Genomic DNA, 504,724 nt, shown 5'->3' on the forward strand with positions numbered 1-504,724 from the left:
ATGCAAAGAGAGGAGGGAAGAACATTGCAGGAACAAGGAGGAGTGGTACACAGGCCTTAAAGATGGAAGGAACTGGATGTACTCAAGGAACCTAAAGAAGATCAAACAGGCGAACAGGCAACTGCTGAGCAAGTTGCATGAGCTGAGTGCGTTCATATGCATGTCCACAGTGCTATCCCCGCAGACGGTTGTTGAATAGTTGTGAGGGAAGATAGATCTCGAAACTTCTTTGTCCTCACTTGGTCGTGGTTTGGAGATGTAAGGATGAAGACAATGCCGGTCTCTGTGCTCATCACCAGGTACAAGGCTTCTTGTTGGGGAGGCGTACCTTGTGCACTTTGATTGACGGGCGTCCCTTTGGACAAAACAGATTCTGACTTTACTGGCTCTGATTTCTTTCCTGCAGATTTCTTCATCGTTCAAGATTAGTCATTCTTGGGTTTCAAGCAAAGCATCTCTCTGGAAAAATTATAAGGGATATAGCTCACAAAATGAGGTTTTGTTGGTTGGGTTTGTTTTAACACACAATGGCCACTTTGGGGTTTACAACTTCTTGAGTGTTACGGATTGTTTGACTCCTGGATTCTAACCAACATCGATCAGCCTGGTTTCACAAAAGTGTTTTGACATAATCTCATTAAATCCAAATTATCAGACGCCTTCTGGAATTCTGTATTCAAAGGGAAAATAGACAACTCCATCCATCAAGCACACACCAGGACAATATGGCTACCATCAAAAGCTGGGTGAAGCAGGTTTTTGGAGACCCCTCCTGTACCTTCTCCATCCCCTCTAGTTAGGGGAGAGCAAGAGGGGGCGGTGGAGGGAAACAGCCAGGCCCAGGTGAAAGGAACTTGTCTCTGCAGCCTTACTGCCCTGATTCTTTGGCTTCTGGCCTCTGCAGCCTTTTGACTTGAGTCAGTTCCTGTTGCTGTGGAAGCTCCCCAAGTCCATATATTACCTTTCATATGTGGATTTTTACTTTTTCAATTAACATTTTCTTGCACAGAATTAAGGCACAGAATGGCATCTTGACTCTTCATATCCCCAATTGGGGGGCAAAGCAACTCAGCAGTTTTCAAGTCCTGGCAGCATCAAAAGAGCATCTGCAATCAATTACCACCTTTTTTTCCCCTGTTTCTCACCATCGTTTGCTTAAAAATGGCTAACTTATTTTTTTCCTTCATATCCTTGTAAAAACATGTGCACACACCAACACACACATGTGCTCCCAGGCTGAAATCACAAGTGCCAAGCTCAGCCCGAGAGAACGTTTATGACTGGGTTATACATCCCCGAAAACAGGGGTTTATAATGGAAACACTGACAGGTCATTAACTATAACAGCAGAAACCGAGGCACAGAATTTTCACGTTGTCTCCATTTTGTTTGTGTCAGCAGGATTTGCAGGCCCAGACTCTGGTTGTGGCTCATGAGCAGAGCCTAAACGTGTGAGGCAAGTTTGAGGGCAAGAAGACAGCCCTGAGAAAATGACTCGGGACATGCCGAGTTCTCAGGCTCATGCCATGTTTGATTCAGTAATGATCACAGGAATCTCAGCATGGAGAAGACACCATCTGGGCTAGAAGCCCAAGTTGCCATTTGCCACTAATCTCAAGTGACCAAGTTCTCCTTGCCTCGGGTGTGACTTCTACTGATACAAAGAAGCAACTTAAAGCGACAAGCTAAGTAGCTGATAAATCAGAACTATTCCCTGCCAGCTGTCAGTTCTGGTTCTTGTGCTCCCTTATAAGGAGATCAATCTATGTCTGGTGCTTAGAACATTGCCTGACATACAGTAAATGCCTCGTATATTTTTGGTGTTGCACGCATAGCTGGATGGATCAGCAAGCTCATAAAGGAATTAACAAACAAATTTCTATCAGCCTCAGGTGTCTCGTCTGTGAAACGAAGTGGAGCAACAAGGTCAGTGGTTCTCAACTCTGGTTGCACGTTGGGATAAACTTGAACCACTTTAGAAAAATACTAACACCCAGATCCTACCGAAGACCCAATACGTCAGAATCTCTAGACATGGGGCTGGGGCATCAATAGTTTTTAAAACCCCCTAGGGCCCTGGTCAGCGTGGCTCAGTTGGTTGGGCATTGACCATACACTGAAAGGTTGCTGGTTCGATTCCCCATCAGGGCACATGCCTGGGCTGCAGGCTCGATCCCCAGTAGGGGGTGTGCAGGAGGCAGTCAATAGATGTTTTGCTCTCACAGGGCTGTTTCTCTTTCTCTCTCCGTAGGTGGTTCTAACGTAGACGAGGTAATTCTAAAATTCCTTTCTGTGTTTAAAATTCTATGGATTTTAACCAATTTGGGTCACAAAATTCAAGGCCTAGAATTTGTCATTCCCCAGCTCAGAGAGATAAAAAGAAGGGGAGTGAAAAAACATCAAGAAATTATATTTAGGAAATAATGGCCATTTATTGGACTCCTCAGTGCCAAGCACTGTACATTACGTATATTATCTCCAACCCCTCTGACAGGTGGCATTATCCCATCATCTCTGTTTTTCAGATGAGGAACCTGGGGCTGAGAGAAGTTGAGTAAGTTATCCAAGGGATAAGGGTTATCTGGGGAGAGGCAGGCCTCCTGAGCTGCTATAGGGTGCTGCTGGTCAACTCCTTTTTGGAATTAACTGATGTTCAGCACCAGGCAAAGATTGATGTTCAGGCAGAGTGGAGGAAGGGAGAGAAGTAAGAACTTCAAGACACACCACACAAAACTGTGAGGTTGGGGAGGAGGAATTCCCTCCCACCCCTGCTCCTCTCCAACTTGAAAAAGGACAATCCTGCCTCTCCCCCAGGCCTGGGCCAGCTGTCAGAGATGAGCCCTGATAAAGGCCCTGGGCCTCCTCCTTGAATTCCTTTGTTCCAGAACCCATCCCATTAGAAAAAGGTCACACATCTTTGGCCCCTTTTAATTTCAGGGGTGGAGAGGTAAAAGCCCAGTCAGGGAAACATGTGCAATTATGAGCAATTACTTAAACGGCTTTCAGACAAGCCTTGGCCCTCCACCAGCAGGCAGAGGGGCCGGCGTCTGGGTTTTGTAGGCGAGAAGGAGCAGGGTGGGAAGGTGGGGAGAGGGGGAGGGGAGACAGCAAAGCCTTTTGTCATTGGGCCACACAAAAAAAAAACACAACCATCGGTATTTCCTGCCACTGGACTAGCTGACACTAACCAGCCCCCGCGCAGGGGAACTATTCACTTAAAAGTCATCGTTTCCTTTACTTATCTGCCTCTAAAGAAACAAATCTATTAGCAGCAAGAAATCACTCCAGCGGCTTTAACTAAGTGCTTCTCCTGCTGACAATGCTAAAGCCTGCAGTCAGCTCCCGCCCACCCCACCGCCCCCTGGCCTTGCTCCTCCGGGCAGCAGCTCCGAGCTGGCCCGTGTCAGGGTGTCTCTGGCCACTACAGATAACAAGGGCCATTACATTCCAAATCCTTCCCCAACCTCCTCCCCTCCTTTCCGCCAAAGTCCCAAACCCAATTTCTCCCTGGCAGATCAAAGGCTGCCCAAGCTACAGGAGAGCTCACTCGATCAATAAACTCTTGACAAGGAAATAAACAGAACAATCCAATATTTTCCTTCAGGATCTATTTGGCCCATGGAGTAGCAGTGCGTTGCTATGCCGTTCCTTTTGAGAACCATGGAAATTCGGTGTGGAGTTCAAAATAGTTGACTCTGAATTACAAACAAAAATGCCCAGATAACCCCCAAAACACTCTTCTAGTCTTTGTGGGTCTTAAACTCACAAACTATGTTGTGGTACAGTTGTTGGAATTTTTGGATCTTCCAAAAGCAGCTTTCCTTCCACTCTAAGTTTGCAAGAGTTACTGAAGAGCTCCCTAAGCAAGCAGATCTAATTTTAACAATTAACTTTATAATGTAGGAAGTATAATAAAAATGAATATGTGTCTCTCTTCATTTTAAAGAATTCCAAAGTATTTCACAGACAACCATCTGAAACTATGGATTGAAAAGCACAAGAAACAAAAAAGAAATCCAGGATGCTGTGCATTTGGGACATGCCAATTATTTTAAACCCATGAGAGTATTCATTTAAAGAATCAATTCCACTTATCCCTGTATCACTCTCTTATGGCTCTTTCTTTGATTCCCAAATCCTTAATCCATGAAATTGAAGAGTATAGAAAGCTGAATTGCTAAAACAGCCCACAGGACGCATTTGTTATATAGCCATCCAGATTGCCCCATTAACTACATACGATGTTATATTTACTCACACATGCCTTCATGTATATTACCTATATGTTACAATTTTAGAAATAAAGTCTTGCATCTTCCTCCTTTATAAGACATATAAACATGTGCTTACATCAATATGAGCTCTTCATTAGTAAGTATGGGAAATGCTCGACAAAGATCACAGAAGCATATTAAACCACTCTGGTTTAGGGTCTAGATAAACAAAAGCAAAGTAGATCAGCGACACAGGTCAGAAATTGAGGAAAGGGAGGGGATGGTGTCTTGTGACACAATGACAGTTACAGCTTAAGCTGGGAATACAGACAATAGGAAGTGGCAGGTCTACATTTACAGCCTACAGGAGGAATGCAGAAGCCTGTGTATTTGTGTATTTCCTTCTGAAGCATGACAGTATTGGCAGCTACCATTTATCGAGAGCTCACATTTACCAGGCACAGAGCAACACACCTGACAAGCTTTACGTTATTTTAGTTCTCACAAGAGTCCTATGAAATAGGTGCCATTTAACTGATGAGGCAAGTGGTCCTAAAGAGGTTAATTGTCTTCCCCAAGATCAGCTGGGAGCAACTGGAAATGCTGGGATTTGAATGGAGGCATCTGACTTCAGAGCCAGCACATGAACAGCCAACCCGAGACCACAACGTCTGTGGTGGGCCAGCCCACCACTTTTCCCAGTCTTCTCCTTCCAAATTTTCACATGACTTTTGCAATGTTTGTCTTATTTATGAGTATGTTTATGTTGCCTATCTCCAATTATTCTATTTTGCAAACACTTTTCCCCCATTCTTGCGTTTCTGTTAAGTCAGAAGAAAGCCAATATTTCATAGAGGAAAACACAGACCACAGAGTGCATTGGTGGGGACCTCGAAACAGGTCCAACGATTCATGTACCTTCCCCCGTGACCTTCAGGAAACACATCTTTTACATTAATTTCCTTAGTTTTCAAGTACAACAGTTTAAAGAAGCGTGGCATGATTTATTGACATCTGTGCCCCAGCAGGTGTATATACATTTTATTCATTTTCCTCTTTCCCCTCTTAGCACAATGATTTGTACTGATCCTTTAGAGGGGCAGTGGGGAAGCCTCTTATTCCATTAAAAGGTAATAATAATTCCATATAAGGTAAAACCGTCTTCAGACCCTGTGCTTAATGGCTATGTTACCAGCCCTCTCAAGTAGTTCATCATGAAAGTTCAGGGTCAGACAGTCTTTGGATGCATGTCACACTCTCAGCAAACTCACTTGGAATGGCCTGCCTGCCTGAAGACAGAACTTGGCATCCTTAGCCTAAGGTTGACCAGTGGATGATCTGTGAGTCAAACCATTTTTCACAATTTTTTTTTGTGGGGGAAAAAAAATCTGTGAGTCAAACCACATAATGCCAAAGTGGTAATGGTGGGGAGAGAAAAGCCCAAGCCAGCCAAAAGGCCATTTTTTCCCCTCTGTCAAGACAATCAGCCTGATGGGACTGAAATGAGGCAGCAGGGAAGAGGTTGGCAGCTCTGGTGGTGACCATGGCCAGTAATGACCTTGAGGTGCCTCTCACTGTGGTCATGAAGAAAATTCCTCTGGATGCCAATTCACCCGAAAACTGAGACCACTTTCCTTGACTCACCTGTTTGGCCTTAAACATTCATGCCACATTTGAATATCTTATTCTATAATGCAGTATCTTTTCCTATCGCCTTTTTTACACTTTGATAAGTGATATGCCTAATTAATCTAAACTGTACCAGCTACATAAAATGCATATGCACTCTTCTGAGACAGAAAGGACTATTCCTCTGAGAAATGTTACTCTCTCCTTGGAATCTGTGGATTTGAAAATGGCTCCTGCCTGCTCACAACATGAGAATCATGTAGTGTATAACTTGAAGGAGGGCCTGTAATATGCTGCAGAGCTTTCTAGTGGCTCCATTTCACTACATCTCATAGGAAGATTGGAAATGAGGATTTTTTTGTTTGTTCAGTGAAATGTTTAACAACTCTACAAGGCACAGCAAGGCTTTAGAAGGAAGACAATAGGAAAGTACATTCAGAGGGAAGATCTGAGCCAACAGAATTACACCAAAGTATATTTTCGGGATGAATTTCTTATTTCTGCCATCTTTAGAATAAATTATTTTTCTGCTTTCTATGGAAAAAAATAAAAGAAAATCAAATTAGTTCCCTTCCCTTGATAGTGTGTAACTCAAAGAAGGGCCGTAATGGGCTGAGATTTATGTTAAAATGTAATCAAACTAAGTTGTTGAATAGTCAAGGAAATAGTGGATGGACAAGAGAGCCTTAGGAAATGAAGGGAGAACTAACTTGCCCAATGAGTGAGTCTCCACTGAGAGTAACATTTCCTAGAAAATGCCTTTTCATGAAATTTCTCAGATATCAGAAGATTTTGCTTACAAAAGAGGAACCTCAGTTCAAAGTATCTCTCTGGGGGCCACAGTGAGGCGATTACCTGCTCTCCCACATTCCTGTGGCCACAATAGGTCTGACCTGTCACCTGGCTCCTCATGACCAAATGTACGTGTGCCCCAAACTGGCTAATGAATTCTTGGCCTTGTAACAAAACAAGGATAACCAGCCACTGGTGTTTGACCCCATGACCTTGACCTCATTTGCACCATGCCTTCTCCAACAGTTTTAAGGAGCTGTACCCCATGTGGTCATGTCACCTACGATGAAACCATCAAGCATGTGAGCATTGCATGGGTAACAAATGTCTGGGGAAATTAAGGCTGAAATACTGTCTATGCATCTATTTCTAGGTAGTGTACTTCATATAACATGTTCCTATTTTCAAATATATCAAAATTGCTACAAAATAAAAATGGTTGACTTGGAGCCTTTAATAGAAATGTAAGACTATATGTATAATAGGTAGATAGATATTTCATCTATAAATATAATATGTATTATAATGTACTGTCTATTACATATTGATATACTATATATATTTACATATTAAATTAGATATATATAATTTCAGAACCTTCTTGAGAAGAAACTGAAAGAAGGTACTGCAGAGCTTTCCAGTGGCTCCATTTCACCACACTTCCCAGGAAGATTGGAAATGAGGACTTTTTTGTTTTCCAAAGTAAAATTGACACTAGAATTCTAGTGTTCCTTTTCCCAGAAAGTTCCCTTTTTACTTAATATGCTGGTCTTTCTCTTTGTTGGGCACCTAAGGGACAAAGAGTTTGCCGACAATGGAAGCCTCCACTTTTGGGACTTAAGCGGAGTCTGATTGTTGAATGATTTCCTGCAGTGCCCCCTCTTCTGCTTTCTAAGCCTTGGCTGCTTGTCTCTGTCTCTACCAGGACCTCAGCACCCCTCTGCCTTCCACTCACCACATTCCCGACATGAAGGCCTCTCTCAACACGCCGAGCTTCTTCCTGCCCACAGGCGCTTGCATTTGCTGTTCACCCTACCTGGCAGCCCTTGCCTATCCCCTTCTCACCTTTCACTCTCTACCTCAGTAATCACCTGCTCAGAGACACGTCCCTGCCCTCCCACTTGAATTAGTCGTCCCCCTCTACCCAGCCACTCTCCCTTCCATCCCCCTGAGACTTTTCTTTAGGGTACTTATCATCAAGAAGTCATAGGTGTTTATTTATTTATTCATTATTAACTCTCTCTCCTCCCTCTAGAATATCCATAAAGTGGAAATTTCGCCCTTTTTTTTTTTCCACTGTCAAACACTCAGCACCTAGCAATGCCTGGCACATAGTAGAAGCTCAATAAACGATCAATGAATTAATTAATTGTCCAGTGTTCCTCAGAAGAAAGGCACAGCTTCTCCAGAGAGATTATCAAATATCGGATCTCTTGCTATTTAGGACGTTAACCACTTCAAACACCCTGACACTCTGCTTAGTGTCCAGGTGTTGGGAGAACCTGCCTGACTTTGGGGGGAACCTCCAGTTTCCAAACACAAAATTGCCCACATATTAAAATGCTTAGATATATTTAACATCTAGATAATGATAATAGTTACCACGTAGTGAGTGCCTTCCCTGCCAGGAACGTGTATAACGCATTCTTTCATTAGCCTGCACAGCAACCCTATGAGGTAGGGGTATTATCTCTACTTTACAGATGAGGAGATTGAGTCTCAAGTGATTTGCAAAAACACATGGAACAAATAAGTGTTAGAGCTGGTATTTGAACCTTGTCTGTCTCATCCATCTTGAAGGCGTATGCTTTTAACCACTCCTTTGTTTTGAGCAGCCAAAACAGCAATATAGTAAAGATACTCTGCTCGTGGTGCACGTGCATGTGATCTCCCTACCAGGTTTAAAAGCATTTGTGTAATGTTGTTTGTAGTCATAGTTTTCCAATCCCTTCATATCCATTCTAAACAAGTGCTTATTTGCAAGATAAGAATACAACTACTTCAAGTGTTTTGTGAGTTTTTCTGGGCTTTCAAATATTGCTGCCATCAACTCCAAGGAAAGAAGGCAGAATTATTCGACGGCTAGCATCTGCAGAAACTGCTGCCCTTTGTTCCAAATCACAAACACCTTACATTTATGGAAGAGGTAAGCTGAGCTCCTTCTTCAGTAGTGAACACCTCCTGGAAGACTGGTATTCCTAGGAGTAAAATTTATAGACATTTACAGTTCCTAATTTTTCTATAATAACAGCTAGATCATCATCAACACCACTCAAAGCTATAAAAATATTAAGATAATATTTCAGAGAAAAATAGAGAATGAAATAAGTGACTCTCTTCCAACCCTCAGTTACTGGTTGCTGTTGTTTTTATCCTGATACCTGCCTTTTCTTTCTTAATCTGTCCATCATGTCACAGCTCGTGCTCTCTGAATCTTTTTTCTTTCTTCTTCCCTAAAACTCATCACAAGACTCTCTACTTATCGAGCTCTTGTCCCTCGCACCGGCTTTTTTATCCACCCCACCCCCCCCCAGTTTCTACATGAAGTTTACCAGCTCACCCCTTCATTTTTTCTTCTGTGAGATGAGCTTCCAAGTTCTTACTCCTTTCTGCTTGGCTTTGTATGAAAATGCAAGTGTGTAAGATTTACAACTGTGCTCAGCAGGTTTTCTTTCCATCTAGTCTGGGGCTTGACTACTGAGCTAAAAATCCCCCAGCTGAAATAGCAACAGATGGAAGGTTTTGAAGATATATCCAAATCTCCCAGTTCAACCAAAAAAACAACAGCTTTCTAACTTGTTACGTGATGGTGGGGAAGGAGTTTCTACAGCCTGACCCACCTTTCCCAAAGGGCACCCTCAGCTGCCTCCATGATGTATTAGCCAAATGGCTGGGCTTCGTAAGAGCCTTTTCACAAAAGGGAGAGCCTGTGTGCTCATGAATCTTCCCTCGCAGGCCAGTTTAGAACAGCAAGTGTCCATGTCACAGGACATCTCCCCACTGAGGGTTTATGGTGAATAAGGGGTTTTAAAAGACCAAAGGGCAAAGAAAATACAATGTAGAAGAGCAGTGGGAAGAGGTATGGCCTGGTGGTTAAGAGCAAAGACCTGGGGATCCCAGTTTGGGCACAGAACAGTTTGTGTGATGTTGGGCTAATTAACTTCTCAAAGCCTCATCTGTACAATAGGTCTATGCATAGTGCCTAGTTTGTCATTTTCTTGTGACACAAATCATCATAATTTGACAAGACAGTACAAAAAGCATTAACCACTCTTGTGGTACCATACTTGGTCAGTGGATCCTGTCATTATTATTGTTTTTATTTGCTATATCATCATTGGACCAGGCAGCTTCTCGTGATAAAGAAGGAACTTAGGCCAACAGGTACATTGTCAGGCTTCCCTCCTAGATAACCCAAATTTATACCAGATGAATTAAGTGGGAAAAAAAGAAAAAATAATAAACAAAGGACCTTTCAAATGTGTTTCCAATATAAATGGTCTAGGGGCAGAAAAAAAGAAAATAAAAGGGGAAGGAGACACAACAGATAAAGCTTACATCCCCCAGACTTCAATATAAACCATCAAGGCTTTGGAAAAGACCCATCCATCAGTTCTTCAAAGTTCTTCTCCCCCAGAGAAGAGAGATAATGACTGGCCTCCAAATACTGAGACAAAGCTCAAAACTCTGGCCTTCCCATTGAGGTAGCCGTCTCCAGGGCAGGAGTGTCGACCTGTCTGCAGCATTTCTGGTGGCGGAGCCACTGAAAGAGCCCCTAGGAATCCACGTGTTCACATTCAGTCCCAGATGCCCTCCAACTGCAGGGAATGACTGGACGGGGGGAGGGGCAAACTTCAGCAACCCCACCAACTGGTACTTCTGATGACTGCTACTCTGGCCCTCTGGCCACCAGCTGTCCTAAGAGGGACAGAATAACATTTCTGAGACTCGGAGTAAGCTCACCTAAAGGTTGTTCAAAAGGCGTGTCGTTCGGAACAGACAAAGCAAACCGAGATGTGCAGTAGAACGGGGCAATGCTGATGCCAAGACCAGAGTTAGGCTGCCTGCGCTCGGCTGATTTTAAACCTAGTTCAGCGGGGGCCAGAAAACTCAGCGGCTTCTACATCCTGACACACAGGCTGCCTGTAGCCGCGGATGCCCCTTAGCACAAGCTTTTGTGTTGATTACTTTTCAGTGGGGCTGAAAGGTGACAGTTGGACCCACTGATGAATCGTCCATGGCTCGGTAGTAGATAAGTATCTCCTTAGTGTGTGCTCTGCAATTTCACCTGCGCGGACAAGGGCGCCAGCCGTGTGCCCCGTTCCCTAAAAACCAAGCAGTCTCCTCCCGACAGAAGTTTCATTATTCTGCAAAGTGCCGACCGTTTCATTCACGCGGAGTACCTTTTCCACCAGCAATGATTTTGGAAGGCATCAAAGATCTGAAATCACTGTCAGAGATAAAACTCTGATTTCACTGTTTTATCCCTCTTTATGAAATAGCTCCTTAGAAAAACTCACAGAGCCCGAGCTCATTTACATTGCAAACATCACGAAGCGAGTCCCTTGCTCCTTTCTCTCGCCTCATCTAGCGACCTGGTGCCTGGCAAACGTTTCTCCTTTTATAACTACTTGAGCGTGGCAGGCTCTTCCTATTAGCTACATTACATCACCATTATCAAAGACGAAAGGAAATTAATTTTGTTTTTCAAGGTCTTGGCAATAAGTTGGTTCTTTACTTCATCAGACATCTGCTGTTTTTCTACGTGTGTCATTTGCGAAGCTGAGTTTTCCTTATGACTTGATTCTCGTAACAATTTATCACACAACAGTGTTTACCGGGGAACTTGTGCCCAGAGATTTTTCCCTCTCCGGGCAGAAAGTGTAACATTAACTTAAAGCCAATATCATCATCTATATTTCATTCTCAAATAGTTATGGGGGCTTAAAAAAAAAAAAATAAAAGCCAACAAGACTGTCAAGAAAAAATAACCACTTACGGCCTCTGGCTGAAATGCATTGCCAACGCAGCTCCACTTTGTTTTAACAGATGGGCCTTTATCAGCAAATTATGTGGGCAGCTCACCAACTTCCCTTAGGAACGGAGGAGTGTGTCCATTTACTTGGGCTCTTATCTGTTCACTTAAAGCCACATTTGACCACAAAATTCTAGGGATTTTTTTTTCACATATTGATATGAAGAATAAACTACAGAGAATCTTCTGTTCTCCAGTAATTAGTCATTCCTGGGCTGATTGCTAGGTCCTTAGCCTTATTTCACATCAGTAGGGAGGGGGAAAAAATTGGTAGTTCACATAGACACCTTGACTTCTCTAAGGTGCTGCATTTATTCCTTTGCCTACTGTAAGAAGGACCTCTCAACAATATTTCTTTTGATGATTAATCAGCTAGGGTTTGACGCATCTTTGTTTTTCTTTCCCCAATCTCTCACTATTGCTCTCACTTTCTCCAGCTGCTGATTAACTCCTGGTAGCCCTGATTCTGCTGGTCAGCACAGGAGCTAAATTCAGGTGAGCCTGGCATTTCAGACAAGAGTCAGCAGCTCTAGAATGGGGGGGGGGGGGGGGGGTGCAGAGTCTGAAAAAAACGACTTCGAGGAATATTAGAGAAAACCTCAATTCACCACATGCTTCGTATATAGGCCTGTGTTTTTCTGTTTATATTTTTTTATTAAGAAGATTCGTGCCAAAAAAAGAGATGAATGATGACTCTTAAAATTTTATTTTACCATGAAAATTACTTTCACCTTTCCTTGTTGCAATTTGCCATAATCATTTCCACAAGAAGCAAATCCCTAGGCCTCAGTTTCTCTAAGCCTATAAAATGAGAAGGTTGAACTAGACCCAAAGTTGAACGTTCATGAGAAACACCTGGGGAGCTTTCCAATCTGCAGATTCCTGAGCTCCACTCACAGCAATTCTGACTCAGTGGTATTGAAGTGGGACCCAGGAATATTCTATTTTCAACTCACCATGGACCATGCGCTGAGAATACTGCTCTGACAATCTCCAAGATGCTTCCTCTTCCAATAGTCTGTGACTCTTTAAAAACCTTAATGGGATATTATATTAGCCAATTATCTGGGCAAATCTTACGTTTAGTGGCAAACCCCTCTCTCACTGGGTGCTTGCCTCGTTAGCATCTCCACTCTCTGTGTCTACTTTGTGAGCAAGGCAAACCCAGCTCCAGTGGGTTTGAGGCTGAGCTCGGTGTGGATGGCAGCCCTGGCCTCTTAGAACTGAGCTCATCAGCCGAGCCCAGCCCAGCCAGCAGGCTCCTCCCAGCATCAGAGATGGGGGCTCTTCAAAGTGCTACATCCCTTTGGTGATCACAGTGAGTTCAAAACAGCAGACACTTCCATTGTCAAGTTTAAGCGCAGAAAGCTTTCATTTTAAAGGCAAACCACACTTTGATATTAACCATGATTTTTTATTTATTATATGACAAGTCTTCTCCATTAGCATGATGAGAAAATATTTTCGGGATGAAGTTAGAAAACCTATTACAACCCAAATGACAAATGAACCACAACTGAGCATGGAACTTTACAAAACCACTCAACCTCAGGCCTCATAAATGAAAACCAGAGAAAGTGCATGGCTGGTGTGACCCAGCACCCAGTGCTCACATGTGCTCACGAATTTACAGGGTGCTGTGTGGAGAAGAGTCCTGGTAGGAGCGTGTTGAAGTCAGAGACCAAGGCTTGGTCACAACTCCCTCACTCACTACTTGTGTGATGTTGGCCAAGTTACTCTGCTTCTCTGAGTCTCAGTTTATTTATGTGTAAAATGGGACTCACCACTACAGTAGTCCCCTCCAATCCACAATTTTGTTTTCTGTGGTTTCAGTTGGCAGCAGTCAACCATGGTCTGAAAATATTTAATGGAAAATTCCAGAAATAAAATATTAAATTTTAAGTTGTATGCCATTTTGAGTAGTGGGATGAAATCTCACTGTCCTGCTCCATCCCACCTAGTACCTGAATCATCCCTTTGTCCAGAGTCTAATACCCTACCCACCCATTAGTCTCTTAGTAGCCATCTCAGTTATCAGATTGACTGTCTTGATATCACAGTGCTTACTTATATCCAAGTAACCCTTGTTTTACTGAGTAATGGCCCCAAAGCACAAGAGGGGCGATGCTGGCAATTTGGATGTGCCACAGAGACGCCAAAAAGTGCTTCCTTTAAGTGAAAAGCTGAGTATACAGTACAATAAGATATTTTGAGCGAGAGAGATCACATTCACATAACTTTTATTACAGTATATGGTTATAATTGTTCTACTTTATTATTAGTTATTGTTAATTTCTTATTTGCCTAATTTATAAATTAAACTCTATCATAGGTATGTATGTATAAGAAAAAACATAGTATATATAGGATTCAGTACTATCCATGGTCCCAGGTATTGACTGGGGGTCTTGGAATATATCCCCCCACAGGTCAGGGGTAACTGCTGTATTCAACAAATCTTTTCTGAATGCCTGGAGTGGGCCAGTAACTATGTAGTAAGCCCAAGCAGCAAACAAAACAGGTAAAAATCCTTGCCTTCAGGAGGAACACAGACAAAAGACAAAGAAATAGAAACCAAGATGTCCAGTAGTGATAAATTGATACACACTATGATGAAAATTAAAGCAGAGCAAGAAGTTAGAGAGTAAGGGCTGCTATTTCAGACAAGGTGACCAGGAAGTTCCTCTCTAAGGAGGGGACATTTGAACAGGGGCCAAAATAAAGTGAGGAAGAAGCCTTGTAATAGCTGGGCCCTCAAGTCAGAAGCAAAGTGCAGGTGCAAAGGCCCTGGGGCAGGAGCATTTGAGGAGTGGTCAGTGACAGCAAGGGGGCAAGTGTGGCTTAAGGAAAGGGAGCAAGGGGAAAGTGGTAGGAAATGAGTGCAAAGAGGGCCTGAAAGTGAGCACTAGGAGCCTCACTTTCTATGTCGGTGAGGAGCCATTAGAAGTTCTGAGCAGCATAGACTGATATTTGTTTGAAAGGATCGGTCCAGCTGCTGTTTAAAAATTAGACTGTAAGCGGGGCAGGGGTTATATCAATCAGGATAGGCTGGGTCATCCTTTCTCACTGTAATTTAACATAATCATTTCTACAAGGGTCAAATCCCTAGGCCTTGGTTTCCTTAAACCTATAAAATGAGAAAATAATAAACAACCACAAAATCTTAGTGGCTTATAAAAGCAAAGGCTACGTCTCACTCCCTCTCCATGTCCACTGGAAGTTAACTGGGTTTCTGTTCCCCTCTCCCCACTCTGGAACCCAGGGATGGAGCAGCCTCTGTTTGACTGATTGCAGATCATGGTGATGGAAGGAAAAGGGGCCGTGGCAGCTCTTGCACAGCTCACCAGCATCAACCTGGAAGTCACATGCATCGCTTCCACTCGCAGTTCACAGGCCAGATCGTTTGATCCCATCTAACTTCAAAGGCTGTGGGAAGTACAATCCTACCATGTGCCTGCAAGACGGGATGGTGGGTAAACAACACTAACGGATACCACACCCACCAGAGGGAAGCAAAGACACCGATTAGGAGGCTAATACAGTCATCCAGGCAAGAGATGAGAACAGCTCGGCCCAGGCAGTCCCAGGAAGAGTGTTAGGAAACAGATGCAGAAGATATTTTGAAGACAGAGACAACAAGATTTGCTGATGGATTGGATGTGGAGTAATCATTACCAGCACACAGTGTTTATTTTGGTGCAGATTAGATGAGGTGATGTATATGGAGTTCTTGCACAGTGCCAGACACACTGTAACCCTCAACAATGGTGGTTACTATTGTGGTAGTTCTAGATTGAAGAGGTGCTTATGATAACAGAACAGTTTAACTTTGGACCATACTATTTTCTAAGACATATAGTAGCTTTACTCTTAGACACTATTACACACACACACACACACACACACACATACACACACGAATTTCCAAAAATAATCATAGCAGTCGTCATCAACTTGACTTTAAATGGTCTTCACCTCTTAAGAAACTTTCTAATAATGAATAGATTTTCTTAGTAACTGCAGAGAAACTTTTGTTTCTATGGACACATGTTTGGGGCCTAGAAAGTAGCCTGCATAGAAGTCAGGAAGCCCCCCACTGTTCTGCTCAGATGTTGTAGATTAATAGTCATTCGATTTGGGAATGTGAAATGAACTGATAAGAAAAACTGTACGTACCAATGACATTCAGGAATGAAAACTGACAGATCACCTGCTTTAGAAGATTTGATTCTTTAGATTTCATGAGGGGGGAAAAGAGACCTTTAGTGACATGTGCTCTCTTATGGCTTACATTAAACAATTTAATATATAACATGAGGGAGAGAACATGATATAAACAATATATCCAGGAAGAAAAATAAATGACCTCAGTCCCAAGAGGCACTGTTATGCACTGGTACTATTCATGTACATTAGAAGGAATGATGTATCAGTTTTACTTCTAATCAGTATCTAAATATATCACCGTCGGTTCCTGGAGTGCATTACACTATCTCACAATGCATGCTCACATTTTACATTAATGTGGAAAGTATCCATCTGTTATCAGGCAGAACTTAATTCTATATTGAAAAATGAGGTGTCTGCTGGGTACACTTCTATTTTAGGTTTAAAGTCATTGAGAAACCAAATCTAAAATAGAACTTTGGGACTAAACTATGCTGTTGTGTTGTGTGTGTTTTTTAATGGCATGATGTTGAGAGATAATGGTTTGTTGGGTGTCTGACTCAGAAGCATCACCTATGTTTTGGGTGCCTCTGGTTTCCAACCCTGCCTGGAGGCACCTAGTCCAATGGTGCTGTGAAATTCTTAAAAATATTATTAGAACACATTTTTAAGTAAACATATAATACATGTGGTTATCTCTGAGCTAATTGTTCCCAAGCAAAATATCCCATAAAATGCCACAGTCTCAGCCATATGCCCAGCCCACTGTGATGTTTCAGAAAGTGGATCTGATAGACCTACTGAGCATCTTCTGTGTGGCTAGGACATAAGTACCACATGAAATAAAAAAATATGGTCAACTATCTCTGGTCTCAAACTCCTCAAAACAACTGAGGATTCAGTTGACATCAGATGAGTTTAAGTGATGGAAACACAGCCTGATGTAGCTCAACCAAAACACAGAAAAAGTGGAGGGAGGTGGGAACTGATCGGCTCACCCGCCTGAACCATGGTGCAAGTGTGGATCTGGCCTTAGGAACAGAAGGATGAAATGCTCAAGGGATTCCTTTCTATGTCTCATTCCTGTGCATCAGCATCATTCCCTCAGTCTGGGCTTTCCAGAAAACATAACCCTGGCACCTCCAGATTCACATCTTGATCACTTAAGCATCAGAAAGAAAAGGACCCTTCCCAGTGGTTCAAGGGAGTGGTGCCGATTTCTGTGGTTTAAATACTCCCGCCCTGGCCAGTGTCAAGCTACCACCCTAAGGTCAATGAATGGGGAGTAAGGAAAAGATGTGCACAGAGGGCTCTCCTAAGACTGGCTGAGCAGGTGTGAGCAGGTGCAGGCCAGCTCCAGCACACCACTGAGCATACTACATGGCACGCCCCTCCAGACGTGCCTACAGAAGCCTGAATTATACCTGGCCCCTGCTTTCAAGGGATGTTTCAGGGGAAACAGAGAAGGAAATAATTTCAACACAATGTGGGAACTGCTAGAATACAGGCACACAGAAGATGGTCCAAAGGCAGGGATGATCCCCTCTGCCTGGGCTGGAGTTGGGCCCTCTCTATAGGGAGAGATGCCTTTATGCTTGAAAACATGTTCACCAGACTTACAAGTGTGGTGTGGGAAGAGCATGCAGAGGAAACACTATGCACAAAGACCCACCGGAATGCAACAGAAGGGGTGAGGGTGAAGGAACTGTGAGAATGGCTGGAGGGAAGGTCCAAGAAGCTGCGAGACACATGTGAGGCTCGGAGTTAAACTGGAGATGGGTCCTGAGGGCTTTGGATGCCTTCTAAGGAATCTGAATTTTTTATCCTATCAGCCAGGGGTTTGCAACCTGTTTTCAGTAAAGGGAGCCCTTTTACTATGAAAATTCAGGTGTGTTCTCAATTTATAGAACAAATAAACATCTTAAGTCACTAGTACATACTCACTGTATTAAAAATAAAGGTGACTGTGTTACATTTAATGAGAATATGAGTTTGTGAAGTGGGGATGTCCTAAGTGTTAAAATTTGAGATATATAGCACATTTGAGAGAGTTCACATTGCTAGTTCTTCAATGATTTTTTTTCTGAAATAATTTCAAACTTGAAGTTGTAAGCACAGTGTAAAATACACCCATGTATACCCAGATTTGCCTGTTGTTAATATTTTGCTATTTCCTTTATCATTTGTTTTCTCGTTCTCGCTCTTTAAAAAATATATACATATAAATATGTGTATGCGCGTATACAGTACTTGTTTTTCTCAACCATTTAAGAGTAAGCTACATGCATCATAGCCATTTACCTCTAAATACCTCAGTGTATATTTCCTAAGGATATCAATACCCTCTCCTATAACTACAGTATAGTTATCGGTTTCAGTAAAATTAACATTTATGCAATACTTTATTTTTCTACTCTAAGTCCAATTTTGTCAATTATCCCCAAACTGTCATTTAGAGCATTTCCCCACTCCCATCTGAGACCACATAGTGTATTTAGTTGAGTCGTCTCTAGTCTCCTTAACCTGAAACACTTCCTCAGCCTTTCCTTGGCTTTTCAAAGATTGACGTTTTGACTAATAGTCTCCTCCCACTTTTTAATAGAATGTTGCTCATCTGGGGTTGTCTGATATCCCTTATTGATTAGATTCAGGTTATGCCTCCCAAGCAGGGATGACGCATGAGTGACCCTGTGTAACTCAACAGAGTATACCACCTGGAGGTACACAATGCCCTTCTTTCCCTCATTTGTGATATTCATTCTGATCTCCAAAGTGTTTCTGTTTCTCCATTCTACATATTTGTTATTGAGAGGAAACATTTTAGGATCAAACAAATATTCTGCTTGTCATCATCATTTCTCTTGGAGTCAGCATCTGTTGGTCATTCTCTCCTGAAGCAATCTTACTGTGATGGTTGCGAAATGATGACTTGCCAACTTCAGCCCTCCTTCCACATCTACCAGTGGGCAGCTGGCCTTCCATTACAGGCAAGAGCCCGCCCTCATTTGCCATTGGCTTCTTTATTTATCTCCTTGTTCTCAGAATGGACTCAGGGACTCTTTTTTCTTCAATGTTTTATAATTCATTACTGTCTTTAATTCTAGTAGTCAAATTATCTCTGAATTGACCACCAAGAATCCCTTCAAACTAGCCCCTGCATCTGTGATATACTCCATTGTTTTTTTGTGTTGTTTTATTTGGGGTTGGTTTTTTGTTTGTTTTTAGCATTTTCTTACTTTCTGAAATAACAAGATATTCCAGGTTCGTCTTGTACCTACCTTGCCTTGGCCCTGGAATCAGCCATTTCTCTGTTGAAGAATGGCATTAGAGACCAAGATCAGGGCACTGGGTGTGCTCACTGCTACTGGGGTGGCATTGCTCCTTGCTCTTTTAGTGAATGAAGCTGGGAAATCTACATATATATGTATCCAAACAGAACACAACACACACGTGCACACACACGCACACAAATCTACAATTCTGAGTCCACACCAATGCCTCTAATTCCAATCTAGCCTCACAAGGTTTTTCTTGACTTCCCTATTTCACATCTGCACCTCTCTTATTCTATACTGACAATCCTTGTTCAGAAGAGTGTCTCCCAAAGCAAACCTACTAGAAAGAATCCGGGACTTCTTTGCTGTTCTCCCATCTCCCCACCTGCTAAGCCTGTGTGTATATTGTCCAATACTGTGTTCATGAATTTCTTCAATTGGTTATTTCCCCCCCTTCATTGTGGTAATGTTATTCGCTTAAAATGCAGCTGGGTTTATTTGCTTCCATTTTCTTCTAATTTTAGGATGATTTCTTCCTTCCATCGTTGCTGATTTTATTTCATTTTTTGAATATGTAGAACATTAATATGCTTTCAAAAGTCAAAATGGTATGAAAAGGCATACTCAGAGAAGTTTTCACTGTTTCGTTAATAAGTAGCATTCTTTTTCTATAAGAAATCATCCAATGGAAGGGAGAAGGAGAGGACAAATGCAATGATCTGAGGGCAATAGGGACCAAAGAAGAGGAGGATTTCCCATAATTAGGAGTTGGCACTATTCGGAGCTCTAGCACCAACTTGGTCGGGAAATAAGAATGGGAAAAGGGTGGAGGACAAGGCCCAGTTTTCAGGCTGGAGTGCCTGGTGGGATGGAGGTGCAACTCTGCAGGACACAGCTCACAGGGGAAGAAAGTGGTTTGGACAGAAGGCAATGAATTCTGTTTTTGACATGCACCACATTCTGGCCCAGTTTATCTTCTGGAAAGCCAGAGGCAGCAGGACTAAATGGGAGGGAACAGGGGAAACAGGGGAACAGGGGAAGGACCAGTGAAAATTGCACAGCAATGAACACTTGAAATTTGTCCTTAGAACTACCTTGAAATTGCCTGTCTTTATTTACTGGCCCATTACCATAGCTGCAAACACAACATCCACCCGAAGCCTGTGGTCCTTTCCCCTTCATCAGCCCATAGTAGGTCCTTAGCAGGAGCACGGGGGTTAGTGGCTTTGCATTCAGAGAGATATTACCTCAAATTCTAGCTCCACCACTTCCTAGGTGGGTGACCTTGTGCATACCAGCTCATCTTTCTAAGACTCAGTTCCTCTTCTGTAGATGGAGAGAGTAAAAGAGCACCTACCTTGCTGTGTCCTTGTGGGGACTATGGGATCATATAAGGCAAGTGCCCAGCGCAATGCCTGCCTCAGAGAAAGCATTTCATCTTCTCTCCATTAACCTCAAGTAATCAAGATTCATCTCCTCACTTTCTAATAGAAGCTACACAATACTCTACGGCAGTGGCTCTCAACCTTGGCCACACATGACAGTCACCTGGGGAGCTTTTTAAAAATATCAAGACTTGGGCCTCACCACCCAGAGAGCCAGACTTCATCGGTCTGGGGTGGAGTTCGCACTAGTGTGTGTGTTGTGTTTTTTTAACAAGCTCCAAGGTGATTCTAAGCAGAGTTCAGCACCACTGCTTCCTTCACACATTAAATCTGAGGAAGGGCTCTCCTAGGCTGTACTCCCTCTTGACCCTTCTGACAGCGCTTCGGAGGAGAAATAGATTGCTTAGATCATTCTGTTTATCCCAGACATCCAATCATACAGCAATGTTATTCTCCAGGAACTTCTCTCTGAGAAACATAAATACCACCTTCTCCACAGGAAGAAAGGAATGTTCCTCCCCACCCAAAGGAGACCTGCTCCTTTCTCACCCACCCAGGCAGGCTGAAAAGCAAAAAACAACCGGGGCTTGGTCAGCACATCCTCAGCCCAGGGAGAAGAACCAACAAGGAGCATGTCTTTCCATGGGGACAGTCCAGGTGGTCCCACCAGTTTAGGGACCCAGAGGTTGTCACTGGACAAATCCTGTTTAATGGGTGTTGGCGCTCTCAGGAAGCATGAGAACCAAGGCACTGACGCCACCCATGTCCCCCAAACCCATGTGTGCCTGTGCCTAAAGGCAACTCCTCAATCTATTCAGGGACACTTAAACTGCTGGTCTGCAGGAGGAAAGGGAATAAGTTTCCATAAGCAAAGGCAGAATACTAACGCATGGCTGAGGGCCATGAGGTGGGGAAGGCCACTACGTTAGAGGAGGCGGGTCTAAGTCATTGCTTCTCACCAGTGTGTTTCTTCACAACAGGAAAGAAAACCCTTTCTGAGAAAAGGAAGTAGCTTTATGGTCAATTTATCTTTTTTTTTTTTGCAAACCTCTATCTAATCTAAAATGTTTCATTCCCACTGTTTCCAGTTTAGGAGCATTCTGATAAGGGGGTTTCAGGATATACCTTCCCTGGGGCCTGGAATCCCAAAATTCCACGTAATGAGGCTTGCTGACTTAGGTCACCCAGCTGCCCTCCAGGGACCCTGAAACCTGGAAATCTTCTATCTAAACAGGCTGATGCATCTCCAGATGTGCTGGGCAGAGCACCTAAAAAGAGAGTGTAGATGCCAGTGCCATCCTTGGTTTTGAGCTAGACATTTTCAAAACATTGATGGGATCTTGAACCTGGGCAGCTCATCCCCAGAGTTTCTGGCCATTCTTTATATGCTTAGGCAGCCCAGTCCACATGTATCTTCACAAAAGCAGGGGCCCAAAGGCCAGGTGTCCAACACACATGGAATCCTGGGATCCCCACTGCTCCTGAGCCACGACTGTGGCATCTGGGCAACTTCCCACAGCCGTGGACCACCTAACCCCTCCTTCCATCCTCACTTCTTTTTCTGAACTCTGCTTGGAGTGGTATGAAACTGTAATCTTTGCCTAAAGAACATCTCTTTTACTCCCATCAGGTGTCAAAAAGACCCCAGGGCACTAAATAGAGAATGAGAGAACAAGAAATAAATAAATGTAAAGAAAAACAGGAGACTAGGGGTTTGCCCATCCAAGTGAACAAGAAATTAACACCCTTCTGTGACCTACCCTTATTTACCACTTGTCTATAATTTGCTTTAAAGTGCTTCTGTACATGCTGAGGGACATTGTGTAGTGTATCTTGGTTTCACTGTAAGTCTGGAGCTGGGCTGCCCAAGCTCAAGAAAGCACTTGACTCAAGAATGCACAGACCTGCAGTGGGCAGTTGTCACCTGGGATTCTCTGCTGGAAACCCAAGGTCCAGATGCAGCTACTACAATGCTTCAAACCCATAATCTCAGTCAAACTCAGGCTTTCAGTGTCAGAAGTGGGTCGTTGTTGCTTTTGTTTTAAACAAAAATAGTGGCTTATTTACTAGGATAACGCTGTTAGAAATAGGTCCTCATTTGTGAAATTGGAAGTATTTGGTATAGGCACAATGATGACAATGTGTTATAGACTCTCCCACCCTTGCAGGAGTTAGGTATAAGATTCCAGATTCAGCCTGCACCCAAGGGGAGGAGATCACCAAGGGTGTAAATACCAGTAGGACCACCTCAAAGGCTGGCTGTCTTCTGTTTGCAGCTATGGTTCCTGTAAGTTTTCAGATTCCTGATGCTGATTATAAGTGTAAAGAAATCCTGCCACTAGAATCTTGCCTTGCCTCAGGTAACCTTTCATGTAAATGGTGGGCAGAGTACCCTCCATAGAACACTGCCCAATCCTGAGCCCCTTGGTCTGCTTCCCTTTCTCCAGAATGTTCTTCTCTTCCCCTCTAATATAAATGAACCAAGCCTGTGTGCTGGATCCTCAGACTATCAAGTATACTTGGCAAACACACTTGACCTGAGGTATTCATGTTAATGAGGCTTAAAACACTATCCTCCACAGGAAACACATTTGGATTTTAACTGAAGCCACTGGTGATAGCACCACCCTGGGAAACTGTTTGAAAGATACTTTGGAACACAGAACTTTCATACTAAATGGGACCTTGGAGACCGGAGAGTCCAATATCCTTACTTTACAGCAGAGAAGAAAACTGAGGCCCAAGGGGGGCACATGGCCTCAGACCTTCCCAAGTTCACAGAGCCAGATTGGCAGGAATATTAACAATCCAATCTTTCTTGTTCTCTACCTCAAGCAAATAAAAAGGAAGTCTTTTGCCCTGTCTGGTGTAGTTCATTTGGTTGGAGCGTAGTCCAGGGCACTGAAAGGTGGAGGGTTTGATTCTCAGTCAGGGCACATACCTGGGTTGTGGGTTCAATACCCACTTGGGACACATATGGGAGGCAGCCAAACATCTCTCACATCAATGTTCTCTCTCTCTCAAATCAATGAAAAACGTATCCTCAGGTGAGAATTTAAAAAAAAGGAAGCCTTTTTGTCACCCCAAACATGGCTCTAGGGGTGGTAGTGTTAGAAGCTGGGGGAGGGGGCGGTTCTTCAGTAGGAGACCCAGGGCTTAATGCTAATTACATGTTTGTTGGTTGTCTTGCAACACCAGGAGTCTTTTAGCATATTCTGGTAGTTCCAAAGCCTGCAGCCACCCAACTCTTCTCTGTTCTCCTTCCCCACCACTGCCTCCACCGCCCCCCCTTATGCTGATCACGCCAGCCCCCACCAGTACAAAAGGAGAGGCCACCACAGCGTCTACCCTAACAATGATTATCCTCTGAGGATAACATCCAGGACAGTGAGCGAGACCTGAGCACTGAGAGCCGGGGTGTCCAGTCCTCCAGGATGGACTCCACAAGGCGCTGTGAACCAGACCACCCTTGGAAGGCAGGCTTCACCCCCTGACTTCATCTCTATGCAAATGTCACCATCGTTATTTGCCATTTGGGCAAACAACACAGGTACTCATGTTACACAAGCTGATTAAGCAGCTTCATCATTAGAAAGCAAATCTCCAAGAGACCCCAGCAGAGGGCTTCAAATTCCACTGGAATTCGAGCTCACCACCACTCAGTGCAGGTGTAAAGAATTCAGTTGTGGGTTTGTGCTCTGAAAACCAAGACTTCTTGGTCCGTCTCACCAGGGCCAAGGGAAGTGCAGCTATTTTTAGAGATAAAGACGTCACATCTTTGGAAACCTGGTTCCCAAAGGTATACATTTCTTGATGTTGGGCTGTTTATTGGATTTGAGTTGTGTAGTATGATGTTTTGGGAGCATTTAAAAATGAAGCAAAACCCAAGCTTTACGAACAGGACTGGGTCTCTGTGTGAATGCATGTTTGCACCTGCAATCTTCTAATGGAAAATGACTTCAGCAGGCCTTTTATGTGGCTTAAACCAACTTTCAAACACTTGACACTTTTGGCTTCCTGACCAACAGATTTGACTGGAGAGTGCCTCAGACTAAAAGAAATGCCCCCTGGGCTTCAGTCAGGGAGCTCTGACTGGCTGCTACCTCAGATCTGCCCCTCATTGCAAGTCTGTGTTCATGCCCCCCCACAGCTCCTGCACAATGTCTGGCAGACCTCAGAGTCAGTTGGCATGGACCAGCTCACAGTACCTTTTAATTTCCCTTTTTTGTACCCCAACAAGATGAGGTATTTCCTGCTGTGCCACAAGCCATGCCCCTAGGTCAAACATCTCCTGCTCACATTTGACTCATCAAAGACCAAAAGAAAATGATTGGGCAGCATTTACAGAGATGACATCAAAGATCCAGCTGAACTAGGCCTAATGAAGGGCTCCAGGTGCTGGGGAACAGAGGAAGAGCTCCCTACAGGGAGGGCACCCTAAATCTGGGCAGTTCTCTCACTGCCAAAGAGGACTGCCCAGGATTTCCACAGGCGGTCTGAGCCAGATGGCACACAGGAGGAGGGAGGCTGCCCTCCTAAATGTCTGACACAATGACAATAGAAATTTCCCTAGGGGGCCTTTGTAAATTCCCTAGCACTCTTACCTAATAGCTTACCTGTCCCATGGAAAAGCTATCATTAAGTCGACAAATACTGCCCACCCCTGTAGAGTTCTGAGTATGCAAAACAGTTTATTCTTATATTATTACTTATAAGTATTGTATTATTTTTCCATATGAACTGTAAATCTACTTTTTCCCACCCCTGTGTTTATTGAGTGACTACTCTGTGCCAGACAGAAGAAAATGCCAAGTATTACATAGCTATTATTTTACTGGTGGAAAAACCACAATGCCAACTCCCAGTCCAGGGAGCAATGTATGATGATAATGGTAGAGATACTAATACATCTTCTGTTTTGAAAACTTTCCATTGAAGCTCAACATTATAGGTGTAAAAGGGCACAAATCATTAACTATGCAGCTCGATGAAAATTTTCATAAACTCAATGCTCCCATGCAACCAACACCCCGAACAAGAAACAACACAGCACCAACATCCCAGAAACTTACTTTGCACAGCCCTTCAGTCACTGCCCCTCATAAAAGGTACCTGCTGTCCTGACTTCTAACATCACAGATAAGTTGGCCTATTTTCAAACATTATATAAATGGAATCAGTGTTGGTACGTTCGCATCTGGCTTCCTGCATTACTGTTTTGTTTGTGAGAGGCAACCGTGTTGTTTCGTGTAGTCTTGGTTTATTCATCCCTGTTACTGTATATCCCATTGATGATTATACCACCACGTATTAATCTATCCTACTGTTGATGAGCACTTGAGTAGTGCCCGGTTGGGGCATATTACATATAATGCTGCTATGGACGTTCTTTTATGTGTCTTTTTGTGAACACGTATATTCATTTCCCTTGGCCATACGTCTAGGAGGGGTGATATATTCTTTTCAATAATAAAGGTATGAAAGGCTTTCAGTAGTGCATTATAAATCTGACTCTTGCTGCTGGTGATATAGGTGTTCCACCTCACTCTAACCAATTTCTTCTCATCTTGTCCTTTTTAATTGTTTACCATGATCTGCTTCCAATACCTAGAACAAGTTTAGGTGGTGAATTCTGTCCTGTCAGGGACACTCACTCAAGACTCTGGCTGTGGCCAAAGATTCTGAGCAGGTCAGCAGCAGGCAGCCTGGCAACCACAACATGTTCTGGGGCAAGGTCTACACAGAAAAGCAAGAAGCCATGCAATAGGGGCTTCTGAAATCATGCCACTGCACTCCAGACTGGCTCAAGGGCTGCCAGCTCACTCCGATTTCAGACCCTCTTGGGGCAGCTTTGAATGTCTGGCTTGCTCTCGAAAGGCTGCCAGTGCCTTGTCCTGAGCCCCAGAGACCAGCCACAGGCATCCTAAACACATCACTGCTCACTGGATGGCAGGATTCACCCAATGCCAATGGGCCCAATGCTGGCTTGGCATGTTCCAAAGGGTGAAGTCAACTTGGCCATTCTCCAGTATTCAGCCTGGATCCCCACGCACTCCACCCCAGCACCACCTAGTAAGGTTTGAGACTTCTTGCCTAGAACAGAACAGAACTGCCAATAATTGAGCTCTCCCAAAGTCATAGCCTCTGGATAGGTTTTCTGCTTACGCTGTCTGATCGTACAGTCACAGCCACCCCTCCACCTCAATGTGGTAGATATGATGCTATTTTACACGTGAGGAGAATAGAGGTTGCCAGAGGTTACACAATTGACTGATGTCATAAATCTAGCACATAGTAGAGCAAGGACTTCAACCTTGCTGTTGAAGATCCAAATCCAGCTGTTTCTCTAGTATAAACTGGAATCTCAGCATTTTCATATGACTAAATAAAAGATAATCAGAAAATCAGCAAGGGCAATTAGTGAAAAGAACCTGGAAATAAGAATCAGGATATCTGGGCATAAATGTCCACCACCTAATTGGGTGATCCAAGGAGTCATGTAAACATTCAGAGTAACAGTCTTTAACTGAAAATGAAAGGGTTGCATTGTGCATTACTCACAGACCACACCTCTAAGAAGTCAGGAACCATGCCTTTCTCTCTTGACTGCTGTGTCCCCACACCTACCATAGTGTCTGTCCCATAGTAGGGATTCAATAAATGTTGAATGAATGGATGAATAAATTCATGAGAATATTTATCAGAATCTCCTGCAAGCTTTTTTTCAAAATATACATGCCAAGCCCTGGCCGGTTTGGCTCAGTGGTTAGAGGGTGGGCTCATGGGCTGAAGGGTCTCAGGTTCAATTCCAGTCAAGGGTATGTACCTCGGTTGCAGGCTTGATCCCCAAGCCATGTAGGAGGCAACCAATCGATGTGTCTCTCTCACATCGATGTTTCTCTCTCGGTGCCTCTCCCCATGTCTCTCCCCCTTGCTTCTACTCTCTCTGAAAAAAATCAATGGAAAAATATCCTCCGGTGAGGATTAACAAAAAACAAACAAACAGATGTACATGCCAAGGCCTCACCCCATAAGCCATGAAAGGTGGGGCTCAATCATATAAATTTTTAAAAAGAAAAAAAAAAACCCTCTCGAGGCAGTTCTGATTCAGACATAGTATGAAATCACTTACAGCTATAAAATTCTATCATTCTATTAAATTAGCTGTATAAATAATCTATCACCAAGTTCAACATAAACTTATTTATTCAGTTTTATATAGTTCCCCCTTAATTATGATGAAGAGGCAATATATGCTCTAGATTTCTTCAAATCACTGAGGTTGTCTCATTTCTTTCCCCACCTTCAGCTGATGTAACTTCTTCCCCCTCCCCTGCTATATTCTCCCAGCTGCTTTTAAAAGTCTATTATTTTCCTTGAATTACACCAGTTGGATTAAGACCATCAAATCTATAAAGATACAATATCCAAATAAATTAGAAACCAAATAATTTCTTATCTTGATAGAATTCCTGTGCGCCCGTTCGCTGGTATGTTCTCTGTTTCTTTGCCTTCATCTAAAGGTCAGTTGGAAGCAATAACTGAGGAGTTTGTCTTCACTCAGCATTCAGTAGGTATTTCACATAAAAAGGGGGGGAAAGGAAGAAAAACAAAATCAAATCAACCTTGCAAATAAGTCAAATGACCTTGAAGCCTACAAATAAATATTGCAGCTCGTTTCTGTCCTAGGAGGGATAAAGCTAACTAATACTGGTTTTCTTTAGTATTTCACCCTTCTAGGCATTACCCTACCAGGGTTCTATTTGCCAGGCTCCATGAAGCCATACTTACATTAGAGATTGACATCTTTAAACATCCCCTGAGGCTGTTTTTCAGAGCTGCCGCCTAAGGAACTTGCCTCTTCTGCTTACCTGAGAAACACCGGCCACCCCTGTTACAATGGGGCCTGCAGGCCTTGCAGGCTTGTCCTCTGTTTGCCGCACAATTACAAGCTACTCAGTGTTCTCCTTTGCCCCCTCCAGTCCCTGGGGCCCGTGTGGGTTTTCCACTTGGGTGTTATTAAAAAAGTGAAGAGGGCAAGAGGGGAAGTGTTTGCTGGCTCCTTTGCCAGCCAGGCCCTGCCTTCCAAGGCCGCATGGCTCTAGTTTCTTTGTTTCCTCTTATGTTTAATTTTCTTTGGCCCAGGCTTTCCTCGATAGTTTTCTTTTCGCATTTTTATCACCATAAATTAATTAAAATGTTTCTGGCACCAAGTTCACATCTGATCATCTTGGCAGGATCTCCTTACACAGATGGCGAGGAGATAAAGGGCCATCCAGGCATCCAAGAAGAACAGCCCACATAGGGAGCTCGCCCCAGAGCCTGCTAGAGGAGAGGCCAGTGAAAAACAAATTGCCACCAGGCGGAATCTCAAAGGGTGGCTGGGGAGTGAAAGGCACTGGGCATCTCGTGGGACTTTGTGTTCCTCCATTCCTTTCCCCAGCCCCCCAGAAGAGAGCTTGTCACCACAGTGGGAGAACCAGAAGTGACTGTTCTTGCCTTACTTTCTGTTAACCCTGCAAATTTGGGTGGTTTGGGTATCTCCTGCACAGGTGTTGGGAGATAAGGGGCACTCCAGAGGGAAAATGCAGCTACAGGGATGGGAAGAAGCCATCATCAATCCTGATAGGTCAGGTACTATGCTACAGCCTAGGAATATAATGAACAACAAAACAGACATGGTCCCTCTTCTCGTGGTGTGAATAATCCGCTAGGGGAGACAAGACATCAAATACCAAATACACGTGAAGGGGAAGGAAAGAGACCCTAGACTCAGACCTTGCAATACATTTTTGCTATTGATAAGAAGTGCGTTGCATGGAAGGACTAGTGTGTCCACCACCCAGGACTGAGTCCACCCCTCTCAGTGTCTGGCCATCTGGAAAATACTCCAGTGGGGCCCAAGCACCTCTCAGAGGAAGACCTTGAAGTCGTGACACTCAGGTGCAAAAGAGGAAACCCTGTGATACTCAGCAAGGGAAGGGAGGCAGACCTGTGGTTGTGAGTCAACTTCCAAAAGGTTATTTGAGAGGAGAGCTAAAAACCTATTGAGACTTGAACCTTCCTTTCTCTACAACTACCGGCACACAATGCTCTCTTATTATAGAGGGACTGCTCTCTTCTTCAAAACGAATTAGCAAAATAATTATTTGTGAAAAGTGCCTCCAATGAAATAAACAGGATGCTGTGCCAAGGAATAAGAGAGGCTGTGAGCCACTTTAGGCAGAGCCATCCCGACAGACCTCCCCAAGCGGTGACATTCAAACGAAAGACGTAAGGATTCCAGGGACCTCAAATGAAAACATAGCATCAAAACTAATACAGTTCAGCCGCCGACATCAGGCACCGACCACAATGCACAGACATCCAGGGATATTAAACAAAAACACAGAGTTGCTGTGCACCCAGGACTATGGTCTCTTAGAACAGCGGGGCTTGGACGGGCTCGGACATCTGAGATCTAGTCACTGTTTCTGGCAGCTGACAGTGTGTTCATTGAAAATTGGGTGGGGCTGTTGTCTCCTGGAACAGAGTGAGGCCTTTCTGGTTGCTTCTGCCCTCCCCTCGGGGAGGGAGGAAACCGGACACATATCATTTGTTTCAGCCTCTGACTTCCATATATACCAACCTGAGCAGTGGGCACAAATAAATTGCTTTACTGAGGCCTTTTTGTAAAGAGAAGAAAATTTCTCAGAAGCCCCTAAGAGCCATCTCCAACTCCACCTCCAGCACCCCTCACCTTCCAGCCATCACTGGGTCATTTTTCCTTGACCACCTAGAAGGTTCTTTAGCATTTGCACACATGCATTTGTGTTATCATAACACTTCTCTGTCTGTCTTCTCCTGTTGTCCCCATTTACTGTGTGTCCAGGCTGCCGAGCCACCCCAACCCCGACTACCTCTGACAAGACAGTAAGCTTCTTAGGAATAAGAACTGAGTTGTATACTTATTTTTTCTAGGCACTTACAAGGTGCTGGATAAACACAATGAGTTGAACTTTGAAGTTACAATAAATAAATATGTCATTTCCAAATTATGAAGCGTCTACTGTTAAAGCCTGATTTTTTTAACCCTCCCTGAACTTTATTTTAGAGCTCTTCAAAGAAAGAGGGAGGAAGGGAGGTGGCGGTGGCAGGAAAGCACTTTACTAATATTTTCTTTATTATTCTAATGTGATGAGCAAAATCTATCAGCAACAAATATAAATAAAAACATACATATATATTTTAAACACACACATACACATGCACCCTGATTTCTTTGAAAAACCTTTCCACGTGAATTTTTTTTCAAGAATCTGATGGGATACATTCTGAGAAGAGAACAAAAAATATTTTAAAAATTTGCTGTTGCCAAGCATCCCTTGTTTTTCTGTTCTTTGTTTAAGTTCCTAGAGCCCTGCACCCTGCTCTCCCAGCATCACTCAATTGAGAAAACTACAAAGCAGATGAAACCATGAAACAACACATTAGAGAGCTCCCAGGCCCTGGAAACGGCAAAGATACAGGGTCAGGGGAGTGCTATTATTTTTATATTAGTTTACATTGGTCTCCGATTTTGAAACAATTCTTGATGTTTTTTGTCTTGTTCATGCACTTGCACTTGGTCTCGTGTGTGAGGCGCGGCTACAGTTACAAAGCAGAGCCAGAGGGAGTTCTCGGTCAGAGACTCAGGGCCTGAGAAAAGGCCGGGTCTGGGAATCACTTGTCTGGTGGCTCTGGCCTGGAAGCGGGTTGAAACCCTTGGGGAAACTGGACTTCCACCTCTGACATCTGGGTATAAGGAAGTCCTTAAAAACAGCTTGGAGCTCTGTGCTGGTAAAAGGACATTTTGCAGACACTGCTAACACTGTCCACCTACCAATCACGGTACCTTTCTGACCATCAGCTCCCCACCCTCTCTTTGGGGTTAGCACCTTCTCTCCCATATTTCTCATTTCTTGCACTTGATGGTTCAGGAGTAAGACAAGAGTGGGACATGACAAGATTAGCTTAAAATAGATAATTTAATTAAAAGCAACCTTAGCATAAGATTATTAGACATGCCGTTTCATTTAGGCATCACAGGGATCCTTCAGGGTGAGCAATTCATATTCTTCTATAAATTAGGAAACGGAGGAACAGAAAAGTGTGTTATCTTGCCTTTAGTTTGCTGTTTACAGGTAAAGCTTTGAACCTAGGCTGTGCCACTCCAAAGCTGGCAAGCTTTCCACTCCAGCACATGCCCTGCTGCTTGGAGTACACATGCCCAGACAAAATTCCACTTTTAAAAAGGGGCAGGAAAGATGGCACTCACCCAGCAAAAGGGACTCACCCAAAGGCTGCAAATATGTTTAATGAACGCATGAAAAACTCTGGGTCCAAGCCCAGTCCTCTGGATTCTCCTTCCCTTCACTCCCTCACCCTGGGTGTAGGCCCATCCTTGTCTTATTAGGGCTCCATCGCAAATGCACAGTTGGTGTTCCAGACACTTCAGACAACTCGACATCAAACTCCTTACCAAGGACAGGGATATCAAACAGGCACAGGCAAAAATGAACCCTTTACCAGATAATCTTTTTATTTTTCAATTTTGCTATAAATCTGGAGGCCACAATCAAATGCTGTTAAATTGTGTCTCCTTGCACTGAGCGAAGGCAGAGAACCATCTTGCCACAGTCTACACAGAATAATAGGCATCTCCATTTCATACAAATAAAATTCTCTTTGGATGCTGTCCCCACCTGATGATATCAGATACATGCCAGGAGTGAGCCAGTCATTTATTTCCTCTCAAAAAACACTTTTTTTTGGTCCTTGTTGGGCAGACGGGTGTGAAAGGAGAATGAAAAACCAAACTACCAGTCACATCTGGAAGCCAGGCCCCTGAACCAAGGCAGCTCAGATAACTTGTCAACTGGTCGTAGTCTATGAGATGAGAAACAATACCTTTCAACTGGAACATTTTTCTCGGGGTAAATTCTCATGACAGTCCAAAGATATTGGAGTCAGGTTTGCAACTGTGGTTAGAAAGAGAAGCATTCAAGTCACCCGTCTCCATTTCTCAGGGTCATGTGCTAGAAATGGTGTCTGGCATTTGGTCTGTGTACACAGATAAACATTAGTGACACTCACTTTGACTGGTGAGTGCTGCAGCCTCCCCATCAGGGAGGAGGCAAGGGTGGGTGAGCTCCTGTTCTTTGCAGTGTCCTGATGAAGTCCAGCCTCGTCCCAACACCCAATGATCACCACCTCTCTCCCTGTGCCTCCTGAAAGAAAAAACAGGTCTCCGAACATTGCATGTCCCATGGCACTGACATTGTGCTAGAGACTGGATCTCACTCTGTGCATCCACAGTGACCTGGGAACTGGGCACAAAGCCACTTGAAGGGGTAAGGAAAATACCTCCCCTCCAGTGCCCATAAAACTGCTTATAAAGAAAACAGAAGTAATTATGGGAAAAAATGCTTAAAAACCTAGAGGGCTCTATTAAAATGAGCCTCACGTGGATTCTAGTTTAAGTTTCCAAGACTCAGGCAAGAAATACTCATGTTTAAAGCCTTCCTCATCCAAGATACTTGGTATTACCGGCATGGTTGTCCAGAATCTTAAACAGGCTCTTCGAGGTGACCAGTGGCTTCTCTTTATTTTTAATTTATTGCAGAAACAGACTTAAAATAGCAACAAAGGAAATTAGAAGAGAGAAAAGTTCCCTCACTTCCACCACAAACCATGAACTTGCTTTTAATCTCATCTTCCCCCTTCTATCCCTTGTCCCTTGGCCAACATGATTTTTACATAGTAAATAAATGGCTCTCTAATCTCATTGTTTAAAAATATTTTCCAAATAACTTTGAATATATTAAAATGCCATAGTGCCAAGCCAGCATGGCTCAGCGGTTGAGCATCGACATCTGATCCAAGAGATCATGGTTCGATTCCTGGTCAGGGCACATGCCCAAGTGGTGGGCTCAACCCCCAGTAGGGGGCATGCAGGAGCCAGCCGATCAATGACTCTCACCATTGATGTTTCTATCTCTCTCTCTCCCTCTCCCTTCCTCTCTCTGAAATCAATAAAGATATATTTTTTTAAATGCTATAGTGATCAGACTCTGAGCCACATACCACCATCACCCCAGTTAGATCTACACTAAGCCTGTCATTTTTTTATTGATTTTTTTTCCTTTTAGAGAAAGAGAGGGAGAGGTTAAGAGACACACACAGAGAGAGACAGAGAGACAGAGAGACAGAGACTTGGAGTATTGGGACGATGCTCTGACCAACTAAGCTACCCAGCCAGGGCCAAGCCTGTCATTTTTTAGGCCTAAAGATTATTTGTACCAACAGTACAACCCACTTCCAAGTAGGTGTGAATGTCACCCAATCCCCAATAAGATACAGCTGCACCATAACTGTCCATATAAATGTGTACCAGCCTTGCTGGATGTCTTCCATCTGTTTCTCCAGGTCCACTCTCCACCCTTCTGCACTCCTCTCTGTGCCAAGGAAAGATGATATGCGAGGGCTCTGTCTTGGGCTCCCTTGCCCTCTGGCTTCTAATTGAGGTGAGCCAATGGGAGACACCAGCAGATCAGAAGGCGAGGGGAGAATGAGGTCAGGGTGTTTGTTCCCCATCTCCTTTCCTGCCAGTCTCCATGGATTGGACACCTCCTTCTCCTGAAGGCCACATCTCTCTCCTGCAGCCCACAACTCCAGCTACAGCTTCAGCCCTCAGGGTTCGGTAACTGCTCCCTCCTCTCACTCCCCCCCGGCTAAGGGTGGCAAGCCATCTCACTATTTATGGTGTCCTTTAACTGTACCCAGATCTTTGTAATTAGTCCCTTCTCTTGGTTCACCCTCTTGAGTGTGCCATCAGTTTCTACTAGGACCCTGACTCATACACCAGGCAATGCAGGAAATGACTGGCTGAACACCAAGTCATGTTCCTATTTTATCCTGTGTATAAAGTCAATGGGGGGACAGAGCATCCTATAGTCCTATAGCAGGTGAATGTTAGAGAAAAATCGTTGAGACAGAATTCAACGCAATCTTGTGGAGGGTCTACCACCTGCCTAAGAAATATGCTTTACCCTGAATCTCAAGGCCACCTTGAGATGCCAGGAGCCATACCTAGATTGAGGAGTGACTGTCAGATACCTCTGTGCTCCACCTCAGGTCCTCTTAGCCCACAGTTTACTCAAGCCATTGCTGTGGCAACCAGCTACACACAGGTGCACCCAGCAGCAACCTGGCCTCAGCTGCACCCAAGATTTCTTATGTCCTGCCAGGATGTCTCTGACACAGTGGCAAGATGGGACACCTTGGCACGCACACATGCATAAACCTGGAGGTGTGAGGAAGGTAATCCCATGGGACACAGAGCCAGTGGACAAATGCTCCCTTCTTCTGTCCCTTGGTTGGATAATTCAGAGATGCATTTTCCACAGCTCCTGGGGGGTAGGGGGCCCAGTGGGATTGAGTCCCAGTTGCCCGTAGTGGTGATCAGCTCAGTAATTCACCTTTGCCTTGGCTTTCCCTCTTTCCCGGTTTCACTATTCCTGACCCCCCTCTTCTCACATGCGCACACACACACGTACACACATGCCTATTTCCTTGGGATATTTCATGAAATGAACTACCTGCACATAAGCTCTGGCTCTGTGGAGAGAACCCAAGCTAAGAGAGTCAGTGAGAATGCCTTATTGCTCGGTAACAGAAGGAATGCTCAGAAAAGGGAGAGAAAACAATGAGGAAAACTCCTCCTTCTCGTGATGCCTGTTTGAAATTCACCCCCAGGTGCTCAGTGACCTGGCCAGCAAACCCCAGGATCATCAAAGTTCCCCCAACCACAGAAAAATATGTCCAGGCAGAACCACACTCCACCAGCTACGAGGTAGTTTTCAATGACTTAATACTTTACATTAGTCCCATATCTGCTTTCTTTCAGTAGGGGGAATAAACCAAAAGTGGACACAAAGAAAGTGCCAAAACCCACCTCCCCAAGCGTGAAGGCAAAGTGCTCCCAATGTCTTAAGAAAATGCATAAAACTTGATTTCTGTGGTTTATCTTCTGACTGCTCTATTTGCCTGATGCAGAAAGAATCAATTTTCTCACACCTCAAATGTTTTTTAAAGTTATCTATCCAGTCTGTTTCCAGAAATTCTCTCCAGCATAAGTGATCTCTTAAAAAAAAGCTTTCCTTTTCAAAAAGTCAAGAAATGACTCCTCCAGTAGCCTTTTGGGTATGAAAGAAAATAAATTGGTGTCTTATATCATTAGTCCAGATTGGCGGGGGGTGAGGAAGACCTGATGAAAACAGGTGAACTGGGAGGATCAAAAAGCAGGGGGAAAGAAGAGGAAAGTGCATCTGTGGTGAGCGCTGAGCAAAGGGCTCCAGGACTCAGGAAGTTCTACTCCTAGAAACGTCAAATGGAATAACTTTAACAAGCCACTCCACATTCCTTTAAGTCAGTGGGATTCTTTTCAGTTCATTCATCTGTTAAAATGAGAACAAATTCACCCTAGCTGGGTTTTCTCAGTGGTTGGAGCATCTGCCCATGGACTGAAGGGTCTTGGGTTTGGTTCCAGTCAAGGGCACATACCTTGGTTGCAGGCTCGATCCCAGGCCTAGAGTGGGGTGAGTGCAGGAGGCAACCAATTGATGTCTCTCTCCCTCCTTCCCTCTGTCTCTGTCTCTCTCTCCCTCTCTCCCTCCCACTCTCTCCCTCTCTCCCTCCCACTCTCTCTGAAAAGCAATGGGAAAAAATATCCTTGGGTGAGGATTTAAAAAACAGAGAACAAATTCCACTTTTCTGGGACAAAAATCAATACCAAAAGACTTCACGTATATGTATATTCCTGGGACCACAAAAAGGAAGCTAGAAACTCTGATTGGGTGATCTAGCGGTAGGATCTCACCAATCTAACACCAAGCTTTAAATTAAAGTATGCCGCTTATTAGGTAGTTTTCCAAATAAACCCCTTTTAGTGAAGGTACGTTCGGAGTTCAAATTCCTCCTAATGCTGGCTGGTTATAATGAACAGGATTTCCACTTCTTATTGTCTTCTTTGACTTTATAAGTCAGCCCCTGGGCATGCCTGCAATGCCCCCCTCTCCTGCCTTTGTTATTTTATCCAGCAATAAAGCCCCGTGCCCAGGGCCACACATGGGGCTGAGATGAACATCACAGGCCCTAACTCCGTGGAAAATAGTCTTTCAGCAGCAGCATCTGGCTTCTTGGCATGTTCCCCCAGCTGCTGCGTTGACAGCTCTGAAGTTGCTTTTTACTTTGTCATATGGTTCGGCTGCTAATGGGCTGTCTCTTCTTGCTTGTCCTCCTCGGGGTCATTTTTCCTTTCAAACTCACATTGAATTCCAAAAAAGCTGCACACCATGACTCCTCTGCAGGAAAGCCCCTGTCCCGAGTCACCGTGGCATTCAGAGGGCCGGGCATCCCAGGTGGGAGTAAGCGGCCCCAACGCTTGAAGCGGAAACGTCTCATTACACTGCCGAGTACATTTATTCCACGTGAAGTAGGCCTACGAAGCGGCGATTAGGCAACCTGACAGGCACAGGTGGTAGACTAATATAAAGCGTTATTTGTCTCTGTGTTTACGCAAGACCAATCACCATAGTACCCAGGGCTTAAACAAGCACGTAATTCTGACACAAAAGGCCACAACTAGCTTCTCATAATTGGCGATGCTGTTGGATTGCAAGTATTTTTCTCCTCTCAGTGCCAATCTGAATACCCCAATGTGAGATGTAGCACCTGCATGTCGTTTCTCAGGCCCCCAGCTCCCTCATGGGCAGTCTGTGGAGTCTCTGGGTGTGCAGACCAGACGGGGGCGCGTCTAAACATGAGCCTGCTTTCCTGAAACGCTGTGAGTGGCTGAACGAACCAGCATGTGGTTGGCTTCCAGGTGACCCTTCTGGAGATACCCAGGGTCCACGGGAGCCCACGATGACTTTCAGAATGACCAGAAATCAGCCAAATGTGCACCTGACTTTCATGGGTCCACAGTCAGGGCCACCACACACTGTGGAGCAGGCTGAGCACTGCTCAGCTCCAGAGAACGCCACCCACACAGGCTACTGGCGTGGCCCTGATGCTGGGCTCCACACAGTGGCCCTGCCCTCAGCAGACGGGTAGCTGGGGAGCAGAAACAAGGGCGAAGCCCCTCAGGTATTTATGCTGCCTGAAACGCACATGACAGCGAGCTATGAGAGTATTTTTAGAACACACATCCCTGAAATAAGTATAAAGGAGTTTCTGCAGTGATTGAAGAGTGTTGATTGAATCCTAAAATGTGGGCCAGGAAGAGAGGCATAAGGAACAAGATGGCGGCGTAGGTAACCGCGGTCCCCGCCGCCTCCCGCAACCACGTCAAAATTACAATTAAAATACAGAACCACCCTCACTCGGAGCCTCCTGAGATCTGGATGAACAGAAGCCCCACAACCAGGGAACTGAAGGAGCACCGAGACCATAGGAGGGGCGGAGACGCGGGCGGATCGGGGCTGAATCGCAGAGACGCGGCCTCGGGCCCACACCCGGTGCCGCGGGGTAAACCCGGAGGGACATCTCCGTAGCTTAGGTTTCCCGGAGGAGGGAGGGGTCCCAGCCCCCCAGCAGGCCCCCAGCCCAGGGCTCCAGGCCCGGAAGAGACGTCCCCACAACTCCGGGCTGTGAAACCAGCGGGGACTGTCCCTGAGGGTCGCGGAGGCTGCGGGAGCCCCAGCAGCTCCTCCTTAAGGGCCCGGCACGGACTCACTCGGACGCTCCCTCTGAGCCCAGCGCCGGGCAGCGGCCTGAAAGGACCTGGGACACTCGGGGGGAACTAACCTGCCTGGAATCCGGGCGAGAGGCGGAGGGGCGGCTTCCTCCCAGGCAGAAGGGCTGGCGGAGGCCATGGCTCCTTTGGCGAGTCCTCCCCACACACAGCTGGCAGCAGGCGCCATGTTTGAATCGCCAGCACCTGACTCCCACCTTTGGCCCCGCCCCGTGATTCCCAGAGGCCCCGCCCCTCCACCTGCAGCTCATCCAGGCCATTTCCAGGGGCTTTTCTGTGCAAGTGGCCTCTCTAGCCTCATGCTTAGGACTTTCCTAAAATCTCTCAAACAAGCAGCAGTGGGCCCCATATGGTTTGCTAAGTGGCCCCAGGCCTGGCACTTGCGGCAGCCTGCATTGGCTCATAGCTTGGCCTCTCCTGGACACCTCCAAGCCCAGCACAAGTAGCAGCCATCTACGGTTTGCTGTGTAGCTTATGCTGGGTGGCCCTGGGCAAGGCACTGGCACAGGCTGACTTTGCACCTCCCAGGAGGCCCCAGAGACAGTGCACCTGGTGGTTAGACTCGACCACGCTGGATTACAACCCTACCACATCCACGAGTGACATACTTAAGAGGCTCACTTGGTGAACACCAAAGTTCCACTGAAGTAAATCCTGCTCCATAGGGGTGTCTCCAGCACAGCAGCTCTTTGGCTGTAGTTGCAGCTGGTCCTCACAGCTGATTGGCTTGGGGGTCAATTCCTCCCAGTGACGCCAACAGCAACCAAGGCTCAACTACAACAGGACAGTGCACACAGCCCACACAGGGGAGCACCTAGAAGGCCCAGCTCAGGTGACTGGGGAGGCTGAGCCACTGGACCCTATAGGACACCTACTACACAAAGCCACTCTACAAATTCCAGGAGACATAGCAGCTCTACCTAATACATAGAAACAAACACCTAGAAGCAGCCAAAATGTGGAGACAAAAAAACATGTCACAAAGGAAAGAACAGAAGAAATCTCTAGAAAAGGAACTAAATGAAATAGAACCAAGCAAGCTAACAGATACAGAGCTCAGAATTATGGTTATAAGGATGCTCAAGGATCTTAGTAAGACTATTAAGAAAACAAGTGAGAAAATCAATGACATAATAAAGTACCAATTTGAAATGAAGGCTACAGGAACTGAAATGAAGAATAATTTACAGGGAATCAACAGCAAAGTAGAGGACGCTGAGAACTGAATCAACAATTTGGAATAAGAGGAAACAAAAAACACCCAACCAGAAGAGCAAAAAGAAAAAAGAATGCAGAAATATGAAGATAGCATAAGGAGCCTCTGGGACAACTTCAAGAGGCCCAACATTCATATTATTGGGTGCCAGAAGGAGAAGAAAGAGAAAGAAATTGAAAACCTATTTGAAAAAATAATTAGAGAAAACTTCCCCTACCTGGGGAAAGAAATCGACTTACAAGTCCAAGAAGCACAGAGGGTCCCAAACAAGAGGAACCCAAAGAGGCTCACAGCAAGACACATCATAATTAAAATGCCAAAGGTTAAAGACAAAGAGAGAATCTTAAAAGCAGCAAGAGAAAAGCAATTAGTTACCTACAAGGGAGCACCCATTTGACTGTCAGCTGATTTCTCAACAGAAACCTTGCAGGCCATAAGGGAGTGGCAAGAAATATTCCAAGTGATGAAAAGCAAGGACCTACAACCAAGATTACTCTACCCGGAAAAGCTATTATTTAGAATTGAAAGTAAGATAAAGAGCTTCTCAGACAAGGAAAAGCTAAAGGAGTCCATCACCACCAGACCAGTACTACGTGAATTGTTGAAGGGTCTTCTTTAAGAAGAAGCTAATGAACAAAAGAATCTGATGAACTAAATAGGTCCAGAGACATTGATGCATGCAACAGACGATCACATTTCAGAGGGAAGAGGGAAGGGGGGTGGAGGGTGGGAAGAGATTAACCAAAGAAGTTATATGCATATATGCATAACCCATGGACACAGACAATAATGGGGTGAAGGCCTGGGGAGGGGGTGGGAGCAAGATGGAGGGGGTCAATTGGGGGGGGAAAGGGACACCTGTAATATTTTCAACAATAAAGATAAATAAGAAACCAAAATAAAAATAAATAAAATGCAGATCCGTATCCTGTAGAATAAAAGAGAGTGACAAGAAAATGGTTTGATGATGAGGAAAGAGAAGACAATGTGACATGACAGCAGCAAAGTAAAGCCCAAGACAGAATTATATGAGTGATCTTGGAATTACTTTTTCAGGAGAAACTCAAGGGGCATCTAAAGCATTGATGACGCAGCTAGAACCCATTTTTCTCTCAGCTCCCTCATTCTTCCATCTGACGCCCCCTTCCAACCCCATTCATTCTTTCAATGAATATTTGAGCTCCCAGGTTAGGCCATAAGGAGAACCAAAATACGAAAAAGAAGAGATCCTTGTCTTCAGGAAGTCAAGTCTAGTGGAGGAGTTAAGGCAAGTATATGTGGAAATAAAAGGCAGCGTGGGACCACTGCCTCACATCATATAAAATGCCGCCAGCATCCTAAGGAAATAGGTCACTTCCCACAGGGGTGAGAGGGGGAAGAAATGGCACCTGAAACTGACCTAGAACAAGAGGTAGGATGCCAGCAGGTAGAGGGGATGGAGAGCAAATTTCAGACGAACAGTAGGACAAAAATAAAGGCACGGAGGTAAAGGGTAAGGCAACAGGAAGAATTTGCTTGGAATAAAAGCATACGAGGGAGCAAAAAGGGACATGAAGGTAACTTAATGCAATTGAACACTGGAAAGCTGGGCTGAGAAATATCGTTGAATGCCTTGCATGACAAACCACGCAGGCTGAACATTCTTTTGAGTCCACACAGGAAGAAATCCATTGTTATATTCAATGTTGCACAGAAAGTGATGTAATCAGAGCTGGGCTTTAAAAGAAGCTTTATCTGGCAGCAGAGTTCCTGTTAACTGGAGATGGTGGAGACTAGCACCCAGGACAAATCAGCAGGTGAGAGGCAGGGTGGGGCTGGACTGCAGCCGTGGCGATCGGAATGGAAAGCCTGGGGTCAGATGCCAACGAGGCCAGGCCACCTTCCAGATATGGCGAGAAAGAAGTGGGAAGAGAAAAGAATGAGCTGAGGTTTTAAGAAGAGACGAGAAGGGAAACAGGGATGCTAACCAGATCAGACAGAAGAGGCATGAGTTTTACTTCCACACATGAAACTTGAGGTGCTGGTGGAATATCCAGCTGGAGACGGTCACTGGAAAGTGGGAGAATGCTGTCACAGATGTGGAGGTTGGGTTGGAGAGGATGAGCTTTGGGGTCCTGCAGGCCTAGTGTCAAGCCCTGGCTCTTCTTCCAGCATGTTCTACTTATGTGACTTGGGACAAGTTAGCAACCTCTTTAAGTCTCAGTTATCTCGTTTGTAGAATGGGATAATAACAATATTAATATCCCCAGCATCATTGTGAAGATTAAATGAAAGAATACATGTGAGCACAGTCCTGAGGACACAGTAAGCCTTCAATAATTAATGTATATTGCTATTTTTCCTAAGGAGCCAGTCCCTTCATTTCAGCGATCAACTCAGTTCTTAATACGGCTCCAGTCTTCCCCCTGCCCCTTTGCCACCTGAGGCCCTCGTGTGCCCTTGGTGATAGCGCTGTTCCCTGGGGCCTGGGCCACCCTGGGTCTTGTTTGAGCAGCCCAACTCATGAGCCCCTAACTCTTCCCTGTGACGTGCTCGAGCCTTGATAAATGCCATGTCCCCAAATGTGCCTTCCATCACAGATCCTTACGCTGACTTCACGATCCTCTGCTGCCCACGTCCTGGTGGGATGATTTGTTTTCTAATCTGGGGTCAAAATGAGGGGAAATAGGCCCATGTCTCAGCCAGAAGGGTTTGACTTCATCTTAAACAGTATATTTCCCTTCTATAAAAGTTGTAAAACATTAGGATAATGTTACGGTTTTACTACCCCTCCTTTGTGCTCCCATAGCACTTTGTCCATCTCTTTGTGACAGAATTTATCACGCTGTGTTAGAGTCGGTTATGTGACGGCCTCCCCTGCTGGGCCACGGGCTCCTCCAGAGCAGGGGCCGAATCTTACTCATCTTTGTTTCCCAAGCCTGCCATAGGTGTTCAGTAAATACTGAAAGAGAGCTCACAGCAGCTTACATCTGTACAGGTCCTTATGTTTTGCAAAGGCCGCTGAGGGAGATGGTGCAATCTGGCTCTAGAACGCTAAGCTATAATTTTTCTCTTGCTTAATGCACCTTGAGTAAGTATAGCCATCAAAATCGCAAGGGCTAACAGGACCACATGGCAGTTTTTAAAAGCAGCAGTTACAAGACGTCGGGATTTCACTAGTCACTTTGTTTTTTATCCTCACCTGAGGATATGTTTATTGATTTTTTTTTAGAGAGAGGAAAGGAGAGAGAGAGAGATGTGAGAGCGAAACATTCGATCAGTTGCCTCCCACCTGCTCCCCAACTGGGGACCAAATCCACAACCGAGGTAGGTTCCCTGACCAGGAATCGGACTCTCAACCTTTTGGTGAAAGGAACATCACTCCAACCAACTGAGCCACCCCGTCAGGGCACTAATCACTTTTTTTTTTTAATATATCTTTATTGATTTCAGAGAGAGGAAGGGAGAGGGAGAGAGAGAGAAACATCGATGATGAGAGAGTCATTGATCAGCTGCCTCCTGCACGCCCCCTACTGGGGATCGAGCCCGCAACCTGGGCATGTGCCCTGACAGCAAATTGAACCTCTATCTCCTGGATCCTAGGTCGATGCTCAACTGCTGAGCCATGCCCAGCTGGGCCTAATTACTTTTTAAAATAAGCTTTTTTTTTTTTTTAATATATCTTTATTGATTTCAGAGAGAAGAAAGGAGAGGGAGAGACAGAGATAGAAACATCAATGATGAGAGAGTCATTGATCGAGCCCGCAACCCGGGCATGTGCCCTGACCGGGAATCGAACCCTGATCGCCTGGATCCCAGGTCTACGCTCAACCGCTGAGCCACGCCCGGCCGGGCTAAAATAAGCTTTTAATTGGGGGTTAGCAACACGGTGTTCCCAACTACTTAGTTTGCCAAGCAGGTACATTAAAGAAAGACAATCGTCATCAGCTGCTACTCCCTTCCTTTCACAAAACGAAGAATAAGATCCCCCACCCAAAAAATAGTGGCATAAACATAAACCTAGAATAAAGGAAAACCTTTTACATGGGTAAGCATAGCTTTAAAAAACCAAGCACAATAGCCTGCTTTCCCCAGTTTCACCAAGGACTGTGGACTGGCCTGGTGCCCCTACTCACGTCGGGCAACCATCGTCCGGAGCGGTGTTTCTCAGGCTGCAGCATTCCTGGGTGTCCGAAATTGCTCTGTTACACGTAAAATATACATAACATAAAATTTACCATTTTAGCCATTTTTAAGTGTTGTACAGTCATCACCACCATCCATCTCTAGAACGCTTTTAATCTTGCAAAACTGAAGTTCTATACCCACTAAACACTAACTCCGCATTCCTCTCTCTTCCCAGTGCCTGGCCGCCACCATTCTGCTTCCTGTCTCTATGAATTTGGCTATTCTAGGTGCCTCATATAAGTGGAATCATATTTGTCTTTTTGTGCCTGGTTTATTTCACTTAGCATAACATCTTCAAGGATCATCTATGTTGTAGCGTCTGTCAGAATCTCCCTCCTTTTTAAGGTCGAACATAGTCCGTTGTATGTATACACCGCATTTCGTTTATCACCTCGCCCACTGATAGACACATGGGCTGTATCCGTCTTTGATTATTGCGCTCTATCAGAGCTTTTCAAGTCGAAAATGCTACCGTTTATTCCTTTAGGCAGACATATCAATGCACAAGTATGACAAATATAGAAATCATATGGTAGACTCAGAAACGGCCTCTGATTCTGAATACTGTCAGTTTTCTTACAAGATGTCATCTTACCTCTCTCTCTCTCTGCAATTAAGGGAAACTGCCTTATATTCTTCTTTGTTGCTCAAAATCCAGAGTATCCTCTTCAGTGATGTTTTATCCAGTTTCATGTATTTGTCAACTTTTTATTTTCTGCAATGGTTTTCTTTGTTTGATAGGTATGGATCTATTGCCATTTTATTATTCATATTTTTTTCTTTTTTTTTCTTTCTTCTCCTTAAAGAAGACCCTTTATTAGAATGCTTAACTAATTTCTTTCACATGATAATAACCTCAAGTATTGAATAAGAAAACTCTGAATCGCCTTGCTGGTGCCTTAGGACTGAACCCTGCTCTGAGATGACCACGCCTGCTTCTGCCTTCCATGATGTGTGATCCACATGGGTACTTTAGAGTTAAAGGCTTGTGGTACTTCACATTGAAAACACTGGTGGAGGAATTGAGACATCACAAGGCACGTAGTAATACTGGCACACAGCGCTCTAAAGAACCTTTGCCGTAAGTCTGTATTCCATTTATAATGAGAGCTAATATGCTGGGTGGCCCCCGCCTTTGTACATAACTGTCTGCACCAGTCTGTTACCAGTCTGTTAATAGCGACTCACCAATAAAGAATATTTCTAGTCCCAGTTCCAACAATCATTGAATCAGATAGCCTTTTGATGCAGATTTCAGCACACTGTGCTGCGAAGCTTTTGTTCTGGTACAAAAGACACCTTCACACAATTAATTGATGCCTCATTCAAACTGGTATTTGAAAAGTGGATTCTCATCAAATCTTAGATTTAATACAAGGTCTGACTTTCCTAAACTAACAAACAAAGCCTAGAAGTTATTAATCTTTTTCCTACAACTCACTTGCATGCACAGAAATTCTCTGAACCAGCACCGCTGAAGTTAAAAGTACAACTTACACGTAGGACTGGACCTCAAGTTGGTGTTCCTAGGACGAATCAGGGACTTGTGCTTTAGCAAAACACCACCATCCGCTCTGTTTCATGAATCATATTGTTATTTGGAGTAGTATCGGTTTTATAGGCACAAGGAATATGTGTCTAGTATTACGTGTGTATTAGAACATAATTATAAAAAGAACATAAGTCAACGCCGGGGGTGCACGCAGACAATGTACATTCCTCAAGTTTGAGAGGCACCAGCTTTGAGATCTATTCCTGGAATGCTCCCCCTCACGTAAGAAGCAGTGGGGCAGGTCAAACCAATTAAGTGTTCCTAAAAACAGAGCTCACCAAATACCACGGCTGCAGAATAACAGCAAAAGCCAGCCAGCAGTTTAGAGTGGAGCACGGGGAGGAATGACCCCGGGGGACACCAAGTGAAAAGCTCGTATTTCACGTCTCACGCGGCCCTTTCCTTTCCAGCTGCGACCTCTATCGCCGACGCTGAGAACTGCACCTCCCTGCTCCCTGGGGCCAGCGCTCTCCCGCTCCTGGGCCAGATTGCGGCCAAATGCCTTGCCAGGCCCTCCCCGGGGACAGTCAGACGTTTGCCCTGAGATCTGTAATACCATTTGACCTCCTTGATACTGAGGTAAACACACCACCTGTCACCTCTGAGAACCCGGCCTTAGAGTCAAGCACATCTGGAATCAGCCTCTAAACGCAGCCCTGAGATTAATGTTGAACAAGGAGGCAGGCTCAGGTAGCCCGCCTCTGACTTCCACTTACTGACAATTCCCACTCAGCGTCAATGTTCGCCTTCCACATGTGGACACCCGCCTGAACGCTTCCCCATCAGCAGCGCCGCGCCTGGCTCGGCCCGCAATGAGCTTCTGGACAACCTGAAACACATCTCAGCTTCGCATGTGGTTTCTCTTATCTCAGTGCCCTCTGCGGGCGGAATGAGAAGCGCTGAAGCGAGAGCCTCAGATGCTGGGCTGCTCCATGTGCCGAGCGAGGCTCACTCCCAGGCCGCCCCCCGCACATTTGGAGATGCTCCAATTTTCACCTCTTATTATGGCCACGGTAGGAATTGGGGCCATAATCTGAAATCGTGAATGCACAGGAAATGTTCAAAGTTGCCATTGTCCCCCCAAAGGGTTGCACTTTCAAGGCACCAAAGGAGAAAAAGAAACATGAAAATATCTGTCTTGAGGTTCACGGAAAGTACACCTACGTTTGAGGGAAGGGTAAGTAACGCCACGCACAATCCCCTGTTCACAGAGGTGATCTTCCCATTGACGTCTGGGAATGGGCCTCACGTGTCTTGAGTCTTGAGTGCAAAATACGATTGCCGGTAACCCTAGTTACATAACTGATCTGTTGCTCAGTGGCACTGACTATCCAAGTGAGATGTCCCGTTGAGAATGAGGGAGACTGCTTTTCCTTAAATGAAATAAATGTATTTCACTTTGCCCCTAAGCACAGCTTGGTAGGCCCCACACTTGTAGGGTTATTTAAACAGTGCCTCTTAGTCACGGCTCCTGTGGTGTGTGCCAGGACTTAGCGGCATAATGCGATTGTATCATAAACATCCTGGCCCTCCTCACTTTACCCCTGGAACCAGTTTCAGAGACTGAAGCTGCTTTCTTTGCAGCCTTATCGGCCTCTTCTCCCCTTCCGACTGTGGATCTGATCTCCTGCCCGACATTCCTGTGTTGCTGTCTGGCTGAGGGCATTTCCCCTCGCTGCTTAACAAACAGGTTTCCGCAGCCTTTAGGCTTGTTTTGTTTGTTTCCAACACAAGTGCACCACTTTCTGGGAAGTTCCTAGTTGTTTCAGGGAGTTAAGCTTCCCGTTTTTTTGGAGGTGAGTGCCCCAATGTTAATGTGAGATCCACTGAATCGTGAAAACAGTTCTGCCTCCCTAGAGACGCTGGCTTTCAAAGAAAATTTTATTGTTTGCCTGTACATTTGATAAGAGCGAACAGGAAAGAAAAGAGAAGTCCTCCAAGACTTCTTCATGCCATTTTTCATATTCTTGTCTCAACTTCAATCCATCCAAAGCAATGCCAGTCACTCCTGTATTCTCTAGCTCTTACTAATGCGCTCTTTTCACTCACACGGTTAGAACCTCACTCTCACCTCAGGACCTGTACCTGAATGTGAGAGCCATCAATCTTCCTGTTGTCAGGTTTCTCTATTTCCTTCTTTCCCTTTGGGCTTCACTTTTACACATGGCATTTAAATACGTGAACACAGGCTCCTGCACACCTCCCGAAGCCAGCTCTGCCTTACCTTCTTCCTCCAAGAAGTGGAACCGCTGAATCCCAGAACCAGGGCTGGGGAGGGCACAGTGAAGCCAGCCTTTTCTTTGGCTGCCTTTCAAAAAGCTGTTTAAAACAAGATATGCTCTTGAGCTGGAAAAAGGAGTTACACACGATGACCTTAGAAAGCAGCTACTTGCTTTGCCCAAGTAATATTATTGCACAGCACCGTGACTTCGTGCGGAGTGGTGTGTTGTCTCCAGTTCCAGGCCAGAGGCATGCCACCGAAAGGGCTGCGCTGAGATGAAATTCATTTCATGGGACATAACCATGTTGAAATGTTATTTGTGTATAACTAGAAAGTTGCTGTAATGATCATACGCAACAAATGTAGGGTGAATATGAAAAAGATAATGGAAAACTCTTATCTTCTGTGAAATAACGAGGGATCCCGGTTATTGGTCCTTAACCTCATCACCTGACTTCTAACATTAGCACCTGCTCTGGGCATCACCTCTTTGGTCTTAATGAAGGAACTGTCCTGGGTCACTCACACCATTCCTCCACTCCCCAGAACTATGACCACATTTGTAAGAGGGTAGCCTGCATGATTGAAATGTGTGTTTTTCTCTAGGCAGGGCTAACTATAACCACTAACCACTGACACCATAACACCAGATTACCTAGCGAAACCGACTCGGTCAGATCCTACTCTATTCCATAGTAATAGGCAGATGATACCTACTTTTACTACCTTAACAGAGGCACATAAGCAAGCCCAGATTCAGGCCAATGGGCAAAAATGCAGCCTGGGCCCCAGTGGAGTGGGTCCACAGATGCATACCTCCTTACCAAAAGTGGCAACACAACCCAAAGGGCACATACTCCAAGAATTGTGTGAGCTGACATTTTTTAAGCTAACTGCACGGCTGCCAAAGGTTGTTCTTGAAGAATTTCTATATAAGGAGGATGGTGTCAATGTTACCATGGAACCTAGGAGGGATGGATTCTGTAAACTACCCACTCAAGAACTCCATCAACAGATGTTAAGATAGTGATCAGCACATCTTGTTTTCCAAGACATAAGCCCCACCAAGATCAGGAAGGAATTTCTCCCCGTTTCCTACGTGTGCAATGGCATCATCAGGAAGGAGTTACCTGCTTTCCTCAGCCATTGCAGGGACATGTGTCCTCATGGGAAGAAGTAACTATGGCCTGAGTCTACAGTGAAAACTTGGCTCAGAGGAATCTCCTGGAGTGAAAATGACTCTCCTATTATTGTTGATTCTTGCCCCATACCCAGGTGCTTGCAGCATCTTTTCTAAATCAGACATCACCATGGACTCACCCTCTTAGTGAAACAAAACTCTTGATTGCCTTGGGCCTAGTTTCCCCATCTGCAGTGAGAAGTGATGGTAATCCCTCCCAACTTTCAGGAATAAAGAAGAGCTGCAGGCTGCTCTTTTTGTTACTAATTATTTCAATAATAAGGATTACTCTTTCACTTGCATGTTTCTAACTCATGAAACTCAAAATGCATAATGTATTTGAAATTAATAAATTCCCCAACACCTTTGGGAAACACAGCATTATTGATCCATTTACTTTGTGACATACAATGAATCCACAGGGGAAAAAATTTAAAAGCTCTTTACCATTCACTTCTGTCTTACTTTCAAAATACAGATACCCATTGAATGGAACGGGCAAGCATTTACTCCCAGGTCAGTCCTCTCCCTTATGAGTTATCCTTAAGTTGTATCATAAGGAAACAAACTCCCAAAGCATGATTTGTATACAGATAGATTCGAATCCCAACTCCAACACTGTCTAATAGCTGAAAATTAAATTCAGAATTTTTATATATTTTTAAAGACCTATAAAATTAGCCTTGCCCTCTCCTTAAGAAAGTCAGTGCCCAATGCTTCCCTATAAGTAGTTGTCAATAAACACAACTGCTGCAAATGTATTCAGTAAATGTTAAGGTCAAAGGCCTTCACTGTTTATTGCCTTGTAAACTCAAAGACAAGTGAATTTATTGCTTGAATGAGTTTCAGGGTATTGGCCTTCATAAAAGTTCTGAATCCCAGGTACAAAATGCTCCATCAACTCACACCAAAGCTATTCTGCACAGAACTTAAGAGACCGCCCACCATTGGATTCATAATTCAAACATGTCTTGGAAAGTGTATTGTTTGCCATGTTGCATAGATCCCCATGGATTAGAGCTGAACCGCGCCTGTCATTATTACAAGAACTTGCTTCAGCCAAACTATAAATTGCTGCTGCTTCTAAAACAATATCACATCCTTGCCTGCCAATGTAAACTCTCTAAATATAATAGAAAAGATGTCAAGAATAGAAGAGTGTATAATTTCTCTCTAATCCGCACATAAGGAGGATATCTCTAATCCCCTTGATATAAAATTTGTCAGGTTTAGAAGGAAAAAAACAACATTTCATATCAAATCACATACGAGTGTGTGGACTACTTCAGATAATTAAATTTTATGTTGTTCAAAACCTAATTTTTCTAAACTTTCTACCTGTCACTTGACAACTTTACGAATCAATATGCCTAACACAGGTAGCAAAAGGAGACATCATATGACAACTATTAAATACTGTTGTTGGTTTTTTTAGAAAGCCTGTAAAAGAGTTATGAAAGTTTACACTTATGTTTTTAAGATAGTTGTATAATTAGTTGTATGTTTTACAGGTCTATGATAAAATTTTCATTATGACATAGATATTTTAAAGTTAAATTTATTTCTGTAAATAAAGCCAGAATCTGGGCTCTAGGACTCTTTACCATCTTGAGTGAGAATCAAAGCAATGTAATATACAAAGGCTATAGTCTTAATACCAAAAATACAATACCCATTATGAAGTTTAAAATAAAATATCAAACTTAAACCACCAATGGTAAAATAAAATGTTCCTAGTCTACTGATACACTTTCTACCATGACAGCCTTAAACCTAAATTAAAATAACATTAAATATCTTCCGACTGTCAAAATGTAGTATATTTTAAAATGTCACACATGCACTAATCCCACTATAAAATGCAGGTTTGGGCTTACTGTTGGATGATATCATTTTTTGACATTACCTAAGGAAGAGGTGAATTCTGAATCTATTTCCTCTCATATGAAATATTAGATTATATCATTTTTACCCATAATAAATTCCCTTCATCTTAACAAACAAGAACCACTCTCCAGTTTTCTCCAAAGCATGGTCTTAATCAGGAGTTTCTTCTCTACATAAGATCATGATAGTATAATTAGAAGATATTAAGGTACATTTTTGCTAATTTTTATCAAAATAGCTGTATGAAAATTAAACATATTAGTTGACTTATAAACTGTCCTATGTAAAAAAAGAAATGCATTCTTTAAGAAACAGTTATTAAATATCTACCCTGCGTTACTGAGAGGAGTAAAACAAGAGCCCAGCTCCCAAGGAGTTGAGAGACCACCAGGGTGGGGAGTCTGGTGTGTAAACAGATGATTACAATGTAACATGGCAAAAGCAGAGGCGCTTCAATGACTAGAGTTTAGAGGTGGGAGGGCAAAGCACGAAGTAATAACTCTGCCTGTGCATCTTTTTTGTAAGGATATGAAATAGCCATACAATGAACTGAATTCAAATTCTTTGCATGCTAAAAGATTCTCTATTTACCTAGGACAAGATGGAAATAATATACATGTCTACAAGACATGTTGACAGGTCTGGAGTCTCTACGCAATCGGCAATGGGTTGTCTTTTAGAAGAATATCTCTTCTGGAGGGCAACATGAAGGCTCTTCTATTCCTATTACTCTTATAAAATTTATATGCATTGGGAATTTATTCCAGACATATAAAAACTTTTATTCACACAAAAATCTGTACACAAATGTTCATAGACTCTTTATTCAAAATAGCCAAAAAACTAGACATAACACAGGTGTCCTTCAGCAACTGAGTGGTTAAACAAACTGTGGTCCATCCCTATCTCTCAGCAATAAAAAGGAATGAACTGTCGATACACAGCTTGGATGAATAGCCAGGGAATGGTGCTGAGTGAAAAAAGGCAGTCATAAAAGGTTACACACTGTGTGATTCCATTTACATAATGTTTTTGAAATAACAAAATTTTAGAAACAGAGGACAGATTAGTGGCTGCCAGGGATGGGGGAGAGGGAGGTGTAGCTATAAAGGGGCGATGCGAGGATTCTCCTGGTGACGGAACTGCTCCGTGTATTGATTGTGGTGGTGGGTACAGGAACCTGCACAAGTGATAAAACTGTACTAAACACAGGTGCACACATGTGCACACACATATACACACACAAATGAGTACAAGTAAAACTGGGGAAATCTGAACAAAATCAGTGGGTTGTATCAGTGTCACTATCCTGGCTGTAATATTACACTAGGGTTTTGCAAAATGTTACCATTGGGAGAGACTGGGAGGAGTATACATGGGATCTCTCTGTACTATTTTTTGTTGGTTTGTTTGTTTTTTTAATCTTCACCCGAGGACATGTTTATTGATGAGAGAGAGATAGGGAGAGAGAAGCATAGATCGGTTGCCTCCCATACGCGCCCCAACTGAGGATCGAACCCAAAACCCAGATATGTGCCCTGACCAGAAATCGAGCCCACAACTTTTTGGCGTATGGGACAACGCTCCAACCAACTGAACCACCCGGCCGGGCTCTGTACTATTTCCTCCCACTTCATGTGAATCTATAATTATCTCAATAAAACCTTTAACTAAAAATTTCTTAAATTTTAAATTAAAAGGTTATTTTTGTGATATATTATTAAATGATACGGGCACAATGTGAGAGAATTCACTATCATGTACATCATTAACATAGAAAGAAAAGCATCACCTAGGATCTCGCTCATCTCCTCAAAAACATACCTGGCACAGAGCTGGATTATTCAAGGACACAAGACCCCTGCCTATGGTGCTTACAGACAGTCCGAACACGACTGGTAAATCTGAATCTCCTAAGCAGCCACTGAGGGACTATTCCTCATTTATGAATCTTGCCAGAGGGCAGTGAGGAAGACAAATTTAATGTTCAATCCATTCTGATAGCCAGTATAACAGAAAAGAATCCTCACTAACTAATTTGCTGCCTGGTACGCTCTAGCTTTCAATTTTCAAAACAACACTAAACCTAAGATATTGCAGGACATAGAGGCATCAGTTGAACTAGAGTGACCCGCATCTAGAAACATGTTAATTATCTGAGGCTGAAAGAGATTAGAGGAATTCCGAGGCAGTTTCCTAAAACCCTCCTTCATGCCTGGTCCACAGGGGCTGAGCTCCCGACCACCTTCCAGCCCAAGCAAGGGCCTTCTCTCGCATCCCCTCAGGCTCTTGGGGATCTAAGGCACTTTTGATAAAGATTGTCCTTAGGATCAAGGCATCGATTATACCTGTGTCTTTCAGCACAGGTAAGAATGTGTTTCAGATAGGAGAATTCTGCTTTTGAAAAGTGATCCGTAGTCTTTCAAGTAAAAACTGTTTCTACAGAAACACTCTTTAGAATAAGACGCCCTAAGAAGCAGAAAGGCTTTTCATGTATAGAGTCCCTTACTCACCCCAAGTCCATGAAAAAATCAGGCTGTGCTGACCATTTACCGACATCACCAAAAACAGGTGTGTCTGTCTATGAACCGAAGGAGGAGAGATGGACAAGAAACGCCGGGGGTAAAAGGCTACAATGCCGGCCTTTCTACCGCGGCCCACGGCATGAAGGGGCCTTGTTTACACGGGAGGGAAAAGCAGTTTATAACCAGAAGGTGACTCAGTGGCATTGGGAGCATGACTCACCCTGAACTTGTTTCCTAAGCATCAAAATGGAAATCATGACTCCGCCTTTACCAAATTCACTGGACTGTTATGAAAATCCAGTGAGAAAATATGTACAAAGGTTTTTCATTTTTAAAACACTGGACAAAGATAAGGGGTTATTGTTAGTAGTCTAAAGAGGAGTCGACTATTAAGAAGTCAACAGACAATGCTCCCTGACTTAAATTCTGAAGTGTGCTTCTAAATCAAGACATTACCTGAATATTCGTTGATAAGAAGGGGGAAAAATGCAGGAAGATGATTTCATTGTTGAACCAATTTTCTTTGAGAACTCATGATTGACCTAGACAGAATTCTACCTGGTGCAATAAATGAGAGAGAGAAAAAAATATCTGGGATAATCATAAAATAATTTGGCCTAATGAAAGTGAATAGTCAAAGTGAGATTTCTGAAAAGGTACCTGTACTCATTAATCAGCTTGTGTTTGTTTGTATGGAAATCCTACCATTTGCTTTTTGAAAAAATTCAGCTAAGCTATGCATTTGCAAGGGCTGATGGTCCTAGTTTACATTTATGAAAAGTGGAGACCAAAGGGAATCAATCATGTCTCAGCACTTGAATACATACAGGCTGATTTCACATAATTAATACCAGCACACCTGGGGCAAGGAAACACCCAACCTGGATGGCACATCTATGGGCAGCCCAGGATCTCTGCCAGATTCCGAAAAGAGGCCCAGTTAAAAGCACTTCTTAGGGCTTCAGATCCACCCAACATCTTGGCTGAACACAGTGACTAGGCAACACTGCCTTCCAGTGGCAACAATATGTTTTAAGAATCAAAAGCCACAGAATATATACAGTGTTTCAACTAGGTGGTGTCCGTTTGCCCTTAGGCACAAGGAAACACAAAAAGATTGTTTTCAAAGCTAGAGTGTAGGCACTAATTAAAATTCCACTATTAGTAATACTCTTTCTTAGTACTTGTTGAAAAAAATTCAGAGCACCTCCCTCCCTTTTGCAGATGGGGTTCCCGCTCAGAGCAGTTACGCTATGCAGATCACGTCACAGGATAACTCTGAATTGACTTGTGTGTAGTAATCCTGTGTCTCATCATCAGAAAGATACAGCAAAACCAAACTGATGCTTTTGCAAAGTCATTGTTCTTTGCAAAGGTTGTTCTTACGCACTTATGAAAATTCCCATTTTTCCCTGATTAAAACAAGTCCACCATTCCTTTCTTAAATTTTCCTTAAGTTCTCCAAAAATGTCTAACATAGTATTAAGGATATTCTGGGTACTTAAGAAATAATTATTATGTTGCATTTTTTTTAAGTCTATGATAACTAGGAAATGTCATTCTCACTTTAAGCCTCTGAGCCCAAAATTATCTTCTCTGGTTACCCTCCAGTCTGAATTCTCAGTTCCTGCTGGCTCGTCTGAAACCTCTCGGTGGTTGATAGGATGTATCCTCATTTTTATCTATGCCTAATCGTCACCTTCCCAGTCTGTCTCAGGGCTTCTGTCTCTTGGAATCCACATGGCTAGTGCTAGCGTTCATTCTTCCTGAGGTGCTGTTGCCACATAAACATCTTCAGAATTCATGTTTCTAAGGGGTCTGAGTAAGTTATACCAAACGAAACCAGGGCATCTCCCAAAAGGCCTGCCTGGTTGGGGGTTATTAGAACAGTGATGCCAACACTGTCAAGGTCTCATATATCTGAAGATATCAAAGCCCTTCCTGAAAGTCTTCTCACTGATAATCCCAACATCTTTAAGAGAGAATTGAGCAGCCTAATATTATATCAACTGGAGGGGACAACCAAGACATACAAAAGTTTCACAAATGTCTCCTAATAGGACATTGGTCAAATGCAATGATAAAGCATGCTGTGGCATACTATGCAGCCATTCAAATAATGATTTGGATAAATGTTTATTGAAATAGGAAGATGGCAACATCTACCATTAAGGAGACAAAGCAGGTCACCAGATTTAATATACAATGTGATGCTTTAGTAGGTGCGTGTGTGTGTGTGTGTACAGAGGCACCACCAATCTGCATGCACAGACAATATCCATGAGCCCCCTCCCAGCACCTCAGCTACTCACAAATAAACAAAAAAATCTAAGTAAAATCGGTTCTTGGATTTATTTATTTTTTAAGGCTTTTAAACAAGCTCTGTGGTGGTGTGCTGGCAAATGTTCTCAAGGGGGAAAGGCCTGGTTTGTGGCACTTGCCAATTTTCATAGTGTAAATACTCTCAACAGGATCAGTTGTAAGCTACCAACTTGATGTCCCTAAAGGTGGTGTTGAGAGCAGATGCAATAGGCTCTACTGCTCTTGCAAATCTGTGTGAGCCTCAACTACCCACTGCCTAGCCCCCACTTGCAAACATATTGTAATCTGTAGGCCACTCTTATATAGGATAAATGATTGAATGTATATTTTAGGTGGTTTTATTTCTTTCATGTTCCTGATCTGCATTTCCACCTTTTCAACAAAAACCATATGTTTCCTGTGTTGATTTTTACTTATTTAAATTTTAAAAGAAATTGGATTTTTTTTATTACCTTGGAGTGGAGGCGATCTTTGTAACCAGTATGCAAAACCTAGAAGCCATAAATAAATTTGATAAATTTAACTACATAAAAATAAAACTATTTGTGTGGCAAACAAAACAAAAAAAAGCTTTTATAAGCAAAATTGAAATACAAATGACAAACTGGGGGGGAAAATATGTGCAATTTGTTTCTCAGAAATGTCATCTACTATAATATGTAATCACTTCTTAGCTGACAACCTGATAGAAAAATAAGTAATGATTTAAACAGACAGTTCAAAAAGAAAAGAGAAAAAGAGATGGCTCTTAGATCCCACTCACTCACCCACATAAGAGAAATGCAACTTAAAATTTAATCCGGAGATATCATTTATTATCCTATCATATTGGTAAAGTTTCAAAAAATGTAAATGTGCATTCTGTGAGTGAGGCAGAGGTGAGATTTAAATAGGTACAAATCCTATGAGTATGGTAGTCTGAATAATGACCCCACGAAGATGTTCATGTGCTAACTTGGAACCTGTGACTATCTCACCTTCATGGCAAAAGGGACTTTACAGATGTGATTAAAGTTATGGATCTTGAAATAGGCAGATTATCCTGAATTACCTGGATGGGCTCAATACTATCACAAGGGTCCTTACAGAAGGGAGGCAGGAGTGTCAGAGGCAGAGGAGATGTGATGACAGTAGCAGAGATCAGAGAGGTATTTAAAGATACTACACTTCTTGCCTTGAAGATGAAAAAAGGGGCCACAAGCCAAAGAATGCAGGTGGCCTCTAGAAGCTGGAAAAGGCAAGGAAATGGATTCTCTCATTGAACCTCCAGCAGGAACACAGTCCTGCCAACATCTTGATTTTGAGACTTCTGACCTCCAATACCGTAAGATATAATTTTGTGTTATTTTAAGTTACTAAGCTTGTGGTAATTTGTTACAGCAGCAATAGGAAACTAATAGAGAGAATAATTTGGCAAACTATAAATGCAGACACTCTTTGGTCCAACAGCTCCACACGTCTAGGAGTTTAACCAAAGATTTATTCACATACACGAAAGAATGAAGCATGTTCCACATTATTGTTTTTAACAGCAAACAATTGGAACATATGTAAATGTTCATCAAAAGGAGGCTGATTAAATAATAACACATCCACACAATGTAATGTTATGCAGCCATAATAAATAAGAAGATTCTTTATGTCATGATATGGCAAGATTTTCAAGATAAAGTAAATGAAAAAAAGGAAAGTACAGTATGCTAGCAATTATACAAAACTGGGGAGGAGGGAAAATGCAAATATACTTATTTACATACATATGTGTCAAAATCTCTGAAAGAAAAAATAAGAAACTAATATTTGTTGCCTATGGGGAAGGGAACTAGATGGCTAGACACCAGGAGAGAGAGAAAGACTTCTTAACAAACACCTGTTATGTTTTGTTGAAATCAGTATATATAATATGAACAGATCACCTATTCCAAAATTTCAATAAAAACGAAAAGCTTATTAATTTAAAAAGAAAGAAATTATGCAGCTTGATCGGGGCCATCCACCAAGTCAGTGAAGACGCCATTCCTATCAGCGGGTGTCTGCAGAACCTTTCGTTATTTTTGAGGCAGGCAGTGCCACAAATGCCAATCATGCTAGAGCCGTGGCAGTGGGTCCATGGCATTCCGTGTGACCTAAGGAGCAGGGTGAGAGCTGATTTCACAGGCAGGTGGGATCCGAATGGAACTGTGTGGTCAGCTGGAACAGAGCTAACCTCACATTGTTTCCAAATGAGAATTAATACTTGTGTTAAGTCATGGGCAAGGATCCCTTAGAAGTCCTTGCAGAAACCTTGTCCAGTCTCAGCCACTGGGTAAGTAGGGCTGCCAGATTCAACAGATAAAACTACAGGATGCCCAGTCCAAATCTGAATTTCAGATAAATAACAAATGATTAAAAATTTAAGAAGTTTTTTAAATACAGCCAATGCTTTTCACTTTTTAATTATTTGTCATTTATCTGAAATTCAAAATGAACTGGGCATCCTGTATTTCATTTGCCGACGTGGCAGCCGTGGGCCAGCAGGTGAGGACGGACCTGCCCAGGGGGATGTGCGTGGAGCCTCCACTTGCAGCCACCCTCGCTGTCCCTTTCATGACGCTGAGCATCCCCTTCTGACGGGAAAGAGCAGAGCTGAGCAGGTTTGCATGATAAGACATGACTTCGCCCAGGCGGTGTCGCTGGCCAAAGACAAAGGTACATGGCTCCAAGTTAAAGTCCGTCTCTAAGCTCACTTCTCCTAATGGTAATGTGTGGAATGCTTTAGAAGAATTTGGAATGGGGGTGGGGAGTGTCGGGCAACCCAGAGAAATGTTCTCCCAGCCCAGGTAATAAACGTATTCCTTTCCTTAAATACCGTTAAAGATGTTTTTTTAAAAAAAATCTTTAGAAAAAACCCTTTAAGCTGACCTCCTGCCAAAGTACACATCAATTATACAGCTTCAGTCAGGCGGATGCTCGAGGAAAGGGGGATAATGTTACACCCAGCTGGGCACTTTGTAGTTAGCACAAATGTAATATAAAGCACAGCAGAGTTCGTCAAGTGTCTGTCTGGATTTTCAGTTTTCATTAGCACTATAATTAAAACCACATTTTCAGCTCTATTACCTGTAACAAGAAAGGAATGAGAAATGAGGTTGTCAAGGTCAGGCTTTTCCAGATATTTATACTGAGTATCTGCAGGCCACAAGTTGTTGAATTTGGTGTAAACCAGAGCGACGGCTGAATGTCGCACAAGGACCCATCCTGTGTGGCTTGAAAGGCACTCTTATGAGGTCACTTCCTTTGAGTGGCCACTGGGCCATGTGTGTCTACAGCACATAAGAACCGGGAAGACAGATGGGTGGATCCACTCTCGGTCCCAGGAGAGATTTCTCTCCCATTAAGACCAAACTGGCCATACATCCTAAAAAAGTCCCAAAGGCTGTGCTCAGACACACTTGTCGAGCACAAGAATCCTAAAAATCCAAAGGCCATCTTCTTCCTACCTTGACTGTGAATGTGCAGGAGAGGGCTGGATGGGAATGGAAATGTTAAGCCTCCCCTATGGCTCTCCACCTTTGCACACACTTCACAGAGGCCTCACTATGTGCAGCAAATGCTGTCGGCTTGGCCTTCAGAACAGACCCCGAGCCCGGCCTCTTCTCACCACCAGGGCCACAGCCCCACCACTTCTCCCCTGAACTGTGGCGTGAGTCTCCCTGCTTCTGCCTCGCACTTCCTGCTATGGTCTGAATGTTTGTGTCCCCTCCAACTGTGTAGGTTGAAATGCTAACTTCCAGTGTGATGGTATTAGGAGGTGGGGCCTTTGGAAGGTGATTAGGTCATGAGGGTGGAGCCCCAGGAATGGGATTAGTGCCCTTATAAAAGAAACTCCAAAGAGCTCCCTCACCCCTTCCTCCGAGTGAGGACCAATGGGGAGATGGCTGTCTGTGGACAGGAAGACGGCCCTCACCAGACACTGAATTTGCTGGCACCTTGGTCTTGGATTTCCCAGGCTGCAGAACTGTGAGAAATAAATGCCTGTTGTTTATCAGCCACCCGGTCTATGGTATTTTGTTACAGCAACCACATGAACTAAGACATTCCCCCCACCACACATGGACACTCCACAGTCTGGTCTCGACAGAGCAGCCAGAGCATGTCCCCACTGCTCTACACAAAGCCCTCCAGTGGCTTCCAGCTCTTGAGATTATTCGGAGAAGACGCTGGTACTCTCACAGTGGCCCTCAAGACCCCACTCCCTCTAGCCCCCTATTACTTCTCTAATTGCACCTCCCATAATTCTCCACCCTTTCACTCCATTCCAGGCACACTCCTTCCTCAGGGCCTTTGCACTTGCTGTCCCCTTGGCTTGGAGTTCTCTTTCTCCTGTTGTCTGTATGACTTGCTGTTACTCAAAAGGCACCTTTTCTTCCAGTGAGGACTTCCCTGACCACTCTACTTCATAATGCAAACCACCAGACCCCACCCACACTGCCAACCATGGCATTGCCTATCTCCCTTGTCACTTTTTTTTTTCTCCATGACACTTATCACCATCTGGTCTATGACATATTATTTATTTATTTATTTACTTGAACTGTCTGCCTCTTCTCATTTTCCAGAATGTAAATTTCTTGAGAACAACAATTTTGTTTGTATTTGTTCACTGCTGTATCTCCAGTACTTAGAAGGACCCTGGCACATAAGAGATCTTTAACAAATGTTGGATGGATGGATGGATGGATGGATGGATGGATGGATGGATGAACAAACGCAGTCCAGCGATGGCTCAAGCCAGCACCAAATGGGTCCTCTTTGGGCGAGTCATCACTAGGTCCCTGTGGCCCACCCAGTTAGAAAGTACAGGAACCATCTGCTTGTGGATCCCCAACCAAAAGATGGGTCCTAGGCAAATGTGTGGTTTCTGACAAACCTCAAAGTAGCTGAGACACATCCTTACCCAAAAGGATTGCCCTTGGAGAACCAACTGGCAATACTTTAGAGTAGGTGGGGCTGTACACCCCTGACCGTGTGGGAGATAGAAAGTTCTCTAACAATACTGCCCCCCTTTAATACCAGCCCAAGCTCTGTGCAAATTTGACCCAAGCACCAAATATTTGGCTCTGGTGACTAATTGTATGTGACAACTTGGCTGGGCCATGGTACTGAGAAATGTGGTCAAACATTATTCTGGATATTTCTGTGAGGGTGTTTCTGGATGAGATATACATTTAAATTGGTGGACTTTGAGTAAAGCAGATTTGTATAGGGTTTCTTTTGGGGGTAATGGAAATGTTCTGAAGTTAGATAGTGGTGATAACTATAAAATCTTGTGAATATACTAAAACCTGCTGAACTATGCACTTCTAAGTGGTGAATTCTATGCTGTGTAATATATTCTTACGTGTGTCATAATGCAATTTAAATTTTCTAATTAAAAAAAAAGCCGGAGGAGCCCTGGCTGGTTTGGCTTAGTGGTTAGCGTGTCAGCCTTAGGACCGAAGGGTCGTGGGTTCCAATTCCTGGTCAAGGGCACGTATCTCGATTGCTGGTTCAATCCCAGGCCCAGGCGGGGCATGTGTGGGAGGCAAACCAATCAATGTGTCTCTCTCATATCAATGTTTCTCTCTTCCCTACCCCCTCCTTTCTACTCTCTCTAAAAAATCAATGGAAAAAGTATCCTTAGGTGAGGATTAAAAAGAAAAAAAAAGCTGCAGTGGAAGGGCCTGTTTTAGCTGTGGGAAGGAGAAAGCCTCTCTGCGGGCCTGGGCAATGGGAAGGGTCTCCACGGGCAGGCTTACGAGCGGAGGCAGGAGCAAACACAGCGGGCCTGGCGTGTGGGTCAGCCCCGCACCAAGGATGAACTGGCCCAGGCTCGGCTGCGTGGTGAGAGAGAGGAGAGAGGCCAGGTTGACGGGTCAGAAGAGGCGAATATCCTACAAGGCCTTGGGAAGCACAGTAAAAAAGGGGTGTTCATTCTAAACGAGATAGAAAACCGCTGAAGGCTTTTAGGCCAAGAGGTGCCCCGCTCCGATTGCCATTTTTGAAAGATCACTTACAGGTTCACGCACACAAAGCATCAGTTACCGAGTGGCAGGAGGTGCTCAAGGCAAAGCACTAAAGGGACTAATTCTCACTGGGTGGGGCTTGCGTACTTTTAACAAAAAACGAGCCAAAGGATGCAAGTTTGAAAGTCAGTTTATTCATAAGAAAACGATTATAAAAGGTAATCTGAAAACAATAAAGATTTAGTGTCTATTCCAAAATGCACCTTACCTTCCTTCCCATAAAATTTCTAGTAATAAAAAGATACTCTCCCCCACCTGGCTTCTTTTTCCAGTGACAATTGCAATGCTATTATTAATACACGAGCGCCCTCTACAGTTATAAGCCTAGATTGCTCCTTACTCTTGAACTAAGCAAGCCTGAAAAAAATGCCTACTTTTATTAATGGTGTGACTGAAAAATTACCATCCCCCAAGCCCATGTCACCCATAATAGGCTAGCTCCTCCAACGCTTTTCCGAAAAGCAGAGAAAAATATAAAAAGGAAGCAAAATTGGCAGCCTTCTTAGACAAGTGTAATGTAAACACAGAGATTCATCTGTCTGCCTTTTTTGGGTAATATGCTCCCTCCAAAGACCAAAAAGAGAAAGAGAGAGAGAGAGGGAGAGAGAGAGAGTGTGTGTGTCTGTGTACACATGTATACACATATATTCTCACAACAAACCAATGCCCTATTTCATTTTGTAATTGCAAGGATAGAATATGTGTTTGAATGATCATCTCATGTTCATCAAAATTCTTGGTATCAAGGCAATGAAAAGTATTTGCCACAAAATAATAGAGCAGCGAGATGAAGCACTGGCTTCCCCTGGCCAGTGACAATGACAGGAGGCCACTGGAAACCACCAGTTGAACAAGGGTATGGCCATGTTTGAAAATGCAATGGATGTATGGAAGGCTGACAAGTGGAAAAGTGAGATGAGTGGAAACATAAAAGTCTGGTACAAGGAGGTAAAAACTAAGACTACCCACGGGGGGGGATCAAAAGGGAATATCCAGAGCAGGGCATCTATGCAGCACCTAGAGCACGGATAAAGTAAAACTATTTCTCCATGAGATTAATACCGTTTAACCAGAGCTGACCAGCCCGGGAAAGGGAAAAGCATAATTTGTGAAACGCGTTTATTGCTCCCTCCATGGTCTACTCCTCTCTCCTAATATTCTTAGGGAGAGCTTCTTTGGGAAGGTACTGGGCATCAAACACAGCATCCGAGTCCAGAACCCATCTCCCCGTAAAAGTTCCAGGCCACCTTAAGTACCAAGAATGGAGAAATGTCCCTGAGAGTCCCAGGAGCTGTGGGAGAGGTGGTGAAAAACGGATTCCAGCCTGCAACCCTGCTTTCCACTGACGAACACGGCCATTAGAGAATGAAATCTGTTCACTCGACAAAATATGGTCAAACATTCCTGCGCGCTCCATCCTGGAAACAGATTGCAATGTGGGCCTGTCTTCGCCGTGTTTGCTTTGGTTCCCTCGGCCCACATTGGGGTCCATGGGCGCTTTCACTCACTCAGCATCCCGCCTCCCGCTGCTGGGGCCGAGAGTGAAGTCATAACTCAGCATGCTCAGGGCCTCCCCTCGCTGGCTGCACAGGCCTTTCCCCGGCCCAGGCCTTCCAGCCGCGAGCTCCGCGCCCAGCCAGCACCGAGGCACCCTGCTAGCCTTGGCTCTCCTGCCCAAAGGAACGCACTTTGGGACGCAAGGCGAGGAAAGCACTGAAAAAGCACGCTGATGTCTGCTCACTGGTTCTCACTTACATTTCCTTCTGAGGCTAGGCTGTTGGCAGTCACCATTTCAATTGCAGAGGGGCTCAGAAGCGGCTGAAAAGAAAAAGTGCTATTATATCTCAGTAAAGCTGGTGGGGGAGAAAAGGTGACTATCATGACAAGGCTGGTTAGTAGATCACTTGAGAATCAATGACTGATTCCTCTTCCCTGAGAGCAACCGGCTGTGGCTCTTGGAATGCTCCTTTTGTGTCCTTGCTTTGCTTCGGTCTGAGCTATAAGGGCCACCTGGAGTCCCACTGTTTGGTTTATTACCTGGGTCATCCTTCCCCCCCAGGACAGAGGAGGTGGGAGCTGAGCATTAATGCACACGGTAGGATGTGTTTGTTCCCAGAGCTCTCCAGAATAAAAAGGTTTCCAAGAGCTTCACTGCAATGATTTAGTCACCAATGAATTTTAACATGTTAAAAAATATATATGACTTTTTGGTAAAAAAAAAAAAGCAATCTTTTTTTCCCCCCTATTAAAAGTGAAAGAAGCTCTAAAAGGTACTCTCCAAAGTCAGTGAACTATTTCATAGCGAACAAGGGTCTAAAACAAGCCTGTGGGGGCCTCAGGCCTAGTGATTTCCTGGAGATTTTCCCCCAATGTAATGTGGATTTTAAAAAAGGGCTTTACATAAAATATATGCATCCCTATGTTCATTGCAGCATTATTTACAATAGCCAACATGTGGAAGCAACCCAAGTGCCCATCAATAGACAGGTGGGTAAAAAAGCTGTGAGATTTTATATATATATATATATATATATATATATATATAAAATGAAATATTACTCGGCCACAAAAAAGAATGAAAATTTACCATTTGCAACAGCATGGATGAACCTAGAGGGTATTATGCTAAGTGAAATAAATCAGGCAAAGAAAGACAAATACCATAGGATTTCACTTTTATGTGGCATCTAAGGAGCAAAATAATTGAACAAACAAAATGGAAACAGACTCATAGATAAAGAGATCAGGCTGATGGTTGCCAGAGGGGATGGGGGTTGGGAGGCTTGGTCAAAAAGGTGAAAGGATTAAGAACTGCAAATTGGGTAGTCACAAAACAGTCACCGGGATGTATAAGTATGGCATGGGGAAGGTAGTCAATAGTATTGTAATAACTATGTACTGTGCCAGATGGGTACTGGAAATATCAGGAGAACCACTTTGTTAAGCATATGATTGTCTAACCACTATGCTCTATGCCTGAAAATAATACAAAAGAATATTGAATGTAAACTGCAATTTAAAATTTCTTTAAAAAAATCAGTTGAAGCCTGGCAGTCCTAGCTCAGCAGTTGAGCATCGATTTATGATCCAGGAGATCTCAGTTTGATTCCCAGTCAGGGCACAAGCCCAGGTTTCAGGCTCGATCCCCAGTGGGGGGGGTGCAGGAGGCAGCCGATCAATGACTCTCTCATCATTGATGTTTCCATCTCTCTCTCCCTCTCCCTTCCTCTCTCTGAAATCAGTAAAGATACATTTAATTTTTTTTAAATCAGTTGAAAAATGGAATTTCCGTGTTATTTGGCCTTGGCACCAGAAAATCAGAAGAGGCGCAGCTCTTTTCACAGGACTCAGTTTGGAACTTCTGCATAATGAGTGCAAACTAGAAGGACTGGGATTGCCTGAACTTGGTGAAGAGCAGGAGACAGCGATGATTCAGGAGAAGGGCAGCCACAAGCGATCGGGAAGACGGCCAATTCTCTGATTAACAATCCAACAAGAACAGGCTGAAAGCCAATAGTACGGGATTATAACAGACATCGATAGACACTGACCATATGTACAGAATGGTGAAGAATGAAAAAAATAATACGCTTAACAATCCTAAAAATGTCTGGATGGGCAAAGTAAGAATGAGCGAGGAAGTCGCAAGAATAACTGCAGCACAGATTCTATTTTGGCTACTAATTCCTAGCAACAACACTTGTGATGATATGCTATTATCAAAGCGACACATAAATCTTTTAAAGTTCTAAAGAGTTGAACAGAAACTATTGTTACATGTAGTATAGAGAGAGAGGTACAGGGCACTCTGGGTAAATTAATAAAGCTAAGCTCATAACCGCACAACACTGAGGGCAAGATCTAAGTGACACCTCCCCCACCCCAACCAAGATGCAGATACTAAAAGCCATGCCTGAAGCAACCACCCAGCCCTGTGGTTGTCATCTTAATCCACTTGGCTTGCAGTCAATACTTATGGATAATTCTGCTCTAGCAGAACAACAGTAGAGACTGTCAGAAGTTCGATTATGACTTAAATTGAAAGCTCCAAAGGGCAGGAACTCTGATTTCCCAGTTCACCTGTACGATAGCACAGAGCCACAGTAGATAAGATTTTCAAGCAATGTCTTTATTTTCCTATCGCTTTCTGGTTGTCAGTTTGTTTGCTTGTGGTATGTACGGATGTATGTACTCTGCAGATGAGTTAATATTTAGTGAGTGTTTCCTTTGTGCCAGGACCCGCCTAAGTGCTGTGCACATACTAATTCATTCAACCGTCGCAGTGACCCTATGAGGAGGCACTATGCCTGCCTCCTCTCTTTGCCGGATGAAAAGACTGCGGCACAGAGAGGCTAGTCAGTCTAACACTCCTATTCTCTATCCCAAGCTCCAATTCCATCTGCCGGCAGAAATTACACTCCTAGCTAATCCCAGGTACATGTAGCCATTTCAAGTTTAAAAGCAGTTTCCCCCCCCCCCCCCCTTTTCCCTGGGTGTTTCTCAAGCTGCAGGGCTCCTGCAGCAGCAGGACGCCAGGAGAAGGCGATTCCGTCCCTCGTTGCCGTCGCCTGCCCCACACGGGCTTCTGCCGAGACGGTCAGCCCATTTGGCCTTCGGCTCTGATCAGCGACCCTGCGGGCCAGCACTGCTGAGGGCGCTGGATCCCATCCGGTCCCCAGCCACTCAGCACACACTCTCACCAGGCTGGTCTCCCTGCGGAGAGCCCCTTCCAGCTCCCGGCTCGTCCTCTGACTCTCGGCTCGCTCCCAAGCCCTTCCCGTGACGTGCACCAGGTCAGCTCTCCCACGGCCCCCTCGGCCAGGCCACCGGCAGCTGTTGAGGCCTCTCTGTGTTGGCACATTCTGCTGCGTTACCTACACCTCTTCAGGGACATCTCACCAGCACCTGCCTTGCTTCCCAGGCCCCTCTGGGGACCTCCCTGTCACAGTCCCTTACGGACCTGAATGTCCTTGTATGCCACCCCCCCAGCACATGCTCTCCAGGAAGGCGGTGGGTGAGGCTGCTGCTTCCTCCAAGGCCGCAGCAGCCGCTCCTGCTCACTTCTGCCTCCATCTCACCTCTTGAGTCCACAGTTTCTCCCTTCTGTGGCTCATAGGATGAAAAGTCTGACTCCTTAAGTATTCTTCACAAATCTTGCTTATGCCCATAAGTTGGCTTTTGAATTTAAAGTGGAGTAAAAAAAAAAAAAACAAAAAAAAAAGTGGAGTAAGGCTCATGTTCTCCAATTTCACACCAACCTTTCTCTAAAGCGACGTCTAATGTGACGTGCCCAGGACCTGGACAGGGCCTCAAAGTAAAAAGGAAGAAGTCACCTTTGCTGGTGTGGCTGAGTGGTTAGAGAGTGGGCCCACACACCGAAGGATCATGGTTTGATTCCCGACCAAGGGCATGTACCTGGGTTGCAGGTTCGAGCCCCAGCCCCAGTAGGGAGTGTGCAGGAGGCAACCAACCCATGTGTCTCTCTCACATCGATGTTTCTCTCTCTCTCTCTCTCTCTCTCCCCCATCCTCTCTCCCTTTCAGTGGAAAAAATATCCTCCAGTGAGGATTAACAAAAAAAGGAAGAAGTCCAATGAAGCACAGAAGGGGGTACACACAAGTTCTAACCCCAAAATATCATGTCCCCACAGAACCATTAGGAAGAAGGGTTAAGAGTGATAGGGATATTTGAAGGCAACCATGCACTCTAAAAGCAAAGGTCAAAACATCCCACTGAACTCAAAAGGCTACAGGTTATATGATTTCTGTTGTATGATATTCTTGCAAAGGCAAAACTATTGGGACAAAGAAACAGATCATATCCATAAAACGGAACATTATTCGGCCATAAAAAGGAATGAAGTGCTGATGGATGCTGCAAAGGGGGTGAACCCCTAAAACATCATGCTAAGAAGCCAGACACAAAAAGGTCACATACTTAGTATTTTATGATTCCCTTCAGATGAAATATCCAGAATGGGTAAATCCATAGAAACAGAATATAGCCTGATGGTTGCCAGGGGCTGGGGGGAGGAGAGCATGAGAGAGAAAACCATAAGTTTTGCTTTGAAGTAACAGACATGTTTTGGACCTAGACAGAGGTGGTAGTTGCACAACATTGTGAATGTACTAAATGCCACGAATTGTTCACTTTAAAATGGTTAATTTTATGTCATGTGAATTTCATCTCAATAAATTATCTTTTAAAAAAATCAGTGGTCAGGAAGACGCTTGACTACAAAGGGGCACAGGGATATTTGGGGGGTAGAGGAACTGTCCTGATCTTGAGTGTGGTAGTGCTACCTAACATCTACATTCGTCAAAACTCACAGAACTGTATACCCAAAAGGGTGAGTTGTACAGTGTGCGAATTACAGCTTCATTTTAAAATCAACATAAAGAAGCTAAATAAACGTTATTGACTAAAACCTGGCATAGATTATTTTACTAAAGAATCACTGCTACATAAAAAGAACCATAGAAAATATTTTCTGTAACTTCATTTTCATAAAAGGAAAAATGCACTGGCTACTATGGGATGGAATTTGTACTGGCAATTTTTCATCATCACATTATTCCTTGTGAAAGGATTTGACATGTATGAACCTGTTGGAGAACTTAACCAAGACTTTTTGATAAAAATGAGAATGTATCAGTTAACTGCACATTTAAAAACTCCCATTGAAGTGTGAGGTCAAGTAGGTTATTTGTGAAGTAATGTAGCACAGAACTCCAAGGCCAATTTATAGCAAGATAGTTTAAACTCATCTTGACATAACAGTTTCAAGCATAATATTTTATTCACTTCCAAGGTATTCTGGCTATCCACTGCTGCATAACAAAAGTAATTAAATTAAAATTAATTTTATTAGAGAGTAATTTCATTATTGACTCCCAGTATTGTAGGTGGAACGGGCTCAGCCAATGATTCCCATTTGGTGTCATGCAGTTGCTGTGCAAAGTTGGCTGTGGTTCCAATCTGAAGGCTCAGCTGGACTGGGTGTGTAATATGCCCCACTCCCATGCTGGCAATTGATGCTAGCTATTGGCTGGGGGGCCAACCGGGGTCTATAAGTGGCCTACATGTGGCCTCTTCATGTGACGTGAGTTCCACACAGCACAGCAGCTGGGATCCCAAACAGAGTGTCCCAAGAGCAAGCATTCCAAGAAACTCAGACAGAAGTGGTAAGGCTTCTTATGACTCAGCCTTAGAAGTCATGCAGTGTCCTTTCCACCTCATGTACTGGTCAAAAAGCAAGTCATAGGGCCAGCCCAGGTTCTAGGAAAGGAGCCACACCAGAGCATGCATACTGGGAGGCATGCTTCATTGGTGGCCATCTTTCAAGACCAGTTTTCAAGAGGCCTCAATATTATGAGGATTTGGGAATGATATTTCAACCATAGTTTTCAACCATAAAATAACATTTTGGTATTTTTTGATAAAAATTAAAGTGAGTGTCAATTTTAGAAAGTAAACATCTTGGCAAATAACTACTGTGTACTTTATTCATGCAACAAATATTTATTAAGTGCCTACTATGTGCCAATCACCATGGAACCTGTCCCTTGCAGCTTAAACTCTAGAGATTCCATCATGGAAACAAATAAAAATCAAAACCATGAAAAGGTCCATAGAATCTGTTTGAGTACAAAGGTAGAAGAGTTGGTTCTCCATAAAGCAAGGTGAAGACATGTCAGGAAATGCTTCAGAGAGAAGGGACCTTTGATGGAAGTCTTGACAAAGAAAGATAAATTCCAAATTCCTTACCATTTATTTGGGAAATGAGTGGGGGAGGATGGGAGGGGTGAAAGGAGGAAAGAGAGCGTCCCAAACAGAGAAAGCCAGCAAGGACAGAGGTGAGGTGCATTCCACATGTTCAGGGCACTGGAAGCAGTTCCATGTGGCTATAATGCAGAATTCAGGGGAGCTTCGAGGAGCAGGCATCAATCATGTGCAATCTTACACAGATGTGTTTCATTTGGTCCACAGACCACGTATTTGTTTTTCTTTTTCACTTTCATAATGAACTACTACACAGTGTCTTTTAATTTTTAAATTTGTATCCAACATTTAATAAACAGAAAGTTTAACCTAAAAATCCAGCTTCTCATGGAAAAAAAAATGCTTAATTTGGCTGTGCTGGGCCCAAATTCCCACCCAGCAACAACTAGATGGAGCTAAAGAATGTCCCCTTTAGATGGGGTTATAAACTCTCCAATTCAAAGCCCCCGTTCTGGTCCCCACTCATCCCTCCACTGTAGGCCTTTGAGTCTGAGAACCCCCAAGAAAGCTAAGATGCATAGTTTAGGCAGGGGGCCAACTAACAAATAATCTTTTATGCTATGCTCAACATTTGAACTTCATCAACAGTGGGAAGCTAGTAAAGGGTTTTCAGTAGGGAAATGATATGAACAGGCTTGCATCTTAAAATGATCCATCCCTCTGGCCTCATCGATTGATTCATGCAGAGAATGCAGCAGAGAAAGGTATGAGCAGAAGCAAGGAGGCAGGAGGAAAACTCTTTCAATATTCCAGGTAAGAACTGATAAGTTCTGATTAGAGGCAGTGGCAGTGGACATGAAGAGAAGGGGTCCGAAAAGGTTGAAAGGGCCCGGCCAGGCATGGCTCAGTGGTTGAGTGTTGACCTAGGATCCAGGAGATGGCTGTTCGATTCCCGCTCCCAGGCTTCATCCTCGGTCAAGGGCCTGCAGGAGGCAGCCGATCAATGACGACTCTCTCATCATTGATGTTTCTATCTCTCTCTTCCTCTCTCTGAAATCAATAAAGATATATTTTTTTAAAAAATTGAAAGGCAATACTTAGTCCCCAATTAAATATGGAGGGAGTCAGGGTGGGGAGGAACTAGGATAACCCTCAGATGGGAGCTATAGCGATATGAAGTAAAAGCAAGTTTGAGGAAGGGATCATAACTCCAGCCTTGTACATGTTGAGTTTTATTTCCTGGGGGCCATCAGAAGAATGCAGAAGTCCAGGCTGGACTCCTAAGGATGGTTGGTGTGAAAGGTGATACTCAAACAGAAGACACTATGTTGTGTTTAGAATTCAGGAAAAAATATCAGAAATTACTTTATAAAGGACTCTACCACGGGAGAAAGAATGCATTTAGAATTGGTCCCTTTAACAAGGAGGTTACCTGGCCTCTTTACACCTTTTCCAATCAAACACCTTAGAAAGAAGATTAACAAACACCCTGCTGGTTCATTTACACCAACTGGTTCCGTTTAACAACCATTATTTATTTTTACCTTAATCAACCTTAAAACAAACCCCAGTATAAGGTGTCCATACGTGTATTTCCTCTTGGATTACAAACAAGTTTTACAATAAAGGATTGATCTTGTATTTTTCTCCTTTGTTGTGAAGAGATTCCACCAACAGAAAGTTCTGTGACAAAATGAAATTTGATTTGGGGCTTATGCTCTTATCCTAAGAAATCTAGGTAGCAAAGGAGAAAAACATATATCATTCTCTTCTTAAAGAAGAGATGTATTTTCTGATTTGGGATTTTCCTTCCGAAATAACTTTTTTTTTCTTGTTTAATTTTGCAAAGAATAAGAGGGTTTTTTAAAAAGTGAGAAAGTTGAACCCCTGAATGCAGACTCTTCTGTTGAAAAACCAGGATGTGAGGGTAAAAATGATATGGGGCTGGCTTGGGGGCTGTGTGTGTGTGTGTGTGTGTGTGTGTGTGTGTGTGTGAATATTGGTGAGACCTGAGCTGTTCTCTGGGCTGTGAGAAGCCAGGAGCAAGGAGAAGGCAGAATAGAGATGAAGCCGCTCACGCTGCCAAATCCAACAGAAGGGAAGGGGTCTCTCGTACGGAAGGGAGGCCTCGTTTGAACTAGAGGAAAAGAGATGAGTATCGTGGCCACGTCATGTTACTGGTGCAAACTTTAATCTGCGAGGGAGGCCAGGCCAAAGGCTGGGCCAGGGAAAGGGGGCCACTTCTTGAGAAGGGCTGGGAAGGTTAGGGGAGGCAGGGAGGCAGGAATAAAAGAAAAGATGGACAAGCACATACCAGGCCATATTTACTTTCAATCTGCCTCATTTCGCAAACGAGTGCTTTGACCTGTCTTCTGTCTTAATGGGATAGAAACAGTGAGAGAAATAAAAGAGAAGAAGGAACGGACAAAATGATCTTTACTGTGCAATTCAGAAGAGGGTGGGCTCATAATTATTCATTCACTTATTTCTTCATTCGACAAATACTTAGGTGCTTGTCTAGATACTGCTAATGGTCATTAACAAGGCAGACAAAAGTCCTGCCTGGAAGAGCACACACTCTGGTCCTCTCCGTACATGCCAAACAGTCCTTGCTCACGTTCCTACAAAGTGTTTGTTTTTCCCGCAGCTTCCACTGCTAAACAGAGCGTTCTAAGCAACAGCCTCTCTTCTTAATAAAGGGCTGAAGCACACAGAACACATGTGAATCGCCTACCGTGGAGGACAGGTGGCTGATACTCACCCAAATAAAACTGCAAGGACATTTCAGAAAAAGAATGCTGTAACTCAGTTTGGGATTTTGCCCAGCCTCCAGATTTAACAGTCTCGGAAAGCGTCGGTGTTTCCTAATAATCCATCTGACCTGTTATGTTCAGGATGTGATCTTCTGATTAAGGCACTAAGCACGAAACTTCTGGACCAAGTGGCAGGCAGACGCTGTAAAATCCATGCAAGGCCCCCCAGGTGTTTGGTGCAGAAGCAGGGGATGTGGCCATATCCTTTCTGGTCAAGTTTCAGGATAAACAGATTTAAAGGACAGAACCATTTCCAGGATTTGGCCACCCCAGGAAGGAACATGGTGTTTGAACAACATCTTTCCCAGACTGAAAGCCACGCAGACATGGCCCGTCATTCCAGGCATCTGGCACACTGGTTTCTACGAGCAGCCAAGTGCATAATTGCCAGGAACTGGCAAAATCCACGGAGACACCAGTCATTCCAAATGCTGAAAAATGCTTGTAATATACCGTAATAACTGTGAGCTTGACTCATTTCATCAGATCGGAGTCCCACACTGGGGACTGCTGCACCGGAGAGACATGTTTACTGAAATCCCACTTTCTCCACTGCCACCTCCCGTTCCAGGAAGAACAACTATTATCTGGTTGGCCTTGCCAATTTCTGTTTTATATTTTAGGTCATTAATATGGATGCTTATAACACACATGTTTCCGACTCATTCTGAATTCATTCCAGTGCAAAGCGATGGAAATAATGCCCTTTCTCCTTACCTTAGATTAGATTGAAAATGAACTATTACTGAAAGAAAGGGACTTAAGAATAGAAGATTCTGTCTCCATTCCTGGCAAATTTCTCAAATTGATTTTCCCAAAACCAATGATATGAGATGGGGAAAAGGTGCTAGTTACAATCCCCTGTGAGAAGTCGTCTGGGCTTGTAGCAACGGGGATAGGTGAGTGGCCCAGCTTCAGGAGCTGCCCAAACTTTCTCCTAACATGAAGATGGAAAATCAACCGGCTGTTCCAGGCTCTCTTCTCCAGCTTCTTTTAAGTTGAGCCTTGATTCCTCAAGTTCAGAAATCTGATTTTCCCAAATATTGATCCAGCCCCAGATTAGTGATTCATAGCTGAGCTTAGAAGTCAGGGTCTTTTGGATCCAGATCATTTGACTTCAGTCCCCCTGCCTGTTCTGATGGGGCATCCCGCCTTCCTGGTGGGAACCCACATGCAGGTGCAACAAGAGGTTACAGAATGGCTTCCAAAGAATGGGGGGGCAGGATAGGCCCCAGGGTAGGACAGGCCATGTGGAGAAAGCTGACAGTGGACAGCAGGACCCATTTGACTAAAGGTCAGGAGCTAGAGTCCAGTTCCATGGCAGGCCAGGGATGGGGGAATGGCAAGAAATAACTAGGGCCCCACTCAGAACTAAGATAGGAACAAAACAGAAACTGTCTCAGGAAAACAGCAGAAGCCAGGTTAGAAAAACTGGGTACAGGGCATGCTGGAGGGGCCCACCACAAGTATTAACCTCCAACTGAGTTTCAGAGCAGTCTGTCTATTCCAGTTCTTTCGATCTAGGGTGAGAGCAGAGAAGAGCCTGTAGGTGGAGCCAAGTGGCTGCCAGCCTTAGGGCTGAGAGGAAAAGCAGGGGCACTGAACTAGGCTGGTCACTGCAGTGCCAACACCAGCCCTAGGAGTTCAAATTCTTTTCTACATATTTTTTCTTGACTGTTCTAAAATGTGCTGTTGATTCTGTTTTACCTCTGGAAGACTTTCCCAGAGATGGCTTGAGGGACGGCGACCATACAATTTACCACCCAAACATGGACACTTGAAAGTAAAAGGAAGAACTGTTAATAATTATGCCAGTACAACAGTCATAAACCAGGACTAACCCAGGCCAACCTGGACATGTGGTCACCCTAGCTTGAGACCAAGCACTCAGGACTCAGACACGCCTGAGCACAGCTGGCAGAGAGTGAGATCATCTTGCTAGGGTTGTTTACAGGAGAGGCCAGGGGACTCCTGGGAAGTAACTCACTCTAAGGGAAAAGTCAAAGGACACAAACTGGGTTCAATGACATCAAGACAGGGCCAAAGGGGAGGGATGTTGCTGTCCAGTGTTGGCTGCACCCAACATCCTGTGACACAGGTTCCATGGCTTTAAAAAGCCAGTGAAACTAAAAAGAGTTGTTGTTTTTAAATTTCCATGGGGCATTAAAGATTCAAGGGTTAGCAAAATCATGTGACAGCAATTTCAGCAGCAACAGAGAAGGTACAGTTGGCATAGCAGTTGGGTGGGACATCAGTAGGTAGTCACAGCACCTTCGGTGGGTGTCAGCATGATGTCAGCCCGATCCAGGGTGGGGCAATGCTTGGAGATATTATCTCAACAAGCAAGAACTAGAGAGCCAAAGACAGTGGTGCTTGGTCTTGTATCTCAGAGTATACAGGAGGTCATCCGTGAGGACTCATGAACTATTATAAGGAATAGGAGGGGCTGCAGTGTCACATAGTGGATAGAGGAAGAACCAGAGAAATGTTATTTCATAAAAGATGCTTATTCTGACATTAATTTTAGCCCAAAGCTGATGATACCTGGGAAACTTAAATATTTCTTCCATCACAGTGTGAGGCCCTCACTGATGTTGTCTAAGATAGGAAACCTTCTTAACTTAGGGCCACTCAGTTCATATCAGTAGTTTTATGGTCTAAAGTAGGGACAAACTACCAAAATATATACATCCAATGATACTTGCATTTATAAAATAATGCAGAAAAATGTTGGCACATGCTATAGAAACACATAATATAGAAACATTTTCCAAAAATTCTAAACTTTTGCTACCTCTTAAAGAATGGCATCTACTGATTCTCTCTGATATCAAACTGATTAGTGTTAGTCTTTCAACAATTTGAAATTACATGCTGCTTTGAAATAAAATGACTCACTCACCAAATGGCTAAGATGAAAAAGACAGACTGAGCTAGAATTCTAACACGGAGCCAGTGGGAGTGTGGACTGGTATAACCTCCTTGGAAATTGGCAGTCTCATTAAGGATGAACATTTGGACTTCTACTCCTAGTATATACCCAACAGCAATGTATACATATGTTTACCAAAAGGCATGAACAAGAATGTTTATAGCAGCACTATTCCTAATAGCCCAACAGTGGAAACTACCCAATGTCTATCCACAGCAGATGAGATGAATGAATTCCAGTATATTCAAACACCGAAATACTGTCATGAAAATGAACAGGTACAACCACACACAACAACATGAACAAATCTCACAAACATAAAGCTGAGCAAAAGAAGCCATACACAAAAAATTCCATTTATTTACAATTCCTAAGCAAGCAAAATTAAGCGATAGTGTCAGAAGTCAAAACATAGCTATCTTTGAGGGGGATAGTGGACGGAGACATAAAGGAGGCTTCGGGGGGCTGATAATGTTCTAATTCTTGATCTGGGTTCTAGTTACATGGGTATGAAATTTTACTGAGCTTATCATTTGTCACTTCTGCTACATTCAAGCTAATCCCTAAGGCCAGTCGATATTCAGGAGGAGGAGTATTATATTCAACCTCCTAACAAGGCATGACAAAGTCACACTGCAGAAGAGCATTTGGGATGAGTAAAAGTGTTATGGAAAATACAATCTATTCCAATTATAGAACCAATGGCATTTTAAATTTTAAGTGATATTTTAACTAAATTTTGCAATCTACTCTAATTATCCAGCATCATTCTTGGGAAAAGCAGAAATCTTGGGAAGGTAAAGAAGAAAATAAGAGCAACCAAAGCACACAAGACCAGAAAGGATGGTGCTATTTGGGTCACATGCATTTCCCGGACTAATAACTGTGACCAGAGGAATAGAGTACATGTATGGTTCAGTCCCAGCCACATGCCCAACAAGACCACATGAAATGGGAAAGGGGCAATTCGCCAAAGAGATAAACAATGGGAAAATGACATATAGACGTCTACTGCAAATGTCATATACTATATCTGATGGCCATCACAAGAGAAATTCTTAAACTCGCCGTGTCAAAAATGAGGAAGTATGTTTTCTCCAAGTTGCATTTAACTCTAAGATTCCAGTGTTCTCTCCCTAACACACATGTCAAATCCATTAGTATTAATATTAAAATATTTTTAAAATAGAGATCTATTGTAAAACATACATCCAAGTGTACCTACTGATGGCACTCATGTTTCACTTCCCTTTGAGTATCTCTCAAAACATTCCTGTCTGTGAACATGTGTTAACACTTTTTTGTCTGGTAGTTTGGATAAATTTTCCACATTGTTTTGACCACATACATTTCTGTTAACAGCCATGAGTCACACACAAAAAATCAACTACAGACTACAGGTGTGGCAGGCTGAAATTAAGTTCCCACTCCTCCTCTCAGGAAAGAATCTGGGGGTTAGAGAGAAACCAGGTTACTATGATGCCATTAAGCAGATGGCTCAGCCAGAGGCCTTGTTAGTTTATGTGGGACCCTCAATAATGAAGGGACCAAGCCAAGCAGAGAATGTTTTAGCATAATAAAGCCAGAACGCTTTGCAAGAAGTAGACTTAAACTCATGTTATTAGAAGAAATAAACATTTCTCTCATAGACTATGTACTATAAGTGGGCAAGCTTTTTCTGTAAAATATCAGACAGTAAACATTTTAGGTTTTGCAGTCTATACAGTCCCTATTGCCACTACACATCTCTACCATTATGGCACAGAAGCAACCATAAATACTTAAACAAATGAGTATGCTTGTATCCCAATAAAACTTTACAAAAACAGGCCTGTGGGATCTGGTTGATGGGCCAAAGTTTGCCAACCCCTGAACCAAACCAAAAACCAAAAACAAACAAACAAACGCTACATCGCAGAAGTGAGATGTGTTTGTCCTCAGGTAGAGAAAGAAAAAGCCTGGACACAGTCCTGTTGGAGAGAACAAACAGCAGTTGAATAGTCCAGCTTACCCAGCCCCTCCCCCCTCCTGCCCTGGGACCAGAGCCCGCTTTTCCTCTCCTCTCTGCAGAATTGGCAGGACTACGACAGATTGAGACTGTTGGCATCCCGCTGAGGCCAGAGGTGGCAGAATGCACAATACTCCAAGGAGCTGGGAGTTAATTTCGGGGGGGGGGGGGGCAGGCAGGGCATGTTCTGAGGACATGGCAGGGACACCTGGTGCTGAAAATGAAAGGATCTGTAGAGACAACACTGGGAGAAGCGGAGAGGAGGCACGAGTTAGGAAGCGAGGGCATATCAGCTTCCTGAGGCCCACCAAGAGAGCACTGTTGCCCTGTGTCGTAGAGATAGGAATTACCTTACCACAGCCCAGGTCCTAATCTTTCTTTGAATCCTCTCTTAAATCCTTCAGAAAAAAAGCTCTTAAGCCCACCACAAGGCCCTGCTTCATTTCCTGCCACTCTCCACCTCACTCAGTCAGCTTCTCCCGTCCTGGCCTCCTTGCTGCTCCTTGAACACACCCAATACATTCCCACCTCAGGGCCTCTGTACCACCTTGCTCTTCAGACAGATCGAAAGCTCTTCCCCTAAACATTCAAATGGTTCACTCTCTTCATTTGGGTGTTTCTCAAACGACATCTCCTCAAAGATGCCTTCTTTGACTTTTCTGTCTAGAATAGCATCCTCATCAGGCTCCACTTGTTTTAATTTTTCTTCACAGCACATATCACTACCTGACCATCTCCCCCAACAGCATGTGAGCCTCGTAAAGGTAGGGACTTTGTTTAGTTCGTTCCAGCATTCCAAGCACTTTGAATAGTACCTAGGATACAGATGGTGCTCAATAAATATTTATCAAATGAATGGATGAATCAAGTCCAATATGTCTGTTACGGCTAATTTTATGGGCTTACAGTGCCCAGATATTTTGTCAAATGTTATTCTGAATGTTCCTATGAGGGTGTTTATTTGTTTTTTAATTTTTATTTATTGATTTTGAGAGAGGGGAGGGGGAGAGAGAGGAAGGGAGAGAGAGAAACATCAATTTGTTGTTCCACTTATTTATGCATTCATTGGTTGATCCTTGTATGTGCCCTGATGGGGGATCGAACCCACAACCTTGGCATGGGGGGAAGGGGTGCAATGCTCTAACCAGCTGAGCTACCCAGCCAGAGCTCTGTGGGGGTGTTTTTGAATGGGATTAATATTTAAATTAATGGGCTTGAAATAAAGCTGACTCCCCTCTATAATGTGGGTGGGCCTCATCCAATCAGTTGAAGGCCTGAATAGAACAAAAAGGCAAGAGGGCATTTTGCATCAGACAGCCTTTGGACTTCATATGCAACATCAGCTAGTCCTGGTTCTACCACAGACTGACTGCCTTTGAACTCCAACCAAAACTCTTTAATGAGTCTCCCGTCCCCCAGCCTCCCTCACAGGATTTTGGACTCACCAAGCCTCCACAACAGCGGAGGCCAATTCCTCAAATCTCTTTATGTATATCTCCATGGGTTCTGTTTCTCTGGGGAACCCTGACTAACGCAGTCGAAGTCAAACTGCTATCTTCTGTCCTGACGAATTCTTTCTAGTAGCTCTACATACACTGATTTTCACAACATGAGTCAGGGAGCTGACATTTCTGCATATTTTTGTCAGCGCTGCAGGTAATATTGCTCCAGGTGACTTCCTTCCCCATGACCAGAAAAACGGGGACTGGGGAATGGAGGGAGAGAACAACCAAACACATTTTTGAAAGATTACAGCTGATCACGTAAGAAACACCAGTGCTTGGAACCATCTGGAGACTTTATCTTCCCCTCATACAATATTATCTCATTCATATTTGGTGAACAGGAAGATCGAGCTACACCCTAACCCGTCTAGATCCTGGAATGGTAAAGGACATAAAATATCAAACATACAATGTATCTTTATAGTCTATATTTTTAGCCATCTCCATAGTACTTGTATGACTAGATATGACCATAATTATAAAGTCTACGGGATGTGCCGTGTTTTGCTCCAGGACAGTGCCCCACCCCCTTCACATGCCCTTAAAACAATTTTTTCAAAAGTAAACAAACAAAACTCCCTACCCTGATACCACCTGGAAGTCCTGGGCACCCGGCAGTGCCGAAGCGCCGGGCAGCCTTTAAGCTCTCCCGCTCCCTCTCGCGCCCCGCCCCCTCCGTTCTCCTAACGGGCGGGAGTAGAGCGCCCTCCCAGCCAATCAAAGTTCAACAGGGCCCAACTCCCGCGCGTCTTTCAAAGGACACCTAGGAACCAATGAGCGTTTAGAGGCCGAGCCAGGGCACCGGGGGGGCGGAGTAAGAAACAGAGTGAGGGGGTGATTGGTTCCTAGAAGACGCCGCGCCCCACCTCACAAAAGGACGTACCAATGAGCTGAGCGGAGGGGCGGGCTCGGCGCGGGGCCGCTGAGACTCTGGTGCAGCTGGAGGGAGACGGTGGCCGGTCGCGACGTGGGGCGGCCAGCGATGAAGCCGGTGAGTCGGGCCGAGGCTTGGAGGAGCGAAGCCGCAGGGACGGCAGCGGGGCCGGCTTCTGGTGCTGGCTCTCCCACTTACTGTATAAGCGATGTCGGTCTATTCTGGACCTCAGTCTTACCCTGCTCCCCAGTTCCTGGGCCCGTGGGCAGCCCGGGTCTGGTGGCGTAATGACTCGCGCAGTAACGGTCCTTGGGCAGGGGAGGTGGCGCTTCCCGGGACCCGCGAGAGCGATGGCTGCGACCGAACAGGGTCGGCGGCGGGCGAGGGGAAGCAGCATTCGCTGTGCGTCTGTCGTGGGCTGTCTGCTATCGCCTGCCGGGTCTTCTAAACCTCGCGACAGCCCCGCCGGAGAGGGCTGAGCCCCGTTTTACTGGGGAAGCTGAGGCTGAGAGAGCTCAAGTGTCTGAGCGTATCAGTCTGCCGGATACCCCAGCCCCAAAAGATGTGGCCGGCGGCCCTGTGCCCCCTGGGGAGCGGTCCTCGCCGTGGACAAGGAAAATGTCATGAAAGACGACTGCCAGCCCCCGCTTGTGGGTGTCGTCGCCACTGCCTCGCCACCCGCCCGCCCCCCAGCCGCCCGGCACCTGGTGCCTCCCCCGAGGTTCAGAATCCCTGCGTCCCGGGAGCGGAAACGCCCGGCTGTGTTAGGGTTTCTAAACCTGTCTGGGAGAACCTGAGTAGGCCACGCAAACTGAAAATCTTGAATCATCAAAACTGCTTTTCAGAGAAAGAAACAGATGCAAGAAGCTGAAGCCCCACCTGACTCACATCTACCGCCAAGGCTGACAACTTACTGAAGGGCCTTCATTTGATTTGAGTTAATAATAACAGGGACAGGGCCAAAGCAACTCAAGGCCACAGCCTAATTTGGCTCTGTAATGTGATCTTGTAACAGGCAAGACCATTGTAGACTATAGCTTCAGAGCTAGAAAGGCCATTAGGTGGTTGCACTTACTAATCCCCATGTTATCATGCGTTGGGACATCAGCTGTCCTTCCCTCCTGTCCTCTTTCTCCACTTGTCCCCAGAAAGGGAAAATGAGTGATCTGATCCTCAAGTTTGGGAGCTGCTGAACACAGGTAGTTCCACCCTTTCTCCCTTCTCTCTGCAGAGTACATTCTGAAGTGCTCTCTGCCACATAGGAGTCTTGGGTTGTCATTGGCTGCCTATGACTGGGTGGATAAATCCAATTCTAGAGTGAAGAATTGACAAGCCCACCAGACCACTGCTTTAAAACAATAATGACACTGTAATAAGACTAATGTATTGACTTCCATTTCCCTGGAAGTGTCTTATCTCTCAGTTGTTTCCAATTAAGGAGTAGAAGAAAGGTATGTTTTTATTGGCCTTATAAAACTCCAACAGTCTGCCATGTAGAAATGATGCCTACAGCATGAAGCTCCAACTCCTTAGATCAGCACACAAAGCCCACTTCAATCTCTCTAGTCCAATGATTCACAAAGTTGAGGGCAGGTTATTCTACCTATACTCCTACCCCAACCAAACTACTAGGCTGTATGGGAGTTATTTTTTGATAAATGGGGTAGGGTAAAACTACATCTCTAGCTTCATCTCCTCTGCTCTGATAATAGTTTCCAAATACACAAGCCCTTTCTCCTTTTGCCATAATAGCCTTAGCTTCTTCCCTATCTGCCTAAAACCTCCTGCTCATCCCTCTAAACCCAGCTAATGCATCTCCTCTGTGAAGCTTTCTCCAGCTCCCTAAGTAGTCAGTCACTCCCTTTTCTGTTCTAAAATGCATAGATTATGCTTCCATTTTAGCACTTAAAATTTCCTTCTGTAATCTGTGTACACATCTGTGTCTACAACTACACTGAAAGTAGGCTATTTATTTTATGGATCTTGGCTCTCCAGAACTTGGCAAATGAAGGTGTCTAAGAAATGTTTGTGAACAAGTGAATAAATCTCACTTTATAGTTGTGAAATACTGAGATCCAGAATAAACTGACATCACTTATACAGCAAGTGGCAGAGCCAACACCAGAAGCCAGGCTTCTTGATTCCCAATCCAACTCTACTACAAAGTGCTGTAATTATTAATAGCATGGTAAATTGCAATAATTTATTGTTATTGCTGATCTCTCTGATACTCCAGATTGAATAAATTGCAAATGTGCATTCAGTGTGTGTTTAAGCAAAGATCAGCTATACTAAGACTATATGTAAATATTCTTCTCTACAGTTATTTAATGTAACTGATTTCTTTTGAAGCCTAGTTCATTGCAAACAAGTGAGTTTGACTCATCAGATGAAGAGCCTATTGAAGATGAACAGACTCCAATTCAGATATCATGGTATGTTAACATTTCTGATCAGTGATGAGCTGAAGTACTTGATGTGTACATCATAATCTTTGTAGCATGAATTACACCTATTGAAAATATTTAATGATTCTCTTACACTGATTGTAATTCTAATCTTTGCGAGACTGTCTAACTCCATGGTTTATTTAATATCTATGATAAAATTAGGCTCTTTTGCCTGGAGGGGTGGGGGGGGTCCTTTATACATTGAGAAAACCACAGTAGAAACAAGTAAGGAGTTGAGATCGGATTGGAATGATCTCCCATTTAGTACCAAAACCTACTTATTCTTTTATGACAAAAGAATAGTGTACCAAATGGTGCGATAGTTCATTGGTTCTCATTTAGTCAAATCCTAGAACTACTTGCCACAGGAACATGTCAATCAGCAGACCATTTAAGATAAAAGCCACATTACCATAGATACAATAACAGATAAAAATGTTTCTACAGAAAAATCAACTTCCAGATCTTGGCAGTGACTTATGGTTACACCAAGTTCTCTACAACCAGCAATCAGATTCTTTCTTTCTTGCTGTAAATGTAATCATTGCTTTATTTAAGAAAGCCATTCCCTCCCTGGCCGAATAGCTCAGCTGGTTAGAGCATCCTCCCCATACACCAAGGGTTCCATCCCTGGTCAGGGCACATACAAGAATCAACCAATGAATGCATAAATAGGTGGGACAACAAGTCAGTGTTCTCCCTTCTCTATCTCTATCTCTCTTCCTCTCTATCTAAAAGAAAGAAAGCCCTTCCCTACTGTAGAAAGAGAAAAAAATGTAAGTGTTGTCCCTAAAGTTTTTTGTTCTGCCATCAAATAGCAATTATTTTTCATTGCCCCTTCTAACCCCCCTTTAAAACTCAAAAATTCATCAAATTTTCAGTCAGGTGGTGTTTATATGTTGTCCCTTGTTTTCCTCTAAACTCATTTTCTGTCTTGCAAGTCAGGTAAGCCTCTGCCACCACCACCACCCCACCCCCCAAGTCCCTGAGTACTGCAAACTGGAAATATGGTTTTTTGAAATTATTTCATTTTAACCAAAATCCATTACTACAAAAAGTGGGTGGCCTGTGATTTTTTTTTATCATGAAATTGTATGTTTAAGGAGATCCTACAAAGAAATCTTAAAATAGTAATGTGTAATGAATGCTGGGGATGAAATTGTCAGATGGTCATTTTCCAGCTTATTTCCTAAGGTTATTAAGAAAAACTATCAGGTAATATACCACCGGGTAACTTAAGTACACTTTATGTTAGCCGTAGGCATTCTAGGCATTATTATCTTTAAGGTATGTTTAAATTAACTTGCCACTTTTTAGGACTTAAATTGTAACAAAGCGCCCGGCCGGGTGTGGCTCAGCGGTTGAGCCTTGACCTGGGATCCAGGCAATCAGGGTTCGATTCCCGGTCAGGGCACATGCCCGGGATGTGGGCTTGATCAATGACTCTCTCATCATTGATGTTTCTATCTCTCTCTCCCTCTCCTTTCCTCCCTCTGAAATCAATAAAGATATATTTAAAAAAAAAAAAAAAATTGTAACAAAGTAAATGATAGGTCTCTGTTTCAAAACTTCCATTCTTTCTAGGCCTTTTTGTGACCAACACATTGATATTTAACTATGAATTTTTGTTTTGTGACTACTATAAACCTTTAAAATACCCTTGTTTAGTGGCAAGCACATGCGTTTGTTAAATTGAATTTCCATTTATAACTTTTTATAAACTGAGCTATACTTTATGATAAAGTTTTGTCTTTTCAGGCTACCCCTGTCACGAGTGAATTGTTCTCAGTTTCTGGGTTTGTGTGCTCTTCCAGGTAGGTAACACTACAGTTGGCTTCTTATTGATATACTTAAAGAGTTTTTGGTGTTTAGATTTTTTGTTTGTTTCTGGTCAGCTAACACATTATTCTCTGTACTGTTAGGAAAATGTCATAGGCCATCAGCAGGGGGAACTCACTTTTGGGAGCCTTTATGGTGGGCCATAGATAAAGGAACATAGATCCATGCTTCAAGCCTTCTAGATCCACATTCAGTTTTACATTTCTGACTTACCTCTCTTAGTAAAATTTAAACACTGGGGTACAGTGTGAGGTTGAGGACTATAGCCAGGTACTTGTTACAGAAAGGACACGGAATAAATAATCCTTGCATTAGTAGTTCCTTCAGCTGGGCTCTATAAATCTCTGGATTATATTCCTAAGAATATAATAAGTTGAAATTTACATTCAAAATGGAATTGAAGCATATAAATGATCATGTGGAATGACTTTCTAAAGTAACTATATTGTGTTTAAATATATTAGTTATATATGACCAAAAACTGACTTTTTCACTTGTTTTATTACTACTTGTAGGTTGTAAATTTAAAGATATTAGAAGAAATATCCAAAAAGATACAGGTAGGTGTAATATGAAACAACCATATTAATAGTTTTTTGAAAAATAACACAAAATCTCTTTGTCAGAAAGAAAAATTATAGTCTTTTCTCAATATACCAAATAAATGTTTGATATTTCATAAAATTTCAAACCACAGACTTATTCTAATATGTAAAGAGGTATTTGTGAAGGGCACAGAGAACTCATCATTCACTAAAGTAAACATGATGTTGCTTTTCACCAAATGGTATAGTTATATTATACATAGAAACTGCATTTGGGTTTAGAATGTGTAATTTGGAGGGAGAGAAGTATGTAAACAGGAAACTGATATTGCATTGCCCAGGTCTTTGAACATGCTGTGCTTCACAGACTTGACTATGGTAGCAGAAATTAAGCCTGAACTGGGAACCCGGAGGTAGTAGTGAAATTGTCCATCCCAGATAGAAAATTTAGAGAGCCAGCATCTAGGTGGGAAAGACAGAGTGAGGTCTGATCTTCACATGCCCAAGGATGTTCATACCACTAAAGCTTTGAGCCATAATCCCTCAAATAACCTGATAATCTATCCCAATTTGAAATTTACATATTTCGAGATACTAAAAAACTCAGATTTTCAAAATATTTTATTCTGGTTGGCCTGGAATAAAACAAGGCTACTGGTCCTACCAATGTCCTTATAATACATCAAAATTAAAATATAGTATTGCTTGATTCTGACTGGAAGAGATTTTTTTTTAATCTTAAGTTTTTTTCCTGGTTGTTGCAGTATGTCAGTTTGCTGATGTATGTTCTCTAATTTTTTCCTTACCTACCAAAAAAGACTTAAAGAGGCTAATAGATTAGTTGACCCTTGCAATATTTGTAAAGATTTGCTGATTTAGAGATACCCACCATGGTAGGAAATTTCCAGTTGGAGAATATTTAATGTAAATCACTGGTTCAAGAACCAATCTTGCACATTTTGGAAAGCCCTATTTATTTAGTATCTTCTATAAAAGGGGCTTCCAATATTTTACTAAACCTCTTGTTTTTCAATGGAATCCAATATATGAGCCAGATGACAACGTTTGATGGAGGAGACCTAGAATCCACTTGTAGCAGTTCCTGTGTTTCCTCCTCAGAGTCCTTTCCAAAGAAGTTTGAAAACCACTGTATAATTGTAATTACCCAATGTGTACAAGAGGCAAATAGAAAATTACTTACTCTTAAAAATGGTTAAGTATGTTAACGACAGGTTAAATGCTTTTAGAAGTTCAAAAATATAGCAGTATCATCTCGAGCATCGCTGTCCAGTAGAAATGTAATGAAAGCCACAAATAGAAGCCATGTATATAACTTCACATTTTCTAGTTGTCACGTTAAAAAAGTAAAAACAGGTGAAATTAACTTAATATATTTTATTCAACCTACTATTGCCTAAATAGTATCATTTCAATGGGTTTTGCTTATAAAACAAATTATTAATGAGATAAAGTTTTTGTATTTAATCTTTGAAATTAGATTTATATTTTACACTTAGAAAATCTCAATTTAGACTAGCCACATTTCAAGTACAAATCTAAAGGTTCATGATCAAAGGCACTTTGTACTTAAATGGCTAAATGTCCTTGGATTTAGGAGGTAGGGAGGGAGAGGGGCTCAGAGCAGCCAGAATTATTCATTCACTACGAATCAAATGGTCTATAGTGGATATGCCATGAGGAAGTTCTGTAGAATGGCCTGTGGTACTGTTGCTTGGTTCATATTCATTATAGAGAAACTAGCTAAGTTGCATAATCCTAAGAGAGCTGATGTTTTACTTCCTAGAGACCTAGTCCATAGATTAAATTCATGATGGTGTGGTATGACTATAACAGAATACCAGAGCTCTGGTCCATGGCCAGGCTGGAGACTTCGTATACAATGCTTAGGGTAAAACAAAACGACAGACTGGTGAAGACAGCAAACGTGGTTGGTTTTGTGTGAAGAAAACAGAAAAGAAAAGTGCTATCATTGGACTTCTCAAGAGTTTATTTTGAAACATTAGATGTTTTTAAATTTATTTTAAAGCAGCATATACTGTAAAAAAATTTTCAAGAACAGCAATATAATTGACTCATCTTAAAATTCAGTAAAAAGCATTTTGAATTATAAAGTCAGGTTTAATTTTAATCGCCTTTCATTGCAGATGTTTCTAAATCCTATTTTGTGCTTAGTGACTTGATTTTTACCCTAGTTTGAGGATCAGTATTGTTTTAGGTTATCAGTAAGCTCTTCAAATTTATAGATTATCATTTGTTATTTACTTAGTTTGGCTTAAGAAATGAAATTCCAGCCCTGGCGTGTGCACCAAAAGGTCGCCAGTGGCTCGTGGCCAGGTTGTAGGTTCAATCCCGGTGTGGGGGCGGGGGGGGCGAGAGGTAACCGATCTGTGTTTCTCTCTCCTCCCTACCTCTCTGTCAAAAAACTCAATAAAAACATATTTCAGAATAATAATAATTCCTTTAAAAAAGAAAAATGTAACTCCATATTGTGTGTGTCTGTGTATTTTGGTCTATTGGCAGAAGAATTAAAGAACTATGGCATACAAGACGTATTTGTTCTCTGCACCAGAGGAGAACTGTCAAAATACAGAGTCCCAAACCTTTTGAACCTCTACCAGCAGCACGGAATTACCACTCATCATCACCCAATCCCAGATGGAGGGACTCCCGACATAGCCAGCTGCTGTGAAATAATGGAGGCGCTTGCAATCTGCCTTAAAAATAACAGAAAAACCTTAATACAGTAAGTCTTCCTTTTCTCCATACATTACATGAGAAATGTCCCGGTCAGGAGGATTTCTCGAATTACTGCACCCTTATTCAGTTATTATTTACCTTCGGTTTTGGTGCAAGGATTAAAAAGAAGTAATGCATGAAAAGTACTAGCACAATACCTGACACAGAGCAAGCATTCAGAAATTTGCTATTATTTTGAAAACTAAGGACAATAAAAGTAGATTTTGAAATTTTTAGAATAGGGTTCCAGGCTCTTTTTTCTTTCCTTTTGTCTTACTCCTTTAGTTATAATTTTGGGGCCCTCCCTTCTTAATAAGGTGGCCCATTATTCCCATTAACCTTACTTATTAGCCTTTCAGTTGCTTCCAACAGCAAGAAAGTCAATTTTTTTTAAAAATAGCAAATAATCTCTAAGCAATGAGCAATCTTAAAAATATGACTTGAAAATTACATTTGATTATATGAATTTGCTACCAAGATGAAAGAGGGATTGTCACTGTTTGTCAGATATCTATACATAAGCTGCTGATATGAAAGTTTAAAACAAAAGATGTTAAAAAAGGAGAGAAGAAAAAAGTAGCTTGGAGAAAGGAAGCAGAGAGACGCCCAGCAGTAGTGCCAAGGTGAGAGTGGTGCCATGGGGAAGGGCAGCAGATGCTCTGCCAGGGGTGAGACACAGCAGAGGGCCAGCCACAGGGAGCAAACCAGTGCTTCTCTGTGCCAATGGTACTTTTTGTAGCTTAATAAGCTGCTTAATCCTTTCTGAAACAAGATAGAATATTAAATGCTTTAATACCTCAAAAGCCCTAAAGTCCTGAATTCATTGTGTTGCGCTAAAAAGTATGAGGACTGTACCAAATAACCGATAGTGTTAGGCCACCCAGGGACAGGGCAAACCCAGCCACCCTCTCTTCTTCGGCCTAGAGCTCAGGGGCCCCATGCCAGCAGTTCCTCGTCTGAAGGCAAACCACACCAGTGCGGGGGTCTCTGAGGACACACACCTGTTTGTGGGCAAACTGAACTCAGACATACAGAGAACTACAGCGTGCAGAGTAGGGAATAAAGAACTAGAAACCATCCTACAGTCCACAGTTTGCAAACTTTCTCCAGAGAAACACATAATCTCTCACTGTAAACAGTCACTAATTGCTAGAATAAGTAGTTATCTATGCTAAGTTTTCTAAGTCTAAGTAAAATAGCATTAGATAATTAGATGTAGCTAGTGAAAAATATTTTCCAATTTTTGGACCCTTTTTTCAAACCAATTCTGAGATTTTTTTTTCAAGTAAATCTTTGAAAGATTTACTAAAAAGTTTCTAGAGATCAAACTAGCTCAGATCAGTGAAGCTTATTAATAAATTCCACTCTAACAGGTTCTAGCAAATCAAATGCTCCGATGTTTGAAGAGTACAGACAGGATGGAAAGATGGGTGGGCAGCCTTGCATATGTTAAATGTTTCAGGCTCCCATAAATTAAAGCATCTGATGACTGGAATTTTTCATTGTCCCAGAGCTTTTGAAGGTATCCTAGAGTAACTACTGTTGGGACAAAGACAATTTCCTCTCCATTCTGCCATCTTCAAATGCCCACATTACTAGACAGCTCTCAAGTTTATCCCTCAGAAACAGGCTCTGGTCCAGCTTTTCACTGTCGTCTCCCGATGCTGTCTCACCGTTCTCCTTGGACATTTTCATTCCTTTATAAAGTCAGTGAACACTGCTTGCCTACCATGATATACCATTTCCTAGAGCTGTTGTAACAAAGTACCCCAGACTGGGTAGCTTAAAACAACAAATTTATTCTCTCCCAGTTCTGGAGGCTAGCAGCTCAAAATCAAAACCCACAGCCATACTCTCTCTAAGGCTCTAGATAGAATCCTCCCTTGCCTCTCCCTAGCTTTCGGTGGTGGCTGGCAATCCTTGACATTTCTTGGCTTGCAGCTGCATCACTGCAATCTCTGCCTCTGTCATCATATAATTCTCCCTGTGTGTTTGTGCCTTCACATGGTATTTCCTCTTATAAGGACACCTGTCATGTTAGATTAGGGCCCACTCTAATGACCTCATCTTAACTCGATTACATCTGCAAAGACCCCATTTCCAAATAAGGTCACATTCACAGCACTAGGGATTAGGACTTCAACATGTCATTTTGGGGACATAATTCAACCCGTAACACCATGTCCCAAACTGAATACAGAACATACACTGCGAAGCACAAGCCCCGCCCTGAAGGAACCCACAGCTAACAGCACTACCATGTCAGTGCAATAAAACTTACGCAAGGTGTGTATGAGGCAGCACACAGGGCAGCGGTGGTTTCTGTCGGGGTGCAAAGCATTTTGGGGAATGAAATTGGAGCTGGGTTGTGAAGGATGAATAGGAATCAACCAGCCGGTCAGAGGAGGAAAGATGAGGGGGTAGCAAGAGCTGTAGAGTAGTAGTAATCTTGCAGACAGCCACTGCAGTGTTCTCTCTCTACCTTTCATGGTAGATCCTTGCCTCTGAAGCAGGCTACCTCTGGACACTGAGTAGAAAGCCAGCTGATGAATTCTCCAGAGGTCCGTACCTGTCTGCCCTCTGTCTCACATCCTATCACAAGACATGCATCTACAGCTTCATCTGCAATACACTACAGTAACCGATGTTCAGGATGAGTCATCAGCACCCAGTGAGGTCCAGTGTACCCTCTAAGAAAGTCAGGAAGGTGTAATACATGTGTCAGGGTCTTTGAAAATGATAAAAATGGTTTTGTTGCTTTCAAGGTTAATCTTCATTTTTCTGAGTTCAGTTATGCAGAATTGCTAATGTCTTCACAGTGCTAGCATTAGTTTACTTCTGTGCCAAGCTCTGTTCTAAGCCCTTTCCAGATGTTACCTCATTCAGTCCTCACTATGATGTAGGTACTGTTGCTGTCACCATCTTGTAGGTGAAAAGGCCGAGGCCCAGAGAAGCTAAATAACTTGCTTAGGCTCATGCACCTAATAAATGACAGATCTAGGATTCAACCCAGGCTCTAAACTTCTATGAAACACTACCTCTGTACTCGTTTTAGATGAATGAAGAGGTATTACATGGTCAGCACTTGTCCTGTAACCACTACGGTTTTATTCAGACAGAGGAAGATAATCCAATGGCAACTGGTAAAATAGTCTGATTTCTATCTATTTAGTAACAAGTTCCACTTCTCAGATGTAGATCCTGGAGTTTAAAGGTCACTAAAAAGGCCTTGCCTACTTGACCCTTAGAGGTGTTCAGAATATCTAACAAATAAATAAGCACTTTGCTCTTTATCAATTCAAAAATCCTATTTCGGTGTGCAAGGTACTGTGCTAGGCACTAGAGTTAGAAATAGATGGCAGAAAGAGCAAGGCTGTAGTTGTAATTGTTGGGATGGAATGAAAATATACAAATCTCAAAACTGTACTTTCCTTTCAGCTGTTATGGAGGAGTTGGGAGATCTTGTCTTGGTAAGAAATATGTTTTCATTATTCAGTATTTTTTAACTTGAAAGTTAAACTGCTTCTGGGCCATATGCTCATGGTATGAAAATGAAACGAAGCACAGTATAAGTCCGCTACGACCCGTCCGTTTAGTTAAGGCCCTAAGTTTGGTGTTCCCCAGGAAGCTGAGGTGGGAGTGGGAGGTGTTTTCAGCATTGTTTTGGAGAATTCTGTAAAACATAATTTACAAGTCTTGGCACCTGCATTCTTGTGTTTTGTTTTGTTTTCTAATGTTACTCCTATGCAGGTGTTATGATACCAACAGTAACTTCTAAATAATATCCACCTGTAACATAAGTATGAAAACCAAAGTTAATTACCATCTGTTAACTTTAAACTTTTTTAAAAATGTAGTAGGGGGAAAAACAGTTAATAAAATGCCACACTGGAGTAACAGTTTTTCCTTTTAGTATTGGACAGTATGGAAATTAAAAACTTTTGTGTTTCAAAGAAACACCAGCAAAATTAAGACAACCCCCAGAGTGGGGAAAATATTTGCAAACCATATATCTGATAAGGGACTCACCTAGAATATATAAAGAACTCTTACAACTCAATAAAAAGACAATCCAATTTTTAAAAAGAGAAAAGATCTGAATAGATATTTCTCCAAACAAACTATACAAATGACCACTAAGCACATGAAAAGATAGATGTTCAGCATCACTAGTCATCAGGGAAATGCAAAACAAAGCCACAATGAGATACCACACAACACCCATTAGGATGGCTATTATCCATAAAAAGGGAAAATAAGCATTTGCTAGAATGTGGAGAAATTGGAACCCTCGTACATTGCTGGTGGGAATGTAAAATAGGGCAGCTGCGTTGGAAAACAGTCTGGCAGTTCCTCAGTTAAATACAGTTACCACACGACCCAGCAATTCCACTCCTCAGTATATACCCAAAATAAATTAAAATGTTATGTGCACACAAAAACTTATACATGAACGTTTATAGCATCATGATTCATAAGAACCCCAAATGGAAACAACCCAAATGTCCATCAGTTGAAAAATAAAATGTATATCCATACAATGAAATATTCATCCATAAAAAGGCACGTGCCACTATATGTATGAGTCTTGAACACATTATGCTAAGTGAAAGAAGCTAGTCACAAAAGACAACATATGATTCCATTTATTAAAAAATGTCTAGAATAGGCAAATGTATAAAGACAGAAAGTAGATTATTGGTTGCTTAGGGCAGGACAGGGTTTGGTAGGGGGAATGATAACAAAAGGTTACAGGGCTTCCTTCTGAGGCGATGAAAATGCCCTACAACTGACTGGTGATGGCTGCACATACCTGTGAATACACCGAAAGCCACTGGCTTGTATACTTTAAATTATATACTTATACGACATATGGATTATAACTCAATAAAAGCTATGTAAAAAAAATGAAGCCAGTATTAAACTTTAATTCAACCAGTCACTTAAAATCATAATTTAAGCCCCACTGGGCGTGGCTCAGCAGTTGAGCATCGACCCAGGATCCAGGAGATCGAGGTTCAATTCCCGGTCAGGACACATGCCCGGGTTGCGGGCTCCATCCCCAGTCGGGGGCGTGCAGGAGGCAGCCGATCAATGACAACTCTCTCGTCATTGATGTTTCTCTCTCTCTCTCTCTCTCTCTCTCTCTCCCCCCCTCCTTCCTCTCTCTGAAATCAATAAAAACATATTTTAAAATATCTGTTAAAATCACAATTTAACTGTCAAAAAAACACATAGTAAGGCCTCAGACTTTTAATTCATTTCAAACAATTACACCAAACTTAGTCTTCTGTACCAACATAAATCTAATTAAATATAAAATACTCTACCCTATCATTAATTACTTAATAATATACTATTTTTCTATCATGTTCTATTAGTAGCCGCTTGTCTCCTACTATATCTGTCTGACACAGTATCACCACAGCAAGCCATAGACAGCCTGAGAGACCTAAGAGGATCTGGAGCAATACAGACCATAAAGGTAAGGAGGTTGACTGTTTTTGTGCAGGTGTGATTAGGTGGCAGATGGTTAGAAAAACAGTGTAATTCATCACTGTGGGGAAAGAAACAAATGTCTCCTTCCCTCCTCTGGTTCTTTTTGGCTGGTTGAATGACCAAATCAACATGGGACAGATTGACAGGAGAAAATGAAATTTAACTCTGTGCTCATGGGAGCCACATACACACGAGTCAGAGGCTCCGTATGCAGGAGAGATTCAGAGATAAATGGGAAATTACATGTATATTTGACATTCTGAGCTGGGGATGAGGAAAGGCCGTTGGCTTCAGAAGGCATTGCAGGGAGAGCACATGTTCAGTTATCAGTAGTTTGCCCTGCCATATAGGTGGGTTATCTCCAATAATCTCTTATTACAGGCAAGGCCCCTACTTCAGATCCCTCTAGATAGTTGGGGAGGAGGGTGGCAGAGGTTTCTCTTGAGCCCACAGGGTCTTGGTTGCCTTTAGCTCAAAATAACCCATGTACCACTGACACACATCTTGGGGTGGCTGGTTCTGAACCCCTATATTATCAAAAAAGCAATGAAAATCAAAGCATTCTATTATTCATATATCACCTGTTTATATTTTGATTTTTTTTAAATTTACTTTAAAATATAACCTGGGTGTCTACAAAAGTTCACAGTACTGCAAACAAAATAATGAAAAAATTTGAACTTCCCGGTTTACTCTTCCAAGATCTACAACTGTTCCGTTTTTGCCCATTCCGTTCTGGGAGTGAATCCTCTCACTTGGAAAAATGAGATGGTTACTATAAACTTGGTAGTTTCTTGGGTAGATTTTTACCCAAAAGGTCTAATGAAATGATCCTATTATATCACCCAAAAACTTAATATAGATAGCTGACCGTAATACAAAAAATATAAAGCAATGCCATTATCTTTCACTGCGGGTAATCAAAGTGGTGTTTTCCACATTGACTTCCCTTTAACACTTCAAAAACACTGCAGTCGGTAGCAATGCCCAAGGATATTATAATATATTAACCATATTGCTGAAAAGACTAATTTCACTTTATTTGTAGCTCTGTAAAGCTCAATTAGGAGCAGGCACTGAAGAATCCTGACCTTTAGGTGGCTCCCTGAGCTGGACAGTCCATCTTCCCAGGGTGCAAGTCTAACCAAGTGTAATGGATGTGAATTATTATAACTGATAAATCCACCAAGCAGCCTGACTCCCAGTGCTCAAATAAGGCCATTCACAAAACAGGCCATACAGGATCCCCTTCACTGCACAGGTTCTGAAAATAGAGCTCCCTTTATTACTAAGATCAAATGATCCTGCAAATTCAAGATGTTCTCAAGTCTCTCTTTGAAACAAAACAAAATGCACAAACATAGGCATATATGTATATATGTATGTACATGTTTTATATCTTTAATCTTGGAATTAAGCCCTTGTTAGGATGGACTGTCAATTTATCACCTCAACCTTCTGCAAATAGGTTTTCCCCCGTTAGCACTAATTTCAACTCCTCAGTGATGAGATGAAATGAGATTATTGGCAGAGAAGCATATCCTCTAGGAAGCTATTAAAACTCCAAATAAATTTAAACTTTTTTTAAAAATTTGCTTAAGATTTGTGATATTATCTACTATGAGCATTCCAAATGGATTGTTACCTAAAAAAGTGAAAAAATAGGCCTTCTATAAATTCAGAAATAGATTTTCTTGAAGATACCAAAGTGAATTGGTACAGAAAGTGCTTTCTCCTCCCTACTTACACCCTCCCCCCAGGGGAAGATACACTAGCAAAAAGAATGCCTTCATGGACTATTTTTAGTCTTATTTGCTCCTGCCAGTAAAGGGAGAAAGGATTTTTACAGATTTATAAAACATTCGTGTTTCAAGCTACCTTCTGATTTTTAGAGATTTTTAAAGCAATAGTTTTCACACTTTATGCTTCTTTATTGGAAGATAAATGCTTACCCCAAAGGATGTGGAATTGTTCTTAGCAAAAGTTTCGGACTTCTGATTCCTACCAGCATTAGGACTACTCTGGGAGGTAGTTTTCTACAATGTATTTCAGCACGTCTTTTCTTTTTTCAGCAATATAATTATCTTCATGATTTCCGGGACAAACTAACTGCACACCTGTCATCAAGAGATTCACTATCAAGATCTGTATCTAGATAAAAAAGAATTTCTAACAGCATATATAGGACCATGTCTGATATCTGAGTTTAATATAATTTGAAGTGAAACCAATTGTTACCAACTTGAATGTAAATGTGTATGTGCGGATATTCCTAAAAGCTTTTATTGACAAATTTCATTGTGTCTCTTGCATCTCTTATAGGAGATAGAAAAATTTCTATAGTTTCCCTTTTTAGAAATGAACTGGCTGCTCTGGTATATTTCCCCTGAAAAAAAAGAGTATGGGAAAAATATTTGGTTGCGTATTTTTATTATTTACTACACTTTTACCTCATTTTACTATTTGTAACTATTGGGTGGCATATAACATACTATTAAGTGTGCAAATTGGTGTATGTACCCAAGCTAAAATTATTCCTTTATTCCTCCCAAAGTCGCTCCCATTTTTTCTGCTTCACAGATGTATGTGAGGGACCCTAGGAATCATCTAGTCACCTCCCCCCAATACTGAGCCATCCCCAACAGCTGTTTATCCAACATTTGCTTGGACTTTTTCAGACAAGGAATTCTTGGTTCAGACAGCTGCCCATTTTTCATCCTAGAAACTACACGAATGAATTTAATCCCTTTCACACTTATTGTATAAAGTACTTATCTACAGATTAACAATCTCCAATTCTCTCGCTCCTACACCTTACCCAATGTTCCTGAACATGTCTTCTTGTCTTTCATTTCAACACTGAGCTACCAAAAGCAGTCATTAGCACGACAGACAGGATTATACAATGAGTCAAAGCCACCTGTTTGACAGACAGCAGTGTCTCCATGTCGTATGAGGTGGGTCCATGGCTCTTACTGGTAATCACAAACATGAACCGGGAGTCATAGGCACTTGCATAAAGACAAAGTAAATTTCCTCACATCAAAACTTAAGTAGTTTTTTAAAAATATATCTTTATTGATTTCAGAGGGAGAGAGGGAGAGAGAGAAACATCAATGATGAGAGTCGTCATTGATCGGCTGCCTCCTGCACGCCCCCGACTGGGGATCGAGCCCACAACCCGGGCATGTGCCCTGACCGGGAATCGAACCTCAATCTGCTGGATCTTAGATCGATGCTCAACCACTGAGCCACACCCGGCTGGGCAAAACTTAAGTTTTTAAATAATTGTATAATTACCAAAAAAACGGATTTCACATTCTTCTTGCTGTTGCTGAACTACTTTTATTTTCTTAGGGAATACTTTAAAACAATTACTAGTGCTGTTTGGGAACTCCAGACCAAAGACACAGTATGCACCATAATATACCATCAATATTTTAAAACTTATGTTTAAACTAGAGATGTCTTACCTAACACAATAAATGTCAAGCTATAGCAAGAAAGTTATTTTTTTTAAATACAGGCTACAATCACAGATTGACCTTCCTCATGATTTTAGTACAATTTAAAATCACAATATTCTATAAAACTTTAGGAAGTCCCTGAAATTGACTTGACCAAATCTTACTAGCTTTCTTCCAATATAAACATATAGCTTATTCATGAACACATAAGAAATGGAGGGAAATATTGGCATGGATTAATCAAATCCTTTATAATCAACTGAATTTTCAAAGTGCATGCCTGTCTTAATGTCCACTGCAAGTGCTAGTTAAGCCTTCCACATTTAAAATGCCTGACTAAACTACTTTTAACACCAAGCATATAGAAAAACATAGATTATTCCATAAGAGAAACATGGGATGACACTACTCAAAAATAATTGTCCAATTAAATTTAATAATATGTAAAATCCAACAGTCTTGGAAAGTATCTTCTCTGCCCAACCTGTGGGACAGCCCTCAAAACAATGGGAGAGGAAGCAGAGAGACAGTCTAGAGTCCTGGTCAAGCCGGTTAGCTGCTGAGATTGAATTAACACACAGACTCAACCATTATCCATAAACTACACAAGGAAACATTTGAGATGGTTTTTATTAAATATACAAGAAATAAGTCAAGCAAGCTCTAAGAAGGTAGGACTACGTAAGGGCATTTTCTTTGGACAGTGGTACAGCATCATCGAGGTTAACTTAGATTTCAACAAACCATGAGCACAAATGGCTAACTACATTCTGTATTTCTCTTAGCAGTTTTAGGAGCTACCCAGTCATCAATTATTTCAGAAACTTTTCTTTTCCAGGATACATAAACATGGTAACCAAAGAAATGCAAATGTTTAGAGAAGTACTGAACAATAAAATTATTCATTCTTTTCCATGTTAAGATATTTACTACATCTTCACTTCCACAATGTGCATTAACAAAATCAACGTAGGATAGAACCTTTATTCTGATGCCACAGATCAATCACCTTATATGGTTTATACTATTTTCCAAAACCAAACAGAACAAGCAGCAGAGCAGTTTACTCCTTTAAACATTTAGCTTTAGCAAAATTGTTCTAAGAAAGCTATTCAACATACCCAGAAATAGAACCACATTCTGCTCTAGGCCCTAGAGTATGAGTTCAGAACCATCTTCTAAGCTATAGTACTAGTACCAGAGACTGATTAGCTGCTGGTCTGACTGCAGATTCAATGATTGGCTTGAGCAAAAGAGATTAAATTGTTTGAGATTAACACTATTAGTTTCTCAAAAGGATGAATATGAGTGCTTTTATGAACAATGCTAGACATGGTATCAATATTATCTTTCCCTTTTGAAAAGAACGCTTTAAAATACTTTTGCTGTCGGAAATTTCTGATTTACAATTATACTGTACAACTGATTGGGCGATGCACATTTGTGGGTGTTATATAAATCAGTAAACTTAGATGTGTACTTTTAAAATACAGATTACTTGAATGAGCTCTATATATTCACAATGCTATGTGTAGCCACACCTATGATGAACGCCCAGCCCCCTGCAGGGTATGATAGACACACAGGAGTCATTATTTGCACCATGGCAACACCATTCCATGAACACTGATCATAAACATATAACCTGAGGAAAGGAGAAGTGTTGTACCAAAGAAAATATTTTGCTAATTTCAATGTATGTCTATAGCTCTATTTCCTTTCTACACACGCATCTGACATATTTTCAAAAAATGTTGATTTGGGGAGCAGAGAAGAGCTCTTGTGAGAGCTATTAGCCTGAGTGGTCCTCAAGTTGAAAAATACCGAACAAGCTGTGAGAGACACACTGCAATCTGCCATGTACTTTGCTGCTCTGTGAAAGACCATTACCAGGGTACCTGAACCTCACTGGTAGGTCTGACAGTTCATGGTATAATCCGTGGTGTTTCTCAAATGCTTTAGTAATACCTGATACGTGTCAAAAGTAGATTATCTGGTCACTTCCTATCACTCCCTCTTCTCATGGAGAATCATCCAAATTTCAAACAAATTCGCAGTTTGTCTATAGCCTGGGAGCCAACTCTCCTCTTCCCTGGGACTGAGGGTGGGGAAATCAGTTAAGCACTATGAAAATTGTCATCATTAATAAAATTCAGATATCAGCATTCAAAGAACTTTCTACTGCAACACCTCCTTAGTACTTAAGGGACCTATTGCCATGATATAGTATTATGACTCAACAGAATAGCTGCTAAGTAGACTGACTACATTTGTTATATAAGATTTCTAACCCTAGAATCTATAGTACCCATAGCAACAAAGAGCTGTTCGTATAAATATAAACCTCAGCGTGTTACACTAATGGTTTCTGAGTTGGAAACCTCTTAAAGATAAATCAAAAGCCCATAATATCAAAAGTAATTTTAACAAGGGGGGAAAAAAATAGAGTATCTAAATAAACAGCTGTCTGCAGAGGGATTACGGAAAGGATTACAATCCAGCCTAACTATGCCTCATCAGCTGGACCTGCAAGAATATTAAGGCTATCGCCACCCAAAAACAGATTAATGGGGGGGGGGGGCACAAAATAAATTCAGAGCAAGGAAAAGAGATAAAGGGATATTGTCAAATGCAAGTATTTTGTTTCTGCTTTCTCCCATAAGGGATTTAATTGCATAAAACACTAGAGAAGGTAAAGATGAATAAATATGAGACCATCCAAGTACTCAATGTTCTAATCACATGCCTAGGAACTAACAACCTACCACCAAGATGGGTGACCCTCATGGGCAATCATCTTTGAGGAATCAGCTAAGGACTACATATCTGATTTTTGAAGCATGGAAAGATGGCTTCCACAAATCACAACCAGTAAACCTTGCACTGATCCTGGAAAATATTCTGGAATACGTTATTAAAAGGATGTTTGTTCAAACACAAGGTTTTGAAAATACTTGGACAGGATTATGAAAGCCCCAGGAAACTTATCTGGTGGATAGAAGACTTGGCCAGGTCTCTCATGATCAAAAGCAGTTGTGAACAAGAAAGAAAAATCAGGAGTAGGTACTGATCTAATCAGGTGGAGTGGAAACTGAATGACTCCTCATATTCTGAACACAAATCTTCAGTGCCTAGCACATGCTCAGTAAAGAATTTACTGTATGAACTGACCAACAGTCAGATCCCTCGAGGTGTTCTGCAGACTAAAATACAAGGTCTGGCAAGCCGCTCACTGAGACGGGGTGACGGTCCTCATTCTGGTTCTACGTCCTCAGCACGCTCGCCTCCACTACCCGGCCCCAACAGTGACGGCTCCTCCCCCCATGTGGGGAAGCGTTCTTCACTAAGAGTGAAACACCATCTAATTCTTAGATGTAAGGGGCTCTTAGGCTTCCACAGACATCCAGAAACACCTTGGATCGTTATGTGCAACTTCTATATATCGGTTTCCATTGTTTAGGAAACTTCTGAACCACGTGCACGGCTCCAATGGCCTGAACTTCCTTATCCCAAATGAAGCACAAAAATGCTCACGAAAACGTGCAGGCCATAATTCACCTGCCTTACGAGCAGCAACAACAATTAAGACATTTTACCTTAAAACCTGCTGTTTCAAGACGGCAAAAAAATTTAGAGCATTTTAAGTGCCACAGTTTTTGAAATTGGTAAGAAAAATGATGCGGTGCCATCAATGGTTATGAATCTTGACAAGTGACCACAGAGGGTAATGTGCTTAGTCACTTAAACATCTTGCTTTTTGATCCAGACATGGTATTTAAAAAAACAACAATGTAATACTCTATTTTATAAAAAAATTGACAGTAATATGTCTTTATTGTGGATTAAACAAGTTTATGAAATCGCTATTTATAATCTTTAAAACAATGCACTGAAAATAAGTCGTAATTTCAGAGTTTTATTGTATTGCACTAAAGGAACAGCAGAACGGTTTTACAATGTTCTCTTTCATTCCGTTTTGTAAATCTGAAGTACCTGCAAACTCTTAAGACTACCTTTACCACCAGATTAAAACAATAAGTATAATAACCAATTTAATAAGTAATGCCTTACAAATTAAAACACATTTAAAATAGCTTTAAATGCATTCTTCATAAGTAATTCAGCATATGTCTTTATATCCTATTCACTTATGCTTAAGAATTAAAGTATATTACTCTGATGGAAATATGGGAAATCTCTCATTCATGCAATGTACAGGGATAATATTCAAGTTAAAGGGAAAACATCCCACTCTTATTTTTTTAATGTATCCATATACAATCATCTACATGATACATGAGGAAACCCATGAAGTTTCCCACAGATCAGATATATATTTTCAGTTCATCAGAAGCACCTGGTGTCTACAGCTAATTTGTAATTCGATAGCATTTCAATAAAACCAAAATGAGCCCTACAAGTTCCTATAAACGAAAGCTTCCGATGGATTAAGGACAGTCAGTAATTAATGCGATCATTCAAGGGATTATGGCTGTTCCTTAAGGAGTGCAAGTTCAAACCTGTCAACACCAGAGGTAAGCACTTTATATTAATTTATACGTAATTCCATTTAAATTCTTTATCCGAGTATAACATATGAAAACAGTCTTTCCACAAGCAAAAAATGTGGAAACATTTAAAAAATAAGGAGTCATTTTTTAATGTAACTGATCAGATTCCATAGGCTACTCTTGGAAACAGGATCTTGCTGGATAAAATCCCTTCATCTGGTGGCTTTTTGCATGCACTTAACTGGACCACTTCTTCTGTGTGTTGTTCTAAGAGCTCACCAAAACATAGATCATGCTGAAAAGAAGAAAAAGGCTGTTAATTTAAACATTCCTCATTATAAACTAAAAGCACCAAAAAGTTGAGTCTGTTCTATACAGTACACAAGTCTGTGGTATCACACCATCACAGAAAAGAAAAAGACCAGTGACAAGTTCACAACATGATTTTAATTGGCATTTACGGGCTTTTGCCTAAGGTAGGACTTGGCTTGGTACATGTGCTGTAGTTGTCCCCTATTTCCTTTCCCATTTTAGCAAGTAGAAAAGCACAGCAGAAAGCTTAAAGGGGGATCTGAGCTTAGAGAAATCCAAATAGCCCACTACTTGGGAATTGGGTCTATTAATAGGAGTGAGCATCTCCAAGGGCTTGCTTCCTGCCAGGCCGTTAGGTCTTTCACACACATGACCTCCTGGAATCCTCCAAGCAGTCCTAGGAGGCGAGTACTATTATTATCCCCATCTTACAGATAAGAATGGTCAATTAAGGAATTTTCCCATTAGTGAAAGGGTCTAGGCAACAGCAGGATTAAAAAAAAACTGGGGAACCCAGCTGGAGTGGCTCAGTGGTTGAGCATCAACCCAGGAACCAAGAGATCAACGGTTCAATTCCCAGTTGGGGCACATGCTGGGTTGTGGGCTGGATCCCCAATAGGGGGCGTGCAGGAGGCAGCCAATCAAAGATTCTCTCATCATTGACGTTTCTCTCTCTCTCCCTTCCTCTCTAAAAATCAATAAAAACATTTTTAAAAAATTAAAAATAGAGGACAAACAAAATGAAAAGCAATATCCATTTGATTTAGGCTTAAGGACTGCCAGACAATTCTATAGAAAGAGTGATATGGAAAAAGGGTGCTTCAGAATCATGTATCTCTAAATGGAAATACAAACCAAGGAGTTGAGCACTAAACAGACAATTTTAAACAGAAATAAATGTCCTAGTGCCACCACCACCTGGTGAACACTTTCCCAACTACATCTCCAATTTTATCATTTATCCAATCATTAATTTCTTCAACAATGTTTTAAGTGCCTACTTACTATATGCCAGCACTCTCCCAGACATTTGTTTCAGAAACTTAAAAATGAACAAATGACACATGGAACTTCACTTTTCAGAAGTGATTCACTATCTTTGTTTCACATGAGTGACACCTATAGATACACTAAAGGATACTCATTTTCAGAATTATAATCTCTAAGAGCTTAAGAACAACTTTTTCCTAAATTCCAGTCTAGCCCTTCATGCATTCTTTTCTACAATGGAAATTTATATGATGTATAGAGAACTATGAATATAAGCCTCCCATAGAATAGTGAGCAAGTTTTCAAGTAACAAACAGGAGAGGAAATGGAAGCCAATTATTACAACGATTTCATCTCATAGAGCTAATTTTCTTCATATTTTGAAAATCAGGTGGAAATATAAATCAATAAAAGATGAGAAAAGTGTATATCGCTTAAACAAAAACTGTAATTCCACACCTGACAATATCTTCTAGTTCTAACAAGTAGCCATTTTATTTCACCTACAGCACACCTAGAGCAGTGCCTCTCAGGCAGGGCCGATTCTGCCCTACAGGAGGCATTTTTGGTTATTACAACTGGGGAAGAGGATGCTACTGGCTAGTGGGCAGAGGATGTGGATGCTGCTAAATATCTTACGATGCACAGGACAGCTCCCCACAACCAAGATTTATCCAGCCTAAAATGTCAACAGTGCCAAGGTTGAGAAACCCTGGCGTAGAGGAATGACATGAGTCTATCATGGTAGAAAGGGAGAAAAACTGGTAACTGCACCATCCTGTAAGATAGAACTGCTTCTTCATTCAGATCAAGCAAACTAGAAGATAAAGGGCAGAGCATGTACAGTTGATGAAGAATGATAGGGGAAAAAACTAAACCCAACCTTGAGACTGACTTTTTCTAACAAATGTACCAAGTAATACCCTCCCAATGCCATCATTTCACCATGGAGAATGAGGACTGTCCTTCACTCACTGAATAAATCTGAAAACTTAGGAAGCAGCAGTCCTGACACCAGCTGGCTATCTTGACAAGTACCATATATTCACATTCCGTGTGTGTGGACTTGCTGGTGTGCAGTCATTACCAGTTCCCACCATTCAAGACACTGACTGAGTCATTCTTCAAGTGGATTCTAAGGTGTTAAGATCATAACAATCTGCAAACTTTTCAGGAGGCAAAGTGAAGTATCATTATTTTCATTTCATTTTTTAAACTTACCCATATAGGTAGTAAAAAAAGGCTAGAAGATAAAAAGCTAATTTGCACCATCCTTCTTTCTGACAATATGCTAGAATATCTGCATTCATGATGGTTGTGGGGTCATAGAGTCCTGGTCCACTCATCACTGGTCTACTCATATACCTGTAATAAACACAGTCTATTAGCCGCTTGGAAAGGGAGCAAACCTTCAGGATGGGAAAGGAGGGTTTCCCCTAATATTTGTTACGAGATGTGGTCCAGACAGGGAAGATTACTTTTAGTTAGAGATGGAGTTCTTTCCTTTTATCGTCCTAATTTTAAAACTAGAGCCCTAAAATGAGCAGAACAGGACAGCTAAACAAGTCACATCTGCTCTCCTCTACACTTTATCAGAAATCCAAGAAAAACAGGAATAACTGTAAAAAGGAAATAAGATTTTTTTAAACTTATTTTAACAATTTTAGACTTTCACATCGCCCCGACAGTCCGAATACTTGCACTTACCATACCTGCTTTACCCTTCTCTCTCATGTTCTCTCTAAATACACGTTCTTTTGTAACCGTTGCAGGGTCAGCTAGAGACATGCTATCACTTGACCCCTAAACACTTCTTCAGTATACATTTCCTAAAATCGAGGGCAATGTGATTTTTATGTCTATTTAAAACAAAAACTCTAACTCTATATAGATCAGATAGAACTTTTATAAGTTATGAAACATGAGTATCTTTTATAAATAACCACATTTAAAGTCATAAAGTAAACATGGAGAAAGAAGTTAGATCCACACTGTACATACAGATTTATATGAAGTTCAAAGATAGGCAAAGTTAATCTAGTTTTAGAGGTCAGTGGTTCTCTTTGGGAAGTGCAGGCATAACTGACTGGGAAGGGGCTGGAACTGTTGGATGTCTCGATCTGCACAGTGGTCTCATGGGTGTGTACATATGTATAAATTCATTGAGCTGGACACTTCAGACTGTGCACATTATTGTATATAAGTTATACCTCATTTAAAAAACCCTTTAAAGAGTAATAAAGTAAACTCTCTAAGAGGTATTAAATCAGTTATTTGCTCATCTACCTGATTTTTAAAATAAATGCCAACTAATTTTCAATTTTCAGTTAGGTGACCAGCATGTAAGCTAACTGTATTAATCATAGTATAATTAGAATTTAATTAGGAAAAGTATTAGAAGTATATCTAAGCATTACCTCCAAATATGATATGCCAAGAGGGGCATATTAAGGCCCAGGGTAAGCCACTCTGCTGCACAAAGAAACATGACACAGAAGAAAGCATGGATGAGGTACTCTGGGAGCACAAGCTGGAAGGAAAACACAAGCCAGTTACCAAAATGCCTGGGCATTCAATCAACTGCTAACTTGGAAAGCAGGTGCCAACCAAATTTCCATAATGAAAAATTACTATTTTCTGAGAATCAAAGATGAAAGATGCTACTGAGTTTCATTCCCACATTTAACTTTTTACCAAAAGCAGGATTGCAAGCAAACGGATCAGAGGATATAGCTTGCACTAAAAGAATAAGATAAAACATAAAATTTAAAACTCAGTTCTTAAAGCAATAGGTTATATAATATAAAGTTACCACCCAGATTGTTCAGTTATTTGCTAATTGAAATACTTTCTATCATTCAACATTGAAAAAAAATAGAAAATGAGGTATCTGATCACATGCAACATGATATTAAAAAATCCACAAAAACAAAACTCTGCTTTAGAAGTTTAAACATTAGTGTTTTTAAGCCTTTAGCAGAAACCAGGAATGCTACATATACAGTATTTAACAAACCACATCACATTACCACAAACTAATTTTTCAATGGAAAGCCAACAGCCAATAATCTCAGGACAGTCAGGGAGGAAAGAATGCTAATATGCAAAACACAAACGATGTGCCTTCTGCAATGTAGGAGGGAAAAGACTGAGTTCTGACCCAAAAAATTGGAATTTTCCCAGTTCCTGAGCTTCCATTCTTACTCAGCCTTCCTGTCTCTTCAAGCCTGCTTTCCAATGAAAGGCCACAGACAGGGCAGCCTCGCAGAGGCACAGAGCTCAAAAGCAAAATAAATCTTTTCATAGTAGGTATTTGATAGTATTAAGTGAGGAAAAATTAATTCAGGCAAAATGCTTTTTATAAAATGACTAGAAGTTAATGCTTTGTTTTAAATTATCTTTCTCATCCCAAAGATTTCAGACTAATGACTTTGTAAATAAAAATACCAACGCCTTTCATTGCAAGTTGCAGCCAAAGGAATTCCTACAAGTCACAGCTGCGAAGCAGTTTCTCAAATGTCTGTATCATACCAAATTAAAATTACACAAATCCTCCACATTATGAGATCTTTCCTGAGGGGAAGCCAAAGCTGTAGAAATAATATAGTTATACTCCATATTCAAGCCCATTTTCTAATACTCCCAAATTACCCTTTCCAATTTAAAGGTATAGAGATAAGTTTTCAATGAATACTATTTTAAATGAAATCCCAGTAAAACTAACTAATCCACACCAACAACCAGATATTTTCTACAAACTTAAGTATATAAACTTGTAAATAGCATGAGCCTTTAAGCCAGCATTTACTTAACATCAAAGTTAAACATCTACAGTCTCTAAAGAAAATGTCCATAAGAAATCTTTAAAACTCAGTGGCTACAACCAGGACAAAAGACATTTTATTAGGGGTTCCACTACAGCTCTGTTTACAATACTAGCTTAAATTATGGGATTTTCTTTTAAATAAAGAAAATTAAAATTGGCCCTCTAAAAGCCAACTGATATCTAATAATACAAATTATCATATAAGTTTTCAAACTACACTTACAGGCTGAGGTATGGGGAATGACTTTGGAAGTATCCCTATTGATCTTAAACAATTTACTTTAGTAACAGTGAAAATAATCTGCAACTCTACCAGTTCTAATATGAAACAAATGCCACACTCCTCCTCACAAAAAAAAATTAAAAAAAAAAAAATCAGCTTTTATTATGCACCTATCATAAAAAACAGTCCCTTCTAATCATTCTTTAATGACAAAATCTTCCCGTAAGTGGCACAAAAGTTATTCCACTTAGGGACCAACATTTTCACAAAAACTAGTATCCAGAAAAAAATACCTCATGCAAATAAGGCTGAAATGATAGCACTTAAACATGTAAAGCATAGTATTCCCTAGTTAAGGTTCACATTTTTAAAAATAATGATATTTGCCTTCCCTCATACTTTGGCAGAATTGTCAGAACAAATTTTTAATAGGGAAAACTGTCAGATGCACTGCTCTTACGCCAATTATCGGCACCCTACTGAAACACAACTTGTGCTTGTGTAAAAACCTCCTACCAACCTCCTGCAACATTAGGATGTCCCAGGCACTTGTCCTTTCTAAGCGAGAATTTCTTTCCATTAAGAAAAGCCAGAAATCACACGTTATATGTTAAAATGAAATTAGTCCCTCTTAAATTTATAGTAAATTAGGAAAATATAAGAGTTTGAGCTTAAAAATCAGGCTGTATGGGTTCAAATTCTGGTTACACCTTAGCTGTGTGACCCTGGGCTAAGTGCTTACATCTCGCTAAGCCTCAGCTTACTCTCCTGTTCATGAAAATAGGCTGTCATGAGAACTGGATAACAAAACCCAAGTAAAGATGCTCAACTCAGAACCTGGGACCAAGAAAGCACTGATTTCAGCTATTATTATCCTCTTCATCATTTGCTTTTTTGAAGTAGTGAAAGCCAAAGAAGACAGAATACTATTATTAAACAGCTGTCAAAAGGAGAAATTTCAGTTTCTAAATTTCTTTGTAACAATTAGTTTCAACAATATGTTAAGATGTTTTCCAATGATCATTATTACTTTCCAATGAGAAGGCCATCATCTCATATTTTGTTTCATAAGAGCAAAGAAACAGCTAGTAAGTTAATACTTTTAAATGCATCTACTTGTCATAGTGTAACAGTTCTGTAAAACCAAACAAGGAATCTATTCCATCATTCATATTTATCTAGGAAACAATAATAAAGTAGCAAATACCTTTATAGACCAGCAACTTTCAACCTTTTTCATCTTGTGGCACACATAAACTAATTACTAAAATTTTGTGGCACACCAAAAAGATATATTTTTTGTTGATCAGAAAAAAATAGGTATAATTTTGATTCATTCACACCAACAGCTATTGTTGTGCTGGCTGTTGTCATTTTTTTATTTGACAATCTAAGAGAAAAGAGGTCAGTGCCCCTGACTAAATAGGTATTGCATGTTTTCAAAATTCTTGCTGCACACCAGTTGAAAATCACTGTTATAGACCCTTTTCCAAATAAAATCCTACTAGCAAGCTAGTGAATTACAGTTTTACACAACTAAAGTCTATACAAATTCTCATCTTCATGAAGGAATCTTTAAAGATGAATTATTGTATACTATTTCTTTAAGACATACCCACTGCTTTCTTACAAACCACCTTTCAGTTTCTGACCAGCTAGGGAGAATCAAACCTATAGGCTAGCCCAGCCGGCGTGGCTGAGCCGCTGAGCATTCAACCTATGATCCAGGAGATCATGGTTCGATTCCTGGTCAAGACATGTGCCTGGGCTGCGGGCTGGATCCCCTGCAGGGGGCAGCCAGTCAATGACTCTCTCATCATTGATGTTTCTACCTCTCTTTCTCCCTTCCTCTCTCTGAAGTCAATAAAAAAATATTTTTAAAAAGTTTTTTTTAAAACAAATAAACAAAAAAACACTACAGGCTAAAGGGGAATCTTCCTAAATGAGGTTAGTAAATGAAGTAAAAAATAGAGAGAGAACCCCCCAGCACATGGAGCTACATTATAATTAAACCCATAACTCAGAAGCTGGTGTAAGACCAGTCTGTTTTAGAAATTTAGAGTGGATATATATTAGAAATAACTATGTAGATACTTGTATACAAATTACTATCCACAAAATTCTGGCAGCATGAGGTCAGAAGTCAGCATTACTGCAAGATTCCAGAGCTGAAGAAGAGAGCTATCACCTAAAAAGGCTCTGAATAAACATCAGTTGAAACAGTGAATTAATTAATTTCAGCCCAGTCGGGCGTGGCTCAGCGGTTGAGCATCGACCTAGGATCCAAGAAATCGGGGTTCAGTTCCCGGTCAGGGCACATGCCCGGGTTGCGGACTGCAGCCTATCGATGACTCTCTCATCGTTGATGTTTCTATCTCTCTCTCTCCCTCTCCCTTCCTCACTCGGAAATCAATAAAGATATATTTTTTTAAAAATTAATTTCAGAGCAGACATAACCAAAGATAAAACTAGATAGGACACTACAGATGCCCTACAGTAACAACAGGTGAATAATCTGTCTATTAAAGTCATTTTATGTTAACCACTGTCAAACACTGCACCAAATAATTTAATACAGAAGTGCCTATGACCATCACATTTTTTAAAAATGCATAAGCATTTAACAGCTTTCCCTACTTGACTGGGCCAGCAAGCGTTTGCATAAAATATGAAATTTCATGAAATCATAAACCTCAACAGGCATATGAACGAGCACACTGAACAGAACATTTTACAAATACAAATGCCCTAACCCTCCCCATGAAATGAATGTAGCAGTAAAACATTAAACTAAAAAGCAGTACACACCTTTAATGCAATTTTGACTCTTTTAATCTTTTTGACCTTTTCAACTGTCTTTGGCCGACAATGTAAAAAGCAGATTGGAAGAATGTTAGTATGACAGCTGACAAGATCACCAGCAGATTAATAATAGTCAGAATAGTCAAGCAGGACAGGAAAAAGAATATTTTTTAAAAGTCTGCCTGTTTCAAAAAGTACAAATATACCATGCTACTGAGAATATTGGCCATTTTCAAATTATAAAGTTAAAAGCAAAAACAGTTTTTAATTCTAAAGAAAAATCCGATATTATAACTTACAGGATTCAGGGTATTACACTGGTCTATAGGATTCTTGTAATCAGTCTTCAGCTCATCAAATGCTATAATCTAAAATAAAATTAAAAGTTAGGACCTCTCACTTTAATAAAAAGAGGCAATAAACCTGCCCCATCATCAAATAATAATTGAATCAAGTTAATAAAACAAAAGCAGAAGTGTACCAACATTACATATACACCGATTTACAGTAAACTCAATATGTGCTAATAAATAACTAGAATGAGACTCAAAAAACCGAAAATACTTTTACATTATCGCTAACATGATCTGATATTACTATGATAAATACCTTCAATTTTCAATTGTTTTCTATGACTTTCAAGTTATTTTCACTTGAAATGATGTTTGCCCCACCCAAAACTATTTATTAAAACTCCTCTATAACCTAAAAAAAACTTACGCCAACTCTTCCCTTGGGCTGTGCCTATCTGTCTAATCTCCACATAGCACAGGGCTTCATAATGCTGCTGCCAATATGGAATTTCTCGCACTAGAGAAGAGTATTTACATACAGGTTGTGTCTCCCACTAGACTGTGCCCCTCAAGGTGAGGTGTTTTTATCATCTGTGCATGCCCCTCCCTCGTCACAGTGTTCTGTGGGACACAGGAGATGGATTTGCATGTTTTTCATTTCTCCTATTTGTGCCCAAACACATACATTGGAAGTCCTGCTTCCATCTGAAAATGCAAGAAATGGTCTGAGAATAGAGAAACACCAGGGATTACTCAACTTCACCACCAGGACCACCACATACAGGAGTGCAGTTTCTGCACAGGACAAAAGGCCACCTGGGGCTCCTAGCCAGCCCATGCTCCTGCTGCCAAGCACCCTGGCACGGGCTCTGCATCCAGAGGCTGTGTCTGTTTAGGAGGGAGGATTCTTCTGCCCCAAGAGGCATCTTGTTCTGTTTTCACCTGAAGGCACCATACAGGCAAGAGCACAACCCTGTTCAAGGCCACTATAAAAGTGATCAATCTGACCTCCTTTTATGTCCTACGCATATTCCTACCACGTGTGGGTCATTTCATCTGGTCAACAAACTAAAGACTGAATGACGGTAAGCCCAGGTAAGGCCAGTTTCTCACAGGGTGGTGAGCTAAACAGTTATAAATGTGATCAGGGGAGAGAGATCGCATCCACTTAAAATACATGGCAAAAATGCTTTTGTCCAGACATTAGAGAAATGTGGCTTCAACATGTAGGGTCACTAAACACAAAACTTCAAAGTTTAAATGTACATGCCCGGCCGGGTGTGGCTCAGCAGTTGAGCGTCGACCTAGGATCCAGGCGATCGGGGTTCGATTCCCGGTCAGGGCACATGCCCCGGTTGCGGGCTAGGCAGCCGATCAATGAATCTCTCATCATTGATGTTTCTCTCTCTCTCTCTCCCTCTCCTTTCCTCTCTCTGAAATCAATAAAGATATATTTAAAAAAATAAAAAGTAAATAAATGTACAAAAAATCAAAACGGTCCATGCACCATTTTGTGGTGTTAAGTCAGATATCAGTGTAAGAAGTCAAAGGCACAAGTTTATGGAGGAGATATTTTAGTTCCTGCCCCTAGTCACCCAGGGGATAGATAACTTAATCCGCCCTTCCTCTGGTGGGTTACGAACAGTGTCTTAATGTGTATGACAGTGTTATTCAATATTACCAGTAACCAAAGGAGTCATATATTTCTAGATTTTAATGTGCTGGTTTATTTCCCTATTAAGGTTCTTCGCTCCATAAAAAGGTGATGTTGTGTGTGTTTTTTTAATTTCTAGAATGTCATAAAACTCACCAACCTGACCTAATAAAAATTCTAACAGAAACAGGAAACGAAAGAAAATAATTAAATGTTAAAACATAAAATCCATGAAAGCAAAGACTTTCACTGCTATGCCCCAGGGCCTAAAATAGTGCCTGGAACCTACTTAAGTGTTCAATCAATATTTATTGAATGTAAGGAGGGAAAAAAGAAGAAAGGGAAAAACATAGTCCTATGCTAAAAAAAGTACAGGACTCACCAAAAGGCATTTTCCTCTGCTAATGATTCCTAACATTATAAATGTTAAAAATATAAATGTGCGCCCGGATGGGCGTGGCTCAGCGGTTGAGCATCGACCTAGGATCCAGGCGATCGAGGTTCGATTCCTAGTCAGGGCACATGCAAGGGTTGAGGGATTGATCCTCAGTTGGAAGCGTGCTGGAGGCAGCCGATCAGTGACTCTCATCATTGATGTTTCTATCTCTCTCTCCCTCTCCCTTCCTCTCTTTGAAATCAATAAAGATATATTAAAAATATATATATAAATGCAATTAGAAGATACTAATTTCTGATTATTTATGGACATTATTAGTCAATTACCTGACATTAGCTGTGACATATCCCCAACGCATTTTAGTAATAAAGTTCAAGACAAGGGCCATGATCACAAATACAATTACTTGCCTATAACAAGATCCAGTTTAATAGCAGATAAAAGACTTGTTTTAAAACTGACCTTTTTTTGATTAAACATTTACTTCAGGTGATTTTAAGGGATCTTTTAATGAGTATGAAGCTGAATGGGCTCCTGGTTAAGTACTATAAGCTAGTTTTGAAAACTCTTCTGAGAAGATTCTTAAACTAGTGGCTGTCAAATCTTTTGTGACTGTGCGCCTGGACAAAGATGTTCACAAAATTTACCACAGAAGTGCAAACACAATAAAAACAGATAAATCCCTAAAAATACCAAACTATCCAATTCAGGATACCCCCGAATATGATGCACGTCTTTAGGGAATGACTTCTGCTTTTTTAGCTTTCAAACAAATCTGTGCTCCCAACTCTATTCTCCACAGAGCTTCAATCACATAAATTAGGATTGAACTGACAGATGTCACCATCAGCATAAAAAACATCCTCCATACAATGATTAAGTAAACAGGACTTTATGAAGTTATACTTGAAATTTCCAAATGAGTCTTCTCACAGATACTTAAACTACCTAAGAAAATAAACTGAAGGTTCTGGAGTAGATAGGAAAATTTAAACCATTTACTTATTTAGAATTTTCAATTTGTTCCCAAAGGACACATAATCCTCTGAGCTATTAAGAAATCCCTAAGGATAAAAGCTCTCCTCTAATATGTGGAGTACAAACAATTTTTTTAGGTGCTAAATTAGGACTTAAAATGTAAAAAAGGCCATCCACAGCTCTTTTAAGAATCCTCATCACTCAGAAAACAAAGAGCACCCATCAAGCAGGAAATGACTTAAATCCACACCTAGAGACGGAAGGGAACCACACATTTCAGTTTCATCAGAGGCTTATTAAAACGGAGCTAGTCTGCATCCCAAATTATCTTTCTTTGGTGTTCTTCCACCAAAGAGCCTAAAATGCTCTTTAAGTTACTGGTTCCTACTCACAAAGCATTTTGAAGGAGCAGTTACTTAACAGCGGACATAAGCATTCCCCACTACATTAACAGTTGAGTTCTCAACAATTATAAACATAATCACACTCTTTAGCAAAAGGAAATGGGTTTGCGATATCACTCTACCTTTGAGATTATTTTTGCACAAGACACTGCTGCCATTCAAACGATCCTGTCCCTTTATGTTCCATAAACAAATCCTTGTTATGGGCATAAAACCTGACTTAAAATTTACATGACAGTGAACATGCCCAATCATTCAAATTAAAACCAATATTCCCGAAGATACTAGACTGGGGGGGGGGGGGGGGAGAAGCAAATATAAGATAAATTTTTAATGAATGCTGATTTCCAGAAGCCTGCTTCTCATTTTGCGCTGGAGGAACAGGATTCCTTTAAAAAATCTCTTGTAGGACTACGCACAGGAAACTTACTGTTCCTTCCATAGGACCAGCAAGGATGGGCTTCTATCCTGCAGCATGTTAGCAAAAGGGAAAGAGAAAGCAAACTTCCCTAGAGAAGCTTAAGGCTTCCGAGCATTTTCAAACTCAAATCAAAACGACCTTTACTAAATCAAGTTACCCAGAACACAGAGGTGGCTAGGAAGACTGACGTCTCTTTGAGAAACTCTGGCGGTCAAAGTGTGATTTAGGGGGAAAGTTCGGAGATGAGGTCAACAGAGTAATCAATCCAGGGTGCACCAAAGTTCACTAGGAAACAACCCGAAAACAGAGACCCTCCTTGAAGAGCACCCAGCCAGTGCTGGAAAGTAGAGTCGGAAATTCACCTCAAGCGAGGTATAACTCTCTCATTTGGGCCAAACTCCTGCGGAAACCCGAAAAGAAAGTCAATCTGTATTAATAATTCGGAAAACTTCATTTCCGCTAAGTCCACAGCCCGCCTCCCTGAGCCCTGGACGCCCTCCCCGGGGATGCGGGACGCGGGCGGCAGGGGTGCGGCGCGGCGGGCGGGCCGGCCGAGCGCGCGGCTGCGGAGCGGGGTCCCGCAGGGCCCGCCGGGACCCGCCCGGAGCGCGGCCGCCCCACCCCGCCGGGAGGAGCAGCGGCGCGCGGCCTGCGCCCGGGCGGGCGGCGCATCCAGCGAACACCGCCCGCTCCGCCTCTCCCAGGACCCGCAGCCCCGGGCCTGCGGACCGAGAGCACAGACCCCCGGCTGCGCGGCCTGCGCCACCCCCGCCCCGCCCCGCCCCGCTCCCCGGCGCGTGGACCTCGGGGGTCCATTGCCACCCCGACCGCGGGCCGGGGGCGCGAAGACGCTGCGCCGCCGCCTCGCCCTCCTTCCCCCGGCGCCGGCTACTCACGTGCCAGATGGCGAAGAAGATGAGCGCGGCGGTGAGCAGCAGCGCCAGCATGTAGCAGAAGGCCGCGAACGTGAACGCCATGGCCGGGGAGGAGGAGCAGCGAGCGGCGACGGTGCCAGCGGAGAAAGGCGGCGCAGGGCCCTCTGGGTAAAACCATTCACTTCCCGCGGCCACAGCCCACACCGCCGCTCCCGCCGCCGCCGCCGCCGCGGCGCCCGCCCTCCCAGCGCGCCTGCGCGCTGGCCCAGGTGCGCCGGCGCCCCCTGATGGCAGGAGTCTGCGTCGCACCGACAGTGTCCGCGCCGCTGATGGATTTCTCATTCCTTACCTTGTTAATTCTTTCAACAAATATCTATTGAATGAGAGCCTAGCATCTTCCAGGTACTGTGCTTCTCCTTTGAAATACAAAGACGAGTAAGATAATACTTGCACTGAAAGAACTTAGTAGAGTGCCGGCAACAAACACCTGAATAAATTCTGACAGCGGTACAGCCCTGGCAACCCAAGTCCGCGGCGCGTGGGGAGGGCACGCGGCCTGCTCTGCAGCTTCACGGCGGGATTCCTGCTGCTCCAGCGGAGGCTTGCATGAGAAGTTGTCCAGATGACGAGAAGGTGGAATCAGCAGGTCCAAGGAGAGGACTCAAAGGCACACAGATGAAAGAAATGCAGCTTAGTGTCTTAGGTGAAATCACGAGCAGTTCTGAATTAGTGAAACATAGTGCAAGACAGTGTTGAGAGTCAGGAAGGGGTTAGGGAGGGTTCACAGCACAGAGGGCCTTACACGCTTGGTTAAGGAGCTCAGACTGCGTGTATCATAAGCCCATGTTTTTCAAACTGTTTTGTCAACCACGCACAATTAGAAAGACTTTTTCCGTTGTGACCAAGTAGAACATCATATAGACACTGAAACAGAGAGAGATGGACATCTGGATGTAGAAATAAAGAAATACAGATATAGCTGAAAAAAAAATTTTACCAAGCAATAATAAGGACCCATGTGTGCTTTCCATTCTATTCTTTTTTGCTGTTTTGCTGTTTTGTTTTCAATACTTCCTGTGACCCACAAAATTGATTCTCCACCAGCTAACTGATAGCTGCTGACCGAAGTGGAAATCACTGAAGGCTTTTAAGCAAGAGGACATGTCCCGATTTTCATTAAAGATTGCTCACACTAGCAAATTGTACAGCGAATGGCCTAGAAGCAGTCTATCCAGTTCTGTCCAACAGAACTTTCTGCAATGGTGGGAATCTTCGTCTGCACTCTCCAATACAGTAGCCACTAGTACATGTGACTATTGAGCATTTGCAGCATGGCTAGTATGACTGAGGACCTGAACTTTAAATTTTACTTATTTTAATTAATTAAAATTTAAATAACCACATTTGGCTAGTGACTACTATTTTGGACAGTACAGGTCTATGCCACCAGAATTATGTGGCGCCTTTGTGCAAATTGCAAAGGTACTCTCTCCAGGTAAACACAGGTCCACACCAGGGCACAGGCTATACCTCAGCCCTCTGAACCTCCTGGATCAGCCACCTGTGTGCAGTATACAAACTGCCCAACTGTGCACAATGACCCTGATTAGAGGAATATGAGACTGGAAGCAAGCTCACAGCAATGGTCCCAGCAAAAGTGACTGTGGCTCTGACTAAAGCACGGGAAGCTGGGAGAGAAAGGAGTGAACATATCTGGTAGAGTTTGGGAGATAAGCTCAGCAGGACTTGACTGATTGGACACCATGGTGAGAGAAATAAAGGTGTGAGAGAAGATTTATTCAGTACTACAGGCCACAGACCCATAGCAAAATACAGCGCTGGGCAGTTTTTATCCAGGAGAATTCATAATGTAATGAGGAGCAGTGCAGTCCCCTTGTCTTGGGGTAAACAGTTTTCAGGGAATTGTCCAAGTCAAACCATGAGATTCAGCCCCATTTTTATAAATGTATCCCATCTACATTAGGTACTGAGGAGGGGCAGCTGGACAATGCTCCACCAAACCAGCACAGCATCCTCCTGCTGACCACATAGATTGTTTGTCCCTCTGGAGTTTGAATGTAAGATATAAAGGACACTCAGCAACAGAGGGCAAGGGGAGACACTAAAGAGAAAGCAGTCAACAGAACCCAACAGTAAGCGGAATCCCAGAGTAAGTTGGAACCATAAATAATAACTCATGTTATTTATGGGTAGATCAAAACCATGTCTCAGCAGACATAAAGGAGCTACTACCCCCAAGGGAGCCTGCTTCTTTTTTAAAGAAAAATGGGACATTATTAAAAATCAATAATCAAAAATTTAATATGTTCACTGCTTGGTTGCTATTTGTATCTGCTGTTCATGTCATAGTAACACCAACCTCATTAGACCCTGAAACATCAGAGAAACTGACACTGGGAGTTTAATAACGCCACTGGCTTGGAAAACATAAAATCAGAGAAGCACATTTTTGCAGATAGTCTACAAGTCCTGGAGCACTTGAGGTGCTACTCAGCTCGCACTGCGCACCCTTCCCAGTGCTGCTACATGTGCTAATTCGGCTAGAAAACGAGTGCATGGGCATCAGTTTTATCGTTTGTTAGTCTTTGAATTTTACACTCTTTTGTGCTTAACCTTTCAACTGCACACTTTTAAAATTTTCATATAGTGTTCTTATTAGAAACACTTTGTGACTTTTTAAAAAAACTTTAGAATTTGAAAAGAACCCATTTTCCTCCAGCCCTATTGGACTAACTCCATTCTGTCCCTCAGAGGGGACCACAGGCTGGAAATACAGTAATAAGACTCCATCTCTCACCTCCAACATTACAAGGACACTCGCCTTTGTAAGCTGGGCGTGTCCTGGCCAGGCCGGACCTGAGGCAGGTGCCAGTCCAGCCACATACCACATTGCAACCCCCTGGACTGTGTGCAATGGTGAGGGCAGGGCTGAAGGAAACGAACAAGGAAAGCTGTGGTACTCTGCAGCGAGCAAAGTCAGAGGCCCTTACCACCCACAGGCCTAAAGGGTTGTAGAGGGAACTGAATCTGAATTCATAATGTGAGAGTGGCTATGAGGCAGGAAGGGCCAAGATGCGCCATGGGTGAAGGGAAGTCAGATTGGTTTTGAATAAGCCAAAGCTGTGAAAATGAGAAAAGATTAACAAGTAAATGGCTAGGTGGTTCAACCGCAGGAACATGGAACTAGACAGGGAGCTGCTTTAATGCCCTAATGGCAGAGCATCAACAAACTTCTGCTTTTGATGTAAAAACCAGAAAACTGCATAGAGCGAGAGCTGGGAGCTTCCAAGTCCTGAGCCAAATTCCAGCCTCAGTGAGGCTCAACAGTACAGCCATCTCTGGCTCAGTCAATCCATTACCCTGAGTAACCTCACAATTAATCCAACGACTAGGGCCTGATTAACATGAATATCCAGAAACTTCAACCAGGAGTGTGTGCCACCAATATGAAAATCAATTATACCACCTTACTGAGAAAAATAAAAAGGCCTGAAAAAAGATTTTTCTTTATTGAAGTTTTAAAAATGTCATTTTTGCCTGGCTAGCATGGCTCAGTGGTTGAACACTAACCTATGAAACAGGAGGTCATGGTTCCATTCCCGGTCAGGGCACACATCCGGGTTGCAGGCTCGGTCCCCAGTAGGGAGTGTGTAGGAGGCAGCCAATCAATGACTCTCATCATTGGTGTTTCTCTCTCCCTCTCCCTCCCTCTCTCTGAAATCAATAAAAACATATTTAAAAAATAAATTAAAATTAAAATTAAAAATGTCATTTTCTCCCAAATTATCTTATATTACCACTATCATAGCCTAAATCCCAATGAGATATGGAACAAAATTATTTTACAGTTCACCTTAAAGAATAAATACATGAAAATAACAAATAAATATGTGAAAACAAAGTTGAAAAGAAATTAGCCTTACGGGATTTGAAAACATTTTATAAGGCTGCAAAAATTATCACTATGATTGAGGCACAAAAATCGACAATCAATGTATTAGGATACTTATTCTAGAAAAAGACCCAATTCCATATAAGAATTGAATACTTTTAAACCGAGGCATCTCAAATTATTGGGAAAAATATTTTTGGTGATGTTACCACCTTTATTGTGGTACATAAATAATTTAAATATTTTACATCACATAATTAGGTAAATCCAAGGATAGCCATAAAATGATAAGAGAACACACTGATAAGAGGGTTGTCAAATCTCTGGGCGTGGGTGTATTTTCCAAACTAAAAATCAGTGAGTTACATCACACACACACACACCTCACCCAATCAACAGATCAATTATGCAAATATATAAAATTTTAAAACATAAAAAAAATGCCAAAATAAATAGGAAACTGAAATATCCAGTAAAAAAATGACAAGGGAGCCCAGCCAGTGTGGCTCAGTTGGCTGAGTGTCATCCCATGTACCAAGAGGTCACTGGTTCAATTCCCAATCAGGACACATGCCTAGGTTGTGGGCTCAATCCCCCAGTAGGGAGCATGCAGGGGCAGCTGATCGCTCACTGATCGCTCTCTCTCTTCCTTCCTCTCTCTCTAAAAAATCAATAACTTTTTTTTTTTAAATGACAAGGGGTTATTAAGTATGCTGAAACTCACTAAAAATCAATTCTAAAACCCAGGTCGATGAACGGACAAAGGGTAGGACTTATACAATTTATAGTTATGGTTGACTGACAACGTGAGAAAATAGTCAAGTCTCTCTAGTAATCAAGGAAAAGCAAATTTAAAAGTAAAGAGAACCATTTTGGTTAATCAAATTAAACAATACTTTAAATAAAGTATTCAATGTTGGCAAGGCTCCCTTGTCCATAGCTGCTGGGAGTCCATTTCAGTCTAATAACCCTCTTGAAAATAATCGACAGCATAGAAAAAGAAGCCATTTGCCCAAAATGTCTCTAGCAATAGTTTTGGAGCCCACCAACATATCAAACAATAAGAGAATTGTTAAGTAAACCATGATATATGCACTCAGAAAAACATCATGAAACTAGGTTTACAAAGTGGGGTTTTTTAATGGTGAATGTATATATTACGTTACTCTTGAAATTTGATAAATACCATATATAATTATCTTTTTAAAATACATGGGAAAGATTGAAAGGAAACAAATGTATATTAAAAAATGTTTTCCAGCTCTATTAAGATACCAACATACAACATATGTAAATTCAAGGTATAAAACGTGACAACCCAGATAACCCCTGAAGTGGAGGGCAGTCTTGTGGGACTGAGCCCTTAACCCATGGAATCTGATGCTGTCTCTAGGGAGATAGTGTCAAAATTGAGTTGAATTGTAGGTCACCCAGCTGGTGTTCAAGAATTGTTGATGTGAGGAGACCACCCCCCAAACACACACTGAGGAGATGTATCAAGTCAATAATGAAAAACGTTTTCCTTGAACTGAAGAATATGAATCTCCAGATCCAAATGGTCCAGCAAATATCTAACACGACCAATGAAACCAGACCCACACCAGGGCTCATCACCTCGACATTTCACAAAACCACAAATAAGGAAAAGGTCCCAAAAGCTTCCAGAGAGAACAAAAAATGTAATTTACAAAAGAATTGACGTCAGCCTGGCATCAGACTTCTTAACAGCGTACCAAAGCCAGGAGAGGAAGCAAGGCCTTGAAATGAGGGCAAATAACTGTCACCCTAGAATCTAACACCCAGGAAGCAGACGGCTCTCTAAATTAGGCCCATTTGAGGAGGATTTGGTGAAGGGCTCTTATAAAGAGTGGGATAGCACACTGCAGTTCTCGAGGCTCTGCTGTTCCCGTCTCCAAGCCCAGGCACGGAGGCGAGGTGGCAGTTACCAGGCTTCAGAGGAGCAGGTCGAGTGGAGAGGGCTGTCTCCAGTGGAGGAGTGACGTTCAGTGGAGAGCCACAGACTGTCGAGGAAGCCCTCATGGAGTGACTGAGGGAATAAATACCCTGTCTTCACTCTCTGTCTTCCCTGGAGATGGGCTGAACTCAAGCAGAAACCACAGGATGAAGAAGGCAGCTGGTGTAGTTCCCATGGGTCAGCCTCCTGGGGGCAGAGATCAGGGCGGAGAAGGGTGGGCAGTGGTTCTGGAGAGGCAAACCGAAAATACCTGGTATGCCAGCCAAAATATCGCTAGGCATTTGACTCATCTGTTAGGGTATGTGAGCAATACCCTAACACAGCAATAAATACACCGAAAACTAAGAAAATGGGGGGAAATGATCATTATTTAGTCCAAGCAAAACACAAGTTGTAGAAAGAGTAATCATGACGACACCCTGAAAAGCCATCCAAGGATCCAAAAGCTGACCCTTTGGAAAGAACCATCTGAATACCTGCCCTACTCTCGGTACTCAGAGCCAGCCACTGTTAAACACAGAAGCAATAACATACAAAAGAAGAGCAACCAGCAGTATGTGCACGTGTGCAAAGATGACCGACCAAGGAGAATACAGTCATCTTTCTGTGGGCAGAAAGATGGACACTTTTCTGTCTCCTTCCTCCCCTCCCCAACACGAGGGGCAAGGGGAGGAGTGGCAGTGCAAGAAAGATGGACAGGGAGACACCCAAAAGGCACCCTGCTTCCCTCAAGCCACAAGTTTAGCCTGTGCTGAGGGGCAGAAGAGGCTGGAAGCAAATATGAGATTGAATTTTTTAAATGAAGAGAAAAGGCACTTTTAACAACCATGCAACTGAAATATTATGGAAATAGTATATCATTAAGGAAGCTTTCTAAGTAGAGGGGAAAAAAGAGAGGTTTAACAGAGAAGAGAGGTAGCAGTTTTTGAAAAAAAACCACCAAAATATTGTTAGATGATTCCATGTAAGAGTCCTTCATCAGACCGGTTACATAAATTAGAAGAATATCAGATGGTGGTAAGTGCTGTGCAGAGAATGAAAACAGAGGTGATGTGATGGTGAATATGTTGTTCCGTGGGGATGGATGATTAGAGAAAGCCTCTGCGACAGGCAGCATTTAAGCTCTGTTCAGAATGGAACCAGCCAGAAGAATATGGGGAGAGAGAGGAGGTGGGTAATCTTCCCAGGAGGAAACTACAGCTAGCGAGGCCTGAGCTTGGTGTGTTTGAGGAACAAAAATAAGCCCAGCATGGATCAGGGGTCATGGGGTAAGAGAATAAGACGAAAGGCGAGCAGAGAAGTATATGCAGGGCCCAGATCTGAGAGCTGACCCTTATGGCAGAGGGAGCAACGTGTACCCTCCCCGATGGCAGCAAAGGAAAAAGCCATGTTTCTTATGGACCCTGCTCAAGATGCCAGTCTGGAGAAGCGAGGTGACTATAAAGAGCTGGGAGGGGCAGTTGTAAAGCTGTTAGCCAGAGCTGTATGGCCCAAGTCAAGGGATCGGTAGCCCGAGTCCCCAGTGGGCAAGGAACTCACAAAAACGCCCCATGGGGAAAAGAGCTGGCATTTGACATTGGCCACACCCCTGAGGGCACCCACTCCAGGTTCACACGTCTTTTTCTGCTCCCTTACGTTATGCCTCCTTCAATCCCACTACTGGAGCAAGACAGAGCAATAAAAGACAGAAACACCCCACTCCCCATGGTGGGCTTCCCAGCCTACAGCATACTTGGAGGAGGTGGAATGGGGGAAAGGAAGGGTGGAGGGAGGAAGCTTGAAAGAAAATAAGATATTGAAGTTTTGACTTTAGACTAGATTAGAATTCTCGTTATCTGAAAAAAATGAACGTAATTCCGTAATTGTTAAGAGAGACCAGAAAAACTATGGGGCACAAGAATTCCTCTGGACACAGGGAGATAACCAAAAATATCACAACGGATTTCTCGGGGTGGTAGAATTTTTCTTCCCTTTGCTTATTTGTATTTCCTAATTCTCTAGTGTTAGTTGTTTAATGAAAGTTTTGTGGACTTTTAAGGGTACTATATTTAGTTCAACAAACAGACTTCATGGTTTAAACGGCATTTGAGATGATTTTTGGCGCTCCATTTTGGCAGCAACAGCAGCAAGGGAAAGAGGTGTTTCTGTTGTGGGGGATGAGCCCAGGGAATGTTCGTACAAAAGGAGGTTCAGTCAGGCTGGAGTTAGTGTAAATGCGGGGAATAGTGGCAGATGAAACCAGGGGTAGCACTAGAGTTATGTATGCATGTAAACAGGCATGATCATATGTGTTATCTTAAGTAATAGAGGGTTTCTGTTAACGAGAGACGCAGTTACCCAGGAATAGCTGATCCACCAGGCCTCAGAAAGATGGGGCTCTGAAGAGTGGCCCTAGATCAAAGGAGGCACTAGGAAGCTAACAGGCAGGAGAGGATCTTGAATGTGGGGATCCACAACAGCCTCTCATTGCCTGCTTCATTCTATACTGCTCCAGGTGGCATCATCTTTCCCTCCACTCTGCAGGTTGCACATGGCCTCTTCTCCGTCTAATGACATTCTTCCAAGCTCAGCTCCCACTGCTAACTGCCTCATTCAAGGGAAGGAGATCATTTCCCCAATGTCAGGAATTAAAGGTACTTTATAGTCATAGCTTAGCCAGCTCATTTTTTGGTACCAGTCAGGCAACATCATACAGGCTGGATGCCCTTGGGTTTAACAGGCGGGGGCTGGAAGCAAGACATCACGTGTGTGTTAGCGGTGGGGAGGGGGCTGAAGACAGGAAGGTACATCCATTTGGGACAAATAACAGCTGCCCAAAGACCTGTCCCTTCTGCAAAGAGCAGTGGTGGGGCACTAACAAAGGGCTGTGGCTTATTTGGGCTTGGCTTCTGCATTACAGGTAAGGAATGAACCAAAATATGGAGCACCTAACATTACAGGGTAAGAGAATCTATACTTAATTGTGTAGGTAATAGAGACTAGAAGTGTCACACACACACACACACACACACGCACAGCCTCGCCCTACCTTGTCTGGGCACGACAGGGTGGCTTCTGGATGCAACCTAGGCAACTCTGCTTTTTCTTTCCTATAACTGGGAAAGAGGGTTCCCTCAGTAGGGAGCTTTCATGTAGCCTGGGAGCAGATGTCAAGTAAAGGATAGGGGCACTGTGTGAAACCGCCCTGATGCTCAACAGTAAGATCTTAATCTAATTGGCTCCCCAGCATAGCTAAAAATATACTGTACAAGGATACCATTTCCACTCAGGGTGTGCCCTCCCGCAAATGAGGGTGGGCTCATGCTGTGAGGTTAGTGGTTACAAATGTTTTTTGCTGCTAAAAAGTGAAAAGGGCAAAAAGACAAGGAAGGTTAAAAAAATGTAGGAGCTGGCCAAGTAGCTAAATGGCCAAATTTGTGAAATAATGAACATGTTTCCCTCTGGCCAAATCTCCTAATGAGATTCTTAAAGACAGGAAGGCATAAACTACTACTTTCACAACTATAAATATACTGTGGCCACTACCACATATTCAATCACAAGATGTATATGGCAAAAACAATGAAAATCATCGATGAGTTTTATTCATTCAATAAATACCTATGAAACCATGTAGAATATGCATACCATATGCATACCATGTAGAATAGTCTATCATAAAGGCAGGATGGGTCTTCAATGGATGTTTAATAAACAGTGATAAATAATATTCAATAAAAGAACCTTCATTTTGATTTCCTAGGACATATATACTGCCTCTAACATCTAGTTTTCTCTTTGAAAGCAAAAGTTCATCATTTGAAATAAAGTCCACAGCTGCTACAAATGAATAATTTTAGCACTGGACCAAGTTTCAGAAAATTTTAATCTCATCATGGTTTCCCTCTCAAAATCCTACATTGCCAAGTGATTCCCATTTATTTTGCCTCTCAGTTTTTCAGGATAAAGTAAACTGCTTTATCTGTGAGGCTCACACAAATGCCACAATTGCAGCAGGCAGGTAATAGTAACTCCAAAGGGGAGACGAGGCGAGTAAAAAATGAAAAGCTACAAGTCCTTTCATGTTAACATTTTATTTAAACCAGTACAAGCACCATGCTTAACAGAAGACTGTCCAAAATAAACATGCAATATGAACTAGCAGAGACTGAAACCACAGCTTAAGAAGTTGTGCCAGTTGTTGATTTTGTTAAACGATGACAGGGAACTGTTAAAATTCACAAGACTAAACCATTACTGTTTCAAGCCTCCTGAATGAGATTATATTGGACCATCTAAGTCATGGGAACTGCCCTGGCACATTAGTGATCTCAAACAATATTCAAGTAATTATATGCATATGAACAATATTCCAAAAGACAAGAAAACACAGTTTCTATCACAATCTTAATGTGGTTGTTTTAAATATTACAGGAACATGATTACTGATTTGAAATGTCAAATGGCATAATAGGAAACAAATTTCTCAAGAATATTCAACTTGGGACCACTGGTTTTAAGTGGCCTAGAAGGTTTACATTCTTCCAGAAATACAAAATAAGATTTATCCAGAAATGTGTGAGACACATCTTCACATAAGTTTTAAAGGCTCAAATTCTGTAGATTCCAGTATCATCAGTCTATTGAACAAATAGGGAAAGTAACCGTACTAAGAATATTTGAATTGATAAAATATGAGTTACTCTCTGCTTCCACGAAATACCAGCATTTAAACTCTTATGAAAATATCTATTCATCACTAGTCCACATTATGCATTAAAGACATTGCTGGATTTTAAAGGAGTCCAAACATTTTTTAGCACACCTCCATTACTATCTATATGGGTAGGAAAAAGGACAGCCAAATTTAATTTGGCAATAATCTCCTCTGACAGGAAATGTTTAGTTAAAGTGTCCGACCAGGATACAATTTATGGCTACGTCTGACTCCTGAAAATAGGAGATAAAAGGGAGAGAAAAGTGCTGACAGACATTATGCTACGAAGATTATTTAGTAATGACGATAAAAAATTTAGCAACACCCTCTTAAACAAGAGTATGTTTACACTAGGCATTTAGTAAACTTTTTAGAAACAGACAATTTGAACACTTATTTTAGAAGTCAATTAAACAAACATAATCAACCAACTGTTTTTCCCTAACATAATTGCTTCAACACCAGAACAAACTGATTACTATTCAGAACTCGGACGTTTTGGAATTTCAGCATAGTAACCTGAGAACAGCTTTCTTCATCTCATTTCCGTGGCCACAAAAGCCGTACTAAAAACATGCTGTGATTACCAGCTGGTTCTATTTTGACAACATTAGATGCTGTGCAGAACTTATGCAAGGCCAACAATTTCAAAACCAATGCTGATTTAGAATACCATGAAGGAGGTTCCCAGGAAAAAAAATTGCTGCCAAAAAGGAAAGATTAACATTTAAGGCTGAATGGGAATGGCTGTACCAGAAAGTTATGGAATGTAAAAACTGGAATTATGAAATCTGGAGTTACTACTTGAGAGAAGGCAGAGAGAGAGATCAAATAAAATGTACTTGCAAAGAATCATGCAAAATTTGGTTAGATGGAAGGAAAATTTATATAAAAGTCTGAGAACACTCTAGAGCATGGGATTTGTAAATCTCCCTATAGGACAGAGGGAGTAAAAAAATGTTCTACTGATCCCCTAATCTTGATCTATTGTCTTACAAAATACATGTTATTGATAAGAAGCAGGTAAGATAAAAAAAAAACACCCAGTTTATCACAGTTCTTAGCCCCTGTTAGAGAAAAGGGGAACTAAGATTTCTGTGTATGGAGGTCAATATTATCTGACATTATGGAGGACTTTCAAAACTAAAATGAGCAAGACAAAATAAAAAACCTCATTAAAAAATACATTCTTGCAACACTAGTTTCTCTTATTGCTGCGAACCAAGTGAAACAAATCTAATTTCCTTCATTCAAAACATTAAAAAGACTCCTGGATTACATTACATTCACTTGGATTACATTTGCATTTCTGCAGAATACAAGCATTATTCTCCAATATCAAAATAGCTGTTTACAGAATTCTTAAAACTCCTGGGTGATGTTTTCTCTCTCTGGAAATTGGAATAAAAAATCTTTCCCATTCATTAACCAAAACAAATACCCATTCTAGTACTTCCCCATTTCCAACTAACTTCCTATTGCTTCCTGTTTCTAGATTAGTAAAGCCAAACAGCACTGGGAACAGAAGACATTCTATTCAATACTGTGAAAATTCCAACTATCTTCACCTCTTTGTTAAAGTTGGCACAGAAACCTCAAAAAAATAAATGCAAAGAACATATGAATGGAAAATATGCCAACATAAAAAAAATGCCTTTGCTAGATTTAAAATGACTAAGATATTCTTAATAAAAGAATTAACTCACCAAATTTGGTTAGTCTTTAGAGTCTCAAGACTTTTTGTCAAATTAATGTTAGAGTTACTTGTTTGTTTTAAAGTACATTATATACTAGAATTCTTGCTTTATGCCAAGGATGCCATCATCTAACAGGACAGGTGTCCAATTTAGAATACTTTCTGAAATTTAGGATATAAAATGCAATTTCTATTGATGTGCTAATGTTATTAACTATGGCCAAGGATTTAAGATAAGTAACTTTTTCCAATGGCACAAAACTAATCACAAATATGCCCAAAATTATGACTTTCAACTGCCATATATTCACCAATGCAAGCAGACAGTTGGAATTTTAAAAATATGAAGTTGATTTTATTACAAATTTCAGATACACACATTAGAAAATTTTTTTACTTGGACTCTTTACAAAAGTATTAATCTCACCAAATCTGGAATACTGGCAGTGTAAAAGTCTTAAACTAACTTTAAAGCTAACAAATCAAAGGCACAGTATTAACAAATTTAAAATAACTAGTTTTCACAGGACAACATTAAGAGGTGCTTTGTAAATAAGGTGTTATTAACCTAGATTCAAAACACTCTAGAAATGACACAACCAGGAATGAAGCCCTTGATTAGTTATAACTCATCAATTCCTAAGATGCTATTTTCCATAAGAATAGTCATAATTATTATAAAACCTAACTCCCAGACCTCAAGAGTGAGTGATTGATGAACAAAGTTTCTGGACTTGATTAAAAAGATATAGGAAAGCAAAGAAGGGATAGAATTGATGAAAAATGTACTTGTAATGCAGGCTACACTATAGTAAATTATTATTCATGGCTCAAAATTGGGTCACTCAAGTCTTTTACCCCAAATTAATTTCAAATTTTTGACAAGTGATAATATCCTATTTTCATATATAAACTGCTAATATCCAGTTTTGTCAAAAGGAGGCAACTGTTGTCTATCATAATACCCACTTTCCGATGGTGTCTGCAAATAGTAACAAATTCTGAACATAAGTTATAGAAATTAGTCACGAGAGTGCAAAAAGTCCCTGGAGAGTAGTCCACCTAACAATTACAAATATAGGGAAACATTTTACAAAGTTTCATTACTATGAAGATGATTTCCATTTTGTTCAAACTTTGAACAAATGAAGAATTTTTCTTTACTGCAGGAAACAAACTGTAAGTAACAGTGCATTTTTAGGCATAAATAAGTATTTATGTCTGGTTCCAGTATGGTCAGGTTAATACATAAATACTTTGGAAACATAAAACTTCACATTAGTGGAAAAATCCAAGTTTCTCACGTAACCATTCTTCAGTTAGGTCTTCAGTATTCCTTATTTCAAATACCTTAAGAAAAAAAAAAACTTAGGTTATACTCTCATACTTTCAAAGAAAAAAATCAAACACATTATATATTTGAGTATTAAATATCAAATTCTCCTTCCTTTCATAATGATCATGACTTAATCTGTGTACATCAGATATACCATTTGGGAGGTGCTTTACTTTTTTAATATATTAAGTACTCAGTTACCAAAGTTTAGCAATTAAGAGGGCATAAAACCAGAACTTCCAAGTGAGCAATTCTGTAAACCCCACCCACCCACTAAAAGAGATAACCCAAGTCAGTCAGTCAGTCTAGTTAGGAGCTAGAAGAACATGTGCTGGTCCTCCATAATTGGAGGAAATAGCTGTAAATTGTGTTGATAAAGATAGACTGGAGGTCCACAGCCACAAACCTCCAGCAAGAATTTGCACACACACAGGCCCAGAAAGTATAATGGCTACAGAGAGAAAATGTAATACAGCAGAAAGAATGGGATTTGAGGCCATATGTGAGTCTGAATGCTAGTTCTGTCATTTATTACTATGCAACCCTGGACAAGTCATTCATCCTCTGAACCTCAGTCTTCCCATCTACAGAATAGAAATACCACCATCAACCTCACAAGGCTGTGGTGAGGATTCAATGGGATTATTTGTAAAGGTAATTTGTAAATTTTAATGCCTTAATTCCAGCACTTTAGGTCACACCCAGGATTAGAATAGGCTTGAGGCTGTTACAGAGCTCTTTCTTAACTACCCAAGCCCCTAGAGCAACTCCAGGGAATTCCTATGGTACAAATAAGAAAAAGTAGTGTCTATACATTGGTGGTATCGATGACAATCATATGGGCTAAAGGGAAAAAGCAGAGGGCACTTAACGACATCCCCTGGATTGATGATTAAGCACCCATCCAAGGGGAAAACACTGATACGGTCCTTAAAATAAAACCTGAGCCCTGGCTGGTGTGGCTCAGTTGGCTGAGCACTGTCCCGTGCACCAAGAGGTTGCGGGTACGATTCCTGGTCAGGACATGTACCCAGGTTGCAGGTTTGATCCCTGGTTGGGGTGCAGTGCAGAAGGCAACCAATTGATGTTTTTCTCTCACATCGATGTTTCTCTCTCTCCCTTCCTCTCTTTCTAAAATCAGTAAAAACATATTTTTTTAAAAAAACCTGAAAGAAAATATTATTTAATACCATTTCAGTGTTGTAATATTCTATTTCTAAACCTAAAATGCATATACTTTTTCAACTCAAACTAATATGTGGAAGTTAAAGTGTAAGAGCAAGTACCTCTCTTACATCTAACTTTCAAAACTGCCATGACAATAGGGACATGTTAAATTGTAAAGCAAGTGTCTCACATACAACAGAATGTTATAGCTTAATAAAAGCTCCCAATAAGTATTCTTTAGATTTGGAAGCAATATAGTTAGCTGGTAACATGGAATTCCTGCACAGAATCTGGTTCATTCAGCCTATGGTAAAGCTTCAATGCCGACTTTCATCTATTAGAAATTATATTATGGAAGATGAACTCTCAATAGATTGAATAGTTACAACACTTTTTTCTAAAGCTGCCTACATTTGTAATGTGGTTTTTTCTGATGAACTTATAATTCCCATTCAAAAACACACATATGGTCCAAGACTTCTCTCATTCTATTTTCAATAAAAAGCTTTGACTAATTTACTGCTTTATTCTAAATAATGTTCAACTGCATAACAATACTTAACTCTTCACATTATTTTGGCTATTGCTCTTACCCTCAGGGGATACATTTCAAGACTCCCAGTGGATTGCCTGAAACTGTGGATAGTATGGAGCCCTATATATACTATGTTTTTTCTTATACATACATACCTTTTCACTTAAAGGAAGCACTTCACGGCTTCTCTTTGGCACAGCTGAATTGCCAGCATCACTACCCTTGTGCTTTGGGGCCATTATTAAGTAAAATAAGGGTTACCTGAATACAAGCACTGGGCTACCTGGACAGTGATCTGAAAACTGAGCCAGCTACACAGTGACTAGCAGGCAGGTAAAGCATATGGCTTGGATATGTACACACTGTATACATATTTGCTTCACAAAGGGATGATTCATGCCCTGGGCAGGATGAAGATTTTATCCCACTATTCGGAACAGTGTGCAGTTTAAAATTTACTCCATTTATTACTGAACTTCCCACTTAATATTTTCGGACTTTGGTTGATCATGGGCGACTGCAACCGTGGGAAGTGAAACCGTAGATGAGGGGAGGGGAGCTACTGTACTCTAAGTGAAAATACTGTCCCAACGACAAGTCAAACATGAACCGCACCTTGGTTAATTCAGCTGTTTGGACCAGCTTATTCTTACTGCCAGCATACATCATCTGCTGTTCAGGCTTACATCCTGGAAAGAGACATGTCCAGAAATGAGACTGAGGTTTTGAAAAAGTAATGGGTTTTCACAGTCTACTTTTTAAAAACGACACATTTAGGATCTCCTATGCTTTCGAGTTTAAAAAAACTTCAGTCGAAATGTGATTTTGAGAGTCTTACTTGCACACTGTACAAAGAGACACAGCTAAATTACAAATAAACAAGCTTTAGATCAGCAAAAATAAATGAGGCTAAACTGCAGATCTTGACTTTTAGATCCTTGCAAACACTTAAAAACTTTTTAGCATTTTCTTAATTGTGACTTTAAATATCAAGTTCAATTTTACAGATGCCTAACACAGATAAGGTTTTGGGATGGTGATGGGTCAGTGGGGCAGGGAGATCTGTCCTAAAGGTAACAGTTTGATTATATATTAAGTTAAAAATATACTGCAGTATATTTTAAGTGCTAAGTAAATGATACAAATAATAAAGTTTAGAGAAGAGTTCATCGAGTAGAGATTTTACTGTGGTTTGAATGGTGGTGCTAGTGAGAGTTCTGGTGATAGATAACTTAAATACCAATAAGCCATTTTAATATCCAATGTAAGCTACTCTGGGACTATTCTCAAGATTACAGACACATTATGGGTAACCATTTTAAAGATAAACATAAATATACGTCATGATTATACACAAAATTCACACTTAGAAAAATATTTAAAATACAGGAGAAAATGTACTTTTGATATTTTAAAATGTCATTACATTTCAAATTCCTGAAAATGTGTGTATGATCTGACCTAACAATTACACTTCTGGGAATTTATTCTAAGAAAATAAGCAAGTTCTAACAGATGATGCTTTATGGTAATTTATTTCTAGGGACGCATTCACCCATGCATGTGCACACACACACAATTTAGGTTCGTTCAACACTTTCCATCTTTAAAACAAGCATACAATTTGTCCAGTATAAAAAATATTTTATTAATTAGATCAGAAACAAATATGCACTATTTAAAGAAATTCACTTACCAACAGGACTTGAGAAAATAAAACACAGAGGATATGAAACTCTTCCATCATCATGTTGATATTTATAACTATAGACAATGAAGGTTTTTCTCAAGTTAAAGAAACTAAAATTACTGCTCTATTTGACCCAAGCACTTACCAACAGAGTTCTGAAATACATACCTGGGGACCTAGTGAGTGGTAAATTTCTAACATACCCACATTTAGGCCGCAATTTCACTATTCATTATCTTTGCACAAATTCATAAATAGGCCCCAGGACAAGTTATAAAATCATATAATCTCTCAAAAATAAATGTGTTAAAAGTATGCATTCAATATGGATTTATCTTTCTCATTTTTATTATAAACATATAATAGTAAATGGAATTTTTAAAAAAGGAAATAATTCACCCCACTAATACATCTTTTCATTCTTCTTGGTCTGATAAGTCCATACATATTTCAATTTGATTGTGATCATGGTATAGAAGAAAATTTTGTAAACTATGTCTTCTAAAAGCTGAAAAAATAAACTTCATAAATAAAATCCTCACCACTAAAGAAAACAAATCTTTTAAAGCACTAAGAAAAGGATATCGAGGCTGTCGTTCAGGTAATTCATCTTTAAGTTCATCCGGTGAAAGGCCCTGGAATAATAAAGGACAACGTTTAAACAATTTTTTACCTATATCCTTGAGAGATATACCAAGCACCCGTTCTACTAATAGGTATAAATACATAACCATACACCACAACATAAAATTTTATTTTACTAAGTTGCACAAAGCTGAGGTTCCTGAACCCTCATTCTAATGAAAGCCTCCTCAGTTTAGTTGTTTATTAACTAAACATGGGGCTGAGAGGCACACTAGTCTATGCCAATGTTCTAGCTGTCAGAAAATAGTGAGATAAGCCAACCCCTCAGAAGAAACAACTTGTCTGATTTGGGGGGTGGGAAGAGAATATAATTTCTTTTTTTAAATTGACTTGAGAGAGTAAAAGGGAAAGAGAAAGAGAGATAGACATTGATTTGTTGTTTCACTTATTTATGCATTCACTGGTTTTTTCTTGTATGTGCCCTGACCAGGGATCAGACCTATAACCTTGGTGTATTGGGATGATGCTCTAACCAACTGAGCTACCTGGCCAGGGCGAAAGTTAACTTCTTTTCACTCTAGTTACTTAATTTGACAAACTAAATATTTAGGTTATAGGGCTTTAGTTTTTATTTACTGTCCAAGCAATTTAGAAGCAAATTAAAAAGTTGACTCAGTAATTGCTGGATGTATAGCCCTAACTTCCACTACTTGTTACACTGATTCATTATTGTTTTAAAGAAAGTGATTAAATTAGCAAGACAAAGCATTACACAATAATTCACATGTTTTTCCTGCATAATAAGCATGTATTTATAAGTGTAGAACTCATTCAGAAGTACATGTAACTAATATATCTTTTGGGCAATAATTGCTTAACTATAAAACTGATCAAACAAACCTCAAGCTCTTCATCCAGTACCACCAGGCGTTTATCCTTGTCAATCTTCACTAAAATAAAAATACAGTATGAGTAAACTGTGATTCTAATGTGACCTTCATCTACCCAACCCACAGAGTCTCAGCTCCTTTTTTGGCATCTAAAATTAGAACATCAAGAAACACAAGCATAAAAAAAACTCATTCACAGTTTTAGTTCATGGTCAATTAGCTAGCTTAGCTTTTTAAGTAGTTAGTATTTAAAAGCTTTTACCCATAATTCTCCATTTACTATGTATATGGAGAACTCTGTAGCTCAAATGCAACCTCCTATATAATAAGGAAAGGTCTGAAAGGATGACTATGACTGCAACTGGTCTACGTAACATGGTTGGAACTGCGAGGAGCAAGTGAACCAGGAGTCAGGATAGAACCGTCAGATTCCCAGCCTCTCCAGAGTCAGGGTTTCATGGTGCAGTGTGGGTCCAGTATGAGAAAGCGAATTACAAATAGCAGTGATATCTATATTCAGTTATATGTAACATAATCCAAAGCCAAATTAAAATGTGTTTCAATAATTTATGCCCTATTCTTTTCCACCACTCTGAAGAGGTGGCCATCTTTGGTTTTGCACTGATTTCATGGTAAATCCTGCAAGATACAATATGATCTCAGATAGCTTTACCTTTCTGTGGCAAAATGGCACTGAGACACATTTTCGCTTTTAAGGTCTGTACTCCTACGTTGTAGTATTTATTTGTAATGGAATCAGAATTCATGACAAGTTGTCATCACCCCCATTAATTCACATCTGCGAGATGCATCTATTAAGCACAGTCTATACACTTTTACATTTTACCCTTCTTCCTTCCTTTATCTTTCTAAATTACTACTCACATATTAAATATTACCTAAGAATACAAAAGAAATCTGTATAACATCAGATGCGGCACACAGCAGCAGAGGCAATATTCAAATCATTCTTTCCATTGCCAGAAGTCAGTGACGCTTAAACATACTCTCCATGTCACTGGAGTTCAAGCCTAGAACTGAAATACGGGTACAAATCACTTTGAACACAATGCTGAACTTTATTTACCATTTTAGATGTAGGCAAAGGTTTCTGTTTGAGGATGAATGGCCAGGCTATTTTTAGTCCCCTGAGAATTTAAAGGATAGAGATGTTTGGGTCACTATAAATGACCAAGTGACAAGAAGATAATCTCCAATGCTGGGTAGGTAGCAGGAGTGGGAGATAGGATATTCTACCTGTTTTGTGATATTAGCTGCTATGTATTTTTTAAACTGATCTAAAGGGGGGGTATGAATTAAAACAGGAGGAAGTAAATTACTTTCTAAAGCATCAGTTTATTCAATGTAGCTATAAGATAAAAACAAACTAACACCATGTAACTGAAGCAATCACTTTTAGCTTACTTATAATGGCAGCATTGTTTGTTTCTTTGCGAAAACGAAACTTTCTCAGTTTCTCCACTAAATCTTCAGCAACATCACAAACCACCAAAGACTCACTCTAGAAAAGAAAAAAAAAAAATCACATATAAAATGCCATGGTTTCAAAATATGTATATATTAAAAGTTACAAAACCTATAACTTTAAAAAGGTATACTAACATCTACAAATGTCACAATTATGTGAACATATTAGCATGAAACACATGAACACTTAAAGAGCTTTTGGATCTACCAACCTTTGTATCCACATTAATTACACACAGTTATTCATCTTATATATAGGGTATACTTTAACTTTCTCTTTAGCTAATAAATATTTCAAAGAACTAGACACATATTAATGTGCAACTTTATCAGAACTGTAGAGGAAAGGAAGAATGTGGGAAAAGTGCAGGAAGACTATTAGAATTAATAAGATCTTGATCCATTTTTGGGTCTCACAACTATGAAAAATATACAAATAAACAAAAGTATGAAAAATAAATCCTAAGAGTAAAATCCAATAACATTTATATCTTAATTAAATGACTATGGGGATTTAAAACAGGAGTTATTAAGAATTATGAAAGCAAAACCAGAAGAAACAAATATAAAAACTAAAACTTTTACAAATTATGAAAAAACATTAGAGACTCTTCTCCAGAAATCTGGCAAGGACATGATCAAAAGCACTCTTCTCTTGGTGGTGCAAATGCATTATTGGTTGCAAGCATGAGGATGGAAATTCTTATTTTCTTTTTTTAATGTTTAAAACTTTGAACACATAAAAGTAGAGACTATTATAGTGGAAACCTATCATTCAGCTTCAACCATTATCAACACACAGCCAATTTTATTTCATCCAACACCCTCAATACTGCCCCATGGACTGTCACAGAGCAAAGGCCAGAAGTCATTTCAACTGTAAATATTTCAGTATGTATCATTAAAATGACAGTTATATGCCATTAAAATATAAGGGTAGTAACATTATATCACCTAAAAAAAAAAAAAAATGAACAGTAATTCCAGTCTTAAATATTCAGAGAGTTCATTCAAATTTTCTTTACTGTTTTAAGGTTTTTCTTTTCACATTGGTTTAATGATCCAGTTCCAAACAAGGCCCATATATTTTGGTCTCTTTTCATATATAGGTCCCCCTACTTTTTCTTCTTCAAGAAAATTAAAACAGTTCTGAGACCAATGTCTCATTGTAATCCAAAAGGATTAGGGCTTCTGATTTTAAGTTAAAATTAAAATTTAGTAAAAGTCTTTTTTTTTTTTTTTTTTTACCCTGTTGGGTAAATGAAAGTGTATGTTAAAGCAGGAGATGGCTATCAATTTTATATTGTCCTTTAAATTCAGAACACTGGTAATAGGTAAGGTGTGATATACCCTAGGATATGCTATTATACAGTTAGAAAGTACATCCCACCCATAGGCACTATCCAGTCAGGCTCCTGTGGGAGTCATGTCTGTCTATCCTTTTAGTTCTCTTTAGAGAAAGAGATGCTAAGTCCTATGGGGCTTCCTGAAGGTAGAGTTCAACCCTAGTCTGTTTTTTCCTACCTTCTAAGAAAAATATAGAAGTCAGAAAATGAGAATTCCTATTCTCTCCTCAACCAAAGGTAGAACCCACTAGTGAAACGAATAAATATTTTAGATTTTTGTTCAGGCAAGGACCAATTTATCACGTAAGTCTTATCTTCCAGCTCTGATACCCAGAGCTGCTTGTGCAATCCTGACATTCTAAGGATCAGAAACCAAGCAGAGGGGAAAAACCAAAATCATGCTGTGATTTTATTTCTATAGCTTTTGTTTTTTGTTTTTGCATTTGTAGCCTTCCCAATAGCATAAGGCCAAAAATTTCTTCCTACAAGGACCCAGCCTCAGCCAATTCGAATTGCTTACAGTTAGTAGAAGCATTGAAGAGTGAGTATAACACCCTGAAAACAACTTTATATGGTAAATTAACACACAAAGTTAAATGGAGAATTGACCTCCAGTGTGCACTTATTGGTTTATCCATACAATGAACATTTAATGAGTTTCAGCACCATGCTAAATTCTAGAGATACAATCATATAAAACATATATTCATGTACCACCTAACAATATTTCAGTGAACAACTTACTGCATATATAATGGTGATCCCATAAGAGTATAATGGAGCTGAAAAACTCCTCTTGCCTAGTGACATCTTAGCTGTATTGCAATGCATTAGTCGCATGTCTGTGGTGATGCTGGTGTAAACAAGCCTACTATGCTGCCAGTAACATACAAGTATAGCATAGTTATATATAGTGCATAATACTTAACAATAATAAAAGACTATGTTACTAGTTTGTGTATATACTATACTTTTTATTATTTTAGCATATACTCTACAAAAAAAGTTTGCTGTAAAAGTGTGCTGTTTTTAGACTAACAGCAGCCTCATACTTCTTGTTCATAGCATCTCTTGATTGCATCATTTTCTCTTGTGCTGAATTTAATTTCGTGTTTTATACATTTGGTGCACCCTAAGTGAACAGTGTTTATGAAGCCCACAGAGTATACAGTAGTATCCTAGGCCTTCACATTCACTCACCGCTCACTGACTCACCCAGAGTGACTTCCAGTCCCGCAAGCTCCCCTCATGGAAGTGCCCTATACAGGTATACCATTTTATCTTTTTTTCCTTTTACTTTTATTTGCATGAATTTACTCCCAGGTCATAAGTTTTTTTCCTTCAGTTTCCTCTGCGATATCTTTTTCTTCTGTGCAACCTCCTCTTTTGGTTCAGGAACAATCTGCTCTTTTGCAGTAAAGATCATCTCAACATGGCAGGGAGAGCTCATATGTGGGTTGATCTGCCCATGAGCTCTGTAAGTTCTGAGCCACATCTTAGGAGCTTTGTTCACCTGGAGGTGCTCAATGGCCAGAGAATCTACATCTAAACCCTTAAGTTCAGCATTACTCCCTGCATTTTAAGCATGTGCAGCAAAAATTCAGCACTCTTTCTGGGCCACTGACCCTGTGTCCAGCCCTACTGTTTGGCCTTCGCACCCCTACCAACTCCACCACTGTAACAACAGAATAGCACACATTGCTTCCGCAACATGACACCCTTCAGACACTTGGTGGCTTTGTAGGTATGCATACCCTTGATGGCCTGGGCAGTTTCACAAGTGTTCTGAAGGTGAACGTGAAGATTTAAATCTCTTGATTTGCACAATTTTGTGGGTTTTCTGGGTCAAGTGAATAGTGAACCATTTTCGGAGGTCACCTCAGGCCGTTTATGGGAAGAGGCCGTTTTATCTTCTATACCATATTTTTACTGTACCTTTTCTACGTTTAGATACACAAATGCTTACTATTGTGTTACAACTATCTACAGTATTCAGTACAGTAACATGCTGTACATGTTTGTAGCCTAGGAGCAATAGGCTGGTTATACCATATAGTCTAGGTGTGTAGTAGGCTGTACCATCTAGGTTTGTTAAGTGCACGCTATCATGTTCACACGACGAAATCGCCTACCATCACATTTCTCAGGATGTATCACTGTCGTTAAGCAGCATATGACTGTAAATAAAAAATATAGTCCTACCCTCAAGGAGCTTATAATATAATCTAGTAGAGTATAGACCTATATCAAAAGAATCAGGCAAAAAAAAGTACATTTGTTTGTAACTGTGATAGAGCTAAGGAGAAGCATGGGATGCTATGAGAACTTAGGACTAGTGAGGAACATCGTGGTCACAGGAGGCTTGCCCGAGGAAGGCATCTGAAGAACCAAAACTACCTCTGCAAAGATCCCTCAATTAAAGTGAGCCTAGCACAACAAAGGTAATGAAAGGCCAGTGTGACTCAAGCACAGAGAATGAGCAGAAACATGGTACAAAAGGAGACTGGGAGGAGTTGCACCACATAGGGCCCAGTGGGTCATATGAAGTATGTTGGTCTCTGTCCTAGGAGCAAAGGGAAGCCACTAAGGTGTTTTAAGCAGGGTGATAACAGAAAACATGATCATATCTGCAGGCAGGAAACAGACAGAGAGCCAGGATGAAGAGAGCAAGACTAGTTAACTGACAAGACTAGGTCAGGTGAGAGATGAAAAGCTGCTTAGGCAGGCTGATGAGAATAAAGTGACGAGGTGAACACTGCTAATAGTTAATGTGTTAAACACGAAGAGAGAAACATGTTATGTCCTTTACATAGATCTCTGTTTATGCTCAAAACAATCCTATGAGATAGGTATTATTATCCCCATTTTGCAAGAACCTAAGGCTCTGAGAAGTAAAGTATCTTCCCCAAAATTACATAATTAGTGGAGCCAGGATTCAATCCAGGCAGCAACCTCTAGCCCACTCACTGTCTTAACACTTTGCTGACTGGTCACAAGATAAGTCTTGTCTGCACTTACGTTAATTTAAGTAATTTTAAACATCTTGCTGACCAGTCACGAGGGAAAAGTAGCCGTCCACAAGGGTGAGTTCTGGCTCGAAACTGCCAGTCAGCAATTAGCCACTGCAAAGGAGCTGGCGAAAGACTGGATGTTGGGAGGGGAAAGGTTTACCGTGATGATTGCTAAGCTTCTCGCTTGTGTAACAGACTAAATAGTGCTACTTTTCACTAAATTACAGAACAAGGAGGAAGGCCAGGTTTGAGGGGAAAGAGCATGAATTCTATTTTGGACAAACTGAGGCGGCTTTGAGGAACCCCAGTGGGGGAAAGCTTCTTAGGGGATGTTAACTAAATAGTGGGATACAGAGATCTGAACTGGATCTCAGAAGCAAGGTCTGAAATACAATTTCATAATCATATGCATATAGATGGTAATTGAAGCTGTCGGTAAGGACAGAGAAAGAATACAGAACGGGAAATGAAGCGCTCGAAGTCATGTCCAGGGAAAGAGAACAGCCTACATGGGACACAGATGGACCAATAGGAGGGAAAAACCCCAGGAATTCTGTATCTCAGAAGCCACAAGGGAAGAGAACGAATGCTTCAAAGGGGAGAGTGGTCAACACCCTGGAATGCAGCTGGGAGGCCAGGAAAGATAAGAATTAAAGGCTCCCTTGGATTTAGTAACCATAACAAGATCTAGTCAATGGAGGTGGGTTGAGAAATGAGTGGGAGGTCAGAGATAGGTCAGTGCGATTTTGTGTTTTCTTTCTAATCAAAGACACAAGCATATTAAAAAAAAAAAAAGACCTGGTAGGAAAGATCCAGAGGATCCTTTTTGGTCAAGTGACTTAATTCTACACTTTTTTTTTTTTTTTTTAAACATTTAAGGTGTTTTTCTTTCAGGTTATAAATTTTATTGATCTTTTTTTAGAGAGGGAGTAAGAGGGCGGTGGGGCATCCCTGTGAAAGATACATCGACGGCTGCCTCTGGGACGCGCCCCGAGGGGGGTCTAACGGGCAACCTAGGCGTGTGCCCGGCCTGGAACCGAACCCGCGCCCGGCGCCCGGGAGGACGCTGCAGCCCGCACACCGCCCGGGCTCCACCGGCTGCGGGGCGTACGGTCCAAAGGAAGCCGGGGCCCTAGACGCAGCGGCGCGAGGATCTTTACAGTCGCTGGGATGCCGAGCGCCAAAGCCTTGGGTCAAAAGGTTTCCAACTGCTGTAAGTCGCGGGAAGCAAAGACGAGGGGAAATTCTCAGAGGCAGACGGGGGGAGGAGGGGACGAGCTACGGCGAGGCCGAGGGAGGGGAACCAGAGCCCGAGCGAGCCCTGGGGCAAAGGCCGCCGCGCCTACCGGCCCCTGCAGAGGCGCCCGGAACCCGCGCGCCCTCCGCCGGCCCCGGCGCCCGCCCCGCCAGCGCTGCGGCTCAGGAGCCGGAACCCTCCGAGCAGCAGGACCCGGCGAGGACGGCCCACCCCTGCCGGCCGCACCCCAGTCCCGGGGCCCGCTAGGGGGGCGGCAGGGGGCGCCGACCCGGCCCGGCGGCAGGAGGCTGCCCTCAGGCGGGGCGGCTGCAGCGGCGGCCGGGGGACGCCCAGTCTCTGGCCGTGGACACCGGCCAGCAGCCGGGCGGAAGCGGCCGCCGACGCACCCCGGGCGCTGCCCACCGAGACGGGCTCCGGCAAACAGGAAAGCCCAGCGGGCTGGCCCAGCCCTCGTCCCCCACCCTCCCGGGCGGCAGCTCACCATTTTCCTTCCGGCAGCCCGCAGCCTCTCGCCTTCCCTCGGGTCCCTTTAAGAATGGCACCCCGGCCGCCTCCCTTCCTGCCCGGCGCTGGGCGAAGCCACCCCCACCGACCCGCGCGGCCTGGAGGCCGACACGTGACCGCGGACGGGGGGAGGCCCGGCTCAAAATTAGCCGGACGCGGGCGCCGGTGGGCTCCTGCCTGACTGCGGCTGCGCAACCTGCCAAAATGCGCTCATAAAATTCAAGCTCAGTAGAATTCGATCCAATTCAATAGAATTGTCTGTATCAGGGTTCCTCAAGTTTGCATATGGCCATTTGTTGTCCAACAGCTCCTTGTGGGTGGACTGTCCTGTGCACTGTAGGCTGTTGAGCAGCATCTCTGGCCTCTACCCGCTAGAGGCCAGTAGCACCTCCCCAGCTGTGGCAACCGAGAATGGCACCAGACGCTGTCAAATCCTGTTGCCAGGAGGCAGGGGTGGGAAATCACCTCCAGTGGAGAACCACTGTTACAAATGAATGTCCTAAGCTTTGAGCCACAGACTGCGTGCCGTATTAGTCCCCAGAGCCAGCTCGCTTGGAGCAGGCGTCAGGTAGCCCTGCCACTTAGTATACACAGATGGCAGAAGCCCAACATCTAAGACCAGGAGAGTCTTTCACTAGAGGGCCTTAGAAGTTCAGTGAGTTCAAAGGGTTAGGTTCTGCTTAGGTACTATACGATTTTTCACAATTGCTGTCATCTATGGGATCATACTCAAATTACACATCCACTCAATTCTGTTGTGGAGTGATTGCCTCAAAGTTTGAAACAAAGTTATGACGTTTATTATATTTCTACTGGTGTCTCCAAAATAGAGATAAATTTGCCCTCCAGGAAATAATGTGGGACATAGAAAAGCCATATGAAATGAATGAATGGGTTGGCAGCTGCAAGAAAAATACATAATAGAGATAATAAGTTTTGAAAAGATGTTAATAAATTTTGCATTTCTCTTATGAAACTCTCTCCTTAGTTGGCCAGGAGCATCTATCAGCCTCAAAGGAGAAACATAACTGTGATGTTGGGAATGCAAAAGAAAAAAAGCAGCTTTGACTACCAAAATAGGACTTTTGAGTCCCAAGAAAAACAGGAATCTTGAAAAAGCCAGACATTACTAAGAGAGAAAGGTTTTATAAAATTTTAAAGCTCCATTAACAAAATCCAAACCTTGGCAAAATTAAAAGTGTCATTTCGTATATGCCATATGACAGAGAAAATGGAGGCTATGGCATAAGGAAAGTACCTGCTGAGTGGGAAGGAGGGAAAGGCTTTCCACCCTGGTCTGGTGGAGGGTGGGATGGAGATGGAGCTTGAATAAGTGCAGCAGGCAGTCATACCCAACCTGTCCTGCCTGAAGGCTCAGAACGTGGGGCAGGGAGGGACAGTAGAAAAGCACCCAAATAGATGTGGTATTGGAGAACCTGCAGAGAATTGGTAGCCTACTCCTCTAAGGAAGGAGAAGCCTTCCATTTGACTCTGCACCCCCTTGAACATGACTCAGGGACAATAGTGTTCAATGGCAGAAGTGGCCTAGTTTGGCATCTTGGGATAACTGCTGGTTCTCAGTGGCCTGCAGGTGATGTGTGGGAGAATCTACATATTCATACATTCCCTCAGGAAGTAAAATTGGAGATGGTAAACAGTCTGGTGAACCAGCAGAACTAAGAAGTCAGAGTGCATTAAGGCTTTACAACCAGAGGTAAATGGCTGGAACTCTGGGTCTCAGGAGTGGTTGCCAGCCAGAGCCACAAAAGGCCGGATGAAACCTGCTTTGCCTTCTTGAGGGCTCATTTTCCCAAACCTACCATGAGATCATGTGAATACCCAGTATAGAAGGTATCCCTAAAATACCATCTTAGGGAGAAGCAAGAGCAGAGGGAGAAATGAGAAAAGAGACTAAGGATTTTCCTGAAGGAGACCAGCTACCCACAGGGGCAGTTAAACTCTACCTTTAATCGATAAATTTAAGCTCACTAGTCTCCCGTTGTCCTGTCTGTCTTTTACCCCCTTCTACTACTCAGCCAGGTGAGGATTCACGAGCAAAACTAAACCAGTTTTAGATAATAAAGAAGAGCCATTCTTTCTGTTCATCAGAGAGTTATACATTTTATAGCCTAATACAGATACTTTGGGCTACCAAGTTTATCTTATGGAGAATGTCCCACCCTCCCTCTTTTCCTTCCTTCCTTATGTAAACACATGTTGAGCCATTACAAGACATAGGTTAGGTAGTGTTGGCACACACATCAATTAGGTGTCATTCCTGCACTCAGCGAGCTAGGGACCTAGTAGGCTATATAGACTAGTGAGCAGATGCTTTCACCAGGGTCGGGGGGCTCCATATAGATCCACACTGGGTGCTGTGGGAGAGGCCTCTCCCCAGGGATTGGGAAGTGTTCAGGGAGGCTTCCTGAAGAAGGGTGATTCAGAGCTGAGTCTTTTTTTTTTTTTTTTTTAATATATTTGTATTGATTTCAGAGAGAGGAAGGGAGAGGGAAAGAAAGAGAGAAACATCAATGATGAGAGCCATTGATCAGCTGCCTCCTGCATGTGCCTTGGCCGGGAATCTAACCGCGATCTCCTGGATCCTAGGTTGATGCTCAACCGCTGAGCCATGCCTGGCCAGGCCAGAGCTGAGTCTTAAGGATAACTAGAAGTTTGCCAGGAGGAGGAGGAAAGAAGGGCTTTTCAGGCAAAGGAAAGAGCATATGCGAATAGCTGTGAAGATTAATTTTATGGTGGTGCACGGGCAGGCTAAATAGCCATCTCAGACAGGGTAATAAGAAAAATTAAATTTATTAAAAGGGGATGGGGATATCCAAAGGGAAGGGCTACACAGCACTGAGCCAAAAGGTATTGGGTCCATGATGGCAGCAAAAATATACTTGGGACAGTGAAGCAAGGAAGGGCATAGAAGAGGCAACAGGAGAGCCCAGGCTGGGCTGCTGTGGCTCACTGAGGAGTCGGAGAGAAGGGGGCCTTGGAGACAGGTTCAGGGGTAAACCTGGGAGGAACTGTAGCTGCCCATTGCTCCCCTGGTTGCAAGTCTTGTGGGGTCCCCTCGGAGGGATGGAGAAGATGCTGGTATGCTCCCCTCATGAGGAGTGTGCACTGGGTCCTTTGTCCTGAGCATATTTATCTCTTTCTTGCAGGTGGGAATCTTAGGGGAGGTCTCAGGGGAGGGTCTCAATAGAATATCCATCAGCTTTCCAAGTGTGCTCTTTCAGGTGTGCTCTTTCAGGGTCGTGGTCTCCACTGACTGGTCGGTGCTAGGGCAGGGGGTCACATTAGTCAATGTATTTGGTCCTGAGGTAGCCATGGCACCACCTGTCTGGTTTTGATGCTTATCTAGGCCTGGAGCTGAAATACAATGGAGGCTTAGATGTAATCTTTAGGGAGGAATGCTCAGGGAGTCTAAATATTACCATACATATGCTAGGGGAGGGCAGATTACCCTGGGGACAAAGTTGTTTTCCCAGTTTCGCCCTGCCCTGCTAAGTCTCCATACCTAGGTCTATACCTGGGTTTTTGCACCTGGCCCATCTAACAAACTTGCCCTTTCCATGGGATGTTCAGTGGTGAGAGATTGGAGACTTAGGATTTCGGAGTGTGTCTGTGAAGGTGTTTCTGGATGAGATTAGCATTGAATCAGTGCACTTGGCAAAGTAGATTGCCCTTCCCAATGTGGGTAAGCACTGTCCAATCCAATGAGGGCCTGAATAGAACAAAAGGCAGAGGAAGAAGGAATTGTCTCCCCTTTTTTTCCCTTCCTGCCTGCTTGCTTGGGCTGGAACATTGGTCTTCTCCTGCCTTTGGACTGGGATTTATACCATTGGTTTCCCTGGTTCTCAGGTCTTCAGACTTGGGTTGGAATTACACCACCACTTTCCTGGACCTCCAGCTTGTAGATGGCAGTCTGTGGGACTTCTCAGCCTCCACTGTCAAGAGAATTAATTCTTCATAATCAATCAATCAATCAATCAATTAATTCTCTCCCAATATCTATATCTATCTACCTACCTACCTCTCTCCTTACCCTGTCTCCTGGGGAACCCTAATACAATAGCGAATTCTGAAATCTGAAAATAGCTTATTTCACTGGTTTTAAGATTCATTTCTCCACACATTTTAATTTCTCTGAAATCAGGATGTACCTAACAATCCATGGCATCTTACAATTTTGTTTTTGGTGATAGATAAAGTAAAGGTAAGGCTTAAAGCACCCTAAACTGAATGAAGTTCACATTTTGGGACCCCTTGTTTGCATGGGTCTCTTTCAAGACCTTATCTTTCATTTGTATTTGTAATTTTGTGTTCAATCTCTTAGAATGGGTCCCCTGAATGGTATGAGCTTCAGGCCCTACATACCTGCATCCATCTTGAATATATTTAATGTATTTTTAGAAGATTGGTAATTCAGTAGGTTGATGATTAGTATTTAAGGAGGATGAGGGAAGGGGAACAGGGATGAGTGGTGAGAGATTGGAGACAGGATCTAATTTCAGTGAATGACAGCTACATACATTCATCTGGTGGAAGAAGCCAGAAACTTCACCTCCTGCCCCTCTTATGCCCAATCCAACATTACTTCCTGTGTACTTCTCTTATGATAGAGATTCCTAGTTCTCCTTCAACTCCATTTTCTCCTATAAGTAATAGATCCCTCTAATTTTAGCTGAATACTCTGAAAAAGACAATTTTTTAGCTTCCCTTTCAGTTACATGTGGACATGAGGCTTAGTTTTGGCCAATGAAATATCCTTATAGTTCCTTAAATTGAAGTGGAGTCTCATTCTCCCCTTCTTTTTCCTCCCTCCTGCTAGCAAGAATATGCACGTGATGGCTGGAGCTGCAGCAGGCATCTTGGACCATGAGGTGACCTTAGGAAATGGAACTAAAGCAAAATAGAAGCCTGGGTTCCTTGCACCGTGGAGTACTATATCAGTCCTGCATTACCTACCTCTGGACTTTCACTTGAAAAAGAAATAAACAATCTCAAGTAAGATCTTGTTATTAGTATTATTTTTTTGTCACTCAGTTAAAATAATTTCTTATTAATAATCCATTTCACTGCAAGTCTTCATCATTATCCTAATCAGAGTAACCGATATTTCTTCCCTGGAATTTTAAAAGAATCTTTTAATTGATATCCCCATATTTACTCATATCCATCCCAGCCTCCTACCAATGAGTTTTCTACACAATAGCCAAAGTGATTGATTCAATATACAAACCAAATGTCATTCCCTGTATTAGTCTGCCTGAGCTGCCATAACAATATCACAGACTGGGTGGCTAAAACAAAATAATTTTCTCACAGTTTTGGAGGCTAGAAGTCCAAGATCAAGGTGCCAGCAGGCTCCCCAGATTTGCAGATAGCTGCCTTCTCACTGTGTCCTTGCATGGCCCCTTCTCTGTATGCACATGCTTAGAGAGCAATGTCTATCCCTTTTTAAATTTTTCATAGGGACACCAGTCCTATTGGATTAGGATTCCACCCTATGACTTCACTTGAAGGCCCCACCTCCAAATACAGGCACATTGGGGTCTAGAGCCTCAACACATGAATTTTGAGGGACACAGTTCAGCCCATGACACTCCCCTTCTTCAATCATATCCATGGCTACTCATTGCTCTTAGAGTAAAGTTGAGTAGTTAAAATGGCAAGACTCCTGGATGGTCTGGGCCCTACCTAACTCTCCATTTTCATTTCACAGTGTGCTCTTCCTCACTCTCCGTGTTTTAGTCACATTGGCCTTCCATTTTCTCAGGTATGCTATGATTTCTCCCACCTGGGGGCCATTGCACATGCTGTAGCTTCTGTCCTATACGCTCTTTCTCCCCCCATGTCCCTTTGCTTGGTAAACCTCTCTCCATCAGCAGTCAGTTTAATAATCTGTTCTTCGGAGAAGCTTTCCTTGGTCAACCTTATATTTCCCCACTCCCCTATTATTGGCTTTCATAGCTCCATGTAGCTCTTTTTAACAGCACTTATCATAATTTTGCCTTTATATTTTATTCAAGATTCTTTGGCTAATGTTTTTTCCTTTCCATTAGATAATAAACTCTATGGAAACAGAGACATATCACTTTTGGCTTATTTTTGTATCCTGAATGTCTTCTACAGTGTCTGAAACCTATCTGACACTTGTGAAACAGCCTCCAAATGAGTAAGAGGTAACTGGGCATCAGGTCACGTAGAGGTGAGTATGTCAAACAAGTAACTGGGGACTTCAGTCTCAAGCATACAGAGCATGGCAATCAAGGATTTCCAGTGGTGGAGTGAAATAAGATCTGTCTTTAAAAGAATCTGTGCTGGAAGTAAAATGACAAGTTTCAATGGTTGTAGCAGATATCGAGGTGGGAAATAAGGACTTGAGTTAAATTTGTTAGTATCTGCTCTTTTTGCGAATTCTTTGGTGTAAATCAGGTTGGGTCTCAGTTTTCCCCACTGCTGATTTGGGATTTGGCTTTCATGGCCTGGTTAGTGAATCATCCTTGTTCATCTGTTTTCCGTCTTCCAATATGTTGCTACTATTATTTTATTTCCTGTTCTTCCGGTTTTTGTTATTTTATTTTTTTCTTTTTGTTCAAAATATTACAGATGTTCCTTTTTTTCCCCATTGACCCCTTCCACCCTACCCTACTCCCTCCCCACACCATTGCTGCTTCCTTGGGCTGTGCATATATGCATATAAATTCTTTGGTTAATCTCTCCCCCTCTCCCCACCCACCCCCCTCTATCCCTCTGAGATTTGTCAGTCTGATCTATGCTTCTATGTCATTGAATCTACTCTGTTCATCAGTTTATTAAGTTCTTTAGATTCCACATATAAGTGAGAGCATGTGATGTTTTTTCTCTGCCTGGCTTATTTCTGTTGATTTATTTTTAAAATCCTTTTACTGTAGTTTTAGCAGAATTTTGGGAGAGTGCAAAATTATAGGCATATGATCACTATAACACTTTAACTTGGAACTCCCTATGTTTTTGTTTTCATTATGAAAATTCTTTATTGTTTATGGCAATAAAATTGCTTTTCACAATGGCCTAAATAAATTTTTGTTAAGTGACACTATCAAGTGGTGGCAAAACTGAGGATGAAAGGGTGGAAGTGTAAATGGATGCATTTCTGGAGAGCAGTGTTTTTCCAAAGGCTTAAAATGTTCATACTTTTTGAACCAAAAGATCCACCTCTAGGAATTTATCCCAAAGAAATGAAATCGCTTTAAAAAGTGTTCACTGCAGTGTTACTTATAATAAAAAAATTGTCTGACAATTGGGGGCTGATTAAGTTATCTGCTTTCAGAAATCATGCATGTAGTCACTCAAAATGATGTTGAACCAAGCTTTTTGCACAGCACTACTCCAGAGAACACCGAGCACATGGCCATGTGCCAAGGGATGTGTGAAGCCATAGAACAAATACACCTGGTTTTCTGCAGCGCTGACGTTATTGGCGATTTGGGAATGTGGAATGACCGACCACTAGCCGTCTATCCCAAGGTGCTTTGTTCCTTTCTTCCTTGGTAACCCCACTCCCCACCCCCGCCCGTGTTGTATCAGGGATGTTGCTGCTCAGAATGAAAGACTACGTTTCCCAGCTCCGTGGTAGCTAGGTGTGGTCTTAGGATTAAATGCAAATTGATAAAATGTCGATGGAAGTGTTGTGAGAGACTTGCTGGGAGGCTAACCTGATGGAGTTGACTGAATGGGAATGAAGAAAAAAGGTGTTCTGAAACTTCTGCTCAGGTTTGTTTTTTTTTTAAGTATAAATATATATACACACACACACGCACATACCTACACATGATACATATTTAAAATTCTCATTAAAGTGAAATTAATTTTAAAAGTTCAAGGAGAGAAAAGAGAGGAAAGAGGGATGTGGGAGGGCAGGTGACTTATTTCTATGAGCATCTTTTTTTTAAAAAATATATCTTTATTGATTTCAGAGAGAGGAAGGGAGAGGGAGAGAGAGAGAGAAACATCAATGATGAGAGAACCACTGATCGCTGCAGCCCGCACCCGGCATGTGCCCTGACGGGGAACCGAGCCCTGCTCGCCAGGATCCTAGGTGATGCTCCACCGCCGAGCCACGCCCACTGGGCTTCCACGAGCATCTTGATTCGCAGTGCTCGTTTTCCTCTTCCATTAAACCCACCTCGAAAAGGCCGACGAGGCTCGTAAAGGCTGCCTGCGAGGCCCCTCCTGGTGCCTTGTCCCGCGCCTAAGCGTCGGCTTTCTAGGGAAAACAAGCGCAGGCATGGGGCCGTTTCACTTCGTAGAACCCAACATGCCGGCCTTCCGCCTCCCAAATTTGCCTCGGATCTCATACGCAACGTTTCAGGATTTAGGCTCCGTTACGTCGATTTCGGACCGTGCTTCTCTCAGCTGCATCGGAAAACCTTCCCTGAGTCTCGGACAACACAGAGCTGGCCCCAGGATCTAGTTAGAATTTGCCGCAGAAAAGCTGGGACGGCTGGGGCCGAGGGGCGGAGAAAACGCTCGCTGGGAACCAATCCCCTGGGTCGGGGCGGGGCGAGTCAGGGCCACGCCCCCCGCGAAGCCAATCGCTCGTGATGGGAGCGGGAGGGGCGGGGCGAGCCCTGCAGGCGACGTCGTGATTGGCACGCCCGCTCCCGCAGCCCCGGAGGCTGACCCGACGTCCAGTTTACCAGAACCCCAGGCAAGTGCGGCTGTGCGAAGTTTGTCCGCTGCGGGGCTCCGTAGTAGCTTTAACCCGGGCGGAGCGGGATGAGCGGGGCTGGGCGCAGGAGCCCCGTCCAGCTTAGGAGACCCTGATGGCTGCGGTGTTTCTAGTAACGCTGTACGAATACTCGCCGCTTTTCTACATCGCGGTGGTCTTTACCTGCTTCATCGTGACCACCGGCCTGGTATTGGGATGGTAAGTGCCCCGGAGCTAGGGGCAAGGGAAGGAGGGGCAGACAGCCCGGGAGCGGGGTCGCGGCGAGCCGCGGGGGGCCTCGGCGCCGGGGGGCTCGGCGCTGGAGCGCCTGGGGCTGTCGGGGAGGCGGTGCCGAGGGCTCCTACTGGCTCCGCGAGGTAAACCAGGTGGACACCGCACCTGCGTGACTGCCCCGCCTTGCCGCCCGGCCCCCGGCGCTGCGGGCGGGCGGCGGTGCTGCGGGATTGAGGTGTTTCACCCAGCTTTGTTTCTGAGTAACACGGCGTCCAGTAAGGGCCTGGGCTCGGGCAGAGGGCGTGTCCAGCAGGCTTCTGCCCCAGGTTGGGGCCTACTGTGCGCCCAGAGTGTCCAGCCGCCTGCGGCACAGCGCGGAGCGGACCGCAGACGAGGCTGAGGGTTGAGCTTGTGCGCGGAGCGCCTGGCCTCGGCCTGGCTCCTAGCGGACCTCCGCCGGGTCGTGCTTACACAGCCTGATAGACGCAGCTGGTTGACACCCTTTCACTAGTCCGTCCGCTGGTGAGAGAGACGTGAGCTAGACTTTGAAGAATGAGTGTTTTGAAAAATGAGTGGAGTGGAATGTGCGTGGTGGAGAACAGAAGGCATTTCAGAGACCGCAGCGTGAGCGGGGCGAGAGGGGGCGCTGAGGAGCAGGGCGGGCTGTGCACTGAGCGTTCAGGGCCCTCTGATCGCTGTGTCTGGGATTCCTTTCAAGAACGGACGCTAGCCCTTGCCGTTTTCTGACAGTATATGCCCTCCTTAGGAACCAGGCCAAGTTCGGACACTTTCACACCGCTCCCCGCACTGTAAGGAGCAGAGCGTGACATTCCTTGTGTGTGGGGGGGGGCGGGGGAAGATTAAGACCCATTTTACACTATTTGTTATTCTCGGCCCATCAGATTTTATTGGTGCTGTTCTTCGAGAAAGTTTGGAATTGGAATTAGGAAGCGGTTGCCCAGGATTTAAAAATAACTATAATGTTAGTGTTACCCTCTTAAAGAAGTGTAATTTTTCTTTCCCCTAAGGGAAATAGGTGACCAGTTGATAATTGCATTATAGCCTTAAATTTTAATTTCAGTGGGCCAACTAATGCGATATTTCTGATATCTGTCTTTAGTGGTATTGGCAAGAGGAAAATGAGTGAAGGTCCTATTGATAATGATGGCAGCATCTGTGTGTGAAGGGTAGTTAGGAACCTCATGTTTGTAGTCATTAAGAGACAGACTTTGGTATCAGACAGACCTAGTTCAAATCCTGGCTCAGCCAGGTTTAAGACTTGGTTTGAAAATTTAATTATACTCCATTTAGGTACGGCTTTTCTAAGGGTGGAAACCTAGGTAATTGTAGAACTCTTGGAATTGTAGGCGCAGCACTGCTGAGTCCAAAAGACCATGTCAGTGCTAGTCATTTTCATCCTGATGTGTATGTAACCAGTCATCTTGAGCCTAACCCAACTATTCTCTCCATCTGGGTTAGCTTTGTCCATGTAGATAAATTTTTTACTAGCATTTATTTGCTAACCTAAGCCAAGGTCACAGATTCATTGAGTAGAAACAGTGAAAACCATCTAGGTCTCATGAAAACTTTCTTTTCTTTTTTAAACTATATTTTTATTGATTTCAGAGAGAGGAAGGGAAAGGGAAAGAGAGAAACATCAATGATGAGAGAGAGTCATTGATCGGCTGCCTCCTGCAGGCTCCCCAATGGGGATCGAGCCCACAACCCGGGCATGTGCCCTGACGGGGTATCAAACCACAGTCTCCTGGATCCTTCGTCAATGCTCAACTGCTGAGCCACACTGACCTGGCAAAAACAGCTTTCTTATAGTACCCCAGACAGAAGGTAAACCCATTAATCCACTATGCTCTTCACCCTTGTCATTTTTTTTTTTAACCTCCCATAATATAATCCCTAGTGGTCATCTGTCTTCTCTCTCATGGTTCTTACCTCAGTACAGCTCTGAGTTTCTTTCCCATTGCTTCTTTCCACTGTTCTCTTTGTCCAGCTGCAATGTGTGGGAGTGGAGAAAGAACAGGAACTTCGGATGATTGGAATCCCAATAGCAGTAGTAAAGATCATGCAACTAGAAGTATGGGTATTTCTATTTAACTACATGGTGGTTTCTGGGAACCCTAGTAGCTCACATTTATTAAACTCCTGCTATTTGCCATGCACTGTGCAGAAAGAAGACCAAAAAGTCATATACATTTTTTAACAGGTTCCCATAATCAGGGACCCTGACTCTGCAGCTACTCCCTGCTTTTCCTTGACCATAGGTTATTAAGCATTTGTCTCTCAGCTTTATACCACTGTTATTATTATCCTTTGCTTTGTGAATTGGAGGCAGAACCTCTGAACCCCATTTCTTCTTTGCTAGCTGGCTTCCCACGAGGCTTTGCCAATAGGGGAGGGAGAGTGGTCGGCTGGAGGACAAGAGGACTTGCTGCCTCCTGTTTGACTCTTTTTCTTGTCTGTGTCAGCACAGCAGTAGTGCCATACTCTAGCACTAACAGTTGGTTCAGTTTTTCCAGTTTATAGTTTTCCACTTTCTTAGAACCAGCCTCATTGCACCCCTTCAAAGATATCAATACTCTTTCCTCAGATCTGAGTCCCAGCTCTATGGGCGTCCTTCCTCCAAATGTCTAGGCTCTTGTAATTCGTTTTCCTCTGTTCCTTGTCCAAGGAGACATAGTTCCTTCCTACTGTTACAACTTCTTTGATACTCAGTGTCCTCCTTTTGCCTTTTCAGTTCTTTAACATCCGGTTAACATTTTACATTAAATTATCTCTGTTAAAATAACTGGTGTGATTTTGGTCTTCTGACTGGACTGATAAAGATATCGGTAAGTTATTACTAAGAATGGGATCCTGGGGGAAAACCCTCAAAGATGGGGTTTGGGGACTGGTCTGGTCATTTCTTCAGCTCCTTGACAATGGGAAATATGATTCTAGTAATACAGGACATACATTGGCATCCCAGTTAATAAAATCACTATCTTTGGGCGATTGTGATAAAATGATTTCTGAAGCAAGTGCCTTGGGGGACCAAGTGGCTAACACACTTGACTATTATGGCAGTAATGATGACTATAAGGACTGAGGGATGGGTGGAATGGTTGCTTCTGAGATCACTGGAGCACTTACAGAAAAAAAAAAGACAAACTCAGGTATTTGAACTCTCAGATCAAGTCTTAGAGAATCCGAGAGTTTCTGTGGTTCTAAAGCACTTTATTTCATGTAGCCACAGAGCTAAAAATTGAACACAGCTTTAATTTTGCTGGTAATAGAACCACACGGCCTTGTAGATGTCTCACTTAGGACACTGATTAGAAAGAAGTGGAACCCTGACACTTGGAATGGGAACATCTAAATAGACGTGGACAAAGCTGAGAATCTTGAAACCCCAAGTCACTCTGAGCCTTCCTTGTTCGTGGAAGCAGCCTGCTCTCCATGTCTGAGAAAACTACCCTTCCCTTCCTTGAAGATTTTTAATAACCTCGCCTAGGGCAGAAGCACTGAGACATACATTACTGAGAGGAGACTATCCTTGAAAATCTCTGGCACCTGCCTCCTCTAGGCTATTTATGATGGTGAGAGATGCTGCCCTTAGAGTGGACTTCCTGACTTAAAGTCCGGTGGCAGCACATAACCACAGGAGTCAAGGTGGACACATGTCCCACCATGGATAGTGGTAGACAAAGCAGAACGTGTTTTGGCTTGCAGGGATCTTTGGCAGTGCCTAATGGATTACAGTATCCCTGGGAATAAAATAGACGGTGGCTTACTAAATGCTATATGAACTGCATAGAAGGAAAAACTCCAGGTCTGGAGCCAGAAATCTGACTTGGGTCACAACAGTGGAGAGTCTGACCTTTCACGCAGTTTCCAGGTCTAAGCCAGTCCGTAGACTGGGAGCTTCTGACTGAAGGGGAGGTGAGTCCCCTTGAGGAAGGACCCTATCTCCTGCAATACTGCCACAAAGATATACTATAAATCATCCTTTCTCAAAGGCTGCTGTCTCTCAGGTGCACACATGCTTTTCTGTACCCTGCTTTATGATAGATACTGGGGCAGGGACTTTGCAAACCATTCCTCTCCTGCTAGTTCACTGTCTTCTTCAGTTCCCCAAGTTCTTTTCCAGCCTTACAGTCTCTTTCTTAAGTTTGCTTCCTTGCCCTGGCTACATTTCTGTAACATTGGCCTTCACCCTGGCAGTGACACTTGGCCCAATTGCAGCACTTTATTTTAGTTTATAATTTTTTCTCATACCTAGAATGAGCCTTATGGCACTCTTTCAGAGATATCAACACCAGCTGGCCAGAACTCCTACCAAAAAGTCTGGGTCCTAGCTCCTGGGGGATCCCTTCTCTAAGTTTCTAACTTGTAATCCCCACTCTTTCCTTTGTTTCCCCAGCCCTAGGAGTGATAACTGCTTCTTGCCAGGATACCTAAGTGTCCCCTTCTTGCCTTTTCAGTCCTCCAGTACTTGGTTAACAATTCTTTATGTTCAAATAACTGATGTGTCTATCTTCTGCCAACCCTGCCTGATACACCAGCCTTGACTACTTCTCGTCTCACTTGTTGAAGGCATTTGGTTGTTTGTGTGTGACGAGGCTGGTGATGAGGTACAGATTCCTGCTTAGGAAAAGGATATGACTTTAGTTTGTATTTGCTTAGGATGCAAAATATATGACACCTGGCAAGAATTTTCTGGAAACATTTCAGAAGAAAACACGAAACTCTAGAAGTGGCATTTCAAACCTTAGTAGGGCCTTAAAAGAGCACTCATTCTAACCCTTCTTTTTATTCTTTGTTTAAATTTTTAAAAAAATGTATATTGATTTGAGATAGAGAATGAGAAAGAGAGAAACATCGATGTGTTGTTCCACTCATTTATGCAGTTGTTGGTTGATTCTTGTGCCCTCACCAGGGATCAAACCTGCAACCTTGGTATTGGGACAGTGCTCTAACCAACTGAGCTACCCGACCAGGGCTACTCTTTTTCTTCTTCTTTTTTTTTTTTTTTTTAAATAATTAAGGGTTCAGAATTTTGGAGATTGAGTCACTTTTTGAAAGTCATATCATTAGCACAGCAGTTCCCTCAGAGACAGCCCTCCTCCCCTACCAAGGATATCCCCATGACTGGTTTTTATATGCTGATCCGTATCTAGCCAAGTGAGGCCATTTTTGGGAGATTGTACAGGAGAGGAGACCCTGCAGACTGCCTCTGTGTTTTCTGAAGGCTGAAGGGGTGATAAAAATTGTTTATTACTGAGCTTGAAACCTTACCTTCAAAGTAACCGTCATTCATGAGGGACTCCGTGAGACTTCAAACACAAGGAAAGGAGATCAGTTTTGCTTTGCTTCTGCAAGAAGCTTAGGAAGTGTGTTCAGGGTTAGATATTGTATAGGCCATATGACAAAATGTGGAAAGCATTGGAAGTCCACAGGTTATTGCTGTTCTGGAAGTTGAAGCATTATGAACAAATGCAACAAACAGTTTGGAAATGGGAAAAACCAGAATTATAGAAACATCCAGGAGGATTAAGTGTACCATTATAACAGGAAAGAGAACGGGAAATTCTTTTTATGGAAAAAAAGGAGGGCTAAGTTTATATAAAAGACAAAATAATGAATGTTAAGAAACATTTAATTAGTTGGTATTCTGTTTATCAACAGTTGGCAAAATGACTTTGGAAAAAAAGATAAAAATGGAATTGATTTAAAAGAAAATTGGTCAACTCTCTATTTGACTGTTTTATTTCTAATGTCATATCAGCCATGATCTGATACACAGGACATCAATGTCTTTATTCAAGTTTTTGATTAAAAATGTGGAAAAGGCCAGATGTAAAGATGGTGGGTCTACTTATCAATATTTTACAGAACTATTTGTCAGCATTTATCATGAATTGCTATTTAACCAGTCTCCAATTTTTAACCTCATTCCAAAGCATTTCTGCACGTTGGCTTTTGAGTAACACATTAAAGATAGAAATACTGGTCCACATCCAACAAGTCAAAACTGTGAAAGTTGTGAATTTTTGTATAAGAATGAGCATGTTCACACTGGGTCAGGTATGTGAAAAGGTTTAGGATTTTATGAGGCTGAAAGTTCAACCTGAGCCATCAGTGCGTCAGCTGCTCAAAAGACAGCTTACATCATCAACATTATCATTGTTAGCACTTACGTGGTTCCAGGCCCTGCTATAAACTTTTACAGGTGGGGTAACAGTTACACAGAGGTTGAGTGATTACTTAAGGACACATGGCTATTGTGTGTCTTATTCCTGATTTTAAGAAGAAAGCAGTTTTTCAAATATGATGTTAACTGTACATTTTTTATTGCTGCCCTTTATCAGGTTAAGTTCCTTTACATCCCTAGTTTGCTGATGGTTTTTATCAGGAATAGACATTGGATTTTACCTAGTGCTTTTTCTGCACGTATTGAGATAATCATATGTTTGTTTGTTTTTTACTCTGTTAATATGGTGAATTACGTGTAAAATTTTAATGTTATGCTAAGCCAACCTTGCATTCCTGAGATCAACCTCACTAGGTCATGATATATTAATCTTTTCATATATTGTTGGATTTGATTTGCTAAGCATTTTTGCATCTGTGTTCCGGAGTGGTATCAGCCTGTAGTTTTCTTGTACTGTCTCTGCCCCTCTCTGCAGATTTCCGTTACATGCATATTAGACAGCTTGAAGGTGTCCGTCCCTCAGCTCACTCATGTTTTGTTTTGTTGTTCAGCCTTTTTCCCTTCTGTGTTTCACATTAGATACTTTCTGTTGCTAGGTCTTTAAATTTACTAATATTTTGCTCTGTAATATCTAATTTGCTGTTAATCGCATTCAGTGTATGTTTCACCTCCAACATTGTATTTTTCATCTTCAGCAATGGGATTGGGTCTTTTCTATATCTTCCATATCTCTGTATAATATACTCAATCTTTACTTATCTTCTTTAAAAAGTTTAGTTATAACAATTGTTTTGATACCCTTGTCTACTAATTCTAATATCTGTATTGTATCATTTCTTGGGTCTATTTCTTTTCTTTTCTTTTCTTTTTTTTAATATATCTATTGATTTCAGAGAGAGGAAGGGAAAAGGAGAGAGAGAGAGAGAAGCATCAATGATGAGTGAGTCATTGATCGGCTGCCTCCTGCACGCCCCCTACTGGGGACCGAGCCCGAAACCTGGGCATGTGCCCTGACCGGGAATCGAACTGCAATCTCCTGGATTCTAGGTTGATGCTCAACCGCTGAGCCACGCCTGGCCAGGCTCTGGGGTATATTTTTATTGATTAGTTTCTCTTCTCATTGTGGGTCATATTTTCCTGCTTCTCTGGTAATTTTTTATTGAACACTAAACATTGTGAATTTTACCTTATCTGATTCTGGAATTTTAAAAAAAGATTTTTTATTGATTCTTTAGAGAGTAAGGGAGAGGGAAAGAGAGAGAGAGAAGCAGCATCGGTGTGAGAGCGTAACATCAATCCTGCACGCCCTCTGTGGGCGATTGAGCACACAGCCCCGGCACGTGCTCTGACTGGAATCGAACTGGCCACCTTTCAATACACTAGATGACACCCAACTAACTGAGCCACATCGGTCCGGAATGGAACCAGCAACCTCTTGGTGCTTGGGACGACTGTCAACCAACTGAGCCACACCAGCCAGGGCACCTTTTACCTTTTTTTAGGCAGAAACAGAATAGTCTCATCTAACTGTTCTATAAAATTAAATTAATCTAGAGTGAAATTTTATTCTATTTGTTAATTTTATTGGCTTTCTCTTGGCAATAGGTCTATCCATGTGCTTTGAAATTGTAGTTTGCAATCTAGCTTTTGGTGGAAGCTTTTCCCCCTTCCCTTTGCCCTCATCCTTGCTTTTTAACCATTTCTAGTTGCCTCCCCCCAGATTTATAGACCACCCCCTCTCCCTAGTAAAGGACCAAGTCTTACAGTGACAGTTCGGTCTCATATTGATGTTGACCTAACCCAGCTCCTGGATTCAAGTTGTGAACTGGCTCTGACCCTTGTCTTGAGTGGACAGCCTGTAAGGCCCTCTTACTATGTGAAGGCTTAGTTTCCACTGCTTACTGCCAGACTCAGCACCCATCAAACCATGGCATAAGCCTTACTCAGCACTTTATATTTTTTTCCCTTTTCAGGTTTATAAAGCTGTCTCTGAACCCAGCTATTTCTCTTCTTTCCAACATTTTATTATTAAAAATTTGAAATATACATACAATAAAGAATATGGTAAACATTCACATGCCCATCACTTAGGCTCTAAACCAACGTTTTGCTATAATGTCTTTATTACGTATCTGTCCTGATCCGTCCATCCTTCTGTCCATCCATCAGTCCATCTTATTTGTTGATCACTTCAAAGTAACTTATATTCTTCACCCCAAAGCATTGCATAGCTAGAGTTCAATAATGGTTTTTGTTTATATATTTTTTCTTTTGAAGTAATATTTATATGCAATGAAATGTACATGTCTTAAGTGTAATCAAACACATCACCTATCCAACTCAAGCCTCTATCAAGGTGCAGAATACTGCCATCACCAGAGAAAGTTTCCTCATTCCCTTTCCCAGTTAGCCCATATACCCACACCCCAGAAGTAACTGTTGTTTTGCTTTTTGTTTCTACTCAGTTACTTTTGCCTGCTCTAGAATTTCACTTTATCGAATCAGAGCATGCACTCTTTTGTGTCAGGCTTCTTTTGCACAGCATTTGAGATTTATCCCTGTGGTCGTAGCAATAATTTATTCCTTTTCATTGCTGAGCTTTCTGTTCCTTTCTTTAAACACACCACTGTTTTTTTTCACTCATTTCAGCACGGTCTTCTTTGATTTCTCCGTGTTTGGAGAGAATAGAGTGCATCCAAGTATGAACCTAACTGCCAGCTTAACCTAAAGTCCCCTGGTTAAACTAATGTGTATTCATTTTCAGTTATTTTATTTAAATTGAGTAAACTTAGCTGCTTTCTAGTTTTATAAAGAATTGAATTTAGGCCTTTTCATTTTTCTTCTAAGTCGGTTCAGTATGCATTATCATATTTTTACATGAAATTTAAAAGGAGAAAATATGCTGTATAAATGCAGGGCTATATTTGGTGTTTTAAAGTTCTATTGTCCCATAAATAATATCAAATAGTCTGCATATTAAATAGTATTTGTTTATCATATCATTTAAAAATTTAGTAATTCTGTCATGTTTTTGCTGTTACATTAGGTACAATTTATAATTAGTGTGCTCCATTGTTATTAATAATAGAACTGTTTTCAAGAGTATGTTGGTTCAGCCAGCTTGACAATATATTGCAATTCTATGGGACCTCTGATCTCTCTTACTTCTAGATTAATTCTCTAATATAATGTAAATTGAGTAACTTAATCTCTTTTTCTGATATTTACATTAAAATGATTAATGAAGCATAACATAGTCTACATGTAACAGAAAGTTTCAACATTTGTTAAAATTATGTACTATTTTATTTTTACCTTCAGGTTTGGTTGGGATGTTCCAGTAATTCTGAGAAATTCTGAAGAGACCCAGTTCAAAACAAGAGTTTTCAAAAAGCAAATGAGACAAGTCAAGAATCCTTTTGGCTTAGAGATCGCTAATCCATCTTCAGCTTCGATTTCAAGTTGGTAGCTATTTTCCAAAGATTCTTCTCTCTTTCTCTGCCCCCTTTTGAACCCTTTAATTTTCTTTCTCTCTTACTTTCTCTTCATTAGACTTAACATTTATTGAGCACCTGTTTGGTTCCAGGAGCTGTACTAAATACTGCAGATACAAAGGTTAATAATTCACAAACCTTGCTCCTAAGGAACTTATCAACTAGCAAACAGAAAGTATCACAGGTGTTAATAAGAGAAGTCTGTAGGACAGTGTGCCATTTTCATTGGTCTTCAGTGCAGTGGGAAACATAAGAATGGTGTGGTGTGAGCACAGTTAATGTAAGGTTTCTAACATTCTGAAGAACAGTTGTCTCTTATTCTGAAATTATGGTATTTTGGTCTAAAATTATTTTGGTAGATGGTAGTTTTTTATTTCTGTACTTGGAAAACAAATTGTCTGCAAGCATATCTAGGAACCAGTGAAAGAGAAGGGAGTGCAGGGCACGGGTAAGGCAGAAGAGTCGAGGAAGACTCACGTGCTCTGCTTGGGTCCTCCATAGACAGGTCCTTGACCGAGATGAGGAATGCGGGAGGAATCAGGTTTCGGAAGAAAGGCAATGAATTCATTTTTGAACTTCTGGACTTCTAAATGCTTTTGTGACAGTTAAGTGGAGATATGGAGTAGGCAGTTCTAGATACAGTCCTGTAGCTCTGCACAGTTTTCTGGGCTGAAACTCTGTCACCTTTTGCACTTGCTCACGTTTCTGGTATCTTAAAAACAACCCCAAACTTTCTCAACTTTTCATCTTATTCTAGCTACTGTCCTGTTTCTCTTTTTCCCCTCATAGCCAGGCATCTTCAGAGCACTTTGCATTTGCCTTCTCTTAGCCTGCTTCCTTTTTACTGCGTGGGGCAGTGTAGTCTGATTTTCACCTGTATCCCTCTATTAAAATGGCTTTCTCCAAGGTCACTAATTAGCACTTCTGCCCCCCACCTCTGACCCCTGGCAGTCGTAAAATTTACTGGACGCTTCCCAGGCCTGAGTTAGTGCTCCCTCTGCAGTGTCTAACAGAGCTGACCAGTCCTTCCCTTTTGACATCCTGCTCCCATGTCTTCTGTGAACTTTCTTGTCTCGTCATCTTCCTACCTCCACCTTCCAGAATCACTTGTCAAAAATTCGTGTACTTAATCACTAGAGATTATCAACCTTAAGTAAATCTTGATTTACAATGACAAAGTAAGAAATTTCTTATTTTTCTTCCTTAGTTGTATATACCATACCATGTGTGTGTGTGTATATAAATATAAGATAACCCCTATGAGTTGAGGGGACTAAGGACCTTTTATCCCCCTAGTGGTAGATAAGGAGTTCATTCTGACACTTTTCACTTGGGAAAACCAAATTTCAGGATCCCACAGAGAAGACTAACTTATTTAGGAAACCTGCCTGAATGAAATGTACAGAATAGTGGTGGCAGGGTGACCTCTGACCTTTGTGGCCACGCACTTGAACCTGCTGTAACATCACTTCTGGCTCTTGAGCAAGACTGTGTGTAAAAAACTCCACCAGTACAAAGTCCTTCTTCCTGCAGCACAGATCCACAAGCCTGGAGACACAGAAAGTAAGAACTGATACATGAGCAAACAAACTGGACACTTGTGAGCTAGAAAGTATCAGGAAACCCATCAATCTGCTTTTAAGACCCAAGTAGTCTTAAGTAGAGCCAGCCCCGTAAATGTTAGAAGCAAATGAAAAGATATCTACTACGTGGAAGATGCCTCAGCTATGCCCAACACACTAGATGCTAGCATTACTGAAGTACATGAAAAAATTTTAAATGTGCGGGTTTATAGCGTGCTTATTGAAGTATTTTAATTTTTAAATACCAATGCATATCATTCATTATCTGTCTTCTATGGGGAAATAAGGAGAAGAATTTTGGTGGAAATTGTACTTGACAGAGTAAAATTCATTTATTTAAACTGTGGAACAGTGGATGTCATTAAGTATCTCTAACCAGGATATCGAAATAATATTCTGAGCAATAATTGTGACATTTTAAAAGGTTATTTCATTTGGTGTGATAATTTAAAAATCCAGGGGTTCTTTTGGTTTTTGTTGTTGTTTTTTTAAATCACTGTACCCAAGATGCCTGGCACATAGGGAAGGGATGGGGAACATCTAGAGAACCGACTGACTTGAAAATCAACCAGACAATCAGTTTTAATCTTAGTCATTTAGTTCTGTTTACTAGGAGTAGGTTTTGCGGGTTTTTGTTGTTCTGTAATGATACCGTATTCGGATTTATGATGCTTCCATGTCCTCAGTGCAGAGGTTTTAATGAAACTGAAGGTCGCTACTTGGGACGTATTAGTTGAGTTGTATTTGTTTGGTTCAGGAGTTGTGCTGCCCTTTCGTAAACAGCTTCCTTGTATTTTGACTGACTCACCCTGGTAAGCGCGAACGGAAGCAAAAGGGTTAAGCAGAATGGCACACGGCGTTTTGGAGAAATCCGTGGGCCTCTGTTCCTTACAGCCAAAGCTTTCATCTCCCAGTGTTCTGGTTGCATCATCCTCGTGCATGGGCCCCGTGTATAATCTTCTCACAGAGTTCTTCTGCAGGAAGGTTTGTGGCTTTTCTGTCCCATTGTTTCTCGCTTTTTTTTTAATGGCTCAACTCAACTCAAAAAACCCTGATTTTTTTTCAGTTTTTTGTAAGACTCTCTTACACTGCCTCTTACACTTTATTTGGCCGTCACAGGCAGGCCGGTTGGGAGGAGTCCCACCCATGCTGCTCCCCTTCATTTGGATTCTGAATCTCCTGGGTTATGTCTCTATTCCAATTCGGTTAATGCTATTGATCTAAGATGTCATTGTGTGCTCACTGAATTTTAAAAGACTAAGAAAATGTAAGAATGGGAATAGAATATAAGGGTCTTTGCAGAAGAAGCAATAAAAACTGAAGGGAGAGTAGTTTTGCCTGGGAGTATTTGAACTATTACCAGTTAGTATAAATCAGTAGATTCTCCTTAGTCTGTGTACAGACAAATTTATGAAAGATTGTGGAGAGCAGAGTTATAGATTTTGTAGTTCTTTTTCATTTACTTATAATATTAATATCAGGACATTGTATTAAAATCTGATTAATGTCCAGTTATGAGTAGTCCCTGACACCCCCCCATTTTAGTCAAGTGTATGAAGTCTGTAAATAAGTTTTATTTAGCTCTGAATCTCTGAAACCCTGATTCTTCTTTTTTAAAATCTATCTTTATTGATTTCTGAAAGAAGGAGGGAGAGGGAGAGAGAGAGATAGAACATCAATGATGAGAGAGTCCTCATTGATCGGCTGCCTCCTGCATGCCCCTGATTGGGAATCGAGCCCGAAACCCAGGCCTGTGCCCTGACCAGGAATCGAACCTTGATTTCCTGGATCCTAGGTCGATGCTCAGCCGCTGAGCCATGCCTGGCTGGGCTGGAACTCTGATTTTTACAAAGCAGATAGACTGGTAGTTATGTATGTTCTGTAAGTTGAAGTTTTTTTTTTTTTAAGGATTATTCTTCCATTGTTCTTTTTTTAGTGTAAACAAACACATATTTGGATATCCTCTCCTGTGAGATAAACAGTAGTATACTATATACAGAGTGAGGCAAAAATGAGTTTTCAGTTGTTCATATAAAAAATAATACAGTAATTAATAAATAATAATACAGGAACAAACTCTTGCTTCACATACTCACAACTGTAAACCTACTTTTTGCCTCACCCTGTATACTTTTCTACACCTTGCTTTTTTCATTTAATGGTATATTCTGAAGCTCATGCCACAGTAGTACGATCCACAGATATTTTGATATGCCTCAGTTTTTAAAAATTAATTAATTATTTTTAAAATATATCTCTATTGATTTCAGAGAGAGGGAGAGACAGACAGAAACATCAATGATGAGAGAGTCATTGGGGATCGAGCCTGCAGCCCAGGCATGTGCCCTGACCAGGAATCGAACCTCGATCTCCTGGATCCTAGGTCGATGCTCAACCGCTGAGCCACGCCTGGCCAGGCCGCCTCAGTTTTTTTTTTAAGAGCTCCATAGTACTTCTTCATTGGAGAGTATTCCATATTTTGTTAATTTAATCCTCGACTTTTAGGTCGAATGTAGCATTTTGATATAACTAGTTCTACAGTGAATAGCCTTATCCATACATCTTTTTTACATTTTGCCAGTAATACAGTAATATTAAGTAATCATTTTCTGGATTCTTTTTCTTTTTCCACTTTTTTTTGTAGGCTTTACATTTTTTCCTTTTCCCATCTACTTTCAACTTTTTTTCCTTGCCTTGCTTTGTGTGGTTCTCAAGGGGCATAGAGAAAAGTATGCATGATTTTTAATACATATATTTAAAATTTGTATTAATGAAGTGTTTTTCTTCAGCTATTTTGCAGCTAATTGGAAAATATAGCTAATTAAATTCTACATTCTTGAATTAATACTTGATGATTAGAATCATAAAAATGTGAAATCAAATCCTGTATCAATTATGTGTGCAAAGTTCCTATCAGTTAACATTTTTGCTTAATAGTGGTTAGAAATTGCTCTATTTTACTGCTACTATATATACTCAGAATCTGAAACTTTGTACATTCTACAGTATTTGGTATCCTGTGGATGATCTGGTTGTGTTTATGTATCTCCTTCCAACACATTCTCTTGATCACGTTTAAAAATAAGTAATGTATTAATCAGATTTCTTATTAGCAAGCAACAGAAACTACTCCAATAAAAGGATATTGAAGTGGGGGGGAAATGGAGACACCTGTAATACTGTCAATAATAAATAAATAAAATGGGGGGGAGGTATTGAATGGCTTACGGACTTGCCAGTAGGTTTGGAGAGACAGAATCAGAGACCATGGAATAATTGTTTAGCCAGGAATAGTTGTCACTGGAAAGGGACCGGGACCAGGTGGGCCTGCCTTGGCATGGTGTGGAATGTGTGGGTTTTTGACTTCATGTAGGAAAGATTTCACAACGTGAGTCCAGGTGATTTTGAGAGTACATTTGTTAAAGCTGGGAGCAGCGAAACAAAGGATAGGCTTAAGATAGAAGGGCCAAGATCACAACAACAGGAATGGGCCTAGCCTGGGCTGCCTAGACTCAGGAAGGGAAGTCACATAACAGAGTTGAGCCACACTAGGCTGTGTGGATGCAGGAAAGGAAGTCACAGTAACAGAAGTGAGCCATGCTGGGCTTCATGGACTCAGGAAAGTAAGTCACAGGGGAAAAAGGAGGGCCCTTGGAGACAGGTTGAAGGGATTAGCCTGGGATGAGTTGCCGCTGCCCACTGCTCCCCTGGTTGTAAGTCTCCCAGAAACCTTTAGAACTTAGGAGAAAGAAAATAAAAGTACATGTCTGAGGAAAGGGGGATACGGGAGTTCTCAAGCAAGTGTACTGGGTCCTTTGTCTTAAGGGTTATCTGTTTTCTAAAGGCGGGAATTTTAGGGGAGATCTAAGGGGAGAGTCTCAGTAGAATATTCAACAGCTTTCCAGGTGTGTCCTTTAATATGCTGATGCATCAAAATGAGCATTTAGGGGAGTTTGAGATCATTCTCTGGTCAGCTTCACTGCTTTACTTTTATCTTGGATTTGTCTGGCTCTAATTGTTTTTTGTTTTTTTTTTGGTTACTTATTCCCCTGACTTCATCTGTTCTGGGGTTAGGCTGTCACTAATAGCAGTCTCTGTTGTCTCTCTCCCTGACCAGGGTGATTTAAGCTACTCCCTCTCTGTTTCCGGAGGAGAGGTATAAACCATCTGCTCCCAAGTGTCTTTGGTTAGGGAAGATAAGATCTTGTGATTTATTAGCAGGCTGTTAATTGCTCGGCCTTGTTTAGCTATCTTGTCTCAGTTTCCTTCATTCCACTTGTCAAGGAGTTTTCCTAGCTTCTTCCTATCCTGCCTCACAATGACCAAAAACGTTTCCTTTTGGTTTAGCAAGTACACCCTGGATGTTGCAGCTTGTACTGCCAGCAATGTGATACCCTGGATGTTGCTGCCTTTGAACTTACTGCTGCAATTGCCACAAGTGAGGGAAAAAATCATCTAGGTGGCACATAGTAAATCGTATATAACATAATTTGGCCACTTATAATTTATGTGCCCTCTTAATCAGCTCTACTCAAATTATAATATCTTTTATTATGCTGAAAGCGAACAAATGAATGAGGACATCACTATTAAACCCTCCGTGTTTTGGAAGCTCCAGTCTTTCCTCAGGATATGTTGCACATTACATGGGACATTAACTTTGTGACAAAAATGTATATTAATGTTGTCAGTGTGTATATTAATATTAGTAAAGCTCAATTTCTTTTCAATATTTTTCCTATTCAGTGATTATCTTGCAGGACTGTGGGTGGTGTGTATCCACTTTCAGAGACAGCTCTGCTCTACTTGTAGTTACAAGGTTGAGTGTATCTACTTTTGGAAACAGCTCTGTTTCCGGTAGTTAGGATTGTAGATGCTATTAGAGTGGTAGTGAACTATATTTCAGTTTTTCAGTTTTTAAACTCTTATTTTGGGAAAAGTGTTGAGGTCACCAAAAAAATTAAATGGATAATTTCCAAGCATAAATGCATAAATAATAAGGTTTACTGGTAGTGCTTCAAAGTTGTGTAGACATTGAGGTTTTTATATGTCCTCTTTTAGAGACCAGTTCCTTCATTTATGGGCACATGCCCTTTAACGAGTTCCTTTAACTGCCAGCAGCCTGGCTAGCATCCAAAATGAAGCTTTTGTTACTCACTATGTATAATTGCATTAGAAATTACATCAGGTAATTTTCTTCTCTTTGTCTTGTTTGTTTTCTACAGCTGGCATAACTTTGACAACAGATTGCCTTGAAGATAGCCTCCTTACATGCTACTGGGGGTGCAGTGTTCAAAAATTATACGAGGCTCTGCAGAAGCACGTTTACTGCTTCCGAATAAGCACTCCCCAAGCACTGGAAGACGCTCTGTACAGCGAGTATCTCTGTCGAGAACAGTATTTGTATCCTTTACCGTATACCTATTAGGACATGACAATTTTAGACATTAGACTTTTTATGGATAAAATAAAGTGTTGCTAAGTTACTATTGATCACCTTTGGTATATATTGTATTTGTGGTTATAGTGACAATTTACCCTTACATTTTCAAAAAGTATTAAAAAGGACAGCAAAGAAGAAATATATTGCCAGTTACCAAAAGATACTAACATTGAAGACTTTGGTACAGTGCCCAGATCTCGCTACCCACTGGTAGCACTGTTGACCCTAGCTGATGCGGGTGACCGAGAAATTTATGATATTGTAAGTAATTTTAAAGTTTTGGAAGCATTATTTTTAAGTGACTTGGATAATGGGTCTTAATGATTTGGTGATATAGAAAAAGTATTATTTTAATTTCTGAGGGTATACATTTGGCCTGGGCACATTTTTCCTAGAAAATGAATACACAAGAAGTACACCTGTATGATTTTTATACATGTAACAGCTCCTTCGGAGCATGACTTTTTTCCCATATGGTTTACAAGAATATGATTTTATTTAGAAAATAAAAGCTTATTATATTTGAGTTAACTTAATTTCATCATTCTGTCACATTTGCTACGTAGAAAAGTCTGCTGGGAGTATGTTTATTTTTAACATTTTTAGCACTGAATAAATTGTAGTATAATGATCCAAAATGCTCAGTTTTAAGACAATATCCACTCTTTTCTTTGCATGTTTACAGTCATCTTGTTTCCATCATAGTTTCTGCTCTACCTACATCTTATATATGTTTGGTCCCTGTATTTTCAGCAATTATAGTGATAATTACTTTTCTCATTATATGCTAATTATTTCTTTAGTTTGCTAATTTACCCCTATTAGGAAGATAAAAGCATTTTAGAGAGCTAAGAGGACCCGGGCCCTGACAATCCTCTAAGTATGGTAGAAGATTATACATGAAATAAACTTGGTGAAATTGTATCATGGTAAGAATGTCCATATACACAATTTACTACTTTTCTGAAGTGCATGATATAGATACGTTCATTAGTAAAGATACGGTAACATCTTTATGACACTTTGTACTGCCCAGAGTACATTCACTGACATTAACTTACTTATTCCTTCCAGCAACCTTGTGTGTTACGCAAATATCCTTCTTACAAGGACTGAAACAGAGTCCAGAGAAAAATCCCAGTCATTTAGGAAATAAAAGATGGGCTTGACCCTGAACCCATGTAGTTCTGTGCCAGTAAACCCCTCCCATTTTCTTAACAGAAATATCTCCCCTAAACAAGTGTGCATTGAGCTTTGGAAGGTGCTGGAAGGTGTAGACCCATATTGGGAAATCTAGACCCTGTTCATATGCAGTTAAGCCAATCTAGGTTTTGAGGTGTTTAATCTTATCAAATTGAAGTTCCATTGAGCTGAAGTCAGCTAGTTTTTTTCCCAAATAAAAGACATACCAACAGCAGTTATTTTCAGAATCTAGCACAGTGCCTTAAACACAGTAGGTACTCAATAGATTTAATCAATGTGAAAAAAAAGTCATACCAAGCAACACAGGGAGTCTCCTAGAGCTCGACGGTGAGCTCCTTAGTTGCATGTGCATGAGGAAGTGTATGCAAGACCTCGGGTTTCTCCCCAACCCCTCTTCAGCTGAAGAGAACTAAGGCCCATTAGGTTGGTGTTTCATACCCCGCCTGCCTGGGCAAGGTAACCCTCCTCTCCCCACTGTGTTCCCCGTCTCTTCTAAGCTCCCCTCCTTCTTTTAGTTCTGACCAAAAGGGTCACCTTTCGGTCACCTCCCTCCCAGCTTTCCCTTTTGGTTCCTCTTCCTCTCACTGGGGTGGTGCTTTCTATCTACTTGAGGTTCTGATGGTCTATATTTTCTAATTTTCCTTCCTCCATCTAAACAGAGAAGGATTTGTTGTATGCATGCTAAAACATATATAACATAAAATGTACCTTTTTAACCACTTTTCAGTGTACAATTCTATGGCAATATAAATAGAGAAAGATTTGCTTATCGGGTCCCGGATCCAACTGGAATGAAGACTCCAGGGCCCTGCTGTAGTTGTGGGCTGCTTATTTCCACAGAGGAGCCTGATCCCTGGCCCTCAAGCATTAACAGTCATTTTCTTTGGCTATGTCTCCCTGCGTTTCTTTGGCTATGTCTCCCTGCTTTGGCTCTTCTCTGTCTTTTATCAGCAGGCTCTTCCCTTTTTTCCTGTTAAATCTTATTTCTCCATCTCTTATCTCTCAGATTGGGCCTAACATTAGAACTAAAGCATAATTGTTAGTATATTTTATAATAATGTTCTCTTCTTAATTTTAAAAACAAGCTGAGCATTTCATAATTCTTTTTCTTAAGTGCTTTTTCAGTAATTTATCTGGGAGTCAGAGACTCTAAATCTAAAAAAAAAAAAATTAAACTCTCCCATTCCTATTGTAACAGTAAAAAATTACACTTATATAGTACAGTTAGGAACTAGTTTATTATAAGTAGATAAAGGAAAGCAAGGATTGTTACTGCAAGATTTTGATTTTAAATTTTTTTCATTTTTACATAATTGCATCAGTTTGTTTTCTGTATTACTCAAACAGTACATGCTTATGGCAGAAAGTAATATTAGGAAATCTTGATAAGCCAAATGAAAAAAAAGTATAATCACTTTTATTCTATCATCCCAAGATAACTACTGTGAATACTTGTATCTATCCAGACCTTTATATATGTAATTTTTAAGCAAAAATGGGATCAACTTGTATACACTGTTTGGTGACCTACTTTCATTTAGTATTTTATTAACATCTTTTCCATATGAAATGTATATCTACAACTACATATATATTTATAACTAGCATTATAGTAGCTTCAGAGCCTTTTAATATTAAATCAAATGACAAGAATGTTAGTATGAGGTGATAACATTTTTATCTTCTGCCAATTGTTAATACAAAATTGATTTAGTATTAAAAGCCTTTGAAGCCATTGCCAAACTAACAAATCCTGATAAAGCTGTGAAGAACATTGTATATTTATAACCGTAGTAGGGTATTTATTTCAAACTTTTTATTTGGCCATAATTTCAAAAACTTGCAAAAATAAAAAAGTCAAAGAGCACCCATATATCCTTTACCCAGATCTCCTGTTGTTAATTGTTAACACTGTACATTTGCATTATTTACCTTATATGTAGATATGTATGTGTGTATAGATATATATTTTTATTTTTAGATATATTTTTTTAAGTGAATGATTTGAGAGTAAGTTGTATGATGATTTTTTACTCCTAAATATTTCAGTATGCATTTCCTAAAAATAGGGATGTTTTCTTATATAATGACAATGTAGTTCTCAACTTTATAAGTCAACATTAATATAATATTTTGTCCAATCTATTACCTGTATTCCAATTTGTTAGTTTGTCTAATAGTATTCTTTATAGCATGTTTCCCCTCCAGTACAGATTCTAGTCTAGAGTTAGATATTGTGTTTGTCATGTATCATTAGCCTCCTTTCATCTGGAATATTTTCGTTGCTTTTCTTTTTGTCTTTTATGATATTAGCATTTTTTGAAGAATACAGCCATACACACACCCTCTTTTTGTAAAAAAACAGAACAATTCTTATTTTGTTTTTCTGATGTTTCTTCATGATTACATTGGAGTTATGCGTTTTCAGCCAGTATCCTTGCACAGGTGATAATACATGTTTTCAGGGCATCACCTTCAGGTTTTTTTCTGTCATTGGTGATGTTAGTTCTGATCTGTCAGTCAAGTAGTTACCTGTTTTCTCCACTGTTCCCTTTTTTCCTTCCTTTACAGATCATAAGCAGTCTATAGGGAGGCACTTTAAGACCAGGCCGATATCCTGCCCTTTATCAACATTTCCCCCTGGATTTAATATCCGTGGCTGAGTCTTTTTTTTTTTAATCCTCACCCGAGGATTTAAAACGTTTTCTTTATTGCTTTTCAGAGAGAGTGGAAAGGAGAGAAAGAGAGAGAGAAACATTGATGTGAGGGAGACACATCGACTGGTTGCCTTCACACGGGCCCCGACTGGGGCGGTGGATCAAGCCTGCAACCGAGGTATGTGCCCTTGACTGGACTCGAACCCGAGACCCTGCAGTCTACAGGCTGACGCTTAACCACTGAGCCAAACCGGCCAGGGCTCCATGCGTGATTCTTACCAGATCTTATCTTTACCATGATGCTTGCAAAATGATTATCTTTCAACTTCCACCATCCTGTCAGTCCTCAGTATTCTATAAGCAAGAAACCTACCATTTATTTTTTGTTTATCTATTTCCCAGTGGTTTAATTAATGAATTTAATTATTTTTGTGCTCAAACCATTGTCTTCGTACTTCCTGCCAAAGACTGCAGGTTTATAGTCAAACACTGTGTTCATCAATTACTTGGATTAGTTCTCCCCCAAATCATAAAACAATATATTAAGTGGTATATTCAAGTTTTACTGTTTTCTGCATACCCTCCCCCATTCTCACACACCCCAATCCTGTAAATAACCAAGTTCATTGTTTTCTGGTTTATTCTTCCTATGTTTCTTATTGTAATGATGATATATGTGTGTTTATATTTCTTATTTTCCTTTCTTTCTTACATTGAAGGCAGCACACTATGTATACTATATATGTAATTGCTTTTTTCACTTTACAGTGTCTTCTGGAAATCAGGCTAGACCGGTTCATAGAGATTTTCTCACACTGGTTTTGCTTTGTTTTGTTTTGTTTTGTTTTACAGCTGCGTAGCACTCCATTGTATGTAGGGTGTACAGGTACCATTTATTTAATCTCCTGTGGTTGGACATTCAGGTAGTTTCCAGTATTCTGCACTAGCAAATAACCTTGCACTGTATAATCTATGTGTATGGATTTTAATGTAGTTCGGGTTGTATGGTTGAAGGGTAAATGCACGTCATTTGTTACATATTGCCAAATTCCCCTCTATTAGGGTTGTGCCTTTGGAGTTGAGCTTTTTATTTATTTATTATTATTGATTTTAGAGAAGAGGAAGGGAGAGGGAGAGAAAGAGAGAAACATTGATGTGAGTGCACACATTGATCAGCTGCGTCTCTCCTGCACACCCCCTGCCTGGACTGAGCCCGCAGCACAGGCGTGTGCCCTGACCGGGAATCAAACTGGCAACTTTTTGGTGCATGGGAAGATGGCCAGCCAATTGTGCCACACCAGCCAGGGCTGAACCTTTTTTTTTTTAACATTTCCACCAGCAATATAGGAGAGGGATTATCACTCCATAGAGTGTATTGACAAACTTTTGAATTTTTGTTAATCTGATGAGTGAGAAATGGTCTATCAGTGAATTTTTGATTTGCATTTATCATGTTGTGAGTAAAATTGAACACTTTTAAAATGGCTAAGGACCATGTTTGTCTCTTTTGTGAATTATCTGTTCATGTCTTTCGCCCATTTTTCTGTGGATATTTGGTTACTTCAGTTTTTAAAAGCTGTTCATAAATTAGGGTTTTAACCCTTAGTCTGTGATATGCATTGTGAATATTTTATTCCAGTTGCCATATGTCTTTTAACTTTGCTTACGGTGCTTTTTGTCATGCAAGTTTTTAATTTTTATATAGTCAAATTTGTCAAATTTATCTGCCTTTGGGATTGATTTACAGTTAGAAAATCTTTCTCTACACTGAGACTAAAAAAGAACGCACATGTTTTCTTCTAGTATTTGTATAGTTTTATTTTCTACACCTTATGCTTTTGGAGTTTATTCTTGTATATGGTATGAGGACTACATCTAATGTTTTGTTTTTCTGAGTAGCTATTCAGTTGTCCTGATAGTCTCTCTGCCCAGTGATTTGAGATGCTACCTTTAGTATATTTGTATATATAATTGGATCTGTTTCTAGACTGTTTACTCTGTTTCAGACATCTGTCTATTCATGTGCTAGTACCACACTGTTTTAATTTTGGTAGTATGTTTTAATATCTGACTGGGTTTAGCCTCCCTCCCCATAGCTTTCTTTTCAGTATTTTCCTAGCTATTCTTATGTGTTATTTTGCTATATGAGAATTTTAGAGTCAACTCAGCTATTTTGTTGGGATCACATTAAATTTGTAAACGAGTATAATTAAAATAACTGGCAAAAATATGTCAGTAACTGGTTCCTCTGTAGTGGCTGATTTGAATAAATTATTGTAAGTTTTCTAATTTATCAACTTCTTATTTTTATTTGAGACACGTTTTCACATATCTGTAAAATAATATAAAGAGGTTAAGTACTGACCAGTGTTCAATTTTTATTTTAGATTTCCATGGTGTCAGTAATTCATATTCCTGATAAAACTTATAAACTATCCTGTAGAATATTATGTCAATATTTACTCCCGACTCAAGGTCAATTTCATGATCTTAAGGTAAGTTGTACCCTGTAGTCTTATCTTTGTCTCTTTTGCTCGCAGTTTCAAAGAATGACCATTTATAAAGGGATAATAGTTTTCAGTTAGTTAGGATAGAAGTTAGCTGTTATTTGCTATTGGATTTGCTAGCTCATAAATTTGGAGCAGCTCTTACGACCCTCAGGTTGAAAGAGTAATTGTGATTTGTGCCCAGTGGGTGTGGCTCAGCAGTTGATCATGGACTTACAATCGAGGAGATCGAGGTTCGATTCCTGGTCAGGGCACTTGCCGGGTTTCAGACTCGATCTCCAGTAGGGTCATGCAGGGGGGAGCCGATCAATGACTCTCTCATCATTGATGTTTTCATCTCTCTCTCTCTCCCTCTCCCTCTCCTTTCCTCTCTCTGAAATCAATAAAGATATATTTAAATAAATAAAAAAAGAGTAATTGTCATTTGTAATTATCTTTAAACTTGTTCCTTTGATTTTTCAGCAACTTTTCATGTCTGCAAATAGTAATTCCACTCCTTCCAGCAACTCTTCTCCAGAAGAGATGAGCACAGACCGAAGCTTGTTGGAAAAGGCCGGGCTCTCTGAGAGTGAAGTGGAGCCCCCGGAGCAGAACAGCAAGGACTGTGTTGTCTGCCAGAACGGGGCCGTGAACTGGGTGCTGCTGCCCTGCAGACACACGTGCCTGTGCGACGGCTGCGTGAGGTATTTCCAGCGCTGCCCCATGTGCAGGCAGTTCGTTCAGGAATCCTTTGCACTTCGCAGTCAAAAGGAGCAAGATAAAGACAAGCTGAAAACCCTTTGAGGATGTTGTTACAACTGGGAAGTACAATTTCCACAGAAGATGCAGAAATTTGTGTTCTTGGAATTAATCATAACATGGAATCTAGAGGTTGACCATCAATGAAAATTCTGTTTTAACTTCATATTTGTACGGTACCTGGATGATAAAATCTAATTATTCCTTCCTGTCCCATGTGGTAAATACTGGAATGCCATCTGTGTTAATACATAAAAATGCATTCAGCTCTTGAGAAGATGTAGATGTTTGGCCTTTTATCAGCTAGAATGTTTCATATAATATCAATTAGGAAAATTCTGAAAAGCAATCCATGTAAAATTTGAGGAAGTAAAAGTCTTAAGATTTTTGAATGTTTTTCCTTTGCCATAATCTAGAATGCAATTGTGAAAAAATAGAATTCTTCTTTTTAAAACAAATAAATATGTCTTTATTGATTTCAGAGAGAGGAAGGGAGAGAGAGAAACATGAGTGATGAGACAGCCATTGATCGGCTGCCTCCTGCACGCCCCTCGCGGCCCCCCCCCCCCCCCGGGATGAGCCCGCAACTCAGGCATGTGCCCTGACTGGGAATCCGACTTCCATCTCCTGGATCATAGGTCGGAGCCACGCCGGCCAGGCTGAATTCTTGAAGTAATTGTGTGTTCCCCAGTTTACAAGAGGAGTTGAAAAGGGTTTCTAACCTTAAGTCCTTTCCTGAAATATTGGTTTTTATAAATATCCGTCTGTTTGGTTTCTGATTTTCCTTATAATCATAGTCACATAAACACAAGTCTTAATTTTTAAGTATAACTTCTTAAATTATAAGTGCAAGATACAATTCTTGACTGTTCTCAGTGTGTCATAGATTGAAATGATACTCATTTACAGGAAGCAGATATCTAAAACAAGAATAATAAAATTTCTCGGATAATTAAATTTACTGTCAAATATGATTAGATTAAAAGACTGTGACCTACCAGGGAAGATCTGTGAGACACTCAGTGCCTTACCGTTGGTTTCCTCCTGCACAGCATATCCATCCAAAACTGGAGGGGGGTTTATAGCCAGAAAAATCACTAACAGAAACAAGCAACTATTTTTTTCTAGTGTGTTTTTGTGCCAACTAAACGCCATATCCTTCCGAATGGTAAATTACTTTGTTTATTCCTTGTTATACCCTTGGAAGAGTTCAGGAACCTGATAGGCAAAAAGGCCCCATCCCCCACTCTTTCTAAGATGATTAAGAAAAAGGTAAAGCAGCGGAAATTGCCTTCAACTCACCAAGTAATTAGATCATAGCAAATAAGCTGTGACATTCAGGGAGATTTTTAAGCCTTTTTTGTCCTGCTTTATTAAGAATAATGCCTTATCTTTGTATCAGTGTTTTTATATAATATCATTTCATTCTAATCAAATATAGCACTCTCAAAAAGACATTATCTATCCTTCATTCTATAAACCAAATCAAACTTTTATCTGCACTCAACAGCTACATAATAAATACCACCTAGGTCCCAGATACCTTTGAGGAGTCTGGGCTACAAAGACTCAGGAAAGCTCCTGGCCTCAAAGTATTTGCCTGAAAGGAGCATTGGCAGCTTATTGGAAGCACATCCCTACCTCAGAAATTCCTAAGGCCCTGTTCTGACTGCCACCGGTAGCAGGGTGGTCAGAAGCCAGTGGTTAGCTACCATTATAACCATTCCTCTGAGAAACTCATTTGTGGTGTCAGTTGGGGAATATTCAGAGATCATTTCTTCCATCCTAACCATCCTGCTTCCCTTTTCAGATCTGAATGCACCTAAACTGTCCTAGACACAGAGTTGCTTTCTCTGATTCCACCTACAGTCCTATTCCATTTTTCATAACTTTTTTTTTTTAAGAATTTGGCAGGTTTTTAAAAAATATGGTTTTATTGATTTCTAGAGAGAGAGAAGGGAGAGGGAGAGAGAGGGAGAAACATCCAGGGGAGAAACGGTGGGTTGCCTCCTGCATGCCCCCTACTGGGGATTGAGCCTGAAACCTGGGCATGTGCCCTGACTGGGAATCGAACTGGTGATCTCTTGGTGCATGGGTTAACTCTCAACCACTGAGCCATACCAGCCAGGCCATAACTTTTTCATTGTAGTAAAATATAACAGAAAATTTACTGTTTTAACCATTCTTAAGTGTACAATTCAATAGCATTAATTACATTCACATTGTACAACCATCACCAGTGTCCATCTTCAGAATTTTTTCATCAACCCAAACTGACACTCTGTACTCATCAAATAATAACTCCCCATTACCCCTCCCTTCAGCCCCTGGTAACACAAGTATACTTTCTGTATGAACTTGACTATTCTAGGTCCTCATTTACATGGAATCATGCAGTATTTGTCTTTTTCTGTCTGGCTTATTTCACTGACTATAATGTTTTCAAGGTTTATGCTGCAGTGTGTGTCAGAATTTCATTCCTTTTTAAGGCTGAATAATATTCCATTTTGTGTATATACCACAATTTGTTTATCTACTCACCCATCATTTTTCATAACTCTTAGTGATGATTTGCCCTTAGCTCCTCTTGCTGCAGTTGAACTAACTGTTTTTTCTGCCCTTGGTGATAAAAATATGAGAAATTTGTTAGGTAATCAAGTAAAAACAAGTAAACTGACACTTAGAGGCTTATGTGAGAATTTTCCAATAACAGTGAATAGTGACCTTTTGCAAGAATGTCAATAAAAGCATTGCATTTGAACGTATTAGATAAAATATTTGGTTTATATAGATTAGTTGCTACTTTCCAAAAATCCAAGTAGGGATGTCAAGAAGGTGGATATAGTAATCTGAAGTTCAGGGGAGAGATCTGGCTGAAGTTATAAATTTGGGGGTCATCATTGTGGTATTTAAAGCCATAAGCCTGTGTGAGATCGCCAAAGGAGTGAGCACAAGAACAGAAGTGGCCCACATACTGAGGGGAGACCAGCTATTCAGGAGGGTTGCAGAGGAACCAGTAGACCGAGAAGACTGAGGTAGGAAGAAAACCAGAAGAGTGGTCTTTACAAACCACCTCGAAATGGAGTGGTATAAAACAACCACAGATTCTGTGGTCAGATATTGGGATAGGATATGGCAGGGTCAGGCCTACCTGGGACTCAAATGACGGGTTGACTCAAAGGCCAGAAGGCTAAAGTAATCCAAAAGGCTTCAGCTCATGTATTTGGTTTGTGTGCTGGGACAACTCAAAAGCTTAATGGAGATGCAGTTTACATACCATATAATTTCCCATTCAGATGTACCACTCAATAGCTTTAATGTACTCAGAGTTTTTCAACTACCACTACAGTCAACTTCAGAGTATTTAATTACCCTTAAAAAGAAACTGCACATTAGCAGTTACCCCCAATCCCCACCATGTTGCCCCAACCCTAGGCAACCACCGATCTACTTTCTGTCTCTATAGATTTACCTGTTCTGGCCATTTATTTTATGAAATGAAATTACATGTGGAATCACAAAAGGGATCACACAATGTGGTCTTTTGTGACTAACCAGAAACATCACTTGGCATAATGTTTTTAAGGTTCACCCATGTTAAAGCATGAATCAGTATTTTATTTTTTATTGCCAAATAATATTCCACTGTATAGATATGTCACATTGTGTTTACCATCCATCAGTGGATGGGCATCTAGACTTGTCCACTTTTTGGCTATTATGAATAAGGCTGCTGTGAACATTGATTACAAGAGTTCTCTTACACACTTGAAGTTTGAGATGTGATGTTAAGCCTACATTGTTTGTTTTATTGAATTAGCTGGACCTCCAGGCATTTAATCTTTTTTTTAATAATATATCTTTATTGATTTCAGAGAGAGGAAAGGAGAGGAGAGGGAGAGATATAGAAACATCAATGATGAGGGAGTCATTGATCAGCTGCCTCCTGCTCGCCCCCGATGGGATCAAGTGTGCAACCCGGGCATGTGCCCTGACCGGGAATTGAACCGCGATCTCCTGGATCCTAGGTCAATGCTCAACTGCTGAGCCACGCCCGGCCGGGCTCTTCTTTCTTCTTCATAGATAGGGCCTACAGAAATTCTGCAAACCTACACCAGGCCCAGGACCGAGTCAGTCAGGTTAGGAGGCGGAGGACTAGCTGCCATACACTTTTTTTTTTTTTTTAATTTGCAGTCTTTTTATTGAGTTGTATGAATTCTTTATAATTCAAAATGTATATACATACATTTTAAACAGTTTTATTGAAGTATAATTCACATACCTTGAATTTACCCATTTAAAGTGTAAAATTCCATGGTTTTATTTTTATTTTTATTTTTGTTTAAAGTATTACAGATGTCCCTTTTTCTCCCCAATGACCCGTTCCCCCCCCGTTCCTTCCCCCTCCCCAGTCACTCTCCCCACCATTGTCCGTGTCCTTGGGTTGTGCATATATGCATATAAATTCTTTGGTTACACTTTCTATGCTCTAAACGCTTTGTAATTGTGCAAGCGAGTAAGCTGTTGCCTCTCTGCTCCAAACCCACCCCTCTACACTCTGCTCTGTGATGCTGGGGTAGGACTGCAAACCACACTTATACTTCACCTGCCGACTCCCTATGAGGCTTTGCAAATCAGAGCAATAGGAGGAGAGAGGAAGATGGGAGGAAGGAGGCCTTGCTCCTTCCTGTGTCCTGTGGCTTTTCTGTTCCTGTGAACATTACCCCAATCTCGCTTCTTTACCTTGGCCGTGGCAGTTGATTCCAGGAGCAGCAGTTGAATCCAGACTGGAGCCTGCTTCCTCTCCTCACCCACCTTGGGACACCAGCCCCAGGCCAGCGGCACCCCGTCCTCAGAGGTCTGAGTGTTTCAGCTCTGTGGGGCCCCCTCCTCCAAACTCCTAAATTTTTATGATTTCAACCTTTTCGCTTTGGCTCCCAGCCCTGTGGATGGAAGTTGCTTCCTGCTTGCTCCCTCTGAGATACCCTCATGTTCCTCTCTCTACTTTTCAGTTAACTCTTTATATTAATATCTGATAAAATAATGGTTGTCCTTTCAGTCTCCTGCCTACCCTAAATCGATACAATTAGATATCATCTCCTGTAATCCTGGTTTGTTTTACTAAGGTAGACAGAAAACTGAGACCAATTTCGGTTAAATAGCCCATATTATACAGCTCCTTGGGGGTGGAGTTGGGATTTGAACCCAATTTTGTTTTGTTTTGCCTGAAGCTCTTCTTAATCACTAGTCATCTTCCTACAAAAAAACATGGTTTTTTAACATCGAACTGTAGGTACAATTTTAAAATTCTTTCATCATTTGTATTGCTTCCCTTGAGCTTGGTACCAGACCCAGCTTTTCCCAGCACACATCCCAGGCAGCAGTATGTACTTCAAGACCCGTTTAGAGACTGCCATGTACTGTGTTCTCCAGAAGAGGCACAGCGGACCTCAGTATAATAAAGGCTCTCAGAAATTTTGCAATAAAATTTAAATATATAACCAGGCAGCTTCTCATGGATTTTTTTGACTAGAAATATTCCAAGGATGTGCCAAATGTGGGATTAATCGCTAATCTAATGCACCCTGTGCAACAGCAGTGCCTGGTTAGGATAAAGAAGTCAGTGCCAGCAATTGTGGGCACACACGGAGGTGGCTTTAAACAATATTGGGAAGGCAATTCTGACCTTTGTTAAGGTTACTGAAATACCATCTTAGATTTGTACTTTTAAAAATTTCAACTGTGTAAACTTGTGGACACATTTCAATTGCACTTTCAATTGAAAAAGATTGGTAATTCTTGAATCAAAAACCAAGATCAGAATAGATTTGATGACTTCTAGAACAAGTAAGTTTTACTTTTTTTCTCTCATGCCAATCTGGGACAAGTTATCCCTCCAAAGGCCTAAGGTACCACTTTTGTAATCCTGACTCACATAAATCCTGTAAGTAGGAGTAGTTTTGCAATGCTGACATTTGACCTCTGGATTTATTTGAAATTTTATCTGTGACACCTTATAAGATGTTTTACTATAAAAAACTATAATTAATACTTCACACATTTGTTTATTTTTAAGAAGCGTGAACCCATCTGCACTTGTGTTTGAAATTGTGGTTCATTTGCTTGTGTTTATATTATATTTAAATAACTGTACCAGTTAATTGGTTTGGGTTATACTGTTTAGAAATCAGTTAAAAATACAGTGTACCTAATTAGGTGTTCTAAAACCTAGGGTTAACCCTTCTTATCTAACTCAATCCTAGAGAAAGCTGTCTCAAAACTTTTCTTCATGGAATATTCATCCTCAAAAAGGAAGGAAATTCCAGTGCATGCCACAGCATGGATGAACCTTGAAAACATCATGCTAAGTGAAAGAAGCCAAGCACAAATGGACAGTATTATATGATTCCACGTATGTACGGCACTGAGAACTCAGGCAAATTCATAGAGACGGAGAGTAGAGTAGTGGTTGGTAGGGACGGAGGGGATGGGGAAATGGGAGTTACTGCTTAATGGGTACAGAGCTTCAGTCTGGGGTGATGAAAAAATTCTGGAAACTTTAGTGTTCATGGTTGTGCAAACAATGTGAATGTACTGAATACCACTGAGTTTTACGCTTAAAGATGGTAAAAGGGTAAATTTAGTGTTAATTATGTATATTTACCACAAACAAACCCCATACCCACAAACAAACATTTTCTTCATGGATTCAACACCCTTGTCCAGTTGCCATCCAGCTTGACCCCTGAAGGACGATCATAACTGTGCACGGTTCGGGCAGTCATGTTCCATTTACCTAAAACCTGGGTTCAGAAGTCTTTTCTTCCGGAAGAATTCTCTAAGCTGGGGAACTGAAGAACATTTGAAAACCATCCTGAGTGTGGTAAGAACTTTAGTGCAAAGTGAGAGCAGAGTCCTCAAGAGTCCTCCTGTCCCACCTGATGCTAGCCTGGCCCGCTAGCCCTGCACTAGCTTTTGGCTTAGAATCAGCTATGATTCCATCGGTGTAAAAATGTGCTAGGGGTAGAGGAAATTGGCCAGGCAATTACCACTCTGCCCTGGCTAACAGAACACCAGCTCTCCATCTGAATGCGTGCCCCTGCCAACAGAGATATTTCTGAGCTACTTCTAATGAGATCTGAACTCGAGTTTAGTCTCCGTAAGCTGTGGCTCCTGGGCCTTGCCCGTCTAGCCTTTCATGGTTGCTATCTTAGCAGACCTGACTCCTGATTTAGCCTTCCCACATTCCATCTGTCACCGGTTCTGCAGTTCCTTCCTCCACATCGCTCTCTTCATCCCCTTGAATCCTGACTCAAGCCCTGGCAATCCTGTCCTAGGCCTTATTACAAGGCTTTTGAGAAAGCATGTCTTTGAAGAGTGAATAAAGCATGTTTCTATGTGAGGTAGACACAAGATGTAAATTAGCCAAATGAGTACTCTGTGCATAAAAAGAAGGAAAGTTAATATTTATCAAGTTCCTACTATGTGCCAAGTAATGTGCCAGTTATTTTCAGACCCCCTAACAAGCATACGAGAGCCAGCACTACAATTATTTTTAAATAATATTTTTAATCCAAAGGCTACTTTACCATAGCTGTGCCTACTCTTCAGGAAGCACACTAGATCCTAGTGGCAAATATAGAGTTCTGGCTGATGCAGATGCCAACTTGGCTCACTTTAAATCGGTCTTCACATTTCCTCAATCCTGGGCACCTCTGTTCAGCCGCCCAAGTCTCATCTTTTAATAGTCAGGTCCTTCTCTACAGCTTGACCTCAATAGCCTGCACTCGCCTGCATGCTCACCCGTGGTTCTGCAGCTTTCCTGAGTCCAGAGTCCAGGGGTTCACCTGGGCCGGTCTCCTTCAGCCAGGAAAGTTGCCCTGCCTGCCAGCCATGTTCATAGCTCATCTCAATCCTTTCTCCCAGCTCACTGCCTAACCATCTGCTCTTTGGAAGTTAGAATTTGCACTGAAACTCATTTTACATTAGATTGTCTGATATTAATACATTGATAGCCCTAGGCCCTTTAAATTATGCAACTTCCAAAAAAATGATGCTTTTGTTCACTTTTTCCCTGAACTTATCAAATATTTTTTTATAGATCAGAACAGCTTTTGAACAGACATTTCAGCTTTCTCACAGTGGCGGTGGGTGGGAGGTAGATTATTACCATTTATTGAGTGTCAGGCACTGTAAGGTACTTCACATGTTACTCCCTCAAATCTCACACAGCCCTATGAGATGAGTAGTAGTATCTCCATTTTATAGATGGTGAAATAGATTACATGACCTATCCATGGTCACATAACTGCTTCGATCACATTCAGAATGCCTTGTCCAATTCCCAGGGTCACTTGATGTCAGTGGTAGTGTGTCTGTTCAAGAAGGTCCTCCAAGAACGGATACCAAGACAAGATTAGATGTGCAAGCCATTTATTGGAGGAACTACCCGAGAAGGTTGAATGGGAAGGGAGCAGAAGCAGGCAGGGAGAGGCTTCAGACTAGGACTGTGAGAGGAGAGAGGGAAGAAGAATTGGGTAGGAAGAGCCTAGGACCACAGCACAGTTTGGAGAAAGTCTCTACTAAGTGGATGAGGTGTCCCTGAGCAAAGCGGCGGTAGATGGAGTTGGCAATGCCACATTGTAGCGAAATACTTCCATGGCTGCCATGGGTGGAAGTTATAGACAGACAGACCAAAGCTTTATTATTTTATTTTTAAAAATATATGTTTTTTTATTGATTTCAGAGAGAGGAAAGGAGAGAGAGAGAGAGAGAGAGAGAGAAATAGAAATATCAATGATGAGAAAGAGAGGATGTTTCCTGCATACCCCCTATTGGGGATCGAGCCTACAACTGGGACGCATGCCCTGACCAGGAATCGAACTGTGACCTCCTGGTTCATAGGTCGACACTCAACCAGTGAGCCATGCCAGCTGGTCAGAACAAAGACTTTTTTTTTTTTTTTTTAAATATATCTTTTTTATTGATTTCAGAGAGAGGAAAGGAGAGGGAGAGAGAGATAGAAACATCAATGATGAGAGAGTCATTGATTGAGCCCGCAACCCGGGCATGTGCCCTGACCGGGAATTGAACCCCGATCGCCTGGATCCCAGGTCGATGCTCAACCGCTGAGCCACTCCCGGCTGGGCCAGAACAAAGACTTTTTAAAGAAAGCACGTTTTAATCATCAATGCTAACCAAGGATACAATGGCCACTCCAGCACCATGTAAACAGCCACTTAGAGGGATGAATGTGACCCATGACTTCTAGACTTCTGAATTTCTTGGGCTCGAAAACCCAGGAAACCAACTAAATTAGCTAATTTTTAGTTTTGATTTTTCCAAATAAGGATATTAATAGCCAAATACCACTTATATCACTGTAATTTAATACAAATGCTTTAGTATCCCCAAACAGGAAGAGCATAAATAATCTCAGAGTGAAGTTCTTTAAGTTGGATAAATTCAGAACGATGAAAAAACATTGTTTACTAGTCTTATTTTGCTGCAGTTTAGGTAAAAGCTCGCAGTCCAGGATGGGACATTGGATCTGGGGTCTTTTGAGGTCCCTTCCAATCCTGAGACTCATTCATTCAATTCACAAATATTTACTTCTGTGCGGCAGGTCCTGCGAAGATATTGAGGGTCCAAGGGTGAATTACACAGACCCGATCCCTGCACTCGTGGAGCTTACGGTCTGGTGAGGGAGGGAGATAATAAAGAGAGGCACAAATGAATAAGCAGTAGGGTCTGTGTGTGGTAAGTGCCACCATAAGGAAAGCGCTGCTACTTTAGATAGTGTGGGCTAAACAGGCATCTCTAAGAAGGTGACATTTGAGCTAAGACCCGAGGGAGGAGTCAGCCTTTTGGAGCGCTGGACGAGAAGCTGGGAAGACGTAACTGTCCAGGAATAGTAAGTGTAAAGGCTTCGAGAAGGGAATGAATTTGGCTCATTTGGGAAACCGAATGCAGGCCAGGGGGCGGCAGCTTGCTTAATGGGGCAGGGAGGGGCAGCGGGCGAGGTCGGGCAGGGCAGGTTGCCAGTTGCCGGGCTAAGGGTCCACCATTCTGCTGCAACGACCGTATTTCAGTGACAGACACTCCTTTTTGTCTAAAGAGGATGTCTGGGTATTTCCTCCAAAGCATCCAAAGGGACATACCATCCTCAGCTAATTCACCAGGGCTCTCCTTTCTGCAGGCAAAACAAAACAAAAAAATAAAAACAGAGAAGAAAACATAAAAGAACTGGTGCATCTTTCAGGGGTTGACATGTATTCAGCAAGCCTGTGAGATGTTTGCATACACCTAGCGTGACAGGATTGACAGTGAGAGCTCTAATTTCCCAGGGCACCGAACCCCTGCACACCCCGCCGGCACATTCCCGTCTGCAGGTACTCCACAGGGGAAGACATCTTCCAGTCCGATTCTCCGGGCTGGAATACTGGGCCTGGGACACTTAGAGGTGTACCTGAGTGCCCTTAAGGAGGGGAAGGTGCTGTCTTTCATGGAGAGAGAGCTTGCATGGGCATCACATGGGACTCTCTTTCTGTTACTTAATTATTTACTATCTAATATTGCCTAATATCAGCTCATTCCCAGTCTCTTTTCAAAATGTTCCCAAACGTCCTTCATAGCTATTTTTTTCAAACCTGGATGCAATCAAGGATAACACATTGCATATGGTTGTTATGTGCCTTTTTGTCTCTTTTAATCTAGAAGTGTTTCCAACATTTTTTCCAGGCCAGTTGTCTTGGAGAATGTCCCTCTTTCTGAAGTTGTCTGATTGTTTCCTGATGGGGTTGTACTAAACATTCAAACAAACATTCCCATACAAATATATGTATATTTATATGTATATGCATACCTATATGTATATGTATATTTATAGTATATGTATAGAGAGAGACACAGGTTTGTTTGCTTTGCCCCATCCACATAACTCTTTTCCCTCTCAAACAATCATAGTTAATAATAACATTTATTCAACACATTATATGCTTGGCACTGTTTTAAGAAATGTAAATGTATTAACTTATTTACTCCTCGTATCAACAATGAGGTATGTTTGTTACCAATGAAACTGAGGCACAGAGTGGGAAGTGACTTGTAAAAGGTCAAAGGGCTAGTAAATGATGGGTTGGGGTTCCGAGATTCAGGAGCTGGCTTTCTTAACCACAAAATGGAATCATAGCGTAGATATTATTCTACATCTTTAAGAAATCATCTGTATTTCTAGGCCAATATATATATAAACTCGATTCATCCTTTTTATTGCCAACAATCTATTATAAACCTCAGCATACAGAAAGTTGGAAGAAATTAATAGTGACTATCTACTCACCATGTAGATTCTATATTAACATTTTGCTGTATTTATTTTATTACATATTACTTTACCTATGTATCCATCCATCAGTCTATCATATTCTGATGCAATTTTTCAAGTACAACTCACTTTTTAAAATAGGTGTGTGAGATTTACAGTATGGAGGTTTCATAATTTATCCATGCATTCCTCTACAGATAAGTATTCTAGTGTTTTGCTATTACGAACAATGTTGAAATTAACATTCTTGTATTTATTCTTATACTTTAGTAAACTTTAGTAATGATGCTTTTACTTCAGTAGGATAGATTCCTAAAAATGGAGTTACCAGCTTAAAAGATATGCCTAATTTAGTGGATACTGTTGGATCTCTTTCCACTAGTATATTGCCACCAGCAAAATCTGGGAAGGCCTGTATTTCTTTTCCTGTTTTATCTTGCTACTGCTAGAACAAATATGGACTGACCAATAGAAACATGGAGTTCTCAAGATGCTTTATTATACAAACACCTATACATCCTGGCCTCCTGGATCTGTGTTTAAAATTTTGTTCATCTCTATTGAAACTATTCATCCAATGAGCACCAACTCAAAAGGCACCCGATGCATAGTACCTTTCTGAATTTTCTGGCAGAATTCTGGCCTCCTCTGGTCTTTCTCAACATTGTGGCCACCCCCTAGACCCACTGCTTATTGTACCTTTTAGTGAAGGTGTGTGTGTGTGTGTGTGTGTGTGTGTCACAAGCACACCTTGCACTCTCCAATAGAGGTTGAAGAGACTATGCCTCCTCTTCTACCTTTGTATCCCCTATTTGCCTAGCACAGTGATTTATATTGAATAAATACTTCTTGTTGCATGAATTAGTGAACGAAACGTGTGTGAGAGAGAAGTCCAGAGCAGCAGATAGTGGCCAAATGATGAACTGCTTGTATTTCAGGCCAAAGAGCCTGGAAGGTATTTAATGTCAAGTCAGAAACCACAGAAAGGTCTGAGCTGGCGAGTGGTTAGACTAGAGCTGAGGCAGGAAGACAGTAATGAGGCTAGGACAAGACCCAGGTAGGGAGCAAAAGACTCATCAACAATGCTTGGGAACTGAAGACCTACATTTTACAGTGTAGTTTCTTTAGGATACTTAATAAATTTAATTTTAGTCAGTGGTTCTGAGCTCATGCAGTGTTTTAGCTTGTTAATTTTTGGTAGAAAAATTAGAAAATAAAAAAGAAAAAGAAAATAATCTTCAATAATTCTACCATACAGGGAAAATCACCAGTACGCTATCATTTTGGTGTAAGTCTTTTCATACCTTTGCCTGTGCATATATATATATATATATATAATAAAAATCTGTATTTTAATATGTAATGCTTATATGAAAATTTATAGTTTTATTTTATATATTAAATTTAACATTAAATTTTTCTTATAAATTACATATATTTATATATTACATAAAATTATATACATATATAGACTTTTACGTTAAATAGAAAACACCTTCTATCTTCAACATCATATCTTGAGGACCTGACAAGGTAAAATATATAGACATGGGCTCCTCGAGGTGCCTTATTGATACAACACCTAGACATCTTCTTAAGCAGCTGATTTATCTGAAATTAGTCATCTTTGAAACGTTTGAGTTATTTGACTGAGCAAACACCAGTTTCTCTCCTTCCCAGATTCTAGGGAAGAGAAAAGCACAGCAATTTTGAGAATGTTAATTTGTTTGATAATCTTATCTACTTTTTATTCATACAGAGAATCTTTTGGTTGGTATGCCATTGTGGACTCAGTACTCTACTTAGTATACTCACTGTCTAACCCAGTGCCTGGCACAACATAGGTAAACAATAGGCATTTTTAAATTAGTAATTAGGAAAATAGTGAACATAGACATATTAATAATCTCCTTTATCCCTTATTTTCATTCCTTTTCTATGTGAGTATTTAGCACTTGTTAGCCACTTCTTATCCATAAAAATGGGTTACAGGTTCACAAAGGAGAAATCTGCATTTAATACAACATATATTTACAAATAGTATTACTTTCCTTTCTTCGGAGTCCCGACTTCACTTTCTGTGAGAAATAGAGAAGCAGCGTCACTGGGTTTTATCTCCACTCCCTTTCCCATCAGGGAGAAGGTCAAGAGGCAAAGGGCATCACCAGTATTATGAACCTTCAAGAAAAGGGGGGCTGGTAATTCATGGCAGGCCCATATTTGTATTTCTTCAAAAATAGTTCAAAAATTAGCTAAATCAAGATATTTCCTAGGTCAAAGGCTGCTTTAAGGACTACGTTTTTCCCAGTAGGTGGCAGTATTTTCTTTCTTCACCCTAAATAGACTTCTTGAAGATTTACTTGCCTCAAGGTTTGTTTTATTTGTTTTCGTTTTTTAGTTTTACTATTTGTTTAGCAAACTGCAGGTGACAATAAACAAGTTAATAAAACTTATGTTTCTCTTACTTTCTTTTAAAAAAAATCACTCTTGGGGGTTTCCAAAAGCCCTAGATGGGGAATTTATGCTTTGGCTACATTCAGTAGCAAGGTAGACGGTGCTCTAACTCTCCTCCCCATTCCCTGACCGAAGTTACTGCTAAGGACTGGCTAATTGACAGTAATGTCTCGGAGAAAAGAAACCGTGTCAAGCTTTTCTGCCTCTATAATGATAAAACAACAAAAATAAAACCTAGACTCTAGAATTCTTGGGGTTCTTTTGGGGGGAGGGGGGCAAAATAGTCATTAAATCATGAAGGCACCTGGCTGGTTAATAACGAACTTTAAAATATTACTCACATACTCTGTTTTAACACCTAAATTTTTGCAGCTCCACAAGCCTTTTCATTAGCTCCACAGATGGTTAGGTGCTGTCACATGTCTGACATGAATTAAATGGTGCAGAAACTAGGTTTGAGGGAGAAAGGATTGAAATTCCAGGGACATATGCTGGAGTTGAAAGACGGAAGTGTTCATTAGTGGAGCAAGATCTCAGACACTTTATCTTCAAAGATACTGTATTAGAAAGAATAGGGAAGGCTGGGTCTGAAACAAGCGTTACACTGATTTCTCAGAAACACTTTTTAATAAATAAAGTTGCTCTGCCCAAGGGCTCAGTGTTTTCACTGGAAATAAGGCGATGGTCCGGATGTTGTCATCAACTCCCACCTGTGAATATTCAACTGCTACTAAAAGGCACATCGACTTTCAGGCTTCAGGGTATTTTTAAACAACGCTCCACTCCCGCGGCCAGCCGCCTCGCGCTCGGCCCCGACGCCGCAGTCTCCGACCCTCTGCCGCGCCACCGGGACCCGCGAGCCCCGGCCCGGGCTCGGCCTCGCGCACCGGCCAGGCGCAGGTGCCCGCGGCCCGGCCCCGCCACCCCGGCGCGCGACAGGTGGCGGCGCCCGCCTCCCGGCCGCCCGGGGCGCCGCTCGCCTCGGCCCCAGGCCCGCGCCCCAGGCGTAGCTCCCGCGCTGGCCGCAGAAGCCGGCGGCTTCCCCGGGGAGCAGCGAGGAGGCCGGGAGGGGCGCGGGCCGGGCGCGGGGCGGCCCACAGGAGCAAAGGGCGACCGGGCCGAGGGGCCCTCGGGCCAGGCGTTCCTCGCGCTCCTCCACCAAGGGCCCCCCGGAGCCTGGCGCCCAGGCGCGTCCGGCTCTGCGCACCGCCCCTCGGCCTCCTCTGCCCTTCGAGGCGGCGACCCCCGGGGTCCGTCCACGCCCCCGGCGACTGCGGCCCCAGGTCCCGGCCTCCGGAGGACCGAGCCGCTCCGCCACCCCGGGCCCCAGTCAGGCAGAGGGGTCAGCGGAGTCGGCGAACCACATTCCCAAGGACGAGCAGCCGGTGGCAGCCCCGCCCTCGCTCACCGCCCCCTCCGGGTCCCCTCCTACCCGCGCCACGGCGACTCGGGCGCCCCAGCCCCTCCAGAACCCGCGGGGAGCAGGGGCGGGGGAGGAATTCACTCGGACCCCTCCCCTTCGCCAAACTTCTTCCCTCGGCGGGGCGGTTCTTCCAACCCGACCCCTCCGCGCCATCTGGCTCCTCCCACTTCGCTCCCCTCCCCTTTTCTGGTCCCCACTTAGGAATCCACCCCCCACCCCCCGCCGCGCGCCGGGTCCGGGGATCCTCGCCCCGCCCCCGCGTGCCGCCGCCCGGCTCCCCCCGCTCGGGCGCTCCCTGCCAAGCCCATGATGTAATGGTGTATGTTAATCAGTAGCATGTGGGGAGCTCCGGCTCGGCGGCCCAGTCCTCGCCGAGCCGGCACTGGAGGCGGCGGCGGCGGCGGCCGGGACCCGCAGCGCAGCACTCCCTCAGCGCCGCCCGCCCCGACGGCATGGCCGCCGGCCCGAGCTCCGGGCGCCCGCAACCTCGCTGACGGCCGCCGCAGGCCCGGACCCGCGCGCGGGGCCGCGAGCCGCCGGTATGAGCCCCGCCGAGGTGAGCGCCCCTTTCCTCGCGCCCCCGGCCGCGAACCCGCCGGCCGCTGGGTCCCCTTCCCGGGGAACTTCCCTCTCGGCTCGAGAAGTTCTGGGAGCCGGGCAGCGGGATGCTGGGACGGAGCCGCCCCATCGAGGGTGGAGCCGCTGGCTCCCCTCTTTGCCGGCGGCGGCCACCCGGACAGGGGAGCCCCAGAAGCCGAAGTTTCTTTGAGGTCCTGGGGGGGGGGGGGCGGGCGTGTGCGGGCGGCGTGGAGCCGCAGCCCCGGCGGAGCCGCCCCGCCCGCCGGGTGAGGAGTGCGGGCCCCAGGCCGTCGCCGCGTTCCCGGTGCGCTCGGGGCCGTGCCGCCTCCGGCCTGGGACGCGCGGACCAGGCGCTGGGCCGGACACACCCGCCCGTAGAAAGAGGCGGCGGGGGCGGGATGCCTAAAGCACACACGCGCGCACACGCACTTACACACTTACACACAGGCACGCACACATCTGACCGCTCCGGGCGAAGCAGGCCCCGGAGCCCTCGCGGGTGGGCTGGCGCGGTGCGGCGCGGGGAGCCCGGGCTCCGGCGGCGCCTCCGCCCGCTGGGCGAGGAGCTCTGGGTGGGGAGAGTTTATTTTTGTCTCGAGCTGCTGCCTTGGCTGCTCACGGCCTAAATCCAGAGGGGCGCCTGGCGGTGGAGATGCTGGCTGTTGCTGTAGATGGAGCTGCAGCCGCTCGGCTGCTTCTCCGGGAGGAGGAGGAGGAGGAGGAGGAAGGAACTCGGGCTGCCGCTGCCTCCGCCTCTGCTTTGCATTAGCCCCCACCCCCCGCCCCCGCCCCCGCGCCCCTTCGCAGCCGCATTGCAAGTTTTCTGCGCGAGGAAAATCTGTTGCTGGCGCCGCGTTCGCGGGCACAGCCCGAGGCCACCCGGGCGGCGCGTGTGGGGAGCGCCCCTCGCTCGCGGCGGCAGCAACAGGAAGCCGTGCGGGCTCCTCCCGCACCTGGGAGGGAGGCTTCTTGCCCTTCCCAGGACGGGAATAGCTAGTCTCCCGCATCCGGGTGCAGAGGGGGCGGCTGGCATTGGGGGGGCCCGAGCCCCCCGCGGGCGCCCCCGCCCCCCCCCCCCAGGTCGGCGGGCGCGCTGCCTGGCCGGCCGAGGTCTCACTGCAGCCCTTTCTCTCCCTCCAGTGGTGATCGCTCGGGAATGCGGGTGTGAAGGGTCCGCGCTGCCGCCCAGCGGGGGAGAGACCCCGGGACGCCGGAAACCACCATCCCGAAGCTGTGAGAAGGGGAGGGAAAGAGCATTCTTCATTCAGTTTGTGTGCCTTGTGGGGGATTTTTTTTTTAAGTCGTTATTTTTTTTTATTTTTTAAAAAGAAACATTTCCGTGCTACTGTCTGTCATCATCTCTGGGGAAACCATCCAGAACCACCGGGACGTAACTGAAGCCAGACGAGCGGGCGAGGCAGGAGCCGAGGCTGTACCTGCAGCGGGCGGGCGCCGGAGCCACCTTGGAACCGGAACGCGCCTCGGGCGGCCGCGGGGCTGCGGCTCCGCCAAACTTTGGGGCGGGCGGGCCGGGCCGGGGCTCCGGGGGGGCTTTGTAGACTGAGGGCCGCCCCCCTAACCATGATGTTTCGCGACCAGGTCGGGGTGCTTGCGGGCTGGTTTAAGGGCTGGAACGAGTGCGAGCAGACTGTTGCGCTGCTGTCGCTGCTGAAGCGCGTGAGCCAGACCCAGGCCCGCTTCCTGCAGCTCTGCCTGGAGCACTCGCTGGCCGACTGCGCGGAGCTGCACGTCCTGGAAGGCGAGGCCAACAGCCCCGGTAAGTGCGCGGCGCGGGGTCCCGCCCGGCCCCCCACCCCCATTCGCAAGCCTCGGGCCCAGGCTCCGCCCCCGGCCGCGGCCCGCGGGGACACGGTCAGGGCTGGCCCCGGGGCCCTCGGCCTCGCCACCTCGCCGGTTCCCCGCCTCCGCCGCCCCCTCACCTCCGCCGGCCGCTTGGGGCTCTCGCCCGCCGCCGACCCCCTCGGTTCCTTCCGAGTGGTAGCCACGGTAGCGTGAATGATTGGCTTTCCTCTCATGCAGTTTCCTGGGAAATAAGTAAGTCAGGTCACGTAGAGTCTGGATTTCCAGGGCTTTTTTTTCCTTCTTCGTTTGGGCAACGTGGCCCTCTGCGCTTCGGCAGCACACGCGGCAGCCGGGACTGCCCTTCGGCAGCCGGGCTTCCAGGGCGCTGCGGGCGCGATAGTGCAGATCCAGCCCCACGGTTAGGTGTCCCCCGCGGGCATCGCCGTCCTAGAGCTCCGTCTTCTGGAGCCTGTGTAGGTGACGCTCCAGGCTGTTCAGGTCGCCTTTGCCGCTCATAGACTCCTTGGGTGCGCTCGTCCGTCGCGACGATGTTCATGTTGGCACGGACCTTGCAGAAAGGGCCTCCCGGCAGCGGGCGGGAGTCAGAGTTCTTGATGCTTTTTTTTGCGAGGAAACTTTACTGACCTGAACAGAATGGCTTCCTATTACCCTGCTAGGATGTGCAGACACCTGGGCTAGTGTGGATAGTGAATGGACTCGAGAGGTCCAGCAGTTTGCTATTTGCTAGCTAGCGTGGGTGGCGACAGACTGAAATCATATCCTGGGGGCGGGGGGCGGGGGGGGGAGGTCTGTTGGTTGTAATTTTGGATAGGGGAGATTCTTCAGTTCATGCTGCAGCAGGAGGGCGAACAGAGCCCCCAGTGTTTACCCAGAGAAAAGAATGCAGGGTCTTCTTCCAGCTGTTGCATGTTAGAGCCCCGAGCCTGCAAGAGGTCTGGGCTGCCACTGGATGACAAGGTCCAGCCCAGGACGGCAGGGCCTGGGAGACACTCAAGTGAGTGTGTCCGGGCAGCCAGAGGGGAGCTAGCCTCCTCCCTATTCCTCCCTTTTGCTTTGCTCATGATGCTGAAACCACCAGGATGGGATGTTTCCATATATAGAATCACAGGCTGGAAGTGACCGCTGGAGATCCTCACAGTCCTGTTCCTGAGCAGACAGCACTGCACCCAAGAGGACCTGGTGCTGCCAAGTGTGGGGGGCACACTGAGGGAGGTCCCACAGGCCCACTGGGATTTGCTGGAGCCTAATAGCCCCCCCCCCTCCTCACAAGGGTGGTGGTGGCTGGGTCCCCTTGCTTCAGCCCCACATTTATAAATAGCTGAAAGGCCAGCCTCCTTCAGGGCGTGGAAGCATAACTAGGATAACTGATGTCCACTCTCTTTATTTCCGACGTTAATGTGACAGGGTGGCCTGGCTCACCTGCTTGATTCTGCTTTCTCAGGTTTGACAAACGAGGCTATGTAAACTTTGGCATTTTGTGAAATGCACAGGATTGAAGTCCGGTCGTTTATGTTGAATGCTTGACTTCAGTGCTTTTAGGGACTGTTTAAAATGATGATAATTAATCTTTAGGTTACTCAAAATGTTGGAGCAACATTTTTTCCTTCTGAGTAAAGAAGACTTTCCCCACAGAGCAGCAGTTTAGTAAGTGAGGCATTTAAAACATATGGTATTAAAAAGAAGTTGCTTACTTTAAAAATCTTGTAATTTAATAAGCCAAGAAAATGTTGAACTGTGAATTCTTGTAAGTCATTTTGTAATTTTTTTCCCCTCAAAATTTTTTTGCCCGTACCTAATTGTGTAAGACACCTACCTGTTCATGCTGCTAAATGCTGTAGATGTCCGTCATCTAGAACCACTATGTAAGGTAGGGACCATTTTCTAGTTTCGGGATTAACCTTTCAACTGGGACAGTTTGCTTCCTTGGAAACCTTTGCCGTTGTTATGTTTTGTGGCCAGGACAGACATTCATTAGTGGGGTCGTGTGGTGGTCTGCTTTACTTCTGCATTGTGGGGACCACAAAGAACATCAAGATGTGTCCCAGCTTACCTGAGTCTGGAGTGTGGCTCTCTTACAGACATTGGAACCTAGCCAAGAATGAGGGAGGGGGCAAAAATGCCCACTCAGCAACCAGAGTAGATGGCATAATGTCCGGGAGAATACTTCCGACCCTCTCTGGGAACATAATGACTCTTATTTTAGACAATGATCCTAACATTTTAAAAATTTCGAACAACCATCCATTGCATATTATGGTTAGCACATTTAGAACGAGGTGAGCAGCTGCTGTAACCAAGAGTGAAAAGTGATCCCTGACAGCCTGACAACCAGGGAAGAGACAGAAAAGTTCACAGCAAAAGCTCTGAAGTTTTGGGAGTGTTAGACTAGGAATCCTCAGTTGACCCTGCAGGTATTACTCTATAATAACATAAAGCAGTAATTGCTGTTTACCGTGAATGAGAGTGAACTACCAAAGGGATACATTTTTAAATGCACTCTTTGAGAAGAGAGGGAAATAGGCCATAAACTTTGGAAATAGTGACACTCAAAATAATTGACACCCCCCCACCCCAAGCTGTTTCATTCTGTAAAACTCTTACCCATTCAGAAAACTAGGCTGTGTATAATGACTCATTCACTGGCTGGCTGAGGTTTCCTATACCATAATCATCGTGTATTTCTTTATTCTGGAATCATCAGTTCAACAAGAACATGTATTTCTTCTGGTACTGAGAGATTTTAAAGTTTGGTGAATGGGAACCGAATTCATATCTGGGGCTTGATCTCAGCATAATAAGAAAAAAAATTAGTCATAGTATGAACTTGGCTCTGTTTTCTCCAGGACTGACTTTAACTAGAGAGACTCTTTCACATTAAACCTGGTTTATTTGAAATCTATGGGGTGTATTTTGATACTAACTTTTCATTCTCTTAAATTTAGCATATTGAGAATCTAGTGCTTCACTGGTTCATCCTTTGCCTCAGGTTCATGGTCATCTGAGATTAAAAAAAAACACACAAAAAAACCCCCACAAACAAACCCACAGAGAAAGGTTGAGTCAGTTCCTATGGATTTGTGTGTGTCTGTGTGTGTGACTCCAGATTTGCTCAGTGGGTATAGGTCACGATCAGTTAAGTAGAGATTTGTTTTCAGAAGCTTCGTAACCTGAGATAAGTACCCTTCTACCACCAGCCCAGGTTAACATTGAGACTTCTAGCCAGTCTCAGTTTGTAGATGACTGTTTCTGGAGCTAATAGTTCATTTAATACCTAAAAGTGGCAAAAATGGAACCCACTCACCTTACTTGCAGTTTCCCAGAGAAAAATAGGTTGTGTGGCATTGTTTATTTATGACTTTTGTCATTTGGACTTAAAATATATTTTCCAGTGGAAATAGTGTAATAAATGGAGACTGGCAAGTGAATCCATAGCTACTTATTAACTCACAGAACAGTGCATTATTTTGTAGAGAAACTGCATATGTTTGCAGTAAATAAGTGGCAAAAAGATCGTTGCTTTACTTACAATTAAATACAGGAGAAAGTATTATCTGAAACAGTGGTGCTTAAGACAAAACTAATGGTGAAAATTCCAAAGGACTTGTGGGAGGGTTTACTCTCACTAGAGGGTGAAGATGTTGGCTCTGTGATTTTTATGGTTTTTAGTTTCCATTCTGTAGGTATGCCATACCCTGAGTTGCTTTTTAAAATCACAAGTGGAATAAAAGGAAAGCAGAAGAGTAGCGATTTTCCTGATGATACTGGGTAAGATCTTGTTTGTAGTTCTTTCTTTAGCTCAGTCATTCCACATGCATTTTCTGACTGCCTACTATTTTCCTGGCCCTGTGTTATGAAGGGGGAATTCAAAGGTAACTTACTGTGTAGTCCTGTGTCCCGTACATAGAATGATTAACACAGTATCATGGGTGCTCAAGCATAAGTATGGGTGGGGGCAGGGGTTCTGGATGCCTTGTGAACCTAGAAGCCATCCCCTGGGGGTGTCAAGGAAGACTTCACTGAAAAAAGATATGTTTGAGTTGAGTTTTGAAGGATGTTGGTTCAATATGTAGATAGGATTGTAGAAAGCAGGCATGAAGATGTTTTATAAGCAGAAAGGGTCATATTTATAAAAATATTGCCTTATGAAAAGGCCCAGTTGTGTGCAGGAAACAGTGTGTTCAGAGTGGGTAGAAGAGTGTAGAATGTTGAGCTCTAAGAGACAGAAGTTAAAATAAAAGCTCTGGGTATGCAGGACTTTGTCAGCTAAGGTATTTGGACTTAATTCTGCAGAGATGATAGGAAACCCAGAAGACGACTTTTTGGAAAGGAGTTAAAAAATGAAACGTATGTTTGTGTGTGTATGTGTGTGTGTTTGTGTGTGTGTGTGTGTGTATACACTTTTGGGAAAGAGCTTCCCTGTATCTGCATGATCCTCTGAGAGGTAAAAATGTAAGAAGGCAAAGTTTGGTTCAAACTGTTTCCATTTTGGCCACCTGGTGGCATCATGAGCTCAGGGTAGCTTTGTTACTATCAGCACTGATGTATGGGGGGAGAAGAAAGGATTGAGATGGAGAGGAAAAGAAGGTGTTGTCCATGTGGCCATTTATTTATATCCACGGAAGTCAATTTCTGAGCCTCTATTTTCTCATCTGTAAAATGGAGCTAATGAAGCCTTGTTATTGTCCAGAAGTTACTTATTAACAATCAAATGATGACCTCTTCTATTCCCCAGGTTTAAATTTGCCTCTGATTTATATAGAATTTATATAAAAATGTTTGCTTAAATGATCGGAAATCTTTTTATTTAAAGGATTATCAAGGAGAGATTGGAAGGGACTTGGAACCCTGAGACGATATGAGCCTACTTTGCTCCACCTTCTGCATTTTAGCTTTGTTGTTCTTATCATGTTGGGTCCTAAAAATGTGCAGCGATAACCCAGTTTTCCCAAATTACCTATCAACATTTTTTTCCTGCAGTTGGTGAAAGTGAAAAGAAGAAATCATTTTGTTGAATGAAATTTATTGGGATTTTTTATCTAAAACACTTTCAATTATTAGGGTGCGGTAATTTTCTTTGGTTGGTCAAACACATCCGTACTCCTTGTTCTGAATAACTTGGATTTGATTGTCTAGCTTGGGTGCTCAAGGGCTTCAGCAACTGCGTATGTTATAAATAGGTCCCATCAAAGCAAGTAAAAGGCAGGCAAAGTTAACAGCAAAGTGGTTTGTTTATGTTTAAACAAACAAATGAGGGTGAAATGAGAGTTGGAAGGGCTGAGAAATAACTGAAAACTCCCCAGCATATCCTGTAGAAGTGCGCTTCTAAAGAGAATTAACACCCGAGAGGAGAAAATAATACTCCTCCTTGACCTGGAAAAATTGGAAGGTTTTCATCCATGAGCGAAGTGCCTTGTGTAACTCATTTTCTAGGAAAGGTGTGATGTTCATACAAATCTTTTTTTCTCTTTAAAATAATTACTATTTTAAATTTTTAGCCTGTTCCTTTCTTTCCATCCCTTGTAATCATTCCAAGGGCTTACTGAGTTCATCCAATTCACATAGATGCAGAATTAGATGTCTCCTCTGAGCTATTTTTTGCTTCCGTGGAAGCTGCCCGAGGCAGGAATCTCCCAAACAAAGCAGAATTTTCAGAGCAGGAGTCAAGCTTTCTCCCTTAGTTAGCTAGTCCAGACTTGGCCTTACTGAAGGTTGCACACCAAGAGCCAGCTTGGAGTTTTGAGGAACAAGCCTGGTGCAGAGTATGCCACTCCTTGGGATTCATAAGCTAGTTCCCACTATGTATCAACATTAAAAAATTTTTATATGTTTTTTATTGATTTTGAGAGAGAGAGGAAAGGAGAGGGAGAGAGAGAAGATAGAAACATTGATAAGAAACATCAACACCTATCAGTTGCCTCCTGCACACCTCCTGCTGGGACTCGAGCCCACAACCCAGGCATGTGCCCTGACCGGGAATTGAACTGACAACCTCTTGGTGCATGGGTCGATACTCAACCACTGAGCCATACTGGCAGAGCTGTGTCAGCATTTTATTTATTTTTATTATTATTATTTAAAAAATATATCTTTATTGATTTCAGAGAGAGGAAGGGAGAGGGAGAGAGAGAGAAATAGAGACATCAATGATGAGAGAGTCCTTGATTGGTTCCCTACTGCACGCCCCCTACTGGGGATTGAGCCTGCAACCCAGGCATGTGCCCTGACCGGGAATTGAACCGCAAACTCCTGGATCATAGGTTGATGCTCAATGGCTGAGCCACGCCGGCTGGGCCCGTGTCAGCATTTTAATACACTCTTCCTTGTCTTGGTTTACTAGGGGGAAAAATGAGTCAAATGATTCAGTGGTTTCTTTTACACAATGGATAATAAATGCCATTAAACTGTACCTCGCAAAGAGTATGCAGTAAGACACTGAGGGACCAAGTTTATATTCACCAAGTACCCCTGCAGAGAGCTGTGTGCTGTCTCAAAAGGTGAAGTTGGTGTAATGATTCTTTTCAAGGAGCTTGCACTTGAGTTGTAAAACAAACATTATATATATATATATATATATACACACACACACACACACACACACATATGTATATATGCATGTGTATATATGTATATAAAATTCCACCATAAGTAGTTGCTAAATGCTGTGGTTCTGATGAGAGCACAATGTTGGAGTGAGGAAAAGGGAGAGAACAGGATGGGTTGGGTAGTCGAAGAAGTAATGGGAGAAGTAAACTTGACTGTGTTGTTTGAAACAGTGCTTTATGGTTTTCAAGTTTTTTCTTTTTTAGTACTTTTAATGTACTTTTAATGAGTTTCACACATATAGGGGCTTGGTGCATGGGCCATGTTAGGGGCCGGCTTCTTGGACCTTTGAAGGAAGAGTATGAATATGTTAGAGAGAGGGGAACCTGATGTATGTTCTCCATCAGGAATGATTTATTGAATGGAAGAAGGAACAATTTAAACACTCCGCTGGTTTCTAACATATTTAAAGGTAGGAATGCAAAATATCTGCTCGCCCATTATTTTCGTCCCTCTTAGGTGTCCATAAAATTATGAGACTTAGTAATAGTTCTGTTGGCTCCTCACAGTAGAATACTTTTGTATTAGAACTAGCGTTAAGTGGAAACACCTAAAAACACGTATTGGAAAAGATAAGTGTTTTAGACCAGTTCTCAACATTTACTGTATATCTATGTTACTTGGGGATCTTGTTAAACCTAGACCTCTTATAGAGGGGTCTGGGTGGAGGGAGGCCTGAGCAGCTGCATTGCTAGTAAACTCCCAGGTGGTGCTGGTGCGGCTGTGTGCCACACTGTGAGTAGGAAGATCGTAGACTATAAGAGGCGGAAGGTAACTTAGAGGTTATCGGTGCATCGCCGTTCTTCAAATTTTATGGATATGTATCAGACGATTTTTTGTTTGCAAATGGAAACTTACATGAAAGCTTATAGAAAGTGGATGGTAGCCACCCCCATTTCCACCCCCCAACCCTAAGTCCAGGGAGAGCAGTTTGAGAATCTCTGACCAAAGTCTGTGGTTTCCCCAGGCGCAGAGACATTCAAACTGTCTCTCATAGCCTGACGAGAGTCTGGGTTTGAGGAAGGCAGAGCTGGCTTCTGCTGCAGCGTTTCCCCAAGCTTTTTGGACTCATCCCTGCTGGAATTTCCAGGCATTCTGATGACCAGCGTCCCATGGAAAATCAGGCTCCAGGAAAATTTCTTTCTATTTTTTAATTTTTTTGCTGATGCTATGGACTGTGAAGTTGAACTGGAAAGAGCAGGAGTGTTAATTCCAGAGGCCGGATGGGAGAGATCTCTTCCTACTTCCCCAGCACACTCCCATAAAGTGCAATCATCGGAATTTCTGAAGTGCTTATCACCTTCAGTGGAATGCAGGAGTTGGTGTGTGCAGCATAGATACACACAGAGCATTGACTCTCCCTGTGCACACTTAGCTGTAGGAGTATGTGCACCAAGTATGTGATTTAAGTGCGTGACTAAAATGGCAATGCTGGTCCACTTTTGAATTTCTGAAGAGTCATAAAGGAATAGGATACCATCTGAAGCCTCCATGATGAACGTTGTCTCCATTTGAAAAAGAAAAAATGGGGGGGTGAAAGTAGGTTCTGTACCTAGCGGGGATGTGGGAGGTTAACAGTGATCCCGTGTAAGATACCAGAAGAGTATTTAAAACTTGATTTGCTAGTATTAGGATGAGGAAATAGGAAGGAACCTGGTTTTCCTAAGAATGGGAAGACTGGGTCATGGAGAACTAATGTCATTTCTTTGTTGTGGGACAGTGGAATGGAAGGGAGATGGCATGCACAGAGAGACTGCGTGTGTGCAGATCACAGGGACTCGGATAGGTCTCCCCTATCTAGGTCTCAGCTCCGCCTATGTCCAAGCGCCTTGTTCCCTGGCGAGTAAAATGGAGACATGGGGGGCTGGAGGAGAGCCTAGTTCTATGGCAGTAGAGTGGTTTCAGTGGCTGACAGGCCCTGAACTACATGGAGAGAACTACTGGCAACTGTCAGCCTCAAGGAAGGTCTTTTGGTGCTGTGCTTGGGGCTCACGTGTTCTGTATCATCATCATGTTCATACTGACGTGTGACTTCGCCTGGGGTCTCCCAGGGAGCGGGATCCGAGGCCAGGACCAGCTTCAGGTAGTTCATTTTCGCACTGACTCCAGGGAACAGGAAAGGGGGCCAGGAGGAGAGAAACAGGGAAGGAAGGAGCCGCGTGGACTGTGGGCGTTTATCCACCCGCTCCCTCTCACCTCGGCCAGGGGTTTCCCAGCTGCCGCATTCCGGCACTTCCAGGTTTGTGAGGCTGAGCCTTTCCACGGTGTCCCACACTGTGGTGTTGGAGAGGCCCCGAGAGACATGGGACAACTGAGGCAGGGCGCTGTCAGGTTATACCTGCCAGAGGCTGGTGGCTGCAGCAAGAGCGGCAATGCGAGCTGGGCTGAGAAGGTGTAGCTGAGGGCTTGATGAGAGAGTCATGATCCGAAATGGTATTTGAATATGATAAGATGACTATTAACCACTGCTGCACCCCCGAGGCCTAACTGAGGAGGCTTGGTTCAGCAGGAGCGCATGGGCTTCCGGCTCACAGTAGACTCGGAGCTTCCCATGAATCATGTCATGATGTGCTTGCCCCCAAAGCCACTTAAACCTTTAATAATACGTTAGATATATGACACAATATGTAATAATGCTATTCTCAGAACAGGTCTTCTGTTCTGAGTAATAATACAACACACGGTCTGGCCTTTGAGTCCTGGGTACACACTTGGAGGAAGACGGGCAGGTCAGGATGTGGCCGGAGGAAAGAGCATGGTCCACTTGAGGACCTGGGGAACATTTAGGCTGGAGTAAAAGATGAGCGGAGAACATGGCAACTGCCGTTGGTTCTTTGGAAGGTTGGCATGGAGCTGAGGGGTTCAGTTCTGTATCTGTGTAGAGAGCAGTGTGTGGAAGCTGCAATCCTAGCTCAAAGGAAAGAAAACCCATAGTGATTAGAGTTCCCAGACAGTGGCGCACATGGTTTTGGAGGAAGAGGTTTGGGTTGCACCAGAGGTGGGCAAGCATTTAGCAGTGTGCGGGCCACAGAACAATACTTCCGTGCAAGCCTGGCTCCTGTTCGTTGAGCACCTGCTTTGCGCCAGGCACCTGGGTGAACTCTTCAAGCACATGATCTCATTAGTTATCCCCTACCCTGCGAGACGAGGTGGCCAGGGAGGAAACAAGCAGCCTCAGTGCAGAGCCACTCCACATGCCTCTCCACTGGAGGAATTCAGGGTGAGTTTCTTCAGGAAAGAAGCTGTGACCTCTCGGATGACCTCCAAAGTACCTCCTAACCTTAAGATTCTATGATTTCTGTGAAACAGGAATAAAGATAGGAAAACACAACTTTTGGGAGCAGAGAAGAAAAAGAGACAGTATGAGTGAGTGGATAAGGGTGGTCTTAAAAGTTGTCTTCAAATTATTTCCAGTGCATTCCTCCTGTACTTCTCGGCCTGTTTGGGCTGCAGGTTTGTGGCTTTTGTTTAAGAAATACACGTTAGAGGGATTTTCTGTTCTTTTTTTTTTTTTGAAGTAGGCAGTGAGGTGAGGCTAAGTCACCATGATGAGTAGGGCCACCACGTTTAAGGAAAGATGTCATGAACTAAATTGAATCTTGCTTCTTTGGGGTCACCCAGTAACAGTGATAAGACCTGAGTGTCAGTCATTTGTTAGCAAAGTAATTCATAATTGCATACTTGTCTGTAGTCTCTGAATCTTTTAGTTTTCTCCATGTAGGTCTAAAAATGACTGTAGGATAGTCTTTGATAGCAGCTGCCTTTTCTTTTTTCTTTCATTAGCACTTTCTGAGTGTCAGGCACTATGCTGAGACCTGCACATACACACAACTGTTATCTCCAGTCATTGAACAGGTGAATGATACAAAGAAGCAGAACTAATGGTTGCGAACATGAAATACAATACAGTGCAATAATTAGATAATGTGCTTATTACTACCCAGACTCTTGCACATAGTAAATGCTTAATAACTGGGTTTCTAAATGATATAAATTCCACAAAGTAGATATTATCTCCATTCTGTAGATGAGCAGACTTAGGTTGAGAGTGGTTGGAAATGTGCTAATATAAATAAGCTCACCAAAGTGTTTCTGTGTTGAACCCTCACCACCATGTGAATGCAGCAGATCGCTTCCCGTTCTTAGGTAAAGGAAAATGAGGGCGTTTAAAAGAAAAATACTTAAGGATATTTAATGGCAGTTTTGATATGTTTTATTCTAACATTTCATAAATGTGATCTTGGAAGAACTGTTTCCAGCTTGTCCATTTAAATGTGTATCTTATTTATCAGATTTTAATCCTATGGAGATTGATATGGCTTGACTTCTTTTTTATACGGGCTTTTTTTTAAAAAAAAAAAATTAAGTGAAGCCATTGATTCAAACATTTCCCTTCCTGTGAGGGAGACTCAAAGAATGGGGGCTTCTGCCGCCTGTGCGTGATCAGGCAGGACGTGGGAAGGAAACAACCTGCAGAGAGGAAAGGATGAGGAATGTGTTATCTAATAGCTCATGGCATCCTTGATGTTGACACACCAGCAATTAATGTCAGGGTTGGGATCTCCTTAGGATCTAGAATTGGGCAAAGCACCAACTTCAGGGCTATATATGAAAGCAAGCTTTCCCCTTGTTTGTAAATGGGGGAAATTTCTGAAGATCGTTTTAGGAAAATATGTTATAGCTGGTGTAAGAGTGAATGCTTCTCATTTCATTTTCTAGCAGCGTGAAATTGAGGAGGTGGAAGAGACCTTACCTAGTCCAGCCCCTCTTTTGAAGATTTGAGGAGACTGGGGTCAGCTAGTAGGGGAAGGGCTGGTGTTATACCCAGTCACTTCCCAACCATTGGTGACCTAGACTTGATACACTCCCATGGTTGGCTCGGCTAACACGGTCACCACAGTGAATGACTGTTTGTGCTGCGCTTGAACGATGCTCTACTTTCCTGAATGTCAAAGACAACGTTTATCACGATGGGCTCCTTGAAGCGGTTTCCAGACCACACCGTCTTTTCTGTGTATTTCTTCACTCACAATGAAGTGGAGATTTGTTTTTATTGGAAGATGATTACCACTCATATTTTGAAATTGCCGTTTAGTGTAGGAAGGTTTGACTTTATTTTGGCATGTGTTAATCACAGTTCCAGTAATGTCCTCTTGATTTATGCGGAGTCTGACTCAGCCACTCTGGAGTTACCCTGAATCCCGGACGAGAACTGGGAGTCCTTCATGACTGCCCCAGGCCGGTGGGAGGGATTTTACTCTCTGGCTGCTTAAGAGGTTCCCTCCTGGGTCTTCATGTGCATGGTATGGCGGACCAACTGCAGCTCCTCCAAAGAGTGTCCTGAGCCCTTGGGGCTCGATGGCACCCTGCAGGTACAGTCCCAGTGCCAGGCAAATTCATCGAGTGCCTTCCAGGGTAGCCTGTGTCTTCATCACTTCTGTCCTCCAAAACCTAATACTGTTCCTGGCACATAGGTGACCTTGATATGTTTCCTTTGAAAGAATGGATGAATGGCCTGACTGGTGTGGTTCAGTGGTTGAGCATTGAACCAGGAGGTCACCGGTTTGATTCCTGGTCAGGGCACATGCCCAGGTTGTGGGCTTGCTCCCCAGCAGGGGGGGTGTGCAGGAGGCAGCCAATCGATGTTTCTCTCTCATCGATGTTTCTGTCTCTCTCTCCCTCTCCGTTCCTCTCTCTAAAAATCAGTAAGAACATTTTTTTTTTTTTTAAAGAATGTATGAATGAATATAGAGAAATTGAACTCATAGCCCTAATCCACAAGGGTTTACATCTTGGTTGGGAGAAAAACCTCAGTGCATAAAGATTTAATAATAAAACAGGACAAGATGATAATCCCAGAGCTGTTACCAAGAGGTATGTGATAAAGGCCAGATGTGAGAAAGAGATGTCATTACTTTTCGTTGCCTTACAGAAGACCTGGGATGGGGTCGTGGCATCCTCACTCAGAAGTGTGTCACCTTGTAAAAATTATTTAAACTCTCAGAGCCTCAGTTTCCTCATCTATGAATTGGAGCCACCCCTGAGAAAGTCACAGAGCTGTTACCGGGACAAAGTGGGGTTACATGTGCATAAAGTGCTTTGTAAGCTGCATCATGTTGTATGAATGTAGGGTGACGTTATTCTTGAATGACCAGCTGAAACAGTGGGATAAAAAAAATCCAGGCATGTGGGTGTTTAAAAGGTCCAGGAAAAGATCACCAAGGGTTCTTTTCAGAGCTTTTGCTCATTCACAGAGGCTGAAGTAAGCACATGGTTCTCTTGGTGAAAACCAGCCACCTCTGGGCCTGGACCAGGGCCTGGAGCTGATGAGTCAATCGGGACTTGCAGCTGCAGGGCAGAGAGTCCCCACAGGCTGGCCTGGCTGTAATTTGTCAAAGTTCATTTTGTATCCACTTTCATCCTTTTAATTGATTAGATCACTGAGTGCACTTTCTTCTAGGAGGAAGGACTCAGATGTCAGTGCTAAAGAATTTCTTCGGGGAAAGTTACGCAAACTTCTGTGTTGGGACGGCTGTCCCCCTGACTGAAAGTACTCCAGTGTGAGTGTTCACGGAGCCAGAGGAAGAACGCCATGGGGATTCCATACACAGACTGGCAGGCCTGGGTGCTTTAAAAATGTGTGATAATTGAGTTTCTTAAGTTTTATTATTAAAGAGGTAACTTCATGAAAGTTATTATCCAGCTTAAACCCATTCAGGGGGACACCTTTGCATATTTTTGCATGCCTCAGCTAAACAAGGAAATAATTATGCTTTGCTTTTAATTGTTTAATATTATTTCCACCTTTACTTTCATTGGACAAGTGTAAGCTAGGAAAGGAGAATGGTTTCTTGTCACTGACCTTATTTATTTGTTTGTTTGTTTGTTTCTAACGGAACCTCCCTGTTCTCACATTTTCTTTTCGTGGCAGAATGCGCTGTGTTAGCAAATTTTCCAGATTATTGTGGTATTTGCAGATGATCTGAGCACAGTTAAAATATTGGAAGTGTGAGCTGTAAGGTCGAATTGTGATCCTGATGTTAGGCTGTGATCCTGATGTTAGGCTGCTGGTGGGTTACATGGAAGGAATCGCTGTGTGTATCTGTTTTGTTCGCAGTATTTTAGAGAGGAGTAATTAGGACAGAATTGCTGCTGCTGGCTTTCTTTGAGACTTTCCCCACTTCTCATTGAGAGAGGGAAAAACTCCCAGAGCTAAAAGAGGAAATGCTTGGGTATTTCGCTGAGCATCTCAAGGGTGAAAATGGTGAGTGGTGTCCATCAGCTGAGTTCAGTCCTTGGATAGAAGACAAAGAAGGAGGTGCCTGTCCATCTCTGGTGCTCCCACACCCCCCTGCATGCCACCAGCTCAATCTTTAGCACGCCGGATGGCAGTGACCAATTTAGCTGAGGAACTGCTGCAGAGCAAAGGAAACTACAGAGGTGACAAGTTAATGCAGCATGGGTCCTCGATTAGAAGAAATCATTGCCAGTATTGGGACAGTTGGTGAAATTTAAATGTGGACTATCTCTATTATAGGGGACCGTATTATAACAACTTTAAATTTCCTTAATGTTGTAATTACACTTTGGTCACATCAGAAAATGTCCTTATTATTAAGAGATGCATATTGAAGTCTTTTGGGGGTGAAGGGACATGATGTCTGCAACTTATTATATGTAAGGTGACAAAGATTAAGATTTGGTGAATCTTGGTGAAATGTATATGAGAATACATTTTAAAAATAAGAAGTTCAAAATGTGTGTTTTTTTACATCAGTATCCTGCACTGGAACATTGGCTCCAGGAGGGAAGGGCCTGTGTTTGGTCACCCTTGAGCAGGTAGGTTGCCAATTAAAATACAGGACACACAGTTAACTTTGAATTGCAGATGCACTGTGAGTAACGGGGCATGCTAGTATCATACTAAAAGAACTATTTGTGGTGTATCAGCAGTCGGAATTAACTGGGGGTTCTGTATTTTTATTTTCTGTACCTGGCAACCCTGCCCTGAACCAGCAAGTGCCCCTATTCCCAGCAGAGCAAGTGACATCTAGGAAGTGTTCCTCCGTTACAGGGAATGAATGACGTGGCTTTCCAGAATTCTGTTCTGTAGCTCCTGTTAGGTAAAACCCATTGTGCCTGAGCTCAGAGTGGGGACTTGCCTGCTCTTGGACATGGTCTCCTCCTTGTCCTTCCCCCTTTGGGTGATCCTTACTCTTTGGGCTGATTCCAGCTTTCTCCATTTCTCTGTAGTTGGTGCAGTCAGCTGGGTTACATTTTATACTAAGGTACCCTCATCCTGACGCTCCTGACAGTTTTAAGTTCTTCTCCTAACACAGTTGGGTAAAATGGATACTGGAATCTATTTTGACAGCTGTTGAAAATCTACACTGTTGCAACAGCAGGTTGAAGAGGTTATTTGTAACACTGCTATTATTCAGTGAACCTTTTGAAAAGATGTGCACACTGTTCCATCAAATAGTATTTTATAGAATTTAAATGATTTGGGTGTTCACAGTGAAATTATCAAATAAAATGCTCTAAGGGATTTTACACTTAGTGATATTTTCCATTAATTTTCCCCACCAAGGTAGTAATAGCACATTACAATGTTCTCAATTACCGGTGCCTTTTAAAATGCAAGTGTAGAGCCTTTAAATACAGCTCGTCTGTGCCAGCTGTCCCGTTGATAACCTTCCCTTTAAAAGTGACCTTTCAGCAATTTCATAAAGAATAAATATTTATACTGTTTTGTCATTGAGCTGCTAAAACAGGGGTCTATGCAAGTAACAGGTGGCTTCGGTCGGCCTGCTTTCGTTGAAATTGATGCAAATAGAGCGTTGCATTATTGAACCATTGGAATTGTGGCCTCGTGCTGGACTGACTTCCTTTTTGGAATTGCATTTCAGTGTTGAGGTTTGGGTTTAGGGTGGAGTCTATTGCATGTGCATGAGTTGGAGAGCTTACAGATAAGACATAGCAGCTGAAGGAGAAAACATCCAGGGTCGTCTCCATGTGGCAGAGGAATTTTTACCAGAGGATCTGTTGTTCTGCTGGGCTTGAGGTTTGGGGGCAACTGTTCAGATTAACTCCAAAGACTTGAATTTTTTTCTTTTATCTCAGGTCCAAAGCATTGAAAATGACCCCGGCAAATAATGATCAGTACAGTGCTTAGCACATAGTAGGCACTCAAAGTAAAGTTTGTTCAGTGGAATGAATTTGATAATTATGTTTGGATTATTACTTCACTTTTAATATGATTTAATTACTTGAAATAGAAGATCTTTTAGCTACTGCCCTTTACCTAATTGCTTGGCAACACAGTTGTTAACATGTTTTCTGATTAAAATAAATGTTCCAATCTAAGTTGGAATTCTTTATATAAAGAATTAGGAGCATTAAATGGATGAAATAGAATTTGACACAAAAGCTATTTCTAAGAAGTCTATTTTATTAAACATACTTTCTCCTGTGTCTGAAAAGATTTATCAAATGGTGCAAATCAGGTCCTAGCAAATTGGGTAAAACAGTTTTTGAAAGACAACATTTTTATAAGAAGAATTACATTTCTGTTCTAGAAAAATAGAAGAACAGAGAGAATCACATGAATAATACTTATAATCTTATTTCTCATTTATTGAATATATTTAGTCTTCTTTCCTAACAAATACACAAACAATTTTTTCTACTCAAGTACACAAAATTAGAACCATATGAACATATTGTACAACGGTACGTATGTATTTATGTGTTGTTTTGTGAAAAATAAATTTAAACTGCCTTTTTAAGCTTAATTGAGTCATTCATATTTCAGGGCATCACCATTAATTCTTTTACAACAGTATGTTTAATGACTGTGTTACATGTATGGGATGGCTGTGCCATAATTTATTAAAGCAAACCCTTGCACTTGGTCATGTAGGTTATTTCCAGTTGCTTACAGTGCTGTGGTAAACAGCCTTTAAAGCATGGTTATTGCTCTGGGATCTGTGCCTGCAAGTGCCATTTCTGGGTCACACATCCTTAACATTTTGCGGGAAGTACGTTAACCATATTGTCCCGAAAGGTTGGACCAGTGAATGCTCCTGTGAACGTGTTACCCTTTGTACATTCTTTCTATATTGGACATTAATAACAAACAAAAGAACCCCGTGTTTGATAAGTTCTTATTATTTTCAGGTGCATTTCTCTGATGATACTTTTTCCTATATTTATGGTCCTGCTGTAGTGTTTATCTCTTTGTCCTGTTTTCTTTTCCATTAGGGCATCCGTTTTTACTTACTGATTTATGAGCACTCTTTATCACATCTATCTATATGTCATTTATATCTGTCTATATGTATATAAGTGTATTTTTATTTCCATTTTTGTATGGTGTGATTTAATGTCTGGAAGTTTTAAATTTTGATTCTATTGGTAGAAAAAGGATATTTGAGAGCAAGTGTTATTTCTATCAAATGCTTACTTCCTCCCCCAGTGTGGGAACGTTTAGTTTTCCGGCAGGAAGGAAGAGGTAGCTGCTTGGTTTTATTTAATCATTTCAGAAGAGTTTTATGTTACTAAAATTTATACAACTTCGTATTAAGAATCGAGACATTTCCATATTTGCATTATTTGTTTGAACAGTCTATCAAAAGAGCTCAGATTAGTACTTTAATCCTAGAAAGTCCTTATTTTGGAGTTTGGTCTATTTTATATCAACTAAGACACATTAGAGATGGGAACAAGAGTGAAAATGGACAAATGAGTCATTATGTGTGAAAATTTTTGACGGCGGAGTAATTTACATGCTCATCTGTGAGGAATGCCTGGAGGTGGGGATGGAAACAAGGATGGCTCCAGGTCTAGTAAAGCTGATGGTTTTCTGATTCATAGACACCCACTGGGTCAAAAAGCCTCACGTTTCCCCTCCAGTGTGTGGAAATTTTATAGCCATATGGGGTGTGGATACTTTGGTTGGATTTTCCATGTTGATATTTTCCTGGTCCATTCTGCATCGAATTTATGTGACCAAAAAATAGCAAAACTCAGTTCTAAGCAAAGCTGTTTAAGAGGCCAAGCCATGTTAGTATCAGTTAGAGCCAGGGGAGTCTCAGTACGTGGAGAATGTATGTCCTTCCAGGGAGTAATAAGATGGCTCGTGTCATTCATTCATTCATTCATTCATTCATTCATTCATTCATTCATTCACAAAGTTTTACTCTGTGCCTATTAGAACTGTGGTGTTTTGTTTTGTTTTGTTTTTTGTAAGAAGGAGCACATACCGTGTTAGAAGTTGAAGATCTAGCTGTATAAAGACATAGCCCCTTCCTTCATTTGAAAGCAAAGCCCGTTGCTTTCATTTGTTTTCATCATGATGTCCTAACTTTGGCATATAAGGCAGGAGTTCCCTCTGATTGCTCTTTCTCTCAGTGTCTGTGTGGTTCATTCCTCACGTACGTCAGGTCTCAGCTCCCACGTCTCCTCAGAGCAGCCTTCCCAGCCACCCTTCTAAACCCCTTACCCCGATTTATTTTATTTTACTCATGGTGTTCATCACTGTATGGCATGTTATGTCACGTGCCTGTGTCGCCCGAACCCCCTCACTAGAATGTAAGGTCCATGAAAAAAGGGTGAGGACAGTTATGTTGGCTGCTTTCCCCCATATGAAACCCAGCGTGGAATTTAGCAGGAATGCAATAAATACTTGTTGAACGAATGAAATCACTGAGCATTTGTATGTCTGTGATGTGGCTGGCACTGCAGGTGGTGATAAGTGCTATGAAGAGAAATAAAGCAGATTAAGGAGACAGACAGTTCTTAAAGATGTCCGTCCTCAAAGAGTCTGGCTGTAAAAGGTGGGAAGACCCTGCTTGGGCAGCCCTACCCTCCCTTCCTCTCTCCCAAGTGTCTGAGCCCTTTCCTGTCTCTCTTCTAGCTGTGCGTGGCCACTTAGCTGTGCTGGGTCTCTCTAAGGAGTGACATTACATTCTTTTCATGCCATACTCCATGTGACCTTCCCACTTGAGTAGCATGAAAGCCCAGATGTGGTCAACTCTTGAGCTTTTTATATGCCTTGGAGCGGCTCGATCCTTCCAGAAGTAGCCAGAGGCTGCCTTAGGGTTTGAGAGATAGCCAAAGGTCAGTGAGGGTTCAAGGGTGCTTTTATTATAGTTTTCATTTTATGCGTTAATGATCACAAGTCTCAGCTTAAGTTCTTTGAGATACGTGTCGTAGAGAGACAAAAAAGTTTTAAAAAGTAGAGTTCTTTGTGTCAGACCTTTTCTTTCCCTCAGCTGCTTCAGTGGCTTGAGATTCCAACCTTCTGAGACCTTGGTCAGTGTCCCTCGAGGGTGGAGCTGCAGCTCCGGAACAGGATAGATGAGGGGCTGTTTTTGGTTATTACCATGACTGAACTTTAGCACCTGCTGGTGGGGATACCGAACGTCCTGCAGGCAGGACAGGAGACAGTTGTGCCCAAGATAAGTCATCCTGCCTGGGTGTCTGTGGTGCTGCTGGGCCTAAATGCTGACTCCGGCCCAGTCGTTCGTGGCCTATAGGGGGTACTTTAGAAATGTGTGGGACGTGGTCAGTTTTCACAGTGTTAAGGGGTGCTGTCCTCCTGGCGGTGAGTGGGCAGGGCCAAGGATGCTGGAAGTCCTGCGGTCGCCCCCACAGAGAATTGCCCCACATCCAGCTCGACTTTCAAATGTCCACCAGGCAACGAAAGCGAAAACCCCTATTGATAATATCGGAGCCTACAACCAGCTCTATAAGCAAAAGGTGTTTTTTGCACAGTTTAAATGGATGGGCGTCAGTACTTTGGCTTCTTCGCGCCCCACACAGCACCGTTCCTTGTGCTTTGTAACTGCCTGCCCGTCGTGAGTCGCTGCTGCACTCAGTGACTGCAGTGTCGGGGCAAAGACCTGACTACATTCTGTCTTCTGCAGATCTCGTGCCTGAAATGTACATATTGTAATGTATAGTATACCATTATAAATTGTTCTCCTTTTACCCCTCCTTTATATTGCAGCCCGTCTCGACGCTGATTTAGTACAGTTATGTATACTAGGTTACAGTATGTGTGATTTTCATTACAGGACCGTAAAGGGGGCATGGAGTCTGATGAGGTTGAAAACCTTCACTCTAACTTAACTTGACAGCCAGATTTCTCACCAATTTTCTGCATGAACTCCGTTTCAACCAAAGTGAATTGCTCTGTGGCTCACAGTTTCTTTTCCTCCTAGTGTGCCTTCAACTCAAACCACCCCTCGGCCCCCAAGTTCCTTCCATCTCCGCCTCTACAAACCCCATCTTCAGAGCCCAGTTCCCCTGGCAGCCCTGTGAGGTCATCATTTCTCCACTACTGCAGCTCTGTAACCCTTCCTTCCTTCCCTCCTTCCCTCCTTCCTTCCCTCCTTCCTTCCCTCCTTCCCTCCTTCCTTCCCTCCTTCCCTCCTTCCCTCCCTCCCTCCCTCCCTCCCTCCTTCCCTCCTTCCCTCCTTCCCTCCTTCCCTCCTTCCCTCCTTCCCTCCTTCCCTCCTTCCTTCCTTCCTTCCTTCCTTCCTTCCTTCCTTCCTCCCTCCCTCCCTCCCTCCCTCCCTCCCTCCCTCCCTCCCTCCCTCTTTAAACTACTGTAGCCCTTGTAAAAACTCCTCTTTCAACACTTGTCTACAGCCTGGTAGCATTAGATATCTTTCTGTGTTAAGTTATCTCCTCAAGAGTTTGTCAGCTCCTTTCGGATGGTCAACTTGATTTAGCCCTGCCCCCCCCCCCCCCCCCCCCCGGTCCCCCCGCCCTCCAGGCCGTGCCGTGCCCGGGAACACTTCATGTATGTGTCGCCAGCTTTCTCTCACAGGCTAGGTGCTCATCTTCTTTCCTTTCCCAAGCAGGAATCCTTTCCTGTCTATCATGTTGCTAATTTACAAAAGTAAAACATGCTCATTGTTAAGACACTTTTAGATACGGAAAAGTAAAAGAAGAAAATAATCATCATCATTGATCTGCCACCCAGAGCCACTCATTGCTCATCAGTTCAGAGCATCCCCTCCCTGCTGTCATCTGTGTCTATGTGTGCTGTTAACAAAATCAGAATCATGCACTTATTATAGTTTGTACTTGGCTCCACCCCCTGTTTCACCTAACGTTTTAGGATGAGCATTTTCCTGGGTCACTAAATAGTTTTAGAAAACATGTATTCTGTAAGCGATGTTTTATGGAAAATTTTAGACATGCAAAAAATTAGGATAATAGAATAAACTCCTAGATACCCAGCATTTAGCTTCAGTAATTATCAGTATTCTGTCATTCTGGATACATGGTTTGTAATGGATGCGTACTATTCTGTTCTTTGGATGGTACATAATTTATTTAACCATTTTTCTGTTACTGAAAATTTAGAGGATGTCTAGTTTTCTATAATTATAGATGCTTATGCTTTCTTCCTCCTGGCCATAATTATTATTCTTGCTTCCTGGAGAACCTAATTAATTTCTTCATGATTAAGTAATTCTGATTATTTTGTATTCTGTGATTTTTTAAAATTGTATTTCATATCTGTGACTGGTTTCATTGTCACTTTTGTTTTCTTCATTTAGCAAGTATTTCTTATATTAGCCAGAATGGGTTTCAAATGAATTGCAGTAACAAGCCATGCTTTTCTATTCATATTTTTAGAGAAAATAACCAACCCCTGAAAACTGGCGATGTAAGAGGATGTGTTTACTCTCTAGATAATGTAAAGGGCAAACACAAGAAGGAAGGAGAAAATGGTTTCAGGAGAAACAGTATCTGGTAGCTTATCACCTTGGCCCAATGAAAAACTGTTTTATAAATGCTTAATATCGACTGAAAAATAGCCTCTTCTTAAAGGCAGAACTTGACCATCTAAACTAAGGGGCACTTGGGTCATCAGTATGTATGTGTTTTCCTCCAGCAGATTAAAGTTTATATATATATATTTTTAAATACATCTTTATTGATTTCAGAGAGAGGAAAGGAGAGGGAGAGAAGGAGATAGAAACATCAGTGATGAGAGAGTCATTGATCGGCTGCAGCCCACAACCCAGGCATGTGCCCTGACCGGGAATCGAACCCCGATCGCCTGGATCTTAGGTCGACGCTCAACTGCTGAGCCACGCCCGGCCGGGCAAAGTTTATATTTTAATAAATACATTTGGTATTTAAGAATAAAACCCAGCCTCTCTAAGCGAAGAGGTCCCTCATGCAGGCAGTAGGGAGAGATGGTTTTCTCCCTTCCCTCCGGCCCGCTGTGAGCCGTGGGGGGATGAGTGAGCAGGGGAGGTTCCCATGGGCAGTGGGGTTGCTTGTCACCCCTGAAAATGAGTGAGGATCACTGTTGCTCCAGTTCCGCTGGGGTGTCTTCCGCAGCACCTGTTGAGCTTTCTAGACCAGATTCTATACAGGAAGATGACTCACGTGCCTGCCTACTCTAAGAATATGTCTTTGTTTCTTCTCTTACAAAATAAAATATGGTTGCCTTGGGAAAGAAAAAAGAAAATAGATTTTCAGAGATTTATAATAGAGATTCATAACACAGAAAGTGAAAGTCTCCCATCATGCACACCCCTCCCGACGAGGTGACCACCGTTTGCTGTGCTGCGTATACTCACACTGGTTTTCTCTGTGCCCACAGTAGCATCTAGTATCTGCGTAACACACAGAACAAAAACGCTGCCTTTTAAAGTGCTAGTGTACATTGATGTTTCTCTCTCTCCCTTTCCTTTCCTCTCTCTGAAATCAATAAAGATATATTTTAAAATAAATAAATAAAATAAAGTGCTAGTGGAATCAGTGACCACTTACAGTTTCTCCCGGTTAAAGGTAAAATGATGATTACAGACCACAGGGCCGAGCTAGTGAGGTCTGGACAACTAGCAGAAGGGAAAGCTTACGGAGAGAAAGGAGTAGGAGCCCAAGTTTTTATTATTCAGAGGTTAGATTTTTATCGCTGAATCAGATTTAATTGGTGGTTGTACTTTTCCCCTGGGGAACACATTAAAATAGTCATTATGACAAGATGACTAAATCATGAATGAATTTAAAATATTAAACTAGTCTCAGCCATACTAACATATCATCAGCTTGTTGGAGCTTAATTTTTGCATTGGCATTTAAGTGACAGGAGTGGGCGTTGCTAATGTTGGGACTTTTTTTCTTTTAATTTTGGGAATGCTACAAATAATGCATTTTACAAGGTCTATGTAATTCCAGTTTAGGGCCAACCATGAATGATTAATTGTATTGCTTACTATAACAGGTATGTATGTGATGAAGACAGTGGAATTTTTGCGTGTGAAATCCCACCCATTTTGTTCATTAAAAACACCTACTCTGTGACATGAGTTATACTCAGTGTTAGAGACACAAACTTGTAAAGCTTGCTGCTGTCGGACTTTGACATGCTTTTTCATCCATCTGGAATACTTCCCTCTCTTCCATCTGACAACATGTCTCTCATCCTTCGTGCCCCAACACAGAGGTCACCTGTCCAGCTCTATAGACTGACTGAGCAGATCCCTCATTGACTGCTTCTCCCATTTGAACACATCTCCACTAGAATGTCATCTCATTGTCTTATAAGTACAACAATACGTAAATGTTGAGTTGCTTGATTTCAGTGTCCTCATATCATCATAGCCCCGGAGTCAAAATGGGTACAGAGTTGGTGCTAAATATTTAGAGAGATACGGATATGTAGATATACATTTGTTGAATAAATGATCACATGAACTAACAAATCTGGTAATAATGGCTGAACTCTCTACATTTCTAACTACAATACAAGGAGTCAAGAACAGTCTTAAGAGGAGTACAGGGATCATAATGCCCCTTTTAATGTAGAGTTTTAGTGCCTGATAATTGGTATTTAGATAATTGGATTAAGCAGGGCCGCTAAAAGTGTTTAATGGGGTTAAATGGGAGGAAGAGCTTCAATATAACATCTTAATGGCACATCTCATTCAAAATTACTTAAAAATTGTTACCTGTCTTAAGAGGGCATTTCAGGAAAATATGAGAGAAAGATCTTTGCCCCATGGGGCACACATGATTTCCAAGTTGTATTTGTAGTGGGAGGATACTGGTTTTTTGCCTTCCATGTTAACTGTTCCAGAGCGGGGCTGCTAACCCAAGTATTTTGGTCATTCAGAACTGTGATTTAGAAATCAGAGTTCATGTAAGGTTCAAGAAATAGTATCTTTTCAACCTAGAAAAAATAGGGTCAAGGTAGCCTCACCTAGTGGATCTCTTTCCTCTGTGGAATTGGGCTCCCAGGTCTGGAAGGGAGGGATCCTGATCTTGTCTATTTAGTATCAGAACTAAATCATGGTATGTGATGTGGGCTAGGGGAATAGAGACCGGGAGACTAATCTGGTCCCCAGGACACAGTCTGAGTGTTAGACTAGCTAGGAGAAATCTTTGCATAGACAAATGAAGTTCAGTTTGAACCTCCAGGTCGGTCTGTAAGTTGACCATTAAACGTTTCATTCTTTTCCATAGAACAGAGGTTGTTGAATGGAGTGTGTTCCCAGCTGATTCCTTAGTTCAGTGCAAGGGCACGCTAGGGAAAGAGAGAGGCTGAAGTGGGTCAGAGGAGGCTTACGCAAGAAGGGAGATGGGGAGGCTCTGAAGATGGGGAGAGCAGCCTTTTCAGGCTTTGGTCCCCTCTTTCTCTAAATTGCTGCCTTGTCCCTTCACAAGAGCTGAGGCCTGAATGAATAGCCCCAGAATTCTCCTGTTCTTAAGCCTCCTTTTAATGGTTTTTAGGTGTACAGTTCAGTGGCATTAAGTACATTCACATTGTGTGCAACCATCACCACCATCCATCTCCAGAACTTCTCTCATCTTCCCAAACCGAAGCTCTGTGCAGTGAACACCTGCTTCCCGTTCCCCTCTCCCCCCAGCCCGGGGCAGCCAGCATTCTACTGTCTCTGTGAATTTGACCACTCTAGGTACCTATCTATTATAAGTAGAATCATGCAATATTTGTTCTTTTGTGTCTGGTTTATTTCATCTGATATAGTGCTTTCAAGGTGTATCCATGTTGTAGCAAGTATCAGGATTTCCTTCCTTTTACAAACTAATATTCCACTGTATGTGTGTACCAGTTTGTTCATTCATCTGTCAGACATTTGGGTTGTTGCCACCTTTTTGGCAATTGTGAATTATGCTGCTGTGAACATAAGTATACAAATATCTGTTCAAGTCTCTGTGATCAGATACTTTTAAATATTACGTAACTAATCCTTCGCAGAATGTAGAAAACTTGGAAGATACAGATTTAAACAAACAAACAAGGCATGGATGACCCTAGCACCAAGGACCAGGATAGTGACAATGGCATGTGTGTGGTCCTCACTATGTGTTGGTCACTCTGCTAAATAAGTGCTTTACGTGTTTATACCTCATAATGGCCCTATGAGGCAGCCACTGTTGTCCTTCCCATTACAAATGAGAAAAGTGAAGCACAAACAAGCTTGAAGTCTTGACATTATATAGCTAGAACGTGCCACACTCAGGATTTGAACTCAGCCAGTTTGGTTGCCTAGCATAACTGCTGTTTTCCTGTTCACCAAGGCTCATCCCGGTATAGCCATAGCCTTCTAAAGCTTTTTCCTATATGTGCATATATATCATATGCATATACACAATGAGGTAATACTATGTACATCCTATTTCATAATTAGCTTTCTTTATTCAGTAATAAAAGCAAGTATCAACAGTTTAAATAGCTATGTAGTGGTCAGTCTTACGATGATATTGTAATTACAATATTAGATATTGTGATGATAGGAAAAAAATTAGTTTTCCACTATTGTAAAATACTGCGCTATACATACTCTTTTGTACACATATTTTAAAACACTCATCTGAATCTTTTCTTCAGCAAAAAATAGATTTGCTGTGTCAAAATTTATTCGTCCTCTCATTCCCTTTATTAAAAATTCCTTTGTTTTTCTGATTTTAAAAGAAATGCTGGCTCATGGCAAAACAAACAAAGACAAAGTAGAGAAGAAAGTAGACAACCTGTAATTTATGAATATAAACAACACCGTCAGGAACATCCTATTACATTTTTGTGCAGTTGTCCTGATTGATTTTGCATAAGTTTCTAGAAGAGGAATTGCTGGGGTGATGCACATTTACATCTTTGGTAGACATTCCCAAGTAGTACGCCTGTTTTTAAGACCTTTGATTCCTGTTGTTAAATTGCCCTGTATATCTGGAGTAATAGCCACTATCTGAAGGTGTGAGGTCTGAAATAAGGACAATTTTTGCTTAACATAAAGGCAACCTGTGAGATGTTTATGACAGACTACATTTTTATTGCTAGTGCCATCCATGGAAGCTATAGGTAGGATAGTTGAAGCCCACAAATTTTGCATGAAAATTTTTTTTCTCTGCACTATGAGAAAATTTTTTAAAAATGCTCTACTGTTTGGATTGTGTCAAGACAAATGGGTTCTAATCTCTATGATAAAAAGATTTAGAGTGAGAAGCGCTGAGTTCTAATTCTGTCCCAGGTGTTTATGTGATCTCGGACAGGTTACTTGGCTTATCTCCGGGAAAAAGCATTCACAGCACTTTTGTAAAAAAAAGTAAAAAATTGACTCACAGTATTATTGTAATAATTAAATGAGATAACCTCACATCTGTTAGAATGACGATTATAAAAAAGACAGGAAGAAATACGTATTATAGAGGATGTGGGGAAAAGAACCCTTGTGGACTGTTGGTGGGATTAAACATTGGTGCAGACACTATGGGAAACAGTATAGAGGTTCTTTATAAAATTAAGAATAGCCCCACCGTATGATCCAGGAATTCCTCTTCTGGGTATTTATCCCAGTAATACAAAGACACTAATTCAAAACGATACATGTACCTCTGTGTTCGCTGCAGCACTATGTACAGTGACTGAGATACAGAAACGGCGTAAGTGTCCATTAGTGGATGACTGGGTAAAGAAAATTTTAAACACACAGTGGAATACTACTTAGCCATAAAAAGATGAAGTATTGCCATTGCGACAACATGGATGAATCTTGAGGATATTATACCAAGTGAAATAAGTCCAATGGAAAACGACAAAAACTTATGATTCCATTCATACGGGGCATATAAAACAAAGCCACAGACGAACAAACAAAACAAACAAAAACTGACTTATGGGTACAGACAGTGGAATGGTGGTTACCACAGGGAATGGGGGATGGGAGGAAGGTGACTTGGCTTAAGGTGGGTCAAATATATGGTAATGGAGGGAAATGACTTTTGGTGGTGAGCGCCCAATAGAGTGTATAGATGTCGAAGTATAATGTTGTATACCTGAAATTTACATTATGTTATTAACCAATGTTACCGCAATAAATAAATAAAAAAGAATTAGATGTGATAAAACCATAGGTGAAAATGTAGAATACTTGTTAAGGACAAAGCAGTATACAAATGGCTATCATTGGTGACAATAGTAATACTTTTCCTAAAATTTTCAGATATAGTTCCTTCTGATCACTCCTCAAATTACAGATCAATTAGTCAGGTGGACATCTCCTTAAAACTCTGTGCCTCTATTCTTCTGAAAACACTGGGAGTTCTCTGTTGAAATTTCAGGAGAATTTATGGACTTGGAGTCTTGGATCTTGGAGAGAAGAGACATATTCCTGCAGACCCCTACTTTCAATTCTCCTCCAAACCTTGTACCACATCATTTCCTAATGCCAGACTGGGGTGACTAATAACCTTTTGGCAGATCAAATTTCAATTTTAAAATACAGGAAGCAGAGCTATGTCCTGGCCTTTTCTTTTTTTAAAATTATAGCTAGAAATCTATTTTCTGTTTTTAGGCAAGCTAGGTGCCTGGTTTCTGCCAGAGCAAAGGGAAGCCAGGCCCCTCATTTGTGCACATCACTGTCAGAAACCCCGCAGTCTGGTGAGGCAGCTACTTAGGAAACAATATTTCAACATTAAATGGCCCACACCTGAAATCAGGATCTTTGGAAGACATTTCCCTTTGTAGTTATTACTGGTTTTGTTTTTCTTTATATGTTTTGTTCCTAAAAGATCTTTATTACTGTTTATCCAGTACTTCCATTGACCCAGCTGCTTGGAATCTGGTGAACTGTCAACAGGATATAATTTCTCTCAAAATTTGTTTTTCTGTTGAAACCATGCTGCGGTGTTTTGTGATTGAGTTCACCACCAGATAACCCCTGCCCTTAACCTTCTAGGCTAAAATGGTTTCTCTCTGTTGTCCAGAACTTTGGGTTGCTTAGCATGTAAAGCTTATTAAAAGCTTGCTACTGAAAAATAATATGGGTCTTGCCTATTGGAGTCATTGTAGAGCCCCTTTCCTAGTAAAATTTCAAGGCAGGGTTCTTTGTTTTGCGGGCAGAACACCAGCCAACAGTACCTACATGCAGTCCCGAAAATGCTCACCACCAGCAACCTTAATTCTTCCTTGAGGAAGACAATTTGCAGGGCAGGTGAGTCACCAGTTTACTCCAGGTTCTCCAAGAGCTGCCATTTTTATCACAGTTGCACCAGAAAACAGCTTGCCTAGACTATGCTAACTCAGCTTTGCACAGATATGCCTTTTCTGAGCTGCATTTCAGCATCTGGGTTTTGCCATCTACCAACAGTTGAAGGAAGACATGGCCACCTGGCTTCAGCTGCAATCTCCGTTTCTTATTTCTCAGTTTATTTTATGGAGGGACTACTCCATAAATTCCTCTTTCAGCTCAGCAGTAGAAAATGGACGTTCTCTCCTGGTAAATCCATCTGCTTCCACATTGACAAAACTGAGAATTTGTAACCTATCATGTTTCCTTTTCAGCTTTGGTTTCTTAAGCTCAGAGCCAAAATTAGTGTTTCGTTATAATAGCTTTCGTCTCTGTTTCCGGGTAGTTATCTCCCCTTTCTTCCATGTGGATTAGCTCTTCTTTTCTTTATTTCAGTGGTCCTGTACATGTGTTTATTTTAAGCGATTTTAAATCCTTTATGGAAGTAGGTAGGGCTCAGATTATAAATAAAGTGGTATCGCTTGTGTTATTGTCACAGTCACATTATTGATTTATCTTTGGTGCTAGTCTCCCGTTTCCCTCTGAATTTCTTTATGCTTTTTGGTTCATTCATATTTGGATGGGAATGAAAAGCAGGAATGTGAGCAAAAGAGGAACAGGATCTTTAACAGAAACCCAGCAACATTTTTATAGTTTAAAATATAAAGTTATAAAGCCTACTGTACAAATATTTTTATTTTCTTGTATATCAAAGAGACACCACCTGTTTTGAATACAGTATAAGAAACAGTTACCGTAATTGATCAGTGGACTTGGTTGAGGTTAAATAGTGGACTGCCAGTGTTAGAACTTACAAAGCACTTTTTAGTTGAGTCTCATGCCTGGGTGTGGAGTTGCTGTTCAAGGCAGAAACCAAGGCTGATGACTTGGAGAAAAGACGCTGACCTCTCACACACGTATGTCCGTATCCCTAAGAGCCAGTGTGGATACTGGGTGGTAAAGCCACAATCTGACTTAAAGACTTTAGGATGAAGTGATGATTCTGGGTCATTGGAGTGAAAAGAAAACTCCAAAGGCATTTGGCAATAATGCTGGAGATACTATCAAGGAAAACGGTATAGAAACAAAGGGGAAAGCAAGAGAGAGACAGGAGGATGCTGGGGTGCAGTGGTAGCTGAGACTTCCTCTCCATCTCTCACTGAGTCTCAGCGGGACCCAGAGAGGGCTTGTGGCGTAGAGGTGGGGTGTGGGATGGTGGCCATAGCTTAGGTAACCATGGAAGGAGTGGCCCCTTTCCTTGGACCATCCATCCAGGTCTGGACCGTTCCCTTAGGATTAAGTGGAAAAATCACTGTTCAAAGGGGAAGCACATCTATTTGCTGCTGCTTTATTTTAAACCTAGAATAATGCATTGCTGATTGGTAGAAGACTGGTCTCCCCACTCCTTTAAAATTTTTTTTTTTTAATCCCCACCTGAGGATATTTTTTCCATTGATTTTCAGAGAGAGTGGAAGGGAGAGAGAGGGAGAGAGAAAGAGAGAGAGAGAAACATCGATGTGAAAGAATCACATCGATTGGTTGCCTCCTGCATGGACCCAGCCCGGGGCCGGGGATCGAGCCTGCAACCGAGGTACCTGCCCTTGACCTGAATGGAACCCGAGGCCCTTCAGTCTGCAGCCGACGCTCTAACCACTGAGCCAAACCAGCTAGGGCCTCTGCCCCTTTTAAACCAGAGTGGCTCAGAAGGGGGCTTTCAGAGATGAAGATACTTTCCTTTGTGCCTGTTCTAGTCAGGCCTCTTCTGGTTGCATGGAACAGAAGCCAGCACGAGGTAGCTTGAGGAAATGGGGGTTAATTACAAGTATACAAAAATGTTCTTGTGGGAGTGACGTGAGATTCCCATGGACAGGAACCTCCCCAGCCTTTGAGGAGCTAGAATTGGGACAGCTTGGAGACTCAAGACAACCACTTCCTTGCTTTCTCTCTGTTCATGTGTCTGTCAGGCTACATGTCTAGGTCCTTGTTACTTCAAGGGCACACTGGGGACTAGCAGCTTGGACATCAATCACCTTGGGTCTTGTTTGAAATGCAGAAGCTCAGTCCCCCCCCCCCCCCCACCTGAATTCATTTAAAAAGACCCCGGGGTGATTCATTTATTTGCACAGGAGAGTTTGAGGAACACCAGTTTAGGTCCCCAGCTACTTAGGGACGTGTTCCCCTCACGCAGGTGCCCGCCCCAGTATCATCACTCTGGAGGGGGTGGGTAGGGTCTTGTTACAAGCAGGGGCTGTGGGAGGGCTAGGTCAGGCCAGACACACCTGATACAGTGCCTGAGACTGCTGTGCTTTCCTCTAACTTGTGATATCTCTTTCAGGGCTGTGGAGGCTCCTGATTGCTAAGACAAAGTTGATAGAGAAATCTAGTGGTTTATTTTAAAATGAATGAAACTGCTTGTAGTGCCATTACTATTTTTGAAAAACTTTTTCCATTATACCATCATTAAAAAATTTTTTAAATATTTTTTTATTTACACTTGGCATTCAATAGTATATGAGTTTCAGCACAGTGGTTAGACATTTACATAACTTACACAGTAATCCACCTGATAAGTCTAATACCCACCTGGCAGTATATGTAGTTATTACAATAATATTGACTATATTCCCTGTGCTGCATTTTATATCCTGGAGACTATTTTGTAGCTTCCAGTTTGTACATCCTAATCCTTTTGCCTTTTTCACCCAGCCACCCACTCCCTTCCATCTGGCAACCATCAGTTTGTTCTCTGTATCTATGAGTTTGTTTCTGTTTTATTTGTTTGTTTATTTTGTTTTTAGATTCCACATATAAGTGAAATCATATGGTCTTTGTCTTTTCCTATCTGACTTATTTCACTTAGCACAGTGCCCTCTGGCTTCATCCATGCTGCTGCAAATGGTAAGATTTCATTCTTTTCTATGGCTGAGTCATATTCCATTGTATACATGCACCACATCTTCTTTACTACTCGTCTGTCAATGAACACTTAGGTTGTTTCCATAGCTTGGTTATTGTAAATAATGCTGCAATGAACATAAGGCACATATCTTTTCAAAAAGTTTTTGCACAGTGAAGGAAACCATCAACAAATTGAAAAGACAACCTATTGAATGGGAGAAAATATTTGCCGCTGATATATTTGAGTGGGGGTTAATATCCAAAATTTATAAAGAACTCATACAACTTAGCACCAAAAATACAGCTCAACTTAGCACATAAAAATTGGTCGGAGGACCTGAATAGACATTTCTCCAAAAAGGAATTACAGATGGCCAATAGACATATGAAAAAATGCTCAATGTCACTAATCATCAGGGAAATGCAAATTAAAACCACAATGCGATATGACCTCACACCTGTGAGAGTGGCTATCACCAGCAAATCAACAAACAAGTGCTGGCAAGGGTGTGGAGAAAAGGGCACCCTTGTGTCTGTTGGTGGGGATGTAAATTGGTGCAGCCACTGTGGAAAACAGTATGGAGGTTCCTCAAAAACTTAAAAATAGAACTATCTTATGACCCACCAAGCCCATTTCTGGGCATTTATCTGAAGAAGTGTCATTACTACTTTAAAATGTCATTGTTCTATTTGTATTAACTTTTCATTAGCCCAGGAATAATTAAACCTGAAAACACTGAAGAATATGTACAATTTAGGCAGTCGTATGAATATGAGTTTTTAACTCTGACATAAATGAGCTCTCTGGTAACTTAACAAGAGCTACCTCTTGCTTGAAGCAGAAACTGATCAGTGCTAGCCTTTACAAAGCTTGTGTGCCCAACTGGGTCTGGAGTCCAATGTGCATCATGCCCGTTAGCCTGTGAAATTGATTTGTTTTTAATGGTTGTACAGGCATTTGGCCTATAGCCAACTGCATGATTGAGCAAGGGAGCCCTGTTTTCAGTACTATTCTGTGAGTAAGCAGTGAGACCATTCAAAGACTGGTGTGTGTGAATTAGTTCTTCCTGGGGACGCTTACGGTCTTTTACAACTTGATCCATTCCATATCCTAGAAGGCTTTTTTTTTTTAAGTGGGGGACTTTTCTACTTTTATTATTTAAGGAATTTCTCATTCTACTATTAAAAATTAATTTTTATTTTTATAATTTTAGAGCAGTTTAACATTCATAGGAAAACTGGGGGGAAGATACAAAGATTTCCCATATACCCCTAGCCCTACACACTATTATTTTGTTTGAATGTTTCATTCTTTAGCTCACCCTTGCTACCCATAGTTGCCTAAAGTATGATTAGCCATTTGTTCTTTGCTTGGCTGTTCTAGTTTTTGGTATTTCAGGTTGCTGATTTATCCCTGCTTAGTAATTGTTTCAGTAAGAATGATGGGTTGCTACAAAGCCTCTTATTTATTTAATTTTTCAATTAAAGTATAGTTGGCATACAATAGTATATTTGACGTTTATGTACCTTGTGAGGTGATCACCACACTAAGTCTAATAACCATCTGTCATCATGCCAAGTTATTACAATATTATTGACTTTATTCCCTGTGCAATACACCACATCTCCATGGCTTATTTATTTTATAACTGGAAATTTGTACCTCTTTTTTCCCTTTACCTTTTTTACCCATCCTCCCACTCCCTCCCTTCGGCAATCATCAGTTTGTTCTCTGTTTCTATGAGTCTGGTTTTATTTTGTTTGTTCACTTGTTTTGTTTTTTTAGATTCCATGTGTAAGTGAAATCGCATGGTATTTGTCTTTCTCTGACTTATTTCGCTTAGCATAATATCCTGTAGGTCTTTGTCACAAATGGCAAGATTTCTTTCTTTTTTTATTGCTGAGTAATATTCCATTGAGTGTACGTGCATGTGTGCATACAGTATTTCTTAACCCATTCATCTGCTGATGGGCACCTAGGTTGTTTTCATAACTTGGCTATTGTAAATAAAGTTGTAATGAACATGGAGGGGCATATATTTTTTCAAATTGGTGTTTTCGATTTCTTCAGCTAACACATGCCTTTTAAACAGAATTTGTCTCTTTAAGGCACATTGTACATTTCTCTCTGAATTTATTGCAGACACACAAATTAAATCTGTGTCTTTGTTGAAGCAATTCAGGTGTAGGAAAGAAACTCTTGAATCAAGAAGGAAAGGAAGAACCAGGGGTGATGTCAAATACAGAGAGACTTAGGGCCACTCTTATGACATTCAAAGTGAGCATCCAGTGTAAGAAAACTCCCAGTTCTGAATAAGGGGAGTTAATGGTCATCTGTGCAAGATGGAATGTTATTTGTGGGACTTCATTGGAAACCCATTAGATTAGATGGTCTTCAGTCTTTTGTAGTCTGAAATTTTATAAACGCTTATAAACATTGTTTATAAATTCTAAATGAGAAAAAGAGCTTCCTGGTTTAAATTTATGTTCTATCTAAAAAATGCACCTTTAAAGTTTGAGTTCCCATTGCACTTGTGATTTTTTTTAAGTTATGAAATTTATCACACATGCAAAAGAGTGTATCACATTTTATGTACTGTTAAAAATTAATAAGATGTTGAACACTCCCGTGCCTACCACCCAGCCTAACAACTAGAACATTACCAGTGTCTTTGAAGCAGTCTCTGTTAATGTGAGTTTCTGGGCTGCTTTTAAAGTATTAGGTTTGTGCACCACAGTGTTCTGTTTGTGAGCACTAATATCAGTGAGTATCAAATGAGAATGGCTGAGCCATTTTTATCTTGTATCCAAACTCTTTTTAGATTTCCAATCTGTCTGATGTTGGACTTAATAACAGTTAAATTTTCCACTTAGAAACTCATCTTTAACAAGCTAATTATCCTGCTTAAAAATAATAGCATTGTTCATGATTCTAATTTTCCTGTTCACATGACAATTACAGCAGTGGGAGCTTCCCTGAGTGCAGGATGAGTATCTGTCAGCTGGAGCTTCCGCTTTGGAGAGGGCGAGGTGCCTGCAGGCTGAAACTCCATGCAGGCCCTGGAGAAAGTGGAAGACCAGGGGAGCATACCTATAGGAAACTATCTTTAAGTCATCAACATAATATTCAGACAAGGTGGCATTATTTCCTAGGTGCATGCATGATAGGAGCATTTCTGACGTGGTATTTTTTGTTGTCATTGCCATCTACAATTCCCAAGAGCCAAGATTGGATGCATACATTTAAATACGTGCTTCGGTGAAAATCAGAGTTTCGAAGAAGTCAGAATGCAGGACATTGAGTAGCCACTACATTGCATCCTTTAAAAATGGGCAGGAAACCTCACAGTGATGCAGATGCCTAATAGGACAATTCTCAGGAGGCCCCGAGGGATGCCTGTCCTGCTGACAGTTTGGGCTCATGGCCAGAGGTACTGGTTCTCTTTAAAAAATGACCAGGTTTGACACTGAGGGCTTACTGTGCGCCAGGCATTGCGTTAAGCGTTTTGTCTGCATGTATCATCTCACAGTAACTCCACTGAGTAGGTGCTGTTATAAATAAAGAAACTGAGGCCCACAGAAGCTCCGGCACCTGGTGAGGTTGCATTACTTAATCAGCATTTCTGCTAGAGCCTTGTAGAGAGAAGAGAGCACTGCACAGTGGTTAAGAGAATGAGCTCTGGGGTTCGCGTTACATTCAGCTACTTAACTAGCTCTGTGATCTTGGGCAAGTTTACTTAACCTTTGGGTGCCTGTTTCCTCATCCATAAAACAAGGATAATAGCATTGCCCTCCTCCTAGGATGGTGTTTAGGATTAAGAAGTAATGACTGTAAAATACTTGGCCTAGTGCCTGGTATATAGTAAATGCTTAGGAAAGTCTGGCCGATTGGCAGAAAGAGGAGAGTCAGTGTCGAGCATTTCTCTAAGTATGGGACTACTTAAATATTTTAGAAAATAATTCACTTTTTATTCAAGTAATAATTTTTGTTATAAAGCAGTTGGGAAAGATATAGAAATAAAACAGGAAAAAACTTTACCCCATTCTCAAAAAATAATTTTTACTAATACTTTGTTCTGTTTTCTTATGTGCTGTTTTTAATATCATTGTGATTATAATCATACTATATAAACAATTTTGCACCCTTTACATTTGATAATATAATGATTATATGAGTATTATCTTTGTACTATCTTCATAAATATCATTTTAATGGCTCTAATAATTTCTATATTGCTCCATTGTTTGGTATTTGACTATTATAATTAATGTTTTCATAAACATCTTTGGGAATAAACTCTATTTTCTTAAAATAAACCGGGGCATTGAGCACACACAGATATATATAACTTTAAAAACTATTTTACAGAATCATTACTTTGCACTGTGACTAACATTTAAAGGAATCCACGTCTTTACAACAACTCTGTTAAATAGTTCAAAGCAAATTATTCCTCTGACTCCTCTGGTGGAGAAAAGCTAGAGCTTAACTTAGAATAAAACAATAATGAACTCATTTCAATAGATATTTATTAGGGGCCCATGTTTACCTTAGGACTGTTTTAAGTACTAGGAGGGTGAGGAAATTGTAAAATTAAGTTTAAGGATCAGCCCCACCTTTTGAGGAAATATGAAGCATGTACTTTTTGCTGTAAGGAAAAGAGCTCAGACTTCCCTGTGCCTTAATTCTGGTGCATGTGTGTGTGTGTTCGTGCATGTGTGTATTTGTGTGTGCATTTGTGTGTGTATGTGCGCGTGCGTGTGTGTTTGTGAATGCTTTTGCTGCTTCCTTGCCACGGTCTCCCTTCATGTGGTTTCCAATAGTGAGAGTTTGAGATTGGAGAGCATCTTGCCATCCCGGTTGGCCATCACAGATTCGTATGACATTCATGTTTACGAGCTGTTTGCAAAATGTTGCCTGGTGCTGCTTAATCTGTGGCATGTGCTTGCTTCTAATGCGTCCCTTTGTGGGAGGCAGAGCTAAGCCAGGGGAGGGCTCGTGCCCTGCACAGTCAGGCCGGGCATGAGGCTGTTTCTCTAAGGCAGGCACAGTAACCTCAAAAGACGAAGGGCATAGGCCCTGCTTGGTCTTCGTGTTCCAGAAATCATCACTAGACTGTCAACATTCACTCAGCACATTTCTCTGGGGTTTTCTGCGAAATGTCTTTTCATAATGTCTGTTTTAAAGGTTTAGTTTTCAAAGTCTGGGAAGATTGAGTGACTCAGAAAGTTCTTAATTCAGCAAGCTGCATGGTTCTTGGCACCCCCCCATCCCCGTTTAGTCCTTTAGCTTGATGGCTGAAGAGAATCCATGGCTTGGCTATTTTCGTCACTGGGGAAATGCTGTGAAAGGTGTATAGGTGGTCAGCACACCTTCACCTATTTGCCAACGCTACCTTTGATGCTATCCAAGAAGACAAAGGACCTGAGTCTACTTTAGAAGGCAATTCTTCTCCGGGCTGTGTAATCCTCCCTGCCGGGTGAGGAGGCAGAGCCGGGCTGTGAGGACCGGGCACAGCCTGCCCAGTGGCACAAGGAGTGCGGGCCTCTCTAGAAGCTGGAAGAGACACGGAATGAGATTCTCCCGTAGAGCCTCCAGAAGGAATGCAGCCCTGCCGACACCTTGATTTTAGCCCGGTGAAGCCCATTTTGGACTTTGACCTCCAGAGCTATAAAATCAGAGGTGTGCATTGTTTTAAACCACTAAGTTTATGGGAATTTGTTACAGCTGCCTACAGGAAACGAATACAGTTCCAGTATGGCACCAGAGGTAGGCTCTGTCTGCGTCTGATGTTTCTCCTCTATAGAATAATGTAGTTTTTGGCATCCGAACGCTTTGTGGATGGCTAGTGTATGCATCTGGAGAGAAAGGTTAATTTAAAAGGACATGGGTTTGAAAGAAATAGCTGTGATTCATTAGTACATCATTACAGGTTCCTCTTGGCCACACTGTATTTCTTGTGTCTGCCACATGATTATTTTAAGTGAAAATTATCAAAGAAAGCGAAGTTAGTTAAGTTCTTCCTGAGTCAGAGTGGCAGCAGTAGTTAGCAGAATCATTCGGAATATCTTTTTGGAGTGTTTCAACTTGCTTGCAGGATCTAAGGCATTATTTAGCCTTTGAAATAAAAGTAACATCACCATCTCTTTGTGATTTTCTTTTCCTAGGAAGGAATTTATTTGCCCTCTGAAAAATGGGGGCCCTTTAGGACCTTTGAAAGGTTCTTCCTTTGTTGGGACTGCTGATATTAAGTTGAAGTATCTCTAATGGTGATTCGACTGTGTGTATGTGTGTGTGTGTGTGTGTGCTTCTAACTTGCAACTCGTTAGTGAATTCCTTTTGTCTTTTGATCTTTCTGCAACCTGGTTTCTGTTTTTAACGTAAGCATGACCCTTCCCTTCCATAACTAGATCACTTTCACTTTGTTCTGAATATTAAATAAGAATTTCAAAAGGAAACAAGAGTCTGGGTAGCATTTTCTCTCCCAAACAAGCTAGGGCACATTTCTTCCAAGTAGAATGAAATGGAAATGTGGCCAAATCAGCATCTGTATTTGAAATGACGGCAATGTATTTCTACAAAATATAAGCTGAACTTTACAATGTAAAGAAGGAACAAAGTAATCTATAGACAAGCAAATCCAGGCCCCAGGGCTCACAGAGTACCCATTATAGTCATCCCAGAAAAGCGTTTTCTTTACCGGAGAACTTACCAGCTAGCTCGGCCTGGCACTGCAGCAGGCTGACACCGGCTCTTATTATTCTCTCTACTCTGTGTCTGAAAAGTATTTATTTTTGAGCACATTTTTCTGATTTTTGGTTCTGTGCCTCTACAGCTGGATATTGCTCACAGCTAAATGTTTTCTGTGATAAGGTTAATTTCTGAAGCTTTCGATTTTTTTTTTTGAGCCAAGTTGTATGTTCACTCAGTCACTCTTGATAGCGTCTTACTACTATAAAAGTCCATTCTGATTTTTTTTTAAAAAGTCAGACAGTTCAATTCTCCTGTGACATAGCTGATAGTGAGTGATATAATAGTTTGACTCTGACACAATCTTACAAAATAGCTCAGTGCATTTTTTAGGGCTGAGTATGGAAAAATAAGCTATGAAAAGCACTGTGGCCAGATGGAAAAAGAGAAAGTTTTGGTGCTCTCTCTCTCTTCCTCTCTTTCTCTTTCTCTCTCCCCCCACATCTCCCTCCCTCTCTCATTTCTCACTCTTTCAACAACAGATATGCCCAAACTGTAGAATTAAAATAATAATCTGTTTGGGTCCGTGATAGGTTTATTTTTTTTCTAATGTTTCACCTAATAATGATGATTAAAAATCAGCCTGATGATAGCTACAATTTATAGCACATTGAATTTGTGCACTAAAAATCCTATTGATTGCGATTACTCAAGGCTATGTATAATGATCGCATGGAAAGATAGTGTACTTTCATTCATAAAGGGAAGCTTTTGGACCTTGGCTGGGCATATGGGTCTTAAAGAAAAAGAAACTAAAAAATTCAACGAATTAGCCTGGCCAGGTGTGGCTCAGCGGTTGAGCATCGACCTAGGATCCAGGAGAAAGAGGTTCGATTCCCAGTCAGGGCACATGCCTGGGTTGCGGGCTCGACCCCCAGGTGGGGGTGTGCAGGAAGCAGCCAATCAATGACGATTCTCTCATCATTGATGTTTCTATCTCTCTCTCTCCCTCTCCCTTCCTTTCTCTGAAGTCGATAAAGATATATTTTTTAAAAAATTCAAAGAATTAATGAGAAAGAGTTAATAATGTCATAGCTCACTTCCCTTTTTAGCCTTGAAGGCCCATTGAGTAATAGTAACAGCATCAACAGTAATGAGCACATTCCTTCTTTACCCTACAAGCGACCATCGAGGTTTCACAGAGCTCTCCATTCTGTGGGGTGAGTGAGCAGGGCTTAGGGTACCAGTGGCCTTGCAGACTGGGCAGAAATTCCCTGGGTAGCTCCAGGCCTCAGCAAACCACCTGACCAAACTTTATGTAGAAATTGTAGCTTTAGAGGAGGCATTTGAAGAAACCCTTCCTTGTGTTAACCTTTTTCCCTCTGGTTTTGACCTCTGGGTTCTTCTGAGATTAAAAAGAGACAGGTTGATGGGAGATGAACCAGCAATAACTGTTTTCACAGGTATATAGTTATCCAGTTTCTTATAATTTTTACTTCTTTTAGCCCATCACTTAATGTCCATATTTTTCTGATAGGATGCCCTCATTTTTGTATTCACTTCAATATGATGGACTAATCTGCAGGTCTCTAAGTCTTCTTCGAGTCATTAGAAACTCTTTCCTGCTCAGTAGAGTTCAGGCTGCTATTAATTTTTACCTCTTATTTAGAATTCTTATCTTTCTTTGAATGTGAATGTCTTTATTTCCCCTAATGCCTATTCAATAGTCAACTCTAATTGCTGTTTCTTCAGTTTAGGGGCATCTTCATTAGTTTAATTACTGTGGGAGCCTGTTTCCTAAATATGCTAATAGCATGAAAATGACTTATTTCCATGTTCTCTGTCTTGCTGTGCTACAAAACAGACAAAAAGAAAAATTTGCACAAGAAGACTGAAACGCATCGGTTTTCTCCAACGCCCCGGTTCAAGGGAGCTGCACCCACCCTCATCTACCTGGGGGTCAGGACCTGAGTGTGAGGGGTTAAAATTGGCACAGAGGGTGGACTAGGGGGCTGCCTGAGGCAGGCAGGAGCGGAAAGAGCCACAGTCCTCATAAAGAGTAAAAGCCAAGGAAAGCAAATATACTCGCCAATTCTAACAACAAGAGCAGGATGCATGCAGGAGCAGAAGGCCTGGGTCAGAGGTGGGTGGCGATGCGAGGGAGGTGGGAGCAGAGTGGGATGCAGTGAAGTGAAGGAGGCAGCAGGCATCACCACAACCAAACCGGGGTGTTTCTGATTGCCTCTGCTGGCGAGTGGGTTCAATGTGTGCATTTTAGGCTGTTTTAAAGGGCTAGGGCTGTTTGTTACCAGTCATGATGCAATAAAAAAAATGTCTTTACCATGCACCCAAGGGTTTGCAAAAAGTCACCCTGTCTGACATATTTGGTGATTACGGTGTAACTGCTCTTGCTGGGGTTCAGCTGGGGCCATTTCTCTGCGCTGTCCCTCGCGGTGCCTGCTTTCCGGTTCCCATGTCCGAGTGAAGGTGGGCCGTGGGATGAATGTTGGTTTGCACTTGTTCTTTCTTTTGCTCCTTCGTGCGGTTACCCCACCCTGTTCCTTAAGCTTCACATAGTTTTTCCCTCAGCTACCAATTGTACATCCTAAGGTGATCTGTATCTTTAAAGCAGAGATTCTCAAAGTGTGGTCTGGGCAACCCAAAGATCCCAAACACCCTATCAGAGGATATGCAAGGTCTAACATTTTCACAATAACACTAAGAGACTATTTGCCTTTTTTGTTTGCATTCTCTCATCACTCTACAGCGTACAATTTTTTGTCAACAAGGATTCAGGTTCCATGTTGCTGGTAACCTTTAAAGAAACAACCAGTTGTCGAGTTTTATTGTATGTTGAAGGATATTGCAATTTTCTGGAAAGGCTATTAAAATACTCCTTTTTCTCCCAACTTCATTTCTGTGAGGCTAGATTTTCTTCATATACTTTAACTGAAAGAGGGTATCACCACAGACTGAATGCAGAAGGAGGTACGAGAATCTGGCTGACCTCAAGGAAGACAGACATTAAAGAGATTTGCAAAAATGTAAAACCTGTGGCTCTTGTTACTAAAGGTCTTTTTGGAAAATAGTTATTTTTCATAAAAATATATTATATATGTTAACATAGAATGCGTTGTTATTTAAAACTAAATTAATAAATATTTAAAAAGTCTCTTTAATTTGTAATACGGTTACTCAGGATACATATACTCCACATAAAAGTTGTTTGGGGTTCTGATGACTTTTAAGAGTGGGACCCTCAGACTAAAAAGTTTGAGAACTACAGCTTTAAAGTAAGCATTTGTTGGGATAATACAAAAATTTAGCTGTCTAATGACGTGAATGTATACATAATGTCAGATATTGATAACAAAAAGGACTATTAAAAAGCACTCGGTCAGGGCCTGTCCTTCCTTCCTTCTTCCCCTCACATACCCGTTGAATATCCATAAATGTAAAACCTGAGTCAACCTTGTATAAATATGTGGGAAGCATTTAGTTACTATTTATTCTCTTTTCATACACTGTTTCAAGTTGTCAATAATGCTTTAATAAAAGCAAGCAATTTTGCCCTTTTTGCCTAAGGGACACAGCTTTACAGCAAATTTCATTGATTCTCCGTTATTTATTCATTAACACAAAAGCCAAAGAACAGCGTCCTAAGAGGAAGGCTGGAGAAGCCACAGTATTTCTCCCAACTTTAGGGGAGAGAGAGCTTGTGAAATGGAAAGTGACTCCGTGATTGTCTAATAAAGTCCTAGAGTCAGAGGTGAGGCCGGGGTTGGGACCGTGTCCTCTTGGCCTCAGCCTTATCATCTAAAAACGTACCATTCTTACTGTCGCCTTTCTCTGGTACTCTGCCCAGTGTGTGTTTGATAAAGATTAACTACCTAAAGGATGTGTTAGACACCACATCTTGTGCGGAGCGAGATGGACAAGAAGCCAGGTGCCCTGGCTGCTTCTCTTGGCTTCTCCTGAGCTCGCATTGCAACCTTGGATAAGTCTCCAGACTTCCCCATTGCTTCTGGGTCGTCTGTCAAATGAAGACTTACCCACCTGGAGAGGAGTGAGCACCTTTATAGTTTATAATGTAATTTATTTGTACTCCATCTCTGTACTGTACTTAATGCTCAAGCAAACCTCTGAAGTAGGTAGGGCAGGTGTCATGCTTCTCTTTTGCAGTTGGGGAAATACCTGAGATTATGTGCTTAGTGAGTGATGACACTTAATTCTGTTTCTAACAGTACACGGCCTCTGCCAAGGCTCTTTGGGACTGAACACTGTAAGTGCTATGTTTTAGGAACACTGTGGGCTAAATGGGTATCTACGGGTTGACCAACGCTCCTAATCACACCCTGTAAGCATTGTTTCTTGAAAAAGGTGTTCCCAGGTCCACACAACTCAATTAGAAATGAGCCTTTAGAAAACAAAGCATTCTACAGCTCGGCACTGTCTGTACTCTATTTTAATGTTTATCATTTTTATTTTGTGACTTATTTGAAATTGTAATATGTATTACTAAGAGGTGAGACTATTTTATCTGAAAATGATGATAGTTTTAAAAGTATAACATTTCAAAAATCTTTACTTCATTTTTTTATTACGTAGAGGAAGCCTCCCCTGCCCCCCACAAAAGGCAGATCTGATTATATAATAGAAGTGAGGGCAAAAGTTTTCTTATCTGAAACGTTCTATGTGAAGATAAAATTTTGTTGTATTCTGTCTTCTTTTACATGAAATTTACTTGTATTTATTGACGGCTATACAGTTTGTGGTATTCCCACGCAACTGTATGCAACCACACACTATTTCTAGAGAAGGTAGCTGCAGTCAGATGGCTGCCTCCACACCGTTTAAGTGTATCCCATGTAGAGAATGTGATCCTGCTGCTCATGCACATGTCATGTGTGTCTTTATTACTCTCCTTAAAGCTCTTCAGTTACTCCATGCTGTCTTATATTCTGGGGAAAAATATTTTCATAACTCGCTATTGGATTATGGGAAAATGGCTATGTTTTGTTTTTGAGTCTTTAGAGCTTCTTACGTCTTTATGAACAGGCACATCCACAGAAAAAATCACATACTAATGTATCACTTTTATTTGCGTTTCTTATTATGTTAGAAGCTTTTTCTGCCCGTTGGTGCTTTGTGTCCTTGTGTAATGCGTATGTTCTAGTGGTTGTGTCAATACTCTTTAAAGCATAAGATTTGAGCCTGGGAAGGCTCCCTCCTGGTTGGGGCCCCAAGCTCCTGGCAAGGTGATATCCCGAATCATCCAAAACAAATCGCTCTGTCTTCAGATAACCAGATATAGTCAACATAATCTCTTTTATTAGCTCCCTCCAGATTTTAATAATATGAAACTTGACTGTTGTGAATTCCTTTGGTTAAGCTTTTACAGAATTAAACTTGCCATCGATCTATTATCGCCAAATTGATGTAATTCTTTTGTTTTGACAAATTCAGAGCCTTTAAGTGCCTGTCTTGTCATCAAACTTGCCATTGTTTATGTTTTCTGAAGTAACGATACACATTTCAAGAATTCTGAATTTTTAAAAAAATTAAAATTTTCTTTTATGAGGTAGCAATAGAGAAATGATGTCCTTTAATGGCAAAAGGAGAGTTTTGAATGTGAGCTAGTGAAAGCTGAGGCCGAAACTGGAATTTGCCTCTAGGCACTTCACCTTTGAGTAAAACCCTTCCTTGTTTTACTTATGTGTGAAACAATTTATTGAAAACCCTGATGAAATGCAAATATATATTTACAGACCAAAGGATTTTTAAAGATACTGATATTAAATATTCACTAAATGTGGAGATGTTGAGATACGCTTCTGCTCTTTGCAATTCTATGAGAAGAAGGGAGGGGAGATGAAGGGGTCATTCATTTTTTTTGAGATAATGTATTCCATAGAAAGTGTAGGGTATTTCTTTCTCAACTGTACGTGAAAAGATTGTGTCTCTCTCCAATGCAATGGGCTCTTTCAACAAAAAATAAATACAACCACACTGTTGTACATAAATATCAATAAGTTATAGTATAAGAGCATGTGAGCATGAATTAGTATGTCAGTCATTTCCTTGAAAGCACTAAACCGTCTTCCTAACTCAAATGGTTTGCTAAAATGATGTGAGGGGGAACCTGACAATTCAGAAGAAAGTGGTGTAGGAAGAAGATATTTTGGGTTTAGCTGGTTCCCTGGTGGCTTCACATTTGGTCTTTTTTAAAGCTGAGAAAATGAACAAACATCTGGTATTCCATATACTGTAACTGAATGCAGTCATTCCGATGAGTCATTAGATTTCTTGATTCATTTTAAGAAGTCATCCAGCCTCTTTTTCTATCAGAGCTCTGACGACCACTACTCACACATTATCTACAGAATTAATAGTCAGGCCCTACTGATGACAGCTTTCAATGACCCAGATCACCTTTCAACCAGTATACTGGGGGCAATTGTTTTTCTGCAGCTCATAACTATGCCTAGCTTATAAATTTCTTGAAAGTTGGGTATCTTATTTTAAGAGCCATGTAAACTCTGTTTTCACAAGTTTATTAATGACTACACTGTGGGAGAGACTCAAAGCCTTCCTGTCATGGCAATGGATGATGCCTTTTAGGCCTGGCCCTGAGTTATTGGAGATTAGTATAATAGGATTTGTTCTTTAAGGAGCCATTTCATTCCTTACTCTGTTTTTTCTTCAAGGGGTCTGCAATTGATTGTGCCCAAACATTATTAGTCTTTTGCTGACAGACATTGTAAGAATAAAAAAATGCTTTCAACTTGGATAGGTGGTTTCAGGTGCAACTCAGATTAAAACTGGCTTAGAGCTATATGGTATTGCTGATGTGTAGTACTTCATTTCCAGCAGTGTGCTAGAGCCAGCTCACACAGCTGCAGTAGTGCACAGCTCTTTCCAGCTACACTTTCAATGATGTCACCTAGGTGTCCTGAAATCAGCCATGTTGGGTGTATTTACACCAAGGGAATTGGCACATACTATAAACCCTCTCCGCCACACCCTGTCTGCTCCCTGAATTGTTAATACATGTACCAACACATTGCTGCTTCAAAACTAAGAAATTCTAAACTTACAGTTTGAGATCTTTATTTTTTAATTAATTTTTCCAATTACAGTTGACATTCAATATTATATTAGTTTCAGCATAGTAGTTAGACATTTTTATAACTTACAAAGTGATTCCCCCAGTAAGTCTAGTACCCACCTGGTACCATACATAGGTGTTTCAATATTGTCGACTATATTTCCCATGCTGTACCTACATTCCTGTGACTATTTTGTAATTGCTGCATTTTTTTAGTCTTTGTTTTAAAGAATTTTATTGATTTTAGAGGGAAGGAGAGAGAGAAACATCAATTGGTTACCTCCCGCACACGCCCGAACTGGGGATCCAACCTGCAACCTGGGTATGTGCCCTGACCAGGAATTGAACCCCCCCACCTTTGGTGTACAGGACAGTGCTCCAACCAACTGAGCCATACTGGCCAAGGCTGTAACTGCTCCATTTTTGAGATCTTAAACAGTATCTACTGAGGTCCCATCACAAAAAGAAATATCAAATAAGGCTTTTGACACAGAAATTACAGGTTTAGCCAAACTACCTCCACTCAAGCATTTATCAAATTTGCCTCCCTTCACACTTGAAAATGAATAAGAGAATTTAAGCCTAGGTTAAAATAGATAAATACTGGAAGACTCCAGTATATTTTTAAATGTTTGTTTGATTTAATAGAGCCTTCTTGGGGCAGGTGTTTTTCCAGTTTGGAGAGAGCCAGCTACAGTTACAAAAGTATATATCCTTAGGGATGCTAGTCTTGCCTGGTACTCAGAGAAGCTGGCCAATCACTGATAAGGTGCTTTTCTCCCCTCCCTCCCGTTTTGTTTGTTTTATTTTTAAACTAACACTTGTCCTTTGGAAAATTACTTAAAGATATCTTGGGCAGAAAAGAAAAATGTTTTACTTTACTGTTTATTAGAACCCTATGAAAGCAAGGTACTTTTTCCTAAGGCTAACTATATAATAGGGCTAGAATCCTATAAAAAAGCCTTATCTTTGAAAAAATATGTAGTTTTTATATAGAAAGATAATAAATAGCCCCTTCATGGATCAATATGCCTCTTTAAATATGTTTCAAGAGTAGATGTTTAGAGCCCGACCGAGCATGGCTCAGCGGTTGAGCGTCGACCTTGGATAAAGGCGATTGGGGTTTGATTCCCTGTCAGGGCACATGCCCGTATTGCGGGCTTGATCCCCAGTCTGGGGTGTGCAGGAGGCAGCTGATCAATGACTCTCTCATCATTGATGTTTTTCTCTCTCTCTCCCTCTCCTTTCCTCTCTCTGAAATCAATAAAGATATATTTTAAAAAAAGAGTAGATGTGTAGAATCATTTACAACCTGAATACTACAGCCTTCAAATAAGTTCTTAACAATGATTTAAAATAGAATGAATTATAAATGAAAAAATTGCTAAGAATTATAACTCACTTATTGGTGTAATTAAGAGGTAATTACTTCAATTCCAAATGTTAATTAGCCAAGATCAGTTTCTGGTATTTAGATATGGTTCTTATCAAAATTTTGAATATGATGGCTTTCTTCTCACTGTATCCTAAATATTATTTAAATTTATTTGATCTCTCAGTGGGAATCCTGAACCCCTGCTTTTGTATTTACATTTTTCTTTTCTGGCTATGTCTACAAGATTATTTTAGCACTCAGTGCATTTTCACAGGTGTTCTTTCCCTTTGTAACATATACTTGGAAAAATGACTAGAACAGGTTTAATATAGAACACGTTGAGAAATCAGGAAGGGCCCTAGCCAGTGTTGTTCAGTGGTCTAAGCATTGACTCATGCACCAAATGGTTTCGGGTTCAATTCCTGATCAAGGGCACGTACCTGGGTTGCAGGTTTGATCCCTGCCCCAGGTGGGGGTGTGTGGGAGGCAGCCAGTCGTTGTGTGTTCCTCTCATGAATGTTTTTTTCTCCCTCCCTCCCTCCCTCCCACCCTCCCTCCCTCTCTAAAAATCAATAGAACAAATATCCTCATGTGAGGATTAAAAAAAAATCAGGAAGGGGATCATGTTTGTGGCTAGGGATTACCTTTTTGTTCTAGTTGGAAGACAAAAACAAAGCAGGCAAGTCAATTCTTAAAATTACTATTCTCCTTTGGACTTGGGAGATGCTTTTACTTTTTCATTGATCTTTGAAGAACTTCTGTCATCTGATGATCTTAAGTTTAGCCAGAGTAACCACTGCCAGCATCTCCCTAATTCAACCTCAACTGTGACATGAGGTGATACTTAGCTGCTGAGAGTGTGGTGAGCACCTCTTGGATCAGGCATTCAACTAATACTGTTGGCTACCCTTTGGTGGGCACTGCATATGTGCCAGGCTGCGTGGAGAGCCTTGCTGTGTCATCTCATGAGGTTGGCATCATCGTAATCTTTGTTTTTCAGTTGTCAAAATGAAAGGTTTGGGAGTTTAACTAACTTGCCCTGGGTCTCACAGTTAGGGGCTGCAGAGCCTAAACTCATTTGCGAAGAGACCTAACCCATTCCATAGGGTTGTTCTGAGGATTAAAGGAATTAGCAGATGGAAATGGACTAGAACAGTGTTTGAAACAAAAATAGGCATTGGGTAAGGCTTAGCCGCCATCATCATCGTCACCATCCTCATTCTCATAAAAACTAATCTGATCCCCAAGTCGGTGCAAACAGCCCTGCCTAAAATGCCAGGTGAATAGAATAGTAGTGACATTCCCTCCCCTTCACATGACTATGGTCTGCCCAGAGGATTCCCAAATGAGGCAGTTGATCAATAGTGCAGATGTTTGTGGCACTGGCCCTACCTTCCCAGTTCAGAAACAGCTTCTCTCCACACAGCCTAGAGTGATTATGATTGTTTTTAGGTCTGAGCTCTTTTTCTTTAAACCAGAATTCAACCAGGTAGGAAAGAAGTCTTTAAGGAATATGTATGTGCCAAAGCTATGGTGTCTTCTGAGCAGACTTAGGTATAATTTTAAAACTGAACCTAGAAAAAAATTATTGTTCCATTTCCTTTTCCTCATTGTGCCACTGAAATCCATGTCAGATCAGGTGGCAAAAGGAGAAAGAAAGAGCTGACATCTGAGAGCTCGCTGGAAGGCGTGACCTCTAGGCGAAAGGTTCAGTGCGTTTCAACTCCCAGATTTCCTGTTTGAATGTTTAAAATAGCAGCTCTTGAACTCAAGCAGCACCATCAGAGAATAGCCTTCCCTCGCCAGCACTCGCCACAGAGCCCAGGAAGGCCGCCGTGAAGCGAGGCCCGCGTGGTTATAGATGCCTGAGACTGTTCCCCTGGTGTTTATTTTCAGAGTGCCTTTTTGAAGCATGTAGCATTCTTAGATTCTAGACCAGATTCTTTCTTGTCGAGTCTCCTCTACTCAAAGAAAACAGATCTATTCTCAAAAATTTACAGGACATCGATGCTTTCTAATGCATTGTCTAAGAGAGGAAAAAGGAAATCTTCTGATTTTGAGAGTGTCCAAGTACAACTAGGCTCGCTTCTGATATACCACCTGGGCAGAGGAGAACAGTTTTGGGGGAGGAGAAGCAATTAATCTCTTTAAAATATTTTTATTCACTTGTGTATGCTTTTGTTACTCATAATATATGAAATTTAGGAATAGAATAATGACTATTTCTAAGAATTTTTGACTGGAGGAAGGGAAATATTTCATTGATTTTTTTTTTTTCATGTATAAAAACATGCCACCTACGCACAGTCTTTTTGATTTTGGCTTAAAAAACTGATTTTCTTGACTGGTAATAGTTTTGTGGTAGTGACATGATAGGGCTTGTTAACATTAGGTTGTTTTTGTTTAAGTTAGAAATTAATTGCTCAAGGTTTATTTTGTTACATCAGTCTTGATGTTTTACTGAGAAAGCAGCAGCTGTAACGGCTCTCTTCCATCTTGCCTTCTCATTATCTAGTTCTCACAGAAAGACTTTTTCAAATAACCGGGCACCCAGTGGAGACCCTGCTCAGGGCCTATCAAGGGAGGTGGGATGTAGGATTCTGATGGCCTCAGATGTACACTTGAGATATCTTCAAATGAGCTTATATGTAAAGTCATACTTTGTGTAAAAGGCATTGTCTTGGTAAATATAAACACTTAAAATCTTCCCCAGTTTGGGAAATTCTGTCTTGGCATTGAGGACCTGAAAAAATGGAAGTAGTGCGGCGCCTGCAGACAGCTTGTTGGTTTGCACCTGAGAGCAGAGAGCAGCGATTCCCGCTGAGGGGAGGCTCTTGGGCCTTGAACTCATCTGGGGGGCCTCAGCCGTGGCTGCCATGAGAGCGGCCCGCGCTCCACGTGTTCCTGGGTCCTGGTCTCAGTCCCCGAGACTCGGATTTCATTGGTGTGCGACACCTTCCGATGAGCTCTCAGGTGTTGGCGTTCTCGCTCCTCAAGGTGGGCTCGGTGGCAGGCAGCACCGGCATCTCCTGGGAGCTTGTTAGCAGCAGCTCAGGCCCCACCCCAGCACAACTGGGCCAGGGTGCTGATTGCAACGAGGGCTCCAAGTGTCAAAACCAGCCACGGAGAAGTTACAGCGAGAAACGTGACTGCCACAGGGCAGCGCTTTCTCTCCCTGCAGGCAGACCTAGATGGAAAGGAGAGTCATGACCAGAAGGTTCCGGGTGAGTCTGGGATCAGAACAAGGGCAGTTGGGTGAATGGAAAAGGTTAAACTCTAGGTTGGGTTGTTTTTGTTCCATCCCTTGGACTGTCAGCGCTGTGTGGGCAGAAACCTGTTGTGTTCGCTGCTCTTCTTCCACTGGCACGTCGCTGCCACTTCTCCCCCAGTGACTTCTCTTGCTCTGGGTCCCCACGGCAGGCCAGCTCCTTTTCTTTTGAGGTCCTGATGGCCTGGTTGCTCTTTAGTCCCAGTCCACATCGTTTCTGGTCTGCCCGCCTATCCCAGTATCACGCTTATGTTTTCTCTCTCAGAAAACCTTCTTACTTCTGTTTACAGCTGCTAGGCAGGACCTCAGTGTAGTCTTTGTACACTTTCCAAATTGTTTTTAGTATCGTAAAGCCTACCTTGATTTTTTTAAAGACCCTGAGTAGATGGGAGAGCATTTATATGAGTGAATTTTGGAGCACTGGTGGGGGGCCCAAATCTGTTGATATAACTGATCACTGTGATGACAACTCTGTGAAGAAATAGCCTGGACGTTGGTGAAAAAGGAGAATATGTGTAGAAGATGATTCCAGAGTATTAACCCCTGGCCACTAGCAAAACGATGGATAAGTCCATTGGAAACAGAGAATCCACGGTAGGGGTCTACTCTGGGGGAGGGAAGGAGGGAGGTTGAGGTTGACTTGGACTTGCTGAACTTAAAGTAAGGGTGGGTATCAGTGCAGAAGTGTAATGAACACAGTTGGGGGTAACGGCGTGGGAGGTCTGGTCATTGCTGCTAAACCTCCTTTAGAATCTCTTGGCTGGAATGTTCTTGTTCTTTCCACTATGCCTGAAACGTTGGGAGGAAATGGACTATGGCTGCCCAGGGGCCTTCTTTAACTTAACAACCAGGAAGAAAATGAGAAGGGTGTTTCATAATTACCAAATTTTCATAAGAACTTGGTGTGAGGAGACAGTCTAATGAATGGCATTCAGAGGATCTGGTTTGATTCCTTCCACTCCTGTTGCATTTCTGTTGTGCCCTCTCCAATGACATGTTAACTTACAGGTCAGTGTGTGATGTGGGAGGAAAAGGGACATCAAACATTGCCGAATGTACTGTACTTCCTTCTGGAACCACTTCCATTGACTCATTGCACAAACCCTCACTGAGCCAGGGAGCCCAAGCATGACTGATCTCAGACCTTTTGGACACCACCTGCTTTGACATCGATTTGAATGCTAGCAGGAAATTTCAGAAACAATCAGTGTAACTGAGTGCAAATGATGTGATCACCAAGGTTTGGTAAAAAGCCTACAGTTGAGACCTAGAAAGTAAATGCCCTTGTCCTCTGAGTCATTTGTGACTTTTAATAGACTGAGAACTGACAGAATTGCCAAGAAAGCAAATAGTTCTATTCATATGACAATATAATCATTCTCAATTAATAAGGTCAACTGATGGGCACAAGTACTTTGTAATATAAAGGGCAACCTGGTTAAAAAGAGATTGTTTATGGGGCAAAGTGACTATAAATGATGAAAGCATTAAGGATTCAGCAAAGATATGCAGTAAATATTTTTAAAATATCAGAAACATAAATACAACCTTTCCAGGTGCCTTCTGAATGTAAGGATTTTTCTTTTTTTTGGCAATTTTGGTTTTTTTTTAATTTTATTTTTGTTTAAAATATTACAGCTGTCTGAATGTAAGGATTTTGATGGCTAATAGAAGTCCTTGGATCACATATCTGGAGTTGACAGCAATAGGCAGTCTGTTTCTTCTTTAGAATGAATGATGACATGGGCTTGGTTTCCCATGCTTTCTCTAAACACTACACCACTACAGCAAAAAGCCCATTCATTTTTTTTCTCACACTTAGCATTTTTTTCTTGGTGGCTGGCTTCCCTTGTTCCTCCTTCCCACTTCCACCCTGTCTCCCCGCCCCCCCCCCAAAAAAAAGGCTTTAAAAGGTTTTCAGGAAATTAGGCAACCCAAAGAAACTGCCAGTGATAGTGTTTGCTAATTCTATAGATATTTCTGTAAACTTGACTCCATGAAACATAATTTCAGCAATTGGAGTAATGGGCTTCCCTGCTGTTGCATATATCCAGACTGCCAGTGCTCCGACAGGCTCAGCAATTACTCCCACGATGCTGCCTCCAACACTGTCATTAGTCTCCCCTACCCTAGGTATGAGGTTGTAGGGGATGGAAGGTAAACACTGCCATTCTGAAATTGGCTGCCCCAAAGTTCAGCAGTGAGAACAGCAAGAAAATGTTCTCTTCCAGGACCTGGAAAAGCCTGTTCTGACTTGTTTGTGAACCCAGGTGGGGCTTGTTTATTGACAAACTGTTCTTCTTCTGATCACCAGGTGATGTTTACACAAGGAGATGTTAAATCCCTTCACACTTCCGTAAAAATCTGTTCTCCTAATTGCAAGTCTTCCTAGAGAAAGGGTCCCATAGTTAAGTGGTTGCAAGAAGTACCTAAGGAATAGAACTTTCTAACACAATACTTTTTTTAAAAAAATTAAATTCTCTGAATCACCCAGTGCAGCTTTGTTCATTGGGCATGCTCAGCTCATGACTCACGGTCTCCTTTGCCTTACTTTTCCTATTTTCTTCCCTCTTCATCCCTCCATACAATGCACCTCTAAGTGATCCTACGAAGATTTGCTATCTCTTTGACTTCATGCTAAGCGAAGTCTGCGTTTCACCCCTGACCGAGGTTTGGTATTGATTGTGTGTTGTACTGGATAGCAGCTCTGCTGCTAGGTGTGTGCGTGTGAGTGCAGGTCTGAGTAACCTTGTCCTTTTGGACCCTAGGTTCCAGGAGGTCAGGAAAGGTAGCAGCTCTACTTTAACGTCCCATTTTAGCGCCTGATAACAGGATCATTAACACACTAAATAGATATTAGAGTTGATCTCCTACCATCAGAATTTCACTTTCCTCGGGATACTGAATTTCTTTCATGCTAATCTATATTTTAACAGCCTGAATTGTCGATTGAGAGGGTAATTAGTTCTAATTTAGTGCTAATGCTCTGAACGTAGAGGAAGAAGCTAATTGACATGGCATACCACCAACTAAAATTTTATGAACTAAAACTTTTTATCTCTTGCACAACAGTGAGTGATTTCATTGTGGAGGTGCCGTTTAGGGAGGAGAGCTGGTTTGCCCATGGTGTTCTGTACCTTGTGGGTGTGTCACAGATTGCTTGATGATGGCCGATGACCCTGATTTTCCAAGTAGGACAACTCTCCCTTAAACCAACTTTTGGGAAATAGGTCTGAAAACCTGTTTGCATATTTGGTTAGCACATTTTTGTATTCAGTTGCATTCTTTTTTCTACTAGATGTAAGGAACTCCTATGGAGGCTGAAGCACATACAAAGCAGAACATCTGTTCCCTATGTCCAACAAATCTAGATTTTAGTAGAATTAGCAATACATTCACAGAGAAGTACTTAATAGTTTAGAAAAGGCCTTCGTGTATATGATTTCATATATATTTATACAGTTATTGAGGTCAGGGCAGTTATCCTTATATCCATTTTGTGGTTGAAACAACTGAAGTTTAGGGAGTTTAAATAACTTGTCTGTGATGGTGTGGCAGGTTAAGTGGTGGAGCCGAGCCAAGGGCTTGAACCTTCTGACTCTTGTTCCGGAGTTGTGTTTCCCTGATCACATCCCACGCGCTAACCTGTTTACCCAGATCTAGTTTATATTCTTATTGTGTAATTATAATCAATTGCTATTCCTTAAAAATTCAGAAAAATTACATAATCATAGCCCGACTCACTCGTCACCTTTTTGCTTCCCCACCCCCAGACTGTTGAGTTAACAAATTCTCCTTTAGTACTTACTGTGTCCTTGTTCAAGCTCAGGAAAACGGTCTTGGAAGAAGAGGGGGAAAGGCCAGAAAGTAAAGAGGATCAGGCTAAGGGGACTTCTGACTATTTTTTTCCTTAAAAATTTTTTTCAACTTTTGCCCTAAGATGTCGATTCTCATTTTAACCTAGAGTGGTTTTCCAAAGATGAAGCCTGTTGGTTACACTTGCTGTCTCCTGGCTGGTCCTATCTTGGGGTAGCGAGCCCACCAGAATTTTCTTTCATTCATTTGAGATGATTTAGGGCCTGCCTACCAGGTACACAATCTTTTTTTTTTTTTTTTTTTAAATATACCTTTATTGATTTCAGAGAGAGGAAAGGAGAGGGAGATAGAAACATCAATGATGAGAGTCATTGATCGGCTGCCTCCTGCACACCCCCAACTGGGGATCGAGCCCGAAACCCGAGCATGTGCCCTGACCGGGAATCGAACCCCGATCGCCTGGATCCTAGGTCGATGCTCAACTGCTGAGCCACGCCCTGCCGGGCAAGGTACACAATCTTAATCCATGGTTTGTGTTCATGTGTTGGTTTGACTATGATATTTACCTTTTGGATAATTTACTGTTCCTCCAGAATGTAGACAGGAAAACAAAGGCAGGGGAGCGGCTGTGCTGTGTGTGAGCGGCTCCCTGACAATGTGGGCAGGGTAGCAGCCACAGGCAAGGATGAGGTCTCTGGGTTACCAAGGCAGCTCTTTCATCTTCTCTGCCCTCCTCTGGCTCCTCTAGGCCATTGGGAGGGGGAGGGCCCAAATTCTGTTTGTGTCTCTCTGTTAGTTTATTTGTAAACTGCAGGTCAAAAAGTAATATTATGTATAAAATCCAGACTGGACAATTGCTTGTTTCATGCAGAGAGAGAGCTTTAAAGGAAATCAGCTGACTTCCTGACTTGCTGAATGAAGTGTGAGTTTTAGTTTCTATTCTGTTAGGAAATGACATGTGAATAGAATACTTGTATAAGCAGGCCTTTTTTTTTGCCAATGGCTGGAAACTTGTAAAAAAGAGAAGAAGGGTCTGTTTATTGTAGCATATCAAGATTCGTTTCTGTGAAACAAAGGCAGAAATGGGTGTTTCTGAATCCTTTGGTGGTCTCGATCTTGAAATTCCATTTCTTCTGTCCTGCCCAGAGTTGTTAGGTTGCCATAGCAGCATGACTCCTCCTCCACAACCCTGTAAGATTAACTGGATACAGATATAGCAGCAAGTGAGGCCAAGATTAAAATCCAAGTTTGGGGCACTGATCACAGAAAGCAGGAGGTCTGAGGCCAAGAACTGGTCTGTATCCCCCCTAGGGCTGCACGTGAAGTGTTGGGCATTTTGCCGATTGTTTTGGTGGCACTGCTCCGAGACCCACTCAGCCATCAAGAGATTGACTGCCACACTGCAGATGGGACTACACCCAGGAGGTAGTTGGATAACTGCATGGATGAAGAATATTTAGTGCAGCAGGGTAAGCCTGTGTCAGATGAAATTGCTGATGACTGAAAGTCAAGCATGAGGCTGTTGGGCAAGGACTATTGAGTAGGAGCTGCACAAATAAAGGCTCTCTGTCCCCAAGAATACTTTGTAGGGGAGGCTTCAGGATCCTGTCAGTGGTGATAATCATAACACAGTTGCTCATGTTGATTGAGCACTTACTATGTGCTAAGCACTTTGTAACTCATGACAACAATTTAATTCTCTCCTTTGAACTAGGTGCTGTTATTTTAAAGATAAGGAAACTGAGGCAAGGAGAAGTTAATGGACTTTCCAAAGTTATGTAGCTTGTAAGTGGCTGACTGCGATTTGAACCTTTGCAGTGTGGCTCATAGATCCAGGCTGTTAATTTTCACAGTACTGCCTCTAAAGGATATTTTTCTTCTTGAGGGCTCCTGAGTAGAGGGTTCAAGGAACCCTAACTATAGTCCTTTGAAGTACAAATATCGCTACAGGTTGAATTGTGTCCCCTCAAAAATGCTGATGTCCTAACCACTAGGAATGTGACCTTATTTGGAAATAGGATCTTTGCAGATGTAACCAAGTATAGATGAGGTCATTAAGGTGGGCCCTAATCTAACATGACTGGTGTCCTTATAAAAAGAAGAAAATGCCAAGTGAAGAGAGGCACACAGGGAGAAAACGTGTGAAGAAACAAGCAGGGATTGGAAGTGATGCAGCTGCACACCACGGAGCACCAAGCAAGGATTCACGGCCACCACCGGAAGCTGGAGAGGATTCTACCCAGAGCCTTGGGAGTGTGGCCCTGCTGTCACCTTGATTTCAGACCTCCAGTCTCCAGAACTGGGAGAGAATAAATTTCTATTGTTTAAGCCACTTAGTCATTGGTACTTTGTTATAATCACCTTTAGAAGCAAATACAAATATGTTCTTACTGTACTAGATTCGGTCAGTACAGAGGCACACGACGTGATATGTGAACTTTCCCATTCGGCTTTATCTCCCCTTCCCATCTTATTGGTAACTGCTTTTTATATAACGGGTCTATGTTACTTGCATTTTGTTGCAACTTTTTAAAAAAGCTTACTCATGTATATTGGAGATCTCTGGGTCTTTAGCTTTGTTTTTTAAGTTGTAAAATACATGTAGCATGAAATTTACCATCTTAACCATTTTTAAGTTTACAGTTTAGTGGTATTAAGTATGTTCATATTGTTGTGCAACCATTAACACTATCCATCTGCAGAACTCTTTTCATCTTATAAAACTGAAACCTCATATTTATTAAACGAAATTCCCAAACTCCCCATTCTCCCCTCTCCCAGTTCTGGGCAACTACCATTTTTATTTCTGTCTCTATGAATTTAGCTACTCTAGGTTCCTCATAGAAGTGGGATCATAGAGCATTAGTCTTCTTGTGTCTGGCTTATTTCACTTAACGTGTCCTCAAGATTTATATGTTGTAGCATGTATCAGAATTTCCTTCCTTTTTAAGGCTGAATAATATTCCATTGTATGTATATGCTACATTTTGATTATTTATTCGTCTTTTGATGGACACTTGGGTTGCTTCCAACTTTTGACTATTATGAATAATGCTGCTATAAGCATGGGTGTATAAGTATCTCTTCAAGGTCCTGCTTCTAGTTCTTTTGGGTATATACCCATATGTAGAGCTGCTAGATTATATGATAATTCTATTTTTAATTTTTTGAGGACTTGCCATACTGTTTTCTTTGGCAGCTGCATCATTTTACATTCCCACCAGCAGTCTACAAGTATTATAATATCTCCACATCCTTGCCATCTTTTTTTTATATATATATCTTTATTGATTTCAGAGAGCAGAAAGGAAGGGGGAGAGAGAGAGAGAAACATAAGTGATGAGACAGTTGCCATTGATTGGCTGCTTCCTGCACACCCCCTGCTGGGGATCGAGCCCGAAACCTGGGCATGTGCTCTGACTGGGAATCGAACTTCGATCTCCTGGATCCTAGGTTGGTGCTCAACCACTGAGCACGCCTTGCCATCTTAATGACTATGAGATGATATCTCATTGTGTTTTTGATTTGCATTTCCCTAATGCTTAATGATGTTGAGCATATTTTCATGTGCTTTATTAGCCATTTGTATGTCTTCTTTGGAGAAATGCCTGTTCAAGTCCTTTGCCCATTTTTGTAATTGGGTTGTTTGTTTTGTTGTTGTTGAATTGTAGTAGTTATTTATATATTCTGGGTATCAGCTCTGTATCAGGCATATGTGTATAACGCTTTAGCTTTTCGATTGTTGATTCTCTCTCCACCAGCTGAGAATGTGCTCATGAATGGGGTATGTTTGGGGGGGTAACATTGTATTCCCATCTCAGGCTTCTAGTGTTGGTTGTACCAAGCAAGGGGTATTTCACTCTGGCAAGTGTCCAAACAAGGAAGCAGTATGTATTAGTTGGGGTTACCCAGAAACAGAACACACACACAATATTATAATATATTTATTATAAAGAATTAGTTCACATGGTTATGGAGGTTGACAAGTCCTAAGATCTGCAGGGTGAGTCAACAAGCTTGACATTGAAGAGAGCCCTAATACAGTGTCAGTCCAAGACCAAAGACCTGAGAACCAAAAGAGCTTATGTTTTAGTTTGAGCCCAAAGGCAGAAGAAAGCTGATATCCCAGCTTGAAAGCAATCAGGCAGGAGGAATCTCCCTTGGTTAGGGAAGGGTCAGCCTTTTGTTTCAGTCAGGCCTTCAACTGATTGGATGAGGCCCACACGCATTAGGGAGAGCAATCTTCTTTAACTCAGTTTACTGATTTAAATGTCAGTCTCATCCAGAAACACCCTCATAGACCACTCAGAATAGAGTCTGACCAAATATCTTGGCACCCCATGGTCCAGTCAAGTTGATATATAAAATTCAACATCTCACAGCACTAATAAATAATCCTCTCCTCCTCTGCCTTGTTAATTAGTTTGAAAATGAATAGTCTCAGGATCATAATTTTCGTGTAGGTTTTGTGGTTTGGGTCTGTTACGGAGCTCATTCATTTGCATATGAAGCCATAACCAGACAGGCCATCTCTGAAGGGCTCCTGGAGGCTGTTTCTAGGGCAGATGTTCTCCTCAGCATTGTGCAGCTTCAAAAACTTTTTTTTAATATATCTTTATTGATTTCAGAGAGAGGAAAGGAGAGGGAGAGAGAGAGATAGAAACATCAATGATGAGAGAGTCATTATCGGCTGCCTCCTGCACGACCCCGACTGGATGGAGCCCACAACCCGGGCCTGTGCCCTGACAGGGAATTGAGCCCCTATCGCCTGGTTCCTAGGTCGATGCTCAACTGCTGAGCCACGCCTCACCGGGCCAAAAACTCTTCAAGGGAGTTTCCCTTTACTGAATCAACAATTTTTATCACCTAAAATTGCTTAAATAATGACTGAAGCTTTGTAGATGCATGTATGGCTTTCCTCAATTCTTCCTGTTTTTTAAGGCTTGAGCTATTTTCCTTTCATAACCTCATCACTTCTTGTTCAGTATCAGCATTTTCTCACCATATATTAGCCCCAGTGAAATCCCGTGAGAACTAGGACTTAAATTTGTGAATGTGCTTATTTAGAATCTCTGTGTTAATAGTATAGTAGATTTTTTGAAGATCTTAATATTTCACACTAAGAAACTTACTTGTTAATTTAAAGCATTAAAAACTTCTGTGCATTTTGGTAAAGAAGGGTCTTACTATTTGACTTTGATTACCTAAACCCTAAACTCTTGGGCACTAATTCAATTCAGTTCATTCATTCATTCATTCATTCATTCATTCATTCATTCATTCATTCATAGTTATATACATGAGATAATATGCTAGATGCTGGGGCTCTGGCACTGAACTGTACACGCATAGTCCCCGCCATCATGGAGCTTACGTTCTAATGGGGGTCTAGTGAGCTTATATACCTAGTACAGTAAACATGCACTGCCCTCTACCCCACTGCCCCACTGCAAAGAAGAACCAAATAATTTTAGGTCATCAGATAACCACACATTAATAAATAAACCATTTAATAGTAGATACATAAAGAAAATAGAACAAGTGATATTATAAAGAGTGACTTGGTGTACTATTGTTTTTTGTTTGGAAAAATATCAACCCAGCAATCTGTTTTTAATTATTTAGTTCTTTGAATAGGCAGTGTGTATATGTTTGTGCACATACAACAAAAATAAAAAGGTGGGGGGTGGATGCGGGGTGGAGGATGTCAATGGGAAAGAAAAGGGGACATATGTAATACTTTCAAGAATAATGATAAAAACAAACAAACAAAATAAAAGTAAAAAGACAAAAAAGGGTATGCAGTGAAATGTAATTCTTTTCCCACCCTTGCTCCTAGCCACCTAGTTTCTCTTTCCAGAGTAGCCACTATTTCTTACATATTTTACCATGGCTTCTTGTTAGTCTTTGTGTATATATATATATATATATATATATATATATATATATATATGCAAACATATATATTTGCATTCTTTAAGAAAAAAACCACCCAAGAGATTAAACTCTACCTGCTATTCTACACTTTTCTCACTCAACAGCGTGTCTTGGAGATCAGTCTATATCAGTACATACATAATGCCTTGTTCCTTTTGATGGCTGCATAGTATTTCACCATGGGAATGTGTAGGGGGAAGCATTATAGTATAGAGACTATGAATCCCTAGTTTACCGCTTATTAGCTGTGCACCTTGGGTTAGTTAATTAAGTTCTCTATGCCTTAGACGTCTCCCTAATGTAGGGCTTATACAGGTATACTTCACTTTACTGCGCTCTGCTTTTTGTTTGTGGCAGATAGTTTTCATCAACATTGAGGCAGGATCCTTTATCAGCAGCAAGATTATGATTTGCTGAAGGCTCAGATGATAGTTAGCATTTTTTAGCAATAGATTATTTTTAAATTAAGCCATGTACATGGTTTTTTTAGAGATCAGGTTTACTGAACACTTAATAAACTATAGTATAGTGTAAACATAACTTTTATATGCACCGGGAAACCAAAAATTTCACATGACCCACTTTACTGCGATATTGGCTTTTATTTATTGTGGTGGTCTGGAATGGAATCCATAATATCTCCGAAGTATACCTGGAATAGTATTTACCCCATAAGGTTGTTGTTAGGTACCAATGCATTTTATCTGTTACTTTGTACGATAATTTATTTAAGAAGCTCCTACTGATGACATTTAGGTTGTTGTCAGCATTTTGCTATCAGAAGCAACACAGCAATAAATAATCCTGTAAAATATATCATTTCACATATGCACAAGTTTATATTTGGAATGAATTCTTAGAAGTAGAATTGCTGGGTCAAATGGCTACATATGTTGATGGATATTGCCAACTGGCTGTCTGAAGAGGTTGTACTAATCCACAGTCCTAACCAGAGTGTGTAAGGTTGGGCATGTAGGGTAGAGACAGGGGTTACTTCAGATTGGATGGTCAAGGAAGGTCACTCTATAGACATGACATTGAAATTTAATTCCAGATGTTGAGACAGAGCCAGCCAGAAAGATCTGGGATCACAACAGCTGGGGCTAAGCTACGAGACAGAATTAGCCCTGGTGGGTTCAAGGCCCTGAAAACAAACCAGTGTGGCTGAAGTCTGGCGAGCAAGGAGAGTGCCTGGCTCTGAGTTGGACAGGAAGACAGAATTCCTATGGGCTCTACTTGGGAGCGTGTTCCAAGCAATGGAAATCATTAGAGGGTCTAAAGGCTGGTTTTATAAGATCGCTTTGGTGGTAGGGTAGAGAGTAGACAGGGGCAAGTGGAAGGAGGCAGAGAAATCAGTTAAGGGCTACCGCATGACCCTTGCGAGAGAGAGAGAGAGAGAGCGAGAGAGAAGAGGAGAGGTTCGTGGGTGCCTGGAGTGGTAGTAGGAATCGAGGAGGTGGAGCCTGCAGGCTTTGCTGATGGCAGGGTGGCGGGAAGAGGGAAGACAGGGAGAGAGAAAGCCCAAGGATAGTGGACCCCTTTGGCTTTGTCATTCACTAGAGGTATGACCTTGGGTGATGATTTCAACTCTCTGTGCTTCAGTATCCTTTATAAAATGAGGAGAGTAATCTTACCATTCTCGTATGGTGGTTATGAATAATGACTTAATATGTAAGAAATGCTTTCAGTTTGGAACATGTCGAATTTGAGATGTTTATTATACCTCCAAGTCCAATGTTGAGTAAGCAGTGGGATATGCAAGTCTAGAATTCAGGAGCGTGATCCACGGTGGGGATATATATTTGGGAGTTGTTTGCTTTAAATACCATCTATACAGCGTGAGGCTACATGAGATCACCGAGCGAGTGGGGGTAGACAGAGAAGAGACGGGAAAGAAGAACTGAGTCATTTCAGCAGCAAGAGTCCAGGAGGAGTATAGGAACTAGCAGAAGCAGATGAACAGGGGCCACCTGTGAGGTTGGCCGAAAGCCAGGCGAGCGTGGCGCCCTTGCAGCCAAGTGAAGAGGGCTCAGGGACTCTAGGACCGTCGAGGAGGAGACAGTGATGAGCAGTGCCCAAAGCTCCTGACAGGCCAAGTAAGTCTTCCCCCTTTCACATGGAGGAGAGAGGGAGAGCTCAGCGCTGGGAGTCAGCAGAGGAGCAGTGGAAGAGAGGCCTAGTGGATGCAAAGCTGTCCACAGCATCCTCAGAGGAAAAGCATCTTCCTCCATCAGTTCTCACTTCTCAAGAAGGAGAGAAATGAGCAGAGGTGGAAGGGTAGCTTTGTATGTAACACAGTGATGTACTTCTTGACCTTTTTTTGACACTGGTTATGTTTAATTGGTTCAAATGGCCTTTTAAGATCCCCAGCAGATGAAATTTCATTCCCTTTTATGTATCACTTGGGCCTCTTGAATTCTTGAAATTTTTATTTCTGGTAACACATTGCTTTTATGTTTAAGGAAAGTCTCAAGAACAAAACTGGTCAGTTATTGCATCAAGCCCTGACCTTGGTAGCTTTGCGCCAAATGGTCACCATCCGTACATCCTTCCTTCTGGGAAGCTATATAAATTCCCAAGGTTATTTTTGCTACAAGGAGATTATGGCACAACATATGGAGTCTTCACTGTCCAGAAGCAGAAAAAAGTCTGTCTCTGCTTAAGCAAGCCACTTGGTGAATGCCTCAGGCTTAGGGCAACTGTGAATCGTTGTGATTCATGGGGAGTGTACCAGGGAGCTGCAGCTGGTCCTAGGAGCATACTGACCTGATGTTTCCCATAACACGTGTGTGGAATTTGCCCCATTTGTCAAGCTGAGTTGGCTCTGGTAATCCTATAGAAATCTCTGTGTACATTAATATTCTACCTTGAACCAAGGGAATAGAATTCTAAAATATTGGCATTTTGAGGGTGAATATTAAGTGATGGATATTATAAACTTTTAGTATTATAGACATTCTCTGTGTTAACCAGAATAAATGTGAAAGAAAAATGGGAGTTATAATAAATTACTAACGAGGCTGTTTGTTAAATTCCCTGACTTAGAAGCATATTCATCTATAAGTCCTTGTTAAAAGCAGATTCATCCATAAGTAAAATCTTTTATGTTACTAATTTTTGAGCAACAAGAGAGGTTTCTCTAGGAGAGTATGCCAGTCACTTACAGTATTGTTTCAGGATAGATTATACTCTGAGTTATAATAGAATCCTGGAATTAATTTCTATTGCCATGGCAAGTATTTACAGTAATTTCTAGCCAGGCTAGAAATTGAAAAGCTAGTTTTAATTTTATTATCTGGATCTAGCGTCTCTTGGTGTCCTCAGAGAATGGACCTGTGGCAGCTCTATTTTAAATGATGTTGTTGAAAAAGCACCCTTCTCTAAATTAAACAGGGTTGATTTTGCCTTTTGGCATTTATTTTTTAAATCAGACTAAGTTTCGGTTTATTAACCGTAGGGCCCAAAGTCCCATTTGTCTTTCTCGATGGCTGAGCATGGTTGGCGTACTAGAGAGAGGGGACATGGTTTAGCAGATATCTGAACGATGCCACCAGGTACTGACTGACCTCAGCAAATTAATTTCTCCAAGCCTCTGTTTCTTCATATCTATTATGAGGGAAATAACCTGCATCTCAGAGTTATTGTGACAATTAAATAGCATAGTTTATGTGAAGTTCTTAGCACAAGGATGTATGGCGCATGGAATAAGTGGCAGCTATTATAGTTGTTATCGCTGCTGTGATCTCCTCCAGCCGGCAGCCTTGAAGATGTGAGAAGAGAAAGCGGGTGGTCAAGCCTTGGTGAGATATCTCTCTGTGTGCTGCACCCTTGTCTAAAACATCCTGCCCTCATCTCACCCTGCCTTCTGTTTCAACTGAGGCACCAGGGTTGGGAGGAGGGAGCGGAGGAGGAAGCAGGGTGGTAGCCAGTGGGGGCCACACCTCACAGCCACCACCAGTAAGGCCACATGAAGCAGGGCAGTCCAGGTAGCCTGTTAGGGTGAGATCTGTGGTTTCCTTCCCCTCAGGGCTCCTCTCATGCTCAGTCTCTCAGCACTTCCATGCAGACCTGCTTCCCCATGTTCAAGGAATTATTAGGGTTGTCCCGCCTTTGTGTTGGGGTTTCAAACAGGCCACTCACATCCCTTTGCTTCTGTTTGCTCTGGATGCCAGTGGGGCCTGCTACTTGATTAGGTGTTTTAAATGTCAAGCTACCAGTTACTGGTTCTAAAACATATGGCTCATTGATGAAGATATAAAAGGTCTAACTTTCTGCTATTGACAAATTACGCTCTTTTAAAATGCCAAGTCCTTGCAATTCTGTTTATTTTCAATAGGACCTGTTTGCCCAAAAAGTCATGAATTGGCCGATTAAAATAAAATATTTGGGTTTGGTTAAAAAACACACAACTTTATATTTTGTTTTCCATGTGCCTTCAAATCACCATATGCAAACCTGTCACCCCGAGCAAGTCAAGGAAGAGAGTGACTTCTGTTGGCCTTTCCCCCGATTAAACAAAACAAATATAATATAGCTACTGCCTTTCCTTTTTTCCTGGGAAATGTTTTCTCTTCCCCTCTCTCCTTTTCTTCCTTCCTCTCTCTCTACTACTCTTTGCCTCTCTGTATGTCTTTCTTTCTCTCTCTTATAACAGTAACTGGCAGTTTTTGTGCCGTGGGATTTCTGTTTTCCTTTGGTTTCGTAAATTTGTTTCAAGACCGTAAAGATCTGTAGCTGATCTCTGAAATCTCTTATCAAGAGGTTCCCATGGGCACAGAATCAATTATTTATTGATTTAGACGAAGAAAAATACAGAATGGCAAAGACATTGTCAGATTTTATATATTTCATTTTGGTTGATAGTCTCTAAAACAAGCCTCTTTGGGGACTCACCGCTGGGGAAACCTGTTCCCAGTGGAAGGGCCTCCTTTTTTGAATTTGTACCATTCTGGGTGGTCGTTTAATTGTGAAGAAGCTGGCAGTTTTGTTCGCAGACTTTCTGGTTTTCATTAGTAGTCTGGTGGTGACAGCTAGCTTTAGCCGTTTCCTCCTGTCATTGCTCACAGGAATGGTGCTGAATACTCAGAGGTGGCACGAGGCTTTGGGGACGGCAGCAGCTTCATCAGCATGCCCTCCCCCAGCCCTCAGTTGTCACAGCAGCAGGTCGTGCCTCTGCGAACGAGAACATTGCTGATTAGTGTGCCTGGCACATTGGGCGGCTGTGAGGAAAATGCCATGGTATGATCTCTGTTGATTTCCCAACAATTACATTCTCCTTTTGCTTCCTACTGGCCTTCCCCTTACACAGAGGCTACCTCTTGTCTTCCATTATAAAAACAGTCCTTTTGGTCTTTCTCACTAGGATTCTTGCAGGTTCCTTCTCGGTGTCAATAACTTCCTTCCACCCCTGCTCTGGAGCTTCACCCCTCTTAGCCTCCCCCTTTCAGTCCTGCCGAATAAAAGCATGGCTTTTACTTCCCGATGCTTTTATCTTCTCCTTCAGCAGTCTGTTGAAAAGAAAGTACCCGTTTGGAGGGAATTGTACTTCATGATGAATTGAACTCTCTGGGCCTTAGTTTGCTTTCTTATCTGTAAAATGGGGATGATAGCATTACTTACCTCATAGGGTTATTGTCAGATTGAACAAGAAGAGCATATAAAGTGCTCAGAATAAGGCCAGGTAGACGGCCATCTCTCAGTAAAGGCGGCAGGATCCTCTGCTTCGTCAGCACACTCTAGGAGTACACTAGGTCTACAGGCAGGGACCACTTGTACTTTTGATGCTATGATTATATGTTAGGTCCTACACATCACAACCCAAGTCTCCTCTAAATTCATTTCACATGTTGCCAATTTCCTTTTCTGTCTTATATTCTGAATCTTCAAGAAATAGTCTTCTTGTCTCTTCTTTTCTGCCTCGTTTCATTTACTGCATTAGAACTGACAAAGCAGTATTATAAGTGCCATTGCATTGAATCCTTATAACAGCACATTATGAGACAGAGCATTATACTTTGCATTTTACAGATGATAACATTTCAAAACAGAGAAGTTAGTACTTGTTTGGCTTAAAGACAACCAGCCAATAGGAGGCAGACCCAAGACTCAAACCAGAGTCTTCTGACTCCAAGTCCAGTGTAGTTTCCCTGTGGAGCCATTTTGTGTGTGTGGAGGAACAACAGCATTTACTCTTCTATCTAGAATTTACCAAGAAGTCAGCACGTTTTAACTTGGAAGGTAGACTTTAGTTCTAAGTCTCTCTCGAAGATGCGTCCATCTTATCTGACCCCAGCACCATGGCTTGGTCTTATTTACCAGGTGTCTTTTCCAACACTCACCGAGGGCAGAGGCCTAAGGACATGATGTTATGGACTCAGCTTTGTTTAGGCTGGAAAAGTCGTCCTGAGGGACTGCAACACAGGGGGGGCTCCATTCAACGATGGGAGCACAGGTATACCTGGGGAAGTGGAGATGGGTAGAAGTGACATAAAACCAAGAGCTGGTTTTGCAAACCTGACATAAACTGCTGTCCACAAATTGGTCTGGCATTGGCTGTCTGTAAAAGAATCCATTGTTAAGTCACTTGGCCCTGACTCTGGCCCCAAACCAGGCATATCTTTGCTCTACTATCTGGGTAGAGTAGCAATGCGCATCAGGCTCGTTCATTCATTCATTCATTCATTCATTCATTCATCAGACACTCAGTACACCTGTGTACCTGGTGCTGTGTTTGTCACTGAAGTGACAGGGGTGAAAATCCTGTTCTGTGGATGATCCAGCTTCCTGATCCCTCATTGAGGGGTGAGGGAGGAAGGAGAGAAATGGGGAACAGTCGGAGAGTCAGATGAAGAGAAAAGCATTGTGAATCAAAGGGAAGCACGTGTGCTTTAGCCAAACCTACCAGCCCTGCATTTTTGAACATGGTGTCATAAGCCTGTGAGCATTAATGAATATTAGGAGATGCATCATACACTGTCACTGGCCCACCAGAACTTCTGATGATGGAGAACCCAGCAGTGAGCCCCCCATGTGATTGGAAAGCCCTGCACCATAACTCCCTTTCTTCCAAGGTCTTGAGGCGATTAACTGATTCAGCTGCCTTCTTTAGTTCCTTTAATATCTGGATAGGAAAGCAGATGTTTAGTAGGATAAAGCATTGAATCAGCAAGGAACTTGGTAAAAATTATTAAGACAATAGGTAAGAGCAGGGTGGTTATAATCCTGCTCCAAGAACGCCATCCCTTAAAGAAGATGTGGCAGATACAAACATGATTCAGCCATAAGAGAGGAAATCCTGCCATTTGTGACAACCTGGAAGGAACTTGAGGGCATTATGCTCAAGTCAGAGAAATAAGTCAGAGAAAGACAAATACAGTATGATCTCACTTATATGTGGAACCTAGAAAACACTGAACACATAGATACAGAGAACAGATTGGTGATTGCCGGAGTGGGGGGTAAGGGAATGGGTGAGGTGGGTGAAGGTCATCAAAAGGGATAAACTTTGTTATAAGTTTTTATTATAGATTTAATGGGGAGGTAATGTATAGCACGGTGACTTAGTTAATACTGTACTGTGTAGTGGAAAGATGCTAAGAGAATAGATCTTTAAAGTTCTCAAAACAAGAAAAAAATTGTAAATTATGTGGTGGTGATGGATGTAGATTAAATTTATTGTGGTGATCACTTCATAGTATATACATATATCAAGTCATGTTGTATACCTAAAACTAATTAAATGTCATATGTCCATTATTTCTCTCTTTTTTAAAAAAGCCTCAGCCCCCATTCTACTCGTTTTACTTCTGCTCCCCCTCAGCAGGTCTGACTTTGAAAAGAAAGAACTAGAAGAAAGGGAAAAAAGGAATACACCCTTTAGAACTATTTGCCCCAATTGTGAAACTCACTGAGTAAGCTCATTGTTGGTCTGACTCCATGCAAATGAATTGACTGTGAACCTTCTCAGTCCAGTTGTTGGTAACAGCAAGTGCAGGCCTCACACTCTTGATTGTTTGGTTTCAAAATCCAAAGCTGCTCTTTTGACTTTGTCACTAAACCAGACATTGGCAAATGTCTGCCCTTTTATAGAAGTACCAGCCTCAAGCTAGGAAGTCTCCTAGGTCCACAGATTTACAGGATGAGCTCTCAGTAGATCTTTGCTATCATTTCCAGTAAGCATTTGAAAATATCCTCGAAATGCCTTGACAATGGGCTTAGCTCATTTAATTTCCATGTAAGCCAGTAGGCAGGGGTTGGTATGCTGCTTGAAGTTTTGTGGTGTTATAAGACACTCTAGAAATATGTGCGGGGAAGTATTCCAGGTATGTTTAAATTGTCAGTTATTGCTTATTCTGTCCTGCCTTCAAAGAATGTTTTCGTTAAGGAGGTCACAGGGGTTGACCGACTCCTTTCTCCTTCACTGCAGAGAAGCTGGGAAAACTACCTTCTCCAGACTTGAAGAGATTAGTCACAGGGTTTGTTTTGTTGTTTGTTGTTTTGTTTTGCACTTTTGCCTTAGAGAAGAGAGGCCTTTTCACCAGGGGAAAGGAGAAAAGAGGGAGGGGCTCTCCCGGAGGGGCAGGCCTGAGGAGGGGGGTTCACCTGCGCTGGGAAGGCAGGTGGGCCCAGGGGGGACCCAGCAGAACTAGTTCTCATTGCGGGCAGCTAGCTGGGGAAAGAGTCAAAGGTCATTTGGGTGTTGGAAGATTTGAGAACAAATGACTACCAGCTATGATTCAGGGTAAGCTAAAAACAAAGTATATCTTTTGCTTAGGAAACTTGGCCATCCCACAGTGTATTCACACACATTTATGTAATCAGCTTTTTTGGCCCTTACCCCTGGGGAGAATGAGGCAAGGAGGTGTGTCTTTCCTAAGGTTACTACCTTGTGATAAATGCAAATCTTCTCGAAGATGAGCTTTTATAATCAAATTTGGGGGAGGAAACTATGGTTGTGATAGATTAAAGTCAGCCAGGAATTAGTGAGGAAGGTTCTGAATTGTATCTAGTTTTTTAATTAAAATTAAAAAATATATATATATATATCTCTTTATTGATTTCAGAGAGAGGAAAGGAGAGGGAGAGAGAGATAGAAACATCAATGATGAGAGTCATTGATTGGCTGCCTCCTGCATGCCCCTGGCTGGGGATGGAGCCTACAACCCCGGGCATGTGCCTGGCCAGGAATTGAACCCCAATCGCCTGGATCCTAGGCCAACGCTCAACCGCTGAGCCACGCCCTGCTGGCTTTAATTTAAATTTTGATTGATAATAGCTAGCTTTTATTGACCACTTGCTATGTACCAGGCATTTGTCTATGTACTTGACATATATTATTTCATTTAACCCTCGAAGTTCTATTAAGTACATAGATACTGGTTTTAATTGCGATATTACAGATGAGAAAAAGAAGGTTACATGCAATTTGTCACACGATCAGCAAGTGGAGGACTCAGTTCAGGAAGAAAGCTGCGGAATCCCTGATCTTAAGCCCTCCCAGCACTCTGCCTTCTTACAGGTAGGTCCTTTGCAAGGGCCATCCTTAAGTGCAGGGTTTAAGTGGAGTGAGTGATCAGTTTGAATTCTCATGGAGTTATGGTTTTGTAACACTGATGAAACATCATGATTGTGATTTAGATCTTAGATTAACACATGAATGGTGGTGTAGAACATGTGATGGGCAACAGGATATGATTGTTGTTGTTTTTAAAAGAAGCATAAACCAAGCAGCCTAAGAACAGAGGATGAGCTTTCACATGATGGTTCAAGATTTGAGATCCAGAATATTCATCTCCATTTCCCTCCCAGTGAGTTTTGACTGCTAAGAAGTGTTATGTTTTGAAAAACCTCTGGAGAGAGTTTCCTGTATCTTTCCTTTTGTTTGCTTTTTATATAGTGGGTGGGGTTTTGTTATATAATTCTGTGATTCTTTTGTTTTCCAAAATGAATTTAAACAAGACGTGTTAGGGGCTTTCCTGAATTAGCTGCAATACTCCATCCTCTGTATTGTTACTCTGTGTCTCATTGTAGACCAGTGACTCTTCCTACAAAGACCAAGTACATTAAGCTGTATGATTTGGGGCTGTATGATTTTTTTACGCCATTCTACGTGATAATACAAAATTCGTGGTTCCAGGGTCAGCTTGCTCCACAGGATCCAGCCTGTTGGTGCCTTAGAGCCACAGGGGTCCCCCTTTCCTGTGGTTGCTCTGCTTAGCAAGCCATTAATGATTCATTACTTTTCACATCAGGGAACCAAGTCTTAGTGAGGGAGGTGGAATCCACATCATGTGTCCATATAGGTGAGAGCCAGTTAAAGAGATTTTAGATAATACCTGTCTAAGAGGAGGCCTTCTGGCTTCTTTGCTGGAGCTGCCCCAAATAGAGGGCCCAGATCCAGGTGCAGCCCAGGTGTACTTCCCAGGCTCTGGCCCTACAGACATCTGGAGAGCTTGTTCAAACACACATGGCTGGGCCCCGACCCTAGAGTTTCTGATGCAGTAGGTCCAGGGTGGGGTCCAGGAATTTGCGAGTTCCCAGGTGATATTGCTGCTATTGGTCCAGGGGGCACATTTTGACCATTACTGGCTTAGCACCTTCAGAAGCCGTAGCAAGAGAAGATTGGATGGCTGATTTGGCAAAATGAATGTACTGGCTTTGGTTATTGACTACACACAGCTACCTCTGAATTTCAGCCACAGAAGGCTGGGAGTGATATCTCATGCTCTGAATGTGTGGAATGTGTGTGCACATCTTATTTGTTCGCTGGGATGATGGACCTTTAAGCACTCAATGCAAACCAATGTCTACATGTGCTTTGAATTATAAGTCTTCCTTCTCTCTCATTGTTTTGTCTTTCAGATTTTTAAAAAGACTAGTATGATTAGTTATATCTTACCCACTTAACCATTTTCCACATTTCACTTTTAAATGAAATCATCCTTCTTGCATTTAACTAATGGAAAGTTGTTCAACTTGCCAAGCAAGGTTCCACTGTCCCTGAAATAAAGTTTCCAAAGAACTGGAAACTCTATGCAGCTTTTATACAAGAAGCAGAATGGAAATGTTCAAATTTATGTTATTCTGATACATATTTTCCACAGTTTGATATTTAAGTAATATCCATCACGTTGTATCTGAAGACATTTATTTGACTCTATAAGACAAGCAACTGCATTTTGGATTTCTTTTTCATCCTGCTTTTAACCTCCTCAAATATCACTTAAATTTATTTTGTTTATAACTATTTAAAATAATCTATATGATCACCAGCTGACATTTATGAGTGGTAATTATGCATCCATCATTGCTAAGAGATTTACAGGTCTGATCTCATTTAATTATCACAACGACCTGACGAGGAAGACAGTTACCATTTTCTCTGTTTTACAGATGCTTAAACTGAGAATGATGAGGGATTAAATAAGTTGCTTAAGGTCCCTGGCTAGAAAGTTGCAGAGCAGGAACTCAGATGCAGAGTAATTTCAAAGCCTAGTGCTTTCCCGCTATGCTATCACCCTTATTAAAACATACTGATTAAAGAGCTTTCTATGCTTAGCATCATTAAATATTGGCCCTGCCCCCAAAAGCATTCAGTCTAAAATAGCTTACCTTATTGAGCAAGATAGTGAAGGCCTAACAGCTGAGCAAGCATTGAGAAAGATATAAATTGAATATTAATATGTAAATATTTACTCTGCACAGAAAACAAGTTTTATGAAAGGAAAGACATGTCTATGTGGGACAGGGCGAAGGGTATGTCATTTGTCTTTCCCTTCAGTGAGTGTCGATCTCGGGGAAGAATGTCTCAGGAGCTCCCTAATATTGAAATGTGAGGTCTTGGTAAAAATTGGGTTGAAAGGGCTTATTGGGTATGGGATTTATTCTCTCAGAAGATTTTGTTGTGGGAGTTGAGTAAATTTTCCAGAGGGGATAGGTTCTAGTACTACCCAGTGGAACTTTCTTTGATGATGGAAATGCTCTATAGCTATTCTGCTCAGTAGGGTTCCCCCAGTCACACGTGGCCATTGAGCACTTGAGATGTGGCTCATGCAGCTGAGGAACTGAATTTTTAGTTTTATAAATTTTAATTAATTGACATTGAAGTCGCCACATGTGGCTGGGGGCTATCGTATTGGACAGCATAGGGACAGCATAAGTCAATCGAAGGATTAAGCAGCAGGAGGCAGGAATGGAGGCTGACATGTGTGGATGTGAACTGGGTATAGAAAGAAGTCCTTGCCAGAAGCCCTCTGGAAGGACACTTGTTACCGCAATATGAGGAAGCTAGGGGACAAATGGAGGAGGTGTGGGATTTCAGACATGAGATGAGCAGGACAGACACAGGCTCTGAATAGAGGGAGGAAGAGGAAAGGGCAAACTAAGACTTCTGTGCTGGGAGATGTGGCAGGATTGGGCCACTCACTGGTTGTGGGGTGAAGTACAGTGGAGGTTGCCAGCTACTTCAAGGCATCCGGCCTGGTGATGGGAAGACAGCTCTTTTTTGCAGTGTCTAATTTGTGTTGGCATAGGGACATCTACCTTGAGATGCCTGATGGATAGAGTATGTATCCCATAAGGCTGTATCAGAGAAGCAGTTGGTAGATGGATAAAGAGATTTAACTTTGGCATAGACAAAATATTAAATCTGTGTGCACAGATGATATTCAAAGTTGTGTGTTTAAAAAATAGTAGGAAAGTCAGTGTGACTGGAGTGGGGTGAGCAAGGCAAAGTGTGGTAGGAAATGACATTGGAGAGGTAGCCTTGTGGGCTGTGGGGCTGCCAGGAGCTGTACAGTTCATGTAAAACCTTGGATTTTTTTTTTTTATATATGTCTTTATTGATTTCAGAGAGAGTAAAGGAGAGGGAGAGAGAGAGATAGAAACATCAGTGATGAGAGAGTCACTGATCGGCTGCAGCCCGCAACCCGGGCATGTGCCCTGACCGGGAATCAAACCCCGATCGCCTGGATCCTAGGTCGATGATGATCAACTGCTGAGCCACGCCCAGCTGGGCTGGATTACATTTTAAGTTTGAGAAGGAAAATGGAATTTCTTTGGACTTTGTAAATAACCCCTCTGAATGTGGCACAGAGAATAGACTTTAGCGAAAGGGTGAAATTGGAAGCCGGAAGCTGCCGGCTACGTCAGTATTCCAGGTGAGGGATGGCGATGGCTTGGGCCAGCACGGCATGGTGGGCATGGAGACAAGTGGTTGGATCCCAGAGATACATTTCAAGGGTAGAGCCCACAGAGTTTGTTGTCGGATGAGATGTGTGATTTGAGAGAGAGAGAGGAGTTGGGGGTGATTTCAAGCTTTTGTCTAAACAGTTGTTTATTGATGTGGGGGACATTGAAGGAGAACCAGGCTGACAGCCAGAATCGAGAATTCCGTTCTGGACACATTAAGCTAGAGGTGGCTGCAAGACATCCTACAGGGGTTGTCCAGTAGGCAGGTGAACATGTGATCCTGGGACTGTCTCGTGATTTGGTGAGTGGTGATTTATTCAGGTTTTTAGGGGAAAGGAGGAGCCAGAGGAGAAAGAGAAGCTAAGGGACAAGAGTATTCAAGAGTGGGACAGAAGTCTGCAGAAATGAGAAGCCACAGGGTCCTGTTTCGTATGGAGGCGTTGACCCTGGGGAGGGACATGCCATTCTGGGTATGGTGTTGTTGAAACAAAAAAGGTGGTTTTGAATAGACTAATGTGGTATGGCGGTGATCACTGGGGGAGAGCCCACACTGGGGCCCTATGGGGTAATTCTCAGAGAAGGGACAACGGAGGGAGAGAAGGAGTGGGAGACATAGGACTGGAGGTTCAGTAGGATGCCAATACAGCCACTGGGTAGAAGTCAAACTGCAGCATGACTTCCTCACAGTGTGTCAGCTATGGCCTGCTCCTTGGGCATAAAAGTACTTTTAGGCTATTTGATCAAATATTTATGCCTCAGGGTTGGATAACAGACTGGGAAGTGTTGACTTAAATTGTTTTTTTTTCAAGCAAGCATATATCTCAGAATTTCAGAGAATTATATGTCGAGAAAAAATTTATTTATTTTAGAAGGGGGAACTTTTTTCCCCTTTTTCTCATTTGCCTTTGAGAATGTGTCACACACGATCATCTTGCTTGCTTTTGCAAATGTAGGATTTCCATTTACATGAAAATAATGTGTTTTGTATTTTTCCCCATTAAAATGGCCAGTCTTGATATATTTGGTGTTCATCTCCAGTCTATTTAGGCTTTCAGCCATTAGAAAGTTTACTATTAGAAAAACTCCACAAGATTTTTCTATTATAGTTACTGACTTATAATGACTGTACCAATAGGACAATGGAAGGGGTTATTGAGAATTCTTACTGAGGGGATGATTATTCCAGAGAGAAGTCTCTTGTCTTTCCACTTACCTCAGCTGACAAATTGATGGAGGAGAAGGGAATTGAGAGTGAGTTACATCAGTCAGACTCACAGCTTCTATCAGAGACAAGACTTGGAATAGAGAGTTTACATATTGTTTATAGATAACCTTTACATCATTCCATCCTGTTCCTGAATCTATATAAGTAATTAATAGTTGCTTAAATAGATAGTATAATTCCTTCCATGAGTCCTGTTTATAGGTGAGGATCCCCATAGTACTGGCTAGTGTTTTTTCGCTTCTTACATGTGTTGAACTAATCGCATTGTCTAAAGGTCTTGGGGGTATTAATGGGCAGGGACTCAATCTTGTCCCCCTTGGTCTCATTATAGTGGCCCCTGAGACTGGATTACAGTCATGTCTTGTGGGTTGGCAGTAGGGAAGAGGACTTCCTTCCGACACTCATGCTCAAGCAGCTGTTTCTTTCTCCAAAAACACCAGTTTCCCCAGCCCCCAGCTGGTTCCTCCCTGCTGAGAAGCCAAAATACGCCCGAGTCACTGCTAGACCAAGTTCATCCTGCAACAGTGCAGACGACTCCGATGCCTTCCCCTCCCCACAAGCTTTTCCCAGTGTAAGCTCCTATCCTCTTTGTCAAGAGCTTATTTTGTCACCTTGCTCCGCTTCTCCCGTCAATGACCCATTTCCCCCCACCAGCCTCGCGGAACAGAGGCGCGCCCCTGTCATGTGCTGGCCCTGGCATTCCTTCCGTGTTTTTCACTTGCTTCGCCCTTCAGTTCTTTTCTTTTACCCTTCTCAGGACCTCCAGGCTGAGGTCATGGAAGGTCAGAGTTGAAAAATGGCATCGACCGAATGCTTTTCAGCAGACAACCGAACTCCCCGCTTTCTGGATACCGCGTTTTGCCCCCGGTTGCATTGACCCTTGCCACACTTCTGCTTCTCTAGTTTCATGTCAAGGTTTAGAGGCCCTGCTGATAGGAAGGAGCTATAAATAAGAGCAACCCGGGAGGGAGAGGGCGAGCTCAGATGATCCTGAACTTTTTGGCCTTTCTCTTGGTTTAGAATTCCTCAAGACCTATGACAGTGACTTATTTCACTTGACGCAGAATACCAGGGGTTCGGGGCTCCTGGAGTCACTTACAGGAGGCACTCATGGTCATGGTGTCTGATATTGAAATACCTTCTGTTATAGTGCTTGAAGTGAGGGGGGCAGGTGGGTACTAATGGAATGACCTTTTACAAACATGGTTGCGCTTAGGGGATTCAGCGTTACAAGAGTCATAGCATCGCATGACTAAGTTCTCTACTGCTCTTTCGTTTGACAACTTCAGTTGTCATTTAACAGATTTTTTTTTAATTCTCACCTGAGGGTATTTTTCCCATGAGAGAGTGGAAGGGGAAGAGAAAGGGAGAGAGAGAGAGAGAAACATCAATGTGAGAGAGACACATGGATTGGTTGCCTCCTGCACACACCCTGACCGGAGCTGGGGATCAAGCCTGCAACCGAGGTTCATGCCCTTGGCCGGAATTGAACCCAGGACCCTTCAGTCCATGGGCTGACACTCTAAAGGGCCAGATTTTCTTCATGGGAGGTGAGCTTATGGTTTCTAAGGATGAATGAATGTCTTATGAATGTCTTGCAGCTAATGGTTGGTATGTTGGAATTGAGGCATATTAAAGAGTTAATTGTTTTTAAGGAAACTTACTAGTAAATATGCACTACCCACAGTAAGATTTTGAGAGTAATCTCTTCTGAATGATTAATGTGTATATGCGGTCATGCTGATATCTTATTCTGAGATTTCCATGATAAAAGTATGGATGCCAGCTCCTTTAATAAGGAATACTCTGTGTGTGTGTGTGTGTGTGTGTGTGTGTGTGTGTGTGTGTGTATTCTAAAGTGGTAATATATTTATCCTAGAGTAGTTTTCTTTATTTGACCCCTGAAGGCATCCTGAGTTTGGAAGGGCCATAGATATTACCTCATAAATAGACTCCCAGGCCTGGCTCTTACAGAGGCATCCAAGGAAATGCCACCGTAACCTTTGTACGCTCGTGGTGGTCAGTGTAGTCACCACCCCGAATGTCACTTGTCATGTCGAATTCACCTTGTTCCTCTTGGCCTCCCTTTTCCTTGTGAGGGTTAAGAAGATAAATTACACTCAAGAGTCAGAGTTCCTCCGCAAGGTCGCACCACAAGTTGTAGGCAGAGAACCAGAAATTTGCACTCTGCCCTCTATCTTCATTCGTAGCCTGTGCTGAACCTCTTGGGATCTATATCCACTTCGGACGATGGTCTAGAACTCTCCTTCTTTTGGTGGACCGAAGAGAACCGAAGGGCAGTTTTACCTCCCTTTGTATGTTTCCTGGCCAGGTAGTAAAAATGGTGAAAGAATGAAATGGTCAGATCCCCAACCTTTCCATTTCTCTGCTTTGTAAATGAATAACAGTGATCTACAAGTGAAAGAATGTAGCTAACCAGTGTCATTTGGGATCTTCTAAAGTAGCACGGAAACTCTGCATTCTTCAGACCGGCCTGCGGCATGCCAGCACATTCCTGCGCGATGAGGTGGAGGCATACTGGTGGCCGGGCTGGGATCTGCAGGGCAGGGGTGGGGAGCTGCTGTTTAAAAATACATTTAATTATATTCCTTCTCTGCAGTAATATTGATACCATTTTTAGCCCATTACAAATACTGTGATTTTCATTTAAATCATGTCCATTATCTTATTGACCTAGTTTTTATTTTGTAATCAAAATGTTCTATTTCTGGATAGCCTAGCCCAGAATCTTTTTTTTTTTTAGAAGGTTATAGACCCTTGGTGGAGTTTTTTGTTTTTTTTCTTCTTCTTCCATGTCTGCGTACAGATGGGCTGTCTCTGAGTTCACTGTGTTATAGAAAATGATACTGTGTTGTTCTCTTTAAAAGTGCGGGTTTCTCTATTTAATTTGGCAGGATGCCATGGAACCTCACATCTGGTGGCTTTTTTGGTGAATGGATGGTGGGAGAATTAAGAAACTCTATTTCTATTTAAAATGTATTTTGGAGGCCTTGATTCTCTCCACCACCCCCCCCCTTCTTTATGTGCTCTTCTGCTTTTTCCTCTTCTCAACTTTCTCTTCTTTCCTCCCTACCCTTCTTCCATACACTGTCAATCTTATGCAGAGTTGTGCTCTTTCATTTTGAAACTCTTAGGATCCTACTTATTTGAGGCCTTTGCCTTTTCAGTGCTGCTTTCCCACCTGTTCCCTCCCTTACATTCTCTTTCTCGCTCTCGGCCAGGTCGGCCCACCCCTTCCTTTCTCCGCTCAGGCTGGAAGCTCCTGCTGGAAAGGAGCCCCCTGGAGATGTTCCTGGGGCTCCGCTTCATCAGCTCATCCTTCATCAGTGTCTAATCATGGCTTGGAGACCCCTGAGGAGCTCTCCACTCTTCCTTTGAGGCTTTCTTTCAATGTCATTTCTCACTGCTCTTCTTTACACATAAAGATACCTTGCCCTTTTCTTCAGACAATGAACAGAATTTGAGAATTTTAGGATGTAGAGGGACCAGTCATCTTATCTTGCAGGTGAGGAAGTAGGAGACCTGAGCATGATCTCTCCTAAGATTCAAAATTGCCTCAGAACCAAGTCAGTTACCCCATCTCCTGACTCCTGTTTTGGGGCCCTGTTCTCATCACCCTCTTTCTTAGCCAGGATGTCACAGAGATGTGTCGGCTTCCTTTCAGCACTCATTTCTCTCAGTCACCATTAGCCGTCTCAAACACTGTTTGGTTTAAATGTCTTTTAGAGTAACTGAGTCTTGTGTGTCACTTTCTTGTCAACAGAAAGCACAAAAGATGTAGCATAGCGATTAGAGTCCCTCCCAGAGTTGTTGGGGATTTTCTCAGGAATGGTAACTTGCCCCAGGTCATTTCTGTTGATGTGTTCATTCCTGAGAACCGGTAGATGACTATGACATATAGTATGCAAGCTTAAACTCCTTCCTGCCTAACTGGAGTCTCTCTGTTAATCAGGAAATCACATTTAAAGCTGTGTCCTGAACTCTGCCCAGCATGTCAGCTTGGCCAGGAAGGAGAGGGAATTCCTACTGGTAGCAGCCACTGGGGACTAAGGGAGTAACTAGAGGTCAGATAGGAGCTAGCAAGAAAGACTTCAGCAGCACAGGGTATATTTCAGCCAATGGGGTTGTCTCTGGTTTCTACGTTCTCTCTGTGGTTGATGTCAGTGACTACACTTTGGGATTGTATGACTTAACTTTTTTTTTTTAAATTGAGGAGGCCCAACATAGAGTTATTAGCTTTTATCTTGAGAAGTAAAGATATTAAAAAGAGCAACAGTAAAATTGTTATATGATGTTACAATCCTTTCATAAGAGAAAAGACATTTCAACACCCAAAGTAGGAAGAATATAATAGAATATAGTCCTCTATACCATACACATATTGCTTCCAGAAGAACTCATATTGTCTTGGCCAGATTTTCCTTATCTAGCCACAGGCCAACATAAGTTTCATGCCAGAAGCAGTGTTGATCTGTGATACGCAGGAACCACCAGCCTTCACTCCATGGCTGGTGAGCCCCTGCCCCTCTCTCCAGGGAGAGCACAGAGGATGTGTGAGGAAGGTGGCACATAGAGCAGCTCACCAGTGTCTGGCACATACATAGTAAGTGCTCAGTAAATGATGTTCATTTTTTTTTTCTCTTGGAACAGCCAGTAGACTAGACGACTGTTCCAGGTTGTACTTCAAGGGACACTGTTCTTCTTTAGCTTTTTTTCATTGTAGACTAGGATCTGACCTTCAGCTTTGCAGATCTGAAGCTTGATGTGGAAAGACTTACACTTCCAAGCTCGCAGGAGACTAATCCATCAACAAAAATGCAGCTCATTACTTTACAGAGAGAAGATATGCTTTTTCAGAGACCATATCAATGGATCAGTCTGCCAGACCCCATGTCCTCTCCACAGTGGGGGAGAGGTGGGATGGATGCTGGGGTGGCAATCATGATGTTCACTTTCCTTGGGGAACACAGAATGAAAGCACTAGGAATTGGTTGACTGACTTCATTCCAGCAAACTTAAGGTAGAGCCCATTTTATTTCACTGGCATTGTTTTCTCTGTCTTTGGACATTCCTCTTTATTGAGAGACAGTAAAGCATGGTGGTTAAGAGCAGAGGCTCTAGGGCCAAATGTCCAGGTATGTAGGCAAGCTTTACCTTTTACTAGGTGTGGGACACTGGGTGATTTATTTGCCCTCTCTGTGCCTCACTGTTGTCATCTGTAAAGTGGAGATAATAATAGAATTTGCCACAGAGTTTTGTTTTGATAAGGAAAGGAGTTGATACATGTAAAGTGCTTACGAGAGCCTGGCATATAATAAATGATCAAGAAATATTTATTGTTAGTAGCATTAATATCATGGAGATACATCTGAAACTAATATAAAATAGTATTGAATGTCAGCTGTAATTGACAAAATTAAAAATATTATGGCGGAAGCTAGTTTTGTGGTGGACATGGAAAAATGAATAAAAATCAGACAGGGAGAATTGGTTAGACTCTTACACTTTAACTTTCCTTACTGCAGAATTCACCTTTTTAATAAACTTTGGTTTCTGTTTTTACTCTTCACCATTTCTATATATTTTCATATCATGTCTAATTTCTTTTTCACTGATTACAGTTTTGATTGACTAGAAGTTCTCTGTTGACTGTGGAGAGATACTTGGATCTGAAGCTGTCAAGGGCTTCCTTCCCTGAGTGCACCTGTGGAGAGGCTTTTTGCTGTTTTTACTGTGGTGGATGCTGTCAGGGCCTCTTCCCTAGGTCACCTCTTCCTGGACTTTCCCCCTTTGACATTGGACTTGACTTATTTGGAGGAGGTAGGAGAAGCCCACTAGCTCTTGATATACCAAGCACGAACCTGTCTATTAAGATACCAAGAGATGCTGAGATACTTACACAGGTGTCCTTTAAAATAATAGTAAAGCTGAGTCTTTGACTAGCTCTTTATGTGCTTTCTCCTATTTTGCCAAGCCCAGAGGGCAAGGTGACAAATAGCCTGATTTTTTCCATTTCTCCATCCCCTGGAGAAACTTAACCATTTTCCGGAGAAAGCCAGTGCCAGATTGATGTTCAGCATGCCTTTTCTAGGAATGCAAGCATTCCGTCTAATCTATAGACATGCCTAACACCTGTAGTGTGATCATTTTTCAATTTCCTCACTAAATTTACAGTGATAAATTGCAGTTACTATTGGCCATTATAATATTTTACTATAAAATATTCCAGATACATGGGCTACTGAAGCAAATTAATCTACCCACCACCTTTCTGTGGTGTAATGAGAAACTGAAACTGATCAACAGCTAAAACTTTCCTCTGTAAGTAACACTATCAATTCATACATTAAAGACTTTTCCTCGCTGCTCTGTTGCGTTCCTATTCCTTGAAGTGCAGGTTTTGTCCCTGACTACTTTTTCACTTTGCAAGGCTGCTAGAATTAACAGGGTGATTGGGCTGTTGGTCTTGCTTGTTTATTGCCAGTCGAGAAATCAGAGCGATGCTGGGTTTTCGGAGGATAAGAGGAGAGGTTGGGTGGAAGTGCTATTTCTAGCTTTGTAGTCAAGGTTTTCTGCTAAGAGGGTTGCAACCTGCTGTCCAAGTTGTGTGTGCTCTCTGCTCAGTTTGCTTACCTGTCATTTGGGAATGCGTCGCTCACAGGGTGCTTGTGAGGCTGATGTCATACATGAGGAATCAGGCAAGGAAATGAATGACACGTGGGATCCAAGTATCCATTTTACCTCTGGCTCTCTGTAATATAGTGAGGACAGGTTCGGGACTGCAGTTCCACATTCCTATGGCTCTTTTTCTGTCCTTTACATCCTGGGTCTGTGGAAGAAGTGCTAACATTTGTTCAGCACACAGGGGTCACCCAGCTACCCTGGCTCATGCACAGCAGCTCCAGGGCTGAGGGGACCAATATCTCCACAGGCCTGTGACGCATTCAAAACACATCGTGGTTGGTTACTCAGTCCCACAGTTCACAGGAGGCCTGCCATCTTCCCTGGTGGGGTCCATTCTTATCAGGGCTATTTAAAATACTTTTTGTGTGCTGGGTTTTTTGAGAGGAGCGGGTATTTGGCTCTTTTGTGGCCCTCCCTTATCTGGACCATGAATAACCACTGTTCTCATTCTTCAGCAAACATTTCTGGGGATGTTCTACTTGGTGCTTTGGGGAAAACAAGACAGATAGACACCCCCCTCCCCTAACCCCAGGATCTAGTGGTCATGAGGTAGAACATGACGCCTGAAAACAAACAGTCCCGGAGCCCAGCTGTTAGTGTGCTGGCTGACTCCGGACTCTGGAAATCTCCTTTGGAAACTACCTGCGCTGTGTCATCGCTGGGGACTCCACCTTGGATCCCCTCAGAGCCCTGTTAACAGGACACACTGGACAGTTAGGTGGCTGATGGTCGTCACGAGGGTATGCTTGGGGCTGGGAGGAAGAAATAGAGAAGCGAGCCAGGCCCACTCTAAAGGTCCCTTGTCAGTCTCATTCCCCTGCTCCCAGGTTCTTGGCGAATCTGATTTCCCAGAACTCACTGATACCTGAGTTCTTGTTTGTACGGTGCTGTGTTGTTCCCAAATCACCTTATTTCCTTCAGTCCTTGTGGAACATAAGAAGTAGACATTATTTTTGTTTTCCCTATTTTAATGGAGCAGCAGCCTTCTGAGAAGCTGGTAACTTGTTCCAAGAAGTGATGGGTCAGGGACATGAGCCCTGGCAGTTGTCACTTTTCACTCACTTCTCTCTACGTGCATTTTCCCAGCACAAATTTTGCCATAAATGTATTCTGTTTGCAAAGAAAAGGAGAAAGTTCTTTCTAATTCTATAAATCACTGATAGAGGCAGCCATCATTCCCACCAGGAAAAGCCAAGGGCCAAGGGGTTGGGAGCACAAGAAGGTGGTCAGATTAGGAGTGACTCTCAGCATGAGGACCTCAGGGACTTTACTGCACCCACATGTGGCAGCCCTCGCCTTGAGTTTCCTCTAGCAGGCCTCTAACTGGTGGTTCCTTCACTGTGGTATAGACCAGCGGTTATCAACAGTGTGCGCAAGGATTTTGAAAACATGCACTGCCTGACTGTTTTAGTCAGGGGCACTGACCTCTTTTCCCTTAGATTGTCAAATTTAAAAAAAATGACAACAGCCAACACAGCAATAGCCTTCTGGTGTTAATGAATCAAAATTATACCTTTTTTTTCTTGTCAGATTGGCAAAAAAGTATAATACATTTTTTAGTGTGCTGCAGAATTTTAGTAATTAGTTTCTGTGTGCCATGAGATGAAAAAGGTTGGAAATTGCTGGTATAGATGGAAAAACCAAGCATAGTGAAGTTCAGTGACCTGTGCCAGAGACAGCAGTGGCAGGTTGAAATCACACCTGTGGATACTTTGCTCCATTTAGAGACTTGTCAGGTGTGGAGAGCTATACGCGCAGAGGTCAAAGCCTTGCCCTTTCTCTTGCTTCATGCAAGAGAGCAGCCGTGTGATTATTGAATATATTGGTGGAGACCCCTACTGGATGGGACACTTACTGATGCTGTACATCCTCACAAGGAGGGACCTTGAGACCAATCATGTTTCTGCTCCCTGGGCACAGGGTTTGGAGCTGCTGATGGCCTTATGGGTCCCCACACCCACGCCATCCCCTGGAGAGGTCTTAGACACCAAAGGGGATGCCCTGGGAAGTTCTGCCAGGATTTCCTGTGCTGCTGGGGCAGCTCCCTGTACCGGGCAGCAAACCAAAGGTCACAGTCTCTGCAAGTGCACCACCTCCATTGCTCAGGAATGCCTGGACCACAGGAGTCCAGGTTAATTGATCACACTAGGAAAACTACTTCATTGAAGTTGGATGTGGCAGGATGAGGGACAAGTGACTGAAACGGATTGAAAGTGGGCTTAACTAAAGAGCTAAGCTGCCTCACATCCTTCATGGAAGTCGGCAGGATGTAAATAATAAATCACAAATAAATAAAACTCAAGAGCTAAATAAAGGCCCTTTAAATATACCATCCCTCACAGCTGCAAGTGTTGCAGAGTAGAATCAGCCAGTACATAGGATTATGGGCGTTCACTCCTTGACACAGACTGGATTCAGCCTCAGATACTTTTCATCCAAAATATTTTTATCCAAACCCTGTATACTAGCAATGATAAGTAAAATGATGAACTGAGGTCTAAAGTACTGGACCTAGGCAACTAAGCTGATTTTTCAATCCAGCTGGAATTTTAGGGATTAAAGCTTTTAGTCAAAGGACCTTAAACTACAGTATGAACCTCCACACCTCATGAAACACCATCGTATATGCACATACACATATATATATCATAGACATATGTACATACACTTACATATACATATATATGCACATAATACACACATATAACTGAAAGGCAGAATATATGTTATACTTAAAATATATAATATATTTTTATTATTATGTATTATATATTATATAATGACCATATTATATATTTTTATATATACTTTTATAATATATACTTATATTCTGCCTTTTAGTTTTTCTCTCTGTTTAGTTAAAAGCATGGCTACTTTTTCTTTCTGTCCTGTTTATAGCAATGTTACTTACTGCACTTAGGAGGTTTATCCAGTAGTCTGTAAGATAAAAATTGAGCAGATGAAATTACCCTTCAAAGCCTTAGAAAGGCACCAGCTTAGAGACCAACCTGCAGCCCTCCCCTAGGTCCAAGCTGGTCATTTTTTTCCTCCAGTCCTGGAATAGATCATTAGCTATTTCTTTGGTTGAGCCTCAGATGAGGCGCAGAGGAGCTCATTGGACCCACTCACCACTCAAGCTGTGTCTTGTTCCCTCTGACAAGTGTACCAGATGTCGGTGGATGGCATACCACTCTCCAACGGGCCCTCCCACTTCCCCAATCAGTTCATTTGGGAGCCAATTGTGAGTTGTTTGTTCCCAAACCTGTTTATGCTATTTGTACTTTTTCCACTTAAGACATGTAACTAAATATTACATAAACAGTTGATATGAGTGTTTCTATGAAAACTACACTGTTGTCTTGGAAAGACTTGCAATGATAAATTTGCTTAAAAAACAAAAATCGAAGCTAAAATAAACATAAACAAGATAACTCTAAAAGATTGAGGGGGGAGGGTCATAAAAATCTAGGCAGATTCCACAGTCAAATTGATTTTCAGCTGTCTTTGGGTTTTTTCTCTTCTTTAAAGAAACTGACCCTGAAAATCATAGCAGATTTCTGGTTTATACAAGAAAGACAATTGGGAATTCCAACAATGGACCCATTTTAAAGACAAAGCATCATTCCTGTACCAAGTTTGTGAATAAGTGTACACTCATACACTTAAATATCTATGAATATATATGTTAAATATCAACTAATATATATAATGAGAGTACCATATTTATGATTTCATGCTTTAACCAGCTTTTTTTTTTTTAGATTAACTGACTGTCAGTCCAATCATCTTGGATTAGAGTTTCTTTTTGTAGTGACGTCATGTTGTGTAAAATATACATGTCTGCTGAGCATGTCAAGATGCTTATACTATGTAAGTTAAAAGAGAACTGAGCCAGGCTGAGGAAAGAGCAGACACATCTCCCTTATCATGCCCATCAAGGAAGGACACACGCTGTGTGCAGAACCATGTGCACCAGCTCCCAGACTGCACACGTTGTCTGTCTCCCACCCACTCTCCCCTCTGTTCCTCTTCCTCTCTCCCTTCTCTCCCCTCTCTCCCACCTCTCTTTCTCTCTCTATTGCTCCCTCCTTCTTGCTCACTAAGCAATGTAGTTTAGTTCAAAGAACTCTGAAATAAATAAGGGAGAAAACATTTGGAATTGAACAACAATATATTTCAAAATATTTGTTCCAAGAAAGATATAACCTTTGGCTTTAGAAGGGTTGAAATATATGTTTATTTATGCAAACCCAACAGAAATAGAGAGACAGAGATAGATAGATAGATAGATAGATAGATAGATAGATAGATAGATAGATGATAGATAGATAGATAGATAGATAGATAGATAGATAGATAGATAGATAGATAGATAGATAGATAGATAGATAGATGATAGATAGAATATTCTTTTAAATAATGAGCTTTGACTTATTAAAATGTGATTTACATTAGGTAATTTAGGACCACAGCTATTTCTCATGAAGTGAGATCAGGATATAGTGAAAGAAGACTTACTTGAAGTGTCTTAAAATCCAGTGTGTTTTAGGTCATCTTTCTATTCTCTTTGGTCTAAAACCATTTTGGAAAGGCCTTCCTCTCTCTCTGTGCCGTGTCTGGACACTCTTATCAGAGCACAAACAACTCCAGGAAAATGGTGAGAAGCCTGTGGACACTGGGGTGTGTTAACAGACGTATTTGAGAACCCTGAGGAAGAGTAGTATTTTACTACACAGGGTGGTGGTTGTTGTCTTTAATAATGAAAGCCATATGAATGTGTTTAATTTGTGCTAATGCGGAATGCTTAAACTCATAAAACAGGTATGATTTTTGGGTTCCAACTCTCCCAGAGAATGCAGACCCCAAAGATAAGGATTCCAAACACAAACTTCATGGGAAGGCATGAACCCACCCACCTCCAGCAGATAAGAAATCATCCTTGGTTTCAGTAACAGCTCTTAGGGGTTTCATTGTGACAGATTGTGAGGTATTTTATTCTAGAGCATAAACCAGATGCTTCTCTCGAGTTAACAGGGAACAACTGATGGCTGCCAGGTTAACTAGGAAAAAAATGTTTCTCTCTGCTGTTCTGGACAGTAACGCAATTTAATGGCATTTCACCTGAGTGGACATTTAAGATGGATGGATTTGTCTTTTGTCTCTCAGGGCATAGGTCCAAATTTGGAGCAGATGGCAGAAAAGATGGATGACCACAGATATCTCCTGGAGAAATGGGTTAGATTTCCTCAGTCCTCGTTAATTCCTGGTTTACCATCATTCATCTCCATCTCTCTGACCCTAACCTAATGAACCCTGATTTCTGAGAGTTTTCTGGGCCTAGACCAACCAAAATGTGCTAACTGAACTCTGAACAAATTGAAAGAGCTACTCACCTGATATTCCAACTTATGGAATAAAGAAGCTGTCTCAACTTGAAATCTTTTCCTGACTTTGAGTAATAATGGATTTGTTTCCTAGGAATAAAGAGACATATTTGGGCAGGGTGCAAAGTTTAAAGCTCAAGGAGTGAGTTTGGGAGACAAATTGCTTTCACTGCTGTTCAGGTAAAATCTAGTAAAAGATAGACTTTGGTTCTTAGATTAAGTCTGATGAGGGAACTCGTAACCACCCATGACTGAGCAAGACTGGCATTTAGGGACATAAGAAGAAGCAGATGATTGTGAGAAACCCAGAAGCATCATTTGGGCCACTGGAGTGAAGAGGAGACCCCCAAAATCAATGGGAAGAACTGGGGACAGCGATGCTTTGTAGATTTCATTAAAACAATGCCTGTGTGCCCTGGCCGGTTTGGCTCAGTGGTTAGCGCGTTGGCCCACGGACTGAAGGGTCTTGGGTTCAGTTCCAGTCAAGGGCACATAGCGTGGTTGCAGGCTCGATCCCCAGGCAGGTTGGGGTGTGTGTGGGAGGCAACCAGTCGATGTTTCTCTCTCTCTGTCTCCCTCTCCCTTCTACTCTCTCTGAAAAGCAATGGAAAAAATATCCTCAGGTGAGGATTAAAAAACAAAACAGAAAAACAACGATGCCTGTGTGCTTCTTGATTGATGGCCTGATAGTCTCATTTATTCCACGTTGGGTAGGCTCATTGCCACAACTATTTTGCCCATGCTGGAGATCCTTCCTATTAACCAATTGTCTTATTATGATGTTTACTGTGATTGTATTAGCCCCCATTCTGAGCCAGATGCCTCGGTTTATAAATAGCACATATTGTCAAAGACGCTTACCAATAGGACAAGTGATTCCCACTTAAGGTGAGAATATATGTTATTGACAGTGAGCATTACCCCTCGGCTGCCATAGGACTGCAGACACATATGTGCCATGTGTTAGAGGCATGGAGCATACCAGTAAACCAAAAGCTGGTACATTACAGGTGCTTAAGACCCTGGAAGAAAGTGCGCAGGAGGTGTACACTAGTTTAAAGAAAAATCTAAATAAGTGTGAGATTGTCGATGGCCCTTTTCTTCACTTGAGCAGAATGACAGTATTTTACTAGGCAACCAAGAGGTAAATCAAGATTTAAGCCAACTTCTCAGCTTTCATGCAAAGCCTAACCTCTTTTAAATAAATGGGATTAAAATAGGTGTAGAAGCACCTATTTTATTTCCAATTTCACGCTCTTGTATTTTGCAGTGCAGTTTTAGATCTGTTTGTGAAGGCTGATTGGGGTGAAAACAGCCCTGAGAGACAGCTGGGAGAGGAACAGGTTTGCAAGCCTGAGACAAAGTCCTGGGCTCGGGGTTCAGCTGTTACCAGCTCACCAAGTGACCTCAGCCCAATTTCCTCACCTTAAAAATGGAAACAATAATGCTGACTGTCTTTTTGTGGGATACAATGATATCTGTGATCAGCACTGCTGGCAGCTTTGGGCTGAGTCTGAGGGAATAACCTCTCCTGTCTTCCTTGGGGACAAGTGTGTAGGTCAGGATTCTATCCAGGGATGGTACTACTTTAGTCTCTCCCTAGTCTACACCTCTGTTGAACCCGGCAACTGCGCTGTCCGGTTACCCTGGGTCATTCTGATTGAATAGTCGAGGAGGGGGTGTCCACCATTCCTCCGCATGCTGAAATTCTCCTGAATTCTCTCTCTGTCATCTTCCAAACTGCCCCAAGGGCCAGCGACGTGGAGGATGTCTCCATGTCCCCCTCTCTTACTGTCGCCTGCTATTTGTTTCACCAATAACTGACTCCCGGGTGAATAGTAATTCTTCATGCACAACGTTATATCCATGACTTTATTTTCTAGGTAATATTTGCTGAGTCTGTACCATGTGTCAGGCACTGTGCTCACCCTTTGCTGTGTTAACCTCCTGTTAACTTGAAAGAACTGTGGATAAGAGAGGTTAAGAGAGCTCCGCAGACCGGACAGCTGTTCCGAGGAGGGGCCTGCCTCCCTCCCTCCCGCTCTGTGCCTTCCTGCCTTCTTTGTGCAGTTGTCTCCCAACTGTTGTCCCCAGACCCCGTCCCTCCTGCAGGCCACCACCAGATGTACTTCTCCATACCGTCATTCTGATACTATTTTCTCTTCAAAACATTTTTAATTGAGGAATCATTGATATAACATTATATTAGTTTCAGGTGTACAATGTAATGATTCGATATTTGTAGATATTTGCTATTGCTTTTTACCTTCTGTCCTTCCTTGGAGAGCAATAACTATATCCTGTCTCTCTATATTTTTTAATTGCTTTTTTTAATTCCTTGCCCAAAGACATGTTTCTTGATTTTAGAAAGATAGGAAGGGAGAAGGGGCGGGGGGGAGAAACATTGATTGGTTGCTTCCCATACACACCCCGACTAGGGATTGAATCTGCAACCTAGGTATGTGCCCTGACCAGGAATCTTTTGGTGTCTGGGACAACACTCCAACCAACCAAGCCACCAGGCCAGGGCTATCCTGTCTGTATTTGAGGTTCATATAGCATCCAGTGTAGAGTCTTGGGTCTAGTGGATATTCAGTAAATATTTGCTGAAAGAAAGCAAAGAAAAGAAGATAGAAAGGAATAAGTAATGTTAATAATCATAATAACTAACACTTACAGGGCACTTCTGCTTTAATTTAATCCCCTTGCTAGCTTGCTTCCTCTGACATCCCTATGCGATAGGTACCATTAGTTTTCAGCCCCATTTTACAGGTGAGGAGACTCAGGCAAGAAAGATTAAGTAACTTGCCCAAGAGTGGGTAAGTGCCAGTCAGGACCCTAACCCAGGGAGTCTGGCTCCCGAGTCCGTGCTCTTCTCCCGTGTTGTGCTGCAGGATCAGGAAGGATAGAAAGACAGGGAAAGGTGCAGAAAGAGAATGAACCTCACATCAGTTTCCAAGATGACAGAGCGGAGGAAATTTTGCTCAGGCTGCCATGCTTTGTCTTCTTTTAATTTAAATTGAGAAGTAGCCCCGATCTGCCAGAGCAGCAGCCAGGCTGCTGAGTTTGTGGCCACTGCCTGGATTACTGTTAGAATTGATTACTATGAAACTTCCTGAATACTGTGCCTACATTTCCTTCCTTACATGCTAGTCATTGCAGGAGACTGCTGAGTAGTCCACATGCCCCCAACTCGGAGCCCCTTAGAGAAAGGAAGGTTGCTGCTTTCTCCTCGGAGGCGCCCTCTAGGACACGTGCTGTCCGTGGGCTGCTCCCTTCAGGGAGAAAGCCGTGGTTGTGAAATCACCATGGCTACAAAGCAGAAGCACATGTATCAGGCATGGCTGAAACAGGCTGATACAGAATATTTAATGGGGGTATTTCTCTTTAGAAGCACCGCTCTCTTATTTAGTCCACTGTTAGTGTGGCTGGTTTTTACCCGGGCCCCCAGTAGCTGCTGGTATTTCTGCTATGTTAGCTCTGCCTCTCTTGCCCACACAGAAAAGTCTATCTTAAGCGTATTGTGAGGTTTAGAGCGTGGTGGAGGAAGTGGTCTCTCACTTAAGAGCAGGGAAAGACGACTGTGCCAGCATTTAGGGAACACTTTGCACCAAGAATCCGAGAGTAAATAGATTACGATTCCAGGCTCGATGACTCAGAGCTGAATCATGTTTAAGTGTGTGCGGCATTTTGTGGGATTCCCTCTGCCCCCGGCCCCTGCGGGGTGAAAAGCACCGCTTTCCCTGTGCAGAGGAAAACTGAGTACATCCAGACCACGAAAATGCCTCTGTGGTGATATCGTGGACGCACTGAATGTTCGTTGTGGCTCAACTAACACAGCTTTGTAGATGAATGAAAAGTGATTTATTCTCTCTAATAAACAGAACATTTAGTTCCGTCTCTGCCATTTTGAGTCCAAGCAAATCTGTCCGGCTCCCTCCCTTACACCCCACCCCCACATGCACTCCCCTCTTGTAGCTCTCATGGTACATTTTTGTCCTGCTGCCCTGTCTGTTTCTGGTAATTAAGGCCTGTCTGAGCAATGTGAAAGTAGGTTACTCTTCATCTGGTTTCTTGGAAGAACTGTGTGTGAAGGTAGATTTGCATCTAAAAGATGAAACCACAGAGAGAGTCAAGGAGGTAGAGAATGACTGGCCCAGGTGACTTGCTTTCTTAGCTCCACAGGACTATGGGCCCAGACAGACCCTGAGCAAAGCACCATCGAGTTCTCACCTCCACGCCATGTCTTACGGGCCTGTGACCTTGGCCAAGTGAATTAGCCCGTCTGAAAAATAAGGATGATGAGGCCTAGCTTGCAGGGTTTGTAAGGACTGCAAACACTGGATAGAAAGTGCCTAACGCCGGTACGCAGTAATCGAGTAGTTTTTGTTGTTACTGCTGTTGCTGTCACAGTCATTCCCGCTGCCTCTCCAAGTAGCTCTGGGATATGAGAAGAACCAAGGGGAACTTCACTCCCGTGCCCATCGGACAGAGCTTTAATCTTTAAGACTACCCGCCTTTCTTACTATAGCAGCTGAAATTGCTCCTAAAACAATAAGAATAAACATAAAAATTGCAACCACACGGGGATGAAGACAAAGAATGAAGATTCCTCACTCCGGCAGGGAGCCCCTTAGTTGAGTGGGTTCCTTCTTCCTTCCTTGTTTGCTGCTTTCCATCTGTAAATATTCACATGTGCAGGATTCAGGGGTGAGCCATGGGGACCGAAGCTGAATCAGATGTAGGTTCTGTCCTCAAGGGCCTTACCGTCTACCAGGAAAGTTAGGTAGAAAACGGTAGGACCATAGAGAGAGACCACTAAAGGGCTATGGGATTTAGGAGGAATTTTAGCTGGAATTGGGATATGCAGGTTTTATGAAACAGGCAGCCTGGCATCATCAAGAATGCACATTCTGGGGTTGGACCACCAGGTGTGAACTTGGCCTTGCTGCTTACATGTGTGGCTCCTTGAGCAGGTGAGATTCCATCTCTGTGTCTCTGCTTCCTCATCTTTAAAATGGGGATAATAATAGTATCTACCTCCCAGGTTCGTTGTCAAGATTGAGTGAGATATATAACGTGCTTAGAGCAGTGCCTGGCACACAGTGAGTGCTCTGCTGGTGTTTGTTAAATGAATTTGCCAAAGTGCAGGTATAGATTTACCTGCTGAGCAAGGTGGGCAGTATTCCTCCAGATGGCGGGTGACACGAGCCAAGGCAGAGTCTGCACTGAGGTGTGGGGTTGGGGAAGGTGAGAGGGAGACGCAGCATGGGACACCAGTGTGAAGTGCTGGGCCAGGAATCTCAGACTTCATTGAAAATGTGAAGGGAACTCAGTCTTCTGGAATTCCTCAGTCCGCGTATGTGAAGCCAGAATCCCAACCTGTCTCGGGGTAGGTCTCTGCATCTCAGTTCCAGTGGACATGGCAGTGGGCTAGTTGCCAGTGGGCACGAAATCGAAGCTTGGATTAGCAGGGCTCAACACGTAGGCCTCGGGGAAGACTTGCAGCGGGGGCCCTCTCAAGAGGTTAAACTGGGGGGAGCAAGGGGAGGGGAGGTGCAGAGATTGGGGGTGGGGGAAGAAACATCACACTGCTACCCCCATCCACTGCTTCCTTTTCAGGTTACAGATTTTTTTCTTTAGGGTATAGTCAGCTGTTGGGTTTGGGTTTATTTCCTTTGGGCCTTGCAATGCATGACTGTCTGTGCTAGGGTGGTGAGGGGAGGGGGATTATTAGAACCCATCACAGGAGGCCCTTTTCAGTCATCTACAGATGTGGCCCATTGTCAGGATGCGGACTCTGGCTCACTGCCCCTCCTCTGTGCACCTCTGGCTGGATTCAGCAGGACCTCAGGAAGGCAGCCCACAGCTCACAGGGCCCCTGAGCAGACGCCCTGCCATCTGGGATTGGTTTTTAAATGAAAAATTGGAGGGTTGGAATGCCTTGGGTTTGATATATTTTCAACTTTAGCTGTGTAAGGGCTAACTTTGATTTTAAAAAAAAATCATCCAAGTTGTTATAGGAGGATAGCATTGTTTTATAAGTGTTATGGGGGTGTGGGGGCAGTTCCTAAGATCTCATGTTAATCATTTCAAATTCTTTTTGGAATAAGGTAGTATACAGTAAATCTATATGTGTACCAAATCAAGAGCAGTTACCATAAAATATCTGCCTATAACATGGGAACAATGAAATGATAAAGTGCAACCATAGAGTCATCTGTTGCCCTGAAACCCGCTCAGCATCTTCCCATGGAGGGGCTGGGAGTGAAATGTCACCTTACAGCTGGAAAAGTGATCTGGCCCTGGCTGCACCTGCCAGCAGTAGAGGCTCACCCGAAGGCGTCCCGAATGATCTCCAGGCAGGTGCCTGGGCCCTTTCTCAAAGGTTACCTTGCCAACTCTGAAGGTAGACAGTGCCTTTGTAAATAATAGGAAGCATTTGCTGATTTCCCTACTCCAGTGGAGGCTCTGCATCAGAGCATCGTATTCTGGCCTTGGAAACCATCACGGATCCATCACATCCTTGCTGAGGAGTGAAGTTGTCCCCATCTGCCTGATGGCCAAGTCACACCGACTTGAATGGGAGCAGCACATGTTTGTCCAAAGGCAGAGTTTGGCTCTTTCAAACTCAGGCTTAAAGGGCCTGTTTAATATATTATGTAAGAAAGAGTGAGGTCATATAAACAGTCAAGCCTCCTACCTTGAACCAAAAGTCGTCCTTATTTGGTGCTTCCAAAGTTAGAAAACAAAACAGGCAGCAGACTCCCTCGGGATCAGGGAAGAAATAATGGCTGCCTTGTTCTTCCTGGGGGTTTTGTGACGGTGTCAGCAGAGCAGGCTGCCTGCTGCTTTTAGTGCTTGAAGTTTGGACTGGTTTCTTTCACCCTCTCAGCCCCCTTAGAAGGAACAGTTTGGAAGCCCACTGCACCCCCCACCTGCTGTCGGGATGCCCAGGCACCCTTAGGGGGAGGGTCTACACCAGAGCCCTGGGGTGGAGTGGGGTGGGGTGGGGGTGGGGGCTCTGTAGCCCTTGGGAGAGAGCAGTGGCCCCAGCCTGGCAGCCCCACCACTCTGCAGGGCCCTTTGGCAGCGGAGTCTCAGAAGAAATAGCCTAACACTTCTCTCCGATCATCATTTTGGCTGAGCTAAAGGTAGATCAAATTTCGCCCTTAAATAACTGTCTTCTGCCTCTGTAAACAGTCACGGCCATTAGGCTAAAACTTCAGACCTCAGCCCACAGATCTGGGTTGGCTTCTTTCTTAGACCTTAATTCTGGGGGGCCACTCCTCCCCACTTTCTGAAGCCTCCAATGCTTCTATCTGGGCCTGCAGCCTACTCTCTGGGTCTTAAAAAGCCGTACTTGGGGCACATGCAATTAAGGGGGGATGGGGAGTGAAGAAACTCCATTTACTTTTCCCCTTGGGACCTAAATCCATGTTAGTGTCCCACTTGCATCAAACAAAAAATGCCAAAACATTAAACATGGCATTCTCGTTCTCGATGGGAAGAGGTTATGCGGGGGAGGCCTGGGTCCCCGCAGAGTGGGCAAAAGCCTGGCCAGAGGCTCGTCTCATGTAAGAAGTAAACATATTTGGTGGCAGCAAAGATTTTGCCAAGTAAATTTATTCCAGTTTTTAGGGACAGAAGGGCAGGAGTTTTGCTGTTCCTTTAAGTTGCTTTTTGGATATAAATTTCTGCAAGAGGTTCTCTAAACCAAGAACAAAACAGCAGTTGAACTTCTTCAGCATGCCCGAGAATTTGAGAAGCGAAGGAGAATGCAACAGATAATTGATTCTGTTCTCCAAAGGCCGCCCTGACTCTGAATGGATCTGGGCCTGTTTTCTACCGCGCAGGTGTTCAGTCTCTGCCAGCAGGAGGACGCAGACGGAGGCTACCTTGCTGCAGATGTCTTTAAATGTCAAAAACATGAGGTGGAAATCCGTGGACACTCCTGTCATTGTGACAATGTAGCCATGCCTCCAAATGACACTCACAACAGTGATTTTGAAAGAAAGTGGAGAATCCCCTGCCATGGAGAGCAGCTCATTTTATAGCCGGGGAGCCACAGAATCTTTCTGGAATTGTTTGCTTGAGGGCTAAACTTTAAACTTATTCTTTAAAAACGGATTAGGTCTGATTAAGCAATGGCGTAAGAACAGGAGAATCTGTTTCAGCAAGCGCAGTGGAGAGAGCTTCGAAGTCTGTAGTTAGTAAATGTAAGTTTTAGGAAGCCTGTGATTTAATCAAAGTGATTGCTTCTGGTAGCAATTCAACGGAGTTGTCGTATCAAATTAAGTTTTATCAGGTTTTGTCTGATAGGGACATTCTCCCGCTTGGTTCCCAATATAATGTGTGCTTGCTGCCTTTATGCAAGTGAGGCTGGCGTCATCCTGTAATATAAATGAGGTCACCTTAATTGGCCTATTTTAATGCTCTGCCACTATGGGGACATCAGAGCCCCAGCGAACAGGAGAGTGGCCTGTTAGGGGGAAGATCTCATGGTAGAAATTCCTCACTTGCAAGGTTTAAAAACCTCAGTTCTTCAGTCAGTGTCTTGCACGAGCACAAACCTTACCCTAAATACAGAGAGCTAAAAAAGAACCCTTCCATGGTAGGGCTCGCTGAAATGAGCTCAGTTAATCTATTCATCCGTGTGAGCTGACTCGTGCCTCAGTATTGGGGGCCAAATCCAAAAAAATGAAAAAGTGAGCCTGGGGCTCAATCCTAGAAAAGACATGGAACAAATGAGTATAACTCTGGGCCGAGGAGCCCGTGCTGCAGGCCCATGTTAGAAAAGGGAGATGCTGGCGCCTTGTAATCATTCTCATTAATTAACATCATATTTTGGCTTTACAAGTGTCTTTGGCATGTTCAGATTTCTCCATTCAGTGTGATTCTTATCAGCTTCCAAAGTATCTCACAGTCCAGGTTTCCCACTTCCGATGAGATCAGAAGCTCCAAAAAGATGTTAGCCGTCGATGTTTTTTAGTACTTTCAATATTTCCACCTTGCCAGGATTCCCCAAAATAAGCTCAAATACAATTTTTTTTAACCAATGGCCAGGATGACAATGTTCTAAGCCTTCATCTCTTCAACACAGGAAGCAATCTCGAGAAAGAAGAGAGCTAAAGAGACTTAGACTCCAATTTCCATGATGAGAATGGCCTAAAGGGACAAGACGGGATGCAAAAGAGGTCCCCACAGTGCAGAGCGTTTGCCTTGGTGCCTTTGCTTCCCACTGAAGCCAGAGATCACTTGTACAGCCAGTTTGTCGTGTCCGCTGGAACTCTGCTTTGCTCTGCCTGAATTCTGGCCACACGTTTACCTCATTTTGTTATCTGCTGGTGGCTTCCAGTTTCCCCGAGAAAGCCAGCTGGTGGAAGACACCTGAAGAAAAGTCAGAACAAGAAAAGGTGTTTGGAACTGGTCCAAAGGTTAAAGGGACTATGGAATTGTCCTTGAAAAGCCATCACTGACCCGAGCAGTTTTACAGCACTGTGTAGTGTTTGGGTAACATTTGGTCATGATGTTAGGATCCTTATCATTGGATGGATTTATGCTTTTTGCTGTCTTTGGAGAAATGGATTTTATGAATGTTTCTATTTAAAGAAGACAAAACAATAACAAGAGAAACCCCAATTCCTAGTCCCCTGCCTCCTCCACGCACATAGTATTCTAATGCGGTTTATTCCTGACACTGACTCATTCAGCTTTTGTCCTGGAAGTTGTCAGTATGGGTGCCTGGTTAATGGAGAAAACCAGTGCAGTGCCCAGGCACAATGCCATGACTCATTCCTGGCATTTCAGGGGCTTTGTAATGGAAATCAGAGTTCCAAGCTACAGTTCTTACCAAGTGAATATGTGAATGTTAATGAAACGAAGCACGGTCTCCACAGCTCCCTCATAACTCTCACCATAGATCCAGTGTCTCCTTATGAAGTCATAACCCACGCATACTTGAATCCCACAATATTGCTTTATTTAGTCTTTTAAAGCACCGTAAAATATTTGGCTTTGGTAAAAGGAGGAAATTCTCGCATATGTTGGAACTGTTTGGTTAAAAGAGCATTTTTGTCTACTGAATTAGTCTCCTGGTGTTTATACTAGTATCTGATGACTTTTTAAATGGTCTCTAATGACCTGCAGCCAATTCTCATTCATTCGTCCATTCATTCATTCATTCATTCATTCATTCATTCATTCTCTCTCTCTATCTCTTGACCTACCTACCTACATGTCCATAACTGTGTGCATGTGCATACAGTGTGTGTGTGTGTACACACACACACACACACACACACACACACACACACACACACTGGATAGTTGTCACCTTTTAATTTACTTTCTGCTTGACCCAATCTTGTCCCCAAACTTTTTCATTGTGCTATGTAAGATTTCAAAGAAGTAAAACAGCCAAGAAAAATAGACAGCAGGAAGAAGTGGGGGAAACAAAGAAGACACATATTTTCAAACGCTTATTTTTTAGTGACTTGAGTTTGAATTTCATGTCTGACAGGTTGGTGGGATTTTGCAGAAACTCTCAGGTGAGCCAATTTCCCATCGTTCTTGGAGACTGGGATGGAAGGGCCAAATATTTAAAGTTGGTTTTTGGTGATTCTTATTCTATAGTCCATTGGACCAGAGATATTTTAGAACTGGTAATTGGAAAGTAGACAATTTAGAAGATATTTTCAGCAAAAGAAGAGAATGAGCACTATATCTTATCACTCAGCCACTTATTTCTGATCCAGTCTTCTCTAACAATAGCTCCCTGCTACGTGCCCTTAAAACACAAGGGCTAATAGTATGAGAAATGAATTACATGAAAAACTGTCTAATCTGTTCTGAAAGTGCTAAAAATACTAATCTGCAACCAAGAATGTTTAAGCTTTCTTCCCTTTCCAGATGATGCAAGATTCTAGGTAAAGACTGGGTTTCAGAAGAAACCTGAAGCCTGGGCATGGGTAGAGGTTTCAGCTTATAGGAGTAAAGATCTTTAGACCAGGACATTCAAAGTGACTGCCTTATCATTACACCAGTGCCGAGTCTTTAGATGCACAAATCATTGTTTTGCACACCCTTCTTTGGAGATGGCTGGTGATGGGAAGGTATTATATTTATTTTTTTCTCATGAAGAAACTGAGGCATGAGAGATTATATTCCCAGACTTAGAGCCTGGTGCTGCTTTCCTGAGGTCCTGTCAGCAGTTGGGAGACAACTCTGAACCAAACCATTAAAAAAAACACAAGACGTTTTTATTGATTTTAGAGAGAGAGGAGGGGAGAGGGAGAGAGAGGAACATCAATCGGTTGCCTCTCATAAGCACCCCAACCAGGGATCGAACCCACAACCTGGGTATGTGCCCTGGCTGGGAATTGAACCAGAGACCTCTTGGTGTGTGGATGATGCTCAGCCAACTGAGCCACACTGGCCAGGTCTCCGCATGGTAACTATTCCTTATGCTTATCCTTCCCAGGTCCGCCTCTCAGAATATGTGGAGGGAAATACTTCTATTTGGTGGCCTTCAAGATTTGACTCCAGGATCTTGTCTAGGACCTGAGACAGAGAACAGGATGAGATAGTGACCTTGGAGGATTTGGAGGCAAAGTGATGGTGGGACAGGTGTGTGTGTGTGTCCAGAGAAGATGGAGTGTGTGTGTTCCAAGTCCCAGTGGCGCCACACTCCCTTATCTTCTGACCAGGGATGGTTCCTGCCCAGTCTTCTGCCATCAGTCCTTCCCCTGTGTGTCTGCTAGGAAATCTCACAAGCATGTCTGAGGTCACTGCGTATCTCTTTATACAGAAATCTTTTCTTAGGCTCCATGTAGTTATAGAGTAAGAACTATGCAAGTGAAAACTAACAGTAGGTGTTGATACAACTGCCAGATTTTCTGTTTGAAAAAAAAATTACTTCTCAGGAAATGAAAATAAGGCAATGCATGGTGAATTGGGTGTTAAATAATCACCACTCATTTTTTAATGCTTCTTGTTGAGGGGGATAATCTTCAGATCTGTGACTGAGAGACTAGGGTTGTGACTCCCTGGACTGATAACGCTTAGGATAGTGATGTGGATGTTGAAGCTTTTTTGCGTGTATGATTCCTTTTTGATATGGTTGTTGGAAGAGAAAGTTAACTACACTTAAGTTACTTAAATTTAGCCACATTTCTTAAATCTTCATCTCTGGAAAATTGAAAGATGACTTAGATTGAAACAAGATCCAGAAACGTCCCATTTCAGCACATTCTTCAGTTTATAACGTTAAGGTTTAAAGAAAACTCTATCAATGTAACCAGCACCCCTGAGACCTAATGAAGCCGTTTGTATTTTTACTTTAGACGCTTGTTGCCATGAAGAGTGAAGGAAGCCTCATGCTTTTAATCTTGTGGGTTCACGTTGCCAGTAAGAGTGTTATTGTTGTTAGATAATCATGATGGTATGTTCCGGAGGCTCCTCTCCCCGCGCCCGACACACCCAGTTCCCTCACCCCGCCAGCGGAGCCAGAGGGAGGAGAAGTCTTATTTGCTTTCAGAATCCGATGCTCTGTTGCTTTAGAGACATGCTGGGATTTGCTCCTAAACTATTATTACATTTCTAATGTCCGTCCAGGTTTAGACTGAGCCGTAGGAAGAACCAAGAAAACATAAGTGAGCCGGTTGGGCCATGTTGTGCAGAACTTTCTTGCAGGGAGCCTGAGCCCAGCCTCATAGTGAGGGGACTGTGGACGCCAGTGCGGGGCTGGGAGCGCGAGTCAGGGCTGCCTGGGGGCCTTGCATGCCCCTCACCGCCCCCAGCCTCAGTTTCCTCACCACCTGCCCAGTCATGCTTCTTTTCAAAATTAGATGTGGTAATGTGTGGAAAGAGATCGTTGCAAACTTTTTAAAGAAGGTACTTCACAGATGTTAAATACTAATAAGTTAGAAACTAAACCTGAGCTTTATTAGGTAAATGTAATTGTGTGTGTGTGTGTGTGTGTGTGTGTGTCCATCATTATGTATGGAGGACACCGGTAATTCTGGAAAAGCTTTTAGTCACTTCTCCACAGGGCCTCGAGCGAAAAATATGCAGGGAGACCAGTTCAGCAGTTTCGTGAAGTTTAAACAAAGTGAGAATTGGACATCTCCCAAAGACAAGCAGAAGTAAGCTGGGTCAGACCCCCGCTCCAGATGATGGAAAGATTTATGATGCAACGTCCCACGTTAGGAAGACATGCAGAGCTGATGACGACAGCTGCCCCGACACTCATTCCCTGTGTGGTACAGGCTGGCCTTGCAGGGACTGCAGGGGTGAATCTGGCGAGCACGCCTGAGGTGGTATTCCACTGAAGGGCTGTGTGGGTCAGGAACCCCTGGATGAAGGAGGAGCCCTGTTCTTATCCCACAGTATGGCCTTTAATGTGGGGGGTCGTGGGGAGTCTGCAGCATGTGTGGAAGAATCTTGAGGTCTGAGTTTGCGGGGGAAATGTCCATAAGGTGTACTTATTCTCAGGACTCAGAAGGCAGCACAAGTAGCTGGGGCTTGCTCAGTGCCATGTCGGCCTCCTACCTCTACTCTTTCATTCCACTTGCTCTCCTCTGTGGCTTTTCCTCCTCTCCAGGCCAGGCCTGGACGGATGGGAGTCACAGAAAAGTAAAATAAGGTGGTTTCCCAGGGGGCTGTCGAGCTCTGGTGCCAGTGGTAGCCAAGTGACAAACACACACCATATCTGGGTCCCTAACACTCAGTCGTGCCCCTGCCAGCACACATCCCACTGAAGGCTCATCTTGTGAATCTTTCTGCCATTTCCCAGCTCCCGACAATCCTGTGGATATAACTGCTTACTGATCATCATCGGTTATGTTTTAAGTATTTCCTTGTGTTCCAAAAAGTATTTAAGATGGAGTTTCTCAGAACATAATCATCTTCCCAAGATGTTTTGCTCTGAGTCTATACTCTGTGGCTGAATTCTTCAAATGATAAATAGAAGAGATAATGCAATGGGGAAGAGACACTTGCCAAATTAAAGCATAAAAGGAAACATGCTAACACAGAACTCCCACTCTGCTAACTGTATAGGCCAGCCCTGTTTTTTAGGCATTCAGCGACTTCTCTTTAAGCAATGCTGCCTCGTAGGTAGGCCTGTTGGAAAGGAAGGAAATGAATGAAGAAGGGAAAACAGAGTTCAGAGCTGCTGGCTACCTGGATAAGCAACCCTGTCTTCTGGGCAGCCAGCCGCCGTGCAGTGCTATTAAAGGTGGGCCCTCCCCAGAGACGCTGAGGACCCAGTGAGCACCTGCCCTGTTCTCGAGGGTCCGAAGTGTATGTGGATGCTCTGGCCTTCTCGGGCCCAGGCTCCAGGACACTGTGAGAAGGTTGTTACCTCTCAGAGTCACAGAGTCAGTGTCCTTCTGGGACACCCGTGATGGGGATGGACTAGCAGGAAGATCCGTCTGATTTCAGGATATCTCATAGGGTTGGCTTAAGACCCAGGCACTAGTGGTCTTGAGGTGGGACAGACCCTGAGGCCCAGGACCACACCAGGGTTCAGGGAAAGTCACAGAAACTCCCACTTCTGTCTAAAAGACCCACGAGGGTTGTGGTGATGCCTGAGCCCAACACAGTCACTTTGTTCTAAGTGAACTTCACCTGAGTTCTCTTTCCTGGAGAGGCTAAGAAGTGCTGGAGGGAGACTGAGCATGAAATGGGGAGTCCAGAAGGACCCTTTCTCTATCAAATTCATAAACTTCTATGATTCTTCCACTGACAGTCACTTCTCAGCCTCATTTATTCCTGCAGCAGAGCCCACCACACACCCGCATAGTCTCCTCCCAGCACAGCTCCAAAAACACTCATCTGCCTGCATATTTTTAATCAGAAACTTTGGATTACTTCCTGCAGATTGCCTGTTTCACAGAGGAGGAGGGGATGCCACAGAGTCTTTTTGAAAGGATTGTTTAAATGATCGTTTGAGCCAAAAAGAAATCACCTTTTTATTCTTCAAAACAAAAGGCATTTTCAAGCCAGCTGATTGGAGTCTAAATTGCTCCACTCAGGAGAAGGGGAGGCATGTCTCCAGGTATACCCAGGTGGGCACAGTCTTTAGTGAGTGCGGATGGATGAGCTCTTCTGTACGGAATCCCTGAGGCTCACAGAGAAGGGATTTTTCAAATCCTGTCATTTCAAATTCCAGGTAAAATATTGGCATAGACAACGGAGTTTTCCAAAATCAACCCATCACTGGCTCAGATATTAATAGAAAATCAGGAGTCAAGGAAAGTGAGAAGGTAGAGATTTTAAAGTCATTCCTGGTTATGGTAACTAGTTAGAGAAGCAACACCCCCCACCCCAAACCCCATCCTAGGCATCCATTGCTCACCCTTAGAGACTAATTGTTTTTAAGGGTACCACCCTAAGGGTCACTAATTTAGCAAATTAACTGACATTCCTAGAAGAGCTCCATGGTGTGCCAGTAAATATTTACCCAGTTAGCGACACTTCAAACGATACCCCGAAATCGCTGGTCCACTCCCAAGGGGTGAGCAGTTTACTTTCAGGAAATGGATTACACACTTGTGGAGTCAGACCAACACCCAGGCTGCTCGGTTTCAACATACTTTAAAATGCAAAAGGGAACTTTCCTGCCTCAAACCTTTTCCAGATGGACCAGGAGGGGTGAGTGAGTGGTCGAGCCCAGCAAAGCCTGCACGGCTGAGCATCACGGTGGTGGCCACAGGCTGGCGGTGGGTGGCTGATAAGAGGCATCCCCTGTGCCTAGAGAGAGATGCCTCCTGTACCCGCTCTGTTTGCATTTGCCAAACACCCACAAGAAACCAGGGGAATCTGTGGAAAGGCCAGTGTGCTCAGCTGAGATGTGGCCCCACCCAGCGACCCCCCGCTTGCCTCTACTGGTTTCACTTCCCCACCGCAGCTGCCCACAGCTGTCTGGGAGATGGATCTGGGCCCGGGGAAGCAGCAGCAGGGGGTGGGAGTGGAATATGGCATGTTTTTTTAATCTGGACCTTTTTGCCCTAGCAGCCAAAACAGACCGTCAATAGGTCCACTCTACAGCTTTTGACTGGGGGCTCAGCTGGGGGCCTCAGAAGGAGACACTGGGGAGGGGGTGGCTAAGCATAGTCTGTGGTTCAGGTCTAGGCACCAGGTTTTCAAAGAGGCATTGAATGGAGCCAGAGGAGGGTGGCGAGGAAGCTGTGGGGGTCTAGAAATCACCTTATCTAAATATTAGTAGAAGGAACTGGAGATTTTTAGCCTTAACAAAAAATTAGAGGGATGGCTTTGTTGTGAAAGAGGGAGTAGATGTTTTGGTGATTTTTAATTGTAGTAAAAATATACATAATGTTTGCCATTTTAATCATTTTTAAGTGTACAGTTCTTTTACATTAATTTTATTCACAATGTTGTGCTACCACTTCTATCCATTTCCAGAACTTTTCATCACCCCAAACACAAACTCTTACACATTAAACAACTCCCCCCACTCCCCTAGCCCCTGGTGATGCCTGATCTACTCTGTCTCTGTGAATTTGCCTCTTCTAGGTTCCTTGTATACATGGAATCCTACAATATTTGTCCTTCTGTGTCTGGCTTCCTTCACTTAGCATAATATGTTCAAGGTTTATCCATGTTGTGGCACGTATCGGAATTGCATTCCTTTTAAAGGCTGAATAATATTCCATTGTATGTATCTACCACATTTTGTTTGTCCATTCAGCTGCTGATGGACATTTGGGTTGCTTTTGGTTATTGTGGACAATGTTGCTATTTATGTGGGTGTACAAGTATTCGTAGGTTTATTCTTCGTGGTTTCAGAAAGGCTGACCTTAGTTGAAGGGGACTAAGTTGCAAGCCGCCGATTTTGGCTTCAGCAATCATAGTTCTCTTTGATGGTGGAAGTGGGCTCCCTGTGGCTAGGGAGTAGCTCAGCCCAGGTGACCACCAGGGAGAAATCGTGGGGTGGGTCCCCCACAGCTGTAAGGAAGGGCCAGAAAATTCTGAGGGCCCTTCCATCTGCAGAATTCTGTTGCTCTCAGGCAGGTGGGTTGTGCCTCCTAAGGGAACCATCTAGAGAAAAAAGAAAGTGGTGTCTGATCAACTTTCCCGGGAGAAGAGAAAGGGGAAGTGGGATGGATGGTACATTATCTACCAGTCAGAAGAGGTGACTTGCTCTGTTCTGGACTTGAGATCAGAGGTTGATGATGCTGTTAAGCTCATACAAAGGCTCTGTCTAGTCTTGAGGGGATCCTCCTAGAGTTCTTTAGAAAACTTTCTTGCATGCTAGAATGGGGGTGTGGGGGCAAGGCCTAGGGTCCTTAGCACAATCCCCTCTTGTCTGCCCAGAGAGGAAGGCTGCCCCCCTGGGAGACTGTTTGAACCCCATCTCAGTGTAGGTTATGCTGAGTCCAGATCAGGGGTGAGGGATGGTGGAGAAGGCTGAATTGGGGCATGTGCAGGAGTGAACGCCAGCTGAGGTGAGAAGCCCCGGGATCCAACACAATTAGCTTCATTCTGTTACAGTTGGGGGTTTTCTTATCATTAGCTGGGGAGGCCTAGCCAGAGAATTCCAGTATTCCAGAGTGAGTTTAATTGTGGGTGATTTCATTCTGCCCTTTTTATGTCGAAGCCAGGGGCTTGCGTCATGTAACAGCGAATTCAGGGAGATTTTTATTTGCATGTGAATCATAGCTTTTCCAGCTGAATGTCACTTACTTGGAATTTTCGCCTGATTTTGTTTTTGTTTTTGTCTCTTGGTGTTTTTCCATCAGGCTCTTTGGCTAACCAGAAAAAAAAAAAAAAAATAGAGGAAGGGCTCAATCTGACTGGAGCAGGGTTTGAGTTGGCAACTCAAAAAGGAGAGTATTATGAATGTGAAAAAAAGAAAACGGATGCTTTATTTTGCTTTGAGGGAGGGACTGAGGCCAAGTCAAATTGAGAGCTCTAATTTGGGAATGGTGTTATTACAGGTCATTGGGAGTTGGTTACGCTCTAAATTGGGAGGCCAGTCACATGAGGAAGCAGCAAAGGCGGATCACATGGGGAACGGTCGGGGCTCTTTTACAATGAAGTTTTATCTTATTTACTACATGGTTGAAATGTACATGTGTCATATTGAGAAACCAAGTCACCTTATTGGCCAGTGAGCGCTCCATTCCTTAGCCCATCGGTTGTTGCATACATAAGCCAGTTCTTCCGATATGTGTGCTTTCCGGGGCTTTATTTAGGTACTGGAATCTGTTCAGTGATTAGTGGAGCAAGCCATGTGCTAAAGGTTATATATCTGTTCTTCACCTTCACATCCAGGACTATTCTGAGGAGCTGCTTCCCTTTTTTCCAAAGGCTCTACCCATTTTGGATATCAAGGTCAAGACATTCTGATTGCTTTCAAAATAAATATATATCACATATTTAAGTATATATTTAAAAGTGATGATCTCAATTTATTTGATTACCTTTCATTTTCTTAGCACTGTTATCATCAGCTTGCAAAATGAAAACAAAAAAATAGATGGGTCCTGCCCACCATGGGCATTAGGAACAGAGTCTTCCTCCTACCCCAAAACTGCAGGCTCTTGACATTCTTGGCATCTTGGGGGGGACCAGGAAGGGTTGCCTGTGATAAGCTGCTGATTTTTTTTGGAGAATCCCAGTTGGCTTTGTTAATGCCTAAAGCCCGATTCATTAGCCGTGTTTGAAATAAAAACAAAGCAGCCCAAGAAGAATATCTAGAATTCAGTGTCCAGTACAAACAAGTTGTGCTCATGGCCTAAATGGGGCACGTTACTAAGTCTGTGACACAGAGCATTCTGCTGGTGCCCGAAGCATGCGGGCCGGCGATGCTTGTGATCGAGGTTAGGAATAGAAGGTGTGTGGAAACTTTCTATAAAAGGCAGCCGGGTCCCCTGGACTGGTGTGGACAAGTGGTCAGGAAGCTCTGGCACTGCTCACGGCCATACCAAGGTGTTGCCCTATGACCTTGAGTGAGTTTCTCTGTGCCTCAGTTTCCCCAAAGCATCGTATTGGTTTTGCGGGGGGAGAATAAGGGCTTCCGGAGATGTATGAGATGTGAGATGTTATCGGGTAAATGGAGGGAGGGTGGTGTCACAGGAACTCAGATCAGGGCTGTGCTGCTAGCCTCCCCTCAGGCATCGCCCGCTGTGGGTGATGCCTCTGACATCACAATACCCAGCTGGACACTCAATAATGATGAGCGGTGCCCAGTGGCCACCAGAGCAGGGAAGAAAAGGGGGAGGGCAAAGTGGAGAGGGAAGAGATGGAGCAATCCCATATGTGATAATTCCATCAGCTCACAACGTTTTCAGCTAACACCTGGTTCTACTGTAATGCGTTCAGCTCCATACAACCTGTACAGCGTCTGTGACCTTCCCCCAAAACTCAGCAAAATATTATGGTCCTCTAATCAAGAGAATTGTGCTCCTGTTGCTGCACGTCTCGTGGTTCGTCGTCGGACCCGTGAGTTGGTACTTCACCAGACGGCTCTCCGGAGCAACTGTTTAGAGGTAATGCTCTGGCTCTGCGGTCCAGGCTCCCCTTCCTCCCGCAGACCCACCTCCACCCTGTTCCTTAGAGCAACACGCACGCACTCCAGAGGCCATGGAGGGGTGGCTGGTGAGGGGGTGATTCTAGGGTAAAGATGCTTTAAGACGGCAAGTCTCACCTTCGTTTTATTCCTCAGCTACCTCAGGCTTGGTCAGGCTTTATTGTTCTGATGGCGCCCTCAAAACCCAGTGGGCCAAACCGTGGCTCCCCTGTCTGGCCTTAGAAGGTGTTATCACTCCTTTAACATCGCTATTATTGGAAAACTCGAGATTGGCCCTGTCCTAGAAATATTATAGTATTTTGTTTGCTTATGTGTTGGTTATTATTTCTTTTTAATCCAACAACTTCCTCTCAAAAATAGGTTCTTACCACTCTTTGAATTGATTTCTCTTAACCATTCTCTTGGTAGGAAATTATTTTTCCCACCTGCTTTTCACATCAGCCTCAACCTGCTGATCGTCCAAAAGGTGGAAATCGGAGGCCATGATTTTCTCTTTGTTCCTTGGACCAGTGGTTCTCAAATTTAAGTCTGGATCTGAATCACTCAAAGGGGTTTTAAACACAAATAGAGTTTCTGATTCAGCAAATCTAGGGTAAGGTCCCAGAATGTGCTTTTCTAATAGGTTCCCAGGTGTGTCACCCCCTCTGCACTTTGGGAACCAGTGCCTTAGGGCTTTCTGGCTTTCCTGTTCTCCCCTCTCCTCCGCCTGTAGGACAGGGTCCCTTGGAGTATCAGCCTGATTCCTCAGATAATGGTAACTGTCATGAGCAATTATATAGTATCCACCATGGGCCAGACAATGGTCCCCATGCTTTATATAAATCAAACAATCCAAAGAGCACAAAAGTCCTATGAAGTAGCCCGTTTTCCAGACGAGAAAACCGAAGTACATGGAGTGGTTAAGTGACTTGCCCAAGGACACAATGCTAACCAAGTGGAAGATTGGGTTCAAACCCAAAGAGCACAGCTAGAATCTGTGCTCTCAATCACTTGGCTTTATTATCTTTTGTTTCCTTCCCCTCAAGTCGCTTAAAGTACCTGCTACTCCTATAGTTCTTAGAAGTAAATATCTCAGACAGGAGCCCCAAGACAACCAAGCCCATTTTAGGTACTTGTCACCTGCGTCTTGGGGTCCGAATCTCCAGGCAGCTGGGCTTCCCATCTTTGTGTGTGTACGTGGAGGTGAGGGTGTCTCTTAGAGAACAATGGCCTTGGGAGGGGTGAAGGAGGAGGCCGATGCAAAGACACTGAGGAGCATCCACCTGTGAAGAGAGGCCAGTGCTCACTTTCTATCAGTGTCCCTCCACTTCTGCCTTGGACCAGAGTCACGAGTCTGTTGCTGACACTAGCACCCTAACCAGAGGCACATGCTCTGCTGTGTCATCAGCCATGATAGAAAAGTGCATGTAATTTTTGTCCAGTCTGGCCCAATAAGCCGACATGATTGGGCAAGTGAGTAGGGGACACAAGTGCAGATGCTGTCCCTGCCCTTTAGTAGGGTCTGACTGGGGAGAAAATGCTGCACAAGCATGTACGTCATCGAGGTAGACTGTGTGATAGAGAGAAGGCAGTGAGGGCTAGAGTAGATCATTGGGATCTGAGGAGGGAAGTATAGTCTTAAACTATGTTGTGGGTGATGGTGCAGGGGCAGGCGGGAGAGGGTTTGGATGTATAGGGTGTGTATCTACAGCCCAGAATGTTTAATGATAAGTAACAATCTCTTTTAAGATTTAAGCAGCCAAAGGTTAAGTCCCCACTTGTATAGTGATAATCGATTAAGCTCTGCATGTTTTTCTAGTACAAAATGTGTTGGCTGCTGGCTATATGTCTGCTGCAGGTTCTGGGGTTACTTTAGAGAATGAATCTACTCCTTAGCTGCCTGTTGGTTCTATAAATGGAGACCTTTGTAAATTATTTCTCTACCCCTCTTGTTTGATTCTCTCCAAGTTCTTTGTATTGCAGATATTTCTGTGGGGTACAAAACTTCTCCCATGGCTATTTCTGACCCTGTACACCCCATCAAAAAGAGCAGATCCTAGCCATATACATTGATAAGGGCTCAAAGGTAAATAATGGATGAATACATATATCCACCTCCAAAGGTGGTAGTGTAAAGTCAGATTAACACAGAACAGGTCACTGCCGTCACTCCCAGCTCTGGACCAGTGCGGCCTAAGTCCTGTTGCTGTTTTTGTGTCTTCCCTTGGTTTAGAATTCTAGCTTGTATGTTTGAGATTCAGGAAGGATGAGTGAGAGGTGTAATAGCCCTGAGCTCTTGTCTCCCCTGCAACATTCCCACAAAGTCTGCTGAAGCAAAGGGTCTCGTCTGGTTAGTCCCCCTGATTCTGGTCCAGTCGCTGACCTAGGGGTCTGTTTTAATTTCACGGTGGGATGACCAGAAGGAGGGAAATGACCTCGGCCATTTTCATTCCAGATTAGAGAACTTTGTCCGTCACCATCGTCCTTTCTAACTTTTCTCCTTCTTACCCCACTTCCCTGGAGAACTTCAGATACTAAAAAGTAGCTCCCTTTCTCAAAAAAATCTGAAAAATCTTATTCTGATTGCATCCACAGACCACTAACCTGAAAACGAGCTCAGTGCACAAGTCACAGGTGATAAGAAGCCGCTTTTCTGCCTACCTTTCTTTGTGTAAGTTCCTGGAATCGGCTGCTAGCTCAAGAGAAGCAGGAGGGGAGGTGTGCCTCTAACTCCCTCTGCAGGGCTGTGCCTAGTGAGGACTGGCGAGCTGGACTGGCTGTGTCCTGGGACAGGTCACCCAGCTCTCCTTGTGCGGTTCATTTGTGACTGTGGATTCCAATATCCTGCCTCCACAGAACTGTTCTTTCTCTCCTCAGTAGAGTAACTTGTATTTCAGATTTCATACCTAAATGAGTGGTACAGAAATTTTACTGTCAACTTTTCTAACATGCATATTTTTTTTAGGAATATATATGTGCCATTCCTTGGCAACAATACGTACATAGTTACACACATCATGGGACTCTTACATTCACACTTATACCTTAGATTCTTATCCCTCAAGATGCGGAATCTTGTCTCTTAAGTCATTGAGCAAATTCCTCATTATTTTAGAAAGTGTGGGACCCAGTGACTCAACAGCCCAGGCTCGTTTAAAGACATAGAGTGGCTCCCTGTTGTCAGAGGTGAAGCTTGTTCACCCTGACCCTTCCCTGCCTTTGTGAGGTTTATAAAACTGTTGTGTGAAGTGCCTGTTGTTCACTTTGGGCTGTTGGATTGGGCACTGACTATTCTTTTGTGAGTTGACCTCTTTATAAGTCCTCCCAAGACACTCCTTTGTTGACTCTGTTGGACATTGCCAAGGATTTTGGTCTTGAAGTTCGTGAACAAATATTATTGCAATTAGGCTGCATGGACCATGGTGCGATCCTTTCGAGGTTCTCATTTCTAGTGCTTCTCATGGAACAAGGCCTGAATCTAAGTGCACAGCAGGTCCTCGAATACCATCGTTTTGTCCATTGTTGTTTTGCTATCATGTTAATGAGGGAAAAAGTTGATTCTGGGCTGTGGCCAGTGCCTGCGTGGCGTTTGCATGTTCTCCCCGTGTGTGTTCACTCTGGGTACTCCCACGTCCTAATCCTAAAGATGTACACGTGAGCTGCACTGATGTGTCAAGTTGTCCCAGCATGAGTGTGGGTGGGTGGTATGAGTGTGAGTGACCCTATGATGGAAGGGCGTCCTGTCCAGGGTCGGTGCCCGCCTTGCACCCTGAGCTCCTAGGATAGGCTCCAGCCACCCACTACCCTGAACTGGAACAAGCAGGTTGGAAAAGAATTATCTTATTTGTTTTTATTAATGTTTCTTAAATGTATGTACAGTTCACATTTATTTCAGTGTTTAATGTAACAAGCATTTTGGGTCTTAATTTAGAAGATTTGTGATATATTTCCGACCAGAAATTTGTGGTCGGAACTTAACTCTTGTTTATATCAATTAGCGGATGGTAAAATTGGTTTCATTCTACGTCGCTTTGATTAAATTCACAGTTTCCAAGAACCTATCGCCGATGTTAAATGAGGACTTACAGTAGCAGTATGAAGCGTGCTTCTCCCCTTTGCGAGGTCGGCAGGAGAATTGCTAATTCATTATTTTGAATCGCTATTGGAGAGTCATTTTGTGGTGTGTGGGGTTTTGTCGGCGGTGGCCTGGGAGTGCGAGAGCGGCACTGGAGATTAGTGAGTGGGAAAGCTTCCTGCTTTTAGAGCATTTATAGCCGCTCCTCTGAGGGGTTTTTGGTATAAAAAACTAGCTGAATGTGGTTTGCAAGGATTTGTCTTGCATTTGTCAAGAGTAAGGGTAACATTCTCTTCATCTCTAGTTTATACGACCCTTAGGAGACCTGTTCCTATGAGGTCTTATTAGAACATAATCACTTGTGGCTAAAACATTTGGACATACAACTGCCTTAACACAATTCTGTTGGCATTGGTTTTCTTTCTTCAACAGATGTTTGCAAGAGTGTATTAAATACACTCGATTCTGCTGTCTCAGCCTCTCAGATCTTTATCATGTAGATTACTTTAATTGGTGTCAGTTACAATCAGGACAAGTACCCATTATGCTTTTGTTTTCTAGCACACAGCGAAATTTTCCATCCTAAACAGAATATTGGGAAGGGGAATGTAGTAAAGATTTTGAAAATTGAGCTAATCATTTTATTTTCCTCCTTTATATGTTCTTGTTTTTATTTGCCGTTAAAGCTAAAAGTGATCAGAATTCTGCAGAGTTAAAAGAGAAAGGTGACTGAATAGTTTTGGGTGACAGTTGGTACCCACTATTGTTTGCAGGTCACCCAGTCCATCGGTCTTCATCTAAAAAAAATTTCTAGCAAGTGCCTAAGATTTGGACTAAGAAACCCTAAAGTTTAATAAACCACTATTAAACAAAATGCTTGGCATGATTCTATGTAGCCACTAAAAATGTGATTAAAAAGGAAATGTGGAGACAACTCCGCTACCTTCATAGAGCTTATGGTCTAGTAGAGAAACACAGAAAATAAATGATCCACATGACCAGTACTATAGAGAAAAATAAAGCAGGGTGGGGGGGATAAGGGAATGTAGGATGAGGGGGTGATGTGGGCAGTTTAAAATACTGTGGACAGAGGAAGTCTCACCAAGAAGGTAGCATTGGTGCAGACAGAACTGAGGGGAGCTAAATGTGGATCTTGGGGAAAAGCAGTTTAGGCAGAGGAAAGAACAAACACAAAGGTTGGGAGGTAGATACAGGTCTAGAATGTTAAAGGAACATCAAAGGAAGTCAGAATGGACTGAAATGAATGAGGGACATATCAGGGATGGGGGTCTAGATCATAGAGGGGCCGACAGGCCATTTATGGCTCTTACTCAGTATAAGATGGGAAACCATTGGAATATTTGATCAGAGAAATGACATGACATATCTCCTAGTATATCTGGTTGATCATCAGCTGGGGGTGGGTAAAATGCAGAAATTTGGTGAGAGGTAGACAGATTCTGGATATATTTTGGAGATTGGGTAGACAGGATTTGTTGACATTAAATATAGGACGTGAGAGAAACAATTGTCAAGGATACTCCAAGGTTTCAACCCGAGCAAATAAATAAATAGATGGAAAAGTCATTTGCTGAGCTAGGGATGACAAAGGAGCAGATCTAGTGAATAAGAGCACGTGTTCAGTTTCGGACATGTTAATTTTGAGATCATCTGAGCATATATGAGTCTGAAGCTCAGAATGAGACCTAGGCTAGAGGTACAGATGTGGGGAGCAAGGCCAGAGGTCAGAACTGAAGCAAGTGGGTTAGGGAGCTGGCCTATTTTATGTGCCTGCTGTGAATGGGCAGCCTCAGACTATAAGAGTTGGTCATGGCCAGGAGAAGGGTAGAAGTCTGAAGGTCAATCCCAACCCTAATTTGAGCCCTTAGCTGACATTTCAGGACTAATTCACTGTTGGCCTGAGGTCCTTCAGGAGCAAAAGAGTCCCCCTTGATCACTCAGGCATGCCAGTACTACCCAGGAAAAAAGTGACCAAGATGGAAAGTCCTCATTGAAGAGATGACCAGATCCCTCTGGAGCAGCAAGTGGGTCACTGTAGGTGTTGGGACCAGAGTTTCCTGGTTCTTGCCCTTTGAGGATGGTCACATGCTTATGAATGGCCAGTATCTAACAGCCTTCATGCTCTCAAAGAAAGCTCCAGTGGTTATAATAGGCCATGGAGTCCACTCCATAGATGCCTGCCTTTTCTAGTGAATTCAAGGGGTAGTAGCATTTTGAGTGATTTTTACCAAGTTAACTATTGCTGCGTAACAAATTACCCCAAAACTTAACTTAATGGCTTCACATAATAACATTTATCTTAGTTTTCTGAGGGTCAGAAATTTGGGACAGCTTAGCTGGGTAGTTCTGGCTTAAGGTCTTTCATGAAGTTGTCAGAAGCTGGAGATTCCACTTCTGAGTGGCTCACTCCCATTGCTGGCAGTTGGTATTGGCTGCTATTAGGAGGCCTGAGTTCCTCCCCACATGGGCCTCTCCCAGGGCTGCCTGAGTGTCTTCATACTTAGTGTGGCTAGCTTTCCCCAGAGCAAGTGAACCGAGAGAGTGAGGTGGAAGCTGCAATGCCTTTTATGACCTAGTCTCAGAACACCACCCCCACACTCTTGATCATGTGGAACTGCTCAGGTTCCTTGTGGGAAGAGAGTACACAAGGGCCTGAAAACCAGGGGCCCATCTCAGAAGCCAGCAATCACCCTCCTTGGAAATAGGGAGAAGGTTCCTATTTTTTTAATCCTTTGTCTGCTCTAAGCACGACTTGTAGCTGTAGGAGCTGTCACTCCATACTATTTAGGTCCCCCATCACCAGTGGTCTAATCCATATCTCTTGCAGGGCTCCACCAAATTATGGGGTTGTTTCTCTAGTCATCTCAAACACAAGAAAGTGCCTTGGGAGACAGTAGGCAAGTACAGGTGCCAACACAAGAATCCCACTGTTTGCCATGAGCATTTGCCATTTTTCCCCCTGATTTTTTTTCAGGTGCCCTGTCAGCTCATCAAATACATAGTGTGAGGTGTTACCACTGGCCATCTGTCCTTGAGTTGTGCAGAGTTGCACTGTTTAGAAGCCTTTATTACATGACATGTCTAGGATTGAGTTTGTACCACAAATTCTTCCAAGGAACATTTGACCACTTAAGACCACAAGTATTCCCTCCTTTTAGCACATTTACTTAATATATACTTCTTGTATATGTGAACTTAATTTCCAAACATTTCTTGCATGAGCAAATTGCCTAAATACACTGGTGAGATGGTAAATGTTATTAAACTGAAAACAAGGGTATAATAAAATAGCAATTTCAGGGTAATTTACTAACAACTGGAGCCCTTAAACATTGACATACTGTTGTGTAGTACCATTGTGTAGTAATAATACCAGACTTGGCATTTAAACATACTCTTTGTCACTCCAAGAATCATTGAGACAGTTTCCTAATCCTCATGGTCCTTAATTATAGCTCTTCTAAGATTTTTTTTACTACTCCTTGTCACTGGTTTATAAATTATAAATCATTAACTTTTACCCTCGTAAAACATCCAGCAAACTCTTACATCTCTGGTATTTATCCAAAGAAATAATAGAGTATTCAGAGAAAGTAATAGAGGTGAGTTGGCATCACTGAACCTTGCTGTTCTTGGACTTCCATTCTGGCAGACTGTCTGCTGAATAGAACAATTTTGGGGTGGATAATAATAGAAACTGCCTCGCAGAAGTGATCAATTAATTGAAAATTTTGAGGATGCTTGGGTCTTCTCCAATAAGGAGAATCCATTGAATGCACATCTCAGTAAAAGCCCTTTTCTCTCTGGAAGATGGTGTGGATGCCACAAAGAAGGCCAGTGGGCAGCTGGGCAGGACTGAGCCTTTATGTATCAAGTCCCCACATGTAGGACCTGGCTTCTGTTTGAAGATGGAGACGCTCACTCTCATCAGTGCCCTGGGGATGCTCACCCTGAGAGATTGATGCAGTACTAACTAGAAAGTAAGGAAGTAGAGCCTGCAATGCTGGCTTACTAATTTGCCAGGAGGAGCCATCATCAGAGGGACTGGATGTACTCAAAGTCCATATAATCAGCGCAGCAAGGCCACAACAGGGAGCCAGATCATAATCAGAAGCCATCTATTAAGTTGCCCTGAAAAATCATCATCACAGAATCTAGAAATACCTCCAGTTTGTGTGATCAGTTCATTCTTCCCCTGAAGGTACCTGGGAAGTGAAATCATAGTCCAAAGGTGGTTTGGTGAGGGGATAATCAGGATGAGGGAGGTTAAGTGAGACTAAGTGGCAACAGGTTAGCTTCATGAGTTCATTTCTCATTGAGAATGACTTTGCCTGAAAGACTGAACTACTGAAAGCCAAATGCCTAAAACTTCCTTTTTTCTAGAGGGGCACTTGGATAGGTGGATTAGTTTAATTATCTTTGGCCACACAACAAGGTACCCAAAATTTAGCAGCTTAAAACAACAATGAACATGTTATCACACACGGTCTGTGGATTAGTAATATGGGTGATTCTAGCTCAGTGTCCCTCAAAATGTTGTCTGGAGTGCAGCCATCTGAAGACTGAGCCAGTGCTGGGAGTTCTGCTCTGAAGATGGTTCCCTTACATTACTGGCAGGTTGGTGCTGACTGTTGGCAGGAGGTCCCTGTTCCTCACCACCAAGAGCTCCCCCTGTTGGGTTGCTTGAGTGTCCACACAGCATGGCAGCTGACTTCCCCCAGAGTGAATAACCCAAGAGAGCAAGGCAAAAGCTGCAGTGCCTTTTATTACCTAATCATGAAGTCACACAGTCACTGTACTTTCTATTTGCTGGAAGTGACTCAGCAGGTCCAGTCTTCACTCAGAGGGAAGGGAATTAATTAGGCTCCACCTTTTGGAGAGGAGTGTCAAGGAAATTGTAGACTATTTTAAAACCACAATAGGTATCACCTACATTGTCTCTGTAATTCTTTTTTTTCTACATTTCAATAGCTGACCAACTCTTCTGATCTATGTACTCTATTGATATATTTACATTATTATATTTATAAAGATAATACACATATACTAATTTTATATGTAATTATGTATGTATATAATTATATATACTATAAATAGTAATGTATTTAGCTCATATCCAAGCTTTTCTAGCATGATAACCCTTATGCGTCTTATGCTAATTTGCATACTCCAGCCACCTCACTAGCCAAGGGACCTGGGACAAGTTCCTTGACCTCTCTGTGCCTCTTTGTGTCCTTATTTGTAAGATAAGACTATAGGACCTACCTCCTGAGCTTCTTGTGAGGGTTCAATGAGTAATATGACAGCACTTAGAAGAGTGCCTGGCATACAGGAAACATGCGGTACTGTTAGCTAGCAGCCTGGCTGCTGTAGCAGTAACAGAAACAGTCTGATCCAGGAGGCGTAGCTACCCCTCAGAAGGCAGTAGCAGGTAAACAAAAGTCATAGTTGTCTTCCTGGCCGTGTCACAGCCCCACACCATCCAAGCACTGTCCCAAGGATAGAGGAAGAACTGTTTCAGGCCTGGAAGGGACCGGGGCCAGCAGCCTCTCGCTTCCCTTTCCTCTTTGCTATGCTTGTTGCTCCCCTGGAACCCAGGTTACTACCTGGCAGACAGGGCTTGCATGGACATAACATATTTAGTTTGTACTCCGAGTCCTATTTATGCTTTGTTTTTGTTGCTGATTTTTTTTTAGACTGACCTTTTGTGGAAGGGTACAATATCCAAATGGGAAGTGACCTAGCAGAAAGTGAGGGAGTTCCTTCGCCCCATGAATTTTTCTTCAAGGTTGTTCCCAAATTTTATTTTTAAACACATTTTTTCCAGGGCGTACACTAACCACATTTGATCAGTGTTGGCGTCGGACAGAGAGTCATCTTCCCCTCAGGCCCTTTTGCTTCTTGCCGGTGCCTCTCGAGCAACTTGGGCTTAATGATGAGTGTGCTCATCCCAAGCATATTCCTGATTTATAACAAGCCGGGTGTTTGCTGAAAAAGTATTGATGAGAAATTTAGGGTTGGCGCTTTTTTCATCTCACAGAGTGACTTAAAGGGAGGCTATACCTAGTGGAATGCATAAGGGTTGCCTTGTGTCAGGTGGCAGCTAGCTAAATATAGAATCAGGGAGCCGGGAGGGACCTGCCGAGGTCATCTATGTCCTCCCACCCGCCTCCCCATCTGAATGGCTCTAGTCCTGTGCTAGCAGTTTAGTAGCCACCAGCCACACGTGGCTTCTGAGCACTTCGGCTGTGGCTAGTCCATGCTGAGATGTGCTGTTGGTGGTAAAATACATCCTGCATTTCAAAGACTTAGTTAATACAATGAAAATGTTTCATCAGTAATTTTAGGTTAATTGCAAGTTGAAATAACAATATTTTGATATATTGGATTAAGTAACATATATCATTGAAGTTAATTTCACCTCCTTTATTTATTTTTTTTACTTTGTATACTAGGAGATTTAAAATTCCTTATGTGGAATTCCATATTATATTTCTATCTGCTTCCTAGACCACCTAGCTCTCCTCTTCAGGCCCCCAGGACAGACCGGAGAGCCTTTCTCGGGACTCCCCTGGGTCTTTCACTCTGGCGCTTGGTTCTTCTCACATCCCATCTTAATCTCTCCCGCTTCAGCCTGAAGACTTCCACTTCCAACAGTTGGCTGTTCATCTCCTTATGAGATGTACACTGGAAAGGAGTCAAGCACCTCTTCATATTGTTCTATTATAAGCTTAATACCCCCATGTTCTTTTACCTTTTGACTTTGTACCCCTTTTCCAACTCTGATGGTGTTTCATGACCTTCCCTGGGTCATCTCCAGTCAATTATTTTTAAAACTCACTATACAAAACCACCCAATAGCACTCTACTGTGGGCCTGATTAATGCAGAGAGAAGTAGAAGGAATCATTTCCACCATCAAGTACTTGCATGGTTTTTCTGATACATTACCTCATTTAATCCTACGACACAAGGAGAGCACATGCTCTTGGTAACACTCTTGACTGATGAGGGAGTTGAGGCTCAGAGACGTTAAGTAATTAATTGACCAAGGTTCTGCTCAAATTAAGTGGCAGATCTGGGATTCGTGCCCAGTGTTGCCTGACTCGAAAGCCTTTATTTTTTCATTACAGACCTCGCCTGATACTTTTCTCTGAATACACCCTTGTGGTCCTGAGAGACCTTAGAGTACACGGCTGATACATTTGCAACTTATGGTCAGTGATGCCTCTGGAGTTTATTCTGATGTTTGTGCCTTGCTAGCATTGTGAAGCCCTTCTGCTAAATTCCAGAAACCCTTTTTCAACCCTGCAGATACTGTGTGAAAGCCAGTGGGACTGCCTGTCCTTGTAGGGTCATCAGTGGGCCAGAGTTGAGGTCTCCAGGTGTCTGGAATGGCTTTTCTAGAAGGGAGCTTTCTTTCCTGTGGCCCCAGGTCCTGTGGATAACTATCAGTCCCCAGAACAAGCTACTTCTCAAAGGCCAATCAAGGCGAAGTGCACTGTTTACCCATGTTTACCTAAAGGCAACAAGTTTGTGTTTTGATCAGAAGGGATAAGAAGGATCCTTTTGAGTGTGTTAAAAACAGATCTTCATTTTGAAGGCATTATTCAAAATGAAACAAACCAGTCACAAAAGGACAAATACTGTGTGATTCCACTTATATGTGATCCCCAGAGTAGTCAAAGTCACAGAGACAGGAAATAGAATGGTGGTTGCCAGGGGATGGGGGGAGGAGGGGACGGGGACTTATTGTTTAATGAGCACAGAGTTTCAGGTTGGGAAGATGAAAAAGAAATCTGGAGGTGAATGAATGGTGATGATGGTTGCGTGACATTGTGAATGGACTTAATGTCACTGAACTGTACACTTAAAAAATGGTTAAAATGGGCCTGGCTGGTGTGGCTCAGTTGGTTGGGCATCGTCCTGTGCACCAAAAGGTTGCTGGTTCGATTACTGGTCAGGGCACATGCCCAGGTTGCGGGCTTGATCCCCAACGGGGCATGCAGGAGGCAGCCGATCAATGTTTCTCTCTCTGTCTCCCTCTCCTTTCCTGTCTCTCTAAAAAAATCAATAAGCTATTGTTTAAAAAATGGTTAGAATGGTAAATATAATGTTATATATATTTTACCACAATAGAAATAACCAAACAGATCTTGTGTACCTAGAGAAAAAGAGCTTGCTTCCGCGCGTGGTCAGAGGCGGGCCTCGGGTCCATTGCTCCTTTGAGACTTGAGCTCACAGTCGTTTTCTGAGTCAGCTTCTCGTACGCAAGGTACAGGCTGACTTCACGAGGGTGAGGGGAGTCCTTTTTCTTTTCTTGACAGGTTCTCAATCTAAGAAGTTCTACCAACTTCACACAAATGCTTTTCCCAGGTCTCAAACCACTTTTCCACAGATGTCTGGAGCTGGGGGTGGGGGTGGGAAGCAAGCTTGTCCTCACGGGCTCAGGTATATGGATCCTTGATTATACTTGCTTTTTATAGAGATTTTCTTCTCCTAGCTCCCCCTCCCCCGTCTATCTGAGGATGTGGCTAGGCTTTTCTAAGAAAAAATACACATAAGCACAAAAAAAACAGTACTGTAATTCTGTAGTTGTAGCCTCTTTGGAGACCGAAATGAGAATTAGACTGAGGACCCACACATCTAAGAACGTTTGCCCCGTGTTTCACTGAAGTCACTGCCCCCTGACAACCTGAGGTCAGTTTTCCAATCCGATGCAGGGGCTGTTTTGAGAGAATTTAGCCAGGGTACATAGACTGGGACGCTAATCCACAGGCATTCTCTTTACAGTGTGGTGTTCTGTGTCATTGTGGCTGTGTTTACTTATTTGCCCTGTATATTTTTCTTTCTAGGAATCATTAACCAATGGCAACAGGAATCCAAGGATAAAGTGATTTCCCTCCTGTTAACTCACCTGCCTTTGCTGAAGCCAGGAAACCTCGACGCAAAAGTAGAGTATATGAAACTGCTGCCCAAAATCCTGGCGCACTCTATTGAACACAACCAGCACATCGAGGAGAGCAGGCAGCTGCTGTCCTATGCTTTGATACATCCGGCCACCTCCTTGGAAGACCGCAGTGCTTTAGCCATGTGGCTGAATCACTTGGAGGACCGCACATCAACCAGCTTCGGTGGCCAGAACCGAGGCCGCTCGGACTCTGTGGATTATGGGCAGACGCACTACTATCACCAAAGACAGAACTCCGACGACAAGCTCAATGGGTGGCAGAACTCTCGGGATTCTGGGATTTGCATCAACGCCTCCAACTGGCAGGACAAAAGTCTGGGGTGTGAGAACGGCCATGTGCCCCTCTACTCCTCCTCATCCGTCCCCACCACAATCAATACGATCGGAACCAGCACAAGTACAAGTAAGTCCCCTGGAAGCCCTTTGGCGCAGTCTGGTTTGGCGACTTGCTGTGTGTGGCATGCCTGCTGGGAATGTCTGCTCTGAGCACCGGTAACCCCGGGAGAGAAGGGCTGATTGGAATTGGCTGTGGGAAAGGGGTCTTTGGACCCCACCTTTGTTGCTCTTTTGACTCTGGAAGGATGAAATGCTGGGCAGGTAAAAATGATTGATGGTCCAAATTTGGGTTACAAATAGATTTTTTAAAATTTAAAAATAAGAATAAGTGATAAAAGAAGGAAACATCCTGTTTCCACAAATAGAAATGCCTTTCATCCACGTGTCTTTCACCCCCGGGTCTTTGGATTTGCCAAGATGCTGTTATGTGTGATTTTCCAAACCTCAGTCTAACCCCTGGTTAACCAGACAGCCTCATGGGCTTTGTGCATTTTCTCTTTTTTCCCTCTTTCTTTTTACCTTTTTTTTAAATTTAAATTTCACCCTGGAATGTTCCCTCCCTTGCATTTCCTGGTGTTATCCCCTGTTGTTGGGGGCACTTTCCTCCTGGCCAGGGGGAGCAGGTTTGCTAACTGAGAATGCCGCTCTGTGCTGTGGCCTGGTGTGAATGCTGTGTGGCCTTGTCTCGCTCAGTCTAACCCCTTAGGAGGTGGGTCAGGACCTGCTTTGCAGGGGGCAGGGAGTAAAGGACAACCTCCTGCTCTTTTGACCATGAAAGCAAAGTACCCGCTGACAGCTGGGCCTAAGGCTGGAGTCTTCTTAAAATGCCCTTGGTGCTTCTACAAAGTAGCAACTGGGGAAGAGTGGGCGGTCACCAAACAGAAGTCCTTGATGCTAGTTTGCGTGTGTCTGTGAATACAGTCTCAGTGCTGAGATGACTTTCTCGGGTGGGGGGGGAGCTTCTGCTGTTAGAACTCATGTGCCTGCCAATATGCAGGAACCCCCACCTAAAAGATAGAAGAGTATTAAGAATTGGAAGGCTTCTTGGCCTTTACCTCCACTTGGATCATTTGGCTAATGGGCCTTTTAAAATGGTTTTCTCACATATGGAGGAGTGTTGACTGTAACTCAATTGAAACAGTACCTTAGTGAAGTAACCAAGGAAATACCTAAGATACTGCATTGATGATGCTACAGTATTAGGCTTTAAATTCTTTTTTCTGTTTACATTTAGATATCAATAACTTGCACATTTTGAGAATTAGGTGATTATTACATCATTAATTTATTATGCCAGAGATTCTGGTGATGGACTAGTCTTTTTCACTGACTAGTAATCTGGGGAGCAGTTTGGCTAGCCTCTGTGTGATGAGAATGATGGCTGGGGCTGTGAGAGCAGACAGTGCAGGCTGGGGTGACGGAGCTGCTTGGCCCAGGCTTCCTGGGTCAGTGACAGAATCTAGTAATTGTTACAAAACTCTTTGCTAGTGGGAGAGACTTAAGCTCTGATCCACTTGCCTTCTCAAAACTTGGTCTTTTGCATTGTAAAGTGTTGATTTGATGTCATTTGTCTTGAAACCTGTCTTGGGTCACCACATTTCTTTCTCTACTGATTTACACATTCAGGGTTTGGTCTTGACAAGATTAGCACCTTTGAGATAGTATCAAATTGTAGTTAGCAGGTACTTTTATTCTTCACTGTGGCCACCCAGCTTCACAGAGAGGAGGAAATACAGAGGTGACTGTCATGGCCTCCCAGATTTTTGGGTCTCTGTGTAGTACTTGAGTAGAAAAGGACCTGAAGATTTAATAAGATAACTAGATTGCGTATCGCAGGAAAGAGAAAAGAGTCGGAGCCCTGTTCCAGAGCAAAGAAGAGCTTAGATCTCTCCTCCATAAAGTTTCATTCAAACACTTAGGCCATGTCAACATTTGTATTTCAGTAATATCTCTTTAACAAAACATTAATGTCATTGCTTTATTTTCTTCTGCATTGTCTACAGAGGCTAAACTGTGTTTGTCAAAACTGCAAACCTTTGGGGTCATTCATTCACTCATGCCTCTCTCAAATATATCCTGAGCACTTGGGAGGCAGCTTGACCAAGTGGAAAAAGCAAGGACTTTGATGTCCACGCCCTCCTGGGGTAAAATGTCAGATCTACAATTTGTTCGCTACAAGTTGGCCACACATTACTTAACCTTGCGGAGCAAGGTCTCTAGCTGTAAAGTGGGAACATCCATATCTACCTTCAAGGGCTGTGGTGAGGCTGAATGAGATTGTGCGTGTAATTGCCCATCCCTGGCCAGAGCTGGCAGCAGTAAGTGTCTGCTAAGTGAATAGAAGGCAGAGACTAGGAAAGACAGTGAGGAGCGAAGTGCAAACACGGTATGCAGACACTGTCCTCTTTTGCATCCTCTGATGGTCACCTGATTAAAGCACCTTTCCCGAGCCCCGCCGTGCAGAGTGGTCCAGTGGGCCTTTCGGCCTTTCACTGCAATACAGAAGGGCTTAGACTAAAGGCGGGCCTCTTCTACTACATTGAAGAGCTGCATTTCTCCTTTCAAAGTGGAAAAAATATTGGCACAAAACAACCTGATTGTAAGTAAAGAACTGAAATCAATTAGTGCTTCAAATCCTCAAATTATCACCCACATTAATGACAGTTAATGAAAAGAAGCTAATCACCCCCTTACGGTTTTTTGTTTTTAACCTTGGTCAACTCCACTAATATTTTATTCCTTTGGTCATTGTACTCCAGCAAAATGCCGTAGCATTCGTGGCCTCCTCCCTGTGTGAATGCTGAATCATGCAACTTCCCCACAAACACTTGTTTCATATCTATAGAGGCTTATCGCTGTGTTCGAGCCCGTGGGAATACAAGGGAGCTTAAGGAAAGCATTTCCCCCTTCAGGGAGCCTATAACTACGAGGAGAAAGAAGACGTATCAATCAGCCTCCCAATTACAAATTAAATGTTCCCTTTTCCTCAGACTTTTATCCACAGAAATTTTACATAACAGTCCATGAGTTACATAAAAATGTAGTTTAAAAAAACCTCTAAGAGCTGCCACAAGGCAATATAGGGTTGTTTCAGCTGAATGGGGAGGGGTCTATTGTAAGTTACTGTGAATGTAGGGAATGGCGAAATCCTTGTGAACTGAAGGGTCAGGAAAGCCTTGCAGAGGAAATCGGAAGTGCACTAGGAGGGACATTTAGAGAGGAGGGGAGGGGAGGGCACAGGGTAGGAATATGCATTGTGACAAAGCAGTAGAGGTCATAGTGTGCAGGCAGGTTAGAGTGCGAGGAGGAAGGAGAGGTTCAGGAAGGAAAGGGCAGTGGGTAAAGGGAATAAAAGTAGACCAAGGGAAGGGATCTGAGAGCCCTGAAGAGGCCAAGCATAACAACATATGGGAGTGACGTGAGCGACATTGTAAGGGGTACTGGTCTGCGGACAGACCAGGTAGAGAGCAAGCGGTGAGTGCAGGTCAGTGAGTTTAAAGTCTCAGTTGTGAGGTAATAAAAGTAGCATTAGCTATGGAGCAGAGGAATGGGTACTAGAAATGTTCCTAGGTGGAATTATTAGGATTAGGACTCAGTATTAATTTGGACATACATTATTGATTCATATATTTGTTCGTTCACTTAGAGAATGAATGTTCATTGAACACCAGTGTATGCCTGTCCTACTCAAGACACTCAGTCATTGGACAAGACAAAGCTGCCCCCCCTCGTGGAGCTTGCAGTCCAGTGTATATAAATTGTAGTACATAAGTGAGTTATATAGTGTGCTGGACATTAAGTGACATGGAAATGAGAAAAAGACTAGGATCAGCAGGATCAGATCTACCCGGTGAGGTGGTTATAGTATTAAATAGGATGATCAGAGTAGACCTCATTGAGAAGGTGATGAGCGAGCAAAGGCTTGAAGGAGGCGAGGTGGCTAGCCAAGTGCTGTCTGGGGGAGGCAGAGAAAAAGCTGGAGCAAAGATCCCAAGAGAGAGGAGCGCCAGCCTGTTTCGGGAAAAGCAAGAAAGCCCGTGACTGAAAGGGAGTGAGTGAGAATGGCAGTGGTGGGAGTTACAGAGGCAGTGGGGAGGGACAGATCCTACAGGGCATGTAGGTCATCACAAGGACTTTGACTTTCTCTCAATAAACCAGGAAGCCATTGGAGGATTTGGGGCAGATGAGTGATGTAATCTGACTCACATTTTAAAGAGGTCACTTTGGCTGCTGTCTTAAGAATAGATTATACCAGGGCAAGGACAAAAACACAAAGAACAGTTAAGAGGCTATTGCAGTAATCTACACAAGACACTGATGACTCAGACCTAGATAGCCACTGTAGAAAGGGGCAGGGGGAGACCAGGTCAGAGTCTAGATATATTTTGAAAGTATAGCCAACAAGATTTCCTGACAGAATAAATGAGGGGTGTGAGGGAGAGAATTCAAAAAGGACTTCAGGGTTTTTTGCTTATACAACTAGAAGGATGGCATTGCCATTAGTTGAGATAAGGATGCCCCTATTTATTGAATAGGTTTCAAGGTTGGGAGTTCAAAGTCATACGTGATGTGTTTGCATGTCTGTTAGACAATCAGAGGTGTCTAGTAGGCAGTTGTATTTATGAGTATGTAGTTTGGGAGAGAGGACTGATCTGAGATAGACATTTGGGAGTTACCAGCACATGGGAGGTATTTAAAGCTATAAAACTAATTGAGATTACCAACATAGAGATGTACATAGAGAAGACAAAGGACCAACCCTGGGTACATCAACAGGAAGGCTAGAAACAGACAAGGGAGCAGCAAAAGACACTAAGGAGAAACCATTGAAGCTGGCAAAACACCAAGAGTCTAGTCTGTCTTTCAAGGCAAATGAAGAAAATGTTTCAAGGAAGAAAGAGTGATCAACTGAATAAAATCCTACTGATAGGTCAAATGAGATGAGCACTAAGAATTAATGCAGGAGGGGTATTAGATATAAACTGGGAGTACTTCGCACATGATAGGCATTTAAGGGATGAAGAAAGTTGTGATTCTAAAGAGATAAGAGGCAAGATAGGGAGAGAAACTAGCTACAAGCTTGGTTGTGGATATATATTGACATTGAGAAGGTGCTGGAATGTTGAGGTCAAGAAAAATGTTTAGAAGGCATTAAAAATAGATGATGGAGCCACACAGAGTTTTTGAAGGAAGGAATTAGGATAAGATTAAGAGTAAGGGGCAAAAACTAGTCCTAATATAACAAAGATCAACCTATTTTCATCCATCTACCAGGGGTGGGCAACGTCTGGCCTGCGGGCCATATACATCCCACAAAATCATTTGGTCTGGCCCAGCCAAGGCCTCACCAAAGAGAAGCAGTTCCAGCCATCACATTAGGGGTGAGTTAATTAAATGTTTGACCAAATATAGGGAGCTGATTTTTAAATTGATAATTTTGTATGGCCCACGAATGATGTTATAAATACCCAAATATCCCTTGGCAGAAAAAATGTTCCCCACCCCTGAGACAGACGTTAAATCAAGTGAAATCTTTTAGGCCTTTACTTCCATGAGATAAGAGAAGTAGGGGCTGGGGCCTGCCGAGAAGTCTGTTAAGCAACATATTGAATAGCACCAGAAGAGAGGAAAAAATGTATTTTCCATGCCTCGCTAGTCAGGAGGCATGACTAAGTGCGAGAATGTACAAATTGTTCATCATAAGCCTGCGGACCAGAAAGGACCAAGGTACTGGCTGTCACAAGCCATGCACAGGTCTTGGTGAACTTGGTTTCGGCCATCGCAAGCAATTCCAGACATATGGTGCATAGAACCTGGCTTAGCATCTCTAGGTTTGCTTCTGGGCTGGTCTGCTACTGAAAAAGTAAACCATTCAGAAAAAGAACAATCTCTCCTGGCTTTCTTAAGGGCCCTCAGCATCCCCTGTGTGGAGGCCCATGCCACTGGCCTCGCCCAGACTGCCTTTCTAACTATTTTCCACTCTTCACTAGCACACTGGGACCTGGAGAGAAACTCGTTTCTATTCCAATCAATGCAATCCTTGATTTTTTGTTAGCATTCTTTACATTTGGATTTGAAAATATGCTGACCTTTGCTAGCCTGGTATGAAGCAAGACTCAGAAACTGTGGGTATCAAAAATTATTCCACAATGCTTCATTTGAATGCTCCCTTCTACAGTCTTATGGTACAACTTGGAACCTTAGTATTTCTTTTATTAATTTCAATTGATTTTTCTGATGATAAAAACAATGGATTAAAAAAAAATTGGTACCATAGATCATAAAAAGTAAATTAACAGCAATAGTATACAATGACATAGTGTTTACTACATGCTGGGTGCTGTCCAAAACCCTTTACGTAAACATTAACTCACTTAATCCTCATAACCCCATGATATGGCTATTATGGTTATCCCCATCTGACAGATGAGCAAATAGGCACAGAGCAGCTAAGTAACTTGTCAGATTAACAAAGTAGATGAACTGGGGTTTGAACCCAGGCAGTCAGGCTCGAGCCTGGCTCTGAATTCAAGGTTATGTGCCTCTCCCTCCTGATCCCATCCTCAGAGATGGACTCAATTAGTAGCTACTAGACCCTTGTTTTTCTCTGGCCCTGAGTTTGCTCCCACATAGACCAGCCACCCTGTAGTATCCATGTTTTCCACAGCACACAGATCTAAGACCTGCCCAGCCACTGTTGCTCTGTGACTCCCTGAAGAAGAGCCGTTCCTGTGCTCGCTTTGCATTGACCCATGTACCTCAATGTCAGGCCTTCGCATTCTGTGTCTGTTTTTGGTTGACTCATTTGCCTCCCCTTCCTGATTACAAATTCCTTGGGGACAGGGGTTGTGTCTTTATCTTTCCTGCCCAAAGCCTAGAACACAGACATTTTGGAGATGGCAAATTCCTGGCATGCATTCAGCTGCCACTCTTCCGTGGCAGAGCGTCTCTGTTAGATAATATCTATCGCTTGCTAAGCCCAGATGTGGCCTCCAAATCCCCCTCAATATGTCCCTCGAGGCAGCCACTGTAATTCAATAAGAGATGGCATGTGAGCTAAGCCTGTCTGCCCACCCTGCCATAAATGTTTGCTGAATGGCAGGGACTTAATACATTTCTGGGCTCACTAGGCAGATGCGTATGAAATTAGTGAATTTCCAAAATAAATGAGAAAAATGTCTTTGGGAATTCATGAAATATTTGGTGATAATACTGGTCATTTAGCCTTCTGTCATAATCCTCATAGTGACATTTATTGTTACTCTTGCTTTTTTATATGACTTATTTTACCAATTTGGTCCCAATACTAAGCAGATACATACTATGGTCTTGATTTTGGAGGTGGGTATATGAATTTATACATGTGATAATTTGTACAAAAACTGCTGAGAGCTGAGTAAGGTTTATTATCTTGTTTAATCATATTGTGTTAAGGTCAATTTCCTGGTTTTGATAATACACTATAGTCATGTAAAATGTCACCTTGGAGGAACCTGGGGGATGGGTACATGAGACCTCTGCAATTCCTTATAAACTTATAAATATTTCAAACTTAAAAGTTAAAAAAACAAAACTACTGGGGCATCCAGAGCCTGGATATTTGTTGAGCTTTGGTCTTTGTTTCTTGGCCTTTCTGGGGGGCGGAGGGGTTGTCCATTTATGGAAAGGATGGTGCTCAGCCTCAGGGAGTCCTCACCTGAAGCAACACTACTGTAGCAGGCAAGGTGAGGAGTGGGGGCCACGTGGATCTCAGGGAAGGTGGCTCCTTTGGGAACCACTGATCTGCAACGGAAAAACCCCTCCATGTCCATGGATCGTCCCCTAGGTAGCCAGGGCCAGCTCTTTCCAGGATACCTGTTTGGCTCAAGAAACCCTTCCCTTTTTCTCTGCTCTTCCCATTTTCTTTCAAGGCCACCAGCCACTTCAGACTCATTCTACTTAGACTGCAAAGAACCATCAGCACACAGATATTTAAGGGAAGGAGGGAGGCCACACAGCTTTAGGGAGGCTTGGGAAGAAAAGACGTCTTTGCCAGTGGCCTCCCAGAAACAGAAAAAGATTCTGTTTTGCAGGCTGCAGGTCATCTCCGTCCGAAGCCTTTGGAGCCACTGGTGTCGTTTGGAATACCTTTTAAATTTTCATGGAATTATTTTGTCTTTTACCAACAGACTTTCTTAGTGGAAAATTTCTTCCTCCCCCAAATCTAGCCAACCTGGCATGTAACTGAAAAATTCCATTATTTCCTTAACCCCTCATTTGCTCTTCAAAGAGGTAACTCTAGTTGCTTTGCTTCCTTTGAAAAGCATTTATAACAGCTGGCATGGTATATTTTTAGCTTCAGCTTCCTTCCCCTTTGGGGGAATCTTTTTTAAAGCATGCCACTGGCCTTCCTGACACCACATTGTGAAGATGGCTCAGGGTGTCTTGGAGGACCCAGTATTGCCACTGCCTGACCCTTCTCCCGGTTCCAGAGTCCAAGGATCTTACAGGACTGTGCTTTCTTCACCATGCCTGGTGTTTGTTTTCTGGGGCTTGGGGAAGACAGTCAGAAAAGCACTGTGGTAAACAAGAAGTCTGCTAGTTTATTGTGAGTTGGAGATCTCACTGCTTGGGGAAAATCAACGGCCTGCTTGGGCTACATGTGTTTGGGGTCATAAGGCTGTGCCATCCGTCGCCGATCCAGGAGGATTTTTTTAGACTAATGACAGCGAGGGCTATTAAATACTAGATGAGCTACAGAGGAAGGCAGCAGTGTTTCCAATTCTCCACTGTACTTCAAAAATTGGATAGATTCTGGCTGGAATAAATGGCTTAAATTGGACCAGACTGGAAGAGGGGAGGAACAAGGCGGAGATGGACAGGATGGCTTCTTGAAGACTTTGAGCCCTGTAGTCTTAGGATTTCTATTATTTCACAAGATTTAGTGTCACAGTCTAACAGTGCCTGCTCCACAAACCACTGGGCAAGGAATAATCTAATCTTGCATTTACTTACTTTTTACTTGTCTCACTTTTAAGATTTTCAGGGATAAACTCAGGTTACACTGAGGAAAGTTGTATTATGAATGTAGCATATATGTGTGTGTGTATGTATATATTTAATAGCAAACAAATTAAACCCTAAATTTCATGGTTTCAGGTGAGGGTAAGTCTTAGTGGCAGCAATTACTGTCAACTTGGGATATACTTTCTAACTCTTAAACACTGTAAATATCATTCCTGCCACTCCCTACCCACACCCCAGTCCTCAACATTCTATGCGGTAAAATACAGTATTAGGAAATCTCAGGGATAAGTCAAGTAAGAGAAGGGTATGGAGATAGGGAAGCGAGGCAGGCAGGGGGTTCTGAAATCTGGAATATGCTAGGAAGGATTTTTGTGGATTGGAGAGAGGCTAAAATTCCCAACATACTCTGGGGTAATCATTCTTCACCAAAAATCTGGATGGTCCCCGTAGACAAATTTCGCGACTAGAATTAAAGAGTCGAGCCATGAGAGCACAGGGTTCGCTTTAGAGATTTATTTCACAGCCAACCTTGCGGAGATGCATCCATTCGGAAAAGTCCAGCAAAACCTGTATGGAGCTAGAAGGTTTATATCAGATTATTTTATACTTTAGTTTTTTCCTTTGCAAAGTAAAACACCACAATGCAAAGGGAATTCTGAGGCTATAAGTGGCATTTTAAATATTTGAGTTTGAGGTATAAATGATGAGGCAGCCTTGGTCAAGATCAAGAACATGACTTTGAAGTCAGGCGACTTAGTTTTAAATTCCAGCTCCACCAATAACTAGATTGTGACAATGGACAGATTACTTCACCTCTAAACCTCCTTTCCTCATCTATAAAATTCGAATTAATTTCAGTAGAAGGCCCCATAATTGACTTGATCAGGATGCATAGTTGATGTGTTTATTGCTATAGCCATTTCGAGCAGGGATTTTAAAAAGGCATAAGACCGTATATGATTTTAACTTAAAGCATAAATACATACATTTATGTCCCATCTTTTATGTAGACTTATGACCATCTCTTTGGGCTCCTGACTGTGGCTGTTCTTTGTCTTTACCGCATAAATCACATCCTTGATGCATTATTGTCTGTGATTTCTTTAAAAAAGAACAGGAATTTGAAGACGTTTGCAAAAACAATCAGTACAGAATCTTTCTAAATTATTTTTTTTCTTTTTATAATTTAGCTTATAGTTCTCTCATACCAAATTCAACAGATTTTTAAGCAAAATGATGCATATTTCTAAAGCATGTAATAAAGTTTCTGTGCAGTTAACTTTTTAATAATTTATATATCATCATTGCTGTTATACTTTTTAAATATTACATATTCACCATAATAAGTACACTGGCATAAACAGGTTTGGAAACAAATTCAACTAAGTCTTGGTACACCTACAAGTCAGCTGGTAGGAGCAGAAACACACAAGTAAATTACAGTCCTTAAGGAGTTGATGAGCCATGGGCATCAATAAGTAGTCTAAAGGGACTGGAGAGTACTGTTTGGTCCAGCAAGTTGTTTAAATGAAGAGCAAAGAGAGCTGGTTCTAAGGGCTATTGTGAGGATTAAATGAGAAATCCATGTAATGCACTTGCCGTGGGGAGATGCTCAACAAATGATAGCCCTCATTATTATTTCTCACTGGTTTGTTAATGCGGATACAGGAAGGGGTGCTTCCTCCCTGGTCCAGGCTCTGCATTAAACTAGGGTGTAATGGGCTCCCTGGGGCAGCCTTATGACAAAGCTCCTCCAATATGCTAAACTGAAATCAAGATACTTTACTCAGCTCTACGAAGAGCTGAAGAACCAGCCTTCCACAGATACCAGTATCCCCTTAAGGACTGTTCCAGTGATACATCTTACTAGATACCTTACAGTGACTAGAAAGAAAATTAAAGAAATAGTCAAGAATAGGGTAAAAAATTGTTGATGTTGCTTCTTTGGGATCCATTGCTAACAGGAATAATTTTTTAAATTAGTAGTAAGTGTGAGGATATTGTTTTAATTGATAAAAAAAGATCCTTAACTAACAGAATAGGGATTTATGACAGATAAGGTGATGAGTGTTCTGTGCTGTTATTTTGGGCTGAGTGGATGGAGGAGAATGAGATGCCGAGCAATGTGCTAGGCTAGTCGAAGAAAATTGGCACCTGCCAGAGCCTGGAGGAGATCCTCCTCCTAGTCTCAGCATTAATCACACACTCCATAAGAATATTATGTGATTTTGGTCCCCCTCGTTTTTAGAAGAATGTGAACACCAGTAACTGGTACCTGGAATGTGGATCTGGGAAGTCTGGCAGACAGGGTTTGGGGGGACTTACTTTCCATTCTACCTTTTGAAGTGAGTGCCATGTTAATACCATATATTATCTATTAAAATAAATGGGAGAAAAAAGATATTCTAAAAGAAAAAACGGTAATATAGCCTGGAGTAGTATTAATAGGAAGGGTGCTTGCATGAGTTCCTTGATCTGTGCCATATAGAGAGAAAAGAAAACTGGCAAAGATTACAGGTTAAGATCTTGGTGACAATGAAACTCCAGGGCATGTGGAATCCAAATGTGGATTTTCTATCCTTTCTGAGCTTAAAGATAGAAGAAAAAAAAGAGGCATCACCAGGTTTAGTTGTCCGGTGCCTAGATCTCAGACCCCTTGAAAGCCACTCTGGGGATGGGTTCTTTGGGAAGAAAAGAGGACTGCTTGGAGGTTCTTGGTTTTAAGGGATCTGATCAACATTCAGCACGTTACTGGTGTTCTTCGCATACCACTGCATCAAACATTTCCACAGCGGGAGCAGGGACATGCAGCTTTGGAGCTCTGTCTCAAAAGCTACTACTCATTTTAAATTAAAAACACACAACAACTTTTGCTATATATCCAAGTTAAAATCAAGTTAGATGGGTATCTCTTAGTCCCAGTTTCCCCGAGAGGCAGTCTCGCATCAATGTATAGCTAAGCACCCCGCTTTCTCAGTGGACAAGGGGTGGCAGTGGCAGGCGTTAAGAAACTGAGTGCACTCTCCTAATCTGTCACTAGTCTCAAGTTGTGAAGCATCTGAAAGAGGACATGCCACACACGAGACTCCTTTACACAGTGCCATATTCTTAAAACGTTGCCAGAAATTTTCTTTTTTTTTGAATCAGATAATTTTTCCATTAACAAAAAATATGATTTGGGGTATAAATTGTCTTGGTTTTTAAATAATCTTTAATGACAGGAACTCTTAAAAAATCAAGTTAAGGGCCTCAGATCCTGAGATTCTCTATCAAAGTTAATCAATAAAGTATTTTAAAATAACAAATATTGAAAGGATTTCATCAATATTTGATTTTAGGCATGATAGTTCTCTGATTAGTAAATTGGAATTCTTTAGGTGACTTTCTTTAGGTGGCTTTGGATGGGCAGGGCAGGTGGGCAGCCCTCATTCCCACCTCAGGCTGAGTTTGTAAATGCGGAGTGAATCTTCCTGAATACTTTCTGGGGCTGGAGAGAGCATTGCTGAGGAGAGATGTTGATGTGACGGCTTGGCTAGAATAATGCCTGGGTCTCCATCCACTGGGTGTGTTGGGAGAATGCTGAAGACTGCAACATGCTTGGGAAGTTGGAAGAATTTTGGAGTAGTCATTAGGCCTCAAGGAGCTAGGTTGCGAGAAAGGGAATTATTCACACGTGTTCATCGTTATCCAAGGAATTATTCAGTGTCTGTGATATTGTTATTAACTCTACTAGGTTTAATAATTTTAATATCCCAACTCAATGTTTATTCTAAGAGTCAAAGCTTACAAGTACAATAATGGCATCTTTGGGTAACAATGACTACATTTGTATGTTTGTTTATTTCTGGCAATGTGCCTTCAAATTCACCTGGAATCTCAAAGCATCATGTGCTTCACTTCAAAGTCTGTGAGGTTTTTATTTTTATTTATTATTATTATTTTTTAATCCTCACCTCAGGATATTTTTTTCCATTGCTTTTCAAGGTGGGGGGGGGAGAAACATTGATTATTGGTTGCCTTCCGCACACACCCCAACCAGAGCTGAGGATCGAACCTGCAACCGAGGTATGTGCCCTTGACCGGAATGGAACTCGGGACCCTTCAGTCCACAGACCAGCGTTCTAACCACTGAACCAAACTGGCCAGGGCGCAAGTCTGAGAGTTTTTGATTCCCAAGAGTGTCTGCTTTGATTATGAGGCCGACAGTGTGGTTGAGACCAGCCAGTCCCTAAATCTGGATCTGAGCCGCAGATCCTAAATTCAAGGCAAGCCTTATTGCATAGCTCCCTGCTCTTCAGGAATGAGTATTGTCAGTACTCAGAGAAGGTAGATGTCTTGCAAGCAAATGATGCGTTGCTTGAGGCTTTCTTTTCAAGCCTATGAGATTTGTGAAAAAGAATTTAAAACTTCGTATGGTCCCAGTTCTTTCCCTTATTTTCTGTTGGCGATCTTCTCTCTCTGGCTAGACAGCTGCATAATTTGTATTTGCTTCTAGAGTTATTCTCTTGCTCTTCTCCCCCAGCCACTCCATCTGTATGCAGTTCAGAGAGCAGGCTAATTATGGGGTGCTGGAGAAGCAGTTGCTCGGAGAAAAGCTCTTTAAGCGCTCAACTAGGATAGCTCAACGCCAGGGTCACACTCGTGACCATCTCATTCACGTCTACACGTCTGCATGTGAGCTGCCTTCCATCCTTTTGCAGTTGCATGAGCAACGTTTTAGAAAGGTCAACACAAGAAATAAGTGCTTTTTCTTAAAGGACAGAGCAAGTAAAGGATTTCATGTTTACTTCTTGGGTCTTCACACGGAAAAATAGTCACAAAGTGGCCAAGAAAAAAGATATGTTCCTATCCTTAACCAAGGCTTTTCATGTTTGGCTGCCCTGTAATGGCTTAGGAGCAAGAAGCTTTATACACTGAGGGGTGAAACTCTCAAACTGGTGTGATTCAAGCAGAAAAGGCTGCTGAAATTCCTTCACCCCGGAGATACTTTGCTGGCACTTCATCCTATTGGGTAAATGATTTACTTCCAGAGATATTGACCCTGGGAGACCACTGTGCCACCTCAGTGGTGTGGACTGAGAGAAAGGAAGCATTTGCTAAAGAATCCAGACTTTGGGAAAGAAGGGGACAGAGGAACATCTTTTCCCTCTGCCTCCCTCTTTTTAATCAATCAGCTTGGACTCGGCCCCTTGGAATCATCCAGACTGGCAAAGATCTGAATGGACCTTTGGCCGAGCTGTTGGAACGCTGGAGGAAACCAGCTTGATACCTACATTTATCTTCAACCCAAAGACACTATAGATTCCCAATGCCAAGTCTATCCAATTGGAACTTTAGCGAAGCTTCTACCTCAAACAAGTCCAGGATGGTCATGAGGATTCCACTGGGAATCCTGCCCTTAAGCCCATCACAGAGTGGAATTGGAGTCTTTAGTGCTGGAGATGTTTGCTTTTCCTCAAGTCCTGTAGTTCAAAGATATATCTGACTTTCCAAAATTGCTCCAACTTGGGTCCACCTCCCAAATCTAGCAATGGGCGCAGCCTAGTTTCTCCTATTGAAGGGAGAGTTGTGTAATTGACCCCACACTTCTCAACATTCCTTCCTTTGTTATGCTCTGGCTAATTCAAGAACATGTGCTGGTAGCACAGATCTGGCAGGGTCATTAATACAGAATCAGGCCAGAAAGGTCTCAGGTAAGATCAGGTTGCAGTTCAGAGCACATGTTTGGAGTCATACCAAACTAGGTTTCAGTCCCATTGATTACTGGCTGTGTGACCTTGGAGAAGTGCCTTAACCTCTCTTGGCCCTGATTTCCTCATATTAAAAAAAGAGTAATAGCCCAGTGGCTCATGGTTGAGCATCGACCTAGGATCCGGGAGATTGCAGTTCGATTCCCTGTCATAGCACATGCCTGGGTTGCGGGCTCGATCCCCAGTTGGGGGCATGCAGGATGCAGCCAATCAATGACTCTCTCATAATTGATGTTTCTCTCTCTCCCTCTCCCTTCCTCTTTCAGAAATCAATAAAGATATATTAAAAAAAAAACAAAAAAAAACAAAAACAGTTAATAATCACTACCGCCCATGATTGACTGTGAAAGTGCTCTCTGGGTCTAAGTACGATCTTTTGTTGAAGACATCCTGGATCCTTCTTTCTAATCCTTAGTATAGCTGTTATCCTTAGTCTAGCCTCCTAATCTAAACACTTGTGCCCCTTCAGTTCTAGGTAATTTGCTCAAATTTAAAAAATAATTTCCACTAGTTTATTTTTTGCCTTTTCTCTCCCAGGAACTCCTTTTAATTATATAACTCTTCTCTGTTGATCCTCTAATTTCCTTAACTTTTTCCCTCCTACTTTCAGTCTTTTTGTTCTACTTTCTGGGTGATTTCTACAACTTTATCTTCCAAATTTACTATATAATTTTTAATCTCTGCTATGACATTTTCAAATTGCAAGAGTTCTTTCTTATTCTTTGAATGATACTTTTTGTATTGCATTCAGTTCTTGTTTCACAGGTGAAATTTTTTTCTAATATCTCTGAAGACATTATAATTTATTTTTGGACTCTTTTTCTGCTCCCTTTTTTTTGGAGTTTTTTTTCTCTGTTTTGTACCCTGTCTCTCAAACAAGAGTTCTTTCATTTAAGAGGAAGGCATTAGAACCTTGTGTGTGCAAATTTCATCACAGAGAGATTAGGTAAGGACCTGGCCTGGCTGTTTGTTGGGACTCTTACATATCACCAGCTATAATTCTTTTTTTGTAGAGTATTCATTTCCCCTGGAAGAATCCTTCTCTCCTGCTAGAAGATACAAGCCTGATATCCAGGGTTCTAAGGGCCATTGGGAGAAAGATGCTAAGATGAGACTCGCCTGGTTTTGTGGGGTGAGAGAGAATCTAAGGGTCTCCCTATACCTTAAACATACTTTCTACCAAACCTCCTATTTTCAGACCCTCTCTGCACCTCTGCCTTCAGAGGTGCCTGGTTCCTGTGTCCTAAACTTCTTGGGAGTTCTGCAGTGTGAACTGTCATGATTTCCCTGTTACCTTTCTTTGGTCTACTTAGTTATCCCATGTCCTGTTTTCCAGTTTCCAAAATTTTGTTGACTTTAGTGGTCCACTGATACTCACTGGCATCTCTCTCCTATATCCCATTCCTTGTGAGTTTATGCATTTGCTGTCATTTTAGTCACTTTTCTGAAGGAACAGAGTAACATCTGCATAAATTGAAAGTCTATTTTAATCTACTTGTTTATTATCTAACTCCCCACTTGAATATAAATTCCAAGAGGTCAAGGATGTGGTTTTCTTCCCTGTGCTCTTCCCATTATCCAAAATACTGCCTAGTATATTGTTAGATGTTGAATAAGCCCTTGTTGAATGAATAAATAAATGGATGACATGTAATGTAGATCTCTTGTACAATGTCTATAGCCTGATAAATAACAATCTTAATTATTTTAATCTTTGAGGATTAGGTAGTGAAACCAAACTCTATGCTACTGATAGCCATTGATTTTAAATGGGGATAAATCTGTCTCTTAAACTACTATCTTTAATGGGGAGGATCTGAAATATCTTAACCTCCTCTACAACTCCTTCTTCCAGATGGAACTTTTCTTGATAGTTACACTGTTTACACTGTTGCATAAATCTATAGGCCTCAACATTTAGGTCGTGCAATGTATTACTCTGGGGTTAAATGGGGCATTATCTGTTTCATATCACAGATCTATTATTCTACCCCTCTCTATCAATGACATTGATATGAAGACCAGTGACCATTGATATAATATGAATCATGAAGATCGGAAACATTGAGGTTCTAGTCTCAGCTTCAATATCAATTTTGTTGAGTAACCTTGGGTAGTTGCTGTGTATCTCTCTAGGTCTCTGATTCCTTAACTGATAAAATGGCAAGGGGGGTGGATTAGATGATTTCTAAATCATATTTTTAAACTCCCTTCCAGCTTTAAAGTTCTGGAATTCTGAGATAATTAGCCAGTAAATAAATGAGGGAAACAAATTGCAGTGTTACACCTTCCAGACTTCCGAAAATAATATTTGTAGAGGGAGAGCCCAAGAAGGTAGCACCATCATTAAAATTCCATCAGGACCAACCCCACTGGGCACCTAAACAACAGCAACATCTATGTACTTTTCAATAAAACATTGGCATTGCTCTCTGCCAATTCTCTTGAGGGCTTGACTCAGGAATGAAAAGCTCAGCACCCACCCCATTGAGCGCCCGGTGAGTCAGTGTTTATTTCAGGAGGAACCATTCTTGAAGTACAGCTTTTCACTTAGGAAAACATCATGGTTATCTTACATCTTTGAAGGGGGGAAAAAGAAAGCTAGGTTGTTTCTCTTAAGTCTGTTGCTCCTCCAGCTTCTAATTTAAAATGAAAAGATTCTGGTTTGGCTTTTTATGCAGATGCTTGCCTGATTCTGCCCTCAGAACACCCACACAAGACCAAAACCGTAAGCTTTGTGAGCCATCTGGGGAAAACCCAAATGGAAAAACGATGCTTTCCATGTGGTTGAGCAGGTGATTTCAAATTCAGTGATCGAGAATCTTCGTGCTGCTCAGAGCCATGGATTTTAAATCGTTGCATGGAATAGCCAACTTGCAGGGAAACAACATGCATATTTACCATAGAAGCTAGAGAGCAGAGCTTTTTTGACTTTCATGTATTTCCCCTGATACTGTCATCCTGAAATGAGGGCCAGGATTAGAGAGGCACCTTGGTCCTGGTGTATTACCACCTCCTCAAAAGCTCTTATTAGTCCTTGAGATACTGTGACAAATTAATTGAAATTGAAATCACCTAAAATTTTTACTTCCTTCAGCAATTCTTCACCTTCGTGCAGAGTGTTACTTAGAATATTAACACTGCCTTACGGCTCCAGCTGCTGTGTGCTTCTAAATGATGCAAGGTGATGGCTTAATAACTGATGGAAGATACTGTTTGCATCTGTGCAGTCCTGTCTTTTATTATATTCTTTTTGGCATCTGTAGCCCTAGTGACTAGCACATTGCCCTGTGCATGGAGATGCTCACTGTTGAATGAGTGACTGAATGAGGAGGTTCTCTTAAACTCTTTCTCTAGGAAGGTAACAACTCATATTTTTTTTCATTTCAAAAGTATCTTTCATCCATCATCTTAGTGGACCTTCATCATCCTTCCTAGCATATGCCCAGTTAGCAAAATTGGATGGATGGATGGATGGATGGATGGATGGATGGATGGATGGATGGATGGATGGATGAGTGGATGGATGGATGGATGGATGGATGGATGGATGGATGGATGGATGGATGGATGGATGATACAGGCAGCATCTGATCCCACAGCGACCCTGGGAGGGAGGTAGAAGAGGTACAACCATTGTAACTGTTTTCCAGACAAGTATACTGAGATCCTGAGGAGCCAATGGACTTGCTCAGGGTTTTGGATAGTGAGAGTTCAGTGTCAGGGCTGAAAGTCTGAGCCCAGAGTTCTTTCTGCCATGAGAAGCCATGTGGTTTTGGGCTTAAGACCGCAGGCTTGCAGGTTAAAGAACCTTAGACTTTGGACCTGGCTCTCTCTTGGCCCTACCTTGCTATCTGATCTTTGACAAGTCCCTTACTCTCTACACCTCAGCCTCCTGTCTGTGAAATGTGTGTGTTGGGGGCTGGGGAGAATGACGATAAGCCCTGCCTTAGATGGCATTAGATGAGGATTTTATGGAGCAATATGTGCACATATTTGGCCGAGTATATCTGCTACTTACTCAGTGTTGGCAAATGGTAGCTGAGGATATTGTGCTCAGTCTCACATGGCCTCATCTTCAGAGGACAAAGGACCAGGAAAGGTAGTCCTTAAGGATGGGTCTTTGGGGGTGCATCTGGGGAAATGACAGTAGAGTATCCCCAGCCCCGGGCAGATCAAGAAGGAAACAGAATAAAGAGTCAGAGCATCCAGTCATTCAGTCACACTTCCATGAGAGCCTAAAATGTGCAGGAGAAATGAAAGCATTGGGCTGAGCCAGGAAGGGGGAGGAATGATCTAATTTAGTGCCTTCCCTTTTCCAGAATCTAGCCTGCGGTGAGCAGCTGGCAGCTCCTTCACCCTGACACCCTGGCTGGCTGTTCTATTGGTGTTATAAGGCAGACTTTTAAAAAAATATGGAGAAATAAATAATGTGGGGAAAGTATCTTGTCCAAATGAGAACGGCACTGCATAAAGATGCTAATAAATAGCATCACAGAAGGTTGGCTTAGGGAGAGGCTGAGAGATCGTCCACTGGGCTGTAATTTTGGCTTTTTTAACATTGTGCCCTCAGCTTTGAGAATGTGGCATATGATGGACACTCAGCAACTGTCTGATGAATGAATGAATTCACCCATTCTAAGTCCTAGCTTTACATGTGAAGAACCCAGTGTCACCCACCCATGTGATAGGTTCTTAGCTTAAATTTCTAATTATCATGGAAGTACTTAGACTCTTCAGTAAGGACTTTGGGGTGTCAGTGTTGCTTACCAATATCGGACAAAGAAGGTCTCATGAGAAGTTCTGAACACTGAAATTTAATGGAAAAGAAGGTGATTCGCATACCCTGACCCTTTAGAAAATAGAAATGAAATGTGAGCACTTAAAATAGAGGGAAGGAAAGACCAGGTTGTTGAGTCTGAATCAGAGGAAGAGTATTCTGATTGGGGCTGAGGAAAGTGTGTCAGTGTAGATAAGGATTTGGAAAGAGCATGGAAGGCACTCTCTTTGGCATGAAATGATGGAAAATTCATCTCTTGTAAATCTGTGAAACACTACCAAGTAAGCAGAGATATTTTTCATACCACACGTAATATGCTGAAAATGCTCCATGAATGTCCTTGGATTGGCTAGTACTTTGAGTTGATTTTCCCATTAACAGTGCTGGTTTATATTGGGTTATTCTTACTCTCACAACTAGTGACTTATATTTCTATAGTGCTTTACAGCTTGCAAAACATTGTCACGTACATTAAATAATTTGATATTTTCCCAATATCTACTAATGGGGGAAACTGAGGCACGCAAAGGTTATATGACTTCCGATCCAAATCCCAAATTCTTCTCACACTTCAGTTGTCTGTTTTTGTTGCGGTTAACCTTGAATGTGCACACAAGTTTCCTGGGATCTTACAATGCAGCTCCCGACTCAGTAGATCTGGGGTAAGGCCTGAGAGTCCAGCCTTTCTAACAAGCTCCCGGATGATGCCATTGCTGCTGGTCCATGGATCTAGAGCACAAGTTTTGCTGTTTGTGAATCGGTTATGCTCTCACAAACTGAGTTTCCAGACTAAGAGAAACTGTGCTTGGAGCTTTCTGAAGCTGACTCACAGTGAGAAAGGGCCTGGGCTGACCCCTGACTCACTCTCCCTGCTTAGCAAGAGTCAATGGCCACAGCAAGGGGTTAGACGTTAGTGCCCCAAAGTCCAAACATTTGTCTAAGGAGTCTTTAGAAATTTCTACCCAGGTATTGTTTGGGTTGGAATTCTGGTACTAAAATATCATTTATTTTACCTGGAGGGCAGGGCAAGCGTGATAAAATCTTGGGCTGAAGAGTCTGAGCAGAATTCTGCATGTGAACCCAAAGCAAGTAAGATATTAGTGGGAGAAGCAATGATTTGTATGTTGTCTTTTAAAAGCCACTTGAAAAGTACACAAGATGCCTCGAATCTTTAGGGGCATGTTCTTAAGGACAGGGAGAAGCAGCAGCCAACCTGGGGAGGTTCGAGATATTCGGGATGTGGGACAGGGTTTAGAGGACCACTGAGGCAAGAAGTAGTGTAAGACAGTGGTTCTCAGCCCTGGCTAGGCACTAAAACCACTCAGGTGCATCTAAATTTTAAGATGCTCAACCCACCATAGGGATTTCCAATTACTTGGTCTAGGATGGGGCCTGGGCATCAGGATTTTTTAAAGGCTCCAAGGAGGCTGAACGTGCAGCCAAGGTTGAGAACCACTAGCCTAAGACAAAAATATGGCAAATGTGAGAAAACATCACAGGATGGGACGTGGAATAAAGAGTTTGTATCAATAAATACATATATACATATGGTCAACTCCCATTTTTTGCAATAGTTATGTTCTATAAAGTCACTGGGAACACTGAATTTACAAATATTGAATCATTGCTCCTCCGGGAAGTATAGGGTAGGTTCCTGCAAGATGCACAGCATTTTCATCAACCAATCAATATATAACTTTGCTTTATGTGTGTTTCTGTTTAAAGACATTTTATTTAATATATATTGTTGGATTCATTAACATTGAACTCAGGGCCAACAGCACTATAACTCATGTATGGACGGAGCTAATCTAATGCATCCATTTTCTCTGTAAAGCACATCGCAGCCTCATTGCACTTAGGAACACTGGCCAGCACCTCAGCACTAGGCTATTTTATTTTTTTTATTTCTTATTTTTTTAATCCCCACCCAACTATGTGTTTATTGATTTCAGAGAAAGGAAGAGAGAGAAACATTGACGTGAGAGACATACATTGATTGGTTGCCTCTCGTACATGCCCCAACTGAGGACCAAACCCACAACCTAGGCATGTGCCCTGACCGGGAATCAAACCCGTGACCTTTCAGTGTACGGGACGACTCCCCAGCCAACTGAGCCACCTGGCCACTCAGCACTATACCATTTTAAACAGCAAATTCACCAACGAAAAACATCAAAGTTAGACAAACAGGGCACTAAAGAGACCTCGAAAAGGGCACTTGTTTATAGTGCGAGAGCTGAAACAGGAAGGCAGACCAATATCTGCTCAACCTCAGTGAGGAGCCTGTGCGGCAGGGACTCAAATTTCTTGCCACTCCGAGTATGTCCATGAATGACCATGAAAATGCTACAAGTATTGATTTTGAGGTTACAAATAAATTTTAGCAAAGAGGTGAATTTGCAAAAACAGAATCTGTCAATAATGAGGATCCATGGGTATATAAGACCTGTAATAGAGGAACACACACACTCTACAGTTTGTATGGCAGGTGAAGGAGGAACTCAGAAGCAGACGAGATGCAAAGGGTGCCGACTTGTGGATCTGAGCTGGCCTTGGGAGCCCAGCCCAGCCCTCCTGATAGCCAACAGCCTGTTCTCTTTGCTGCTGGAACCCGAAGGCTCCTGATAGCCCTGCCACCTCATATCTAATAAGAAATCCATGCTGTTCAAGCTTGTTCTTAAACTAGACCAGTCGGGGGCTGAATTATGCCAGGAACCTCATGCTTGCAGTGTCTCTGGAAGTCTTTTATTCCAGGACTGATTTATAATACCCAAGTAGATGAGTTGAGAGCAATTACATAAACGCTGTTTCTCTGGGGTAGAGAAGAACAGTATGGTTTAAATGAAAAATGCAGTGCCAAGTCAAACATTCAAATCGTTATGTGTAATTACAGACCACAGTAAATCAATTTTACAAACGCAGTACCGATCTCACCGTGTTCTGACACCCACAGGGTCAGGTTGTGACAGTTTAGAATTCGAGAAGAGGCTGAAGTGGAAGCGAAAGGGGGAACTGGGGTGTGTGAAGCCTCAATAGCTTGTCTTGAATCACATAGTGATCCAATCAAATATAATTAAGAAGCCAGGAGACCCTAAAACATCCGGTTGCTCTTAATTAACAACAAAAAAAATCATCTAATTAGCAATGTAAGCTCAAATGGTGGTTTTTTTGAACCATCATTAATGTGTATTGTTACAGTTGACATTTAGATTGAATGCTGTAATGAAAACAAGAACCAATTCGCTAATCAGTAAATTGCCCTGCTAGCCACAGTGCTGAGAATCTGTAGCTCTCATTCTTCTATAAAGGAACTAAGTTAAGAATTAGTCAGGACTACACAGTACTTTTCCAATTAGTTGTAACCCTTCTCCTGACATTAGAAAGAAAAGCAAAGAAGAATGTTGCTTGATCAAGGCAAAAGTTCCGAGCTTCACTCTCAGAGAAATCCTGGCACCAGTCATGCATTTGGCTGGTGCTAAGTTGAGACCCCGATGGCTGTAGGATTCATGCATCTTCTAATGATGCCGGTCCTTGCCTACTCAGTGCCATTGCCTTTAAGAGCCACTTTGCCCTCTTATCTGGGAACCTTTAGGTGCCAGCGTCTGTGAAGATTTTGCCTGGAGTTCAGCTCAGGACAGGAGTTAGTAGACAAGATTTTAAAAATATTCTTTGTTAGCCTCTTTCAAATGATTGACCTGCTAGTGGTGTCAAGATGTAAAATTATGATACCCTGATGATTTGTTCAGTGACTCTGGCCGTGGTCTTGAGACCAGTGCTCTGAGGGTTGCTCAGTCATGAGACTCTGGCTATTTGCAGTTCCACACTGGCTTGCTTTGCTGGTACCCATGCTCAGTTAGCAGCCCAGGCGTTGTTAAACGTGGATGGACATTGCATTTTGTAAACCTGAGAAGCACTCCCTGTATAGGCATGTGAGTTAAGGTACCAAGTTACAATTTGAGAGTTTTTTAAGAAAAGGGTAGGGGGGCCCGGCCGGGCGTGGCTCAGCTGTTGAGCGTCGACCTAGGATCCAGGCAATCGGGGTTCGATTCCCAGTCAGGGCACATGCCCGGGTTGCGGGCTCGATCAGTGACTCTCTCATCATTGATGTTTCTATCTCGCTCTCTCCCTCTCCTTTCCTCTCTCTGAAATCAATAAAGATATATTTTTTAAAAAAAGAAAGAAAAGGGTAGGAGGGAAGTTTTGTCATCAAACATCTATCTTCCTGAGTTTCTCCACCATCTCTCTTCCTTAAACACAGTGACTGGAGCACTTTTTTTTTTTTTTTTTTACCGATACATTGGAAACTGATAAAGGAAATATCTGCTTAAATCCACTCCTGGCCACTTGCTTGACTCAATTATTTCCTTTACTTGGTGTCATAAACAAAATGATTCAAATTCTGCAACTTTATCTAAGCTCATTTCTGGACATCTGCTCGCTCACTATGTGAGTAGAAATTCCATGGACAAACCTAAGGGTTAAGTACATCTAGATGTAACTACACACATGAAAAGAAACATAGTTCAGGAAAGTAGACTTTAACCCAGGAACTCTAGAAATGGCTGGGCTGATCCAGCAGTTCCTTGAATTGGCTTAAACATCTGCTTCAGCGGTGTCAAATTACTTCCACAGTTGATGTCATTGGTTTTGATAGAATGGAATGAGAGGATTGGGGCAGTTTCCTTTTAGGACTGCTTGAGTTGAAGTTAAATTTGTGAGTAAAATTCTGCTGTGTTCTATAAAATGTATGTATATTGGCTCCTTGTCTAACTTATTTCATAAATAATGACCACGTAATGTCATTCAGCAATTATCTAAAATAGGTTTTCTACAGGATGACACCCAGTTTTGCCATTGTAGAAGCTGACAAGAGAGGACAAATGAAATGTCCCAAAGATTAATGCAGCTATAAAAGTCTGCCAGAAACATTCTAATTTGCTTCTTAAAAGCCCAGATGTTTAAGTGATAATGTGAAGGCAGAAACATACATCTTTGCTCTGCCCAAAGGCTGAACCATCCTTAGAGTAATAAGAGCTGACGCCAGTGACAAGGACTCAGGTTATTGCAAAGCCTCTCAGGTGCTGTTCCCTGCACCAGAATGCTTTCACTTCAGCACTGTGTGGAGATGAGATTGAATGGGGGGAAAAGAGATTTAGCAGTGTGTATTTGTCAACCTCGTGATGTTCTTTGCGGCTTTCTCCTCTTACAGGGTCTCCATTTGTTTGGCTTTGTTGCACGGGCAGGCATACACTTTCTCTTCCCAGAGAGTGTGTGACTTCCTCTCGGGCTTGTCGGGAACACCCCACATCTTGGCTTTGTAGCATGTTCTCTCTTCCCCCCAGAATGAGGTGGAGTCTGAAACTGTGGGGGGGAATCATCTTCTGGTGTCCAGATGTTGTGAGCACTGGTTTCCCAAACCTTTGGACAAGAAGCAGAGAGAAAGCATGCAGAGTTGAGGCAATATAACCTTCCAGATTTGCTTTTAATCTATTCCCTGAAGCAATGAGGACAGAGCATGTTAATTTTAACCTTAGTAATTAATACTCTTCTTCCCTCCCCTTACACAAATCTGTACTTGGCCATACATGCAACTGGTGTTACTTTGTCTTTTTTTTTTTTTTGCATGAAGTCACTGATCAAATACTCTGGTTTGGTTTGGTTTGGTTTGGTTTGGTTTTGTAAATGTATTCTTGCACTCCTATTAATCTTCTCTTCCCCAAAGATTCCCACCACAGAGGCTCAGATTACTGATTGTGGTACCACAAAACCAACTAAAGAAGAGGAATTGGGGTCTAATATTGTTTCACCACTGATCCTTGCTAAAATGTCAGCTTTTTTCTTTTTTAAGGCAAATGCCTGGAATATTCATACAAGTGGTGTTAGCAGAACTCTACTCTTTGAACATGGAAAGCCTTTAAAAGTAGCAGTTCCTTCGGTGCTCTGACATCGGTGCTCTCAGAAGAAACTCTTGGGATGGTACCTGAAAGATGCTTGATGAGCAGGCCAAACCCAAGGGCATGAACAGAAACACTCCCCCAATAACTTTGAAACAATAACAGCTATTTTGCAGCTGGCAATGGGTTGAGCTTTTTCCCCTTTAAACTTGACAAGTATCAAACCATATCCTGCAGCAAAACTTAAGAATTGTATGTTGTGAGCCCTTAGATTGGTGTATTCAGCAAAGGTTCTTCTGATATTTCTGAAAATCTTTTGGGAGTAAGTCTAGAAAATATTGTTAAAATACACCATTAGCAACATACAAGTAGAATATTCCCTGTGATTTTTTCTTAGTATGTGGACACACATAGTATATATTACCAGAGTAGAGAAATGGCCAGGACCTTTTAATTCAGGAAAGAAATTCTAAGGTAATATTTTAAAATCATATCCAAATGCTTAGTTTCCTCATTCTACTTTCTAAAATCCCTAAATTAGAATGAGTTCTTTTTGAAAAGTTCAGTTGTGCTAGCAATTGAATTGAGTTCTATCACATGAGCATCTAGAATTTGAAAAGTTAACAAAGCACAAATTTTTCTGTAAGAAGGACAGCTTCTCAAGTTAGAAATGAGGAGATTAGCTTAGGGAGAAAAAAAGATTAAAACTGCAAATTATGTCTATGAAGCTGAGCTCATAAGGTGTCCTGTTGAGGGTGCAAGAACCCAAACTTGGGTTGAGAAGACAGGTTATTTGGTTTGATGAAAGAGGATGACATTAGGAGTATGGGGATATTTAATGTTTTTTTGGTTTTTTTATAAGTCAGCTTCAGCAGTTTAGATTCTAGACTCTAGAACAAAGTGCAAAGCCTGGAAATAGAAACGTGCAGTGCTAGCAATGAGAAATAATGGTTGACTGAATTTGAGGAGATAGAGTAACTATGAAAGGCATACAAAGAAAGTACTTTGGCCCACAAGGTCCCAAGGGCAGCAATATTTCCTATGGAAGCCTCATTCAACAGAGATAGCAGAGAGCAGCAGTTATTCTATTTGTTGATTGAGTTCATGACTCAATTTTTAATAAATAAAACAATTGCAGTCTTCATAAAACAATACTTGTACTTCGAATCTGCTGATTTAAAAAATGACAAGAGGTGTAAACTCAGCAACATTTAAATTTATATTTTATTAATTCTAATGCTCTTTACATACATGTAAAAACCATTGATAGCACAGTATTTTATCTACTAACGAGGCTGGGCGTGTGTAGAGACTTTCAGGCCTTTGATAACCTACGGGCCCACAGCTCACAACTTGGGAATTACTGAATTATGTTGTCTCCCAGGGCGTTTCCAGCTCTAAAATGTTATGAATCTGTACTCATAACAAACATTTTTAAAGCATAGGTCACATTCAATGTATAAATTCAAAGAGAGCAGAAAACTGTAATGTGTCTTTAAAAGATCTCCATCAAAGTCTGTTAAGATAGAGCTTGGCGTAAGAGTCAAGCTTCAGTTATCTGGACCATTCATTTTTGGGGATCATTCCCTCCTTGATAGTGAGGCATAATACTTAACCTGACAGTGAACTAAGGTGATAGTTGGGCCAGTTTCCCAAGCCTTTTGCTTTTCAGAAACCCTGTTATTTGTCATCTTAGAAGGCAGAAAAAAAGTAGTTATACCTCATTTTCTTAAAAGAGCATGAAATATCCTGGAAAGCTTTTTCTTAAATCTTATTTCACTAATTACGAATTAAGACAAAAGTCTAAGATGATCAAAGGAAATTAGAAGTAAACAGATGTACAGGCTCTCAAGAAAATACTTAAAGGAACGGAACCCAGAGCCAGGCATCGTATTTTTCCATTGAAAGGTGCTTGGAGATGAAAGAGAAATCCTAAAGTTTGATGAGGTCAGAGACGTTGGCTGGCTCTGATGGCATGACAGACTTTATTGCCCTCTATATTTACACACGTTATTTTAACTGCTTTTTTATACTTAAATTAGACTTACTCAGTTTATTATTTATTTTTGGTTCACTTGAATTTATGAGTGTCCTCAAAATAACAGCATTATACTGACATATATACATGTACATGTGCACATATATGTGTACATACCTGAATGTTCCTGTAGAGGTTTCTAAAAATAGAAACAACATTGGCTCTATACTGTACACAATATTAACTTTTAGCTTCAGTTTTTCCAGAGCAAAAGAGGCATGATTTTGCCTCCCTGGGTAATTTTTAGTATGATTTTCAATAGAATGAATCCACCCTGAAACACGCTGGCCCTTCCCTCTCACTGTTAGAAAGTCACAAATGCAAATATGAATTCAGGACCTCAGTTTTACTGGAACTTGCCAATTACTAGCCTCTACTAAGATTTTTTTTAAAAAGGTGTACTTAATTCCGCATCATTTGAATATGACTTTGGGGCAGCTTAAATGGGAATGAAGCGTTAGCTGTTTGCTGCACAGCAGTCAGCAAGGGAGAGCGTTCAAAAGGCCTGCCTCTAGCTGGAGGCATTCTGGGGCCACTAACACAGCACTGAGAAGCCTCTCAGAAGTCTCTCTTCACTATCTCTCCTCCCTTCTCATAGGAAAAGGAATTTATTTTTGCCTGAACATCAGTTCTTCCTCTATTTATCACCACTTCAGATGAGTTCTTTTGGTTAAGGAAAAAAATGAGGAGCAGTAGGGCACCCATCAATCCTGTGCCGCTGGCCACCTCTTTAATTCCACAACTGTGTGGCCTGTTTTCTTGCAGTCTTTCTGTGTAGCATTTGTTATTCCCTCTGCCACTTTATGCCAAAGTGCTCCAGCACACAAAGCAACGTGGAAATTGGATTTGAGGTCACTATTACCTTTACCTGAAGATTTACCTTCACCCCAAAGTAGAACTGTTGGCAGGTTGCCTGTCACCTTCTTCAGTCTCCTTCCCTTAGGTAGACAAGCCTGTATTGCCTTGGGGCTTCAGGGCCTCGGTTCCCTTTAAAGAAATCAGGCATTTGCCCAGCATGACTTTGCTTTGTTTGAGGTGTAGTGGCCAGCCCAGCTCTAAATCCATGGCCCTCTCGGAAGATCAGAAATTTAGTGTAAGACAGTTTGCTTGGCTGCTATGGCAGGGTGATCCTAAGGAGACATTTCTGAGCTTGGTGCCAGCTGTGGGAGTCTTTGTGATTTAGACAAGGAGGGGCCCTTGGTAGAAAGTCATTGGGAAAAGTCCTGGCGCCTGAGGTATAATTGATGTTTTATTAGAGGCAGAGGCCAACTTCATACCATATCCCCTGTGACTTCAGTCAAGCTCAGGAATGTATAAGGAAATGGGTGTAGGTTTCAATGAATAAATCCCTATAAGTCCCATTAAGTTAGGTAAACATTTAGTTCCATTCTCAGTAGCCAGTGGATTCCTTGGATATTCACAGCTTCCCCAAGGATGCCCATCATTGGGGAGGTGACATGGACTTTAAGAAAACTTTAGGTGGAAAGAAACAAATGGGCTGCATCCAGTAATGGAATTCAGCTACATATGTATGGTATTTTTCTTAGCATCTAAGGATCTGAGCAGTGTTACCACCCATGGCTATGGATTCAGTCATCACTTCTAGCCAAGCTAGGTACTAAGGGCTCCACCAGCTCCCAGCTATGTCTCTCTTTGGCAAGGCCCATTTCTATGGTTTGGGGCTCTTTCCAATCCTGGCTATCAAGAGGAGCCCCATGTCCACTTGGAGCACACCCGGCTGGCACCATTCAGAGCATCCCCCAGATATTCTGAAATGACTGCAGAGGTAGCAGAAAGCAAAGCCCTGTAAGCTGAAATGTCCCAGCACTCGGGTAGCCCTAGAAAAGTCTACCCAATTTTATATAAATACTTAGACAGGCATGAAATGGATTTTCTGGATGTCTGGCTTTTCTTCCTATTGGCTTCTCTCTTCATTTTTGCTGCTGCTTCCTTTTTATTTTATTTTTTCTTTTCCTGCCTTTTTTTTTCTCTCTTGCTAATTCTGATCCAATCAGGTAGCAATGCATTTTCCAGGGAGCCTTTTTAAATAGTGTCTTCCTTAGTCTATTTAGTGGAAATGCAAGTTGTTTCCGCCTGTTATGGTCAAAAGAAAATTTTTTTAATGTTCCCTTTGCATATTTTTAAATTAGGTGATAATTCCTTGCCTTTGATAGACTCTACCCAAATTAAAAATTTTTCAGATTACAATACAAAACTCAGCAGCTCTTCCCCCACCCCCCTTTCTTTTGTTGTTAATGAAGAAGTTTCTAGCCCTTCTGCTTGTGCCCCTTTCATATACAAGGCTGCCCTTCTGGCCACACGAAGCCAAGTGGAAACATTGACAAATGAGGTGTGAGCCCATTGCTCTCAGGGCCTAGTTCATGTCAGCTGACCACGAGAGCCAACCCACACCACTACTGCCCCAAACACACTTTTTGAAAATGCCCAGCCTTTTTGGCTCTGGTGTGTGTCTTTTTAAGTGGAGGCAAGGTAACCTGCTGGCCCTGTCTAAGTGGGTGCTGCCCCACCGGAAATGCAACTTAACAAAAAGCAGAACTTCCTACACTGGATGTCAGGCCTGCTTCCCGAAACACACAGAAAGATTGACGCCGGCAAAGACATGCTAGTCCGAACTCGGGAGAGCAAATACCTCACTGGAGGGGATAGGACCAGAGATGGAACTTAATGGCTTCCCTGAAAAATGTTTAAAAATGCATGTGGCTCCATTCTATGTTAGTCCTGCAGCAGTCAAAATAAACCGGACCTGTCAGGAAGCAACGCTGAGAGAACGTTATGAATAGGCTTCTTTTGTAAAGCTGTCACTTCACACACCCAGAAAAACCAACCAAGGGTAACGCCGGCTCCCTCGACGTTGATTTTGGTTAAATCCCTCCCTTGAATGACCTCAATTTAATTTGGCTAGTTATGTGAGTCTTGTTGCTTTTTCCTAGTTTTCTGGAAAAGAAATTAAAAGTGGGGGCCACGCAGATGTTGCCCACTGTGCGGAAGGGCTGAGAATGCTGGTGAAAACCAGTCCCGGCTTCCCGAGCACACCCCACTGGCTTCTGAATGAGAGCCTTGTTACCTGGAAGTATTTTCAATATAAAGTTTGGCATTATAGCCATGGAAAGAATCGACCCTTTCACACATAGCTGCTGGTATCCCGTTCCCTGGGACCTGTGTTAGTATGGGGGCCCTCGCTGAGCCTGTGCCCCCTCGAGAGGATAGTCCCCCTAACTCCTTGTTGGAAGGACTAGTCCACTTTCTTCTAGTTCAGCCCAGCAGAGATCGCTGCTGGCCAGGAAGTCCACCCTAGCGACATGGGTAATGTCAGTTTTTGTGTGTTTAAAAAAATTGTTTTTAAACACCCTTGGCAGATGGCCGCTTTGCCAGGCTGTCAAGTCTCTCCTGATTTATGGGCCTACTGCTACAAATCCTGGTTTCTAGAGTTAGAACTAAAACCAGATCCCAGCCCACAGAGGCTAAGGTCACAGATGTGGGCACTATAGGTGCAGCCTCCTCGGAAAGACCTAACCCACCAGGAGGTCCAGGCAGCACCTTTTGTATCCACCCCAAAGGGAAGGACCAGGCCAGGCCTGTATTCACCCTCTGTGACTGCTGATGGAGTTGTGAGACAGCTAGCAGCTTCTCTTAGGGGTATTGTGGGTTCTTCTGCGGCCCAGGCTCAAGGGGGGGCAATAACCTATTTCATTTTATTTTTATTTTCCAGTTCTCTCAGGCCAGGCACACCACAGCCCTTTGAAACGATCTGTGTCCCTTACCCCACCCATGAATGTGCCAAACCAGCCTCTAGGACATGGATGGATGTCTCATGAGGACTTGCGAGCTAGAGGACCCCAGTGCCTCCCATCCGATCATGCCCCCCTGTCTCCACAAAGCAGTGTAGCCTCTTCAGGAAGTGGTGGGAGTGAACACTTAGAAGATCAGACCACTGCTCGTAACACATTCCAAGAAGAAGGTAGTGGTATGAAAGGTGAGTGACCGAATGAGAAACCACTGGGAACAGAGTCCCTCCCTTTATTTGGAGTCAGAAGGGTAAAAAGAGAGGGAGTCAGCAAGAGAGAAGGAGCCCACCCCCTCCCCAGGCCCATGCGTTGAATCCATCCATTGCAGAGCTCCAGGGTTGGCCATGGAAGAAAGGGCTCAGATTCCCCTTCTAGGGCTTCTTGCCAAAACCCGGGAAGCAAGAACCTGAGCAAGAGAGGTCAGTGCCTTCTTTAATTAATTTGTTTTTTTAATGCAATGACTTATAGACAATCAAATGAGTCACAGCCAATGCTGATAGGATCTACTGTTTGCACGGACATTGCTCAGTCTGCCCTGTTTATAAAGATGCTGAGCTGTTCCTGCCCTCTACCTTCTTGTCCATGTGTTGCCATGGCCATGGAACCGTCAATAATTTAGCAAAAAAACCCACAGAATCTTTTTTTAAACCTCTCTTAATGCAGAACTGTAGTAGTGCTTCCTCTCTCTCTCTCTCTCTCTCCCTTTCCCTTTGATATCCACAGAAACCTTTCAACCCTTTTTCTTTGCATCTGTGAAGGGATATGAAAATATCACTGGGAATCTGACAGTGTTTTTTCAGCCTGATAACAGGTTTGCATACAGATGATAAAGACCTTTTGTGCAGCATAAATAAATGTTCCTACATTTCCCTGTAAATCTACCCTCTTCTAAAGATCATCATCAGGAGATACAGATTTCCAAATTACCCATGATAGGTTCAAAGAAGATTCGTGCGTTCTGTATTTCTAGATGCCATTTATTCAAGGGCTGGGAATTCCTTAGGGAAAGATGCTCATCAGAGACACACTAATAACAATTTTAGGTGGAGAAACAATCACTAGTCATGTTTCTGGGACTCTGAGGCTGAGGGGAGCCTCTAAGGGCACTCCTTTTGCTGGCGTTAGTCCTGAGTTTTTGCTGTTTCTGATCTTTGCCTTGAAAAGGGTCAGTGTTGACATAGGAGGCTCTGTACGGACTCCCCTCCCTGCCACGGAAGGCTGGCACAGAAAGATATGCACAACTGCCCAGAAAGGTGCCAGTTGTAAGAGAGCACCAGGCTGAAAATGGAATGAAGCTAATGTGAAGCCGCATCCCTGTGCAGGCCTGACCCTGCGTTCTCCCCACCCCAACACACCCCATCCCACCCCACCCCAGCCCCGGTGGGCCCTGTGCTGAGTGCCCAGAGCACGTGGGATGTGTTCTGATGTTTTCCTCTGGGGATACCAATGGGTCTTTAAAGGTGTTTATAGGCAGCGAAAACAATGGCTCGTTTTGGCATGAAAGGGATGTGTGTCCTCTCTCTCAGTTTTCAGGGAAATGTGCCATATTTTTGGAGACTTAGCAAAACTCATTTCTGAGTTTATGCTACATGGTTTTGTGCTCAAGCAGCTGAGGCCCAGGTGATGGGTAGCAGGTGAGGCTCAGCCATGCTTCGGGTAAGCCAGCAGGGCATCTGTCACTAGGGCAGTGAAGTACCTGAGGGACCAAGGGAGGCAGAGTCAGCCATGGCTCTGGACCAGATTTTTCTAGGCGAAGTGGAGTGTCTGGATGGCATGTTTCCAAGAAGTTGTATGTGTGGCTCTAATTGGTGACTGTGGGAAGGAGGCCTTGCCTTTGTGCTGAAGGCTAAGGAAGGTCTGGCGAGAAGGCCATTCACCAGGATACAGACCTCTCCCAGAGAGGAATGCCAGTTCCCCTGCTCTGTATGGGAGGTGTGTTTGCTTTTCTTCCTTCCTTTTTTTTCTTTCTTTCTTTCTTTCTTTCTTTTTTTTGGAAGCCTTTTGTACACCTTACACATTCTCTCAAAGTAGGCAAAAGTATGCTCATGGCGAGCGGGCATTTTGAGGTGAGAAATAAGTAAAGAGAGCATGTTTTTAAAGAGAAATAAATGAAAGAAAATTCGATTAAATGTCCTATCCTTGTTTTAGAATAAAAGCCATAATATTCCAAAGTTCAAGGACTATCCCACATACTGTATAAGCGTCTTCAGTTCCTGCCTTTAGAATTGATGGGAATTGTCTCCTCGGAGCTTCTTCCATCAGAAAAGACACAGACAAGGTCTGATATCCAAGATTTTCTTTATCGGCCTGAGGGGCATGGTCAGAAAACAGGGTGCTTGGTGACTGGATGACTGTCTTCCACGTGTGTCCACCTTCTGCTGACCTATTCTAGTGTTCTTCTTCCAAGGAATTGGACTGGGATGTAAAGTATAAAGCCCTTAGCAAACTAAAGGGAAAACACATTGGAAGGAAGGAACAGGAGAGACGATGGAGGATTCTATCTGTGGGAAAAGCATATTCGCAGTAGAAACATCCATGCCCCAAAACAGCAGCATTCCTGAGTCCGGGGCCAGTGCATGTGAAACCCCAGCACCCCTCCCCCAGCCCTGCCTCGACGTGTCCTCATGGGGCAGCCAGGGCTGCGGATGGCCTCCCAGGAGAGCGCTGGAGAAGCAGCCTGAACAAGCCTGTCCCGGGAGTGTGTCATTTGATTCCCAGGTCCAAGAGCAGATGCTGGTTTAAATTTCCAAATTAATTCCTACTTTCTTATAAATGAAATATGAAATCTGATGAAGTGCTTTTAAAAAGAGCCAGCACTTCCTCTCGGAGCCACAGCTCTCTCTTTCTTGTGACCCAGCCCTTTGGCGGGAGGGCCGGCCTTTTTCCGCTCCATGCTGGTCCACCTGGTCCACTTCGGGACGCCATCACCTAATTGCCGTTTTTCTAATTTTTAAACACCCCGTTTACAAGAACAACAAGGAATCTATAGTAGAATTTGGAGGAGTTCCAAACCTCCAAGGGACGCATGTCAGCCCTCACCCCACACCTTGGGGAAAGAATAAAAAGTCACCATAATTGAGTTTAATTCAGTGTGAGCTCATCGCTCCCGCCAGCAGCTGTACGAACCTTGCTGAAACACTGCGTTCACCCGTTTCTCCCTTTTCATCTCGACAGAGTAGCCAGATTTGGCTATGAATTGTCCCTGAGGAATGTGCCTCTCAGTCAAAAGTGTGAAATAAAGCTCACGGCCCAGCATTCTTGCTCTTTTCATTTTTTCACAAACATCGATCTGGCCCTTTTTTATGTCTTGGCGTCAGCACTCCCTGCCAGGGATTCTCACAAAGTTCTCTCCCAAGGAGACCAGCTCCTGCTCTCAGAGGATTAACATCATCTGCCTGCTGTGATTTGTTTTTCCTTTTATAGTAAATACCCATCCTGAAGGTTTAAGTCAGCTCCAGAGCACAGAGTGGCTGGCCCTGAGGGCAGGGATCTCAGGCGAATATCTCAGGCCAAGGGAAGAAGGGGATCAGCTACTCTACCAGAAATGAATGGACAGGAGTTCAATCCTGAGCAGGGATGTGGAAGTTTCCCCCTTTGACATTCCCTGGGGAGGCTACTGCTCATACATGTTTGGGCTAAATATGCTGGTTGTGGTTTCTAAATTCAGTTGTCCTTGTTCTTTGCAAAAGCGTCACTGTGGCTTCTCCCAGAGGAACAAGTCTGGAATCTGAGTCTGTACTCAATTATAACACCCCCTTTTCCCTCGGCATCACAGGAATGCAACCTTCTCTCTTACCTCTTCTCTCATGCAAAGCCTTCAGGTGGCCAAGAAGGAGAAAAAAAAAGAAAAAAAAAGCATTTCCATAATTTCCTAGAAAGAAGAGAAAATATGGAAGAGAAGTCCGTTGTAGAATAAGCACATTTGCCCTCTTATCAGCATTGTGTCCTCAGAAATGTAGCAACTCAACAACTGAAGACTTATCAGAAGGCCAAGGCTGTTGATGGGTGATGGGGCCGTGTTATATGGCAGCAGAGAGAGGGAAAAAGATTGATTAACAGGTTTCAGTCTGGTCCTCATTCAAGTGGGGTGACTTTTTTGAGCACCTGGTGAGAGAGGCTCTGACTAGCTATTGGGGAGACAGAGGCAGAAGAGACTGTTCAAGGGACTCACTGTCACATGAGAAGCAAACAGGTACCTGATGCAGGTGCACAGCTGTGAAAACGTCTTGCCTTGGAGACTTGCCCGGATCAGGGCTGGTACCAAGGAGGGCCCTAAGTCAAGTGGAGGGAAGTCAAGGCAAGTTCCGGCGGAGAGGCCTGGAGCTGAGTCCCAGAGCTTGATTACAGGTTAACCAAATACCAGAAGGTGAGGGAAGGGCATTCGACACAGGAAGCAGCAAGTGAGAGAGCATGAGACAGCTTGGCCAAGTAGGTCCTGTGGCTTAAGTGTTAAGGACACCTGGGAAAGGGAGCTGGAGAGGGAAGAGCCACATGCTGGGCTTCACGAAGGGCCTTGGCTTGTATCCTGATGTTGGTAGAAGCTGTTAATGGAATTTCAGCAGCAGAGTGGCCTGCTTAGATTTGCACACAAGAAATGGAGCCTGGCAGCAGCATCGAGAATAAATCAAAGTGAGAGGGCACGGGGGTTCTGGATTTGGAGGCCACCTGAAAAGTGGAAGAAACTTCAGTAATTGAGGATGAAAATGAAATTGGGCCAAGGCAATTGGCAGTGAGAATGCAGAGAAGGGTGTGTTCACGGGATCTTGGTGAAATGAATGGACACTAATGGAATGTCGACAGTGATGGAGCAGGAGGAATCTAGGATGATGCCCTGGTTTCTGTCTGGGACGTTTGCATAGCCCAGGGTGTCATCTACTGCAGAGAGTATATGGGTGAAGAAAGAGTTTGGGGAGATAATGTTGGGCAGGGTGAATGTGGGAACCTGTAGAACATTCCAGTGGAGATGTGCCAGCCAGGACTGCCAGTGGACCATGCTCTTCACTGGCACAGCCTTTTTTAAGAGCTCTAGCTTCTCCCCTCACCTGCACAGATTAAACATTATGCTTACCTGTAGTGAACTTCATCGGGTAGACTTCATTCCAGATTTCTGGCTAGTGAAGCCCATAGCTTTGGGGTCCTAAGAGTGAGACTTTGTCATTGCAGTTGTCGGTGCGAGAGGGGTAGAGATTGGAGGTCTGTTTCTCTTTGTATGAGCTTTGGCCTCACTATTACAAATTAGCTGGGTATACCTATGATGTGTGGTACTATGTTAGTACAAAAATATAAAGGTCACTGAAACTGTTACAGGGTTCAGGCATGGTAAAGGTCAAAAAGAAACCTTTGGCTCCAGAAACCTTGATAGAAACAGCAATTGAGAGTGGAGCAGACCAGTGACAATGAAAATATGCTGTTTGCCTTTTCTGAGGAGTCTTTTTTAGATGAAACTATGTAAATTTTTTTTTCTCCATAGCAAAGGAAATATATTGCCTAATCTGAAATAGCCGGTTCGGGGGTTTGGGTTGTTCAAATGTAGACTTTTGAATCTCTGCCTGTCCCAGAATGCAATTAGAGAAATTATTGAGAATTATTAAGAAAAGAAACTGTCAGGAGCCTTTGTGAGAAGGTTGTGAACACAGCATTTCTAAGGGTCATAATGGGAGTGACAGAGTGGGAGTGTCATAGCTCCATGTGTGGCTGGGACACTTTTCAGCATGGCTGTCATGGGAACGAGACTGTTTTCTGAATGTTGACATTCTAGGCACTGTCTTGAATTCATGTAACTTAGAGGCCAAGATTTAGTAAATTTGCTTTTCTTTCTTTATTCTCAAATGCCAACATACAACCTGCACGGATAGGTCCTGAAGGGCTCAGGCTTATGCTGCCTTTTCTCAGATAAGCTGAGAGCCCTGGTGTCTTTGAAAAGCAGATCCCCAAGGTTCTCCCAAATTCTCGAGGCCCTGAGATTTGTAGGCAGCATTCCTTACCGAGTATGTGATGGGCTGTAAGGAGGACTGCCGGATGCAGAGGGCAGCTTTTGACATGGAACCCAACCGCTATCTAACAATGCAAAGCAGGGGGCATATAGAACCTCACTTAGGAATGTCATAGCTCATGGAAGCTGCAAGGAGAAATTTAGTCCCTCCAACCCTTGTAAGTGGGTATTTTTCCCCAAAGGAGGCCATCTCTGTGCCTTCTAAGACCTACACCTGCTCCGCACGAGCAGGGGACCCCTCCTGGAGGTTACCGGGGGCGCCTTCCAGGATCAAGGAGCATGCATACGGCTCTACAGGGACCAGAGGTCAAGGAAGCTTCTTTCTTTTGTTCAGAGGCTGGGACAGAAGTGCGCTCCTCATTTTCCTCTGGCCAAAAATGCATACTTCAGTAATCCTGATGGTGCCGCCAGACTTCCGCTCTTCATTTTAGAAAGGAATGTTTTCAACACTGAAGCTTAGTCCCTCCTACCTCTCAGCTGGTGGCTCTCCTCTTCTCTCCCTGAAAGACCGAAAATGCAGCCGGATCTTGGAGAAGCATTGTCTGAGATTAGCCTGGCTCTCTAATGGGAGTTTCTCTTCCATCTGCAGGTGCCAGGACCACCACAAGAGGGGCTTCTTGTGGAAAATAAAGCTATTCATGTTACTGTCTTCCAGGGATACCTTACTCCCTGCCCTTTACTTTGCTTCTCCTACTGGGCCTTTTAGCTCTATTGATGCCATTAGCCTCTCCTGCGGGGCCTTCTTGTTGGTGGGGCAGGTGCTGCGTGGTCTGTTGACCTGACTGGTATTTTCAGCCATTCCAGAAGCAGGCATTTGAGAAAAGCAGCCTGAGTTCTAACTGGAGCCCAGCTTCTGGGTGAGTTTTGTATGCACCACAAAGCCTCTCTGTGGCTGTGTCATCCAAACTCTAAAAGGGAAATAGAAGTCAGCATAATTGGAAACTTCATCCCATTGGTAAAGACCAGCAGATAAATAGAGAGCGTATAAAAAAGATGGATGTGGGACTGTTATAAAAAATAGCTGTGAGAAGATAAACCACTGTGGACTGCAGAAAAATCTAGAAGGATGGACAATGTGGCATGGGAGCCCAGTGTCCACACATGGATGGTGGTGCTTTCTCCCGGAAACCTCCTACCCTTTGACCTTATCATCTCAGTTTTCTTCATGGACTCCTCTTCCCTAAAAGCCTGGTACTCCCAGGGCTCTCCCTGGCTCCCCCCCATTCTCACTTCATGCTCTTTCCCTGAGTGATCTCAGCCACTTTCACGGCTAAAATAAGCACCATGTGCTACTGACAGGGAAAATGGTTCTCTGACTCAGGCCTCCCTTCAGAGATCTTGAGCAGTTGACTTTTCCACCTGGCTGACCCAAAGGCAGTGACACTCAACTGATCTAAAAAAGAGTTCACCATCTCTCTCTTATCACCCCAGACCTGCTACGCCCCTGAATTTTCTGTCTCTTCTGTATTTTCTGTCTCACCAAACCTGAATCAAAGGAGCCATCCTAATTAGGCTCTTTTCTCTCTCATCCTGTTCTACCCTGACCTTCAAGTACTGTCAGTTTCCTTCCTTCCCTTCTCCTCTCCACTGCCCGCCCAACCATCTCCAAGGGCTTGGACTCATCCGGACTCTACTCTCACAATCCTCCAGTCCCGCCTTTCCATTGACAGTCATCATCTTTCTAACATTCTGATCTGACTGAGCCTCTACTGCTCAGATTTCAACAGCTTCTCATCACCCACAAGATGAAGTCTACTCTCCTTGTTTCAGCATCACAAATCTCAATCATCTGGCCCCTGGCTGTTTGCCCCACCTTGTGTCTAGCCATTCTATATCATTCACCCAAGGGTTTGCTTGACCCCAAATGCTCTCTTAGCTATATGCTTTGTTTATACACCATTCCTCCTGCCTGCATCGGCTTCCACAAATATGGTCTGCCCAGCGATTCCAGTTTTGCTGCTACCATGAAGCTATCCCTCACTCCCAAAGCAAAGTTCTGTGCCTCCCTAGAACTTTGAGTAGACTTAGTTATAATTTTTCTCTCCAGATTAAAAGTTCCTTGATGGCAAGGACATGCCTTCACAGAGCCTGGTCCCCATGGTAGGCATTCAGATTTCAGGATGCCCACACCTGGCAAGGAAGTCATCCCAGCACACAGCAAAACATCTTTATCTCTCACACTGCGTAAGAGACTGACTTTCTAGTCTGGGGTCTCCACTGGCATGTCCATCAGACGCAGCCCAGATGAAGCTAAACGGTAGAGCGCCGGCCAGAGGTGGGCGCTCAGGAGGCAGGCACGCCTTCAATCACATGTCAGCTCCTCCACGGAACACCCCTGCTTCTCCCCTACTTGTCTGTGTCTATCAACCATAGCCACAGCTCTGCAGAATGAAAGGAAGGTCTGAGGTTATGTTAGGTGGTTCTCAGCTTTGCATCCAACCATGTGGCATCTGGACCATGGGAAAGGACCTGAGCTTTTAGTTAGAATTTGTTTCTGGCCAACATCTTACAGAATCGAGCATCCAAGTCATTGGAATTCCTGGCTTGGGAGGAGTAAAATAGGGAAGGCGCTCAGTTCTCTGGTTTGTTTCCCTTTTAATGGTGTTTTGTTTTCATCCTTGGCAAAGGAAGGTGCCTCGCCTCCAACCAGGGAGTGAAGGTTAGTAGGCTATGTTCTTGGGAACTGGGATTTCCTCTTCTTTGTTCATCGGTTCATGTTGCAGGCAGGGAGAGCTCTTTAAGCCACAGCACTGAGCGAGGCCCTGAGCTGTTTGCTGTACCAGCAGGGTCAGCATGTGCCTGCTTCAGAGAATAGAGGGCCAAGAAGAGCTTACACTTCCCACGAATTATCCAGAAATAAGGCTTCAGGAAGGCCTCATTCTCCATGCTCTGAGGTTGTGTAGGAACCTTTTCTAGGAAAACAAGTCCCGATGTCCTGCATTTTGAGTAAATGAGTGAGCAAGGCTCTTCCTGTCTTCTAACTAGGGGGATTCTAACCTGGTCAAATACTTTTATAGGAAGGAACTGGCACTGACTGAGCTGAGACTTCCCAAGACTTGCACCCTACTCTCTCCGACTCAAAACACAACATTGTCACCTTGACTTATAAAGCACTGAGTTTGCAACATGGTTTGGTAGCTCAGGATCCTGTTTGTTTAATTACCAGTGGACTTTGCATGATTAGGCTGTGGGGCACCCGGTGAAAATTTGGCCCATGAGGTTGCTCCATGCTCTTTTGTGATGATGAATTGTGCCCAAGTGTGGCATTGGGTTACCCAGACTCCTCTGAGTCATGATCACTGAGTTTTCTGAGCAATGACTTGGGACTTTTCAATGATGTAAGTAGCAAAAAATGAAACCTGGTAACAAAGTGGTAACATGTCATTGGCCTAAAAGCTGGAGCTGAAATCATTTGCTGCTCACTCTGCAGAAGTATGAGCATTGTTTTAACAGCAACAAAAACACGGTGAAGAATAAAATCTGGTAAAATAGCCCCAGGATGTCGCAGGATGGCAAGTGCCTTCTGGGCTGGCATGTCCTGGGCTCTTGCCCCGGCCACAGTTGGAGTGGAGGATGTAAGGGGTCCGTACTATGTGCCTGAGGGAGACCTGTCTTTCTGTGCTTAGTGATGGTCCCAGAGGGACTCCGCTTGTCATAGTGGAATGAAGGGCTCCAAGCACAGAATCAAGTGATTTCTTGCCTGAGATGACTAAATCTGTTCTTAAAATGTCATTGGACACTCAATTCTGTTTCTCCAGAAATTCTCCATCTTTGGCTTTCATGTTACTGCAAATCAAAAAGTAACCTCACCAGACCACCCTCCCCTCCTATGTCCTTGAGTTTCAGGAGGTCATCTCATATCCACATCCCCTAAGTCTGGCTTTTGGGTTTGGTTCACCTAGGAGGGCAGGGCCTGATTTCAGAGTAGGCCAGGCCTCTAATCACCCCCAGTTGTCTGCTATAAACATTAAAAAATTAGAAGGTTTCCACTTATTTTGGAGTGTTTGTGGTCTCTACCAGTGCCTCAGCATAAAGCCCTTAGCAGTAGACAGCATCTTGCAGTCAGCATGGTTAGGAATGGATAATAACACTTTATAGAAAGCACGAGTAACCTTTACCGGTGCTTCAGCCTTTCAGAGTGCTCTGCAGCCGCTGTTTACTCAGCCCTCCCCCCGGTGGGCTGTTTGGTTCTCGTTTTACATGAAGTTGATGCAATGTAGGAAAAAACTGGGGATCAGGAGACCTGGTTCTAGTCCCCATTTCACCATACTCTGGGATCTAGAATTAATGACTTAATTTTACCATCTATAGAATGAGGCAGGGGTGAGGAAGGTGATTCTAGAGACTTCTCAATTTGTTCTGGTTGTACTTAACAAGGTAATAATTCTCCTGCGGGTTTTCAGTAGTTACTATTTAATTTTCCTAACTCTGGGATCCCAAAGTTGGGCTCTATTTTGGATGTGTTTTGGAATTTCCATTATCCTGTGATCTAGCCAACCTTGGGAACTTTCAAATCCTGATGATAGATAGATAGATAGATAGATAGATAGATAGATAGATAGATAGATAGATAGATGATAGATAGATAGATAGATAGATAGATATATGTGGTTGACATTCAAGGAAAATGTCAGAGACATCCAGACACATTCCATAGCTTGGAGAAATGGTCAGCAGATACACACATACACACACATATACACTAGAGGGATAGGTTTGGAGTCCAGGATGCCCTGTTCCCACAGGAGTATAGGAAGGAAGGAGAAAGATCAGGCTGATGAAGGACAGCGACTCCACCCATGGGCAGGGGTGGGGAAGGGGTGCCTACAGCTGCCTGGTTTTCCTCTCTTTGGAGAAGTGGCAGAAACAGCACGCGGAGATCTGCACTAAACCTAGAAAGAAATGATCTTGGGACAAAGACTCATCATATATAGTTTTGACACTGTAAGTCAGTTCTTTCCAAATCAGTAATGAAGTAGTCTGGCTAAAGCAGTGGTTCCTTGCCGTTTTTTGGGTTCTGAACCCTTTTAGAAATCTTACAGCAGCTATGGATGTTTCTTTGCAAGAAAACTACCCATATATTCACAAACCGGGATATAATTTTAGGGATTCCTATATGCCCTGAAGCCCATGGACCCCAAGTCAGCAACCCCCTGGTCTAAAGTGGAATAAGGGAGCTCAACAGGGCTAGACCGAGAAGTTCAGGGCTAGACCCAGATTTCCAAGCCCATAATTTGCTGCCAAAATTAAACATGTAGTAACATAAAGATTTCTTTTCTTTTTTCCCTCTGACCATCACCCTCTTTTTCTTTCTCTATTCCTACATCTTTTGCCATCTCTCCTCGTGCCCTCTCTATTTCTCTCCCACCTCTTGCGCATCTCGCACTGCAGATGTTCCTGCCTGGTTAAAAAGCCTCCGCCTGCACAAGTATGCCGCGCTGTTTTCCCAGATGACCTACGAGGAGATGATGGCCCTCACTGAGTGCCAGCTAGAGGCTCAGGTACGTGTTCTAGGGACCATTCCCCAAGAAGATGCCCCAGGTAGAACCTGAAGTTCAAGTCCAAGACAGACCTTATTTGGACTCATACCTTTACCCTCCCAGTAGCTTGTCTTCTTTGAGGAATTGCCAGGTGCTGGCCAGCGTTGCATGGTAAGTAAGGCTGGGTTCTTGCCTTCAGGGCCCAGTAGGAAACGGAAGACAAGCAGATAACCCAGAAAGGGCAAATGAGGCGAGAGAGAGTATTATGGAAAAGGTGTAACCTAGGTGCACTCACTAAGTCCTAGGGTGCTAGGGAGGCATCTCTTAGAAGTGGAACATTTGACCAAGGCCTGTGTCCTGCTTTTACTTTCTTTTACTCCTTCCCCCTGTCCAGCCAGGGTGTGTTTGGGGAATAACAGAACGGTTGGTTTTCTATTATCCAGTCTGGTTACAAATCAGCTAAGTTCTGGTAATTGCTGAGCAGAAGCATCAGGTCAAGCCTCAAACCTTTCCCAACACTGGTACAAAAATATGTTCAGACTGGTCTTTAGCTGAAATTAGAGTAAGCTGTACAATACTTTTTTTCCTCTAACCCCCTTCAGTAGTGCGGGACAGTCATTGAGACGGGATTCCCCCAGGTCTCAGATTTCATTTCCCTCTGCGTACCATAGAGGACAAAGTCCCTCCTTCCTTCTAAGCCTTAGAATCTAAGGCATCGTTCCCAAGTGTGGTTGCCAAAGGCCAGGCCAGTCAACAGAACCCCCGAAATGAAGCATGTTTTCTACCACGCTGTGCTCGAGTCAATAGATCTGACTGATGTCTTTGTTTCCCTTGTTTAAAATGCTATTTGCATGTTTTAAATTGACCTCAGTTTCCTCTGAGCAGTGATTTAAAAGAATTAATGGTCTGAACAGGCTAATAGTATTTCCTTTGCAGGAAGAGGAGATTGTACCATTTGGGGCATAGCTGGTCTGCACACATACCTCCCAGCATATCACTGAACTCCCGGTGTACAGTCAGCACCCCAGTTAACCTCTGCCGGCCTGGCTGATTACCAATATTGAGATGCAAGACAAAACCCAAAGTTACTGCACATCGCAGAGAATGAAAGGCACTAATTTCAGCTTCCCAACACTCTCCCACTGCCTTTTTCATCTCGATTGCTCCTTGAGATCCCAGGAATTGATGAGAACTGCTTCTAAGAGCATTTTTGTCTTTGGGTCATAGTTGAGAGAAAAAACTAAGTCATCATTCGTTTCACTTGAGGGAAAAAAAACACACCAAGAAATAACTGACACAGAGGGCAATGCCAGAGGCCAGCACAAACTGTTCAGAGTAATTTCATTCCCTTTAACCCAAAGTTAAGGCTAAACAGAAATATGCCCCCAGTGCTTCATCTTGAAAGTGAGTTCAGTTGTCAGTTGACAACTTAATTTTTCTAAGTAAAGGAGCTGTGTTCCCATCTCCTTTTTTAAGAGGAGTTCTATGAATAGTTGCACGAAGTTTGTATTGGAGACTTAATGTCAGAAAGGACTTCCTATTTGGAAATTTGTAGTATGTATAGTTAACAAGTGTTAAAGAAAATCGTTAGGCTCATCATTGCTATACAATTAAGAAGATAAAATCCACAACCTGTGAATCCTAATCATTTACCTGAAGTGATGACTGAATTATAGGTTTAAGTTTTCCTTATGGAGACCACAGAGGGTTTGTGGCCTCACAGAAATTGCCTATGTGCTGTGACACCAGGTAAGACCTGTAGTGGACCTCACATCTTCTCGAGTTGGGAAACATAGGAAAGATTGGAAGAAACCATGAGTATCTCTATGGGATTGGAACCTTCAGGGAACCTGGGAGGGACTGGATCATAAACCCTGGTGAAGTGTCTGGCTTAAAAATGATCTCTGAAGACTATGAAGAAATTTCATGCTGGGTGGGGTGATTCCAGCCTCTCTCTCCTAAAGGTTACAGCAAAAGACCAGGCATGCGTGCAGCCAGATGAAGTTAGAATGCTTAGTAAGAAGAGGTTTGTAATGATAGGTACTAAAGAGAGAGACAATAGATATCTGCTAGTCTACAAACATGTAGGAACAAAGCAAACAGTAAAGTACTAAATAGCCTCCCAGTCTCTAAGCTGATTCTTTAAAATGTTTTGAAATATAACTTTCATTTAATTACAGAATGTTACCAAAGGTGCAAGACACAAAATTGTCATCAGTATTCAGAAGCTCAAAGAAAGACAGAACCTCCTGAAGTCTTTGGAAAGGGTAAGTGATTCCCAGCCGAGGGATTGTTTACACCTTCATCATGGGGAAATGGACCAGGGACATTTCTCAATTGAAAAGTGTCACTGGCAGACCTTATGGAGTGTGTCACGCTGTTTCCTTACCAGAGTTAGGAGGAATGAAATGGTTTTGAAGGGCAGATTCCTGCTCCTTCAGACTTCTGTGTAACCTGCCTGCCGAAATGTAGTTGTTCCCGGGGTCCAGGCAGCCTGTGACTGGCCGCCCCAGAGCGCTGAAGAAGTGTTGGCAAATGAATCCTTTCTGTGCACATTCCCCGCTGCCTTTCGTGCATTTGCAGAGGTTAGAGAAGGGTTCAACCCACAATCAGAGGCTGAAATCCTGACGGAATATTGCAGGGAATATGCAGATCTGCTTCACTCCTGCTCTCCACCAGGGAAGGGCCTGCTTTTGTGAGAAGCTGCCCCAGAAAGGCCAACACCTACAGGTGTGCTCCAGGTTTCGCTTGAGGGGATGGAAATCACTTGGCAGACGGGCGTGGTTGGCTCTCCATAGAATAATTTCACACTTTAACTTAACAGCAGAATGGGTACCCATGACTCTGGTAGGAACCATCTCAAAAATGCCAAATGCTGAAAAAGAGTTTATTCCAGTGTTAAAAGCAGTTATCAGCTGCTACTGTCCCTCTGTGTTTGCTGCCTAAACACATTCTTGGCCTATCTTTGTATCCAGACATCACTCTGGTAACGATGTCATTTTTAGGACTTGGTGACTTTATGATTACATCTAAGGGCTAAAGGAGAGCAGACCTGGTTCCACATACAGGGAGCCCATCTGCCTCTGTCCCAGAGTCAGGTTCCGTGCACTGCTGTTGGGAGGCGGTGGAGCGGTAGGTGGGAAGTTCAGTACTTATCTGCTGCCTGCAGAGCTCCAGGGGTAGCAAAGCAGAGAGAGGTAGGGCTAAAGCAAGTTTTGTGAGCACATAAACATTTTAATGCACTGGGAGGGTTTTTGTTTAACTTATTCACAAAATGTGTATAGGCTTTTACATGCCATATATAGTTATATTTAATGCATAGTACATGAAATATAAAGTAATATATATTGATAGAATATGCATGTATGCTTTATAAGGAAGGTTATTTTGAAAACCTCTGGATGGATACACAGAGGCTTCTCACCTACCCATCTATGATGAAAGGCCCATTCACAATTGGTTCATCACAAATGACAGTGACCTGTCCAACTGAGCTCGAGGCTATTGTTGTTCATAATTTTATGCTAACGCCTTTACCAAGCAGCTTGTCCACTGAGCGATTGTCGCCATTTTTAACACAAGAAACTGTTCTCTTTGGGGGAGCATTTAAAAGGCCAGTTTTTGCCTTATCTGTTAGGAAGCACAGAAAACATTTTGCATAAGGATTACATTGTTAAATGTTATGGTGAAAGAGCATCCTTCAGGAACTCATTCCTGTCCTATCACTGAGGAAACACACACACACACACACACACACACACACAGAAGAAATTGCTGTAAGCTGTACTCCCTGCGGCCTAGGGCCAAGTCAGTGTGTGGAAACACAGGGGCAGAAGGTAGTGCGGTGGTCCTGGTATGCCCCTGACTTCCCATCCAATCTTTAATAAGTCAGTGACACTTTCTGTGTCCCAGATTTCATACCTAGAATAATACTGACTCCACAAAAATACTGTCTCCCTGGTTCACTGGAACGGGAATGTTGAAAAGATGACAGGCGTAGTACAGAGCCTGAGAGCGGCTGTTGGGCAGGAGGAGAGCAATTAATAGTTTATTTGGTTTGACTTATTTGGGGAGAAAAGCTTATGTCTGTCAGACCGTCACATTGCGCTTGCCTCAGAACATGCAAGTCAGACACCTGCGTGCTTGCCCCCTTGGGAGCTAATGGCCTGGGGATGGAGGTGAACCTCAACTCAGCATCCACCAAGGACAGTCCCTGGCTCTGTTCTCTCTTCCCTGGGACCTGGCTCTCTCCTGTTCTTCAAAGGCGGGGTTGTCCATAACCTATTGCCACTTAGGCCACCAGTGACAGACTGAAACCAGCCATTTCCCTGGCCTTCCAGGCATCCTCAGCTGATTATGTTGGAAAGGCAGTCACCATGCCCTGGCCTCCCCCAGCATTCTTACCTCACAGAGAACCTGGAGATTTCTAAGGAGACCGCTGGGACCCCGCCCATGCCTAGTTCACAATCAACAGTCATTGCAGATGAGCTCTGCGGCCAGAGCTGTTCCACTCAGTTACTGAACGCTTACTAGGCAGCTGCCTCGGACTAGATTTACCCCATCCACTGGAGGGGAATCGTGATACGTGGTTCCTGGCCTCGGGGGCTAGGCACAGCATTGTGATGCATAGACGTGTAACCAGAGCTCTCACAGTCTAGTGTGATTGGGACAAGCCATCACTGAGGCTGGTGGGAACATCCTCCTGGACTGAAACACACCACTCTGCAGGGGTAAGGAGAGGAACCTGGAAGGGCCAGTGCTGGCTGGAGGACACATTAGGAGGCTACGGCCGGCCAGTCTTACTGGGCCCTTGAGCCACAGCAGGGGCCATGAGGGTGAAGGATCAGAAAGGCCCTTTAGCAAGAGTCCAGGCGTTAGCAGGGGGCTTGGGCCTGGATGCTGTGCCATTTGGGAACAAAAAATACAGGAGGAGTTCCTAGTGTGGGAGAAATGGGGTTCAGTTTGATGGATCGAGTCTGAGGTGCCTGTGGGACAGCCAGGCAGGAAGGGGCCAGAAGAACAGTCTAGAGTCTATAGGGTTTGGAAGACTCAGTTGTGGGCCATCTGTGTGTGAACGGTAGTCAGTACCCCCAGAAGTGTGCCGAGTGTTGAGAGCTGAGGACAGACCCTGAGGATCCCCGGGAGGGATAGAGGAACCAGTTGATGACCGAGCCCACCCAGAGTGTCAGAGAGAGTGTCTGACGGAGGAAATCCCCTGGGGTGCCACCCTTCCTATGACCTGTTCTCACATGAGCTCCTCAGCTCGGCGCATTAGTGAACACAGCTCCGTGTTTGCCTTTTTGTTCATAATTAAAGGATTATATTTAGGGTATGAGGGTCAATAGAGTGTTGGGTTGAGTCCCTGTTTTTATCAACAAAAAGAATTAGTTCCAGTAGCTAGTCGAGGGCACTGGATTGAGTCCCATTTGGGTGGTTCCCTACTTTCCTGCTCACCTTGGGCATTCAGGGTTGCATTCAGGAATTCATTTTGAAGCATCAGGAATGTGGCCTGATGGTCTTATGCCACCCCATGGAAGCTGGCAGTTAAATGTTATCTGAGTTGTGGTTTGAAGTCTATGGGGGAAACTAAACAAAAGTCTGCATGATTTCTGTAAGTTATATTTTCCAAAAGTGTCCAGTATTATTCATTATGTCTGTGGTTTCCTTTTTGGTGTGGTTGTCCCCAACAGAAAAAGATAAGATTTGAACTTTGGGCAAGTATATGTTTCCTGTTTGAAGGACTTCAACTCTTAGCATCACCCAGATCTCCTTTCCCATCACTGAATAACTACAGAGGCCTTCTTGCCACATGACAAGAGCAAGTGAAGGTTTGGTGGCAGTTGACAGTGTCACAGGCGTGCATTTGATTGCCTCTGTGGTAGGTGCCAAGAGGGATGGTATGGCAAGATGCAAACAACACCCTTCTGTCTTCATGGGGAAGCCTCACCCCTCTCTCTCCTTTCCCTTCCCCTCTTCAGTTGGGCTGGATAGGAAGGTGAGAACCCCCCATGCCCCAGGTGCTGGTTGGGTGGTTGGCAGGAACTGGAGGACCTCGAGGCAGGGGTCCAGTTGACACATAGTTGGGTCAGAAAAGGAAGCAGGTGCTCTCCTGGCATGGGTCAGCTAGCTCGCCTCCGTGTGCCCTGCCCTGAACCAGATTACCAACTCCAAAGTCAAAGAACCAGTCACGTGACAGTATCAGATTCTGGGAAAGGACCGGTCCAGTCCAGGCAGCAGGAAAACTGGGAATGATCAGGAGCACCCCAACTCACTCACCAGGCTTGCCAGCACAGGCTTCTGGCTGGTCTCACCATGGACACATCCGCCAGATTTAGAAAGAAAAATGTACTCTCTCCCTAAAGAAGGCCGGACAGTGGCCCTGGCCAGGACTGAGACAATTCTGGTGGCTACTTAGCATTTCCCTTCTCTCAGAAACCCTGGGTGCCAACTAGGCTAAGGCACAATTCAGGCTCTGCTTCCAACTCCCGGAACAAAGCAGGTTCCCGCCAATGATGGAGCAGGGCTCTTGGTGTTTTGCTGCCCAGAATTGAAACACGTCTGTCCAAGGCTGCTGTCCTCAGGTTTCCTCTTACTAATTGATTGATTAGAAAGTCTGGGTGCAGAAATGATCACATTCCGTATCCTTGTTTTCCTTGACATCATCAAGCAATTTTTCTTGGTAAGAGAGGATCCCAGGACTGGATTGGTACTCATGCTTTTCAAATTATGTCCTTGCTTTTCTGGGCTCTCAGAAGATGAAATCTTCATTAGTAATCAGGGCACTGACTGTCAGTGTCCTTCCGGGATCCCAGGGCAAAGTTTGCTGCATAAGCACTGGGCAGCCCTGGGGCAGAGGGCTGGGCCCACCCACCATGCCAGGGAAGACCCCCCCTGCCCAGCCCTAACCTCCAACCATGAGTGTTTGAGCCTGTTCACCTCTGTGAGCATCTGACACCTGATAAATGTCAGTCAGAATCAACTTTCATTCCTTTTCCTAATAAGTAATGCCCAGTATGTCAGTCTGTATGTGGCAAAGAATCTAATTTTATAAAGTCGTATATATATGATATGCAATTATATGCATTGTAATATATATATATATTATATGTAATGTATATATTACATGTAATGTAATATATATCTGTGTGTGTGTGTTTGTGTGTGTGTGTGTGTGTGTGTGTGTGTGTGTGTGTGTATATATATATAACACATATTTCTCTCTAGAAGGATCCTTATAAAGCATGGCATGTCCCTGCGACAAACCCTCCCTGGTTTCCCATTCATTTAGAAGAAATTCTTGCATCCTTGCCCCAGCCTGCAGGCCCCCACACTCAGTCCCCCTGGTTCCTCGGATCCCATTCCCCCCACCTCCTCCCCTCACCCACCCTGCTTCACCCCAGGCCTCCTTGCTGTTCTTCACACATGCCGGGTATGCTCCCACCTCAGTGCCATTGCCCTCGCTGGGCCCTCTGCCTGGAGCACTCCACATGAGCCTCATGCCCATGCTCATTTGGGTTCCTGCTCCAAGGTCAGCCCCTCAGAGAGCCCCCCCTCTCAGCAGCAGCCTTGGCCTGTACCTCAGTCTCTAGCACAATGACTGTCCATCTCATGGTAGGATATAAACTCCCTGAGGGAATCCTAAAGTCTGTTGCTGCCATATCCCCATGCTTGGCCCAGTGCCTGGCATGTGGGAGCACTCAACACATAATCACTAATTTAACAATGAAGCACATGACACGAAAACAGGCACTGACTTGCAGCTTTACAAATATTAATATCATCACAACCACCTGATGAGGCGGGTACTGTTGTTACCTTCATTTTATACACAGGGAAACGGAGGCACAGAGAGGTTAAGTTGTTTCCCTTCAGAATTCAAAGCCAGACATCCATCCTAGAATCTGTGCTTTTAACCACTACCCTGTGTTTCCTGTGTTGTGGGCTGAACAAAGGTGTAAATGATCAGGTTCCTTCCCTTAAAACCAATGATCCACAGGACAGGAAGCCGCCGTATGACCCAGCTTTGCTATACAGCTTCTGAAGTATGTGAGTGTCAGCTATAGAAATGCATTTTATAGGAAGGCACTGAAGAAGCCAGGGAAGGAAATGGACTAAAATCATCTTAGTGATCATCTCTAGATAGTGGGTTTTCAGGTGATGTGTATTTTCCTCACTGTACATATCTGTATATTCCAAGTTTTCTGCCTGGGCTAATATTAGAATGCTAAAATTAAAATGGTTGCTTTTCCAATGAATGTTATGTCGAAGGGGCCAGCAGCCTTGAGTCCTGCCTGGGCTCAGCTCTGGGCAGGGCAGGGGAGGCATCGGAGGTAAGCCACCCCATCTGTGATCTTCTCCCTTTGACCTTCCAGGACATCATCGAGGGGGGCAACCTTCGCATCCCACTCCAGGAACTGCACCAGATGATCCTGACTCCTATCAAGGCCTACAGCTCCCCGAGCACCACCCCTGAGGCTCGCCACCGGGAGCCCCAGGCCCCACAGCCACCTTCACTCATGGGCCCCGAGAGCCAGAACCCCGACTGCAAAGACAGTGCTGCGGCCCCTGGCACCACAGCCACCACCTCAGCTGGAGCTAGCGGCGGGCTCCATCCACACCATCTGAGCAGCTGTGATGGGGAGTTAGCTGTCGCCCCCCTGCCAGAGGGGGATCTCCCTGGGCAGTTCACCCGTGTCATGGGGAAAGGTAGAGCCTGATTTCCCCACCTCCCCTTCTCTTCTCTCAACACCACTAATCAGAGCTACCAGTCCCCAAGGGGCTTCCCCTGGGTGCTGGATAAACTGCCTGCCAGAGTCCGTGTCATTAGCCCATTGTACAGATGAGGAAAGTGTGGCTCTGAGAGGTCAAGGTATTTGGATCTGAATTCAGATCTCTCTGATCCCCAAAGGCCTCTTCCTTAACCTTGTATCCTTTCTCTCCCACTCCCCAGACCAGGGCTGCGGGGCCCTCCTGGTATAGCTCTCACTGGGCCTTGGACCCTCAGGCTAAAGCAGCGATTTTCAACCTTTTTCATCTCATGACACACATCAATTACTAAAATTCTGTGGCACACCAAAAAAATATTTTTTGCCGATATGACCAAAAAATAGGTATAATTTTGATTCATTCACATGGAATGGTTATTGTTGTGTGGCTGTTGTCATTTTTTAATTTGACAGTCTAAGGAAAAAGCGGCCAGTGCCCTTGACTAAATAGTCAGGTGCTGCATGTTTTAATCATCCTTGCAGCGCACGGGTTGAAAATTGCTGGGCTAAAGTCAGCCCTTACCACGGACCGTGCAAGGTACCACGGCCATGCCGTGTGTGTGTATGTGTGTGTGTCTGTCTGTCTGTCTGTAGGGCAGCACAGAAGTCACACATGGTCCTCTGGGTAAGAGCACTCTTTCTGCCTGGACGGCCCTGTGCCTGCCCCGTGGCTTAGATCCTTATGCACATATCCTTGTCGGTGTCCAAGGCTAGACTAACTTGTGCTTGATGGGTATGTCACAAGAAATCTTGACTATTTGAAAAATGTAGTGAATGCCTGTACTTTACTTTGGGAGGAGGAAATAATTTTTTTCTTCTTTATTATACAATATTTCCGACCATTTTAAAGAACTAAGTTTTTACCAAAAGATATGGACACCCAAGTCTTAGAGTTGCACTGAGAAACTCCCCCTGGTACGTGTCCTCAAAAAGAATTAGATCCTTAAAAATCTGTTTCAGAGTGTTTCAGAGGAGTTGACCTGTAACATCCCTTGGAGCACAAATGCTGGTAGCTTGATGGCCGGGGTGGGTCCATGGCCGCCTCCCTTCACTTTCTTGCTCTCTCCCACCCCCTAGTGGGTGCTTAGAGCAAATGGCCCGACCCCGTGGATGAAGGGACATGGGGGTGGTTACCTGAGTGTGAGGCGCCTCTGTCTCCTCCCCTGTGGTGAGAGGTGTAGTGGGCTCTGCCCTCAGGAGGTCTGCACTACTCTGGCACTGCTTTTTAAATAAAGTTTAAATGCTTTTAAATAAATTATAAAATAATTTCATGCTCAACATAAAATATCAGAACTAAACAGTGAAAAATAGCTCTTCAACCCCAAGCCTGACCATCTTCCTCCCCAGAGGCGACCAGATAAACAGATTTGGAATATCCCCTTGGAAACTTTATAATCATATAGAAGCACGTGAGTGTCCTTTTCATACACAAACAGGTCTTGTTTACATGTTTCTTTGCAGCTTTTTTACATTACATATTTTTAATATTTCTATCAATACAATAGCACCAGCTCGTTCTTTTTTAAAAGGCTGCGTACTATTCCACAGTGTGCGTAAACCATAATTTATTAACAGGGCCCCAGTTAATAGACATGGAAGTGGTTTCCAAGTTTTTGTCTTTACAAACAACACTATACTGAAAACCTATGTGCAGAGATGTGGTATAAGTGGGATTCTCTGACAGAGGGTTGTGCAGGATTGAGAAGAGAGAAAATCATGATGCCCAGGTTTCAAGTGTGATCTACCGAGTGCCAGGCATTTCCACTTCTATTTGACGTCTTTTGTCCAGCCATCTCCATGATGTCCTTTTAAACATGCCCATCAGAATCAGAGCATCAAGACATCTAGGGTGTTGGGCTTTCTGTCTAGGGAAGGCTTATTTTTATACTCTTATTATTAAGAGACAAGAAAAAGAACTCTGTGTCCTTAGTATTGCATGAGTTGTAGCTAGTATCACTGAAAAAAGACAAGGAAATTTTCAAGTTCAACTGCAAGGTAAAGATGGGGGGGAGGGGAAGGAAAATGTTTTCCATCAACCTAAAACCAACAATCAAAGTATAAGAAACAGAATCTGCAGTGTGCAGGTCACTCACATTAACTAAATCGAAGTATGGTGGCTCAGTAATCATCTTAAAGACTGATTTTAATTGTTATAATTAACTCGATGCATGATACATGCAGTTTGAATTTATTATTAAACATTTAAGATGTCTCAAAAAAATCACACAAAATAAAATGTCTAGGGCGAGAGCAGAGTGGGCTCCACTACCATGGCCCTGAAGCCCAGCAGTGTGTGTACTCTCCCCACGGACTCACTCTGCTGTCTGTATCAGCACCTCCCTGGGGTGTGTAGGTGAACCTGTGCGTATAAATGCATGGATCACTTTGAGAAATAACCCTCCAGTGCTTGAGCAGCAGGCTCCTGCTCATGTGCGCGCCCACGCACCTCATGTCCTAAAGGATGTGCCAGCTTGATTCCTCCAAATGAGGTGCACGGTTCATTCATAAAGTCATGGAGACTGCTCTCTGATAATGTCAATGGGCTTTGATGCCTTTGAACTCCCTCTCAAAAGGAGCCTCTTTCAAAGACAGAGCTCAGGACACTGCTGCGTTCTTCCTCTCCCAGAGCGTCTGTCTCAGGCTGGGTCGCAGGAGGCTTAATATAGAATGGTATGCCTGGAATTAATCGAAGGGGCTTCTCGAGGCGAGGGCTCCCGTGGTGACCGAGCCTTTGACTTCAGTGGAATGAAGAGCCTCCTGGCCTTTTTTGTGGGCCTTATATAAAGCCACAGGCATACATACCTCTCAAAATACCAGTCCTGAAAGGAAATCAGAGGCAGATCTCGAGGTTAGGATGGGCGTGCATTTTTCTAATTCATCTTTTTTTTTTTTTTTTAAATTCACAGTGTGCACGCAGCTCTTGGTCTCCAGACCCGATGAAGAAAATATAAGTTCCTATTTGCAGCTCATAGACAAGTGTCTAATTCATGAGGTGAGTAGTGGCAGATTCCACAAAGCTTTTTTCTCACTGCTTACAAATGGTTCTCAGCGTTTCTGTGACATGATCATTTGGCTCAGCAACACCTTGTTTCCATGGGGCAGAGGTCACAATACCTCGGGCAGAACTGGGCATGGTGGCCTCAAGCCTAAACAAAGCTTGTATATAACTTAGGTGTCCAAAGATTCATCTGAACTGAGCTCTGAAGTGAGGGCGAATGCCTGAGAGAAACTCCTGACTCCAGAAGGATCTCTGAGCGATTGAGCCTGGGGAGGTTAACACACAGTCCTGCCGCCTTGCCCTCGACGCTTCATCTTTCCAAAGTTTTGTGTTGAAACATTTTGTCCTTTGGCCCAACGACATTTGAGGGAGAGATGGAGAGTGTGCAGAAGAAAGAAGCTGTGTTTGTGTGTAGGAACTGTGTTTAGCCAAATGTCCTTTTGAAGAATGACTGAGGCAGGCTGGCACTGTGCCTACCAGACTCTCAAAGTGAGCCCAGTCTTCACCACCAGGCGAGACAGGTGCTGGTCACGGCTGCCCTGAGCGACATGTGGGGACAGGCGGCTGTGCCTCAAATCCAAGACTCCAGTGGCTTCTTTGGTGACTCTTCTCCAAAGAGATACAGGGACAAAGTCTAGACCTTAGAAAACTTAGGCCTGGATAGACCTAGGGCGTTGAGTTCTTTTTGTGGGGTTTTGACATGAGAATAAGATGGTAAAGGCCTCCGAGTCTCCTCACCTTTGCCCTGGTGGCAGCCAGAACCCTGGGAGTCCAGTGGGCCCCAGTTTGGGGAGATACCCGGTGTGGAGGTCTGACCCCTACCCACCCTCCCTACTGTGGTCAGTTCTCTGGCACCCCCACTCCTGGTCGGACTGCCCATCCTCCCGTGCAGGTGTTCAGTCTCCTGCTGGTTTGCCACCCCAGCCACGCCTGCCCCACCCACTAAACTCTCATTTTTGCAATATCCATCCTTTTGTGTGCCTCTCCCCAACCCCCGACTCAGCCTTTTCTGTTTCCAGTCCTGACCCTGCACTTGTTTTGCCAGCAAAAAGCCACAGAAAGAAGAGAAGGCAAGAACACAGTGACGAATTTCAGAACTCATTCATTCCATAGATATTTACCAATCACCCTGGCCCTGGCCCTGGCCCTGGCCAGGCAGTTTACCGGGTGAGGGTAGTGGGTGAGATGAAAGGAAAACAGGTCATCACATGATGACATGATGATAAAACCTCTTATGAGGCCCCTCCCGGCTGCCCCAGAGCCCGCATGAGGACTGGCGGGCATCTACCCGAGCCAGAAACAGGCGTCCCCAGAGGCCCTGCCTCCACACGCCCTGAAAGGCAGGCAGCCTCAGTGGCCGAGACTCAGTAAGGAAGGAGGCAGGAGAGTGCTCCAGGCAGAGAGGGTGCTGTATCTTGTCGGAGGATTTCGAGAGGGACTGATCAAGGGAGCCTTCAGACTTCTGGAAAAGCAAACAAGATCCCTTCCTCCACTCCCACTCTCACTCTCAACACTGAGCCTCCAGTCTGCCAAGCCCATGAGACAAAATGAAGCATCCTCCGGCCACCTCTGCTGGACAGTGCCCAGCTTCCTAATTGGTCTGCACCAGCCGGAAGCTGTGGCCTGATACTTGTCACTGTCCTGCCTCGTGCATGCCCTCCCTGGGCATCATGGCTCTTCTTTCTGCTTCTTACCACTTTTTCTCCCCGGCTGCCCAAGCAACTCAATGCAAAGATGGCACGGTGTGGGCTCATCTGCCAGCAAGAGGCCCCGGTTGCCCTCTAGGGGCCTCTCGGCAACGGGAGTCATGGCAAATAGGAGCTCAGGCCGAGTCCACTTGCCTGAATTCAGGTCAGGATGGAGGAGCCTGTACTCTGCTTTGGAAGGAAAAATGTTGTTCAAGACTTTTTATTATTTTGGTTTGAGAAAGAGGAAGCCCGTCTGAATAATTTTCCACAGCGCCGGGTGGTTGTGTGTGTGAGAACACACCCTGCCTGTGAGGCCCGCACGCAGCCTGCAGCCTGGGCTCGGGACAGGGCTCCTTTCACAGCCTGGCGTGCTGCTCTTCAGCCAGCTGGAGGGGAGGTGTTGACGCTTCCAGGGCCCCTTCCTTCTCTCCAGGGATGAAGGGACTGACTCCCGAGGGTAGGGAAAGGAAAGATGGGTAACTTCTGAATTTTGTATCTGAGACCAATCACTCCACTCATGGATTGTGATCCCAGGCTTCTTGCCTCCTCGCCTTCTTGAGAAGTTTCTAGGAAGCTGAGCTCTTGTCCCCTTAATGAGGCTTTTAATCCAGTCTCAAAAGCTGCAGGACACATCTTCCTCCAGACAGACTTATTGGTCTGGGCTTGACAGGAACAGAAGACTGAGCAGTGGATGACTGGCTGTGTCTGCACAGCCTGTAGTCTGGAATGTTTCTTCCCCTCCAGCCCAGAGCCGCCAGTGGAGGGGCTGAGGTGTGGTATCAGCCATCCTGGCCAACAGCCGAGGCATGCCAGGAGCCAGCCTTCAGAAACCACCCCAGCCAGCCATGACCTAGCTCCTCTCCATGCTCCCAGGACTGGGAAGAACTGGCCACCACACGCACTTGGCACTGCTAGGGGGCTCACTCCTGTCTGCGACCCCGAACTAAATGACCTGATGCCCCAGAGTTGAGTGAATGAGTGCACCTCCCTGTGGAGGTGTCTGCATATCTTTTTGGGTGCTTTTTGCCACCATGGCTAATGTTAGGTATGAACTGGTGTCACTTGAAACTCCGGTTAGGGTATCTGAGCAGTGTGGACAGAAACATTACTAAAAGCCAGGCGTGTTTTAAGTATTCTAAGTGCTTTTCGTGCGTTATCTCCTTTTTTGTTGTTAATCCTCACGAGGATATTTTTTCTATTGATGATTTTTAGAGAGAGTAGAAGAGAGGGAGAGTGAGGGGAAAGAGAGAGAGAGAGAGAAAATCGCTGTGAGAGAGACACATCAATTGGTTGCCTCCTGCACGTGCCTTGCACACACCTCGGTAGGGCCAGGATCGAACCTACAACCCAGGTTTGTGCCCTTGACTGAGAATCAAACCCGAGACCCTTCGGTGTGCAGGCCGACACTCTAACCACTGAGCCACACTGGCCAGGGCTCATGTGTTATGTCTTTTAATCCTTACAGCGTAGGGTCCCTTTGAGGGAGATGTTATCATCCTCAGTTTTTAGAAGGAATAGTCTCAGGTAGAGGAATTCACACAGGGGTGTGTAGGGATTCAAGCCCTGCCCATCTATATCCAGAGCCTTCCTCTGACCCACTGCGCTGGACCCTCCTCCTCAACTCATCTTGACCAGGGTGCCTGCTTATATCCTCAGTTAACATCTGGCTGAATGAGCAGGTCAAAAGCAAAATCTCTCCATCCCATTATGAGTCCAGCAGCAGTGTTTGCCTGTTGCAGTTTTCAGAGGTCCTCACTTGTAGGTGGACACTCACCCAGCATCACAAACAAGTGAGAGAGACCATGGAGGAGGGCGACCTCACCTTTTAACCATGAGACATCCCACCGCTCACCGTGGGGGGGGGGGTCTGTACCTCTTTCCCTAGCAGGGCACTGGGTCCCTTGGTTGGTAGCTCTCTTTGATTAATACCCTTAATGGTGTCTGGCTAAGGTCATCCAGGAGGAAGCAGTTTGCAAGTCAATAACTTTTCTGCAATATGACTAATATTGTTTTGCTTTTGTTCACATAGCTCTCCTGTGTTTAGGTCCTTAAAGATTAAATGTCATCAGGAAAAAATTAAGCTGTCATTTTTTTTCTCTGTTTCAGGAATCTGTTTCCTTCATGGAAAATAGTCATATAGCCTGTTATTCTAAGTAATAGTTTATTGCTACTTAAATTTCATGCCTTATTGACTAAACCACTTAAGCATGCTATCTCCATCATTGTTAATGCTAATCTGTCAAACCCAATGAATTTCTCACAGCGTGTGGACCACAGTTCTAGATACTTGAATAGGGGATTACTGTATTGTGTGGGTGGTCCTCACCATCTAGAATACTCAATGTCCAAGTTCTGCTTGCAGCAGAGATACTTGGGCACTTGCTGCAAACACAAACCCCCTTTACTCCCCTCCATATCTATTAAGTCAGGCTCTGGGTATGGGGGAAAGGCCCAGGAATCAACATTTTAACCATCTCCTTGGGGACGTCTAATAGATCATGAATTTGAGAGCCTCTGCCCTGGAGACACATAACCTCTGAAAGTCCTTCCCTGGGCCATGATGAACACAAAAAGATACGTGATATAGATGTCAGCATATTACCGGACAATAGGAAAAACATCCCCAAACACCAGTTTTACTAGAAAAGATTTGAGAAGTCATCAGATCTACCCATCTTCCTAAACTTTAGACAATTTAGGTTAGAATGGGTACACTGGGGTTTTGGTAGGGCACAGGATCCCTTAACTGGAGATTTCTCGGCCCAGCCCTGAAACACAGAGATTATATTCCATTTTCTTTTTTTTTTTAATGTTTTTAATTTATTTCAGAGAGAGGAAGGGAGAGGGAGAGAGAGAGAGATAGAAACATCAGTGATGAGAGAGTCATTGGTCAGCTGCCTCCTGCACACCCCCTACTGGGGATCAAACCTGTAACCCAGGCATGTGCCTGACTGAGAATCAAACTGGCAACCTCCTGGTTCATGGGTCGACTCTCAACCACTGAGCCATGCTGGCCAGGCTATACTCTGTTTTCTGAAGTCCAGCTGACCACTCAGGGTGTCCACACACCATCAAGCAGATTGATTTTTGGAGTGGTTTAGCATTTCCATTGATTATGAAAATGCCAGGGGGCCTGCAAAAGCCAGAGTATTCAACAATCAATTTTGCAATTTATTCTTGGTTAATGAATAGAGTCCAGAGTGGAGTCAGAGGAAAGGGGAGGGGGGTATGGATCTGCCAGAAATGCAACCAAAACCAAGGGTTATCAAAAGCTTAATGCATGTACCTCCAATGCCAGCTCGCAAATGAAACCTATTGCTGTTTGAACCAGGTTGGAAACAGGTGGAAAAAAAGCAACGGCAGAGACGGTGATGTTTCCTCCTATTAATTGCATGTTTCTTCCTCTAATGTCAGGCTGCGTCACCCATTAAAAAGTCCTGTTTGTTTTTGCAGGCATTTACAGAGACGCAGAAAAAAAGATTGTTGTCATGGAAACAGCAGGTGCAGAAGCTCTTCCGGTCTTTCCCTCGGAAAACCCTTCTAGACATATCAGGATATCGACAGCAAAGAAAGTATGTTGGGATTTCATTGTTTGTAATGCATGGTGGTTCCCAGGTGCCTCATTGCCTGCCTGGGTTCCTGGGGCAGGACCAGGCAGGGCATTCCTTGTTCACCAGGGTGCCCTGTGGCAACTTCCAAATTGCATTCCTTAAACAGGTGGGGCTGGGAAAGACTGTAGAGGGAAAGCATTCCCGGGAGGAAGAGTTGAATGTGTTCTTTTGTAACTCAATTGACATTGTCAAAATGATGGTTCTCGTCCAGATGTGCAGAGTGGGTATGATTTAATGAATACCAGCAGAACGCTTGGTAGTTTATCCCCAAAAGGGAGCTCTGAAAGGACAAAAATGGATTGTTCTATCGGCACCTTACGTGGTGGTATAATTTTTTTCTCTCTTCTAGCTGCAGACAAGCTAATTATAGTTGGTGGTAGGGTGAAGAGCCCAGTGCTAGTCTATTTTGGTCTGAGCTGCAATCTAAGAGTGGAGCAGTACCATTCTTGACTTTTCATAGTACTTCAGCTTCTTGGGTGCAGTTAAAAATAAGCCTCGTGTAATTTAGACCCCATTACCTTAATCTCGCTATAAATTAAGGAATCCAATCGCATATTAAAGGTGAATTACAGTGCCAATCTGGGGGAGAAATTAGGGGAGGGGTGGAGTAAGCCTTGAACAATGACGGGGAGTTTGGGGGAGACAAGGGAATGATGCCAACCTCCAAAAAATCAACATTCTATTTATTTTACCTTTTTAAACACGAGCAGATAAATAATGTTTTCCCTTGCGCCTAAAAAGTTCTGAATTCATTTCTCAGTGCATTTATTTGCATAAGTGTGCCTTAAAACATCACTGGTTTATATTATTTAAGGGAGTTAAGGCAAGTTGAAATTTGTGAAAAGTCTTTATTAAAGATTAGTGTAAAAAATGCATTATCATACTCCGGCACATACAACATTGTTATTCATTAAACAGACGTTTGGGACTTACTATGTGCCAAGTGGTATCCAAGCACTTTAAGAATATTAATACATTTAATCCTTGCAACAACCATGTAAGGCAGAGGAGCTACTCTTAACCTCGTTTTACAGAGGAGTGGTAGGCAGCAGCAGCCAGGATTTGGTCCAGGCAGGCCAGTTCCAGGGTCAGTGTCTTAGCCACTGCGGTTGTTGGGCAGCTCTCATGGTCTTTGGCTCCTGTGCAGAAAAGATGGGCGGGTCAAGCAACACTCTTTATTTCCTGCTCCCTGGCCCCAAGCCCTCTGGGGGCAGCCTCCCTTCTGGGCTGGGCTGGATCACCTCTGCACCCAGATGAAAGGCCAGGCCTGCTCTTCAGCCTCCTCTCCTGGGGCTACCCCTTTCCCAGACTCTTTCTTTTTTAAGGGCAACAGTACTTCTCCCAAATAAGAGTAGGAGGTTCCAGACCCCTCTTGCAGCACCAGCCCCTTGGGAGACAAGTTCCTAGAGGAAGAAGGAATATTAAAGGTTGATGATGAAGACAGAGCTTTTAAGGTCTTTGCTGCTCCTCCCAAAAGTTTCATACCCTGCCTCTCTCTGTCCCGCCTTGTCCTTGGTTTGCATCCAAGTTCCCATTAACCTTGACCTCTCTAGACTGTTACTATCTAAAGCTTGTATTGGGTTAACCTAAGGTTTGCCAGATTGGAGTCCCAATGGACCTCTTTTTATTGATTCGATAAGAATGAATTCAATCATTGATTGTAGATGTTCAATTGGAGGTTGCTAAAGCTCTAGAAATTAATTTGTTCTCCTAAGTATTACCTCTGGGATCTTTTTATGCTATTAATTTGCTTTGAAGACCTGTTTCTCCAATCATACAAAAGTAACTGCAGCCCAGCCTCTGCTTGAATTATCACAAATCCCGAATTAATCGGTTCTTATTCAGTCTTTTCACGCATTTCAAGGTAATGAAATCAGTTGGTTAGATTTAGGAAGGCAGAGAAAGAGAGACACACAGATGGGCAGAGAAAGAAAATGAAAAATGAAAATTTACTTTTGTCGCTTTGTTCTCTCCCCAGAAGGAATGATTATTTCATTAAGCCTAGTGATTTTAAGTAAGCTAAGCATTCACCCTGGTTGCCAGCAGTGGCGACGCTTAACAAGATTGGCTTTGTAATAACCCATTAAGGACGCCACAGCAGGGCTCAGCATCGTTAGAAAGAAGGCCTAGCCAAATTCTCCCCACCCCCACCCATTCTAGCCCCAAAATGTTCTGGGCTTTACCACCCTGTACCGCCCAGTGAGTCCTCACTTCAGGAGTGCCTCAAGCCGTTTCTCCCATGACTGCATGTCCCATAACAGAACCCTCTGCCCACATCCTATTGCTTAAGATACACTCTGCCTTCCTGGAATCGCAGATCATTTTAGCATCATTCATTGATGACTGTATTTTGCATATGAAGTAACTTTTAAAAAATCCAACCAAAAATGCAAACGAGCAAGAACAAAAGCCATTAGCACTAAATAAGGAAAAGTCTTAGCAGAATACTGAATCGTCTACCAGGCAGCCAAAATTCTGACTCCAAAATCCAATCTTCATAGTTTAAAAGAACAACCACCACCCCTTGCTCTCCACCTGTCACTCAGTCAGACTGTCCTTCCTCCAAGGGAGGTCTCTGCCATCACATGAAATTACTCCTACCCCTCCTGGCTCAAATTTCTTTTTTCAAATCAAACATTTTAAACCTTAGTAAAAGAAAAAAGACAGGAAGAAAAGGGGGAAGGGATGAGATAAAGAGACCTAGAATCCTTCTCACCATGTGTAGATGAGCCTGTAACAGAGTCGGGGACCTTTTCCTGGGCCACAGAAGCTTGAAAGTGGAAAGACACAAGCCCAGAAATCAGTTGCAGCCAGCTCACAATGGAATTCTCCTCCCTGCCCTCTCTCTCTCTCTCCCTGGGAAAATAGGAATGCTGGGGAAAGAGAAACATTTTCTGAGATCAACTGTGCTGATGGCTTAGACGCCCCTCCCCCTATGCACACACAACTCTCTCTCAGGAAATGACTGTTTTGCAGCCCCCCCCTCGCGCCCCCCAAACATCCTCAACTGGTTAAACTACGTCAACCCTGTCTCCCGGAGTCTCCTCACAGGCTTGGTACAAACCTCCCCTGTACCTTTGGGAAAGCAAGTCTGTTCCATCTTGTGGCCACTGGAGGTAAAGCATTTCGACCTAAACATCAGTGAATGACTAAAGCTGACTCTTCTTGGAAAGAATGTGCTGGTTCCTGAAACCCTGCTGGCTGCTGCATACCCTCCCAGAACCTGAGGCGTGTTAGGACGAGTTCTTTGGAGATGAGGTCACAGGAGCAATGGGAGCACAGCGTCCGAGTGCAATGCCTGGGTCTCCAGCAGCCCTCCTGCGTGGATCCGGGGGAGATACGTAGCCTCTGATCTTTCTGCAGGGAGGGCCTGTGCAGTGGGGAGCAGTCAGGGTCCTGGGTCCAGAAAGCTTGTAAACATCACCATCTCCATTCTCATGTCCCTACTCTGTACCCTGGAGTCAGGGCCCCAGACGTGGGGTCAGCTTTCCCATTTGGAGAGTCATCGTGATGGCAGAGGCTCGTTCATTCTTTCATTCATTCAACCTGCGTATCCTGTGCCAGGAGCTGATTCAGCCATGGAACATACAGGTTTGATGAGAACAGACACCGTCCTTTTTCTCATGGAGCTTACATCCTGTGGGGCTCTCAGGCCACTCTCCACAAGTCTGCCACACAGACAAACATCAGACAAGACTGTGGTTTGATGGAAGGAACACTGAGCCTGGCTGTGCCGCTTTCTTGCTATGTGGCCTCTTGACAGGCATGCGAGTGCTCTGGGCCCTGTGACGCAGCTTGGAAGAAGGCCCTAGAGCACGCTGGTTAAACTTCTGGGCTGCCAGCACTGCCCCCTGCTGGCTGTGTGACCTTCGCGAAACAAGCTTTTTTACTTCTCCAGCCGTAAATAAAAGTGGATAGAGCACCTACTTCATTGGGTTGTTGTGAGGATTGAAGAATCGATGTGAAAGGGCTGTGACGGTGCACATGTTTGCTCTCAGGCTTTAGCCGTTGTTCTAATCATAGCCCTGCCTGGTTCAGAGCCCCCCAAGACCCGATAGGCCTCATGACTATCAAAATGTGAGCAGACCCCCAGGAGGCATCCCACTGGCAGCCTGGGGAGTGACACGGCTGAGGGGCACTCATGCTCTTGTTCTGTTTGCTCCCACAGTCGCGGCTTTGGGCAGTCCAACTCCCTCCCGACGGCCGGCTCTGTGGGCGGCGGCATGGGCAGACGGAACCCGCGCCAGTACCAGATCCCTTCTCGGAATGTCCCCTCTGCCCGCCTTGGCCTCTTGGGCACCAGTGGGTTTGTCAGCTCCACCCAGCGCAACACCACAGCCAACCCCACCATCATGAAACAGGGAAGACAGGTATGTTCTGCACCGGAGAGGAGGGTGGGCAGCCAAGCTCAGCGCCTGAGGCTTCAGGATGTTTCCCCAGATGACCCCAAGGTGAGGGGAGAGACCAAGGGGGGCTAAACTGAGAGACAGTTGTCCCTGTCCTGTGCAGTCACCAGTGTCATGTGCATTGTTCCTCTGGGAGATAGATCAATGCCAAGGCTGTACCTGGCCTCAGGGAGGATGGCTTAAGATGTCCCTGGGACCACTTTAACCTCGGGGGCCCCGAGCAAGGGGGCCTTTAGAAAGAAACTTAAGATCTGCTTATTAGTTGCCTCAACCCTTAACTTGCCCCGGCAGACCTCACCACTTCCCAAATCTGGGTTCCAGAGAAGCCCTAGCCTCTAAAGAACTTGTTTATGACAAATACCTCCTTGTCACCATCCCAGCTCTGGTGGAGAGTCCACAGGAAGGAGCCTAAGAGCAGCTATCAGAGGGAGAGTTGAAATACTCTCAAGCCAGGCAAGGCCAGGCTGCCCAGAGTTCCTGTCTGTGTGACTTAGGGCTGATCTCTATCCCTTGGCTCCTCAACCCTCTACCCCGTCCCCTGCCCCTGCCCCGTGCCCTTCCATCTGTGGGGGCATGTAGGTTAGGGCTGGGATTGGAGGGACACGGTGGTTCTGAGGTCCTGGGTTGTAATGAAAAATTTAGGGATGATAGATTGGTTTAAAAACAGGAAAACAGCTCTAGGCCAGACAGGCAGGATTCGCTCCCCCAGGGGAAGCAGCCCAGGCTATGAGAAAGCCCCACTTTCTGGTCATTGTGGGGAGCCCCCAGGTCAGTTCGAGAGGAAGTCACTGGTAAGACGCCACTTAATAATAAACACAAGCTGAGTTGTACCAGCTCGTTGCCAATTGAGAGGTTCTTTTTTACCCCCTCACTTTGTAGTAAATTGTAAGAATCTCAAAAAAAATCAAATGATAGCCCTGAAAGTTGGTGCCCTTTGTGACAGACATTAATGGGACTCCTCCCATTTCTGAGAAAAATGACAGGAAAAGCAAAGGCAACGAAAGGGATAGAAAGGGTTTGGAGATAGTGAGGGAGAGAGGTGTCCAGATTAAATGAGGTTTAGAGAGGGGCCTGGGGCTGGGGAGGTGGGAGAGGGCCATGTAAATAAAACGAACGGAATCTCAGTTCCCTCTCTGTAAGTCGGCGGATGGGCAGCCCTGGTCTGCAAGCCCTTTTCCAGAAGTTAGCAGAGAATCCTCCCCGCAGTATTAGTCTCCTGAACCCTGGCCCGGGCCCCACTCCCTACCCCCCCCCCCAGGGTGTCTGGACTAACGTCTCCCTTTTGTATTCCTCGCTAGAACCTCTGGTTTGCCAACCCTGGGGGCAGCAACAGCATGCCAAGCCGCACCCACAGCTCAGTCCAGAGGACCCGCTCGCTGCCTGTGCACACCTCTCCCCAGAACATGCTGATGTTCCAGCAGCCAGGTGGGCCCCGGAGCGCGAGCCTGCTCTCCGCTCTCCCCTGACACGGCGAGGCCAGGACGCCAAAATAGATGCCCCGGTGAACCCAGCTGGAAAGTGCTTAGCCCCGACTGTCACCACGCATTCTTGCAAGCTTATAGAAGCCTTTCTTTTTTTAAACTGTGCCTTGCCAGCATGAATAGCGGCTGGCTGGCTGGCTGGAAGCCAGCACAAGGAGCCCCGGAGTCATTGCAATCTGACGGGGATATTTTTGATACTAGTCATATTTCCAGATTGATTAAAGCAGAGATACCACTGGAAGGCTTTGGGGGAGCTGGGAGGGGTTCCATGTGTCGTGGGGGCAGGCAGTGTAGAGGGTAAGACAGATAAAAGGAAGACTTGACGGCGTTGATGTTAAGCGCCCTCCCCCTGGTTTGGGAGCGCCTTGCAGACATGACTGGCCATCTTCCCTTTACTTGGTCATAGCAACTTGGTGCAACTCAAGTCCGTTTCACCTTTCACCACGCTCCCTAAAACAGGGCAGCCAGAATTATGTGTGGCCAACAAATGCCTGCACCCTTTCTCGACGCAGACAGTGACCTCTTAGCCTCCACAAAGAATGCAAAGCCACACAAGCAATCACTGCACTTGCCTAGATGGCCCTCCAGGTGGCAAATCAGACATGTACCTGCAGGAAAATGCCCACCCTCGGCCGTCGATGTGCTCGCTCTGTGCATAAGTTTTAGAGGAGTTTAGGAGGGGAAATGTCCCTGTGGCCTTGGGCGGGCAAGGAAGCTGCTTGGAATTGGAGCCGCGCTTCAGAGGACAGAGGGTGAAGAGGTGGAAAGAGGAGAACATTGCAGGCAGAGGGACCGGGGGCAAGACTGCAGCGGTACCGAGGGCTGTGTGCGTCCTGGGCGCCGTCGCTGGGCTGAAGTAGCAGCGGGGGAGACCAAGGGAGCTGGAAAGATAGTGCCTGGTGGTGGGGCCTCTAAATCCAAGGCCAAGGAGCTCAGAGCCAGCCGCTCTCCGGGGGGAATCTGTGGAAGGTTTTGAGCAGGGGCTCAGGCGAGGGTGTGGGTGGAGGCGCGAAGGGGAGGCAGGGTGAGGGTGGGGGGCCACTGAGGAAGAGGAGGGTGCTGGTGCGGAGCTGCTGTGGGGTGAGGCGTGTCAGGAAAGGAAGGGGCATCCGCGTGGTCCAGGTGCCTGTTTAAAGGTGCTGCTTGACTTCGAGAACACTCCATATTGGCACACTTTTGTTTTAAGGTTCCTTTTCTCCATTTTGATAACCTGTTGCTATTTTCCTTCCCAGGCAGAAATACTTGGTAAAATTCAGGGGTTGTAAAGGTCTTCTCCCCGGGGTTAGTCCCAGCCTATTACCGTGCCAAATTATGTATAATCCATTCCCAATAGCTGAGAACCTGGACAGGGCTTGAAGGCATCCTGGGCACGAGGTCTGTGACCTTGAACAAATATCCCACCCTGACCTCAGTCCCGGGGCTGTAGCCCAGCCACCCCGTGGCGCAGGGGAGTCCTCGCATAGTTGACTGCTCCCCTCCAATCCTAATACCGCAGCTCTCTTCCGAGTCCTCAGTCTTCCTCTTTGTTCCTGGCTTCACCGGGAAGACCAGGCCTCCTGTCCCCTGGGAGGACAGTGTGGATTCCCCGTCTGCACTGTTGTTTCCCTCCACTGTCTTACAGCAGTGCTGAGCGGCTTGCTCATGCTCAAGACACCTGTGACCCTAAGACCGACCGTCTCCACCCTCCTCCCATGAAGACTCTCGTTACCATAGTTAAAGAATCAAGTAATACAGAAGGGCTCACCAAGAAAACTGACTGTCCCCCCGCCTCCCCCTGCAGGCCCACAGTCCCGTCTCCCAGGGGCATCTACTTATAACAGTTTGTGTTTAGTTTTCCTGGCAGTGACCTGCAAGTCTCTAGATAATGTATTTTGCGTACCGGACATAGATGCTGGAACCGTTAGGGTTTTGTTTTTTAATTAGCCTCTTGCCCAAGCATTGCAAACGCACTTCCAGTGAGGCCCTAATGAACCGCACCGTTTCTAATAACAGCCAAGAAACCAGGCAGGGCTACTCCGTGTTTCCCGGTTGCACAGACAGTGGTGAGCGCTTGGCAGGGGCCATTCCTAAGTCCTTCCTGGCACACTCGGCCCAGGCTGGGTGGCTGTTGCTGGGATGTGGTCAGGAAAAGCGAGGCAGGGCATAGCCGTGCCCAGGATCCCTCACTGAGGCTGCACAGGGATGCCCTTCCCAGCCTCTGCCCAGTGCACAAGCGCATCCTTGCCTTTGCAGATCAGACGCTGGTTTTCAAGACCGCAAGTCACTGTCAGAACTCCTCCTTCTTCCCGAGGAGGCATCCTCCACAGGGGAGCCCCTCTCACTGCCACAGCCAGGCCCGGACAGAGGCTCCCCCTCCAGAGACAGGGTCTCAGAGATGGGCGGGGCCCTGGGCCTCCTCTGCAGGTGAGCCTTTCCCCTCCAGCAGCACATCCAGGTGTCTAGGAGCGGTGGCCGGGGTAGGGCAGACTATAAGTATCATCATATCAGGCGGCAGGAATCAGGAAGGCTGAAAGTGGCTTTCGTATTTACACAGCAGCAGTACAGTGAACACAAAATGGAATAGAGACATGTGACCAACCCAAAATCAAATGCTCAGAGAGCTGTGCTACAGTAGAACACAGTCTTTTCTTCCTGGCCCTGCAGTGTCTTCAAAGCTTCCATTTAAACCCTCTGGCAAATCTTGAAGACTACAGTGTATTCTAAAGGAGCTTTTATTTATTCTGTTAACATAAAATAATTCTGTTAAGAGGATGGAAGACTTTAAATATCTCAGAGAATATAGTAAAGGCTGGGGGCTGGAACCAGCCCCAAGCTGTGTATCACTGATCAGTCACCTCGCTTGGGTTTGCAGGATGCTCTCCTCTCTCCCGGATCCACAGTCTTACCCCTTGGAGGCCATGTCAGGGTGCTTTTCTCCTTTTTCCCACAGGGACAGGTTCTAGATGTTTCCCAGGACAAGCCAGGAGAGCCATGGGTGACTGTTGCCCCTTTCTGGCCTCGGGGATGAGTAGGAAACACTAAGCTGGTCCTCTGAGAGCGAGGGGACAGGGTCTGATGGACTCACCAGGGAGGAAACAAGCTCAGAACAAGCGTGGCGCCCGGTGAGAGTGCTCAGGATCCTCAGAGAGGCAGAGTGTTTTCCTGGCTGGAAAATTACTTTGGGAAAAAACCCTGCTTGCCGAATGCCGCCTTATCTTGGAAGCAGCTCTATTCCTCTTGACCCGCCTCAGCCACCCTTGGGGTCCAGCCCTGGAGCAACAATGGGATACCGAGGCTCCAGACACCTGGAGGGCCTGCGAGAGAAAGGGCAGGTGGCCGGCAGGCCCCAAAGGACGAGCGTGGGGAAGGCTGGCTGCCTCACTGGGCTGCGGGCTGCGTTCTGGGGATATCATTCCTCCCCTGCTCGAAGCCACGTGCAGATGACCCTCGGTGCTGCGCCACCCGGATGGGAGGTGGTTGAGGCGGCGCCTTCCGCGGGCGGCATCGGGGGCATTCCTGTTCCCAGCAGACCTCCCTGTGCACCAGCCCGTGGTTGGAGTTCCTCCGCCCTTGGATGCTGCCTACTTGGGAGCGTTCCCGTTCATTCCCTCCGTGGGCGAGCCCGAGTGGGTTTTCCCCGTGCCTTTCAGAGGCTGCCTTGCCCAAGAGTGGGGAGAGGGAGAGGGCGTCGGCGCCGGGCCCACGAGGGGAGCGGGGCGCAGGGGGCTGCCGTGCAGAGGCCAGAATAGGGACCCACTTAAAGTACTTAATAAACATTTGTTCCCTGCCTTCTAGTAAGCAAGGCAGACGGCCCTGCTCGGGAGGTTGGTGAGTCAGTTCTCTCTCAGCCAAGAGCCCAGCTGGGCCCGCGCCCGCCTGCATCTCAAAGTCAAATTCAAAGAGGCCGACTTGAGGCGAGATGGTACAATATTGTCTTGTACCATACTCTACTTGTCACTTTTTTGATGACACTGTGTGGATTCCCACAGCACTTCCTCTGCAGGTTTAGGAATGAAGAAAAGCCTCAGCCCCCGGAGCAGATTCAGGGGTGCAACTCATTCATCACTCACGTTCCTCTCTCACCCGCCAAGACCTCTCTGTGATTACCAGCTTGCTTGCCGCATGGACTGCATTTCCTGCCCACACTGATCTCTCTGCCTTTGTTACCATCCTCCCCCTTTCCTCTTGGTTCCTGGCTTTGTCTCCCTTCCTTCCTTACCGCCCCCTTCCCCCCAGTCACAGTGGTCCAGGTCCCACTTCCCTTTCTTTGTCCCTTCCTCGCCAGCCTGTCTTTCCTGATTTCTTTCCTTCCAGGGGCCCTGCTTCTCGCTTCACCAGGCTTTCAAAGCCTTTCTAGCTGAGTAACCCCCAGCTGTCAGTGGCCAAGTGGGGTTCTGAAGGTTTTCTCCTAAAATGCCCAACCTCTTCTTCTAAAGTCCTAAGCAGTTGGCCTCCTACCTCAGCCTCAGTGCCTTGAGAGAGATGCAAAATTGCACCTCGGATGCCACAGACATGAAACTCAGCAGGAATGGCCTATTTCTGCCAAGGAAAAGCCACCTGGGCTCCCCCAGGTGGACCCTGCAGCAGCACCTCATGAAGGATGGGCAGCCCCAGTCCCTTCTAGATTCTTCTTGACCCGGGCCTGAGCACGAGGCTCTGTACTTGTGGGACTTCTGAAAAAGCACAAGAAAGAAGTTCCATGTCAGCCTAGACCTGGGCATCTTAGAACTGGGAGCCTAGCTGAATACTGGGACGATCTGACGGTGAGGGAAGAATTTCTAGTGCTCAGAGATGGCACCTGAGTTGAAGAAATAGGCCTGCTTTGGGCAATAGCAGAGAGGACTCAGATGCAGAGAGTCCTTCCTCTATGCCTTTCAGAGGACTAGAAACTACATCTGACTGGTCCATTACAGCTGGGGGCCCGGGATAACTGTGATGAGCCCTTAGGGATAGCAGGAGCCATGGCGAGAGTTGGCCTGGTGGTTACTGTGGGCCATGGAGCAGGAGCTGCCCAAATGCTCCTCTAGGGTTTTGAGAGCTCTGCCCACCAAGCTACCCATGGCTGAGGGCTCCTAGCCTGAGATGGAAGCTGTCTAGTCTCCCTCTATCTTGTATGTGCCAGGAGATGTCACAGATCTGTTTTTATCAAATACACAATTAAAAAGTCACACTATTAGGAAACTCAAGAGTGTGAACATATGTGTTCCTCCCAAGACTTCGAATTTTTCAGAACCATTCTGAGAGTGGTGGGGGTCTCGACTCCCCAGCACACCAGAGGGAGGAGCTGGAGAATGAAAAGCCAGCACACCAACTCTCAGCCTAAAAGAGCAGCCACTGAGGCTTGGAGACTCTGGAGCGTAGAGTCCCGCACTCCTCAGCCCCCTTTTTGGAACACGCTATCCCAGGCTTGGAAAATGGCATTTTGCTGCGTGTTGGCAAGGAATCTTGCAGCTGAAACACTTCTCTCCAAATGTCGAGCATCTTTATTTATCCAAATCTCTCCACAGTGTTTGTTTAAAGGGAAGTGCTAGAGAGTAAACTAAATTTTACAGTGAGCATATGGATGGCTGTAATTGCTGAGGGGTTGTTGTTTTTTCTTTTTTTCATATTTGCTAACTAGCTATATATAAAGTTGTGTTTCTCTTTTATAGATTTCACACCCTGAAGGCTGCTAATTTTTGCATGCATATGATTTTCACATGAATGGGTGAAAATACTAAAATACTCTTCCCCCTGGGTTGTCTAACTGCCCAACCCTACTCTGAGAGCAGCCTGTGAGTGTGGGTGGGGGAGACCCTTGCATTCTCCGTTCACTGATGATCTGGCACAGTTGACCTTCACACCCACTGATGCTGGAATTTGTGTTAGAAAGAGCCCTATCTGCTCCCCAGTGCTTTTTACATTGGTCCATTTTGCCAACCTTCTCTTTTAGAAGCTTGAACAATGGAAACGACATCTGCCTCTGAATGAGCTGGTAATGGGGGACCCAGATTGCGAAGAATATTTAAATGTACAGCTAACCAAGGAAAACAAAGACTTTGGTTTAGCCCTTGGTTTCAACTTCCTATCCCACCAAACCACCAACTCATTTGTAATCCCCGGCCCTGGCCCTGAGCGCCCCCTGGTGGAGATGTAAAGGAGCAAGGACGTGGCCTTACATTTGGACACAGGATCCTTTACAGGTGGAAGAGCTAAAGCCCAAAGGAGAGAACAGCGTCCCAGGGTCACCTGTGGAGGCAGTGGCGGTGCTGAGACTTCCCAGGCTCTGAGAACATATCCCACTGATTTTTTTTCTGCCTCCCTGCCACAGGATTTCAGTTCTCAGCTGTCAGAGTTTCTGTTTCTTGCTCCATTTCTGATCACTCAGTAGACATGTGCGAGGTGTGCAGAAAGCCATGCCAGGGTACTATGGGAGATTCAGAGAACCATGAAAGTATCGTCGCTATCTGCAAGGCACTTCCAAGCTAGTCCAGAACATTTGAGAGCTCTAGGGGATAAGGGACGGGGAGGCTGACAGTGGGGGCCCCAGGAAGACAGAGGAGGATGACCCCAGGGGCTGGAGCCAAGGGAGACGGGGAGGATCCAGATCCTGGAGGAAGCTTTGTGGTTAGAATGCACGCAGCACTGTCCTGGGCAGTGGGACCCGCAGAGCAGACAGCTCAGCCTGAGGCTGTGTTGACAGGGACAGCACCGGCTCTGGGGTCTGACCCCTGTGGGTTCTTGGCCCAGGTCCGTGTAAGCTGGCTGACCCTGACGGGTCCCTCAGCCTCCCTGTGCCCCACCTGGGAATCAGGAACCCAGCACAGTCTCAGACTCAGAAGAGGCTCTTTCCATGCTATGGTTTCCATGCCCTGCTCCTTGTAACGAAGCAGAAATGCACCAGGCCTGGTCTAGGCACAGGGAGCTGAGCCAAGTCTTGTTCCAATCAAGCAAACTTTCAGCTGGGGGAAGCAGCAAATAAATACATATGTCAGATGTTGTGACAGCTATGTAGTAAAGCAGAAGAAAGGGGTGGAGGCAGAAAAGGTCTGTTCACATACAATGAACAGCAAGTCCTCTCTAAGGAGACAGTAGAGCCAGAGACGTCATGGCAGGGAGAGGGAGAGCCGTGGAGACATCCCAGGCCCAACATTCTGGGCAGAGGGACAGCAGTGCAAAGGCCCTGGGGCAGAAGAGGGTCTGGGGTGGACTGAAGGAGGGGAGAGCTGTACAAGGGCAGGAGCTAACCAGGAGCCAGACCATGTGGGGACTTGCAGGCTGTGGCAGGGGTTGGGTTGCCTTGGATGGGAAAGAACTGGACAGTTCTGAGCAGAGGACTGACAGACTATGAGTATGACCAGCTATTCTTAGTCACCAGTATTCTTCCAGACACCCACGTTGACAGTGGACTCTCTGAGTCTGACCTCAGAGGGTGGTTGAACCTGAGTGTAACTTGCCCTTGTGCTGGCCCTGACAGTCCCCCCAAGTCCTCCCAGGGCGGAGCAGCAGACCCCCAGGCAGGTGGAGCCAGGTAGCACTGTGCACACTTTCTCTTTGTACTTAGAACCCCTGTCACCAACATAACCCTTTGTCCCCTACAGAATTCCAGCTTCCTGTGACTGAACCTGACATCAATAACAGGCTGGAGTCCTTGTGCCTCAGTATGACCGAGCACGCCCTGGGAGGTGAGTGCTGTGCTCCTTGGTGTTACTCAGGCTGGGAGAACTACCAGCCATCTGCTGTCTACACTCTGGCAGTAGCTGGGGGAGGTGGGGGTGGGGGGGTGGGAAGAGCACAGGATGGGGAAGGCAGGGGGCTGGGGGAGAGAGAGGCCTCGGGGTTTCTGGACTGTCATCAAGCCACACCAACCCAGCAGCCCACCTGTCCCGTTCCTCCTTTTCTGGGAGGTGAGTCAGGGGGACCTGGAGATGGAGCCTGTCCCTCTTTCCTAGAGGGACCACCCCCGGTGCACCCTGGAGTCCCACCACAGCCATTTTCCCAACCAAACGCAGGGAGCTGGAGGCATCTGGAACACCACACGTGGCTTTGAGTGGGAACAAGCCCCACAGCACTGGGTACTTTCCTTCTTGGCACTAGATTCCCCCAGTCTGGTTCAAGCATACCTCAACTTGCTCTAAAAACAGAATCTTTGAACAGAAATCCATGCTCATTTTTATATGGTCCTGTTCCAAATGGCTTCCACAATGCTTAGAGCCCCGAGCAGTCGGAGGTGTCCTTTGCCGTGTGAGGGGGATGGTCTAGTTGGGTTTTCCTGTGATGCACAGGGCTGTGGCCCTGTGAAGAGCTCCTAGAAGCAGCCGGGTCATCCCACTGTCTATTTGGTCTGAAACCCTGCGTTGTCACAACAGCCCCAGGAGGCCTCCAGTGCCCTGTTGGTACTAACGGGCGCCTTTCTCCAGCCTGGACTCGCCGCCAGCCCTGGGCTGTTTGGCAGGCAGAGGAGAGATGTCCACTCCTTCCTGCCAACGTTCGGGCGGCTCTGAGTCATGGAGATCCAGGGAGGCCTCCTGTGACCCTTCCCAATGGCCCTCAATCTGGACGCACTTCCCCACCCCAGAGATGGGCCAGCAGCACACCTAGAGCCAACATTTGCACTGTCTGGCAGTGGTGGGGAGAGAGGCACCATCAGCTACTACTCCAGAGAGCATTGTCCTTCTGGCCAGGGATTTTTAAATTTTTAGTCTCTGCAAACACAGTCTTATCCTGAAACCAAATATGAGGCAGATGAAATGCTTGGCCCAGAGCAGAGAGGAGGGCCTGCGTGAGGAAGGCCCTCTGTGGTCCGGAGGAAGTCTCTGCTCAGTACCAGAGGGAGGTGGCCGAACGCCTCTCAGGGCACAGCTCCTGTGACCTCCCAGGGTCCCAGGAACTCCATGTGCAAACACTGCTCTCTCCCTTAGCTGTTCAGATCCTGGAAGCTTCCCAGCATCGTTGGCCTATCCCTGGTGCCTCTGGGATAAGGCACTTCTTTTCCATTAACTGAGGAGACTGGGTCAGCACACCAATTGCCCCTAATAAGTAAAAAGAAACAACCCAAAGGTCCATCCGCGGATAAATATGGACAAAAAAATGTAATACAACCATACAGTTCAGCCTTAAAAAGAATGAAGTACTGATATAGACCGCAGCCTGAATGAGCCTTGCAGACATGACGCTAAGTGAAAGAAGCCAGACACAGAAGGCCACACAGTATATGATTTCATTTACGGTTTATTAAATGTCCAGAATAGGCAAATCTGTAGAGACAAACAGTATAGACTAGTGGTTGTCGGGGGATGCAGGGAGGTGGGAGTGGGTAGTGGCTGCTAATGGGTACCAGATTTCTTCTTTGGGGTGATGAAAATATTCTGGAATTAGATGGTGGAGATGGTTGCACAACTCTGTGACTATACTAAAAACCACTGAACTGTACACTGTAACAGAGTGAAATTTGTGGTATGCAAATTATATCTCAATTTTTTTCAAAAGGGGAAACCCCCCCTAGACCCTGAGTCATCAGGCCAAGCTCAGCCCACTGGAGGCAGCCTGAGCACCCTCCCACCTGACGTGGCTGGCGGGGGCGGTGGGGGGGCTCTCCCTGCCTTTGAGTCAGCAAGGAGAACTTGCCGTGTCCCCCAGGGCTTGATATTTCTCAGATAATTGGCATATTGGAAGCTCTTATCAAACTGCTAAGTACTAACATTATCATCATTAGTAACAAGAATGCCAAATGCTCTTTATTGAAGGGAGGCTTTTATTCAAAAGACTATTTTTCAGCCCATTCTTCTATTTTTACAGAAAACCTTTCTAAACGGATGTGTTTTTGCTAATGTTTTCATGTGATTAATCTCCTAAGCCTTTTTATTGCTGTTTTTTCTCGGTAATCCTCGGGCGGGAAGCCTCGTAAGCAGTTTCCTAAGCAGAGGATGCAAATTGAGTTCAGGGTGGCCCAGTTGGGCACAGTCCTGGCGTGCCCTCCTGCCAACAGCACCTCTCTGCTGGCCCACCCCTTCCAGGTGCCAGGGAAGGCGACCTTGCTGGGGACAGAGACAGTGAATTAAGTCATTTTACAGGAAGATGAATAACTAGGGAGAGGAAAGGTTACTAAGGTTCCTCTGCTTACATCTCAGGAAAGGTGGGGGAGCTGTTAGGTTCCTGGGACACCACATCCCAGGACGGCCAGTCTATGCGGCCGGTCCATGGCCCCAGGCCCTGGGAGCCCAGCCCTCTGTGCTGATGTCCCTGCTCTCTCGTCTCCCCCACTAACTGCTGCCCTCCTGGTGCCCGTCTTAAGCCACTTTTCTCTTTGGTGTTCCCTCTTCATCTCTTTCTTTTCCCTCCCCCAAGCTCCTCCAACATAACCCACGAAGAAACCCTGGGGCTGGGTTGGTTCTGCCGTCTTGGTGAGTCTTTACTGAAGGCTTGATCTGGCTCTTGGGGGCTTGCTCCTGACCGGTGGCCCGGGGTACTCAGGAAGTCTCAGTGCCAAGCCTGGCCATGATTTCTTCCTGGGCATGGGTGACATGGGCCGGAATGCTCATGATACAGAAACGAGGCTCCTGCCCGCAGAATGGAGCCTGCAGTGAATGGTACCACAGAGAGGAGTGCACAGTTCACTCCGATGTTCTGGGGTCCTGTGCTTCACGTGGCCCCCATGCCATTCCTTCTCACCTTCTCGCCTCACTTCTTCTCGGGGCTTACAGCCCCCCTTCTAGCTGGCATGGAGGCTTTGTGTAAGTTAGAAAGTGGCTCCACTTTCTCAGGATGCTGTTCTGTCTTTTATTTGAAATTTTTATAATTACTATAAAAACCTATGATGGTTGCGTGTGAATAGCACCCCCTGGAGTTGTGCAGTGCACAATTTGCACAGTGGTAAATGTGGAGTCTGGACTTCGCTATTGGCCTTCTCCCTGCCGATGAATACAGTCACCTTTGGGAGATGAGGTATACGGTTGGAATTCAGTGAAAATGTGACTTGGCGCTGGGTTAGTTGAGATTTTCAGGTTTCCAGCTCCCCACTTCTACAGCTATGAAGGGTTGGCAATAATGAGAGAGTCAGGGAGCCCTGGCAAGAGTGTGCACTGCACTTTTACAGATGAGGGAGTGACCCCTGCACCCTCACCTGGGCGCACACTGGGTGTGCACACACACACACACCCCTACTGTTCTCCCGTGACCAGTGACCACTGCAGGGCCACCACGAGAGGCTCAGTTGAACACCCACAGAGGATGGGGAGAGGTCATTGATTATAATGCACACCCGAGGGCCTCTGGGATTGATGATCTGATACTACAGGCGACCTTAGGGGCCATTTGCTTCCCTTCTTTAAAATCACTTCAAAATGTGTATAGAACTTTACACACACACAAAGTACAAGTAAAACAAAATCTGCGTAAGATGGGTCAACTGTGTCAGTGTCAATATCTTGGAGGTGATATTGTACTAAAGTTTTGCAGTATATTACCACTGGGAAAACCTGGTACTATTTCTTACAACTGCATGTGAACCTACGATGACCGCAATCAGATTTTCAATTAAGAAACCTTTCTCCGAATCTCTGCTGGGGAGACGCCAGCCCCGCCCCGCCCGTGGTCTCGGCACTCCTCCGTGTCACTGAGGTGCTCCAGCTGTCCCTGCAGCAGGCTGCCCCTCCCCTCCCACACCCGAGTTCTGCCCAGTGAGTCTAGATGCTCCCTCTGGTAGACCAGGTTTGCGACATCAAGGCTTAGACTCGGGCACACCTGCTGACATTTGGATTTGAGCAAAATCGGGCAGGCATCTCGTGTCCCCCCAGGGCCTTCATGTAGTGGTCGTGGAACAGTCATTGCTGCTTCCTGTGATGACCAACCCGTGCCCCTCTGCTCACTGATAAGCCCTTGCAGTTCTAGCGTGGACCATTGTAGGGGCCTCTTAACTGGTCCCCCTGCCACCAGCCTCACCAGGAAAACCATTCTAAAGTCAGACCTGGTAACTCCACTGCTTATAATTCCCTAATCACTGATGTCCAAGCTCCTGTTCATAGTACACAGACCCTTACAGCCTGATTCTGGGGACTGTCCTATAGTCCCATGTGTAAGCAGAAGACCAAAAAGGGGTCAGGCAGCCCTGGGTCCCCCTGCTGTCTGTCCCACTCGTGGCTTCTCGACCCAGGCATACGCATTCGTCCCCCATTGTATAGGCCGGCTCCGCTGATTCTCCACAACGCAGACTCACATCGGGGTGATCTCAGCACTCCCAATTCCTCAGGATCTCTCCGTTCCCGACGCCCACCACATTTAACTGTGGTGTCTGCCCCTGATCAGATTCTTGAAACAGAGAATCTGGATCGGTTTGGGTCAGATGCATCCCCCAGATCTGCTCAGCTGTGGCCAGGGGTCAGAGTCAAGCGCCTCGTCCCAGTCATTCAGCAGAGCTCCGGGATGGGAGGGAGCTGCTCACGAAGAAAGGGATGTAGCGAGGCCCGCCTGCGTGTCTGTCGCAGCCCCCACCTGACCCCCGGCCCTCCTGCCGCTCCTCCACTCCCGTCCATCCTAACCCTCCGGCCTGCCCCCAGCCCCCCTTTGATGGCCAGCGTCACACCTGTGCGTGAGCTGTGTGCCCTCCCACCCTCCTTCCCGCCTGCCTCCTTCCCTTCCCTACAGCGGGATCTACGAGTCATTTTCTACCTCTGGGAAACTCCCTGATTTCCAGGGGTGACCTAACACTCCTCCCATGTGTCTGCGGTGCCTGGTACATACTCCGTGAGGGCTCATCACGCGTCCATCGTTGCGGGTTTTCACGCCCGTGCTCTGACTGGGATGTGAGCACCTGGAGGGTTAGGGTTAGGTCTCTACGCCTTGGCTCCCGGCTCGTTACGGCTACTGGCAAGATAGCGGCTTGGCAGGTGTTAAGTGGGTGGGTGTGTGAATGAATGAGTGAATGAGTGAATGAATGAACACAGCCCTCCTCTGTCCTCAGACACCGGGAGGCCCGACATGCATGGCGTGGGTCTAGGTGGGCGCGATGGGAACCGCTCTGCTCACCGGTGCCGCTGTGTGCTTCCTCTGCAGACGGGGTTGACCGGACCTCCACAATCTAGAGCTGAAGATGGGAGACCGCGCTGGCCGTGAAACCGACTGCTGCGGGTCCAGTGTCAGCCGTCTTCAGGGCTGCGCAGAATCCTCCAAGATCCTCTGCAGCCTCCTCCCCGGTCCCTCTCCCACTCTGAGTTTGTGAGAGCGTAGGTCATCCTTGTAAACATATCGGTAGACCTGGGACTGGTTATTCTGTCATTTGTTTCTGTCTTGGGATGGCTTGGTGTCGGGTGGGGAGGGGTCTTTGGGGAACCGTGGGACTGGGGCGGGGTGTGTGGAGGGAATGCCAGTAGCTTCTGGGATGGAGGGGGGGAGAACTGCCATGAAAGAGATAGGAGAGACCCAAGAGGGAGGCAGAAGCCCAGCCCCGAGAGCCCGCGGGTGGCCGGCCTTCACCGTCTGGCGCCAGAGGAAGTCACGGCTGCATGTGACCAAAGCGAGACGGCGCCCACGCTCTCGTGTCCCCCTCGGGTTCCCCGAGGCCCCTGCTTGGAACGAGCCCCGGAGAAGGCTGCGTGGCAACGGGGGCGAGAAGGGAGAGAGTCCCTCCAGCGAAATTTCAGATAAACTTTGATTTGTGTATTGTTTACATAACCGTTTTAAAGGGTACATAATGTGTAAAGGGTTTGGATAGAACTTCTCTTCATACTGTGGTTTTTGTAAAGGATTTGTGGATACGGATTCATTTTTCTTCTCCCTCTATTTTTATACCAGCAGCAGGGTTGTCTTTTTAAACGGCCGTCCCGGAGGCCTGAGTTGCGGGGCGCTCGGGCGGTGGGGGAGCGCGGGGGGTGCTTGGAGGCCTGGGTGCGGCCGGGAGGGCAGAGTGCCGAGGGGGGCGCGAGGACGGCGCCGCCGGGCCCACCAGGTGCGCAGGCCGCCCCGAGCTTCTGAAAGGCCCTGCAGCCCCTCTCTGCTGGATCTGCCCCTCACCCCGAGACTCCCCGCGAACCTGGGTTCGGTCCTGCCGCTGGCTACACACTCCCACAGGTGGTGCAAGTCCCACCGGAGGGGAAGGCGAGGGTGGGCGTCGGTTCCTTGCAGGAGGCCTTAATACCCAGGCCATGAGCTCAGAACGCCGCTGACGGGGCGGGCCTCCGGGACGGGCCTCCGGGACCCGGCCGGGCCACAGCCTTGCCGCCGGTTCTCTGCTGGGGACAGAGGAGAGCGAGGCCCGCAGCAGTGCCGAGACGGGCAGGCTGCAGGGAGCCCAGGCAGGTGTGGGCCCCCGCCCAGGCGGGCAGCGGGGGGCCTGGGACAGGCCGGCGGCCCTCAGGGACCGGCCGAGCTGTGGGCTGATTTCCCCTCGGCGGGAAGGGAGATAAAGCCCGCTGCCCAGGGCGAGAGGTTAGCCAGCCACGACCAGAGTGAGAGCTCTGTGTCCTGAGGGCGAGAGAGGCTCCGCTTGGGAATTCAGCCCAGGAGGGTGCCAGAGGGAGTCAGGAAAATCGGGTTGCGTAAGTGATGGTGTGGATGCTCGGCCGGAGGCGGGAGCGGGGAGATAGGATGAGGCCTGTTTATTAAATGGGTGAATCTGGTGCCTTTTTTTTTTTTTTTTTTTTTTTTTTAGTGAAGTTGGTCAAAATTGAAAAGATCAGACCATGAACATCACTGCACTTGCTTATGGTTATTCAAAAATAAACAGTTAATGAGGTAAACGCAGATTTAAAAGGCCTTAATGAAACCTAACGTTCTTTAACCTTCAAGATTAAAAGCGTACACCCAACACGGCCTTGAGTGGCCTGGGTGTTGTAATAAGGTCCTTAAAGGGTGAGGATATCTGAACTGTAGAGAGCCTTTAGCAAGCAAAAAGAAGGCTTGAACCTACAAAATCATGCATTACATTAAAAAAAAAAAAAAGCTCTCCTTGGGTGACTACATTCTAAAGATGCAAATCCAGGTGCAGAAAGAGGCTGCATTTTTTAGTTGATTTTTTTTTTTAACCAAGTGCCATTAACATTCATCGTCCACATCCCGTTTCTAAATAAGCCCAGTGCTGCTTGGGGAATGTGTTGGGACGGACGATCACACGTAAGGCAGGAAAAATAGGTCCAAAATGTAGAAGGCCAAAGGTAAGACCAGAGGGTTTGCGGAAGTGGTTTTTGGATGCTAAGAAAGTTAAAGAGAAAAGACGCTGGTACTGTACATCTCGTGACGGAATGAGAAAGCGTCAAATCTGCAAGACACGTATCCACAGAGACCGCGGTTGTCAGAAAACAGATTGTGAATACAATCACATTAGCATGACTCCTTTAAAAGGAAGACCTTAAAGTATTTGCAAATCTGAATTTCTATTTATTCCTTCACTGACTATAGAAACAATGGTTATCTGATTACTAGAGAGATTATTTTGGATATGTTACTTATTAACTTGCTATGGCTGGTAACCATGATAAAGTCTGTTATTAATAACATTCTTTTTTAAAAAAAAAAAAAGAGAGAGAAGCTTATTTTTCATTGACTGTGTATAGATTTATCTACTTAGTTGTGTTTCGCTCTTCGTGGTTTAATTTTTTTTTTAAGTTGAGCGTTCTGATCGGTTTTAGGAGCCTGTCCCCACTTTGTTTCGAGTCCTGTGTTGACTGCAGGTATACAGCTCAATTTAAAAATCCTAAAGCAAAAGAATTTTATTTATAAAAGAATCAAACAGTTGCATGCAGAAGGCTGTGAAGTCGGATACTTAGTAATAACGCGGCAGTGCCTTTTTTTGTATTTACCCATTGACACCCCCCGTGCGACTGTTTTATATTAATAGTAAACATTTGAAAAGATCCCTGCGTCAAGTCTGTTTCACATGTTTTCCCCACGTGTTCTGATTTAAGCAGTGTGTATTGGGCATCTCTACACTGTCCCAGGGACAGCGGTGTTCTACAATATTGTTACCATGTATGATGTTTTATTGGTGCTTTTTATTCTTAGTGGTTTCTTACCAGAAACAATAGGAAGACACACACGAACTGTGTACAAGAAATGAAACATTGCTGCTGATAGGTTTTGTTTTTTTCCACATGCTTTTCGAGCTTCGCTTTTTAACCGAGGGCCAGCAAGCAGAATAGACGCTGCTGGGTCTGCCTGCGGAAGGCGGCTGTTTGCACCACGCTCTCAAGTCCTGGGTACCGATGGTCCCTTTTTGGTACTCAGGGCGGGAGCGACCGCTGGGCCCCCATCTCCCATTCGTTTGAAGAGACACTGAGGGAAACGAGGTTTCCTTTTGAGGTGTCATCGGTTGCCTTTTACGGAATGGGAGCCCTCTCCGGGTCTCTTGTTCTCCTGCGCCTCTTGTAGCTAGTGCCGGGCAAGGTTTGTGGACGTGCACTCCCAGCTAGAATTCGGATCTGACCCAGGCCTGGGCTGAGCTGGGCGGAGGGCGCAGGCGTGCGGCCAGAGGGCGGCGAGGGGGACAGGCGGGCCCTCTGGCGACGTCTGCAGCGCCGCTCCAGCCCGGCGCCCAGAAGCGGCCTGACCAAGGCGCTCGGTGTGCCTCTTACAAGAAGGACCTGCAGGAGGATAATTTGCACATGGGGCTATGATAACACTAACGATTTTTTTTTTTTACAAGTCATCTGAGATGTTTGCAAAGTGAGTTATATTTTTTCGTAATTCCTTTATCTTTACTTAAAGGTGAATGTGTATTCCTCTGGGAGGAATAGGAAGAAAACAGGAGTGTTAATAGTGTCAAGCAGAAGACTTCCTCCCTTATTAATATATAACCCTCATGTATTTATGCCTAATGTAAGCTGACTTTTAAAAAGCCGCCTTCAGTTGCATGCCCCGTGCAGGCATCTCTCTTGTACATGCATGCCTTTCGTCCTGTTTTCTTGTATAAAGTTAGTGAACAAAGAACTATTTTTGCCTAGTTCATGTTGCCAAGCAATGCATATTTTTTAAATTTGTCATATATGGAAATAGCATGTTTGTTACATGTAAAAGCTTTACTGATATACAGATATACTAATGTTTGAAGATGCTGTTCTTTGCAAGTGTACAGTTTTCAAATGTTGTTACCAGTGAAACACCCTTGTGGTTTAAACTTGCTACAATGTATTTATTACTCATTTCCTCCCATGTAACTAAGAATCATGGCTATATTTCATATCAACGTTATATTGAAAGTGAAGGGAAATGATTAATACAAGGTTTTGTAACACTGGTGTGTGTGTGTCGTTTTTTTCCTTTTTGTCAATATGATCGATTAGAAAACAATTGAATCTTAGAAATACCCAGCAAGGAAGAATGAGCATGGCATCCCTGTAAACTGTCCCCTCCTGACAGTTCTACCCAGACTGTGTCTTCATCTATGAACTGCTTTTTCTTAACAAAAAGGGAGGGAGAGAGGTATAAAAATCTATGCAGTTTGATCTGTGCCCAGAGTAGCCGATAAATGTATCCCCTGACTAAGGGGCATGTTTCTGAATACAAACTCTCACCTTGTAGATGATACTGTTTATAACTTGCTCTCACCCTCTATGCCTCTGAAATGATATTTCACTCCTTGTCCACAGCATGAAAAAAAGGCAACCTCTTGGGAGCCTCGGGGTTTGAACTACAGTACACATAGTGTAAATTTCATTTTAATACTTCTAATCCCAGTATGATATATAAAATATACTAATATAAATTCTAAATAATGCCAGTTAAGCGTATGGCTAGAGAAACTATCCTGGGTCTGACTTTTGGCTCCAGCATTCTCTGGCTGTGTGATGTTGAACAAGGTACTTAACCTCTCTGAGCTTTGAGTTTGTTTTTTTGTCCTATTTTTACTCAAGGTTTATGTAAGTAAGCCTCTAATCCAAATAATAATAATAATAATAAAGATAAAAGAAAACAGGCCATAGAGGTTATTGCCACCAAAGCCTAGTAACCCATGATTTCTCTGAGTCCGACATTGTGACAACGACCACATGGCAACTCCCTTCTCACTTGGCTCAAGCTGCTGAGGAGAATGTAAAATTCAAAGTGGTCCCTAGAAACACAAAGATGCCTCATAAGCTGAGATGTTAAATGAAATTCTTCCTAAATTCTTATAACCCAAATGAGTTATATCTCAGAGTATGACTTCGTGTCCTAAAGGAAAGGAAGGAGAGAGTCCAAGAGAGCCCAACCTCACTGTTGAAATGTGTGGAATGAGGGTAAATGTGCGAGTGGGAGTGAAGGGGGGGAGGGAACATAAAGGGCTCCGCCCGGTGCCTGGAACAGGGCTGGTTGGCAGTTTTTATCAACAAAGTTGTGGCTCTTTGCCAGCGAGCTTTGTAACAATGTTCGATCCTGGAGAAGAGGTTCCTCATAAAGATTTTAGGACACGCCCCAGCAGGCCTTCCTCCGGAAAAGAGGTTGAGTTCCATTCATTAAATGGGTGATCATCGCCCGCCTAGCGCACTGCCCTGAGGCGGCTGCGTGGGCCCGAGCCAGGAGTCCCGAACGGGGCGCAGGCAGCTTCTCCCCGCTCCTGCCCTCCACCCTAAGGAAAAGAGAATTCAAACTCGTGGGAGCACCTTGGCTTGGTCCCTTCAGCAGCCACGACGTCTGCTGGTGACCTGACTACCAAGGAGCCCAAGACCCGCCGGCCCCAGTCTGAGGGGAGGGTTTGGGGGCCAGTGAAATCGCACCTGTGGCCAGAACCTGATCCTTACCCGGAGAGATGCGGGGCAGTCGGTGGAGCTGGCCCGCGGGAAGCACAGCGTGGCCCACACTTGTCCCTTTCCCGCTGGGCGATGCCGGCAGTCACACTCCAGCACCGCCCTCACGGGTGCCGTCCCCTGGCTCCCACAGGCACTTCCGTTTCCGATTCTCCCTCCAGGCGTCACCATCCTTGAAAGCCGCCCTCCTGGGCACGTCAGCCTCCGGATCCTCCCCAGCAGCCCTGGGACGCCCTAGCTCACCCCGCTTCCCAAACCCTCTGTGGGTCCCACGGTGGAGGTAGCTGTTTATTTCCAGCCCACACACAGTCCAAATCTTTTGTAAAATACAATAAAAGAAAAAATTATAAGCCCCCAATATTGTACTACATTCAACGGACAAAATTATCCTGTCAAATTGCTCCAAAGCTCCAGTTCCCTGAGCTGTGGGCTCAGCCTGCACAACCCCCCGGGAGAGTGTTACCCTCAGGATGAGGTGACCAGAACCCAGACGCCAGCGCTTCCCTCGCGGCCAGCGGTGCCCACTGCGCAGAGAAGCGACCATCTGCTCTGAGCAATGCCCGGAAGTTGTCCCCACAATGGCGACAAATGTCCACTTGTCATTTCTGAGAGATCAGAAGGAAAGAGTTGAGAAAGGGACATGTTGGAAGGGAAGGAAGGGGAGGGTCCAGAGTTGGAGGTGAGAGCCCAAAGCTAAAGTCTCTGGAAAGGGGTCAAGCGAAAGAGCACCGTTTCCACGGCAACCCTAAGCCTGTGGTCTTCACACTCGGCTCCTGGCCCACATGGACTGAGAACGGGGGGTGTCTTCTGGGTGTGTGTCTGTCTACATTTGGGACAGGAAAGATGGGTGACAGGGAAAATGGGAAACTGGCAAAACTGAAGCCGGCCGTCTCGGTCACTACTGAGGACCTGCACCGGAGGGGCGACGGTTCATCGAGTCCTCCAGGCGCCACGCTGGCTCGGCCCCTCCCTCCAGCCTGGCCCCCGGCTCTGGTGCACAGACACTGAGTCCTCTGTGATGTAAACCTGGGAATTCCATGTCTGAGAATTTCCTCCGCGGAATATTTTTTCGCTCTTAAGTGGTTTCTCCTTCAATTCTGAAAACCGACGGAGAAACATTTTGGCAACCTTATAAAGCTCAGACTTTATAAAAAGACAGCTTTGTGTTTATGCTTGACTCAGAGCGCATGTTTTTAAATAGTGTGTTCCACAGTTTTCTGAGGTTTTATTTTTTCAAGTCCAATCCAGGAGAAACATAATCAGAGCTTTGGTGAGTGAAATGGTCCCACCAGACCTGCCAGAACTCAGGACGGCCGAGAGGTTCCCGTTACAGCCCGCTGTGGGGACCGCAGCTGGGACTGGGTGTCCCAGTTTGCACCAGTGTCCTCGGGAGATACCTCCAGGACTCCCAGTCATAAAACTCCAGCAGGCTCCCAGTGAAGTCAGATGAACCCACAAAACCCCCAGATCAAGGCTGCCCACGCGGGCCTCACCACGTCATGCTCCTCCCAGGCCTGTTCACTGCCAACAGGCTAAAGGGGACTTGCTGCGCCTGTCCCCGACTGAGTCCCTCCTGGCACTGACCCGTGACCCCGTAACTCATCCCAGACGGAATCTGTCCAAAGACGGCACATGGTGGGTGAGAGAAACGAAACGCACACTCAACACGTCATTTCCCCATCCGCCGCCAAATCCGAGAGCAGCCCCCACGGGCTCCCCGGGTGCCTGCGCCCAGCCCGATGGCTCCCTCCCCTCCAGGGCCTGCTCCGCTCCGCCCTCCCCGAGCATCCAAGCTCTCGTCCCCCTGAGGCCACCGGGCCACCGGGTGTGCTTCCAGGCGCCACAGCCACCTCTCCCCAGAGGAGACGTAGGGGAAGGCCTGGGGTTCCCCGTCTTCCTCACACAGCAGGACTTCCCGGGGACGGGTGCTGACCAGCTCCTGGTCTGAGACAGAGGACACCTTGCCACACACGGTGCCAAGTTCCTGCTGGAAGCGGTCGGTGAATCCAGTTATGGGGAGGTCTCTTTCCCTATGCCCACCTGAGAAAACCTGAGATGCCCGCAGGCACCCTTGGGGGGGGGATGGCCCCTTTCAGTCTCAGCCTGAACGACAGAAGCCCAGGGCCCAGGGTGTCCACCGAGGGCCGGAGAGAGAACAGGGACTGCTGAGCGCCTCCCTGCAGAGCCACGCCGCCAGGGCCCTCTGACCAAGGGGAGGGACGCCGGGGACAAGCAGGAGCTGTTGGAGAGGACCTCAGGGTGGCCCAGATTTGAGGTGTGAGAAAGCACGTGAGTCTGAGGAACTGGAGTAAGTGAATACAGGACGGGGGAGGGCGGGGGGGAGTGCTGAGAATGGGGAGCAGTGGGGTCCGGGCGGGGGATGGACGGAGGCGCCGCAGGGTCGCGAAGGACGCGGCCTCAGGGCCGCAGCGCTGTGCCTGCCAGCAAGGTGGCCAGAGGTAAGGCGCTTGGCTTTGGGACACAAAAGGGCACAGGGAGAAATGTCTCCCTCCCATCCCAGGACCCAGTCACCCCGGGCCCCTCCTGGAGGCCTCCGGGGTTAGTGTCTGGCGCTCCCGAGGACCATTTCGTGCATTTACAGACACTAGCCTCTTTCCACCCTTTTCCCACACGACAGCGCAGTTCGCGCATCGCTCTTCGCTGTGTGGTATTTGCTGTCCTCACGTCAGCTTTGGAAACCGTTCTCCGTCGCTGCCTCGCGCTTTTCCGACGGCCACGCAGTGCCCGGCTCCTGGGTGGACGCGGCTCGGAGCGAGCCCCTTACAGTGGACGCGCGGGCCGCCTGCCCTGTCTCTGTTGGTAACCAGGCTCCATGGCACGAGTCGCACGGGGTCATTTCACACGAGCGCGAGGGAGCCCCGCGGGAAAGTGGGGTTGCGGGAGCAAAGGGCATTCTCTCAGCAGCGTTCTCCGGAGAAACACCATTAAATATACACACACGGGGGTGCGCAAAAGTAGGTTTGCAGGTGTTCGTAGGGAAAAAGACCCACGGGTTATGGTTATTACAACAGCTTTATTAACTCAAAAGAATGTCACAACGGCACAGTGCACTTGGGCACAACTCTTAAGTACTCAAATGGTCAACCTTTGTTATTTACAAATTCTTGGGGTCTACCGGCTCCACCCTGTGTTTCACATACTCACAACTATAAACCTACTTTTGCCCACCCCTGTATATGAGAGATGTTTCAAGGGATTGCTCAGCTGTGGGGGCGCAAGTCTGAAATCTGGAGGACAGGCCAGCGGGCTGGAAACCCAGGCAGAAGCTGGTGCTTAAGTTTTGAGGCAGAATTTCTCCTTTCCCCCCAGAATCCTCGGTTTTTGCTCTTAAGCCCTTCAACTGATTGGATGAGGCCCACCTACATCATCAAGGGTGCTCTTAATGTCAACTGATTGTAAATTTAACCACATCTACAAAACACCCTCACGGCAACGTTTAGATTAGTGTTTGGCTAAATAACCGGGACGTAGTCTTGCCGAGTTGACAAAGGAAACTAACCAGGACAGGTATTATTGGTCATGTTGCCAAATTTCCCCAAGTTGCCTTCCACAGAGTTACACTTCCAGCAGCTATGCTTTATTTTCTACACTTTTGTCAATTCTATGCCACCAATTTTTAAATGTTTTTCAGTCTAATAATGGAAAAGTAATCCGTGTCCTTTTCATTAGCCTTTTCCTTATTTGAGTGAGGTTGAGCATAATTGTATATGCTTAAGAGTCACTGATAATTTTCTTTGAATTCTCTGGCCACATATTTGCCCATTTTCCTATTGGGTTGTTGGTCTTTTTCTGATCATTTGTACAAGTTCCTTGTCTATTGTGGAAAGTAACCTTCACTCTGTGATATGAGCTACAAATATTTTTTTCCAGTTGTCTTTTGGTTTTGCCTATGGTAATTCTTGCCATAGAGAATTTTTATAAATGTAGTTAAATGTCTTGATCTTTTCTCTTTGGGCTTCTGGATTTCGAATCCTATTTTTAAAGGCCCTCTTCGCTTTGACATATACTAGGTTTTTTTCTAGTACTTTTATGGATTCTGGGGTTTTTTGGTTTTTTCACATTTGTATCTTTGGAACATTCCTTGTGTAAAGCATGAGCTATGGATCCAGTTTCATTTCTACGCAAGAAGGCTGCCCAGTGGTGCCTTTGCTGTTTAATTGAATAATCTCTCTTTCTTCTGCTGATTCGAACGCCTCTCCTGTAATAGCCGAGCTTCCTCCACGTGGTTAGGTTTCTTGCAGGACTTCCTATTTCCATGATATGTTTGTCTATTCATGCACCAGTATCCCCACTGTTTTAATTATTATAACTTCAAAATTTGCTTTAATACCCGGTAGGGAGATTTATATTTTAGAAAGGTCACTCTGTCTTCATCTTGTGACATGGGCTAGAGGAGAGGGCAAAGCGGAGCTGGGGAGACCCACCAGGGGCTACTCCTTAGCCCCGACAGTCCACACCCTTGAGGGGGTGACAGCAGGAACAGGGAGCGCTGGCCGGGTCTCCGAGACGTTAGGGGGCAGCACCATGATTAATGCCGGACGGGACATGGGGTTGAAGGAGGGAGTGAAGAGTCCAGAACGCCCCCCAACTTTCTGGCCCGGACAATTGGAAGGCTGGGGCCCTGGTCACAGGGAAGGAGTGGGCTGGGGGGAGGGGCAGCAGATGGAATTTGTTTTGCTACTTGACCTATGTGATCATTTAGCACAAGTCACCTGGCAGAGCTAATAAATAACACGCCGTGATGCGGAGGCTATTGTGTTACATGAACAAGGCTGGTAGTAAGATTATCCCCACTTTGCAAGTGGAGGAACTGAGGCTCACGGATATCAAGCAACTTGTCCACGGTCACAGACTGTTACAGGGAGGGGGGCAGGCGCTCAACTCCAAGTCTGTCTACCCCCAAATCCTGCTGGGAGGGGACAGTGGCTGGCTGTCTTGGACTCTGAGACACCCCCCCCACACACATGAGCCCTTGAGCTAAGGAGACTGTGAAGAATGAACCCCAGGCCTTTTCTTTCCAGCGTCTGCTGCAGCCTGAGACACAAGCTTACAGGCAGGCAGTGGAATTCTATAAAAAGGGGTCATCTCGAGACATGGACTGAAACATGTCCCTGGCGGAGGAAGAGGGGCCCTCAGAGCTGTGGTTCCCGCCTGGCTGCACACCGATCGCGTGGGGAGCCTCACGGGCTGCTGACGCTGGCCACCCCGAGACAGGCTAGGTTGGGGGGGGCCGGGCCTCGGCATGAGGAGCTGAAGCTCCCGGGTGATTCCAGCGCGGACAAGCGTGGGGACCCCACGCGAGGGCGGCCTGCCTCTCCTCTGCTACTCAAGTGGTTCATGATGTTAAGTGCTTCTGCCTCCTTGATGGACGGAGGGTAAAAGGCGGCTGTTTCCGTCAGTTCATTAGGGAACTAAGGACAAGCACCCGACCAACCCATCGCAGTCCTTGGTGCCTACCTTGGGATCCCCTGAGCGACAGAATAAGCGGTGGGGTCTCGGGGGGCTCGGGCCACTTCCCAAGTGCCTCCCCTGCTGGCCCAGTCTCATCCTGTCACCACAGAGACTTCCGTCTTGGAAACTGTGTGTACAGCGCTTCAGTTCGGTTCATGAATTTTGTTGCCTGGGATGCCTGACTCATTAGCAGAGTGATCCATTCGCCAGAGTTCATCGATCGGATTAACCACATATGTGTCAGCACGCGTTCGATTATGCTTCCCTAACAGACGCCCTCAACAGTTCGCTGCTTAAAGCCACAACGACTTAGTTCTCACGGGGCTGCACGTCCACCCCAGGTCGGCTAGGGCCTCTGCCCCACACAGATCACTGGGACCCAGGCTGGCGCAGCCGCCACCAAGTAAGGAAAACGGGTGTGGCTTCCTCCACAAGTGAGCTCACAGGGCATTGGCCCAAGGCAGCCCCACAGCCACATCTCAATTCCAAGGGAGCTGGGAAGTGCGACCCCACCCTGTCTGTGCCCAGATGGGTAAGGTCCTAGGGCCCTGTCCTCACTGTCGGGGAACCTGGTTCCATTACGGAGCAAACTCTGGTCGCTTTATCCGGGTTCACTGCTTCTCTTCAGACCCTTGAAGTCTGGGGGAGCTTGCAGTGGCATCAGCAGCCGAGGTAGTGTCCTGGATGGCCGGTGGCCTCCGTCCTGCCGGTGCGTGCTGTGGGGTCGCTGGGCCTCAGGCCCAGGCCCCGTCTCATCCTGCCAGACTCTCCTCCGTCAGCTCCCACTGGACTCCGAGCAGGCCAGCTCCTTTCATCACTCATTTCCAGCTGGGCTGCAGCCTGTGGACCACTCCAGGTTCAAAGACTCAGAAGCAGGGAATTTACCGCTATGAAAGGTGCTTTCATGAGCAATTGTTCTCACCTTCAGGGACAGTTTGGGCTGCTCTGGCTCAGTCTCCCATTCAAAGGCTGGGTTCTGCGGAGAGCCAGCAGGAAGCGGCAACCTGACCCTGTGAGGGACTGACTCAAAAAATAAATTAAAAGGAAAAGAAGTGCCTGCAGCGGCCTCCCACCTGCCTCCACCAAGCAAGCGAGTGAGGAAGCTCCAGCTCTAACCTGCCCTGCAGCCCTGGAGGCCCCTGGGGAGAGCGTCCCCCTCCCGCTGACCACGGACCCAGGTGCCTGCTGCTCCCCGAGTTCTCAGAGGAACCCTTAGTGAAACTGCCCACGGGACCCTGCCTCCTCGCAGGAAAGGATCTGCTCCCCAGATGTGTCCCCAACCCCAACTCGGGGACATGGTCACGGTGCTTTGTGTTCAGAGTTTCTCTGAATGGGCTCTCCTTGACCAGTGCTCTGGAGAATATCCTAAAAAATCTGAAGTTTTGTGCCCATTTTGTGTTTTTTGGTGGTTTTTTGTTTTTTTTTTCATATATCTTTATTGATTTCGGAGAGAGGAAGGGAGAGGGAGAGAGAGATAGAAACATCAATGATGAGAGAGTCATTGATCGGCTGCCTCCTGCATGCTCCCAACTGGGGATCGAGCCCACAACCCGGGCATGTGCCCTGACCGGGAATCGAACTGTGATCTCCTGGATCCTAGGTCGACGCTCAACCACTGAGCCACGCTGGCTGGGCTTTGTGCCCATTTTGGAATCCAGCTCCCTTCACTTTTAAAATGAGGATTCTCCCCGACTAGGTACCCCGAAGTGCTGCCAGCCTGAACAAATTGGCTTCAAACCCCTGGGGCTTCAGAGCCCAATTTCCTGAATTCAGTTCCTAGCTATGCCACTGACCAGCTATGTGTCCTTGTGTAAATTACTTTGCCTCTCTGTGCCTCAGTTTCCCCATCTGTGAAATAGGGGTAATACCTAGTAGGGTATTAAATGCCCAGTGAGTTGCTGTGTGCAAAGCACTGGCCCAGTGCCTGACACACAGGACGTGACCTTGAGTGGTAGTGGCCAGTGTTATTACCATCATCATCACCAGCCCCAGTAGCGTCCAGTCCACACCTCATCGGCCAACGGCAGGAGTCAGACACTACGAAGTCAGAACTTGGGGCAATTTCCAGCGCTCTGCCAGCCTAGAAGCAATGCAGACCCAGGCGTCCTAGACAGACCATGTCTCCATTCCCCTCAGAATCCCCAACTGTTGCTATAGGCCTGGAGGCTGTTTCTGAGAGTCAGGAGCTGTGAGCTCCTGTGATGATGTCACACAGAGGCTGCTGAGAGAAAATGTCCCCCAGCCCCACTCTGTCTGCTGTGAGTGGAGAGGTGGCAGCAGAGGGCACAGGCACAGCCTGTTAGATGCCCCGGCCAGAAAGGGTTGGGAGATGCCACCCTGCAGGGAAGAGCATTTTAACCTGGGACACAGAATTCTCTTGGGGATTTCTCCCTTCTGCTGTCTGGGGAAAAGTTGTTAATAAGGCCACAGGGAGGTGAGAAATGACAGTGGGACAGGACGTGTGAGAGGCAGTGGTCCAGGATGGGGTGCAGGGATTTGGGACTGTAAAGCACTCTGCCAAGGAAAGGTTAGGGCCCTAGAGCCTGACCACTTAGAGCAGAGATGCCTGGGGCAGCTCGGTCCACTTCAGGGCAGAGTCACCCGCCAGGCAGAGGCTAAGTGACCTGGAACTCACAACATGGGGTCCCGCACACATGCACGTGTACGTACGCTACAAATGCTAATGTGTGCACATGCATACCACACACACACTCATGCATGCGTACATGCACACGTGCACATGTCCACCCTGCCAGCCCACGCACGCACACACACAAGCAAATAAACCCGTCCCCAGGGCTGTTACACCAGTTCCTGCAGCGCCTTTGGTGACTAAGAATCCCCCAGGCTTTACATTTACAATGTATCAGTGGCTGTAGCCAAGAGGAAAAGGTCACCTTAAACATCTTCCCTGGCAAATCTCCTGCCACATTCTGGCAGCCCCGAAGGAGGTTCCAGGAACGAGAGGGGAGCAGAGCGGCGGCTGACGCCCTCTGGTGGGCAGAGTCGTCTCAGCTCGCGGACGGCTGTGCTCTGGGGAGGCAGCTCCCGGGAGCACAGCTCAAAGCAGCGCAGGTTTGCTGTGCCGGGGAGTGTGTGTGTGTGAAGGGGTGGTGGGGAAAGGCGCGGGGTGGCTGGAGGCGACAAGGATGAGAAAGAGACCATCCTGGCCCTGAGGCGCTCAGGGCCTCCCAACAACTGTCTCTTCCAGCCTGGGACTGTCCTCTCCGCCCCGTGTCCAGAGGGTAACAACCTGAACAATCCTCGACACTCAGGGCAGCTCCACTCTCTGAATCCCCTTTATGCCCACATCCTGAGCAAGGCGCTTCTTATCCATTAGCTCTCGTCTTACTTGCGACACTGTCACTTAAACCCAGATTCTGGTTTCACACTGAGACTCAGAGCAGGCGACCTGCCCCAAATCACACAGCCCATAGATGCCAGAGATTTTCTTTAAATACACTCGATTTGTTTTAAACACATACAAATGGTACAAACTCAAGTTTTACAACCGCGTTTACAGTAAAAACACATCTCCCTCCCACCACTGTCTCCCCAGGTCACCACCCCAGGGGCAACCTTGGCTTTTAGTTTCTTGCAACTTGCTCACACATATTCTATGCATATAAAGGAGCCTTTTCTTAAAAGCACAGAGTAGGATTCCAAAAGGCAGCATATCTCCATCTTGCCTTTTTCACTCAGTAATATCACCGAGGATCATTCTGTAGCAGTCAATGCACGGAGCTGCCTCACGCCCTCTAACAGACTATTGCACGGAACAACCACAGCTCATTCAGCTTGCCCACTGCCGACAGGCACTGAGCTGTGGCCAGTCTCCTGCGATTACAAATACGCTGCAGTAGCCTCCTTGTACCTATGTCCCTCTGCACAAGCGAATTGCTGGGTGGGAGGATATGGACGGGCGTTTGTGGTTTTGAGAGATGTCATCAATCTTCCATCTATTATGTTTGTACCAACTGAGCCCCCACCCCCCACCCTGGCAGGAAATGGACCCTCCTGACTCCAGAGCCAAGGCCATCTTCCCCACGGCATTTCTCCTCCTCGACAAACCCCCAACGTCAAGGCTAGGATTCACCAGGCAGGTACCAGACACCTTTGCGGGAGTCACCCGGGAGCTCTTGTGAACACCCCTGAGCAGGGTGTGTGGGGAGGGAGGGGAGTCTTCCCCGCTGTAGGGGTAGAGTGTCCAGCCAGCCAGGAAGCAGCAGCATCTGGACAGACTAGGCCCTTGGGGGACACTCCTTGGCCTCCCCAGGCATCTAAACAAAGGCAGAGAAGTGGCCTCTGTCCCCAGGCCTTCAAAGCCACCAGCTCCTCCTGAGAGGGGAACACATCTGGCCTCTCCTGAGAGGAAGGGATTCTGTTATCAGGGAGCCTTCGAGGCTGCCCTGGGTGCTGCATGGATGAGCCCATCTTCCTGGGCACTGATTCCTGAGCAGCATTCGCCTCTGAGGACAAACAGCAAGAGAACACCCTGGCATCTCACTGCCCCTCTTGCCACCTCCTCCCTGGCAAAGCTCCCTTTCCTCTTTCCCTGTCCCCCACTGGAACCAGGGGACACCTGGTGAGCCAAGACCAAAGCAGTCTGACTTCTGAGGGGACTAGCCTGTGTGGGCAACAGGCAGGGGACAGAAGGCAGCCAGGGAGATCCACGCCCTGTACAGTAGAGGGTTCCAGAACGGGGACAAGTAGGACAGGAGTCCCAGCAGAGCCTGCACTGCCCAGCAGCCTTGGGCTCTGGGTGTCAGGGGAGCCCAGCTGGCCCCCACTCAGCACCTGGGAGAGGCTGTGACCAGCAATCTGCAAGTGACAGAGGGGCCCGAAAGCTGCTCCTGGTGGGCAGTGAGCACAGCCCGGTAGGAGGCATCGCCGCACCCTCGCAGGCCCCAGCACAGTACCAGGCACGGAGTCTACTGTCATCGTCTCAAGCAAACTCCCCTATGAGCTGCCTGGGGCAAGGGGTTGTCATCTTTATAACACAGGCAAGGAAACTACCCAGCACCGAAACTCCACAGCCGCAAATCAAAGCCAGGTGTTCTGACCGGACACTGAAAACCTGGGGATTTTTTGTTTGTTTTCCTTAAGCCCATGAGACTCACTGAGTTTAATGAAAAGTTTAAATAAGACTTTTTCTATGTTACGAAGTAGCAGTATGCTGTCTCCACATATTAGCCGATACCAAGTCCTGTTTATTATTGCAGCTAAAGTAACTGTATCAGAAAAACATACCAACTGTTACTCTCTCCACCTGACAGTCCTTAGGAAATGAGGCTGTGAGAGCAGCAGGTGAACACGGGCTGCCTGACACAGGGGCACAAATCAGGAGCAGTGAAAACACGGACGCGTGCAAAACAGAGCGATTCCCTGCGCTTTCATCTTAAAGCATTCACGGTCACATTTCTCTCCTGTGAAAATGAATTAGGACGCTCCTCATGGGCGGCCTCGGGGAGCCAGCAGGGTGACCTTATACTGGTGGCCCCAGGGACTATTCCTAGGGAACTCAACAGAGCTCCCCACTGCCCTTTAGGTTAAAAAAATTATTTGAAAAATAAATAAAAGGCGTCTAACTACAAGATTCCCAGATTCTCAGATTCCTGGGCCTAAGGCCCAGAGGCCCTTTTCCAAAGCAAGTCAGCAGCTTGACTTTCTGCTGGGTTCTCTCCTGAGTGTGGATTCGGCTTTCTTTTCAAACACACACCCTCTAAGTGAGAGAAGTCGGTTGGAGAAAGACAAATATCATATCATTTCACTTATATGTGGAATCTAAAGAACAATATAAACAAACAAAACAGAAACAGACTCATAGAGAACAGACTGATGGTTGCCAGAGGGGAGGGGGTTTGGGGGATGAGTGAAAAAGGTGAAGGGCTTAAGAAATACAAATTGGTGGTTACAAAATAGCCATGGGGATGCAAGTACAGCAAAGGAAATATCACAATACTGTAATAACTATGTACGGGGCCAGGTGGGTACTGGAAATATCAGGGGGACCACTTTGTAAAGTATATGATTGTCTAACCACGACGCTGCACACCTGAAACTAATTCAAAATAACACTGAATGTAAACTGTAATTGAAAAATGTTTTTAAAATGCACACTCTCCTCCAACACGTCAGGTGTGGCTCCTGCCACCACAGGAAGTGACCTCCCAATCAGACAAGAGAGCTCTGGGCAGTGGGCCTCACACCGGACTCCACCTAAGACACACCCAGAAGCCTTTATTCAATTTTTTAGGTGGGATTATGATAGTGCGGTTATGTCTTTAAAATAAAAAAGCCCTTATCTCAGCCATACATACTGACCTGTCTATAAATAATATGATGTCTGGGATTTGATTCAAAATAATATGCTGGGTGTGAGTAGGGCTAGAGGTGAAGGAAGAGTGTCCCTGTTGGTAACTGTTGACTCTGGGCTGTGGGTTCTGGGGGGTTCATGATAGATACTATTCCATCTACTTCGGTATATGTTTAAAATTGTCCATAATAAAAGTTAGAAGGAGGAGGAAGGACCGTGCAGAGAGGTTGGTGACAACACAGCTCCTGGGCCCCTGCCCCAGGGATGCTGAGCGAAGGTGAAGGGTCCTGGCATCTGCTCCCATCAGGCTCCCACAGGGACACTGAGAAACCTCAGCATCCGGCCCCCAGGGCAGCGGTGGGAGCCCACGGAGGGTGGGGGCGCCCCTGGAGCACCTCCGCAAAGGCTCCGCTGTCTGTCGTCACCACCGTCCAGGCTGCGCTGGGCCGTCGGTGCCAGGAATACGAATCGCCTCGGGCTCAGCCTGTTCATTTCCCACCTGCATCGCCAAGATCACAATAAGGAGAATGGCAGAATCTACGTGCGGAGCCAGCTCAATCTTTATTAAAATCTTCCACACGCCCAGTGTTCCAAATTTGTTTCTTTGTTCCTGGTATCTGGAGTCGCACAGCTTCCGATGTTTGTCTTGGATGGTGTCGGTTTGACACGCAGGGTGGTAGAAAGGGAGCATCTGGATCCTGAGAGACCTTCTCCGTCCACAGGAAGCATCGTCCCCACGGCCAGGCCTCCCGGGGGCCGGCCCTCTGCCACCAGCTCTGGGGGCCCTGCAGAGGCTCTGAGCATGGCTGGCAGAGAAGTGGTGGGCCAGGCCCGGGCAGTATCTCTACAGCCCTGGCAGGAACAGAACTCCACTGGCAATTAAATCCGACAGCCTGACCCGTGGGTGTAACCCAGAGGGAGACTCCACTCTATGCTCCTGGGGGCCGGAGGGGGCAGAAGTGCCTCAGGGCCCCAGGCTCCACACACTCCCTGACCCGTCAACCACAGCATCTGTCTCCCTCCCTGTTTTATTTACTGGGGGGGCTATATGACCAGTTATGTTTTAAGGTTCTGCTTCTTAAAAAACACACAGTTTTTTTAAAGTTTGAAAGGCACAGACTTTGATATATGGGGAAGGATAAAAAATGTGGCCGGGGAGATTGTACAGTTGGAATTGGTGAGAAGGCGAAACCGAGGGTCCTGATTTAATGTCTGATTTTGATTTAACATGTAGCCCCAGCACTCGATGTAGTTTCCTCACAGCGCGTCCAATAGGCCTCGGCCCTTTCCCTTACATTTTATTACTCCTTCGGGCAGCCAGAAACAATGGCCAGGCCCTGACTAATGGTCACAAGATATGGGTTTGGTAAGCTGAAGATAACAGCATGCCCTATGTTGTGTTTCAGCTCCTGAGCCCTAAAGGGGACTACCCCCTGGTCTCGTCCCCACGAAACCAGACTTACTTGTGATGACGTATGATTTTTGCTCTTTAATGCCTCTTGCCTATAAACAAACCATCGGGGAGTCTGGGTTTGTCCAGTGCAAGCGGCCTCTCCTCCACTTAGTAATAACACCACTTTCTTTCACTGCGCCTGGTGTCCGCGTACTTGGCTACCTGCTGCACCCAGTGGACCAACTCTTTGCTTAGTTACAATGTAAACTGGTACAACCACATTGGAAAACAGTTGGTAGTTTCTTAAAAGAATTTAACACACACCTGCCATATAATCCTGCCATTCTATTCCTAGGAATTTGCCCAGCAGGAGTCAATGATGAGAAACACTGAGTACAGACACCTCAAAACCCTCAAAAGCCCTGCCCTGACCATCCAATAGGAGCCGTGGCCAGTCCCTGTTCCGGGCGCTGGGGACACATGCAGAGGCAGGGACCCTGGACCCAGCCCTGTGCAACCAGGACAGCTCCATACGGTCAGCCACCCAGCACAGAGGGTTAGGTCCGGCCAGGGCCGGGGAATTCCTGTGGGTTAACTTTCCAGGCGAGGGAGAGGACCCTCCCAGGACAAGTCCTGCTGTGAGGATAATCTGTTCCTGGAGTTATAAATTGTAAACTGTAAGGTAGCTTGAAATTATAAACATTTACAATAATCATGATAATAGCATAGTAATAGGCTTTTACTAAGCCATTGCCAGGTTCCAAGAACTTAGCTCTTTCTACAGATCATCTGAGTTTGTAATTCCAACAGCCCTATAAAGTATTATCCCCATGGTGGGGGTTCAGAAAAAGCCACCCTAAGATTTGCCTCAATAGTACTCAGGTTACTTAGAGCTAAAGGCAATTTTAGCCACAGGCTCAGGAGATAGTTCCGCCCCTCCCTTTAACTACCTCGAGGACTTGAATCAGGGGCCTTGCCCATAAAAGATGATCAGAGAGAACATTTTTAAATTTATTTTTATTTTTTATTTTAAATAGAGAGAGGAAGGGAGAAAGAAAGAAACAACAATTTGTTGATCCACTTATTTATGCATTCATTGGTTCTGGCTGGACCAGGGATGGAAACCGAAACCTTGGTGTATCCGGATGACGCTCTAACCAACTCCCCCTCCCTTCAACTATCTCTGGTCAGGGCCCGGAGATAACTTTATTGACCTATTTATAAGGCCAGCAAACTTCTCTTTACTAAATGTCTGTTCTTATGATCCTGCAATAGTGGGGGGCAGTTAAACAGGCAAGGACAATAGCCAGGGCTGAAGCCACAGGATGCCTAGCAATGGGCAAAACTGGGGAAACAAGGACCTCGCCCCCAGGGTAACCTTTCCTCCCCAGGCATATCTCTGGTCCTGTGGCTGGAACCCCCTAACCTTTCCTCCCCTAGCATGTTGCTAGTCATGCGGGTTAGACACCCTTAGAGGAGGAACGAACAAGGGGGCCAAAGAATAGCCCTTAAGCATTAAGCCCCCAGGACAATGAGGTTCTGACCCACATCAGATACATCTAGGCCTCAGTTGCGTTTCAGCTCCAGGCCCAGAAAAGCAGCAAAACCAAACCATCGACAGCATAGCTGACCAGCTGCATTGACTAATGACCAGCTCCCCTAGCGTTGGCCAATCAGAGGAGACCACCTGGAAAAGACCCACCTGGAAAGCTGATACACATGCTATTGAGATCCTCCTCTGGGACCTCCACTAATCCCCACCCTTAAAAGCCTTTAGGACAGAAGACCCAGAGCACTCTTCCTCCTGGGAACACACGCCTTGCCCTTCCCCCTCCGTCTCCCCCTCCCCCTCCCCTTCCCCCAGGCTGGTTACCTTTACCTTCCTTTCTCCTAAGCTCCAAGGCCCCTTCTTTTGCCTCTGTAACTTGTTTCCTGAGCCCATTCCTTCTACTGCTCATTTATTCTACCTCTGTGACTTTCTAAATAAACTTTCTCTAATAGTTCGAGTCTTGGCTCTGAATTCTTTCCTAGCCAGAACTCAAATATTGAGGTTGCTGAACCAAGGGCCGGTCTGACCCCACCAGTCTAATACCTGTGCCTTTCTCTCGCTGCCAATACAATGACCCTTTGAAGTCCCCAAGGTGTATCACCGCATCCCTAGCTCAAAATGTCTTATATACCTCAGTACCCTTTCTATCTCTGAACCTCTTGTGCATGTGGGGTCTCTGACTCCCTGATGTATGTGGGGTTCCCATACATATGTGTGTATTAAATGTGGTTATTTTCTCTTGCTAATCTGTCTCATGTCTATTTGATTATTAGACCAGACAAAAAATCCTTGAGGGTAGAGGAAAGTTTGTTCCCCCCATACTATTTTACAAATCAAGAAACTAACACTCAGAGAGATTAAGTAACTAGCCCAAGGTTACACAGCTGAAAAGTGGCAAAGCCAAGAGTTAGAGGACAGCATTTACTCTTTCAATTCTTGGGGGTCTCATGTGAGAAGTCAGGTCTCTGCTGCCTTCAGTGTAGTTGAAGAGATTAATGAAATAGTCAAGGTCAAGTTTCCCACTTTGACCTTTTATCTCACAAACTTGAAGGTTATTTTTCTATTAGCCCCTTTCAGAAGTAGATAGAAAATTAGCCCTTCCCCTGCATGCTCTTCACCATGGCGCGGCAAGGCCATGAAGATGTAGCGTGGGGATTTGTTGAACACTTGCTGGGAGACAGGGAAACTGTCTCACCATCCTCGGCTGCCTCCCCCTGTGAATCCAATGTTCATGGTCATTCCTGCTGTTGTCGTCATAGTAAATACGCACTGAGTGCTAACTCCCTACTCTAAGTGCTCTTTTTAAAAAGGTATTAACTTAGTTAATATTCACACAATTCCTTGAGATATATACCCTTATTATTTCATTTTACAAATGAGAACTAAGGCCTGGAGAGCTTAAATAACTTGCCAAAAATCATGCAGCGAAGACAACAGCTCTCAGGTGGACGAGTTGCCCACTCTAGTTATGTTGGCCGCGGAGAAACGGCGCCAGGTGTTACCCTTGGTCCAGCAACCTCAGTACTTGAGTTCTGGCTAAGAAAGAATTCAGAGGCAGGACTCAAACTATAAGAGAAAGTTTATCTAGAAAGTCAGAGGCAGAAGTGAGCTGCAGAAGAAATGGGCTCAAGTTACAGCAAAAGAAGGGCCCAGGGAGCGAGCGAGAGCGAGAGGGGGTGGGGGCTGTTCAGGCTTGCTCAGGGGGTGGGGAGAGTGCACCCTGGGGAAAGAAAGGGGTGGGGAAAGGTGCTCCATAGGGAGAGCCATGTTGGGTCCTCCATTCTGAGGGCTTTTATCTGAAGTCTGAGGGAAGGATCTCAACAGAATATTCATCAGCTTTCCCAGAATATTCATCAGCTTTCCAGGTGTGCAACTTTGTGGTCTCCACTGATTGGCTGGAGCCAGGGGGTCATTAGTCAATGCAGCTGATCTGATGTCAGCCATGGCATCACTCCGTCTGATTTTGCTGCTTCTCTGGGCCTGGAGCTGAAACACAGCTGAGGCCTAGATGTCATCTTCCAGGATTCCATGCTTAAGGGAGTGGTCATGCAAGGGCTTGTAGTTTTGCCGGTTGCTAGGCACCCAGGGGTCTCCGCCCTGGTGACCCTCTGCACACGCCCATCATTCCTGCTTGGCTTATGCCTATCTAAGTGCCTACTACAGTTACACAGAGATCCTCGGACAGAGAACGAGGCCTTGATGCCTCCAAGGTGGAGTGGAGCTAAGCCTCCAGCGGGGTCTCTGACTCTGACCTTTACTCTGCTGTATCAGCCACCATTGCCCCCGCTGCACCCCTGTCAGGACTGGGGTTCATGCCCAACTCCTCAGACATGGGCTGCTGCGGCTTGTCACACACACACCTGTTATAAAACTGCCCCTTCTGTGAGGCTGAGCAATTGTTCAAATATTGACTGAACAATTGAAATTCAAAAAACCTGTGAAAAATGTTTTATATTATGAAGATCAAGTCAGGTCTACATGAAAGCACTTCAAAAAACACAAAGCAGTTTCACTGTGATTAATAATAAATGCTGGCTCACCGCTGGTTCAACCAAATAAATGCCTCCAGATTCTTCCAAGGGGCAGTTCTCTCTGTGGCAGCCTACAGTGTCCCCCCGACTCCTCCCAAGTCCTCGCCTCTGCACTCAGCCCCCAAAGACACCAAGTCCCTGCATAGCAAGGAGGGTTGGTGTACAACTCTGTCGTGATGCTCTGATATTCTCAGCCTCGAACTCCTGAAGACCTGCAAGGGGTCCAGGATTATCACCCCAAAAGAGTTTAAAGCCCCGGCCGAGTCACTCAGTTGGCTGGAGCATCCTCCTGTACACCAAAAGTTGTGGGTTCAATCCCCGGTTCGGGGCGCATGCTGGAGGCAACCGATCAATGTTTCTCTCTCACATCAATGTTTCTCTCTCTCTCTTCCCTCTTTCTCTCTCTCTCTAAAATCAATAAACATATATCCTTGGGCAGGATTTAAAAAAGAAGCATTTGGAGCTCACCTATGCCAAGCCTGCATTTTCCATTGTGAAGGTCTTGATCCCTGTGGCATGCCATCACCTTGCAGGGCCTTTTTTGTCAACTGACTACAGTTAGCTTTGGTCAAATTACTTCAGAGTCAAAACCCAAAGTGAGAGATGCAATCTGAATTCCTCTGAGCCTCCAGCGCCTCAGAAGCCATAGGCATTCATGCCAAATTCTCCTGCCGGTTGTCTCTGAGCTTATTCATGACTACGTTGGATTCTGAGGACAAGAAATTATACATAAAGCCTCTACCCTCCTTCCCACATTCCAGGTAACGATGCCATTTCTCTCACCCCTCGGCAGCTCTTCCAGGAGCAGCTGCCAGTTTGGGAGGGTGGGGGGCTGCTCTCGCCCAGTTCACAGGACTGGCTTGGGTGGGTGGGAGCCAGAGGCCCCTCGACCTCCCCACGGCCATTGCTTTTCTCCTCATAAACTTGGTTGCTGAAACTGACAAAACACTTCATGATTTTGTTTTCCAGACCCATCCCTAGGCCTTCTAATTGGAATGAGTTGGAATAAGTCATTTTTGTATCATGAAGGAAGCACAAATTAACATTTTCTCGAAGCCCAGCCACCGCACCCCAGATGGCTGCTGCTCCCAACACATTGCATGTTACATATTACATATTACAGATGATACAAACTGGATTCCGAGCCGGCTTCCCCACTCTGACCTCTCTCCTCGCGCAGGCCTGCAGGCCTCACACCTGGAAATAATAGAAGCCTGGCACCCATACACAGCTGGTCCTAACCACTTACCAGGCAGATAACCCACCAACCTCAGACTCAGAGTGTCAACAGTGGCATCGAACATTCTAGTTACCCCCTCGTTTAAGGGAACAGACACCACAAAACACAATGAAAGATACTCAATACATGATTATCTGCACGAACAAGGGGAAGAAAAGGGGAAAGACTGGAGGTGAGGAAACCAATCTATATTAGTGCACCAGGCACCCTGTCCTCATGAAGCCACCCCAGCCTCTTGTGTCCCAAATCCTGCTCCATCCAGTTCTGCCCTGCAGGAGGCCTGGAGGAGCGAGATACCCTCAGATTAGAAGGCCCACTCGGGGATGATTGAGGAGAGACACTTAGGAAGATTGGCTTTAGGACTGAAGGCTAATAGCTACCACTTTAACTGCCTCAGCTCCCTGGCAGCACGCCCCAATTTCATCTTAAGTTATAACTAAGGACACTAAACCCCACCGCCTGGAATACAAGATAGTCCTGCAGCTAATTAACCACAAGAAGAATGTTTGACCTCCTGTAATCCAAGACATTAAAATGAACAAGAGATGCTCATTTTTCACCTATTAAATTGACAGATATCACAATAAAAGGCATCCGTACACAGATGGTCAGAAATGTGTACACACTTTCAGGAGAATCATTTGACAGTATCAATCCAGGTCTTTTAAAAATGTGCTCAACTTTGACATAAAGAGGAAACCCCAAGGATGTTCACTACAGCAACAATTATAATGGCAAAATGAAAATACTGGAATCAACCGAAAGGGCACATCATAGGGAATTGGTTAAATAAACCACAAGAAGTCCATTCATGAGTGACAGGCAATTGAATGATGATATAGAATAATTTAATGACACAGGGACATGTTTACAATACCATGTTAAATGAGAAAAGCTACAAAATAGTATTATCTTATTTTTTAAATTTATGCATATATGCATATGTAAATGTGTATAAATCCTGAAATAGATGTTTCAAAAGATTGGTAGTGGTTACCTGTGGGTGAGTTTTACCTTCTTTATAATGTTTTTCTATATTTTCAGCATTTCCCACTGTGAATCTGCCATAGTTTATTATCACAACTTTGTAAAGGCTGTCACTGTTAAAGGTTCACCACCATCCCTAGGGGTCTCACCAGTCTTCACTTGGAAGGAAAGGAAGGAAGGGTGGGTACCCTAGACAGCCAAGGCATTCCCACAGAGGTAGGGATGGAAATGATTCTGAGTGAAGTGGGACTGTCCCAAGAACACAAGGCTGCTCCACTAACATGCCTCAATCCTGTAATGGGAGGGGTGCCTTCCACTCCCCCTCCCCCCCCATACCAGCCCAGGAAACTCAGGTAGAGTTGATGGTCTTGGAAATGGGCAAGTATCTAAACATGCAGATATATGTGCTTAGCAACTCACCAATCATCCAGAAGAAGGTCAGCAGAGCCGTGGAGACACTCAACTTGGAGCCAGCTCATGCTCGGGAAGTCTTTCCGGCAGCAGGACCAGCAGGAGTCATAAAGGAACCATCCAAGAAAATGTGCAGATTCAACCAAGCAAGTGATGGCCCCTCGGAGAAATGAAATGGGCACTGTTTAAATATTGCCAGCATTTCCTTCAGTGCAAATAGTGGGAGAGGGGATAGAAATCATGCAGCTCTTGGTTTAACTTAGTAAGCAGCCGATTAATAGTGAAAACATGTGGCAAAAACTAGATATATGAAAACTAACCAATAAGACTTGAGGGCTGTGGCACAGCTCACAGCTACATACGGTTTGCAAAGCACTACAAAACGGGAGGTGTTGGTGGTTAACGACTAAATGTCAATAGCTAAACTCAACTCTCTGTTAAAACAAGAGCCTGGACTACAACCTGACCCCTGTTTGGTCAAGGGTTTCCTGGTGCTGTATGGGAGGGATGTCAGAAGCTAGAAGATCAGTGCCAGCCCAGGTAGCCCCACAGGTGGGCCTGGTTCTAGTGGAGCTCAGCTCTTCCCCAGGGGATGGGCCATGCCTTCTACAGACCAGCAAAATGGAAAGAATGCACCCTATGGAAAGTTTCATTGAGCCATCCCCAACCTGAAAGCCTTTGTCCCCTCTAGGCACAGCCACGTCTCACACCACACAATGGATGGCAGAAGGAATTCTCTTCCACATTCTCTTCTTTAGTGAAGATCAGGACTGGATAGGCCAGGATATGTGGAGATACCAAACAATAGAGCTCAGGCCCGGCCTCAGACCTAGACAGACAAACACACCCACCACGCTGCAGGCATCTCCCTCCAGGCGGCCTATACATCCCACACTCTTCTCACCCACCAGAAGTGATCTGAGACCCAGCCTACCTGACTGAGTCTTGGGAAGTAATCCCAGCATTGTGGAAAAGATGTGACTAAAGATACTAATTAAAGATGAAGGATTTCACCTACCTTTACCTTCCCCCACACCCACACCCACATACCCTTCCAGGAGCCCAGATCAGAAAAGATGGGGGGAGTCCTTTCAGAGAGGGGAGCTAGGGAGGACACATGGGCCCCAGAGGCCCCAACCCCTGACCACAGGAGCTAAACACATGGTCAAGCTTCACTACCCAGCATGGGGTTCCAGAAGAGCTACACTGGGTGACGACACAGGCTAAGTCCCCACCTGCATAGACCCTGGCCTCCCTCCCTGAAACTGTGCCTTGAGCTCTAACTTGGTGGGTCCATGGGGAGCCAAACCCTGGAATGGACACAGGTGGTCTGACTGGAGAGAAGCAGGAAAAGGAAGTCCACTTCCAGCCTAGCTCAGCTACCCGAGCATCCCAGGGCCCTGTTATACAAAGAGAAAAGGCGCCTGAAGAAAAAAACTTTCCTGCAGGAGAAGCCAGCAGAAATGCCCCCGTGCCTAGTGCTGAGCATCCCTAAGAAGCATCCCAGCAGAGAAGCCAGCAGTCATGTAACAAACACTGCCCGCGGGCCGGGTGCTGGACACAGAGGTGGACGTGACCGGGCCTCATGGCCTGAGGCAGAGGGGTCCAGGAAGGCAAGATCTCCCCTCCCTGCTGCTTCTGGTGGCCATGGGACTGTTATTTCCAACACAGACGGGTCTACAGACACATGCATATGCACACATAAGCACACACGCACACACACACACACACCCTGGCTTCTGGGAAGGGAAATTCTACCTCTTGTTATAACCAAGTTACCCTGCATTCTGACCTTAAAAAGGAACAGTGGGTTTCCTTTGAAGGTTTCAAACCCTATTAGCCACGGTGAAATGACGCTTTAATGGGGCTGTGATGGTCTCAGCCTCGGGTGTCTGTGTACGCAGCCATATTACTTAGCAACACCATAGCGGTTTAGGTTTAATTTCCTAGCTTGCCTGATAAGGAGGCTGCAAATGTAATTTGTGGTGCCGCAAGCTGGGCAAACACGCGGGGCTATTAGATGAGTCACTGGGTGACCGAGCCACCGTGCGGAGATCTGCGGAAGAAGAGAAACGAACCCTGATCTTCAGGGCTGATACCACCCAGGCGGACACAATTTTCTGAGTGTTTGGGGGCTGTGTGGCTTTCGCTCATCGGTTCTGGTTTGGTGCCATCAGTTATTAAGGGAAACTTCACTCACCCCTCAGCCCTTGTTAGTATCATCTTCCAGCTTTCTGAAATCCACATTTCAGACCTGCCAACTCAAAGACCTGCAAGGCCAGATGGACAGATGATAATAAAACAGCAATAACAACGAACAGTTTTTACTCTATTCTAGTTGCTTTATGTGTTATCTCAGTTGATCTTCCTAACAACCCCAGGCGGCAGGCACTACTGTTGTTCCTGTTTTCAAATGAGGAGATGGGGAGGGGAGGGGAGCAGCAGCCGTAAGACAGTAGAGAGAGGGGGCCTGACTGCCCGCTGAATGGGGCACACCGTACAAAGAGGCTGTCATTCAGGGCCAACTGTTACCTGGTTGCCAGATCTTCTAAAAGAACAGGAAATCCAGATGTTTATATAAAAGGCCATGAATTTTAAACATCTGCAGCTAATTCAGTTGTTTAGCCAATACTGTGAGAACCAGACCAAATACATCTGCCAGTAGATTCGGCACAGGGCCCACCAAGTAGGCATATTCACCAGTAAATACACTTTGCTTCCAGGAGCCTTGGTGCCCCAGCCCTGTGGCTGTCCCTCAGCTGTAGCCTTCCTAGAGCCCCAGTAGTGGCTCCATTCTCCCAGGTGCTCAAGCTCACAGTCCTAGTCACCCTTCCCTTTCTCTCACACCTCACATGCCATCTGTGAACAGATCCTGTCGGCTCTACTTAAAACTTATCCATAATTCCTCCACTTCTCACACCCCCACCATGACCACCCTGGTCCAAGCCCCCATCGTTTCTTACCTTACTATCAGGGGCCACCTGCTACACCCAGCTTCCCCCTTACTCCATTCTCAGCCAGACCAGCCGGATTTAAGCCAGATCCTGCCACTTCTCTGCTCAGTGCCCTCCACTTGTCCCCGTCACACTCAGCCAAAGACAAGTCCTAAAGGGCCCCAGCTCCCACCTGTCTCTCCCACACCCCCTGCACTGCAGACACACCGCCTCCTCCTTGCAGTTGCTCAAACATACCAAATGCGCTCCTGCCTCAGGCCCCGGTACTCATGCAGCCTTGGAGCCTCTCCCCACAAGTATCCTCTTGGCTCTCACCCCTCTCTTTGTGCTGTTCAGCTGCCACCTAGTTAGACCTTCCTGAACCATTTATCCATATTCGCAGTCTCCCCATCACTCTCCCCACCCATGCCCTTATCACTTGTCACTACAACGTGACATGTATTTGGTCGTGTTCACTCTCTTCCCACTAGAATGCGCCCGCCATAGAAGTAGGGGATTTGTTTTCTTCTCAGCTCTATCCCAGATGTCTAGAGCCACTCCTGGTACATAGCAGAAATTCATCAACTATTTGCAGAATGAATAAAGGAATGAATGGTCCAAACAATAGACCCTTATAATAACTCCACTCTAAGATCGCTGCACACACCTTGGCCTCGTCTTCATTCTGTGTGCACGTGGGGGACAGGAGGCCTCCCCACTAGCTTTTATCACCTCCACTACAAGCTCAGTAAGATGCCAGAGTGACTACCTGCTGAAAACGACAAGGAGACAGTCACTGCTCTCATCTGCCTGCTGTGTGGAAAAGGAAACTGTGATCTGTGAGCATCTTGTCCTGGATGGAAGGAGCAACAGCTTAGTCATGACGGAGATGAATTGTATAATTAGTCTTGATGAGACATGGCAGGTTTTATGTGAGAGTAGAACATTTTAATCCTTAATTACAAGACTGGATAAAAGCGTATTACTCATTTATCTACAGAGTTTGTTTGCCTTATTTTTATTTCTGTATTTATTTCAAAGCTCATATATCCCAGGAAGGTAGATATAATTTAATCCTTAATATTTCTTTCACATAGACAGGATCAGAGAAATATAGACTGAATGATTTCAACTCCATCCAGATGCTCTGGAAAGTCCGGACAGGGCTGCGGTGATTCATAGTAGGCTCCCTCCATGGACCTCTGTGAGCCCAGCACATGGTCAGCCAGCTCTCCACAGGACCCAGATGCACCTCCCTCTGAGGCAGGCCCTGATTAGCCCCAGGTAATGATGTCCTGAATATTTGTCCTTCGTTGGCCACCAACCACCCCAGCTCAACAAGAAAGTAAGCCAGATTGCCAGGATGGCCCTCCCCAAAGCGGAAGCTTGCTCGGGAAGGACACATAGGCAAGAAGCCAACCAGACATACACCTATGTGGGAGGGAAAAGCTTCATCTAGCAGTTCCAACTCTAAAGCTGATGGAGAAAGCTCTAGGAGCGTGTACAGAGGTATAGCCCAGCTCTAAGTCATGGGTGGAAGATGCACAGACCACTTGTCAATTGCTGATGAACCCAGCACGTGACACCTCCATTTGATTGCCTTCTCTGTATCCCAGAGTCTCACTCTCTCAGCAGCTTTTCCTCATTGACTCAGAACTCCTAAGTGGATATTTCCTTGAATGTTTGTTGAACAGGTTCCACTTTAGGCATATGTCCCACCCATCATCACTACCCTCTCACCCCCAGCTACCTTTCTGAGGATGAGACAGGATATTATCATGGGAGTGTCCACAGCCTCACCTCCTCTGCCAGTCTGTTAAAACCAAGCCTGCAATTGCCAGGCAACTTCCCTGCTGCCTCCCTATCCCAAACAGGGAGGATCCTTTCTTCTGGAGAAATAGGTGAGGGGAGGGAGAGAGAGGCAGTGTCGGGGAGAGCTTGGATTGAGGCCAGGGATGTTTAGAGCAGTTGGAGGTGCGGTGGAAGTGGCATGAAGTTTTGTCATTGTTTCTGTGACTTATGGAATGGGGTCCTCGTGACAGTTTTAAAGAAGGCTGAGCAATGGATCTGAGCTACTTTTAAGAAGCCTTTGGATCCTGGACAATGTTTCTTTTGCCATGTCACCCTCCACTTGGGCCCAGGCTTTGAAAGAGTTACAAGCAGATTTAGATCCTCACTCTGCAATGTTCAAGGAGAAAGGTTTGTCATCCACCCTGCCACTAACGGCTCTGTGACCTGGGACAAGTTACTCGAGCTCCCCCCCAGTTCCTTCATCTACAAAATGAGGAACTTGGAGGGAATGAGCCCTGAGGTTATATCAGCCCTAAAATTGTATGATGTTTGTCAGTTCTATTCTAGGCAGTCCAGGGATAATGGTGACAATCTAGCATTTACTGAATGTTCATTATGTGTCAAAATCTTTAAAAGTACCATCTCGAGAAAAAAGACCTAAAGCTTTATTCTAGGTACCAGACTCACATGAGAAGATAGAAGTTTCTAAGAGTGATGCCCAGCTCCTAGGGCTGGGAATCAGACACCTGAGCAAAGCATAAGTTCTATTATTGTTTCCCAAATTATTGTTCCACTGTGAGTTCAAGCCCTGAGACCCCTCAGCCCACAGAACCTCTGGGCAACACTATCCAGGAGGAGGAGAGGGAAGTGCCATAGCCCACCGTTTATTGCACATTTCGATGCTTTTGGTCCAGGATTATTTGGGGGGTCTGCATTTAAAATTCTGTTCTTTTCCAGGGTGACTTGTCTGGTTACTGACCCCTTTCTGCAGAAACAGCCATCCATTTTTAGCAGGGACTTGCCCTGAGCCCCTTTCTCAGAGGGGCTGGGACAGAACAAGGCAGCTGGGCGGCCACTGTACTGTCTGGGATGTGGAGGTAGGCTGATCCCTGCAGTTGGGTTTGCAGTTGCCGGTAAGAGGGTGCAGATCAAACTCAGGTGGTATACTCAAGAACAGGGTCCTTTCTTATTTAATCTTGGTAATTTTTGAAAGTTCACAGAAGTATTCAGCATCATAGGGTGAACCTCCATTACCCAGCTTCAACAAATATCAACAATTTGCTGATCTTTTTCACCTAATCCAACCCCTTCCTCCTACCCCTACTCTCACCCTATCCCCAACAGAGAATTCGAAAGCAAAGCAAATCCCAGACAGGAAGTCGTCTGACCTGAAAATGCTTCAATAGGCACCTTGCTCCACCCTTGGCCCATCGCCCATACCTACACATCACTGAATTGCTCTCCCTTCTGTCCATTCTCTGTCCCATATCCTGCCCACAAGTCATCCTTAAAATGAGTTCTAGACCCTTTTGCTTCTCCTTGAGCCCCTGCCCTGTCAATAATCCCCTCTCCCTTGAGTCGGGTTTCTTCCTTTAATATATGAACTTGGTCAAAGCTCTCCCATTTGAGAAAGGAATTCCCCCAGCTCCTCAGACACTCTAGATATGGCCTCCTTTGTCTCCTGTTCCCTTTAGAGCCGTCCCCTTCAAAAGGACTCTAAACTTGCAGCTCCTACTATCTCTCTTCCCACTCACATCTCAAGCAGCGTTGGCACTACTGGGTTAATGATGTCACCAAATCCAATGGGCACTGCTCCAGTAGTGTCCTGCTTCTTAGATGAGTTTGCTACCAATGTTATACATGTTCATTGCACAGAATTTGGCCAAAAAAAAGAAAAAAAAAAAGAGGCAAATTAAAAAAAAAATTAAATGACTACTAAACAAATAATTAATGAAGACTAAAATAGTATTTTCTATGACTCAAATGTTTTGATACATTTGCCATCAATTTTTTTATGTATCAAAATTTTTTGTGTTTTAACAGCTGCATGGTAATCTATCATATGGTCATGCCATGAGTTAGTCCCTGTCGTTGTATATTTAAGTTATTCAACTTTTTAATATTATGGACACCTCCAGAATAAAAATCCTTATAGATACATATTTGTACATAAATCCACATTAGTTTTCTCACATTCTTTTCCTGGAAATCCCATCCTTGACAATGGCACACCCTTTGCTCATGGGTCCCTGAGTCCTTATTGTAGATAGTCTTTGGGGAGCTTTCGTTGCTCCCGTCTCCTCTCTCTGGCCAACCTCAGCTCCAAGCACAACTTGAGCAGCAACTTGAGCTTCACATCTCTGCCTCCAGCCCAGACCTCACTCTTATGCTTTAATTATTGAACATTTGTACTTAGGTGTCCCACAGGGACGTTCAATGAACATGTCTAACTGGAGGCTGCACTGCCCATCTTTCCCCGCTGTGAACCCCCAAATGCTCATTTCTCTTATTATCATGAACTCAGTGATCAGCGCTGCTGTGATTCCCAGATATCCAAGCTCCTAAACTAGGGGTGGCCCCACACTGTTTGCCTTCAGCCATTCTAACAAGCTCTTCAGGGCCTGCCTCTTCCATCTCTCTGCCGTCCCCTCTGCTCAGCCTCCACTGCCACTAATCTAGTCCGGGCCTCATTATCCTCCCGGAATTGATGTGACAGCCCCCTGCTGTCCTGTCCTCCACCTCTGATTCCAACCCATACTTCCCGGATTGAAACCCTTCTGCCCGGCTGGGCATGGCTCAGCGGTTGAGCGTTGACCTAGGATCCAGGCAATCGGGGTTCGATTCCTGGTCAGGGCACATGCCCGGGTTGCAGGCTCAATCAATGACTCTCTTCATTGATGTTTCTATCTCTCTCTCTCCCTCTCCTTTCCTCTCTCTAAAATCAATAAAGATATATTAAAAAAAAAAAAAAAAAAAAAAAGGAAACCCTTCCACCAGCTCCCCACAGCTTCAGGATCGGTTCCTGAGCAGGGCAGAGGGCAGGTCTTCAGTGATCTTGCCCTGGCCCCTCAGAAGCTGCTGGAGCCAAGGTGCCCCAATCCAGCTTTCCTGGAACAAAGAGAGCCCAAGTGTCTGCACCTATGGCCTTGTTATTTCTGTTTCTGGTAATAAAATTTCCAACTCGCTGCAATATAGCTTCATTCATAGGGATGTTTCTATAATTAGTAAAAATAAATGAGAATAGGGGGAGTTTCTACAGTTTGACTCTTTAGAGCCCATGATGACTTTAAAGCCCTCTACAAGACCATTTCCATAGTTGTGAATCCTGGAGGACTGATACTTACCCGCTCCATGTAAATCCCTCTTTGCAGCCCCACGACCACAGCTTTTTATTATGCAGGGCAGAGAACTCCACAAATGAAGGAGATCTAGAGCAGCAGTCCACAGATTACGACTTGCTGACCTAATCTTGCCCATCCACTGCTTTTATAAGGCTCACAAGAATGTTTTTACATTTTCTGATTGAAAAAATAAAATAAATATTTCGTGACACATAAAAATGATATGATATTCAAACTTCAATGTCCATAAGTAGTTACACTGCACTGGATCACAGCCACGCTCATTCATTTACGTATTGTCTATGGCGACATTCACACTGCAAGGCAGAGCTGAGTACAGTTGACCCTTGAACGCATGGGTTTGGACTGCACAGGTCCATTTATACGTGAGTTTTTAAAAAATAAATACATAGTTGGCCCTTCGTATCCCTTTTGTGGATTTAACCAACTACGGATTGAAGAACAGTATTTTCACTCTGTGGTTGGGAGTCTACAGACGCAAAGCGCTGGCTATGTGCATGGCTCTAGGCCATTTTATATTAGGGACTTGAGCATCCTCGGATTTTGATATCCAAGGGGTTCCTGGAACCAATCCCCTATAGATACTGAGGGACAACTCTAGTTAAGTTTTGGAGGAGTCAAAAGTAATACACAAATTTTCGACTTCTTGGGGTTGGCAACCCTAACCCCTGGGTTGTTCAAGGGTCAACTGTAGTTGCAACAGCAACTGTGTGACCAGCCAAACCTAAAATATTTACCATCAGCCTTTTGCAGGAAAAGCTTGCCAACCCATGATCAAGAACTCTAGAAGGCCTATGAATTACAGAGAAATAAAATGCAAAAATTCAGGCCAAATAAGGTTAGGTGAGAGCAATGATTCTTTTATTTCATCCAGGAATTCACATACTTCACTTTTATCCTTTTGTTTTCCCCAAATATTACTTTAGTTATAACATTCAAGGATACTTCAAATAATCATTATAGACACTGTATTTACCTTTATTTTCCTGGCCCCATATATATAGATAAAAATATAGATATATTTAACTTTCAACAAAGTAAGTACAGGGAAATAATTTTTTAAAAGTCAAATAGTGACAGAAAGCTTTTAATTTAAGCAAGAGTCCTCCTCCACCTTCCCACTTGAGGAGATAACTCCTTAAAAGTCATTTAGATATTTCTCCTTGCAGTTACTTAACTAAAAACTGTGCTTAATTGCTCTTTCTTGATTGATCAATTTAGCTGTTATCTAAATTGTCATGACAGATGAGAATTTAACTCATGCTCCTGCCTCCCAAAACAGAGGTTATCTCACAATTTTTAGCTAACTCAGTAACCAGTGCTGACATGATGGCAATGTAAATATTTGTTAAACAGAAACAAATAGTGCTCCATGGCTCTATTTCAAACTTAAACTTTTGTTTTGTTCCAGGTACTTAAAAGCGAAGAAAGGGAACTCTGTGTCCCAATACTTATCAGAAGTTCTAGTCTTCAATAATGATCTTCCCCAAACTCAGTACACTGCAAATTATCAGAGCAATTGCATATCTATAAGACAAATTATGAAGCACAGATGTTGACTTTAAAATAAACAGTCTTCAGAATTACAAGAACTCAGGTCTGGACCTCCCTTCCAAGTCAGAATATCTCATGTGGCTGTTACATTAAGGCAGCATTTGGGCCTTTGGTTTTCAATTCTAAGGGAAAAGAGTAACAGGAAACAAATTGCACAGTTCTGCATCCCTCATTCCCTCTGCTTACAGACTTTACCAAATAACAAATTCCCCCAAACTTCCCTACTCCAATACCTAACATTTAAGAAGATCAAGAATTCCACGACCCCCAGTCCACAAGCTCCCCTTGGAATGAGATGCTGGCCTAGCCCTGAGGTGCTCTCAGTAAGAACCAACCAACCTCAGGACTTTGTTCCATGTGAGCCCAAGAGATAAACATGGACAGTGGATCAGAATCTGATATCTCTGGGCAGAAGAGCTCTAAACATCACAAAACCCAAGTCACATGTGGTCAATACACACACTTTGGGTTTAGAGCTGACTCATAAACAAGAGCTTTCTTGTTACAGAAAACGCCACAATGAATAACTTGGTACACAAATGTCCCTTTCACACATGTACAAATACATGCAGAGGCTAAATGCCCAAAAGTAGAATTGTTGGGGCAAAGGAGATATGCATTTCTCATTGTTTTAAATATATATAGATCTTTCAGAATCTGATCTTTCCTTATACTCCACAAATGACTTCTAGATCTAAAATGTGCATGGCTACATGGTTAAATTAAATTGCATTTTCTATGCATCATATGTATTAATTTTTCCAGGCTAACTGCGGAATGATTTCTCATAAATTGCATTTATGGCCCAATAACCTCCCCATGCTATACTTTTCTGAGGACAGTCCCTTCTAACTCTACCTGTCATCTATCACTCTACCCACCACACTCTTGTTTATATCCCCTCTATTCCAAGTTCATCCCTATATTGTTGTTTATAGTCTCCTCAATTCCAAGTTCAGCAACACTCTGCCTTTAGCAGAATGCTAGCTTATAAGGAAAGGTGGATTCCCTACTGATTCACTGGAGAATTCCAACCCCACAAAAGGAGCCAGCATGCCACAGTGACTTGGATGACTGACTAGTAAGTAACAAGTGAAAGAATATGCTCATTTCTCAGAGAGAGAGAGACTGAGAGGGCCCTCCTCCCAGTGATTACCCCCAACAAAGAAAATAATTTTTCATTAAACTGGGCTTAGAAAATGTAAGTATCCTTTGATTTAGGTCAAATCCCCTTTAGAAATAATTTTAGCAAAAGTCTTCCAGTCTGCCCTTAGCCAGAAAACCCCATTAAGCAAAATACTATTGCTTCAACCCCATGAATAGTGTTTCTATAAAGTTACTACCAGCTTGTTAAAGACAGAAGTCTGTATGCTTATTGCATTTGGTAGCTTTGGTGATTTGATTTTTGCTGAAAATAATGTTTTGAAGTATTGGACAACCAGAAAAATGAAAGAAACTTCTGCCCCACAGTCTCTAGGAGAGTATTTTCAATACCTGTTGAGACCCAATTTGGTAATAAATGTATTAAAAGACTTTAACATAGGGATAGGACAGTGACAACATTGTGCACCTAGTAACATATTACATTTTTAGAATGATATTCAATTCTGGTTATTACCTTGCCAGGAAGTAAATTGAAATATCAAGTCATTTTAAAATGGGAAGAGTGGGGTATGTGATTATAGTAAGGCAATACAATAGATCCTTGTGGTGTTGAAACTGTTTAATATTTTGACTGTCATGGTAGATACACCAACCCACACAGGTAATAAAACTGTATAAAATAATACACACACACACACGCAACACACAAGTACAAGTAAAACTGGGAAATCTGAGTAAGATTAGTGAATTGTATCAATGTCAATATCCTGGTTGTGATATCATATGATAGTTTTCTAAATTTAGCTTTGGGGGAAACCCAATCTCTGTGTAGTGTTTCACATGTAAACCTACAATTGTCTCAATAAAATTTTGTTTACAAAAAAAATTTTTTTTAATGTGGACATGCCAAGATAAATGAGGTACAAAGGTATTCCTAGGTAAAGAAGGAATTAATTTGTGTGCTATAAAATTTTTAGCTGTAAGACCGTTACATATAAGAGGATATCTAAATATTTCAGGGGTTGGGGAGAGGTGAATAGCTCATCTGAGGCCATCCATTTTGTTCCTTAGGGAAGGGGAAACAGAGGGTACTCTTTTGGTCCCAGTAAATCCATATCTAGAACCCTGTCCTTGGGAAAAAGAGATGTTTACTGTAGCATTATTTATAATAAGAAACTATGAATAACCAAGAAGTCCATCATTATGAAAGTGATCAATACAGTACGACATTTCTACCATGAAATGTCATGTAACCATTTAAACAAAGCTGCAAGGTCTATCCTTGTAAGCTACCAACATAAAGAGAGAAAAGCTATGTGTACTTTACAGTATCCTAAGCGTTATAGTTACAGGGGGAGAAGGCAGGCCAAAGACTGCAGAGCATTAGTAATGAACTCTAAAAGATATTTGACACAATCTGAGAAAAGGTCAATGAGAGTGGGCATGATATTAAGTAATCATTGTAGATTTTTGTTGGATGTAATACTGTGTGTGAGTAAGTCCTTCCTTACCCTTTATCCATTAGTGTTACACACTCAGGTAAATACAGGTAAAAGGATATGATGTCTGGATGGGCTTGCTTTAAATACTTCAGACTTGCTTAAAATACACTTCTATAGTATTTCTTTTATTTTACTCACTTTTTTTAAAATTTGTTGATTGCTTTGAGAGAGAGAGAAGGGGAGAGAGAGAAACATCGATTTGTTGTTCCACTTAGTTATGCATTCATTTGTTGATTCTTGTATGTGCCCTGACCGGGGATCGAACCCCAAACCTCGGCATATCGGGACTATGCTCTAACAACTGAGCTACCTGGCCAGGTTTAACATATGCACAATTTTAAAAGTAAAATAAAACAAAGGTTAACAGCAGTTATCTCTGAGCTATGTAATTCTGGGTACCTAGTGTTTTTCTTCACCCCTTCCTGTATTTTCTGTTTTCTATAAAGAACAACTATAAAAATCAGGGGGAAAAGTAGGATATGTTTAGAAAAATCAGACCAGAGAGCTAAGTTATTTATACACAGGTAATTACAGCACTGATTATATTAATCTGGAGACAGTCCTTCTTAAGAGGCAATTTACCTTTAGACTTATCAACTGAGTGGTTGCAGACGCCCTGAACAGTGGAAGTGGAACCAATTGCTCACAGAGTGATTCATGCAGCTGTTCTCCTGCCCAGATCACCTGGGCTTGGGGCCAGTGGTTTCCTGATGAGTTTCACAGGTCTGAGTGGTTATATCTCAGGCTAGTGGTTCTCAACTCGGGGAGCCAACCAGGACAACCAAAGGCAATTACAAATACCGAATAGGTCTTCATAGGGTAGAGGCACATGCATTGTCTAAAAGCTTCCCTGGCGACCCTAGTCAGTTTGGCTCAGTGGTTAGAGTGTCAGCCTGAGGACAGAAGAGCCCCGGGTTTGATTCTGACCAAAAGTAGGTTCCTTGGTTGCCAGATGGATCCCCAGCCCTGAATCCCCAGCCCTGGTTGGGGCAAGTGCAGGAGGCAACCAATTGATGTGTTTCTCTCACTCTGATGTTTCTCTCTCTCTCTCCCTCACCCTCCCCTCCACTTCCACCCTCTCTGAAAATCAATGGAAAAAATATCCTCAGGTGAAGATTAAAAAAATTAAAATGGGGAGGAAACAAGATGGTGACGTAGGTAACCACGGTACCCGCCGCCTCCCGCAACCACATCAAAATTACAACTAAAATACAGAACAACCGTCACTCAGAGCCTCCTGAGATCTGGCTGCACAGAAGCCCCACAACCAGGGAACTGAAGAAGCACCGAGACCATAGGAGGGGCAGAGACGCGGGCGGATCGGGGCTGAATTGGAGACACAGCTGCGGGCCCACACCCGGTGCCGCGGGTTAAACCCGGAGGGAATCTCGGCGGCAGAGGTTTCCCAGAGGAGTGAGGGGTCCCAGCCCCACAGCAGGCCCCCAGCCCAGGGCTCCAGGGCCGGGAAGAGACGTCCCCACAACTCCGGGCTGTGAAACCAGCGGGGACTGTCCCTGAGGGTCGCGGAGGCTGCGGGAGCCCCAGCAGCTCCTCCTAAAGGGCCCGGCACGGACTCACTCGGACGCTCCCTCTGAGCCCAGCGCCGGGCAGCAGCCTGAAAGGACCTGGGACACCTGGGGGGGAACTAACCTGCCTGAAGTCAGGGCAAAAGGTGGAGGGGCAGCTTCCTTCCAGGCAGGAGGGCTGGCAGAGGCCATGGCTCCTGTGGTGAGTCCTCCCCACACAGCCAGCAGGCAGGCGCCATATTTGAATCGCCAGCACCTGACTCACACCTTTGGCCCCGCCCCGTGATTCCCGGAGGCCCCGCCCCTCCCTCCCTGCAAGCTCATCCAAGCCATTGCCAGTGGCTTTTCTATGCAAGTGGCCTCTCGAACCTCATGTTTAGGGCTTTCCTAAAATCTCTCAAACAAGCAGCAGCATGCCCCACAGGGCTTGATAAGTGGTCCCAGGGCTGACATTAGCAGCAGCCTGCACTGGCTCATAGCTTGGCCTCTCCTGGACACCTCCAAGCCCAGCACAAGCAGCAGCCAACTACGGTTTGCTGTGTAGCTCATGCTGGGTGGCCCTGGGCAAGGCACTAGCAGAGGCTGACTTTGCACCTCCCGGGAGGCCCCAGAAACAGTGCACCTGGTGGTCAGACTCGACCACACTGGATTACAACCCTACCACAGCCACGAGTGACACACTCAAGGGGCGCACTTGGTGAACACCAAAGCTCCTCTGAAGTAAATCCTGCTCCACAGAGGTGTCTCCAGCACAGCAGCTCTTTGGCTGTAGTTGCAGCTGGTCCTCACAGCTGATTGGCCTGGGGGTCAATTCCTCCTAGTGAGGCCAACAGCAACCAAGGCTCAACTACAACAGGTCAGAGCACACAGCCCACACAGGGGAGCACCTGGAAGGCCCAGCTCAGGTGACTGGGGAGGCTGAGCCACTGGGCCCTACAGGACACCTACTACACAAAGTCACTCTACAAATTTCAGGAGACATAGCAGGTCTACCTAATACCTAGAAACAAAGACCTGGAAGCAGCCAAAATGTGGAGGCAAAGAAACATGTCACAAAGGAAAGAACAGAAGAAATCTCCAGAAAAGGAACTAAATGAAATAGATCCAAACAAGCTAACAGATACAGAGTTCAGAATTTTGGTTATAAGGATGCTCAGGCATATTAATAAGAGTATTACGAAAACAACTGAGACCGTTGATGACATAAAAAAGTCCAATTTGAAATGAAGGCTACACGAACTGAAATGAAGAATAATTTACAGGGAATCAACAGTGGAGTAGAGGATGCTGAGAATCAAATCAGCAATTTGGAACATGAGGAAACAAAAAACACCCAACCAGAAGAGCAAAAAGAAAAAAGAATCCAGAAATATGAAGATAGTATAAGGAGCCTCTGGGACAACTTCAAGAGGCTCAACATTCGTATTATTGGGGTACCAGAAGGAGAGGAAAGAGAGCAAGAAATTGAAAACCTATTTGAAAAAATAATCACAGAAAACTTCCCCTACCTGGGGAAAGAAATCGACTTACAAGTCCAGGAAGCACAGAGGGTCCCAAACAAGAGGAATCCAAAGAGGCCCACATCATAATTAAAATGCCAAAGGTTAAAGACCAAGAGAGAATCTTAAAAACAGCAAGAGAAAAGCAATTAGTTTCCTACAAAGGAGCACCCATACGACTGTCAGCTGATTTCTCAACAGAAACTTTGCAGGCCAGAAGGGAGTGGCAAGAAATATTCAAAGTGATGAAAAACATGGAACTACAACCAAAATTGCTCTACCCAGCAAAGCTATTATTTAGAACTACAGGTCAGATAAAGAGCTTCACAGATAAGAAAAAGCTAAAGGAGTTCATCACCACCAGACCAGCACTACAGGAAATGTTGAAGGGTCTTCTTTAAGAAGAAGCTAATGAACAAAAGAATCTGATGGACTAAATAGATTCAGAGACATTGACGCATGCAACAGACAATCATATTTCAGAGGGAAGAGCGAAGGGGGGTGTAGGGTGGGAAGAGATTAACCAAAGAAGTTATATGCATATATGCATAACCCATGAACAGTCAATAATGGGGTGAAGGCCTTGAGAGGGGGATGGGAGCGAGGTGGAGAGGTCAACTGGGGAGGAAAAATGGGACACCTGTAATACTTTCAACAATAAAGATACATTTAAAAAATTTTTTTTAATAAATTTAAAAAATAAAAGTTTCCCTGGTGATTCTGGTGGGCATACCTGGTCAAGAGTCTCTGATTTACATAAACAAACAGATGTATGCTTAAATATAATTTTGTGTGTATATGAATTTTCTTGTATATGTCTTAAGTGTTTTTGGAAGTATATGTAAGAAGGTGGTAAAAACCAGTGACTGTGGGACAGGGACAGAGAGATTTTCACTGTATATCCTTTCATGCTTTTCACATTTTATACAAATGAATGTATTACCTGTTCAAAAAAGGTGAAAGTAAAAGAAAACCAAATTTGAGAAGACTCTGCTTTAGACACTCAGCTGGTCAGAAGTACTTTTCTTTTGCTAAAATGGTCTAAGTTTTTTTCTGAGAAAGTATCTAACATTCACTTAAAAAGAACACTAGATGTAATAATCATAATGGATCTCATATTCAGATAGTTACAGAAAACACTCACCACGTTAGAGCTGCACATGCTACCATTCAGAAGTACACAGTCAGCTAAGATGGGGGAAAGAAGTGTTTTCCTTTTGCAATTATAGTCAAGCATTTCATAAATACCCCTGATGTTAGCAGTTGCCTGGCTCACCCGAGGGAAGAAGTGGAGGTAAGCTTTTCCTTCATATCCTTTGGTACTGCTGCTGTTTGAATTTTGTGCTAATACATGTACTACCAGTTTAAAAAATAAATTTTTCTAAAAGTGAGCCTTTAAGATTGTGTGATCAGATGGGACTACAGGTAGCTGATTCATACACTTATCTTAAAGTTGTTCCCAGCAGCACTTTGGAGTTCAAAAGGCAAAGCAGATTTCACACATCTTCAAAAATCTAGTTCAATTCAAAAGAGGGGTGGAGGTGGCTGAGGTTACAGAGGTCAACTAGAAAAGATAACCAACTTCAATGGCGAGCTAGAGGTGATCCAATGGCCTGGGCCCATTGGTTAACGGAAAGACCAAGAGAGGGAGTCAACACAGGAAACTCAGCTCTAACCCAGTGGCAGTGATGTAAGTCATGTAATCCTCCCTGAGCCCCAACTTGCTCACTGATAAAATGGAAATGTTCTTAAGAGAGCTGTTGAGAAAATAATACCTGTGGAAAGCACCATTAAAAGTTTAATATACCCCATAAAAAAAGTGTTACCTTACAACAAGTTTTCCAGATTTAACTTTGAGTACAAACACACACACACACACCATTAAATCTGGAAGATTTCTCTTTTGTCCCCCAAAACACAAAATGCAGGGAACATAAATTATCAGTTTTCAGGATTTGAGGTCTTACCTTGATTTTAATCTTTTTTTTACAGTGTTCTAGCTAAGAAGTCCATGAGAACTCAGTGTTAACCTACCTATACTTCAAGAGCACATGACATTTTTTATAAGTATGTTTTAAATATTACATTTATATGGAAATTCTGTTAACAAAACATTCAAGTATTGACAGAAGAAGCCATTCTCCTCCCATCCCTTCATTGTGAGGTGATTTTGACACCTGCTGAGCAAGAGCAAGTAGGATAGGATCTGATAGAGGTTTCAAGTCCACCAGTTCCTTGAGCCCAGGTGAACCACCTGTCAGAAATACCCAGAAATGAGAAGTGAGAAATTTTGCCCTTGGATTAGTTGTCCTTGGTTAAAGGTACTTTGCAAATTACCAATATGAACTAATTCTGTGGTCCCTGATAGTCATTTTAAATTGATTTTTATTTACTAGCTTTTCTGCTTCCTATTCAGTTTATTCCTTAGTTTTAGACATGAAATGGCTCTGAAAAGAGAAAAATCTCCATATAGAAGTTTACCAGTCAAGATAGAACATGACTGTAAAAATTAGTATCATCGCAAATATAACGGGAAACTCCACAAAAAGACAAATTAGAAAGAAAAATATGACTTGTCTATTTGTTCAGCACATTTTCAAACATGAAAAGATCCAGCAAAAGGAGGGAGGAGAAGAAACTCATCCTAAAATCAGGAGAAAATCAGCAAAGCGTAAGTGTAGTGTAACAGCCTCGGAGGATGCTTTCACACGTCCAGGCATTTCATCACAGGTCTCCCTCCACACAGCCTTCTCAGCGCTGACCAACAGTCTAACCACATCTCTCTGGGCAGCACAGTCAGTTCCAGAAGTTAAAGGGTTTTGTCAAAAGGTCAGAGTTGTAAACACATTGCTCAAAGCAAACAGGAGAATGTAGAAATAAGTGGAAACGTGGGTGGACGTATTAGGGCTGTGCAATGCGTGTGCTAGGAGCTGTCCTAACTACACCATTAGGGAGAGGGTAAAAGCAGCAGCTTCAGGACAAGACACGGTGTGTCACTTCCCTCCCCACCCCAGGTCAGCCAGAGCCCGGTGTTCTTACTCAGAGGGCCATGGAAATGGAACTGAAGAAGTCAGACACCCAGGCACTTCTACCATTCCACCTAAACCGTGGAATTCCTCAGGGATAGGTCCTCGAGGTTATGCCACGTCTTGTGTGATTCACTATTTCCAGTCCTATAATAACCCTCCCACCTTCACAAAAACCTTGGCAGCCAAGGAAGTCACGTAGCAGTTTTAAGACTGTCCAGAAAGGACAGACTTCCCCCACCCACCCACCCATCTCACACACACACTCACACACACACACACACACACACACACACACACACACACGGGAGTGAGCTGTTCATACCTGGGAGGGTGAGTGACTCTGAATTACAAAACAAAGGAGAGCTGTGTTCAGGGTAAAGGAGGAGCAGTACCAGGCCCACCTGGGCTGCCTCTGGAGTGGGAGTTTAAGGACAGGGAGAAGTGCTGCAACAGAGAATCACCTTTTCCTCTGCCGACTGGCTTCACTTATTTCAGACAGACACTCAAGCAGTGGACATTTCTTAGGGTAAGCATAGGGCTTCTCCAGGAAGAAATGGACAAATAAGTGCAAGGAAAAGGTGGGGAAGAAAGAATGAGAGGTGATTTCATAGCTTTAAAGGATTTAAAAAACATATCAACCAATGAACTATTCAAAGAAAAAATTAAATAATAATTCCACTTGCAATAGTGTTAAAAAGAATAAAATATGTGATAAATAGGTGGAGCACAGAGGACTTTTAGGGCAGAGAAACTATTCTAAATGACACTATCACGGTGGACACATGTCATCCTACCTTTGTCCAAACCCACAGAATGTACACCACCAAGAGTGAACCCTAACGTACACTCTGGACTTTGGTGATAATGACATGTCATTGTAAGTTAATAAATTGTAACAAATGTTCCACTCTGATGAGGGATGTTGATGACAAGGGAGGCCATGCATGAGTGGGAACAGGAGGTACATGGGAAATCTCTGTAACTTCCATTCAATTTTACTGTGAAAACAAAACTTCTCTAAAAATAGTCTATTTTTTTTAAAAAGAACAAAGTACTGCCCCACCAGGTGTGGCTCAGCGGTTGAGCATGGATCTAGGATCCAGGAGATTGCAGTTCAATTCCTTATCAGGGCACATGCCTGGGTTGCAGGCTCGATCCCCAGTAGGGGGCCTGCCAGGAGGCAGCCGATCAATGACTCTCTCATCATTGATGTTTCAACTATCTCTTTCCCTCTCCCTTCCTCACTCTGAAATCAATAAAGATATATTTTTTAAAAAAAGAACAAAATACCTAGGAATAAACTTAACCAGCAAGGTGAAAGAGTTGTACATTGAAAGCTACAAAACATTGATAAAAGAAATTAAAGACACAAATAAATGGAAAAAATAGCCCACATTCATGAATTGGAAGACTTAATATTGTTAAAATGTCCACGCTACACAAAGCAATCTACACATTCAATGCAATCTCTATCAATATCCCAATGGTATCATTTGCAGAAACAGAAAAAAATTCTAAAATTCACACACAATTTTAAAGCACCTTGAGCAGCGAAAACAATCTTAAGAAAAATGAAGCTCGGAGGCCTCACACTTTCTGATTTCAAAACGTATTATAAGCCACAATCATCAAAATAGTGTAATACTGGCATAAAGACAGATATATTGACCAATGGGACAGAAGAGAGAGCCCAGAAACAAATCCTCACACGTGATCAAATGATCATTCCCAAAGGCACCAAGGCGACACAATGGGGAAAGGATAATCTCTTCAACAAATGGTGCTGGCAAAACTGGTAAGAATGTAAAAAATGACCCTTACTTTACACCATATACAAAAATTAAGTTTACATGGATTAAAGGCCTAAATGTAGAAACTAAAACTATAAAACTCCTAGAAGACGACATAGGGGAAAGCTTTATGATATTGGAATGGGCAATGATTTCCTGGATACGACAGCAAAAACACAGGCAACAAACTTAAAAACTTCTATGCAGCAAAGGAAAGACTCAACATAGTGAAAGGCAGTCACAAAAAGACAGAAAGTGCATGATTCTACATGCATGAAGTATCTAAAGTAGTCAAATTCAGAAACAAAGCAGAATAGTGATTACCAGGGGCTGGGAGGAGGGGACAAAGCGGAGGTGTTCAATGGGTATAGGGGTTCAGTTTTGCAGTTTGAGAGATCTGTTGCTCAGCAATGTGCATATAGTTACTACTGTACTATACACTTGAAAATGGTGAAGATGGTAAATTTTGTTATGCGATTTTTACAATAAAACACAACCCAGATCAACCAATTGCAATGTATGGAACTTATTTGTACCTTGATTCAAATAAACTATAAAAATAAAACATTTTAGACAATAGGGAAAAATTGAAAGCTGACTGGATGGTTAACATAGAAGCATTTTTGTGTGTGTATAATGGTGTGTTTTTTAACATGATTCCTTTGTTTAGATAATTTGAAGTATTTATGGATAAAATGATGTCTGGCTTATTGGGGTGATCATTCCCATAAGGCATATAAACATGTTGTATACCTGAAACTAATATAATATTTTGTGTCAAGTGTAATCGGAAAAGCATTTAAATAAAAATAAAAATTTAAATATATGTCTGAGATCTGCTTTGAAATAATCGAGTGGGGACAGGAGGTATGGCGGAATCAAGATGGCCAGGAGTTGAGACTTATTGAAGCTGGAAGATAGGTACATGGAGGTTCATGTATGGGGGTTACTGTTTTAAGTTTTATTTTTTCCGTAACAATGACTAAAATAAACATAAAGCAAGTGCCTCTGAAAGGGTTAGGGCTGTGGGGAATCTACACTTTGCCTTGAACTCATCTATTAAGACTCTCCTATTCACCTACAGCAGGAGGATCCAGGCCTGTCATGAACCCAGTGTTCTGTTTACTGGAAGCCTCTCAAGATCTTTAGTGTCTGTACCTGCTCTTCCACTAAGTGACAGAACAAGAAACTCAGCCAATCGATCTTTAGTGAAAAAACTCAGGAGCAGCGACTTAGGCTTAGTTGAGCTGCTCATTGTTTCACTGGCACCTGCGTTGCGGTTTAGGGGTTTTATTTCAGTAAGCATTCCTAGTTTCGGTGACGAGATGTGATACCCAACAGTCTTCGGGGTGCTCCGAGGAGCACAGGCCCCTCCAGGGCACCAGCGGCTGGACTTGCTGACAGCTGGCAAGGGCAGGGGGCTCTGCCTAGGTGGAGCAGGGATCGGAGAGGAGACCACCAGGAAAGGGGCTAATGATGGCACAGGCAGAAAAGAGGCAGCAAAACCTTTGCACTTGGAAGTTTTACCCACGATGGACTCTTCTCTAGAGGGAGAAAAACTTTCTTCCGCTCCTGGCACTGCCTGGCTCCGTGCCCCAGCCCTTCCTTCCCCAGCTGCTTCAACACAGACAGTGCCAGTTCTCAGGAGGCTGCAGTTACTCAAACTTAAGCTTAAAACAGCAGGGACATGGGGACCACTCAGATTCCCCACTCTCATCCCAGATCTCCCCTTCCCATTGCTGCAGGAGGGTGAGGGCAGGAGCACCCAACCCAAATACCAAAGGGAAACAGGGAGCCTGGGGTTAACTTGTACTGCCACTGGGATTTATATTCTAATAGCCTCGTGGCTGCAAAAAGCCCTTATGGAAAGTACCTTTGCTAAAACAATGTAATGAAAACAATCGAATAGCCATATCTGTACTAGTGGTTCAAAAAGAAACTACTTTCACAGGAACAAAGTTGTAACACTTTAATAATTTAAATAGAATTAACTCCAGGAACATACACACACATACATAAAATTCAGACAATTTAATTGAACAATGTTAAAAGTCCCCAAAATGGACTCATAGTGATGGATATGAAAAGGTAGTTTTGAAGTACTACAGACCGGAGTAAAACAGACAAGGTAATTACTTTGCATTTACCAATAAGACAACAGCCTGTGGATACAGTAGACCTTTATGAGAACACTTCTAGGGAATGTTAGAGCAAAGTCATCAAAAAAGAATACAATTGATTTCAGAAAGATAAATTCATAGGTAACAGTTTCTTTGGTCCTTCGAGTCACACCTGTTTTTACTTTAAATTACCAAACATGAGTTGAGTGCTTCATTCTGCCTCTAAATATCTAAATATTAAGCAGGATAGTGTATATATTAGCTTTGATTTTAAAAGGAACTCAAAATCAACCACTGTTGTACTTTAGAAACTCCATAGAAAAATATAGGAAATGGAAGTAGGGAATTTTTTTTAAATCTCTGCCATTTTGTCTCATCATAAGCCAAACAAAGTGCATCAGAGTGGCAGAGATCGGACCACTCACGTTAAAGCAAGCAATGTACTTCATTCTTCTTAAGGTAATGGGATACATTTGAGGAGCGCTAGGTCAGCCAAACAAGACGCTTCTCTGCGGATGGTCTTTGTGTTTTGCAGGAGAGTTGGGCTATTTTGTTGTTTTAATTTGGCCCACGCTGCCCCAGTGGAGGAAACTTTAAGACAATCATTGATAAGGCAACAGCTTCCCAGACTAAAAGACCTGGACCACTTGAAGAGTTACACTGAAGACAAGACCCTCACAGGCCACAAGGGAAACCAGTATGGGGGCTTCCGGTATCTTCCAGGGATTCCAGAAGATTATGGTGCAATTTTCAGGGACACCAACACTACAGCTGTCATTAGACACTGGACACAGCTCTCAATGCAGTCCACAGCCCATTCTGCATGCTTTCACGTTCACGGAAGCTATGGTGCTGCGGACCTGAAAGTGATGAACACTCAAGAATTTCTGGAATACTTAGAAAAACTATTAAGATAAAAAAAAGTTTTGAGGCACCTGCAAAAAACACACAAAGTAAGTAAGCTCCCAAGAAATTTTAAAAGGTAGAACTTTGAGGACTGGTTATTTGCAGTGTCAGTACTGAGCCTTATAGAATAATGGCTTTTAAATAAAGGCAAAGGTATCTACACTCCACATGGTGTGATATTCTCATCAAGGCACAGAGAGTTAAATGTCTAAACCCCTGTCTGTTGACATGAGAATACACTCGTAAACAACTCCGGAGACGGATTCCCTACACTTGAATCTTAACAAGAACACAAGGTAGAAATGTGCCTTTTTGAACTCACAGTAAAATAAAAGACATAGGTAATTCACCACCTTGCCTTGGTGACTAACATTACAACTAGACAGTTAGAAAATAAATACATAAAAAACAAAGTGTTACCAGCGGTTTAATAAACATGATTAATGTGGAGCCTGGTGGACTTTGAATTTGCAGAACAGAGCTGCACCCTGTCCAATAACTTAGTTTAAGCACTACACCATTTTTGTTTGGGGAGTGGAAAAGGCAGCATATTGGCCATAGTTTTCTCCCATTCCCAACACTCCTATGCTTCTGAACCAAATTACCAGACTATTTGAACAAAACACGTGGGTTCCTCTCCTTCCCCAGCATCCTGGGGTTATCGGAAGGACAGCGGCAGTGTGCGTGTGACTTAGCTCTACTGGCAGTGTGCTTGACTGTTGCCACTGGGTGGTGGCAAGAAGAAAGTAGAGTGCCCACCCCCATATTAAAATCATTTTTATTTGACTTGCAATAAATAATTATTAAACACAATTAGTGACAAGGAGTAAGTTTCACGTCTATTACAATTGAGAATGGAATTGTACAAACAGCTGAAGCCAGACAACCAATGCTGCTAGAGGCAAGATCTGCAGAGCGCGAGGGTCGCGCTGCAAGTTTAGCTCCTAATGAGAGTGAGAAACTCTTCCCTTGTCTTTGGATCTTCCCGGAACACACCCAACATCGTGCTGGTCACAGTCTTGCTGTTCATTTTCTGTACCCCTCGCATTACCATACACATGTGTCTACAAAACAAGGCAACAGAGGGCAAACAGACAGTTACTGGTTTGGTTTTGAAAATAAAAAGCAGGCCCAAAAAATTAAATCTGATTAAACTGAGTTCACAATGACCAAATTGGTCACTTAGACAAATTTGAACTAAAAAAAAATTTTTTTAAGTGTCTTAGTCTTATAGCTTTTATTCTTCTCAGTGGTCAAGTCCTTAAGGCATCCAACAGGAGAGGGGAAAATGGAATATTCTCCCTGGGTGAAAATAATACAAGTCATCTGTGGAGATACAATAACTTCGAGATAAAAAAAACCCGGAGTTCTCACTTGGTCTTTAAGACCAAGACAGCATTATGCTAGCTGAGGTGTTCAGAGGAACAGCGGAGCAAGGAGGGCTCACCGGCCAGCATCAGGATGAAGGCCACAGCGAGTTTAAGCGACCTGGTGAAGCCGGCCAGCATGCACAGCACAGAGTTTGTGCCAGGCCAGAATAAACAAGAACTTTGCCCACAAGCTGTGGGCAATTCTCGTAGTGATTCTAACTTAAAGAAGTGTCCTCTGGTGCCCTTTGTACCAATTCTTAGTTCTCTCTATTTTTAAAATACGGGTCAAAACATTAGAAAACTCTGCTTGGAGCAACAAAGAGCTAAAGAAGAAACCAAGAGAAGACACACAGCACTGCTGCTTGTGTGAATCACTACACCTAAGTTTATGACTCCCTACTTTTCCACAGCCCACACACACGTCTCCCACGCCCTGGTTCCGTATTGGCAACGCAGTAAATGAAATGAATATCATTTTCATGCACCGCTATGACACTGTTAAAGGCAAATACAGACTTACGTTGCTTCAACCACGACCCCAACGCCAGCAGGTCGCAAGGCTTCTGTGATCGCTACGGCAATTTGTTTTGTGAGGCGCTCTTGAACTGTGGATGAGACAAGCAGCTCAGTTTAAGTATCTGACACGAACAGCTGAAAGTTTTTGCTGTCTCTAGATGGCAAAAATCTTAAAAAGCAGACTTCTGTGAGATTTAAAAGCCAAGACACACCAGCTTCTACCAGCTGGCTTTGCCTGCTCTCTGGGCCACGGGAGGCCGGTTCAATTCCCTGCCCTGAGGCCCTCCAGCGCCTCTGCAGGGAAGGGGCTGGAACAGCACCTGCGCTCAGGGGCGCAGTGAGCCCAGCAGGATATTGACAACAAGCACCTCCACAGAGGTAAAACAGAGCAAATAAAAAAATAGCTCGGCAACAGGGCTAACAAAGGGGTCACCGTCTGATTACTGAATCGTACTTAGAGCAATGTTAAAAACCAGTGATTTAACCTCAATAATGCAATTCCTGGGCCGAATGCACAACTAATCTTTGAATACATACATTTGCTGCAGCATTACAGCCATTTGAAAGCTGACAAAATCCCCAAATGTCTATCAGAGCAGGGACTGAGTAAACCGAGCCACAGACAGCAGGGCCGTGCAATGGCATGCGGAACAGCAGGCAAAACAAGGGAGGCACTTGCCTGTCTGCGGGGGGATGTTTAAGATGTAAGTGGGGGAAATAGGGAAAAAAGGTAAGTGAAGCCCATTATGTATAATATGAGTCCGTTCTGAAATGTAATAAAAATACATTGATTTTAAAATGTTCGTATGTGCATAAAAATTTGAAGGACTGTGCACAGCAGATATTTTCTGGTTTATCTTCTGTGAGGTTTATAAGTCACATGCATCACACTTACAATGAGAACGACACAAACTGCCTTTTCCTTATGAAAAAAATCTCTCTGTAAAAAAGTTGTTTTAAAATTTACCTTGCAATCTTCTACTGTAGATTTCTACAATCCTAAAAAAGAAAGACTTGTTTTAGTTAATCATAAATTTTGAAAAGTGAAATTGCTAAGGCTTCCTTAAGACTAAAAGGGCTTTATTGGAGCAAGTGTAGCGGGTGGGCAGAGATTCGAGTTTACAGGATAGAAAGATAAAATCTACAGAAAAATGTGAAGAGGAAAGGCCTGAAGGAGACCAGCTCTGATGGGGTGCTGCTTCCCTACGTCCCCAAAGAGACAGAGAATTAAGAGTATAAAGTTCACTTATGGAAAACACAATTAGAGATGGGTAATTTTAAAGCTCCCAAGTCATCAAATATTCTAATTAATCATATTGTTTAATCATAGCTTAAAGTTCAAGTTAAAAATTTTTAAAAAACACTATTTGTTAATTAGTAGCTAGACCACTGCCAACTATTGTACCAACTAAACCTATTAGGATAATCAGATTAGAACCGAACAGGCTTCTTCAGACACCTCTTTACATAATAGCTCTGTATCAGCAATCAACAAGATTGGCCCCCTCCCAAAATAAAAGCTTACAGATCTTAGCTTATAACACAATTGGTCAAGTGGTGATTTTTCTCCTTTCAACATTTTCACTCTAGTTGTGAAATGTCAAGATAGCCATGTGAATCACCCATTTTATTTCTTTTTTATTATTATTATTGCTTTTTAGAGAGAGAAAAACATCAATTTGCTGTTCCACTTATTTATGCATTCATTGGTTGCCTCTTGTATGTGCCCTGGGCTGGCATCAAACCCGGAACCTTGGCATATCTGGCTAGGGCTGTGAATCACCCATTTTAGAATAACAATTCACATTAAGGACATTTTATTTAAAATGTGGCCTTTCAGTCAAGAATTTTAAGGCTCTTCCCCCAGCCACCCCCACCCCCACGCATATGAGTCTCAGATAGAACTGACAACTTACTCCTTTATACCTGGTATAGCCAATTAAGTCAGTAAATGGTAGGCCGCCCCATTCACCACTCAACCTGAAGGCAGGAGCCACTCTGATTCTTCTGTGTTCCCAGCAGGTAAACAACACTGAAGGAATTCCAATATATATTTTTTATTTTGAACAAAAACCTGAGAAAGGATGGTTCAGCTCCTAGATAGAAAATATGTCTTATTCTTACTGGGTCAAGTTTCTATATCTATTACTTCTGATCGTTTTCCAGGTGATCTTCCTTCTCATAGTTCTCATTTCTTTTTCTCAAGTAAAATTTCAGGTACAACATTAGATAACGGTGGTGATGTTGGGCATCCATAGTTTGCTCCACGCTTTAATAGGAATGCCTGTAACGTTTTACTCTCACCAGTGCTGCCTGTTTCTGGTAGATAGCCGCTCTCATGCCAAAGGAGTCCTTCATGCGTATCGCTGAGTGCCCACTACATATATAATTATGTGGTGAGCAGGATCCCCATGCTCAGAGTTTATGATTTCTTATTCCCAGTTTATCTATTTTTCTTTTCAAGTAAAAAGTAGGCGAATTTCTGTCTTCTCAGCAGTAAGAAAAATCATATAGCTTCTCTGAATTAAAAAATTTATACATTTTTGTACTCATTCTTGAAGATAATTTATTGGGAAGTATTTGTTGGGAACAGAATTCTAGGTTGACACTGACATTTATTGGCCTTTCCATATTGCCACTGGCAAACCAATTGTCAGTCTAATTGCTGTTACCTTGTAGGTAATATTTTTCTCTGTGGCTGCTTTTATGATATAACTTGACTTGACAAGCTTGGCTTGACACCAGGCTGCAAATCCTCGGGCATGGCTAGAGCAGAAAGCAAACGTGCAGCGGGAAAAGGAGCTGGATCGCGGCTAACGCGGGGAGTTTGAACTTTATGTTTAAAGCTATGGGGAGCTATGAAAGAGCAGCAGCATCTTTAGAAAGAACACCGTAGCAGCATATGAGAGCAAATTTAAGGACCCTAAGAGATTCGAGTCAAAGAGGAGTTAGGAGTTTAACGTATAATCTAGAAGGAACATAAGAAAGCCCAACAGGGAGTCGCAGCAAAGAGCAAGAAGGCAGCAGAGTAACGGGAGGGGAGCAGGGTGTGGCAGGTCGGGGAGCACGCAACAGGAACGAGTGGGTTCCCCCTCACTCCTTGCCCCCAAATGCATTCCAGGTGGAGCAAAGATTTAAATATAAAAGTAACCCGGGAAACATGAGTTTTTTGACTACATGAAAGTTTTTAACTTCTTTATGGAAAAATAATACTGTAAAACAAAATCAGGAGACAAATGAGAAGCCTGGAGAAATTATTGGCAGCCCCTGACCTCACTGCTTCACCATTCAGAGAGCTCAACGGCAAGCAGCCCAACGGGGAAATTAGCAAGGCCAAGTGCAGCAAGTTTCTGAGAAGATTAAACCTTATTCTATTAAAGAAATGCAAATTAAGACAAAGGTATCATTTCCCACTTACCAGCTTGGTAAAGATTGAAAAGTGTGATGAAACCCAGTGTTGGCAAAAGTGTGCAGACACACTCTTTATTATTAGAGTATAAATTGGTATAATCTTTTTTTTGGAGAGTAATTTAGTAACATGGAAAATTCAGTTCCCCTTAACCCAGTAAATTTTACTGCAGTAGTTTATCTTACAGGTATGCTCAAAGTATACAAATGTATAAAAATATGTTCACCAAAGCATTTTTTATTAACAGTAGCCTCAAACTGTAGTCTATATTTACCTATATCAAAGACTGGTTCAATGAATTCTATTAATCAGTCTAAGAAATACCATGGAACTTGGATTTTTTGGACTAAAAGATGTATAAGAGATTTCGAGGTACGTTATTTTTTTTAAGCTGTCGTACGAATGTAGGGTATGGTCTCCCCCACTTTTTTTTGGCTTTGTTTTATTTTGCTAATTTTAAAGAGCTTTGTGTTTATGTTTGTGTGTTCATAGAAATTTTCCAGAAGGATAGTGAAAAAAATATCTAGTTTCTACCCTGGGAAATGAAAATAGGAAAGAAAAACTTTCCTTTTACTCACTCATTTGTATTTTAATTTAACTAGTATGTTTGTTACTTTTGTAACTGAGAAAGGAAAAATGTTCACTTTGTAATCTAATGCTTACTCTGCCTTTTTAACTCCCTCCCCCTTTCACCCCTGCCTAAATCTCTTATTTCTATCAATCAAATCTGCTTCCTATCCACTGGCATAGGCCTGGCTCCTCCCCTCTTATTTGCCTTTGCTTATGCATTAACTATACCTGGAGGAGCTTCTCTTCCATTTAGAGCTCTGCTCAGCCCTCCACCTCTGGGCCTCTTCCACCCTCCCAGGCCACAGCCACCTTGGCATTTCCGTGGCACCTGCTGCTTCACACTCTCGCCCTCCTGGAGGGCAGAGGCTCTGTCCTCACCTCTCTCTGGCACAGTGTCCTTGCACTATAGGTGTTCAATAAATAGACTAGCCATGGCTACCACGAGGCACTGCGATTCGAAATTCAAGATTTAATTATGTCCCCTCAGTTATTCTAAGGCAAGACCACTAATACATGTTCAATGGATTTTCAGCAGCAAAAGGAATTTCTATTCAAACTAAGCTTACTCTAGAATTCTACTAGAGTTAAACCCGATCAACTCACTTCTGGCATTTTCTTGTTACTTAGGGCTTTACGTTTGATATTTGACTTCCGTGGCACTGAAAGGTCATTCGTTTAAAGGCAAGCATACAACAAAACAAATTCACATACAAGGTCCAAGTGAACAGTGGCGTTTTGCTTTATTACTTGTCTTTCCCCTAAATACTCCCACCTCTTACAAGGAGCAGGGGTCAACATTTGGATTAAATCTTAGCCTTCTCTTCTGTTTCATAGACAATTTTTTTACAACATATCTGAAAGTAGCATACACTCGGTTCTTTGGTTTAGTGTTCCTTTTCCCCCCCCCATTAAATTCTAACCCTATTAGTTTAAGGTCCAGTCTCCAGGCTAACAATCAACTCCTTTGTATTGTTTCATAAAAGCTTAATTATCTGAGATCTTCTCCTTTCACTAGGAAAGGAAACAGCCAAAGATTATTCCTTCTACCCCCAAGTTACCACTTATTCCAAGATCTCACTGGATCCTTCTAGAACCCACTTCCCTAACGCGTCACCCATGTGTGTCTTCTAGAGAAGGTGCTCAGACCAAGGCCTGTGGAGTCTGCCAAGCTGTTTTATGATTTGAAAAGTACCCACTGCACACCTTTCACATAGGGACAGTCTGGCCGGGCATCGGCAGTGCCAGGACACCTGCATGGGGAACATGTAGGGTTGGCAATAGAAATTACAGTGGGGTCATTACCCCTCCCACCAATGTCCTTCTCAGTCACCCCTTGGCACTGCCACTGGGTACAGGTCACCGAAAGCTGGCAAGGTGTTTCTGGATTTGTGTTAAGAGTCTTATTGCAGCAAAGCAATTACAGCTGAGATAATAAGGTCCTTTCATGGGGCCAAGGAGCTCTGTCCAGTGGCAAGATTACTAACCAGAAATATAGTCGGACACTAGGGAAGTTAAATTTTTCTCTTCTACTTACTTTCTCCTCAATCCCTAGGGGAAATGAGTGGAAAGAAAGTAAAAAGAACAGCGATAGAGGGGAGCTGTCAGACTGCGGGGTGGTTTTCACAGATTCCGACAAGGAACTGAAAAAGATCTAGACCATTTCAGGAGTGCGGCAATCACCAGAGTTGAGGTTGAGAAGCAGAAACACAGAGCTACAGAATAGTCAGTTGATTATGAAGATTCATTTACTCCAGTTTTGATACGGTCACTATAATCTCAATCATGTCATTAAAATTTAGCTTGGTTTATTGTAAAAAGTGTGTGTGGGGGGAAGACTTGGCTGTATATTCATTACCTATTTCTTCATCTTGTTCTTAACTCTCTCAAAACAGATACACACACACATCTCCCAGGATTTCCCCAGGACTCACTAATTCTATAGACTCCTTTGTATTATTTCATATAACAATCCAAAGAAATTGCAAAAGGGGGCATTAAAATATTGGTGGCTGGGCCTATCCGAGATATATGAACGCTGACTCTCGAGTTGACTGTCAGTTAAACATAGATTACCATACTCTCCTTTCTCAAAGCCAAATAAAAACGATAGCAAAGGAAATTTTTTTAGAGGAATAAAAATACAGCATAAAGAACAGAAAAGACGACTGTAGCAGAGAGGAGAGAAATAGGAGAGGAGAGTAAGCATTATCTTGGAGTAGAGTTGAGAAAACCAAAGAAAGCAGAGACTTACGTCTGCAGAGGCAAAAAACCCCACAAAAAAACCCAGAGGTGAACCGACTGGCCCTGCAGGATCCCAGAGAGATGCCTGGAGGTACCCATGGCAGAAGGCAGGGTTGAGACCCCAACAGTGGTAGTTTGATTAAAAGTCTGAAAACCATGCAGCGCTATTAGACCCCTGCCCAGGTTTCCTCTCCCACCTCTCACTGTTAGTTAGCTAAACCACCCTTAGAGGACAGGAGCTCAGGCCCTCTCCAGCCAGGGCAGGCTCTACAGAGAAAAGTGAGAGCCAGGACTTCAAGGATGTGCCAGTGGTTGAAAAGCTAGGAGACGGGGTGGAGGGTAGGCAACAGGGGAGTGAAGGAAAGGGCATTTGTACTTCAGGTCCTCTCTAAGTCCTCTAAGTCTTTCTCTGCAGCTGTAAGTTTTAAGTTGCAATGTGACGTCCACACTAGATCCACACTGGTCAAGAAAGCCAGCCTGAGGAGACTCCTACTGTGCAGGACCAGGTCCTATAAACCTGTTTTCCTACTCACCGCCCAGTCATACTTACCTCGCAAGTTTGCTGAGGCCAAGGACTTGCTTGTTAGGAAGGTAACCGATGTGGACCTTCAGAGAGGAGACAGAAATGATGAGCTAAGTGACAGGACAGTGCTTCCTTGTGACAAAACAAGGAAATAGGGAAACATAACAGAATACTTTTATGTAATTCAACACAATGAAAATGCATCTTTAAGACATCTAGAAGACTTAAGATTTTAAAAACGAAGCACTTATATAAGCACTTAAAAAATTATATAAATACAGTAAAAGGAAAATATATAGGAATGACTCTATTAATAAAACAACAAATTGGAAGTATAGTCATGGTATTTCCTGGCCCAAAAGAGCGACAAAAATCACCCAAGACTGACCTCAGGACCAGCTGCGTAGGATGGCCCCCTGCCCTGGCGCCAGCTAATCAATCAGTGGGGACCACGACCCTGAAAGGGCACACCTGGAAAACTCCTGAATATTCTATTAAGATCTTTGCCCTGGGCCCTCCCCTAAGATCTCAACGCTTAAAACCATCAGGATGGAGGACCCAGTGCTCTCCCTCTGGGAGCATTCCCTTGCCTTCTTCCCTTCCCCTTCCCCGCCCTCCCCAGGGTTAGCATTAGCATTAGCTTCCTTGCTCCCAAGCTCCAAAGGCTCTTCCTTTGCCTCTATAACTTGTTTCCTAAGCCTGTTTCTTCTAGAAATTGCTTCTTCTACCTCTGTGATTTACCAAAAAAATGTTCTCCTGTAGTTGGGGTCTTGGCTCTGAATTCTTTCCTAAGACCTGTGAATAAATCTTTTTTAAAAAATATATTTTTTTATTGGTTGCTGACAGAGGAAGGGAGACAGAGATAGAAACATCCATGAGAGAGAAACATCCATCGGTTGCCTCCTGCACGCCCCCTACTGGGGATTGAGCCCCCAACCCAGGCATATGCCCTGACCAGGAACTGAACCATGACCTCCTGGCCAGACTTGAATAAATCTTTATCATTTATTTCTAACCAAACAAACAAAAATCTGGAGGCGAACACACACACACACACACACACACACACACACACACACACACACTACACACACACATCCACCAAGATCAGAATAAAGTGTGGTATTTACGTATAATGGAATAATATTTAGCAATGAAAGTAAACAAAGTACAATAGGCAATAACGTCAATGACTATTACAATGTGGAGCAAACGAAGCCAGACACAGAGTACATGCTGTAGCTTCTTTCTGTTTACACAGAGTCATGTGCCGCTTGCCAGAGCGAAGTTCTGAGATCTGCGTCCTTAGGCGATGTTGGCCTGTGGGCACCGCAGAGGGCGCTTACACACACCTGGACGGCACAGCCTCCTGCACACCTCGGCTACGTGCCACAGCCTGCTGCTCGGCAGGGGAGGAAAAGTATGTTTCCTCCTGTCCTTCTGGGTTCTTGGCTGAGACATCCACGTGATAAAAGACAGATTAACAGGAGAAAAATAAATTTTAGTAACATGTGTACCTCCTGTACACATGAGAGACACCCCGGGAAGCCGAGTAACTTGGCAGAACAGCCACAGCCACCACCTTAAACACCAGCTTCAGCTAAAGACGGGAGGTGTCAGGGGCAGGGGAGTCGGCTGGGGGCGGTGACCAGGCTAAGGGGAAAGCAGAGTTAAGTTCTTTTCTTCTGCATCGGTAAGAATTTCCAGAGACGGTTATAATCTTATGGGACCCTCAATTAACCAAAAAGTCCTTGTGCAGCACATGACCGTAGCTGAAAGACAAGCAAAGCTAATCTGCATGTGCGGACGAGGGGGGTCAGGAAACAGAAAGGGCAGCAAGTGAGGCGAGCTTCCCCGGCACCCCGGCACCCCGACGCTCTAGCTCTCGATCGGAGGCGGTAGGGACACCCACACGGTCTGTGCGTTTTCCTATGTTTTGCTTCTATAAAAAATAGCAATATAAAATACTTTAACAAAATGTTAAATTTAGGTGATGGGCACATCGGTATTCACAGTACCATTTCCTCTAAATCTCCTGTTTGAAAATTAATAAAAAATCAAAATCAAATCAAATTATGATGTGGGGAGGGGAAGACAATGGCCAACTCTAGGTCCTAAACCCACATATTCTCAAAGGGATGTTTAACTACAAGCTGGATGACATTATCTAGTTCTCATTAGATGTCTTTTTCCTAACACGGGAAGGGTTGGAAACAAATTAAATCCACTAATACTGTAACCTCTGCTGCAAGGAATTCTGCAATCATTACAGCTCATGTCATATTATACAAAAGTCTATCTTGTCGAGGCAGCTCAGTTGATTAAGAACCATCCCGATACACCAAGGCTGTGGGTTTGAACCCAGGTCAGGACACATACAAGAATCAACCAATAAGTGGAGCAAATCAATGTTTCTCTCTCTCTCTCTAAAAATAAGTAAAAAAAATTTTCAAAGTCTATCTTGGTCAAACATTATTTAGTCAAAATAAAGGATCAAGGTTTTCAGAGCCTGCAGCAGCTACCTAGGAAAAAAAGAGACTTTAATCTCATTACTTTAACCCTATTAAAGTGGCATTTGCAATGAAGTCCTTTCCCTGAGGGCCTTCAGCTACTTTGCTTTTATTTTGTTAATTTCAAGCTATTAGATTAGTCAGGTTGGTGAAGAGTAAAGGTTTATATGTAATTCTAAATATCTGAAATACTTGGGGTTAGGTGACAATTTTAAATATAATTATTCTAATTTTAAAACTTTCATTGCGCTTTATAAAACTGTTAGGAAACAACGGAGAAAACCTTACCTTTCCAATAAATGGTACTAGGTGATGTTCACACATGGAAAACATATCTATGTCCTTCACAATCACCATCTCATCATGATCTTCATCAAATATAGCATCGTTTAGGACATCTGAAATCAGAGGCTTGCTTTAGTAACATTTCCAACTTTACGAAAAGATACAGAGGAGAAAAACTAACAATTTTTACGGGTAAATAAAGTGACAATCATATTAATCCTAACTAAAAAATATTAAGGGAATGCAAGTTAAAACTAGTTTTTTTTCTGCTATTAATTAGTAGTCTTTTTATTTAAACAATGGAAAAAATCCTTATGATATAGTATTACATAAAAAATGCAGATTACAAATATATTTGCAGCATGAGAGAGGGAGGGGAAGGAGAAATTACGCAAAACAAGAGTGGCTATTTCTGGTGATAAGTATAGGATGCTTTCACTTTCCTCCTTACATTTTCCTCTACCTAAGACTTTCTCTATAATGGGTGTGTAGAAAACCGTATCTGAGAGAAAAATAATAATCCTTAGCTTTCTACATCTGAGGCCAGATCCAGACACCTATAAACTTCACCTGTCATTAATCCCTCAAATAATGATCTACTCATAAAACTTCTGGTTATCGTATGCAAGCATCAGGCTTATTCTAAATAGCTGCCTTCCTCCCTCCCTTCCTTCCTAAGAGAATAAATGCTGCAGCTTTTAGGTGTATGCCTGCCGAGGTTGGCTCTGGGGGATGAGCAGTGTTTTGTTTAACCTATGACTCTGGCACATACGGCCAGACCTACTACAGACACATAGAAACAAACCAAAAAAAAAAGCTTCCTTTTTAAAAACCGCACTGCCGTCTGCATAGCTTGGGAAACTAGATACATTCGAGACACCTAGCTATGTGATTTCAAGGACTTGGAGATGCCCAATCTGCATAGCGCGATGAGACAGAGAAGAGAGGAGCTGAGTGGAGCTTTACAGTCGCCTACAGCTGCTTCCCCCAGAGGCCGGCTGCGGGGTGAGTCACTGGGAAGACTCGCAACCGTCCGCCCACATAGCCCGACCTTCCGTGGTTCCCCTGCCACCAGAATAGAGGCTCGCAGATAATGAGTCTTCATTTAACCACAGTTAGCATCCCCGGAGTCAGGCTATTCAGATACATTTGACTGTGTAGTATAAAAGTCATTAATGTAGCCGTAGCCAGTTTTCCTCAGTGGTTAGAGCCTCAGCCCTTGGACTGAAGGGTCCCGGGTTCAATTCCAGCCAAGGGCACATACCTCAGTTGCAGGTTCAATCCCCAGCCCTGGTTGGTGTGCAAGCAGGAGGCAACCAATCGATGTGTCTCTCTCACACCAATATTTCTCTCTCTCTCTCTCCCTCTCCCTCTCTCTCTCTCTCCCCCTTCCACTCTCTCTGAAAAGCAATGGAAAAAATATCTTAGGGTACGGATTAAAAAGAAAAAAAAAGTCATTAGTGTTGTTAACAGCAGTGAACAGGTGGGGTTTAGACACACACAGACAAACACCACGCCCCTAAATGCAATGAAAAACCTAATATCCTAATACACTCTGTAGTTTAGGCCATAGTATTTGTACCAATATTAATTTCTTAAGTGTTGATAGCACTAGAGGAAGCTGGGAAAGGGTATACAGAAACTCTCTGTACTATCTTTGTTATTCTTCTCTAAGTGTAAAATTATTTCATCGAGGAGTGCAGCAGGGCAGAGCAGACCACTGAGGAGCTGGGCAGAGCTGTCTAACCGGAGAGGCCTTGCCCCAGGGCCGTGCTACAGCTGTGCTGTTTCCATAGCTGTGCTGTATCAAAATTGAGAGGTTTTGCACTGAATAGTCTCCTTCTTCACCGCACCCCCCTCCAAAAAAACCAAAATAATTAAAAATAAAATTATTTCAGAATAAAAACTAAAAAAAGGGCAAATATTTATCAACTAGAATGTATAAACAATGGAACACTACTCAGAATAACTACCAGTACATGTACTAATAATGTGGCTGACTCACCAACCAAGCGAAAGGAGCCACACACACACACACACACACAAACTGGGCATGAGACTCTGGGAAAGCAGACAGGTGGTTTGCCAGGGCCCAGAAAGGTGGGACAGAGGACTGGCTACAAAAGAGTAAAAAGAAACTTTTTTGGGTGATGGAAACAATCTATACATCTTCACCACACTGGTGGCTATACAACTGTATGTATTTGTCAAAACACAAATTGCACACATAAAGTTGGTGAGTTTTATTGAATTTAAATTATACCTTAATAGAACTAACTTTTTAAAAAATTTATGTTATTGCATATTCTTCCATACTTTTTAAAAAAACATTTTTAATTGATTTTAGAGAGAGAGAAACACTGATGTGAGAGAGAAATATTGATCGGTTGCCTCCTGCATGCAGACCAACCAGGGACAAAACCCGCAACCGGGGCATATGTCCTGACTAGGAATCGAACCAGTGACCTTTTGGTGTCCAGCATGACGCTCAACCGAGCCACACAAGCCAGGGCAATAGAGCTAACTTTTAAAAATAATTTGAAAACAAACAACTGTAGTATAATATGGAAAATTTTGTGTAAAGAAAGTGGAAAGAGGAAGGATATGAACATAGACACATACATATGGTTATCTTCAAAAATAAACACTAAAAGAATAAATCAGAAAGCAAATAAAAATGATTACCGATAAAGGACTAACAGGAGAAGAGATATGGATGGAAATGAGACATCTTTGAATATAATTTGTTATAGTTTTGACTTTGAAATTACGTAAATGTTTTACAAACTCAAAATTAAATCAAAAAGAACAAAACTAGTGACCCTCATACGTCCTGCTTTGTGTGATAATAGGACACTAGCATTGCCTAGATCCCATTTCATTAAAATGAAGCTAGACTATAAAGCTGACCGGGCCAAATCATTTTTCTTCAACAATAATAAAGTTCCCCTGCTATATTTATTTATGTTTTGCTTCAACATATCCAAAAGCTACCATCTGTGACTAATAAGAACAAAACACTATCACAGATTGTTTAATTTCCTGTCTGTTATCAGCAGCAAGAAGGTAACCCTGGAAACAAGGATTTATGGCATTCTATTTCGTGCTGTAGGTTATAACCAGTAAAGGAAACAAAGTAGCCTCCAAGGGTTAAAGGTTTGTCTATAACAATGCCACACACACATACGCACAAAGCACAGAAGTACGTTTATATTTCTCATGTCATTAATGACATCAAATAACCCTGCTGGGCAGCCATCTCTCAAGTATTTAGTTAGTCCCTTCCTGAAAGAACAGCAAGGCAGGCCACAGTGTATGACCCCACTACCTATTTAAGCACCCTTTCAAAATTGATTTTAGAGAGAGGAAGGGGGAGAGAGAGAGACAGTGATGTGTGAGAGAAACATTGGGTCAGTCGCCTTCTATACAAGCCCCAATCGGGGAGCGAACCCTTAAGCCCCCTTTGCAGCAAGGGTCCTCGGACTCCTCCAGTGGGCTTGTTACAGCACAAATCGCTGGACCAAACCCAGAGCATCTGATTTAGGTCTGGGTGGACAAGAGAATTTGCATTTCTAACAAGTTCTCAGAAGATGCTAATGCTCCTGGTCTAGAAGCCACACTTTGAGAGACCCCATTTTGACATATTTCATGGCTTGTACTGCTACTCAGAAATCTTCACACCTTCAAAATGCTCCTACTCAAACACAATATACATTAAGAATCAGGTTTCTGTTGGGGAGGGGGAAGGTAAAAGGAAACTCCTGGGATATTCCCCACAAAAGGAAAATTTCATCTCATGGAGCTTCCTTTTGAATGTGTGGTAATAGGAATTAACACTATCTAGGGTGTTTGGTGAGCACCAAAAATTAGAAGGGAGCTAGAGTTTTACACCTGATGCTCCTTCTGGGAAGACAGTGTTAAAAGACAACGGAAGATTTGGAACACTGACCGGGCATCCATCCTAAGGGGTAGGAAAGAGAACAGGGTCTGCCTGCTGGTATTAGAATTAGGAGAACATAAGACACAGAAAGCAAGACCTAAAAAGGCATCAAGCCTCTTTGCTCTTGGCTGGAATTAAACCAACTCAAGGTGCTAATAAACATTAAAAATCAGCCAGCTCACCCTGATTTAGTGGAGAAAGGTCTGAATCCCTGGCTCCAAACCCTCCCAACACTATAGCTGGACCTACCAGCATGCAGAACTTGTTGCTAATTTCTCCCAACCTTGGAAGTAAGCATTGTAGCTTAAGGCCTTGGAGTTTCCACAGTATCCTATATGCCATGCACAGAGCCCGAGTTAAACATAGATCTTCCATTTTATCTAATTAATATGTCAGTCTTTACCCTGTGATTACTTCCTTAAAATAGATTTAAAGAAGGGACTCCAGAGAAACTCAAGTGCCCAAGGGAACATAAGAATTCTCATTGCAGCCTTATTGATAAGAGCAAATATTAGGACTTTAAATGTGCGTCAGAAAAATGATTACACAGTTTGGGTAGAGTCATACAATAAAATATGAGCCAGCAGTGAAAGTGAGTGAATCCGAGCTGCATTTATAATTTCCTGAAACAATGTCCAGTGAAAAGAGCAAGTATCAGACAGAAGCAGTAACAATGTGACCCATTTAAATGAAGTGGAAACAATACTATATATTGTTTAAGGACATACACATAAAATAAAAATATTAAAATAGGCATGAGAGCTAGAGATCAAATTCAGGATAGCGGTTAACTCTGCGGTTGGAGGGTAACAGGATCTGTATTTTTTTAAAGCAATTCATTATAGCAAAATATTAAGATTTGTTAAAACTGGATGAATGCTGATTAAACTAGTTCTTTATACTTTTTCTTGCATATTTGAGACATTTCATTAATGAAAAAACTTTAATTGAGGTGTTCATACACATGCTGGTGTTTTGTTTCCACACACACACAAAAAAGGCAAGAAACTGGGGTTACCTCTGCACAGGACTGGGGCTAGAGGAGGGTGTCACAGGAAAGACAGACTGCTTCATGCAATGCTGTCAGCTCCTTCAGAAACCTCCCTAAATCACAGGGGGCAAATAAAACAAAGGCTTCTGCCCTGGGGGCTGCGTTAAAACTTTTTACTTTCTACCTCCCATTTGGAAAAATTTGTCCTATGAGTAAGAGCAATAGCAATGTTAAAACGAATTGAAAGAGAGAAGAAAAGCACTATCTCTGCTTTCATTTCCATCATGAGGGTTTACCTCTTATCACTTCCAACACTCACACCTTTTTGCATTTAAGAGAAAGCCAACATTGATAAAACTTGGCCAAAATAAGCAAGAACCCAAACATTCCACAGAGGCAGCCAATTGATGTTTCTCTCTCTCCCTCTCTCTCTTTCCTCCTCCCTATCTCTAAAATCAATAAACATTTAAAAAAACCAATAAAGTATGTACAGAAAGAATGTAAATGTTTTTCTGAATTTAATGTAGGTCAGCTTCCAGCCTTCACTTCCCAAGTACCTGATTTACAGTTTTGGCTCCTTCACATATTTGCCTTTTCGATTTTAAGATTCGTCAATTTAGCCCGGCCGGGCGTGGCTCAGTGGTTGAGCGTCGACCTAGGATTCAGGCGATCAGGGTTCGATTCCCGGTCAGGGCACATGCCCGGGTTGTGGGCTCGATCAATAACTCTCTCATCATTGATGTTTCTGTCTCTCTCTCTCCCTCTCCTTTCCTCTCTCTGAAATCAATAAAGATATATTTAAAAAAAAAAAGATTCGTCAATTTATCTTCAAAACAGATCACTTTTTAAATTGTAAAAAGTATTTAGCATATGCAGAAATAAAACATATTTTGAAATTAGTTGAGGTCAGTGTACCTCTACTCTTTGGAATTAGTTTAGCTAAATGATCTGGCGCTCTTGTTGAATAGGAATAGGTGGCAAGTACATAAGCAAAATTTAGTCATTAGGCTTGGATTTTGGGGAGATTCCAATCCCTTATTGCCCCGACACATATCAATTACTACACAAAAAGTCAAATTCAATGTCAAAGCCAGAGCCTCAGAGGAAAGAGTTCAATTCCCAAGAGAACAGTGATAGCTTAACAGTGTAAAACTTTATCTAGAGTTACACGGGCATTAAATTAGTACAGTATTGTGAAACCATACACTGAGGGTTTACAGGAACACCTGGAAACACACAGGTAAACAGAACCATGGAAGCTTTTTGCATTACCTGGTTTATGGCCTTATAACTTTATTTTTAAAACAAGGTTTGTTTTTTTCTTTTAATATATTTTTTATTGATTTCAAAGAGAGGAAGGGAAGGGAGAGAGAGAGAAACATCAATGATGAGAGAGTCATTGATCGGCTGCCTCCTGCACGCCCCCTACTGGGGATTGAGCCCGCAACCTGGGCATGTGCCCTGACTGGGAATCAAACCTCCATCTCCTGGATCCTAGGTCGATGCTCAATCACTGAGCCACACCGGCTGGGTAAGGCCTTATCACTTTAATGACTGTTCAATCTCATCCTTAATCTCTAGACAAGATAAAATGTATTCATTGTCAAGGTAGAGTTTTTGTGTCCATACTTCTTAAGCCACATTAAAAATAAAAAAAATCTCTGAACTAATGCGGGGGGTGTCTCTCTTCATCTCGGACATGCAACTCCAGCAGATTTGATTCTGACAGTTCATCATCTAGTCAAACCCTGCACATGCTCTTTAAACCAATCAAACCTGGGATCCTCAAACCTCAACATTTTCTGTGCCAGTAAAATTAGGCATGGAATTGGCAGCTTCACTGAAGACCTGCTTTGTTTTTCCCTTGTCACACTGGTTGTCTAGAGACCACTTGGATTGGGTCTAGAAGACGGAGAGGTATAGATGTTTCCTGGCCCGTGTCTCTCAACAGTAGAGATGTAGAAAAGAGAGAAGGATCAGGAAGAGACTGGCTGTTGACTGCAGAGCACGGCAACTTGCCCTGGTGGTGGCATTCGATGAACTTGGGGTAGTCGAGGTATTGCAGGAGGTGTTACCTGAAGGTGTTACAGCAGTTGTGTGATGTGAGTAAATCTGCGTGGGTAGGAGCAGTGCCAGAAACTGCAGCCCCAGTCCAGGCCTGGGAGCCTACCTCCGCCCAAGTCCACTCCATGGGTTTGCAGCACATCTCACTGAATGCCAGGTGCGTGGGGAACCCCTGGCTCCCAGCGGGCACAGGCAAGGTCAGCAGCAAGTCTTATTAATCAGAATAATATTTGGTTATGAAAGTGACTGGGACTAAACAAATCCAGTTTATTTTTTATTAGATAACTTCTCACCTGTAGATTTACTGTCCGCCCACCTAGTATCTATTAAACGTTGTAAAATATGTATATTCTTGTTTTTTCATTGCATGCAAATTGAAAGAAAAGAGGTGTACCATTTCTTGTTGTGTGTTAGATTATGTAGAAGATGTCTGTTAACAATTCAAAAACAAGATGAAAAAAGTTCATGTGGATGTTTTGTGTAGTACCTTGAAATTTGTATCAATAGTTAAAGTTCATTTCCAAATAACACTACCAAAATGCTAGATTTGACATGTGCCCAATATGAACAAGGGTTGATTGTGTATCCATATCCTAGAAAGGCCACATAAGAAACCAGTTGGGTCCTACAGCCAACACACTAGAAATCAGTTTCAATGATAACTTGATCAAGTTTTCATAGGAGGTCCTGAGATGGACACAAACATGAAACTCTGACCTCAAGAAACTTAAGATCTTAGGAAATAAGAGGCCTATGTGTAAAAATATTTTGAGAATGACTAGAACCTAAACTACAAAAACAATAGTTTATATAAAGGAAAAATTATGGCCTGGGAGAAACAATGTGGCGATACTGAAGATGAAGGTTTGACCCAGGCCTTAAGGATGAAGAGGAGAGGAAGAGAGGGTATTCTAGAGGAGGTAAGGGAAAGAGGTACAGTCTAAGATAAGATACAGAAATGGGAAAACAACATCAGGTAGAAATCAGATTCCCTTCTATTTTGGAGCATTTTCCAAATTAAATGTTACCTTCAGTTCATGATCTCTCAAAACAGACATCATTCCCATTTTACAGACAAGGAAACTGATGCTCTATTTGGAAACATTCAGTTCTGCTGAGGAAGAGCCAACTAGTCAGTGCAAAAGCTGGCTTTTGTCCCCGGGTCCTCTGACTTCCAGATCAGAGCCCTGATCACACCAGCACCCAGAAGTCTGAACCTGACCTACCAGAAGAATGGACTGAAAAAGGGGAGAGTCCAGAGGGAGGAAACCTGGAGTTACTGCAGGTCACAGTCAGCCACGAAATGACAAGGCCTAAAGTCAATGACAGGAAATGAAGAGAGGAAATCTGATTTGTTAAAACAAAGTAAAATTAGTTATAAACATGGGGGTTAAGGAAGGAGAGGGCCCAGGAGAGCAGATAGAAAGAGCAGCCTGGTACCCAGAGGCTGCTAGAGCCCAGAGTTGCTGTACATCACCCGCAAAATACTGTTTTATCAGCTATTTATTGGGTTTATATGAGGAAAACTTCAATACTGTAATGCTACTTTGACCTTTACTTTTTGAAAACAAACTGGAATAGTTTCAAGGGAAAAAAGAATCCCATTAAATCTTCAAACCAATAAAAAGGTCTTTTTTAAAAAAAAAAAAAAAAAAGAACTTCTCTATAGGAGTCTCTGCTAGGAAATCAGTTAAGAATCACTTCTCAAACCAAATAGAGTCTTTAAATCTTCAACATCTAGACATTTCGCGTTTCCTGGTTGTGATACTGTAGGAAGAAAACAGCATTCCTGCTAAAAATGTTTCCCCTGAATAGAATTAAGTCTTTAGACCTAATTTCCAATTTCCAGGAATAGGAGGGACAGAGAAGCAAGTTAAATGGGAACAAGAAGAAAACAATCAGACAACCCCCAAAGGTGGATCATCTTGAAGGACAACTGACAGCCTCGGATAATCAGTGTAATGTAAGGGGTAGGAGAGGGAGGTCCAAGGAACTCTTCTAGACTAAAACCTAAGTCAAATGCAAATGAACGGAGTGGGTCCTGGCTCCAACGACTCATGAGTAAAAAACAAATTTGACAACTGGGGAAGTTTGAATATAGAGTAGATATTAAATGATTGGAAGAAACTAATAGTTAAGTTTACTAAGCATAGTTGAAGTGGTTAAGACGAAAAACACTTTCTAGGTGACAGCTCACCTCTAAATAAACGTTTCTGATTTGCTCTCCGCAAAAGAACAGAACATGCCAACATGGCAAAATGTTAATTTTGAGTCTAAGTAGTAAGTGTATAGCTGTCCATTATACAATTTTGCCTATTTTATGTTCGAAATTTTTACAAAATAAAAAGTAAAAGTCAAATAAAATGTCATGACCCTAACAAAGAATATTCGTTTTCTTGGTATTACTGTTCTACCAACTAATCCAACAATTCCTCTTTCAGCTCATATGAGGCCTTATTAATACACTAAAACCTCACATGCTAGTAGGACTAGCAACTGCTTATTCACATCTTGTAGATGTGTCTACAAAGTTCCTAGGGGAAAGTCTTTAAATAAAGGGGCTATAGGTTAGAAGATCACACACCCTGAAGGGCATACAAATGAGGAACCTTTTCAAAAATCTGCATCACAAGAAAAACAAGAGACCTGTTACCATAGAAACTGTTTGAGTGGCTAGACTGTTTCAAAGGAAAGTGGCACTTCTATCAAGGAAAAAAGTCTGAGGTCCTTGCTAGGACCTCATTCATGCGTCAGCTGCTGAAAGTCTACACATGAGCAATGAGACAATACTGACCAGCATGCCCATTCTACGGAGACCTCAGCATGGCAATTCAACTCCTAGTCCAGCCGCCCCTCCCTGTAGACCAGATCCATAAAAGTCTTGAAGTGACTTGTCCAAAGTCATAAACTAGTTAATGAGGATGCTGTGACTAGTCCAGACTAGCCGTTCTTCCCATTACACCAGGATGAGTCTTTGGGCTCCACCCTCAAAAAGGGTGTGGTGTACTGTGGTGAAGGGGGAATAGAGAGAAATGGATATTAAAATGAAAGAAAAGCCCAGCCGGGCGTGGCTCAGTGGTTAAGCATCAACCTAGGATCCAGGAGATTGCGGTTCGATTCCCGGTCAGGGCACATGCCCGGGTTGCAGGCTCGATCCCCAGTCAGGGGCGTGCAGGAGGCAGCCGATCAATGACTCTCTCATAATGGATGTTTCTCTCTCTCTCCCCCTCTCCCTTCCTCTCTCTGAAATCAATAAAGGTATATTTAAAAAAATAAAATGAAAGAAAAAAAACAGCAGGGATAAGCATAGCTTCCACTGAGACAAATCCTGAAGGTACTAACAGGTGGAGGCTGTCTGCAAACTACTCCTTGCAGCTGAAATGCAAATTGTTTCTGATGGGCATTTAGAGTGGCACACCTGCATGGTTACCTGGGCATTAACAGAGAGCACATATTTTGAAGGGGTGGTCAGTTGGAGAGGTTTGATCTATAGCAGCTCTACCTTAAAGTAATCTGGAGTTCGGCTAGGCCCTTGCTGAGTTCACAGCCTCTCAGCTGAACTCCAGCACTCAGTGCCTTCATTCCTGCTCATGAACATCTTACTACAAGTGCATAAACTGTACAATAGGTATCACTGTATTTTAAGCTATTTTAGGGAGAAATGCCTTGTTTGGGACCTTTGGCAATGGCCTCTGTTGAACTCGGCACTGATTCCTACTTAGAACAAATAAAAAGTAATACATGTACGTAAAACACATCATGCCTCACAGCAAGAACCACATACTCTCAGCAAAGTGCTTCACTGAAACAGAGTCTGGGCCAACCAGACCTCAAAAAAGTTCAACCCGGAATTCAGCAAGGGCCCATTTCCTCACCTAAACCTGGTTGCTAGTTCACAGAACTCTAGATAGGCAATAGCTGTTGATAAATTGGGGGGAAGGGAGGATTCCCTCAAGGTTAGCAACCCAAACTCAAAAAGATAGTAAAGAAAGATGAGAGGAAGAGAGCCAATAATAAAGGCCAAACATCGCATCACAAGCCTCACGTAGGACCTGTGCTTCGGTCGCCAGCTCCAGTGTGGGAATGAGGCAGAGTGTTTTTCAAGACACACTGTGCACTAAACTAAAATACTAAACTGCCCTAGGGAGGAGATGGAAGAGTAGGAAACAAATGCAGACAAGAGGCTAGAACATAATAAAACCTCACAGCCATGGTGAGAAAAGACAAGGGAAAATCAGTAAAGTGTTTTCAGAAGGAAAAGACCTATTCGATTTTAGTAAAATCACATTGGCACTAAGGATTGGAGCAGGATAAGCCAGGAGGCAAGGCAGCCAGTTGAGAAGTTCCTGTATTCAGGTGAGAGATGACTAAGAGTCAGAACAAAAGATAAGACAGTATCCAAAGATACTCTGGAAGTAGAAGAGTTACGACTTAGAGCAAGAGTAAGCAAGGGGATTAATAAGAAAAAAGACTTGCAGATGAAACAAATGGCCAGATTATAAAGGCTAGACCAACTAGCAATGTGTGTCAAGTCAAGTTCCCTAGAAAGGCTAACTGGTCAGAATAAACTTTAAAACATCAGAGAAAGGAGCCAGCCCTAATGCCTTCTGTGCTGATCTTTTAAGTTTAAAATAAACCTAACTGCTCTGAAAACTCCATTTATCTTTTTTAATATGTTTTTATTGATTTTAGAGAGAGAGGAAAGGAGAGGGAGAGAGAAAGAAAGAAAAAAAAACAAACATCAATCGGGTGCCTCCTGTACGTACCCCTGACCAGGAATCGAAGTGGCAACCTTTCAGTGCATGGAACCACCCCCAACCACCTGAGCCACACTTGCCAGGGCAAGCTCTATTTAATTTTAACTTTATGGTACAGGCAACTATGAATACTAGTCATTCTTTTTATTCCAGAACCCTTAGACCATAATCTTCTCTAAAGCAACATGGACTATTTCTGTTTAAAAAAAAATTGTTTTCCTCCGGCATTCAGTTCAAAAACTACCTTCCCCATAGCCAACTGTGGTCTCAAGTGTCCCTGCCAGAGACTTCTGGTCCCTGCTAGCACAGACCATGGGCTCCTTGAGGGCCAAGACCTGGCCAACAGGTTTTGCTTCCCCTTTAACAACTGGCACAGGGTCATTCATAGAGCTGTTGTTTGGTGAATACTCACACAGTGCATCTTCAAAGGATTTCTTAAAATAAATAAAAATACAATAGCTATAAATTTAAGAATACACAACATTCTATAGAATGAGTTACTAACTCAACAAGGATGAAACGGGTCTCCTCTAACTTCAAAATGATATTCATAATAAACCCTGAAGACATTATGCTAAGTGAAATAAGCCAACCACGAAGGATAAATGTGGTATGCTTCCACTCATATGAGGTACCTAGAATAGTCAAATGCATACAGAAAGTAGAATAGTGTTTACCAAGGGCTGGGGGGAAGGGAAATAGGGAGTTACTGGCTAACGAGTTTCGGTTTGGGATGAAGAACTGTTCCGGAGATGGATAGTGGAGATGGATGCACAACAATGTGAATGTACTTAATGACAATAAACCATATACCTGAAAATGGTAAATTCTCTTCTGTGCATTTACCACAATAAAAAACAAACAAAAAAAGAATGTACACCATTTAAGTATATGCGCTTTGACACAGTTGCCAATATACAGCAGTGAACATGATTCAGATATGTTAGTACAGATGGGACATAATTATGCTGTATTATGGTTGCCTAATTGTTCAAAAAGAAGTTAAAATAAATGTGTATCTCTGAAATTTATATACCGCTGTAGTTACAGATAAAATTACTTTAAATGAAAGGAAATATTAAGAATTTATAACTACTATTAAAAAGAAGTACAAGACCTAAAAACACATGTAAAACAGAACTGAAGTTTCCAAACAGTAAAACCATTAAAACAGACTTGCATTTATAAATGACAACATAATTAAATGTGCTTAGACAAAATACATAAAATTTTGGTTTTCAAACAGCTCCCTCAAAAGAGTAAGTGCGGGAAAGGTTTGTTAGTTATTAATCCACCTTACAATTGAATGTAATATAGCTAATTTTTTTTGGAATCATTCATGAATTCTTCTGATCAAAAACTTTGTGAAATATCTTTAAGTCAGGATACGAAGAAATGCCTCAAAACCAAAACTACTTGGCTTTCTCTTTGCTAGAACTCAGGAAGAAAAGCAGAATTCCTGTGTCTTACAAGTCTCACATATTAATTGGTTCTTCATATGAAATTCTAACATGGGCACTTGAAACCTGAGGGGGCACGATGTCAATTAGAATGGGAATGCTGTAGTCACTCACGTCTAAGTTCCTGCTGTGACCTCTGGCAAGTGACTTAACCTGAGCCTCCTCAGTTTCCACCTCTTTAAAATGCATATGTTCATAGCAGCACAATTTACAATAGCTAAGATCTGGAAACAACCCAAGTGCCCATCAGTAGGTGAGTGGATAAAAAAAGCTGTGGGACATTTACACCATGGAATACTATGCAGCTATGAAAAAGAAGGATCTTTTATCCTTTGGGACAGCATGGAGGGAACTAGGAAGTATTATGCTAAGTAAAATAGGCCAGTCAGAGAAAGATAAGTATCATAAGATCTCACTTATATGTGGAATCTAGTTAACAAAGTAAACTGATGAACAAAATAGATACAGAGATATAGAAGCATGGAGCAGTTGGGTGAATTTCAGAGGGAAGGTGGGGGTAAAGGTGGGAGAGATCAAGAACTTAGAGGCATATACACATGACCTATGGACACAGACAATAGTGTGGATAAGTCCGGGGACGGGAGGTGGATGCCAGGTGGAGGGGATCAATGGGGGGGGGGGGAAGGGGAAATCTGTAATACTTTCAACAATTTAAAAAAAAAAAGGTTTTGAACATAATTAAATACTAACTAAAAAAGAAAAAGAAAAAAATGCACATGAACTCCAAGTTGACAGGAGGACCACATGAGGTCACACGTATACAACCTGGCCTGCCATCCCAGAGGCCTGGTTCCCGTGCTCTTCTCTTGACGCCGCAGGCTTTCATTCACCAGCACCCAGCATGTCACCACCTTGATACACACCGAGGGGAACTCACTTGATCCTGACAATCAGGAAAAAGTACCTCAAAATTTTTTTGTTTCCTATAATTTGTCAAATTACTCCCCACAGGGTAACAATCTAAGGTGACCACATTAAGCTATTGAAACTACTAACATCACCTTCAAATCAGATCTCATTACTCACTGCTAGCACGCACAGCACCTGTAGCACTTCACATATGCTGGGCATTTACTTCTCTTAGCGCTTTATGTGTAAGAACTCATTTAATCCTCACAATGACCCTTTAATGGGTCCATTTCACAGATGAGGCAATTGAGGCACAGCTGGTAAGTAACAGGATCTGCAGCCAGGCATTCTGGCTCAAGTCTACTAGGTGTCACGGTGACCTCTTCCTTAAGGTGGAAGGGTACTATTAACGGGCCCATTTCACAGATGAGGCAACTGAGGTACAGCTGGTAAATAACAGGATCTGCAGCCAGGCATTCTGGCTCAAGTCTACTAGGGGTCACGGTGACCTCTTCCTTTGATCCTTGCTCCTTTTAAAACCATTTTTGCCAACACTTCCACTCTTGGATCTCCTGCATCTAATACCTCGCTCTAAGGCTGTCTCTGCTGCTGCTTCTCTCACTCTCCTTGCTCTCTGAATGCAGACATCTCCTAAAGTTTAGGCCACCTATCTCCTCCTCTCACTCATTTGAGAAGCTCAGGCACTCTCAGAGCTTCACTATCAGCTTTATAGTGATAATCCACAAGTGCCATCTCTTGGGCTGTTTAAGTCACTCCCTTTTCCTCTGCACACATGCAAATTCCAGCCACTCTTGTTTCAATATCTGTCTAGTTGCTTTCAGTGCATAACAAAACACCCCAGAATTTAGTGGTGTACAACTATTTTGATTATGCCCTTGGACTCTGTCGGTCAGGAATTCAGACAGGGCACAGAGGACATGCCTGGCCTCCACTCCATAATGTCTGGGGCCTCAGTGGGGACGACTAGTCAGCTGTGGGCTGGAACCATCTGGAGGGTCTTCACTCCCATGTCTAGTGCTTGATGCTAGCTGCTGGATGGAACCTCAGCTACAGCAATCAGCCGGAACGCCACATGTGGCCTCTCCATGTCGCAGAGCTTCCTCACAGTATGGCATCCCAGGGTAATAGGACTTTTTACACGACTCAGGGCTCCAAAGTATCCCACATTCTTAAAACACTTTCCAGCTAATCGAGCTCCACAGTTCTCCCTCACTAAAAGGAAGGAATATACTAAGCACCAGGTGCTTTTTGCATACCTTCTTAATTCCTTACAGGAGTCTAGGCAAAGCAGGTGTCACTACCCTTTACAAAAAGGGAAAGGTGACAATTAAGTTTAGAGACATGCCAGTAACTACACAGATAATTAAGGGACAAGGTCACATTCAAATTCTGGCTCCTTCTACATGCAATAAAGATTACAATGAAGATCAACCTTGCAAATATATATCTTTAACTATGTTCCTCTAATATCAGGGTAAAGGTTTTCAGTAACCAGATTTTTCTTGCTGGCTCATCATTAGGAAGAATTGTATTTCTTTTACTCCTATATTTGAAACAACTTTGTCATAATGCTTTTAATTTATCTATTTGAAAATACATGCACATACTTCAAAAATCAAAAACTGAAAATACAGTGAGAAGCCTTGCTTCTACTGGTCTGCCATCCCCAGTTCACATCCCTAGTAACACGTAGCAGTTCTGAAGGCCAAAATAAACATTTCTGCCATCCTCCCCGACCTTTTTCATACAAAATATGTATAGCTCCTCCGCATCATTTAGTCATTCCAAGGGACTAGACATGTAGGTTGCTTCCATTCAAAGCTGCAGTAACTAACCTTAGCATGCATCCGTTCCTGTATGCAAGTATATATAAGATAAACTCCCAGAGGCAGGATTTTCAAGTAGGAAATACACATCTGTATTTGATAGATGTTGCCAAGTTATCCTCCATAAGGACAGTTATATTCTCAACGGAAATATTTGTTTCCCTATAACTCCAATAACAATGCAGTATCAAATATCTGGGTTTTTGCCAATCTAAAACGGAAAGCATGTAGCTGGGGGGGGGGGGGGGTTGAGTGCATTTCTTACTGAAAGTGAGGTCAAGCATCATTGTATGTGTTATAGAGTCATTTGTATTTATTTTCCAGTGAATTGTCTGTTTACCTGCCTTGCCAATTGTTTTTGGCCTTTCTCTCACATTAATTTCAAGCATCTCTTTTTATCATCCTGTTGTCCACAACATAAATGGAAATATTTCTTCCCAGTCTGTCATTTGACTTCATTTGTGTTGGTATTTGACATGTGAAAATTCTTAGTTTTTAGATAGTGAAGTTACAATAATTTTTTTTATGTCTTTTAGATTGAGTCTAAATCAGGTAGATCTTCACTGCAGAATTAGTATAAGAAATTAAAAACCTTATTTTAAGCTTTATTTTAAATACTTTTAAACTTATCAAGGAGTTGCAAAAAAAGCCTAAAGAGTTTCCATATACCTTTTTTTGTTTTTTAATATATCTTTATTGATTTCAGAGAGAGGAAGGGAGAGGGAGAGAGAGAGAAACATCAATGATGAGTGTCATTGATCAGCTGCCTCCTGCACGCCCCCTGCTGGGGATCGAGCCCACAACCCGGGCATGTGCCCTGTCTGGGAATTGAACCTCGATCTCCTAAATCCTAGGCCGAGGCTCAACCGCTGAGCCACACCCAGCCGGGCTGTATACCGTCTTTATAGAACTCCAGTTAATAAATTCAGAAAGAATTAAAGAACCAAAAGTCATTATTTTGCAACTTCTAATTGTGGCAGGCAGTTAGATAGACATGAGCAGAGCAGGATGGGCCAGTTACAGAAGGTCACGAAGGCTGAACTTCCCAGACATCTAACAATGAAAAGGAACTGGTAGAGCAGATACTGGAGAGAGATATTCAAGACCTCACCCTTAAGACCCCCTCTCCACCCTAGAATGGCAGGTACTGAAGTTAAGTATTGTTATTCAAGACCTCGCCCCTAAGACCCTCCTCTCCACCCTAGAATGCCTCTGGTCATGCAGGTCAGATTCTCCTGATCTTTTCTCCCCTGGCATGTGGTTAGTCATGTGGTAGACCCCCACCCTTAGAGGAGAGCAAGGGGACGGGAGGAAGCCCCATCAAACCTCCGTACAAGGAAGGAAGATAACAAGACGGGCCCTGATAGGTCAGTTTGGAGAAGAAAGCAGTTAACTCCTCTCCAAGGGGTTAAAAGGAGCCCTAGCCCACTCCCCAGGGCAGTTCTTTTGAGCTGCCTGTGAGATTTGGGTGTACTTTCTCTTTACTTGCCCAATAAATCTTCTCTAGGGAGTGGAGTCTTGGCTCTGAATTCTTTTCTTAGCCAGAACTCAAGTACCGAGGTTGCTGAATCCAGGTCTGTCTGACTCCCAGTCAGACACCTGGTGCCATTCCTGCCGCCTACAACATAATCAGTACTGAATCTAGGCAATCACCAATGGCTACTAAAACCAGTAGGGGAAAGGCTAGTTAAACAGAGATGGAACAGCAATAGAATTAGGTGAGCTGGTCCATGGCTGCCTCCCATTTACCTGCCTTTCCCTTTTGAGAAAAATTCAGCCTTGACTTCCACCCAAGGCTGTAGTCTTGCCCCATCCCCAAAGGTCCACCATTTCAGCAACACAGCAAAACTTCCTAGGAATGAGCCTTCCTAGCACCATGGGACATTATCCAACCAAGAGGCTGGTCATTAATGAGTCCTTCAGACTTATTTATGACCAAAAGGTGAAAGTGTGAACGAAAAGGGGCCACATACTAAACCTGACAAGCTCAGAGGCCTGCATAGTGGGCCTTACAAACTTAAGAGACTGAAAGCAGCCACATAGGATGGTCTGAACACAAATGTTCCTAACTAAAAGTGGGTCAAGGTGGGTAATCACATCCTAGGGCTGTAGCTTCCTTGACAAAGGTCAATCTTTACCTAAAGCTAGCCTGTATTGTCTTTTTGCATCTAAGATACTATACCTTTAAAATGTCAGAGTAATCTTTTCCAGACCCCTCAGAGCACACCCACCACCAGAGCATAAGATCACAGAATCCCTCATTGCTACTGTGTTCCCAGAATACAGTCTCTATGTGCTGTAAATGTTAATTATTTACCATCCCGTAACCACCAATGTAAAAGAAGTATACGTCTCTCCGTTTTACTTTTTATCCAATCTCCAAGATTTCCTCACTTTGCCTTTTCCTACCCCCTTAATCTACCTCAAAGGGATTTCATGTAACCCTCCTTAGGTCTCTTCCTTTGATTCTAATGTATAAAATAAGCAGCAAAACTGCCATTCTCTGGAACATTTTCTCAGTTCACTGAACATTTTGCTTTCCAGCAATTGTCATCAATTTGGCTCAAATAAACTCATAAAAATTCTCAAAAAACAAGTTGATCTGGTCCAAGGTCACCCGGTGATGCTAGATTCAAAAGATAGCCAGTTTCTGGGAGAGGTTATAGTGTGTCTTCCAGCCCTGCTCCCCAGCCCATAAGCTATAGCCCAGTGATAAACAGTAACCAGGAAAGCTGAATACACCCATGATAAGGTACACAGGAGGGAGTAAGAGAAGGTATACCAGGCACCTTTGAAGAAAAGCTCCACTGTAGGGAGAACCGACAAATTCCCCAGAACACCAGAAGTTAGTATCAATCCACTTAGGAAGAACTGAAAAAGTAGTAATAATTTGGGGAATGTAAAGTACCAACTTATTTTATACTTTACAACACTTAAGTCAACACAATTAAACAAGAATTAATATACAAAGATATAAAGTATCTTGTTTACAATCATAGAAAAATGATAGCTTCAAAGAAGTCTGTTTCTATCCAAAACAATCCATGTAGTCATTGGCATATGCTCTCTTCTAAAGAAATTTAAATTAGGAATTGTGCAGGATTGTTTTCTCTGTTACTCTCGTCTATATTTTCTGCAGATTTAAGGTATCCTTCCTTCTCTGTCCCACCCACGTTGGTGCAAGGCCTCAGCCACCACCATTTCAGGTTTACTTCTTTAAGTTCAGCATCATCCTCTCCTTTGTCTTCTCTTTAACTATGTACCTCTAAGAAATCAATGTAAAATCCTTAAGTGTGATCCCCTAGGTAGAGGCTTTCAAACTTTTTAACACAACCCACAATAAGAAATACATTTTACATCTGGGGCCAGCATGCACCAGAAAAAGTCAATCACCAGCTCTACCATGAAGCTGCCAACCTCTCTGCCTCAGTTTCCCTGTCACAGGTATAAGAGAACAGTGTTACCCCAAAACTGAGGATTAACCAAGAGCGTCCATAAAACACTTAGAACATAAAAAGCATTCAGTCTATGGCTACAAATAATTCTTAAATAGTCCATGGTCTTTTTTATTGTAGTAGAATACGAACACAAGTCATCATTTTAACCATTTAAAGTGTACAATTCAGTAATATTGCGCCCATCACCACTCTCTAGTCCAGGAACATTTAATACCCCAAGAGGAAACTCGTACCCATTCCACCCGTCTCCCGAGGCCCTGGCAACCCCTAATCTGCTTTCTGTCTCTAGGTCCACGGACTTTTTAAGTAATAAAGTAACACTTGACTAAAACAGTTTTCTAAGGTAAAAGGGAATGTTCTTTGGAGTCATTAGTGCTATGGCTCATGAGACAAACTTCTGCTAACCACTTCTTAGGAAAACCTTGGGAGCCACTTTAAGTGAATTCTGTGACCTGTCTTGGGGTCAGAAATCCCTCTCTCCTGTGAACTCTGTTAGGGCAAGATTCCCAAAGCCTGACCAGGGCAATGAGGAGATGGCTTTCCTCATCCACAAGAGGCGGAAAGAGCAAGCCTCATCTATGAGCAGGTCTCTTCAGGATGTCAGAGAATTTCACCAAATGATAGCACATTCATCAAAGAAAGAATGTTTTATTCTTCAGTCTCTGCATTTTGAAATTCTGCTTTTGAAGCTCTAAACTCTTCCATCAAGGGGTGAAAAAGTGAATTTGGGCACATTTCTTGGCTTTAGGATGTAATATCATTTCCTTTGGGGGCCCCACCCCTCTCACACTCTGATGTGCCGCCCTTCCTTTGGAACACTGGACAAAAATAACTTTATTCTTCCCCAGACCTACTAAGGGAGTTGCCAGATGGAGGCTCCCTCAGGGAAGTAACAGTGGCAGGGAGGTTACTTGCAAAAGCAGCGCAGTTTCTCAGAGAGTAAAGCAGAAGGCTTCTTAGGCGAAAGAAAGAAAGGTCACAGTGAGGCACCTAAGATGTGATCCACAGAATATCCTTTAGTCCCAGGTGTGTAAGTCAGAAGTTTTTTGTTCTTTCTCTCGCGCCCCCCCCCCATTTGAAGACCAGCACAGCAAACAGGCAGCCAAGTCCTCAGTCGTTTTCCACGCGTGTCCACCCCCACCCCCGGCCCTCCCGCGTCCTGAGTGAAAGCCTGACCCTGAGAGGGCCAACCCCGCGTACTTGGAGTGGGGAGTGGGGAGGGGAGCCGGGGGACAGGCGACCGAGGGACTCAGTTCCGTGACCCAGAGTTCAGCGACTATCCCTGACTCCCAGGGGGTCACTTTATTGCTTTGGGGCGGGGGGGGGGGGAATAGAGGGAGAGGCTTTAAAGCAGCAAACTAGCCCCAGAAGCCTCACACCTCAAACTCCAGAACTGCCCCAGAACTGCCCCGAGTTCTGGAAGAGTCCTGAACTAGAGTAAACTCGACGTGGACCAAAGAGAATTACAACTTTCCGAAGACCCGGGAGCCTGGCGAGCCAGGGAGAGTCTGCAGGTCCCCGAGTTTGCGGTAAAGCATCACCCCGGACCCTCCACGCACACGAAGCCGAGGCTTCACCCCAGACCTACCGAAAAATGAGACCTCAAGAGCAGGGCCGCCGCAGGAAGGCGTCACTTCCACGGGCGTGCAGGCGCTCCTACCGTGGGTCCAGCACCCCGCCCTGCGCAACTCAGTGGCCGCGGTCCCGCCAACCCGACGGCTGCGCGCCGGGCGCAGGGGGACCCCCCCAGGGCGGCCGCAGCGGGTGCAGAGGCCGCTGCGCCCTAGAGCGCCCGAAATGCGTCCCACGCGGGGAGCCGGGCCAGCGCGGAGGGCGGGGTTCAGAAGGTGACAGCACTGGGCTCCCTCCGCCAAGAGTGAGGCAACTGGAGACTTCCCGGAGCCCGCGCGCGCTTCCCGCAGCCGCCCCCCGCGCCCGCGCCCACGCGGCGGCGCCCCCACCTGAGATGGTCTCCTGGTAGCCCTTGGTGAAGAACTGCATGGCCGTGGCCGCCCTCCAGGGCGTCCTGAGCAGCCCCTGCCGCTGCGGGTCTTCGCCCAGCGAGCGCAGGATGGACGAGTAGGCGGCGGCCAGGTCGGGGAGGCTCAGCTCGTTATCCTCGTCGCTGCGGGGCCGGTCGCCCTTCCAGCCGCCCGCCGGCTGGGCGCTCTTGGTCTCGGGCCGCGGCGGCTTCTCGGCGGGCCGGCTCGGCCCGGGCCGCGGCGGCTCCCCCTCCAGGCAACCATTGCTGCACCGGGGGTCCCGCGGCTTCGCCGGCGCTCGCACCGGGCCCTTCTCCATGGCCCCGCCGCTGCCGCTCCGGAGGGACGGTGGGACGCTGCAGGCGCCGCGGCTAAACTTCGCCGGAGGCCGCGGGCAGTGGGCTCGTGGGCAGAGAAGCCCGGGCAAGGCAGGCGACTGGTCGGGGGCACCGGGACAGAAAGAGCCCGGGGTTCTTTTTATGGGCCAAGCGGCTCTGCCGGCACCGCGGGGCGTCCCTATTGGTGGGCGCCGCCTCGCGTCACGGCTGTAGCCCCGCCCGTCGCCCCGCCCCCGGCCCGGCGCCCGGGAGGGTCTATGGGGCGAGAGAGGCTCCGGGCGGGGCGCCGCGGGGCGCCGCGGGGCGCGGGCTGCCCGCCGGGGGGCGCAGGACGCCCGCCGCGCTCCCGCGCTTTGGCGCCAGCGGAGGGCTGTGGGTCGGGCTCCTCGAGTTGTTGCGGGACGAGCGAAATCTGAACGGAGGCAGGTGTCTGGAGCTGGGACCTCGGCGGGGGGCGGCCCGGTCTGGAGGCCCGCTGAGCCCTCTCTTTTTAGGGAAAGAGGGTGCTGCATCGGAAGTGCCCCGGTCCCCCCGCCCTGGGAAAGATGAGCCGACCGGTCGCCTCGTTGGGGAAGAGACTGGGTTAAACGACTGTGGGAAAGGAAACCATCTCTTATGCGCTTAGGGCAAGAGAATAGTATGACTTGAGACTCCTGAGTTCATAGTTTAAAATACGCGCAGCGCACCCTCTGCCCGTTTCAAAGGGAAGGTTACAAGTGGCCCTAATGTGAGTCATATCTATGCCTAGGAAAGTGGTGTTTGACCCTGGAGAACTTTGACCCTGGAGAACCTGATTTGCAATCGAAGCGACTCCTTTGCCCTGATGTTGATACAAATTGTGAAACGTTATTGATCAATGGACTCTTAACCAGTGACATCTGCTTTGACTCTTTTAAGATTTAAAAGGTGACTTTTTTCCCTCACTGGAGGGATTATGAAATAATCCCAAAGGTGAGTTTTAAAACATTGTTAACTTAAGAAACATTCAATCCTGAGATAAACTTTTTGTGAGCCAAACTGTCAACATATGTTGGGGAGCCAAAATCTCAACGGATTGAAATAATGCTCCAGAAAATGGCAGTTTTGCACCTTATTTTATACATTACAATCAAAGGAGAGGACACAGGTGGGTTATGTGAAATTCATTGGTGATAGATTAGGGAGGTAGGAGAAAGCAAAGTGGGAAAACCTCTGGGATTGGATAAAAATAAAATGATAGACACATATTTCTTTTACATAGGTGAGTACAGGATAGTTAACAGTGAATAGTTAAGATAACAATAACAATGAGAGGATTCAGGGTCTCGGCCCTGGTGCTTTGAGGGCCCTGAAAAAGGGGAAACTCCTTTGTTTTGCAAAGGCTTGTGTTAATCAGGTATGTTATTTCAGATGCAAAAGACAACCTATCTGGTTAAAGTGAAAATTAACCTTTGTGAAGGAAAGGGCCAGACTACCAACTATAAACTGCTTAACTCGTTGATCACTGACCCATGAACCCCAGTAGGGGGCGTGCAGGAGGTAGCTGATCAATGACTCTCTCATCATAGATGTTTCTGTCTCTCTCCCTCTCCCTTCCTCTCTCTGAAATCAATAAAAACATATATATTTTTTAAAAAGTTTTAAGCCCGGCCGGGTATGGCTCAGCAGTTGAGCATCAACCTAGGATCCAGATCGAGGTTCAGTTCCCCATCAGGGCACATGCCTTGGCTGCAGGCTTGATCCCCAGTTGGGGGCATGCAGGAGGCAGCCAATCAATGACTCTCATCATAGATGTTTCTGTCTCTTCTCTCTCCCTCTCCCTTCCTCTCTCTGAAATCAATAAAGATATATTTTTTAAAAATAAAAAAGTTTTCATTTCAGACCATCTTTTGTGATTAATTTAGGTCTCTGAGTTTGCAAGGCTGCCACGCAGGCCTGCCCTGAGCTTTTCAGGTTTAGTATGTGGCCCCTTTTCATCCACAACCTGTATCACATTATCTTATGATTTGCTCCAGAGGGTTTCTAAGGCTGATTTTCTGACATATAAACAAATATTAAAAGGCTTGGGATCAGACAAAGCAGGAGGGAAGCCCCTGGAATTATTCTATATTAATAAAGTAGCTCAGTCATTATGATTAGTGTTTATTGAATGTCTGCTCCAGGCATAGCTCTGTTCTAAACATTAAGGAAAGAAATATGGAGATTGACTGGCCTCTTAGGCATCTTTAATCTAAAATAGAAGAAATGTTCATGTAAATGGGCTTTTTAAAGATAGTTATTGAATTTCTATGTACATTAAATACCCAATTACATAAATCAAGAAATATGAACATCCTTTGTAAAGTCTCTTTGTCACTCTCCTAATATTTATTGTAAGGTTTTTTTCCCCCCCTCATTGGCAAGGTCCTGCAACATTTTTTCCCTTTAACTACACTGGCCACTGTCCACTGTTTCAAGCATAGTTGGAGACAACATTGAAGGATGGCCTTATATTTAACAAATGAAAACAAAGATGCCAAGTGAGGTACTTTAAAAACGGAGAGATTTGATGGAGATGCTTTCATTAAGTGTTTTGCTTTGTGTGTTTTGTGTGTGTGTGTAGCAATCTTTTGTGTTCTTTTAAAACCATTTCTAAACATTAACTAATACTATATTTCCCAAAGACAATTTCTAATGGATTTTTTACCCTAAAAATTAACATTTTCTTATGAAGACTGCCACTGAGGCATCAGCACGTTTGTTGCCAATTATCAATACAAAGTCTCTGGATTTGTTCTAATACATATTTACCTGTAAAATGGAGGCAATGCTTTTAGCTAAATGCCCAAAGGTAACATAAAGAAGCTTTAAAATTGCCAACATTAATAAACAGTTTGACAGTGAAATGTGGGTAGTTGGGTGGCTATAAGTAGAAATGAGAAAAGAGGGAAAACCTGAAAAAAGAGAGAGATGTTCCACAGAATCGATTAGCATAACATGGCCCAGGGGTAAAGCTGTGCGCATTCACAGCCAGGAATTGTGACAGCGTCTATGTTTCTAACCCAGTATGTGACCCATTTTCACCTTTGACCCAAACTGGGAGTTGCTTTCTACCGAAAAGCCTGGGGTTTTTGTTTTGAACTCTTCCATTTCTAGGGTAGTGACGGCACAGAGAAGCAGGCGAGTGAAACGCACAGCATCGAGGATAGCATGCTGCGGGGCTGCAGGGAGGCACCCGTCAAGGGTGCCAGGGAAACCACCCTTAGGCGTTTGGCAGTGGGAAATGGAAAAAAGCAAATTTCTTTGCGTGCAGTTGATGGAGGCTCTATATTTACATTCAAACTTTGGAGGAGATTCTGGATCAAGGTGGAAAGATATACGGGACACTGCCTTATCCCACTCCCCACTTCCAGAAGCAGGACTGTGGAGTCAGTGGAATCCGTGGATGTCTCCCCGAATCCCCCGGGCTCAGCCAGCTGAATGGAGGCCCTTCCCTTCCTTCCCTTCCGACGGAGGCGGAATGGAAGTGCTCCCGGGAAACCCCGGTGGGGCTCGGGGCTGCCTGTCGCTGTGTCCAATTCAACAGAGGCAGGGGTGAATCATACAAGGCGTTTATTGAGAAGGCCGGCCAACCAAGAAGGCACACGAGCATCCAAAACCTGTCTTCAGGAGTGGCCCGAGGGATCGGGTTCTGTGGGGCAAACTGAGGCTGGGAATGGAAGGCAGCTAGTGCAGTCCTGGAAGTCATTCTTTTGATCTTGGTTGCCTGGGGATGTCTGGAGATGTCCCGATAAGGTGATATTTTAACCCACTGTTCACAGCTGCTGGGCCACCTCAATTGCTTCAGTCTAGGATCAAGGGGAGTGTAGGGTGCAAAGGCCTAGGAGAAAGAAGCCTAAGGGGGAAAAACTCAAACCCCTGCTTGCATAAGTATATGTGTTCTACAATTTTATAAGTAATGTAATTATATTTCAGATTAATTCAGGTGCTCAATCTTTGGACATTGTAAGTGCCCCTATCAGAACATTTAGAGAGAAAATGAGAGAATTTGAACACAGAGCTTACTCTCCGAGATGGAAGGAAGGGCTCCACACTGAGTTGAGGAAACTATCCAAAGACCCCTCACAAAGGAAGAACAGTCATACCCCCAAAATCTCATGTCCCTGGTAGAGGATGTTTAATACCATCTCAGAAAAATGAGAGGATGCTAATAAGACAGGTGCTAGTGGAGAGTACACTCTTCCACAGCTGAAGGCTGTCCCAGCCTTCACTGTTCCTCAGGGAAGAAGAGATAAACTCCTCAAGCCACAAACTGTAGCAGAGTCAGGAAAACAAATGGGCATCGCGCTATAATGGGAAATGCAAAGGAGTCACCCTCAGTAATAGGTATGGACAGAAGGCAGAGAAACAGCCTGGCAACTGCGCAGGCATGCAACAGCCAAACGAAACAAAACGAAAGAAGGGGGCAAATAATACAGCATGTAGAAGATGTAAAGACAAAGAATGCAACTGAGAAGAAACCAAAGCTCATGGGCCCAAAGAAAATTCCTTACAAATCCTTTCTGCTACAGAACAACTTAATAAAAACACGAATTCAAATAAGGCAGAAACCAAGATAATATAATAATAGAACTGCAAAAGGAGTTGGAGATCTAAGGAAAGAAACCGAGGATCCTATTATTATGGAATTAATTAGACCATGTACAAAATAGATACTGTTGAAAATTCAATTACTGATATGAAGTAAGACACTAGAATGAATGTACAATAAAAAGAAGATGACAGCTATTAGAGAAGACCAAGATGACCTAGCAAAAGAATAATTAGGGTTCCTGAGGTAGAGAACTCAACAAATGAGAAGATATAGTCAAGATATAATATAAGCATATTTTTCTACCAGAAATAAGCCTCTATATTTATGTTCAAGTGATTACAACAAGAGTACCAAGACAATTCAGTGGGATAAAGAAAACTCTTTTCAACAAATGGGACTCAGACAACTGGATACCTACATGCAAAAGAAAGAAGTTGGATCTCTATCTCACACCACATACAAAAATTAACTCAAATAGATCAAAGACCTAAATGTAAGAGCAAAAATTATAAGCTTCAGAAGAAAACATAGGCATAAATCTTCATGACCTTAGTAGGCAAATATATTTCTTAGAATAACACCAAAAATGGAAGCAACAAAAGAAAAAAAAAGATAAATTAAACTTCACCAAAATTAAAAACTTTTGTGCTTCAAAGGATACTATCAAAAAAGGGAAAAGACAACCCACAGAATGAGAGGAAATATTTGCAAATCATATATCTGGTATGGATTAGTATCTAGAATATATAAAGAACTCTTACAACTAAATAATAATTAGACCAGCAGAAATGGAGTGGGGCTTGGGAGCTGGGGTGCAGAAGGGGCTCAGGGCCAGGCTGTGGGGGCTCCGAGCGAGTCAGATGGGCAGCAGAGACCTGGACCTTCCCAGCCCAGGAGGTTCCAGCTGCCTCCACAACCAGTCATCCTGGACAAGCACCGCCCCTCGTGCCAGAAAACCAGGCTCTTGAGTCTTGAATTCATTCCTCCAAGAGGAAAAACAAGTCCTCTGAAATTTCAAACAGAAAGAAATGTTAGGAAAGGAAAAAAAGTACTCCACATTCCAGAGTTCTATGTTGGAAGCATTCTTCATGTTACTATAACCCATATGCCAATGAAAAAACCAGCCAGTTCCTAAGGATTTGCATCCGGAGATCAGGAACTACCTGGGGCTACTTTTTGTTTGTTTGGTGTTGGTTTTTTTTAATCCTCATTTGAGGATATTATTTTCATTGCTTTTCAGATAGAGTGGAAGGGAGAGAGAGAAACACCAATGTGAGACACATGGATTGGTTGCCTCCTGCATGCACCCTGACCAGGGCCTGGGATGAGCCTGCAATCAAGGTATGTGCCCTTGGCTGGGATCGAACCCGGGACCCTTCAGTCCACGGGTGGATGCTCTAACCACTGAGCCAAACCGGCTAGGGCATGGAGCTATTCTTATCCTTAGGAATACTGCTGAAGGACAAAGTGTTGAGATTTGCTTTGAACTTTATAATCCTAGAATTCAGGAGATCCAAGTGGTCAAATTAGAGAAACAACTTGATGACAGCTTGCTACACTTGCGAGATGTCCTTCCTGAATACAGAACTTTTGATATTAATATGAAGCCAATAGTATAAGAACCCAGCCAAGAAGTTCCTATTAATCAGCTGAAAGTAAAAATGAAGCCTAAGCCCTGGTCCAAACACTGGGAGTTTCCAAAGTTTAATATTAAAGGAATCAGATTTGATCTTTATTTAACTGAAGAGCAAATGAAAGAAGCTCAGAAGTGGAGTCAGCCATGGCTCGAGTTTGATATGATGAGGAAATGTGACACTTCACAAAGTGGAGCCGCAATATGGGGTGAAACTGAAGCATCGAAAAAGTCCTGATCGGAAAATGAATTCAGCTACTCGCAGAGGATATACTGACTCTCAGAGGAGTTTTTAGAGACTAGTTTAATTTCATATATAAGGACATTGCCATTAAATTGACTAAGAATTCATTATTTTATGAGTACTGTTTTAAAAATAGTGTCTCAGTTTATTACTTTAAAAAAAGAAATATATAAAAATAAATAACAAATAGACCAATAACTTCATTTAAAAATGAGCAAAGGATTTGAAGACACTTCTCCAAAGAAATATACACATGGCCAATAAGCACATAGCCATCAGGGCAATGTCAATCAGGGTATAAGTGAATGCCACCTCATACCCACTAGGATGGCTATATTAAATAAGATAGGAAATAACAAGTGTTCCTGAGAATGTAAGAAATCGGAATACGTACACACTGATGGGAGTATAAAATAGTGCAGCTGCTTTAGAAAACAGTCTGGCAGTTCCTTAAACCGTTCAATATAGAGTTCCCATAAGACCCAGCAATTCCAAACCAGGTATAAATCCAAGAGCAATGAAAACTTATGTCCACACAAAAATTTGTACATGAATGTTTATAGCACCATTATTCATAACAACCAAAAAGAGGAAACAACCCAAGTGCCCATCAACTGATGAATGGATAAACAATTTGTGATACATATATATACTGGGATGTTATTCAGCTATAAAAATGAAGCGCTAATATATCCTATAGCATGGATGAACCTTGAAAACATCATACTAAGTGAAAAAGGTCAAATGCAAAAGCCTATATATCGCGTGATTCTATATATGAAATGCCAGAACAAGCAAATGCATAGACAGAAAGCAGATTGCTGGTTGTCTGGGGGGAGTGGGGGATAGGGAGTGACCGCTAATAGGTACAGGTTCCTTTTTGGGGGTGATGAAAAATATCTGATATTAGATAGTGGTGATGCTTGTACAATTTTGTGAATATACTAAAAGCCACTTTAACCAATGTCACCCTAATAAATTTAATTAAAAACATAAAAACCACTGAACTTCACACTTTAAAAGAATAAATATTTTGGTGTATGAATTACATCTCAAAAGAATATTTATCTTAAAAAGTAAAAATACAGTTTGCAAAAATACATACATAGTTTTCTAGAGCAATATGTTGTAGAAAATTTTGAGACAGAATGCTTAACACCGAGCTGCGTAAACTCCAAGGATGAAGAAAGCTTCAAGGATAGAGTTTTTTGAGCATCCAGGCAAGAAAAAAACAAATTGCCTAAATGGGGTTGGGAGTAAGGGCATAGCCTTCAATTTTTCCATAGCAACATCCCTTACCAAAAAGGGTGGGGGTGGAGGGGAGACAACTTTGTAGATTTAAGGAAAGTAAGTTATACCCACTCAAGAAAGCTTTCAAGTGTAAGGATACACCATCTCAAACACGTATGAACTTAGAAAACACAACTTGAGCATCCTGGAACCAGTTGCTTGAGGATACCGAGGGAGGACTGTATATCCCTAGTGGTTCTGTTTCTTTGGAGAGCCCTGCCTAATACAGATTTTTCAAAATCAATCCTTTATATTTTCTTCAGATCCTTTTTTTCCTATTAAATTGAAATAAAATGAATGTGTTTCCATTAAAAATAGCATTTCTGGTTATGAAGCCATTTGGCAAAGGGTTTCAATGACCCTTTAATGAAGAACTGGAATTTCATATTAGAAAGCCACTGACTGCATGGTACATAGTTATGCTCAACAACTGGTCCAGCATGGATATGAAAAAGCCATCACCTATGGCTTTTTAGTTACCAATTCAATAAACTGTATGTGGTTCTCATTCTATAGGGTAGGCTCAGTTATAAATCCCATTAAAGCTCCAAGAATAAGCATATATGTTCTTTGGTTAATCTTTTCCTATCGGCTCCACCCCTGTCCCTCCTGAGATCTGTTATTCTGTTCCATGAGTCCATTGCCTCTGGACCTGTTTTGTTCACCAGTTTATTTTGTTCATTAGATTCCACATATTAGTGAGATCATGTGATATTTGTCTTCCTCTAACTGGCTAATTTCACTCGGCATAATAATCTCCAGGTCCATCCATGCAGCCGCATAGTATTTCATTGTATGCATGTCCCGCAGGTTTTTCATCCACTCATCTACTGATGGGCACTTGGGCTATTTCCAGATCTTAGCTATTGTAAATAACTTCCAGCACAAGATTTGATTGTAAGACTTCCTCCTAAAAAAAGAGCACACTTGGTTATACATAGCTTCTAACCTTGAGCTACAGTTATGCTACCAAGCCCCCCATTGTTTCAAGTCCTTGGTTCTCCAGCTCTGATGGAGGTCTCGAAGGCATTCAGAAATCCATGGGCTTATATTCAGGGCAGTAGGAACTTGGTAAATTCCACTTTCCCCCATTAGTGACAGGCCACAAATCCCAGAGAATGCATGCAAAGCATCTGGATGACTATCCAGCCACTTGGCAAATCCTCCTACGAGGCGATTTTTTTTTTTTTTAAATATATCTTTTATTGAATTCAGAGAGAGGAAGGCAGAGGGAGAGAGATGGAAAAGCCAATGATGAAAGAGCCGTCATTGATCAGCTGCCTCCTGCACGCCCCCTACTTGGGGATTGAGCCTGCAACCCGGGCATGTGCCCTGACTGGGAATCGAACCCCAATCTCCTGGATCCTAGGTTGATGCTCAACCGATGAGCCACGCCCAGCTGGGCCTACGAGTCAATCTTGAGTTGATTAGATGTAATTTCTATTTTTCTCAAAGTTAGTGTATTGGAGATTTTTCAGCTTTAGAGTTCCTCCCACCCAAAAAGAATAATAGGTGTCTACAGGCTTATTTGGTCTTCCATGACAACCATTTTGCTGCCTCATTATACACCACCTCTTTATTCTGTTCAATTCTCTTTCTGAAAAACAAAACTACTTTTCCTATGAGACACAGAGATGCAATGCCACAAAAAGTTGATCCTCCATGAGATTCAAGTCCAGCCCCCTGTGCCTGTGCCAACCCATTGTCATAGGACATACTTCTCCTGATATAGGTGATGGCTTTTTCGTATCCACGCTGGACCAATTGTTGAGTGTACAGTAAACACAGGAAGCACAGTATACAAATCGCATGTCATCTTCACTGTCTTCGGGTACTCCCAAAAACTTCCATCTTCCAGCTGAAGGGCTCTCAAGCCTGCTAAGCAAGTTTATTTACTCAGCTTATGTCATCTCTAAGAGTAAACATGAAGGCCAGTGTAGGTCATGGCTGTGTGGCCACTGTCATAAGGATGACCTGTTCCAGGATCCTTTGGTGGATTGAATGGAATACCCAGGTATGAAGAGCCTCAGAAACCACAGCAATTTAGATTTGATCTGTCTTCTGTGGGAAAGACCTGCAGAGAGTAAATCCACTCTATTATATCATCTGTGTTCAACACATCTAAGGAATCCAATATATCCAGCTCTGAAAGTGCAAAAAAATGCAATTGTCAACCTGCTGGTCTCCAGTGAAGATAGTGCTCCAGCAAAACCTGGAGGCAACGCTGGAAGAACCACTCTGCACGAACATGCAAGTCTGCAGGAAATTCAGCCGCTCTTTTTCACAGCCCCCACCTGCCACATGTCCTCTGTGGCCACCGTGCTGCTAGGGAGGCAACATCTGCCATGACCCTAACTGCCCACGCTTTCAGTTCTCAGCCAGGCATTGTGAAATGGCCCAATCAAAAAAGATTGTCAAACTCACGGGGCAGCACTCTGTCAACTGCGACAAAGATTATCTGGACACTGAGCATCATATATCTGCAAAGAGTGCCATCAGCCAGGTCTGACGACAAAGCTGTACATCCCACCTGCACATTTCTACTGCTCCCACAGTCTCTCTGATCTCTTCCACCATTAGGGTAGTAACTATTTCTGGAGGAGGCCTGGTTTATCCAGAGTGCTGTGGAGGATTTGTTTTCTAGTCAGCAGATGCTTTCAAGTACTCATTTAACTGTCAATGAAAAATAAATAAAAGGTGTTGCAAATTCTGTAAGATCTTAGCAATTCATGGAAGCTCTGTTGTTATTGAATGTATCTCCCTCTCAGTTGCCTGGGGAACTGCATTTTAATGTCACACATCAAGCAGTTCTTTCCTGAATGTAATAGTAGTTTTTCTGATGCCATAGTTAAAGCTGTTCAAATGTTTGGCTTCTGGCAAATATTTCCTAACATCATTCGTGACAGTGATGGATCTGATTCGATTTTAATACATTTTAAAATCCCACTAACTTGTTTAATAACCGGAGAAAGAATCCTATATAAATGGAAAATATCTTTATTTCCAGAAGAGTTATCTAAAAAGATAATACATGTGAATCTATAATGATCTGATGTTTCAAGACCATGGTTGGTCCTCTGCAGAATAGCAGCTCGGAGACCAGCCGTGACCTCTCCTCAGAGAGGTGCCATGTAGCAAGATGAAGCCCTGTACTGGGTGGGCTGTTCATTTCTGGCAGTTACTGCTAGATGCCTACCCCGTATTCCTTCTCCCTCTCTTTTCTTTACTGAAAGATCTCCAACTTACTTCAAAGAAGATATGTCCCTGGACTTACTTGGCCAAAAATATATTTTCCATTTCCAAGCACCCTGCAGCTACAATGGTCATGTGACATGGTTCTGTCTCTGGGTGGCACTTCTGGGAAAGGCCTTTAAAGGGGTGCAGATAGGTGCTCAGCTGATAGGTGCCCTTTGTGCCCTTCACCTTCTTTCTCCTGCCAGGAGTGCAGAAGCCATGCTAGAAGTGGACTAGCCATCTTGTGCCCAGGAGACCATAAGCACATGCTCAGGAAGACTGAACAGAAACGTAAGGAGATCCGAAATCCCTGATGACTCAGCAAAACCTCCAACCAGCCTTTGACCACCTCTTGTTAGGCTTCCCATTTCTTGAGAAAAATGCAACAACTTATTGAGCCACGAATGTTTGAGTCCCTGTCATTAGCAACCAAACACAATTCCTACTTGATACACAATTTGGTAGTGTAAGTGGAATTGTTATTGGTGAAAATGGAGTTCTTGGGGTGCCATAAGGAAAAGACTTCCCTGAGGCCCCCAAGGCAGGATGGGGTTTCATGGAAAACTTTATTGATGATGTGAAAATTAAGGGGGTTCCCCTCCAAGTTTCCATCCCTGTCCTTCCTGCCATGGAAGAAGTCCAATCTTCAGCAGGGCCAGAATCAAGGCCACTGCTCAGAATTTCTGTTCCATATTAAAGTACAGTCCCATCCAACATCCTGAGGGTGGAATTTGCATAGCCATAGGCCATGCATCTGCTGAAGGCCACATGGCTATGGAGAGAAAACAGGTGAGCAAACGAATGAGTAAAGGTCACAGAGCAAGAGAGAACAAGAGCAGAGCAAGAGAACAAGAAAGGAAGGAACTTTTTTTCTGGGGATTTTAACTTTCTAAGATTTTGTGCGCTACTGATGGGGTCCATCCCCTAACCAATCCATTGTTCCCCAGGTTAGACTGACAGGCAAGCACCTTCCCTCCATCACCCCAACTTCACTGTATGTGCACCCATCTCCCCCTTTGTTTGATCCCTTCCCCCAGTGATTTGCAGAGTTCCCTGGGGAACATGAAGCTGTAGCTTCCTGGTAAAGCTGCCCAGATTACCATGCTTACAATGTCTGGCTTCCCCTTTGCTTTCTTCCCTTTATTAATATTAACTAGCTAATTACAATGATAACAGAATGCTGCAAGTAAATTGAAACTGAGTGTTTGGACAGAGAGCTTTAAAGGTCCACCAGTTGGAGGCTGGGAAGCTAGTGGCCCCATTTTGGCAAAGCATGGCATTTGGTCAAACTGTTCTTTGCTGTACCTTGCTTGCTGTACCTCCATCATCACTACAGTGGCAGAGTAGGAAGAGAGATGGAACCTGGGTTGTTGATATTATTGTCAAGTCATTCTAGAACAGATTTGCCACCCCAAGACTTCTTACTGGGGAAGAAGAATGATCCTTTATATTTTCTTTCCTTTTACATTATAAAATGCATTCTATTTTAGCCACATACATGAGAGGAATAATTCCAATTATCTTGCATGGTGGCTGGCATATCGAAACTACTTAATAAGAATTTGTTGACTAACTAAGGGGAAAATCTTGTCCTATCCTTGTCTCACTTAAGAATGTACATAGATAATCACTGTGCTTTTGTTGAATTTATATCAAGTATCTGCCCATTTATTATGCCTTGCTCCAAAAAAGTAAACACTTTACAGATTGATTAATTAGGTTGGATTTTGATAGCTCTAGATAAAACTGTAAGACAATCATGATAACTCTTTCCTTCCCACCAACTCTTATCAAATTCTGCATTTTTTCTAGCACTTCTTGAGTGCCTTTTATATGCCAAGCACTGTTCTAAGAACTTTATTAACTAATTTAATCCTCACCACAACCTTATAACATTGGACTTTTATTGTAATAGTTCTGTAGTTGGGAAACTATTATAATAATAGTTTTATAGGTACAGAGAGCACGGATAAGCTAGATAACTTAGCCAACATCACACAATCAGAATTAGTGAGGGGCAGACCTAGGATTATTCCAAGTGTTCTAGCTCTTAACTGCCACACTTTAATGTTGTTTTAGTGTATTTTTCTTCACTCTTCATCATCATCCTCACTCTGACCTTTGGGTTCTGTGATAGTAGATATTGTCTGATGGGTTTGGGTTTTTAAGTCTTTACCTTCATGCTGTGCATTTCTTCTTCTTCCTACCCGTGAGGTGATTCTTTGGTTCAGGCTTCATGGTCCCATGGAGGCAGACTCTCTATAGGAATGATTAATTTATGCTTGATGCTTTTTAAATAACAAAATTGTAAGGTTTGTGTTTTTTTTTATTTTAACATTGAAGCATGAACATTTGCTGATTATAATATTGACTAGTGTGGCAGAGGATTCTAGATATCCCGGTATCCCTTTGTCTGAAGGTGGCAGACAAGGGTTGTTATTCCCATTTTACAGAGGAAGAAACTGGATTTTACTTGCAGAATGTCAGAAATTTGTTCAGCAGGTGAGTAGCCTGAAGCCCTGGCTGGACCAACCCAACATTCTAGCATCCATGGAAAGAAAAGATAGTTGTTATCAGCCATTTCTTTTTCCAAATGCAGCACCTGCCTCATGCGAAAGTCTCTTAATGATTGCCCATGTCAAGTCTTTCTGCAAAAATAATTTGTATATAAATTTAAATTTAAAAAATATTTCCTGTCCTAGCCGGTGTTACACAGTGGTTAGAGTGTCAGCCTGGGCACTGAAGGGTCTCAGGTTCAATTTCCTTGAACTCAGACCTCTGGTTGGCTCTGGAAGACCCAGGATTGATAGCCATGAGCCCAGATGCTCACCTTAACACTTTCTTTCACACACCATTTGTCTACTACCTGTCACCTTGCCCTAAGGCCCCAGCATTCAGCTAAATTCCAGTGGGATGCACACCAATTTTCATATTGTCATTGTCCACCATCACTTTTGTCCATGGTAATCTGCGTGTGGCCGGTCTCCTCCCCACCTCACCTTTCACAAATGCCCTGCTCTGACTCTACCAAAAGAAAGTAATGTGCTTCAGGTGTCCGAATATCTTTCTGTGATACACTGCCTCAGGCACCCTGCAAAGGGGTGGGTCAGAATGCTGGCCTCGGTGTGGAGAGAATGGGTACTCTAATGACCTTTGTAAGTTAAGTCACTTTCAATGATTTGCTTTCATCAAAACTGAAGAAACATCTAATCATGTTGTCAGTTAATAGATGACTTAAGATAATTTGTGATAGATCATTATGTAATTTTCCACCATGTAAGAGACGAGGTAAACAATTTTGAGTTGTTGTTAAAACAAAACTCTTTGTATTCCCATCTATTTAGTGCTTGTATCTATAAAATAAAATAAAAACTGTAATAGAATTGATTCTGAATCTTGTCTCATTCTAGCAATAAATAATATTCATCCACAGCTACATGAACTAATGAGGAAGGTGAGGGACCAGTACTGTCATTAAGAAATACATTTCCAATAAAATTGTACTGTTAATACTTATCATATTTCATGACATGTTTATTTTGTTGTGATACATTATATGATGGAAAGATAACTCAGTCCAGAATAACTTGAAAAACATAGAGCCTTATAGTCACAGGCAGTGTTTTGTTGTTGTTAAGCCTCACCCGAGGATATTTTTTTCTATTGATTTTTAGAGAGAATGGAAGGGAAAGGGGAGTGAGAGAGAGAAACATCGATGTGAGACACATTGATTGGTCGCCTCTCGCATGTGCCCGGGGGATTGAACCTGCAACCCAGGTACATGCTCTTGGTGGGAAATTGAACCCCAGACCCTTCAGTGCGCGGGCTGACGCTCTAACCACTGTGCAACACAGACTAGGACAGGAAATCGTTTTTAAATTTAAATTTATATACAAATTATTTTTGCAGAAAGACTTGACATGGGCAATCAATAAGAGACTTTCAAATATAATTGAATAAAGTTCAGTAGAGGGAAGATAAATGGAAATACAAGTTTAAGAAGAAAGGAAGAGCTTATTTAATAATTTGTATAACTAAAGGGTGGTAAGTAACAAAGACCTATAGTAGTTACATTCCATTGGCTACTCTCCGAATGCTGTGATGACCTTGTGTTTAAAGTCAGTGTTTAAAATATACTGCAATTTATATCTTAGAAAACTGATAGTTATCAACCTAACAACGTGTGTGCAAGACACAGGAAGGTAGAGGGACACATATATTTCTAAAATTCTTTTGGAGGTACTTGAACAAAAATAAAATCTAAAGCATGTCCAACATCCTTCGGGGCCCACACACAGAGAATTTTCTTCTTGTTGTTTATTTTATTTGAGTATTTTCCTCTGACTGCAAGGAAAGGATCATGTGGCAGCTACGATGAAAAGAGTCCTGGACAGATCTGGATTCCAAATTCTAACTCTACCCTTTACTGTGTGACCTTGGGGAAATACTTAACCTCGCTGGGCTGCAATTCCTCACTTTCAAAAAGGGAAAAATTGTTTTCAGAATTAGAAATAATGTATGCAAAGGACCTTGTAAATGTACCATAATAAATACAGGGTGTCCCCCAAAAATGTATATACACTTTAACAGCTGATAGCTCAATTTTGAAAATGAAATGTATTTTAATAAACACTGCCTTTTAATCATTCAAACTGTGTGTATACATTTTTTGGGACACCCTATATTATGATGATTAAAGAAAATAATCATTCTTATTCCTTTTCCTCAAAATCTTTCTATTACTTTTAGCACAAAATAAGAGCAAGACTTTCATCTTTCTAAGGGGGAAAAAAAAAAGCCTAAATGGTGTTTGTGTGGCTGCACCTGTCTATCCACTTAGTGTCACCATTTCCCGGGGATCAATATGATTGTATGCCCCTGGAAATAGTTTCCTGGCAACACGCCTCTTGAACCAATTCAGGTGAATTTCCTCTGTCATTTATGGTCACTTGGCTCCTGCATCAAGTGGCTCCTTGCAGCCTTCCATAAATATTAGGATTATGCTTGCTTAAGGGAAATGACCAAATGTTATGTTTATATACTCTTTTTCTCTTAGGATTTTACGATGCAGAGCAAAGAGCCATCTGCTGAGGCCACCACAGTCTCTTTGAAGGCAGGCGGGTGGGTATTTTTGTGCTATGCAAACAGAGCAGAAAAGATTTATTCCCAGGGTTTTCTAACCTGAAGGAAAAGGAGTAATCCCTCAGTGAATCCTCAGCAACTATTGTTGATGGTCGGGAGAAGCCCAGGAAAAATCTGATTTTTCCTGCACACCGGTCTACTCTGACATTTTCTTTTCTTTCCACTGGGAGTAGGCTAGCAAGTACCTTTAAGGCAAGTCAACAGTCAGGGGTTATTGCCAAACCATTTGGCAAATACTATATGAATTTTCCATGTTTTAAGTGTAAATAGCCTTCACTTTAAGTTCCCTTTACCCTTCAAAGTCTGATTTAAAAAAAAAAAAATTATTATTTGAATCCCTGCAGATAAGACATTTACTTTGATGTTCATTATGTAGGTTTTTGTGATTACTAAGCAAACATATATTTGTAATAATGATAGAGTTTTTATTTGAAAACTAATGACAATTTTTGATAGGATTAAAACCTCCCATCATCTCACCACCATCTTATCAATTTGCTGTGTTTCTTTTTAACAGTTTTCCCATGTGCTGTCAACGTAAGAAACAGCCACACTTGTAGAGAATTTTTATGAGTTTATTTGAGCCAAAACTGATGACAGTTGCTGGAAACATGATCTTAAATACTCCAGAGAATGACAGTTTTGCAGTTTCTTTTATTTTTTTAAATTATTTATTTGTTTGTTTTTGCAGTTTCTTTTATATATTTGGAGTTAAGGAGGAAAGGTAAGGAAGATTACATGAAAGTGGAAGAAAATAAGGTACAGGGCTATTAACAAGATTATGTGCCCCCAGGACAGGTCTGGAAAAAGGGATTACTTCTGGGATTTCAGAGGTGTGTTCGCCTAGATGCACAAGAACAATGGACGGGGCTGGCTTTAAAATCTTTTACTAAAGAAGGTGTAGGGGGCCCGGCCAGGCGTGGCTCAGTGGTTGAGCATTGACCTAGGATCCAGGAGATCGAAGTTTGATTCCAGGTCAGGGCACATGCCTGGGTTGCGGGCTCGGTCCCCAGCAGGGGATGTGCAGGAGGCAGCCCATCAGTGACTCTCTCATCACTGATGTTTCTATCTCTCTCTCCCTCTCCCTTCCTCTCTCTGAAATCAATAAAGATATATTTAAAATAAATAAAGAAAGAAGGTGTAGGCCTGGGTTGTGACTACCTACCATGACCTATCCAGTTAGGAATTTATGATTTATCACAGCACCACTCTTTCATCTACAGAATTTACTGTATTAAATAGAAAACCACAAGCCCCAAATGGTGTCCCTCGTGCTGAAAGCCCATGATACCAAACCTAAATACCTGATCTAGTTGTAGTTCAGCTTCTCCCAGAAACATGACCAATTAGCCTGGAATTTCCTGATCAACACTAGTGGAGTCATCTGCCTGAGAAGACCCCTATCAGGGGTCCTACCTGAAATAATCCACTCTTAATTTCTTAGTCCCACCTTCTTTCTGACTATAAAAACCTTCCATTTTGTACAGCTCATCAGAGCCCCCTTCTAGTTGCTAGATGGGATGCTGCCTGATTCATGAATCACTTAATGAATCCAACTAAATATTTAAATTTACTAGGTTGAATTTTATTTAACAACTGTAAGCTACTTTTCAAAGATTATGAAATGTCTTGTATGGGGAAAAGGAAGAAAAACTACTGGAATTTACTTTTTAATGTTCAAAGGCCTCTGAACTTTTTGTTGACCTCCCGCCCCAAAGGATGTTCCAACCCTTCTGCTTTAATGCCTCAGGACTTTGGTGTCGTTGACCTCAGACACCACTTTGCCATCCACAGTCCTGCAGGTGGTAGTCTTTTGGATGGGTGGAATGGAGTTGGTGTTGTCCAGGGCGTCACTAAGATTGAAGTCTTCTTCCAGCAGGTGGATGTTGGTGGTGATCTCAGCCTCCAGCTTGACTTTGATATTCACCAAGGCCTCCTGCTCCTTGGCCTGGAGCCGCCCCTCCGCCCGGGTCTGGGCCAGCTCTCACTCCAGATGCAGCAGTATCCCATTGAGCTGTTCCATCTGATGGCACAGGGCGTCTCCACCTCCCTCAGGCTGGTCTCCAAGCTGGTCTTCAGATTTCTCATAGAGTCCAGGTTCATTTCCAAGGACTGGACCATACATTTCAGTCCTATGAGTGTCATCTCAGCAGCCCCTATCTCAGTGGTCTGCTGGGACCAGTGCTTGTCTAGCTCCCCTCAGTTCTTCAGAGCCAGCTCATCATACTGGGTATCCGCCATGATCTTGCTGAAGCCCTGAGATTTGGGACATCCAACTCCACAGCCAGCCCAGAGTTGGCAATCTGGTTTTGTGTGACCATTCACTTCCTCCCCATGGTTCTTCATGAAGAGCAGCGACTCCTTGAGAGCCTTGATCTCTGTCTCCAGCTGCAGTTGAGTGATATTGGTGTCATCAATGACCTTTCAGAGCCCACTGTTGTCACTCTCCATAGGCTGGCGCATGGCCAGCTCTGTCTTGTACTTGACTCTGAAGTCATCAGCAGCAAGAAGGGCATTTTCAATGTGCAGAATGACGTGGGCATTGTCCACAGGACTTGCAAGGATTTAAGCCCTCAGGTCCTTAATAATCTTGAAATAATGCTCCCAGTCTGGAGTCCCTTCTTCTCCAGGTGTTCCCAGATGTTGCTCTGCAGTCTCCAATTTTCAGGCTCCAGGTTCCTCACTCTCTCCATGTAGGAAGTCAGGGGGTCATTCAGGCATTTCATTGTCTCCTCACTCTGGATGTCCCCTGTGCCCGCCAGACCCCCAGCCATCCCTGCAGCCAGGACCCTGGACTCCCAGCTGGCCTGCACGCTGGTGGAGTGGAATGTGGAGATCCAGGACCTTGAGCCTCCAGCACCTGCCTAGATGCTGGCCTTCTTGCTGTCCGTCCCAGCCTGGTGCTGGCCGACTACATGGATCCCAAGGTCTGGTAGTTTGTGGAGAATCTGGAACAAGTGGTGAAGCTCATGTTGTTCAGGGAGGAAGGCAAGAGGCCAAGACTCAGGTTCAAACCGCAGTGGGGAAAAAACTACTAGATTTTTCAGTGATTTTTTTAAATTTCATTTTGAAATAATTTGAGATTTAAAGACAATTTGCAAAAATAGCACAAAGAATTTCCATGTACCCTTCTCTGAGATCCTGTAAATGTTAACATTTTCCCACACTGGCTTTGTTATTCTCTCTCTCACTGTTTTAAGTCACTCAGTACTGTGTCTGAGTTCAACATGTTTTCTTTCCAACCACTTCCTTCATGTGAACTGGGATGTTCTCTGTGCTACTTATTTTCTATAATTTACAGCTCAGCATATGCTTTAAACACACACACACACACACACACACACACATTTGTAGTTAATCAAAGTGATACATACAATTGGTCAAGAAGTGAAATAGAAAAGATGATCTTTCAGTGGAAAGCCACAGTTTCACTCTCAGCTCTGCTCCTCAGAGGTAACATCTTTTAAACAATCTTTTCTTGTTTTGGGTTCTCCTCAGACTGACACATCTCTAAATAATCTGCTTCTACTTCTTACTAATCAACTTTGGACATTTAGTTTTAACTTTCTACTAAGCAAGAAAAGAATTTAGCCCATTTCCTCCCTCTCTGCCATTGTGACATCACTATTCTTAGTTCTTCCACTGGTCCCCTCTGTATCTTCTTTTTTTTTTTTTCTTTTTTCTTTAATATATCTTTATTGATTTCAGAGAGAAGAAGGGAAATGGGGAGAGACAGAAACATCAGTGAGAGAGTCACTGGTCAGCTGCCTCCTGCAGGCCCCCTGTTGGGGATTGAGCCCGAAACTCAGGCATGTGCCCTGAACGGGAATCAAACCTGTAACCTCCTGGATCAAAGGTCGACGCTCAACCGCTGAGCAACACTGGCTGGACTGTCCCCTCTGTATCTTAAGTCAATATATTTAAGTCTCAACTTTTGTTTCAGCCACCGTAGAAAGTCACCCGATGTCCCACTCTGTAAGCCAGGGATATTAGCACTAGAATTCCTTCCCCTCTTCCCCTCATCTAAAGGCCATTCCTTTACTTTCACATGATCAATTTTATAACACTTTCATTCTGTTCTATAACCACCATTCTAATGTCCATAATTTGTTGATGAGTTCATCCTACAAAATGGAAAACTAATGAGAATTGGATTTCCATGACAATGGGACCATGGGCCACTGCAGAGCAAGCAGCGTGCTAGGACTTATGGCAGGGCCAGGGCCATGACCACCTGTCACTTAGTGGAGATCATTTCCCATGTCAAATAAAAATGGGAATTCTACCTTTTTTCTCCACAGAATCCCTTAATCACATCTGCACGTTTTTCCAACTTTCGCTCCCACCTGATCGGTCACTGTCCTGGTGTCCACGTTTAGTCTCTGGCATTTTCTCAAGTTGTGAGAGAGTGTGGGAACCCCCGAAGTCCCTGAATGTGTTGCTCCAGTTCTCCCTAGAAAATGTACTCACTTTCTTTAGAGCAGCCTTCCATTTTAATTCGTTGCCAAGAATGAAACAAATTCAGGAGATTTCACATAAATTCTAGATTTCTGTCTTCTACGGAAAAGTTACAAGATTGGGTGACTCTGGACCGGAATGCAGCAGTGACTGGGCTGTGGCGCGACAATACCGGCCCTCTTCCTTTCAGCTGCCTGGGCTCTGTGGAAAGGGTTCTCAGCACTTGAAAGGGGCTTGCACTTGATCTCCTTGGCTCCAGCCCCACGTCGCACCTCTGCCCTGAAGCCTCCAGGTCCCAGGGGACACTCTGGGGCGTAGCCCATCCTCCTGTTTTCTCCTTTGCTACTCGCTCAGTGTGTGGTCCAGACCAGAGCAGCCTCGGCGGCATCACCTGGGAGCTTGTTAGAGACACAGAACCTTGTGCCTACCCTGAACCTATTGAATTATATTCTGCAGTTCAATGAGATTTCTCGGTGATTCGTAGGCCAATTAAGAAAAGAAGTGATCTAGGCTATAGTTTTCCTGCCTTGTTTCATTGGGGATTTCCCCCTCTCCCGCCCCCTAAACTTATTAAATTCTCTCATGCATGGATATCTCTCACCCCTTTCACTTCATTATCGATCTTGTGAATTTATCTACTTTTCCTATTATTTAATGGGATCTCTAGAGGCAAAGGGAAAACAATTTTGTGTGGTCAGTAATTCAGCAGTTTGACAGGTTTCAGACACAAGTCCTAGGACACTAGAGCAACAAAAAATTTTGCCATGTCCTGTTTCTGTTTTGTTAGTTTGTGTTTTACAGCTGTCCTCTCAATAAGAGCACGGCTGTGGAAGATAAACAGATGCTTATGATCTTGATGGAACAATTCTTCATGTGTGAGTTTCCTGATGCCCTTGGGTTATTTTACACATGGAAAGCTCAGAGTCCCTGCCACCTATAAGACTGGCAGCCACCATTCTGCCAGAAGCCACAGCATTTAAAAGTCAAATTGGAAATTAAAATTGTGGGAGAGGAAGAAACTTTCCTCTACTGTAAGGTTCTTTTGACTGGCCTAAGAATCAAACAAACATGAAACAGATTAGCAAGAGAAAATAACCAAATTTAATATACACATACGTTTGGAAACCCGAACACATGAGAGAGTAGAGGCCCCCACACGCATGAGAGGTTAAGAGACAGAAAGGGCAAATGGGATATATATGACACTCCTAGCTAGGGGTGAGGTAAGGCACCTTGAGGCTTCAGAAGGTCGTTGCAGGGAGAGCACATGTTCAGTAATTAGTAGTTTGTCCTGCCATATAGATAATCTCTGATAATACCCTTTTATGAGTAAGGCCTCTAATCTACATTTCTCTAGATAGTTAAGTTTCTCTTGAGCCCACAGGGTCTCAGTTGCCTGTAGCTCAAAATAATCTGCATATCACTAAGGTACATCTTGGGGTGGCTCTTTCTGAACCCTACACAGTAAAGACAAAGGGAATGGAACAGCTTAGCAGAGCAGCACAGAACCATGTTTCTTTTTCTTTTTCTTTTTAGCATCACAACTGCTATTGTACATTTGTCCCAGACAGTCATCCAAGTATTTGTGGAAATTAACTGCAATGTTATGAATGTTTCACAGATGGATGAATCAAAGCTGATGAGAAAACAAACTGGTTCTGATCTTTTCACCATTTTGGAGATGAATTTTATCTGGCTGAATATAAGTATTTTCAATCAGAAACTAAATACCCAATTAAAAGTGGTTTGAATGGGTGGTTCTCAAAATTTCCTGCACATGGAAATTGCTTGAGAAACCTGGCTTCTCTCTGGCAAGATCGGATTTCATTGGTCTGGTCTGTGGCCTAGGCATTGAGAGAGAACCACTGGCTTACCCAATGCAGATACTAACTGTTCCACTCAACCAGAAGCCTGGTGGTGGTATTGTAGGCACTGTTCGGGACTCAGTAATGTCATCAAGGACCCAGGCTTTTCAACCTTTTCCTTAGTTATTCTTAGCATGTTGGTAGTGTCTCCACTCTTAGACACAGATGGCTGTTGTAGCTCCAAGTTCAAAACCACCACTTCCTTTCACTTTTCTTTGTCAGTGGAAAAAACTTCCTAGGAACCCCCACCCCTACCTCAGAAATTTCTCCTTTATTTCATTGGCTAAAACACAGCCACCCATAGACCAGCTGCTGACAAAGAAGAATGGTTTATATCAATTACCACGTTACTGTTACAAAACAAAATGAAGGTTCCATTAAACTAAATAAAAAGAGGGGAATGGATATCAGGTGAGCAGCCAACAGCATCTGTCTCTGTAACCCTGTTACACAAAACAAATCAGCAATAACTCATCATTAACTTGTGGGACATCATCAGGCTCCACTGGACCTGAAATTAGTTTATTTTCTTTTTTGAGCAGTTCTAACTATTTGTAAGGAGTATGATTTTGTGACTTTAATTTTTTCTTAGAGGTCTTCCAAAGAACAAAGAGAAAATTTAATTTAAAAATAGGATAAAATTCATTCCATCTTGGTGATTAATATGTGGATCCATTGACACTTTCATAAATCTAAGATGCATTATGGGAGCTTACTGATCTTACTTTCCCTACTTCATGCTTTGCCGTTTCATCGTTTAAGAAATTATTTTACCATATTCTTACATTTTCCCCGGCTACATTTAAAAATGGATAATTAAATAATGGGAAAATAAAAAATAATGGAATCACCTAAAAGGATGATTCAATGGTAAGAAAATAAAATTTTATATCCTTCAGTTTTCTTATTGCACTGCCTAAAGTATTGCATTAGTTTCCAAGAAGGAATAAAAGCCTTGAGGAACTATTTTTATAGTTTAAGATTTCCTAGAACAAGTTAAGAATTCAGAATTTTTCATTTTCCATCCATAGTGGTCAAGGAAAGGGAATTGGCAGGATGATGTTTTAAAATTATTGGATGAATCAGAAGATAAGTGCAAAGAGACAGATACCAACAGTGTAGACTCTAATAATGATGGTGGAATTACTCATATAAATGAAACCTGATTATGAGTTTTCAGCTGATATTGTAGAGAATTCTCTCAAACCCAAGAATCAATAAGTGATCTGTGTATTTCTAAGGACAAAAAGGGAAGGTAGAACTTTTCATCCTGTTAGTCATTCAACAGGAAGCGCATCATCACCCACTTTTTCCTTTTTGAATCCTCACATGGGGATATTTTTTCCGTTGCTTTCCAGAGAGAGTGGAAGGGAGAGTGAGAGAGAGACGCTGATGTGAGAGAGGGCATGTGAGGTGCGTGCCCTTGAATGGAGTCGAACCCAAGACCCTTCAGCCCACAGGCCAAAGCTCTAGCCACTGAGCTGAACCAGCTAGGGCATCACCCAATATTTTTGACAAGAACCTGGACCATCTTGTTTTGCTGAAAGGATGTATAATGCTGTTCTTTAATCTTTTTTTGTTTGTGTGCCAATGCTTATTTGATGGTTTGCTATGTTTAAATTCTTGTTAGCATTTCTAATACATTTTTCCTTACTATCCCTTTAGTCTTTGGAAATTCATCGTCAAATGACTTCAAAATGGTGAGAAGTATTTTTGTTGCTACATGGACAAAGGTCACTGAGATTACCCAATTGTGAGCTCAGAATCCTCTATCAGTGTCAACAAGAGAAACATATTGATTATCTTGTTTAGGAGAGGCACTGTGCCGTGCTCTGAAGGTACAAAAAAACCAAAACAACCTACCAAAAAACAAAACAAAAAAGAAAGAAGAAAAAAACCCCCAGGTCTGCTCTAAAAGAGCTTATAGCCCTGTTGGGAGTCAGGAACATAACTTCTCTCCCGTTAGCTACAAACGCCACGTTAGAGTTTTCACCACCAGCTGTAGGATACCCTCCTAACCCCCAGCTTTCCCCAGTGTTAACATCTTACGTAACTGTAGTAGAACAGCAAAACCAAGAAACCGACACTGGAACAATCCACACAACTTATTCAGGTTTTACCAATGCACACAGACGTGTGTGTGTGTGTGTGTGTGTGTGTGTGTGTGTGTGTGTGGCTCCACAATGTTATCACTCGGAAAGCCTTATGAAACCACCACCACCATCAAGATTCTCAGCTGTACCATCATAAGACTTGCTCGTCTCACTTTTATAGTCATATTGGTCCCCTTCCCATCTTTACCTCTGGTAACCATGAATCTCCTCCCTATCTCTCTACTATTTCATGGATGTTATATAAGTAGAATAATGCAGTGGATTGGAATCAAAATATCGTTTAGAGATCGGCTTTTTTCACTCAGGTTAATCCAAATTGTTGCATGTATCAAGTTTGTTCCTTTTTATTACTAAGTGGTGCGCCACGGTGTAAACATGACCTAGTCTGCTTAACTATTCAGCTATTGAGGGACATTTGGGTAGTTTCCAATTTGGGGCACTTAAGAATAAGGCTGCCAGGAACATTCAAGTACAAGTTCCTGTGTGACAGTAAGTTTCCATTTCTCTGCGATAAGCGCCTAAGGGGGCAACTGCTGTCATATTGTAAGTCCCTTTTAGTTTTGAAGAAAGCTGCCAAACTATTTTCTGGAGTGACTGTACCATTTTACATTCCCAGCAACATGAGTGGTCTGGTTTCTCTGCATCCTCACTTGCATTTGGTGTTATCACTATTTTTCATTTTAGCTATTGGTAGGTGTATAAAGAGATCTCACTATAGTTTAATTTGCATTTTTTAATGACAAAAAAAAAATCTAAACATCTTTTCATGTGTTATTTGCCATCTGTATATTCTTAGTAAAATGTCTGTTTTTTGCCCATTTTCTAATTGGATTATATGTTTTATTTTTTAATGTTGAGTTTAAAAAACTCAACATTATACCCAGCTACTGTTTTTTTTAAATTATAGTTGACATATCCAGCTATTTTTAATCAGCTGCTGTAACATTTAGTTTGAGGGTCAAACGATGTCATGAAAAGTCTCTATCTCACTGAACCACATTAATACTCCTCCCTCTTTAGCAAAAGCATCTATATCAACTCCAATCCAGCTGTCTTGGGAGAGAAACACTCTGTGGGGGTCAGTTCCAACCCTGGGCAAAACATTTTCTTTTTGCAAAACGTTTTATTTGCCATTAATCTGCACCACACTAATCTTTAAGGATCAGAGCACCAGTTCTTCCTTCTTTCTCTAGAGCTTTTATTATCAGAGCCATGAAAGCAGCTGATATTGACATGACAATTTTTCTGTTTTTCATTTCCCCCCCTTTCGCTATATGGGTTTTCTTGCTCATTCATTTCTCTGCTTCCCCACAGCGTCAGCTGGTCCCTGCTATGGCCATGGCACCCACCTCCCCATGCCCACGCAGCTCAGTTCCTCAGATGAACTCAAGCTGCTCTGCTCTCCAATTCCTAATTTCTGGGAGAGAGCTTGGACCCCTGAACACTGGGGTCAGTTGTGCACTTCTAGTGCAGCCGTGGCCTGGGGAAGTGATGGCAAGGGGACATGTGGCTATCCTCATGGGGCCTATGAGGTTCTCTGAGAAGAAGGTATGAACAGAAAACTACTGTCACCTTTATTACAAGAACCATAGGGAACAGAAAGTCTTAAGAGAGGCAGAGTGGTTCCCAGAGCCTCAGCTCCAGTGGTAGAGGCAGGAAATAAACCCTGAGCCTGTCCAGCTCCAAAGCTCGCACTGCACGGACTACGGCAACCGCCCCACCACCATCGTTCCTGCCCTCGAACCCCTGGGCTTCTCGGTGAGAAATCAAGTACCCACGATTACGGCAGAGGCCCAGAAGTGCCAACAGAAAACCGTGCCAGGAGAAAACAGGAGACATAGACCTAGTAAGTGAAATACAATTTACAATTAAAAGAACAATGGTGTCACTCCCTTTTCACAAGCTTTGCAGTTTAAATTTATGCGTATATTATCCTTCTTGTAAAAATAGTGTAAAGAATACTTTAGTGTGTTTATGAGCCTTTGGGTGACATGGTTCTGTGACATACAAAGTTAATTCCATAAAGTGATAGAAAAAACAAGAATGGCACAAATTCCTTTAATAAGATACCTGCTTTTATGCAAGAACACTCTAACTTTGTCCTTTAATCAGCATTAACTGACTTTCTAATGTTAAAACATAGTATTCTTAGGATTGAGTCAATGGGGTAACTAAATAGCATCTCTTTTTTTTTTTTTTTTTGCTGATTAAAAGAAGCAATCCAAGCGTTAGGAACAATTTTTTCTGCCATGTTCCTCAGGAGTCTAACTAGGGTGCTAATAGGTAGCCCGGGCTTGGGGTTGGATCACTTGGGGTGTTCACTTAGGTTTCATATGTGCTAACAAAGAAGAGACATTAGCGGGTTCATCTGGTATAAGACACAGCCTCCAGTTTGGGTGATGGCAGAGGTGCCCCCCCGTGACGGTGCCCCAGGAAGTGGAAGTCTGAGGCCAGAAAGACAAATATTTACAGGGACTTAAACTGGGAGATCGTAGCCGGATCTTTGGATGTGAGTGCAGCCGCAGCAGGGAATCTGGCCAGGCTGTGTAAACCACCCGCGTTACCGAGAGAGGTGATGCTTCCTGTTGTGAGGTAATGGCCCCTATTTCCTCCACTCATTCAATGGTGCACATACCAGTCTACATATAGTGTGGACTGGGTCCCACCTGCATTAGGGTGACCCTCCCCACCCAAGAGCGTGAAATAACTGCCCCAACTGGCAGAACATCCCAGTGCACATTCTAGGAAACGGTCCCAGTTTCAGGGACAATAGGGCTTGGTGCCCTTATTGTCATGGCTAAGCCACAGAGTCGATCCTTTCAGAAGGGCCCAGCTGCCAGCACACAGGGTCAGGCCAGGGTTCATGCGATTTTAACCAGGCCGCTCTTAACTGGGCCCTCTGGCTACTGTGATGTGTTCCTGTTTCCACCCAGAGAGTATCAGTAGATGGTTGAATGCCAACTGCCGTCCAGGTGGGCGGATTACCTGGCTAGAGCCATCAGTGTACCAGGCTCCAACTGAACCCCCCGCTCTTCCTTTGCAGGTTGCAGGGCCCTAGACAGGGACAGGGGCAAGAACAGTCAGAGGCTGTGTGTATTCAGAGGGCCTCGTAGCTGCTGCATCTCTAGAGGGCATCCTCTGCCGTTGGTGGGCAGGCCGTCTAGTCCGCACAGGTGTGAGCCATGGCAGGAGCCAGCCAGTGGAACGTGTTCGATCCACCCCTTGATGGCAAGTTCTTACTCTGGCTGCTCTATCCGGTGTATCTGATCTCTGCCCCCCTCCACAGTTGGGACCAAAATCCCAGGGACACTCGCTCCTTTCGCCGTTTTTGCTAAATTGAACCCCTCCATGCCTTCCGGGTTACTGAGATAGCTAACTCAAATGGCAAAAATGCCTGTGAGATCCAAGAGCTTTCATCTGTTTGACCAGTATCTTTGCTCTCAAAAGCAGCCTGTTGTCTTGCTACCCAGTCCCATGTCCCTTCTTTAAGCAATATAAGGGAAGGCACTGTGCCAAACAGTATAAAAGTTCACCAAGACCCCAGAATTCCCACAAAAGCCTGGACCTCTTTTATATTTTTTTGGTATGGGGTAGGTTTGTAATTTTCCTATGGGGACAACACAGGTCTTACTCGACCATTTGACTCCCAAAAACTTTTATGGCAGTGCCTGGGCCTTGAATTTTATGCAGTTCACTGTCCGTCTTTTGTAGGTGGTCCAGTCAAGCCGGCAAGGTTTTTTGTGGCAGAAGGAAATGCTCACAAGTCAACCAAGCAATGACTATTTCTGGGGAACCAATTAATGGTGAGTCCCACAAGAGGCCTCTGATTGCCCCCTATGGCCCTCACCTAAGGACAGTCTTGGCCTTCATCCTGTACTTGGGAAGGCAGGAGGCACCCAACCAGCACAGAATAAAACGCCAGATGGCTTCTGCTCCAACAGTGTCCGCCGGGGTACCTGAGGGTACAGGGTGAATTGCTGTTCGGGCCTTAAAGTCCTCCAAATCCTAATACTGCACCTGGCTGAAGGTCAATCATTTCTCTCAGGTGCCTGAGGCAGCTCCCGGGCTAGCCTCCCAGGCCCTTTCCTTCCAACTCCATTCACTCCCCAGGCCCAGCCCTCCCTGCAGCTCGGAGGTGGAGACCAGGCAGCTTCCCAGATCACAAGTGTTTTGTCCCACCACAGGGCTCAGCATGGAGATGAATGTCCAGTACTGTGTACTAGGGGCTCTACGCAGAATCTCTTTCGTTCCTGCTGTGAAAGTGGCCTGGTCAGGTCAGTCAACACTGGGGCATAGACCACCCAGTGCATGCGCAGCTCTCCAAGAATCTGCTGTATTTCTATGGACTTCCAGGGCCCCACCTGCCCAGGCCTCCCTGCAGGACAGAATGATCCACGAAATCTCTCCTCCACACCCAGGGTCCCGGGTACTTGGGGAAGCAGCACAACCCAGGACAGTGGGTGCTGGCCAGGTACCCTAGGAACAGCCTCAGTCTGGAACACCTCAGGCCAGAGCGCAGAATTCTTCAGCAGGATCCCGTCCCTTTCCCATGTAAATGTCAAGACCTAACAAGGATGTCTGGGCTTTCTTTCCTCACCAGCCTGCCCCCAACCAGTCCTCATTTGCTACGTCGCCCCCTTCTTTTATTCCAGGGAACTGCTTCCCAAAGGCCCAACCACACACCCCACCAGCCAGAGAAAGCTGAGCTCTTCTCCCACGGAAAATGGAGGTAGTGACCCCACCCGAACCCCAGTCCCAGCCCTGGGATCACAGACACAGGCTGACTGACAGATCCTGACTCAGGTTTATTTGTACAAATAGCACAGGAGGACACCAGCTCCATGCAGACAGTAGCCCGGGGGATCGCATCAGTCCTTCTGTCCTCACATCCACAGACACAGGCCTCTCTCTACTGTGGAGCCTTCGTGGGGGCCTGGGCACCTTTGGGAGCCGGAGCCTGGGCACCTTTGGGAGCTGGGGCCTGGGCACCTTTGGGAGCTGGAGCCTGAGCTGAAGCTGGGGCTGCACCTGCACCTGCAGCCTGGACTGGGGCTGGTTTGGAGCCTTGGCCTTGGCCTTTGGCTGGCACAGCCTGAGACCCTTGGCGATGCGGGCACGAGCGCGTTTCCCAAGCTTGGGGTGAGCGATGCAGGCAAGTCGACTGCGCTTGTGGCTGCCGCCCTTTGGGATCCTGGGCTTGACCTCCTGGGCTTTACGAGGCCTTCTAGCCTCGGCGCGTGCGCTCATGGCCTTGGCGTTGTTGGCCTGCATCTTCTTCAGGCCCTTCTTGTTGTGCTTCATGGCAAAGCGCATGTTCCTTAGGAACTTGGGGTCTCCCCCCTTAAGAGATTTATATCTTTGTGATTGGAGTTTCTTGATGCCATTTCTGTGCCATTTTCAGGACTCGTTGTGCATAGTGTGGTTCTTGGACTTGGCCATCTCTGCGCCCAGGACGCGGCTCCTGAAGCCAGTATCATTTTTTTTTTTATATACAATGTTGGATCTGGCCTGCTAAAATTTTTACTTAGGAGTTTTCATCTAGGTTCATGAGTGAGACTGGTTTATAATTTTCCTTCTTGAACTAACCTTGTCAGGTTTTGATATCAAGATTATGACAGCTACTGTCCTCAAGAATATGTAAAAAATTGGAATTTTTTACTTGACTCCAAATTCACCTGGCCTGGTGTTTTCTTTTTGAGAATTTTAAATATAGACTAATTTTTAAATTAGATTTTCTATTTTGAGTTAGAATGACTTTATAGAGACATAATTCACATACCATACATTCACCCACTTAAAGTGTACAATTCAGTGGTTTTTAGTAAATTCAGAGTTGTGCAATCACTACCACTCTCTAATTCCAGTACACTTCATTACTCCTAAAAGAAATCCTGTACCTGTTGGCAGTCATTCACCTTTTCCTCATAATCCCTAGCCCCAGGCAACCACCAAACTACTTTCTGTCTATAGATTTGTCTTTTCTGGACATTTCCTATAGATGGAATCACATAATATATAATCTTTTGTGATTGACTTCTTTCTCTTAGCATGTTGTCATGGTTCATCCATGTCATTGCATGGATCAGTATTTCATCTCTTTTTATTACCATTGTATGGATACACCACCTTTTGTTTATTTATCATTTGGACATTTGGGTTGTTTTTACTCTTTGGCTATTATAAATACTGGTGCTCTGAATAGTCATGCACAGGTTTTCATGTGGTCCTATTTTTTCATTACTCTTGGGTTTATACCTAGTTGTGAAAACGTTGGGTAATGTAATTGTATAACATTTTGAGGAACTGCCAAACCACCCACCCGTTTACATTCCAACCAGCAACGTCTGAGGGTTCCGGTTTCTCTACATCCTTGGCAACACTTGTTATTGTCCATCTTTTTCATTACAGCCATCCTAGTGGGTTCAAAGTGATTATTTCTTTGTGGTTTTGATTTGCATCTTCCTGACGGCTAGAGATATTAATCATCTTTTTATGTGCCTTTTGGTCATTAGTATATCCGCTTTGGAGGAATACCTATTCAAGTCCTTTGCCTATTTTTTAATTGGGCTATTTGTCCTTTTACTATTTTGTAAATTATATATTCTAGATACAAGTCCCTTAACAGATATGATTTGCTATTTTTCCCATTCTGTGACTTTTTTTTCTTTGTTCTCTGAAGCACAAAAAATTTTAATATTGATGTTGGCTTCATCTAGTTTTTCTTTTTTTGGCCTGTGCTTTTAGTGTTATATGTAAGAAACCATTGCTTAATCCAAAGTCAAAGACTTAGGCCTATGTTTTCTTTTAAGGCTTTTATAGTTTTAGCTCTTACATTTAGGCCTTGATCCATTTGGGATTAATTTATTAATATGGTATGAGATAGGGGTCCAACTTCATTCTTTTGCATGTGTTCAGTTGTCCCAGCACCATTTATGAAAAACATTATCCTTTCTCCATTGAAATGTCCTGGCCACCTTGTCAAAAATCAGTTGACTGTAAATGTGTTTATTTCTGGACTCTCAATTCCATTCCATTGATCTATAGGTCTAGTCTCATGCCATTACCTCACTGTCTTGATTATTGTAACTTCATAGTAAGTTTTGAAACTGGGAAGTACAAATCTTCCAACTTGCCCTTTCTCAAAACTGTTTTGGCTATTCTGGGTCCCTTGAATTTCCACATGAACTTTAGGATCAGCTTGTCATTTTCTGCAAAGAAGCCAACTGGTGTTTTGATAGGTACTGCACTGAATCTGCAGGTCAATTGGGGGGTATTTCCATCTTAACAATATTGTTTTCTGACCCATAAACATATCTTTGCATTTATTTAGCTCTTCTTATAGGTCTTTCAACATGCTTACTAGTTCAAAGTACAAGTTTTGCACTTATTCATTAAATTTATTCCTAAGTATTTTAGTTGTTTTGATGTTCTGAGTTTTAATAAGCTCTGCTTTTGTAGGTACTTGTTTATCTCATCAAAAATTTCCAATTTGCATGAAATTATTTAAAATAGTCTTGAATTAGTCAGTGTTCAACTGAAGAACTCAACCAGTAGGAGCTATATATTAAGAGATTTATTGCAAGGAATTGACTCACAACTGTGGAGGCTGGAAGGTAAGTCTAAAACCCTAAACCCATATGACAGATGTTCAGAAAGGGGAAGGCTGAGAATCTCAGGTATGAGCTGAAGCTGGTTTCTACAGGTGATTTCTTCTCCCTCAGAAAAGCCTCAGTTCTACTCTTAAGGGCTTTCAACTGATTGAATCAGGCCCACACATATTACCTAGGACAACCTCACTTACTTAAAGTCAGTTGAACCCTATCCAGTTTTGCTCAGTGGTTAGAGCATTGGCCTGCGGACTGAAAGGTCCCGAGTTCGATTCCAGCCAAGGGCATGTACCTTGGTTGCAGGCTTAATCTCAGGCTCCCGGTAGGTTGGGGTGGATGAAGGAGGCAACCAATCAATGTGTCTCTCTCACATCCCTTCTCTCTCCCTTCCACTCTCTCTGAAAAGCAATGGAAAAAATATCCTAGGGTGAGGGTTAAAAAAATAAATAAATAATAGCCCGGCCTGGCGTGGCTCAGGGGTTGAGCATCGACCTAGGATCCAGGCGATTGGGCTTCGATTCCCGGTCAGGGCACATGCCCGGGTTGTGGGCTAGGCAGCTGATCAATGACTCTCTCATCATTGATGTTTCATCTCTCTCTCTCCCTCTCCTCTCCTCTCTCTGAAATCAATAAAGATATGTTTAAAAAAATAAATAAAAATAAATAATAAAGTCAATTGATTATGGACTTTAACACAATCTATAAAATACCCTCATAGCCACACACAGGCTATGTGATTGACTGAATAACTGGCAACGGTAGCCTAGTCTGTTGACACATAAAACTGACCATCATAAGCCTCTTACCTTTTAAAAATCTGTATCATGTAGTTAATAAATTCCTTTGCATCCCTAATACCAGTTACTTGTGTTTTTTTTAATCATGATTAATCTTGTCAGGTTTTTCTAATTTATTAGTGTGTCAAAAAAACAACAGCTTTCTTGCCTGGCAGGCATAGCTCGGAGGTTGAGCATCAACCTAGGATCCAGATCACAGTTCGATTCCCGGTCAGAGCACATGCCCAGGTTGCGGGCTCGATCCCCAAGGGGGCGTGCAGGAGGCAGTCAATCAATGACTCTCATCATTGATGTTTCTCTCTCTCCCTCTCCCTTCTTCTATTTGAAATATATATATATATATATATATGTGTGTGTGTGTGTGTGTGTATGTGTATGTGTGTGTATATATATATATGTATGTATGTATGTATATGTGTACATATATATAAACAACTTTCTTGGCTTTGTGATTCCATTATGTTTATTTTCTATTCCATCAGTTTTTGCCCTTTACCAAGAACTTGGCATCAACTGTAAGACCACCTCCAGAAAAAAAGGCCACACTTTAAATTTTAGGCTTGAGGTTTTTTTAAAAAAGATTTTAAAAATTGATTTTGAGAGAGAGGAAAGGAGAGAGAGGTAGAAACATCAATGTGAGAGTGAAACATTCATCAGCTGCCTCCAGCATGCCCCCTACAGGGGGACTGAGCCCGCAACTCAAGCATGTGCCCTGACCTGGAATCGAACCAGCAACCCCTGCATGCCTCCCCAATCAACAGAGCCACACCAGCCAGGGCGAGTTTTCTTTTTTTAAGATCTCTGTGGAGTATGAATTTGAACTCACACCTATGTGAAAAAAAATATGCACAGAAAAAAGCCTAATGACATACACATGTTAAGTGTTTATCTCTGGATGTTAGGATTGGGGATGATGTTATTCCTCATTCTTTCCTGTATTAAAAAACATGTACTCTTAATAATTAAATGCAAGGCAGGATTCTTGACTGATCCTACTACATTGGGGCTGCGGGGAAAGGCTAAAGGGCACTTCGGGGAAATTTTTAATATGAAATATGTTAGGCAGCAATATTCTTGTTACATTTCTTTTGTATGATACTGTACTTATGTAGAAGGCTATCTTTGTTCTTTGGAGATACATGTAGTATTGAGGGGTAAAGTGTCATCATGCATATTTCAAATGGTTCAACAAAAACCCTGTTTATAAAGCATATATGGGAAAATGTCAATAAGTCAATCTAGATAAATCCTTGTGTTCACTGTACTATCTAAAATTTTCTGTAGGTTTAAAAATATTCAAAATAAAAACCTGGGGGAAAATTATATCCTTCTATAATATAGCAGCTGGAAAACAAGAGAACCCGTAAGACAACCAGCCACTGATTGAGATGTTTTCTACGTGGATGGGTCTCATCCTTTGCCTAAGGGGATCTGTGCCATGTAAGCGACGGTGGCTCACCACAGTCTGCTGCACTGATATGAGAGGCTGTAGATTACCAGTCCCCGGAGTTGGCAGGCGTAATCCAGCGCTCATTCACTTGCTCTCTGGAATAATTAGATAATGCCCTTTTGATGGGTGTAAAGCTATAAAATAATCTCCTCTTTGAGAAGTTTTTGCTATTGGAGAATAAAATTAAGCATATGACAAATTTCTACAGTACATAAGCTCAGAATAGGCAAAATTATTGATATCATAACGATGGTTAAATTATTTCCATTTCCTACCATTAAGTCCCAATTCTCTGAAACTTTTTTTTTTTAAAAGAGGCTTAATCTTATATAGCAAAGGTATAAAGATAATGTTTCTTGGTTTCAATGTTCTGATTTGTAAGTTAAACAAAGTCTCTACAAAAACCTCTCTTTAGCCAAATAAAAGTAGGGGATTAAAAAAACCTTTTGCAAATCCTTGGTATTATCAGGTTCCTATGGATCTGAAATAGAACACGCAAGGATTATATCCTTAAGTATTATATACTACGCATAATAAGCAGTTGAGGAAATAAAAACAAAAAAAGCATGTCTACAAACATGCTTTCCAAAATATTATAAACCTTTATTTACTTCAGGATCTTGAGATCAAATTCGTACTCACAATCAAACCGAATGACAAAGCAAGAAGAAATAGCCAATATATAATAATAACAGCTGACATTTATATTAAACATCACTATGTGCCAGAAGCTAAGTACTCTTGTCTCATTTCATTCTCACAACAATCCTATGAAGTAGATTCTATTATTATACCCATTTTACAGATAAGTGGACAAAGGCAGAACTTGCCCAAGGTTACTCAGACGGTAGGTACTGCAGTGAGTTTTCAAACCTGGGTATCTGGCATTGAAAACTGTGTTCCTAACCACTGTGCTGTAATGTCTCTCTCTAGATACTAATTAAAAAATCAGAAATGTATTCCTTCCTAACCTCAATCATAGTGAAATAAGGAATATCCTTTGGCTCCTATACATATAAATTAATATTTTGTTCCTTCCAACCTATAGAACTATACTTGATGTTGAACCACCTGATTTTATTTTACCACTAACCACTCATCCCCATCCCTGTACCTTGCCCTCATTAAGTGGCTGTATTTGTATTAAGTTCTGCTTAGAATAACCAAAAAAAGTACGAAATAATTAA

The 504,724-nt window shown here is 43.5% G+C and overlaps 6 protein-coding genes, 1 long non-coding RNA gene and 5 pseudogenes across 15 annotated transcripts; 5 read left to right on the forward strand and 7 right to left on the reverse strand.

The window, feature by feature from the left end:
• The first annotated feature begins 79,271 nt into the window (after window positions 1–79,271).
• Window positions 79,272–94,734, forward strand: CDKN3 (cyclin dependent kinase inhibitor 3). 2 transcript variants are annotated; one of them, XM_081158630.1, is made up of 8 exons: window positions 79,272–79,355; window positions 81,591–81,673; window positions 83,447–83,502; window positions 84,043–84,087; window positions 86,614–86,836; window positions 90,268–90,299; window positions 92,211–92,314; window positions 94,401–94,734. In XM_081158630.1, the coding sequence occupies exons 1-8, from the start codon at window positions 79,347–79,349 to the stop codon at window positions 94,485–94,487; spliced, it is 639 nt and encodes a 212-aa protein (XP_081014756.1). In that variant the 5' UTR covers window positions 79,272–79,346; the 3' UTR covers window positions 94,488–94,734. The 2 variants fall into 2 exon arrangements, with proteins under 2 accessions (XP_081014756.1, XP_081014757.1); XM_081158631.1 differs by lacking the exon at window positions 79,272–79,355 and having other exon boundaries at window positions 81,604–81,673; window positions 83,433–83,502.
• A 4,964-nt stretch (window positions 94,735–99,698) lies between these two features.
• On the reverse strand, window positions 99,699–113,742 carry CNIH1 (cornichon family member 1). Its single transcript, XM_081144202.1, has 5 exons — window positions 113,503–113,742; window positions 108,759–108,827; window positions 104,026–104,138; window positions 102,830–102,973; window positions 99,699–100,601 (listed from the first exon to the last, which is right to left on the reverse strand). The coding sequence occupies exons 1-5, from the start codon at window positions 113,581–113,583 to the stop codon at window positions 100,574–100,576; spliced, it is 435 nt and encodes a 144-aa protein (XP_081000328.1). The 5' UTR covers window positions 113,584–113,742; the 3' UTR covers window positions 99,699–100,573.
• Window positions 113,743–123,423: 9,681 nt separating this feature from the next.
• Window positions 123,424–139,671, reverse strand: GMFB (glia maturation factor beta). Its single transcript, XM_081128841.1, has 7 exons — window positions 139,549–139,671; window positions 133,390–133,486; window positions 131,975–132,024; window positions 131,075–131,124; window positions 130,496–130,578; window positions 129,415–129,488; window positions 123,424–127,111 (listed from the first exon to the last, which is right to left on the reverse strand). Exons 1-7 carry the CDS (start codon window positions 139,549–139,551, stop codon window positions 127,040–127,042), a joined length of 429 nt encoding a protein of 142 aa, XP_080984967.1. The 5' UTR covers window positions 139,552–139,671; the 3' UTR covers window positions 123,424–127,039.
• On the reverse strand, window positions 136,112–136,663 carry LOC308553125 (large ribosomal subunit protein uL22 pseudogene; annotated as a pseudogene). Its single transcript has one exon. The product of its transcript is annotated as a large ribosomal subunit protein uL22 pseudogene (transcript).
• LOC308553135 lies at window positions 137,905–146,632 on the forward strand. Its single transcript, XR_013998190.1, has 4 exons — window positions 137,905–139,022; window positions 144,409–144,584; window positions 145,303–145,356; window positions 145,643–146,632. It is a non-coding gene; the product is annotated as an uncharacterized lncRNA (long non-coding RNA).
• A 1,638-nt stretch (window positions 146,633–148,270) lies between these two features.
• CGRRF1 (cell growth regulator with ring finger domain 1) lies at window positions 148,271–175,103 on the forward strand. Of its 2 annotated transcripts, XM_081128851.1 has the most exons (6): window positions 148,271–148,491; window positions 158,036–158,175; window positions 165,017–165,194; window positions 165,348–165,495; window positions 171,482–171,589; window positions 172,064–175,103. In XM_081128851.1, the coding sequence occupies exons 1-6, from the start codon at window positions 148,388–148,390 to the stop codon at window positions 172,382–172,384; spliced, it is 999 nt and encodes a 332-aa protein (XP_080984977.1). In that variant the 5' UTR covers window positions 148,271–148,387; the 3' UTR covers window positions 172,385–175,103. The 2 variants fall into 2 exon arrangements, with proteins under 2 accessions (XP_080984977.1, XP_080984978.1); XM_081128852.1 differs by lacking the exon at window positions 171,482–171,589 and having other exon boundaries at window positions 172,064–173,293.
• A 12,797-nt stretch (window positions 175,104–187,900) lies between these two features.
• Window positions 187,901–388,050, forward strand: SAMD4A (sterile alpha motif domain containing 4A). 2 transcript variants are annotated; one of them, XM_081141241.1, is made up of 14 exons: window positions 187,901–188,098; window positions 189,262–189,354; window positions 189,451–189,898; window positions 308,188–308,706; window positions 339,841–340,104; window positions 351,300–351,409; window positions 353,569–353,655; window positions 359,761–360,094; window positions 363,060–363,145; window positions 368,293–368,411; window positions 372,619–372,820; window positions 374,155–374,281; window positions 381,897–381,980; window positions 387,346–388,050. In XM_081141241.1, the coding sequence occupies exons 3-14, from the start codon at window positions 189,703–189,705 to the stop codon at window positions 387,372–387,374; spliced, it is 2,157 nt and encodes a 718-aa protein (XP_080997367.1). In that variant the 5' UTR covers window positions 187,901–188,098; window positions 189,262–189,354; window positions 189,451–189,702; the 3' UTR covers window positions 387,375–388,050. The 2 variants fall into 2 exon arrangements, with proteins under 2 accessions (XP_080997367.1, XP_080997368.1); XM_081141242.1 differs by lacking the exons at window positions 187,901–188,098; window positions 189,262–189,354; window positions 339,841–340,104.
• A 48,797-nt stretch (window positions 388,051–436,847) lies between these two features.
• Window positions 436,848–469,283, reverse strand: GCH1 (GTP cyclohydrolase 1). Its single transcript, XM_081156419.1, has 6 exons — window positions 468,793–469,283; window positions 447,448–447,557; window positions 444,677–444,732; window positions 438,874–438,905; window positions 437,911–437,995; window positions 436,848–437,084 (listed from the first exon to the last, which is right to left on the reverse strand). The coding sequence occupies exons 1-6, from the start codon at window positions 469,130–469,132 to the stop codon at window positions 436,958–436,960; spliced, it is 750 nt and encodes a 249-aa protein (XP_081012545.1). The 5' UTR covers window positions 469,133–469,283; the 3' UTR covers window positions 436,848–436,957.
• A 4,178-nt stretch (window positions 469,284–473,461) lies between these two features.
• On the forward strand, window positions 473,462–475,574 carry LOC308552127 (large ribosomal subunit protein bL19m pseudogene; annotated as a pseudogene). Its single transcript has 3 exons — window positions 473,462–473,495; window positions 474,522–474,890; window positions 475,151–475,574. The product of its transcript is annotated as a large ribosomal subunit protein bL19m pseudogene (transcript).
• A 2,262-nt stretch (window positions 475,575–477,836) lies between these two features.
• On the reverse strand, window positions 477,837–481,429 carry LOC308552135 (geranylgeranyl transferase type-1 subunit beta-like; annotated as a pseudogene). Its single transcript has 4 exons — window positions 481,410–481,429; window positions 480,807–480,876; window positions 478,280–479,195; window positions 477,837–478,036 (listed from the first exon to the last, which is right to left on the reverse strand). The product of its transcript is annotated as a geranylgeranyl transferase type-1 subunit beta-like (transcript).
• Window positions 481,430–486,984: 5,555 nt separating this feature from the next.
• LOC308561998 (keratin, type I cytoskeletal 18 pseudogene) lies at window positions 486,985–488,217 on the reverse strand (annotated as a pseudogene). Its single transcript has one exon. The product of its transcript is annotated as a keratin, type I cytoskeletal 18 pseudogene (transcript).
• Window positions 488,218–498,464: 10,247 nt separating this feature from the next.
• Window positions 498,465–499,122, reverse strand: LOC308557303 (large ribosomal subunit protein eL29 pseudogene; annotated as a pseudogene). The gene has a single exon. The product of its transcript is annotated as a large ribosomal subunit protein eL29 pseudogene (transcript).
• Window positions 499,123–504,724: the final 5,602 nt, after the last annotated feature.

The sequence above is a fragment of the Miniopterus schreibersii genome, assembly GCF_964146895.1.
Source record: "Miniopterus schreibersii genome assembly, chromosome: 1".
Classification (NCBI taxonomy): domain Eukaryota; kingdom Metazoa; phylum Chordata; class Mammalia; order Chiroptera; family Miniopteridae; genus Miniopterus; species Miniopterus schreibersii.

Bases quoted from the DNA above. Each gene is read 5' to 3' on its own strand.
- CNIH1 (XM_081144202.1), bottom strand. From the start codon at position 113,583: ATGGCGTTCACGTTCGCGGCCTTCTGCTACATGCTGGCGCTGCTGCTC. The intron at 104,139-108,758 runs GTAAGTTATAAT...TTTTCCTTCCAG, and splicing joins AGTGTAATACCCTGAATCCT to CTTGTGCTCCCAGAGTACCT. The intron at 102,974-104,025 runs GTAATGCTTAGA...TGTTTATTACAG, and splicing joins TTGGCATATCATATTTGGAG to GTATATGAGTAGACCAGTGA.
- CDKN3 (XM_081158630.1), top strand. The intron at 86,837-90,267 runs GTAAGTCTTCCT...CTTTCCTTTCAG, and splicing joins AACAGAAAAACCTTAATACA to CTGTTATGGAGGAGTTGGGA. The intron at 90,300-92,210 runs GTAAGAAATATG...ATGTTCTATTAG, and splicing joins AGTTGGGAGATCTTGTCTTG to TAGCCGCTTGTCTCCTACTA.
- GMFB (XM_081128841.1), bottom strand. The intron at 131,125-131,974 runs GTTTGTTTGATC...TTATTATTCCAG, and splicing joins TACTGGATGAAGAGCTTGAG to GGCCTTTCACCGGATGAACT. The intron at 130,579-131,074 runs ATATCCTTTTCT...CTTGAGAAAAAC, and splicing joins TTACCTGAACGACAGCCTCG to CTTCATTGTCTATAGTTATA.
- SAMD4A (XM_081141241.1), top strand. From the start codon at position 189,703: ATGATGTTTCGCGACCAGGTCGGGGTGCTTGCGGGCTGGTTTAAGGGC. The intron at 363,146-368,292 runs GTGAGTAGTGGC...TTGTTTTTGCAG, and splicing joins ACAAGTGTCTAATTCATGAG to GCATTTACAGAGACGCAGAA. The intron at 368,412-372,618 runs GTATGTTGGGAT...TTGCTCCCACAG, and splicing joins GGATATCGACAGCAAAGAAA to TCGCGGCTTTGGGCAGTCCA.
- GCH1 (XM_081156419.1), bottom strand. From the start codon at position 469,132: ATGGAGAAGGGCCCGGTGCGAGCGCCGGCGAAGCCGCGGGACCCCCGG. The intron at 444,733-447,447 runs GTAAGGTTTTCT...TCCTCTCTGAAG, and splicing joins TAGTACCATTTATTGGAAAG to GTCCACATCGGTTACCTTCC. The intron at 437,085-437,910 runs GTAAGTCTGTAT...CTTGTTTTGTAG, and splicing joins GGGGTCGTGGTTGAAGCAAC to ACACATGTGTATGGTAATGC.
- CGRRF1 (XM_081128851.1), top strand. From the start codon at position 148,388: ATGGCTGCGGTGTTTCTAGTAACGCTGTACGAATACTCGCCGCTTTTC. The intron at 158,176-165,016 runs GTTGGTAGCTAT...TGTTTTCTACAG, and splicing joins ATCTTCAGCTTCGATTTCAA to CTGGCATAACTTTGACAACA. The intron at 165,496-171,481 runs GTAAGTAATTTT...TTTTTATTTTAG, and splicing joins ACCGAGAAATTTATGATATT to ATTTCCATGGTGTCAGTAAT.